General features: G+C 36.1%; 53 protein-coding genes, 2 long non-coding RNA genes and 1 other non-coding gene across 85 annotated transcripts; 27 read left to right on the top strand and 29 right to left on the bottom strand.

The window, feature by feature from the left end:
• Nucleotides 1-57,456: 57,456 nt before the first annotated feature.
• LOC6576512 (hormone receptor 4) lies at nucleotides 57,457-61,437 on the bottom strand. The gene is given in 1 exon segment (XM_002002465.4): nucleotides 57,457-61,437. A coding segment is annotated over 1 exon segment (2,493 nt). The 5' UTR covers nucleotides 60,022-61,437; the 3' UTR covers nucleotides 57,457-57,528.
• A 68,357-nt stretch (nucleotides 61,438-129,794) lies between these two features.
• Nucleotides 129,795-131,187, top strand: LOC6576510 (non-canonical poly(A) RNA polymerase protein Trf4-1). Its single transcript, XM_002002463.3, has 3 exons — nucleotides 129,795-130,148; nucleotides 130,204-130,872; nucleotides 131,028-131,187. The coding sequence occupies exons 1-3, from the start codon at nucleotides 129,881-129,883 to the stop codon at nucleotides 131,135-131,137; spliced, it is 1,047 nt and encodes a 348-aa protein (XP_002002499.1). The 5' UTR covers nucleotides 129,795-129,880; the 3' UTR covers nucleotides 131,138-131,187.
• A 4,274-nt stretch (nucleotides 131,188-135,461) lies between these two features.
• Nucleotides 135,462-136,195, bottom strand: LOC122757257. Its single transcript, XR_006357224.1, has 3 exons — nucleotides 136,128-136,195; nucleotides 135,947-136,053; nucleotides 135,462-135,860 (listed from the first exon to the last, which is right to left on the bottom strand). It is a non-coding gene; the product is annotated as an uncharacterized LOC122757257 (long non-coding RNA).
• A 398-nt stretch (nucleotides 136,196-136,593) lies between these two features.
• LOC122757236 lies at nucleotides 136,594-137,526 on the bottom strand. The gene is made up of 3 exons (XR_006357187.1): nucleotides 137,451-137,526; nucleotides 137,186-137,387; nucleotides 136,594-136,984 (listed from the first exon to the last, which is right to left on the bottom strand). It is a non-coding gene; the product is annotated as an uncharacterized LOC122757236 (long non-coding RNA).
• Nucleotides 137,527-147,001: 9,475 nt separating this feature from the next.
• Nucleotides 147,002-148,095, bottom strand: LOC6576509. The gene has a single exon (XM_002002462.4). It carries the CDS (start codon nucleotides 147,920-147,922, stop codon nucleotides 147,206-147,208), a length of 717 nt encoding a protein of 238 aa, XP_002002498.1. The 5' UTR covers nucleotides 147,923-148,095; the 3' UTR covers nucleotides 147,002-147,205.
• A 19,529-nt stretch (nucleotides 148,096-167,624) lies between these two features.
• On the top strand, nucleotides 167,625-202,685 carry LOC6576508. 5 transcript variants are annotated; one of them, XM_032729336.2, is made up of 10 exons: nucleotides 167,625-167,831; nucleotides 174,542-175,244; nucleotides 197,988-198,094; nucleotides 198,164-198,275; nucleotides 198,343-198,712; nucleotides 198,783-198,997; nucleotides 199,065-199,223; nucleotides 200,186-200,556; nucleotides 200,628-201,592; nucleotides 202,155-202,685. In XM_032729336.2, the coding sequence occupies exons 2-10, from the start codon at nucleotides 174,694-174,696 to the stop codon at nucleotides 202,308-202,310; spliced, it is 3,006 nt and encodes a 1,001-aa protein (XP_032585227.1). In that variant the 5' UTR covers nucleotides 167,625-167,831; nucleotides 174,542-174,693; the 3' UTR covers nucleotides 202,311-202,685. The 5 variants fall into 5 exon arrangements, with proteins under 5 accessions (XP_032585227.1, XP_015020685.1, XP_043864938.1 ...); XM_044009003.1 differs by lacking the exon at nucleotides 167,625-167,831 and having other exon boundaries at nucleotides 174,469-175,244; nucleotides 200,628-200,813; nucleotides 200,892-201,592; XM_015165199.3 differs by lacking the exon at nucleotides 174,542-175,244 and having other exon boundaries at nucleotides 167,627-167,831.
• Nucleotides 202,686-204,080: 1,395 nt separating this feature from the next.
• On the top strand, nucleotides 204,081-234,162 carry LOC6576505 (transcription factor HNF-4 homolog). 3 transcript variants are annotated; one of them, XM_032729339.2, is made up of 8 exons: nucleotides 204,081-204,706; nucleotides 208,522-208,678; nucleotides 231,397-231,826; nucleotides 231,903-232,399; nucleotides 232,462-232,599; nucleotides 232,683-232,919; nucleotides 232,981-233,577; nucleotides 233,645-233,971. In XM_032729339.2, the coding sequence occupies exons 2-8, from the start codon at nucleotides 208,585-208,587 to the stop codon at nucleotides 233,689-233,691; spliced, it is 2,040 nt and encodes a 679-aa protein (XP_032585230.1). In that variant the 5' UTR covers nucleotides 204,081-204,706; nucleotides 208,522-208,584; the 3' UTR covers nucleotides 233,692-233,971. The 3 variants fall into 3 exon arrangements, with proteins under 3 accessions (XP_032585230.1, XP_032585229.1, XP_032585228.1); XM_032729338.2 differs by lacking the exons at nucleotides 204,081-204,706; nucleotides 208,522-208,678 and adding an exon at nucleotides 218,852-219,189 and having other exon boundaries at nucleotides 233,645-234,162; XM_032729337.2 differs by lacking the exons at nucleotides 204,081-204,706; nucleotides 208,522-208,678 and adding an exon at nucleotides 230,350-230,675 and having other exon boundaries at nucleotides 233,645-234,162.
• On the top strand, nucleotides 205,600-207,458 carry LOC6576507 (catalase). The gene has a single exon (XM_002002460.4). The coding sequence runs from the start codon at nucleotides 205,752-205,754 to the stop codon at nucleotides 207,270-207,272; it is 1,521 nt and encodes a 506-aa protein (XP_002002496.1). The 5' UTR covers nucleotides 205,600-205,751; the 3' UTR covers nucleotides 207,273-207,458.
• A 393-nt stretch (nucleotides 234,163-234,555) lies between the features above and the next one.
• On the top strand, nucleotides 234,556-240,826 carry LOC6576504 (lysosome-associated membrane glycoprotein 1). The gene is made up of 4 exons (XM_002002457.4): nucleotides 234,556-234,834; nucleotides 238,783-239,139; nucleotides 239,216-239,437; nucleotides 239,634-240,826. The coding sequence occupies exons 1-4, from the start codon at nucleotides 234,780-234,782 to the stop codon at nucleotides 239,975-239,977; spliced, it is 978 nt and encodes a 325-aa protein (XP_002002493.2). The 5' UTR covers nucleotides 234,556-234,779; the 3' UTR covers nucleotides 239,978-240,826.
• A 234-nt stretch (nucleotides 240,827-241,060) lies between these two features.
• On the bottom strand, nucleotides 241,061-244,663 carry LOC6576503 (intraflagellar transport protein 88 homolog). Its single transcript, XM_002002456.3, has 7 exons — nucleotides 244,136-244,663; nucleotides 243,869-244,068; nucleotides 243,568-243,808; nucleotides 242,747-243,482; nucleotides 242,430-242,629; nucleotides 241,431-242,361; nucleotides 241,061-241,344 (listed from the first exon to the last, which is right to left on the bottom strand). Exons 1-7 carry the CDS (start codon nucleotides 244,235-244,237, stop codon nucleotides 241,112-241,114), a joined length of 2,643 nt encoding a protein of 880 aa, XP_002002492.1. The 5' UTR covers nucleotides 244,238-244,663; the 3' UTR covers nucleotides 241,061-241,111.
• A 103-nt stretch (nucleotides 244,664-244,766) lies between these two features.
• On the top strand, nucleotides 244,767-245,852 carry LOC6576502. Its single transcript, XM_002002455.3, has one exon. It carries the CDS (start codon nucleotides 244,872-244,874, stop codon nucleotides 245,598-245,600), a length of 729 nt encoding a protein of 242 aa, XP_002002491.1. The 5' UTR covers nucleotides 244,767-244,871; the 3' UTR covers nucleotides 245,601-245,852.
• A 319-nt stretch (nucleotides 245,853-246,171) lies between these two features.
• Nucleotides 246,172-247,898, top strand: LOC6576501 (NF-kappa-B-activating protein). The gene is made up of 2 exons (XM_002002454.4): nucleotides 246,172-247,556; nucleotides 247,615-247,898. The coding sequence occupies exons 1-2, from the start codon at nucleotides 246,292-246,294 to the stop codon at nucleotides 247,673-247,675; spliced, it is 1,326 nt and encodes a 441-aa protein (XP_002002490.1). The 5' UTR covers nucleotides 246,172-246,291; the 3' UTR covers nucleotides 247,676-247,898.
• A 1,461-nt stretch (nucleotides 247,899-249,359) lies between these two features.
• Nucleotides 249,360-254,861, bottom strand: LOC6576500 (plasmanylethanolamine desaturase). Of its 5 annotated transcripts, none has more exons than XM_015165198.3 (7): nucleotides 254,727-254,861; nucleotides 254,115-254,266; nucleotides 251,496-251,733; nucleotides 250,808-251,019; nucleotides 250,525-250,743; nucleotides 250,105-250,274; nucleotides 249,360-250,044 (listed from the first exon to the last, which is right to left on the bottom strand). In XM_015165198.3, exons 3-7 carry the CDS (start codon nucleotides 251,728-251,730, stop codon nucleotides 249,954-249,956), a joined length of 927 nt encoding a protein of 308 aa, XP_015020684.1. In that variant the 5' UTR covers nucleotides 251,731-251,733; nucleotides 254,115-254,266; nucleotides 254,727-254,861; the 3' UTR covers nucleotides 249,360-249,953. The 5 variants fall into 5 exon arrangements, with proteins under 5 accessions (XP_015020684.1, XP_015020682.1, XP_015020683.1 ...); XM_015165196.3 differs by lacking the exon at nucleotides 254,727-254,861 and adding an exon at nucleotides 254,397-254,655; XM_015165197.3 differs by lacking the exon at nucleotides 254,727-254,861 and adding an exon at nucleotides 254,442-254,655.
• Nucleotides 254,862-254,993: 132 nt separating this feature from the next.
• On the top strand, nucleotides 254,994-255,871 carry LOC6576499 (28S ribosomal protein S18b, mitochondrial). Its single transcript, XM_002002452.4, has 2 exons — nucleotides 254,994-255,359; nucleotides 255,419-255,871. Exons 1-2 carry the CDS (start codon nucleotides 255,079-255,081, stop codon nucleotides 255,747-255,749), a joined length of 612 nt encoding a protein of 203 aa, XP_002002488.1. The 5' UTR covers nucleotides 254,994-255,078; the 3' UTR covers nucleotides 255,750-255,871.
• A 305-nt stretch (nucleotides 255,872-256,176) lies between these two features.
• LOC6576498 (pyridine nucleotide-disulfide oxidoreductase domain-containing protein 1) lies at nucleotides 256,177-258,215 on the top strand. Its single transcript, XM_002002451.4, has 2 exons — nucleotides 256,177-256,348; nucleotides 256,415-258,215. The coding sequence occupies exon 2, from the start codon at nucleotides 256,729-256,731 to the stop codon at nucleotides 258,175-258,177; it is 1,449 nt and encodes a 482-aa protein (XP_002002487.1). The 5' UTR covers nucleotides 256,177-256,348; nucleotides 256,415-256,728; the 3' UTR covers nucleotides 258,178-258,215.
• Nucleotides 258,152-258,866, bottom strand: LOC6576497 (transcription initiation factor TFIID subunit 13). The gene is made up of 3 exons (XM_002002450.3): nucleotides 258,732-258,866; nucleotides 258,340-258,676; nucleotides 258,152-258,270 (listed from the first exon to the last, which is right to left on the bottom strand). The coding sequence occupies exons 1-3, from the start codon at nucleotides 258,774-258,776 to the stop codon at nucleotides 258,248-258,250; spliced, it is 405 nt and encodes a 134-aa protein (XP_002002486.1). The 5' UTR covers nucleotides 258,777-258,866; the 3' UTR covers nucleotides 258,152-258,247.
• A 54-nt stretch (nucleotides 258,867-258,920) lies between these two features.
• LOC6576496 (protein nessun dorma) lies at nucleotides 258,921-261,094 on the top strand. Its single transcript, XM_002002449.4, has 4 exons — nucleotides 258,921-259,164; nucleotides 259,229-260,121; nucleotides 260,183-260,802; nucleotides 260,864-261,094. Exons 1-4 carry the CDS (start codon nucleotides 259,020-259,022, stop codon nucleotides 261,018-261,020), a joined length of 1,815 nt encoding a protein of 604 aa, XP_002002485.1. The 5' UTR covers nucleotides 258,921-259,019; the 3' UTR covers nucleotides 261,021-261,094.
• A 178-nt stretch (nucleotides 261,095-261,272) lies between these two features.
• Nucleotides 261,273-263,282, top strand: LOC6576495 (PI-PLC X domain-containing protein 2). Its single transcript, XM_002002448.4, has 2 exons — nucleotides 261,273-261,484; nucleotides 261,559-263,282. Exons 1-2 carry the CDS (start codon nucleotides 261,409-261,411, stop codon nucleotides 262,458-262,460), a joined length of 978 nt encoding a protein of 325 aa, XP_002002484.1. The 5' UTR covers nucleotides 261,273-261,408; the 3' UTR covers nucleotides 262,461-263,282.
• A 925-nt stretch (nucleotides 263,283-264,207) lies between these two features.
• On the bottom strand, nucleotides 264,208-284,063 carry LOC6576493 (kinesin-like protein KIF14). The gene is made up of 3 exons (XM_002002446.4): nucleotides 283,067-284,063; nucleotides 282,406-283,002; nucleotides 264,208-266,216 (listed from the first exon to the last, which is right to left on the bottom strand). Exons 1-3 carry the CDS (start codon nucleotides 283,925-283,927, stop codon nucleotides 264,285-264,287), a joined length of 3,390 nt encoding a protein of 1,129 aa, XP_002002482.1. The 5' UTR covers nucleotides 283,928-284,063; the 3' UTR covers nucleotides 264,208-264,284.
• Nucleotides 268,916-278,713, top strand: LOC6576494. 3 transcript variants are annotated; one of them, XM_015165194.3, is made up of 2 exons: nucleotides 268,916-269,534; nucleotides 278,484-278,713. In XM_015165194.3, exons 1-2 carry the CDS (start codon nucleotides 269,372-269,374, stop codon nucleotides 278,654-278,656), a joined length of 336 nt encoding a protein of 111 aa, XP_015020680.1. In that variant the 5' UTR covers nucleotides 268,916-269,371; the 3' UTR covers nucleotides 278,657-278,713. The 3 variants fall into 3 exon arrangements, with proteins under 3 accessions (XP_015020680.1, XP_002002483.1, XP_015020679.1); XM_002002447.4 differs by lacking the exon at nucleotides 278,484-278,713 and adding an exon at nucleotides 271,177-271,555 and having other exon boundaries at nucleotides 268,951-269,534; XM_015165193.3 differs by lacking the exon at nucleotides 268,916-269,534 and adding an exon at nucleotides 276,614-276,850.
• Nucleotides 284,064-284,589: 526 nt separating the features above from the next.
• LOC6576492 (6-pyruvoyl tetrahydrobiopterin synthase) lies at nucleotides 284,590-286,631 on the top strand. 2 transcript variants are annotated; one of them, XM_032728415.2, is made up of 5 exons: nucleotides 284,590-284,735; nucleotides 284,881-285,027; nucleotides 285,157-285,236; nucleotides 285,960-286,105; nucleotides 286,168-286,631. In XM_032728415.2, exons 2-5 carry the CDS (start codon nucleotides 284,960-284,962, stop codon nucleotides 286,378-286,380), a joined length of 507 nt encoding a protein of 168 aa, XP_032584306.1. In that variant the 5' UTR covers nucleotides 284,590-284,735; nucleotides 284,881-284,959; the 3' UTR covers nucleotides 286,381-286,631. The 2 variants fall into 2 exon arrangements, with proteins under 2 accessions (XP_032584306.1, XP_002002481.1); XM_002002445.4 differs by having other exon boundaries at nucleotides 284,805-285,027.
• A 1,401-nt stretch (nucleotides 286,632-288,032) lies between these two features.
• LOC6576491 (alkaline ceramidase) lies at nucleotides 288,033-294,868 on the bottom strand. The gene is made up of 5 exons (XM_002002444.4): nucleotides 294,068-294,868; nucleotides 290,664-290,920; nucleotides 290,442-290,579; nucleotides 289,169-289,461; nucleotides 288,033-288,256 (listed from the first exon to the last, which is right to left on the bottom strand). The coding sequence occupies exons 1-5, from the start codon at nucleotides 294,188-294,190 to the stop codon at nucleotides 288,183-288,185; spliced, it is 885 nt and encodes a 294-aa protein (XP_002002480.2). The 5' UTR covers nucleotides 294,191-294,868; the 3' UTR covers nucleotides 288,033-288,182.
• A 345-nt stretch (nucleotides 294,869-295,213) lies between these two features.
• On the top strand, nucleotides 295,214-296,573 carry LOC6576490 (protein valois). Its single transcript, XM_002002443.4, has 3 exons — nucleotides 295,214-295,831; nucleotides 295,892-296,268; nucleotides 296,329-296,573. Exons 1-3 carry the CDS (start codon nucleotides 295,298-295,300, stop codon nucleotides 296,510-296,512), a joined length of 1,095 nt encoding a protein of 364 aa, XP_002002479.1. The 5' UTR covers nucleotides 295,214-295,297; the 3' UTR covers nucleotides 296,513-296,573.
• Nucleotides 296,574-296,893: 320 nt separating this feature from the next.
• Nucleotides 296,894-300,072, bottom strand: LOC6576489 (ovarian-specific serine/threonine-protein kinase Lok). 2 transcript variants are annotated; one of them, XM_015165191.3, is made up of 6 exons: nucleotides 299,527-300,072; nucleotides 298,617-298,774; nucleotides 298,427-298,535; nucleotides 297,906-298,346; nucleotides 297,616-297,850; nucleotides 296,894-297,554 (listed from the first exon to the last, which is right to left on the bottom strand). In XM_015165191.3, exons 1-6 carry the CDS (start codon nucleotides 299,714-299,716, stop codon nucleotides 297,245-297,247), a joined length of 1,443 nt encoding a protein of 480 aa, XP_015020677.1. In that variant the 5' UTR covers nucleotides 299,717-300,072; the 3' UTR covers nucleotides 296,894-297,244. The 2 variants fall into 2 exon arrangements, with proteins under 2 accessions (XP_015020677.1, XP_002002478.1); XM_002002442.4 differs by having other exon boundaries at nucleotides 299,581-300,070.
• Nucleotides 300,073-300,182: 110 nt separating this feature from the next.
• On the top strand, nucleotides 300,183-301,976 carry LOC6576488 (origin recognition complex subunit 5). The gene is made up of 2 exons (XM_002002441.4): nucleotides 300,183-301,511; nucleotides 301,570-301,976. Exons 1-2 carry the CDS (start codon nucleotides 300,357-300,359, stop codon nucleotides 301,852-301,854), a joined length of 1,440 nt encoding a protein of 479 aa, XP_002002477.2. The 5' UTR covers nucleotides 300,183-300,356; the 3' UTR covers nucleotides 301,855-301,976.
• Nucleotides 301,951-303,074, bottom strand: LOC6576487 (DNA polymerase subunit gamma-2, mitochondrial). Its single transcript, XM_002002440.4, has one exon. It carries the CDS (start codon nucleotides 303,072-303,074, stop codon nucleotides 301,977-301,979), a length of 1,098 nt encoding a protein of 365 aa, XP_002002476.1. The 3' UTR covers nucleotides 301,951-301,976.
• Nucleotides 303,075-303,079: 5 nt separating this feature from the next.
• Nucleotides 303,080-303,586, bottom strand: LOC6576486 (glutamyl-tRNA(Gln) amidotransferase subunit C, mitochondrial). The gene has a single exon (XM_002002439.4). It carries the CDS (start codon nucleotides 303,527-303,529, stop codon nucleotides 303,080-303,082), a length of 450 nt encoding a protein of 149 aa, XP_002002475.2. The 5' UTR covers nucleotides 303,530-303,586.
• Nucleotides 303,587-303,806: 220 nt separating this feature from the next.
• LOC6576485 (DNA-directed RNA polymerase II subunit RPB3) lies at nucleotides 303,807-304,789 on the top strand. The gene has a single exon (XM_002002438.4). The coding sequence runs from the start codon at nucleotides 303,891-303,893 to the stop codon at nucleotides 304,716-304,718; it is 828 nt and encodes a 275-aa protein (XP_002002474.1). The 5' UTR covers nucleotides 303,807-303,890; the 3' UTR covers nucleotides 304,719-304,789.
• On the bottom strand, nucleotides 304,714-305,559 carry LOC6576484 (probable 28S ribosomal protein S23, mitochondrial). The gene is made up of 3 exons (XM_002002437.4): nucleotides 305,421-305,559; nucleotides 305,204-305,365; nucleotides 304,714-305,141 (listed from the first exon to the last, which is right to left on the bottom strand). Exons 1-3 carry the CDS (start codon nucleotides 305,462-305,464, stop codon nucleotides 304,775-304,777), a joined length of 573 nt encoding a protein of 190 aa, XP_002002473.1. The 5' UTR covers nucleotides 305,465-305,559; the 3' UTR covers nucleotides 304,714-304,774.
• Nucleotides 305,560-305,625: 66 nt separating this feature from the next.
• Nucleotides 305,626-383,701, top strand: LOC6576475 (centaurin-gamma-1A). Of its 4 annotated transcripts, none has more exons than XM_015165190.3 (8): nucleotides 305,626-306,425; nucleotides 373,457-373,689; nucleotides 378,663-378,804; nucleotides 379,629-379,763; nucleotides 379,839-381,188; nucleotides 381,773-381,890; nucleotides 381,967-382,339; nucleotides 382,408-383,701. In XM_015165190.3, the coding sequence occupies exons 1-8, from the start codon at nucleotides 305,981-305,983 to the stop codon at nucleotides 382,735-382,737; spliced, it is 3,126 nt and encodes a 1,041-aa protein (XP_015020676.2). In that variant the 5' UTR covers nucleotides 305,626-305,980; the 3' UTR covers nucleotides 382,738-383,701. The 4 variants fall into 4 exon arrangements, with proteins under 4 accessions (XP_015020676.2, XP_002002464.1, XP_043864870.1 ...); XM_002002428.4 differs by lacking the exon at nucleotides 305,626-306,425 and adding an exon at nucleotides 358,321-358,981; XM_044008935.1 differs by lacking the exons at nucleotides 305,626-306,425; nucleotides 373,457-373,689 and adding an exon at nucleotides 377,901-378,092.
• LOC6576482 lies at nucleotides 313,363-314,132 on the bottom strand. Its single transcript, XM_002002435.4, has 3 exons — nucleotides 314,023-314,132; nucleotides 313,700-313,963; nucleotides 313,363-313,614 (listed from the first exon to the last, which is right to left on the bottom strand). The coding sequence occupies exons 1-3, from the start codon at nucleotides 314,062-314,064 to the stop codon at nucleotides 313,390-313,392; spliced, it is 531 nt and encodes a 176-aa protein (XP_002002471.1). The 5' UTR covers nucleotides 314,065-314,132; the 3' UTR covers nucleotides 313,363-313,389.
• LOC6576481 lies at nucleotides 316,294-317,683 on the bottom strand. Its single transcript, XM_002002434.4, has 2 exons — nucleotides 317,547-317,683; nucleotides 316,294-316,988 (listed from the first exon to the last, which is right to left on the bottom strand). Exons 1-2 carry the CDS (start codon nucleotides 317,623-317,625, stop codon nucleotides 316,330-316,332), a joined length of 738 nt encoding a protein of 245 aa, XP_002002470.1. The 5' UTR covers nucleotides 317,626-317,683; the 3' UTR covers nucleotides 316,294-316,329.
• On the bottom strand, nucleotides 319,606-320,587 carry LOC6576479. Its single transcript, XM_002002432.4, has 2 exons — nucleotides 320,468-320,587; nucleotides 319,606-320,390 (listed from the first exon to the last, which is right to left on the bottom strand). Exons 1-2 carry the CDS (start codon nucleotides 320,535-320,537, stop codon nucleotides 319,690-319,692), a joined length of 771 nt encoding a protein of 256 aa, XP_002002468.1. The 5' UTR covers nucleotides 320,538-320,587; the 3' UTR covers nucleotides 319,606-319,689.
• On the top strand, nucleotides 322,009-323,076 carry LOC6576478. Its single transcript, XM_002002431.4, has 3 exons — nucleotides 322,009-322,134; nucleotides 322,213-322,378; nucleotides 322,442-323,076. The coding sequence occupies exons 1-3, from the start codon at nucleotides 322,029-322,031 to the stop codon at nucleotides 323,016-323,018; spliced, it is 849 nt and encodes a 282-aa protein (XP_002002467.1). The 5' UTR covers nucleotides 322,009-322,028; the 3' UTR covers nucleotides 323,019-323,076.
• Nucleotides 323,200-324,291, top strand: LOC6576477. Its single transcript, XM_002002430.4, has 2 exons — nucleotides 323,200-323,392; nucleotides 323,465-324,291. Exons 1-2 carry the CDS (start codon nucleotides 323,245-323,247, stop codon nucleotides 324,217-324,219), a joined length of 903 nt encoding a protein of 300 aa, XP_002002466.2. The 5' UTR covers nucleotides 323,200-323,244; the 3' UTR covers nucleotides 324,220-324,291.
• LOC6576476 lies at nucleotides 325,023-325,905 on the top strand. The gene is made up of 2 exons (XM_002002429.4): nucleotides 325,023-325,244; nucleotides 325,303-325,905. The coding sequence occupies exons 1-2, from the start codon at nucleotides 325,042-325,044 to the stop codon at nucleotides 325,847-325,849; spliced, it is 750 nt and encodes a 249-aa protein (XP_002002465.1). The 5' UTR covers nucleotides 325,023-325,041; the 3' UTR covers nucleotides 325,850-325,905.
• An 863-nt stretch (nucleotides 383,702-384,564) lies between the features above and the next one.
• Nucleotides 384,565-391,508, bottom strand: LOC6576474 (protein SMG5). Of its 3 annotated transcripts, XM_015165189.3 has the most exons (8): nucleotides 391,434-391,508; nucleotides 391,127-391,361; nucleotides 390,380-390,587; nucleotides 390,176-390,308; nucleotides 388,460-389,963; nucleotides 386,512-387,882; nucleotides 386,281-386,439; nucleotides 384,565-386,216 (listed from the first exon to the last, which is right to left on the bottom strand). In XM_015165189.3, the coding sequence occupies exons 3-8, from the start codon at nucleotides 390,568-390,570 to the stop codon at nucleotides 385,975-385,977; spliced, it is 3,600 nt and encodes a 1,199-aa protein (XP_015020675.1). In that variant the 5' UTR covers nucleotides 390,571-390,587; nucleotides 391,127-391,361; nucleotides 391,434-391,508; the 3' UTR covers nucleotides 384,565-385,974. The 3 variants fall into 3 exon arrangements, 2 of the variants coding, with proteins under 2 accessions (XP_015020675.1, XP_043864868.1); XR_006357240.1 differs by lacking the exons at nucleotides 391,127-391,361; nucleotides 391,434-391,508 and having other exon boundaries at nucleotides 384,565-385,058; nucleotides 385,121-386,216; XM_044008933.1 differs by lacking the exon at nucleotides 391,434-391,508 and having other exon boundaries at nucleotides 391,127-391,362.
• Nucleotides 391,509-392,100: 592 nt separating this feature from the next.
• LOC6576473 (angiotensin-converting enzyme) lies at nucleotides 392,101-397,835 on the top strand. Of its 2 annotated transcripts, XM_015165188.3 has the most exons (8): nucleotides 392,101-392,203; nucleotides 395,127-395,182; nucleotides 395,246-395,792; nucleotides 396,200-396,563; nucleotides 396,622-397,188; nucleotides 397,249-397,389; nucleotides 397,460-397,632; nucleotides 397,715-397,835. In XM_015165188.3, the coding sequence occupies exons 2-8, from the start codon at nucleotides 395,141-395,143 to the stop codon at nucleotides 397,729-397,731; spliced, it is 1,851 nt and encodes a 616-aa protein (XP_015020674.1). In that variant the 5' UTR covers nucleotides 392,101-392,203; nucleotides 395,127-395,140; the 3' UTR covers nucleotides 397,732-397,835. The 2 variants fall into 2 exon arrangements, with proteins under 2 accessions (XP_015020674.1, XP_002002462.2); XM_002002426.4 differs by lacking the exon at nucleotides 392,101-392,203 and having other exon boundaries at nucleotides 395,056-395,182.
• Nucleotides 397,836-400,989: 3,154 nt separating this feature from the next.
• LOC6576469 (angiotensin-converting enzyme) lies at nucleotides 400,990-467,684 on the top strand. 3 transcript variants are annotated; one of them, XM_044008936.1, is made up of 10 exons: nucleotides 400,990-401,233; nucleotides 402,686-402,835; nucleotides 402,898-403,434; nucleotides 404,369-404,527; nucleotides 404,599-404,839; nucleotides 404,902-405,626; nucleotides 405,696-405,799; nucleotides 405,865-405,963; nucleotides 466,869-467,009; nucleotides 467,234-467,684. In XM_044008936.1, exons 3-10 carry the CDS (start codon nucleotides 402,922-402,924, stop codon nucleotides 467,535-467,537), a joined length of 2,286 nt encoding a protein of 761 aa, XP_043864871.1. In that variant the 5' UTR covers nucleotides 400,990-401,233; nucleotides 402,686-402,835; nucleotides 402,898-402,921; the 3' UTR covers nucleotides 467,538-467,684. The 3 variants fall into 3 exon arrangements, with proteins under 3 accessions (XP_043864871.1, XP_002002458.1, XP_015020672.1); XM_002002422.4 differs by lacking the exon at nucleotides 400,990-401,233 and adding an exon at nucleotides 401,656-401,768 and having other exon boundaries at nucleotides 402,568-402,835; XM_015165186.3 differs by lacking the exon at nucleotides 400,990-401,233 and adding an exon at nucleotides 401,656-401,768 and having other exon boundaries at nucleotides 402,341-402,835.
• Nucleotides 410,008-413,329, bottom strand: LOC6576472 (pollen-specific leucine-rich repeat extensin-like protein 4). Of its 2 annotated transcripts, XM_032728417.2 has the most exons (4): nucleotides 413,096-413,329; nucleotides 412,015-412,491; nucleotides 411,326-411,946; nucleotides 410,008-411,203 (listed from the first exon to the last, which is right to left on the bottom strand). In XM_032728417.2, exons 1-4 carry the CDS (start codon nucleotides 413,105-413,107, stop codon nucleotides 411,198-411,200), a joined length of 1,116 nt encoding a protein of 371 aa, XP_032584308.1. In that variant the 5' UTR covers nucleotides 413,108-413,329; the 3' UTR covers nucleotides 410,008-411,197. The 2 variants fall into 2 exon arrangements, with proteins under 2 accessions (XP_032584308.1, XP_043864874.1); XM_044008939.1 differs by having other exon boundaries at nucleotides 410,008-411,946.
• Nucleotides 421,943-422,568, bottom strand: LOC116803815. Its single transcript, XM_032728419.1, has 2 exons — nucleotides 422,542-422,568; nucleotides 421,943-422,332 (listed from the first exon to the last, which is right to left on the bottom strand). Exons 1-2 carry the CDS (start codon nucleotides 422,551-422,553, stop codon nucleotides 422,039-422,041), a joined length of 306 nt encoding a protein of 101 aa, XP_032584310.1. The 5' UTR covers nucleotides 422,554-422,568; the 3' UTR covers nucleotides 421,943-422,038.
• On the top strand, nucleotides 424,624-428,964 carry LOC122757269. 2 transcript variants are annotated; one of them, XM_044008938.1, is made up of 3 exons: nucleotides 424,624-426,727; nucleotides 426,776-426,867; nucleotides 428,480-428,964. In XM_044008938.1, exons 1-3 carry the CDS (start codon nucleotides 424,642-424,644, stop codon nucleotides 428,582-428,584), a joined length of 2,283 nt encoding a protein of 760 aa, XP_043864873.1. In that variant the 5' UTR covers nucleotides 424,624-424,641; the 3' UTR covers nucleotides 428,585-428,964. The 2 variants fall into 2 exon arrangements, with proteins under 2 accessions (XP_043864873.1, XP_043864872.1); XM_044008937.1 differs by having other exon boundaries at nucleotides 424,627-426,867.
• LOC116803814 lies at nucleotides 428,966-430,363 on the bottom strand. 2 transcript variants are annotated; one of them, XR_006357241.1, is made up of 4 exons: nucleotides 430,005-430,363; nucleotides 429,817-429,951; nucleotides 429,062-429,752; nucleotides 428,966-429,002 (listed from the first exon to the last, which is right to left on the bottom strand). XR_006357241.1 is itself a non-coding variant. In XM_032728418.2 (3 exons), exons 1-3 carry the CDS (start codon nucleotides 430,230-430,232, stop codon nucleotides 429,513-429,515), a joined length of 603 nt encoding a protein of 200 aa, XP_032584309.1. In that variant the 5' UTR covers nucleotides 430,233-430,363; the 3' UTR covers nucleotides 429,019-429,512. The 2 variants fall into 2 exon arrangements, 1 of the variants encoding a protein (XP_032584309.1); XM_032728418.2 differs by lacking the exon at nucleotides 428,966-429,002 and having other exon boundaries at nucleotides 429,019-429,752.
• Nucleotides 430,948-431,561, bottom strand: LOC26528237. Its single transcript, XM_015165187.3, has 2 exons — nucleotides 431,335-431,561; nucleotides 430,948-431,247 (listed from the first exon to the last, which is right to left on the bottom strand). The coding sequence occupies exons 1-2, from the start codon at nucleotides 431,508-431,510 to the stop codon at nucleotides 431,115-431,117; spliced, it is 309 nt and encodes a 102-aa protein (XP_015020673.1). The 5' UTR covers nucleotides 431,511-431,561; the 3' UTR covers nucleotides 430,948-431,114.
• On the bottom strand, nucleotides 434,924-437,507 carry LOC122757270 (mantle protein). Its single transcript, XM_044008940.1, has 2 exons — nucleotides 437,397-437,507; nucleotides 434,924-436,367 (listed from the first exon to the last, which is right to left on the bottom strand). The coding sequence occupies exons 1-2, from the start codon at nucleotides 437,406-437,408 to the stop codon at nucleotides 435,492-435,494; spliced, it is 888 nt and encodes a 295-aa protein (XP_043864875.1). The 5' UTR covers nucleotides 437,409-437,507; the 3' UTR covers nucleotides 434,924-435,491.
• LOC6576470 (MAGE-like protein 2) lies at nucleotides 451,474-454,130 on the bottom strand. Its single transcript, XM_002002423.4, has 3 exons — nucleotides 454,026-454,130; nucleotides 453,736-453,774; nucleotides 451,474-452,812 (listed from the first exon to the last, which is right to left on the bottom strand). The coding sequence occupies exons 2-3, from the start codon at nucleotides 453,745-453,747 to the stop codon at nucleotides 451,991-451,993; spliced, it is 834 nt and encodes a 277-aa protein (XP_002002459.1). The 5' UTR covers nucleotides 453,748-453,774; nucleotides 454,026-454,130; the 3' UTR covers nucleotides 451,474-451,990.
• A 2,219-nt stretch (nucleotides 467,685-469,903) lies between the features above and the next one.
• On the top strand, nucleotides 469,904-478,115 carry LOC6576468. 2 transcript variants are annotated; one of them, XM_015165185.3, is made up of 5 exons: nucleotides 469,904-470,330; nucleotides 476,047-476,221; nucleotides 476,291-476,408; nucleotides 476,531-477,307; nucleotides 477,571-477,674. In XM_015165185.3, exons 1-5 carry the CDS (start codon nucleotides 470,004-470,006, stop codon nucleotides 477,581-477,583), a joined length of 1,410 nt encoding a protein of 469 aa, XP_015020671.2. In that variant the 5' UTR covers nucleotides 469,904-470,003; the 3' UTR covers nucleotides 477,584-477,674. The 2 variants fall into 2 exon arrangements, with proteins under 2 accessions (XP_015020671.2, XP_002002457.3); XM_002002421.4 differs by having other exon boundaries at nucleotides 469,905-470,330; nucleotides 476,531-477,303; nucleotides 477,571-478,115.
• A 2,044-nt stretch (nucleotides 478,116-480,159) lies between these two features.
• On the top strand, nucleotides 480,160-482,215 carry LOC6576467 (von Willebrand factor D and EGF domain-containing protein). Of its 2 annotated transcripts, none has more exons than XM_015165184.3 (4): nucleotides 480,160-480,362; nucleotides 480,433-480,990; nucleotides 481,055-481,258; nucleotides 481,336-481,588. In XM_015165184.3, the coding sequence occupies exons 1-4, from the start codon at nucleotides 480,199-480,201 to the stop codon at nucleotides 481,352-481,354; spliced, it is 945 nt and encodes a 314-aa protein (XP_015020670.1). In that variant the 5' UTR covers nucleotides 480,160-480,198; the 3' UTR covers nucleotides 481,355-481,588. The 2 variants fall into 2 exon arrangements, with proteins under 2 accessions (XP_015020670.1, XP_002002456.1); XM_002002420.4 differs by lacking the exon at nucleotides 481,336-481,588 and adding an exon at nucleotides 481,957-482,215 and having other exon boundaries at nucleotides 480,170-480,362.
• Nucleotides 482,177-484,629, bottom strand: LOC6576464 (von Willebrand factor D and EGF domain-containing protein). The gene is made up of 3 exons (XM_032728513.2): nucleotides 484,143-484,629; nucleotides 482,718-483,254; nucleotides 482,177-482,590 (listed from the first exon to the last, which is right to left on the bottom strand). Exons 1-3 carry the CDS (start codon nucleotides 484,520-484,522, stop codon nucleotides 482,281-482,283), a joined length of 1,227 nt encoding a protein of 408 aa, XP_032584404.1. The 5' UTR covers nucleotides 484,523-484,629; the 3' UTR covers nucleotides 482,177-482,280.
• Nucleotides 484,630-485,841: 1,212 nt separating this feature from the next.
• Nucleotides 485,842-486,385, bottom strand: LOC6576465 (epidermal growth factor-like protein 6). 2 transcript variants are annotated; one of them, XM_002002418.4, is made up of 2 exons: nucleotides 486,170-486,385; nucleotides 485,842-486,099 (listed from the first exon to the last, which is right to left on the bottom strand). In XM_002002418.4, exons 1-2 carry the CDS (start codon nucleotides 486,319-486,321, stop codon nucleotides 485,877-485,879), a joined length of 375 nt encoding a protein of 124 aa, XP_002002454.1. In that variant the 5' UTR covers nucleotides 486,322-486,385; the 3' UTR covers nucleotides 485,842-485,876. The 2 variants fall into 2 exon arrangements, with proteins under 2 accessions (XP_002002454.1, XP_015020669.1); XM_015165183.3 differs by having other exon boundaries at nucleotides 486,175-486,385.
• Nucleotides 486,386-486,674: 289 nt separating this feature from the next.
• On the bottom strand, nucleotides 486,675-489,224 carry LOC116803823 (tenascin). The gene is made up of 3 exons (XM_032728512.2): nucleotides 488,803-489,224; nucleotides 487,779-488,342; nucleotides 486,675-487,229 (listed from the first exon to the last, which is right to left on the bottom strand). Exons 1-3 carry the CDS (start codon nucleotides 489,099-489,101, stop codon nucleotides 486,725-486,727), a joined length of 1,368 nt encoding a protein of 455 aa, XP_032584403.1. The 5' UTR covers nucleotides 489,102-489,224; the 3' UTR covers nucleotides 486,675-486,724.
• A 1,117-nt stretch (nucleotides 489,225-490,341) lies between these two features.
• Nucleotides 490,342-492,470, top strand: LOC6576463 (tenascin). The gene is made up of 3 exons (XM_002002416.4): nucleotides 490,342-490,753; nucleotides 491,210-491,752; nucleotides 492,293-492,470. The coding sequence occupies exons 1-3, from the start codon at nucleotides 490,416-490,418 to the stop codon at nucleotides 492,387-492,389; spliced, it is 978 nt and encodes a 325-aa protein (XP_002002452.1). The 5' UTR covers nucleotides 490,342-490,415; the 3' UTR covers nucleotides 492,390-492,470.
• Nucleotides 492,443-496,035, bottom strand: LOC6576462 (multiple epidermal growth factor-like domains protein 10). 2 transcript variants are annotated; one of them, XM_015165182.3, is made up of 2 exons: nucleotides 495,761-496,035; nucleotides 492,443-494,455 (listed from the first exon to the last, which is right to left on the bottom strand). In XM_015165182.3, the coding sequence occupies exons 1-2, from the start codon at nucleotides 495,971-495,973 to the stop codon at nucleotides 492,644-492,646; spliced, it is 2,025 nt and encodes a 674-aa protein (XP_015020668.1). In that variant the 5' UTR covers nucleotides 495,974-496,035; the 3' UTR covers nucleotides 492,443-492,643. The 2 variants fall into 2 exon arrangements, with proteins under 2 accessions (XP_015020668.1, XP_002002451.1); XM_002002415.4 differs by lacking the exon at nucleotides 495,761-496,035 and adding an exon at nucleotides 494,885-495,147.
• A 3,597-nt stretch (nucleotides 496,036-499,632) lies between these two features.
• On the top strand, nucleotides 499,633-502,878 carry LOC6576461 (multiple epidermal growth factor-like domains protein 10). Its single transcript, XM_002002414.4, has 4 exons — nucleotides 499,633-499,780; nucleotides 499,842-499,944; nucleotides 500,397-500,452; nucleotides 500,573-502,878. The coding sequence occupies exons 1-4, from the start codon at nucleotides 499,701-499,703 to the stop codon at nucleotides 502,467-502,469; spliced, it is 2,136 nt and encodes a 711-aa protein (XP_002002450.1). The 5' UTR covers nucleotides 499,633-499,700; the 3' UTR covers nucleotides 502,470-502,878.
• A 432-nt stretch (nucleotides 502,879-503,310) lies between these two features.
• Nucleotides 503,311-520,303, bottom strand: LOC6576460 (leucine-rich repeat-containing G-protein coupled receptor 6). Its single transcript, XM_002002413.4, has 14 exons — nucleotides 519,417-520,303; nucleotides 517,319-517,390; nucleotides 515,494-515,637; nucleotides 514,909-515,052; nucleotides 513,246-513,317; nucleotides 513,102-513,173; nucleotides 510,428-510,496; nucleotides 508,086-508,223; nucleotides 507,883-508,023; nucleotides 507,752-507,817; nucleotides 507,542-507,685; nucleotides 507,116-507,483; nucleotides 504,256-506,082; nucleotides 503,311-504,180 (listed from the first exon to the last, which is right to left on the bottom strand). The coding sequence occupies exons 1-14, from the start codon at nucleotides 520,073-520,075 to the stop codon at nucleotides 503,882-503,884; spliced, it is 4,215 nt and encodes a 1,404-aa protein (XP_002002449.3). The 5' UTR covers nucleotides 520,076-520,303; the 3' UTR covers nucleotides 503,311-503,881.
• Nucleotides 520,304-549,008: 28,705 nt separating this feature from the next.
• On the bottom strand, nucleotides 549,009-549,080 carry Trnaq-cug. Its single transcript has one exon. It is a non-coding gene; the product is annotated as a tRNA-Gln (tRNA).
• Nucleotides 549,081-549,766: the final 686 nt, after the last annotated feature.

The following is a 549,766-nucleotide window of genomic DNA, read 5'->3' as shown; positions in this document are numbered from 1 at the left end:
TATTAATCCAAAACTGTGAGTTAATGAACTAAAATGCAAATTTCAACAACAATTGAAAGGGAAGTTCATATCAAACTTACAGAACGACATACAACAACAACAAAAACAAATACAAGAACAATTGTTCAGCATAGAATTTATGCCACTAATAAAAATGTAAAAAAAAAATAAATAAATAAAAATAAATTAGCGAAAATCCGGAAATTGTAACAAATTAACATTGGCGCGAATGTAATTAGTAACGCTATACTGAATGGCTGTATTGCATACCCTAGGCCATTAGCAATTGGCAGCGGGTATATGGAATGATATACTAATTATACATATAATTTCAGCCTAATAATCTCATACTCAGACAAAGGACTCTTGAATTACTTGTGTATTATTGATGTATCGATCAGAGCTGTCCTAAAAGTTCTAGTAAATTAGCATGCAAGAAAGATTCAGGAAAACCTATATTCAAATTTCATTGCATACCCCTAAGGAGTGGCTGTCCGCTGATCCGCTAACTTCCCAAATTTTGGTCAAAATTTCTGTTAAACACCAGGCGAACAGAAGTGTCTAGCAGGCTGCAAAATAAGTCAATATCATTGCAATGTTAACTGACAGAGTGGATCGTAAGCTCGCTGTTAAAAACTGCTCAATGTTATTTGAGTGATGTTAAGTTGCCTGGAAAGTGACTACTGTTATTCCATTGCTCTTTTTATGCTCAGCTAGAAGAGAGTTCTTAGTCTATTACAAAGAGAGAGTTCTTAGTCTAATACAAAGCAAAATGCTCTCCCTTAAGTTATGCTGCACTGTAATAGGTAACTCTGCTGCATTGCTCTACTGGGTATGCGAACAATATAAAAATATAAAAAAATAGTTTATGAAATAATTTTCAAAATAAAATAAGCAACAACAAAATAAATAAATAGAAAAGAAACAGGCTTTAAAAATGTAAACAACAAAATAAACAAATAAATAATATTTATATAAATGTAAAAATCTATAATTTATAAATTAATATATGTATGTAAGATTTTTAAATATGTCTAATTTTACGCTAGCTCCATTTTATATGAAACATTGTCAATTTAAATTAAAAATAAATTATGATTTTATATTGGTAACAATATTTATTGAATATATGTATTATATAGATATGTATTATATAGATATTTACAATGAAATCTGATTGCTTAATGCAATCAAACATCAGAATCTTTTAAAGATATTAATATCATATTTAAATGCAAGGCAATTTCTCATATACAAATGTAGATGCATTGATTAACCAGCCCATTAAAGGTTTAAGCTGTATAAATATGTGTATGTATATGTTTATAGACTTGAACTAATATGGCCTTTCGCTTTCTCAGCTATTCGGCCCAGACAAACTCTGACCTACTGAGTTCGAAACACGCCCACGCCCACACAGGTTGGTTGGGCCACAACAAAAGTTGGCCTAGACGAATGGCTGGCAGCACTTTGTCAATGCTCGAGGTGAATATTTTGGTGCCTTTTTCTTCTATTTTTTAGTGGGTGTTTGAATTTATTAGCGGTTATGGCGATTTTTGCACTCGAAGCTCGAAAATGTGACGACGAATGCGGTGACTGGCGAGTCGAAGTGACATGCTTTGAATATTTGATTGATTTTCGGGTTATTAATATTTATGTATTTCGATTTTTGACTTAGCTCGGCGACATACACATACTTAGATATTGAATATATATACATATACGATTTATTTATTTATTTTTTTTTATTTGCAAAATGTTGAAATAAACACGTTGTATTGCCGCTGTTAATGGCCGCATAAATTGTTGTCAAAAGATTATTATTATTATTATTATTTCTTTTCTGCTTCTTCTGCTTTTCGGCTGTTTGTTTATTCATCATAACCCGCTGCAGCAAGTCTGGCAGCAGCAGCGGCGAAGGCGTCAACAGTCGCACGTGCCACAAGACCCAAAAACAATTTTTGGGCGTCGTCGTCTAATGCGTGCATTAGTCGACCAAATTATCATTAAAGCCCGAAAAAAAGAAAGGAAAATCAAACTACAAATCGTTTATAGATCGAGGCGAGGAAAGGTTAAAAGCCTCCCATTGCCATTGCTGTTGTTTTCGTATACCCTACACAAGCTTTGCCAGCGGCTAGCTTGGACTACTCAGATGTTTCAGCTTGCCTGATATAGCAATTCAATTTAATGCATTATATACCAATTTAATGCACCTTTATGATAAACTATTTTACTCGACTTCACTTCACAGGGTATCTACTTGTTGAGTATTTTGACTTTATACAACTTGACTTTGCTGTTATTGCTGCTGCTGTTTTTCGCTGGCATATTGCCATCATAAATATGCTCAAGGAAGCCAGCGACGTCAATATCCTTTAGCTGTGCACATGTCGGTGCTGTAAGTATATAAACACATACATATAAATACAAAATTATATATATATATATAAATATCTGAATTGCAGTCTGAGGGTGAACACAAATTGTTTGCTTTTAGTGCCTCCCTCACACGTGACTTCATAAATTGCTTGGGCAGCCTCATTAAATGCTTAAAATTTTGTTATGATTCAACTCCATATGAGTAGACACACACACATACATTATTTTGCCATTAATGTAATAAGAATTAAATATATATACGTATGCATATAAATTCTACAGTTGAAAAGCGAATCATATTATTGGCGAAAGCATTATGAAAAATAATACATAAATATTTAATAACAACTTAGAATGATTTAAGTTTCAACAAGATGTCAACTCTAATTAGCTACTACTACTAATGCTACTACTAAACTACCCAACTAATTTTTCACTTATTTCCAAAGTCTCTCATGTCTGAAGTCTCATTTAAACTTTAAAATTAATTTTTATAAATATAAATGTTTGCTTTTAAATACAAGGAAACAAAAAAATTATAGTGACAAACAAATGCAATTATGTTTAAATAAATAAAATGTAAAATATACATACATAAAAAAATATATTTATATATAGTATATTTCATATAGTAGTATATGGTGAAATAATAAAAAATAAAAAATAAATAATAAAATAAAAATGTACAATGTATAATACATAAATAATTTATATATAATATATATTTATTTTTAGTAATATAAGTATAAATTACTGGAATAAATAAAAATATATATGTGTAAAGTCTAGAATATATAATAAATAAATAATATATATAATATATATGAAATAGTGAAATAAATAAAAATATAGATAAAATCTAGAATATTTAATAAATACTTAATATATTAATAATTTATGTATATATTATTTATTTTTATGTATTAGCTAGTCATACATGCACACCATTTCCGATCCTCACTTAAAATGTGTGAACAATGAGTGAGTCAGCGCCCACTGAAAGTCAATTTATGTGCAGAGTCGGCGCTGACTGTTTGCCCGGTTGCCATGGTTCATTAGAACCTATTAAAGCAAGCCAAAGCAAATAAAATAACCAGCAAATGTAGCCGGACGAAGCTGAAGCCCAGTTCCAGCTACTCATAAAAATTTCGCAGCTCATAAGCGCCAAAAAGGTAGAGCCAAAGCCACACAGTCGCATCCACATCCACATCGAAATCCAAAAAGCGAAACCAAGCCGAAGAACCAGGTGAACGAAGCGTACAAAATCATTTCCTATTAAAGCGAACGGACATGGCAGCGCGACATGGTGGGAGATGTTGTTTGTTCTCTGACTCTGACTCTGGCTCTAGCTCTGAGTCCGAGTCGGAGCTGGAGCTGGAGCTGCAGTTGGAGTTGGAGTTGGAGTTGAGCTCAAAATGCGTGACTGCGACTAATGACCCGCACGTGTTCATGTTACGAGAGATTGGGAAGCGACAGGGAGTGGGAGGAGCTGAGCGGGTGAGCGGATGACCGGGTGAGGGTGCGACGACGACTATGTAGCAAGAATTGATTACGATCTGCTGGACGCATATTAATTGTGCCACGTTTTTGCCTGTTGCTATGAAAAGGATACGCAAAGGATGCGACTTGAGACTTCTTTTTTTTTTTTTTTTTTTGTGAGCCGCAACTGCGACTGCGCATATGATTAACAACTTAATGGTTTCTGAATTCTGACTGAAGCCGAGATTTCGCCGTCTCCTTGGCGTGCTGGCGTGCGTGTGGCTGCAGGTAAACAGCGCATTTGTCTGCCACTCGATCGCCACTGCCATTGCCATGGCTCAGGTGGGTCTCGCGCTCTGAGAACGCACCAAAAATTTGTCACATAGTCGACAGGCCGACGCTATCTATGGATTTTATATGTATATATTTATATATAAATATTGCTAGAGTCGTGTTTTTGATCTTATCCGTTCGGCTGGTGTGCGACCACGTAGCTGCTGGGCTGGACTTTTGGCCCACACAAATGCCGCGGCGCACAAAAATGTTAATTAGCACTAATTAAATAATTTATTACACACTATTGGAATTGTTGAATATGTAGTTGTTGCTTCTCCCTGTTGCTGTTGACAGCGCCATGCATAAATCATAAATTATTTCTGCAGCTGACTCAGCTTATTAGTTTTGGCTAAATTTTGTTGAGTTCGCCTGCAGCAACTGGTGGTTGGCTTTAAGCAAAAAATTAACTTGTTATGGCATTAAGTTGAAGCTTGTATTAAATACAATATTAAATACTACATACGAAGAGATATATTTATGAATATTTATTGGCATAATTTTTAATATAAGAAATTAATTTTAACTGAGCAACGATAATATATTTAATATTTTAAATATTTTAATGCTTCGTTTTTAGTGCTGTTAAAACTTCTTCTAATAAACTTATCATCTATGCTTATAATTTGTGTCTATTTTAAATAATTCACCGATTTTTCTTTAAATATTTTTAGCTTAAAAAAAAAATAAAAAATTTAATATAAAATTTATTCTCAAACTTTAAGCCTCTTTATTTAATTTAACATGGTCGATTTTATATTAAATTAATCAATATTTGAAATCAAAGTTGAATAATAAAAAAATTAATACAAATATATATATATATTTGTTTGTTTTTTAATTTTTTATTTTTATTTTATTTAAATATTTCCTATTGTTATGTTAACAGAACATAATAATATAATAACCATACATAATAATATATAACCATATTTACTTAAAGGAAACCCTTTAAAATTTAAGTTAAAAGTATTTGTAATAAATTTTAAGTACACAACAAGCGCAATTTGGCCAACTAGAAACTTAAGAAAATACACTGCACACATTTGTATTTATATATGACTAGGCCCAATGCGAATTGCTATCAATCAAGAAAATCTTGATAAGATCAAACAAGCGCCAGCATTAAATAAATACGAATTGTATTATATATTTACCCAAAAAAAAGAGTAGAAGGAAAACAGAAATGTGTAACAGAAGCTGAAAAGGCTCGACAGCAAGCGAGTCAGGCAGGTAACATGACTAACTATAAACGCAATTACCTAGACAAACGGCAGCAGCAGCGGCAACAAAGGCGACTACATGCCACACCAGAAAGCCCATGGAGTAAGAGGGAGCAAGGGGGGGACTTGCAGTCTACTACCAAGTTACTCGAGTTACAATGAAATTTGTCTGTGGCAAGTAAACATTGCCACCGCATGCGGCAGTTGCGCAGGCGTGCAACCAAAATGGCGTACAGTAGCGCTTGGCTTATATATATATATATATATATATATATTGCTAGCCATGGGGTTTCTTTCCGACAGGACAGGAAATCCAGAATCCAAGCAAAGCCAAAGCCGAAGGCAAAGCCATGAGGTATGTGTTGGCCGCACGTCTTTTGCTAATAACCGTCATAAATTTGGAGCGGCAACAAATTGAAATTAAACGAACGCGAACCGAGTCGCCGCAGAATGCAATCAGAGACAGCTGAGGGAGAAAGAGCGAGCGAGAGAGAGAGGGAGACAGGTAGATAGTGAGGATCGTGATTTTGTGTGGGTAAAGTTGAAGGCAAAAAAGGTGCAAAAATATTGTAACTACTTTGTTGTTGTCATGTAGTTAGCACTTGAAGATTTATCCGCATGAATTAATTGCGATCTTGTTGCCCAGCTGCCCAGCTGCCCAGCTACCCAGTTGTCCAGTTGGCCAGTTGCAAAATGAAGATCGTTTCGAGCCACCACATGTGGTGCACGAAAACTTTTGGGGGCCCTTATCAAATTAAACGGTAGCACAGCTGGAGCTGATCGCCGGCCAGCTACTTGTTGTTGGCCATACAGAAAATTATGACAATTATGGTCTGCCATAAATTCAAGACGCGTCGGTCAACATCAAGCGCTATACGTATATATATATATATATATATGGTCCCTCCTATCTCCGCCTGCCCTCACTCAACTCTGACGTTCTCTTTAGGCGATCGATAGCATTATTCATTGGGCGCATTGTTATTGTTCTCATAATGCTCGTAAATCAAATCGTATTCGATGTGTCAGAGAGTCAGTCACAAGCCGTTGAACTGATCACCGATCACCGATCGCTGATCACTGATCAACGATCACTGATACGCTGATCGTCGATCGCCCGGCGACAACATTATTAGGCGAGATCCTCACAATCGACCATTCGAGCATTCGCCCGATCGCCGCGACGATCGACACTTATGACATTATGGATTATGATTATGGCGCTCGCGTGCTGTTTATGTATGCCAAGCGAATAACGCATAATATCTTCACAGTCTGTGTACAAGCTTTCGCTTTTTTTAATACTCTACGGGTTTTACTTTTTGGGTATATAACATACTGAAATACGAAATCAAATCGGTGGAGATCATATTGAAAGAAAGGGTGTATTGGAAGGTAGAGAAACTCTAATTTCATGGAAGTCCCTAATTTTTGGCGCCAAATTTATTCCGATATATCATATTATGCTATAAATCATATATTAGTGTTTTCTAAATACTAAAAAAAATATGAAGATAACAAAAACTATAATAAATATATATAAAAAATTTAAATTAAATAAAAATTAGAAAAAAAATCAGAAATAAAAATATTTAATCTATAATAACTACTATAATAAAATAAAAAACAAATTTTAAATAGAATCAAATAAAACAACTAAAAAATAAAATAAGTAAAACAAATTAAATTAAAATTTGTACAAGTTTAATTTACAAAATCCAAATGAATATTATAAAAAAATGTAAAAGAAATTAAAAGTAATTTTAAAATCTAAAATTTATAATAATAATAATAAATAAATAATAAATCAGAATATTCTGATATGCAATTTCTCGCTTAAAACCATAATTTGTCTATTGATTCATAAAAATTTAATTTATGAATTCATTCTTTAATTTGAATAAATACATTCCATCTTTGATAAAAAGACTAAAACTAAAAATAAAAAAATTTGAGCTTTTATCGTACTTTCAAAATATATAACAAAAATTCCCGCTTTCTCATTTACAGGGTATCTAAGCAGTCGTGCGAGCATGTTGAACGCAGTGTCTACTGAAATATTTTGGTGTGCGACGTGGCAAACGATGCCGATGCCCACTTGGATCAACGAATTGTTGGATCGATGGATCGTTCATCAGCATGCGTTGCAGGCGGCGGCGTTGGCTGCTGATCAATCAACGCCATTAAAAGTGACTGAGACGGCGACGCCGACTGCGATGCTGACTGCGACAGCGACAGCACCAGAGACTGCAGTTTCTTATTGCGCACATTGCAGCGCGGGGCTCGCTTCATTTTGGCAAATACATTTTCGCGCATTTCGCGACGTTTACAAATTGCCGCCATTAATTAAGCAAAAAATGCACGCACCGCCGACGACGACGACGACGACGTCAGCGTCGCATCGCGTAGGCGAACCCAAAAATCAGCTACCAGCTCCAACTGTGACTCCGGCAAAGGCTCGGACTGTCTCGATGGCTCGCTGTCTGTGGCAGTGGCACTGGCTCTGGCCAGTTGGACAAGCTGCCAGGCACCACATCCAACACATAATAATCAGCGGGTGGACAGCAACAGGATTGGCATGCGCTTGAAATTAATTACCCCCTACCCTCAGGCATTCTCTTGTTGTTGTTGTTGTTGCTCACGCTGCTGCTGCTGTTGCTATTGCTGTTGTTGCTAATTAAGTTGTTTGCATTTTGAGTTATTGAACTGCGTTGTGGCTGACGGGCTGCCAGTTCTGATTTTGGTCAGCAAAATACGTGCCGCAATGCGGCCCAGAGCGGAAATGCAGCATGGAATGGGCTGATTTTTGTTTTTTTTCTTTTTGGGTATAGTCGATTAAAGATATACATAAATGGCATTTAAATGAGATTTTAATTAAACTAAATTTGATTGAAATTCAACATTTTCATAGGTATTTTTGGCAGTTTCAGTGTTGCTTAGCTATATATATATTTATTTATAATTTATACAAATATATAGTGAGCAATACATTTCTGTTGAAATATAAAATGATTTGCATAAATTTAATTTAATAAATTACGTTTCAGATACTTAAAGACGTGATAAATTTCCAAATTCTAAATAATAAAAATTAAACAAGCATATAGGAAAAGATAACAACAATAATATTTTTGTTATGTAATAATATATATTTAATTTTAATAATATTGCAAAAATAAAATACATTAGTAATATTGATGTAAATAAATATTAATGCAATTATTTATTAAAAAAAAAGTATAACACTATGGAAATTTTTAAAATGATATAGTATATAGTCTATAATGTTTATGAATATATTATATTCTATAGTAATAATAAAATTGAGATAAAATAATAATAAAATTTATGCTTAAAAAATAAAAGGTACCTTTTCAGGTTAATATTTCAGACCACAATATTTTATGGAGCTCCGGTATGGCCGATATTGCAAATGTACATATAAATAAAACTGAAATTTTACAAAATAAAATACTGAAAATGATTCATAACCTACCGTGGAATTGCTCCACTACGGAATTACATTTGAAAGCAAAGGTAGAATTAGCATCAAGTAGAATAGAGAAGCTGCATTCTTACTTCATAAATAGATGTTCAGGTTCCACATACCCACACATTAATATTATCTAACATACAGATTAGAAATAAGTTTAATTTAAGTTCTAGTTTTAAAATCAAGTTTAGTTATTTTTATAAGGTTTTTATATAAATTTTTCCCCTCGTATGTATGTTAAACTCTAACGAATCAAATAATTATATTTAAGTAGAAAAGGACCATGTGTCCTGTAAAAATGTTAAACAAAACACTTTTGTATGCAGTAAATTGATTAAAAATAAAGTGACCCATATAAATAAATAAAAAATATATACGTATATATATATATATATATATACATATGCATATCTCTAATCATAATATACTCGATTAACCCACACACCCACAGCATGTTCATTGGGACTCACTGTGTCAGGTGCAGCTCCTTCCTCAGTCGCCGCCTCCCCACTCGGGCCATCCAATTGCTTTACTTAGTTGTCAAGCTGCTGTCCGCCTGGTTGTCAAGCGACTGTCCAAAAGGCATTTCAGCTGCACTTGCTGCTCAGCTAGCTGCCCCAGTCCAATGCATATCGCGTGCTCAGCTCGAGCTGCTCACTGGACCATGGCTCAAAGCACCAGCAGCAACAGCAGCGACAAAAAAAAAAAAAAAAGAAATTAAAGATGCGGCATGGCTGTCAACGCATTTGTTGTTGTTGTTGTTGTGTCGTATAATTAGTGTCTGTGTCTCTAAATAAATCAGTTGACGTCAGCTGACAGGCAGACGGACACTGGACAGCCAGACAGCCGGACAGCCGGACAGACAGAGCTTAGGAGGAGTTGCGCCCGTGACTATTCCAATTTGTTTTTTGTATCTTTTTAAGGGCCTAACCCGAAAGGGGTCGTCGAACATAGTTGGGTTTATTTATTTTATCAGCGGCTGTCGCTGCTGTGATTTAAGTGCCTTTCCACAATGTCCAGATACATTTTCATGTCTTTATTTAGTGCGTGTGTGTGTGTGTTGTGTTGTGGGGATTTTCTCAATAGGCTGGGTTTTCTGGAATTCTGTTGGAATGGTGAATAAAGCGCTTTAATTGACTTTTTAAATTCACAGAAAAAAATATATTTCATTTATAGTATAAATATATAAAAAATTAAAAAATAAAAATAATTAAATATAATATAATATATTTATATTTATTTTCTGTATAAAATAAAAAATAAAACTTTGTTTACTGCGCAAAAAAATCTATGAAGGAATGCTAATTACAAAAGCTTTTGTTCATATATAATTATTTATTATTACTTTCAATAATTTCTTAAATATTTTAAACTATATATTTTAACTATTAATGTATATATTAAAGCCCATCAAAGTATTTAAGAAAATATTTATTTTCAAATTTGTTATTATTTAAAAGAAATCCATATTCCTTAAAGAAAACTATTTTTATTTTTTTATTTTTACATTACATGTGTTAATTTTTTTTTTATTATTTTTTATTTTGACGACATTTATCATATACAATCATATACATGTCCAATTAAAAATTAATAAAACTTTCTTAGCAGAATATTTAGATAAGTAGTTAAAAATTTAAAATTATACATATATTTAAATATTATAAAAAAAACGTTACTCAATAAATTATTTTTACAATTTATTTTTATAATAACTTTTAGTATTTGAATTCCTGAATTTTTCTGTAAATTGTCAACAATAATTTCTCAGGTATTATCTATAATATTTTTTAAGTGTATGCATCCCTTTTCTGACCACTGTGTGGCGCTTTCTGTCTATGCTAATTAGTTTGTGAGTGAACATGTATATTTTTTTTTGATTTTTGTGTGGTGTTTGATTTCAATTAAGCGATGTCGCGTGTTGCCGCCTTGTGTCCGAGTTCCATTGACTGCGATAGGGATAAGATAATAAGTTTTTCTTTCAGTTTTTAAAAGCTTGTAACCTGTCTGGATGTTATAGTTGCTCTTAACTCGGCATTAGCAGCCAGTCTAACAACGCGACACGAGCTGCCCCACTTTAAAGGCTGCTCAAACAACAATGCCACATTATAGGGCATCAGCGTTATCAATAAGCACATTAATTTGATTAATAACCACCTGCAAATCATTTCCATGCCACGCACAAAAGACTTCCAAGCTGATAAAAAAAATCAAGGCGGAGAGAAGAGATGAGAAAAAAAAGCGTTCAATCCCCTAAGTAGCAAAAGTGTCAGCAACAAATGCTGATGATGCCGATGCCTGATGATGAAATGGATGAAGAAATGCCATTACGGCCAGCAGCCAGCAGCCGGCAGCCGCATCAATGCCACAGCAAGGCAATTTACGCATCGACCTGCCAAACACACACACATATATGAGTACATCTATATACATATATGTATGTGAATGCATATAAAGCAATCGAGTTGGCAACCCTTTCGCTGCTTACACACATAAATCGCTATCTTTATGGAATTTTTATGGGCAATCTCCTCACACACACACACGCACGCACTCGCACACTGACAGTCACACCCATACACACATCTAATCGCACAGCAGCCAAACTAATACAGCGCTTCCTTTGCACTCGCGCTGCCAACAGATTTGAAATTGCCTGCAAAAGGAAAAAGCTGAATAAAGGTGCACACGACACCTGCGCATCATCATTATGTGGGTGTACGCATAGGTTAAGTGGTACATTCTCCCCTCATTTTTTTTTTTTTTAGCGCACTGGGTAGTTTGGGTCTGGCGTTAAAATTTCCTGCTGCTGGCAGCGCAATTTGCTTTGATAACCAGCTGAGAAAAAAACCTGCCTGTCAAAATAACTCATAGATACAGGATATTTCAAGTGTCCCAACCCCAACTACTACCCTTTGGGCTCTGCAGTGAAATACCTTTCATTTAATCTTTAGCGGCTGCAGGGATTAAGGTAAATAAGGATGAGCTACTGATTTATAGAATAAGATCCCTTTTTTTTTTATTAAAAAAAAATAATTTTGAGTGTAATCTTTAATCTGTTAAAAGAATTATCTTTACTTACGTTTTGTATTTAATATAAAATATTCATTTTAGTTCCAACTATTCAATATTTTATATTGAGTGCAAGATCTTTCATTAAATCTTTAGTGGCCGCAAAAAAAAAAAAAAAAATAAAACAAAAAAAATTTAATATAATTTTACTATTTTAATTAAAATAGAAATATTTATGTAATATAAAGTATGTAATATGCTTCATTTCTTGCAGTGCATTTACAGATTTGTATATATTCCCTTTTATTCTTTACATCAAATTCTTTTTACTCACTTATTATTCCTTCAATTGCCGTTATATATTTGAAACACCTTTTTGCTTGTATTAAATGCAATTAATTGCTCAATAATATTAAACTTCAAAGTCGACATTTTACTTTAATTAAATTGTTTAACATTATTAATTAAATTATCTCCCTGATCTCTTTATATGCATATCCATATATTCCAATTAAGTCGTAAGCTCGCGAGCAACTAAAGTGCATAATCTCTACTATACCAACACATATCACTAATACAATTATAACTCTCCAAAGACAATTCCCACCCTCTCAATATAAAAGCTACTCTCAGAGTGCTATTCACACATATCAAGCTATTGATGCGCTAATTGGTGCAAATTAGCGTGAGCTTTTGTGGATCCTCTCAGCAGTTAGTCTTAAGGCGCTCAACTTCGATTGAGTAGCCTACACTGCATTCTGCGCGCCCAACTGTGGTTTCTCCTGAGTGGAGCTTTGCGCTCAGAGTAAGGTAATATGTATGTGTATTAGTAGCTTACACAAATACAATAAAGCAAAGAGTCCCAAGCAAAAGAGTGATAGAGACTAAACTAAAATATTTAAAATATTCATTTTTAAAAATATAATTATATTACTTCTTTAAAATATATTGTTATACATCATCAAGTATTATTATATACATATTGAATTTATTTTTTATGCAATATATCATTAGTTATTATCATATACATATAAATATATGTGCTATTGAAAATATATATTTTTTTGTAATTCTTCTACTATTCACAATTAACTGCAATATGAAAAGAAAATTAAATTTTATTCATTATTTTATTAAATAATTAATAATATTCAGACCCTTCTTCCCATGGATCTCCACAGCTCCGACCAGTTTATTGTCGCCTTCTGGCCTATGGCCATCGGCCAAAACCATTTAAGCACCATTTGTTAAGTGAGAGTACTTATGGGTTTTAGTTACGCGACAAGGACATAAGCAGCGATTGCAACGCCTTACGGTTGTCCAATTGTCCTGCTCCTGTGGCTGACGCCTCCGGCTCGGTATTCAATATGCGGTATTCGGTATTCGGTTACCAGAGACCCTGCTCTGGGTCTGGCAAAGGGGGTTGAGTCTGGCTATAGCTGTATTGGTCTGATGATGGTGCGATTGGGCATAGGGCGAGACGCAGCTTACTTGCCCAAGTATTTATCGATGGACGCGTGTCTGTTTATTAATTGAAGTATTTGTTCTGGCATGTATGTGTGTTTTCGTGTGTGTGTTGCCGCCTGTTGTCTGTTTGTTTTTGTTTCATTTTTTCATGGCTGTTATTGTTGCTGTTGTTGTAGTTGCCATGTCGCGTCAACACTTGAAACTTGAAACATGCCCTGCTTGAAGTGCTGCAGTTGTTGTTGTTGTTGTTGTTGCGGCTATTACTATTGTTAGTGTTGTTGTTGTTGCTGTTGCTGCTGTTGGTTGGTTCTGCAAGAGATATTTTCGTCTTCTCGCTTAGTTCACCAGTTGTTTACATTAACCAATTAGCGGGGGTGGCGAGAACCTTTGACATTTTATTGACATTTTGTGGTCTCATATTTGCTTTGACAGACACTCGCTTTTGTCATGCCACCACTACTACTACTACTACTACTACTACCACCACCACCACTACGTGTGCGTCAATATGATATATGTTTACAGCTGTACTACGAACGTGTGTTAATGCCACTTAAAACTATAGCAGCTTCGCATGGTAACTGCTAAATTTTTTTTATGAAATGCGAGTCCATTTTATTATATATGAATATATTTAATATTATATATATATGTAAGTATAGTGAAATACAATATTATTTTTAAGACAAAAGACCATTTTAAAAATAGAAAAGAAAACAAGTTCTAGCAAATATTTAAAATAATAAAATATTATTTGAAACTATAAATTCAATTTTAATCAATTATATTAATTAAAACTATAAATTGAAATTCATTCAAATTGAATTATAATAAATATTAAAAATATATACGCATCTATTATATATACAATTTAAATTAAAATATATATCTAAAAAATAAAACAAAAACCTAATATTAAATCAATATATACATATATGCATAGGCTAAATAAAATAATTAAATAAATTTAGTTTAAATGTTTTAAAAAGTATTAAGAATTCAAATTTCAATATTTCATATTTACAATAGATTATAATTATTTATTTTTAATAACAAATATATATAACGAATAAGCTCATAATTAGTTAAGGAGTAAAAATATATACTTTTTAAATATTTACAATTGTACCGCTGATATAAATATTTAAAAATTCAAAAGATTTATTCTGTATTATAAATGCTTACAATACAATAAATATATTTTATGCAATGCCAAAACTTATAAAAGGATGACATTAGATCATTGCAGCAAAAAAATATGTAAAATCAAATATTCTCTCTCTCTCTATGCTTATCTCTCATAGAGTACAACTTTTAGTTGACCAATTCGAATGCAACTTCAAGTCGAGCAACGTATTAAAGCTGCTGCTGCTGTTGCAGCAGCAACAACAACAACAAGTACAACATTGTCATGAAAAAGGGAAATCCTAGCTGAGATTTAGCTGGCCCTTTGGCAGCGCTTGTCTGTTTATCGATTTATTATAAAACTGTGAGCTAAATGTGCTCACACCCACAGACAACCGCCCCCTAGCCACTGGCTACCCCTTCCCCCCTGCCGACCGATCCCAACCACCGACCGCTTCTTGGCTCTCTCTCTCTGGCCAGCGGCTGCTGACACATCAAACATTGATGTGGATGGGCGTTTGGTCGTATGGTTGTGTAAGGCAAACCAATGCCACACCACAAGCTATACACACATGCCACGCCCACAACAGCAGCAGCAGCAGCAGCAGCAGCAGCATCAAGCAAGTGCGATATAAAAAATTGTACATATACAGCAGCCTGGCATATGTGTGCGTGTGTGTGCGAGTGTGCTGAAGCATTGGAAAAAAAAGTAAAGAACTTCGACAGACGGAAACAGGAAACCGGAAGTCCATCTTGCTCACAGTGTCGTCGACAGCAGCAGCAGCAGGAGCCGCAGGGGATGGGCCGGGGGCTTCCCAGTGGCAGTGGGTGTGGCAGCAGCCAAGATATTTTTATGCGTTGAAATTTTTCAGCTGGACCAAATCACACAAGGGCACATACATCATAAATACACAGCCATGTGTGCGTGTGTGTGTGAGCAGAAATCAGAGCCGCAACTTCAATAATCATTATCAGCAAGAGGCAGCAACAGCAGCAGCAGCGTCCCTTACAACGTCATCATCATCATCATCATCGGCATCATTATCATTGGCAACATCATGTTGCGGAAACAGATAACGCACGGACACGGCACGGACACGACGCGGCATGCAGCGGACGTTGTTGCCACATAACATTTAATGCTGATAGTTGGCCCTGGACGCTCCTTCATACCATCCACCTCTCGCCCGCAGCCATCCAAGACGACGACGACGACGACGACGACGACGCCTCGGCGCTTCAAATTGAAATCAATGATGCGCGAGCTTAAGCTACATTGCCGCTGCCTCTCTGCTGGGACTGGACTGCCAGCTCTAATGTAGCACCCGCCGCAGCAGCAGCAGCAACAGCAGCAACATCTTAGCTGCGGGTGTCGCTACCGGCGACATGCCCCCACTTCGCCCACTGCCCCTTCTCCACCTACCCCGGCCAGAGACAACAAATGATGCGAAAAAATTGCCAACCACTCGCATGGCAAGCATTTATATACACATATAAAAATATATATACATATATCTGTACAAAAAAACGAAAACGTGTTAATGTATTGGCAATCTGCTGGCACGATAGAAAGTGTATAAAATTGCTGCAAAATATGATAGCACAGGAATTTTTGATAGTCAAAGCAATTGCAATAGGGTTGAATCTGAAACTTGAACTGCAGCTGAAGCTGGAGCTGGAACTGGAGCTAAATGAAGATCTATGAACGTCTTAAATAAAAGTAATATTCATTTTTAACAAAAATATTTTTTTAATAGTAATAGTAATAATAATACAGTGTTGCTAAGTAAAATGCATTTTAACATAAATTAAATTTTCAAGAATACAATATCAGGAGAGGCAGCAAATCGAAATTCAAGAAAAGCTCAAATAATCAATACAGTGGCATAATGATTTATTTTGGCAATGCATATGTACATATGTATATGCATATGAATATAATACGAGCCGGTTAAAGCGAAAGCTCGCAGCGACAAAGCATTTGTATGCTTTGCTATGGCAATAACAACTCAATTAACGTTTAACTAAAATAATTTCCACTCTCTCTCTCTCTCTCATCTAGTCTCACGAATGGAAAGTTGTATATGTATACATGTGTGTGTGTGTGGGGATCCTCTCAACATCAAAATATTAGGAAACGCTCAGCTGCTAAGTTGTGGAACTTGTGGGATGGTCTAAGCGCTCTCTACCCTGATCTGTGGATTCTATGTCATGCTCTCTGGGTTAACAGCTCAAACCTTCTTCATGATAACATATTAGTAACGATTACAAAATGAAATTACATGCTTTGATTTGTCTTCATCCATTTTAGCGCAATTTGTTAGTATATACTTTTATGTTTATAAAAAACAATAGCAATCCTTTAAATTAAAATATTATTTGATTAAAAAAAATAATAATTTTATAATATAATAGTAAGCTTTACTAAATTATATTTTCGTATAAATTCAAAAGCATGGGTTTCAGTTAATTTGCTTTAAAGTTACAGTTATTAGTAAAAAGATAAAAATTAAAAAAATAGACAAGCATTTTAATCTGGATTCCAGACACTTTGAAAATTAAATACCATTCTGCAAAAATCATATTAATTCAAGAATGAAAATAAAATTCCATTCATAAGAAGAGAACACTAAGCCTTGAATAAATATGCAGCTATTTGTTACTTAATGCATAAATATTTATAATTTTGTTGTTAATATATATATGTATACTAGCCGAGCATTCATTCATTTAAACTTAAAATGGCTAATGTGGGATTTTGTTCATATTGTTTTTAAGTCGAGACTCCACTTAATATTCTACGCTATTATTGGCAGCACATTGTTAACAATTTAATCCTAAGTTCTCGCCATTGAAAGAGTTTGGTTTTTTAGATCGTCTTTTCTAACTCAAAGAGCTTGTCATTCCACATTCGGAAACATGGGGCAAATAAAAGCTATCAACAAAAAAATAAAACAGATATTAAAATTAGGAATTAAATAAATTAATGATCGACTTAGGGATTGTCTGCACTAAGTATACTCTCTACTATGAATGACTTTGAATGGTTTTTAACTAAAATAGAGATCTATATATTGGGGAGGATATTTTAAATAAATAAAAAATATATATTAAAATAAGAAAGTTTAATAAAATTTAAACAATTCATTTCTCAATATTGTTGTTTCTATTTATTTAATAATTATTCGTTTGCATATTGCAATCGCCGTGCGAATAATTTAATAAATCAAATAAATTTATAAACACATAAAAAGTAGAAATATGTATATTAAAATTCAAGAAAAATTGATTCTTAAATTATGAATTAAAATGAAGGCAATGCTTAAAAGCATGAACAAGCATGCTCTGAGTGAAGCCCATGCAAATCGCATGGAATTTAAATTGATCTCAATTTATGCAAAATTAACACTTTAGTCAGATGATTTGCGACAGTCAACAGATTATCAGACAGACTCCGATTCTAGTTATATCCACCAGCTAAACAGACCAGCTGCAAATTTCCATATTTTTTACGAAAGAAACTTGATTTCGAGTAAGGCATCAGAGAGCTAGAGCACCTGGCTCTATCTAAAATATACACATATATATATATATATAGAACTAAGTATATGTAGATTTTTGATAATAGTCTAGATCGATCTAGATAAAGCCTAATTCAGCGTGTTTATGGCCCAAAATGTTGACGGCCCCCTCATTGTATGCCTTTTATTTATATGAAAATTAAATAGTAAGTCAATTTTAAGCAAATTATGATAGGACGCTGAACATTGACAGTAAATCGAACAATGGCAGCATCGTAACAAGTTATAAGATCGTATAAAATCTTAATCCCCCCAGCGGACAGGTTGCCATCATTAGGCGAGAAATTCTTCGCTCTACCGTTTCGATTTCTTTCAGCCGATTTTTTTTCTCGCCTCTTTTTTTTTCTCCCTCTTTTTTGTTATTTCCAAAAGTTGGCCATAAATTTGACTTATAAAGTTGTTAGCTGACAGCAGCTGTGAATGAACTGACCAGCCGGCTAGCTGGCTGTCTTTCTGTCTGGCCGAATGACGATTGGGCCAAGTCTCAAGTGTGATATCATTTTTGTTAATACGCCGAGAATCGAAAGGCAACTCCTCCTCCATCATCTGGTTAACAGCTTGACATAGCTGTGCATATATTTATGGATGCGAAGTGGAAATGGTAAGAGTTTTAAATATTGATTTAATTTGGCTGATTAGAGAAGGGGGCTTTCTGACAGCTGGATATATTTGAAGACAGACAAATTTACATTCCTTAATGAGGAATACAAATCAGAAAAAAAGACAATAAAAATTTGTAATATTTTGACGTTGATTAGCAGTGTGTGAAGTTTATGCCCGGCTCAGTTTAAGTAGGACTACATTTATTTATTTAGTTCTTGAAAAACTGTGAAACAGTAACGCAGGGAAATTAAAATTATGTAGACAATGTAACTCAATATTTTACTAATAATAATTCTATATATTCTTTTGTTTGACTCATTTATTTTTAACTTTGTCATGTTTAAATTCCAGAATTAGTTAAGTGTTCTACACATATCTGAAAGAAATATTTTTTTAAAAATGTAAGCTTTAAAAATAGTTATAATTAAAATAATAAAAAATGCATTTCATTTATTTTAAAAAAATATATTTTTTCATTGTATAATTTTTATTGTTCTTTTTAAAATTATTTGGTAAATCATATTTTTACATATATTCAATCTAAATTTGTTTTATTATTAATTTGTTTTGGGACTACTAATCTAAGATTATTTTGTTTATTAATTGTTCTGCCTCATCATCGATTTCGGTTGTCTCAAAGCAAAGCAGCCATCCATCTCCATCTCTATTTACATTGTACTTACCTCTCCAAACTAAGAAACGCACAGATCCCTTCGAGCGCCACATCGAAAAGGTAGAGGGTAAAAAAAAAAAAAAAGTTGGTCCAACTTTAAATTGCCTGTTGTATATTCTTGTAAAAATGAGAAAAATCAATAAAAATAATAAATAAAAAAATTAATTACATTAAAAAATTAATAATAAATAAACACAAGTAGTACGCTATATATATTTTATTTATTTTATATTGTACATTATTTGAATGCTTTCAGCTGTCTCCGACTCCATCAATCAGCTATTTTAGGCTGCCACAGCTGCAACGTTCCACATTCCAGCTAGACTCCCCCGCCAGCATAGGCAGGGGGAGAGATATAGATAGAGGGATTTGTAATTGCAATTGCAAGTGGAAGAGCAGCAACCCTTCAGAAATCGCGGCTCACTTCAAATGTGCGAAACTAATGACATTTCGTTGCAGTCATCATTAGAGAGTCATGGCCATGACTTTCACAAAAACCAAGCCGAGAGCAGCGCAGACCCAGCCAGACAACGTGACGCGGCTCGACGTGGCTCTCGAAATTCCTGCGGCACGCACACACACCTGCAACGGGAACGGGAACGGCAACAGGAACTGCAACCCCATGCAGCGCAGCCTCGACTCATTTCGAGCAGCGACGCGTCGGGGCGTCGTCGAGCTGTCTGTTTACACATGAAAATTTCGTTTCTCTTGCTCTGTTCAAAATTTGCAAGCGCATCGGGCTCAAACTGTGCGCGGCCTTCAGGCATGCTGCATGCTGGGACCAGGTGAGTTGAGACTAAACCTGCATGACGTTCGGCCATATGCTAAAAAATCAACCTAGCCCTAGATCTGCTGTGTGTCTGGCCAGATCCAGACAGCAAGGCGTCAAGTGTTTGTGGACAAAAGTCAGTGAAGGATCTGGCAGAACAATCCGACTGCACTGCACGAAAATACTAGGTCCAAATTTCTATGGCATAAAATCCATTAATAATCATCCAGCCTTAGCCGTAAATTCGAGCAGCGTCTTATCGGCTAATGGCCCCTAATAGATCACAATATAATAATAATAATAAAATCACCATAAAAACTATCAAAATGGCCCTAAGATTTCCATCCCACAGCTACTTGCGCGTGTGTGGTCAAATCATTATTAAACAAATATATATATACTATATAAAGTAAAAGAAAAATTTATTCTGAAAATTGATTTGAAACTCCATTCGAATTTTCGGGGCTTTGTTCGTGCTCAGCCACTGCGATAAGCAAATTTAATGAACTGAGCTTACAAATTCTAAACATAATATTACGTATCATATAATTGGAACTTAATTTGATATTATTTTTATAGCCGTGGATCATAAAAATGGGGAAAAGAAAATATTAAATAGTTGCTTTGTATTGAAATATTTTAGGAACCGGCTGGCATATATACCCCTCAACTCTCTCTCGCATCTCTCACATCTAATTCATTTGATTTTACGAGCAAAAAATAAAGAAGAAAACAATTAGATCTTCATCGATTTGCATAATATACAATAGTATATATACCCTGGATGTACGGCACTTCCCAGTTGGGTATATTGTGTGCAAGTGCTTGAGAAAGTGAAGAGCTTTAATGTGCTTTTAAAGTAAACCAGCTAACAATGCAGTGAAAACAATTTTTTTGTGATTTGAAATTTAATTATTTATTTTCTTAAAATTTTGATAGATTTAATACATGAACAATTTTTATTTTATTTTTATTTAAATACATAATAAATATATTCCATCGAAATCCTTTCTCAACTCAAACTTAATATATTAGGTGTCCTCCAAAATTTGTTCCGCCGTCAATTGATGGGTATTCAAAAGTCTACCCTTTGAGCCTGGCTTTCGAATGAAATCTTGTGTGTGGCTCCAGCGCTAAACGATTTGTACGTTGTGGGATCGTAAAAAACGAAAATACAACAGTCGTAAAATCATATCAGAAAAGAGCTCGTCGAACGAATAATGCAGAGCTGGTTTCCAAGTTTTGGTGGAGAGTTATTTTGAAAGAGATTTCGCACCTGTCCATCTTCCGATACAGCCAAGAGACTCAATCGTTCAGCCGCCACGATCATGCATAAGCAACGTTTTACGACCCCGCCAGGAGATGGAGCAGGGGCAGGGGCAGCGGGAGGGACAGAGCAAATTGAAGAGACTCGAAAGCTGCTCATAAAACCCATCTTTGAATCGGACTACGGCACTTTAATCGCTGACTTATGTGACATTATTGATCGTTAGGGCCGCGCTACCTTTGCACAGAGACTACGCGCGTTTAGCGTAATTTTGTAATTTGTTTCTAAATCCGAATACAACAATATGCTACTTAGAATGGGTTCACCAGACACACGTCTTGGTGGTCTGAACCTTTCGAGCGACCCTAATGGCATGATACCTAAATTTTGTTTTTTTTTTTTTTTTTGAAAGATATTGCTTTTTATGATAATCTGTCGAGTTGAGCTTTTATTTTTTATGTTGCCTGGTTTTACGAGTAGCTTTTATGAGGTGCGATGACTTAGACATTGCCTTGAACTCGATTCCATTTTCGGCTTATAACGGTACCGATTTTATAGTAGTTGACTTTTTATTTTATTTCTACTCGAAATTATGACAAGTTAGCCCCCTCCCTCTAATGAAATGCATCGAGAAAGTCGCCATCATCATCAGACTTTAGCTCAAGCTAAATATATATTGCCATACATGTAATCGATATGCCATTCCGGCACACATTATCAAACTCTCCCAACCTCAATCAAAGTCGAATGAACAATATAGTTTAAAAACAAGATTTATTGGAGAAGAAATATTTATCATGTAAAAATAACATCGAAACTTGAGGGCCCAGCCTATTTTAGTTAAACCAATACTGGAATCTCGAGCAGATGGGCTGATGCACGTGATACAAGCCCATCAAACCTATAAATCACCCGATAATTCCCCATCGACGTAGAAAAGAAATACTTTTAAAACCCACCAATATTTTAATATTTATTCAAAATACATATGACAATATTGATTTTTTTAATCATTCTTAATTCCATCATCATCATTCCAGATATCATCTTCCCCACTAATATTTAATAAATATTGTTCGATGTTGGTTTAGCTCGTCAATTTAGGGAATACATGTTAAAATACCATTAAATCGTTTACCCTTAAGATATTTGATGATAGTTTATTATTTATTAAGCATTTTAGCATAGTATTAGAATTTAATATCAAAACGAAAGAATTAAGGATATAGAATATTCGGGTTTCTCTTGGTTTACATATGAAACGTATAATAAAAGTATGTATTGAAAATATATATATATATGATGGATATTATGCTTGGCATCACGACCCAAACTCGAACTCTATGCCCTAATCCGTGCAACACACTTTCAAAATTTCTGCGAGAACGGCGATTTGGATATCACCAAAAATCCCCTTTATTCCTCGAGTCATCTCTACGGTGCTGATCAAAATCAATTTATGAAAACATTAAAATTAAAAAAAATTCTCCAACGACCCTAACTAGATCAAAACACTTTTTCGCCATTCGTACAATAAGTATGCCCTAAAACCGAGCAAGCCCGAGTGCGGTCTGCTAGCACAGCGATTTGGATATCACCAAAAATCCCCTTTATTCCTCGAGTCATCGGTGCGGTGTCGAATAGAATTACAAATTTATAAAATGTTAATATTAAAGAAATAACCCCACAGCGACCTCACGGCGGCTTCGCGACCCAAGCTAGATCGCATGTTAAGCACGACTCTTCCGCTTATCAAATATCGATTTTACATTATTGTAATACAATCCGCGACAAAGAATTTACGAATACGATATTCGCGATTGATATACATATTTCAAAAAAATCACATTTAAACTAATCCACTCACTGCATAGCTAAATAACAACACCAATTAAAAAATCCATCATACAAATTAAGCACGACTCCTCAGTTCTGTCAAATATCGATTTTACATTATTGTAATACAGTCCTCGACAAAGAATTTACGAATACGATATTCGCGATTGATATACATATTTCAAGAAAATCACATTTAAACTAATCCACTGCATAGCTAAATAACATTATCACCAATTAAGAATTCCATGACTATCCATACAAATTAAACACGACCCTTCAGCTCTGACAAATATCGATTTTACATTATTGTAATACAGTCCTCGACAAGGAATTTACGAATATGAAATTCGCGATTGATATACATACTTCAAGAAAATCACTTCCACTGCTTAGCTAAATAACATTATCACCAATTTAAAATTCCATGATTATCCATACAATATAAGCACGATTCTTCCGCTCTGTCAAACATCGATTTTACATTATTGTAATACAGTCCGCAACAAGAAATTCATCAATTTGAAACTCGCAACTGATATGCACATTTCAAGGAAATATACTTTCAAACTTTGCGAAAGCAACATTATCACGTTACTAATGCATTTAAGAGAAAAGTCACAAAATTTAAAGAACTATCATTCAGCAGTAAAACAATATACATAATATACAGGACCAAAAAGGCTTCTCTTCCAAATAGGCTTTGATCTTTTGCTGTGACTGCGCCACGAAATAAATATGTTAAAAAGTCACGGCAACGTGGAGAGGGGCAGCTGCTCAGCGCCACGGGGGCTACACATATTATTTATCCACATTTGACATTTTTCGGGAAAATTACCACCAGGAAAAGAACTCCTATAAACTGTGCTAAGTAGGCGTCGCCCTGGAAAATTCGAAAGACGGCTTAAGTCACAGTCACAATTCCACAAGCCAATATTTTCATTGAGAGCCGATCGAGTGAGTTGGCGTGTTAACTTCTTTGACATGGGTTTTATTATGGAATTGCTCCTCGGGGCATTTTGGAGTCAGCAACAGGCTCGCACTGCGTGCGTAAACTGTGTGTGAAGCGACACGCATAACTATCGAAATACATATTATTTATGAGGTTCATCAGGAGTTTACGATGGCTCTCGCTCTTGGCCCAAAAAGAGCTGAGGAAAATACCTGACCAAGCCATAAAAATTATAAAAATAACGTATATGTGCGTTGCTCTCGACCTCCGGACACATGCTGTGCAGAGGGCCCCGGGTAACCGAAACCCAAGCTAAAAACCTCGAGCTGAAACAAAGCAGCCCAACGCATCCTGATTCAAGCAGCAACAGCCCGTCTGCATCGACTCAGACTTCATGACGTCTCTTCCAGAGTTTGGAACGAAAATACATTTTTCATAACTGGCCTCGACTGCAGATCGATAAATATTTCTGTTGCCGCCGCTGCAGGTAGAGACATCGACGCACCTACATACAATATATATATGTGACTATGCACTGCTGCACTGCTGCAAGTCTCTCGCCACTCCCCTCCCTCCATCTCTTTCTGTCGCTGCCAGACAAACTGGCAACATAATCAGCCGCTGCAGCAGATGTTGTTGTTGCTGTACTTGAAATGACAAAGAAAAACCAAAATATACAAAGCAATATCATAAGCGATTGCATCACATCGATGAACAAAATCCGAAACCTCCTCATAAGTCTGCACAGTACGCGCTACAGACCATCAAAACTCCCCTAAATTCATTTCATTTATACATTCGGAATAGAACCCTGCGTACCACCTTCGTTAGACTGGCCTAGATAGAAGGAACTAAAAAATAATACTCCAACTCACACTCCCAAACCAGTAATCCCACAAGTGGGAGTCGCTTGAGGCGAAACAAATACCTGCCAAGAAATTTCCGTGCACAGTGACACCCAAAGTATATTAAAATTGAAAAAAAAAAAAAAATGCGATTGCGTAAAACATCCTCCATAAGAAACGACCTCCACAGCGGGTCCACAACCCAATCACTAGATCACCATACGTACTCTACGTAAGCCTTAATTCGTGAGACACTTTAAAATGCTGCGAGCAGAGCGATTTGGATATCACCAAAAATCCCCTGTATTCCTCGAGTCATCTCTACGGTGCTGATCAAAATCAATTTATGAAAACATTAATATTAAAAAATATCCTCCAACGACCCTAACTAGATCGACACACTTTCGCCATTCGTACTCCAGACATTTACGCCCGAATCCGTGCAAGACACTTTCAAAATTTCTGCGAGCAGAGCGATTTGGATATCACCAAAAATCCCCTGTATTCCTCGAGTCATCTCTACGGTGCCGATCAAAATCAATTTATGAAAACATTAAAATTAAAAAAAAATTCTCCAACGACCCTAACTAGATCAAAACACTTTTTCGCCATTCGTACTATAAATATGCCCTGCGGTCTGCTAGCACAGCGATTTGGATATCACCAAAAATCCCCTTTATTCCTCGAGTCATCGGTGCGGTGTCGAATAGAATTACAAATTTATAAAATGTTAATATTAAAGAAATAACCTCACAGCGGCCTCACGGCAGCTTCGCGACCCAAGCTAGATCGCATGTTAAGCACGACTCTTCCGTTTATCAAATATCGATTTTACATTATTGTAATACAATCCGCGACAAAGAATTTACGAATACGATATTCGCGATTGATATACATATTTCAAAAAAATCACATTTAAACTAATCCACTCACTGCATAGCTATATAACAACACCAATTAAAAAATCCATCATACAAATTAAGCACGACTCCTCAGTTCTGTCAAATATCGATTTTACATTATTGTAATACAGTCCGCGACAAATTTTGTGGACTGGAATCCACTTATCATTCAGTCCCTTATGTACAATGTGAAGAATAAAACGAGAGCTTTTGAAATCCAAAGCATCAGTGGAACAAAAATCGTAGCGAAACTCTCAACTCATGGAATGATATAAATTTTCGAATTTAAATTCACTTTCAAAACATTCCATTGTTTAGCTAAATACCATAAACTATATCGAAATACTTTTTCCTTTACTATTTCAGTTGCACACCGTCCAATTTTTTCTATGGCTTCAAAATTGCACCGTAGAGTCGGGTGCAAATCAATATATGGTAAAACAAACCAAAAAAAAAAAAAAAAAATAAAATCCAGAAACATTCTTCACAGTTACTTCATGACCCAGACTATATCGGTTACGGTGCATTATGATTATGAAAAGCAAGCTTCATTTTGCAACATGTCACGCCTCAATCCCGAAATCGTAAAGCACAAAGTGCCACGACAAAGATTTTAATCTTTATTGGGATTGTATCGATTTATCTCATCATAAATAATATAATTCGATGAGATTAAATGAGGTGACACAATTATTGTCTGATTTGCTCTAACAAAGCACACTTTATATAAATAAAAACTCTTATGCTAAAAAAAAAAAAAAAGAATTAGACTTGCAAAAATGCAACTTATTGTTGATTGACATCAGGCAGAATATTTTTCACGCCTCCCAATGCTGCAGCATATTTACCCCCAGTAAATATGCCAATAAGTTCCATCCCAATATTACTATTACAATAATATGTAATAGATACTGAAAAGCACTTTTTAGTCAGTAAAATATAAATATTTTATAGTGCTTCAGCAATGTTTCAACAGAAACATTTCAGGGCGCAAACGTAATGTTTATAACAGCGCAAAAAAAAAAAAAAAAAAAATTAAAAAAAAATAATAATGTAGCCTTGCAAAAGAGCAAGGAAATCATCAACAGTAATGTTGATTTAGCAGCAGACAGAATACTTTCACGCCTCCCAATGCTGCAGCATATTTACCCCCAGTAAATATGCCAATAAGTTTCCATCCCAATATTACTATTACAATAATATGTAATAGATACTGAAAAGCACTTTTTTGTCAGTAAAATATAAATATTTTATAGTGCTTCAGGGCGCAAACGTAACGTTTATAACAGCGCAAAAAAAAATTTTTTTTTTTTTGACTACAAATACCAAAAAACAAGTAGTACAAAAATTGATAGTTAGCAGCTCGAGAGCTAAGCTAAGAATGAACTTCATGGCGCAGCGCTCGAGCTTATATACGAAAAATTAGTGTTGCAAAATTGCTGAAATTGCGGGAGTGTTGCTCAAGCCAAGCAACATTTGCCTGATTGCAGTGGCTGGCATTGTCAGTCAGTCAATTTGAATTGGTCACATTCGAGTGGGTGCTACTCTTTGCCCATAGACCAAATAAAAATAACAACTCGCACCTCTCAAGTGACCAATATACACACATATTATTGTTGTTTGTGTAAGGTCAGAGTGGAGGGAGCGGTCAGTGGAATGCAAATAGAGGTAGAAAATAGAAAATAGACGTATGCATAGATATTTGAGCGGCAATTGGTGAAGGTGTCAAGTGTTCCCTGGAACTGGAGTTGAAAAGGTCAAGTGAGCCTGGACAAACAATAAATGAATGAATAAATAAATAAACAAATAGGGCAGCGAAGAAAGTTGGCTTTGCCTTGGCTTTAATTTGCATAAATCGCTTTAATTGGCTTCAGCTGTCAATGTTGGCCATCAAAGGGATATATACTATATATATATATATATATATTACCAGCTAATTAGCCACAAATGCGACTCGCGTGTGCTGCCAATCGGATTGTGGCTCACCAAATTTGGTAACCTAATACAAATTAAATGAGGCGCGTTGCCACGGTTTACTCGAAGCTTAAGGGTTACTCAAGCAGCCAAGGGCAAGTAGCACCTATTTCAGCGAACCCAACCACCCACTAACACACCACTCAACCAGCTGCACAGCAAAATAATTGTTGCCATGGTCGCGGCTAGCGGCCAATTAAAATGATTTTACTTCCTCGTGTGCCCTGCATTGGATCGAGCAAAAAATATAAATTTTACGATTGAGATGGAAAGATGCTAAAGGAAGTCACAGTAAGGGGAAATTTGGAAAAGGAAATTATATAAATAAAATGTATTTTAAAGCAATGTCTTAAGTTTAACATTGCAAACAGTTGAAGATATTTGGAAGGGCCTCAAATCGTATTAAGGTCGCATATTTATTATACCGTAAAGAGTTGGCATTCTTTCTAAACGTTAAATATTCAAATGAGAATGTAGATCATATGCTGAGAGTTTCATCAAAATCCGTTAATTCAACAGAAATTATTAAACACAATGTTCGGCCAATTAGCAAAAGCGCGTGGTAGCAGCGAAGAGAATGTTCACACATACATGTTCACACATACATTCAAATTACATTAAACTGCACAGTTGTTAGTTTAGTTCAGATTAGCGGGAAAGCTTAGCAGAAACGGGTTGGTGTTGTTGAGCCATGCGAGGCGCTTTGACGTGATGGTCCTAGGTTCGAACCCAGGCTGGGACGAGCTACTCTACTACTTACTTAATTTTTTTCAAATATGAAATGACATTGTTAGTAGAGATGTTGTGCTTTGAGGAACACATATGACGTTGGTTCAAGTCCAGGTGGAGGTCAACTCTTTTTTTTTTTTTTTTTTTTAAATTTTTTGTTGTAATATTCTTATTATTATTATTATATTGTTTAATTTTTTGCTAGAATCAAGCAGTGAACTGTATTTAAAATTGCAGATCAAACCAATTTCAGTAGATCTCCTAATCAACATAAATTCTTCAAAACGTTAATTATCCGAAATAGGGTATATAATAGTGAAAACTAAAGTATAAGATTTACGAAGACTATAACTTAGACAGTATGTAAGATATGCAAATGCGGTCTATTTTACAATCCAAGTTATATTTAGTAGAATAAATAACGAGATAGAATAAATTGATCAAATTTATAAAGGGTATATCATTTACGTAGTCATTTACGTATCGATCAATATTCAAATTGGCAATAAAATAAGGGAATCAATCTGTCAAATAAATATTCAAATTTAGTCTTTATCAAGAATAGAAAAATGCTAAGAGTTGAATCAGCTCCTATAATAGGGTATCTATCTGTCATAAGAAAGGTAAGTAACAACTACAATCATCTTGCTGGTCTTTCCAGTATGTATGCCAAGTTGATGGTCTCTACTTGGTCTCAGTCGCAATCGCAGCCGCACAGTATCTCCCTTTCTCTCTCTATCACTCTCACTCTCCCTCGCGCTGGGCGTCTCAGACCCAGAGCCAGACCGACCTCGAGTATTGTGGTCCACTTGAAATTATGCCGAGAGATGCTCGAGTGGGCACAGCCGCCAATAACCACGCACAACACTCAGCCGAGCGACCACAAACAACCCTCAACGGCAGCTACTACAACAAGAACAACAACACCAACAACAACAACAACCTGAACCTTCACGATTAAGGGTTGGGGGACACATTGCGTTTCGCTTCGTTCTCAATCAAAGCTGCGCGCACTGCGATCTTTCTAGTTGGCCTCGTTCAGGGTTCGAATCGCATTACCGGAATCTGTCCATCAGCCGATTGCAGCTTTAGCTACGCATCGCAAAATTGCCAGCAATTAAATATTCCATATACGTATTTCAGATTTCTAGTTTTTCCTTGCCTTTTTTCAACTACGATATAAACGTATTTTTCGCTCTTGTTGGCATAATTATAGGCTTAGCGCAAGTTATTGACAAGTGAATTAGAAAATATTTTCGTAGCGCATTTCCTATTGTATTCATTGTTTAATGGACCATTGAAATGTAAAATTCGCTTGAGAACATATTTCAAGCTGTTGGGGTGAGAAAAACAGTTCTCACTGCCTAATGCCAATCAGGTTAATTCTACGATTACAAGAGACAAACTCGAGCAGTCACACCCAAAACAAGTTCTTAAATAAGCTGAAAATAAGATAATTATTTAAATGGATTATTTAGGGAAGTATTTCGAGTTTAGCATATTAAATATATATATACTGATAGATAATTACAATTGAAAACCAAATTTATAGAAATTAAACAAAATAAACAAAATAAATATATATATACACATATATATATGAATAAAAAATTAATTCAAGCTTCTATCTATATTTTATTTAAATATTTAGTGTTCTTGCTTTGTATTTCTTATATTTATATTTATTTATTAGTTATTTATTTAGTTAATTTTTTGTTTTCCAATTTAGATTTTATTAATTTTAGAAACTCTTGTGTTCCTTAAGAGAGGACAATATTCTTAGCAATATTTATATTTATTCTAATATAATTTATTCTAATTAAATAATGAATAGATATATCACAGTTAATTAGCTCAATCTTCTGTTCACCCAGAAAAAAAACCTTAATAAATACCGTTGTGTTTGCGGTTTGACAAGCTGTGGATAGGCTTAAGTCCCTTCAAATAGATTCGAATATATATGTATACATGAATATTTATATATATATAGTAAAGATCTCAACAACAGTTATGCATATGCATGCTCAATAATATTTATGGCTTTAGTCCGATTCCTAAATCATCGAGTCGCGCCTTGAAACAACAGAAAACGAAACAAAACATAAAATAAAAAAAAATAAAAATATTTAAATTTTCAAAGAGTTAAGCCAGAAAAAAATCACAAACTTTAAAATAGGGAGAACCAATAAATTAACGAAATAACAAAAATCTGTCAAAATGTTTATTCATAGCAAATGTAATTTATAGGAACAAACAGCACTTGAGCAGCGCAAAGCTAAAGCTGAACTGGCTGTAATTACATACATATATAGTATATACTATATACCATATGCATATGTATATATATATATATATGCATATATCAGCTGTGGCAGCTGCTTTGGGGGTTGGTTTCTCAGCGGGAAGGGGCGTTCTGTTGAATGCAAAAAGAAAGGATACGCTGGCTGTATATATAATCAATTTGGATGCCGTGACGTCATCATGACGAATTCACACTCTATATAAGTGTGTGTTTATGTGTATGTGTATGTGTGATTTTCACTTTTCGACGAGTTTTCAAGTCGTGTTTTTCGCAGCGTATGCAGCAGCCCAGTGATTTTTGGATGGACACTGGAACAGGCCTAAAACATTCGATTCGTTACGTTTGTTATACATTTTATTCCAACTACAGTCCCCACACTCAACGGCTCTCTGTGTGTGCGAGTGTGCCTGTGTGTGTGTTGGCTGTGGTAAGTGCTTTTGGGCCTTTGGATTTGGGCCGCTGCTGCGATAGACTGTGACGGTGACTATGTAGATTTTTTTATTTTTATTATTATTTGAATTTCAGTATACGTTTTTTTTTTTATGGCGGCAGCGTAACAAAATTCTTATGAATATTAATTGGCTCGCTGTTTGCGTTGGTTGTCACTCAAAAAGAAAAAAAACGAGACCGAATTGGTAAGTGGATGGCATAGTAGGGTTTCCATTTCGATTTGTTACGCTTGTTTACAGCTTTGGACAGGTTGTTCTAGCCAAACCGACGCATTAGGCTACCATAAAAGCCATTTACTATGATCATTGTAGAGCGAAGGCCAATCAAAGTAATCTAAGTGCATGCTGATTAGATAATAAGCTCAATATTCGAAGCACTAGAAGACGAAGTGGATTTTGTTTGTTTTTGGACTACGATAAGAGAGGAATTTCCTCCCGAGTGACCGCTGTTCTGATCAGCTTCCTTATCATTTATTAACCAAAATATTTTTAAGTTTTTGAATAACTAATTTAAGCATTTTAAAAATTTTGTTTTTATTTGTTTTGGCTAAATTTTGATTGCATTTTTTCAGACTGGTTTAAAAACGTGTGAGCTATTAAAAATGAATTCAATTATTATTTTGTTTGGTAAGATTTGAAATTATTTTGAAAGGAGTATTTAAATTATTTATTAGAAATTTTTTATTTCTTTATTCAAATTTATATTTTAAATGGAATTTTTTTGTAATTTTTAACACTATTTCATTGAAATCGAACAACTTTAATACAACAACTTTAAAAAAAAAGAAATAAATAAATAAATAAAAATAAAAAAAATTCACAGATCTAGAATTTAATTTAATTCAATCGTATATTTTTAAGCATATGATGTTGTTTTCAATTTTTATAACCGAATTTAATTTTACAAATTAATGTTTTTAACTTTTTTGAGATATATGCAAAGAGATATAACAAACCTGTTTATTATATGTCAAACGGCTTATAATAATTTGAAATTTTAAACGTTTCTATCACTACGTAATCGCATATCTTTCGCTACCTTTCATTTTGATATGTTTAATGAGCGTTCCCATGGCATTTTGTATATATAGAACGACTCATTTTATGAAATCTTCACATCCTCTTTGTGATTTCGTAGACAAGTATCAATCGCACAGACGCACAGATTTCTCACACTCTGTCTGGCCTGAGGTCTCTCGGCACACATTATCACGAATTCATATTTCATATCAACACAGTAAGTAAAAAATTTATGCGCCCACACAGTGCCAGCCGTTTCCCCATTTACCTACTCTTTTTTTCTGTTTTTTGGTTTTTGGGGTTGAGCACGGACTGACGTCTGACTGGCTGCTGTCCAACATAATCTACATCAATGCGATGCTCTTGGATGTGCCTGGATGCTGTTGGCTGTCTGCGCATATTAGAACGGTGCCAAATGCGAGTGTCTATTCAGCAACTGGTGGGGGAGGCCATGAAAAGAAAAGTAAAACAGTTGATGTACTACGAGATATGCTGTATATTTAAGTGCATTTTAAAGAACAAGAAAATGTTTTATATCCCCACAACATAGAAAAAGATTTGCTCAAATTATGATTTAGTCTTGGGTATTTATTTTATAAAAGTAATGATTATATACTAGCTTAGAATATGCAAATAATATTTATTTTGTATGCAGGAAAATGATTAAAGTCTTAAAAGCAAGCCGAAATTATGTTTAATATTTTAAGTTACAAAATAAAAATATACACACATAAATGAATTATGCATAGCATGTTTAATTATTTTCCGAAAATAAACATTTTAAAATTAAAATTATTTATATCTTAAATAATATTTTGATTATTAATAATTAACATTTTTCAAGTTTTATAAAATTCAAAAAACATTATTTTATTTTATAAGACAAGCATTTTGATTTTTGTATAATTTGTATATTATGACTAACGGAATCGACTTTCATTTATATTCAAATGTAAACAAACACAAATATATATTTTTTTAAATTTATCGCTTATGTATTCAGAAATTAAATTGGTTATCAAGCGTTTAATTTTATAAATTTATTTGTATTTTAAATATGTTTAAAATTGAAATTATAATTCTGTTAAGCTAATATGACTCAAAATATTTATTTAATATTTATATATTTTATATGTATAGTTAAAAATTGTTTCCGTAAATTGTGTACTAGCCGAACAAGCTGCTTTTGCCTCAATTAAATGAATGGGTATAGTGTAGTATTTCTGCACAGATTGCCTGCAGGTATATTCAGTTAGTATAATTATCTCGCGTTTGGCCGCCCACGCAACGCATGAGACGACACCTGAGTCTGCATTTATGGCCCAAGGCCCCGTTGATAGCATGTCTCTATTTTCAGACACAAACATAAATACATATATATATATATAGATATAGATATAGATGACTGTATGAGAGGGACACAGACAGACAAAGTTCTTCTTTTTTTTTTTTGTTATGTTAATTGGCATTTGCATGTGCCCAGTTGCTAGTTGGCAGTCCCCTTAGCCAGGTTTGCAGTAAAAAAAAGTGAATTGAGACAGAGACTGAGAGGGTAAAATATGAAAGAGTGGGCAAGAGGTGCACAAGTGGCAGACAGGCTTTAAAACGCTTAGCCAAACAAGAGAAGCTAAAATAGTTTCACTTTTTTATTCACATGTGTGGCGGCCAATGCGAATGCCAAGGAAGCCCCATTTCAATTGAAGTGCGGAATGTCGCCATTTTCTGCTTGTGTATGTGTATGTGAAGTGTGTGTATGACTATGTGTGTGTGAGTGCGTGTGTGTGTGTGTGTGTGTGGTGTTTGTGTTGGCTGTTAAACTCTGCGCTATTAAAGGCTAAGGCCGACTTTTTGTCAGCCATTATGATGCGCACCTTTTGTGCTCATGTGTTGTTGTTGTTGTTGCTGTTTTCTAGGGAAACCCTAGCACACACACACACACACACACGCTCCCACACATACAGCTGTACTCCTCGACACATTCATGAAATGTATAGCATAATAAATCTTTACTTACACCCAGCTAGGGACCAGAGCCATACATACATTTTTCTTCTTCTTCTCTCTCTCAATTTTTTTTTTATTTTTTTTTGCAGGTAGCTGCGTGTTTTTGCCACCTTTGCCACAGGATGTGGCACAGGCAAGTCGTAGGAGTTGCTTTTAGCCACTGCCTATTCCCAGAACTATGCGCATACACACACACACACACACACTCAGCTAGTTGGCCTCGCATTTTTACGTACCATTTTACGATTTTGATTTTTATCAACTTTTGTTTCCCTTATTTCGGTTCTTTACTATTTTTTGCGGTATTTATTAGACAATGCCAAGGTGTGTAGGTAATCATTGCAGCGACTACTGTGCACTGAGAGTATTTTCGTTTCTTCAACTTTCTCTTGCGGTTCGTTTGATACGACCCACAACTGCTTATCGCGCGTTACATCGGCAGCGATAAGATTAGCCACGACCGATCGCATCAGTCCCGTTGCCCACATATGCATGCGTGCATGCATGCAGACTGCCTGGCGCGTTTTCAACGGAATCGTCTGCGGTTGCGGGTAGCTGCAGCGACAGCCGATAAGTTCGACAGGATCTCGGGGCATGGCTAAGGGCAGTAGTTGCAGTTAGATATAGACTGATTTGAAAACTGATATGCAGGAATAGCAATGGAAAAGGGGCAAGCATATAATAGAAAGAAAAGAAGGAAAAAGTTTTTTAAATTTAGCAATGCATAATTTACAGAGGCAAGCATGTAAGAAAAAATTTATGTAATTGTAAAAAAAAATTAATAATAGCAATATCCAAATTAAAAAAAAAAAATTTTAATCAATTTCTTTTTGAATAAATCCACTTAAAAAATAATAATAAATAAAAATAATAATAAATAAATAATAATAAATGAAAATATAATTTTAAAAATAAATTAAGCATTATTAAGGGTAGTCATTTTTTTTTTTTAATTTTAGGAAATTAATAAAAAAAATATATATATATTGAAAACTTTTAAATACATGTCTCAGGTCAACATTTCTTATATCAAAATTTCTATATTATTTTTGTTTTATATTAAATTGTAATTTTCAAATGCTTAAACATTTTAAATATTCTAATATTACATAAATCTGCTTGCTTAATATTTAAAGCTCAAGAATGACATCTTCTCAGTTGTATGCATTTTCAGTCTTAATTTAAATTTAATTTTCATAATACTAGATTATGGGATTTGTTAGCTCAGCTCAGCTGCTGGGTGCGAGTTATTCGTGAATTTCTATTAGGCCAGGTCAGTGTTCACTTGGCTTTCACACAGACCTACGACAAACTAACTGTACCAAGCCAGCCCAGCTTTACTTTCCATCGACCGACAACAACAATTAAGAGTTCAAAGATTTTTCCCCCCAAAAAGGAAAAAAAAAGAAGCCAAAGCATTGCAACAGCAGCAGCATCGCCGATTATCAAAGACTAACCAAAGCCAGATCGACCGCCGCGTCGACCTCACCCGACCGCTCCCTCTTCCGTTGTATGAAGTCAAGAGATAACCCAATACTATTTATGAGCTTTAAATTTTGAACAACGGCAACATTTTCGAAATTTTGTTTATTTTTTCCCCCGTCGCTCGATTCGAAACCAGTTTGGTGACGTTTGTTGTCAAACTGATCCATCGCGGTTCAGATGCTGCTCAGAGAAAAAAATGTATATATACATATACCTACACATATATACATATGGCAAGTGAAATAAATAAATGCGTTGATTTTTAAGTGTTGTGCATAATTTTAAATATGTTAGCTGAAAAGCCACGCGAATGACATTTGGTTTCTGTTTTAAATTATTCCCGACGAGCGAGTCCAAGCCACAATCGAGTTTTGTTTTTGTTTTTAGTATGTTTTCAGTTTGTTTGTATGTTTGTTGTTGTTGTTGTTTTTTTTCTTTTTGGCTTGCAAAGTCCGTCGACTAGCTGGCGCTGCGAAACCGTTAACACCCATAATAATAAGTACCGCTATGTACCCTAATTTTGTGATGGCTTTAACTAAGCTGCCGCGCATTTAATGGCCAACTCTGCATAATAGACCCAAGCATTAGTTTATTTCGAATAAATACATATATCTATTTCTTTTTTTTTTTTTTCTTATAAATTTTCAGTGAAATCGGCGTGTGTTTCTCAATTTCCAGTTTTTGGATGCGCTTCGCTTTTGGTTTTGGTTTTTTTTTTTCATTTTTGGTTGGCAATATTTCTAGTTCATTTGAGAAACTTCAGCGCGACTCTGAAGGGTTTTCAGTCTGCCGCCGCTGTAGCTGTCTGGATGTCTCGGAGTTTGGGGCCATGCGAGGGCGGAAATTATTTAATGGCGCGTACATTGGAACTCTGCTGTGCGGAAATCACGCACTGACTGCGTCTGCCGGCCCTCGCCTGGCAGCTGTTTTCCATTTCCATTTTGTACTGCTTTTTTTTACGATTTTATTTCATTATTTAATTTTATACGCTTTTGGAAATTTTATTAGCCTGGCTGAGAATGCGTTGCTAATATAAAAAATATGCTTTTTTTTTTTTGCTTATCAAATTATTTGGTATTATGGAATTTGCAGAAGGACGAGAAATTGGGTGGATGATGTGACTGGTGGGCGTTGTCAATTGCAGTGGGCGTGGTTGGCTGAAAGTCAAGTGTGGGTGGGTTTAAAGTTGAGTTAACCCTTTATACGGCCTTGTTGCATATCTGCAACATACCGTTTAAATTGAGTTATTTCGCAATGGGTATCAAGAAAGTGGTATGGCAAATTTTTTTATAAGTCAGAAATATGTGTTTTTTCGATTTTTGTAGCTGGTTACACTTGTCCACATGTCTTGCCATACAAATATTAAAATTTCCCGCCAATTTAGTGAATTGTGTATATGGTGTCCAAATCAATTTTATATTTGCAAATTTTTCTAATAACAAAAATTTTTAATTTGCGAACAACTACTTTTTAAATAAGGTAACTATATTAATAATGCGTTTGTAATCAAGTTTTTGGGTTTGTTGTTGTGTATTGTGAGTAACTCTTGAATATCGGTATGTTGCAGATATGCAACAAAGTACTATTAGGACTTCTTTTTTGCACTCTCAATTTTGTTGCATTTATGCAACATACCATTTATTGTGCTTATGTTTTATATGTCACTATATACTTCTTTTGTTGTTTTGTGTCATTATGTGTTGCTATGAATTTATTTTGGATTGTCTTATGTGTTTTATGTTCTTCTTTGAGGCCGACCTACACATATTTATATTTTTGTAGACAGTATTTCTTACTTAGAAATAATGTCCGCAAGGGGATTGACACCTTCGGAAATCGCAAGATTTTTTAATAGTTTGGAGAGCGAGGACGAATTCGATTTTTCTGCCAATGAAGAAAGTGATTTCGTATGAAAAGATACAACCCGAACAAACCTCATAAATGGGGATATAGAATTTATGTTCTTATCGGTCATTCAGGCTTCTGCTATAAGTTTGAGATAGATTCAGGAAATGAAAACAAAGTTTTGCCTAACGAACCAGATCTAGGTGCGGCATCAAACTGTGTTGTTAGAATGGTCAGAGAAGTGCCCAGGCATCAGAACTTTCGAATTTATTTTGACAATTTTTTCAATTCATTGCCTTTTTTGAAATACTTAGCGGATGAAGGAATTTTAGCTTTGGGTACTATTCGAAGAAACAGAATTCCAAATAACAAAACAATTGATAATATTCATTTGAAGAAGCATCCAAGGGGTACGTCTGTAGAATATGTCGCTGATTTTGACGGAGTTGACATATCAGTAACATCATGGGTGGATAATAAAGTCGTATCATTGGCATCCAACTATGCTGGAATACTACCAGAGGACAAAGCACTTCGATTCAACAAAGCCAAAAAGGAATACGTAGAGATTGACCGACCCTTTGCAGTAGCACAATACAATAGCTATATGGGAGGTGTTGATCTGATTGACAGCATTATTGGAAGATATAAAATTTTACTAAGAAGTAGACGCTGGCAGGTTCGCATTTTTTACCATCTACTCGACTTGACAGTGAGTAATGCTTGGCTTTTGTACAAACGCGTTCATAAGGCGAATGCATCAAGCACTAAACTCTTAGGATCTTCCGAGTTTCGGATAAATATTGCAGAGGTGCTAACAAAAATTGATACCAAATCAATAATGGGAAAAAGAAGTTCTATGCTCGAGAACGAATTGCAGCAAAAAAAAAAAGAGGTCCTACGCAACGCGTGCCAAATCGAATGGTACGGCAGGATGAATTTGGACATTGGCCTTTGTGGGGTGAAAAACGAATAAGGTGCAAGTACCCGAAGTGTACGGGATTCTCGCAAGTAATGTGTGGGAAATGTGAAGTGGCCTTATGTTTCAACAAGAGAAACAATTGTTTTAAAAATTTCCACTTAAATTAAAGTTTAATAAATATATTATTAAGATAAATAGTCGTATAGTCATTAAATAAATATAATAATATGTTAAATAGTTTAAGAAAATCCAAATTAAATATTACGTTCTTCTAAATACCCAGAGAACTATCAGTAATTTTTTTTCCCCTTAAGCACATCTGTTGCATATCTGCAACAAATCCTTTTTCCTTTATAAAATCGTACTTAATCAAAATTTTGAAAAACGAAAAAAAAGTGTATTTTTTATTTTCAGTTTTCTATCTAATAAAAAAAACCGCATCAAAATCGGACGTGGTGCCATATAAAGGGTTATGCCACGAGTTGTTCGAGTGGCAATAAATCATATAGAGAATATAATTTTGAATAAGTTTTGTAAATTGATTTAAATTTATTAGATTTCTTAATTTATTTATTTTTGCAAATAATTTTGAATTTTTAAAAATGTAAAAGGAATATTTAATGATAATAAAAAAGATAATTTTATTGAAAATATTTAGATAATTAAGTAATTATTTGGGGACAAAAATTGTATGCCAATTATAATTTATGTTTATTGTATGAAAAAAAATTGCAAATGAATGAGAATTAATTTTATAGATATTAGTAAAGTAAAGAATATAATTAAATACAATCAATTATAATTATTAAAAATACAAAAATTTAATATAAAATATTTTTAGGCTAAAATATGATGCAAAAGAGCATAAATTGAAATTAGCCATCTATAAAAAATATCAAAACAAATTGTGAAAACAAGTGCAGTATAAAAATATTTTCAAAAACTCCCAAAAAATCAATAAAAAAATAGTTTTATAATTAATAACAAATAAAAAATAGTTTTATAATTAATAACAAATAAAAAATAGTTTTATAAATATTTTAAAATATATTTTAATATAGAAAACATAATAAAATAAATAAAATATATTAAATAAATATAAAACGATTTTTCCTAGTCTTTCCTTATTTTGATTATTATTATTTATATTATTAAATTTTTGTAATTTGTTTTGCTATAATATATTAAAAACATTATTAATATTTCTTATATACTGTACTCTTTCCAATAACACCTATTTTAGATTATTAAGAACCATTTCTGCTTGCTGCTGATCAAATGTTTTGCAGGGCATTCACTCTAACAATATTATGATCATTAGGCAGACATTTGGCTCTGGTTTGGTGGGCCACTCTAATTACACGGTGACACTTCCTTGACACAACAACAACAACAGCAACTAGCGACAATAACTGCTGGCGTAGAACGCTGCGTATGAGCAATGCGAAATGCGTGTCAACACATGGACACACACACATAAACATACTCTAGCACACTCGCCTTCAACTTGAATTGTGCACTTGAAAATTAGTTGCAAATTACCTACTTAAGTCTGTTTGCGATGACAGTGGCAGCAACTGTTGCAATTGCTGCTCCTGCTGCTGCTGCTGCTGCTGCTGTTGCCGTTGCTGTTGCTGTGGCAACAACGTGTGGGGCATGTGCGCCATTGTTAGGAGCAAGTGTCCGCCCATTAAGTTGCGTGGCTGACACGCCCAACTCTAGCCATAGATGCTCAGCGTGTGTGTCTGTGTGTGTGTGTGTATGTATGTCTTTGAGTGTGGACAAAAGTTTGTCTTATGCATTGGCACTTATGCAACCTGGCTGAGGAGCCAAGAGCGAGAGGGAGACAGAGATGGCTGAGTAACCTATTATCAGGCAATCAACAAGTGCAATTAGCAGCTCTTTGGGCCGTCACAATGTGCGTGTGACAGAGCAAACAAATTGTTTAACAAAACCAAGCAAGACATACAAAACAAGTAATGCACCACATACATATCTATATATTTATATATATAATATTTGTAGAATAGTATGTAAATATGTTGTAGCTGCATCTGAGCTCAGCGAAGCATACGAAATTTTGCTGAAATACTAGTACCATTGTCTAGCATTATGCTCATTTGCAGCGCTTGGCCAGTGTTGTAAAGCATCAGTGGCAGTGCACTTGACAACACTCCCCTCACTTCCTCTCCTCTGCCTTCAGAGCTCTTCCCTTGCAGATCGCGCCATCAATTGAATTGGCAATTGTCCAGACTCTGAGCAGTTACAACAGCTTTGTGGATTTCTGTTTTCTTTGCCACATTCAAAGCAATTTGTTGCGCAAACTCTTAGCACACATACTCACACACATAGACTGTGTGGCAGCTTGTCTCTGTTCCTGTCTCTGCCACGGACAGCAATTATTGGCCTATTACCTTCGAATCGGCATTCAGCATATGGCAGACGCCTCAGAAACGTGACTCGATGCCAGCTCGAACTGTAAACGAAATAATATTCTATGCAATTCGATGTGAACTAAATGAAGATAGGAAATTGCTGCAGTTACATAAGTGAAACGACACGTTGCGTGGGCTGCTATATATATAATGTGTTTAATATATATGCTATATAATTCAATTATGAATATACACGTTTCATGGCATTATCTCTTCCTATCATGATATATCATTTATATATTAGGTTGAGAGGGCAAAAAGTAAATGAAATTATGTAGTGTTTACTCAAGTTGTAAATTAAAATTTATTTTAAAAATTTATTTTATATTTAGCTTATTTGTGTGATAAAGAATTAGATTAAAAAAATCTTTCTTTAATTTTAGAAATATATTTATTATTTAATAATTTATATAATTAATGTTCACATATTTGCAATATATTAAATGAAGAAATACAAATATTTATTAATATTATTTTAAAATATTTTAAATGTAAAAAAAAAAAAAAAACTAAAGCTATCAAGCAAAAAATAATATAAAAGAAAATAAAAATTTATTTCTTGTCATTTTAGAAAAATATTGAACATTCAATCATTTTTATAATTAATGTACACATACATGCAATTTATTAAAGAAGAAATACAAATATTTATTAATATCATTTTGAAATAATCTATAAATGTACAAAAAAAGTTATCAAGCATAAAAAGTAAATAAATAAAATAAAACTAAATAAATAAATACATAAATGAAAATAAAAATAAAATTCAAAATGAAATGAAAATTTTTAACTAATAAAACTAAATATCTATAAAACTAAATATTGCTAGCCTATGTTTAAAATAAATAAGAACCAAAAGTTAGATGTCAGTAAAATTTTTTCAAGGGAAATAAAGCACAATAAAATAAATACAAATAAATAAATAAACAGCTAGTTTTCGTATTTTCATTTAAAAACTTATTCAAATACAAATCAAAATTCACATATTTTACTGCCTTTGCCCAATTACCGATTAAAAGCAAATCCATTTGTTGAGCACTTGAGCCTAATTAGTTTACAGCCTAAACAACTCCACCGAGACGACCAATTAATGAACCCACAATTTAGCACTTAACAAAAAAAAAAAAAAAAAAAAAAAAAAAAAACCAAATGCCCGAAAAAAAGTGAAAAGAGAGAAAGGCGAAGCAGCTTTGCTCAATGCAGCTGTAAGTCGCACGGGTGTTGGGCTAAACGCGTGTGTCAACAAACCGCAGACTGACAGCAATATAATGAGGCGAGCAGGAGGTGGCAGGCTGGCTGGCTGGCTGGCTGGCAAGCAGGCAGGGCTGTAGCCAAGCATTTGCCTATGTAGTAAGTCGAGCGGGTGGGGGGTGGAATTGTTAGGGCAGTACGAATAACTGGGCGAATGCCCGGACAGGCTGCACATTTGATTGACATGTCGGCTGGACGCTGACTTGCATGTCAATTAAAACTAACGACGGCGTGTGACAGTTGCCCGAGCCCAGGACGAGGAGGAAGCCCTGGGACAGGAGGAAGCCAGAGCCAGAACATTTCGCCATACGCTGGCACACTTTAATAGGCTCAAAGTGGATTTTAATTTTATTTGATTTGATTTGATTTGATTGCACACAGCCGAAGCACACGCTCAGCATGTGGCTATCCGAAAAAGAGAGAGAGAGAGAGAGAGAGAGGCAGAGAGTGAGTAAAGGGGGTGCTGCGACCCTTGAGCTCAAGTTACAGGACAGAATTTGCAGCTGCTCCTCAGTGCTGCCTGCATCGGACAGGGGACTCAGGCGCATTATTAGCGCTAGACTGAAGCTTGACTCACTCACCTACATACAACCTGATGGATTTCCCACGGCTGCTGCGAGCCGTGAGCTGAAAACTGCTCTCGTTTGATAAATTGGGTGCCAAATTTGCGGGCAAAAGCTTGTGAAAAAGTTAAACGCACGGCTTATGAATGCGCCGCAGTCACGCACAGCTAAAGAATTTTGTTTTGGCTGAGATGCGTTTATGGCCAGGCATGGCTGGTAGCTGATAGCTGGTAACTGTTAACCTGGTCCATTACTTTATGAGCCCAATTAATGAGATGCGAGCGCACTGTTTGGCCGTGGGAGTGTCTCACGTGCTGTAATGTGCTATAAACGCTGCCAAAGTCTCCTCAAGTTGGACAGCTGTAGCCAGGAGGAGCTGGAGCTGCAGTTGGAGCTGAAATGCTGAGACTGCCTGACAGTTCGTGACTTGGCGCTATGTGAATTATGGGGCCGTCGTCTGCACGCCAACAACGAAATTATATTTAAAAACACATAACTCAAGAGATTATCATTAAAAACTGTGGGCGCTCCGAGTTCCACAGACTGCGAACGGCAAACTGCGCGTGCGCAAAGCTCGAACGGAAGTCGTTAAGGCGAGGCAAGAAGCCACAGAGGCGCAGAGTCTAAGAGTGTCGGAGAGTCAGAGTCGGAGTCGGAGTCAGAGTCAGCGTGTTGGTCGTCAGATATGTCGCAAATGCGTTAAGGAACCGCCTTAGGGGCATGCAGCCCATTCAAGGATTATGCGGCAGGACAATGAGTGAATGAAATGCTGCCGTTGACAATAAATTGGTGTTGCATTTAAATAAGCAGTTCCGCACCTTTTAGGACCTGAGCAACACCTTAGGGTTATATTAGCTGCAGCCCAAGCACATCATATCGGACGCTCTGCATCGCATCTCTCCGGCAATTGCCGCTGGGCCAGCGTCTCGCTCGTTTAGCTGTTGAGAAGCTAATGCGTTCGGTTTTTTTCTCTCTTTCTTATTTGATAATGCCTCTTGCAGAGTTACGACCCTTGTAAAATCAGCGAGAGAGAGGGAGCGGCAGAAAAGAGGCGCTGCAGGGCCCACTTAACGTGTTAAATGACTTTCTAAATATGTGAGCTGGTTAAGATGAATATAGTTATAATAGACTGATAAGTATATGAGAATTTTACAAGGTTTTAAAGGTATATAGATATATTTTATTTAAAAGAAATCTCTTTTTGTAATATAAGTATTTTTCATATATTTTAAAAAGTTAAAATAAATAAAATATTGAATAATATAATGTAATTTAAATATTCAGTATTTATTATAAATAAAAAATTGTTCAGGCTTTTTTAAAAATAAATCCATTTTTATGAAAAAAAAAACATGAAAAAAAAATCTAATATATATAAAAAGAATACATATAAATGAAATGTAATTTAATTAATAATTTATTAATTTAATTATATAAGTCATAGTAAAATATTTGTAATGTGCTATATCTCTCTGGAACTCCAATTCTAACTCAATTGATTATAGCATTTAACATGATTAAGAAAATACCCTTAAACTTAATATATATGGTTTTTTAATATCTTTATTTTGTTGTTATTATAGATATTATAGATCATATATATTATATATTATTTATAATTTAATTTTTTATCAGTTTTAGATTACAAATGATATTATCACAATGAAAATATTTATATGTAATTTTATACTGTATTATTATTTATATTAAATAATTTTTATATATTTTTTTAAATATATTTATAAGCAAAATAAGTCCCTAACTAACCCTATTTCATTACAAACAAAATGCAACAACTAATAATTATAGTAAATATGTAATTGCATTGGTATAATACCTGGCTGTGCTCTTCGTCATAATTACAGCAAAAACAAAACAAACAAAAAAGAAGCTAAATCTGGCCACAAATTAAAGCCAACTGATTGCGATTGACAGGCTGTCAATCAGCTTTGAATTGCATACGATTGACTCGCTGCCAACTAGAGAAGGAGAGAAATAGAGAGAGAGAGGGTGATAAAGTGAGGTAGAGAGAAGTCACAGTGACAAGGTCAAATAGTAGCATTCCGTTTCGAAATCGCAAGCCATAAATCCAGAAACAGTTGCATTTATCAGCAATTAGTGATCTAGAAATCAGAGTGTGATTTTTTTAGTCGTCTTGTTGTCTTCGTGGTTATCTCATTGGTAATTAATGAGATACAAAAAAGCATAGCAGTATGCTAAATACGTATTAGATTAGCAGCAGCTGGTGAAATGCGCGCCTTGAAAGAAAGTTTAAAATATTCGTATGCATACATAAAATGATAAAGCATTTAATATGCCATAAAGCGCTCATCACATCTCAACAAATAAGTAGGTGGTCGGTGGCATATCGAATGGAAACCAAACGGTAAAGAGAGAGAAACAACAACAACAACAACAACAACAACAGCAGCAGCAACTACAACCACAATACACTCATAAACAAATCAGCCGAACATATGAGATGCCATTGTTATTTAGCCAAGCGATGCTGGAATTTTCAACGTACAACGGTAGTTTTTGGCGCACGCTAAATTATTAGATTCGATTTGTTATATTTCTTGAATGTTTTATCACCTCTTCAGATATTTCCCCAGTGCTGTTCTGCTGATAGGCTTAGAAGTGTGAAGATAACTGTAATTTCGATTGAAAATAAACGATATTGTTAATAAATGATCTCGGTTTCAGTTTTTGACTGCCCGCCCTTTGTCTGGGCTCCAAACAATTTATGGGTATCCCATGACGTTTAGCCCTAGCGATATTCAAAGAAACTTCCTGAGATGTGCCAGAATAAGGGATTAGAGTCACAATTAATGCCAATAGACTATTCAATAGATTCGGTGAAACTGAGCTGAATGCTACAAATATATTTAACATATTTAATATACAATAATAATAATAAAAACCAAAATGCCTTTTAAGGTTAATCTAATTATAGAGAATGTATTGTATTGTAGAATAAGAACTTTTATCAAAAGCAAAAAATGTATCGAGTTCCTTTATATATCAATTATTTTGTATTTTAAGTTCCAGCTAATGTAAATTAAATTAAAATAATTTTGAGCTAAGTTGAAAAATAAGCTTTAATTACTATTTACTATTTTTATTACATTTATTTTTATGATATCTACAATGACAATTCAAAATTCATAAATAAATTATATGATTATATTTCTAGGGAAATATTAACACTTTATCATATCATAATTATGTTAAATAATTTTTATTTAAATATGCTATAAATATTTTTTCGTTTTTTTTTTTTTTTTTTATTGATTAGATAATTATCTATTTTATTTTAATATATGTGTATGTATATTTTATTTATTTATTTATTTTATAATTTTTTTTTCTATATTATATTTTTCTCACGACTTCAATGATTATTAATTTTTTTTTTTTAATATAATGTAGATGTATTATTTTGTTAGCCATTTAATTACTTAAATTGAATTTATTTAATTCGTTTAAAGTTTACACTCTTAATAATCAGATTTTGTCTTTTTAATTAAATTTATTGCTATTTCATTTGTGGGTTTATATTCAATACATTTAAAAATATATATTTTTTTTATACATACTTTCTTTTTAAATAATCCTAAATTTATTTGTGAAAACAAAGACTTTTTTGTACCAACATATATTATTAATTAATATTAATGAATTGATCATTTTTTTAAATTATTATTTTTGTTTTTATACATAATTTAAGTTTTTTTTTTCTAAATAATATCCGTATAAAAAATAACACATTTTCTACAGCAAAAAAGCTTTCAATATCAACTAAACTAATTAAAAATGTAATTAATTTGTATTGACAAATAAGTTCTTGTGATTAAAATGGGTCAAAATTCATGGCAATTCGCCACGTACTTTAAATATTACATACGTGTACATACAAATGAGAGTATACATATATACATATACATAAATAAGTTGTTTGTTGCCATTTTAATAAAGCTTGGCACAGCCCAATTGATGGCCCAATCAAGGCCCAGACGCACTCAGGCCTCACCTGTCTGTACGTTAAACCAATTAATTTGCAAGCTTATGTATTAACTGTTGTCTGTTGTGCTTATATATAAGAGTGTGCATGTGTGTGTGTGTATGTTTATTGCAGACAGACAACTTGGCAGCAACATATACATGTGCATATATAGGTATGTATATATATATATAAGCAAATTAATTAAAGTTGCCACTTCAGTTGAATTTTCCAGGTGAGTGATGCGGAACAAATAATCAATCAATCAGCTCACACACACACATACATACACACACACACACACACGCAGACGCACATACACGTGCATAAAGCTGCAGGGCACACTATCTAGGCAGCACAGGCGGCGACTTTTATGGCATTGGTCAGTCACTCAGTCACTCAGTCAGGCAGTCTGTCTCTCCGTCCGTCCAGCTGTCCATCTGTCCAGACAGTCACTCAGCCAGCCGGGGCTTGTCATTGACGTCGCTTTGCCGGACATGGCGAAATGTTCAAAATAAGTATGTGAAAGGCTGTGTGTGTGTGTGCGTGTTTATTTTGTGGAATGTGCATGTAAATGTGCTACTATAACAACAAATTTATACTTGCATAGTGGCTGCAAATCTACTTTAAAAATAAAACGATAATTATGTAAATTAAATATATATAGTAAAGAAAAAATTGTAAATATTTTAATTTTCTCAAAACTTAATTAAGTATTTTAAATTAAAATATTTTAAAACATATTCTATTTTAAGTGTTTATAGAAATATACGTATTTTATATCTTAAATATACAATTATTATGTTTTTACATATTTTAATTTATGTACGAGAATCTTTGTATATATTGTATAATATAAATATTTGAAAAAAAAAAAATTATTTATATGCCTTTATATATACCTTATACAATCATAGAAGTAAAAATGAAAATACAAATTTTAAATTATTTATTATTTTTTATTTATTTATTTATTTATTTTCACTTGCGATATAATACATAAATATAATTTATATTTATTTCTGTATATTCATTTATAATAAAATATATTCATTTGTATATATTACAAATATTAAAAAAAAAAAAAATATATATATATATATATTTATTTATTTATAAATATTAACACAATATGAAATATAATTGATTTCAATATTGTTCAAAGTCATTGCCCCACTGTGCATTTGGTTTGTCAGTTTCAGCTGAATTCAGCTGCAGTTGTTGTTGCATTTATCTGTAGCTTTTGAGCTCATGCATATGTCTGGTCAGTTCCTGTCGGGGCACACTCGGCCATGGGGCTATGGGAGGGGCGTGGCTATTTGGGATTTGGGATGTTTGGAATTGGGGTCTGGCTCTTTGGCTCGCTGCGCGTTTGAACTTTTCCAATTTGCAAGCGAAAAATTGAAAATGCGACGCTGAGAGCTTTGCCAGCAAGCAAATAAATAAATGCGAGCACAAAGCAACAAAATAAACCAAAAAAAAAAAAAAAAAATCTTTAGTCGCTCAACTGGGCGCGGTTGATTAAAATAAATACATACCCATATACATATATGCTAGCTATACACACATGTATATATACATATATAGCAAAAGTATATAAGCTTAACAAAATCGAATTGAGAAAAAAATTGTAATTAAAATTGAATATCGCCTTTTGGGTGTGGCTGCCACATGTGGCGCTACAATTTGGGTTGGGGCTTCATGGATTACAAGTGCATTTCACATTTAGCTCCAAAAAAAAAAAAAAAAAAAAAAAATATTAATGGAATGCTGCCGCTGCTGCTGTTGCTGCGGCTCAGTTGTCATGGCGCCTCGGAGAGGTGCAATTTATTTAATTAGATGCATAAAACTCATTAAGATAAGAGCTGAAGACTGACGGCTGACTGCTGCCCGGGTTGCCATGTTGTTCAAGTGCGCGAATCAACAAATGCGCCAAAGTGCAGAGCCAACCGCCCAGCAGTCCCAGCAGCTGCCCGCCTCCTGCGCCTGCCCTTGCTCCAGTTGCTGCTACGACCCAATCCTAGTTGCTGAAAGAAGTTGCCAGCAGTCGAGGAATTGTTATGCTCACTTGCCAGTCAGCTAGGCAGCCAGTGGGCGTGGCATGGGCAGCAGGTGCTGGATGCAGGCTGCTGGATGCTGACTGCTGGATGCTCAAGCATCAGTTGGTAGTTGAAAGCTGCTAGGACTCGAGCGTTGAGTAATTAACTTGAGCGACGACAATAAAACGCCGACTTAATTAAGTGACAGAAGTGCTTCACAGTATTGTGCATGTGTGTGTTAGTGTTGGCGTGTGTGTGTTTGTTTGTTGTGCCTGCTAAATTCAATTCCAAGCTTAATACAATTTGTGCATTCACAAATTCTCATAAATATTTCTCTTGCTGAGAGAGTTTATTTTGGAATTAATAGAGCAAGCGAAAATATGCGGAAAACTTTTAACACTGAGGCGAATGAATGAGAATGCGATATTCGATAGAATTCATTATAGCTTCAATATATTAAATTTATAATAATATAAATAAGCTAGGGCCATAAGATGAATAAGCAGATACATCTATAAAGATGTTTGCTATATATGCTTCATTATATGAAGCTACTTCTGTGGATATATTTCATGATATTTATTTATATTAATTAATTAATTGTGTGTAAGAAAATAAGAAAGAAAAATGTTAAACTAATTCACCAAAAATTTTAAAAACTTTATTAAATCATTTAAAACTGAGTACTCAGCTGCATTGACCATATCTTATATCATTTTACCTATGTTTAATATTATATATATAGACGTAAGCAACTACAATCTACAAAAATAAAATAAATAAGAAATAAAAAAGATATATATTATAAATAATATTTAATCATTTAAACTGATTTTTGTATTCAGACTTTTTGCTATATAATTTTAGTTTTCATTTCGACAAGAAAATTTGAATGACTAAAATTCGCATGTATATTAAACAGACTTCTTTTTTTTTTTTTTTTTAGCTACATTTGTATTAAATAATATAAAATATTTTATTTAATATTTATCAATTACCAATCACTTATGTAAGAAGAAAATATTTACAAAATTGAAATAAAATTATTATAAATAATATGGCATGCTCAGTGCCCAACTGCATTTACATTTCTTGCTACAGCATCAACTGAGATTTTCTTATGAATTCTTTATTCATATCAACGATGCTCGGCCCTCTCCCTCTCTCACTCCCTCTCTGTCTGTGTGTGTGTGCCACCCGCATAGTTACACAGTTGCATTGCATCTGCAGCAAAAATATCAATGTCAAATCAGGGCGTGACTAAATGCCTAATTGCAAACAAACCGCAGCAGTATCTAACCAACCTCACCCCCGTCTACCGCTCCCCCCTCATCCTCTACAAGGGTCATAAAAATGCAAAAAAAAAAAAAAAACACACACACACAGAATGTTATATATTAGTAATTTGACAGCGATTAGCATGGGGTGCCACATCTCCCCCTCTCTCCCTCCCTCCCTCTCTCATTTTGAGATGCAGATTGTGCATTTTATGCTGGGCCCCGAAAAAAAAAAAATGAAGAACGAAACAAGAACAAGAGCTCCTCACTCTAGCCATAATACTGATTAAATTACAATACTCGAAGCAAATGCGGGTAAGATATGCGCCTCGGAATATGCAGAAATCACAGAGACAGAGAGAGAGAGAGAGAGGTGAAGAGAAAGAGAGAGAGAGAGGGAGAGTAGGAATATCGAGCATATTGAGAGAGGAAGTCTTAGCGCGCAAAGCTGCAAAACTTTTTGGCAATTTTGCAACCTGTTGAGTCGCTGGCTAAGCCAGCTTCGTGCGCTATCCAAATTTTATTGGTGATTATGATAATGTGCCCTGTTTGCTTAGGCCCTATTGTTCGGGCTGATGGTGCTGCTTGAACCTTTTGCGATTCGCACAGCGACCGAATATTATTGTAGCCCTTTCGGTTTTTGTTTTCTTCCTTCTTCCTGCTTTGAGCCCGGATTTGGCAGTGAGGCGTGGATTTTAGAGGTTCATTACCATGCTGCCTACCTGTCTGCCCGGCTGCTCGGCTGCTCGGCTGCTCTGCTGGTCGGCTGCCCGGTTTTCCCCTGCAGGTGTGCGCAGGTGTCGGGCTTAGCTATGGGCCGGGCCGTAGGTAGTTGTTGACCAGGTCGCCAGGCAGTCTGAGCGACAACGATTTTGCATGAGACATAAATCAGTGTGCGGTCCATCGATCAAGCCAAAGAACATAAATTCTTACGCATGCCACACATCCATCAAATCAAATCGATACAGATACAGCTACAGATACGGATACATCGAACAGCTTCAGCTACAGATACGCGTGTGTATCTGTGAGCTGACAACAGTTTAAAAGTGTTGCCATTGCACGACGGTGCACAACTAATTGGATTTTTTTTCTATTTATTTTTTACCCAAACTCTTTTCAGTTGTTGCTGTTTGTCAACTAATCCGATTTGTTTATGTACGTTGCTTCAGTGTCAAAAAAGAGCAGAGAAAAAAGTAACCCAACCCCAAGAGAGGAATTGGTTACAGTTTTAGGCTTATGAATCAACTCGAGCATTTATAACGTTGCGCCGTCTGTTAACCTAGTTTTGAAAAGTAGTCGAACAAAAAATACCAAATGAAAATGCGTTCGTCAGTGCCCTTACTTTACTTACTTACTGCCGCCTCCCACTGCCCTCTATAAAGGCCATTCCAAATGGTCTTCAACTTGGCTTAGTCACATTCGCTAGCCAGGTTTTATTTTGTTAAACTTTAATTAGTTAAAAGTGAATTTGCAATTTATTTGATTGGGTAAATGTCTTCCTATCTCTATGCTGCTTAACACGGAAGAACTCTTCAACTGCCTGTGCTTATTCCTATGTTTTCATTCTAAATATAAAGCAATTTCAATTATGAATACTATTTAAAAAATATTAAATAATTAAAAAATAAATATATATTTATTGTTATATGTTCAATGAATTATTTAGCTAAATATATATATATATCTAAATCATTAAGAGCTCTTGTGCTTAAGTGAATAAATCAAGCTTAGACATAAATAAACTTGTTCCAACTGCAAAACTCTCACGATCTGCCGCTGTCAGAGATGCGCTGTCGGATGACTCAGCTGCAACTGACAAGCAGAACCTGCCGCTAAAGCCACAGCTACAGCAGAAATAAAAACAAAAATAAAATACATAAAAAAAAAAAAAAAAAAAAAAGAATGTTGTGAACTTCGTTTAGAATTTAATTTAATTTTCAAACGCCGATTGCATGGCAAAATTAAGTGTTGCTGCTTAATTTTCACACAAATTGCAATGAATGTCAGCACAACAGCTAGAAAAGCGTCGCAGCATTTCAGCTAATTAGAGAGAGAGAGGGAGCAACAACAACAATAGCAACAACAAGTAATGTCAGCAGAAACCGCAGTAGAAATAAAAATAAATCTAAATCAAATATTGCTGCGAGCTAAAACAAAATAAACAAAACGATTTGCATGTCAATCAACTCGAATTTCATCGCAGCGATATGTATCGCTGTGGCTATGGCCATAGATATTCGATATCTGTTGTACTTTGTCGGGCGTACAAATGACGTCCGTAAAAGTGAAATAAATTTGATTTTATGCAATTTAATTATGCATGTAGCTCAGCAATCGCAGCTTTCAACATGCATCAAGCAATCCCAAAACAAAAACTTAGTTGCGAAAAATGTAAATTCCGTTTCGTTTGTGGATCACAAATTCCACAAAAAAAAAAAAAAAAACCAGAAATAAAAAAAATATTAAATTGAATTTTTAATTAAACATAGGTTTGCATAAAAAATAATTTGTAATCAAAAGTCAATTGATTTAAAAGAGAATGGGACTAAAAAAATATAATAATATGCGAGGTACGTTTAATAAGTATGGCGAATTATATTCTATGTGGATGACGTATATTTAAAACTAAAATTTAAAAAATTAATTGATAGATTTTTAAATTTAGATATCTGAAAAAAATTATGATAAAAAAGAAACAAAAAAAATATATATATATAGAAAAATCTGTTGAAACCAAATAAACAATACTTTTTGAACAGACCTCGCATAGTTTAATTGAAATTCCGTGCAACATTTTATTATTATTTTTTTTTTCAGTTTTAATTTACTTTTTTTTATTATTTCTTTTGCCATTTATGGAAATTGCAATAAACAGCAAAAACGACAGTGTTTATTTAATATTTACACACAATTTAAATAATTTATTTTGTTTGTCTACGTTTATTATTATTATTATTTTCTTTTTTTTTTTTGGTCATCTTTTTATTGTTATATTTTTTATTGTCTTGACATAAGTTCAACTCATGGTGTCCATAGTCGAGTTTTGTTGCTTTCCGAATTGGCAATTTTCGTAAATAATAAATGAGTGTTATAATTTTTTATGTTATTTTGTTGGATCTATATGAAAAGCATGGAAAGGGTAGAGCTGCATAATGGAAATTATTTATAATAAAAGTTGTGAACGTGACATTCGAGAGATTTTTATAAAAAATTGCTTCTATTAAATAAAAATAAAAAACAAAAATATTGTGGAATTTTAATTTAATTTAATTTCATTAATTATAAAATTTATTTCAAATAGATACAATAAATTCTGGCTTTTCGAAAATTTTCTCAATGCTGATTTTTTCCAATAGCCAAAATTCTCGGAAAATAGTGAGCTTATAAGGTTTGTATTGTACAGATAGTAAGACGGGCATTGCAAAAAACCAATATACTCATTTCGGTTACGGTAATGAGTATAAAGAGTATTTCAAAGTCGCTTCACTAGTATTCTCCCTTCGTTTTATTTACAAATGGCCAAAATGTGGGCAATTTTCGAGCTGTTCCGTCGATGTCTGCGGCATAAATTAGTAATATCTTTGAATGTTATGGATTGTTAATAGGAGTACGAGGTCATTTGTAAACTAAATATATATGGTATATACAAAAAAAAAAAAAAAAATAAATAAATAAATAAAGAAAATTAAAGTGGAACAAACTAACTAAATGCAGTGGATTGCCATCAAAATGGAAAGGCAAAAGTGGAACTCGTCAAATATTTTTGAAAGTTTGTGCACAATTTCATAAATTTCGATGCGTCAATATTACTTAAATTATATTTGAGCCACATAAATAATCAAATTATTCATATATATATTAACAAATATATATATGTGTAGCATATTTGTTTATACAAAATGCACTCGAGTAGATCGCAAATTAATATAATTAGCATTAAATCAACGGCGACAACTACAAAACTCCGCCTTCCGGTCACGTAAATTGTGGGTTTAAATATAAATATAACAAAAAAAAAAAAAAAAAAAAAAGTAAATAATAGTGCAAAAAGTATGATTTCAAAATTAGCCGTTGATACTAACTAATATTTTGCGGCTGGGCGATCCAGAGCAAAGAAAAATTAGACTCGTTCTGTATATATATAATCCTATATAATATATTCCAATCTAAATTTGAGTGTGCTAACCTGATGACATATTTTTAGACATAGTTGATGACCATTTCTGATAAGGTATTTTTTCAAAACATTTTTAAAATTATTTTCTGAAATCTCTCAGTCGAGTCTCGAGTCTCTCAGAAACAAGTTTTATTACTATAGCCGTTATAATATCGAAAATATTCAAGAGTGCCCCATCCAGATGACGCACGTTATAGTAAATATTTAATTAAATTAAATAATAAAACACGAATACATTTGTAAAGCAATTTTTATGAATATTCAATTTTTAGATACAAATTTGTAGTATATGCAAAACATGTTTCAGTTTATCATAGCTTCAAAATCTTCAGCTACAGTTTAATAAATGTAAATATTTCTGTGAATATTCCAGAAAAAATCTGACCAGCATTTAACATTACTGTAGCAAAACATGAGTTTGGATTTTGAATTAATGAATGTGAAAACTGATATCATTGGTTTAATTTGATAAAAAGAAGAAAGCTTGCAAAAAACATTCATGAAGAAATATCGGATATCTTGATAATGATATCAGCCTGCCCAGAGTATACCGAATATTCCAATAGGTATGTCCCAGTTATGAGCAGCAGTGTTGGGTCTCTGCAGCCAGGTACCAAGACTAACTCCAATCAAACTCTTCCTTTATGAACAGATAACGAACAACATAGAAGCACAAACATTCATAATTACGCGCTCTGATAACAGAGCAGTTGACGCAGCGACTGCGGTTAATCAGCGCCGATGTGGTCGTCTATAGTAATTTATTTCGGGTTCAAAGTTTCAGCCTGGGATAACCACATTCACATTTACATATATTGTATATTTGCCTAAGCACAAATCTCTAATAATAAGCTCTAACGCTATACAAGCCACGAAGAAAATCGATTTTTATCGATGATAGAGAATATCGAATATCGAAAAATAAAGTCTAAAGCTCAAGTGTTGTCCACATTCTCGAATATTATTTCTTGTAGAGCTCTACCTCCAGCTCAACTCTTTGCATATGATTGCCAGTTTAGCACTCTTAAGTCTCCGACTATTGACCCTTAAAAAAGTAATTTAATACATCATTAAATTGATATTCTAAGTAATAAAAATAAATAAATAATAAAAAAACATAGTCGTGGCTCGTTTATGTTTGTTGATCTCATTCAATGGTCGACGTTTTTTGTTAAATCATTTAATTTGTTAATGATGCGAATTTTGTATTTTTAATAGCGCAACTAAAGTAGACATAGAGTGGAGTAAGAATTGTATAGAGTCACTGAATATTCTGGCACAAATCAACATGAAACTAAAGATGAAGAATAAGCTAATCAGATGCATATCAACAGGTTTCGTTGCGCTCATCCTGAAATTCGTATGCTTACGGAACTAAGTGAACGCCATAAAATATCATCGTAAATCTCAAATATCAAAATAGCATTTCAACGTTTTATTAATTTAACACAATGTAGAACTTGATATTGAAAATGTGAATACATTTAAAAAAGAACAAAAACAAACTGTTAAAAATAAATATGTCAAGCAAGTTGACACGTGACGTTGAAATAAAGATAATAAATATTTCTTTGGATTTAGCTGAGCCGACGGCAAATCAAGTAGAGAAAAGCAAACAAGTAGAAACGTTGCAGTACACAATTTGCCACGCCCCCAATTGGTATATATACATATATTATTTTTGTTTAAATCAATAAAAAAAATATACAAGTATCACATTTGGAGTTTCTAGCTCTAAAACTGTACACGATACAGTTTTACCCGATTTGGCTCTACCCCAATGGGAAAGATATTTCGCCATATCTGATAGATTTTGGACTATCAACCTGAGCAAATATTCAAAATTCCAAGTTTCTATCAGAACACGATTATTGTTGAGATACCGGAAGAAGAATTTTTCGATTTGCATATTCCAAAGTCCTCAGCTTCAAAAACTGATTAATAATTTGAAAAGTCGGACGGACATTGCATGAAACCAATATACTTCGTTCACATTCATGAATGAGTATGATTACCGAAATATTTATCCTACAAAAAGAAAAAACCTAAGTGTAAATGTTTCATATCCCTAAAAATGTAAATAAATAAATTTGATTTCATATATTTTTTTGTAAAGAATTTTTTATTTGTGTTTTTTTTTTTTTTTGTGAATTTTTCTGGTTTTGTGTTTTTACCAGACGTTTTGGCAGCAGATTTCTGTATTGTTTTTTTTTTTTTTTTTTTTTTGGTTGCCTTGCGCCTGATTTTCTCAGTTGTTTTTACTAAATTTTCTTTAGGTTTACTAACATTTTGTTTGTATTATAATTATTTTTGTTTTCTTCCTTTTGTAATATTATGTGGTAGGTGCTTGCCTTTTAATAATAATAATAATAATAATGGTAATAATAATAATAATAATAATGGTTTTTGTTTTCATGTTTTTTATTACAATTAATTGTGTTTTATTTTATTTTCATGCTTTTGTTTTTAATCTTTGCAGTATTTTGTAAGCATAATTAATAATTATAATTAAATTGTTTATATAATAGATAATAATTAGAATTACTTAATGTATAAGAGAATCTATAAAATAGAATGTGGGTTTTTCCTTCCTCTGCTTCTTCCTTATTTTTGACTTTTTTTTTTTTTTTTTTTTTTTTTGGAAATTCGAATTTGTTTTGTACAGCGCGGAAAAAACAAAAATCAAAATAACATGAAACAATTTTTTTAATATTAATTTTTAATTTAAATTTTTTTTTTTTTTTTTTTTGCAACAATTTTTTTGTATCACACAATTGTCGTTTAGGTTTTGTTGTTGTTGTTTTCTCATTAGCAAAAATGTTGTTTGTGGAATGCAAGTTGTGGAATGTGTGGATTGTGGAAAGATGTTCGCTTTGTATGGTACAACAGTGCGTATGCTTAATTGTAAAATGCATTTCGTTTAATATTATAATCATCGTATTTATTTATCAATTGAAATTCAATTTTTGTTTTTCTTGTTAAACTAAAGCTAAAAAATTGTTTATGTTTTATGCTTGCAATTAGCGCTAAATGTGTCTGTGTGTGTGTGTGTAGGTTCTATTTATACATATATTTATGCATATATATTCATATATATATATTTTCAATAATTTACAATGTGGATATATCCAACAAGCCAGCGCTCGCCTCATGCAGCTGCTGCGGATGCGTGGCATGATAATGATACAGCTGATGCTGATGTGGATGCTGCTGATGCGGATGCTGCTGCTGCTGATGATGCTGCAAATGCTGCTGCTGCTGCTGCTGCTGTTGCTGCAGATGTTGCTGATGCTGCAGGTAGTGCTGGTGATGCTGCTGCTGCTGTTGCTGCTGTTGCTCCTCCAATTGTTGTTGCATGTCCAGCATGCTGGCCGAGGCCGCAAATGCACTGGCCGCTTGGCAGCTAGTTGCAGCGACTGCGGAGGAGGCGGCGGCAGCGGAGGAGGAGGTGGTGGCTGCTGCTGCTGCTGTTGTTGCGGACAACTGATAGGCGGCAGCGGCAACAGCAGCCGCCGCCAAGGCGGGTGAATGCGCTGTGGCAATATGACCACTCGAATGCGCCGAGGAGCGGCCGCCCGACGATCCCGAACCCGACGCCGTCGGACTTGGCCGGCCATTCAGCAACTGTTGCTGCTGCTGCTGCTGTTGCTGGGCGGCGGCTGCTGCCGCTGCTGCTTGCACGGCCCCTGCTGGCATATAAGCGCCAGCAACGGTTGGCGGCGGCGGCGTCACAGACCCAACGGCGGCTGCTCCATAGGCGCTGGCCATTTCTCACATATGTGCCAGCGGCGCCATTGCGCGCAGCGATTGCTGATGCAGCTGATGTTGCTGGTGTTGCTGCTGCTGCTGCAGGTGCTGCTGTTGCGCATGTTGTTGCTGCGGATGTTGCTGCTGGGCCAATTGCTGTTGCTGCTGCTGCTGCTGTTGCTGCTGTTGCTGGTGCTGGTGCATCACGTGCTGCATCGACTGCTGCTGCAGCTCCGGCGACGCCGTCTGGTAGTGCATCAGGTGGCGCTGCTGCTCGGGCGCGTCGTGCAGATGATACATGTTCATCAGATTGTTGAGATCGGTGCCGGCGCCAGCTGCTGCCGCCGCTGCGGCTGCCGCTGCCGTCGCCGATGTCACATATTCCCGCTTCATGATGTGATTGTTGTTGTTATTATTATTGTTATTGTTGTTGTTGTTGTTATTCAGTGCAATCGCACTGGGACTGGGCGAAACGGGCTCTGACTTGATGCTGGAATCGCTGGGACTGTGGCTCTGGCAGGATATCTGTGCACCATACGGCGCCGGCGAGCCATTGCTCGGCTGCTGCAGTCCGGCGCTGCCGTACGGCGACGGGGATCCGGGCTGCTGCTGCTGCTGCTGTTGCAGGGTGCTGCTGCCGTAGGGCGATGTCTGGCCGCCGGCAACCGTATCGTACATGCCGTAGCCATTGTACATGTGCGTCATCTCGTAGCGCGGCGCGTAGTTCATGTAGTGCGTCTGATAGCCAGCAGGATCCGGATGCATGTAGCCGTTGGGCATGTAGCCATTGGGCACGCCCATCTGATGGATGTTGGGGCGCACCTGTTGGGCGGCCGCGGCAGCAGCAGCCGCCGCAGCAGCCGCTGCCGATGCACCGCTGGACTGATTCTGTGACATGCCACCGACGCCGCCAACGCCGCCGCCCACCTGCTGGCCGAGGCGTGTCGGTGTGCCGGGCATATCGCCCACCTGGCCGCCGGGCGGACCCTGGCCGGGCATCAGACCTGCGCCGCCCATCGGGTACTTCTCCTTGGTTTTGGTCAGGGTTTTGGTCTTGCGACGCGGACGATATTTGTAATCCGGATGCTCCTTCATGTGAACGGCCCGCAAACGTTTCGCCTCATCGATGAAGGGCCGCTTCTCCGCCTCCGATAGATCCTTCCACTGTGCGCCCAGGCGCTTCGATATCTCTGAATTGTGCATCTTTGGATTGTCGGAAGCCATTTTGCGACGCTGGCCGCGTGACCAGACCATGAACGCATTCATTGGCCGCTTCACGCGATCCGCGTGCTGCTGATTCTTGTTCGCAGTGGCGCTGTTGTTGTTGTTGTTGTTGTTGCTGCCGGCGGTCATGCTGCTCAGAGCACTGCCAGCGCCCATCAGCGACGGATGCTGCGAGTGTTGCTGCTGCTGCTGTTGTTGCTGTTGCTGCTGCTGTTGCTGCTGCTGATGATGGCTAACGGGTGAGGTCATGTGATGGCTGCCAATGCTGCTCTGCGTCGGACTCAGCTCACTGGAGCTGTGCAGGGGCGAGCTCTGCTGCTGCTGCTGCTGCTGCTGCTGCTGCTGCTGCTGTTGCGTGGCGCCGTTCAGCGTATTGGCAATGCTCGACTGCAGCGAGCTGAGCGGATTCGGACTCTGGCTGGCCGCGATGTGGGCGCTCATATGATGATGATGGTGATGATGATGATTGTGCTGGCTGAGGTGCGAGTGGGTGAGATGGGAGGGGCCCAGGTTCATCAGCGGCGCCAATGCCGAATATGATGTGGCCGCAGCTGCGGCATGTGCATGGCCGTGCAGCGGCGGCATTTGGCCGGGCAGGATGCCGCACTTCATGTCCGCTTCCATCGTCAGCATCGTTGCAAGCGTTGTGGTTGCTCTTGTGTATCTATTTGCTGCTGTTTGTTACTGCTGCTGTTGCCGTAGTTGTTGCTGTTGCTCTTGGCAATTGGATTTCAAGCGCTAGCGATTGAGGCAAGGCATTAAGCTAACGCAATGCTGGCAGATAATCTCCGTTTAATTGTATCTAGTGTGTTTTAGTTACTTTATCAATCGATAGATACATTTGCTTTGTTGCAGATACTTTTCTGTAGCTTGTAGATACTTTTGCATGTCATAGATACATTTGCTTTAGCTGCCTTTGTTTAGCTGTAGATACTTTTCTTCTGGTTGACTTTAAATACTTGCAGATACTTGTATGTATCTCTTGGTTATATTTGCTTTAGCTGCAGATACTTTTGCAACTCAAAGATTCTTTTGTATCTTTTGCCTTTTTGAGTTGAGTTGTCGCCACTTTTTGCTCAATATTGAACAATTTATAGCTACTTGCAGTTGCAGATACTTTTCGACTCTTCGTAAGCACCTGTAGATGCCTCAAAGTCTCCAGAACACTTCAATTAGAGTTAAATCCGTTAAATGCACGCTTGTATCTTGCAGATACTTTTTATGTTTGACACTTTTACAGTTGCCTTAGTCCAGTTACTATGCGTAGCTCAATTAGTTAGAGTTGACTTTAATTTAAAATTTGATTTATATTTGTTGTTTTTGTGTTTTTGTTTTTTTCGTTTATCAGTTATTTATTTTATTGGCTATGATTTGTTTGAACATTTGATAGGGAAACCATGTTGCACTTGTTGGAATTTCTTTTTGATTTATCTAGTTGAATTTGTTCGGAATCGCCACAAGTTTTGGCAATTGACACACATATATATATATATATATGTAGGTATATTGATGTATATATATCTTAAATTTTCATTTCGCCTTTTGCAACAGCTTTTGCTATTTGTTTTAGATATTATTTTTTCTTGTTTTATTTTGAACGCAAAAACACTTGAAATTTGTTTATTAAAACGCGTCGCGAAATGTGCTTTGACAAATTTGTTTAAGTTTTTTTTTTGTTTTTGCTTTCTTTGTAATTTTCTGCTTTTTTTTGGGAATTTTTTGCTATTTGGGCAAAAAATCAGCGCGTTGCGTGAGACGTCGAAAAATACCTCCACACAACGCGGAATTGAGCACCTTTCTGTTTCGCCGTTGAGCGAACGGACAGCGGCGAAACCTGTTCCCAAGCGTTAACGAGCGCCGTCACCGAAGCGAATAACCGACGACGTGCGTATATATATAAATATATATGTGTCTTTCGTTATGTGTGCGTGTGTGTGTGTGCGCTGGACGAGGTGAGGGCGAAAACTCGTACGCGAAACTCTCGAATCCGTTGCTCGTTGCGTGCGCGTGTGCTGACGACAGCGAATACGAGAGACGAATGAGAGACTGACTGGCCAGCAGCTGAGACTGAGGCCGTTTGCCGCAGAGCTACACTCACACAAGCACACGCGCATGCATACGTGTGTATGTTCAGGGTGGCTAGTCAAACTGGTATAGTGTGGTGCGACAGTGTGTGTGTGTCTGTGCATGTGCCTGTGTGACGGCATTTGCAAACCAGTTACACTGTGTAGTCGGGCAGGCGTGAGCGTTAAAAAGAGACAACGCTAGTGACTGCTGTGCACGCTAATAAATCAAATAAACGCTATGCGCGGCCTGTGTTGCTGTTGCTGTGTGTGTGTGTTGGTGTTGCTTTCGTTGCTCGCTTGGATTATGCGCAGCGTCGAGCGCCAATGAACGCTGCGCGTGAGTGAGTTAGCAATATACAGCGCATTCACTTGCGCTACATATCGATCTGTGGCGCTGTTGCTAGCGTTGCCATAAAAATGTCGTCGCATGACCAGTCGTTTTTATGGCATGCAACGTTGCCAGTTTTCTAGCAGCCAGAGCAGCAGCAGCAGCAGCGCTCTAGCAGGCGCAGCTTCAACTCAAAGTCTGGCGGAATTTTTTTTTGCGCTAACGGACGCTTTAAATATGGCCGACCAGGCAAAAAATAACAACAACAAAAAATAAGCAAAAATATAAAAGACGGACAGCCGGGCAGCTGGAGCACCTGGAAACGGACTGACTGAGGCGGGGCAGTGTTTGCGGCGTATTTACCATTGGCGCGTCTCACGCGCATAGTTTCAATTCTTTTTTTTCTTCTTCATGCTTTTCTCTTCTCGTCTTCTGCCGCCCCACCTCGGTTTTCTACTTATTAACCTAATGGGTTTGCCAAGGTAGCGAAATAATAGTTGAGCCCAGTCGGCGGCAGCTGGCAAAAAATGTATTAAGCAAGTGCTGCCAAGTGCACTGCAGCAAACAGTTATAGCTAACGGTACTTGACTGTGATGCACTGTGTGTCTATGTGTGTGCGTGTGTCTATGTGTGTGACTTTGATGCGGTCTGGCATCCTTTTGGATGGCACGAATCATATGTTGCCACGTTGTTGTAATTATAGTTGCACATGTGAATAGGCAACCGCATTGTCTTCCCCGAGCAGCAACAGCAACAGCAACAACAACAACAACAACAACAACAACGGCAACTGCAACAGCAGCAGCCGCCACGTGGTTTTTCGGGCATGCTCCACTTCAGGTGGGGGCCTTTTGCTACCTGCACATATGCGTAATTATTTTTTGTACGTTTTTCTTCATTTTTCACCTGTTTTTCATTAGTGTAAAGTAACTTGGAATTCGGGGTTTTTTCTGCGTCAGCTTCTTGCTAATGAGCCGCAGCACTAATGGCAATACAATTTTGGATCGTATTACTATTTCGGGTGCGCCGCTGCTGATTCAGTTCGGGTTTCTTTTTCCTAATTCTAATATATGTAATTGCAGTTAGTTTGCGTAACTGTAGCTGGCAATTGGCATGGATCGTCATGTCTGAGCCAAGTTAATTGAAGCGCGTGTGACTAGAACGTTAGAATGCCAGCAGGTAGTTGGGATCGTAACTCTTTCCGCCGATGATATATGAGAAACATATTTTAATCCACTTTTTTTTTTTTTTTTTTTTATATATATTTATAATATTTAGCATCTACAATTGAAACATATTCCAATACTTTGTCATTCAAATATTTGTGTGTTAATTAAACATAAACAATATAATATGCAATGTAAAGTTAAGTAAATTTTATGAGTTGAATATCAATAAAAAATCAAATTTGTGGGAGCTACATTTTGCATATAACTCTTTTTATATTATTTATTTATTTTTATTATTTATGTATTTTTTATTAATATCTTTTTATATATATATTTTTATTTTTATCCATTAGTATTTTTATAAATATTTTATTATTAATGTGATTTCTTTATTTTATTCTAATTTACTATTATTCACATAGGCAATAAATATTTACTAGTTTTATATAAGTATATAATATTTAAATATATATTATATTGAAAATTAATATTTAAAATTATTTTTATTTTTTTATTTTTGGATAGTCTTTTATTTGTGTTTTTGGTTTTCATAACTGTTATAATATTTTTATTTTAATGATTTAAATAAGTTATTTTTATTTTGAATTTTTAAAATTAGATATTTATAAATGAGTTTGTATTGTATTTATTCATATATATATATTATTTATATAAAAAAAAATTAAAATTAAAAAAAAAATTGTTAATAAGCAATAAGTTTATCTTAGTCTTTATATTTTTAATTATTGTAAGCTTTTCTTAATTTATAATTTAATTTTAATTTTTATAAATTTTTTGCTTATGACTGAAATATTCCCGTTTACATTTAATCGATATCTGCTCTCACTCCTCATATGCCGAATCACTTCTACATCTCAACTACAATATAAATTTCGTGCAAGTCATTTTTAGCTCCAGCCCCGCCCAGAGCTCCCTTGCCCTGGAACTCACACTGCCGAGCTGCTGCTCATCAAGCTACTAACCCAGAAATGCGTGAAAATAAAGAAAAAGAGTTAAATAAAAATAAATGCCTTAAATGCCGAAAACAAAGCAAAACAAATTTATGGCCAATTGCAAATGATTTGACAACGAATAAAGCCTCAAAAATAAATAAAACAAATGCGCGAAAACAATGAGAAAAAAGTAAGTATATGTATGACAAGCAGAAGAAGAACAAAACCTGCCCCAGTAACTGACCTATAGCAACAGCAACAGCAACAGCAACAAACAACAAAAATATATCGCAAATCTTAAACCACAAAGTGGAAAAATGCTGAAAGCCTTCTATAATATAAAAGAAATAAACGTTTCTTGTTCATTATCAGAGAGCACTTGTTGTTGTTGTTGTTGCTCTGATTGTTGTGTATTATTATTGTATATTTGTGCAGGGCATTCGATTCTGCTTTTTTGGGGTATATTTCGAATAAAAAATAAGAAAAGAGAGCAGAGCATAATAAGGCCAAAAAACAAACCAAAAAAAAAAAAAAAAAAACCAAAAAAAAAAGCCCAGGCCCGAGCCCAGACTCAGTTCCAGACTCAGACTCAGACCAAGTAGACACTCAGACGGCTTTTGTTGTTGTTGTTGTTGCTATTTGTGTTTTGTGTTTGACGTTTGAGCGTGCTGGGCGCGTGTGAATGGGAAAAAGGAAGCTCACACACACACACACACTTTAAAAGAAAACAAAGTCAAGGTCATTGCAAAGAGTTTTAATTGTTCGCACAACACAAAAATGAAATAAAAATACAAATACAAACACGCACACACAACCAACGGCAACAACAACAACAACAACAACAGCAACAATGGCGCCGAGCATTACAAACAAACATTCGCACATAATAAAAGAAATAAAAACGCAACAAAAACAGGCAGCGCCAGCGGACAATAGCAAAAGGCAACAAGAGGAGCCAACAACAGCAACAACAATAACAAAAACAGCCACAAAAGGCATTTGGCAAGCAAACAAGTTCAACACACACACAAAAAAAAATATTCGCACAATTCACTCAGTGCGAAAACCTAGCAACATCTTCCTCTCTCTCTCTATCTATCTAATACTTCACACATGCAACTCTCACTCTCTCCCTCCCGCTCACTACTGCTGCTGTCTATCTCTATTGCACTCGTGTGCACCTGTAAAGCTATTAATGCCCCAACTTGACATTCAACTTGAAATAAACAAATAAAATTCATCAAATCTATAAATTATTTGGCAAAAAAAGAAGTTATACATAAATCGTAAATATTGTAAATAGTCGTTAAAGAATTTTCAATAAGAAATAAATTATATAAAAATAAATTATATTTCATCATTAATACTTTTTTAATACAAAAAAAAAATTAAAGGAATATCACATCCAAAATAAAATTAATTTAAAAATGATTAAAAAAGGAATTTTGGCTTAAAAGAAACAAAGTTTTCGACCTAAGCAATTATTTTTCTTTTTTATATTTTACACTTATATGCATTATATTTTATTTTTGTTTTATGCTGCCATAAAGGTAAACTTTCTATAATATTTTTTTATTGTACAATTGGTTGCTATACAATTTGTTTATATTAAATGCATTATTTGGTTAATTAATTAATTTATTGCGAATTAAATTGCGTATACATAAATATATAAATATATATTTCATATATATTAATAAAAATAAATAAATACAATAATAGTATTCAGCAAACAATTTTTAAAATTTAAATATATTGAAGAAGATCAATTGTTAATGTAAGAAAAAACATTAAATTGTTTTTATATTTTCGTCGAAGCGGAGGAACTTTGTGATTTTGGATTTATAAGTTAGTATATATTTATTATCTATATGAATTCATGACTTAAACTAAATATTAAAATAATGCTTTAAACTAGATTTTTGTTGACACAGTTTTCCGTCTTCATATCAAACAAGATTTTGCTTTTGTAAAATATTTGGATTCGATTCAATATCAGTATTTATTTATAATTAAAAAAAATATGAGAAGTAATGGAATATCTATTCTTAAGCATGATGTCTATCATTACTATTTCAGCACTGAGTCAGCTCCCCTTGAAAACAAAATAAAAACTATTATTATACAAACTATATTATAAGTTTCCCCTTCACTACCAAATATTTTTCAATCAAATCATCGTCCGAAAACACTTCCCAAAATTCACATTAAATTCCTAGTTAAAATTATCACCCTAACTTAATTTCAAATACGGTAATCCCTTGTTTGAGCTCACATATGTCACTGACTAAAAACTTTCATAAGTGGTAAAAAATAGAAGCACCAACTTTTGTTGCCTACTTTTGTGGCCAAAATGCCGGCAAATGGCCCGCAGAGACAGCTAACAAAACTCGTGTTTCAACACGTCAGCGACTATTTGGAAAACTCTGCTGCAGAGAGTGATGCAAGCATGGTATCTCTAAATGCTGTTGCCAGTGTTCTATGAGGCTCAACGTTTACCAACACTGGCAAAGGCAAAAGGCGAAAAAAGGGCAGCCAAAGCAAAATAAATACGAGAGCATAGAAGAAGCAGTAAAAAACAAGTATACAACCTGTCTCGACACTTGCAGACTGAACCCAAACACGCTCACACACACACACACACACACACACACACGCAAAGAGATGCTATTCAGACGTTATTCATTTTACACATTCATTTCCTCATTCAATTCGCAATTGTATACGAAATTTCAATTGTTTGTTGAATGTATTATACGACGGGCTGTTGTTGTTGTTGTTGTTGTTGACTGACTGACTGCCGGCTTGACTGTGTGCCTGTGTGTGTCTGTGCGCTGTTGTTGCTGTTGTTGTAGCTGTTGATGACGTTGTTGAAAATTGCATTGCATGGCGAAGTTCAGTTCAGTTTCAGTTGAGAGTCGGCAACAGGTTGCTCAGTGTCTAGCTTTTGAAAACGCAATAGGGAGACAGCAACAACAACATACAAATGAAATGAATGAATGAATGTTGACTCGGTATTTGTGTATGTGTGTTTGTGTGTGTGTGTCTGATTGCATGATGTTGATAAGCGCGAAGTTCTGGCCATAGAAATTGCGAAACGTGTTGATGATGAGGGAACGTTCCAGCACTTTGACTTGATTGTTCTCTCTGCCTCCCTTTGTCTCGCTCTCCCTCTCCCTCTCCCTCTCCCTCTCTCTCTCTCTCTTTGTGTAAGTCTCGCCCACTAGCTGAGCTGAGAGTGAAAGTTGTCGCTGACAATAAATGGCATTTAGTTTTTGGGCGCTGAACTTGGCAAACAATAAAACGAGCAATGGCAGCCATTGCAGTCGCTGCCGCTGCCGCAGTCGCAGTCGAGAGTCCAAAAGGGCTTCAGCTCGACTCATCGATTTTCTGCGGTCAAGTCAGGGGTGCGAGCGAGATGCAAGACAGTTGCGACCCACATTTGGCGTGCCTAATAGAAAAAGAGTTGAAAAGCGAAAGATGCAAATAATGCCGCAATGCATTGCAATGGCTCTCTTTAGCTAGTGCGCTCTCACGCACACTAACATACGTCAGACTATTTTCGCTCGCCGCACAAAAGGAGTTGGCGTGCATGCTAGGCGAGAGCGAGAGCGGGACGGGGCGAACGAGTGCTGTGCGATGAACAATGAAAGAACAGGCAAAGAGCAAAAGATGTTATTGTAGCGGTTATTGGTGTTGTTGCTGCTGTTGCTATTATTGTTGTTATTGCATTGTTGTGCATTACTTTTGTGTCATTGAACTTTTTTGTTGTAATAAAAGTGAGTAAGCCGCAAGGCAAGCTAAGGCAAGGCAAGGCAAGGCAAGTGGAACACGAAGCCCAGCGAGAACATTTTACAGTGAGCAAACGCTAGAGTGAGACAGATGCGCATTACGTGCAAATGCAGCGCATTGAGAGTGAAGAGTGCGGCAACAACAATAGTCATTATCAAGCAAAAAACAACAAAACCAAAACAATAGATGAGTGCATATTGAGCGTATCAGCAACAGTAGCAACAACAATGGCAAACGTAAAAGGTATGAAAATGCACGCTGGAAAGTGGAGTAACAATTGATGAAGCGCAACCGACGATAAACCAGTGCAAACAATTTATTATCAAAGTCAAGAGACATTTGTCATATTAAAATGGAAACGTGAAATGGGGCAAGAGCAGCTGAAGAGGGTAAAGCGGCGCAGGTAAGCGAACAGGCATTTCCTCATGAATATTGGAGAAAAATTAAAAGTGTTTTGCTTTAAATGAGGAGAGTGATTCATGGAAATTAAAGCTTGCGAAGTTAAAGTTTGTAAAATAACTGTATTGATAGTGTTACTAAATTTAAGTTTTCAGCTAAAAAAAAAAAAACAAATATTTTACTAACACATTAATTTTTTGGCGATTGAAACTGATAGAAATAATCTAATTTAATTAATTACTTAATTAAATTAAATGTTTTCATAATCCTGAAAACTGCAGAAATTTAATTAAATTAATAATAATAATTTAATAAATAAAAAAAGATTCATAAAAAAATATATCATATTCATAGTCATAATATATTTAATATAGATTTTGATATAATATATACATTTTTTAGAATTTAAACTAAAACTTTCTTTGCCAACTGTCTTTCGTTTATTAATGAACATTTACACCTTTGTCGATATTATATCAAATTAATTTCACCTTTGAATATTATTTCAGCTATAGTTTACATCAGCTGTACTTTCTCTAACATATATATATACATATGTATATAGTTAGTATGCATATAGCATATATAGTTAGTATGATTAAGTGCAATCAAATTGAAATCGGTTGTTTAAGACGAGAGTCGAGAGTGCCTCAACAAGTTGAGGAGGCATTTTAAATTTATTTAAATTGAATTAAATGGCTGCAATTTGTGTGTTGGGCAATCCCATATACATAAGCTGGTCGTAGTTTATAATTTGCTCCAACAGCCATAATATTCACACACACACACACACAGATACTGACAGTCATCGTCCCAGTCAATTGGTTATATCCGCTCTAGAAGCTAAAATGGAGACTGTCAGCGTTTGCGAGAGAGCGCAGCGACTGCTGTTTGCATTATTTTTGATTTGTTTCTTGGGCTCGGCGCAGAGCTGATTAGTTTTATTAAATGACCAATTGCCACTTAACATGTTCAAGACAAGCTGACAAATGATCAAGCCTAAGAGGGGCAGACCACAAATTAAGTGATAAAATAACGATTTTAAAAATTAATACAGATGTATGTGTAAATACATAGATATTTGTAATGCAAATTTTTATATGCAATATATATAAAGATGGAAAATGATAATGAAATAATACAAAGGATTTAATAATATTTTAATAAAATTAAATTGTAGAAAATAATAATATCTTAAAAAAAAAAATAATAATAAATAAAATAAAAAAAAAAACACATATTTTTTAAAATATAATAGTAGAATTAGAATATAATAGTAGAATTAAATTTGGTCTTAAATAGAAAAAGCTAATACAATTATGTATTGTTAATGTACAAGCTAAAAAGCAAATTTATCATAGAATGACTTAAATATTATTTTAACAATTTTAAGATGAATATGATGAAAATATATTACAATTTTCTTTTATTATTATTAATATTATTATATTTTTTATTTATGTTTACTTTGATGTATTTTTCTATTTTATTTTGCATTTATTATTATTATTATTATTATTATTTTTTTTTTTTTATTAGGATGATAGTTTATTATGTTTCTTATTTTTACATTATAAATATATATATATATATATATATATATATATATATATATATATATATATATATATAAATATATATAAATATATTAACAATTTCTTTTTTAAATTTTAATATATTAATTTTAATTTTATTTATTTACCTGCCTACCTTGCTCTCAAAACAAAATAAATAAATCTAATAATCCAACTCGTATGAAGTCTATGTTTTTCTTTTACCCATAATTGACCCACAATCCACAGAGCCTTGCTGCCCAGTCTATTCGGATAACAACAAAGCTGTGCTGTTTAACCAAGCAAGTGACAAATCGACGACTTTTAAGCAACACCCAAGATATTCTTCTATAAAAAAAAAAAAAAAACTGGCAACTGGCAAACAGCACAGCACAGCACAGAGCACAGAAGGCAGAGCTTAGTGCAGAGGCGAAATGCAGTCACTGCTCGGAACTCGTAACTCAACTCAACTGAGCTGTAGTCAGAAGTGCTCCGGGCGTGAATAAATGAAGTTTGCAAATTGCACCACGCCTGACCACCACCAAAAAGGCAGACCGAAGACGCAGTTGCTAGACATTACGAATGCAAAACTTTGTCCTCATTACTCAAATGCTGAATGAGCTGAGCGAGTGAGTGTGCCTGTGTGTGTGTGCGTGTTTGAGTGTGACTGTGTGTGCCCCTAGGTTAAGGCGTTACGCCAGAGCCCAAGTTATGGCGTCTGTCAAAGTCATTTTGCTTGCAAAAAGAGAAGTAGAAAAGGCAGAAGAAGAGAAAAGTTGTCGTCGCCTTCGTCATCGCATTGTCCGGCCCAAGCAGCTGCAGCTGAAGGACGGCAGCGAGCGTTGATGATGACGACAACATCTGCATTGGATTGTGGTCAGCACAGCTCGCACAGCTTCCCAGCCCCGTCCGTCCGTCCAGCCTGTCCAGCTGTCAGCCCGTCTAACAAGTGTCACTGCAACTTTTTTTATTTTTTTTGTATTTTTTTTACTTTGTTGTTGTTGTTGTTTTTTTTTTTTTTGCTGCATGCTCCGCCCCTTTTAGCTGGCCACTGGACATTGGAAACTGGACAGCAGTTTCAAGCTTCTTGAAAACTACTCCCCGCTTCCTGCCCGAGCCCTACCAGCGCTACCTACCTCCCTCCCTCCCGACAGCTCTCTGTGCGTGCGCTCTCGGTTTGAGTTTGTGAAAGATTAAAATCTGCAAACAGTTGGCATCAAGTTTTCAAATTCACAAATATTTCATGTGAACGAATGTCCGGGCACATTTTGGTATACTAGACTCGAGTCGACTCGCCTCAACTTGGCTCGGCCCTGAGGCTGTCTCTGCTTTTGCTGATTAAATGATTTAAGGTCAGTCGGACTTCTGGGCAGTCACAAAACTCAAACTCATAAATAAATGTTGCTAGTCAAACTTTATAATGCGAACTTCCTTTAATTGACAGCCTGCTGCCTTCCTTCCCTTCCCTTCGTTTTTCTTCCCTTCCGGCCCATGCAAATTGCGAGCGATGATATCGCAAAGTTTCTCTCTAAGAATAAAAGCCAATGCAAATACAAACACATTTCTTATGCTATGTGTATTTATTGTGTGCTAATTTCTAGATACCAGGATATAAGGATGAAATGGAAAACCCATTTAAATTCATGTTATAGAAATACACTAACTTATAAAATATGTTACAGCCATATTAAAGAATCTTTGTACATGTAAATTTATGCAAAACAAAGACATGTTTACATATTAAAAGAAATTTTATACCCAAACACACACAAAAAAAAAAAAAAAAATATAAATAAATAAATAAATAAAACAAACAAATCTCGCAGCATTAAAACTATAATTAAAAAAGCATTAATATTAAATATTTATTATATATAATATTCGCTTTGCTTCTTAATTCCAATATGTAATATATAAATTATTATGATTAAATTAAATTATATAAAGTATTTATCATTACTTAGCATGTATGTGTGTATATAATATTCAATTTATCTTTTTATTGGAATGAAAACTTTATATATTGGTGTGATTAAAATATAATATATGAATTACATTTATCATAGTCTTTTATTATAGTGCCCAAATATTTCGTATCAAATAGTATATAATGGCAGTCCATTTTTAATGGAAATTTAATTTAATATATTTTTTATCATTTTATTTTCTTCTGCATTCGCCAAAAATAACTAACAAAGATACATAAAATCAGCAACGAGAAATACTTTGCTACCGTAAATTATAGAGCTCTAATACCGAAGTATTTACATTTCACCTGCGTATTACGTATTTTGGACCACCTACGCAACGCTAGGAATTCCAATGCAGACAAAAAAAAAAAAAAAACAAGGCTTAAACATCGTTTAGCGTAACATTAGACTAAATAATGATGTTGACCGCATGTAATTGTATACACAGTGCTAAATATGCCCAGCAATTAGGCAACTACCCGAGTTACCCGAAAACTACCCGAACTACCCTCCATGTAGATCAATCAAGACGGCGCTTTGATCCGAAAAAAGAAGAAAAAAAAAAATAGCTAAAGATCTCTCGTTATTTCGTCTAATTTAGCAGAAATTTCGATTTGAATTTTCTTATGCCCTGGACAGCTGGCAATATTGTGAGGTTGCTCCTGCCTCTACTCTAGCCTCTACCTCTGTCTCTACTCCTGCCTCTGTCTCTGCCCGTTTCTCAGCGCCATTTAAGGCACGCAAATTTTTCCAAGTATTTTGCCAAAGATCCGCTGCCCTCTCTACATTTGGGGTAAACGAGTCGAGGCCGCAACGCGACTGAGACTCGCTCTGTGTCTCTGTAATTTGAGTCGATTTTTCCGGCATGCTGTTCGGGCCAAGACTCACCGAGCCCACAGCTCAGAGCTCAGATCTCAGACTGGGACTGAGATTGAGATTCAGTCTCTCTCTCTCTCCCTCGGTCTCTCTCTATCTGCTCTGCTTGGCTGCTTGGTGGTTCCATTTTAATTGCAGCGCAAAAAATAAAAAGGTTCGCCTTGCTGTTGCTGGGCCCTTGCAATTAGATCCACAAGTAAACTGAAGCCGCAGACGAAGGATCGCTGCTAGATGCGTACCCAGCGATACGATACGTTCAGCGATACGGATCACAAAGTTCATCAGATGCCGCTGAACGCTGAACGCTGCGTAGTTCTTACAGTTTAAAGTAGTTCTATAATTACGCAGCTTGTGAGAAAACCTGCCTTCAAATGAACCCCCTCGCCCCGCTTACCCTTAGCTGTTGAGGGTGAGTTGCCTTGCCTTGCCTTGCCTTGGCCTCGTCTTTAATTTGAATAAGAATGCGCAGAAATGAGAAATATATTTCGTTTGACGGAAGTTTGGTTTTAAATATTTTGTAAATTTTGTGGGCGTCGAAAAAAAGAAAAAAATTTGTAAGCACAAAATGGCGCTGCTCAAATTATATATACATAAATATATTTATATATATATATGTACATATATAGTTTTTAATATTTCCTGAATTTAAACCTGAAGCTGTGCACTGAAGCGTTTGAAAGTTTCGACGCATGTTTTGGACACTCCCTTAAGACTCAGCCCCGCGAATTTCTTAGGGCACATCCCATTCACAATGTCGCGCTGCTTCTTCTTCGCGCTGTTGTTTGTGTTTGTGTGTGCTCATTCCAGTTGGTCGCTGATGATGGTGATGAGTTTTTAATGGCCGGCACACAGTTTCGTTGGCGCTGAGCCAATCTGAGTTATGGCTCGTTTTTTTTTATTATTTCACTCTTTATTTTATTTTTTATTTTTTTGCGTGCGTCTTAAGAAACTGGTTATGGATTTTGTTGTTGCTTGTCTTGGACAAAGTGGAGCTAATTTGCGCAGCATTTGAGGCAAGTTAGCTACAAACAGCAGATAGTTGGACGGGGAATTTACAGGTCGGCAATGGAAGACATTCAAATTGTATGGACTTAGGCACGAAGGGAAAGCACATTAAGTATTTAAATCATACATAAGTTTTAAGAATTAAAACAAATGCATATATACATATTGTTAGTTCATAAATTAATTCTTAATAAATATAATAAAATTGTAGAACAGTTCTAAGCTAGTTGCATTACACAATAAGTAAAAAATATACTTACCTTAAATAATTTTTTAAAATAATTTTGTTAATTTTTTTTTTTTTTTTTTGTATCTAATAATTTTGCTAAACTATTTAATTTTATATCTACAATTTTCTGCTATTAAAATATATTTGTTAAACTATTTTAATTTTTTAGCAATTTTGTTGCCTTTGGATATTTTCTTCCTTTAATTTATTTTTAATTATTAAAAAAATATATTTTATTTATTGTGCAGTTTTTCTACTTACTGAATTTTTAAGCAAAATTTAAATTTTAAAACAAAACAAAATAAAAATGAAAAATAAAAAAAAATGAAACAAATTTGTCTAATATATATAAGCTGTCACTTTTTCCACTTGATGTCTAATAACTCTACGTTTAATCGCTGAGATATACATATTATAAATATAAATAATACTACTACTAAAAGTTATGAATGCTTAGTGATCACTGATCACTGATCGCTGATCAGGCTGCCATTCACTTTAACCACATAATCAGTTGTTGTTGTTGTTGTTTTTTCGTGAATAGAAAGAAGCGTGTCGACTGCTGAAGCGACGAACGAGATACAATGGATAAGTTTCAGTTTGATTGTGTTGAGAGCTGTGTCAATATTTTTCTTCATTTTTCGAGTGTGTGTGTTTATGTTTTTTTTTTTTTTTTTTTTTTTTTTTTTTTTTTTTTTTGTGCCTGCCCGGTCGAAGCATATTGACCCGTCAAATGTGCCATGCTCTGCAGATTAGACCATTTCATATGCAAATCGAAACAGACGATAGATACGAAATCTCTCGAGATATATTTTCGGGTTTATTTGTTAAATACTATCGCTATCACAAGGTAATTTACAGCGCTTACAGTTAAGACTTTCGTGTCATATATTTTACATTTTATACGGCCCTCAGGCTTTATGCACCCCATCCAACCCTACATATATTAGATTTCGCATAATTTAATATTTAAAAAAAATGCGAAAATTGATGAGAAAAATAAATAGATAAATTAGGAAATACAGCTGCATATAAATTAGAAATACATTAGCGCAACGTCTAGATATCTTGCTAAATGTATTTAAGAAATTAATAAATTAACTTTATTATATTGATAAATATATCGGAGGAATACATCTGAATATACATTAACAGTTATGTCTTCATTTGATGGCAACTTCTATAATTCCATATGGCCAAAAACTCACAATAAATAAGCGAGGAACAAAAATATTTGAATTTTGTGCAAATTTACGTTTTAAATTATTTTATAATTAGGCAATTCCATAATCTGCAGCACGCACCAAAACTCAAGAAAAAGAAAGAAGAAACAAAAACAAGAAAAATAAAAAAGCGCGAAACAAAAGTTGATTGTGATGGGTTTATAATTTATAGCGCTGCGGATCTTAGCAGAACAAACAGTTGAACGTGAACGCTGCCTGCCACAACTTGGATGTATTCGTACGAATTATCAACAATAAATGTACATATATAATATATATGTATAGACAGACATTAGACGGCACAGTGGTATCGACTTTATGGATGTCAAATTTGTTGCTTAGATATATTTATAAATATATTATTTCTGAAAAACAAATAAATATATGTCTTATTTTGCTATAATAATAGTATTCATGAATTTACTTATAAACGTAACTTGCTTATATTAAAAAAAAAAAAAAAAATATATATATATATATATATATATATATATATATATATATATATATATATATATATATATATATATATATATATGTTTGATAGTATATTGAAAATTTTATGTTTATGTTAAGTTTTTACATTAACTTGTTTAACACAATTTAATAGGTATATTATAATTATTAATTTTTAAACATTAAATATTTTTTTATTGATAATAATATATATTAATGTGTTATTTTATTTTTTAATGTTTTTTTCTTTTACTATTTATTGTATATATATACATATATACCTCAATTTAATTTATATACATAAATAAAAATATGGTAAAATAATAATAATATATCTAACATTTAATTGTATATATTTAGTCAATTTTTCTTTTTTTTTTTTCATTTAAGTTTTTCATAGTAATTTAATAAATTTAAAAAAAATTTACCCCAAATTAAAAAAATGATTTCAGTAATGTATTTACAAAAACAAAATGTCATATTTATTTTTCAAAGAAATTGTTTTTTTTTTTTTTTTTTTTACACTGAATAGTTAATAATAAATATTTATAATTAAAGTGCAGTAAAAAGATAAATTAACTGCTTGAATTTCTTCATAAAACTGAGATAGTTCTTAAAACTCTGGTACCACATGGTCTATAATATTATATTTTCCATATAATTCAGCGTATTTTTTGTGCACTCTCAATTCAGTTTCTGCCCATTGTAATCAGAGATACGCGACGGGTATCTTACAGATACGTGCACGCATATTCAGCGGGAACAAAGAACTTGCTGACCGCGTGGCATGTGGCTGCCTGTTGGGATGCTGCTGCTGCTGTTGCTGCGATTCCTGCGGCTGCTGCTCCTGCTGCCGTCTGCTCATCTCCAGCTTCAAGTAATAAGCAATTCGACAATGTCGCCGTCGTCGTCGTAGTCGTTGTTGTCTTCTTCTTGTTCTTCATCTTGGTGAGCCATTGAAATGCTGTTACAAGTAACAGAAAAATGCGAACAATGAACGTGCCGGCCGGCCAGCCGAGCGAACAATGTTCAGGGTGCACTGCAATATCCCCCACGGTATCCAACCGCTGCCCTACCCCCTGCCCAGTGCTCATCGCTCGTCCCCCTCCCGCCTTTTCGGCTAACCGAAGGCACGTAGATGTTATTAATATGGCTGCCAATTTGTCGTTGTCGTTCATGTTCACATACAGCGTGGCGAGTGGTGTGTGTGTGTGCAGAGGGGGTGCTTGAGTGTGTGGATGTAAAAATAAAATGTGTCTAAAATAAAAAGCAAGAGCAGCTGAAATTGTCGCACTTGCAGCGCCCATTTGCCATTTCATTCAATTAAGTTCCAAGACAAATAATACAAATAAAAGCTATGTAGGCTATACATATATACATACATATGTATGTCTGTGTGTGTGTGTGTGTGTGTGTGTGTGTGCATGGGTGTGTCCAGCATCTTGTAGGAGCCATTTTCAATTTGCTGCTGCAGCATTTTGTTTCTCTGTGAATGGGAAATGCATTATCAGCATTTGCATTGAGTCTTTCAAGTCTTGAAAATTACTTGAGCTTGCTCTTGGGCAGAGTAAATTACCAAAAAATGGCCACTGGCAATTGACACCACCAATAAATGTAGCTCCAAAGCACAGTCCCACACGCACACACACATACACACATACACACATACACACACACACACATACCCAAGTCAAAGGCAAAAGTTCGACAGTCAAATTTCTGCTGAGCCGTGCAATTGTTTTGTTTAGTTTTTGCCAGGCAGCGCTGTGGATTGTGGCTTTTAGGGTTTTATATGCTCGAAGGTATTGGGCATGGAGGAGGTATTAGGGTTCATTAGGTTGCCATTTCGTTTTGTATAGCTTATATATACATAGTATATATGGCAACAGCTTTTGATCAACATCATCTAATTGTGGCAGTTAAATGCGCTAATTTTCTGCTTGACTAAAGCAATTTATACTTTTATATAGCCTAAATGACTTTAACTCCGTTGAGTGCTTTTCTATATCGAGTGGGTTCGTGTGACTGCCTAATTTCGTAATTTGCCATCTCAATTGGGCAGTTGGCTGTGAGAGATTTGCTGCGACAACTAAACACTGGCTCAATTGGTAGCAATCTGGCATTAATAAATGTTAAATACATATATGTATATAGAGTTTTCTTATTTGAATGATAACATGTATAGCAAAAATAAGAAGAGGATATAAATAAAATAAAATAAAATAATAAATAAAAATTTTAAATATAAATTGAATTTCTTTAAATAAAAAAAAATAGATAATTTATATATATTAGATAATAATTTAAAATATATTAAAAAATAATAATAATAACAATAATAATAAGAAGAAAATGACAAAAAATAAAAACAAGAATAACAATAATAAAAATAAAAGAAAAATCAAGAAACATTTTATTTCTTTTTTATATTAGTTTATATAAATTATAAATAATACATTTTTAAATATCAATAATACATTACATATTGAAAAAATAATGAATTAATAAATTAATATTATATATTAACAAATAAATAAATAAAAAAAAATTAAATATATAATATAATATTGGAACTCAATATTTTTAAATTATAAAAATTTGTAATATAGTTTTAATAATATTATGTCTTACAAAAAACTTTACAGCATATACATCTATTCAATTTTTAGTTAAAGCCGAAAATATCGTTATCTAAAATTCGTATATGTTATAAAATTTTTTGTAAAATGTATTTAAAATTTTTAGAAATTAAAAATTTTCTTCCGATAATTTCGGCATTTTTTAAATTTTGATTTATGATTTCCATAAAAATGCTGAGTTCACAATTACAAATAAAAAGAACCCACGTTGAATAGACTTTTTTTTAGAATTGAATCACTTTCGCTGAGAACTCGAACTCAAACTCGCTGAACAAGTCTGTAAAGTTCTTTAATTAGATACAAGCGCTACATAAACTCACCGTTAAAAATTACAAGTACAATAAGTTCACTTGGAAATAAAATATAAAAAAAAAAAAACGTACGACAGTAGAAATATATATAAAAAAAAAAGAAAAATAAAAAACTCAGGATTGTCTCAACTTTGCAGAGATGCTCGCAAATGGTCAAAGCCAAGTGCATGGCTCAGCCCTTGAGAGTTTGTTTAATTGCAACAACTTAAACTCCAAATAAGCACTTAATTTAGCAGGCAAGTGGCATGTCATAAATCAGGGACGAAATAAAACACATGAGCAGCAGCAACAGCAGCGCCGGCAGTAGAAAAAAAAAATGTAAATACTAGACAGAGGGAGAGGAAGATTTGTTGACGTCCAAGGCGAGAAGCGACTCCATTGCCAAAGCACAGATACCCCCAGTCGTAGACTCCACCAAACCAGAACCCCAACCAGACCGGGCCCGGCCAGACTGTGACAGCGACAAGAACTGCGACGACGACAGACAAACAATAAGCGACAGTAGCACTGATTACTTGAGCACAACAACAACAACAAGTGCAACAACAACAGCAACAAGAGTCGCCTTCTCCTGCTGCCAGCTCGGCCTTAACAACTGCTGCTGCTGACATTCAAGCCACGTTTGGCTACATTTCAGACAGGTTGACTAGGCTGCACGGCTTGCTTGTAGTAGCTGCGGAGTGCACTGGGGGCAATGGGTGAGGGGGGGAGTTTGGTTGGCTGGCGCTGACAGCCCCATAAGGTGCATGTGCCTTGCGAGTGGAACGTTAGATGTCGCGCAAGAACTTAAGTAAAATAACTCATGTGCAGCAAGAAAGAAAAAACAGTTAGCTGAGAGATAGAGCGAATTCTCAGTACTCTATAATATAATATTATTATTAAATAAATCTATTGTATTGATTAAAAACTAAATTTATTTTTACGAATATTTTTTAGATATTTAGTAATAATTAGATTTATTTTATTTTATTTATTAAATTAATAACGTTATTTTAAAAATTATTATTTATATTGATTGAATTATTCAATTTTTTTAAAATAAATATATACAATTTTTAATTTATCTAAAATAATTATTTTATTTATATTATTTTATTAATTTAATTATTAGATTTTGTGCTCGATTTTATTTACTTATAAAAATTGTTTAAATGTTAACAACAAAATTAAAGAAAAGTATAAACAATAAACAATTTTTAATATGAACTGTCTATAAAAAAAAACTTTAATAATTCTGAAATATTGTAGACTATTTATAATGTTTAATAAATAATATTAATAATTTCAATTCCCTTTTTAATCAAATGTTTTTCAACTATAGTTGCCTAATCAAATAATTATTAGCGCCGACTCTTTCCGACAAATAAAGTCTTGAATTTATTCTACCCCTGGGCAAGTGCATAAAAATGAGAATATGAATGCGTGTATGAGTGTTTGAATGTGGATATGAATAAGTCTGTTGATGCCCTTGCCAGAAGCTGCAACGTTCGTTGCACTTCGTTGGAGTACAGTTTGAAAGTCACTGCCTACGAGCAGTTATAAATACATACATATATATGCATATATACGATTTGCATGTATATATGTGTAATGTTTTTTATACACATTTAGTCGAGCCAAAAGTGCTTAGCTTACTTATGATGCTCTGGCCCACTCGATAACAACTTCTTCTTGGGTTTCTGCTGGGGGCTCCTGGACTCGGAGCTGGGGCATAGCTACCTAGGCCAAAGTGCACTCCGACGACCTGCAGTGAGGCAGTTTGTTTGTTTGTTTGTTTTCAGATTGCTTTTAAATTACTTGAACTTGCAGCAAGCAAGCAGCAAAAGGCGTTGGGCAAGGGATATTTCTCTTCTGTTTTCTGTTTCTCTTCAGCACATTTTGATTGATTTTGTTGAATGCATTTTCTGTTTTTGTTTTTTTCCTTTGGCATTGTTTTGCTTTTTGGTTAAATTGCTTGGAAAATGCGCAAAGTCGATTTGATTTGTTGAGCTTAAAGAAGTGTTGATTGGAAAGGTGAAAAAGGGATCCAAGTCGAGAAGAGAATGAGAAGTGAATCTGTTTATTTTTTCTAAACTCATTGTAGTAAATTAAATATAAATATTTAAATATATTTATTATTGGAAATAAAGTAGAATTTAAGTTTTCTTTACTTTATTCTTATTATTATAATTTTTTTTTTATTTTTTATATTTATTTTTATTTTTTTATTATTTTTTTTTAGCTAATTGCTGACTTAATACTGAATTCAATATTTTTTTATTAAAATTTTCATATAAAATAAAAATTATAAAATTATATATATATTATATATATTCATGAGCTTATTTTGAATTAAATTATATTTAATATTTTTAGTTAAAATATTCTAAATTTGTGTAAATAATATTCTTATGAGCTTGCATGCAGTTTATATATAATTTCTTTTATATTTTTAGTTGATTGCTATGACTCAATACTAAATTCAATGATTAAGTTTACATTCTTTAAAAACAAATCAATTTTGAATAAAAAAAAACTAAAAATATGTTAAAAATCAAATCAAGCTAATGATTTTGCTAACTCTCTCTTCCCTTTCTCTCCCTCCCTATCTGTCCCTCTCTTACACGCACTGCCTTAATATTGAGCATTAGGGTAAAGGCCATAAAACACAATTTAATTACCATCGTATATATAGTATATGATGGAATGCCCGGGCACTAAATCAGGGCTAATCCCAATGAGCAGCAACTGGAAACGGCATCTGATGTTTGTGCATAAATCAATGTTGGCATAAAATTTCACACCTTGCCAGCTTTTACGATTCCACGCTTAATTTACAGTCTTTAGAGTGGACAGAGGTGTGGAAGAGACGGGCAGCGGGTAGCAGGGCGAGGGGGCTGCTGGCAAACAAGAGACAACTTTAAGATTCGCTGTGCTCACTGGAATGTCATAAAAATAAATTCAATAAAAATTAAAGATTTATATATACATCCTTTTGTCTGTGAGCGTGCAGCTGCTATCAGGTTTTTCATCAACAACTTGCCAGGGTTGCCAAGCGTAAAAAAAAACAAAACATTTTATATATATTTGAAATTTATTTTATACAAAATAAAAAAAACTTGCCGGCCAGACAAGACGACGCCAAGAAGTTTTGAAAAAAAAAAAAATACAAACTACAAGAAGATTTATGACTGCATGGCGAGTGTGAAAGTCGACTTCTATTCCTGTATGCAGTCGACGTCATTAGCACGCCCACTGTGCGCACATTTCCAGCAAAATTGTGCTGCAATTTTCAATTTTCCTGCCGTCTCAAAGTGCAAAAATCAATAAACAATGCCAGCTTTATACAAAGGAATTTTTTTTTAACTGTTTGTTACCGTTAACCATTTTTTCCATATCATCTCATTTCGTGTTCTCAAGTGGCATACCTAGACACTTGGCTAACTGTTCATCGGGTTCTCAGAGGGACTGGCAGAGAAAGAGAGGGAGAGTGAGAGGGAGAGTGAGAGGGAGACTGAGAGTGAGAGCGAGATATTCAGAGCAAGCACTTGTAGCTACCCATTTATAGCTGACAATGAGCACAACAACAGCAACTCGAGCAATATCATCAACAATAGCGGAAAGAGCTGCCATGATATATGTAAGTACTACACACACACACCCATACACATATATATTCATACGGTCTGTCTGTCTGTCTATATATATTTGTATATCTATGAAAAACGCAACCAACAGGTATTTATTGTATTTGCTCAAGCTGAATATATCCTGCGGCTTGGCTTGACGCATTGCCAATGGGCCATAGGTGAGCGGGGTTGTCTCTCTAAGTTGCTGCCTACAAATTCATGCTACACACACACATACACATATATTGGGTTAGGTTGTGCAGCCCCTTTTCTCTTTTATTTCATTTTTTTTGCTGGTGGGAAAATTGTGCATAGTCGTAAATTTTGATTTCCCACTGTGTGGGAGTTGAATGCTAATAAAGAGCTCTACATTATCTACGATGATCATTTACGTTTAAAGTCTTTGTGCTATTGCATGGAAAACATTAAAGAGATCTGCGAAAAATTGCACATAGACACACACAGAGACAAACAAGTGTTTCGTGGGAGTTAACTGTTTTGGGAGTTCACATTTAAAGACTTCTAAAAGGCCTAAGAAACGGTAATTCAATAAGGTGTACTTTGATGATAAAAATAAATAAAATAAATAATAATAAATTAAATAAATAATAAATTAGTCGTCAATGTTTCTTACTTATAAACTATTATAATCAATTATATCAATTATTTACATATATATATTTATATAAATATATTATTTATTTAGAATTATAATATGTTCATGTGAGATAAATGAAAAAAATTAAATTAAATTATTGTTATTATTATTATCTAAACTAAAATCAGTATTCTATACAGAAACACGCTCGGGATAATTTTTAAACAATTTGATTAAACATTTTAATTTTCCATATTATTTAGTTTAATGGTTACATTAAAAAAAAATAGATATTGTATACAAGATAAATCTATACAATATGTAGCAATTGCTTTAATTATTATTATTATAATCTCATTATAAATAACGTATTTATTAAAAATCAGCAAATAAGCTAAAGCAACTATTTTATTATTTTATTTTATTTTTTTATCTAAGTCATTCATTTACTGTGTCAGCCCCAAGCAATCTATCACTGCGCGTCACACCATTTCCTAATAGCATTCTTCACCGATTTAAGCCATAAAGTCAACGATAAAAGTCGGCGAAAATCGATGAAAAGAGTTCACAATGCTCAGCGCACAGCAACCCAAGTCAGATAGCCTTCAGCAACTGCCAGCGGCAGCAGCGCAGTGCAGCAAAGACGCTTGCGCAATGAGCCTCAGACAGAGAGAGAGAGAGAGAGAAAAAATATAGTCAAGTAAGAAAAATTGAAAGAAAATTCCCAGCGGTGCAATAAAATGACAAGTAACTCGTATCTCTCTATTCAGCAATTGAGCAAATGCATCTGCATGCCGAACAGGCACACCTGAACAGGCAATGGATCATACAGTGTGTGTGTGTGTGTGTGTGTGATGATGATGATCGATGATGTGCTGTAATGTGTCAAGACGAGTTGAGGGGAGTGAAGAAAATATATTTCTATATATGTGTAACTGTCTTCTAGCTTCACTTAATCGATTGCCAGACTTTGAGGCGCAGTTGTGACAGCCCCGCTTAATTAAGTCCATGTTTTCTCTCCCTCTCTCTCTGTATCATTTGATAAGTGTATCTTGTAGATACTTCAAACTCGTTGCTACTGCGCATTAGTTGTGCGAAATTCACTTTTTTTTTTTGCTTCGTTTGCTGAAACAACCCCTAAGATTCTGTGCCACCTGGCAAAACATGCCGTAACTTGTTTTTTTTTTTTTTTCTTTTCAGCTATCGAGAGCAACTGTTGAGCCTTGGTACTGTTGGACCAATTATCAGGAAGCATGAAATTTTGAGCTGCAATTGCAATTTACCAATTTTGCGGCAGTTGCTCAAAGAGTGCAGTGGAACGCAAAAAATGAAAGATTTATGCGAGCGCTTTCCACTGAATGTGAGCGTGTGAGGGTGTGTGCGTGTCTGTGTGTGTGTATCTGACAGATTTTACGGCTACACCTTTCCATGCGTATTTAGTCAGCAAATTGATCCTCCTACATGGCCCTCAAAGCAGGTAGGCAGCTGTCCCGCTCAGTTAGCCTGCCCCTACCTCACCCTCTCGCATTCTAGCACCCTCTACCGCTCTCCCTCTCCCTCTCTCTCTCGTGCTCTTTGAATGGTGCGCAGTTTAATCCTCACAAATCGCCTACAAAGCTGATTGCGCACCGGCACGGGCACACCTGGCCTCGCTCGTTCGCTCTGTGCTCGGTGGCCCCGGCCTGGAGGGTTGCTATTGCTGCTGTTTCTACTTCTTCTTTTTTTCGGGGCCTCCTGTCCTCCTGATTTGCCGTACTCGGTGTCCTGTTTTGTTCCAATTTACAGAAAATTTCTGATTTTCAGCAGTAGTTTAGTTTTTTTTTTTTTTTTTTTGCTCCGCATTTCCTGGCAGCTTAGACCGAATTATTGAGAAAACGATGCACGTAGTTTGGGCCCGAACATAAGCCATAGACAAGTTGACTTGAGGCCTGTCAGTGGTCGGCAAAAATGCAAAAGATATTAATATCTAAAGCAAATAATCAACAATACGAAATAGGTAAATAAGTTGAATATAGCTGGTAGGCTTGCTCTGTTTATAAATACTCTTCGCAATGTAAAGTCTTTAGCCCAGATTTGATCTGCTGGTCGCAGCTTGGATTTGAGGAATCTCTTGCTTTACGCCCGTGGACATTGATATATTTTCTATATCTTCTTCATTTCTAGCCCAATTATTAGTAAACAAATTTATTTTTCCTGTAATTGTATAATTATTTGTTTGGTCAACTCGAATATTTGAGCTTCTTATGAATGAATTTTAAAATACATACATATACAACTTAATTATCTGAAATTTTTACATTTTTGTACTTTTTATTTTTTATTTAAGAAAAATAAGCATGACATGAAACAAATTTGAAGATGTTTTGTTCGTAAATAAAAACAAAACACTAACGTAACTTAACTCTAAAAATATATACAATTTATGTGAATTAATCTAAAAGTTTTATCTAATTTATTAAAATATTTGTTATCTTTGGCGCTTGATTTCAATAGAAATGGGCTGCAATTACTATGACTAAATCTAAAATAAATTAGCATATTATAAATCACAGCAAAACATAAATACAACAGAAGTATTACTGAGATCCTTAATTTTTGCACAGCTTGAAAATAACATAAGCTCAAGCTGCGCCTACTCTTCATACAAAACCTTATTCGAAATTCAATCAGGCCTCCTCTCTAGGCATCTGCTAGGCAACCCTTAATCAACCTCCCCCCACACATAGACTCGCACACCGAACCTACTTCATGGTATGTCAAAAATAATTCATATAAATCAATAACTTCTATAGAATCCACCCCATTTTGTGGCATGCGGCACAGTTTGTTATTCTTCTTCTTCTTCTTGGTGATATTTTTGGGACCATTCCGCAATCTGCGCAGCTGCCACAACGAAGCCGCTGCGCAGTCGCAAACCGACAGCAGCTCAGTGGCACGACACACAACCCTAGTTGGAAACACCTTTCGAGCGCCGTGTGCCGCCGCGTGTGCGCCACATAAATAACATGAGTTTTCTATGAAAAACCTCTTCAGAGGCTCACACATATAAGAAAACTTCCATTCAACTTGCACAACATCTTCGTTGACGTCGTCGTCGTCGCCTTTTGATAAGCATGGAGAACAATGAACACGAACGCATTGTCCCCACATCTTTCGCGATCCATTGCCATTGTTTGGATCGAGTTTGCTCAATGAACCGATCGTCGAGCATCGAGCATCGAACCCGAGAACCCAAACACGTGTTGCAATTCATTCAAGTTTCTCTTTGATTATTATTATTATTATTATCAATATTATTTATGGAAAAATGTCAGCGCATTGGCGCTGATTTATTGACTTGGATTGGGTCAAGGCGAGCAGCTGCCGTTTAATTATGAATGTAGGCTCCAGACATGTTCCATCTAAGCAGAGGATACTTTAATGCTATATCGATTGATATAAAAGAAAAGTGTGGATATGTCTGTCACATTAAGGAAATAATATTTATAGCTGCCCTTAAAAGTATTTTGACTTGGGGTCAAGTCTTTTAAATTGAAATCCACTCAGCGGATATTCAAAAAAAAAAAAAAGCAAAATTATCTCTGTAACAGCTGAAAGTTTTTAAAGAAAAGTTGGGAAAATAGGCGTGGAATGAAATCTATGAAGAATAGAAAACAAAGATTGAGCTAGACAGAGAAATGGAGAGAGGGAGAGAGTGAGAGAAAGATATGTAACGATAGAATCAGAAACTGAGAGAGAGAGAGATAGAAAGCAAGAGATAGAGATAGAGATAGAGAGATATGTGAAGAGACAGTAAGAGATAGGAAGAGTAAAAACAGAGATGGAGTGTGAGAGAGAGAGAGAGAGAGAGAGAGAGGAGAGAAGGCTACACAATTTAAAAGCTCTTTAAGCTGCTCAGAAATATTGGTGAATCTTTCAAGCGTACTAAAAGCCAAAGCGAGCTTAATATTTAATTAGATTATTGTATTATGTTTGCTATATAAGTTTATATATATGTATATCTAAATATATGTATATGCATATATACACAAGTGGCTTAGCTACCTTAAAAGCTACCTTTAGTAAATTAATTAAATTTGTCAATTATATGAAAGGCAACTACTAACTGTCTGCGCTTAACACTGGCTGACTTTGAAATTAATTTAAAGAAAACATCAAACAAACATATACGAATATACAAGTGCGTGTGTGTGAGCTCATATTTATATGTATTTGTAACACGACTTACAGCAGTTGTCCATGTCCCATGAACCCAAACGCTCTTTGTTCTAACTGAGTCGTACTTGCGGCTCAGTCTATGCGACATGCCGCAAAAACACATCCTGTGCCCTCCAAAGCAGGAGCTAGGATGGCTACTGCTCCTCCTGCTTCTCAGCCACTCGAAATCGTAACCAGAGCGCTGACCAACGTGTGTGCAGCCAGGCAAGAAACCAAAAACGAGCCAACAACATAAAATAAACTTCACATGTTTAGTTAACTTTCCCGCTCCACAAATGTGCAAATTAAAAGCCAAAGCATAACCGAAAAACAACAACTAAAGGAGCGAGCCAGCTCTGGTCGTAACTAGCTGCTAGTCGGTATATATACATATACACATATATATTTGGCTTCTGGCCATGACTGGACTGTGGACACACCCTTTTCCCCTCTTCCTGGCCGGCCTGGCTTTCAGGTAAAGTATTATGCAGTGGATTTTTAATTTCTCTCGACTGCTGCTAAAGATTGAACCAAACGAGTTTCAACTTCATGCCATTGCATACTTTCAGGCGCATGCAAATGTCACATTGCTATGCACACACACACACACACTCATACACGCACACTCGCACACACTCGCACACACTCGCACACACACTCACATATGACTTTCTTCTTCTCTTTTTTTTTTTTTTTTTTTGTCTGTTTTGTTTTTGTCGGCTTTGGCATGTTTGCAATTTGAAATGATTTCAACAGGATGCCGGCGTGTCCAGTGCACTTTAGCATTAGTTTACTTCGCCCAACAGGAAGCAGCATGCACAAACAACAACAGCAACAACTTCGACAACGGCAACAACTACAGCTGCAACAGGAACTGACACAAAAACAACTAGCATGCGAGTCAATGACTAAGGGCAAGCCCAGCAATCAGTAGCTGCTTCATCTACAGCACAAACAAAATGTATCCTATCCACTGTTTCGACTTCCTCTATTTGTATTGCCCACTCTCTCTCTCTCTGTCTCTCTTTCCCTCAAAGAGACAGAGAACGGGCGTGAGTGCAGCATTTAGACAAGTTGAGTAGCCAAAATTAAACTCAAAAGCCTTTTGGCACTTCGACCGCTACAGTTGGCAATGTACTCATATGGCATATTAATATTTATATGAGCTGTACTCAGATATATATATATATGTATGTATATAGGAAGGGTACTCTGAATTGAAAATGAAACAGATACAGATACAGATACAGATACAGATACAGATACAGATACAGATACAGATACAGATACAGATACAGATACAGATACAGATACAGATACAGATACAGATACAGATACAGATACAGATACAGATACAGATACAGATACAGATACAGATACAGATACAGATACAGATACAGATACAGATACAGATACAGATACAGATACAGATACAGATACAGATACAGATACAGATACAGATACAGATACAGATACAGATACAGATACAGATACAGATACAGATACAGATACAGATACAGATACAGATACAGATACAGATACAGATACAGATACAGATACAGATACAGATACAGATACAGATACAGATACAGATACAGATACAGATACAGATACAGATACAGATACAGATACAGATACAGATACAGATACAGATACAGATACAGATTCAGATACAGATAAGAATTTATAGTATTTATTTTAGTATTTTCACACATGATAAATGACTATTGACCAAACTTTTTGTTGCTTAGTTCGTCGTACACTGCAATCAATACGTACGTAACTTGTATTGATTTTTAGTCGAAGTTTGCGTGTTATCTAAAGCTTTTAATCAACCATAAATTTGTCTAAACGTGCATTAGCAGAGTTCTACATAGATAGTTAGATAGTTGGTTCATTGGGCTTCGTATTTTGGGCTACGAAGTCAGGCACGCAGTCCCGCATGTTGCATGTAGAGTGTAGCATGTGGCATGTATCTTTAAATCGTAAAATATGAAATTGCGTGCAAGTGTAAAATTATGCTCGTAATTTCGTTACAGTTCACGCATTATTCGTCTAACCATCTAATGGATTCCTAAGTTTAGTTTATGAGCATACGACGTAGCATTTCTATCTCTCTCTCTCTCTCTCTCTCTCTCTCTCTCTCTCTCTCTCTCTCTCTCTCTCTTTCTCTCCAACACTTGTTCAGACTCTGATTGTGTTTCCTTTTCTTTTTTGGGTATATAAGAATGATTAATGCCAAAGAATATACGATATGGGAGTAAGACTTTGGTCCTTGCATGTGTGCGAGGGTTCGTCAAATTTAACAACGGACACCATTCAAGGCCGTTGATACTTAATAATATTATAGAAAAAAATGATGAATTTATACTGAGTTTATATATATATATTTGCATACAATTATATGAAGTGCTTCTTTATTTTAAAGAAATTCAATTTAGAAATTTTTTCAAATATTTTGAAGTGATTTTACAGAGCTATGACATAAAAATATGTTGAATATAGATTTCGATTTAGTTATCATAATAAGAAATGTATTGAAAGTATACATATAAATAAATGTATTATACATGTTTAAGTAAATATATTTAGCAAATAGTATTTTTAATTTTATTTTTTTACAAGTTTTAAAATTAAAAATAAGTATATCTTCTTTATTTTCTTTTTTTTTTATAATTATACATAATAGATTTCCTTATTATTACGATTTAAAAAAAATATATTTAAATTAACAAAAAATTTTTTTTTTTAATAAAAGCAAATTTTATTATAAAATCCTCTATACACAATCGTATTAAATTTAACTATTTGTATAGAATTCCTCAGCTGCCTTTTAAAATAGCTCACCATTTACTGTTTCCATCAAATACCTATGACGACGAAAACTACACTTAAAAGCAATCATAGACAATATTTAAATACATATACAGCTGCAAAATAAATTTCAAAGTCATTTTTTCAATGGACAACACGAGAATGCTTCACATGCTGCCAGAGCGCTGCTGGCAGAGGGGGCGCTCCACGTGAGAAAGGCTACTGACCATACAAAGAGTGTGGACCTTCTGAATTGAATGGACGTCTTTTTTTTTTTTGCTGCACTCTCTTTTCTTTGCGCTCTGTATGTTGATTGAATAAATCAACGCTTGCTGGCGAAACTTAACGGCTTTCATTGGCCCTAAGCAAACAGCGTTGACTGTTAAACAAAACAGTAGCCGAAAATTGTTGGTAAAAAGAAAATAGAGTGAAGCTATAGAGAGGAACTACAAATTTAGGGTAGATGGATAGACGGGTGGGTGGATGGGGGGGTGGCTGAGTGGCCAGGGGTTGGGTTTGGCAAAAATGCAAATACGAGTTTATAGTGAAAATTCAATGAAGCTTAGCAAACGTCTGCGTAGTCTAAACGACTAAACTTGCGCCACTAATTGGGCGTGTGACTTGTCAGGCCGGCGCAGGGTATGGCCGGAGTACGAGTTATATGTTGGTGTGTGTGAGTGTGTGTGTCTGGGTGTGCTATGTGCATCAATGAACCGTAAAGCTATTTCGTCATTTAACGCTAAAAGCAACGAGCGCACAAAGGCGGCCCGACAAAAACGCGACCAAAGTGAAAAAACTAATTTGCGCTGCTTCAAAAGCAAACACTGGCAAGCAGCAGCAGCAGAGGGAGGGCGGCTGAAGCAGATGGGGTGGGCGTGCCTGCAGGGGTACTCAGTTTGTGTGTGGATGTATGCTGGCTAAAGAAAAACATACACGTATTTTGGCCAAGCAAAAAGAAAATTGGGTAGCGCTGAGTGCTAACCGAAAAACTTTTTCATTTATGGCCCGCACCGCACCACAGCCCAGCGACCGCCCCTCGCGCCGGCAAGTCGTGTAGGTGCACAAAAGGTGGCACCTACAGACTGGAGCAGCCAGGAGCTGCCAGGAGCTGCCAGGAGCTGGCAGGAGCAGAAGCAGGACCTGCCAATATGATGACGTACAGTTCCAGTTTCAATCACCCCCTTCGGTTGCTGCTGCTGCTGCTGTTTGCCTTGCTTGCCATGTCAATATTGCATAAGAGGCGCCACGGGCGGTGCAGAATGCCAAGTGGGAAAATGGTGAACTGAGAGACTGAGGAGCTCTGCTGTAGTTAACGTGCAAAGCTAGGGTAGGGTAAAGGCTTTGTGTGTGTATGTGTGTGTGTGTGTGGCTGCCCTGAACCGATGTCAATCAAAAATTCCCATAACCAATGCAGTGGTTGCCATTGCGTATGGCTGTGTGACTGCCTTATGAAAGCTTTTGGCACATGTGGCGCATAAAAAACGAGACGAGAGCAAGACGAGTCCAAAGTGGACGAGCTGGGGGCACCGAGCGGGCGGCTGCTGTTCACCTTCCAGTTTTGTTGTGTGACCAAGAAACATGCGCTGAAAAGGATTTCGTTCTGCGTCTTTCGCTAGCCCCTGACAAGGACCAACACCCATCCAGCCCACACACACACACTCACGCACACACACGCACACACACGCACACAGCTGAAGGCAACGACTTTGCAATATTAAATTGCCAAAAAAAGAAAATGTGGAAAAAATTTATACATAGAGTGGCGGGAGCAAGAGGAGAAAAAATCAATTAGGTACATGTCAAACTGCAGGAAAAGCCGGTTTTCAAAATTGGTGTCAACAGCAAATTTAATTTCAAGTTTTTCACCATTTTACACGCTGCTCATGTGGCGCTGACGGACAATGTCCGGAAAATGAAGTTGATAAGAGAAATAGTTGAACTAGTGTGAGTGCTGGCAGGTTCCTGGCCAACCTCCTCTCATGATTTATCCTTAAACATAGTATCTATAGCTCGAAGGAGTTATATGAAATATTGAAATACATATATATGATATATCAATAATATAAGAAAAATCAATTTATATAAACAGCTATACAAAGTTGTTTACAAATTTACGAAAATAAATTAAACCAATGAGAATTTTATATGCTGTTAAAATACAAATAATAATATAAACGTCAGCTAAAACCTTTTATATAATTAAATCTTAAGAAAATTATTTATACATAAATTTAAAGTATATAATGAGCTCCATAAATATTATATTTTTAATATATAATTAACAATTATTTTAAAAAAATTCGTAAAATTTAAGTTATTAAGATATGAGTGTATATATATTTGTGTGTGTGTGTGTGTTTTTTTTTTTTTTTTTTTTTAATTTAATATATAATAACAATGGGCAAAAAAAATACAAATGTGAATAAAATAAAGTAAAAATAGTTTTGTTGAGGCTTAATTATTATATTATACAATATATATTTTATATTTAATAAAAAACTGAATTCTATATAATAGAAAAAATAAATAAATAAAAAATAAATATCCACAAATAAATTAAATACAAATTTAAACTATATTTACATCAATGTGAACTATAATTTTTTTTTTATCTCACTCATTTAAATACAAGAACTTAAATACAGTTATTGACAGTTAATCCTTCAGGACTTTATATTTAAATTCAGCATAAGCTCTTTCTGCTGGAGAGCTCACAAATGCATAAACTCACACATACACACACGCACTCACACACATCAATTCATATGAAAATCGCATGCATGCATAAATTGCGTAATATGCATTAACATAAACCGGAACTGAAGCCCAGTGAAGCGTAAGACGCACAGGATTATTATTATTTGTATTATTATTATTATTACTATTATTTTATTCATACTAATAATAATCATGGCCAGCAAAACATTGAATTATTGCATGGGCGTGGCCCAACAGTAGGCGTACAACAATCGTTTGGGATTGAAAACTTGAGCTATATTTGTGTATTCCCCTTGATGAAGACGAAGCCAACGACGAGCCAAGTGAAAAGCGTGCGATGGAGTGGCGCGCATTCTAGCGCAAAGTGCAGATAAAGGCCATCAAGACGACGTCTCTAGATGCAGAGATATCCAGATACATAGATACAAAATTTGTAGCGTTGACAGGCGAGTGTCAAATGTTGGCCAACGGCATAGAAATTGATGGAAGAAAAAGAGGAGAGGAAAAAAACACACATCTCATAGATACAAATGGCAATTTATAAACATGGCCAATGATGGACATGTTGCTGTCGTTGCCCGCTCGGCTGGTCATTAATGTCAAAAGTTATTGCGCAGGCGGCATCGCGCGCCGATAATGCGCGTGACGGGGCGGCAGGCGGTGGAGGCGTGGCTGCACTGTTGGCTGACCACAAGCACTCACACTTGCGGCTCAACCTTGTCCTCCGCCCACCACCTTGGGCCACCAGAAGCAACCGTCATCAGCTTCTTCACATCGTTGATGATGCTGCACACGCTCATCCAACTTGGCGGCACGTGTCGAGCCACGTTATGCCCGCTATGTATGTCCGTGTGTGTTTGTGTGTGTGTGCGCTGCCCCGAGGCATCAACACTGCCATCGCCATCAACATCAGCATCAGCATCACCATTGCCAACGCCATTAGTTGGCCAGTTCAGCTGACTGGCTGGCATTGGGCGAGTTCTAGGAAAGGGAAGACTACTGTTTAAAGTGGAGGTTTACCACGACCCAAGTGTGAGGTGTTGCCCAAGCATTTTCAAATTAATAAATAAAAAAAAAAAAGTATGCAAATAAAATACATATATTCAGCGGCTGCTGGCACTGCCTGCTGTCTGCATTTAATTAGCTAGAAATTATCATTAATCATATGCCTGAGGATATTTAATGCCAACAACTGATGCTGGGCTCTGCAGAACTTATTCACTTCAAGCACTTATTTGGGAATATTCGGTAAAAAAATTATACTCGATATGTTCATTAGTATCATCAGCAGCAACATGACGATTGTAAATGATGTTATGATATTCATTATTATTGGTATCTTCCTTAACATCATTATAATAAAATTATGAACTTAACCATTATCATTATAATTTAATTTAAAGTTTTGTTGGCATTTTTCTTCTCATATATTTTTTTTTTCTACTCTCTTTTTTTTCATAATTCTTCAGTTCCCATTTCTGATTTTTTAATCATTTAATTCCTTTTCTTCAATATCATTGCGTATATATCATTAGAATTACAATTGAATATATCATAATATATATAATAATATAATATATTTATTATAAATATAAAGTGGATTTATGTAAAGGATTTATATATATTTATACAAATATTTTTTTATAAATATAAATAAAGTATATTAAAATTTAAAAAAATGTAAAAGTGGAATTGTTCCTTGACTAACATATTTTATCTACTCTCGAGGCATTATATTATTTGATTTAAGCACAGCAACAATTTTTTGTCCACCAACTTATCCCAGCTCCAGCACCCACACAGTTTCCTTCCACAATCTTTTTAAAAGACCCCCACAATATTTTATATAAAATTCCGCCCTCGCTAATTAAATTATTACCATGTGCTATTTATTTATATAAATACATACACATAAAATTATACAAGCTGCCTGCTCAATCTAAGCCTCATCCTAAGAATTCCAGTTGGTTGGCGCTGCCAGAGCACGCTTCATTTGCTTGACGTAACTCCCGAGGATTCTGTGAGAGAGAGGGGAAAGGGAAACACTTCCACACTTTGCTGCATCGCCTGGTTAGCATAATAAATCGATTAGCTCGCCAAGAGACGCAACTGAGCTGTGAGGCAGCATGGGCCTAGGCATCAGCATTAACTCCTGCTTTAGCTTCGGCTACGGCTTCAGCTTGAGGTTTGGGTTTGGGTTTCAGGGTTCGGTTTCGGGATTTGGCATATTTAATAATCATGAGACTTTCAGTTGCAGCCCCCATAGCTGGCAATGATGACGCTGATGATTATTCTAATACGTTGATGGGCCGCTCCGCACTACGTCACCCCACCCCACCCTATTCCGGTCCGTCCACGCCGCCCACTTCTCCGACTCCGATGCCGACTTTAGCAGAGATCCGGCTTCAGGCTCGGCCTCCGCTTGCCCCTTTCGCTCAAAATGATTGATGGGTTTTGTGGCACGCAGCGTTGTAGTTCGTTGTTGTTGTTGTAGTTGCCTCTGCTTCTGCCTTGTCCGGGTCCATGCTTATGTACACGTTTGCCTCAGACACAGCGCGTTTTCCATGTTGTTTTGCATTTTACTTATTTTTTTTTTATGGTCCATCATCAACCGCTGCCTCCTCCGCTGCGTAATAAATCTCCTTATACATAATAATTTTTTTGCCATTCCATTCTTGTTTATCATTTTATGTCATGCAATTTTCACTGCTTCTCCGTTTTTTTTTTCATATTTAGTCCGTACTCTCCGTGCCTTTCGTGTTATTAAAAAAACAGCCGCATAAGCATCAGCTTCTGCTTCAACTCCAGCGTCATATTAAAGCATTCCCAGGCATTAAAATCTCACATGAGCCTGAGCCTGTCAGCCAGCCAGTTTCCTATCCATCCAGCAATCCATCCATCCATCTATCCATTGGCCAAGCCATCCATCTCAGCTTTGGCATTTCATATTAATGCTTGAATAATTTTCTGTATAATTTTGATAAGCTACATTAGTTTTCTACTCGAACGTCTCCCCCTTGATTAGTATTCTTATATAAGCGGAACATTTATGTGATATCCAAGAAGAGGAAATCTACATGTAAATTGGAATATATTGCATTCCAATTTACATGTAGATTTCCTCTTCTAGCAGATTTTAATATGCTCAAAAATATATCAATATATGATTCTACAAAAATAATTTATTTATATAATTTATGCTTTTAAATATATTCTGGTATTTTTTTTTATAATTATATCTTTAAAAAGTTTTCATTTACTTTCATATTTATTTTTACTTACTTTCTTGTATTTTCAACAATTTAAAAAATTAAAAAATTTGTTTTTTTTTTATTTTATTTTTTTTTTTAAAGACAATATTAAATTAAAAGAGTTTAAAATTTATAATTATAATAATAATTATTATTATTATTATAATAATAATTATTATTATTATTATTATTAATATTATTATTATTATTATTTTTATTATTATTTTTTTTTTATTTTATTTTTTTTTTTTTTTTTTTTTTTTTTTTGATATAAACGTCAACATAAAATTTCTCATTCTCCACTTTCAGCCTCAATCTCTAAATTCTTAAATTAACCGCCCAATAAACCAAAATACACAAAACATTTAAAATGCACAAAGAAAATATTGCGATGCACGAAGGGGACAAAAACGACAGGCCCTAGAGATGAAGCCGTGAACTAAACTTGTTGCCGACGTTTATATTTATATTTTCGCTATAATTTTATTTTATTATATTATCATTTTATTATATTAACATATATTTTGCTCTTTAAATATCTAATATATACATATACATATAAAATTTGCGGTTTTTAAAGAAGTTTCTATATAGAGTTTTTGAAAATTACTTTTACAACATAAATGCCATCAAATTTATTTGATTGATTTTAGTTGATATTTTATATAATCAATAAAAATGTGAATTTCTATTAGGAAAAAAAAAATACAAAATCATATAATTTATTCGATTTTTAGAATATTTTAATTTTTGCATGTCCTATATAAGACAGTTCAGATTATTTGAAACACGCTGTCATCTCTAATTGCAGCTCTCATGCATAGCTTTTTTCTTGTCAATTGCGTTTCTCGTAATATCCACCGAGAGTTTACCTACGTTGTAATATCAACATCAACACTTATGCACTTATTTATTAAGCACCCCAGGCATATTAATGCACAGTCAACCAACCAACCACACACACACTCACACACACTCAAACACACACTGGCATACACTGGCATACACTTGCTACAGCTGATTACATTCGTCTCTTATCAATTATTCAGAGAATATATATAGGAGACGGATTTTTGACGAGCTCCGAGGTAACCGCAGTGTGTAAACATATTTGCACTTGGCGCACGTCAAATTGGGCGTGATTTTCAAGTGCCCGAGCGCACGTATAGCCACATACTTTTGATTATGTTTGTCTATTTGCTGTGTGGGTGTGGGTGTTCGTGTGCTGAGTGTGTGTTTGTTGTGTCTCATGCATTTTTGAGCTGAGACCCACCTCTTCCACTGTGGCACTGTTTGCGCACGGTCAAGGCAATTAGGGTTCTTTTTTCCCAGCCGCAGGCCAGGCAAATATTCAATAAGTAAGCGTCTTAGCGACCCACTCAACATACATACACACACAGAGAGAAAGAGAGAGAGAGAGAGAGAGAGCCCCACACAGATTGCCCCAACTACCTTCAGCTATAGTACATCGAGCGGTACCCGTTGCTGTTGTGGGTTCTGTTCTGTAGTCGCCCGACATTTAATTTTCGATTTTAATTGGATACTAACAGCAGGATGCTCGCCAGCAACGTCCTGCTCTGCCACTGATGGACTACGTCTACAACTGGACGGCGTACCTAAAGAATACAAAAAATAAAAGCAAAAAAAAAAAAAATAATAGAAAAGAAACTAGTATAGCAGCGAATAACTATAGCTGATCGACTACGAAACATCCCGCAGTTGGGGTTAAATATGTCTTAAAAATTCTTTAACATGTGCTTTAAATAAAGAAATCTAAAAAAAATTAAAAACAAAATTTATATTACATTTAAAAAAATTTGTACAAGAATTTCCTAATTTTCTTATTCTTTTTCTTTTAATAAACCGGAATTTATATTCCTTTTTTTTTATATTGGTCCAAGAAGTTAGAAAAACATATATTTTTTTGTATATGACCAATAAAATCATTTTTTCTTTATTCAATTTTTTTTTTTAATCTAATAATAATTTTGTTATTTTTAGTAAGTATTTTTAGTATGTAAGATATATAATAAAATTTTTAAATATACTGAGAAAAATATAAATTTAATTTACAAATATTATATTCCAAATTTGATAAGAATATTATATAGCAAAATCAAATAAAAATAATTATATTATTATAATTTTTAATATATAAAATTAAAAAAAAAAAAAAATCGATTTATTCATGGAGAGCTTTATCTGAATAATTATATATACATATGATTAGAGAAGACTTGTATTTATTATAATATTTATATACTATACAATTATTCACTACACTGACGTGATAAATTTTGCGTTTAAACAAATGTAATCTTTAAGAAAATTCAAAAAAAACTTTGCAGGCTTTCTAACCCTATTAATGATTAATTAAATGTTTTTATTTTAGGTTATTTTGCAAGTTTTCTGAAATTTGTTTAGAAATATCTGGATTTAATATGCCCCTCTTTGAAGAATTGCCTTTGCTGGGTATTAAAAGGAAGTAAAAATAGTAAATTAAAAGGTACACAACATGGCAGCCAGCCAGACACAGTAGGAGCCTGGCAGGCTGCTCCAAAATGAAGTTGGCTAACATAATTGAAAAAGCGCTTTTCTATTAAGAACATTGCCAGCTGGGCGAAAGGGGCGGCGCAAGCAGAGTCGAAAGAGTGGGAGGCGAACAACTTGAAGCACTGATTGGCAGCGGCGCCTATTGACTGACTTAACACGCCATTGAGTTGAGTTGAGCAGAATCTGGTGCTGCCGTTGCCGTTGCTGCTGTTGCTGCTGTTGCTGCCGACTACCAAGGACTACTACTGGGCCAGGACGAGTGGCAGAACCACGCAAATTGGCGCGGACGCATGCAAAAAGCCAAGGATGGGCTTTACAGAAGAGGTGTGCATGGGGGGAGGGGGCTGCGGCAGCTGTGTGAGTGGGACAAAAAGCGCAAACGTCGACGTCGCGTCCCTGGGCAAGGATTTAAAGCAGCCAATTAATAGCAGGCGAGACGAGAGTGAGAGAGAGATGAGGTGAGGCTAGGCGAGAGGAGACCAGAGGCAGGAGCCGAGTGCCAAGAGAGCTCGACGTTGCCTAATTAAAACGATGCTAAGGCAAAAGAGTTTTCCAATCAATCAGACGCCATGGCGTACAGCTTGTGGGAAAATACGAGAAAATTAGGCAATTGGTGAATGAAAATGTTAAATGGAAATTCTCGATTCCCGTTAGACAGGCAACAGCAACAGCAATAGCAGGAGAGAGAGAAAAAGAGAGGGAGACAAAATATTGCATAATTATCGCTGATAATTGTGTAGGCCCCCCGCCTCCGTTGGCATGGCATGGCTTTCGCCTCGAGGGGTTGTTGCGACGGCTTCCCTCGAGAGATTGACAACTTGATGTGGTTGCTGTTGTTGTTGTCGTTAGCTGTCTTAAAGCCAGCTTGACATGTCTGTCGAGCTGGTCTTTAAAAATCAAAAACAAAAAAAGAAATATGAAAAAGAAGAAGGAATATTGTAAAGTCAGTAAGGCACTCTCACACACACACACACACACACACACACAGCGTACATTTTCGGTGAAAGGCATGATTGACAGTCGTTGGCAGGACTCAGCACGATGGCAACGGAATTATAGCTTAATTGACATATGCTGAGCACTCTCGTAGGGAATAGCTCTTCTGAGAGCTGCTCCTCGCCATTCCCGCCCCACTGCAACCGGCTAACCCTAACCGTCGCCGTTTCTTACTCAAGCCAAAAATACTTTTCACCCTTTCACAAGTATGGACAATATTTGTATGTCTATGCAGCATACGGGATAATATTTCCTTAAGTAGACACCAACTGACAGCGCAATTAAGGCGAAGTAATTATTTTAAGTAGGGTTACATTTGTCAATAACCAGCCCTGGTTACTCGACGGACCTCCAAGTGCCTTCGTTACATCAAGGGTTTCAAGGATTTCGCATTGGAATTGCTTATTACTTTATGTTATATGTATTTCGAAAATTTAAAAATCATATAAGCTGCTTTAATATTTTTTACTATATGTACATTATTTTTATTTAAATTTATTTTTTTTATTTTTTTATTTTTTATTACTTCATATTGTATTTTAAAAATTGTTATAATTTTTTGTGTATTTTTTCATATTTCTCTTTACTGTTCTTACTTATTTTATATGACAATTTTTAATACTATTTAATTTATTTTTTTACTTTTATATATAATTTTCGGTATTTATCTTTTTATATTACATTTTTATTTATTTTTATATATTTATTGATTTGGAACTTAATTTGATAAGATTCTTTATTGTAAAATATTAGCTATAAACAAATTTAAAATGTGTATATTTTATAAAAATGATCTATTTAAAAAGTTTTAAGCTTATGGAAAATTTTAATACAAATTTGTCTATTTATTTTGCATTTATTCACTTTAAACTCACTTAATAGATAAGCTATAAAATTATCCGCATCTCCGTCCGCTCGATAAATCCGCAAAAAATATATACGAAGCCATTAAATCATAAACAATTAGCTGTATATTACTTCCCCTTAATCATGCGCCATTTGCAATTAATTTAAACGCAATTTGCGGACCCCAAGCTGAGGCGGATGAACAGGCTCAAGTGCTGTAGCCCAAGGAACATTTGCGCATCCGCTGCCCAAAAGACGTGTATCTTACAGAGAGTACTAAAAATTAGGCAAAGGCCTGGCCTCAAGACTATTACGCACACACACACACACACAGACAGTCCGCAAATCTTTTGCACAAACATAATTTTGAAACAGACACACGACTTCCCTCCCCAGCCCCAGTCCAGCTCTCGCTCTGCTCTACGTGGGCACATCTTAGAAATCTCGAGAGCAAATTGCTGGCAATCCACGCAAATGGCTTAGAACAACGGGTGGCATTAGCAAGACAGGGATAGGGAGAGAGAAGGAGACAGAGAGAGAGAGAGAGAGAGAGATACAAAGAGCGAGCGACAGTGGGTGGGTAGAGGCGGTAGAGGCAGCTACTTACTTGCCCGGCCGCATATAATTTTTGCGCGCAGCGAAAACTTTTGCACGGCCCCGGCGAGCCCACCCAGGCGCACATGCAGGATACTCAGGGACACCCTTACCCAATGGCGTGCCAGGCATAAATCATCTGAAAAAACAAGCAGTGCAAAGGCAGAAAACTTGCGACCAAAGTTTCGCCGCCCACCGAAAAAAAATCACACACACACAGATATACATATATACATATATATATATATATAAAGAGCCAACGGCGGATCTGCGAAATTTGTCTTGGCGTTTGGATTTATGTTTTTGCGACGCTTCTCGAAACAAACACACGCACAAAGAGGAAGAGAGAGCGAGCAAGGAAGAAGGTAAATTCAGGAAATGCTGTCTTCACAAAACAAAGCCCCAAGTATGAAAGAAAGAAGAGGAGAAAAAAAATGATACCAAAAGAAACCAAATACGAGAAATGGAGAATACAAGCCTACACAACTTGGCGGCCATGATTTATGGCAAAGGTAGCAAAAGTTGGTAGCGCGCGAACGGCGGGTAGAGGCGTCTGTTCAAACTTTAAAAAGTTTGCTCCTTGCAGGTTTTACAGGATTTGCATTCGAGCACGCCAACTGTGAGACGGAGAAACAGAGAAAGCGTAAACAGAACGAGTCCTTCCTGCGTGAGCGCTATGGGAGGGCCTTTTTAGATAAGAGATATGGAACCTATATATAAATACATACATATATATATATAGATATGTTTACTGGCAAAAGTACGCATTTTGCTCGAGTGTGTTTGGGTGCTTGTTTCCTGTTTGGTTTAGCCGAATTTGTCATATTTTGTCGTTGTTGGCTTTTAGGCTAAGGCCAAGTGCCGCATTTTGTTTGCCAAAGATACCTTTAAATTTGTCGTACCACAATTCCGTTTTGGAGAGTTGGAGTGCTAAGGGAGTCGGTCAACAGGATAAGGTAGGGAGAGCTCTTGATAGCAGATAAGAAATGAAGAAAATCAGTTGAATTTACTTGCCGAAAGAAATTGAGAGAGATTTAGGTTAAGATTATATTTATTTTTTTTTTTATTATATATCAAAATAATTTACATATTTATCATTTTAAAAAAATTGTATAGAAGAGAGTTTTTTTTTTTTTTTTTTTTTTTTTTTTAATATAATAGAGATACGAATATAAATATGAAGAGAACAATAAAGTAATTTACAGGAGGCAGTAATGATGAAAGAGGCAGAATAAGATAAGGAGAGAGATTTAGAGAAATGAAAGCAAAAAATGAAAAGAGAGAGCGTAAGAAAGCGAGAAAGTGTAAAAAGTGTTTAAAAGGAATTGAAAGAATGAGAAATAGGAGAAAGAAAGATATAGTAATAAACATAGAGAGATAGAGTAAGAGAGGTAGAGAGAGAGAGAGAGAGAGAGAGAGAGAGAGAGAGACAGAGAGAGAGAGAGAGAGAGAGAGAGAGAGAGAGAGAGAGAGAGAGAGAGAGAGAGAGAGAGTGAAAGAGAGAGAGAAAGAGATTCAAGCAAAAAGGGGTTAAGACTGAGAGATGCAAGATAATTGTAAGACAGGAAAGGGAAAGGAAAGGGAGAGAGGAAGAGTGCTAGTAAAAGTAGAGAACGATGGGGATGGAGAGAGAGAGGGAGCGAGTAAGAAGGAAGGAAAAATAAAGACAAAAAATGAGATACATAGAAGAGAGAGAATCAGAAAGAAACATAAGCCTATAGGGCTAGATAAAGTCACAGAGACCTGGTATAGAGATTAGCAAGCTTAAAGGTAAAAGTAGGAGACACAAAGGCAACTCTAATATTTGCATGAAAATTGTATGTAAATTAATATATATATGGTATATTATATAATGAAGAATTTCAGATGAGGACAGTCTATTTGTATCAAAATTGAATGTAATATATATTGTATGTTATCATATTCCAAAATTCCTTATTCAGAAACCAATTATGAGATATTTAAATGGCAGGCTATGCAGGCAACACAATGCCCAACGCAAATTCAATCAAATTTAATCTTATTATGTGTGATGGCGACTCATCACATTGCACAGGGCAGCCAGTACTTGTAATTTTTAATTTTGAAATATAAAAAAGTAATAAAAAATACTAAACAATAACAGTAAGAGAGACAAGCAGCGAATGTCCACCAAAAAAAAAATGCTTTTGGGGTACGCGAAGATAAAGAAACTGTCTTGAAAGCTATTGAAACATAGAATAGCAATTGACAAAAAAAAAGTCAAAGCACGGCCAAAACGGTGAAGCGCGAAGCAGAAGTTCATCAGCGAAATATCCGAAAAAAACAGCAATAGCAGAAACATGGCCAAAACCATGAAATCGAAGCAGGGCGACAAAAATTTTGTGAAGCAAAAAAGTAGGCAAAGAAAACAGTAGCAGCATGTGGGGGATTTGTGGCTATGCGTGTGTGTGTGTGTGTGTGTTTGGGGGGTTTATCGAAGTGCGCGCATGGCCAACGTGGACCTGGACGAATGTCGTGTGCGTCCGCCATTTTGTTTACAGACTGCGACATTCGCCCGCATACGCACACAGACACACACACACACATACACACTCATAAAATATGCGGAAGTTCAAAGTATGATGCGGAAGTCTGTATGACTGCGATTGCTAATGGATGTCGGCGTGTGGAATGACGACGACGACGACGTCGACGTCGACGTCGACGCTAACGCTGACGATGACGATGACGATGAGCTTAAAGGGCAAAAGGGGAACTTAGCATCAACTCGCAGCTCGGCCAGCTTGTACGGTCGAATGCATTTCAAATTTCGAGTGGCGATGTATTCCACGTCATCATGCCAAGACCTGTACGAAAAACGCAAAAAAAAAAAAGAAGCAAAACCAAAACCAGAGTGTGAGGGAGAGCGAGTGGAATCGGTGCTTTTAAACCACGCGCTGTAAGTTTTCGGCATCGAGTCCAACGGTGTACGAAGTTAGATAAACGGATTAAGTGGCAACAATGTCACACCAGCTGGCCGAGAGCTGCGGACCTCCTCATGGCCAACATGGGCGAGCCAACAGAATCGTTGGCCATACTGGCAAATGGTGGCGCCCTTTTCATCCGATTTTTTGGCCAACAACTTGCCACAGCAACAGCAATAACAACAACAACAACAAGGGCAGCAAACAGGAGCAGCGAACTGGCCATAAACAACAAATCGATATGCCATTAAAGGCGCCCCAATATTAATGATGCTCCTACAGCTGAGGAGCCCCTACACAACACAATGGCACATCCAACTGTAATAGATGACGATTAATAACAATGAAATTAATCTAAATACCTGAGCAACACAATTTATCAGCAAATGCAATGCGCTAAATCACACTGTACTTTTTTCAGATTGTTATTAAAAGAATAAAATTGAAGTAGAATTAATAAAAGTCATAGATAAATTTGTATAACATAATAAGAGGAATAATATGTATATTTAAATAAATTATATATCAGTACAAAAATTTCATTTCATTAAAAATATATATTTGAAATTTTTTGATTTATGAGAAAACCTATAGCTTTGTGCATTTTAAAGAAGCAGTAGAAACCTATAAGATATAAGTATTTATTTTATTTTAATACGATAGTTGCTTGGACATTGTAAATTTTTTATTCTCATTAGCTTGTTTTATTACATTATGTATTTTTACAAAAAAATAGCTTTTGGAAATCAATTATTATTTTAATAATATTCTTAAAAATAAGTAAATAAAATTTAATTTATATTATTATTACTATTTTTATAAATTGTTTTCAATTATATGCAAAATCTTTATATTTATATATTAACTAAATCTTCTATATCTTTCCTATAGCATAACTTAAATTGTTTACACTTAATACTCAGTTTGCTCCACTGTACCATATAACCTGGCCATCTAACGAAACGATACGTTTAGCGTGGGTGAGAGAATTCGGTTCAATTCGCTGTGCTCGACATTGGGGTCTCACGTTTGGTGGACTCAATTGCTGAGCTTCTGTTGGGTAAGCCTCTGCATGGGTAAATGCGAGAATGCGAGAATACGAGAATTGTACCTGCTCTTTAAAGCGTCACAGTTTGAGGACGAGCAAGCGTTCGTCCGTACTTGGCATTAATGCTGCCGCTGTTCCTGCTGCTGCTGTTGTTGCTGCTGCTGCTGCTGCTGTTGTTGTTGTTGTTGTCCTTCTAGGTTTAATCAAACACACTTCCGTTGCAAACGGCTTGAACCGCTTCAATCAAACAACAACCACAAATATTTCAAGTGCGGCCCGGTTGGATGACTGACTGACTGGCTAGGCTGGGCTGCGTTGGGCTGGCAAGTGCAAAAGCAGCAGCAGGAGCAGCCAGAAAAGAAGAGCTAAACGGAGAGGGGACGACATCGGCAGCCAAAGACAAAACTCCTCAACAAGAAAATATCTCGACGTTGATGATGAACCCTTCGCCAGCCACTCGAGTGCACACGGCCAGCAAGACAGAGAGGCACATAGAACTGACAATGCGAGAGAGAGGGAGCAACAGAGTGGGTAGGAGGCACTGTTTCTCTCTCTCTCTCTCTCTCTCTCTCTGTCTCTCTCGATGATGCTTGAGGCACCGAGGCGTACAGTTCGGCTCATTGTCTTTCAACGACTAAAAATGTGGGTGAACCGAAAAAAAAAAAATACAGACAAAATTGAAAACAAGCCGAAATACCGATTGCCACTAGACTCTGGTTAGAATTCAGTCAGCCTTTTGGCAGCCACTCGAGCAGCACGTGAAAATATTTCATAAATTACGCGATTAATTAAAAGGCGGCAACCCCAACAGAAATAATAAAATAATATAAAAAACAAACTCATTGAACTCAGCCTCGAGTGTATGACCAGACCGAAGGGAGCGGCCAGCTCCCTGTCAGCTCTCGCCCTTCCGCTAGGCAGACATTGCTCTCCTACTTTATTGCTACACTTATTAGCACACACACACACTCGCACACTCACATCCCTTACTCCCACTCGATTTGCAACCCTTTGGTCACTGCCTGCGCCACTCAATTATTGGAGCCTTTTGGCCAGCTCGCTGATTTATTGCTGCATCGACTGCCGTCGCCGTTGGCCAGTTCTTTTGGCTGGGGTTCGGGTCTAGACGAGTTATTGGCATGCTCTTCCCCATTGCCCTTCATTTTTTTCCGCTTACTGGCTGTAATGGGCTGGCTGGGCTGTTCATTTGCATTCGACTGGCTCTCGGTGGTTGACCAAGGCAGTAGAAAAAAAAAAAAAAAAACTGCGGCGAGGCGAGCGCAAATTTCAAGTGTAATTTCCTTTATAGAGAGCATTATATCGATGCCCCCTGTCGATAAAGATAAAGGCTGCAAAAACAACAGCAATAATGACAATGCCATAAGCCTTAAGAATTTAACCAAATTAAATATATTTAATATGATAATATTTAATATATTTAAAAAACATTTAATACTTGAATAATTTTTATAATATTTTAAATATTTTTTAAATATCTAAAAATAATTTTTAACTATTTACAATATATACAATATTTAATAACATATTTAATAAAACAAATTTTTAATATCGCAAAATTATTATTATTGTTATTATACTTAATAATATGTATCGCAATACTTTTAGAAAAAAAAAAATGAAAAATTAGCTGTTATGTCAACATCACAAAAAATTAATCAATTAAAAAAATAATTATGAAAATGTGTTAAAAACAAAAACCGAAATCGTTAATTTTTATTAAATATTAATGTATTATTGATCAATATTTGAATCAAATATAAAGCAATTCAGTATTTGCACAATTTTAAGTTAAGAATAAATATATATTTATTATTTATCAATACATATTTTGAAATAAATATAAGTGCATGAATAATATAAAAATAGTAAGTTTACTGAATAAAAATATTTACAAAAGCTATTAATTTAAAAATATTAAAAAATATTAAAATAAAGGTAATAATCAACTAAAAAATTTCTTATTAATAAATTCATCCAGTAATCACGTAAGATCTCTAAAACAAAATCCCATTACCCACAACAAGTTGTCTAGGAAAAATCTCTATAATAAACTACCTGCCATAATACACAATCAACAAGCTCTCCATAAGGGTAGGGATAAGTAAGAAAAAATATGTATATACTACAAGTTAATTTCTTACAAAAATAAGCAAATGCGGGCGTAATTGAATTTGCTGGCCCTGCCCTGGCAGTGCCAATGCCAAGGCCTTGGCACAGTCCAAATGCCCAGGACCGAAATACCACTTTATATAATACTGTTGACATATGTTAATCAGGCGCACGCACACGCGCCGCAAGCAGAAGCTGGGGAGATGATGATGGCTGGGCAAAAGGATCAGCTGCAAAACGTGTGGGCGATGAGGATAATGTTGGGAAATGATGAGGTTGAGCTTGGCGGTCGTCTGGGACAGAGGAGGTGGGCGGATGGGTGGTTGATGCCAAGGGGGTGTTAGGTGGAGGGGCGGGTCAAAGGAATTAATTCGAATTCAATCCGCAAGGCTGTTGGCAGTGCGACAATGTAAAAAGCCTATTTGAGGGCAACATACACATGCACACACACAGACAACCACGGAAACAATCTGATTGGAATAAAAGCTGAGTCAAAGTGGGCGGCGGGCCGAATGGCGGAGACTTTGAAACAAGGGTTGCCCGACAGTTGGCAGATAATTTAATTTCGGATTCGCATGAACGATGAGATAGCGCATCGTACAGCCCAGTCGCATTCGGGGTGGTAATTTGCCCCCCACTCACTCACACCCAGACAACTCCCACTGACAACGAGCATATTGATGCAATCAACTAATCTTCGCGCTTACCCGCTCCTTCCAGTCCCCCTTTGCGACCCTCCTCTGCACGCTTGTTATTGACTTGGCTGATTAAACAGTTTTCAATTGCAGCACATCGCTTGCTTGCATCGATCTCAGTGCGATCTGCAGATGATGTGTTTACTCAAGCAACGACAGAGAATGTAGAAAAATAACAAAGAAACCAAGAGATATGCGAGTACAAGTATAAATACTCTTTAATACAAAGTAAGCATATGATGTACATAGATTTTTAATAAATTGAGCGATTAGTTTACAATAGAGAAATAAATATAGGTATGTTTAATATATTGATGGTACTTAATATATTATATATTAAAAGTTGTTTACAACTTTTTTTCATATACAATACATTTGAGACATAACTATGCAAAGCTCAGTGAGAATATAAAATGGCAAGCAACACAACTGCTAAGGAAATATAACTTTTAAATACTCACTTCCATTTGTTCCACTTAGCTCTCCGCCTCTCACCATGTTTGCGTTGCGCTCTGGTTGTGGATCGCATTCAAAATGCGCAAAAAGAAAAACATAAAAGAAAGCAAAAAAAACAAAAACATATTTTACCAATTTTAAGGTACACAAAATAAGAAAACAGTTAATGAAACAAAATTTTAGCTCTTTCAACATAAGAATAAATTTAAACTCGACTTTTCCATAAAATTGCACAAACACACTCGCAACACAAAACTAGACTGATCCAACTCGCGAACGCAAACAAACTAAACTGCATAATTACGCTCACTCCCTCGCTAAGTGAGCCTCTCCACAAGTACAATGTAATGCTCTCACACCAGCCACAAGGCGCTTAGAGTACACAGAAAAGTAGCGGGATCAAAAGCGTATGAGCGTGATATGCCCTTGAAAAGCTTTCATCTCGAATGCTCGCTCTCAGTTGTCGCCATTGGCTAGTAATGTGTCAACTGTAAAATGTGGATACAAAAATTAACTCACTCGCTCTTAACATCCACAATATCCACTCTCTCTACTTTACACGCTCAACATTAGAAGATTCCCTCAATTCCCTTAAGAGCGAATTGGTTTACAAAATAGAAATACCTTCTGCTAGCGTATATAGTGTAGCAAGAAAATAGAAGCTTTCAAACAGTTTGTTAAGTAGTTGGCCCATTGCTCGGCTTCGGCTGCCATTTGGTCATTTGCCAAAAACTTTTTCCCACTTTACGTTTTCTTCGCGTAATTTGTCTAACAGTTCTTGCGGGCTTTTTGCAATTAAACGCAATTGCGTTGCCTTTGCTCTGTCCATATTGAGATGGACCCGACTCCGAATGAGAATTGTGCATGCCCTTCCGCCGCCCCAGCCCCCATTAGAGAGAAGACGAGGCGACGCGTTGCGTCGCCAGTTGTCTGCCGTCTGTGTTCATTGCCCTCGATCCTGGGCGAGCTTTTAAAACTGTTTCCTGTGAGCTAAATGGCGTTTTTGTGTTCGCGTTTTCTTAGTCGCCAGCGATGACGCCGTTTGGGTCAGCTTGAATATACCCTGAACTACAGGCAATTGTGATCGGGTATATTCCAAAACTGTCTACATTCCTTACAAGATAAATACATTAAATACTTTATTTCAATTTAATTTAACAATGTTGATTATAGAAAGTCGTGTCTACAAGCGAAAATATATTATATAGTTATTTAGTCAATTAAAAATATATATGTAAAATATTGATTATAATAAAAATGGTATATATTTATACCCTGAACCCAAGGAATATGAGAAATCAGGGTTTAATGGATTTGTTGTTTATTTTTAAACTTTTTCTTTGAAGAAAAACATTTTTTTGCAACAGGGTATTCTCATGTCGGTAATCACTTATGAGACCAAAATTACTTTGTGCGCATCTAGGACGCGGTGTTCTACAGCATCCTCACGCCCACACTGACTATATTTTATTGCTATATATCTGGGAAAATGGCGACATTAAATGAGCAAAACTTTTTATATAATTTATTTTGCTCTTCTTTTTCACTATTCCGCATTATAATGCACGCAAAAAAAATTACGCTGCTGAAATAGCAACAATTATAATATAGAGAAATATAAATCTTCAAAATATCTTAAAATGGCAAAAAAAAAAAATTCAACAAAACGTAGAAGCAATATATGATATAGCCATTTCAGTAAATTTATTTGATTTCAATAATAATATATATAAATAATAATATGAAAATATTTTTGCTTATATTTTATTCAATTTAAATTTATATAAATTATTGAAAGCTAACAAAATTATCTATTTCCATCTATATGTCTATCTTATGTCTTATATACCTGTTTGTCTATATATTCCTAAAATCTATTGATATATTTTGAATATATTTATCTACTCAGAAATCCATCTAAAAATCTATTTATCTATTCAAGTCTGTCTCTCAATATGCATCCAACTATTTATACATATAAATAATATCTGTAATAAATATAATATATTCATTTATTCCATTCTTCCTTCATAAAATATATCATTTTCATATATCTTTTCCAGTTGCCAATTTTTTGCAATTTACATAACTTTTCATATTTTGTGCCAGTGTATTTCTTGACAACTTGGCGCTGCATTTCTTAAACAATTAAAAACTTTTCGCGACTACCTACAAAGTTGCCAATTTGGATAACCTCCAAACAGGCAGCTGGCAAATGAAAAGGCGACACTGCAAAATGGGTAAAAAACGACGAATGGCGACGACAATGATACACACACACACACACACACACACACTCTACACACATATAGACTCACACACACCCGCAGTGAAAAACTTTGGCACAGAGCAGTCAAAACCAATTTGGAGAATTTAATTAAAATTGCAAAACTTTGGCAACTGATTAAATTTTCGAACAAGAACAACACGCAGTGGTTGGGGGAATGTGAAAGGGGGGAGGGGGGGCTGTGCGAAGGAAGTGAAACAGGTAAAAGCTTAAAACAACCAAACGTCGCTCATCGCACCACCAGGCACCCCGGCCCCACCCACCCCTACCAGCCCCCACCAGGCACACAAGTTTAAATTTTTAAACAAACCAAAAGGCAACGTTGAAAAATTTACATTCGCTTTCGTTTCGCAGCTAAAAAAAAAAAAATAATAATAATAAAAATAAAACAAAAAAAATATTCAAATATACAAAAAAAGGAAGTCGCAAAACCCTGGACGAGAATGGGATTTTAAGCCAGCAGCAGGACGAAGGCTGGCCGACCAACCGCTGATGCTTGCGGATGACGTTCTTGATGGCTGCCATCAGCAACATCATCAAGCTCATCATCATCATCATCATCTCCATCTCCATCCCCATCCCCATCGTCATCATCATGCTGGACTGCTAAAGTTTCCCCAATTTAATTTCATCATACTCCCGCGTGTGCGTTGAACTAACGAATGGAACGAAACCGCCGCCCGAAACACAACGAACGAACGAACGTAACAGCAACCAAAATGGGCGGCCTCCGATGGGGGGTGTGGCTGCTTTGGTCCATGGAGGCCACGAAGGACATGGATGGGGACATGGACTCCATGGCTGGCTGGCTGGCTGGCACAGCAATCACGTAGACACAGACGAGTGAGCAACCCAAACCTCTTTGGACTCAAAAACACACAGAAAAAAAATGAAAAACTGAGAGAACTGTTCGACTCGAGCCTTTTGCCGTTGATAAGGAAAAGTGAGGGGAGGGAGTGGAGTGTGCCGGGGGTGGGATTGGTGGTGGTTCTGGCTTTGGGTAGTCGGAGCTGCTTTCGAAATAATGGCTGCCCAGCGCGTCGGCTCTGTTATTTTAATGAAAATTGGAAAGTGCCGGCAAATGCTGCAAATGTTGTTGCTGCCCCACGACGCCCCCTGCTCCTACTCCTGTCGCTCCCTCTGATACTCTGCCTGCTCTTGCCAAGCAAAACAAAATACCATCTTGACCATGTCTCATGCCAATCGCATTTATTTTAAGATTTTCTCCTGTATTTGAATTTGGTTTTTTGGCATTTTTTTAGGCTAAGCTTCCAGCTGTGTTTGATTTAATTTTAGGCGGCTTTTGGCAGGTTTTAGTACATTTTTCAGATTATATTTCTTTTATATAGAAAACCTAAAATTGTTGCCAGTTCTCAATGGGTTTTACTTACTTTATTTTTCTAATCATTTTTTGTTAGTTTTGGTAATTCAGTAAAGTTTTCATTATTTTGTTTTTTATATTTTATTTGCCTATTATATTTTATGTGATTAAACAAATTTTAAGTATTTTTTTTTATTTTTTCACATATATATAAATAATTTATTATTCATTATATTATTATTATTATTTATTGTTAAATATTTAAATATTTAAATATAAAATTTAGATTTATTATATTAATTTTAAATAATAATTATTTAAATTTTTAATTATTATTAATACTTTTTAATTTACTTTAAATATATCATATAAAATCTATTATATTAATATATGTAGATTGTATAATAAATATATTTAAATAAAAATAAAATTATTTATCGAAGCTACGATTATTTTACTGTCAATAGCAGACTGAAAATCGTCTTCCCATAATTTCGCCTGTAACTGTTGTTGGTCTTGGCCTCACGCTAATTAGCGGCCATAAAACGCACATAAATCGGAGGCTGGCCAATAAATTATAAATTATGATTATGGCCAGCCAAGCGCTGAAATGGCAACAGTTGCCGAACCAACAAAAATTTCCAAGCCACTGCGCAGGCTCCAGACTTGAGGCGGATGCATAAAACAGTGCGATGACTTCCGCTATTAACTAATTTATATATATACAAACATACATACATATATATCTATGTGTGTGTGTGTATGTCTGCTGTATCTCCATTTTAGCGCTACTTTAAAGCGTGTGGCAAGGGATCAGCCAGTCAGGCAGCCCAAGGTTGTGCCATCTATGCACAAAATGCCTTCCGCTGCGAGCCCAGAGACCCAAGTCGAGCCATGCCAAGCCGAGCCAAGCCGGGCCAAAGCTGGCTGTGAGTGGGCACTAATCCCTAGCACTCATGATGCCGTTGGCAAATACTTTGCACCGCCGACTGCGCGACGAATTGGAAGCAATCCGCTGTCTGTCTGCCAGCTGGGGGGTTTTTTTTCCTTCTTTTTGGTGGGGCGCTGGCGTCGCGCAAGTGGAGTGCATGGGCGTTGCTTGGGGTTGGTTAGGCAAAAAAAAAATATGTATATGCCACACACAAAGTAGGAGGAAAACTTAAACAAAGTATCACTGGCAAAATGCAGCCAAGCGCAAATCAAGCCAACGCCATCTACGAGGCCCAGCCACTCCTCTCAAGCACTCGACAGCAGCTCCACCAACTCCTTCAACTCCTGCTAAGCCCATCGAGCTTACCGGGCGCGCCTAAGCGTAACTCTCTAGTCTAGCTAGTCGCTCTAAAACAAGTCCCGAGTCAAGTGGTCCGACTGACTTTTCTCTACACTTGGCTGACATGACAAGCGCCAGGCCAGGCCAGGCCAGGCGAGGCTTAAGAATTTCAGGTTCAAAGCAGCTACTGCCGGAGACTCAACTAATTCGATTAGCTTTAGTGCAGCGCAAGAATTTAATTGTTGTTGATATTAACGAGAATTTCTCATATAAAGTTGTCTAATTAGAGCTCTACTTGCTGTTCTGCAGGGTGACGAGCTGAGTCGATTTGGCTCCGTCTGTCTGTCCGTATGCTTGAACGCGTCGATCTCAGAAGATATAAAAGCTAGTGACCTCAAATTTGTTTTTCAAATGTGTAGTTAATAGAATTTCGGTTTTTATTATAATCCACCTCCACCCCTAAATCCACCCCTCACCTTTCAATTTGTAAAAGGCGTATTTCAAACACTAAACACTTGTGCTTTGACAGATGCATGCATTTTAATGTTCTAATCACGATCTGAAAGTTTAATAAAGATACCATCCGTCGAGTGTCATATCATTCAGCTTCTGTCATGCAGTCTCATCGCATTAAATTTCTCCCATAAATTCGCTAGAACACCTAAATTAAGAGCATTTATATTTCTGTGAAATATATGATTATTTCGTGAGCTATGAGGATACATTTTTCCACAAGCTTCATAGTATTTAGTCTTAGACCTTGATGTACCTTACATCGAGTTTCGTAGCATTCCGCTTTTGTCATGCAGCTACATTCACTCTGGTTTTTGCCACGTTCACTAGAAGAGTTGGCCCACAGTTTCAGAAGCATTCAGGCTACGTTATTTTTCTGAACGAGCAAATTATGATCAATATTTCCACAAATTTTATTAATACACCTTCCACCGAGTGTCGTAGCACTCAGCGTTTGTCATGCAGCTGCCTTAACTCAAGTTTCAAGCAAATATCTATATTTCCACATGTTTCTTAAATGTCGATAAATATTTATCGAAATCGATAAGCAGTTATCGAACAGTCATCGAAATCGAGTATTACTTATCGAAATTGATTGGTTGATCAATATTTCCACAAGTTTCGTAGATGAATGATGGTAGAAGGTCTACCATCTACATAGAGTCTTGTAGCATTCAGCTCTCTCATGCAGCTGCCCTAACTCAAGTTTCAAGTTTCTTTCTTCTTTATGCACATTTAAATTTCCTTCAAAGCCCTCGCCATGTGTTTTGACCTTCTACTAAGTGCTGCCCCGACTATTCTCCAAGTCATTTTCAGTAAATAAAAGCATGATTCCATGAAATTTCCATGCTTTCAAACCCTAATAAAAACAATTACTGTTAAGTCGTCTACAAGAATCTTTAGGAATGGTTCTCCTATACCATCCAGCCTCTGCCATAAAGATTCCAGCTCCATACCACTCCAATATCTCATTGAAAATTCCTTTCATCGCTGCCTTGAAAACAGCTTTACGGCTCATTGAATGGAAAAATGATGGACAACTAATCAATAAGAGCACCAGACGTGCACTCCAATGCGATTTCTTACACTTACAGAATATATATATATATATATATATATATATATATATATAATCAGGAATTGGCAGGTGTTTGCGTTTGTTTTACCAACAATTTTCGCATCAAATGAGGCGTGCCAAGGAAAAACTCTGAATTTCCACACGATGCCGCGCCTCTAAATGGGCAGGCAAATGTTTTGCACTTTGTTTGCCGTTGTTATTTCAGCCAGTATTTCGGGCTTTGTTTGTGGGTGCAAATTCGTGCAAATGCGAAGCGTTTTTGTTGCATATTTTTATTTATTTATTTTTTATTTTATTTTTTTTCATAATTTTTCGGCTATGTTTTGTATGCGGAGCAACTTTTCAGGCAGCATTTAGCAAAGTTTTTGGGGTTTACATGTGTAACGACGGGCATATGGCGAGGCAAAGTGAATGCAGTGAGAAGCTGTCTCTCTCTCTCTTTCTCTCTCTCAAGCTCTTTTCCCTCCATCAGCTAAGAGCAAATAAATATTTGGAGCACTCAGCAGCAAAACTCATACAATGACATTAAACTTTTTACACAAACATCAGCTGAAGTGGATTTATTTTTTTTCTCCCCAAGTTAAACACTTTGCGGCTTTTAAAATGTTTGTTTGCTTAAAGTTGTGCGAGCAAAAAATATAGGAAAAAAAAAATAATAATAAAAAACTCACACATATCATGACCAAGGGCAAAGCCATTAAATTGGGTTGAGGAAAACCCATTAAGAAAATATCCACAAAAAAAAAAAAAAATAAACATACAAAGGTAAAACCAAACTCAAGTGTTTGACAGCCAAGGAATCTTTATGAATGAACGATTACAGTGCCGATTCATTAGAAATTGCCAAAAAGGGATTTCGAATAAACAATAAAAAAATCGAAAAAATAGCAAACAAAGCATGAAACACGAAATAGTCGTAATAATATCAAACAGAGTTTGACTTTTGGCCACAAAAGGGGAGAGAGAGAGACGGAGAGACAGCGAGTGAGAGTGACCTGCTACCTACAGTCTATTCCCCTGAAGTCCTAACAGGACAACAAACAACAATAAGAATGACGAATGACGCAGTTTTTTTTTCGTCTTTTTTCTTACTTCTTCTCAGTTGTCATTGACAGCATCCTGACACATTTTTGCACTCGTGTGTGCGAGTGTGAACTATCATAAATTATATATTTCAGTAATGCGCAATCATTCAATTTGAGTTGTATCTGAAAAAAAAAAAAACAAACAAAAAAAAAAACAATAAAAACATTTCAGCTGCAGGTGAAATGATTTTTGCATGATTTTACAAGAAAATTTCCAAAATCAAATTTCAAATTTCAAATATTCATATTAATATTTTATTTTTCTATATTTCATGCAGGGTGGTTGCAGCGTCGTTGAGTCTATCAATGCGTCAGTTTGTCCGTCTGTCAGTGCGTCAGTTGGTGGAACGACAGCGCATAAGAACAAAAGGCATTTCCGGTGACGTTTAAATGCGTGGCATGTCAACGCGCTGGCAGCTCCTGCCAGACAGCAGCATCCTGGCAAGCGGCCCCCACACCCTTCTCACCCTCTCACCCTGTCTCATTCTTTGTTTTTTCTGCAGAGCGAACGCAGCAGCATAGAAGACCCCAGCGGTGCAGCTAAAACAACTCCAAGCACACCCAATGAAGCTGAAAGAGCTTGATTTTAATTTATGCCTCACTTTTTTCATTCATTAGCAAATATTTTGGTTATAGCTAAGTCAAAAATCAAAATAAATAAGAGCTCATTATTTGTGAGTATTTTATTTATTTCAAAAATACAGAAATTTTATAAAAATAAAAAAAAATTATTGTATTGAAGTTTAAGTAAATAATAAATTTAAATATATTCAAATTTTTAGCAATAATAAAAGAATTTATTTAAATCTTTCGAAAACTTACAAAAAAAAACAATAACGAAACAAAATAAAAAAGAAATAGTACTACAACTACAACTATACAACTATCTTGATAGAATATTTAAGTGTTAGTTATATATAATTTGACAATAATCAAATAAAAAATATAACTTTATGTAAAATATAACAATTGAAAAATGACAAGCTACAAATTTTGTGTTAAAATATATTATAATAATGATAATTAAATTAGTTCTTTGTTACGCATTTGGTAAATTATTGTATTTGATTTTAGAGATCATATAATGAGCTTTTAATAAATATGCTTTATATGTTCTCTTTAAGAATATTTTTTAAATACATATATTTTTTTTAAATAAAAAAAGATTTAAGCTTATATTTTTTTTCTATTTATATATTTTTCTATTCATTTTATTAGAAAAAATTTGATTTAAAATTTTATATATACAATTTCTTGCTTAAAAAAATATAAGTTGTATTAAAAAAAAAAAAAAAAAAAAAAACAACTATATTTGTAATTATTTTCACACGAAAGAAACATATAAACATATTCTTATATTTAGAGGTAATTTAATTTTTTTATAATTAGGAAACTATTAAGTAAGTCTTGAACATCGACTTAACAATTTCTATTTAAATTTAAACTAAATTTAAAAGCAAGTAATTTTTATAGAATATAATAAATAAATAAATAATATATTTATTTAGCTTTGCCTATAAATTCATTTGAGCTCAAATTTACCATTACATATTATTGCCCGAAATGATTATTTATTATGAAAACTTGTCACACACATCGCACGCTGCTTTGAGCAGCAAAACAAAGTTCAATTCAATTTAGATATACAACTATATACATATATGTATACACACGCGCTCTGCATCATTTGCGGTTGCGGACACGCACTCACATCTGACCTCAGACGCGAAGACAGACGGACAGACAGACAAGGCGAAACGAAAATGAGCCCAAAATCCCAGTTCAATCAAGCAAGAAACGCGCAAGTCTATCAACTTATTAATTTTGTGAAGTGCTGCGAAGACTTCGACAGCAACAGCAGGAGTAGCAGGAGCAGCAGGAGCAGCAGGAGCAGCAGGAGCAGTAGCAGCATCCACATTGCCGGCACATCAATGTCTTCCAATTCAGGCAGCACAACAATGGACGCATACGCCTCACCCGCACGGCCTAAACATGAGGCACACACACACATACACACACACACATACACACACACACATACACACACACGCAGACACCTCTACACCCCTGGCAAATGTTGTTGACGACAAGTTCGACTACTACACATCATCACGTATGATTACGCACATTGTTCGTGCGCAGCGCCAAATGCTGTCGAAAAATTAAAATTCAGAGTCCCTTCCACTAAACTTACCTTAACTAGGGAGAGAGATCAGCAACAACGAAAAAAAAAAAAAAGAAATATAAACGAGGAAGTAGCAGCAACAGCAGCAGCAAAAAATCAGGCAAAACAACGACGTGATTGCATTACACAATCAAAACAGGCACAAGGGTTGTTAGTTGTTGTTGTTGTTGCTGTTGTTGTTGTTGGGCAAAAATCAAAGTTCGGGCACTAAAGTAATAGACCAAAGCGAAAAGCAAAGACCTGCCCAGACTTGGCTGAACGTGTGCGTGGGCGTTGCAATTGCTACGCCCCATCATCAGAATCCAATCAAATTAACAACAACAGGCCACAGCAGCAGCAGCAGCAGCTACAACTCGAACTGCCTTTCACCCCCCCACACTCACCTCACGCACCACACCCCCGCCCCAACCCCCTCTCACGTTAATTTCAATTTGATTTCCGTGGCAGCCGCCCGCCCCGCCCACAACAGCCTCAATGAGCAACGTCTGAGCAACAATTATACGCCAACTTCATTAGGTCAACATGCGGCAGAACGAGACCAAAGAGTGACAGAGCAGGAGGCAGAGGGAGAGCCAGCTCTATAGAGCAGCAGAGTGAGTGCAGGAGATTTGGCGAGTCCTCGACTCGTATGCGGCTTCAAGGGCGGCAACGCACAGGGCAGATTAATCAGGGTAAAACTATTAATTAAATACCAATTCATTTCCGCAAATTCAAAGCCAACGCACACTTACACTAACATGCACACATGCATAGCTAGAGCTAGTGTGTGGTTCAGCTGAATTTCTGTGGCGCACAATGGATCGTGGTTTAGTTTGATTTAGGATTTCGGGCTCTAATATTACAGACCATCAGGCCATATAGCATTACATAAAGCCCTCTGCTTCCGGTTAGCTGGAAATTGGTTAACATAATTTGGCCAAGGGCTTACAGCTTTGAGTTCAATTTCACAGAGTAATATCAACCAACCAAATGGTGGAAATTGCGTAGGAAATTATGGAATTGATTTAACCTGAACTAACTAGTAATAATATATAATTTAATGAAATATATTTTTCTAAAATAGAAGATGTGTATTAATTCATTCATGAATTTTATATAAATTGATACTAAATGTTTAATATGTATTACACTAACTGTATAATACGTATGATTCATTTCATTAATTAAAAAACTTAAAATAGTATATTTTTATATATAATATAAAGTTTTGTATTATACAAAAATGTAATACCATTAAATTTAAATAAAATCAATCTGTGTTGTATTTCTACATAATATTAAAAATGTTATATTTAAAAAATTTTTGGTATTTTGTATAATTTAAATTTATTTATATATACACATTATATATATGCAGCCGACTCTCGTTATATAATTGTTTTTTTTTCTCTTTGTATATTTTTTAATATTATAACATACAATATAACATTATATAGAAAGAGCTTCAGTCGAAAGTGATCATTTAACAAATACAGTGAAGAAATTAACATTAACATCATTAGCTGAAGCCTATATAATTATACACAAATGAAATCACAGATGAAAAAAAATCTAAGAGTTTTATCCAAATCAACAGCCGTTAAATTAGCATAGAGAACATAATTCAGATTAATTTATGCAGATACCAGAAACACCACAAATTTTAATTAATAATTTTAATGTGGAACGTAATGCGTTGATGGCCGAATTCGGCATGCAAAAATTATGCATACAAAACTAAACACTCTTTGCGGACGATTTTAATTATAATTTAGAGAATTATGCGTATAGCCGTATAGCCGGGCTAAACAAACAGGCGAATTCATTTGGCGAATGTTAATGATTGAATAAACATTTCAAATTATCAAAATAAACAGTTATTTCATTTCAATCAACCGACTAGCAAGGCAGCTAGTCTTCTCACCCGCTAACCAGTATTTGAGCTTCTCCAAATCTACATTTAAATTAGCAACTAAATAAAAAATTATAGTTAGTAAAAGAGACTCAAAATATTGAAACAAAATAACAAAATGAAACTCTCGTAAGCAAGAGGTAAGCATAAATATATTGAAACTATATATTTTAAAATAAATTCAATTTTATCAAAAAGCATTCAATTAAATTTATAATAATATATAAAATAATAATGAAATAATTAAATGTAAAATATAAATCATCAAATATATATATATTTTTGTTATTAATATTATTTTTTTTTTTTTCTTTTTTTATATTTACTATATTTAACCTATTCTACTCTATTCTTTGATACTTTTCTACTTTTTAACTTCTTCGTCAAAAATAGGCTCTTCTAAAAAATTAGCCCTTTAAATGTCAACTTGCATCAGAAGCCAAAACGCCATAGCCCACAGCAAATGAGAAACAGGCAAACAAAAAAAAAAATACAAAAATAAAAAAATATATCGAGCTCCAGGGAGTATGAATATAATAAAAAAAAAACAAAAAAACGAAGAGGAGTAATAATAAAATCCCCAGGCTTATCAGCAAGCGCAGCAGTCAGGGTATTATAAATAATATATATGCAGAGATAGGAAAGAATGAGATAGAGTAAAACGTGTAAGAGAGAGAGGGAGAGAGATCTACGTTCATCCGGTGTGTCAACAATTCCCAAGCTTCAACGCTTTGATGTCGCCTGAGTTGGCCAAAAGCGGAGTTGGAGCCACTAAGCCAGACAGTGTCAGCAGCTTTGGGGTGTTGCTGTTGTGCTGTTGTTGTTGCTGTTGTTGTTGTTGCCGTTGTTGCTGTTGATGATGGCATCATTAACGCATTGGCCCGAGCAGCTGCCTTTGGGCAATGGCAGACGTCGGTGCTCGACCCGTTTCCGGCTTTTGAAGTTCGGCGGCTATGAAGCTTTTAATTTTCTTTGTTTTCTCGCTTGGCGTTCGGGGCCAAAAGGCGTAAATTAATCGAAGGCTTAATTAGTACACACAGCCAGTTGGCAGCAACAGCAACAGCAGCCGAACGAGTGCAGCGCTGTGAGACTGCGTCAACATGGCGTATGATTAATAAACTGCTCCCATGCGACTGCTTGAAACACAGCTCCAGCTGCAAATTTCCATCAACTTTTCCCTGCAGTTTCCTCTGGTTTTCCCTGCATATCCCGTTAGCTTTTCGCTCTCTGGTTTCCTCATTTTTTTCCTATTTTTTTTTTGCGATTTGCGTTCTGTGCTTTGTGCACTAATTATGGGCATCAATGAAGGTGAAGGTTGTCAATATTTGCCGCTCGGTCGCGCAGCTTTTGTATTGCGAACTGTTGGAAAAAATTTCCATTTGAAATGTTTTGTAGGTTGTGAAAACAATGGAAACGCAGAGGTGCGCGATATGCCAGCCCCATGCCCAACGCCCCACGCCCCACGCTCCACTACCATTGCAGCCTCTACCTGATTTGACTCCCCCATCGCCCTAATATACAAGTGCTGCGGCAATGTTTCTAGCTGCCACTTAATGTGTTTTGCATACTAATTAGCTTGTTTGGCGGCTCTGGCGCTCTGGCGTTGCGCTTCAAGTGCCAAAACAGGTGACAGAGAACACACTGCCAACTTAGTGCATCAAATGAGTATAAAAGCAACAGCAACAGCAACTGCAACAGCAACAGCAACAGTAGCAATTGCTGCAGCTGCACTTGAAGCCGACACTTTTGAGGAGCTGCTGGGGCGCCACTGGGGCAGCAACTGAATGGTTAAGCTTAAATGGCAACCCCAATGCGCTACCAAAGATGGAGATAAGGCAAGGCAAGGGCAGATATATAGCAAAAATATGTATGTATATATTTATTGTATATTTTAATATATGTAGATATACAAATAAATAAAGAAAAACGGATTGCGACAACGATTGAACGATAATTTATACTAAATTAAAATAATATCCTAATAAAGTTTCAATTTTGTACTTTAATAAAATAAATAAAAATTTCATAAATATATAGAACAGTTTATATATTCACATATGTATGTATACACAGATAATTCATATGAAAATATTATATTTTCAATTTGTATATAACATAAAAATATACATTTTTGGTATTTAAAAATATTCAGCTAAATACATTCACTTTATTTTTTAGTAAAAAAAAATAATAATAATAATCAAACAAAAGTGTAACCACAAAATGTATCAAACAAAATAAATAATAATGAAGTAAAATTGATCAAAGCATCAATAATTTTTTTAAAGGCTGCCGAAAACACATTTTATATATATATATATATATAGACATTTACTTTTAATTTTTGCACCTATATATATTTATATATATATATATATTTTTTTTTGTAGTTTTATTTTTTATTTTTTTATTTTCTCATAATTTTTTCAGTGTTGTGCGTCGGTTTGTTTAAAAATTTTAAATATATATACTTATATTTTTGTATATTATATAATTAGAGATCACTTAAAACTATAATAATATAATTATATAATTAATATAATACATAAATTTTTTAATAGTATACATTTTAATTAATATAAAGTAGCGCAGCTGAATGTCAGCCATGCCTGTCTCCTCTGCGAAATGCTACTCAACATTCATCTTAGTTTTTAATTGCAAAAAGCAGAGACATAAAAAAACAAGAAACGTGGTCTATTATTGTTAAGCCGAAAACTAAATACTCTTATTGACATGATTACAAAATGAAACATTAAAAGTTTCATATTTATACTCTTAGAAGTTTTATATAACATATACACTCTTAAAAGTTAAAAATATTTTTTGTTATGATTGTCGAAGATGATGATAATTTTATGCTACCCTCTAGAAGTGTATAAATACTGCACGTTAGACAAAACACAGAAAAGTGTCGCGCAACAAGAAAATGCAAAGTGAAAAATGTTTTAATTACTCATTCGAAGGCGAAGCGACCCTTGCATAATACCCCCCGTGACCCGCTCTGACCAACCAGTTGTCCCCCTTCACTTACGCCCATTGCGGCGTCGATTGATGCGCAAAGGCACTATGTACAATTTGTATATTTTTGCCGCAGTGCCGTGAGATGCTTACAGAAACTTGGTGGCAAGTTATTTTTAAAGAATAATTAAAAGAGTTGCGCGTAATATGATATAAAGAAATATGAAATTTATTTTTTATTTTATTTTTTTCATTAAAGTATAACTTAAATTTAAATCTGAAATTTTTCAATTTTCATGCATTATAGCATTAAATTAAGGCTAAGCAAATTTGAAATTGATAAATATAATGTATAAATAAATGTATATAATTTTATATTATATTATATATTATATAATTTTAATTGACGAAAATTATGCATCATTATATTATGAATGTACTTGATTTTAAAATTTAATTAATAAAGCCTAGATTTGTGCCCGACCTATGTATGTCAATCCCAATTTAAGCATTGCCTGTATGCCCAACGTTCTGAAATGATATTTATTCCATTCTCAGCTACTCCGTCATTCTCTCTCTCTCTGTCTCCCTCTCATTCTTCTTCTGTTGTTTGTCTGTTGTGTTTGTGCTAAATAGTTCCCCGAGGGCGAAATGCACTTGAGTCGTGCTAATGAGAACACCCTGGCGACCAGTTAGGCTCCAGCCTCGTAATCTCCATTTCAGTTGCAGATTCCCTGAGTCTGGCCCATGGCACATGAAGCTAATGCGTGAAGCTGCATTATGAAAAAAAAAAAAGAAAAACTTGCAGAGGGCAAAAAAAAAAATGTTGCTGCATTGCCTTGCCAAGTACTGAAGCAGTAGAAGCAAAGAGAAGAAGAAGTGCCACCCACTTAGCCGTCATCGCTGCGGGCAATGCAGACGCTCCATTTGCACACATTTTGCGACACGGCAATTAATTATGCTAAATTCGTTTAGACTATGACAATAAAATTGCAACGCAACTCAAAGAGCGACTGCCTCGCTGTGCTCTTCTGTTTGTTAAAGCGGGATGTACTTGAGAAATTTGAAAGAGAGTTTTGGGATCTATGAATTTATATATAGTTTATAAAAAAAAATATATATTTAATATATAAGAATATGTTTTTTATTTATTTATTTATTTATTTTTTTAATTTGGGAATATTCTCTTTTATATTTATACAATTATGTTTTTAAGGTCAAGTGTAATAAATTATTAGTATTTATTTATCTATAATCGACCATTTTAGTTTTATGAGAAAACATTCCTTAAATCCTTCTTGAAAGATTTACGCTTCTCTTCTTATTTGTTTCAAAAGAGTAGGAAGAGAAGCGCAGATCTCCTTAAATCTTCTATAAATAGAACACTGACATCCAAAAGATCTAAAAGTTTAGTCAAAAAACGTGAAAGCAATTTTGTAACTTTTGAAAAAAAAGTGTAATAATTTTGCATTTAAATATGATATTACATTTAAATACAGATTTAAATATAGCTCTTGAATAAAATATTGAGTCTGAGTACTTCAGTAAATGACTGAGTATATAAGTCATGTGGCTATTGCGGCTAATCCATTTTAACAATCAGAACATGAAAAATATATTATGAATAAACAATTAATTTCTTCTAAGTTAAGAGACTAACTAAAAATATATTTAAGTAAATATTACAAATATTTTGAGAAACCAAGATAAGTTCATAAATCATATCATAAATCGCCTGAAGGCCTTCGTTGCTCTGACTTAAAACTTGTTATATAGAATTAATTCTTTTCAACAATAAATGAATAAATAAATAAATAAATCATAAACCACAAAGTATGAGCTGTACCCAAAAAAGAACTTCATAAAGATTTCGACCCATTTTAGCTCTAATCGTGAGGACACGTTTCGCTAACACACCTGCTGCTGCTTCTCCTGCACCTCCTGCTCCTGCTCCTGCTGCTGCTGCTGCTGCTTGGCAAAACGCTTTGCCACTCGTCTAAACTTGAACAAATCGAGCAAGGGAGGGGCCGTGGCAAGTGCAACTAGCTGACTTCTGTCGGCCACGCGCAATTAATTACAAGTGTTTGCGGACAAATGGCTGGCACAACAAACTCACACATACACACGGGAGAGCGACACGTGTGAGCACTGGACATGGCCCTGATGACAGGTTAGCCAAAGGCATTTGGATGTTTGCTAGGGCTGGGCTGTTTGAGTGGTTTGGTGGGTCAAAGCGGAGCATTTCTTTTAAGCACAGCCACAGCGACCGTTGACGTGGTTCAAGTGCCAGCCAAAAGGGGGAGAAAGCCGCTTGCTTTGAGGTTATTTACTTTTAATGACTCGCAAACTACAGAGACAGAGCCACAGCCAAAGCCAGAGAGAGAAAGAGATAGAGATAGAGAGTGCAACCGCTGCGTATACGCAATATGTAAGTGTGTGCCCTAAGTGTTTTCAGATATCGCGCATCAGTGGACAGCCGTCTGTTTGTTGACTTTTAGACGGCTGCTCGTGTTTGTATATGTGTGTGCATGTGTGTGTGGCTTTTCATCTCAGACGCTCGCATAAATGAGCTTTGAAGTTTGCATAGAGCGTATGAAATGCATTCTCTTCGCAATTATAGACAGCAGGTATGGGAGTATAGGTGTGCATACAGCATCCACAGCATCAACACACACACACACAGACACACATATCCTTGAAAATAAATTGTTTTGTTAATTATTTATGGTTGGTTTAATGAGTGTGCGTTCCATCCACAGCCAACGCTTTACCATCCCCACACACCCCCCTCAGCATCCTATCTCCAACCATACCAAATGAGTTTGTTATATTTTTGCATTTTGCAATTATTTTAATGAGTTTTGCATTTAAGCGATTTTCAGCACAATTCTGACTGCCATCAACATCCTCCTCATCATCATCGTCCTCATCATCATCATCGTCCTCATCAACGGCAATAGTGTTGTAAAATGTGAGTAATTGCCGCTTTTTGCTTCATTAAAAATGCGCCTTTGTTGCTACAACTCATTAAAATTAAAATTAAAAAATATAAACATATAGCGGAAAAAAATTACAACTTTTCGCATTTATAATGAATAAATACAATTGGAATTCATATGCGCTAATTGTGCTAGCAGCTTTTCAGCATGAAAATTCCACGTGCAGGACTAACAAAATCTTATGGAAAATCTCTTTCATTCCATGGAAAATCCATTAATTTGAAAGTAAATTTATAGATCAATATGCATGTTTCATTTCGTTCAAACAAAACAGTATTTTTGATTCAGCTCTTAATTTACAACTAACATTTTTTGTTTATCAAATTAGAAATTCTTTAAAATCATATTAATCGAAAAAGAATCATTTTCATCTTGGAAACCAACAAAATAATATTTTTACTTTACTCCTTTTGCTAAAGATCTTATTCATTATTGATTTTTATTTTTTATTTTCCTTATAAATGTATAATTTATATTATTAAAACCATTTTTTTTTTTTTTTTTTTGCTAAATGCATATATTTTTATTAATTTAAATTTTTATTAAATTTAAATTCAATTAAATTTTAATTAAATTAAACAATATTAAAAATTAAATTACTAATAATTAAATTATTTTATATATAGTAAATTCGCCATAAACATAGTGTTTATGTCCATAAATACATATATACAATTTGTGTAAATTGTCAGATTGAATTCAACAACTGATTGAGTGAACGTAAAAAAAAAAATTTTTTTTTAGTAGTAAAATTTTTCTTAGAGAATTTTGACATCATGGATCTGCCGAACGAGCACATTTTGGATGTATTCTTTCCACAGACAGCTGGCGATGCAGCCATTCCGGAACACTTAAACGTGCCACGCAACAGAATCGGAACACCCGAATTAAATATATTGCAACAGATGGCCTTAACCCGCGAGCTCCGACTACATAACGCGATGCTTGGCGCCGGCGATGGACTCCACAACAATCAAATCCGTTGGGACGAGAATCTTCCACCGTTTATAGTGGTGCGCACTAGACCCGGGTCTAAATTCTGGCATTTCATGCCCGTGTTCATACTGATGTCCAGTTGGTTATTCAAACTCACATTGGGCATGATCGGCATCGATACACAGAGCGCGGGCCTATTGGGGGTATCGTATAATGTACACTTCAATATCCTACAATGGCTAATACTGTTCGTCTCCTATTGGTACAAGGGATTCAGTGCATAAAGTTATATATGTAAGACGTGGGCTACATTAAATTTAAACAGAAAACAATTCACTAACACTAACACTCACAATCGTACTCAAATTCATGTTTTTATGTATAATATTGTCAAATCTGCAGTATTCTTCAAATATACGTGTGACGGACGCCATTTCAAAGAGATTTAGTAATGTTTTTTAAGTCTATTTATTATTTTTTTTTTAAGTAAAGAATATTTAAATTAAATAAAATTTCCATTTATAATTTATTTTATAACTAAGGCAATAAGGTAGCTATATATATAAAAAATATAATTTAATAAATGGATAACAAAGATAAATAATCTGTAGACAAATTTTTAATAAATAATATATATGTAATAATAAATAATATATAAATAATATAAAAATGATAATCAACAATAATAAGCAAAAATATTCAATAATAATAAGCCATAAAAAAAAATTATTTAAATAATAATAATTTAATTACAAATTTTTTATATTGTAAAATTAAAAAAAATAATAAAAATTATAATAATTTGAAAAACATCAATTTGATTTAAAGTGATTTTTGTTGTAAAATATAAAAAAGTATAAGCTAAATTTTAAATTATTTATTTAATTTGATATTTTACAATAAATTTATAACATTATTTACTTCTATTTATTTATTTAATTATTACAAAGAATTAATTTTCAATATAAAAAAGATGTATTATGTAAGCCTAAATAACAATTTTCACCGTATATACTTTCCCTACTAACTACCTTTCACTCAATCATACACCTAGGAATCTCTTTTAATATTCCCAATTTTCGCCTTCAATTTATTCCCTTGTTGCTTTAAGCTGCCCCCATTTCCTAAACTCGAAACTGTTATAGCTGATAATGCAGCAACTGACACCACAAATGAGCACAGCTCAAACTTAGCACCACTGCAGTGGTGATGCTGCTGCTTCATCTTCTTTCCCTCTCTCTCTCTCTCTCTCCACGTGAACATATCTTTTCCGGTTCGACTGTAGCCCGAAAAAAATCTGCGTCGCTTTTCAACGGCTGAGCCGACTTAAGTCCTTTGATTATTTTGGCGCTCTTTGGTCTGCACAGCTTTTTGCATTTGTTAAGGGGAGGAAGTTGAGGTTGCAGTAAGTCCTTGTTCCTAACTATATATATGTATATATGTATATATGCCTCTTGCTGCTGCTGTTGTTGTTGTTGTTCTAATGCTGCTAATGTCTCGCACTCGAGAAAAGATTTGGCGCTGAGCGCTTCAGCTGGCTGGAAACACTCTATGGCCGTTGTCCTGACCAGGCTCGTCCGTTGCTTTTATATTAAGTTCACCACGGGAGACTTTAATCTGTGGCTATGAGAGCTGCTGCTGCTGCTCGGCTCGCCTCGCCTCGACTCGACTCGATGCAAAACAATGAACGAATTCATGGCATATGTGTCCTGCGAGTCCTTCCTGCGTGTCTGTGTGTGGCTGTGTGTATATATGAGTGTAGAAAAATTATTTAATATTACCCATCTAAAGGCGATGAGGCGTTGTTTGTCCTAATCCTTGTGCGAGCATTAGACATGGAATTTAATTTAGTTCAGCTGAGCCAGCCAGACTTTCTTCTTCTTGCCACTTTTTTTTTCCTTCCCATCTGCCTTAGATGTGTGCCAAATGGCCCCATGCTGTTGCAAAAATCTGTCAAACTTGCCTAGCGCTTTTTAATTCAAATGAAAGCCATACAAGGGAAAATCAACCCAGCCCAACCCACACCAACCCAATCCAGTCGGCGAGCAAATGAGAATTCCATGCCTCCTCTCGAATGTTTACCGGGCTTCGGCTGCATTGCAGATAATCCAACTTTGATTAAGTCATCTCTCAATGTTGGAGGCTGTAATGAAGTTTTTTCGGGTGTTCAAATCTGTTGCTCAGCCGTTTACTTCCATGTGAGTGCGACTGTGTGTGGGAGGGCGTGGCCGTGGGCGTTACTTTCATGCAAAATCCCTAGAGTCACCCTGTCGCGTGCCTGAGACAATAGCTGGTAAAATCTTTTCTTTTTTTTTCTGAATTCCTACCTTTTGGGCTTCCTGCTGCTGTTGTTTATTATTACCTATATTTTTTTTTTTTTTTTTTTTTTTTTTTGTATTTTTGGGTTTTTACTTGCCACAGCAATTATAATAATTACGAGCTAAATGCTGATTCATGTGGTGTTTTATTTAATTGATTGGCATTTTTAGCAGCAATTAGTGAATGACTCCTGCTTAAGCGTCATCTGTTAAAATATTTTTTAAAAGTACTTCAAAAAGGGGTTAAGTGTACAAAGTTCTTTTAGTTGAGTTTTTACAATAATCAAAAAGGAAATAACACAATATTTCTGAAATGAATTTATTAGTGGGATACAAAGTCAATAAGATGCTCTATTACCCACATATATTAATTCTAAGTATTTCCTCTATGTATTTCCTCTATGTATTTCCTTTTGGTATTTCCTTAAAGTATTTCGTCTAAGTATTTCGTCTAAGTATTTCCTCAAAAAATTTCTTCAAAGTATTTTTTCTAATAATTTCCTCTAAGTATTCCCTCTAAGTACTTTCCCTAACGCTTTTATTGATTAGATGAACGATCAGAGACTTTACTTCACTTTACTGCACTGCACGAGTCACTCCCACCAGTCCTGGGCGACTGAAGAAATACTGCCGTTGCTGCCCTTTATATAGGGCGACTGTCACTTATACACGAACACGCTCTCAAATGTTGAGCCCGGCCCGAAGTAGGCGTCGTTGCAGTCGAGCTTTAAATGAGCAATGGGAAGACTCTCTGCTGCTTGAAGAATTCTAGCTTCGTTTTACTCAAATATAAATACCTGAATATAGACAACTTAAACGATCTTCTGTAGATAAAGAGAGAGAGGGACTGACAACACTGAATTATATACCATTCGCATACACAGTCTAACTCTCCCTCTCTTTCCCTTTTTTATATCAACATACGAATGCGAATATAGTGATGTGTTGAAACTCAATGGATCACGAATTGCATACACTCTGAATGTGCAAAAAAATACATATGTAAAAAAAAAATATATATATATATATAATTAAATAGTATTTAAAATAAAATAACAAAAAAATCACTGAATAATAATATTGATTATACTTAATATATATTCAATCAACATTTAATGTATATTCGTGCTTAATCGTGACACGGGTGCCCCATTCATATGCTACACATTTTTCTGCCCCAGGTGGCAACGCCGTAGCAACTGTTTACAATTGACATTAGCTTTCAATTGGAAGATGCAAACAACACGCAAATATGGTGGTTATCCGTGGCGACAATCAGGCTACAATTACGGCGACGGCATTATTGGACTTCACGAGGAAATCGAACACTTCTACAGATACATGCTGCCCACACCAACGGAGCATGCAGCGCGAATCGAGCTGCTCAGCCGGGTTGAGCGAGTGATTCAAGGCCTTTGGCCGGAGGCTTTGGTTGAGATCTTTGGCTCGTTTCGCCTTGGCATCAATTTGCCCAACTCAGACATAGATCTGGTGGTGCTGGGTGAGGAGTGGTCTTCACATTGCATATGAATCTACTAACCATATCATTCTCCCAGGTTGCTGGGAGCATCTGCCGCTGCGCAGCCTCGAATCGGAGTTGCGCAGCAGCGGCATCGTGTTGCCCGGAACACTGCAGGTGGTGGACACTGCTGCAGTGCCGATCATCAGGTTTACGGATTGCGAGACACATCTCAAAGTCGATATCTCGTTCAATATGCCAAATGGCATTGACTCCTCGGAGCTAATCAAAAAGTTTTTGCACGAGCATCCGGTATTGGGCAAACTGGTGCTGGTGCTCAAACAATTTCTGGAGCAGCGCAATTTGAATAGCACTTTGAATGGAGGCATCTCCTCCTATAACCTGATTATCATGTGCATTAACTTCCTGCAAATGCATCCGCGTCAAAGGAGTCCGGAGTCTACGAATCTTGGCGTTCTTCTGCTCGAATTCTTCGAACTCTATGGCCTGAGCTTTAATTACGCTCAAATTGGAATTTCCATATGGAATGGCTATGTGCGCAAAGAGAACATATTGGTGGGCTCTAGGACTCCCTCGCTCTACATTGACGATCCACTGCTGCCGGGACGGCAGAACTCACGCAGCTTCATTGCATCTTGTCACATCAAACGGGTCTTCCAATGGGCCTATCGTGTGCTCAACGAGGCATTATTTGCAAAAGCTGAAGAATGTGACTCGCATCATAGGGCTGGTTTCTCTATATTGGGTAAGTGGGCTTACAATACCCTGTATTATGCAGAGCGCAGAGGCGAGAAGGAGAAAGAGAGAGAGAGCTCCCCCAATATCTACAACTTAATCTAATACTGCCTGACTACAGGGTATCGCCAGTCATGCTATTCTCACCTTCATCTCACTTTTTAGGTTCCATTATTCATATAACAGATGAGCGGATCGACTATAGAGCCTGGTTGCGCAACAAGTTTCACCATTTGGTTGTCTTGGAACCAAAAGTTCTATGGAGTAAAATCTGATGCTCTAAAGCTCTAAAATTTGAAAAACAAAATATATAAAATATATTTTTAATTATTTCTAATTACCAAATAAAATATAAATATTCGTTGCGTATTTTTTTAAGTGTCTAAATAATATTGTTTTCGATTTTACATAATATTTGAAAAATGTATAAGATACATATATAAAAATTGCAATAAATTAAATTAAATTACATGCAAGCTTCAATCAAATATTTTTAAATTTACAATCGAACCCGTTCAAAGCCTAGTCTATCGCAAGGACTGTCTTTAGTTTAAGCCAAGCCATATCTGTTCAAAATAAATACCAAAAAACATGACACAGGCTTACACAAAAAGTTCAAATGCGCACAAATCGCGCCACAATTTATTTGGCCTAAAACAATGGGCAAATGCTAAACTAGGCGTCTAAACAAATAGCAGCACCAGCAGCAGCAGCAGCAATGGGCATAAATCCTTTCACTAAAGCGCGCACTCGACAACACTGGAAAAAAGAGACTATATAGAATATAAGGGAAAAAAAAGAGAGTAAAGAAAAGGCCAACAGCAATGGGCAAAGTGCGGTTTTTGGCACTTCAAATACCGCAGTCGATGGGTGAACGTAGAGCAGCTTATAGACAATTCAAATCAACATGCCCTCCCCCACCCGTTCCACACGGTAAGGGGTATGCATGGGTTTGTCATGTCATTTTAATCAAAAACGACGCAACGGCAACATGCAACGGATTATCCGGCAGCTAAACAACACCCCTAGCGTAGCCTTAGAGTAGAGCCGAGAGAGGGAGAGAGAGAGAAAGATGGAAAGAGAGACTAAATCGAACCCCAAACCAAAATTGTTAACCAAGCTATGTTTCCCATGCGCTGACTGAATGAGAAGCGATTCGTGTTGACAATTGCCATGCAGCCAACCATATAACAATTAAATGTGCACTGAGGCTCAGCCTACTTAGGTGCTATAAACGAGCCATGTATATACACTGAGCGAAATAATTAATTATTACAATATGCTATACGATTTTCTACTACACAAATAAACAAATTCGAAGTTAAAAAAAAGAAGCGGTTACTTTACTATATTATTATATTTATTTATTATACATATAAATATATTCAAAGCAAAATATAGTAATTTATTTATAAAATTCTATAATTATACATATAAACTCGATATGAATAACTTAAAAGTTTTACATTTACTGTAAAATTTCGAAAGCACATTTTAAATTTATTTTATTTTATTTTTAAAAAAAGTACTCCTAATATATAAAATTCGTTGTAAATCTTGTTCGACCAGTTAAAAAATCGATGCTTATCTAAAAATCTTAGGAACATCTATTTAATTGCTTATAAGACGAACCAAAGAATACCAAATTTAAAATATATATTCTTTGTGAATAATATGAAATTAGACATAAAGCTAAATAAAAATATTGTCATATGAAGAAATACACTAGAATAGTGGTAAACAAAATATTTTTATACATTAATTTTTAGACAACAAACCTATTTTTAAGGAAGTTTTGAGAAAAAGAATATAAATTTAATTTTCAATATTTTCAATATATAACAACAATTAAAAAATTAAAATTAAAAAATATATATAAAAAAATATTAAATATAAAAAATATATATATAAGATACTTAAAATATTTTTTAAAAATCCATAGAACTAATTTCAACCGGAATCTGAAATGTAAAAATGCCTCTACCAAACGTTAACAAATATCTAATTTAACTGAAATTATCCCTAGCAAAACATTCTCTAAGTGCACGAATACACATATTATTTTCGAAACGCTTGCGAATTTATTGAACCGCAACAAATGTCATTGATGTCATCATCATGATCAACTGCTTTGACAGGCGTGTCCGTGCATCCATATTCACACATCTTTTATTAGCAACAAGTTTTTTAATATTGCATCAGCAGGAGCTCTAGCAGGAGCCGTGGCACTGGCGAGGGGCAGACAATGCCATCATAAAAGTAGCTATAACAATAGCACTCTGGTCTGTGGGACGTACTCGCTAGTCCCTAGTCCCCTGGCCCCTACCACATGTCCTGGAATCGCGCATTACCGTCGCGTATCCTGCGCGCTGATTTTTATAAGAATTTAATATGCGCCATGTATTTCTTTTCCTTTTGCTTTTTTATGTCTTTTCGGCTTTTATTTCTTTCCTATTTTTATCTGCGTCGCTACTCAATCATTTACACTAGAGCCATGTTGAGAGCTGTACAGCTGGAAGCATTTTAGGACATCCTTCGAGGAAGTGTATTCTTAAGTGATATCAGCTAAAAAAAATTGCAATACCTCTATATTTATTGTATATTAAATTATTAAATTAATAATTCAATTATATAATAAATACATTCAATATTTTTTTTAATTGATAGACATAAATAATGGAAATAAAAATTTGAAATTATGAAAAACTGATACATAAATAGAATATTTGACTTTTCAAGGATATACCATGTGAATGATTCGAACTGTTGGCCAGGCCCAATCTTACATCTTCGGCTGTATTTTTTCATTCATTACTTCATAACGATTATGAAATAAATACTTCCGTCTCTTTGAGCAGCGCACCTTGGCTGGTATCGATGGCTGTGTTGGGTATTATTGGGACATCCCAAGGATTCTCGCTTTTGAAATAAATCAACTGCATGTCCCGTTTGCTGCTGCTGTTGTATCGTGTATTTTATTGTTACGTTTTTTGAAGTTTGGAATTTTTAATTTATGGCTCATCCTTCATTGTTATAAGTTATATTTCTTCTACGGCTGCTCGCCAAATCCTTGAGCCATACGCTTATCGCTGGGATATGACAATGACAAAAAAAAAAATGGGAAGAACATTAGAAAAGGAATACATCTTCTCGTACCTACAAGTCGCAATAAAATATTTCACCCCCTGCCTGCCCCCCTCTAGCGCCTAGAGCTTGGGCGTTGCCGTCAGAGGCACAAAATTATGATGTATGTGCAATAAATAATCTCAAATAAATAAATTATCACCATGCCTGGGTATGTGGCCGTCGCCGAGTGGCGCAACTAATAGCTACCGGCTAGGGGGAACGGGTTCTACTTGGACTCTGCAATTTGATTTGTAGACTCTCTCGCTCTCTCGCTCTCTCTTTCACTCTGTCTGTCTATCTGTCTCTATTCTGCATATTTTTCACGGCGGTTTTACAGTTTTACAAGGGTGTTAATATCTGCGCCTTGTTAGTTTTCTCCGCTTTTTTCCTCTAGGCTCCTTTGACTGCTCATAAATCAACGCTTGATTTGGCGACTTCCATCTGGGTGTGTGTGTGTGTGAATCCCTTTGTCTATTTGCCCAGCACACGGCATCCTTTTGTTTTAATATGCCAAATATACTCGTCGTCGCCTGGCAGCGGCACCTACCTCATCTACTCTTTTAGTTTTTCTCTGCTATTTTCCTTCTTTTTTCTCATATTCTGTTTTTACAGCCATTTTTGCATGGAGGTTAACCCATTTAACCCCATGGCAACTGCTTTTGGTTAACCACGGACAACGTATCTGACATTTTTCCCTCGCCTCGGCTATGTGAATTGTCCCGACATATTGCCACGACACTCCGGAGGTCGACCTTTTTCGTGTTCATTGGCGTAGTGAATGAGAATTTTCATTCCCATTATTTGCGACGGCTCATATGCATATAAATATATATCTTTTTATATATACAAATATATGTATTAATAAATATATTTTTATTTATATTCATTTGACTTTGAACAAATTTTAAATTGTTGGTCTTTCATATTGGGTCGAATTTTAAATATGAAGTAAAATATTATTAGAATAAAATATTTTATAATTATTAAAAATTTATATTAAATACGTCTAAAAATATATAATCCTTATAAATACATATAAGTATTTTATTTAGTTTTGCTGATTGCATTTTTAATCAATTTTAAAACTCTTTGGAAAAAAAACACTAAAAATATAAGAAATATATTCAAGAATGATTTATATCCTCTTGATGAATTTGTTAAAACCAAAATCTCTACTTGCAGTTCTTATTAGGTATTAAAGTATACTAAAACATTTATAAATAATAATGTATAATTTATATTTATTACATTTTGCTTTCAATAATTACAAAAAAATTAGTTTGATAATTTTTTTAAATAGTAATAAGACATTAATTTTTATTTACATAGTGAAATAAAAAAATAGAATAAAAAAGAAAAGCTTTTAAAATAAACAAATTACTTCAATTTAATTTGCTTACCAAACATTTTGATATAAATTAAAATTATATTTAATATTGTAATTTGCACAAAATTTTAAAGTTAAAGTATTTAAAATGTAAATATATAATTTAAAGATATTTTGCATTAGAAACTTCAATAGTCTTCCCCAATCAATGAATTGCATGCAAAAACAAATTGGAATCCTCTGGCATTTGACTTGAGAGCGTTGCATGTGTTGTTGTTGTTGTTGTTGCAGCTACTGCTGCTTTTTCCACATTTTCAACACGATTTTTATCCAGTGCGAGGCCAACATTTTGCCGTAAGTGTCTTTGTCGCAATGTCGTAAATAAAGTCGGGTCAGGCCTCGTCGCCGAACATTGGAATTTATGCGCGTTGATTTATTTGCTGTTAGCGATTTATTGCTGCCGCAGGATGAGCGCAGGAGACAGAGCGAAGAGACGGGCAAATAGTGTAGAGAGCGGAGCCAATGAGAATATTTGTGATGTGTGTCTGCCAGCGAGAGAGAGAGAGAGACCGAGAGAGAGAGGGAGAGATAGAGAGAGGACGGGACAGACAACGGAACAGGACATACGTACGTATTGGGCATGTCCTGGTTATGTACGAATCCGTGCGCTGCGCTCGTTATTAAGTTTTTAATTTATGGCCAGGCACCAGCTAACCGGTAATTCAGCATTTCATATTACTTTTTCCATATATTTATTTGCAAAAAAAAAAAAATATATATATATATATATTTTAATTGAGCCTCAGTCTCACTCTCTAATCCTTGCCCGCTCGCCCGCTCAGTTCCACCGCCGCCTGTCAAATAAACGCCTCAGCTTGACGGCTTGACAAGCGTTACAAAAATATTGAAATTATTATTATGATTTTCTCTGACGCCCCAAAGAAAAATATATTAAATTTTTGTCGCAAAGCATGGAGCGAGGGTGAGTGAGAGGTGGCAGGGCGTCAGGCCAGGGGGCAGAGGAAATGCGAACGCCATGGTGTTGGCGTTGGCGGCTTCCGTCGGCGTCCACCGGCGACCGCAGACAACTGCACACACACACAGGCACACTAACACACCCGCTATCCGCACACAAATTCTAATTTCTCCACTCAGTCGCAAAACAACGCAAAATCATAAAAAAAAATAATAATAATAATATGGGAAAAAAAAACAGAAACCAGAATAAAATACCAGAAATATTTCTAAGCATGCGTTGACGCCAAGGACCAACGCCTGGAATGCTGCTCCCTGGTTAGCCCAGGGCTTCCAAAATGAAATTATATTTTATGTGCTTGGGTTTGTTTGCTTTGCTTTATTTTCGGTTTCTATTTTTCCGGGCTACATACCTTCTCTCTGTTTTTTTTTTTTTTTTACCCTGATCGCCCCGTGGCCCTGGGCCAAACTCTCTGGAATCACATTAAGCAAACATTTAAATTTAATTTCGCATGTAATGAGGCATTTGTTTGTTTATTTTTTGCTTCTTCTTGCAGTTTACACCCTGAATCGTTGAGATTCTGGTTACTGGTTCTGGTCTCTGGCATTCGGATTTGGGTTTCAAGTTTTCGTTTTTGGGGTCGAGTCCTTCAGTGCGCTTCAATTATTACTTTCTAGCAACATTTTGTTGTTCCTGGGGAAAGATGTGAGCTAGAGCTTGGGACTGAAGAGAATTAGATGCTGATGTGTTTTGAGTAAGGCAAGTAAGCCAAAAGTATGGAACTTTAATTAGAGACTAACACTGGGAATAAATGGGAATGATATTACCGAGCTTAAAACTTAATAAACTTAGCCTTAGGAATATTTGCTTTTATTTAACATAAAGATGTATTACCTTGTTATGATATTCAAATTTCCTTCTTCCTGTTTTACAAATCACATTATCAGCATTCACAGCTTGACTAATTACAGCCAATTCTGAGAATTGACTAATTTTTTTAAAAATTGAATTGTTATCTGGTTTCATTCTTCCTGCATCAGCTCAAAATCTCGTTCACTTGGCTGTCAACAACCTCACAAAGAGGTCCAAGTGCTGACTGCAGATATGATAAATAAACTGAAAAAGTCATCAGCAAAAAATGAAACGATATTTATCATACTTATGTCAAACAGCGAAGCATTTGAGCGGTGAGAAAGGCACGACAATCGGTCCATTAGCAAAGAGAAAAACTTAAGAGATTGCGAAAAAAATAAACGTAATGCGAGGGTTGCTTGGCAATTATTTGGTATTTTAGTTTAGTAGATGAATTTAATAGTACAATAATTTTATTTGAAATTTAAAATATTTTCTAAATTAATAAATAATAAATAAAATAATAATAATAATAATAATAGTAATAATATAAAATATTAATAAAAAATAATATTTGAAATAAAAAAAAAACTGTATTATATGAATTATAAATCAATGAAATAAAAACACAATAAAATAACATTCAAATCAAAAACAAGTTTGATTGTATTGAAGAATCTAAAATATAAAAAAAAAGAATTTATATAATCCTATGTGTAAAAATTATCCATATAAATTTAAATAACTATTAATCTATATATAAATATAAATTTATTAACAATTTTAAGGACTACCCTCGTTGGCATAAACTATTAACAATTAATTGCACACACGGCTAAAATGTAAAACAATTTGAGTAACGCATAAATAATCGCAGACACCTAAAGACTATAAAAAAAAAAAAACAAATCCATTAGACTATGGCTCATTAAATCAAAAATAGCCTGCTCCATTTCGCTAATGGACAGCCGCTCCCCTACATCCACCCACCCACACACACACACCCACACACTGAGATAGACGCATGTGCGCCATCTTGAAAGTTGACTAATTTTTGGGGCGAGTAGCAACAAATGGCAGTTAGCCATTGTTTTTGTTGCCAGCTGCTGTGGCAGCCACTTAAGCCAACCAGGAAGGCAGTCAGCGATAGAGATAGAGATGAAAACAGAGATACAGAAAGAGACAGAGAGAGACGAAGCAGAGACTGAGACGGCGAACGCTGAATTTTAAAAATTGCAAATAGCACACAATTTGCCTAATTGGCGGGGGGCTGGCAGCAGCAGCAGCAGCACTAAGAGATGGATGCCTGCCTGGCTGGCTGGCTGGTTGGCTGTAATCGGGGCTGGGCAGGTAACACGAGTGCCATAATCATAAAAATGCTCACGATGATGGTGTGCATGCCGCGCATAATTATTGCCATGTGTGTGTGTGTGTGTGTGAGCGAGTATCTGCTAATGCGCCACCCCATTCACACCTGTCAATCTACAGCATAGGTGTAAGAAAAAAAAAAAATAACAGCAGGCAACAAACAAGCGTCGCATGCGCATGAAAGCAAATGCAACAGCCCCCAACGGAGGTATACAATATTTTTAATATGAAAAAACAACAACAACAAAGCTTATCAAAATGTGTGCGAAATTAGCTGATTGTGGCACTGAATTTAATGGAGCTGCGCATGATGAGACTGTGCTTAAAAACCTGGAAAACATTTCTTTTATTTAGCTAATTTAAATGTTGGTGAAAAAAGCGGATGAATTTGGCGAATACAAAAGGCATAGCAGACATTGAGCTGCCAATGTTAACTGGACTTTGTTATAAACCTTGAGAGTATTCAAAATAATAATTATTTACTATTTTACTTATACACAAAATATTTAATAAATACACAAAATATTTAATAATAAATAAAACATATCATTTTTGTTTCTTTTATATTTTTATTTTTTTAAAATATTCTTTTATCATAAAAATTATACTAACCAAAATGATGTAATAATTATTATTTTTACATTTATTACAAACAAATTTAGATTAAATTTAAACATTTTGCTTTTGAATATGCTGCAATTCAACCAGATTTATTTCTTCATAAAAATCTCCATCAATTCGTCATTTAGCGTTTTTCTTATTTTTTACTTAATTTAAAAATTATTTAAAATTATTGCATTTCATTTATGCACAAAATTGTTGCGGTTTCATTTTTGGTCCATTTTTTTGTATTTGCTGTTTTGACCACTAATTACATTTTAATGTAAATTAATGAATGTGCGCACTTAACTTGGCCACATTTGACTCCAGTCGTTGGCCTGTCAACTTGGCTGGGCAGGAGGAGGGTGGAGGGGCCGTCCTCACTTCTGGCGAGTCGACTGAGTCACAGTTCCATGGATTGACACACAGCACTTGGCACTTCGCACTTGGCTCATTAGGCGCTGCTGGTACGCTTTGACCGAGACTGAGGCCGAGATCCAGTAAGATATTCGGCCCCAACATTTTGATAAATGATTGAAATAAATGATGCTGAGTTACAGGCTTTATACTATGGCCAAATTGACAGAAACCTCAAATCGTGATTGCTGCGTATTTTTTTTTTTTTTTTTTTTTTTTTTTTTACTAAATAATTAAGTTAAATAGATTTTTTTCGTATGTCGGCAATCAAACATATTTTAAAAGTAAGAAAAGAAATAAATAAATAACTTTGAAATTTTATATATTTTTAAAATGTAAATATGTATATTTTTCATAAGCCTCACTGAAAAATTCATAAGTTTTTTTATCAACCATTAAATTTTGATTTATAACTAATCAATTCATAAATTGTAGATAAGCCTACTTACAGTCAAAGTTCGCAGAGTTTTACATTTTTTGTTTTCTTAATTGATATTTTGTAAAGAGATGAATCATTGTAAAATACCATTTACAAACACTGAAGTAACTTTTTAAAAAAGAATATTTTACGGAATTAATTCAATACTTAATAGCAATCTGAAAATGTTTCCATTTTATCAATATTATTTTTTTAAATTTATTATATATTAATTTTTAATAAATTTATATAGTATATAACAAATAAATAAGAGCTTTGTTCCATATTGCACTGAGAGGAGTAAGCTATGGCGCTGCTGAATTCTGGTGTAAGAACTGAGTATGAACAAATCAGTATGAACAGCTCAGTATGAACAGCACTTTATACTGCACTGTGATGAATGAGTCTCCTTCTCTGCTTAAGTGATCGCTTGTTCAAAGAGCGACATAATTTATCAAATATAAAAGATTATAATATAAATATCGTAACATAAAAACATTTTTATAATTTTTTTATTTTTTTTTTATTATAATTTAATTTATTTAATAGTCAAATTAAAATGTAAAATTTCTGTTATTGTAATTTTAATAAAATTGTACAAACATTTTACAGGTCAGTTAAAAAAATTTTTTTTGCTAAATAATGCTGTTAACTAACTAGTTGCTCATTAGTTGGCTTTTCAGCTAGCTTCCAATACACTCAACGTAAGCATTTCAGCCTGAACTTTTGCACATTTTGTGGCCAAACAAAGCGTTTGCCAAGAAAAACTGCAAATAATATGAAAATGGTTTACAAAATTTGCGCTTGTTAGTTATTTCCGCTAAGAAAATGGCTTGGGTGACCAAAGAGGAAACTACGTAAAGAGCCCGTTTCTTATTATTATTTAGATTTTAGTTTTATTCCAATTTTTTTTTTTCTTCTGGCTGTTGCTGCTGCTGCTTGTTAACATATTTTATGCATTTCTTAACTTGTACAGCGCCGAGTTAACGAGTAAAATTTCAGCTTGCTTATTATTATTTACGCTGCTTTGCAATATTTTTTTATTCCAAACGTCGGTGGCTGCGGGGGTGAGAGAGGGTGTGGCCAGCATTGTGGTTATCATAGTTTAACAAGTTTTCAAAGAGCATGAAATTTCTTTGGCCTGGCGAAAATGCTGAAAATGCGTGCAAAAAACTTTTTATCGTTAGCACAGAAAATGCTGGAAAATATTGCATTAAAAGAAGCCGCGGCTTCTGCTGCTGCTGATGCGGCTGCTGTTGCTGGCATTGCTATGCTCCACCCACATTGCTACCTGTTTGCCCGCCAGCACCGTTAGCAGGTGTATTGTCCGAACTGCCGCCATTTTGTTTGGCCAGCGCGCATTTTGTTAATTTTCAGCGCCTCAAAAGCCAAAAGAAAGTTGCCTTAGTCTTCAAGCAACTGTGCGCCCGTGTCCTTTTCTGGCTGCTGCTTCCTTCTGCAGCTATTCACTTGCAGCAGCACCGCCATTTTGTTGATGTTGTTGTTGTTGTTGTTGTCGCACAGTGCCTTGCAAAATGAATTCATAATTAGATGACACCATCCGTGCGTAAATAATAATTTTAGTCGTATATATTCTTTTCTATCCAGCCACGCGCACTCACTCCGCACCCTCTCGCTCCTCGCTCTCGTCTTTCTAGTTAGTTAAAACGCGCGAATGAGTTTACTTGAGTTTCCACGACTTTCCCACCTTCCCACGCCTCCCACTCTCCTCTCCTGACGCATTGTGAGCGAAAAATTGTGTGGCGGCAGAAGTTTTTTGCCAGCCTGGCAATTTCTTCAGTTCCAATGACTGCTCCCGTGCGTAAGGTTGAACAACTTTTTATCCAAATCTTTTCGTTTTTATTTTTCGTATACACTATATAATAGAGATCAGTCTGAATATATATCATCATAATTAAAAATATAAAAATATCCAAATTTAAAATTCTTTTAAATTGCTAAACAAATTTTAATAATAATATACATTAATATTTAATATTTCTTTATATATTCTTTGAGTTCTCTATCTGACATAAGTTCTTTAAAAACAAATATTATACAAGTAGTTAAGAAAATAATTTTTTTTTTATAACTATTTAATTAAACAATTCAAAACTTGGATTTGCATCCAACTTTTTTTTTACAATTTATTTATTAATGTAAAACATTATTTTTAATTTTTATACTCACAATATACGATTTTTTTTTAAATTTCATGTAATTAATTTTATATATTTTTTATATTTTACACAAATACAAAATTAGGTTTGAAGTTTACTTATAATATTTTTAATAAGGAAATAAATATATTAAAAATAATAAATTTGCGATATTTTAATTTTTTGGTGTTGTTATAAAACTAATAGCATGAACAAAATTATTGCAAATATTTACGTACATAAATTAATTTAAAATAAATATTTCTTTAGAATTGATAAAAAATAAATATTTGTTTTTTAAATAATTTAATAAAATAATTTTGTTCGTAAATATTTAAAGATCTACATTTAAATTATTTATCAAAATAGCTTAAGGGTAATGTTATTATTTATATTCAATCTTTTTTCTATATTTATTTTACAAAATTTGTTATTCAATAGAGCATGTAATTTTCGTCATATTGATTAATAACTGTACTTATTTTCCATTGGCGCGTTTAACTTTCTTTTTGTTTCTCCATCTCGTTTCATATTTATTTTTCTCTCAAATTTTTTGTTATTTTTTTATTTTGCCAACTTCTATCAACGTGCCCACATCTTCAACTTGTAGTTATCCCCGCACGTCTCTCCGCCTCCGCCTGCAGCTGCTCTGCTCCTTTAGTCCTCGCCAATCTTCAGCACGCTGCGCGCGCTGTTCTTTGCCGTTCTGTTTTGTTTGTTTCTTTATCGCGCATTTACCAAGTGCCAAAGTTTTCTCGTTATAAGTTTTGTAGCCTTTGTGTGTCTCTCGCGCGCTCATCTCGCAGTTCGCGCAGCTCTCAGCGCCGAGGCTCGCAGTTTGCAGCTTCGAAAACTTTCGATATTTCTTCCAAAGTTTACGGGCTCTGCGATTTCGGGGCTTCGCTTTGCTTGGCTGGTTAGTAAAATAAGATGAGAAAAGAAAAAAGAGAATTATATAATATTATATTATTTTATTGTTGTTTGGCTTGCTGCATAACTTTATGGCAAACACTCCCGTATTTTTCTTCTTCTCCTATTTTTTGTTGGTAGCATTATCCTGGCCAAAGTTTCGCAGAGCGCAAATAAGTAGAAGCCCTGCCGCAGGAAGTCGAACTCCTCTGTGTGTGCGAGTATGTGCGAGTGTGTGTGTGTGTGACCCGTACGACCATAACTTTGGCTCCATTTGCTGCGCCATTTTGCTTGCAGCAGCCAAATGGCAGCAAGTTGTGGCAGCTCGCAGATAAGCCAAACTATTTGCAGCATCACATGCGACTGTGCAAAGTGCACTTTAAATTCTTGCAAATGACTAAGCTGACTACTCTCGATGCAGCTCAATAGATATGCCAGATTTGCATCCCTCTGGTCCTGCACCAGGTTGATTCTGAACTGCAAATTGTCTTTGGCTATTGCTTCAGCTAAAGCTAAGGCTATATTTACTTTTGCAGAACTCTGATGTTACGTTCTGAGTTGGCATATTAGGTGCTGAATAATATTCTTAATATATATTAAATTATAATTTTAGAGTTTTATAAATTTAGAATTTTAAATATATATTAAATAATAATATAGAACATTTTATTTTTTTGACATTTGTGTATATATGTAAGTTGTGTTAATAAAATTTAGTTATATATTTTATTAATATGACTAACTTATTTCCTCAAATGTTAAAAAAATAAATAAATAAATGTTATATTTTATTTTTATTATGATATAATTATTATTCATAAGAGAATTATTATAAATTTCGATCGTCATTGATTATGCCTATTCTAAAAAAGTAAAAAGTAAATATAATGTATTTACTATATGTGAAAAAAAAAAAATAAGTAGACTCTATTAAAAAAAAGAAATAAATAATAATAATATTATTATAATAATAAAATTAAATACATAAAAATTAATTATATTCGTAAAAATATATAAAGAAAAAATAACAAAAAGTTGCCACCTTGCTGAATCCTCACTTGTATAGAAATATATATATCAAGGATATATATATAGGATACATATATATCAAGGAATTTCTGTATTTTTTAAGCCTATGTAGCTCAACCCAATTGATTTTCAATTATTATCAAAACTAAGGAGAGAATTCCTTACATTATTCCTATTCTCCCTTGTTAAAGCATTAACTGCTGGTGAATTCCTCTAATATTATTATAAATATCTGCATATGCGTTAGCACTGATCAATGATAATGTTAACTTACTTTAATATATACAATTTATATGTATATAATGAAAATAAAACCATTCACAAATCAACAATAATTCACACACAAAACTTCATATATAAACATTTATTTGAAAAACAATTTCCATTATAATTGTCCGCAATATGGAGGGTAATTATTTGTGGATTTATGGTCAACACTATTTGGCCTTAATGATGGCAATTGGCTACTGAATCACCGAGAAGCGGAAGTATTACGAGATCCATGGCATATGTGCCAAAAGTGCTGAATGCAATATGGTAAACATTTATATAAATTGCATTTATTTAAATGGCGGCGACAACAATTAATATGCAATAAAAGATAAATAAACAATAATAATGATGATGATGATGATGATGCGTAATTATTGCTGCCCAAGTGGGCGTGTGCCAAAAGATTTATTGTGCCAAACGCACACACACACACAGAGTCAGGAACTAATTTTCAAGGTCATTTGAATGCGCAAATAGCGACGCTGAGAGCGACTCGAGAGACTGAATTGACATTGGCAACGGCAGCAGCAGCAGCCATCCTTTTGTTGTTAATGTTTATGATAATCACAACAATAGGCCAGTTGCCATTGTTATTGTTAAATTGTTGTTGTTGTTATGGTTGTTGTTGTTGCGATTGCTGCTCGAGCGTAACCCATAAATACTAGACGCAGTCAAAACAATTGCACAGACGACGCGACATTTATAGACAATAACAAGGCAAATCGACGCAATCGATAGGCACTTTGATATGGCCCGCCATACAAAATGATCCACGCCTATCCCCCCTCCCCCTCCTCCCACACAGCCCACTGCAGCCCCTGGTCGCGTTGCCAACTATTGTCCGTGCTCTGTTGGCGTTGGCATTGGCGTTGTCCTTTTTGCAGGCGTGCAGCAAATGGCATAACTTCCGTTTTTGCTTTGTCGCTGAAATTACGGAAATTATCAATAAATATGCGAGACCAGCCGCGCCGCAAAATATAAACCTCCGCCCGCAACTACCCCAGCTACCCCAACTACTCCAAATTCCCCCCGTCATCATCACTCCATCCATCCATCTATCTATCTATCTGGAGCTGCCTTTGGTCTCCCAGCAAAAATGCTTTTCGTGCTCGCCTGATTTTTATGCTGCATGGCGTTCAGTTTTTGTGTTCGCTGCTGCATGAACCGGAAGCATCATTATCATAAATTATCATTTTGTAGGAATTGCATCCGTTCTGACCCAGCAACAACAACGGCAACAACAACAACAGCATTGACCATTTCAATTGCCTCACTCCCATTACAATAACAAATTTCTGCATTTTCTGTATTGCGAGCGCCTCGCTTTGCGCATTGACATTCATTTAACGCCCAAAAATATTTTTCTAGTCTAATTTATGGTTTGACCAATGCGACCAATGGCCATATTTAAGTCATTTTCTTTTATTGTATTGCAGTCAAACCAATCGAAATTGACTGGGGCACAATTTTGGCAAATAAAATTGCGGATAGAAATTAAAGCTGTTTTTTTTTTAAATTGAATATTAAATTCTACATGAAAAATATTATTGCGACATTTATTTTATTCATACTTTAAATATATATTTATTATCAATTATTAATTCATGTGTAAATCATGTCTTTATAATATCTTTTATATATATATGAATTATTTAATATTATTGAATAGCAATTAAAAAAAAAAAGTATAGTACAATTTTATATATTTTTATTTATTTTATAATATATAATTTTAAAATAACAAAAAAATAAAGGAATTTTTTTAAATTTACACACCTATGTAAATTTCCGACTTTCTAGAAGTTATATATCTTCTTTTTAGTGAACACCAACCAAGAATAGTTTAAATAATTTTTGCTCTACTATTAACTATTTTTTCTAGGGCGTTTTGTTAAGTTTGTATTGCTTTTTTTTTTTTTTATATCACAAATTTCGTTATTCATATTTTTATTATTATTATTTAAACAAAAGCAAATATATATTCTTTTTAATAATTAAATACTAAGTAAAATATACAAATCATAGCAAACAAATATAATAATAACAAATATTATTCTACTCCTAATAGTATAAAACGAGCTATAGGTAGAAGTATATTTTAATATATTTTTGGGACTTCACGATCTTATTTTACATTATAGCAAACATTTACTTCAAAAACTTTTGTGTAGATGTAAATATCTCAAAAATAATAACAGTTTTATGAATTGCCTATTTCACTCTATCCTAATTTTTGCCTCGACTCTCTCAACAACTAATAATAGTTCTGATTTACTCTATTTAATCCACATGATCATCATCTGCCAGTTTGTAAACAGAATGAGACATACACAGAAAAATACGCATCCCGCTGAAGGTCTCATATTTATGCATTCACAATATAAACTGTAATTAAATTTTTCAATAACAACAAAGAGAAATGTAAAAGTTCGCATTTGTGCATTGAGTAAAAATAAAAAATAAAAAAATACATAGTCTAAAATATATTTAAAAGAAGAATTCACTTTGAGATCAAAAACGAATGTCACGTACGCAGCTCAGCTGCAGGGGCAGAGCGAATGATTCAGCTCGAACGGATGCAGAACCCGCTGAGAATGCGACGTGATTGAGGCTGCGCCCTGGAAAAGGTGGGTGGAGGGTGGATGGAGGAGGGAGGAGCGGAGGTGGAAAGAGAAGTCAGGCAGCTACAACGTACCGTTGAAACGAATGAATCATTTATGTCATATACAAATACAACTTTATACTGATATATACATGCATATGTGCGTGTGTATGTATGTGTGTGTGGTGTACATGTGTGTATAGATTATAGTTGTATATGGCTGGTGGGCGTTATTGAGCCGCAGCCTTGCATGCCAGCACGTCAACGGGCATTAGGTGAGGCGGCCTTTATTTTTTGCCAGCATTGGAGCTGCTGCGCCTGCTGTTTGAGTTGCTGTTGAAGCGTTGATAGCATATGAAGCAGGCCAGCATAATAAGCACATAGTTCACATAGATCAGAAAGCCCATCATCAGGGCATCGTCTCGTATCAATACACCATGATTATTATAGGAAATCAGCACCACAGACACCAATATGATCAGTATACTCAGCACGAAGAGCAACAGGGCCAGATCTAGCAGAAGTGGCGAGTAATATACCGTGGACACGGCCAACAGCACAAATACCTGCAACAGGCCCACTATGGCCAGTCCGGCCAGCTTGTAGGGATTGGGCAGCTGAAAGGCGTTAATGATAAAGAAGCATATCACATAGACCAAATTACAGATCATCATCGAGGCCGAGACCAAGGTCATGGTATGCTGAAAGGTGATGTTCATCAGGAATGTGCCCAGGCCAATGGTCAGCAGCTCGTAGCAGCAGCCCATGGCTATCCATCTCCAGGGCCAGCGGTACTTGAGTGTGTCGCTCTTCTGTATGACGCTCAGCAGCAAAAACGATGCCACGAAACAGCCGAGCGTATAGAGTATATGCTCCTTCGAGGCCACCATCGACAATACCATCCATTGCGGCAGGGCCAACACAATCAGATAGGCGTCCACATAGAGCGTGCTCTTCACAAAGGATCGCACACTCACGCAGAATTGACAGCGCTCAGTCGACATGTTGCCTATGCGTGTGCTTCGTTTGGCAGTGGAATTTTCTTGAATTTTGGTTTCACAATTTTCAATTACAAGTCTTATTTAGATATAGTTGTTTTATACATTTTTTTGTTTGTTTATTTATTTGATTTGAGTGAGAAAACAAGGTAAATGGGTTATGAGCTTCGCATGTCAATCGAACTACGTGAAGTTTTATATAAAGATATTGTTTTAGATTATATCTAATACTTGGGCACTTTATGATATCCTCTGCAAAATTATCATAACATATATATATTGAGGTATATACATTTGTATATAAAAATTTAATATTAATTTATCTTATTTTGCATGTAATTTTATGTATTAATTAAATTAAATAATAAATATAAGTAGTATAAAAGTTGAAAAGATATTACATATTTATATATTTTTTTTTTTATTTACTTAATTTATGTTGGGTAAATTTTTAGATGCTGTTTGATCTAAAAAATAGTGTATTTATATATTATACATTTCATAATCATTAAATATAATAAATATACTATTACTATTCTCCTATTTCATAATTATGAAAATTATAATTAAACATAATTTAAAAGAAACTTAAATGAGATTAAAAGTAATTCACGACCGTGTTGCGGCTCTCTCTAATTGACGTTGTCAAAACAATCCGAAAGCCCTCGACACAATTTCGCAACTAGCACAGAGCAGCTCCGTCGCCCCCTCTCAATCGAACTCAGGCTGAAAAAAGCCGCAAAAATGCCGACTACTTCGTACCTCAAGTTTTTTTTTGGGCCAAAAAAATGAGGCCGAAAGAAGGCTAAAAAAAAATGTAAAAAAAAAAAAAAAATTGGGAAGCCGAAGCCTTACGATAAAACGCAACGTAACATAAATTGAAAAATTTGTCGCATAAGCCGACGACCGCATGAAGGACCAAGAACACACAGACACACACAAAGAGAGCACAAGGACACTTGAACGGCCAAAGTTTCTTTGAAGTTGGACTAAAAAATAAATTAACAGAGAGTGAGAGGGAAGCTGCGTCCTGTGGGCGGGCCGTATGTCTCCAAGGAAATAAAACGTAATAACAAAATCAATCTGTGGCTGCTACCAGCTCAAGCTTTTAAAAAAAAAAAGAAAAATGAGAAAAATTCAACTAAAGTCCAGACTGGCAAAAATGCAAAGGATGTTATGAATAGAAATTAATGGTATATGAGTAGAGATAATGAAATGAAAATAAAAAAGCAAAATAAAACAAAATTCTCTACGAAAAATCCAATCAAATAAGTGAAGCTATCTTAAAGTTTAATTGAATATGCGCTTGCAGCTGCCAAAGTATTTCTTTTTTTATTTTTTATGCTGCGGACTCACTCCATCCATATCGCTCATAATTACAAACGATTAAAATCTGTGGAAATTTATGAAATTCCATAAATCAGTGGACGCTGCGCGCTTTAGCCGGGCCAATTCCTTTGACAATTATAAATTATGCGTCGGCCTCGGCCCTGAAGGGTAAATTGCTTAACCACAAAAATGTCACCAGGGTTCGCTTTCGCCTGGGTGGGTGGAGGTGGTTTCGCTAGGCAAGGGTGATCCCACCCCACTTGCGTGTAGTTTGCATATGGCAATAGAAATCTTTACCCTACTGAATGACATAATTATTATTATTATTATTATTTTTTTTTTATATATATACAACCACCAACAGCACGATTGCCATGTATATATATATATATTCAAATATTTCTATACTCTATATAAATTGATTGTGTTCACAACTTGACAGTGCAGCGATGCGTTAATCTGAAGTTCGCCTCAGGTTGTTGTTGGCAACCTGTTGTCGATGAGCCACGGCAACCACAAATCCATCTGCCCAATTAGTCGGTTTTATGACTTCCAATTTTTTTACACTTCAATTGAGGGGCGTGTGCTGACGTTTTTAATGGGGGTGTTAACGAGCTGGCTCAGGTGCATGATTGGCAATTCAAGAAATAATTGCATACCAAATTAGAAAATATTTGTCAAATTTGAGAATTAATTGTCCTATGGTATTATTATTTTATTAAGCTTATTTTACTTAATTTTAGCAAACACATAATATGTTTAACAAATAATTCAGTTCTATGGCAAGTCTTAATTGATTTTTATATTTATATTTATAAAGTAGAAAATATAGACAATTTAATAAAATTTATTTTTATTTTCTGAAACTAAAAAAATAATAAAGTAAAACAAAAAGGTAAAAAAAAAACAATAAAAAAAATTAATTAAATTAAATTAAGGTAGAATAAAAATAAAAAGAAAAAAAATACAAAGTTCCATTTAAGATTTAGAATTTGTCTCCTTTGGTATTTGGCAAGTCCACATCAAACATACAATGAGTCGTAAGTGTACAGCTCCTTTTACTAAAGAACTGTCTCAGATATATACACAACATTATGTCGTTCTCTCTCCCACTCTCTCTCTCTCTCGCTCTCTCTCTCTCTCTCTCTGTCTCTCTCTCTCACTCTCTCTCACCCCTAGTCAACCGGCATCGTTATAATTGTTTGTGCTTTAGCTTAAAACAACAGAAGTTGGGCAACCTGTTACAAGATGCGCAGATAAGGCTAACAGCCCAGTCGGGCATTCAGCAGCCCGTCGACTTGGTCATAAAATACAGAAATAATCAACTTTAAATCTAACGATTTACAACAGAAACTCCAGTCGGGACGGAGCGGGGCAGGGCTGGGCAACTCATCGACTGGGCAAAGCGGATTTTCGAGCATATTTACAGGCGGCTTAACATGCGTGAGGGTTGCATTTTTCGATTAAAGGCACAGAACATGGCACTGATACAGATAAGCTACAAAATTTACATACATCAAAGAGTTGTTGCATGAACATAAAAACACACACACATACAGAAAAAGAAAACGAGGGTGTGTGTGTGTGTGTGAGCGCGCAAAAACTTGACATTTTGCACTTGGTCAGGCATGGACTGTAGCGGGCTAAGCTATAGGTATATATAGGAGTAGCGGTAGAGAGGCGTGGCTAGTCTGAAGAGCTGCACAGCTTATGGCGACATCGATAGTCCAAATACTTTGCTCGAAAAAAAAGAGAAATGAAAAACCACTCGACAAGCTGTTGGCATACATACCATGCATTGAAAGACACTTCAAAGTATGCTACAGTTGCTGGCAAATGTCCCTCTCAACACACACATACAGTCACACACAAACATACACACATGCAATCATATATCTACAAGCCTCAACACTTGAGCTCAGTCGTAGCCCGCTGTCCCCATAAAACTTGTCCGCCCGTCATTTATCTTCGCTGCGTTTCGTTTTTTTTTTTTCGGTTTTTTGACCCAAAAAACAAGAAGGGAATAGATTGTTGGGTTTGTCGAAATGCTAATACTCTGCTAGATATAAAAAAAATAATAAGTAAAAACTAAAAATGCTGAGTTTTTATAAGAATTATTTGAATTATGGGAAAAAAAATACGGATAAGAATGAAAATAATAAAATATAATAATTATTAATTAATTTACATATATTCATTTTTTTCATCTTATTTTTTTCATGTATTTCATCTTATTCTTATTGTGTTGCAATTTTGTATATTTATAAAATATTTTTCGAATTCTCATTTATATTTATTTTGATTAAATATATATTTATAGCTACATACATGCTCACATGTATTAAAACTACCCACAGTTAGTGTATATAAAAACACATTAACGAGAGTTTTCGACCGCTCCAAGTCTTGTTTTTCCCTTTTTTTTTTATTGTTGCAGTTTGTCTTTTTTTTTTTATCTTTTACAATTAGAAGCGTTGTTCATGGGTTTGTTTTCGCTCGGGCCGATTTGTTTTGCTCTTGGCCAGATAACTGCAATTTTTGTTAGTCCCAGTCACCATGTGATTAAGGAAGGAAATTGTTTTGGACGCGGACACACAAACCTACAGCCCGGCCATAGGGATGAATGGCAGAATGTCCCGTCTCTCTCTCTCTCCCTCTCCCTCTATCTCTCTTAGGGCGTATTTTTTTTATTTCTATTATTTTTTCTTTCTGTTTTGTCGCCGCCACTGCTGGAGGTCGTGCTTATCGCCTAAGTAGCATCATTTAACTGCTGCCTGTGGTTGGATTTCCTTTTACCGTTCATTTTGATGGCCAGTTGTTTTCGTATTGTAATTTGTTGTAATGAATGTTTTGCCAAGTTTCTCGCAAACAGTTGGCCAGCCTGATAAAAATCTAAACAAATCTAGAAAGTTGTTTGCTTTCAGAATAAATAGATATGCCGTCGTGAGATAGTAAAGCAGTTGGTTCGGAATTGAAAACAGGATTGTCTCCATATTTATTTTCGATTTGTTTTTAAATGTGATACCTGAAATTTTTTGTATTAAAAATATTGAAATATATAATTCATTAAGGAATAAACAAATTTTTAATGGTAATAAATAATTTTAAATACCTTAAAAAAATCTAAAAGTAAATATACTTTTAATAAGAATTATATATATTTTTTAAATATTTCATTTTTAATTACTTAAATAACTTTGTATAATTATTAATAACAGACGTTTGCTATGTTTTTTATTGAGAGATCATAACCAACATTTTGAATAAAACGAATAGAATTGTTTAAATATAAAACGTATATAGCATATTATATAAATAAATAAATTTTTTAAATTTCATTTTGTAAGTTCTTTTGCTCTACTCTTATAAATATATTATTTTTTACTCAAACACACCATTAACAGCTTACAATCAATAAAACTTGAACGAAAAAAAAAATATCCATCAATATTTGTGCCCAAAATTTCCAAATAGCATTCCTTAAAGGTACAGGAAACAAAAAATTACCCTCCAAAATTACAACACATAAACAACATAAAAAAAAAAAAAAAAAATAACAGCAAAAAGTGGGCGTTTCCGCATGCCGCAATAACTGTCAAATATCAATATGCCACCCAGCAAAAAGAAAATATAATAAAATCCAAAAATTTATGTGCCACAATAAAAATAAAATCCAATAAAAAAAGAGAAAAGGATATGAAAAAATTATAGAAAATTATGCCTAATGAATGTAGTGATATATATGTATAAAAATGTATTTATATCTCATTATATGTTAAATGCCCGCATATTCAAATGACAAAGTTGCAGGCCCTTCAAGCCTAGGCCAAACCCAATGGGCTGCCCGTAAGGTCAAGTTCAAATGCAGCGCAATGATAATTACGCATAATTAGACAACAAATAAAAATACGTACAAGATTTCGTTGTGATTAATTTTCCATTTTTGGGACAAAATTAAAAATATTTACCACTATTTATGTTGTGTGTGCCCGCATTTGAAAAGGGATCTCCCAGTCCCAGTCCCAGTCCCAGTCCCAGTCGCAGTCTCAGTCTCTCTTTCTCCTTGACGATTGCAGATATTTGCCTTTTGATTAATTTGATTTTGAATGTCGCATTGCCTAGCCCAGTCTGGCCAGGCATTAACCGCAATTAAAGCCCAGATGACAGATTGCTGCGTTGACCAACAGAGATCGAACCCTCAGCTCCAGCCGGGGATAACATTAACCTCCGCTACCCTCTCTCCTTATGCATAAATACAAATGATGTTCGTTAGGCCTGAGCTGAGGGTTGATTTTCATTTTGATTGTTGTTGTTGCTGCTGGCATCGCAGCGTAATAAATATAATGATTGTTAATCTTCAATAATTTGCCATGAGAAAATGCACAGCTCTGGACAGTTGCTGTCGATTTAGCTATGGATAGTTTCGCTCTATATTTATGTAGTCATTGCTGCGGCAACAGATTTCGCTAAGATGAGAGAAGATAGATGCGGATAGATTTAAACAGAGGTGTTACAGAAAATCTAGTAAAATCAAATGAAATTTTAAAGCCAATAAAAAATATTAGATTAACTAATTTTTATTATTTTTGTCGATTATATGCATTATTAATTAAAACTTAATCCTAATTTAATTTATCATAAAATTAACTATTTTCACCAGTAGGAAAATTTATTTATATATTTTAATTATTATATTATTATTATATATATTATAATAAACAAAGCTTATGTCTACTTAAAATAATTTGTAAAAAAATTAATTTTCTCATTTACTAAACACAATTATTATATATACCTTTTTTTCTGAAGAAACTTTTTTGTTTTAAAGTTGAATAAATAAAATAATATATATACATATATGTTTATATATCACAGTTGTATTTAAAATATTATAAAGACTTTAAATTTGTATATAACAAAGCTTATATATAATAAAGCTTATTTTTTATTTTTAGTTTTCATATTATTTTTAATTATTCTTCTAGCAATAAAGCATTTCACTAAACAAATTCTCAAAAATAAATGCCTGCTTCAAAAATATTCCTTTCATTCTAATAAATCAACTGAAAAAATTGGCAATATTTAATCGCAAACAGGAAAATACAAATTTGCCAACAAACAAATTGCTCAAAAAGCATAACAAAGCGAGTAAAAAAAAAAAGATTTGCCAATAAAAAAAAAAAGTAAAACAAAGTAAGCCGCAAGGCTCTTTAAACTTTTGAACCCGAAACGCGCGCTGCCATTTCAATAACCTTTGGCTGTCGCCTGTCTCTGCGATTGCGGAAATGGCAAAAAAAAAAAAAAAAAAAAAGCAAAGAAAAAGCGAAAAAAAATCAGTGCTGAGAATTTCTTTTGTTCTTATTGGAGCACGCGCTGCAAATGCCAATACAAATGGCGCAAAAAAGCGCACGCTGCGACAGCGCCAGCAAAAGAGATGAAGAGGAAGAAGCGAAGGAAAAAAACAAACAAACTCTACGCAGGGTTGCAACCACTTTTAAGTGTTGCTTCTTCTCACTGTTGTTGCCGTTGTTTGGTTTGGCCTACGTCGATGAGGTGTGCCGGTGTGTGTGCTTATTTTTTTCTTTTCTTCTTAAACATGCGCACTAAACGCTAATAGTTTGCGTCTCGGCCCCAAACAACCCCCAGCAAAACATTTTGGCTCCATTTTGTTTGTGTAACCTGTAAAACAAGCCAAAAATATATCTACTATATATACTGTATATATTCAACATATATCAAGTTTTGTTTAAATACCTCAAAAAGAAAACGAATAATGTTTACTGCTTCAACAAAATCTTTCAACATTTTATCCAGCTGCGTCTTAGAACTAACTTCTAGTCTGGCACTCAGTTAGATCTGTTTACTTCCTGTGTCCTGTTCGTGACGCAAGATTGATTCACAGCGTGACCAAAGGTCCTGCTGCAGAATTATTCACGCGTCCGGCCTGAACATGCGAGCAACATCATAAAAAACCAGACACGTGCAGCCCTTGATTTTTCCCGTCTACTTCTCGCTTTTTTTTATGGGCGGCTGGGTTTGGTTTTTCTATGGCAGAGCTGTGGTACTACAAGGGCGTAAGATGGTTTCATATCGGTAGCTACTTGAACTGTGGTCAACGAATATCTGTCTAATTTTGGTTGAGTAGGTAATATCATATTTATACATATATATATATTACTTAGGCCAATTAAAGTTGTATAGAGTTATGGATTTTCATAATGAAAACTTTATTACAATTTTATTAATGATTTATTCTATTTTACGATATAACTATATTTGAAAATATCTATTTAAAATGATTCACATAATGCCTCATCAATATCCCAATAACCAGAAAATATTTCAGAAATAAGCAAAATATATACTTTATAATTCTCTAATATATAAGATAATGAAAATATATATATGAATATGTTTCAAAGAGTAATTACACTTAAAAATGTATGCATTTCATTTTTACAATGACATTACAAATTAATTTTTTATTTTTCTTTTTTTTATAAATTTATTTACAGCTTAACTTAAAGCTATCTTTTAGGCATACTTTTTTTTTTTAATTTATGGAGTATAGAATTCATATTTATTTTCTATTTTAATATGTTTACTTTATCGTAATTTGTAATTTTTTTTAATAAATAATAATAATCCATTTATAAAGGAAAAAAAACTATATAGCATACTTTTTGGAGTTGCATTTCAGATTTTTCATTGTTCTATAAATATTTTTAGAAGAATACTTCTTTCTCTAAAATTAAATTAATATTCACATGAAAGAAGAAAATTTGTTAAACTGAATTTGTTTCTAAGCTGTAGCTAAATATCTATATTCCTAGTTTATAGTCAATATTGAAATTCTATGCACACCATAAAAACGTTGTATAACTGATATTTCTAGCTCAGTTTCCAATCGAGTTATTGTGTTTTTTTTTTTTTTTTGCCATTTGTTTGCAAATGCAACATCGATTGCCTGCACAATAATATTCAAACCCCTTTAAAATTCTAAGCATTGCTCATGCAATTGCACTTGATAGCCCATCAAACAAAAACAAAACAAAAAGAAAATAGGAATAGAAAAACACTCTCTCATCGAGATGACTTTTCAGATTTAGCATTGAAAATGCCATAAAATCCTTGAAAAGTCCAAACACGAAAATTTAAATTGTCAATTATTTAAATCTTGTTTGGCAAACGCAACACTTATCTGTAACTAGTTATAATGCCGAGAGAGACAGACAGATATATATATATATATATATGTATGTGTGCTTGTAGACTCTTCAATGTCATTGACTAGTACTTGCCCCCAAATGTGTTGCAACAAAGTTTTTGCCATACAATTTGCTGTTGTTGTTTTTGTTTTTTTTTTTTTTTTTTTTGGCTGGAGAGCGCGCGTTGAACTTTTGTTGTCTGCCATTTGTGTATACTCTATCAAATATTTATATATATTTATACATATATATATATACAAAAGAGAGATTCTGCGCGTTATTTGTAAGACTCACACACACACACATTTTGTCTGCCTGTTTGTGTTTGGCTTGAATTCTCATTTTTTGGCCAGCATTGCCAGACTCTAATTATTTGATTGGCAATGACTTGTGGATGTTGTAAATAGAAGCCGAGCGCCGGCAACACCCCCAACAGCAACAGCAACAACAACAACAACAGAAGCAGCAGCAACAACTGTTGCCCTATTTTGTTCTTCTATAGAAATTAGTTAGTTTTGTTCTTGTGCCATCGAAATTTGACCTTGGCTCGTTATGTCGACTGATTGCTAATTGTTTATTACATATTGTTTATACATTTTTCGGGGTGTTTGATTAATGAGCCAGCGTAAAGGGAAAGTATTTTACTTCGTAATTGTACTCAAGAAATTTAATTGCCGCAAATGAGAAATTCAAGGGAATAAGCTAATTCAATTCTCTTTTTTTATGAAAAAATACTATTAAAATTAAATTTAATTATAAATTATAGAAAAAATAATTACATGAAACATACATGATAGAGTTTTAAATAAAAGTAACATTTTCGATAAGCTTAGCAGATTAAAAACAAATATATAATGTATATGGGTTTCTTTATTTTAATTTTTTATTTTTAATAGTAAGTTAAAAAATATATATAAATATTAAAAAATATTAAATATATATATATAAAAAATATATAGAAAAGGACTCAATTTTAATTATTAAACTAATTAACAATTTATTTTTGAAAAATTTTTAAATATCTGTATTTCAATTTTAGAATAAACAATATATCAATGTTTAATTGATTTTTAAATAAACGTTTTCATTACAAAAAGAAAAAAATATATAAATATATTATGAATAAAACTAAAAAAAATTAAAGCATAATATTTGATATTATTTAATTAATTTTACATTATATTCACTGTTTTCTCTATAAATCCTTTCCACTTCTAAAAATTCAAAAGTACTCATTATTGCAATTTCAGATCTAATCGATCACATTTACATATATACAACGCTCTCTCCCTCCCACCTCTATATGAAACCTGATTTCAATATCATCAGCAATTGACGCTTAAATGTTTTTACGAATGTCAAAAACATAAACAACACCCGGTGCGACCGCAGACTTCAGCTGCTTACAACGCCTATGTGAAACCGCATCAACATCAGCTAAATCATCATCATTAACACGATGATGACCATGTTGATGAGCAGCGCTTGGTTGCCAGGCCACGTAGCTATAAATGAATCTGTCACATTATTTCGGCAATGATGTTGACAACAGCAACAACAACAACAGCAACAACATCGACTACCAAAAAATCCCCGCGCGTGCAATATTTATCATGTCACATCATATTTTTCTGGCATTTGTACGTCACAGCATCCAGCTACCCATTTCCAACAAAAAAAAGCCCAGCAAGAAAATGCACTCAGCAAAAAAAGGTTATCATTGAATCAAATATATATATATATTTTTTTTTTTTTTTTGTTAAAAACTGTAAATACATTTAATAAAATGAAATATATATTAAAAATATATTTTAAAAATATTTACTACCTTTATTTTTAGTTTATAATTTATTTGGTTTTATTTTTATTATTATTATAATTTTTTTTAATTAAGATACTATTTAATCTTAAATAAAACCAAATAAATAAATTTTGACTCAAGCCCTTTATTTCCAAGATAAACATAAAACATTACCGAAATACAGAAATTATTTTGAAAGCTCTCAACAAATGGATGCAACATAACCAAAAATAGTTCAACAAAGAACTGGTAGGAAAATAAAATGTAAAATTAAAATTCTTTGAATACTATTGCTAGAAAATTATCTATAGGTGAGATAAAAATTAAATTAATATATATAAAATATTATTACAAATTATAATAAAAATAATTAAATATAAATATGTCAAAATAATATACATAGGTGAGATATATTTATATATATATTAATATATTATAATTTATGTACAACAAAAATAAAAAGATCTTTGAAAAACAACAAATCTAAGGTGATAATGTAAAGTATCAGAGTTTAATAGGTATTTTTTATTTCGTGTTGGCTTAATTTAAAACAAACCCAGGCTAGCATTTCTCCAAGTGTATAGCCACCCCCGCAGCTGTCCACTAACTCCCTTAAGCAGCTGATAACATTTTTCACACACGCTACAGCAGCAGCAGCAACAACTACTACAAGAACAACAGTGGCTGCGGCAGCAATCACAACCCCTTCGCTGGGCAAACGAGGTGGGCGTTGCGGGATGTTGGATGGGACAGGCGTTGCCACTGCCATCAATTGCAGTCATCAACCACCGCCAGGGCTGCCAGCTGCCAGTAGCGCAGCTCCCGCACCATCCACACACCCCTACCGACCACCGACCACCGCCCACCGCCCACCGGTGCCCACTCGCCTCTTCCCTTTGGCTGCTCATTGAATTTTCTGCTGATTTCATTTCGACTTCTTTTGCTCCGCTGGGAACAACTTTTGAGACTGAAGCTGAAGCTGAAGCTGATGAGGATGTTGATTGTTGTTGTTGCTGCTGTTCCTGCTGTTGTTGTTGTTGTTGTTGCTGCTGCTGCTGCTGTTAGTTGCGTCTGTTTTGGCTGTAAATATTTTTGGCAATTGTCGACGCCCGGCGCCCTCCCTCAGCTAGAGCAAATTAATGATGCTTTTCCCCGCTTTCCCTCTAGCTGAAAGCGAAAATTCCAGCCAAACGGCAATTGCTTATAAATTAAATGACTTGTTGTTGTTGTTGTTGTTGTTGCTTTACCCAGTTTTTATCACACTATTTAGCCTTATATATTAACACTTTCGCTGACTGGTAGCTGAATGTGTTTGCGTGACAGCGTGCGTGTGTGTATGTATATGGGTGTGGGTGTGGGTGTGGGTGTGGGTATGGGTTTTGGGGGGTGTTGTTGTGCTGTTTATGTTGATGAAGACATTAAATTTAAATTCACGTTTTGTTGTTTTGCCATTTGCATTTCATTTGTAATTATGTTGTCAAGCTTTAAGTGCTCGATTTAAGTTTCCGTTAAAGGTCAAAGAAGGTCAAACATTTGGTAGAATAGTTAAATAATGTTCAAGAGAACTTAATATTATGTAAATTAATTTTAGCTGACTTTTCCAATAAAATATATATATATTATAAAACATACATTTATATATAGCAAATGATGATGTTTTTTTTTTTTTTTTACATAATATTTTACAATACTTTTAGGCTCTTGCTTGGAGGACTGGGTTGATAAGCAGCTATTAGAGCCTACAGTAAAAACTTGATTATTACTTACAGACCTATTGGAAATATCCCAATAGAAGAAATTAAGCAGCTGTCTCGCTCGATATCCTTCCTCATTCTCTTTCTAGTAGCTTCTCTACATATTGCAGATTTACAGAGAACTCCCTATTTTTCTCTGCGTCGCTCTCAATCTTATTATCGTCTACCACTGTTCATTTTTTCTGTCTCTCTGTCTCGCTCTTTGTTCGTCTTTTCCTTGATAATCTCTTTCTGTCTCTCTCTCTCTCTCTCAATCTCTCACTCTGTGTTCCTCGTTCCTCTAATCTCTCCCTCTTTTTCCGTCCTATCATTACTTTCTGCCTTATTCTTGCTGTCTTTCTATCTCACTCTCTCTCTCTCTCTCTCTCTCTCTATTTCTCTATTCCTCTCTCTTTCTCTCTCTTTCTCTCTCTTTCTCTCTCTCTGCACTTCTTTCTGTATCTCGTTTCTTCTCAAAAGATTTTTACTTTCCCCTCATTACTTTCTGCCTTTTCCTCGATTCCTCTCTCTCTCTCTCTCCCTCACTCTTTTCCTTTCACTCTCTCTCTCTCTCGCACTCTCAGTCAGCCCTTTCCGCTTTCTGTCCATTTCCATCACCATGTGCTTCACTGTCTCTGTCTTTGTATATATCTCTTTCTCTCTGTCTCTCTCTTTCTTTCTCTCTTTTGCTCTGTCTCGCTCGCATTCGATTTGTCTCTCGACATCTTATTATTATTATTTAGGCTGTCTATGCTTCATGATGCTCAACAAAACTAACTTTAATTTAATTTCTTAATCTAAGCAACTTTTAAGTGCTGCATGCTCGAATACTTTGAGCTTAAGATGTTGTGCAGCGCAGGCTGAATGAATTCGGCTCGAAAGAAGAGAAAGAAGTGAAATGCGGCTAGAACTTTGAGCATTTCATCCATCAACACCTGCAGTGAAATCCGAAATCAAGCAGGCCAGGGCAGTCAACAAGCCGTTACAAAGATGAGAGCCAAGTGCAGGTGGAAACAGAGAGAGGGAGAGAGTTAGACAGAGAAGGGAAATCGGGTAGAGAATTATATATATATAGAGGGTAGCATAGCGAGCCGCACTTAATGCAAGGACCAGCTGCCCAAGTACCGCAAGTTGTCGTCCTTCTTCCTACTTCTACTTCTTCTTCTTCTGCTGTTGCGGCTTCGCCTGCTTCATCTTCTTCTTCTTCTTGTTCGGCAGAGTCCTTCTGGCAACACTCTCAATTAAAATGTCCTCGCTTGGTAAGCGTAAACGTTCAAGAGGCCATGAAAACTCCTTATTACACACAGTGTCAGCGCTTGCCCCAAGCCAAGGAAGCACCACCATTCCTCAGGCTAGCGAACATGGCGGTCTGGCCCGCCTCCTGCCCTGGCAGCACCTACTACGTGTTAATAACGCGAAATGCGCTGGTAAAAAATTTTTTGTATTTTCAAGTACGCACTTGAGCGTGCCACACGCCTCACTGCCCCGCCCCATGGCCACGAATGTGGCAAAGCAGCCGTCGTCCTCACCGCCACCCCCAGCCACAGCCCCTTCCTGCCACTGCTGCCACAACTACTTGAAATACAAAACGCGCCACAGAAAATCATTTTAGCGCGTCGGCAACACTCGGACAGCCAGGACAGCCAGGAGAGGCACACACAGGTCGTCGGTTCCGAAAACGCCAACTGCGAACACTTTAAACATGCTTTTTTCGGGCGCTCTTTTCTCCTTTCCTAGCTGGCCGAGAAATTTGAAACACTTCAAATATTTGGGCTCAAGCAAAGCGATGGCAAAGTATTTGGACAACTTGTCGCCAGCATTAAAAATAATAAAAAAATAAAAAAAAATAAAAATGAGCCAAGAGCACTGCGCGACATGAGAAATTTTAAACCCAAACGTCAGCTGTGCCACTTAAAATATATACTCCCGCCCACTCTCTCCACCCCCTTCCCCCCTTCCCCCTTTCTCTCGCTCACTCTGCTCTCCCTGTTTACATTTGCCATATTGACTTGAAATAGAAATAACAAACTGTTAAGTATTTGCACATTACACAAACCCCCACAGCGTACCACCCTCCCCGCCGCCCCTTGAGCAGACATTTTAGAGCCAACTTCCGGTTAGAGTTCTGCCAGAAACATGTGTCTCGCCTTTCAGTTTCTCATGTCCGTCCGTGTGAGCTACGCCAACTTTGATGCTGCTCAAGCAGCTCGGGGCAATAAACGTCAGACATCCTTTTGTATATTGACACCTGCAGGAGGCGGGCTTCTTTGGCCCCGCGCGAAAAGTCATCTTGGCTACATTTGGCGGCTAAAGTTCAGGTGGGGCCCGTGGCTCAAGCCGCCACATTTGACAGGATGTATTTTTGAATTTTATTGCTTTCAAAAAGTTTGACACGCTCACGACAAATCGCTAAAAGTTCGAGGTGCTTCACGTGTGTGTGTGTGTGGGCGTGTGTATGTGTGTGAGGGACGAAAGATATTGAAGTTCTTAATGTTTGATAAGGAATTTGATCAAAAATTGTTGGGCAGAGCAAAACTTCTGATTATTAACATGGAAATATTTATTTTCTTAATTTGTATTAATATAAGGAGACTATGAAATGCATTGGAAATTAGAATATTATTATATATAGGATTTATATATATATATACAATAATATATATAATATACAAAAACGTCTAAGGGACAATATAAAAAATAAATATGATTCACATATAAATTTAAATTTGTGTAGAATTTATGCCTGTGCTTATTAATAAGATTCAAGAAAGATAGTAATGTGAAAAGATGACCTGTTTCCCTATATATAATGAAATAAATAAACGAAATAAAGATAATTTTTAATTAAACTTTAATGTTTTCAGTTCTTAAACAAAAAAGAAAATATTAAAGTAACTAAAATAAAGCAAAAAAAAATTAAATATTTTTTTATTAATTTATTTATTTTATTTTATTTATTATTTTTTTTTATTTTATTTTTTTATTTTATTTTTTTTTTTTTTTTTTTTTTTTGTACACGTATAGCGAGTCTTCAAGGAGGAACCATTAATTATATAAACACAGTGAACAACATTAATAATTATATATATTTTTTTTTTGTAAATTTTAAATTGATTAAATTTGTAGATTGCAAAATTTATAATATTTTTAAAAAATATTTTAAAAGATTGAATGATTAACTTTTAAAGAGATATATATCAAAACACTTTCAAAGTTAATCTTTCAGTGTACTATAATTATTAATTTAGCAATCTATAACTTACCATTTACACTTGTTAAATTGCAATTATTAAATAATTTAATTGTATTTGAAATTGACAAATTGTATCACTGTATTTATATAATTAATGGTTCCTCCTTGAAGACTCGCTCTTAACTTAGTGGGAGCTCAGTAGTCTCCCTTTCTTAAGCTTAAGTTAAGCTTAAGCTTAGTTAACTAAAGTCCAAATTCCATTTCAGTCTGATAAGAGTCTCCTAATTAGCTTTGATTTCAGTTCCAATTTAAATGACGATAAAATACCCTATATTACATATAGTGTGCTGTCCCACTTTCGAGTGCCGCCCCCTGGTCATTGAGAGCATGTTTCTATGGCTTATCTCTCAGCATTGACAACACGAGTGCAAACATGCCAAGCGAATGTCTGAATGTGTTAAGAAGGCAGCTCGACTAATAGAATTAAACTGATAGCTAAATCAAACATTTAACACGCAGGCCTGCACACATGTCACAACCAAGAGAAGAAGAAGCAGAAGCAACAAGAACTAGCCATGCGCCCATTTGCCACCCCCTTTAGCTGTAGCTGTTGCTGTTTTTTTTTTTTTTTGGGTAGCTGCAACTGGAAACTGAAAACTTATGTCAATGGCACGCGTCTGCGGCACGTGACTTTAACATGAAAATCACGCGCAAGATCAACGCCAAGGGGAATTTTTGGGGGGGAAGACCAACGAGAGTGGGCGAGGGGGGCATCAGCATCAGCTGAGGCAGAAGGGGAAACGGCACTCAGTCAATGCTGGCGACGTCTTGCAGATGCTTTTAAATTTAAATCGAATCAAATTGATTTGCAGCCGACTGCCGAATGGCCCAAGGCCCCCAGCTCCCACTCTTTCCCCGCCCATTCAGTGCTCCGCTCCGCTCCTGCTTAATTTGGTGGCACTGGCAATAGGGCACGCCCACTCAATGCTTTCGGCTATGGACAAGGCCTCTTTCGACTGTAGCCAGTGGCTTATTTGCTCGCCGCCCGCCAAATCCCTCTCACCCTCACTCACACGCTTTGTTTGGCCATTTGACAAGTGTTTTGACAATATTTATTGAGCCGACCTTACATGAAACCCAGCCAGCCCCCTCCCCAGCCCCATGCACACTCCCTCGTCCATGGTAATTTGATTTGCGTCGCGCTCTGTTTGAATGCCGTGGACACGTTTCTGCCTAATGGAGTTGCTCGAGTGGCGTGAATTTCAATTAAATTAAATCAAAATGTTGCATTTTTTATTAAGTCCATTAAGACGATGCTGGAAGGGTTTACGGCCCGCCCAGAGGCCCTCTCTAGTTGGGCCAAATTAAGTTAGCTGCTGGCATCTTAATATGCATACAGAAGTGGGTGCCTACCACTTGTCGAACCACTTGCACCACCAGCCAGCGGCACTTCAGCCAAGTGCTGATAGCGCCCCGGGTGGCACTTCCACAGGCATCTAACTGTAACTCCAGATAATTATATATAAAGATGTACATATATATTCTCCTTTTTTTTTTTTTGCTTTTTTATTTAATGAACATCAAATCAAATTTGCATTCACATCGGCGACATGCATACAAAAATGTCGTTCATTAAATGTAACATACGCATGTATTTTTAGAGATAGAGAGAGAGATAGAGAAAGAGAGAGAGAGAGAGTGAAGGGACTACAGACCTTGCATACAAAGATTCAGGGTGAAGCAAAGAAGAAGTGCGAATAATGCGTGTCATTTCCATTAAATGAGAAGAAAAGAATGTAAAATAAAAATTTTTTTGTTATTAAATTAGATTTACTTGAGAATAACTAAAAATCCAAGTAATCATTTTAAATAATTAAATAAGGACTTGAATAAACATTCGTTATTTAATGTATTTGTTTGCTTTATTATAAGCTGAGCTGTTTTTTCATTTAGCAATATTATGAATATAATTAATATAATTTTGTTCCATTTAGCAATTTTATAGATAAAATGATTTTAATTTCATTTGAAACGAAAGAAATTCGTTCTCAACAATTCTCGAAATTTTTGAATTTCTGTGTAAATCGAAAGAAAAACTGATCCCCTTACCATTTTGAATTATCGAGATTTTACTGTAAAAAAAAAAAAAAAATATATATATATATATATATATATTTTTTTTTTTTTTTTTTTTTATTATTAAAATAAATTAAATGTTTTTAATATTATTATTATATTATTATTCAAATTAATATTTGTGAAGAATATTGTTTATTATTAGAATTATTTTAAAGTTAAAGTTTATTTCCATATTTCCTAATATTGCTAATAAAATAAATAAATTTATTTCCATAGTTATTATTAGTAATAGTTAGATTATTCTCATATTTATTTTTATTATTATTATTGATGGTATTGATATGAGTACTCATGCATTGGTTTATATAAAATAATATATAAAAAAAAAAAAAGAAAAAACAATTATTATTATAAATTAATAACTTTTAGCTCTAATATAATTATATAACGAATGATGTTTAATTTTTAAAAATTATATATTTTATGCTCCACTCTTTTTCTTTTAAACAACCCGCTGCAAATGAATTCCAAATTGCAACCAAAAATTAAAAACTAATAACAAGAACGAGCACAGTGGAGCAAAAAAATGTAATTGCACATGAAGCATATGCGCCGTGGGCCATGAACCATGAACCATGCTGTAAGCCACCCACATTGAAATCTGTGAAAAGCCAAAAATCAACAGAGCAATGGACCAAGCTGAAAGCAACAGCAGTCGGAACAGGAACCGTATGAATGGGTCAGGGGCGGCTGCACCCTTCGAGTAAACAATGCCAAAATACTTAAGTAATTCAATTTGGCCAACTTAATGCCACAATTTACCGCCGGAGGGCTAACAAGGCGACTTCATATTTTGATATTGTTGCCCTACCTTTTACAAAAAAAAAAAAACGAAATTCTATAAAGTATATGTATATAAATCCATAAAGGAGTAGTTAGGTCAGCTGCATGACAAAAGCTGAATGCTACAAGACTCGATGTAGGTGGTAGATCTTCTACCATCGTACATCTATTAAACTTGTGGAAATATTGATCAGGATTTGCTCGCTAAATAAAAGGCATTATGTAAAAACAGAATTTTAATTTTATTACTTGAATGTATTTATAATATTGAGATGTAAGGAGTAAATAATTATATAGAAATATAATTTTAATTAATCAATTAGTTAAAGTATATTTATCATAAATGTATTACTTTATTATTTCACATGCAATTTCAGTTTTAAATTCTCATATGATACATTATTCAGCTCTGCCTCCCCCTCTCCTTCTCTGCTCACGACTCTGACCACTTGAGTAACTCATTAACAGGTATCGTGCAACTGGTGTGGTCAAAAGGGATAAGCAACAGCAGCAGCAGTGGCAGCGGAGCGTCAAGTCGAGTTGAGTTAAGTTGACGCGAGTCGAGTTGAGTTGAGCTCTCATTGTTGCATATTCATTAAGAAATGCGCCACTTTAACGGCATGTGTGAAAATGAGAAGCCCAATAACATGCGTCTGTGTATGTGTGTGTGTGCGAGTGCTTGCATGTGTGTGCGAGTAGGAGGCGCTTCGAGTGGCAATTATACAATGCAAATATGTTGTTCAGTGGTGGGCGGCAGGTGGCGCCAACTGCTGTTGTACTTGTTGTTGCTACAATTACAATTACGAGAGGCAAGCACTGGCCGTAAATCTGACAGGTAATTGCAATTAAACGAGAACAATAAGACGAGCCGCTGCTGAAAAGAGCGTTGCAGATATCGAGACACTCGAGGCGGCGAGTCTTGTAATTAAGATATTGCGAGTGACAATGAAATCCAGCTAAGTGGGAATTCCGGACAAAGTGTCTATTTATAATGACTAACATTACATTGCTTTTGCTTTGCTCTTATGTATAATTAATGAGCATTTCGTCATACACATTTTATAATTTTAAATTTGGCGCGTTTCTGCTCATATAAAATTGCTCACCGCTATGTCATTGCCAATAGTCACAGAAACCAACCTTTATTTGTATATGTGTCAACTCTAGATATACAACAGCAGTGCCATTCTGAGCACATTACCTTTATACTAATGAAAATGTAATTTCAGGTATACATCAATTGATTATATCAAAAGCATTAGAAAAAGCCATTTATGTTATTTAATATATGTGTTTTGAAAATAGAAGCAGCTAAAATACATTTGTAAATATGAAATATATTCCAATTTCACATTTTTACAGGCATTGGCGCGAATTATTGAATTTAACAGAACAGCTGTTGCTTTATCTACAAAACTGCCTATTCCGATCAATTGTGGCGGCTAAGCGATAAATAAGGGACAGTGCCATTCTGCTGTTAACGTCTTTCCCCACTCACTGAACTGACAAGAAGCTCAGTGCTACGCGAAAATCAAAACGAAAAGTAGTAGATTTTTGTGTGTGCAAAACAAAACCTGCGGCCGATTAAAACAAAACCTGAAAATAAAACACAATCGCGCTAATCGTGGCAATGTAGTTCAAATTTGTTAAAATATGAGCAATAAGCGTGTCAAGTAGCAACGACAGTTGATTAAATAATGCCAAACAAAATGGTTAAAATATTCTTCAGGTAAATAGCTAAGCGAGAACGAGCAGCAGCAGAAGCAGCAGCAAGAACAAGAACAACATACAAAAACAAAAAGCAGCAACAACAAAGGAAGAGAGACACTGAGAGTGAGATAGCGAGTCAGCGGAGCTACTCAGTTGCTTTGCGCTGCGTTTTTATTTTTATGAATGACGTAAGCGCGCACCGCTTTGTGCCATACAACGGCGCTAAAAAACGACAAAAAAAAAACTTTCCTTAGTGTGTGCGGTTGTTGTTGTTATTGCTGCTGCTGCTGCGTGTTATTATTGTTATTGCTATTAAAAGTATTGTGGTTGGCTTTGCCAAAAAAGCAAAGAGGCAGCCCTCATAGACCGTATGTCGTATTTGCACATGTATGGGTGCGCGGTTGTGGGAGAGCTCCCCACACACATGCACACACACATAAACAAAAAGTAGCGTCGTTGGCTTTTTTCTTGGAAAACGTGCTCGGGCACCAAAGCAAATGAGCGAAAGAGAGCAGCACAGAGAGCGAGTGCTCCAATGACTACGATTTTGGTAGTGGCACTCTCTCTCTCTCTCTTATTTTTACAATAACAATAATTCTTTTTTTGGTCAATGACCTAAGCAACGCTCTTTGCTCCGTTAACTTAACTTGTTTCTCGCATTCTGCTTTTGGTTTTTTTTAGAGGAAATTGTTAACAATTTTGTATTATTGTTTATGCCAATTTCGCTTGCGACCCGTTAGTTTCGGCCAGAGCTCGGACCTTGATTGGTTTCGTTTTTTACCGCGTCTCTGGAATAGGTCAAAAACAAAAAAATATATCTGCTGTCAGCATTCAAGGCAAAGTCTGGGGAAGAAAATGATAAATTGAAAAATGTGTTAAATATTTAAACAAATCGAGCTATTGAACAGTCTAGAAAATTAATTTGCAATTAAAATTACCTTCAAAGTGTATCAGCGTCCTTAGCTCTTGGTGTAAACTTTGAGATCTGTTTAATAGAATTTATTATAGCTATTCGTGGCATTAATAAAAGTATGTAAAATATTCTTATAATACTTTGTGATACAAAAATTTATAAGAGATTTTAATGAATATATATAATTATAGTTAACTAAGAAGAACTAAAATTGAAAAAAAAAAACAATTTTTTTAAATATAAAAATCGCATTTTTTATAATTTTTTTTTTTTTTTTTTTTATTAATTTAAATGTCAGCAATTTTTTCGGTAAAGCTACTAAGGTGTTTTTTTTTTATAATAAAAACAGGAATCTACTCAAGACAATTTCTTACTAAAAATACAATTTAGACAACTTACTCAGTAATGTTTAATAGACTCGGAAATATTTTCTAAGAACTCAGCAGATCAGGATAAACTCTTGCAATTAATTTCCGAAAAAATTACTTTAATCTCTGACAAAAATTATGAATTATATTTGCTTCTGGTATGACATCAGGCAATGTCAATTACTAAGCGCAATACATCATATTTTCGCCATAAATGTAGCTATATCTATATCTATTAATATATCTATCTAAATTGCAATGCCAGACACGAGCTGAAAGTGCACTATGCCCCCAATAATTTATCATTGCCCACTTCGAGTCATCCGCAAAAGGCAAGCATTGTTGTTCTATTATTATTGGTATTATTAATAATATTATTTGACAATAATCAACTTTTGCACTTAAGTGATAAACGCGGAAATACGCAGACAAGCGACACAAAAATAGTAAATAAATTTTAGTCAAAAAGAAAAAAAAGGACGCCGAAATTCATTAATAAACATCAACAGAACAGCAAAAACAACTAAAATTTCTAGTTAATAAAGTATCTTCTGCTTAAATAGATTAAATAAATATTTTTATGTTATCGCATTAACAACAATTAAGTAGAAACAGCTGCAATCTCAGTCGCTATAACCAGAAAATAATGATTATAAACAAAAGTTAGAGATAAAATATCAAAATATTTGTTCAACATGTAATGTTATGAAATTTCAGCTGAAGACCTTGACAAATAAGAACAAGAGTCAAGTCTAAAGAGAATTTTTTGAGATTTTTGGTTATAGTTGTGTGCATTTACCACATCACATCACATCACAAGTCTAATATGTCCCTTAACGAAAGCGAAACGAGTATATTGCTCCGTCTGGCCGCTGTTGAATCTAAAGACTTGATTAAAATGTCATGTATGTATTAAAATGTCGTGTATATTTGAATAGGAATAAATTGTTTGTTATAACCGAAAATATTAATATTAATTTCCTAATTTGGCAACTTCAATTGAAGAGTATTAAATGCTCTGCTAGAAATGCTCAACGCAATGCTCAGTCTTTTGTTTAGAGTTGTTCTTTTGCTTAAAGTTGCCTGAGTGAAAGAGAGAGACCGAATATGAAGTATTGTGCGTGAGAGAGCGCTATTTGCGCTGTAATCCTCTCTGCAACTCCCTCTGCCTCACTCTCTCTTTCTCTCTCGCTCTCTCTCTCGTTCATCATGCTGGACGAGCGCCGCAACGTAAACAAGAAAAGAATTAATTGCATTCATGACAATAACAGTTATTGAGGAAAAAGGCTGCAAGGAAGAGGAAGGCGACTGCGGCAATTGAGCGTGAGTGAGTGAAATGCAATTAAAGCAAAACGGAAATAAAATCGTTTGTAAGCAAAAATGGCAAAGCGCTGGCCATAAAAGCCTGAAGGTCGTTTGTGTTTGCGCGCGATAAATTTGTATTTCATTTTTGGCTGGCTGGCGTCTCGTATGCGCCTCTTCTTCCTCTCTTTTAATATATATATTTTTTTTAAAGTAAATATCACACATACGCCTATGCAAATATGGCATAAAGTTTCTCGTTGTATTTATTTTGATTGTTTTCAGTGGTTTTTTATCTACGCCCTAGCTTTTAGAAACTTATCGCTATTCACACACACGCACACACTCAGACACATATGTCCACATCTATATGTCCATTTGCGGTTCGCCTGATTGAATTGTCATGAAATATGCGCATAAAGTAAGCGCCCAGCGCTTATCACAGTCAAACAACGCAATACAAAATACAAGTAAAACTACATATTTGAAATTTAAATATCTAGGCAACAGAATATGCTCAATGCCGAGATTAAGGCGTTAAACCTTCCGAACGCATACAAACGCACAATTTGTCAATCAAACGGCAATCAACTGCCAATCAAACTCATCAAACCTCGGTCCCACCCGCGGTACCCTTTCAGGCACCAGGGAGTGAGACAGAGTGAAAGAGTGAGAGAGAGGACGGGGGAAGCGCCAATATATTTGTCATTTACATTACTTTGGCGTGACCAATTTGCAAATGTTTTCAACTATTTAGGTCTAGTTTTGCTCTAATTCATACCCTACACTTTGGGTGCTACAATGCATTGTTAGAGCTTGCAAAAAGTTAAAAATTTAATTTTTGAATATTTATTAAATTCAAAACAAAATTAGCTAGTTGAATGCATACATTTTTTAATTTTAATTAATAGAATTAATAAATGTTATTAAAATAAATATGTATTTATAAATATTGTAAAAACAAAAAATATTAATATTTTAATTTTAATTTTGTGTGAATTGATGAAAATTTATAAGTTAAATGCTAAATAAAAAATTACAACAAATTAATTGATCAAAAAAAAAAAAAATAAACAAATAAATAAATCAAAAATGGAAATTCTTTTTAAATGATAAACATAGATTTAAGCATACCAAGCCTTGTTTCCCAACAGGATTATCTTTAGAACACATTTCTAAATATTTCTAATTATAATATACCTGCATGTTTAATTGCCTTACTTTTGCGACCTACTCAGCTCATGCCAATATAAAAGAAAACAAAACAGAAAACAAACGCCGCCAAGCGCTAATCAAACGCCTAATTTCTTGCAAATTAGCTGACACGATTACATGCTAAACTTTGATCGAGTTTTAATGTGTTGCGCAGTCAAGCGGAAATATAGATTCTGATATTCGATATTACCCTTCATTAGATGAATCATTCAATTTTCCTGTGAGCGATATTAAATATGAGTAAACGAATGTTTACCGTTATTTTTCAAATGCTAGTAGAAGCATTAATTTAAATTTATTAAAATAGAATCAAATTTAAAACTATTTATTACGAGATTGTTTGAATTTAGAATATATCTCATCAGCGTAGAATATTTTGTTTACAGTACCCATTATATAAATATTTTATCCACTTGCAAGCAAAAACTATAAGCATTACGTGCATATTATATATGTCTTTTTTTCTGTATATTATCCATTTCGAATATTTCGTTTGGAGAAAACATCTGTGTTATCCAGTCAATTAAAATTAATCTTATACACCCTCTACAAATATATTTGTATCCATTTCATTTTATTCGTACATTGAAACATAGTTTATCTACCACATTATTCGTTCAGAATGTTTTATTCAGGTAAACATGTATGTTATCCGCAGACAGCTATATGTATGCCAAATCTATAAGCACCACTTGTTATCCGGATTTAAACGAATTCACAATTTGTAAGCTTTTTCTTAAACGTATTCACCTTAAACACACAGTCTATTCATTTTTTGTTTTTTTTTTTCCTTAAATGTTTTCAATAGATCATTAATTAACAAGAAAAAAAAACAGCCCACAACAAAAATGGCATCATCGCAAAATGCTCATTTAAGGCGCGTACATGACAGCCGAAAAACATACATACATATAATATAAACTATATATGTGTTTATAGATATTGATATAGATAGATATATAGTTGCTTGGATGTGCGCAAATCTTTTTGAACTTTCGTATGGCACAAGTGCCAAGAGCAAGCCCTGACATACATAATAATATTTGAAGCAACGCCCTCTTTACTGCGCCAGTTTATTTCTTTAAACACAAAATAGATATATGTATGGCTATATGTTGTATGTATTCATTCACCTACACGCGCTCATAATCTCTTTTCGAGCGGCGTCAATAAATTATTGTTAGTATTTAAATTTGGCATCTGGACTGTCATATATAGTATCTCACAGATACATTTATTTATATATAGGTTAGCCTTTCTTTCACACACGCCCACAAACAGCTGCTGACTATCAGATGAACTCATATATTTTGGCTAGCTGCGCGGAAATACCTTAGCATACAGCTCATAAGCATATGAATTACCTGTTTTGGGGATCCTATTTAAGGAGCAGCTGTTACCGTGTTTTCTGCACTCATACATCCAATTTTTAGACCTTATCGCCGTAACTTATCTGGCTCCGATTGTTACTCACATTGGCCCCTACAAAATGCCTAATTTTTTTGTTTTTACTTTTTGTATGCACAATCTAAAATACCAATGAGTAATCCCAATAATTTGTAATTAGGAGCAGTTCAAGGAGTTAGTCATAGTATAGGAAGCGAAAGAGAAGGAAAAAAACTGTGATTCCACATTGATTATAATAACTTTCATTGTCGAGAGCTCAGACAGTTTGTTTTGGAAATCCGTATTAGAGAAAAAGAGAAAGTCACTCACAATGGGCTAAAATTAGAAGATTCCCTTTTTAAAAATATGAAAAGAATAAATTATTATGCTTAATATTATTAAAATGAAATATTATATAAATTTATGGAAAATATAAAATGATTTCGAAATAAGTCTTATATTAAGTCGATTTTATTTTATATTACATTTACATTTTTTTTTATTTTTTTATTTAACAGTTCTTGTTTTTTTTCTTTTTTGTATACAATCTCTAAGCATATTTTGCTGACAAATTGATAATTTTCGCCCACTGTACGCCGCTTCCAAATTGTGGAAATTGCGAGCAGCGCTGGCTTGTTGCTATGAAACCCATTTGATGAACGTCCGATCCATATGCCGAATAAGAAATAAAAACATAACTTTTCGTAAGTCGAATGCAGCCCACGCGCTCTGTAAGCTAAGAGCAGATAGTTCGAGATGGACAGCATTTGATTGAATGTTTGTTTTGAAAAACAACAGGAGCAAAACTTAGCGAGGAAAAGCGAACAGCAAATATAAAACACGTTGAGCAGTATAAAGAGTGTGGAGTAGGGCGCGCGCATAGGTGAAAGCCACAGTGAGCGAGTGACATAGAGAGGGCAACACACGTGCGTGCGCTCTCAGAGCAATAGTGGCTGAGCGGCAACTGCGCAGTGCGCAGCGACCGCTGGCCGAGCGTCGCGACGCTGAGCGTAGTACTTCTGCGCGCTCTGTTGTGCTGGGCGAATCATTCGGCAACGTTGGCTCGGCGCGTTCACAACGTTGTGCATTGTTCGTTGTGTGTGTGTGTGTGTGTGAGCAGAGTTTCAAAAGCTGCACGCTTTCGAGTGCTATTCGCGTGTTACGCTGTGTGTGAGGCAATTTCCGTTCGTTCAAAATATTTATATACAAACACACGCATACCTATGTCTGTATAAAATCATTTCTAAATTTATATAAGAAAACAAATATATAAAAGAAATTAATTTGCAGCGCGCAAAAAAATAACAAAAAAAAATTGAAAAGCAAAACCAAATATTTGTCAAGGTGCACACGCCCACACAGTTGCTAAAGAAAACAACAAATAAGTGACTTGAAAATATACACACACATATACGCATATTTTATACACAATATTTAACAAAAGCTTATCAACATTTTGTTTTGGTTTTATTCTTTCTAAAAAAAAAAAAAAAAAAAAAAAAACTCAGTTTATTTTCTATTTTGCGCAACACAAAAATTCTTTAGTTGAAAGCGAAAGGCAGCGCTGCAGCTCTGTGAAATGTTGTCGCCGGCGTCGCAACTCAACAATAAACAAAAAGCATAAAAACAATAAAAACGCAAAAGGTGAAATGTTTGGCACTAGGTCAACAAATCGAAGCGTTTAAATTATTTATTCAATGCGCAGCAAATTGTCCAAAATGCGTCTGCAACAACGCTTCAACAGCACCAGCAGCAGCACCAGCAGCAGCAGCAGCAACAACAACAACAACGCCAGCAGCACAATGGCAACACAAGCGATTGTCGGCAACAATCGAAGCAAGAATCCACGCGCCAAAATACCAAATCTCATCAACAACAATCGCAACAATCACAACAACAACAGCAATAATGTCTACAACAAGCTGCGCAGTAAAACTAACAACAACAACAGCAGTCAGCCCATGCAGCTGGATTCAGCTGAAGACTTGGTCGAGACCCTAGAGGAAACAACAACAGCTGTCGAGCTGCGCTCCACGTCTGCTGCTGCGGCGGCAAATGCTGCAAATGTTGATCAACTGCGCGCCTATACAACGCTGCGCAGCAACTCAACGTCGGCCATCATAGCGGAGGCTGCCTGTCTGCCCAATCTGTTGGGCAACAACTCGAGCATGCTGTTCGCCCGCCCCCGCACCCTGAACGTGCACAATATCTGCCAGACGCCAGCGCAAATAACGCAATTGTTTTTTGGGTATGTTTATTTCAATTTTCAGTTTTCTTTATTTATTTGTTTCTATTTTTTACTAACTTGCTTGGTGCTTGGTGCAAAATGAAAATTGAACTGTATTATATTAATTTAAGCTGTGGCTAACATTTAAATTAAGCAAATATACTATATACTTATATGAACTAATATGAAAACAGACTTTTTACTAATATTTTTATTATACAATACATAAATAAAAAAAAAAAAATAAAAAAATAAAAAAAAATAAAAAAATAAAACTTAAATATATGACTCAAATATTTTTTAAAGGAGATATATAGACGTGATATATAAGGAAAATATTTTTAAAGCAATATATAACTTTATCAAATTAAAATTAATCTCAAAGAAAATTAATTTATTAACTTATTTAACCCTTATTTACATTGAATATTCCACAAAGCATTTATTTCACCATCCTATATAAAATAGTCGATGTATTTACAACCTCTTTTTTGGATTCATAACCTGTAATCTTATCTAGCCCTTATCTTTAGTATTTTCCCAGACGATTATCCAAGAGCTTTTGCCTTGCCAAATTCATTGCTATATTACGTCTGACACACCCACAATTGAACTTTGAGCATTCTCTTGCTTTTATCTCAGCCAATATTTATCTATTAAGCATAAATTTACGATTTGAATAGTTCCTTTTGAAGCGCTTCAATGTCTTCTTAGTACATGGGTCAAACTCTCTTCAATTGTTCAAGGTCTCAATAGGCAATCGCATCGATATAAATATTTATAAAATGTTACCATAATTTATGGGCTTTCAAATTTTATTTGTATGCCGTCATATGCTATGAATGAACTATATATAAATAACAAAGGCGGATAATGACGGATAAATCTATCTATATCTTTTGTTGATGCATTTTTGCCATAATATGAATTACAATAATAGCAACCGAAGCTTTACACAATACAAAGATATTTGTTGATTGTAGCGTAATTGGCTAATAATGAGCTTGAATTAAGTAGGAATGAAATAACAAAAGAATGCTCGACTGGGTACTACCCTAAGGGTAAAAATGTGTTAATTGGATAACTGCAAGTAATACAGAATTTCTACCAATACATGTTTTTTTTTTTAATAGTGTTAACTTTGTGTATTTGAATTTTCCCACTCATAACTTCATTTTATCCGCATTGGGACAAGAGAGACAGATAGCTTACAGCCGTAGATTCACTGAAATCTCTTATTTCACAAAACATTTCAAAAAAATTTTGTTTATCCGTAGCAGCTCTATAAAATCTATACATTGTTCTGTTGACAAATTTGCTTTTATCCGCTGAACAAGGGATATATTTTAATGCATTTAAGATATATGCGAAAATATATATTTAACCATATATGTATGTTATTTAAATATGTATATCTTAGTCATTTTTATCTATATCTACAATCACTTTTATCCAATTTGCCGCCAAAGAGCAGCGGATAATATATTTAGCTTATCCGCTCAGTCATGTTTGGGGCACTAACTGCTTGATATTCTTGACATAAACCGTGATTAATCACATGGGCGGCCGAGACAACACATGAATTATGGCCACGCCTCTAATCTAATTGCGCTGCCGCCTTCCTGGGCGAATGCCCCCCAAAATAAGGCAAAAAAATATATATAAAAAAATAACATAAATAAAAATAACAAAAATTATTTCAAAACCAATACATCTTCCTCTCTTGTCTTGTTTTAGCGCTTTTTGTTTGTTGCACAAAAATACGGTGAGCGCGATTTTGTCATCGTTATTTTAAAATGCTTTATATATTTTGTTTATATATATACTATATATTATATATGTGTATATATTTGATTTTTGCGAACTCTCGCAACGCCGTGCACAACACTAAATATATTCAATTAAATGACAAGGCGATCTTTTCGCTGCTTTTATCTCGTTTCACACAGAGCAAAGACATTTCTTTTGTGCTTTTACATTTATTTTTATTTAAATTTTATATTCAATTTGTCGCCAATATGAAAATTCAATGAACTTGATCTCTTGCCAGCGCGCGTGAGTTGCATGCATATATATATGCATATATATTTATTTTTATTTTTATTTTTATTTTTATTTATTATATTATATTTTTGTTATTTCCAAAATAAATTGTTTTTAAATGAACAACAATAACAATGTATTTAAATGTCAAATGCTGTAAACACCAAACTGTGCAATATATCTATACACATTTCTTGTCACAATTTGCATATGATAAAGTCATAAGTCAGCCGACAAATTGTCGTTTTCATAACATATTTATTGTGCCCGCGGAACTGACAATTGTTTGTAGCGATGCAAGCGAGTTATTCACTGTAGCCCGACTATTAGATACCCAACCCAATAATATGCCACAGCTATTATTGCTTTAGCTAGCAGAGCTAAAATATCTTGCGTGTTCAGTAAAAATTATCGGCAAATTATTAACTGTGTATTTATTGTTTGTATAACAAGTTACGTATACGCATGCGTATACTTAATATCGTGCATTAATATTTCGCCCAACATATATATATTTTTTTTAAATATATAAAATTTATTTAGAAATAAATAAAATATTTAAAAAAAAAAAAAAAAAAATATATATATATATATATATATATATATATATATATATATATATATATATATATATATATATATATAAAATATGTTTAAATTTTACTTTAAATATACTCTTAACAACAATTGATTGCATGCTCGAAATTAAAGAATATATTAATCTATGCCTTAAAAGTAAATGTAGTTTCAATTAGTCACCCTATGCTTTTTCATAAATTTAATATAAATAAATCTCTTGGTACGGGTATTTCATACGTTGAGCATTGCAAAAATTCGGTTAATTAAATGATTTTTACGACTTTGGACCACTAGAGCGGGCCTTTGTCTTTGCTTTATGCATTGGCAAATTGAATTTGAGCGTCTGACTTGGTTTCGTTTTATTGTTGCTATAATTCGTGATTCGTTTGACCTTCTTGCAGACTGTGGCACACGTGTTATTCATTTGCAAATAGATTTTCTAGGTGAATGCATTTACATTTGTTGTGAATTGTTTGGATTCACACACACACACACAAACACACACACACCCAGACTTACTTCAAGCCAAATGTTTGGTGAAATTAACGCTTTTTGTGTGCTTTGGCAACTGGAACGTGAAAACGGCCGCAGCTAATTCAAGCACATAAATCACAGAGCTGCGGCTATTAAAAGTTATGGACAGAGCACACACACACACACAAAGGCTGTTAAATTGAAAGAGTTGTGTTTCGTTTCATTATTAATTACATATTGTTATTGTTGTTGTTGTCGTATTTGAATGTCGCTTTAATTCAATTGCTGCAAGCCAGAACGTTGATCACCAACTGACTGCGGTCATTGTCGCTTTTTTGATGTTTCAATTTCATTCATTTTATTACTGCATCAATAAATCACGCATTGACCGCGCTCAAAGGCCGCACTTACATATATCTTTAAATATATGTACATATTATATATGTATATATATTTTTATGACTTTATCAGAAGCACTTCAATTTAGCGAATAAGAAAAAAGAGAAAAAATTGCCGCATTCTTTTGTCAATTGTTTTATGCCATCTACTATTCCTTTTTCTTTATGCAATCCAATTCAGTTTTGTTGTTGTTTTTGTTCTGTTTTTTATTCCGCATCGTTTATACGAACTGCATTTATCGCTTTGGGTTTATAAGTACTTGTGTTTGATGACTTTTTGCGTCGTGATATTATGCTTTATTTTTAACTTGATTATGACATAGAGTCCAAACATATTCATATGGTCATTCGTATAAATATATATATATATATATTATAAGTACGACTGCATGGGAAGATAATAAATAATTTTCATATAATAACAAAGTCTTTACTAGTTGCCACTCGAGCCATTATGTTAATTATCTAGCAGCTAGGAAAAGTAATTTATTTCTATAGTTTTAAAAGGCGTGATCGTTGTTGAAATTCATTTAATTAACTCTAGAGAATTTCACATCAACTACTATATACCTATCCCACTTTTAATTGTAGCTTCAACATTAAAAATTCACACCAAAAGCTTAGTCACATAATTATCCATAATTATCTATAATATAAAAAATTCATTTTATTGTAGATTGTGTCAAAAATTTAAAGCTGTGCAAATTGTCTTAAACACATCTTGAGTATTTAGATAAATGTGGCTAATTTATCCTATATGCTTATTCATGCAGTTGGTATTATCACATTGTTGAGCACACAAATTGACACCTAAAACTGGTTCGAATCGAGATTATATATAATTAATTTTAAATTAAAATATATGTCGATTCGAATAATGTTAAAAGGCGATTTTTGAGGAATATATATTATCGGATAAAAACGGATAATATATCCGGTTGTTGTATGCAATACATACAATTGGTTTTTTGTTATTTAAAAATTGTAAAGCTTATATATTTCCCAGTTATTCAACGGATAAAATTATATTCATTAATCATTGGGCATTTGCCCAAGTTAATTGATATTAGCTTTAGCTCTGCTTTGTCATCTTTAAATATATATGATAAATGTATGTATTCATATATTTTATTCATGTATTTTCCATGATTGTTTTTTTGTTAAAATCGATTAGCCAAAAGGTTTCGCCTGCCACTCAATTTTCACACAATTGCGCCCGGTCATTGCGGAATCGCGGCACGTTTGCTAATAAATAATAATTAATGTTGTGGAAAAATGCATTTTATAAACAAATGTGTGCATTCACTTATTATTCATTCAGATTTTCCACAAACGCCTCCATTACGAAACGTGTAGTAAACAATTTCGCAGCAGACGGAATAAATAAATAACAAAAAATTTCACAAATTTCCAAATAGAATGAAGAAAACTGAATTTATCAAGCGAATTCAAGAAGATATTCTCCAATATGCCTTAGCAATTGAGTAAATTGTTTATTAATAACAAATTGCAATAGCGAAAAGAATTTGTACAAACACAGCTGCAGTTAGCTAAAAATAATGCCAACTACTTATGAAGGTCTTTCCTACACACTTATTACGTATACGTAATATAGCTAAAGGCCAAGTTGACTGACGCCTTAAGCCAAAGTGCTTAGCAAATATATATTTATATTTGTATGATAGCAAATCGATAATGTTAACAATGTCGGTGTCTTATATAGCCAATAGATGAGCGTTATACGCTATTTTGATGCCTACACTATGGTGTCACCTATTCCACACACAACTAGATCCAGGCAAACAATGGGTATTATGAAGTCAAGGTGAGCCGTTTATCAATTATAAACAAAGACAATTAAGTGACTAGATCGGCAAGTCAAATAAAGTAACAAAGTTTTATATATCTATAAGACGCATAATTGCTATTGTTGACTATTTGTTTAATTTAATGAAGTCAATTTAGTATGGCAAAAGTAAGTGCCATAAAAAATAAAAACAATTTTAAGATATTGAATTGTTTTTAGTGTCCACATGATGAATGGAACGGCAATTTATTTAAATTATTTGCTTTTGATATAATTTATTTTATTTATTATTAATATTTATTTTTTTATATTAACTTTGATTTTCTTTATACATTTTAACTGACGATTTTTATTTATAAAAAGTAAAAATTAATAAATATTCAAAACAATATTTATATGCTTGCAATATCTGCCTGAGCTAAACATTTTTATTTTATTATTTTTTTTAATGTATAAATATTTTTAAATCATATATAAATTATTAAATATAGACGGATTTCATTTGATTAATTTTCGTATATATTTTCATTCAACCATCAACCCAAAATTACATTTTATAGCAGCAATTCACAAAGTAATTTAAATAATTGCTGAATTTCGCAGCTTTATCCTGCTGTTTTTCCATTTTTTATGATATTCAATGTTTAGACTTCGTGCCACTTTAATACATCATATACTTATGTGTGTGTTTGTAATTTTGTGCATTTTTATAGTCTTCAAAAATGGTTGTATTCTCTATTTTTAGCAGACACTCACACACATTCCATAGCCACAGCCATGGCCATAGATCAGTTTTGTTTATGCTCTAGCATTGCACTTGATTTTCATGGTCTGCGCGAAGAGTTGCTCAGTGCCATCGTTTGTATACACAGAAAAGTAAAATAAAGAAGAAACGAAAAAGAGCATAGGCAAAATTATTGTTTAACAAATTTTTTGTATGACTTTGCTTTAAAATTAAAAGCATTTCTAAAAATAAGATTCGACAAGTCGAAAGAAAGAAAGTGTGAAAATTGAGGGCCGAGGCTACTTCATAATTTGCAAAGCAAATAATCGGCACAAATTAGCAAACACAATCGTAAATATTTTGCTCAAAAAAAAAAAAAAAAAAGCAAAAAAAAAAAAAAAATATATATATATATATATATATATATATATATATATATATATATATATATGAATAATATAATATTAAACAAAAATGCGTTTAAATCATGTCAGCGCCACGAAAATTGAAACAAGCTACAAATTCAAACAAAACATAAAAGTTTATCGAATTTATTTCGTATGGAGGCGTTTTCGGCTGGCTGTCAGTTTTAGCTAAGCTTCTGCGATTATTCTGCATTTTATGATTGACGTGTACAGACATGTCAATAGATAAATTTTAATAAGATATTCTTCTTAGAGCATTTTTTTTTTCTCTCTTTTGTCCCAAATAAATATCAAATATTGCTTAAAGACAGTAGCTGAATGCTCTTAAGGCGTAAACATATGGCAATTGAATGTGTAGTAATATAATTGGGAGATTTAGCATTTTTTTATGCCGGATAAGATCGGATAATTTATAAGAAGTTATCCGGCATGGCAAATATGCAAAATCAAGCTTCTAAACTAATACTACTACTACTTCTAGTAACTACTACTCAGCTAGGATTTCATCCTTACAATGTATGTGGATAACTTCTTTAAACTTCTACATTATTCATTCACTTATATATATTTCGCTTGTGTCGAATAATATTGGAAAAGTTGTCCGATCTTATATGAGAAGTGTTGTAAGTACAGCTCATCGGAATTTTTGATTCTAGGTATTTGGAATACCAGGAATATCTCTGTATAACTTATTCCCTTAATTCGGGCATTCTGTTTAATATTTTGTGGGCATACTTGTCATAAAGAACAATGAACAATGATGGCCCTTGACCTGCCTGTCTATAATATTCTTCCCAGCCGATTATTCATCGAGCCAAGCATTAAATTCTGAGTAATCTATGTAAAATGCGTGACTGTACCATTTTGTGTACAGATATGATCTCATTCTATGATCATGATAATGATCATGGCTTGGTTTGTTGCATTCAATAAATGAAAGAGTGCCGCTCTTGCCATAACTGTTCAAGCTTTCGACTCTGCCCTTATTAGTCATTATAGCTTTAAAGCTCTAATACCGAATAGACTTTGAATATAGTCACTCACACACACCCACCTGGCAACACCTGCCGTATTCACTTCCATCTCAATACAAATGTTAATTTAATTGAAATGCTGCTGCTGCGATTGCAAATGACCTCAGTGCTCACAGCTGAGATCGATCCATATGCAACACACGCAACTGACTCACTTTGAATGTTTCACCTGAGAGACGAAGAAGAAAACAAATCAATTAATCTAATGGGAATTGCAATTGACAGGCGAACAGATGCTCTGTAATAAATTTTAGATTTGTTTTTTAAATTATATTTAAGGCATGTTTTAAGTCAGGTATTTTTGTAGAAACCTTAAGTTTTTTTTATATACTTAATCAATTTTATATCTTCACCAAAAATTCACCTCCATCTTAACTTAAACATCTAATGCTACTCAAATAAAATAAATTACAGGGTATAACATAACATAAAAACTCTTGCATAGTTAACTTGTTCACTAACTTTGCGCAAATTACCTTTCTTTTGTTTTTGGTTTCATATTATTAGCAATAATCGATGTGCCCACACACATTCACACACACACGCACACAAACATACTCATTCAAAATTGAAGCGTGGTATTTTAATTGTTTTGCTGTGGCACATGTAACCCATTTATTTTTGAAATGTTGACCTCATAACTAGCCAACGAACTGTTGAGCCTATATAGCGTGCTTTAAAATCGAAATTGACGTACTCCGTTAACTAGATGTATGTGTGTGTGTGTGTGTGTGTGTGTGTGTGTGTGTGTATGTTTTGTGTATATATGGGGGAGTAGCTAAATGACGACGACAGCGTCCAAATGTAGCGATGACAACTTCATTTCATAGCATGTGACAGACAATCTCTGTGGGCTTTTTGACGGGGTGCCTTTGTTCTAAACCGACGGCCGTTGGCTCGACTGGGTCGATTATCGATACTTTCAATCAGAAGCCGATAATTCATGACATCATCAAATGACAACAGGCCGTAACATTGCTCCAAACAGAGGGAGAGAGAACGAGAAAACTACTCTCCCACACTCCCCTCTCTCTCACTCTCTCTGGAGGGCAATGCTTGAGTGGTTCGCTTAATTAGTAATTTAACACAATATTAAACGAAGCGCTGCCTTGTAATGTCTATAAATACTCTCATATATATATGTATATGTATATGTATCTATGTCTAATCCAAACATACGCCATCGCTGTTTCAGTGTAAACAATTTTTGCCATGACATCAAAATTCGTGCGCCATTAAAAAAAAAAAAAGAGGGAAACATATTCACCACAAACTTACTTTAATCGGCATTTCATTGAGCACATTTTGCACAGTGTTGTTGTTGTTTCTGTTTTTAAATAGGGGTTTACGACTTCCCGATAATGCAATGCAAGCGCATTCGATATTCAGTTGGCCGTGCGATCGCTTCTATTGCGCGGTAACGCTCTCGATCTAACAATTTTTCGTTTTCTATTTGAGTATTTACGGTTTCGCGCGTTTTTATTCCACTCAGAATAAATAAAAAATGATATTGCTTTTGTGGCTTCAAAATAGTGATATGGTGTATATTTTATGATTTTATATGCATAGAAAGAATAGTAAAGAATATATCAATATTCAAAGTTTGTGGTTGAATTATTATATCAGAAAACCCCTGACGGCATCCTAATGAAAAATAAAAATTAATAATTAAAATAATTTTCATCCCAAGAGTAAAGCGTCATTGGTTACTTGGTAAGCAACTGGTTGTCTACATATATATTTTATTCACTTTGAAAACGTTTTTTATATGGTAATACATATATATTTTTTGGTCATTTAATCAAATTCTTTTCTCTTTCATTTTTATGATATATTGTCATACTCAGGTCACATACATTAATAGGTCTTCAGTTTCCACTCACCGCGTAATGTGATACAGACTTATAGAAAGCATAAAAGATATTTTCCAACAATCCACGATCTTAAAGCTTTTGTCTATTGGATTTTCGAAATTATTAATTATAGCTATAAAAATTGTGTAGCTTCATTTACATATTTCTTGCATTTAGTAATTTTAAAATATATAAATATTTATTTTATTTATTCCAATTTCGGGGATCGCAAATAATTTTATTAAAATAAATCGTTTGATATTTTTAAAATAAAATTTTGTGTACAAACTAATTGTTTAATAATTTCTAAACAGCAAATTTAATCAATATAAATCGGTCTATAATTTGTTATAAAGACTTTTTGAATCGTTAAATAAAAAAAAAAATTTTATATAAAGATACATAAATTATTTCATATCATTGAAATTATTTAAAATTTATTTAATACAAACAGCACAATATTGCAAATATTTTTCCATATTAAATTTTGAATAAAAATTATTTGGTCTTGAAATAGAATTTATTTGAATGAAAGCCAATGCTGGTTCCGCATAAAAAAATATTTAAACTAATAATTCTTAGTTTTAAAAAAATTAAGAAATTAGTTTCTTTTCTTATTTCATTGCCCGATTTTTCGCAATTATTTTGTAAGGCTAAAAATCCTCAAAAGCATAATTACGCCATTTATTTTATGTGGAACAACTATTTCCTTAAAGTGAAAATGTTTGCTTATCATGAATCAATGGCAAATCGTATTTAAATTCGATTGAATCAATTGTTGATTACTTAAGGGAGCAACGCTGGCGTTTGCCCTTTCCGCCAAAAAATCCAAACAAACCCAATCCCTGGAAGGGAACTGAAGTGCTTGACCAGCTGTGTATAGACAAAATAATCCAATCAAATTATATATGTACAGTATATTTATATAAACCATCAATGACTGCGCCAAGGTCGACCCAAAAAAACAAGAAGAAGAAGAAGGTTTTGCCGGTACGAGCAGCTGACATAAAAAGCTATATTGCTTAGATTAGATTGCGGCTACAATCAATTGTAGTTGTGATTGACAAATAGCTAAGAAACAGAGAAAGAGAAGAAGAAACGCTTGAACCATCAAAGAAAGAGAAAGAGAGTCAAAAACAAAACAAATTACGAGTTATAAGTGATATCATACGCAGCGCTACAATTTTTGGCACACAAAAAATAAATACATAAATGGGCAAGAAATATATACATATAAAACAAATTATACATATTTGTATATGAAGAGCAGGCCAGTATGTATGTAACTTAAAAATAAATGTTGATGTCACTTTCAAATTAAAGCCGAAACAAAGGTTAGAGGACAACGACCAATGCCGCGCAATGGTCTAAACATAGCGCCGAAGCCCAAACTAAACAATGATCATTAGTATTGTCATCATTATGTTGTTGCTAAAATCTGATAGTCATCTCTATGTCAATAACCACAAAAGCCATTCTGTCTCAAAAAGAAAAAAAAAAAGCCGAAATGAGGGAAAGCAATACCCCCCAAGTTGGTTGGTTGGTTTGGTTGGAATCATGTTTGCGATTGTCTATAAATAGATATCTAGCCAGACATTCGTACTAAGTGATTCGTGGCTAAGGGGCAGGATGGGCATGGGAACGGGCATGGGCATGGGGGCGACTCAAGTTCGCGTTAAAGCAGCGTTATAAATAAACAAGCAATTAAGAAGATATGCCTTCTACTTGGGGTAGGCTTTCGTTTGTTAACTTATTAAAAGTTGGCTCGATTTGGTGATTGGAGCTTATCAAAAATGTTTAGATATTTATTATATATTTGTTATTTGACATGCCCTAACATTTTAACAGATAAAATATATGAAATGAACAAAATATTAATAATAATAGTACAATTTCTTGCTGGTGATGAATTCTTTATAACATTGTTAAATATGATGGCTGGATGAGATCAGCGATTTTTTCTAATATATAAATTTTTTTATACCCTGAACCCATTTTCAATGGGAAATCAGGGTATAATGGTTTTGTTGAAATGTATGTAACAGGCAGAAGGAGGCGTGGCAGACCCCACAAAGTATATATATTCTTGATCAGGGCGACGAGCTGAGTTGATTTGGCCCTGTCCGTCTGTCTGTCCGTCTGTCCGTCCGTCCGTCTGTCCGTCTGTCCGTATGTATGAACGCGTCGATTTCAGAAGTTATAAGAGCTAGAGACTTCAAATTTTTTTTTAAATGTTCGTTATTACAGCGCGCATATCAAGTTTATCATTAAAAATCGATAACTCATCCCGATCTTTTTTATCGATAAAAAACCTTATCGAAAACCAGTTATAAAATTATATCTTCTACACCTTTATTGCTAGAGTCTCCAAATTTTTAATGTATGCCTATATGCAATTTATACAATTTCGATTTTTGTTAAAATTTACCCCCCACCCTTAAATTCACCCCCTCACCCTCACTTTTGTAAAAAGCGTATTTCAAATACTAGAGACTTGTGCTTTGGCAATTACATGCATATCCATGTCATAATCATAATCTGAAAGTTTCATGAAGATCGTACGTCCACAAAAAAGTTATTAAGCAATTAAGTTCTCATAGTAAGCGCTCACTGCCGCCCATGCGTGTTTATGCTTGTGTGTGTATATGTATGTAATTGTTTGTGTATGTGTGTGTGTGTGTATGTGTGTGTGTGTATGTGTGTATGTATGTGTGTTTATGTATGCCTGTATGTGTGTGTGTGCGTGTTTCTTGTGTAAGCTGAAAGACGCGAAAAATTATTGAAATAGCTATTACTCCAAGGGTTCAGGGGATCTCGTAGTCGAGTAGTCTCGACTAGAGCTAGAGATCGTACGTCCACAAAAATGTTATTAAGCAATTAAGTTCTCATAGTAAGCGCTCACTGCCGCCCATGCGTGTTTATGCTTGTGTGTGTATATGTATGTAATTGTTTGTGTATGTGTGTGTGTGTGTATGTGTGTGTGTGTGTGTGTGTGTGTGTATGTGTGTATGTATGTGTGTTTATGTATGCCTGTATGTGTGTGTGTGCGTGTGTGTGTGTGTGTGTGCGTGTTTCTTGTGTAAGCTGAAAGACGCGAAAAATTATTGAAATAGCTATTACTCCAAGGGTTCAGGGGATCTCGTAGTCGAGTAGTCTCGACTAGAGCTTTCTTACTTGTTTTATAATATTCTAAGCTAACTCGACGAGGTTTTTTGATTACAGGTTATATGATTCAGAAACAGAAAATATTTTATTTAATAAATTAAACAATTTAAAAATATCCTTATCAAAAATGACAGATATATTTTATCTACTTCAAAGCGAATTATTCTTGACAAAATTTTAAATATATAATATTAAATATATTAATACTAAAAGATATTTTCTACATATATGAAAAGAAAAGATGGAAAAGTTTATTGCAATTATGTTTGAGTTTGCTTCTTGGATATATTTCAAATTCTTACTTTTATCTAGGTTGTCTTCATAATTTCACTGTTTTGAATATTGCCAAACCATTAGCAACTAGATAAAATTCCATTGGCACACGTTCATGCACTCAACGTGACCGATTGATTAGCTACACCTACATTCCTTGCCATATGTCGAGCTAGCATTTCTCGTTAGCTCCCATTAGGGTATTAAGACTTTGATTTATTGACGGAGCGAAATGACAGACCGTTCTGAGCTCTGAGGGATATGTGTATGAGAGATATGCGATAAGTAGTCGAAAGTTCAAAGAGCAACGTGACATGACGTCACACGCGCTGATATCAGCTCTCGATGTGATAACGTTTAAGTTGCGACACTTATTAAATAAATATAGATATGAGGCATTCTTAAGTAAAGGTGCTAAAAAAAAAAAAATAATAATAAAAAAAAAAAAAATATATATATATATATATATATATATATATATATATATATATATATATATATATATACACTTCGCGTCATCAGGTTAGCGCCCCCCCTTACACTCATTTTCTTTTACGTTTTTCTCTTTGTCTATTGCACGTAACTTCTTGGTTTTTTTTTTATTTCATTATCATCATATGAGATGTCTCTCATACCAAAAAAAAGCGCGAGTAAAAACCCGTTATGTCTTATTTTCTATTCTGCTCTATTTTCGCAAAAAATGTGTGCACTTATTTTGCGTCATCAGATTAGCGCCCCCAAATGCAATTGTAATTATCTTGCTTATTTTGGCAATTACACTCACCAAATTTTTTGTGAAGCTCAAAGTATTCAATATATTAATAGTATGGGTAAAGAAACAGTTTTATCTTTGGTTGAAAATCAAAGATTGAGGCATACTTTAAATCTAGACTATGCAACCATAAAATTGCTGAAAAATCAGGAAAAAACACAAAACTAAGTGGCAATTTTCTTACAAATAGGGAAAACTATGGAAAAAACTATATAAGCGGCAATAATCAAGTGATTTCAGAAGGAAATAGAAGAGCATTAGTTCGAGAAGCTTCGAATTCCCACGAATCGACCACCAAGATTAGGGTTAAAATCAGTGTTAAGACGAGCTTATCAACGGTCTAAAGAGCAATTAAGAAAGTTAATTACTTAATGAAACAGAATGTAAAAAAAAAGTCACCAGTCGATATGCTGAGAAAAGAAATACGCATTAATTTTGGCCGGGCGAACATAACGTGGCCTATCCAATGGCAGCATGTTGGCTTTTCTGATGATAAAAATTGAATTTGGAAGGAACTGATGGATATAATTATTATATCCATGACCTACTCATAGAAGAACATTATTTGGAACGGTTTCCAAGCCGCTGCGGCGGGGGGGTGGTGTGGCATTTGTGTAGGTATCAATATCTTACTACAGCACTTGCAAGCTTCAATTTTTGACATCGCGCATGAACGCATAGGACCATAATATCGTGTTTAAAACTGCTGTTCCGCATTTCTATAACCTGTCTGAAAACCGGCATTAGATTTTCTAGCATGATAATGCCCCAATTTAGACCGCCCGATCCCTGAAGTCCTAGATTCAGGGCCAAAAAATTGATCTCATGTAGTGGCCACCATACTCACTCGACCTTAATATCATTGGAAACGTCTGGGGATGGTTGGTCAGGAAAGTATATGAGTCCGGAAAGCATTATAGTACAAAGACAGAGTTAATCGAAGGTACTGAACACGCTTAGTCAACCATATCCTTGAATAATATTGAACAACTTTATAATTCCATTTCTAATCGAATTTTTAAAGTAATTTCAAACAAAAAACGGCACTACGCACTACTAATATTACTTAAAAATAACAATAGCTTAAAATACAGGTGTTATTTTTGGTCATTAGCTTAAATAAATTGAATTTAATGCAGGGGGCGCTAATCTGATGACCAAATTTTTGTTACATATTTTTTGTACATTTTACAAAAAAAATTATTAAAAAATAATCCTTATTGTTACAGTAGCCATTCTTTTTGTATTTTAAAGAGAAATAAATGGAGTATAATATAAAAAAATTTCAAAGATGGAGCTCTGATGGTTTAGATTTTATTTAGCTTTGAGGTTGAGTGTAAAGGGGGGCGCTAACCTGATGACGCGCAGTGTATATATATATATATAAATGAAAACTGCAACTAAAATCATTGTTTGGCCTCAAAAATCGGGCCCACCAAAAACAGCTGTTGCGCTCTCTGAGAGGAAGAGTTCGTCTTCCACTGAGTTCTCTGCCTTCCATGTCAACACACTCAATGCAAAAGTGTGAGAGAGAGCGAACGAGCAGGCGAGCGCTTGCTTGCAAAGTTCTTTTATGCTATTTCCTGCTCTGCTCATTGGTGCTCTTTGCTCTTATGGCTTTTGCCATGTGCTTCGCTCTCAGAGCGGCGTCATTTTTATTATTAGTTATGACCTCATCATCGATTATTGCTTTGAAAGCGTACGGTTGTCAGACTATGGCTGTGTGTGTGTGTGTGTATGAGTGAGTAGATTTGCGCGTGTGTTTGTACTTTATTGAATCAAGTCGTCAGCGCTGCTGAGCAGCTGCAACCTGGCTGAGGTAAACTGTAAACTGCGGGCCAGCCAGCGGGCGGCTGACTACCTGTAGCTGAGCGGCGGCCCGGGCGCCACGAGTGTTGTGCAAACAAATCTAACACACCTCTTGTTCAATATACATAAATATATTTTTCCTCTTTTTTTACGTTTTACGCGGCGGCAGCCTTTTCCATATACCCTGTACTTAACACATTATTATTGTAGTATATTGAAGTTGTTCGCTGTTAAATGTTCTTTGTCTGCAAATGACGGAAGCTGTACAAGCTTATTTACCCATATAATATATTTAAATCTTAAACGTAATAAGAAGTCTGGAAGCTACATACATATATAAAAAGGCATATACGATTTTTTTTAACATTGATTTTCTGTTGAGAGTTTCAAGAATCTATTTCTAAATGCTCTTCAATCTTTAAGTAAAAAAAAAAGGTATTTTAAAAAAATCTATATTATTAGTATTATATAAATTTAAAATTATTTAATTTATAACAGATCAAATAATAAGCAACCATGCGAACTATTTGTAATTTTAATAACTCAAATGAATACTGGGTATTATGAAAGTCGATCATCTTGGATTCACTGCAAGCTGACATAGTTGTGCGCTGATTAATCTTCATCTACATAAGGCAGACCAAAGCTCAGCGCTATTTGACATGTGTAGCGGCATGTTGTTTTGCAGATTTGTATGCAAATATTTTGCTCGCTAAGCACGCGTGTGTGTGTGCGTTTGAGTGTGAGTGTGTGCCTTGTGATTTAATTTACAAGCTGTTAAATTTAAATGTGTGCTCAGTGATTTGTTTAGGCGCCTATTGTTTATATAGTTTTTACGCTCTGCACTTCGTCTACCGCTCATTCTGTCTGTTTGCCTGTTTGGTATGACATGCAACATGAGACAGCACCAACATCATCATCATCATGCTGATGATAATCATCTTGATCATGCGCTGGCTCATCAGCGTCATTTAAAGTTCAATGTACATTTGTCTCTTGCTTAATTGCATTCGGAAATTGTTTATTACTCATTTGTAAGGCAGTCGCGCGTGGGTCAATGAAATCATTTATGCAGTTTCATTATTTTCTACAAAATCTTCTCATTCTTTTTATTGTAATATTTAATTTTTTATTTGTATATAATTGTTTTCTTCTTTTGTTATGACTGAAACGTCATTTGATTTGGCCCCGGGCCAACAGGAAAATTGCATTTGCAGCAACATATCATTTGTTCATGTGCTTTAAGCATTATAAGTGATCCATTTATGCTAAATGGCGCTTATCCGCTGCTAGTATGCTGTACGCATAAGATATTGACATAAATAAGTATTGACATAAATAACCAAATTAATTTGATTTATAATTTTAGATTAGTTATCATTCACATTCACTTAGCTTTAACAGTTTTTTGAAAGGTTAAATATTTAATGACATTTATTAATAAGTAGCCAAGTGAAGTTAAGCCTCGGCTAAGCGCGGATAAGGGTAGAAGATAAATACGAATAGGAGATAACTGTGAAACTAAGACTTTTATCCAATATTAAACGGATAAATATTATTTACTTATTGCTCACAGTTAAATAAGACAAACAGGATAAGCAAATCATCGTTAGCCGGATAAGATCTTAGCATATAATAATCATTATATGATAATGAGAACTTGTTTCTATCTTCAGATGACTATCCGGATTATCATACAGTAATTTATCACTATATTCAATATAATTTACATGTTTTTAACTGGAAAAGTACTTGATGTTAATCGAGAATTTTAATGAATTGTTAAAATTTGATTATAATGACAATTAGATCTTAGATATTGGGTGAATGACACAAGCCAACTTACGAACATGTAAGTGCTAATGTGAGAGCTAACTGCTGTCACGCCCCCATAAAAATACCATAAAAATGAACAGATCATCAGGCTATGTCTGGTTGCTATGAAGTATGACATTGTAAAGTATTTAATTACAATATATGACGTCTTAGAGTTTTTATGGCTCTTACTATCAAAAAATTAAAAAAGAGATTGCATTTATTCTGATTTGTTATCGCGCAGCTATAGGCCTCGACTGCCTTATAGATTGACTCAACTGATTCATATATGGGCCACACTATCTAAAGCACGTAGAGCCCTCTTACTCATATATTTATGGTAAAAACAAATGTATTTATATAAGAAAATTCAATATAAATACAACTATGTTTTACTATATTTTCATGACGTTATCATCGCGAATAATAATTCTTTCGATTTGCTTCTGTTTCCGTTTGCTTCTTATCCAAATTCTTGTTTACAAATCACACTTTACAAATATTTATCTCTTACTTTCTGTCTCTCGATCTCATTGGTTATGTATTATGTGGCTGTAAGCATTTCTGTCCCACTGTAGATTATTTATGAATGCAAGGCCTTAGTTAAAAGCCCAAGCAAAGAGAAGCAGAAACAGCAACAGAAACAAAACTGTTGATGAAGTTAAGAAAACTTGTTTACCGACCTCAATGGGGGCCCGGCAAATTGGCTCATCATGTCAAGTTCTTAGAACTGTGAACAGAATTTCATCACGAAGTTGTGAATCACGGTAGCCGGCATAGCTAACGAAAGTAAGGGGTATCACAGGTGTTGGAATATTCTAGAAGTATTCGATATGGAAAATTAATTGTTATACCCGATAGCAGTGCACTAGGGCTACAAAAGCATGTAACGGATAATCGGAATAATAGGCACATACCGGATAATCTGTGTAAGAGGATTATACCCTATCCAGGAGGTCAGAAATAGGGAATGCAAAAATATATATTTATTATAAATATTTATATAAGGAAAGAAGCCCGACTTGTTGACTACAGGATATTCAAAACTGTTAGACATTTTTGGAAAATTTTATAAATATATAAGAAAGCAATGATAGTTACGAAGTATAAATAGATTAGAAATTTTTAAAAACCAAAATATTTTCTTAAAATCCTTATAAATAAAAGGCAGCAAGAAATGTTTAATCATAACCATATATTAATTCATAGGGTATTCATTTTACTGAGTATAAAGAAAACAAAAATGTGTTATAATTGAATTTTAAGGCAGTCTATCATACCCCATTCAGCATTCCCAAATACAGCGCATACATCTGCTTTCGAACTAACTCCACTGCAATTGCACTCACTTCCTCATAGAATAGGGGGAATCGTTGTGCCGGAAATCTTTCAACATCTGAACAATGCGTGTATTTCGTGTGTTTCTCTGACTTATATGTAAACAAAACATAAAATTTGATGCGTCTGTTTGCCATAAAACAAAACACAAATACACACAAAGAAATACCAAAAGATGCTGATGGCGCAATCTGCAGCCAAAAAAACAAAAAAAAAGAAAAAAACAACAACGACGCCCACGCGGCAAACGAAAACGAGATCGAAATGGAGATCAAGAGACACAGACTAAATGCGCCCCAAAAATAGAGCTGGCCCAACTCATTAAAATGCCAAATTTAGTGTGGCCAACACTTGAGTTGAGCGCTGCCAAGAGTCGTTTGGCCACCCCTCGCCCGCCTACCGGCCTACGCCGTTGTGCATGTGTGGGCGTGCCATCTTCTTGGCCAACATATGTCTGGCCTGCGGCTGTTGATGTTGATGCAGTCATGTAATTGGCATTCCGCTTGCCATCTCGCTCTCTCTCTCTCGTTCTCTATCGCCCTCTTTGTCCGCAGACAAGTTTTGACCACAGCCTGCACTTGTCGTTGCTGCTGCCATTTGGTCTATTGCCGTTCGGTTTCTTGGCAATGACATAATCCCCATTTGCATTCACAATTCTCTGTCGCTCTCCGTTCTTCCCTCCCTCCCACTCTGTACTTCTCAGCTGTTTATTTTGCTGACCAAATTTTGAGCATAGTCTATGAGTAAATTGTTTTTTGTTAGCCCGTGTGGGTAGCCGCAAACAACCAGACTAGTTTGTTTGGGTCATAAAAAATGTTGTCACCCTACTAAACGCCTCTGTAGCGCAGATCTATCGAAAAACAACTGAAAAAGCGAGCGAAACATATTTGCTAATTGGGCGTGATATTTCGTGCGACTTTGTGTGCCCAAACAAAGAGATAAATTGAATGGGTATATATAATTTGTATTAGCTACGCAACAGCTCAACAATAAATAGCCGACGATTCTGAAACATAAATTAATTAAGCTCCATTAAATTTGGAGCTAATCTTATTAGAGTGATCTCTTCAAATGCTCCTGACTAGCTCGTTTAGGCTGGCCTTATTTATTTCATTTATAATTTTGTTTAAAAACACGTTATAAACACTACAAACAGATTTAAAAGGATATAATAATTAGTAGCTCTCAAAGTATATTGTTTTGAAATAAAATTTAAAAAAAGAAGTCAATAAATAAAAATATAGAAAATAACAAAACTATTAATTAATATCAAAAAATTTTAAATATATAAACTAATAACTTTAAAAAAAAAAATACATAAATCAAAATAATTTATTTTAATTTCTAAAAAAAATTTTTTACTTTTTTTAAATAAACATGAAAATTTATTAAATATATAAAATAATAACTCAAAAGAAGTACATAAATCAAAAATATTTATTTAAAAAATAATTTTAAAAAATTTTAGCTTTATTTTAAATAAAAATGAGTTTTGATTGTCCAATTAAATAAAAAAAATTATTTATAATATAACAGACATAATATTATCAACAAGCAATTATAAATATGAACTCATCAATCAAAATGAAATCATTTTAGCCTAAGGTATAAATACTTCTATATGAATGACCAAATCTATTATTTTAAAATGTTCACCCCGGAACATTGCACTCAACTGTGATTATTATCAATACACTTCTTTTATGGCTGCACTAAATTAGCTAGATTAGTAGATTGAAGCAGCCATAAAATTTGCAAACAATTTTATTGTTCACTTATCGAACTTACGATCAATAATAAAAGATTAACCTCATATTGTTTTTGAGAAATATTTATATACTTTTATTTTTGAAGTTTTAAATTTAAAAAAAAAAATAAATTAATTAAAATACAATTCATTGTATTCTTTTATGTTCAAAAAATATCAGTGTTATTATTATTATATATTTTTATTTATTTTTTTTTTATAATATAAATTATTAAATTTATTTTATAAAATTCCCCTTTATTTTAAAGTTAATGTATAACATTTTTTAATAACTTTTCTTCAATAGTATTTCAAGTGAATTGATTTCACTATTAGTCTGATTATGCTTATATTTCAGCAGCTGAAAACTTATAGTGAAAAAAGCTTCCTGACATCTGTACTTGCATTTGAAATTGATTTGCTTATAAAGTTTATCAGCTGGCGCCCATAAATTGTCTATGAATGTTCATATGTGTATGTAGCCGCTTAATTAGCTATTAATTTGTTTGTGTATAAATTTGCCACGGTCGACATTGAAAAAAAAAAAAAAAAATACAAACACAGACACACCGGCTTGACGTCAGCTTCTCGAGCTGATCTCAATTGACAGTTGATAAGGGTATTTCAAACGCCCAAAGTGGGCAATAAAATGCAAAAATATGTAAATTGAAACTTATTAAATTTAGTCGCCAAACGTAGCTCAAAAGACATACAGTTAAAAAAAAGAGAGAACCTAAATATTTCAAAATATTCAAAGTGTGCTTTATTATATTTTCAAAATATTTCAAATTAAATTATAGTATATTAAAATTAATTGTGCTAATGTGTCAATATTTTGTTGAATCTTAAAAGCTTCAACTTTAATAACTTGTATTTTAAAATTTTACAACTGCTCTAAAAAAACTGAGCAAAAATTAACAAATTTGTTTTTATTTTGTGTTGTTTACGAATTTTTTTTTTTTTTTTTACAACTGAAATTGTGTATGATATCATTTTTGCGTTTTCCATTTAACGAAAACAAAATGTATTATTAAACAAAACATATTATACACACAGCTCTGTGTATGTGTGTGTGTGTGTGTGTGTGTGTGAGTGTGTATAAAAAAATATTTCAAAATGAAATGGAAATCAAGTAACTGCGTCGCGAAATATTATTTGCCCAGTTTGAATTGCCTATGAGCGCCTACAATATCAGCTCTATAAACATACACATATGCATCGAGCATACATTTATACACTACATGTATATGCATATGCCATATATGATAATTTCCCTTTTTTTTTTTTTGTTCTCTTGTTCTCTGGCACACGCTACGTATGCGCAATATTTGCAATAAACAAATTATTTCTTGAACACAGCTCGCTGCACAAATGATGCAATTGCCATTGTATTCCTCGCGATTGCTGCTGCTGCTATTGTTGTTGTTGCTGCCGCTGCTGACTAGCTGCCAATTTGTAGCAAAAGGAAATACGGAAGCAAACGCCGCAACTGCCATGCCGGAGGCTGCCACAGCAGCTGCCACAGCACAAATAGCGTAAAATACAATTTTTCACATCATTTTATTTTCGCTCATTTTTTTGTCATGTATGGCTCTTTTTTTTTTTTTTTTTTGGCACTTAAATTCTGAACATGACTCGCTTTTTGACTCGTTTTGGTGTTCTCGAAACATGGAACGTGCCTCGCATCCGATTCCAATTGGAAATCGCTTGAGAACATTTATAGCTAACCATGTTTTACTATAAAAAAAAATGTATATATATCTTGTTTTGCTTTTCTTAGTTCTGTTTACAAAAGTTGTGGCTGTTGTTGTTGTGGTTTTTTATAGGCATGTTATTGCGTGTCCTTCGCTTGGTTCATTGCTATTGCCATTTACATATAAGGAAAGTGTCGTAAAGCATTTGTTAAGACAGGTAGTTGGCTTTGTTTTCGTTTTTATTTTATGGCGTTCCTGCATTGACTTGAATGTTTTAAAGTTTTGTCAAGTAATTAACCAGGAATATTTAATCAGAATTTATAACTAATGCGTATCATTTGTTGATCACATATTACAATCTTTATATAATCAATTAGATTTAATAAAATCCATAATATTTGCGAATATTTCACTCAAATTATAATCTGTAACGATATTCAATTCGTGAGAATTACGGAGAAGGGCATAAATTGAGCATTGCAGTAAGGATGACTGCAAGTTGAAAGGAGAGATAAATAATAAGAGGTCACAGATGTCGGATGGGAGTTGAGAGATGAAAAATGAGAGATGGAATATGAAATATGGAATATGGAACATGAGGGATGGAATGGCCATTTATCATTAAACAAAAAAGACATTCATATATACCATATATAATTTAAATAAGAAACTGAATAATAAATAACCTGAAAGTTAAATATGCTATGAAATAATATATTTAGGCTACGCAAGTAACGGTTACATGTTAATTAAGTTGGACAACAAGTAAATGACATATTTAACAATCATATTTCTTTATTCATTATATTTACAGAGAAATTCTGAATGCCTGGAGAGCAAAGGCGCGGTGCAATGTGGTGCCCGAAGAGCGAACGCAGGAGCTCTTCCACGAGCTAAGCTTTCATCCCAGCCAAAAGCAGAGTAAGTGTCAAAGAAAACAAAGGAAAATTATAAAAAATTATAAAATATTTGAAATTTTCCTTGAAACAGTTAGCGAAATGCTGCAAACGGCCAAGAAGGTTGCCCGCAAGGGTCGGGGCCAGACACACGGCTTGACGTTCGGGCAATTTTGTGTGCTGGCTGCGGATCTGAAACGTTTTCGGTGAGCATTCAAGTGAATTGGCAATGACAATAAATTGTTAATTATATTTAAATTTGTTTTCTTTTAGAGCCTCCAACTTATCGAACTTCACTGACGTTAGATACCAACAACTCTCTAGCTCTCTGCTGCAGCAGCAGGACGAAGCTGCTCAAGCAGCGAATAGCTCCAATAATACCCAAAATCCAACAGCAACAACAACTGCGACTACAACTACTACAGCATCTGCCTCTAAGCATTACAATAAAAAATCGGAGAGTTATGCCACAGAGCTGCGCAGTACAAAATCATTTAGCAGCGTCGACGACACCAAGAAGAAGAAGAATGCCAGCAATGAACCCGTCGAGGTGTTCCTCGGCGGCTCCTGCAATCCAACGACATGGCGAGCCGATGTGGCAATACCCGCACTCAAGGAGCTCGGCATTTCATTCTATAATCCTGTAAGTATAACTATATCAATAAATCCAATGGAATATCCTCATTAAATATCTCATTTTATCCGATCAACAGCAAGTATCCGATTGGACGCCCGATCTCATCGAGCTGGAGCATCGAGCCAAGGAAAAGGCACGCGTATTATTCTTTGTTATGGATTCGGAAACACGCGCATCTGCTGGTGCCATCGAGGCGGCACACATCGCGGGTCAAAACTGCAAGCAGCTGGTGTTGGTTTTGCATCCCTATAAACCAAATCAGAATATCCTGCACGAGCCTATTTCGCATCAGTATGTTAACTGGAAATCTGTTGCTTTACTTTTATATAAATATTAATTTGGCTTTTCCGTTTTACAGAGAATACCTCGATTTAAGTCGCAATCAAATGATACTTAAGGAGCTGGTCTCCCGTCGCGGTCTGCCAGTGCTGGATAATATACCATCTGGACTGCAGCGCACCAAGGATATCTTATCTGGCATCAGAGATCCACCGTCCAAAATATCTTCTATATTAGAGTGAGTATTAATGTTGACAAGGGAAGATATGGAATGGGAGATGTGAGCTGTGACACGATATGCAATACGAAGAATGGAATACGGAATATGAGAGATTTAAGATGGCAGATGAGAGACGCAAGAACTGTGAAATGAGAAATATAATATGGGTTACAGAGTATGGAATATGGGAGATGGGATGTAGGATATGGCAATTGCGGCTGACTTGAATGAGATGTACGATGAACAAGAATGTGGAATATGAAAAATGGGAGATGGGATAACAGTCATAAAAGATGAAAATAGAAGTGATCTATGCGAAATAAGATAGAAAAAATGGGAGAGAAGCGATGGGAGATAGTATGTGGAATATGAATGTAAAACATAGTCGATGGGATGTAGAGAGTGGGAGATGGGAAAAGAGAAATGAGATATATGAGATGCTATATCAGGGATGAAAAATAAGCCACAGAGATGGTGTATGGAATATGAAATATGGAATGTTGAATATGGAATATAAATTCTAAACTGTGGGTAATGGCAAGATGAGACATGTGAGCTGTTAGATGTAATATGAGATAAGAGCTGGGCGACTCGAGATGAAAATGAGATATCAGTGAAAACAGATAAGCGATGTGAGAGAGATAAAAGATGCAAGATGGCTGATGACTGTAAAGTGAGAGATGTGAGTGAGGAATAGATTCAGCAGATGCTATTGTTAAGAGGAATACATATTTTTTTGCACAGAGAGTATTTTGAGACAGAGAGTATTATTTTCAAAAACTGTTGAGGCAAGAATATATAGTGTTAACTTACTATAGGGGTAATCTAAATAGCCTCTCTCTATCAATATAAAGATCAAAGCTACTTAAAGAGTATTCCAAAAAGCCGCCTCTTTCATTCAATATGTATATTTAATATCAAGTATTTATTGTTATAATACATATATATCTAATAGAACTGTATCGCTCCTATATTTCTAGTACCGTACGTGGCGCTTTTGATCGCGTTAGTCCCCAAAGCGAACTACTCACTGTGGAACAGTGCAAACGTGCTCTCTTATTTTTAGGCTATGCTCAGAGTTTAGTTAATTTAGATAATCTGAATAAGATAATAATCAATCAACGCGAATCATTGAAACTATTGCAAACACAAAGTACAAAGGCGGGTGAGCATCAGTTGGAAGAGGAGCAGCAGCCCCATCAGAGAAGCTGCCAGGAGCTCATCGATTTCGATCTGTTCTGTGTGATCTCCGCTTATCTCTCAGTGCTGCAGCAGGAGATCCACGAAAGCGGCTGCATATCGCCCATCAAGGGAACGAACGTACCGCCGCCGCAGGTCTACTTTACCAACGGTAAGCTGAAAGAGATGCAGCAGTCTCTAGAGACATGACTAAACTAAGACTCTATTTCCCTTGCCTTTCAGCGCCTGATGTCGACATCTATTATGCTGCCAGCAAGAATATATCGCGCACGTCGAGCAATGCCAGCGTCCCATCGAATAGCAGCAGCGGCATCGGCCACGATCTGGAGCGGCAGAGTTTGTTCGAGCAGTTGAGCCGCAGTCGAGACAGCGGCACGTCGTCGCCGCAGCCGCTGGGCGCGTCCGTAGGTAAAAAACTGCAGCCACACATCATGCTGAATGTGGAATCGATAGAGACAACTGAAATAATCACAACCAAAACGATAGAGACCAAACCGTTTATGGCTGTCAACAGCAACAGCAACAACAACAGCAATGCCAACAACGCGAACAGCAACTGCAGCAGCTGCAGCATCAATCAGCATACAACGGAGGAGGAGGAGAGCGACTCCAATGATTCGGTGTTCTCCAGCAGCAGCTCCATAGCCAGCGCCGGCGATGCTCTCTGCTGCTCTGGCTTGGATCTGCGCGATGTCTATTTGGGCGGCAGCTGTGTGCTGCGCACCAAATGGCGCCAAGAGCTGGCGGTTCCCTATCTGCAGGCCCAGAACGTGACCTTCCACACGCCCGCACTGCACGAGAGCATTCAGCAGTTGCCCACACAGCAGGAAGAGCAATCGAAGACGCCGCCCATGTCCGCCACGCAGGATCAGCAGCAGCAGCAACAGCAGCGCTCCTTTGTGCGCACGCGTCGAAAGTGTCGCGGCAATCAGCTGCAGCTGGAGGAACAGGAGGAGCTGACGGTGGCCGAGGAGTCGCTCAGCTGGTCGTTGCCGCCGGTGGCTGTGCGCCAGAGTCTCTACAATCCCGCTCTGCTCGACTCCAGCCGCGTGCTGCTCTTTGTCATCACGAACGAGACGCGCTCGCTGGCGCCCATGACGCTGGCCGCCCACTGCATCGGACTCATGTACAACGTTGTGCTCGCCGTGCAAATGCTGCCCGATGATTGTGTCCTGGGCGGTGAAAAGGTAAGAGAAGAAGCAGAAGAGAGGAACAATTATAGTTAAATGTAGGAGAGTCGAAGATAATTAGGATTTCATTAATGATGAAGAATGAGGATGAGCTAAATATGTATATAGTATATACATATATTGATTCTTGTGCTATGTTTCAGAAAAGCTAGACTCAAGAGAGAGTTTATAAAATAAATATAAGTACCTTTACTTGATAAATATGAGAAATTCTATAATTATTTATCTTTTCATTATCATATCATTTATTAAGTTAAAAATAAAAAATTTATTAAGTTAAAAATATTGACATCTTCTTGCGCGCACATATGATATTTTAAGCATTTAAAAAATTTTTGTTTATTAAGTAAATTATACTGAATTGGAAATTGAATATTGGTAATTCTTAATGTTAGTATTTAGTAAATATATGCATATTATTATTTTTTAGATTGAATTTTTTCTAGTAAGTTTTTCATATATTTAGAACATTATATTTAATGCTACGATATAAAATATTTTAGTGATTTTCCATTTCAAACCTCATTTCTAATTGAAATTCCAATTGGATTATTTACAGTTAACTGTAGCCGCCATCAAGGACTACAATCGCGGTCGCTCGTATTTAATAGATCTGGCCAAGCGGCAGGGCGTGCCCGTCTTCAATGACATCCAAGCGGCGCTTGAGTGCACCGTGGCCAAGGTGCGAGCGTATAACAATAGAGATCGCAGCTAAAAAAAAAAAAAAAAAAAAAAAAAAGATGAAAGATGAAAGAAAGAGATGTTAAACAAATGAGAAAATCAATCGTACCTGTGTTTCACTTCTACAGCACGTGACAAATCTAAGCTAAATTTTATAATACTTAGTGCAATTTATGTAACTTTCTATTAAATTTAATTTCATATTTTATGGCCTTACTCTTAAAAAAAAACTAAACTTTCTTAACAATTGTGTCTTAAATGTAATTGAAATGCAAAAATGTTAAAAATCTGTACTAAACTTTACTATGTATAACTGTTTCCCCACTATACTTACACATATATTATAGCTACGTATACGTAATATTCCTGTAAAATTGTAAATGAAATATGTCGTCGCCCAGAAAGCGCATTTTAAAAGAAAAGCAAAATGAAAGAAAAGCATTCAGCTTTACACTAATTTATTATTTATTTAACATACCATAATTGTACATGTGTTCATGTGCATTAACTGAACAACTGTAAATATTATATACATACATACACGCATACAGATATACACTTATAAAATATTCGTAACTTTAAGTAAATAATTCAAATATATTTTAATATTTAGTGAGCATTAAACCATATATGCATATACTTAAAAAAAACAACAAAAATCATATTAATTTAGTCGCCCACTGTACCCAGTTAGCAGGCAAAAATATCTCAATAAACAAGTTTTTCTAACATAACATCAATATTTTATATAAAAACATTAAAATTCAAATTAGAAAGTGTTCAAAGAATTGTAAAGCGCTGTTAGCGCTTTTCAGCAGTTTGAATGCGATCATTATGTTAAATAACATTTAGTAGCATAACACAGATATCGATTGTAACCATATCGATATTTATTGTATTAGCTTTTTGGAACAGCTGGCAGCACGCTTTTCGATCAGCCGCCCACGGCGCACTATGCGACGTGACAAGTGACACACACACACATATAAAGAATATGAGTAGTGTGTAGAGAGTGGGAGAGCAAGAGAGCGCGCCATTCTTACACTCTCTGCAAATATTGTTAAAATTTGTGATTTGTTGCTATTTTTTTTGGCGTAGTTTCTCGGTAAACATAAAAAGTTCAAATTTTTGGTTGTAGTGTTCGATAATCCCTTTGAATCTGGTTTGGCTTGTCTGCCAATAGCTACGTTCTTCACATTCCCTCACTCACCGACTAATTCGCTATGCCGTTGATTTTTGCCACTTTGATTTTCAGTCGCCTATTGCTCGTATTCGTCTGTGGTACGTACTGTGCCCTCGTATAGCTCGACTGTTTGTATTTGTGTGAGCGTGTGGGTTCAGTCAACTCGCTGCCAGCGGCACAGGCCCCCGCTCCAATAATAATGCAGTGTGTAAGGTATTGGTGTAAAAATAAAAACAATTAAGCACGCGTGTTTTATGCAATTCTGACATGTATTTTAAAATATCAAATGAACAACACAAAAATTTATTGTTTGATTTTTGCAAAAACAAATACGTAACAGCAACAGCGCCGTCTGTCTGCGTGTGTGTGTGAGTAAAGCAGCTGTGTAAGTGTAGACGCGAGCGTGCCAAAGAAAAGAGAGGGACAATGAGCAATGGAGTGATAACTGCATGCCGCTCTCTCGTGCTCACACTCTCTCTCACTCTCTGTACGAAGGGACTTGTTGCTGCTGGCGCTGTCGTCGCTGGCGACCGTTGCAGACAGAAGCCGTAGTTGAGTTCAAGTGACGACTTCGCACTGAAAACGACCAAAAACAAAAACAATAATAACAACAAATATACATTTAAATATATCGCTTTTGATTGATATAAATGAATATGCAGCAACAGTGCCGCAGCTGAAAATGAAATAAATTCATTTTAATGTCCAAGTGTTCGCCGTTACGTCTTTAATTGGCGTACAGAAATAAACACACACACTCATCTATATAACAACAACAACAATAAGAATAACAACAGTAGGGCAACGAAAAGCCGCTTAAGTGCAACAGTAATAAAAAAAAAATAATAATAAGAAAAGAGCCAAAGCAAAACAAAGAAATAGCAATATGAAGCAGGCGAAGAGGTGTGCAACCGTGTAATATACGATTTGAGTGCCAAAAAACGAGAAAAAAAAAATAAACATAAAAAACATCAGCTTTCAATTATAAAGACGAACCATGCAAAAAGCACAAATAGGAAGGAAATCAACAAGTGTGTGACGCGCGTCTCCGTTCTCTCGGTTGTCTGCTCTGCGCTCTGCTTCGCTTTCATTCATGCGGTCAACTAGAGTCAACAGCCATAACAGCAGCGGCAGCGTCTGATAAAAACCAAAAGCAACAGCAAAAACAAAAGTAACTGCATACCAGCAACAGCAGCAACCCAACAACACAACAGCAACGATAGCTACTTCCAACGGCGAGCTTTCAAGTAAGTTTCCATATGTCATATTCAACCATGTGTGTGTTAGTAAGTGAGTGCATATAAGACATGCATATATCTATGTGTGTGTGTGCACTTAAAGACACACACAAACACGTGCTTCTGCATTTGTGTGTGCTTGCCTATTTGCTTAACATTTCAGCTATTCAAGCTTTTAGTCATACTTAGTATATTGACTGTCATTCAACCATGGACACGTGTGTCGCGTGCAAACAGAGCTTTGCAAGCGTCGAAAATCTAGCCGATAGATAATTGCCATACTTGATGAGCTAGTCATAAGATTATAGTAGAGAGCCAATTGCGATGTGATCTTTTATAGATGTGGTATATACACACATATATTTTGTTGTATAGTTAATATATAAATGGATAGAAAGAAATATGCGGAATGCGAATTGTTCGATTGAACGGTTCATTAAATTGAAGTAGAGCATTTTTTGCGAGTGATCAGCGAAGGATATGGTTAGATTTGTTTCGGAATCATGATCTCTATTAAACCATTCAACTGCTCATGAGCAAATAGATCATGATCGAGCCGTTCAATATCTGTCCAATATGGATTGCTTATGAACTACAAAATATGCATCAATCAATCTGAACTCACTGAACTAGTGTGGGAATTGTCGTTTCTGAGCTATATTTGAACGAAATCACCATTCCAAATTGATATCATGATTCATTGAACAGTTGAGATGACTTACCTAGTGAATATATTGAGCCATTCCAAATGGATTAGATAGTATAGTGTTAAGGAAGATATTCCGAATTGACAATATAAGTGTTGAAATATCTATAATAGAAGAATAGAATTATAGAAATAACATTAAAAAAACCCCTGAGTTTTCTCCTTCCAATTGAAAATGCTTTGAACTTAACTTCAAAATTCCTTTAAACAACATTATTCACTCGTTCAGTTAATGCATAAAGTTCGCTTCAGATTTCCAAATTTCTTGAAGTTGAAATAGTTTCCAATCTCTCGTTATATATTACACATATATCTATACCATTTGAAACGGTTTAAGCGAAATTTAAAATGTGTTCACGTGATCCGGCCTCCAATCAGTTGATCGACTACAAAAACAAAGACTCAGAACCACCCACGGAGTGCACCACAGCGAGTGGTATTCCCGTTGGTGTCAAGGATGCCATTATGACGGTTGGGCCGCGAGGTCCTGCTCTGTTGCAGGACTTCATTTTTCTTGACGAGCTGTCGCATTTCGATACGGAACGTATACCAGAGCGTGTAGCCTATGCCAAAGGCGCCGGAGCTTTTGGATACTTCGAATGCACCCATGATATAACCAAATTCTGTGCTGCGTCGGTATTTGATCGTGTCAAGAAACGCACAGCAATTGCCATGCGATTTTCGGTAGCCTGTGGCGAGAATGGATCGGCGGATACGGTGCGAGAACAGCGTGGATTTGCGATCAAGTTCTATACGGAAGATGGCATCTGGGATTTGGTGGGCTGCAATATGCCCGTGTACTATGTGCGTGATCCCTCGCTCTTTCCCAGTCTGGTGCATGCCCAGAAACGTAATCCACAGACACATCTCCGGGATCCGGACATGTTCTGGGACTTTATGTCTCTGCGAGCGGAGACAATGCACGCTCTGCTCATGTATTTCAGTGATCGGGGCACGCCCGATGGCTATCGGCATATGCACGGCTATGGCGCCCATACCTACCGCATGGTAAATCCAAGTGGAGAAACATTCTATGTTAAGTTCCACATGAAGACAGATCAGGGTATTAAGAATTTGGATGCACGTCGTTGCGCAGAGTTGGCCGCTCATGATCCAGACTATTCCATACGTGATCTGTATAATGCCATCAAGAAGGGCAACTATCCTAGCTGGAGTCTGTTCATTCAGGTGATGCTCAACGAGGAGGCCAGAAAGTGCAAATTCAATCCTTTCGATGTGACGAAGGTGTGGCCCCAAAAGGAGTATCCCTTGTTGCCCGTTGGCAGATTGGTCTTGGATCGTAATCCCACCAATTACTTCACGGAAGTCGAACAGTTGGCCTTTAGTCCGGCTCATATGGTGCCCGGCATTGAGCCGTCGCCGGATAAAATGCTGCAGGGTCGTCTGTTCGCTTATGGCGATACACAGAGATATCGCCTGGGCGTCAACTATATGCAGATCCCTGTTAACTGTCCGTATCGTGTGAATGTCAAGAACTTCCAGCGTGACGGCGCGATGACTGTGAATGATAATCAGGATGGTGCACCCAACTATTTCCCCAACTCCTTTTGTGGACCCAAGGAGAGCTCTCGGGCTCTTGCCCTACAGACCTGCTGTCCCGTTTCGGGCGATGTCTATCGTTATATGAGCGGTGATACGGAAGATAACTTCAGTCAAGCCACCGATTTCTGGACCTATACCCTGGACAATTGCGGCCGTAAGCGCCTGGTGCGCAACATTTCGGAACATCTAGCGGATGCCAGTCAATTCCTGCAGGAACGCGCTGTTAAGCTCTTTACCATGATCCATGCCGACTTTGGACGACTTATGACCGAGGCTCTGAATACAGCCAAGATATCAAAGTTCTAGTTGCTCCAATTTTGATGATTGTAACACTTGATAAAAAAAAATATATTCAAATTTTAGCGTTGTTTAAATGTTAAGAACAAATACTAAATTAAATAAGAATTAATATTTTTTGTTAAAAAAAAATTGTGAATATTTATGAATTTACATTTATATAAGACTGGGATTAAATGTGATGGTTACAGCATAGTTGTTTCTGCGGTAGGAATGTTCCATTTTATATCTATAATATATACTCATTACTGTAAAATAAATTGTATATAGCTATATAGAACAGCTTATAGACCATATCATTGATAATAAATTTTTGTAATATGTATATTCCCAATATTTTCTCTAGTATGTCATAGCTATAGACCATATTAATATTGTCTTCATCAAATAGTAAAGAGTAGTGCAGGAATAATGATAAAGTTAGTGGTATATATAATAAATTCTTATATTATTCTATTAGGATTATTTATCTATAACATTATTTTTGTGTATTTAGAAATTCCCATTTGAAATCCCCAATTCAAAACCCTATTGATCTAACTGAAAGCAAGCGTCACGTTTTCGGCACGATCTGAAATCCATAAGATATATAAAATTGTTGCCGTGGAGATTAGTTAGGGGTAAGGCCCCCTCGCTTTGATAGTTAGGACCACGTATATAGCTGCCATTGGCTTATCAAACATTTATGGCCAAGAAATAATAAACGTTTGATAATAATCACAAATTTCCTATCGCTGAACCTGAAATATTTTGTTCTCTAGTTTATTTTTATTTTATTTTATTATTTTTTCTGATAGAGAAGTGAAGAAAGCCATTTGTGTGAAGTCAGTTTATTTTTTCAACTGTTTATCTAAACGGGCATTCAGAGTAGATTATTATTTCAGCATGATATTTTGGCGCTACGAGTCACAAAAAAGCTCTGCGCGAAGGGTGTGTCATAGAGTTGCTCGTAAAAATGGACAACTAGAAATGCTGATAGAGCCATTATATTACTGGGTATATGTATAAATATATATATTAACGGGATCGTAAATGTAGACTCCCTTTCACCTCTGGACATGTAACCAGCACATACTTGTATTAACTTGGTATTTTATTACTGATATTATTGCGGCTTATCGAAAACCCATTAAAGCTATATAAGACACATTTACCTGTATAATATAGTTGAAGTAGTAGTTATATTACAGTTTCCATGTTAAATTACTTCAACTATAATATATACTACTAAACACTTATCGTTATCGTTCGTTTACAGTTGCTAAGCATGGCTCACACATGATTGTGAATTATCTTTGATAAGAACGTACACTCGATTATTATGAAGCACCCACAAGATCTGACAATTACCGATGGACAGCAGCTAATGGAGATTAACAAAGTGGAGCAAATGGAACAGGAGATTAATGAGCCAGGTGAGTGTCCTATTATAAATTATGATCTAATGACTATTAGCTATCAATTCTTAAGCACAGATCGATCCGATTCCTATCGGCTCAATATCTAATCTAGTTAACATATCATAAATATATAAATTCTATTTGAGGCATAATCCTAAATTATATATATAATGGTTTCTTTGAGGTATTTTTGTTAATCTATAGAGACTTGAGTAGATGCAATACTCCGAAAGACTTCGATAATAGCTATAAAAGACTTTATTAATTTTTACTTTGATAATAGTTTATCTTTTGATACAGTAAAATTTTCATTTCTAATTACATTAAAGTGTATAATAATCTTTTAAAGTTAAACTGAGAATAAGACTAAAATTAAGTTAAATTTTTTCGAACAAATTTTTGACTACAAATGTTTCTTTTTTTTTTTTTTTTGTTAAAATGTCATACAAATACAAAACAAATAATTCCAAAGTTACTACGAATTAATTCCGATAATGTTTACTTAAAAGTTCTATTATATAATGCAAGTTAAATTAATTTTTTTTTAAATGTATTAAAAACTTTTTGTTATATTGAAGTATGCTCACTACTTATCAATGACTTGCACAAATTTAAAAATAATTTATGTTACTCCGAAATTTTAGAAGCCATAAACTCTAATGTTCAGGTTAGCAATTTCACCTGCCTAACACATGGCACGTGCCTGGCCAAAATAAAATATCAAAATCTATATATAAAGCGCTCTAATTGCGTTTTATATATGAGAAGTGCAGCACATAGAACAATATAGGAGTAATTTAGAAGAGACATAGAGAGAGAGAGAGAGGAGGAGGTGGGTGCGAGTCTTATAAATAGAAGCGAGATAGCCTTGATAAACCAGCTTGCGAATGGAGGCTTGATAAGCCGGACGAGCAATCATTGTAAATGTTTATAATTTGTTTATTGATTAGCAAGAACTTGTTGTTGGGCAAGCAGATTAAAAAATTGATTAGTCGTGATATAAGCAACTGTTTTACGATCCAATAATTGCAAGCAAAAAAAAACTGTATATTAATATACATATAAGAAGTAAATAAGCTAAATTGCTAATTTCAAGTATTACAAGACGGCTTAAAATTTTGCTGTCGGCAAAAAAATTTAAAACAAGAAACTGAAAATAAATCGCAAAATGGCGCGCAAAATGAAAACGAAATAAAACGTAAGCGTAATGTTTAACTTAACCCTAAAGGGTTAAATATGCGCAATAGCAAACACATACGACTTAAAGCAAAAATAAAAAGAAGGAAAACAAAAACAAAACTTAGTGCAAAAAAAAAAAAAAAAAAAAGCCTATTCGCTGTCGCTGTCGATCTGAAGTGGCCCGGGCTCAAGCCCCTAGACATAAGCCCAGCATTTAATTGTTGAATATTTATAGGCAGCCTAGGCGGGCTAGCTAGCTAGCCAGATGTGGACGGAACAGGCCCCTCTCCGGGCTCTTTCTGTAGTGTCACCTTTTTAAGCGCGCCGCTGACATGACGAAAACAATTTTCAACTAAAACGCACTCTGCTCAGCATTAACATCAGGCATTATACGAAAAAAAGTAGAGTAAAGTAAAGTTGACTAAAGTGAAGTAAAGCAAACAAGAAAATAAAAATAAAAAATAAACTAAAAAAAAAAATAAAATAAAACCCATGCCAAGTAATTGAGACATTTGCCTGACCCACCCAAAGCTTAATATATTTACACAGCACATATAGTCTATATGCCTATACGTCTATATACGCATACATACATATATACACGGAGCTCTGCGCTGATATTATTCTATGGAGGTTATCGGGTAGACGCGAACTCAATTGATTTGTGCATTGCCCCGATTTAATAATATTTTATATATTCTGCGCTCTAGCTACCCCGCCATACTCTCGTGAAGGTCTTGTTCTCTTAGTTTATTTATTTGTTTTTCTTTTTTTTTAATATTGGTCTGCTTATAATTATAATTAAAAAATTTAAAGGTTATCTAGATAGTATTTCCGTGCTTATGAAATATGTGTATGCTTGCATGATATCAACATCGTTTGCTCCTAGCAAGTTTTCATTGAATTTTTTCTCCTTTATTTTGTATATCCGCTTCGGACACTCGTTAATTTAATCATAGAGATAATAGAATCGTCTTATGTCACATTTGTATTAAGGTAAACAATAATGCAATTGCTCTTGGGCTCTTGAAATGATTCCGAAACTTTAGATAAGTGTATAACGGTAAACTTAGCATTGGCAGACAGTTGCGCGTATAACTTTCAATGCGATTTCTCAATAAAGATATAATACTTATTGACTTAATGAATAAATTATGATAATATACCCTAAGATATTAAGGAGGGTATTTTTGATGGAATATTCATATGCCTTTTATCTATTAAAAAACTTGACAAAATGTGAGTTATGAATGGATACATAATACTGCATATATCTAAATTATCAGTTCTGACTTTTTAGTAGTTTTTGTCAAATCTTATAACATATAAAAAGAAATTGCAAGAGTTTTTTTTTATATTTAAAGAGAAAACAGATAAATCTATTCCGAAAAATTAATATCTCAAAAATTTAGCACCTGTAAAATCTAGTATTCCACAAAATAGACTTCAAATTGAGCACTCCGAAAAATGCGCTATCTTAAAAGTGTTCCTAAAAACACTGAGAAAAATAATTGAGCATAAACATATACTTATATTCTGAGAGAAAACTGCCTGATCTACTCCGAAAGAGCGATGACAACACAATTAGTTGATTCTAATGCCGCTCCGCATCAATTACCTTGACTCTGAAAAATTTGTTTCCTGAGTGCTTTAACCATCATTATCCAATTCGGATAGAGCTGAGCACTCAACTTTATTCCGAGTCAAGTGTTAAGTGCCTTTGGTTGGCTGATAGTTTTCTAGTTGCTTCGTTACGTTGCGATTCGAGCGCAGCACTTGAGCTGATTTTTCAATTAGGCGGTCACCTTTTCACAATAGCAGCAAAAGATCTGCTTTGTGTATATAAATATATGTATATATATGACACACAAATACAGATACAGAAATATTTAGTTGCATGCGAAGCACTCAACAATGTGGACACATTTCTCTTAAATTTGTCGCCGCCTAATGAAGTGTAAATAGTAAATTGCAGTCAAACATTATGAATATCGTCATTGTGATCATCATCGTCATGATGATGAATGTGTTGATCATAATTATTGTCATAACAGTGGTGAATAATAGCAACAACAATTGCAACTGCAACTGAAACTGCAATTGCAATTGCAATTGCTTAATGATAATGATGTTCATGACGCAGATGACGAACAACACATGCAAATCACATGGCTGTCCGATGGATACGAAATTCTCAAGCACACACACTCACACACACTCACTCACTCACTCACATTCACTCAGTCAGTCATCGGGCAGTGCAAAAATAAACGCAGCTCCATTGCTTTGTATGGTTAATATAAATATGTATGCAAATAAAATAATAAAATTTTCACACAAAACTCACTTAACGAACGCCACAGAAATCAGTAGAACGGAGAAAGGGGGAGTTCATCTCGTGGGGAGTTGTATACATGTGTGGGTGTGTGTGTGTGTGGGGGGCGGTGCCTTTTGGCTTGGTTAATTTTCATATTTCTCTGGAAATTGACAGGCAGTCAAGTTATCCACATGTGCGCAAGCCGGGAAAATGCGACATGCAAATACACACACACACACACACACACATGACACAACAATGCCACGAACATGACATGCATTTTATTATACCCTATAAATGTAAGAGAAAGTGGGGTCATACAAAAATCACATAATGATAATTGGTAAAGATTGCATGAAGATTTCTTTGGATACGAACAACTTAATACAGCACAAATAAAAACATCTTAGATGATATGATATATAAGTTTATTATGTACCCAGTTTTTGTTAACAACTCAGTTTGCTGTATACTGTTATGTTTAGGTTTTATCATCAAAAGTAATAAATCTTTTAAATAAAACATTCTTATTAAATTTTCAATCTACATATAGGGCATCTGTAAGTCAAGCATTATTTTTGTGTAGCTTTATAAGCTTTTAGATTTATTGCAAGCTCTAAATTTGTAGCGCTGAGTCTTCATTTTGTTTGTTTTTTTTTTTTTTTTTTTGCCTTGAACTAGGTTTACACATGATTTTAAAATAAAAAAAAATAATAAAAATAAGTTCCTATATAGGAAAAATCATTGAATCGAAGTAAAATTTCAATAAATACTGAATTTAATTAATTAATATGTACATATACAATTTATTTATAAAAAAAATATTTTTTGTATCATTCCCTAATTTAATATAATTGTTTGAGATTTATTATTATAGATTTATTCAGTAAATCTGAATTGACGTTAGGCCGACACTTTCTTTATTCTCTTCATTTATTCAACTTCTAAACGAGTTGCTAATAAATATTCCTCACTTATTGTTCCCGAAAGTTTTAAAGGGTATCAGCTAGTCGCTTTCATTGAGTTTAGCCTTCATTCAACTTGTAACTTTTGTTGCTTATTTGCTTCTTTTAGTTGTTTTTATTATTTTCGTCATACTGACAATCGTATGCGCACACACGCACTGTTACACCACACCCATGCAGGAAACGCCGGGTTGCACACACATACGGGTGACAACTGTACAGTAGCCGCAATTGGCGACGATCCTCAGGCAGCGCTCGTGATTCATTTAGCTCGCTGCGTTCGATTTCAAGCCAAAACATATGCGTCATATTCATTCCATGCGAGATATGATATATATACATACATACATATATCATATACACATAAGAGTGTGTTTGTATATATTTCCATATTTATGCGCTCATATTTTGTAATTGTAATTAATGCAATCTCTGCCCCATATGACAGTTGCACATGCCGCCGCTCCAATTGCATTGCCCAGAACGATGCAGACTCATTAATGTGGGGGCATTTGTCAGCCAAGCACTTGTGGGAATCAAAATACTTGTATACAAAAATCAAAATCAAAATGAAAATGAAATGAAGATGACAAAGAAGCAGTACAACACATTCGTTTACAGTTAATAGGTAACAGAAACTTTACAGTTAATTGGATTTAACATTTTTACTATTCACAATCACCGGAAATTCGTTTCAAAATGAAAAACAAGTTTGACTCTAATTTGATTACGACTTTGACTTTGAAAGCATTTCACTCAAAACAATTTAGTTTCAATTAGAATCAAGCTAAAATAGAATTGTTCTGAAATGTTATAATATACATCAACCAAATGATTTCGATTTAGCAGAAAAATCTGTGGGCAATGTTTCCTATTTCACCTCATAATACCCAAGCAAACACGATACCTTTATGGATAGAACTATCTAGAAAAGATAAAATATATGCATAATTTTTATATTATAAATAATTATTATTTTATAAAAATAATTTAAGTTTTATTATTATAAGCGATAAACAATAGTTGAAATATTTACTTCAAAATTTTAAAAATCTGATAAGAATAGATAGAACTATTTAGAAAAGATATACAAATATATATGTATTTATAAAAATATATATTAAAAAAATTTATTATTATTATTGTATATATATTGTTATTATTATTTATAAAAAAAATTTTTAATTTTTTACATAAAAACAACTAAAATATGGTTTTAATAATTGCTTCCAAATTTAACAAATCTTGAAACAATACTACAAATTATCACAAAAAATATATATTAGTTTAATCCTTCAAATTTGAATGACAAATAAAAAACGGAAACGAAATGGTATATCTTATTCCGAATTTTTTCACGAATTGGATATTTCCAGCGGAAATTGAGAAAGTTGGCTTAAATTGATATTAAGATAAAGGGTCTGCACGGCAAAGCTAAAACTATCGGAAGATATCTCCAGACAGACAAAGTCAAAACAAACAAAATGCGCGAACGATAGCCATTAGATTAAATATATGTATATCAAATACATACATATATAAATTTAATATATAATGAATAATATATATTCATGTAGGCCTAAATCTTAATTTTGCTATAAGAAATTTCTTGGAACTGCCTATGATTATTTGTGATAGCGCATTACGGGAGAATGCATTTGTCTGATTGATAAGCGTTAATTGAGAATTTGGCCATACGCTGTGACGTCACAAGCACGACTGTCAGCCGCAGCGGTGACGTTGCCAACATTAGCCGGGCATACGAAAACAACAAAAAATAAGTCAAAGTACAACTGCAAAACGAAATGAAACAAACACAAAAACAATAACAAACCCAAAGGAAAAAAAAAAAAAACAATAACAAAAGTGCCAACGTCGTTTGATTTCGTCACAGAAATTCCGGCGTATTCAGCCGCGCCGGTTAAAGTGCGAGAAATACAACAACAGCAGCAGCAGCAACATGAAACGCCGTCGTCGTCGTCCACATCGCTCTGGCTATTGCCTCCAGCTCCGTTGATTGTGCATGAGTAAGTGGTGTGTGCGACACGGGTGTTGAATGTTGAATGTTGAATGGCAATCGCAGAGGTGCACACACACACACACACACTCAGTTGCACTGCCAGTGAATTATATTCAATTGAATCACAAGCATCAATCAACGCCCAACGTCCAGCTCAGCGTTGAAGCGCAGCTCAAAGAATAAACAAAAACAATGACTCGAATAGCCAATACGCTGTAGATTAAAATATTTAGGAATTTGAGTTTAGCAATTTATGTGAAACGAGTTCAGGAAATAAATTTCTATACAAAATTCAGAAAATAAAAAAAAAATTATATCTTCGAGTATTAAGGATGGAATAGATTCAATATAATATAAAAAATAAAAATAATAAATATTTACTGATATATCAGGGTATAATACTAATGAATCATAGATCAAAGAATTTGAATATCTAATTTATAAAGTCTATCATATTCAACAATTTCAGAAATATATTTTATGAAATATATAATTAACAGTATTCCTATTTTTCTCTTACACCCAACATATCATACCCTACTACATTTCTCTATAAGTACAGGTCATACAAAACTCCTAGTGCACTCATACACTCTGAGCCAAACATGCCGAACAACCGGCAAATTCTTTCATTTGCTTGTGTAAAGAAAGACAAAATAAATACAAATAAAAAACAACTTGTCAACGCTTAGGCAGCGCCCGGTACCAGAGGCACCCTATCAAAGCGAATCATTAATCTATGTGCGATTTAGTTGTCCGACTGCCAGACACGGCTCACAGCGTTCCCAGCCCAGGCTGGAGCTGTGCCTGTTTCACAACCAGACTTCTTTTGCTTTAATATAGACAAATATATAATATATATAAAGTATATATATGTATATATTTATGGCCCGTGACTGATAAGCGAGCGCCTTTGACAGCTCAGCTTTGCTGACTACTTCACTGTCATATCAACAGAGCGACCTATAATGTACAAATATATATATAAATATGTATATGTGGCTGGCAGTTGCTACTAAACTCCGGGATTCAGATAATGATAAAGCGGGCCACTCGACGCTGTCGCCAGAGCAGTGCGATATGCTTGTTTGCCATGCTGAAAGTGATCTGATCCACAAATAGTAGGCAGACACGCAGACGAGTCCAGGCCAAGCCTATGAGTGTGCCACCATAGAACAAATCGAGATCGAGAGAGAGCGAGAGCGAGAAAGAGAGAGCGACACAACGAACACCTCATGCTCTAACAAAAAAGCAATAAATAAAGGTGTTGCATTACATCACATTTGTATTGACTTAGTATTGAGACAAGTGCTGGCAAGTTCTGACGACAGATCATGCTGGCATTTTAAAATTGTTAAAATAATAATAAGTTAGGGAAAATTCTAGAAAATGCAAATAAAAATGAATAATTGTTTAAATAATATGCAAATGAAGTGATCATTTTTACATGCTAATTTTCAAATTGTATTACAAATATCTTGAATTTTGTACAAATATAATATTTATAAATCAATATAAATTGTATTTAAAATATTTAAACAAATTTTATAAAGAAGTTATATATATATATATATATATATATATATATATTTATAAAAAAAATATTTGTTATTTATAAAATGTATTTAAGTCTTAATTAAAATTAAGTTTTTTTTATATATTCTAAAATATAATATACTTATTTAAAAGCCAAACCATCGAAATAAAAATCATATTTATGCGAATTTCCGTTTTTATATATTCTAAAATATAATATACTTATTTAAAAGCCAAACCATCGAAATAAAAATCATATTTATGCGAATTTCCGTTGCGATATATTTATACAAATTATTTAAAAAAATGCATATTCCCTACATATAGAGTAATTGGTCATAAATTAAAAAGATTTCTCGTTCTATCTCTTGGTGTTTCTCTCCAACTCGCGCTCTCTGTGATTCGTTATATCTCTCTATTGTTTTCCAATATTTACTGTTGTCTTAATGCTCCACTTTAGATATTGTACACAACTTCTTCAAGTCTTATCAAGAAATAATTTATGCTTCTTATTGTCTTGATACACTTTTAATTGAAAGAGTTTTTGTAGTTAGTTGACATTCTGCTAAAGAGTGAAAGTAAGAGAGATTCGTCTGCCGATTCGAGATAAAAATAGATAATACAGAATTATTAAATTTTAAATAATAATGTAAGCTATATTTGTCTAAGTTTAAATATTATAAAATTTAATTTAATCTATAATAATTTAATTATAACAACATTAATTCTGAATTAGTTTAATAGAATATTAAATAAAATATTTAAACAATTTTTTGTTGTATTAAAATTGTTGTCGACTCTATATACAATATGCTGCATTCTAAATATATCCTTTATCATATTAAAAATATTTTTAAATTTGATCATTTCTGATCAAATTTGAACTTGAACTTAAAGAAAAACCTTTGGGAAATAGCAAAAAAAAATAAAATAAAAAATTGCGACGCCTAAATGCGTAGGTAAATCTGAAGTACAGTCGCACCAATCGTGCCTCAAATCTAAATAAATAAAATAAAATAAAAAAAAGAAAAAACACAAAATGCTGCAAATGATTGTGTGATGTTTATGTTGTTGTTAATGTGCGACACTTTGTGTGCATACATATGTATAACAGCCATTAAACAATTAGACCTGTGTATGCACATATAAATATATATATATATATATATACATATATATATATATATGTATATATATATATGTATATAGAGAGCCAGAAGATTGATAACAGGCCAGAACAGAACAGAGCCGACTGCGCATGCCCTGGCCGACTGGCTGGCTGACTAGCTGACTAGCTGGCTGGCACGAACGCAAGACGATACGAGCGTCGAGCTGTAATCGCCGTAAATTGTTAACAATTTGTTGTTTTTTTTTTTTTTTGCGCTAAGGCAACAGCAACAAGTGCAGCAACAACAACAACAACAACGACAACAACAACTAGCATAGTAATAATATTTAATAAACTTTATGTGTGTTTGCCGTTTGGCTCTCGCCTAGAGCCGAACGCACGTCGATCGAGCGACAGCGACGTCCGCTGAGGCAGCGACTGCGCTGTTTGTCGTCGCTGCTGCTGTGTCGACGTTGCTGTCACCGTCGCTGTCGCCGTCGCCGGCTGACGTTGACTTCTATATCTACAACAAATAATATTAAGACAGTTAGTACGTGCTGAGAACATTATTTGAGGTTTAGTCAGTGTTTCGCACTGGGCGGTTATAATACATAGAAGCACCGAGAGTACCGAACAGCGAGCACCGACATAGCCGGTGTCCGTCGTCGTCGTCGTATTGTGCCGGTCGTGATCGCAAGAACTAACAAAAATAAACAAAATCAATTAGAATTTAGACAACAAAAAAAAAAAAAAAAAAATTTACTGTGATAAGCTCATATAGAAATAGTTGAGCAACAACTTGAGAATAAGACAAAAATACTTAATTAATTTGCATTATTTATTTATGTGCTGCAACTTGTTAACCCTAAGCCTGATTACCGATGTAAATAAATCTTAATATATATATATATATATATATATATATATGTATCTATTCGCACATACATATAGATATATCGTTGAAAAACGTTTCGAGTATCGTCTTCGTTATTTTCAATTTTAATTTGTGCAAATATTGAACTTTACTTAAATGTGTATGAGCGTGTGTGTGTGTGTACAACAACAACAACAACGACAAAATATGCGCTAACAGCAATTTCTGTGAAAATAAATTTGCTTCGAGTGTGAAGGATTTTTAAATATTTGCCCATTGTCGCGTCTTGCCAGCTGAGACAAAAACAAGACGAGGAAACCACTCGGTGAATAATAATTATAGTTAGATATACATACATATATCTATACATATATCTAGATAACTTTCATAGAATTGTTGGCCAATTAGTTTATAACAAATGTATGCCTCAATGCTACCTAGTTTGTTAAATATGAAAACCGAAAATTTAACAAATTCGGGCTATGACGATCCATTCCTGTTGGAAGAGAATCTATTGCAAATGATGGGTGAGTTGAGTTGTTCCGGTATATTTTTGTACAGCTTAATCAGTTTCCATGATATATCGCCTTGTGTATGAGATTTATAGCGCCTCTTTCAGTTTTCGATATGCGACATTATCGTTATATCTTTAGCTTTATATATCTTAGATTTTATATGCCCAATAGACCTCAAGGTTAACAAAAAAAATAATGTTGTTTGTTCAGGAGCTTATCTAAGCATACGCTCGACGAACATTTATTATTTTACAATGTAAATTGAGGAATTTTTATGGGACTGGAAATATTTGATACTATTTTTTATTTTACATTATTAGAAACTATTATATATAATATTTCTGAAATTTTTGTACATTATATAAATATTTTTTATATTTATATATGTATATAGTATATATTTTATCAATTCCTTAAAAATTTTCATTGCATACTTTTGGCATACTCCAAATTCGCGTGTTTCTTTTTGGTTCGTCTCAGACACCTGCTGAGTACATTTGAACTGAACTTATCTTTGCCAAAAAAAAAGCATTTTAATAAGAAAAACAGTTATTATCGTGCTGGCTTAGATTAAATACCCCTGCAGACATATAACTCATAGTATATATATAAGTGTATATACGTATATTATTTAGAGGAAGTTAATTAACGAACGTTTATTACTGTGAAAGTAAAATCAATCGAGCATTTAATAATATTTGAAAGAAGTATAGAAAATATTTATTGAAAAGGCTATGCAGAATTTCTTTTGCTTATCGTTGTTATTTTTGGATTTTTTGAGGCTCGTCAATTTAATACTATATTTTTTTTTTATAAAAAAAAAAAAATGTGAAAACAAGATCGAATCTAAAATTAAATCAATAGAGATTTGAAACTGCAAGATTAACGTGTATAAAAATTGAGTCACATTTTTATAATATTAAAATATACGTGTACCTCCAAAAAGTCAATAAAATGTATATATATTTATATTTATTTATAGTTATAGTTTAAAGATTCGCTTATTGTTTTGTACAAGACATTACAAAAAAAATTTATTATATTCCTTCATATTATTTTCCTTTTCTTTCTGATTTGCTTGCGCATATTCGCTCGCTCTGATAAGATACATTTTAAGAGCGCGTGTTTATACTGTTTTTTTTTTTTTTTTTATTAAATTTTTTTCTCTTTGATTATATAATAATCATATACAATGTAAAAAAGATTATTATATACCTGGAATTTTGTTTGGAAATTCATTCTATATATACACATTATGTAAACTTTAAGGGTTTTTAATTTTTTTTTATTTATCAGATTTAATGTTTTCTGTTTTCTATTTTCTGGCTTCTGATTAGCGCAACTTTATTGCAGTGCTTATCAAAGATTAGCTCGTGCATTTACATACATACGAGCTCTTCTAAGGTTGATTAGATTTTGTTCAAAACAATCATAAAACATGAATTTTGATAATGCGAGCCTTTAGGGGGTCTCATGAAGTGTGTGTGACCTCAGGTTTATTCTTAGATTATGTTTGTTAAAGAAAATATACATATACATATATATAAGTATAATGAAAATGTATATTGTATAAATGAATAGTCTGGTCTAGTTTTACTTGATATTTTCCATTTACAATTATTTTGGATGGCAGATAAAAACACATTAAACAACAATTAACTCAATGCATAGTTTACTGTTATGTTTAATCTGTATCCACATAATCAAGTTAGCCCTCCATGAAAATAAAATTACATATACGTAGAAATGAGAAAATATATATTTATGTATATAAATATTTCCATTTAACAAAAAATTTACGTACATTAAAATATTTAGTTTATTTTAGATATAAAATTATTAAACATGAAACATTTTCGTTTTAATATTTAATTTTGATAAATTTCTTTAAATATTTTTCTTCAAGACAATATATGGCCTTACAGTTTTTTTTTTTTTATATTTCATTAATATATATTTTTTCTACTCATATGTTATCTGAGTATTTCCTATTTACGGCATAATCTTGACGATTATTTAGCAGTAATTCTTTAATTATCTAATCGCATCTTTTGCTTCAGTTTATTGTTTATGGCTTAATTATTTTGTTTTCATTGGCATTTCACACACGAATGCCTTAATTAATTATTAATTGCATTCATATTCAAGACGTAGACGTCAAATTATTGAGTATCCCCTCCGCTCACCTCCCCCCCTCAGCCCCTCGGCCAGGGTATTGAGTATCGTAGTTGACTCGTTTGCAATCACATAACGATTGCCGCCCAACCAACTGCACGTGTTGTTTGTACATACTTAACATTCGTTCAATTTCTTGTAATTATTCATCTACCTAATAAAATAATCAATAGGTTGGCAGTTAGCAGTGATCCAACCGGAAATACTAGACATACCCACACACACGTATTTTGAACAAAAAAAAAAAAAAAAAAAACAAAAAAGGGACAGCTATAACGAGGGAGCATTTACACTTGAGACATGCTCGAAATACTAGCGTAATTACTTATTGATAACAGCACAAATATAATATACTGCCAAAATCGCAAATTATTTGTAAAGCCACGCACTTGGTTGGGCTTCGTAATTGCAATTGATAACGATATGACAAACGAAATATAGTAGAATCGTCTGAGCGTAAAAAGAACGAATCTGAAATACTCTAAGAGAAAACATGCTATAATAAAAAGTACACGATAATAATCAAAAGCTATATATATATAATTCTTATGTATCCAATTATAATCATATTTTATTAAATTATCTAAAAAGTCGAAACTTACATATGTATATATAAGTAAAGCGTAAAAATTATGAATTTTTCAAATAATATCTATTGAAATAATACGATTTTATAAATATACGATAGATATTGTATACAAGAAAGAGTATATTAGAGCACTTATAAACAGTTCCAGAAGTGTGTATTACGAATGTTGTCAGGTATAAAATCTCTTAGTCTAAACATTCTTTCTAAAATGCCAAAAACTCATTCAAACAGCAACAAAAATAAGTTGCAGCTTATTGATTATGCAGACACGCTTGAAACGAGCTACTTGATAAGCTTACGTATTCACGAGACACACCAGATATGATATCATAAAAACAAAAACAAATGTAGACGAGTTTATTAAAAATGGGAAATATTAAAACCCGTTATATCCAGTTCAGTGAAAGCTTAAAAATGAGACAAATAGTTAATAAAATGAAATTAATTTATTGAACTGATAATGAAGACAGTCTAAAGCATTTCAGAATTAATGGAACCTAGATATAAATTATAAAATGCAATATAACTAACTTTTTTGACTATTTCTTGAATTTCCGGTATATTTTTTTAATACATCTTGAAGTGTTTTTTCAAGAGTCCACGAAAATTAGCTTTCCACTTAAGTAAATAAAACATAATTTGTTGACACTATCGATACCACAATTGAAATTTGAACTTTGTATCCAAGCGAATGGACTGCAAATCTATTTTGGGGTAGGTCCATGCTGAAAGGAACTGCTAAGAATGTGAATAATACAATTTTGACCCAATCATTATGACTGGCCAAAAACTAATTGATGAAGCCCAAGCGAAAATAAAATTTAGCAGTAAGTGAAAGTTGTTGGAACATAAAGAATAATTACATACATAAAGTATCAGATATCACACATCAATATCGGAAAAACATTAATTTATTTTATAATTTATTATTTAAGGGCTAAGAACTAAAAACTAGTTCCGACTTTCTGTTTATTTTATTCTTTCTTATCATGCTGAGGATATTCTAACAATTTTGATCCAATCATTGTGACTGGCCGGAAACTGATGAATCCTAACCCAAACGAAAAAAAAATTATAATAATAAAATTTAGTTCGTGCGCTTGAAAGGTGTTGGATCATAAAAACAAAGATGATGCGACATCTAAAGTATAGTTGAAGAGGTGTCTGGGCTTAATGGAAAATCTTATTAGTTTATATGAGCTGCTGATGATTGCCGAGACAAGTCAAGTTCTAAATGTCGCCGGCAATGGCAGCTCAGTTCAAGGCAAAGACGTAATTTAATTGCACGGCGTCTATTTGGAGATACAAATGTATCTGAAACACGTTAGAGCCCAATTAAAAAACAGAGCCAAGACACTAAGACCAAAGCAAACATTTTAAATAGAAAATTACACCTGACTCGATAGATATACATAAATTCATATATATAAAGTCATATGTATATAAAGGCGCCAGGTCGTATGATAGTTATAGATACAGATACTATTGCAGTTGCAGATACAAATACAGATATAATAGCTTACATATAGTTAGACAAGTTATTAACAACAGCAGCGGCAGCAAATGCTTTATATGATTGAACCAGCTTATTGTGTTAGCTGCTTTGACTTTTTGTTAATAACTATTTAATTGAGACGTTTTTTAGCATTTTAATTATAGACAATATGCGCGCAATTATTCGTCATAAAGATAATGATAATTTCAATAAAAAAAAAAGTTGATTCTTTTATTTGAGCGACGTTAGTTAATTGGTTCAAGTCTGCTATATGATTTATCTCATATACAATATAACTAAAAAAGCCAGAAGAGAGATGGAGAGGGGGGGGTGTAGTGTGCAAAAACTAGTTACAACAATGTCATATATAAATAATTATATATATTTAGCTAACTATTTGGCAAGTATTTGAATTTTACAGCCAATATTTGAGTGACCTGGGGTAATTCCTTGCCCTCCAACCGTAGGCATTTCACAATTTGAGTCGAACTAAAGTCCCTGATAGTCGGTTAAACCATTTCACAAGCACATGTTGTGATTTCAATATATTCACATAGCTGTCATATCTTTGATCTGCCGATTGGCTCACATCTATATATCTATCTATGTACTATCTGTTAACTGTTTCTAATATTTAGCACAAATAGATGATCTGCGGGTTTTTCGGCCTTACTGCATCGCTTCGCCGATAACAGTTGACAGCGAGGTGACAATGACGCGATAGTGCACTTCGCGTGGGTTCCAATAAAACACCAACTCGACTCTGTCTATCTAAGTTGATAAGTCTAGGTAAATATAGGCATAGGTCACGCTGACTGCGGATGAGCTCAACATTATCTTTGCATTTGCATTTGGGTTTTACGATGTGGTCTTGTTTGATGACACTATTATTTGATTGGATAAATATATACATAAATATGTGTATAGATAAATTCATTTTCACTTGTCATTCATCATCAGCACCGGCTTTTTATAGAGAAATTAATAATTTATAAGTAAGTCTGAAAGTTCAAGGTCGCCTTCCATCAGCTCAAGGGTTTGAATTGTAACTAGAAATTAAAGTTGGATAATCACTTACTTTATCATATCATTGACATCTCTTATCCTTAAATTTATAAACATTTAAAAGTAAGGGCACACAATGCGATCTTCCCTTTGTATCTCTCCGTTACTTGTATCTTCATCTGTTCAAAGAAATATTTTTATTGTAGCTCTGAGATAGCCTACTTATCTCATATCTTTCAGTTTCATTTTTGTCATATCTAAGAGATATTTTCACATGAGAAGCATTCAGATAAGCTTGCATTTCAAATATTCAACTGTATACTTAAATAGACTTGTCATTTACAATTACTTATGTATCTTAATTATTCTTTCGTATCACTCATCACTCTCCATTTCTCAGATTACATTCCTTATCTCTTAGATAGTTTTATGTATTTTATAGATCATTTCTATGTCCCATCAGCTTGCATATTTCAAGAATTCTTTAGTAGAGAGAGAGATTTCTTCTACTCTTTAGGATTTTCAGATGCTTTATAATATAGGTTTTTAGATACATTTATGACTTACAGATACTTTTGTATCTTTAGCTTTATCTAGCATGGCAAAGACATGTATTTAATCTTTAAGTTAAGATTGCATCTGACAGATTCTACCTATATATATGAGCTTACATATAACTATAACTTAGTATCTTAGTATTTCTTCAAATTCTGAATTCAATGTGTTTTTTCAAATTCTATCTACAATTTAGTTTTATAACTCCTAAATTGTTCTTACTGTATTTCAATGGCTCTACATATTATATCAATAGCTTAGTATAGTTAGTATTGTATCTCAACGATTTTATATCGATCTGTAACTGAGTATATATCTGAAAGATATGTCAACTTGTCATCTATCTCAAAGCTTCATTCACTCACTCACATCTGTCAGTTACACATTATTGCGCAGCTATCTCATTGATAATTTATAATTGTTTATCAGCGAAATCAATGAAATTTTTCATTAGCATATTTTGTATACAATTTCTTAATGAAGTGAAACTTTTCAATGGACTTAATTGTACAGGTTATATAAATATATGTAACTTAATATATATATATTTTTGTAGTTCTACGCAATAAAACATATTTTAATACCAACGCTCGTGGCATTTCTAATGAATTCTTAAACTGTTTTATCAGGTATAAAATTCTCAAGCTTTTTTTTTTAATTTTAGGTACAACCCCTTGAGGCTAATTACCTGGGCTGGCCTGGTCAGTAATGCTAGGGTTGTAAAAGCTATAAGCAGTAAAAATCTATATAGATAAATAATAGAGTAGGCAACTATATGCATTGATTAATATTGAGGGAATAATTATTTAAACAAAAGCTCAGGTGAATTAGTAGTGTTGGGGTAATTGGCAATTACAAAACATTTGCATATTACAATTTGCAGCGTTGCCAGATCAATGAAAGTGCAGAATCTGCTATTTAGTCATTTTGATAAGGAGTGATTAGTGTCTACTCATATATACATATATGTATATTGCATATTGTTTTCCTAGGCATTACCTTGCAATTGAAAACGTTTTCTACTTTTCGCCTTTGTTACGCATACAAAATGAATTCGATCTTTGGCACGCAGTTCCCCAGTGATTCGAACAAAAGCAACAAATTATTATTATTATTATTTTTGTATTGATATCGTTGAGTCTGTTGAGTCATTTTTAAGTTTGTTTTTTTTTTTTTTTTTTTATATTTTTGCTATAATCGCTATCAATTCATGCTACGGTTCGTGGCCATGTGCAATTTTCATTTGATTCGATTCGATTTTAAATCGAGTTTTGTCTCTTCCTAACTCTCTGTCTGTCTCTCTCTCTCTCTTTCTCTCCTTCTTTGTCTGCTCGTCTCTGTCAGTTATCAGTGGGGGCATTAGGCACGTTATTGAAATGAAGCCGATAAGAAGCTTCCCCTAGCCAGTCTGTTGAGGGTTAATCAAGGGGTTACGACAATTGGGGGCAGCTGAGAAGGGGCTTTTCAAGACGTTGTGCACGGATTGCGCTGCTATGAAATTACATGTTGCTCTAATGCCGCTTGCTTTCGTTGCTTGAACAATAGAAAAAAACGTTAGGCAACAATTTCATTTGATGTGATGAAATGCATTTGCTCCATTATACACATCAGTTGGCAGTTGGACTTAATCATATTTGTAATAGCTATATATAAGTATACATATATGTATATATATAAGATATTATAAGTATTTATATTGGTTGCCTAAGTCGTGTAACATTGAATATTCTTGTTAAGTTTATTATCTTTGATTTATAAACTAAGTTTTATATTATACATATGTATAGATATTAATGGAAATTGTTAATAATATTACTTGTTCTTGTTATATTCATGTAGTTATTCAAAGATAGAGCTGAGGTATTATATATATTATTCCGTAATCTTTCTTGTTCATTAAATACTTGTTGTTTGTCTGATTTACTTATAATTGCATTGAACCTAGTAATTGTTTTTACATTCATATATTTATTACCCTTAAATTTCCATCAGCGCTTAATTGGTTTATATGTATATATACATATGTATATGTATTTAGTAACAGTACTAGTAAAAATAGTAGTAGTGCCAATAGTAATAGAAGTAGTACCAGTAGTAGTAGAAATATTTGCACTAGCTAGAAGTAGTACTAGCAATAGTAGTAGTAATGCAATAGTAGTAGAAGTAGTAGTTGGAAGTAGCAGAACCAATAGTTGTAGAAGTTACTAGCAATAGTAGTAGTAGTAAGTAGTAGCTATAGTAGTAAAAGTAGTAGTAGTAGTAGTTAGATATAGTATTAGCAATAGTAGTAAAAGTAGTAGTATTAGTTATATATAGTAGTAGCAATAGTGATATAAGTAGTAGTTAGAAATAGTAGTAGTACCAATAGTAGTAGAAGTTACTACTGTAAGTAGTAGCAATATTAGAAGTAGTAGAACTGAATAACTTTTTTCTGCCTTAATATTTAATATTTTAGAATATTTATAGTTGATCTGATGGCTTGGTAAATAATATTTGTTATCAACATAGAATTGTATATGGTGTGATATAGTCTGCATAATCTACTATCAGTTAACATTGAGTAATATAGCGACAAAATTATAAACATTGGCATTGTTTTGCCGAACAGACACAAACAAGTACATACATATAGATATACTAAGTACTAATATTTATATACTATCTGTATACTCTTGCACGTAAACTATAAGTTTACAAATATCATTCATTAAAATGCGATAAAAATGAATGATTATATTGTTTTGTTGGATTCGTAATTATCGGAAATTATGTTGTCTAATGACAATATAATTTTAATAATTTTGAATGGAATATCTGTACACTACTTTACCTGTACCTCGTGATGTTTTTAAAGTTAAAGCATATACATATATATGTGTTTATACAAATATATTTATACTACAAATACCATATACAAATTTATATTTATGTATAAAAAGCATGAAAAACAAATTGGCTAAAAATAACATGAAAGTTGCGTAGTTCGTGCAAGGTTTGTTTTCTTCAGATAGACACCAAAAATATAGTATTCATCTCTTGAGAAATCAAAGAAATATCTATGTATGTATAAACATGCATAGACTGGTGCCAATATATTTGAATTTTGACACAGATGCACAGATATTTATTAATAAATACTCAAAAAATATGGATTATTAACAATCTGTATTATTATATAATAATCTTGCTGATCTTTCAATGTAAATATAAAGTGTATATTCGTCACTCTATTGACTTTCACACTGCATTTCTCTGTAAAAACTAAAAATCAAGCGTTACTAAGAGTAATGAACGACTAGTTAACTCCCCGCACATATTGTCATATAAGAAGCACAGAGCAGTAATCATTCAATCAATCAATCATTTCATAAACAAATCAGTCGAAAACCCAAAGACACCCACACTAATTTGAAAAATATAAAATATAAATAAATAAAAGCTAAACGTGCCGCACAATATGTATGCTTGTATGTATACAAATAAATATATTTAAATACATACATACATACGTACATATGTAGTATTTTTTCATAGTGTATTTCGGGGGCTCGACCCATCCAGCTGTATATATGTATAAGTAAATAAAATTTGAACAGACAAGAGCTTTATGTAGTCATAGATACATACATGCTGAGCACATCCGCTTCATTATTATTATATTAACTCAACAGCAACAACAACAACAAGTACAGTGCGTATCACTTGTTGCGCTTATCAGCGGTATACAACAAAAAAAAATTTTTTTTTTGTTTTGGCCATAAAAAGTTTTTTTTTTTCGCAGAAAAATGCAAAAACAAAATTTGAAATGAAGAAAAAAAAAAGAAATGAAAATGTATTGAATATTCTTAATCTCCGATTACGAATCGATATACCCAAACAACAACAACAACAGCAACAACGAGAGACTAAGAAGAAAACAACAACATTTAGCTTTTCGAAACTAACGGTGACTCGGCATGTCAGAAAAAATATTGAGCTCTAACGATGACGCTGCGTAAATTTGTGCGCTCCACTGGTTCGCCGCTAGCTAGAGAATTGACAAAACAGCGAAATGGCGAACTCTCGCCGATACAGCGGCGGACTCGGCGAACAAGCGGGTTTTATAGCAAGACTCTAGTAAATTATAGCGCCATAATATAACTTTTGGATAAAACACAAAACAGAGAGAGAAGATATGATCATAGCCCAAACATGTTTTTGTTGTTGTTGTCATTGCTGTTGTTGACTTTTCTCTTTTCCTCTACTCTCTACCTTTTTCTAGTTCTGCTTCTTAAGTTATTTTTAAATATTTGTTTGTGGGTGGCTAGATTAACTCTGGCGAGGCGTGAAAAACGGGTGTTAATTGAAGGTGTCTATGTCGAGTGATGTAATTAATGTCTGCGAATTTGTTGAGCTAAAGTGTTAGATTGTATATTTAGTAATTACCGAATGTATATTAGATAAAAGCTGCTAATAAATTGAAATTGGTGAATCACAGGCATAATCGATCAATTTTGAGTTTTACTATATGTACATAATCAACAAATTTAAATATAATAAATTTAAAAAACTAACATCTTTTTAGTAAGAAATATTATATTATTAACTGGCTTAATAATATTCGTCAAATTTCTTCTTTATTTATAATATTATATTATTAACTGGCTTAATAATATTCGTCAAATTTCTTCTATATTTATACTCATTCAGCTAGTTCTGCAGACAAGTCAATCAATTCGCCTCTGAGTTTTGATATTTGTAGTATTTTAGCTGGAATTCTTTTAATATACATTTTTTTAAATTTTCATAATATTTTTCAGTTCTAAATGCATAAATTAAAATAATAAGAGGTTTTGTTTTTGTTTTTATTATAGAAACTTTTCTTTGTGTTGTTCGGGTCTGTTTTTCTGTGTCTATCTCTTGTCTTCATACACACAACAGGCGCACTCGCGCGCCAACACAAACACACACACACACAGGGAATGCTCAATTTAAAGCCGGCTTTTTTTTTTTTTTTGTATCTATTTATTTGTTTATGTGCTCGGCTTCTCGTTTGCTTTAGCTTGCGATGTCTTCAATTTTAATGCCTTTACTGGTGTGTATGTGTGCGAGCGTATTGCTGCCTCTATTCTCTCTATGCAAGCATTCGTGTGCGCTCCAAGTCAGGTTTGTGCTCTTCAGATTGAGAGAGAGAGAGAGAGAGAGAGAGCCACACAGCGACAAAAATATGTGCATATGCAAACACAGTGAATTGATTTAAGCGTCGATTAACGCACACATCGACACACACACGCATACGCACACGAATAGAGACTCAGAGCGAAAGCCGCGACAACATACGATATGGATATGGGGCAGCGCAACAGCAGCAACCGCAGCAGAGGCTTGGCGTCTGTGGGCACGGTCAGCCAACGAGCGAGCGCGCGCGCTCAGTGAAAAATTTTGTGTCGTCTCGTCGCAACTGCGTGTTTTTTCATTAATCAGTCAGTAGCACTAAAATGGTGCGCAAGTCCGGTAGAGTTAAAATTCCTACTACTCGCGATGTGGGCAGCATTCTGTTGCGTGGCAAAGCCAAAGGCGATGCCACTGGCGGACGTGTCAGCAGCGATGGGGAGGCGGCAATGGCTAGACGACAGCGCCAACGGCAGCAGCGACGTCGACGACGGGACAGCAGCGCCAGCAATTCAGCTTCAAGTGATGGTGTGTGTGTGCTTGTGTGTGTTAATTTTTTATTTTTTTTGCTATATGTGTTATTGCGCGTCTTGTTGCCATTTTATTTTTAGCATTCACTTTTTTAAGTCTTTTTTTTTAGTAAAACATATAATAAGAATATTTGTCTTTATTTTTGGCATCATAAAAAGTTCATGAGCAGTACCGTTAAAACTGCAGCACACTTCTAATGCACTTTACGTATACAAACTGAGGCTTAGGCAAGCAAGAAAGACATTTGCGAGGCCCTTAAACTGTAAAGCACAGCTGCGTAGGCAGGGATTGTGCAACTGTTGTTATTGTGCTGCAGTTAAAAATGTTCAATAATAAATATTTTTTTTGCATTAAGATTTGCCTAGACAAGTTTGTATAGTATATGTATATATACATATGTACTTCACATTTAATTTGAGCGAGGCTGTAGCTAAACTGGTATGTGTGGAATGCTTTTAAAACTTTGAAATCGCCTATTGCGCTTTGTGCATGCACACAGTGTGACTCAAACTGTTTAAAGTTGTTGGCGAACTGCTCAAACTGTATGAGAGTGCTGTTCGTGGCTTTAAAACTGTGGATTCAAATAAAACTATAGCCAACGTGGATTACTTAGGTCCAATATCAATATAATGATATCACAATATTAACTTAATGTATATTTATTATATGAGATTTGTTATTTCGATCTATAATATTTATCTATCTCTCTCGCACACAGAATCGGCCGAAAGTCAAATAATGCATGCAGAGGCTCTGCCCGTTGGACATCCTGCTGGCTCGCCCATTGGCCATGCGCTGAGTCCTAATGGCGTTGGCCTCGGCCTCAGCAACAGCAGCAATCAGAGCAGCGAGAATTTCACACTCTGCAATGGCAATAGCAATGCCAGCAATAACAACAACATGATGTACTCACCGAACAACAACAACAACAATGGCAGCAGCAGTCAACAGCAACAGCAGCAGCAGCAACAACAGCAGCAGCAACAACAACAGCAACAACAACAACAGCAGCAGCAACAACAGTCGCCAACAGTTTGTGCAATTTGTGGAGATCGGGCGACAGGCAAACATTATGGCGCCTCCAGCTGCGATGGCTGCAAGGGTTTCTTCAGGCGCAGCGTACGCAAAAATCATCAATATACCTGCAGGTGAGTTTGACTAAGAGATAACCAGCTAAAGTCACGCTTAAAGCTACCGCCCTCTCCTCTCTCTTTCGCTCTGTAGATTCGCACGCAACTGTGTTGTGGACAAGGATAAGCGCAATCAGTGCCGTTATTGCCGTCTGCGCAAATGCTTCAAGGCTGGCATGAAGAAGGAGGCGGTGCAGAATGAACGCGATCGCATTAGCTGTCGTCGCACTTCCAATGATGATCCGGATCCAGGCAACGGACTGTCGGTTGTATCGCTCGTCAAGGCGGAGAACGAATCACGACAGTCGAAAGCGGGCGCCGCCATGGAGCCCAACATCAATGAGGATCTCTCGACCAAACAGTTTGCCAGCATTAACGATGTATGTGAGTCCATGAAACAGCAGCTGCTCACCCTAGTCGAGTGGGCCAAACAGATACCGGCCTTCAATGATCTGCAACTGGACGATCAAGTGGCTCTGCTGCGCGCCCATGCGGGTGAGCATCTGCTGCTTGGTCTCTCGCGTCGCTCCATGCATCTGAAGGATGTGCTGCTGCTCAGCAATAACTGTGTCATCACCAGGCATTGTCCAGGTTAGTGTTGATTTTGTCATTTGTTCTTCATGTTTGTTAATCTCTCTCTGTCTGTATTATAGATCCCCATGTCTCGCCCAATTTGGATATATCACGCATTGGCGCGCGCATCATTGATGAACTGGTGGTCGTTATGAAGGACGTGGGCATCGATGATACCGAATTTGCCTGTATTAAGGCATTGGTCTTCTTTGATCCCAGTAAGTGGTGTCGATTAGGGCATTTTTTTTTTTTTTTTTTTACATCTCCAATTAATCAAATCTCTCATGTTTTATAATTGCAGATGCCAAGGGTCTCAATGAGCCAAATCGCATCAAGTCATTGCGCCATCAGATACTCAATAATCTGGAGGATTACATCTCGGACAGACAGTATGAGTCGCGTGGTAGATTTGGGGAGATTCTGCTTATTCTGCCGGTACTGCAGTCAATCACCTGGCAGATGATCGAACAAATACAATTTGCCAAAATCTTTGGCGTGGCACACATCGATTCGCTGCTGCAGGAGATGCTGCTGGGTGGTAAGTGGAAGCGCTCAATAGAATAAAATAAAGTCAATTTAATTTGTACTCTTCTTTGCAGGCGAACTGGCGGACAATTCGTTGCCACTCTCGCCGCCAAATCAGTCCAACGATTACCAGAGTCCCTCGCATGGCGGCAATTTGGATGGCAGCCAGGTGAGCTCCACACTGGATACACTGACCACGGGGAGCAGCGGATCGCATGGCCTGGATCTGGATGTGCAGCAGATACAGGCGCTCATTGAGGCGAACAGTGCGGAGGATACGTTACGTGCCTATACGAACAACAATGCGGTGTCAGCGGCTGCTGCTGCCGTCGCTGCCGTCGTGGCTGCCACGCCCTCGTCTGCCGTAACGCCGCCACTGAGCAGCGCTGCCTGTAGTCCGAAATCCCAGGAGAACGTATACATGGATACGACAGCGTCACGTCAATATGGTGTCCAACACAAGAGTCAGCTAATGCACAGTCCACAGCGAGTGCATCCCTACCAAAGAGTGGCCACATCGCCAATCGATACCGGCCTCGGAATGCGCAATCCGGCGGACATTACGCTCAATGAATACAATCGCAGCGAAGACAACAGCGCCGATGAGCTGTTGCGTCGCACGCCCCTCAAAATCCGAGTGCCCGAAATGATGGCGCCCAGCTATGTGATGGGTATGTATACAATATACTTATATATATCTTCAAACTTGAGACTCATTTAAATCTTTATTCTTTACAGAGCCATGTCGCATGACGCTTAAACAGGAGCCCGAAACGGGCTATTAACTGGTGCCATAACCTAAGTGACATATATATATACACTACCCTACCTTACCCTGTCTTACCACCCCAACATACACTTCCCTAACCGATTCCCCACTCTACCTCCTCTACAGGCCCCCTCTTGCTATCTGCTAAGTGCTATACAACAAAATCAAAAAAACAAAACACAAAAACTTACTTAATTGTTATTGCCTTGAACTTTTTGATACCGTTTTTTTATTAGAGTTTAAGTAGGTATTTTGGAAATTGTTGCTTAATTTGTAAAACACGCAATTGCAATCTATTTTTATATTTTTTATTCAAAGGATTTGCTCAAAAACTTTAAAGTAAACTGTTTGTTGGTTATCTATAGATATATTATGCATATGCAAATATATGTATACGTATATATATTTATATACATATATGCAATACTTTGTTTTAGGCTAGGGTGTTGTTTAGTAATATAAAATATATGATTACGTTTAATAAGTAGTTGATGAAAATTGAAGAACTATTTTTATATGAATATATATATATATAATTATATAAATACTGTATGTATAAAATACAATTTAATTTAAAATGGCTGAGTGAATAAAAATATACAAAAGAAATGTATTGTAAACGACTTAAATATCTGTTTTATTGTTTTATGATTTTAAAGAAAGAGAAGATGGAAAATGGAATCAATCTGTTTTCAAATTTGGCGGGCATGTTAACTCAATTTAAATAGAGTTGCAACAAACACGTATATCGATATACATCGTACAATTAACATCTTGTATCGATATTTGGCTATTTGTTAATGTGATCGATGAAAATTAATCGATATGACAATACTATCGATTGATATGACACTACTCACAGCTGACGAAAGGCCCAGCACTATTATTTAATGTCATTTCATTTTTCGTTGTGCGCAATAAAGTGAGCTCCTAGCAGACCATATAAAACGAATATCTGCTAAAGCACAAGTGGCAGCTTGGAAAAAAAGAAAAACTAGTCGACTCTGCTTTTACGTTTTTACCAACATATTCACATTTAATCAAGAAAAGTTCGACCAAATACGCAGTAGAAAACTCGACGGCTAGACGAATAGAAAATTAAATATGTTTGGGCATAAGTTTATAATATGCACGACTTTGCTCCTGTTGAGCAGCTCTGGTGAGTAAAGCTAAAACTAACCCTATGCCGCGTGACGCCCGCAAAAAAAAGAACTGCAACTCTTTGTTCAATTTGCTTTTGCTTGTTCATCGCAATTTAATTTCTGCTGTTTTTTTTTGTTGCTGTTTCGCCTATTGGCATCCCGCTTGCACGCACGTAACCCGTTTGACGGGCTGATAGATTTGTTGTTGCTATTTTGTTATTTTGCTGTGGTTTTATCTACAAGGGCTGTTGAAAAACAACACTAAGTCGCGTGTAGAATAATTTATACGTTTTAAACGCATAGACGTGCAAATGTGTGTATGTTGTTGTGTGTGTGCGGCGCATTGACATTTATCTGGTTTGTGACACTTTTCTTGCGGTTTTTGTCGTTGCCATTGGAGGACAAAGCTACGAAGTAGAATCTAAGGAATCTAACAAGATGGTGGCTTAGTACCGCTGCAACAAAGAGGAAGCGTACAAAGGCGAAGGCAAGCGCAAACGGTTTCTTCAGTTGTGTCTCCACTTACATACTCACACACTTGCATTACGTTGCTGCTTCATATGTGAATATGTGTGCTTGTACTGTATGCTGCGCTTATCTAACCGACAAGAACAACGTTCTACCTGCATAGAGCATGAGAAACGGGCAGATAAAACAATTTGCTTTCCTCTCGCTCTTTCGGCTTCTGCCGGCAGCAGCCCCCGCATTGCATATGTATTCATGTATATATGAATGTAGCAGAATGCAGGCATATTCAATTTCTCACTTTTGCCCGTTTCTCCTCCTTCTTTGGCCGCCTAGTAGGTTACACTTCGCCGTCTTCTTTTGTTGTGCCTGGCATCAACAATTTAATTATATTTGATTCACAGTGATGCTTAAATTGTTATTTATTTAACTTGCTTGTTATTTGCCTTAGGCATAGCCGCCCCACAAATACGTACATACATATGTACATTCATATGTATGTTTATCCCCTTTATCAGTTAGCCCTAAATGCAGGCGTATTTGTGATATAGCAGCAGCCGCAGAAACAGTAGTTTGGTATTCCCCCCTCTACAGCTATTTGTTGAATGTTTCTAGAATTTAACAGCAGACAGTTATTTTTAAATAATAATTACAGTTAATGGTGAGATTGAATTGGCATAAAAAAAAGAAATAAAAACAAACAACAAAAATATAAAAAAAAATCATTAAAATTTATTTTAAGTACAAAACAATTTTTTTTAATACATATATGAACAAAATAGTTGTTTTTTTTTTTTGTCACTTTATATGAAGCCAAACTTCATTTCTTTTGCATTTATAATTAATATAAAATAATTTTAATCGAGACTAGATTTTCGATTCATTATCAATGTGTGTTTATAGCAATATTTTATGTATATATACCTAATCTAACTCTTGCATTTGCATTTCTCAAAGACGTAGAAAATAAATCATTGATATATACGTTTGTGTGTGTGTATTCATGCATTAGTTTCAGCTGCGGAAAAATATGAATGTTTATTTGAGCAAAGTTTTGCTGATAAGATTTGCCGCACATACTTGAAAACTGAATCGCATAGCCGTAGAACCTATCGGATTAAGCTATATTAATATAAATATACATATGTATATTGTATACAATTGAAACTAACCCGCTTAATTCGCATGGGATCAATGATGTGTCATATAGCTGAGAAATATAAAAATCACAAAAGAGTGAAAGTCGTCGGAAAATTTGTTACCTGATAAATATAGCTGATATGATATAGATAAAATAGTATACTAAATAAATGTACAGAAAATATTTTTAAAAATATTTAGTTTATAAACTTTAATGTTTTAAAGTTTACAATAATGCCTCTTTTATATTATGACTGATAGATATACATATATAGTATGTATATCAAATAATTGTAAATAATACTATACAAATATAAAATCAAGTTGTTTTTTTTTTTAGCTCCACTCTTTGAAAGACTACATTAAATACCACAGAATTATGCTTCCTTGACAGGCGGAATATATATAATTAGAGTGTATGATTCTGTATAGTTTCCATATGGTTGATTATCAATTTTTTTTTTAGGCTTACCTTGAAGAAATTGGAACATAGTATATAGATAATATATATATTTTTATTACGACTAAAGAATATGCTTTACATATGTTAAATTATTTAACCTTTAAGCAATTTTAATCATTCAGCTTGTAGCACATCCACAATTCCGAAAAAGTGAACCACTATTAGGCTGCATTTCCTGTGAACTTTAATTAGGGGCTATTGCCTTACACAGGCCAGTACGCTTGCATGCCCATGGCAAATAAATCTTATTAGCTGGGGCACTTTTCCCGGAATTTTCCAGTTACGCCAGGGAAATGTATTCGATATTTGTCGCTCTCGCTGTTTGTCTGTCTCGAAAGGGGTTTGTCTGTCTGGTTGTATTTTTGCTGTTTGCTTCTGCTGCTGCTGCTGCTTAACTTGCATTTAAAGGTCATCTCTGCAGTCGTGTTACAATGGCATTGAACTAGAACGCTTGGGGTGCCAAGCGGGGGGCGGGGGCGTATCACCTGTGCAACTGTGAGTCTTGCAAGTCGGAAATATAAAATATATGCCTGAGCTTTCGCCTACAAATATATGCACATATAATATAATTAAGCTGCGTTGAGTCACTAACTATATGAAAGAACAAATGTTTATATGTATATATGTATATTGATATTTATGCATATACAGATGTAGATATTTGTAAAAGCTGGCAAAATTGTTGTTGACGAGTAAACTTAACTTTTATAGATAAAAAAAGAGCATTAAAAATAACAAATAAAGGAAAAGCATGCACCAACTGTAATTGTGATACGCTGAGAGGGAGTACACACATACATACATATACAATCATGTAGAGCATTGGTCAGTCAGCTATAGCCGTTCTCAATAGATTTTTGCGTCACTTTATCGTCTGCAGAAACGGAAATAAATTGACATATATGAAAGAGAGAGTGCGAAGGGTATCCATATGCCTATAAAAATAAACCTTTTGTTAGTGTGACGGGTGCAAAGGTTTCAGCGAGAGAGCCCTCCAAGCGCTCTCCACAAATCCATGGCACTTGCAAAAGTCACGCCCACAAACAAAGGCAGCCCCATCTGCCAACCGCCTGTCAGCAGTCGGTCAACGCAATTTCTGGTTATTTGGTTATCAGTTGGCGACTGTGCAAATATTTATATTATTCATCAATATGACTCAGACTCGGAGCTCGGGCCGAAAACTAAGAGGGCTGACGACGTCGATACAATATAATGAAACACAAAGCGCTCGGCTAAAATATTGTTATTCATTGAAACATGATAATTATATTAAAAGTTGACTATTGACTCTATTTGAAAATGGCTGCGTAGAAGCCTGAATAGAAAGCGCTGTAAAGAGCTTTTCTGACGTGATATACCTATATATTTTAATGTATACAAGTATAAATCTATGCATATATGTATTTCTTAATTAAATTACACGCTTAGTATATATGAAAGGTAAAGCCGCTCATAGAGTGTGATATACGTATCGTGTGTATGTATATATTGATGATTTATATAGAGGGTATAGATTATATATATAGGGTATAGATTACGTTTTACTGTATATCCTGCATAGTTTAGTTCCATATTTAAACCCATTAAATTTGAGAAAAAGCCTAGAGGGCCTGAGATTTTGAAATTGATTTATTTTTAATTTTTTACGCATATATTCCCCATATAATTTTCCACTTATCTCAGTAAATTGGCTTCAGCTAAACTAAAATTGAACAACTCTGACATATTTTTCTCAAAACTTTACATAAGTTTAATGACCTAATAAACGCATATCGTCGACTCGCACTTCAAATAATAGGAATTAAGCGAGCAGCATGTTGACACAGTGATAAAAGATCTTAAAGAGGCAATGGCACGCAGCTTTCATGACACACACTTTTCATTTCATCTCTTGCAGTTTACACGCAGTCGCTGTCGATGAGCTTGAAAGATGCCCAGTTTCCCGAGCAGGAAAAGCCGTTGACATCGAGCAGCAGCAGCAGCTCGACTTCTACAACTTCCACTACGACCAGCACGACTAAGCCGCCCCCAACAAGCAGCTCGAGCAGCACTTCAACAACATCCACAACAACCACAACTACTGTCGCCCCAACCACCAGCACCACTGTGGCACCGAGTACCTCGACACCAGCGCCAGTGCCAACCACTACACGCAAGCCTCAGCCATATCCAGATCCAACGGTGGGTACATGGAACTGCTCCTGCATTATGCTCACCATGGCAGCTCAGCTCAACTTTACCTACGAGACTAAGAGTGAGTTCGGCCCCCTCTCTGCCTCTCTCATTCAGTTCTACTATCAGACATATTCACTTCTTCAACTCTATTGCAGGCGGCAACATGACCAACGGCTTGTTCAATGTGCCCAGCAATGCTAAGTTGGATCATTGCTTGTGCGACAGCCCCATCACTCAGTTCATGCAGCTGAATTGGGGTCCAATTGACGGACAGGAATCGTTGGTGCTGCAGCTGGAGAACAAGAATAAATCTGTCTCACTTACCTTAATCAAGGTGGTATTGCCACTAGCCGCTGCTGACTTCCCCGATGCTAAGGGTAAGTGCTTAGCGTATGAATCCTATGCGGCAATCTCATGGCAAAGTACTTGGCAGTTTCCCAGTTTTCTATTTTAACATGTAGTTGGAATAAGTAAATGTGGTTTATATATTTCCTTTGCCCAGAGCAGCTGCAACTTATTCAAATTGTTATTATTCTTTGATCTAAGTATTATTATCGTGATATTGTAATGCAGAGAATCAGACTATCCAGTTGATACACCAGAGCCCGAACACGGACTTCAAGACGCCCGAGAAGATGTCGTACCATTGCACACGCGTCCAGAAGCTCAACATGACGGAGACAATCAGTGGCAACAACACCATTGGCACGATCAGCGTTAGCCATGTCCAGGTGGAGGGATTCCGCAGTGCCAATGCCACTGGTTTCTCCTCGGTGCACGATTGCGACAGCTCGGAGACCTCCGATGTAGTGCCCATCGCTGTGGGCATCGCCCTTGCTGCTCTCATTCTTGTGGTTCTCATCTCATATCTGTGTGCGCGTCGTCGTTCCACCTCTCGCGGCTACATGAGCTTCTAAGCTGAAGCTAAACAAGTTAGCGATAGAGAAAGCGTGTAGAGCAGAGAGACAAAGAGAGAGAGAGAGAGAGAGACGGAGGGAAGCAAAGAGCAGAAGGAGATGGAGAAATATGCATACGTATATGTTTACACATGAATAGTGTCCAGGCAGTTGCAGCAGTTGTTGTAAGCGAGCGAGGGTTAGTTAGTGCGTTATAATCAAGAGAGAGTTGTAAGATTGATTTTCTAATTGGCTGAAGAGTGAGAGGAAACGAGAGGACACTGTACGAGGAAAAGTAAAACAGGATGCAAATATTAGAAATTTTGTAAATTTGTCTAGCGATTCATATAATTTTATCTTGGATTTTGTTTTGTTTCAATATTTATTGTCTAAATTTAAAAAGGGAAATATCAAATTGTAAAAAAAAAAAAAAACAATTCTGTGTGTATATGTGAGCGAGGCATTCTTAAACTTATCCGTAATCGTATCAAATTATCAAATGAAATACTTCTATCACTTTTTCTACAAAACAAGCAACAATTTAAATTCACACAATATGCGTATTCAAACGATACACAAAACCAAAAGTAAATAGAACACACATAAATATATTACTCAATTCAACGTCGAAAGGTGAGAAAAACGCGTGCAAGCAGAATGAGAGAGAGAGGGAGAGGGAGCAATTAAGAAATACGACACTGTGGCAAGTAACGGTTATTACGTAAATGACAACAACAAACAGCGAAAAGCAGAACACTAAATATTTTTAGAATACCAATGTATTGATTTTAAACTATAACCGTTAATAAACATCAACAAATTATGTATTATTTGCCGCTTTGAAGCGTAATAAACGATAAACCAAAATAAGAGTCTGATTGGAATTGCAATTGCAAGCAAGCAGTTCAACGCGGGCTGCCCCGTTACCGCTTCCGATTGAATTACATGGTGCAAGCAATGTTCTGGCACTGCTTACTGCACGCCCAAAAGAGTCGCTGAGTTGAACTGCTTGCTCATTGGCGGTTAGTTTGAAATAGGACCAATTCCGTAAATTGGTAGACCAACAATTGAAAAATATAGCAAATTAAAACTATAACTCGCAAATATTTAAAAACCAAGTTTATTTACTTATATAAAATAAACAATGTGTGTGCTTTAAATGGGCAACAGGCTGTCCGCATTCATTTCCGCATCATCGTCCGAATCATTGCTCTGCTGTGCGCGGTACATGCCAGTGCGAGGACGCTCGGCTGGCGGGCCCAAGGGATCCACATACTGTTTCACTGAATACGAGCTGCCGCTTTGAAGGAACTGCTCAGCATTGGAGGCGAGCGTAGCTGAGATGTCGCTGTTCTCCTGCAAACGCTCCTCATTCGAGGGACGCAATGCTGTAAGGACAGAATGAGAGACACAGAGAGAGAGAGAGAGAGATAGAGATAACGGATGGACGTTGTTTCGCTCTAGCATTACTCACCCTTTAGGTTGCTGCTTCTGCTGCTCCGACTGGAGGTGGCTGAGGAGAGGCGCTGCTGTTGGTAACGCTGTTCGTTCTGTCGCTCCTGCTGCTGCTTCTGCAACCTGGCATATTCCTGGCCATAGCGCTCGTGCAGCTCGGACATACCTAGGGACTTGGTCACCTGCATCAGAGCACGCACACAGGTAAGATTATCCGGAAAGCGCGCATAGATCTTCTCAAACATGCCCAGATATTGCTTGGGCGGCAAATACGAATTGCGAAAGCAGCTGGCGATGCGCAGCATCAGGTTGGGATCATTGGGATCGGCGAGCACTGCCCGCTCATAGTAATAGAGCGCCTTTTCCGTGGCCTGCAGCTTGATGTAGTAGGAGCCAATGGAGCTGGCGATGTTGATGTCGCTCATGTTGATGCGATACGCCTCGTTGTAGTATTGATTGGCCTCCTGGTGATCCTGTCGCTGTTCGTACATGCTGCCCACCTTCTCGAAGAGCCGCGAATCAATCTCCGCCGCCGAGATGCCCAGCACCTGGAGGTAGGCCTGCAGTGCCCCTGGCGAGGCAGTCGACTTGAATCCGCCCACAGCCGAGGCGTTGCTCAGACGTCGCTCCTGCAGCTTGGCCAGCTGGTAGTAGACATGACTGTGCTGCACCGAATGCGGCTGCATGAGCTGCGCCTTCAGCAGCTCAAACTGCTCCTCGGCCAGCTCGTAATCCTGCTGCTTTATCGCCAACAGGCCCAAATTGTAGTTGGCCTCAAAGCTAGTCGGATCCAGTTGCAGTGCCCGTTGCAAGCGTTCGCCGGCCGAGCTGTAATTCTGATTCAGCATATCCACAATGCTGGCATTGACCAGCGCCAAGACACTCGTCTGTAGGGCACCCAGCTCCTGCAGCTGATTGAGGCAGTGCGTGGCCATCTCCAGGTTGCCCAGCTGCAAATTGAATCCGAGGTGTTAGCTCTCTAAGTATTATATTATAAACAGTTCACATTTGAGCTCACATTAATGTAGATAAAGCTCAGATTCGTTAGCGCGCTGGCCGTCATGGAGCTCTCGCTTTTGCGATCGTACATTTGCAGCGTCTCGATGGCCTGGTTGACATCGTTCTGGCGCAAATAGACGAGCGCCTTGTTCAGCTCCAGTTCGTTGGCCAGCCAGGAGAGATTTGAGGTCCTGATGACCTCAATGCACCAGTTGTAGCCTGTGTGTGGAATCGAATATTATTAATGGGTAGGTTTATAACTAAGCTAAATAGATATTCCCAACTGGGTGTAGTCTCTAGTAAAACATTTCCATATAAGCTCTACAAAAAACTCACCATCATTGTAGTTCTCCTCGATGAGCGGCGAGATCAGATCCACAATCATTGTAACGGAACGTTTCTCGGTATTTCGCCTTTGTTTCGTATAAATTGCCAGTTCATCCGTTTTGAGAGCCTGCAGGACATAACGATTTTTGGCATTTGCCGAGCTCTTCGTTGGATCATTTAGCTGCTCGTAGGAGCTGCCCGCTTCTGCATCAATTATGGCCACCTCAGCTCCGTTATCACCCAGATCTACGGCCGATTGTCCAGCCTGCTCTGCCTGCTGCTGCAGGCGTATTATATTATTCTCATTTTCCAAATCCCGTTCCGTTTCCACCGGCTGCACATCGCAGAGGCTGCGAAAGGTGTTCTTGATTTTCTCCACATCGCCCATGGCATAGTAGCAGAGCAGCAAATGGATGCCATTGCGTATATCGGCGCGCTCCGACATGATGAACTCAAAACTGGAGGCAGCATCCGCATACTGGCCCATCCGAATGAACAGCACACCGATGTTCTCGGTGATCTTCAGGCGCAGCTGCTTCAACGTATTCGGCACCGAGTCCAATGCCATGCGATACATCTTGATGGCCTTCTTGTGCATGCCCATCTTGAAGTAGATGTTGCCCATGTTCAGCTTCAGCTGATTAACATGCGGGAACATTTTGTTCTTGGTCATAATATTGTAGGTATTCAAGGCCTCGATGTGCATGTCATTGTTCTCGTATTGCTCGGCCAGATTGAAGAATACCTGAAAGGTAAGGATAAAAATGGAAAGCATTAAGGATACTCACTGTAATAGTGAGAGCAGCTTTAGGGAATGCTGCACTGCTTACCGCATATGTCAAATCGAAATTGTGAAACACATTCTCGCCCTGCTTGTCCTGCTCGTGATGCAGAATGCGATCCAATGAGGATGCATCCTTCGCCTTGTTGAGCGCCTCGGCCAGCGCGGATTTCACTTCGGCATTGTTGGTGCCAGTTGAACGATTCGATGAGCTTTGAGCTGCCAGCACAATGGACGATTCCAGCAGCTTAACAATCTTTGCCTCCATATTCTTGTACTTGATCTGCGGACTGGACAAACATATCATATCATTCATAAATTTGTTAGACCGTCAGCTTGGCTCTACTCACTTGACCTCCTTGGCCGCATCGACGGATGCATTGGCTGAGGACAGCGTCTGCTGTTTGACCTTCTCCAAAAAGAACTGATCAAAACGCTGACCCGCCGAGCCGCTGGCGCTAGCTGCGTAGCCCACGGCGCGCACCGCTGTCGAGGGTCGAGCCAGCGCTGTCTTGTCGCCAGCATTGCGGCTGCTGACCAAATTGCCGCGCTGTAAATGGAAATCAAAGTAAAGTGAATATATAATATATATTAAATCTCTGCATCAGTCAATCTACCGAAAAGAGCTGCGAAGTGGGCGGTCGGCCAGCAGCTGTGGGAGGAGGCGGCGGCGCGGTTGCTGCAGTATCCACACTTTCCGCTGATTTCTTAGCACTCATTTTGCTCTATTCTATATTCAATTATAAATCCAAATTAATCTAGCGAAAATTCTACATAAAGAACTTTTGTTGTGGCCCCGTCGTTGCCTAGGTAAAGTCTGCGCCGGTTGGTTGTTAAATTGTCGTTGTTAAGGATGGATGTTTTATACGATATGTATAATTTGTCTTTCAGACGATAGTTTTTAGTTAATATCTATTTAAATATAGTCCAAAAAATTTTGTAATGGTTAAACATATCAAAGTTATTTATACTGTGTACGCTTTATCCGACAAGCAGTGCCCACCGTTATATTCAAATATTCTGTTAACTTCTGCTGTTGAATATTCACTGTTTCTGTTAACTCCTCCTGTTAAATATAAAATATTCTGCTTACGCCTCCTGTTACATGTTCAAATAGTATGAAATAACAGAATAAGGACTGAAAAATTCTTGTAGATTCCCATATCACATAGATTAGCATGATCCGCCTAAGTTAGTGAAGATATATAGCTCATATGCTCCATCTTTCATACAAGTTGAAATATGTAGGCACGAATAGGAGTATTTCCTAGTAACAATATAACTTTCATAACTTACATAGTAGCTATTGAAACGTTTGCTAATTATAGACTTCGATCTTTCGATGATTTCGTTATGAATCCCGATTGCGAGACGGACATCTATAGTCTGGAATGCCAGGAATGGATGAGCCTAGTGTGCGACCGTTGCAGGGATCTGTTTGCCGAAGCAGCCAAGGACATCTGGGCCGCCTGGTGGCACGATACCACACCGCCGTTGTACAAGGATGTGGCCGATATGACCGTCTATGACTGTGAGAAGCTGAAGCATTTGCTAGAGGTCCAAGTGGCCGCTAGCAGTCCACATAAAGCTACAGTGGAGTACAAAGAGTTTGCGTGGTGGCAGAAGATCGCCCTGATCATCATCTATATTTCCATACTGGTGCTACTGCTCGTTGTGTGTCGCCGTTGGCGTAGAACATGCAAAGCTGACAACCTGCCACCCATTCACAACGAGCAAGAAGATCTGCTGCTACCGACATCCTCATCTAAACCGGATCACCCACCAGCAGAGCAATGCAAACCGGACGAGACCGGAGCAATACCTAGGGAGTGTCTCAGGCCGCTAAAAAAGCACGGCTTCAAGGCATGGATGCAACAAATATGCCGTCCGATTTTCATTCACAATGAAGGTGCGCTAAAGCGCCGACAGAAGAAGTACGAGGAGGACAAGAAGCTCGAGCGCATCCTCAACGAACGGAACATTAAAAAGTGGACCAAGGCTCGCACCAGAGCCGAACGTAGGCGCGAAATGGAATTGGAGTCCATGGAAATGATGGAATTTAAGCAAACAAGTAGAAAATAATATCATTATAAAGGAATGAAAACAAGATATGAATTTCATTGATTGAGTTAGTTAAAGCATATTGTCTAGCACTGGATAAGTAAGGATAAGGAAAGATATATCTGAGAACCAGATTAGGTTACGTTTCCTCAAAGTCCCTGATTATTTAAAAATTAAAAATAACTTTTGTAAATTAGTTATATGATAATTTATATACCTATACATATTTTAAACAAATAAAGGATGTATTCTAAATAATCTAAAAAAGAGAAAGGTACATCTTAATAATATTTTTAAAAAGATTACATAAAATAATAAAAATATAAATTTTACATTTAAGATATTAGATATTTGACATAATCCTTGAAGATGTAGCAGCCGAGTCCTGGTCAGATTTTATGCTTTTCTTCCTCTAGGGAATTTATTTTATTGCCAAATAATAAATTAATTAGTCTTCAATAATTGCAACAAATCGAAACTTTATTCTCTCTACTAGCACAGCATTTCACAATCCTTGCTCGGCATTCCAGATGTGATACTCATGTATTGCATCCAAAATTTGTGTGAATAAAAATTCAGATTAGTAGGTGGGAACGTGTTTTGTAATACCTGGTAGCAGTATAACTCAGAATTCAGTCCAGTAGTTGTCCCAGTAGCTTTTGAAAAATGTGCTCTCGATAAAGTGTGTGTCCGATCTTTCGATGCATTAAACATGAATCCCGATTGCCAGGGCAGCTGCCCGGCATGCCAGCAATGGATGGGCCAGATGTGCGCCCATTGCAGGGATCTGGTCGTGAAAACAGTCAACGATGTTTGGGCCGCCTGGTGGGCCGAAGTAGCTCCATCGTTGTACAAGAATTTGGTCGAGTTGCCCATCCTGGACTCTGACCGAATTTGTGAGCTGCTGCAGCTGGATGAGGACGTCGATGATGATGAATCAGAGTTGTTGCCACTGCAATATGAGGACTTATCGTGCTGGCAAACGGTGGCCCTGATGTTCATTTATGTTGTGGTTCTTGTGCTTCTGGCTGTCTTGTGTCGCTGTTGGAGAGGGCAACACCATGTTCAAATGCAGACCGATGACACACAGATCGTGGAATGGCGGCAGGAAGAATCGATAATATCGGAACAATCCCCGAGAGAATCATCAATATTGGAGCCACCCTCGACAACGGAAGAGGAGCCAACTAAATCGAAGCGAGAAAAGAAATGCAAAAAATTGTGCAAACGATCAAAAAAGAAATCGCAACCAACATCGGAGCAATCGTCCAAATATGAGGCACCATCCAAATCAAAGGAAACAGCTGGCGCAATTGTATGGGGCGGAGCAACAGCTGAAACTGTGGAAATATCAGAAAAATCTGCATCCGAATCAATCAAATCGAGGCGACCAACAGGATTTCCAAGAGATCATGAAGTGCCAAAAGACGATTCTCCACCATTATCGGGGCAACCATCGAGAGCGGCGCAGCCAGTGCCAATATTTCATACCGCAACAACATCGGAGCCACCGATGAATACAAGGGAGTCGGAATCAACAGGACGTGCAAGAATCAATTATCAATCACCAACGACGCTGTCCCCAATACAATCGGAGCGAAGGGTAAATTCAGTGGAGCCTTCGACGCGAGTGAGAATATCTAATCAGGAACCAGACTCGGAGCGACCATCTAGCTCGGAGCAACCGTCAAAGCCTTCGGAAAACGCCGCTTCAGATAGCTCAGAGCCGTCTAAACAAAAAAATCTTAAGCTCAAAGCCTGGCTAAGATATAAAATTCGTCCGATCTTTGTGCACAATCATGATGCGCTGCGACGCCAACAGAATAAGTACAAGGAGAACGAGAGGTTCAAGGAGCTCAACACCGAGAGAAACATTGAGAAATGGACGAAGGCACGGGAAAAAAATGAAAGAAAACGGCAAATCAAAAGAGAGAGCGCTGAAAGCAAAGACGAAAAAATGCGACTAGCTTGGGGAAGGTTAGACAATAATAATACTAATATAACTAGTACTAATATTTTTATTGTTTTATTTTAGTAATTCTTCAAATAGAGAAAGTGAAGAGCTACCAACTGCTTTGAAATTACCTAGGAGATAGTGTATATACATACATATATGTACATATGTATGTGGTATTATTTTTGGATAACTTTGACTGCAATCTAAGGAAAGTGGAATGCAAAACATAAACCAATTGGATTTCAGACCTGGAATATATATATATTTATAACTATGTTTTGCTTCTACATATTCACTATGCAAATTTTGGCAATTGTATTAATTTGTAGTGACAAATTCAAAATAGATAGTAGTAACAGAAAGCTAACTGTACTTTATTTCAGCATCCACATGGACAGCTGATTGTCCAGTGTTGCAAAACACTGCAAACAATTCAAATGTGCGCTTTCGATGAATAGCATTTTCAACTATGGCGTTGAGTTGAGTGCGTGAGCAGTTTTTTATAATTAATAATAAAGTTTTAGTGATATAAAGTACGGAGTAACGTAAATAAATTACACAGTATACGTTAATTGAAATTTGAATGATTTGATGTACATAAACATATATATATTTACATACATACATATGTAGCAGCAAGTGCTCTAACGACGGTTTGTAACTAAAATTTCCGCTTATGAGGGACTTTCTTTGTGCATTAGTTAATTTAATTGATATGTAATTATATTTAAGTAAATAAATACCTAATTTAATTCTGCTCAACAGAAACTCTCTGCTGAATCCTTCTCTTGGGCAGAAATAGCTGAGATGCCTCCATAATATTTCGAGTAAGCTCCAAGTGTAGCACGTGCTGCTTGTAGGACACAACCTAAAATATGAAATGTTTTCATTAAATTTATGAATTTAGTATAAATCAGTGAAAAGAATTACCGAATCACATAATGTGCTTGATCAAAATATAAACAATTTATATGATAATATATAGGGCTAGTTATATAGTAGCGTTATATAGATTCGCTAATATATAGACTACCCAGATTATCGAGTTAAATATAAAACATATACAAAGCCTAATGCATGATAATCTGATAATATTTTAGCAAATCACAATTAACAATAGCAAAAACATAACAAAATAATGCCAAGTATGCAGCACGTTGATGTTGTACGTGTTATCTCAACGGATTGCATACTTGGGAAATTTTGTGAATGTGTATTATGTTGCTGATGTGCATAAAAACTTATGTTAATAACAATTGAAACCACATTTCGTTATCAGCTTAATTCTTTGGGTTGTCTTTTAATCACAATTAATATTGCTCACTTATAATTAGTTTGTTATGCAAAACATGTTTCAGCACTCATTGTCAGGCGTTTTAAATGATATCAAGTACATATATATATATATAAAGGGATTTTTCTTTCTGTTTACAAAAAGTACAAATACAAAGTTAGCTGGCTTAGGCTTATAATACACACATACATACATATAGTTGGCCAGCCTACATAATTCAATAGCAGAATTCTTCTAATTGCTAATACTAATTTATTAATTTATGCACTAAATTATTAAAAAATGTGCGCACTAAAAAAGTAGCTCAGCTTCTTTAAAATAAATTTGTTCTCTGTCTTTTGGTATTGTTAAAATAATATAATTACATTTACAAATACGCAAGAATCATTTGTTTATAAGGCAAATATGTAAGTCACTTTCTTGATGACGCATACAGCGTCTAGTTCATTAATATATATATATATATATATCTAAATGTATATATATATATATTTATTTTTTATGTAAATAGCCTTTGAAGCCGTTGAAATGTATTAAAAATGGTTTTTATTTATTTTTTTTTTATAATTTGGTACCAAAATTGTAGCCGTGTTAAAGCAGTTTGTGTCTTTGTAAAGATTTAAAAAAGTTTCGTTAACAATTGAAACAAGCTCTTTGTGCCTGTGTGTGCTAGTTTTACATTTAATACATATTATCTATACGTAGATAAGGCTCACTCGTTGTATATTTCATTGTAACATTTTATGAGTACCGAGATCAATGTACGTTATGCATGTGCGGGTCTATAAACAAATACATGAATCAACATTACACAATACAATTTTACTTAACAAAACTATCTCTTTTTTTCATTAACAAACTATTTTAAACTAAAACTATGTCATTTTCTTTCACTCACTTTTTGTTTGGACAGCATAAATATAAACTAGTTAACCTTTTTTAAAAGGTTCGATATAATTTTTTTTTTGCGAAAAATAAAAAAGGTATCTTTGTAACAAATGACTTTTGTGCTCTTAATAGTTTTGTTGTTTTTTTTTTTTTTTTTTTAGTTTCATATAATTGGCAAAGCTCTCTAGTTAACGCTGTTTGGTCCAAGTTCTATATACAGTTGGCTAAAGCATAGCTATGTCAGTTTCTTAGCCCATTTTAAGTCGTCGTCGCGCGGCTTTAAGCCCGTAAAGCGTTCAATAATACACTCAAAACTTGACCAAAATCTAAAAGAAACGAATAGTGAGTTGAATTTGTGAGTCTATTAAGTATTTCCAGACACTCACCTAAGCTGCTCCAGTGGCCAATTTAGCCAGCCGGTGGTAATGCAGAAGTAAGTCTCATGCGGCGCCACATGATGAATGCGATGATGCTTGCGCGGCAGAATTATGTGACAGTTCTGCAGCAACAGCACCCATCGTGGCAGGCCCCAATACGTGTGCGACCACTTGTGTATCTAAAGGAATGGTAAACGGATGTTAGTTACATTTCTGATTATGATGGGCAGGCATGCAAGATTATTTCTTATTAAGTGTTCAGATTTAGGTATTCCATAATCATTCAGCTACAGCTGTTAAGGGCGCATGTTAACTAAACTTTGTTAACATAACGGTAACAGTACCAAACGGAAGTTCATACAAAATTTACTTACAGATCAACAGACTTTCTTTTTAAAATATTAATTGTAGATTCCTGCCTGGCCTCACCTGATTCGTCATAGCCACAAATATGGAGCATAGAAACACATAAGCAATCCAGCCGAAATTCTGTTGTATTTCGTACGGTGTCTTTATATAAAAATAGTGCGCCAAATAGCCAAGTATGGGTATGCCCACCATAAAGTTATCCCCGTTTGTCTCAACGAAATCGTGACGTGTTATTGAAGTCGGATCCAGATGGTGCTCACGAAATGGTCGCAAGAAGTTCTAGAAATGTATAAATATAAGAATTGATTATCAATTCCAATGCTCGTCAAATTTTCATTCTTACCCTTCCAATTATGGGTAAATCCACAGAGCCCCAGGTATCTGCTGCCCAATGGACCAATCCGGAGGCAAAGTCGGCTGTTATAATGCCACACAATGCAGAGATGAAGGCCACGCTGATGCGCTCCAGGCGCATGTGTTTCGCAATCAGGACCAAATTGATGATCATCAGACCGATGCAGGTGTAAACACAAATGATTTCCTGTGCCCGTTTACCTGCCCAAAGTAAATTGTTAGTGCCAAAATGCGATATGGAACTTATATAGCTACTATATAATTGATTATCTGCTTGCTGCTATTAATGAATTTAGCGAGTAGGCCACGAAATTGATAACAGTTACAAGAACTGATTAAAATTGATAGCAGCTAATCTATTTTTACGATTGATAGAGCCGGTAGCAAAAGAAAAAAAATTCGAAAATTCTTTCTGCATTTGGACTGAATTCCTGTCTATATTATCTGCTTGATATATATTTTAACATGAACATTTTACAAAAGTTAATGTACATATATTAATTTAATGTTGCTGAGCTATTCTTAAATCATTAGAAAATTATATTCTAAAAACTCCAAATACAATTTTAATGCATATATTGTATTGTATATTTTGTACATGTATATTATGTATATTATGATCTAAAACAGTTAGATGTACATATGTTATATAACTGTTATACGACTATTATCCTCACCTGGACTGTAGAGGGATGCCAGCTCCTGGGCACCTTTGTTTTGAGGGCCCCAACGTGGCGAGGTCACTACTGCTGCTGCCGGAACAGTTCTGGTGCTCGCTGTGGATGCTTCATTGGCTGTCGTCTGCCCGTCCACCTGCTCCTCCGGATGTAGTGCTGTGGGTGCTGAATTGCCATTGGGATCATCCTCGTACATGGAATTCTCCAGTATTTCCTTATCGCTTTTGGCCGCCATTGTCTGATTTAGCAGGCAAATAAAAGAAGTAAATATAAATTAAGAAATATACAGATTAAAGTCGCATTAACAAGGACAGTTTCATTTCAGGCACTGGCCCTGACTGACAGCAAATTCAATAAGTTGGACAAAGTCAACTATATATCACCACAGACACATATGCACGTGCATGTAATATGTGACATTTAAATACCAACTATTTCTGCAACTCTGCTTCACCCTAAGCTGGGCTCAAAGTGCCATGAGCTAGACAAAGACAACCATATGTGTATATGTGCACATATGTGCGTGTGCTTTTATATACCAACTGCTACAGGTGTTTGAGGCATGTAAGTGAGAGCGAGTGTCAGTGTGTGTGTGTGTGTGTGTGTGTGTGTGTGTGTGTGTGTGTGTGTGTGTGTGTGTGTGGAGGGCGTACGCGTGTGTGGGTGTGATTAAGCATTCCGATTGGCTGGCCTGAGCAGACACTGATCAACTATTACAGAGGCACAATTAAAATCCCATCAATGCAGTTTAACTGAAATAATAATTCAAGCTAATGATAACACTTTAAGAGGTAGCCAAAGTACGCTTCTATGAATGAGAAACTCAACTACTTTAAGTAAATACCTGAAGAGGCCTCTTCAATAACAAGAGAAATATAAACAAAAGCCATGAATGCCTCAGTTACGAGGGTGGCTCAAATTGAAAGATTGATTGAATTGATTTTTCAACACTTTACTTCTTATTATAATTTCTCTAGCTATTCTATAAACAACGATTCATCAACTACCACCTGCTATCGTTATCGATCCTAAATAACTTCATATTGCCATCGAACGCCCCCTGATATAAATATTATTTGACGATTCGAGACGTACGTGGTTCTTCACGCATAGAAACCATTAATTGTGGGATTTTCACTCAAGTAGTTAACTATTATTTATGCATTAGTTGGAGTTTAGGTCAGAGGTCAGTTAATGACACATATACAAGTAGTTTACTTCTATATTATATTGTAGTAGGGCCACATAATGCGCTCCGTATTGACAAAACAATTTCCATTCCCAATCATACATACAAGATATATAGTATAAGCCGTTAGTATATTGTGCTAATGATTGCGCCCACAGTAGGAAATGTCAAGCGAATTACACTTATGGAACTGTCAAATTGTCGGAAATCGATGTTGGTTGGTTAACGGCAAACGCATTAATTAAAACTGGCAACGTCTATTGATGAATCGTCCGCCCACACTGACTAGAAATATTACGTGAAAGGAACTGACAGACCAATACTAATGGTTATCAAAAGTCGCGGCGTGCACCGCCCCCACAAAGGTCATGAAAACGAAACCCATAATCTGATGGCTTGTAACGCCCTACCAAAGGCCAAACATTTCCGTTTGACGTGCAAAAAATAAAAAAATACGAACAAAAACAAAAATAAAGAAGGGAAAATTGGAAAGAAAAACGTTGATTCAAATTTCAAAAATAAATGCGAGACGACCCACCTAAAAGGTGAGCTAAACATGGAATGTGAATATGAAAACCTAGACAGCGAAATGTTAGCTACGGCGTCAATGGGCGACAACTCCTATACCGTCTAAGACATTCCGTTATTTATTATCAGCAATGTGTATTCACTTGCCAACGAATTTGAAAGATAATAATAATTTAGTCATTTCTCATTACTGGTAATTTATATAGAACTAAATAATTTATAAAATTAATTAAAGTCATCATTTAATTAAGCTAGATAAACAATAACTTTACTAAATATTCAAAGCTCAACTGAAGTTAAGCCCAACAATCGAACTCAGTTCAAAGAAATGCATTGCTAGCTTCTCTCACTCGTACACTGCAATTATAAAATTACTCATTCATTTAAAGTACTCATTCACAAGATGGCATCGAACAAATAACGGGGTATTCACATAGCTGTTCAATGGCTGACACACTTTTTGGCTTGTTAAGGCGCAAAAAAATAAATAAATAAATAAAAGGGGCCACGCAGCCAACAGGTACTAATTTAGCAATGTTACGGGGATTTGCTTTCTGTGTATATGTGTGAGTGTTGTCGCAAAGAAGGGAGCGCAATTTATTACACGAAATGCGCGAAAAGTCACTCGACAGTTTTTATGTGTTTTGAGGGCAACAACTACTTGCGTACCCCTCTTCATACCTATTTTCAAAGTCAGCGATTCGTCGTATTTATAGTTTTTATTGTTAGCTGTTCGCAATTGATAAGAAATGTTGATGGTTTTGCTTTGCATACTCTGCACTCGCGTAACTATTTATAAAAAGCATTTAAACAACGCTAGGCAAACGCTCTCACACATACAGATACAATCATATCCTCACATACACGCATACATACAGTAACGTTTTGAGCATTTGACTCACCTTCTGTGCGTGTGTGTGTGTTGCGTTCTGTTTGCGTCGTCGGTAGCGGGCGGCAAATAACGGCAAACACAAACCGCTCTTATTGCCGCTGTTGTTGTTGTGGCTGATGTTAGCGGGAAAGGCACCTGTAAAGAATATCGCACAGCAAAGCTCTGCCATGTGTGCGGGTTTTACTTAAAGCAATTAAATTTAAATGAGCCGTCTAGTAATATATATTGATTAAAATTAGAGTCTACAATACATTTTATGCATGCAGAGCAACAAAAACACGCACACACACACCATTACACAAGGACGCACGCCATGAATTACAAGAGAACTACATACGTCAGCAACGGCTCCACAATATAGCTAAAAAGTAAATAAATGCTGCCTTTATACACGTGATTTTATGTTGTCACAGGCGTGAAATCGCAAATGCACACCACACACACACACATAAACTCTGCGACCCGGAAACCGACAACACTGCGACTCTGCCTGCACTTGCACAGGCCACTTTGCACTAGTAAATACCGACAGCAACTAAATAAAATTTGAGCGAATGACAGCGTTTCATTCATGCCCTCTCCGTTTGCATGTGTGTGTGGTGTGTGATCGGTTTAATTTTACCGTTATATGTGGTTGAGCGCGCATTTACTTGCGCTTAAATGATGCTACTTTATCCGCCGCAGAAAATCGTGGTGTGAATGTTTTGGTATTTGCAAAGACAATAAATATATATACACCTAACATTTTGACATTAAATGCACAGTAAATTGTTTAATAAATTAAATAGTTTGCATGAAGTGCTTGTTATCGATTGACTTACGCGAGCTGCCATGACATCAAGCTTTTTGTCAGTCACAAGATAGTGTGACCATCTAAAACTGTAAAGAACAAAAATTCATAAACAGCTGGTTGTTACGTCGCCGCACACGCATTTCTAGTTAACAATCAAAGAAATTGCAGTTAATTAATCAAAATGTTGCCTTTAGCACGCGGCATTTACAGCAGTTTGGCACAAATAACACGCAACAGTCGTGCAGCATTACACACAGCCGGAGCGTTGCGTTGCAAAGCAGAACCAGCCGCCGAAACTGAAACACCTGCAGATGGAGAAGAAAATTCTGAAAATACTGCTAATGCCGCTCCAGATCCAAAGGATCGCAAAAATGTCATACCGGTGGAGACCTCGATCCGCTATCTAAAAAGCGCAGCATACAAAACAACTTATGGCGACGAGTTTGTGTGGACACAATATCGGTGGGTAAAGCAGAACGAATGAATTTCGAATTTTCTAAAAGTTAAAATATTTCCAACAGTCGCAATCATAAGGGCATGTATGCGCCGCGCAAGACCCGCAAGACCTGCATACGCCAGGGCAGAATCAGCACCGGAAATCCTTGTCCCATCTGTCGAGATGAGTATCTTGTGCTGGACTATCGCAACACGGAGTTGCTGAAACAGTTCATCTCGCCGTATAGCGGCCAAGTGCTCAGCTACTCCAAGACGGGTCTCTGCCAGAAGAGTCATTTGCGTCTGACTGTCGCCGTGGAGCAGGCACGTGATTGTGGTCTAATCACCTACGACGTGCCCTTCCGAGAGTACGATTACAGCGAGTACTATGGAAAAAAAGAGGAATCCAAGCAGTAAATAATTAAAGTTTATTTTTGTTAAAATACCAAAAAAAAAATCATTTGGGGTTACATAGCAATTAGCTGTATTTGATTTCGCATATGGATTGGCAACAGGTGATTATGATTTGTTTGCCTATATATGTATTTGTTCTTATGTCTGTCTGTAAATCTGACTCCATGTCTGCCTAAAAGCAAGGGAAGGACTACTGAATATCCTTTCAGTTATATGTATTCCTTTGGTATTTATATTTAACTAAAACGAAGCTAGAATGCTCGCAGCAGAAGAGTGTTCTCATTGGTCACATAAAGCTCGACTGCAACGACACCAGGCTCAACATTTGAGCGGCACTCAGGCTTTGAGTGAAAGTTGCCCTATATAAAGGGCAGCAGCTGTAGCATTTCTTCAGTCGCCCAGGCCCGGTGGGGGTCAGTGCAGTGCAGTAAAGTGAAGTGAAGTGTGTGATCGTTCATAAAAGACTTGGAGAAAAATACTTCGAGAGAATACTAAAGAGAAAAAAAGACGAAACTATATAGGAAACACCTACAGGTAATATTTGGAAGAAAAACATAAAGGAAATGCTCTGAAGAATTTATTATTATGATAAGCAAAATAAGGTCAGTGCAAATAATATGTTAAATATGTTTGCTACTTTTTATATGTTTTCTTCCTTTTTCATCTAGCTCGCATTTATTCCTCAATTTTAGCCTGTTTCAGGCAACTTTATCTACAATCCCACTTATTTCGCAACTCAACAGCTGTGGTGCGGTATTAGCAATGCTGAAAGCTTAGACTAGAACAGCTGATTATGATTTACAATTTGCATTGGCTTACATTTATGGTTACATAGCAATCAGCTGTTCACAATTTGTATATATATTGTCATTGCAAAAAACTCGAACAGCTGATTATGCTTCAGAATTTAATCGGCTTGTGCAACAGCTGATTGTGTTTCTAAAATAAGTAAATAGGTAGTTAGCATTTGTTAGTTTCACAGATGTCTCGTGATTGCACATTCCTAGTCGTTGGCGGCGGCATTGCCGGCGTCTCTTGTGCCGAAGCCTTAACCATTTGTTGTCCAGATGAAACGATTCTGTTGCTGACCGAATCGAGCGTGGTGAAGAGCGTGACTAATCTAGTTCCCGTTGCACGTTATATGCACAAATTCGATGTACGGGAGCAGAATGTGAGTGATTTGCGCGCCGGCATTGGAACCATTGTGGATCAGCTGGCATATGTCCACAGCGGCGAGCATTGGGTGCGCACCAGGACAGGGCTGATCATCAACTATCGCTATCTCTGCCTGTGCACAGGCGGTGCAGCTAAAGTGTTCAGTGCCGGCGAAGAGGAGCTCAACACTCGCATCATTGGCATACGGGACACAGATTCGGTGCTGGAGTTGCAGCGTCGGCTAGCCAGCGCCAAGGATGTTCTTATTTTGGGCAACGGAGGCATTGCCAGCGAATTGGCACATGAGCTGCAGGACGTAAACGTTCACTGGGCTATCAAGGACGCTCACATCTCGGCTACCTTTGTGGATCCCGGCGCAGCAGAGTTCTTTCAGCTGGCCAAGCAAGAGACGAAGCAAACAGCAGCGACAAAGCCCACAACGGCCATCAAGCGAATGCGCTATAGCGAATTGCTGCCCAGAGCCGAGCAGGAGGAGGAGCAGCAACGATGTAAACGTGGCGCCGCCTTGGGACCCGACTGGCATCGCAGCTTCGATTTAGCTGGAGGCTGCGCAGATTTAGCCAAACGAGCTATGCCCAAGATTTATTACAATTCACAGATAGAGCGCGTGGAGCAGTCTCCAGCTGGGACAGCTTTATCTGTCACTCTTAAGCACAATGATGGCAAAGTGGAGCATCTCAGCTGTGATTTCATTGTCTCCGCAACGGGGGTGCAGCCCAGACACGAATATGAGACAGATAGGCCATTTCATTTAGCTGCGGATGGCGGCATTAAAGTGGATGAAATGATGCGCACGAATCTGTCTGAGGTTTATGCGGCCGGGGATGTCTGCACGGCTGGGTGGTCAAATGGCGCGCATTGGTTCCAGATGCGTCTGTGGACACAGGCGCGCCAAATGGGTGCCATGGCTGGCCGTAGTATGGCAGCTGTGCACGAAGGCGAAACTGTCTATCAGGACTTCTGCTTCGAGCTCTTCGGACATGTGACGCAACTATTTGGCTTTCCTGTTGTGTTGCTCGGACGCTTCAATGGCCAGGATCTGGGTCGCGACTACGAGCTACTGGTGCGCTGCACACGCAACAAGGAGTATATTAAATTCGTGCTGCAACAGGGACGACTACGCGGCGCCATATTGATTGGGGACACGGATCTGGCTGAGACATGCGAGAACCTGATCTTAAACGGCACCGATCTCACACCCTATGGCGATGATATACTAAATCCAGACATTGACATTGAAGACTACTTTGATTAATTGAACAGTTTTACAAATAAACTTAAGTTTTAGCTTAATGCTACGTTGAGTTTGATTTCTTTGGGCTGTGTCATTTGAGCTTTCCTTCGGTACCTGGATAAAATCAAGTATATCTATAGAAATCACTTACAAAGGGTAAACAAATATATTTCAGATACTTACCCACATACTTAATCTCATCGAAAGCCTTGCGCGCTTTTTTCAGCTCCTCATTCATTGTTAGCAGATCCTTGACTCTGGCATATTTACGCTGATCCTTACGCACGAGAAATATAATGTCCTCCACCTGCACACGGCCCGTGCGACCAATTTCCATGGCACGATGTGTGGTCTCGGCAATATATTCAATAACCAGATCCTCCAGTAGATCAACTGTTTCCGTATAAGGATTCTTGTCGTCGCCAAAGCCAAACATCATGCAGCGCAGTTCCTTGCTGAAGAGACGCTTGCGACCCGAGTTGGTGGAGACCATTTGCTCATCGTCTGCATCCTCATCGAACTGCAATGTGAATGAATGCATTACTGTGTATATGTAGATATTATACAATATTTACATCGGCGCCTTCGAAATGCTCGTCTACTGTTGTATTGGCAGCCATATTACTTGTTTTGTTTATTGTGAATTTTCAGTGAATTCTGAAAACAATTTACGGTGACAAGTATCGATGCTGGAAGTTCTTTCTTGATACACACTAGCTAGCTGACTGCTCTGTCACTCATTATTATTATTATTATCGATAACTACAGTATTAGCAGCTCTGTATTTGCCGAGGCAGGCGCAGCTTCTCTCATACCCACATTCAAATTTAAACGCTTGTTGCTTCAACAACAATCTACCCAAAATGGATGTTTATACATACGAAAAATCATTTTTGGAGCGCCTAAAGGAAGCGAAAGCTGTATTATCATGGGATAACGCGCCAATGCCCGCCTCTCAAGTACGTTCAGAATGGAAGTCCTACGTCGAGCTGCAAATCGAGCCAGCAGGTAAGTAGCGCACGCACACATGCGCAGGGCGTACTCACATTAACACACACACACACACATGCAGGCTGGCAGGCTATGTGGAAAATACCGCGCGTCATCTGTGAGGACTTGAAACTGCGCTATCCCACCATTGTGTTTGGGTACGTGGAGCAGGTCATTTTCGACGAACTCAAGGCCGTATTTACGGTGACTGCTGTGCAGGATCAGGATGTGCATCTGCCGGAGAGCAATGAAGTCTCACTGATTGAACTGTGGCCAACATTGCAGCAGGAGAATTCGGCGCTGAATGTGGACACCACGGCCGAGTGTATAGATCGATTGCGTTTTTTCTATTCACATGTGTGGATGCCATGGGACAAGGACTATGATGATGATCGTGATTGGGTTCAAATGCATTTGCAGGCACGCATACAGCTGGCTTGTGATTTGAGCAAGAATCGCTTACCACGCCCACTGGCGCTGCATATGCGCACGCTGCTAATGGAAGCGCGCTATATACAACAGCGTCTGGAGTACCTGGAGCTGGACATGAGCGATGCCGAGGCCGAGAGCGACGATGAGGCCGTCGAGCTGAATGACAATACCACTGATCCACCACGCAAACAACCCAAAACGGGCGGCAGTCCCAAATCGAATAACTTGAATAAGTCCATGTTGCCAGTGACGGATCTGATGTGTCTCCATCTACGCCTGGCCATCATTCGCAGTGAATTTGAGATTCTTGAAAATCCGGAAATGCGTCGCGCCTATAGTGAACTGCAAAGCAATGGCCTAAAGCGTCATTTGTTGCAGCGCAGTCCTGGACGTCTGAGTCAGCTGGACGAAGAAGTGGATCATAAGCAAATGTGTCACCTGGTCACAGTGCCGTGTGGGCTGCAGACACAAATCGCCCTGCTCAAGTTGGCCGACCAGCGCGTAAAGCCGGATACAAAAGTACAACTGGGCAATACATTGCAGGTGCGGGTATTATGCTTAATTCAGATTTTGTTTATAACTTAATGATTTCACTTAATCCCAGGATGTGCTCAGCATTTCTCAGGCCAACGAAGACATATTAATATCACCCGGCCAGCACACCATAAAATTCCTGGAGCATCTCAATGATAATGGAAGTATTCAAGGTCTGATTGAGGCGGAGTCCGTGATCGAATCAAAGCATGATCTATCTAAGTTACCTTTGATCTGCTCGAGCGATGAGGACAGTACTTTGTTAGTTATCGATGGAGACTACACTCTCGCCCAGCTAGTGCTGGACTGCCGGCATGTGCGACGTGGCATTCTGCTGCGCAATGGCACGCTAACGTTGCGCAGCTGCCGATTGTTGGGCGACGGCCGCTCCAGCACTCAGGAGGCCATTGTGTGCATGCCAGACGCTCGCCTTGAGCTGCAGGATTGCTTGCTGGAGAACTTTGCCATTGGCATTTCAATGCGTGCCGAAACCAGCGCCAAGCTTAACAATGTCAAAATTAGGAAGTGCAACACCGGCTTGGAATTGCTGGATCAATCGGCCAAGCTGCAGCTGCTCGGACATAATTGCAATTTTCATACCTGTAAACTGGGAATTTTGGCAGATGGCGTTCCTCTGCCCAATAGCACTGAAAAATCGTTGGCCATAAAACATTTCAGTGAGCTGCAGCGGTGAGCGTTTCCTGAATTCAAATTAATTTTAAATAAGCCATAATTCTTGTCTATATTGCAGTTACAATGAGAGCAATTGGCTTGGCGATTGTACATTCAACAATTGTCTACGTAATATACGAGCATTCAATGAAACGGAGCAGCTGCTGGCCAAGCGCACCCATCAGAATCTTCTATTGGAGGAGCTGGACGGGGAGAACAAGGAAAATATAAATTAGTTTTAGTGCATGTGTCATGTAAATCGTCTAATCAAAATGCTTATTTGTAATAAACTCTTATTACTGGAAACGTATAACATTTTAAAGTAAATTTCATACTAATCCAAATTTAAAATTAACTTAGTTAATACACAGTTTGTGTATATTTTTTCATAGCATTTAACACAAATTTTCAAAATTAATCGGTATGTTAAAATTCAAGCGCCAACACAAATATCGATAGTTGACTATTGCATCAAGCCGAGTGAATCGATACCTCCAACTCTCCGCAAGTACTTTTAGCACATGCATGAAATTACCGCTGTTTACGACCCAAACAGAACGTTTGCTGCTTAATTGAATTTTAGACATCGACATACAATTACAAAATTCGCCTCCAGCTGCAAAAATGTCCCAGGAGCACTGGATGCGCGATTTGCCGCCGGAGTTACGCGATCTATCAATTATCAATTTGGCCATACCAGGTACATACATGAGATCATCTGAGCCTATGCAACGTCTCATTCGACTAATTAACATTGAAGCAATTCCGTCGTAGGTTCCCACAATACGATGACCTATGGTATTAATAGCGACTCAAAGCTAGCGCCCGATGCGGATACTGCAATACGTCGTTGGCATCGCATTTTCCCATGCTTTGTTCGGCGTTGGTCAAAAAATCAATCTTCGAGCATTTTGGAGCAACTGAGTCTGGGTGTGCGTTACTTCGACTTGCGTATAGCACAACATGAGGGCAAATTCTATTACTGTCACGGTGTCTTTGCTATGGAAGTGTTCGAACCCCTGCAGGAGTTGCGTCAGTTTCTGGACACCCATCCCGAAGAAGTCGTTGTGTTGGACCTACAACATTTCTATGATATGACCATTCCACATCATCAGCAGCTGCACAAGGAGCTGGTACAGTTCTTCGATCAACGTCTGTATGCCACAACGGATGGTCCGCTGCTTGAATGCTCCTTGACACGCTGCGCCGAGCTGCAGCGCCAAGTGGTGCTCATCTGTCGTCGCTGTCCAATTGGTCTGCCTGCCCAGTTCTGGCCCAGTTATGCTTGGCCCACGCCGTGGCCCAATACGGCCAGTATTAAGAAGCTGCAGTCTTTTCTTGCCGACTCGCTGCTCTCTCGCCAACCCCAACAGGGCTACGTCTCCCAGTGTTTGCTCACGCCCACGGGTCGCTATATAGCGCTGCGATTGCTCTTCACCCTGAAGCGCACAGCGAAACGCGTGGATCGTAAACTGAAGCCGTGGATAGTGGAACAGTTGCCAGGACCCTTTGACAATGGCCAAAAGCCGCGCGTAAATGTTTTTCTCGCCGATTTTGTTAATCTCAAAGATGGCCAATTCTGTGATTGGGTCATCAAATTGAATAGCAAACTGGAGTGGGATAAAACTGAGCTCAAAGGCGAAGATGATTGGAACAGAATCTACTCTAACGAATAATCGTATAAATATTGTTATAGATGATATTGTTTGTTTCTTTATATATTAGCACGAATTTGTCCACAATGCTCTCTTGATGCTTTTTGAAATACTCTCAATTTGTATGCAATGCTCTCCACTCTTTTGTATTTCTGTCTTTCTTTGATGCTATTTATAATGCTAACAATTCTTATGTATTGCTGTCTTCCATTGGTGCTATTTACTATGTACAAAATGTCCATTTACACAAGCGGGCTTTAAACTGCTTTTTTATGCCTATTTGCCATACGTAAAGAAAAATGTTTTAAACAGCAAAGTCTTGCACAGTTATATATTCATTTACACACATATATATATATATATATATATTCGTTTTGAATTGAAGCTAATCTAACTTCTAATCTATATCTTTATTGTTGTGTTTTGCTTGTATTGTTATTTACTAAAGCACTTCACAATTGAATTTTTTAGTATATACACAATAAAAGTGAGTTACAATGTCATTAGGGGATTGTTATTCTAGGGTATAATATAATTTTGTAAGAGTCACAAGACGGCACAAATCATATATATTAGATATCTATGTATGTGGTTTTACATTGTACATATAACTAATCTATATAGATACAAACCTCTTTACAATCTCAATTCTTTAAAGAGTAAAAAGTTTATAGTTGCGACAATAACAAATAAAATTTAACGCTAATTACCAACTAACTTCTAGTCGAGCATGCCCAGTGCCTAGCGCAATTTTAATTTTGAATTGTTTAACCTATCATTTAGGTGAATGTAAATGCGTGATAAGAAAATGCAAGTACTTGGAATAAAGTTCTGATAAGAATATGCAATTGTGTTAATTGCCTGGTTGAGGTATATAGTGTAATATAGGCAAGAACCAAATTCTACATAAATTATTCATACACATAGACTTTTTTTTCAAAATTAATTTTTTTGCTACTAGGTCAGATAATATAGTAAAAATAGCTTTTTGATATATAGTATAATTTTTTCAAAACAATAATAATAATACACTAATACAATTTTTAACGGTCCTAATATACCTTTTTCGGTTATAATCTTGTTGCTAGACACTAGAATTACTTTTTAAGATTATATACAAGAAATAATCGCAAACAATAAATCAGAAATTAAAAATCACAAATCATTAATCAATTATCAAAAATCAAATATCGGGATGATAAGAAACTTAAGTTAAGAAAACAGATAATGAAATGTTGATAATTAAGAATGTACAAATTATACATATATGTATATACAATTTTATATTTTTTGTCTATTTATTAAAATAAATTTTTAAAAACTGATGGCTTATTAATAACTGAAAAAATAGTGGCCAATTTATTAACTAAAATTAAAAATTAAAAAGTTTAAATGATATAAAAGCAACACAAATGCAAAAAGCGAACCAAGTACATAATAACTATTTATATCTAGCGCCTTTGCGCGTTCTCTGTAATTCGATATTTTTATCGAAAAGTATTTTTAACATGAACTTACGTTGGGGTAGAAAAATTGTTCGTTAAGATTTTGAAAACCTTGCTTAATATAGAACTTTAGCTAGAAAACTTTATAAGCGATAATTTATTTAAAATAATAACAAATTATTCAAAAGATAAATGTATAATTCACATATATATATATATATATATATATATATATATATATATATATATATATATATATAAGTTTATTTTTTAAAACCAATAAAAACACATACATAAAATTGCAGTAAAAATCATATATACATATAGGATATATATGAAGATATATGATATAAGGTATGGGTATAAATATGGCTATGTAATGAATATATAACTGACATTGTCAATCGATTAGAAAACGCACGGCCTTTTGTGCTTTGGTTGGGGAACTCACATCCGTTGACTGCATCGTGCCCAGGCAGCTGTGCATGCCCAGAAGCACACTGTCCAACCGATTGAGCGCTTCCTGCAGCTGATCAGCCTGGCAGCCGGCATCTGAATGATTCTCGCGCTCCTGCTGCGCCTTCTCACAGTGACGACGCAGTCGTTGCGCCGACCGTTGCATCAGCTGCAGCTCATGCTGCGCCAGCTGCGCTAAATTGGAGCTGCTGCTAGCCGGCAGCTGGTGGTGCTGCTGCATCTCCTCCTCCAGATCGTAGGTTAGCAGACGCTTGGTATACATTGCTAGCTTGCTGCTGGGCGAACTGCTAGTGGAGCTCTGTTGCGGCGTATTATTCGCGCTGAGCAGACGCTTGAATGGCTGCTTGAGCAGTGCATCCTTCATCGCACTCAGATTGAGGGCAATGCGACTAGAATTCTGGGTGTCATTGAGAGTTTCATTGAGTGCCGCATCCATGGGTTCCCAATCAATCTCGACGCTGTCGAAAACGTTGCCTGCATCACAGCTGGGCGGCGCATCCCGCTGCATGTCCAGCCACACGGTCAGACGCCCGATCGGCCATTCGGCCTTCAGGGAATGCTGCTTGTCCACAATGAGGATGACGGTACGCAGCAGTCCGAATTCATCCGGCGTCTGTGTCTGCCGAAACTCCAAGTGCGGCAGTCCCAGTTGGCGACAGCGTTGCGTCGCCTCCTTCACCATCAGCTGCGTCTTGTGCAGACTCTCCTCGCTGGGATTCAACATGATGCGCTGGATGTCCTCCAGCAGTGTGGACTTTTGCGCCGGAGTCGTCGTCAGGTCATAGTTGGGCGTTGACTGCTTCAGCTGCTGCTGGGCCAACGCTTGGCGTTCGGTTTCGAGCATTTCGCTGTTGCACTTGTACTTGAACTGCTCCAGTTCGAGGCACTGCAGCCGCTCCTCAAAGTCACGTGCATGCTGCTCTCGCTCCTGTTCGATGCGGGTCAGGGCCGCCCATTTTTCTGCCTCCAGTTCGTTGCGCAGCTGCTGCTCCTGCTTTTGCAGAATCTCTTGATGCGCCAACTGAAAGTCCACATGGAGCTGTTCCGCCTTGCCACGCTGACTGCAGAACGGATTCGAGATGCGAAAATAGTGCGAGCCGCCAATGACCAAACGATCTCCATGGTACAGCGGACGCCGCTGCTGAAGCAGTTCGCCATTTACGTAGGTCTCGAAGTCCTCGCTGCCCGGAATCACGTACAGTCGACCCGATCGATCGTGCTCAATGCTGCAGTGCTGCAGCGCCACCAATGGACCGTCCAGCACGATATCCGGCAGAGAGTTCGCCGGTGCACCTGGTGCACGGCCACGGCCTATCTGAACAATGCCCGGTGGCAACAGATAGAAGAGCGTGCCACTTAGCATGGGATCATCGGTGAGGTTCACCAGGCATGCTTGCTTCTGTTCGGCCGTTAGCTCCAGTGCGAGTCCTTTGCGCTTGAGCAGTTGCAGCTCGGATTTGCGCTGATCCTCAGCCTCTTTCAGCTTCTCCATCCATGACTTTTGAGCGCGATTTAGCTCACGCTCTCGCTCCGCCAACTGCTGGCGCAGTGCCTCCACTTCGCTGTCATCGACGGATGTCTCGATTATGATTTTCCGTGGCGCCGGCGGATTGTTATTGCTAGCCGAGAGACGTCGTTGCCTCTCATATTCGTTACGCAGCGACTTCAAGCGATCCACCTCAGCGCGCAGGTCACGGATGATCTTGTCATGCGGCGATTCATTCACCTTCACCCGATTCACTATGGAGCGCGCCTTGCACGCATATCGCAGCGTCGCTAGCGTCTCATCCGCATGCAGGCTGGCCGGTGAAATGGTGGCCAGCATCACGGTCTTCGAATTCCCGCCTAGATTTTCCTGCAGGGAAACAGAAAACGAGACACTCTTAATCATAGCTGCTGTAGGTAAAAAATATAAAAACTTATTGCTAAAATTGACATTTAAAACTTCGCCTTATCGATTATTTTTAAAGGATAAATCTAGAGAAGCTGTTATTTACATGTTGTTCAACACTGCTTGCGTAATTATTTGATAGAAAACAAGTAAGAAGGCTCCAGTCGAGACGGCTCGACTAGGAGATACCCTGAACCCTCCAAGCTGATATTCTAATCATTCTGCACATAGAAGAATGTACATTGTACACATATGTACATACACATGCACTTATAAGCACGCGCTCTGCTAACTGCGCAGTAAGCAGCGGCTGCGCTTGGGCTGCGCTGCAATGTGGGCAATATTATGACAATTTATTTGTTGGGGTCTGCGATGATTCCTTCTGCCTGTTACATACTTTTCACAAAACCATTATACCCTGATTTCCCATTTTCAATGGGTTCAGGGTATAAAAATTGTGGAATGGATTTTAAGCGATGGAGGGTAAGGTGCATTTGTATCATTTCAATTTTCCACATGCCTGGGTAGTCTTAACCAAAGAATTATGACCTCCAAAGATAAGGACTTAGCACTGTTGGCAAGAGGGGAGTCGCTTTGACAAACTTTGAATGCAGAGGAAAAGACAGAAGCAGCGGCAGCGGCAACAACAACGACCGTTAACTGTTATCGATGCTTGCAGTTAAGAGTGAGATAGCTAGCTTTTAAGTTGTGTCAACAAAATAAACAAATATATACACGTATACAAATGCACACATGTACATATGTACGTTTGTGAATATTTATATTTGTCGGTGTATGTAATGGACACTTGTTTGATTTACTCTCTGATGTGCATGATACCATCGCTAGAATAGAGAAGAAAAGAGAGAAAGAGTGGGAGAGCATGTTAATCACGAGAATCTATGTTTGCATAAACTGCGCAGCAGCAGACGCAACGTGGGCGTGGGTAGTTGCGAATGAGCGAATAAGGAGAGCGCCAAAAACGGATTGGCATTGTGTGTGCGCTTATGTACAGTGAGTTGTAAACGCTCAAATTCAGTGCAAAAATAATTGAAAGGGTTTGGAAATTTTTAGAGCCGAAGTGTAAATTTAAAAAGGTTTTTAGCGAAGGGCAATACAATATATTATTATATATATATATTTTTATTGTATATAATTTAGAAACCTTCAGCTGTCCTCAAAGGTGTCAAACAGCAGAGGGGCCGGTCTAGACTTGCTTGGACTGAGATCACGCAACCATTGGCTGTGGATGAAATTGAGTAGGTGCCACCCCAGACATTGTCACCGAATATATCATTAATGTGTCATGGTTTTGTGGTTAGTTAGTCAGTTTTTTCCATATAAATGTTGCATTTTCAGATTTATTTTTGTCTCAAAACCTGTTATTAAGGAACACTTGTGCTATATATAGCTTGTGGTATTTGGAAACGAATGGCCGCCCACTTCTAGATGCATGTCACGACATCGCACTCAGAAAGTCGTGTGTACAAAATACTTAAACCACAAAAACTCGCTAAAAGCTGATATGTACAATCAAAACAGCAAACAACTTGATTAAGATACCTTTCTATGACGTAGGTAAATCAATTAACACAAGTTGTACGCAAATTAAATCGATGTTAACCTTTAATGAAGACAAAAGTTTAAAATTTGTTTATACACCTTAACCTATAGAATTTACGTCATTGCATACGAAAATTCGATCCCCAAAAAGATGAGGAAACATGTATGCTTAGACGCTCAAGAATAAAACTAAAAGATGTCTGCATGAGAAAATGTGCTTAGCAACAAAATTTCACGCTATTTTTAACCTTTCGTTATATAGCGCAAAGTGGGCATTCAGTCTAGACGTCGATTAGCAACCTATGGCAACATTTGCCTCGAGCTAAACGATGAAATGTAATTCCAAAATTTCAATCTTAAGTATAGTTATATGACATCAAATTTGGTTAAGGTGACAATTTTTAAAATCATCCATTTGTTTTAGCAACTTAACGCTAACAAGAAAAACTTCCAACGCCAGTATTATAATGTTCAATATTTTCCATGCCACAAACAAATTAACACAACTGTTTTTGACTGATAGACGATGAAGATGAATCATATGGAAAATTAACTAATCGTTTCAAAACCATTTAATCTACGCATCATACCAATTGTTTGTTGAATATTGATCATTAAAAAAAAAATACGCTTTATACCACTGTGCCGCATCTCGCGTGAGTTGGAAAGAAATAGCAATATGAGATATACTAGTAGGAGCACATGAGTTGAAGCTCAAGGGAAAGCACGAGACGTCGAAACAACCAGGCGACTGTACGTTTTTAGCTGTGAGTCGACCTTCAGATACTACGCACAAAGGCTTAAATGGTAGGTATAGCCTATAGATAAAGAGCTATTGCAAAACTAAACATATTTCATATCAATATTTCCTTAATAATGATAAAATGAAATTAGTGCGCAATAAATTCTATGGTCAAGTCCCTTTGTGAGTTACATAAACCTTTTAACTAATATACCCATTTATATACATATGTACATATGTACAGCAATCAGCCATAGAGAAGTAAAGTAAGCAAACAAGCGACGGAAAAAGCAAAAACAACTGCTACGCGTCGCAAAACGAGACACGACACGACGAAAACAACACGAATCGAACGGACGCGCGAGGGCTACAAAAATGCAGTAATATGGCGTTCGGCTTTCAGTTTCAGTTTTGATCTGACAACGTAAAGAGCGTTAAAAAGCAGTTCTCCGTACTTTAGTACAAAAACAGAGTGCATTTAAAATCAATGCATATATAAACTGGTTCTATACCTCAACTTGGTATGAAAAAGTGAATATTCAACAACAAAAAAAGACAATTCGCGTTGTTTGATATAAAGCGTAAGACGCTTACGTGAATAGCAAGAGTTCATTGCACGTTATAAGAGGACACACACAAAGAAAACAGAAAAAAGGTGAAACGACCTCGCACAAAGTACGCGCGCAAAAGCAAGAATAAAACAGAACTAATCAACAAATAAAACACTGAGGCACAGCCCACACATATCGGCAGTGCAACCTACATAATCCGCCTTTCTAAAAAAATATATACAACAACAACAACCACTACAAATATGGACGTTTGGGGCGTATTTGTTGGCGACTCGACGCTGTCTTATGGGGGCTCGATGCGCAACAACTATTACCGTGACTACGAGCAGTTCCCGTATGGCACGTTGGAGCACGCAAACAGTGCCAGCGCATATCCGGCCAAGGACTCCTACAGTCGAGTGCAAGGTAATTTGAGCAAATACAATAATCATAAAACCAAGAAATAATAGCGAAGACATCTAAATATGTTCTCATGCGTACGCTTACAATGCAACGTGTTTTTGATAGCGTGTAGCATATATGCACATGTATGTCATGACATTCAGCTTTTGTCTCTAGCAAGGCATAACATACACATTCACATGTGTGTGATGTGAAATGAAGTAAAAAGCGTTAATTGCAAAAATACGCACTGCAAAATATACAAAAACAGCCATGTTGTGTACGTACGTATGCCTGTATATACCGTTGTACATACTTATGTTATATTCAGCCGCTTAATTGCTGTTTATTGTGACTGCCCGCATTGTGTGTTGTTTTTGCAAGAATTTAAAAATAGCCACAATGTTCTTTCTGTGCATGGTACACATGTGAGAGTGTGTATGAATAACACGCCTTAATTTGCGCACATGCGAAGGCATCTATGCGAGTGTGTGTGTACTCGCATAAGGAAACTGGGCAATCACAGGGTGCCGCACACATTACATTTATCAAATTCCTCTTATCAGGTGTCACATGCAATCATTTCTGTTTGCACACTTCTGTAATCTTTGTTTACTTTCATTTTACATATGAAACCATTTTTCACGTGATGAACTTAAGTGCGGCAATTAAACACGAATAAACAAAAGATTGATAATATTCTTAGCCTTCGAGGTAGTTAATCATACTTTTGCCTTTTGTCGAGGCTTTTTAAGTGCCTTCTTTAGTGCAAAAGTCGCTTTAAATGCTAAACATTAAAGAGCACAATAAACAAGTTAACAAAAGAATTTATATATAACTTTAATTTGTAAGGCAAAAGAGACTGAGTCCGGCTAAGCTGAGCTGGAATTGGAACCACTAAGCTGACTGTACCCCTCGGCTTACAAAAAAAAAAAAAAAAAAAAAAAAAAAAGAGAGAGAGAAAAGGCAAGCAGGTGTTTGATTCCAAAACAAGAAATTGCGACGATTCATATATGTATGTACGTATGTATGTGCAACCTATTTAAGCCAACAAACCAAAAAAGAAGTAAATACACACATCTACTGTATGCAATGAGTAATTTATGCATTGCTGCCGCGCAATTGTAATTTTTATAGATTAGAGGAAATTTTATGCGTAGTACTCAGATAAGTCAAGGTTGCTTATCAAACGTTTGACGAGAACAATCGCTAAAATTGCGTCTATATATAGACCGGCAGCGATTTAATCAATGAAAGGCAATCTAAATATACACACATATACTTAATTTACGGCGGCTTGCCCATTGACAGCACCCTGTGCGAATCCACATGTCACAGGGTCAATCAAAACAACCGTAAAATCTTGCCGCTACGTGACGTTAACAGCGTGACGTCACGTAAGCAGCCGAGGCAGCTGAAGCAGCTGGAAAGGGGCAAAGTGTGCGCGCACGCACGTAGGCCAATCAGAGGCAATGGCCAAGAGAACGAAAGAGAGAGAGCGCGTCATGTGTTTTCTATGTTATGTGTATATGCGAGTGTATGCTTGAGTGTTTATGTATTAGTATGTCAACAACAACCTTGTTTATGCCGTAAACAATATTAAGCAATGCATTCCATTTAAATAGATCACAATTAACCAGCTGTCTCTTTATTTTTGTATTTACAGAAAAATGTAAGCAACTAAAATCGGAAAAGCAGCTGCGCAAGGATTGCCCATTCTGCAAAGAGCACAAGAAACGGCCATTGATCAACTACATGCGCAAGCGTGAATCTCGTAAACATCACGAGAGCATCTGCGAGGACGAGGAGGAGATGCACGAGCACGAGCACGAAGTGCAACATCAAATGGCGAATCTGACAACTGTTGTGCCAACGCAGCAGAGCTGCAAGGTTTAAGCACAGCAGCAAAACTGATCAGATTTAAGAGGAGAGACAGACAGGTGGCAAAATAAAAGCCAAAAAATAAAAATAAAAAACAACAGCAGCAGCAATTCACAATGCCATATATAGTTAGATAAAGACAAAAGAAAAAACAAAAAAAAACAAACATTAAATGAGAAGAAGCATTGTAAAAGATGCTTAAAGCGCCTGCTGGGCAGACAGCGCAAGTGAGAGCGAGACAACTACAATAATCTACTGCAACTGTACCTATACTAACAATTGCGTGCATTTCCGCCTATGACGTAACACTACCATTTACAAATAGCAGCAGCAACAATAACAAGAAAAACAACTTCAAACAGCAAATACGAAAACAAAAACAAATAACAGCAAGAACTTTTAGCCGTTTTATGTTTTCTGTTTCTGTTTTGCTGTTTAACTTGATACCAATTTATTATACAAGCCGTTTACAACCTTTGTTTGTTTGTTTTTATTTTATGCGCATGCATAAAAAAAAAAAATGAACATAGTAATTTAGTTGACATACAATCCAAAAGCCGTCGCCCCGTTCGCCTCAACCCAAGCGAACTGTGGCAATCGCGAAAACAAAAACAATAGAACGGATCGAGGGAGCAAAATCGCCAGAAATACCAGAAATATTTTTCTATTTTGCGTACGAGACTGAGTAAAAAAATGCAGTAGAGCATATTCAATATTGAAACAAATTGTTTTTTCTAAATACAAGGGAACATTCGTGTGAGAGAAGAGGGAAAAACATTTGTTTTCAGTTTCTACACCCTGAAAATTGGGCCAAAATTATTTACAGGAAAAATTATATTTAAAAAAGCTTCATTGGCGCCAAAAAATATTTAGTATTTTCTTCCTAAAAGCGTTTAGCTATATATATATATATATCTATTTATATATATATATATAGTTTTGACCCAGACTTATATTTATCCTTGTCTATATTAGACACCTAATATTAAAAACAAATCGATTTCTCTCGCCAGCAACAAAATGTGCACAGTTAAATAAATATTTAAATTATATAATAAATGAGCTTAAATTGAAAATTGATGTATTTATAATATAATTTTTAAAGCTTCAGAGAGTTATGGTTATATATATATATATACACAAATTAATATTGTTATTATTGAATTGATTTTATTAACAGAATTTTTATAAGCAATTCAACAAAATATATATGTATATTATTAACTGTGCATGGGCATAAAGATATTAAACAACAAAATGTATTGCAAATGAAAATCTAAAAATATTTATACTATTGTTGAAATGTAAAAGAAAAACAAAAACGTTTAGCTTGCGGGTATCGAGAAAAATTATGCAATTTAAAATTTATTATATTATTGTATTTATATTTAAGTTTAATATATTTGAAAAGAAAAGAAAAACCATAAAAATATTTAAAAAAAAAAAAAAAAAATAAAAAAAAGTTATTGGTATTTACAAAACGAAACAACTAAATTAAATTCTTATTTTGGATGATGAAGGGGTACAAGGGAAAACAATTCAGTTTACTGTGGGTGAGTTTGGAATGCTACAAAAATGCTGGGATCGTATATAAAGTTCCTATGAAACACAACATCAGATTCTATTGAATTAATTAACAAATGGAACAACTTGGAAAACTATTCGTAATCAAGATTAGAATGAAAAACTGAAAATACATTTCTATAAAACTGAATAGAATAGATAGACAGCGAGTGACCTATTGGGTCGAGAGGCTTAGTAAAATTAGACCTTGGCTTACATAAGTTTCATTGAATCAATCAAGTTTTACAGTTGATGCACATAAAATATATGAGAAGATTTTACTTTTTGGCCGAAATCTTCTAACCTATTTATGTTATATTGTTAAATATAACATTTATGACATAGTTTTCTATAGCAAAATTCTCAAGACAACGTGCTTTTACCTTTTAAATTAGCACATTATTAAGAAAACAAGAAAACTGTAGATGAAAGTGCCCAGCTGGGTTTCTACAATATTAGCCACGTGCGATTGTTTGGATAAGTATCAGCTGTACTTAAACAAATTTCAATGGAATGTTAAGTCTATGATCTAAATATTTTATTAATATTTGTTAACTAAGTGAACATGCAAAGTCTCTCACAGACCGGCTAATTTTAGAGCTGAACTAACTTTATTTCAAGAATTTTGCGACACGTGGAGCCGCTAAGAAAATATAAGACATTCGAATTGTTTAAGTAAATGCAAAATTGTTGGGAATCTAGAGCCTGTTCCAAAGAAAATATAAGCAACATAATTTCAGGAATGAAGCTAGATAATGCTATCAATTGATTACATTGAATGGAGAAAAGTTATTGTTTACTTGAAAGAAGCTTGTTATGCGCGTGCTATAAATGAGAATTGTGCAGATCTAAAATATAATCCTGAAACTTGAGATTAACACGCTCACACAAGCGGATAGATGAAAGCTCTAAATTACCGCAGCTTCTTGTCGTGATTAAAATATTTGGGGTACTCGTGATTATTTAATATACTCTCTTTCGGCTTGTTACATAAATTTTAACAAAACTATTCTACCCTGAATTCCCTTTTTGCAATGGGCTTAGGCTATACAAATTATGATATCATCAATAGATTAAAGAGGGCTATAAAACTTGGGAACGTGCTACTTATAACTGATTCATTTTGTTTTATTATGAAACAATAAAATCCATAGAAATACTTTAAAAGAAATATATGATATTGTTAGCTATATATTATAGAAATTTATATAGAGAGAAATGACATCACGTGCTATATATTATACATAACATATAGTCATAATCAGCGCACAGTTCGCCTCTACTTAATTTTGCATTCAACTTTTGCTAAATTAAAGCAAAGATTGCTTGCAAATAAAGCATTAAGATCGTTATCTGTCCCACATCGGCATACAGATCATGTATAAATATATTGTATATAGGAGGTACTTAATTGAAACGAAAACACCTGAAAACAATGCGTCAAACTGAATATGACGCAAACATTTGTCTGGGCTAAATGGGAATTTCAATATCTGCAGATAAATTGTAGCAGCGAAAAATCTGGATGTGTAATAGTCTAGAAATGCTAGAAATAAGATGATTAATAATGCGCAAGTTTAGCTCTAATTTCATTTAATTTAATTAACGAGTCAACTCCGTCTGAGTCGAGCAAATTGCATCAGCTAAATCTTTTTCATTCTCTTAACTTAACTTCAAAGACAATTACCTATTATATTCGCTCACGTAGATCAAGCTGGAATTTTGACTAAGCAGATGTAATTATATTAAGTACTTATGACCAAGAATTTCTATATATACATATTTTACTTTTATTCGAAGTAATTGGAAGAAGAAGATTTGGAATTTCAAGTGCACTCGGACTTTTCTTTTCTAGAATACCATAGCTTCACTAAAAAGTCAGTGTTAAACTCTCGTAATCTAATAGATAATATAATAATATATCTATACTAATCTAATAGGATAGTTTACCTTCTCAAATGGCTATATACCTAAAACGAGCATTATGTGGTCGCCTTTATCTGTCAACAAATTTCGTTTAATTTATTGGAGTTCCCGCGCTTAAGACTCTACGGAAATGTTTTCGTCTGGCACCAGTTTGCTAATCAAAATCGAATTAAAAAGAGATCCGACTCGAAGTCTGGCATCCATTTAAGACAATTTTGCAGCATTAAGGTCAGCGCAGATGAGGTCAATCCGAGTACAGATATATTTTCCTTAAACTAAGTTGACCTGGAACTTGGGACCATGAAATTGTAGTACATGACAGTATCCTCCTATATAATTGATATATGCAATGTTTTTACTTGTTCCATGTGAAGTGAATTGAATTAAATTTAATTGAATTTCATGTGATATTTGACACAATTGAAAGAGCTCAATCCAAAGACTTTTGAACATATCAAGTCTCAACTACTTTGAACCGCACTTCAAGTACAGTAGAGCCTCACAGATTAGCTACCCGTGACAACAGCAACAACAACAACAACAACTTAAGCACATGGGGAAGCCATAGAAAAAATATGCAATTTATTTATACAATGAATTTGATTCATTTTAAATTCAATGTTAACTAGTTTGTGCATGGGAACGAATCGGATGGGATGTCGAGTGTTTGCTAAGTGAGAAGGGGGAGAGAATGTGCATATATATCGTAAATAGTATGTATATATGTGTGTAGGGAATGCATGGAGCTACAGTGAACAGAAGGTAAGAGAAATTCAGTGAAATTTGAGCTTTCTAGTAATATTTAAATATATTTTGAAAAGGCTTTAGATGACTTCCCAATAAAAATTATATTAAATATAATATTTTTGGGATTTTTTGTTTAGTTTAAATGCTTACAGAGTTTTGTATGTACTGAGCTTTGGGAAACTTTTGAAACTAAGTAATACTGTAAAGCAATTATTTACTATAATAACAAACCGCAAATCTCAACGGGTGCTAAGGGCATAAACAACAAGTCAAATTACCATATTAGCGATGCTAAAAAAATATACTATATAACTAACTATTTACTAACAATACCTAGACTAAATATATACCGAAACAATAATAAAGTTTCGCCCATACATCTATCTATTTAGTATATAAACATAAACATAATTAATTTATATATTATAATGACATACATTCGCATCTCTCATTTGTCTATTATAATATATCATACTATATAATTATATGTATTCGTCTATTATATGAGATCAGACACACTTATAGTAATTTTAATTAGCACAAATAAACCAGTTAAGTAGACATCGTCATGCTATAATCATAATATCATGCACGGTGCTATCGTATAACTTCTCGTATATAGAGCGTTTTCCATTGTTGCCAATAGCCAATGGCCACATGTCGCGAAGCAGACGGCACGCGTTTTCAATTAGCCAAACTAGTTAAGCGAACCTACGTATAATATATATAAATACACAGACTTTTAATATTTTTTAAAAGAAACAGCAAAAGTATAAGTAGCTACAGGGAGAGGGAGAGCGGGAAAGAGAGATAAAAAGCCTCGTTTAACACTAATTTCTGATAAAAACAGCGCTTGGAGAAATTAAAAAATATTTTACTGTTTTTTTTTTTTTCATTTTGTGGTTTGTGGGAAAATATATTGCACACGAAACCAAAACCTTTTTTTCAGATATAAGCATATATACATATAATCAAATTACATTTATAAACGAAGCCGCAAAGTTGTTTTTACAGTTTCAATTCAAGTTTCTAATGTGAAAGTTAACTCTACAAAGCAATTTAAAAAGGATTCATAAAAGAAAAGGATTATTCATAGTTCTAACCCACTCTGACTAGTTCGACAATGCTAAAGCAACTACTCGCCAAGCTGAAAGTCTCTAAGACTAAGAAATCCAATAGCTCTCAAACACATGACATGGGCTTGCTGAAAAAGTCACAGAACTGTAAGTTTTCACAGCTATACGTTAATCCTACAGACTAGAAATTCGCTATAGCATATATATATATATATACATTATAAACATAAACATATTCAAGTTAAACAGGTTAGCAAATATGCCAACATTTTGCATAGTTGGCATAGTTAAAAAGTTGCGAAAAATATGAAGAAAACAAGTTAAATATGGTATTAGCATAAGGGCCTACTGTTAACAGGCTGTTCGTGCTTATGACAGCCGGTTATTAACATTGCTTAGAGAAATTGTCTGTGACTATTATTAACAATATTTATAATGAATTCTTAAGCTTTAAGTATATTTTTAAATTAAAAATATTTTAGTTTTAAGGTAAATTTGATTAAAAATTGTTAAAAAAAAGTATTAAGACTCATTCCATTGCTTTGAAGTATAATAAATAATATAAGAAATTCTAAACAAAAAATTTAATATTCTATAATTATAAAACAAAATAGTTATAACAAACTAAATTACAAATTTAATTAAAAATATTATTTTTATACCCTAAGCTCATTGTAAATTGGAAATGTTTTTAATTCGATTGTCGAGGGATGATGTAAATATATTTATATTGAGTAGGTTAATACAAATAATATTGCATAAGCAACCACAAGCAAACAAGTTCTGAATTGATAATACTTAAAATGCTGTTGATAAATGGAAATCAAATTGAAAAAAAAAATCAGTAATATTCCTTAGCAACTTTTCAAGTTGTATATATGTAACTATATACATATGTATGTATGTATATTGGTTGATTGGTTAGAAAAAATTGTACAGATTACAAAATATATAGTATACCAAATTTGTATATTAAATACAGCAGTTGGTGATAATTGCAATAGATTGATTGATTGATTGATGTATATATATACATATGTACATGCATATGTCAAAGTTTATATATAAATATACATGTATATAAACCTACTGCAAATATTAACCATTATCAATTATAAAAGACTCTAAAGAAGGGTATTCAAATATTTTCATGTAATGTGTAACGTATGTATGTATATAGGCGAAAGATATTTGCGATGCCATTTAGTAGTATATAGAATTTAAATATATGCACTGTTTTATATTTTCTTGCATGGAAAGTTTTTCTGTACTGGATACACATATATTCCTTTATATATGGAAAGTTTTTGTTTTGCTGTTTTTAAATATCATTTCATAAAGTGCTAAACGACGTTTGTTTGTGAAACGTTGTTATGCAAATGCGATATATGTACATATGTATATTGTATATATCCATATGTATTCTTTTTAAAGAGTTTTATATGTATAATTGTATTTGTGTGTTTATATAAATAAATGTAAACTGAGTGCCATTAGGATAATGCAGGCTCCACGTGAACCGTTTAAGCGAAATGTGGTTAGCTATGGTGTGTTTATTATTAAATTATGGAGAATTCCATGGAACTAATGATGCATTCTTCAAAGATCGTATATCAAGCAGCTATAGCTATCTATTACCAAGTGCCATACATAGAAATATAACTCTCTGCACTGTAATCAGGGTATTTACTAGTCGATCACCTGCAAGAGGAACAGCCATATTTGATTTCCTTTTAAACTTTATGATATTTTACTATAATTATTATTATTTATTTTACAGGTCACAAGGATGGCAAGCTGATTAAGAACAAATGCAAATGCGAGCCAACGGCCTGTAAATGTGGCAAGAGGAAGCAACAGCAACAACAACAACAACAACAATATCGCAGCTTGTTGCTGTCGCAACTGCGAAGACGAGGCGCTGATAACTTATCAAGTGTTATATTATTTTAGTATAAACAAAATATAAAAAGAATAAAAAATAAAAATATAAAAATGCAATAACAAAAATTAACAGAAAGTCAAATTCAACATGGGTGTGTATAAGGGAATTTCTTCTTTTTTTTTTTTATATGCCGGATTTTTACGACCACAAGCAAACATATACTATATAGGAATATATATATATGTATATACATACGCTGGGTACATATTTAGATAACTTGAGTGCTTATGAGATTACACTTAAAGCTATATTTAAATGGTTGTTTTGGTTCCCGACCTAACTTATCTATAGAGTGCACTGGAAACTTCGACCAAAGGACTGTAAAAAAATATATATATATATATATGTATGTGTATGTATATATACATATATATCATATAGATAGCAAACTTTGATTGCTTGGCCATATCTTGACGAAGGCATGGCCGCATTAGGGGTTCGACGCAATCAATAGATCTTTTAAGGCGCATGATATGGCGCCATAAACTGTTGATTTAGACTTTCAATTGGATTGTGAAACCTTTACAAGTCTCGAGATACTACCTACTATTACCTATACTATACTATACTATACTATACTATACTACTATTATCACAAGTAGTTTTAGCCACCTACCTACTACCACCTACTATACAGAACTCCACTCCCATACTCACTATAGATTATTCAGCTGCACTTGAGTTGTAGACATTATTAACTATTTTGAGGGGTTTATGTGGACTTTGTAATGCCGTTTCTTAAGAGGTTTTGTAACCTTGTCAAAGTCTATTGATTCACTCACTCTGATAACTACGTAAATCATTACATTTATCAATAAACACTCATCATTAGAGAGCTTGTGTTAAGTTTTGTAGTAAATTAGTGTAAACAAACGATGGAACAGGAGCGGTTTAGCCACATTAGGGATAAATGTTAAAAGGGGAATAAATAGGGGAAAATTCAATTTTTTAAATCCATTTCAAAATATGGAAAAGAAAAATATTTAATGGAAAGAAAAATACTGTGGTGATTATTAATTAGTTAATAATTAATAAATTGGATATATAAATAAATGATGTTTGATGGAACATATGTAAATAAAAGCAAAAGACTTAAAAAGACAAGGAAATTAATTACTATGAATATATTCAAGAAAATGTCTAAAAAAATTCTTTCAAATTTAAAAATATAGACAATAAAAAATTAAAAACATAAAAAATGTTTCTCTACAGAATTTAAATAAATTAATTGATTAAATAAATATTTAAATCATTCAAACAGTTCTTAAAGATTTGATTTTTCTATTTTATTATTGATTTATGTTAAGAGTATAAATATTTTGCCACGCGCCCCTGTTACTGTGGTATACTGTAAATATAATCTTACTGCGAGGTCAGTTATATATTATTTACTTTAGGGGTGTTAAAAATAATGAAAAACTTGTAAGTTTTGAAGGTCAGTTACGTGAAAAATCACACATTAAGCCGATAACAATTATAGACATACGTACATATATACCTATATAAAATAAAAATATATATTGACGTGCATATGAATAACACGTATAAATAGATTTTCAATCATGAAATTCTATAAAAATTTGATAGTTTTTCTGCAATAATATCTCTTTCAAATTATATGACTTCGGTCAATATAGTATAACCCGATGCCGTACGTACTTATGTATGTACATTCTCTAAGGCGTATTATAAAGTGAGCTAATGCACGTGCATATTCAAGTACTCTTAGGAATTGCGAGCTATAAGGAATACGTTCGTGTAACCGCCTTTATCTGTTAACCAGAAATGCTTAACGGAACGTGGCTTAAGCATTTTTTGTTTATATAAAGTCGTCAATTTTTGTGTAAATAAAAACAAAATGCGCATTGACCAAATATAAAAATAAAATAAGTTAAATGCTTATGCAAACCATAACACCTTATATATGATATTCTCTTGATATTTTGTACACCTTTTTCTTCTCTTTCTGTTCCATATCTTAAATTTATATTTAGTTTTATGGGTGGATCATACTAGATAAATTGCGAGTTTTTTCTTAATCTTCTTCATTTTATATCTTCATTTAGTTTCCTGTCAGAATTTTACTACGTAAATATTAGATTAGAGAGCTCTATTTTACCTAGTTCATGAGAATGGAATTTCTAACTCAAATCTATGAGACAGGTGTTTATAATTGTGGAAGGAGTCATAAAAAGAAAGAAATAGTTTTCTTGAAAATGCATGTAAAAATAATATATAAAAAAAAAATTTTTTTTTTTACTAAAATTAATAATTATATTTTATATTCATTATTTTAATAATGAATTCCCCATTAGAAATAAATATTTAAAATATTCTATAATATTTCGTTTTACAGTGGAAAACATTCGGCTTTCAATAAATAACTTCTCGTTATAAATTTAAAGTCAAAGCCTTGTCGTAAATATTTATTTTTATATATGATGACAACTCCAAGCAAGGCAAAAATTGTTTCGGCACTATTTTTTTGTTTTGTTTTGCCATTGTACTTCGCAATATTTTATATGTCCATAAAAGAACAATGTGATAAACACTCCAAAGAGTCTGGTCTGGAAATGGTCTAATTTGGCCTCCAGATAAGAACCCGACTTTAACTGGGCAATAAAAAGAGCAATGAACTGAGGAGAGTTCCCAACTAGAAGTTGCCATTTAATCTATGCATTGACACCAATATTTTCATATATATTTCATTTACGTCTTGAAATTTGTGCAATCTAAATATTCTAGAAATATGTCTAGAATATCTAATCTCTGTGTTTCTTCAAGGAAAAATTTTTAATTATATTATTTGATTCGTTTTTTTTTTTATACTTCTTGCTTCCTATTTTTTTTTTTTTTTTTTTTTTTTTAATTTATTAGTTTTAGTTTAATTATTTTTAATTTTTTTTGGGTTGTCTCAAAAGATTACTAAAAATCAAAATTAAAAATAAAATTAAAAAAAAAAAGTTTCAATTTGAAAATAGTGTTGAAATATAAACCGTCAAAAAAATGTTGAGATATTAGATAAATATTTTTGCATTATAATTGATTCTAACATAATTATTTCATTTATTGATTGAATATTATTTAGTTATTAGATTTTATTAGTTATTATTACTAATTTATTCATTTGTTTATTTATTACATTATAATATTTATTTATAATTATTATTATTTTCTCTATTCAATTTTTTTTTTTTTTTTTTTTTTTTTTTTTAAGAACAAAACAGATATAAACAATATGGAGATTATAACTGTTTTGATTATTATTTTCTTTATAAAATGACTCATTCATTTATATTCGCATTTATCTGTTAGCGCTCCTTAATAAATTACAAATTAAATTTTTTTAAATTCCTAATAAATGAACTTCCCCGGCCTGAATCATATACCATGGAAACAAATTAAACAAATATCTTGAAAGATAGATAGCTGACACGTGGGAGAGCCCAATAAAAATAAGCATAAATAAACTCATTATCTCTAGCATGTGGACAACGAAGTCGACCGAGGCGACTTTAGACAAGAGACGGCAGCACTATAAGAAAGGAGATAAGGATATATCTATAGGGCCGAGTTGAAAGCGAATGCGTTACAAAGTCCATTGCTGCAATAGAGGCCGATCAATTTACCAATGTAAAGATTAATGCGATGGGTCAATGGGGCCACAGATAGAGAATGCATTAAGTAAACCAGAACGAACTATGATAAGCTGATAAGGAAATGTCTGTTGCAATATTGTACGCATTGCTTCACTTACCCGCAGTAGCCAGGTGAGCACACTCTCGCGATAGGGGACAAATGTGCTGGGCGTGGCATTGCCGCCCACTTTGCGGGAATCGGCCAGCGCTGCAATCACTTTGCCCAGCGTCAAGAGACTTTTGTTGATGCTAACGCCTTCACGTATCCTTTCGCCATTCGAGCCGGAAACACTGATGCGTTCGCTGCCCGCCAAATCGACCAAACTGATTTTGCTGCGACGCGTTTGCCGCAGGGAGACAACGGTGCCGGAGTCTGTGTCGGAGGACATGTCATCACTGCCATCGCTACTTAAATCGGTCAAGTTTAACACAATATTGAATATGGAATGCGAACGGGAGCTTTTGTCATTCATGGCAGTTGAGGCGGTGGCACGCTGCGAATTGCCCACAGCTAGCCAATTGCGCAGGGCCGAGTACGAGTCCACCGAATGGGCACTAAGATCGACGACATATGGCCCAAAGATGGGATGTTCGCGTACCTTTAGCGCCTGCCGCTGCACGGGCGTCTCTGGCATTGCGGCCATGGCCTGCTGCACGCTCAACAGATCATGAATCTTCTCGTTGTAGATCTCAAAGTAGCTAACCTCCACTTCCACCTGAAAGCAGATATGTATATGTTAATAAAATATAGTTGAGATATATATTTAATCAATCTTCAACCTGCAGCTGCTGCTTCACCGCATCGATGCGTCGGAACAGCTCGTGACAGAAGCGCGGGATGATGCCCGCCTCCACGTGCGGCGCGTTGCCATCGAGCGCCGCATCGTCCAGTCCCTCAATGCCCATCATGCTGTAGGACTTGCCCGAGCCCGTCTGCCCGTAGGCAAACAGACAGGCATTATAGCCCTCGAAGGCGGTGTCGATCAAGGGCTGAGCTGTGCCCGCAAAGACAGCCAGCTGATCGGCATAGTTCTTGCGGTCCGGATCGCACGAGTAGTAGACCTGATCGTAGCTGAAGAAATGTGAGACACCAGCCGAGGCATCCGCGCTGCTGCCCGCATGAACGCTCAGCTCATTGTTGCCATGCACCTGGATAACATTTGTGACGCTGGCGCGTTGGCATTCGGCTGCATTCAGTGGACGCACGCGCACTGCCACAATCATGTTGCTCTCCTCGGCAACGCTGTGAAATGACTCGGCCATGGCATCCTTATCCTTTGCCTTGCTCGCTGATTTTTTGGCATTATTATGACTGTTGCTGTTGCCGATGCCGAGGCTGCTGCTGCTACTGTGACATGGCGTCGTCTTGCGATAGAGCGAGGATGGCGTATAGCAGGCATTTAGTGCCGTTGGCCTTGGTTTCGGCGTTGCAATGCCGCTGCTGAAGGCTGTATTTAGGAGTTGATCTGCTGCCGGCTTCTCGGCACTGCGTTTCGGTGTGCGTGTCAACACTTTGCGTCTGAGTCCAGCGGCAACTGTTGCCGGAGTTTTGGTGGCACTGCCACCGGTACCGAAGCTACCACGTGCACGTGCTTGAAATTGATGTATGCGTTGCTGCACTGGCGTGCTTTTGTTGCTCATTTTAGAAAATATATATTTATACAATCACTCAAATAGACTTATTGTTTAAACAAAGGAAATTGTTGTTAGGTTTCGAAAATAGCGCGCGTCGTCGCGTCGTTTGTTGTCAATTTTTTTCATACTAGTGATGTGTGAGTATCGATAATAAAAGTCAGGGCTGGCGCATAATATCTACAACATGTTTTCTAGACAGACATCTGGCAGCACTGGCAGTTATTTTTCAAACTCTTACCAATTATTTATTTGCTTACTAAATAATTGTATAAGTTTGTTTTTATTACATTATAATTTTTTAAAGTTTATTTCATATTATTATTTTTCTCTTATTGTGAGCTTCTTCATATATAAATAGTAATTGAGCAATTGGACTGCCTTTAAAAAGAAAAAAGCATGTTTTTGGTTTTAATAGTTTGATTGAATTTAAGCAATATAAATAAACAATATAATAATTCTCCACTTAATCAATGCGTCAGCTACTTTGCATTTAATTATTCTGATTCTCGTCTTAGGTGCAAGCAGAAAAGACCGATATAGCTGCACCTCTCACACGCATTTAATAGGGACAGCTACAATGGCAACCAAAGTGCTTTGACTTTTTGAATTTGCCAGTGCTGGCTGACATCAGACTGTTATCGATGCTAACGATAGCATCGATACTTTTACGTTTGTTTTGCGTTGCACACATGCATGTAGCCGACGTAGACAAAATATAATAGAATTTTTTTGAGATTTGCATTGCATTGCATTAACTAAAACCGAAAATCAAATAAGCCAGTTAACGCTGTTATCGCCACCATACGCTAAAACTGTAAGTGTTTCAATCTACCATAATTATTATATTCTTTGATAAGAACTTCCTTGTTCTGTCCCCGCATAGACGAACGCTCCGTCGGTCAACTCAGTCTGAGTACGTATAAATAAGCGCGATTCTAAAGCAGGTTTTGCATTTGTAGCAAAGCAGTGCAAGTGCACGTGCAATAGGAAACCCTTCAATACGACGTCGTCCAACCATAATAAACAAAGCAAGCCAGCATGTCCCAACAACCTGTTGCATTTCTAACAAGACGCGAAACTTTCAGCGCTTGCCATCGCCTGCACAGGTAATAAATAATAATCAATGAATTCAAATACAATTGAACCAATTGACACTGCACTTGATATTAATTTGCTAACTCAATTTGTATCCCCCTCGCATTCTCTCCACCTCACTCGCTCGCTCGATGGCTCAGTCCTCAATTGAGCGATGCTGAAAATTTGGAAATCTTTGGCAAATGTAACAATTTTCATGGACACGGACACAACTATACAGGTATATATACATGTATATCTATATTTGCATACATCATAAATGTGTTTAATTAAATGCGTGATTAGATAACCATTAGCAGCTGCAGCAGCAGCAACAACAGCCCTTCTCATATGTCACTTACTCTGATTTGCTCAAGCGTTAACCGCAGGCATTGGAAATTCGAGATGATTTAAATGTGTTTATGCCATATGGCCAGACCTTGGCCGACAAGCTCGCTTATCAATCCATGTTCAAGTTCAGCAATCATTAAATTTATGTATTTAGAGCAAGTGGCAAAATGACAATAATTCGAAATAATTGCTATTTACAATACATAGAAACATAAGGAAGCTGTAGTAATGCATTTTGTACAGATAGAGGTGCATAGTCTTTGATTTTCTTAAATGAGGATATACAGATTATATATAGAGAGTTTTATATATCCTCAAAGGGATTTTGACTTGAATGAGAATAATAGAGAAATTCTATAAGTCATATGCTTATAATTGGGACAGTCTAATTCCTTAAGGTTAGCTTGAATACTAAATAAATGAACTAGTAAAAGCTAAGAGATAGCTAATATAATCGTAATCTGAAAATTTAGACTTATTAGAGGCTATAAAGAGGAAGTTTGAATCTAGCCTGAAATTCACATTAAAAACCGAAATTCTTTCTGCTAATAATATATAAATATATATTCGTATAATTTTACAATTTCCTTCCTTACTCCCTTTACTTGCTTAGTGGAATTAACTGTGCGTGGTCCCATCGATCAACGTACCGGCATGGTGCTTAATATAACAGAATTGAAGGATGCTATTGAGACGGTGATCATGAAACGTTTGGATCACAAGAATCTCGACAAGGATGTTGAATACTTTGCCAAAATTGTAAATATAAGAACATATACTTTATATGCTACATACTAATCTGTATATTTACATACTTACAGCCCAGCACAACGGAGAACTTGGCTGTCTATATCTGGGACAACATACGCACACATCTCAAGAAGCCAGAGCTGCTGTATGAAGTGAAAATATTTGAGACGCCAAAGAATATAATTACCTACCGTGGGCCATACCAATTAAATGGACTTTATAGTGCAATAAATAAGCGTACAGCACGCGATTCGTGCACCAATATCTCATCGGATTCCGATTAATTAAGGAAATACTTTCGAATTTCTATTTCGTTTACCTTCGTCTTTCGACCATTGCTCAGTGAAGGACACAAGTAAAATACTTACGCATGAAATTATAGATTTTTTTGCACATAAATAAAATTATTTGTAGTTATTATCAAGAGAGTTATACGATTTACAAAGTATATATACCTCTATAGGTATAATGTTGTTATACGCATAACATTATTTTATGCACTCAAATGAAATTAAATAAATATTGTAAAAAGAAATGGATTTATTGATTTTTCTACAATTGGTTTATTATGTAAAAATTTGGTTTACTTTATTTATTAGCTCAGTACATTTCATATTATTATTCATATATAATTATATATATATTTTGTCTAATATTTTACTTGCTCTTAAATAGATTCCTAAATGGCAGCTACAAACTTTAAATCATTGCTCTCTCTTGTTGAGCGGCCCCGATTTACTATATTTAATAAAAATTGTTTCAAATTTGTATAATTTATTTCATAAGTATTTTTTGGTAGCATTAGGGATATACAAGAAAATATGCATTGCTTAGGCATTAGTTTTATATCACGTTGTCTATGCTAAACGCCGTTTAAGATTATAGTTGAAGAGTTTACAGAATTTTGCAGTTGAAAGTGGCTTAAAAATTGCTTTTGAGATATTGCTTTATTATAATAATTTATATTTTGAATTTGAACTTAATATAAAATTAAGCAAACATCATAAATATTTGATACGTTTTAAATGATTAATGAATATATAAATTTTGATTGCGAACAACTTTATAATTTTGCGACAACTTTATAATTTTCATATACCATATATATATAATAATCTAAGGTCTTATAACCGTAGATTAAGGAAAACACAGATATATATATATATATATATATATATATATATATATATATATATATATATATATAATATGAAAAGGATGGTTCCGCGAAAGTTGATTGGCAGTAAATATTTCAGCAATTATCAATTTAAATATTCATGATATAATATTATAAATTTACCTTTTCAAATAATATGATTTTATGTATTTGATGTTTTATTTAATAACGACATACATATATGCAAGCCTCTATAAAGACTTACAGCAGTAAGCTCTCAAGTTATAGAAATACGTTTCTTTGTTACATTTTAGAGAAATTAAAATGGTCATCTATTTTTTTGAATACAAAAATGGAAAATAAGCAATATCTCAAGAAATTGGAATTTAGACAGTTTTAGTACATCAAATTCCCGTTGAGCAAACTAATAGTTATTTATACTTACATATGTTAACTAATAGGATATATGATCATACCTAAAATATGTTAAGTTTTAACAGATGTTCGTACTTCACAAATGTTAACATTTATTCATAAACAGCTAATATTTATTATAATATAATTATAATACATTTAATATAACATGTCATTTATAGACTTCTTCTTATTATATCATTATGTTAGCATACGAACATAGAATTCTTATGTTAAGTATGAACATATTTATTCCTTCTTAAAACACGTTAATACCTAACAAAATATTAGTGTCCCTTGACATATATTAGTCTTGATCATGTTAATTGATAACATGTCATTAACATATGTTCATTTTTAACATATATTTCTAGTTACATAACATACAATAATATGCCTTCAGCCTATGTTTATCCGTAATATATTTGACTTTTTAACTTCTGTTAATTTGGTACTTTTTATTTATCTGTAAACTCTTCGTTTTCCTCATTTGTTTTCTTTCTTATGATTCTCGCTGAAATAGTATAAATAGAATTAATCAGAGTATTCAAACTCTTAGCGCAAAGCCTTTAGGTCATTGTCGTAATCCTGCATGTATAAGCTGCAATAGATGTGCCAATCTTTCGAATCTGTGGGATCAGCAATTGTTGGTACACATATGTTATATATATATCGGAAATTTGTTTTGTTAAAGGCATTTTCATACTTTACATTTCAACCAAATCTAAGGTAGCAAACTACGTGGATTAGTTTAGTAGTGTGGTGTTAGTAGTACGAAATACATATGCAGGCATTTATTATTGTATTTAGGTGTATTAGCTGGGAAACAAAGGGCTCTCGAACAAAGGTTAGTCAATACATTCATCATTTAAGGCAGTAAGATATTCAGGTACCCACAAAAGGCTCTCAATTCAAATAATATAGGAACGTAAATTGCTTTTGCTTTTCCTTTTACACATTTTAACATTTGGAAGTCTGAGTCGCAGTGAGTCAGTTATAACATATCACAGTCTGTGTATATATACATATATGCACATGGGGGAAGGGAAGGTTTAGATAGAAAACGAGTTTCGTTCGAGAGTTCCTGTTTCGGCAACTGATCAGCGGCTTAACAAGCAGTTAGTCTAATGACTTTCAAAGTTCTCAATATGGGATATGTGTTTACATATGTATAAATATTGCACTAGGCCTATATAGTATACACTAGTTGCTAGATAATACAATAGAATTACTTCCAACATAGTTCAGGCAATATACTTTCTTTTTTTTTTTCAACAGCCTTAACCTTCAGTTTCCAAATCCAACCATAAATTAGCTACAATTTGACAACTAGTTTAAAAAAACCATGTGATGTGCTCTATGATCTAAAATTACGTATTACAATTACAAAACTAGCTAAAGCAGTTTTTGCTATTAATATTTAACTTATTTGTTAATGCTTTTTTTTTGGTTACATTTCACGCTTTGGTTCTGTCATGGCATACGTACTTAAGTTTTTAATTTGCATTATAGATCTTAGATCGTGTTACGCAGTGTCTTACCTGGATTTCGGATCGATATGAAGGGTATACCGAATTCGAATTCATTCTTTGGCCAATACTTGAGCAAGGGCTGACGCTGCGGCAGCTCCGACTCAACATAGAAATATGCGAAGAGCACCAGCACCGTATAGGCGGCTATAAATATGAATATATGCCAGAAGCCGTGCAGATAGGGAAAATTGATCGAGGACCAAGCCTCGCAGAACATCCGATCGTTGATCCAACAGAACACGGCCACGGCCCAAACAGTTGTCGCCCTCAAGCCGAGGCGATAGACGCGCTGATCACGAACTCTGCGGAGGAGAGGCAAGGAAAATCTTTGAATTAATATTTGACATTTGCACTTTATAAACTTTGAACTTTGGTGGATGATAGGGATTTGTTTATAAATGTATTGTAATGTTGTTTTTTTTTTTTATGGAAATATAAATTAAATTTAAATTTGATCTAAATTATAGAACCTTTCTCAAAATTCATTTTCTATAGAAATGCTTTATACAAGAATTTTTCATTTTAAATGTTTTATATATGTATCTTATATATACTCAAATTAAAAAATCATTTTTATAATCCCAAAGTTCCCTAGCTTATAAAACTATAAAATTTTATTTTTCAGTTTAAATTTTAATTAATATTACATTTTAAGTACAGAATGCATATTATAGTTATTTATAAACTCGATGACATCATTTAGTATTTTTACTAGATGCTACCAACAGAAATCACAATCTGATTTATTGTGTTGTATAACCCGAAATAGCTTATCTTTATAGATCCCCAATTATTCTTTTGTACGATTCGAATTTTCAACTATAATTGATTTGAAATGGAAACGCTTGAAGTGGTGCTTAAGATCTCAAACTCGAACTTATCTAAATAAAATGGAATTTATGAAAAGGGTTTGACAGGAATTTTTGAGTAATCTTGCTTAAAAATGCAATCAATTTTCAAAATACCCCTTGATTTATGAACTAAAGCTATTTTCACGGCAAGCCTCTAAGGAACTTTGACTCGATTTATTATAAGCATCGTATGATGTATTGGAAGCGAACGTAAATAGATATAGATTAAACAATGGGTCTACCTGTTTCGAGCTGATAAAGCCCATGGGCTTTGTTAAACATGCATGAAATTGATAAGGATTGAGCGGTTGGCAGAAAAAAATAAATGATATGTGACTAATCAGTTATCAGTCAACAAGACCGAAATGAGACGGCTTATCAGCCAGGTAGGTGGGGTTTAGGGCAAGTGGTTCTAGGGGGGACATACGCACCGCTGCAGCTCACTGTAGAGCATTATCATTGTCGGCACGCCCATGAGCATCAGCACAAAGGCATTTACAATGGGCTTCCACCAGCACAAAGCCGTCGCGATTATGGCCGATATCAGCATGAGCCAACTGAAGGCTTTCCTATATTAAGTAGACAAGGGTTAGAAACTATCTATCATGCAGGAATTTTCTTTGTATATAATATCATTTATCAAACAAACTTACCGATCGTTCTTCACGAACTTTGGATAGTAGCGCTTGGGATAGAATAGCGAGAAGCCGGCTATAAACACCCACAATATGGCCAGTTCATCGAGCAGCTGTCCCAATAGACTCAGAGTCGCATGGAAATACATCGAACTCAGGCCCACGACAATCAGCAGAACCCACAGCAAATGTATTCCGGGCGTGACGAACTTTCCGTATTCCTTAAACAACATTATCAGCACTGGCGGCAGTAGAATAAACAGAAAGTTGCTGAACTGTTGCGACGAAAAGATAAAACAATGAAAATGTTTTTCAATAATTAATAAGATTTAAAAACAGATGGGTTAGCGTTGGGATAGTTTATTTGAATTTCAATATTTAGAAAAATATAACATTAATTTTGTAATTATTTGAAATTTTCAATGAATATTGTATTTAAAATTAAAATGAAATTTTAAATGAATATGAACTTAATTCAGTTGAACAAACTGAGGACCTCGCTGACGACACAAAAATAATGATTACGTACATACGTTATTATTATTGAATGAAGTACGGTCTAATTCCCTTTGCGTGTTCCATTTACAGTAATATAATAATAGAATAACTGCAATTACTTTTTTAATCAGAAATAGTGGCTTAATAGCTGTTAATTTAAAATTATAATGGAAATTTGAAATGAATAAAGAATTTGAAATAAAATTAAGATTTTTAATAATATAATTTTAAATTTTAAATTATTAAAGAATTTAAATTTTGCATTTAATTTGAAAATTATATAAAAACTTACATTTGAATTCAAATTTAAAATTAATATAAAAATATATTAAAATTAAAATATTTTTTATATTTATAAATAATTATTATTGATGTATAATTAATTAAATAGAATTTAAAATTAATATTGACGTTTAAAATCAATAGAGAATTAAAAGTTTTAAATGCCATTTTAAATAATTAGTATAATTTTAAATATATAAAAAATAAAAATTATAAATGTAATTTTTAAATGTAAAATAAAATCTGAAATTTTAAATAAGTGTAGAATTTAAAATTATAATTTCAAATATATATAGATACGCATTTATATGCAAATCTAAAAATCAGCAAAGTTTTGCAAAGGTAAACAAAAAATTGCCGAAAATACGCAATTAATATTCAAAGATGGGTTTAGCTAATGCGCTGGCAACAATGGAAAGGTGGAATCATTAATTCATGAAGCTTTGTAGAAATTCGTAAAATAGGCCGAGTGCTATGAGACATACTGAACGACTAGCAGATACCCTAACCAAATCAAAGCACAAACACACGTTGAACCAATCTAGATTAAATTTGAATTAAGCTAAATATATATGTATATGAATGTTTGTATATATGCTTATGCATGTCCATTTAAGTGTGACAAACAGTTTGTCATGCAATTTGTTCCACACATTTAACACTTTACACAAAACTAACAAAGCAATTTTCAGTTCGTGTCATCTGAACAAGTTTTCACCCGAAGCACGAGAACAAAGAATGACAACAATAATTTATCAGGCAAAAGCATAATTAAACAAATTTTAAATTGTGTATAGGAAGCAGAAGGAGACAAATAGTACACAATTTTGTATTTAAAAAAATATATTTAACAACACTAAAGGCCAGAATGAACTGAGGCTAGGCGAAGCTGTCTTGATATTTGTATAGTACATGGATATTTTGTTGTATCTGAAATCAACACATTCTGGTGTTAATTTTATGACCATGCGATATGGTATATACTATATAGTATATGTGAATAGCTCTGAGGTAGTTAATTAATTTATTGCACTTGAGCGCAAGCCCAATTAAATGACAAAGTATTGTAAAAAAATTGCAGCAGAAACAGAAAATATATAGAATAATATATAATATATCAAAATAAGAAACATTTTGCCATTACTCAGAATAATGAAAAAGTCAAGAGTTTCATGCATTACCACAGGTTTGTTATTAGCATTAGTATCGCATATAATTAGACCTAACTCACACTTAGCAATGCAATAACAATGATAATGACACTTGAAACATACATTTGGATAATTACACAAATTCTATTTGTCTTAGTAGATATACAGCGATATGAAGTAATATATATGAGATATATGTATATCTATACCGAGCACTATCTGAAAGACTTCACATTTATTGATTGATATTATAATATATTGTGTGGGAGATCTGTGTCCATCAATCACATTTTATATACATATCAGCCCAGTTAGATCAAATTGAAGGGTAAAATATTATATATGGGAAGGGAAATAAACAGATGTTTTTATACAAAATATTGAAATATTAACTTATTTATTTATTGTTAATTTTTTACTACTTTTGTTTTAATATTCCGTATACTTACATTAAAAATGAAATTCAACATATTTTTTTTACATTTACATGTTCGTTATATTTTATAGCTTAAGTTTTAATTATCAAAATTCTAATCATGCGGCCAATCTCAGTGATTATAAAAAGCTATTATGGTATGGACTAATCTAATGAAGTAATCTATCTACATATATAATAATCTCTGTGTTTCTCATGTTAATCAGGTTACAAATTCCCTTTACTATTATATTCATTAGAATATCAACAAAATTTCTTCACTAAATAGAATTTCTCTCGTATCCGGCATGGGGATTACAGTTTGGTGTTTTATTTATTTGTATGTATATACATATTATAAAATATATTGTATAGTCTCAAAAGTCTTGATTACGCTGACCAAAACAAAATGAAGTTAAACATTAGTTGATAGCATAAGCCGGGAAAATCAGTGACAAATATAATATAAATAATAATTAGAGTACGCACGTACTTTGATTCGTGTCCAAACAAAGGAATCAGCGTTTCACGCATGAACTTTGAGTTATAGTTTGTGATAAATAATTAGTTCAAGAAATTGAATTCGAAACAGAGATAGGAAAATGCAATAACAAATCTACTGTAACTAATAGTACTTTGTTCAATTATTTAGTTAAAGAAATAGTGCTAAAAACCGCTTCTAATTAAGACGAGACACATGCATATGGTTTTACATTATCAGTTTCACACTAGAATTTCACATCTTCGTAAATAATTTCAATTATGCTCAATGGTCGCACTTGTGGCAGCTTAGCATGTGTGTATGTGTGCAAATAACTGTAACTGCAAGTGTTGACAAGTGTTTGCTAAGAGTATCTTTGCGTTGTTTACATTCAGTATGCGTCTGTGTGAGAAGCTTTCACATGTATGCGAAAAGGTCAAGGCCTTTATAGCAGGCTGTAAGCGTGTAAGTGTATGAGGGTGAGGGTGTGAATGTGTGTGTGGGGGTGAATCTCTTTCTGCAAATGCAGTGTAAAATTATCACTGCCATATAACAGGACACATGCATACAGACATATATCTTTATACATACGCACCGTGTTGACGAACTCTGCAATATTTGAAGATATTAAATAATTGCCCTCGCACCAATCAACGGGCGAACTTCCGGGTCGAAACAAATAAATAGCATAAATATCCATAACGCTGCCCGTGTCCATGTTGATTTCAATAAAAGTTAATAATATCTACTAAAACACTTGACTTCTGCTACGCGTCACACTAATCGATTCGCTTAATTGAGCTTAGTTTCGATTAATTCTTAATTTCTTTGTTCTTTGAAGGCACTTTAGTTATGTGTATTTAAATTTGAAGCAATTGTTTGCATAATAGCCTAGCAATTGCACTGATGCAGTTATTTTCGCGTGCCTCTGTTCATTTATTTTGGGGCTTTGGCGTTTTGCATGTTGTTCGTTCTGTTTGTTGTTGTTTGATGTTCCCTTTTATTTTCTATGTGATAGATTCGTGAAAGTTCTGCGCCCTTATATAAGTAACTTTGGTTCATTTGTGCTTTGTCAAAGGATAACGGGATTGCATTTCATCTATACGCTTTGTCATTGTGCGCTACTTTTGTTCAATTTGCAAATGTGCGTAGTTGTTGTCAATTCGACGTAAAAATTGAATTTTCTATACAGCTGCGCGGAGTAAACACGTCTTTCGCGTTGGCGTACGCTTTGTTTACTGTTAATGTTATGTTACGCTTGTACTCGAAATATCAGCAACCGATACGAGTAGCTTTGGCAATGAGTATTTCATTTGATTAAACAGTGCTATAAAATGCTCAAAATCTTCTTGCCATTCTGTGTATTTAAGACGACGTGGAAATTAAATTCATATGTTTTACCTGACGATATTGTGAAAAATTTGGAATAAATTTAATTTAAAAATGCCAAAAAATATTGTTTACTTTAGATCATTTCTAAAACATTTAAATTATTATGGAACATATAAAATAATAAATATAGATATATAATGAATATTTGATTTTATTAAAAATGTGTTATATGTTGAATGTTTGTATCTAAACTTGAATTTTATTCCACAGAATTATATAATTTGTAGAGGCAAAAGTAATCTTTCGTGCCAGCGCACACTTAACGGCTTAAAACACCACGAAAAAGTATCGATATATATTTTTTGTAATATCAATATTCAAATAAAGTTAAACGATTAAAAATAACAATTGCTCAACACTGTTCATTGGTTTCCTTCATGTTTTGCCGGCACGCGTTGCACTGTTGTTTAAATTTTGATTCTGCACATTTACGATGTTTCCACAAAGAAGCTCGGTAACATATCGCACACCCACCACACACCAGCCGCCACCGGCCATTGAATTGGCCAACAATGTGGACTATCCCAATCTCAATGTTGCGGATATGAATGCCCGGCTGGAGAACCTGTCACCCAGACTGCACGACTGCTTCGACAGTATTACAATGAATGAACAGCAGCATTTTGCATTGGCCACAAACCATCGAGAGGGTAGCCAATGGTGGGGCATGCTCTTCGGCTACAATCAAACGGACCACATGACCGTTGACAATGCGGACTTCAAGTTGCAATGCGACTCGACTGTGAACATTCTACGCTATGCTGATAACAATATACTGCTCGTAGCGTTGGGTGATACGCGGCTGCAGGCCTGGTCGACATATTCCACGGTGCGCAATCCAGAGACGCCATATTGTCTGTTCCTCATTGGCGAAAGTGACGCACACAAGGCGCCCATTAATCAGCTCAGTGTGATCAAATCTCAGCCACAGCATGCGGTGACCACCTGCCTGGATAATGCGCTCAATGTGAGTATATACTAATAACTATATCCTTGTTTATATTTCTTACATACGATTTGGTTGCAGGTCTGGGATATTTCTGGCGCCGATTTATGCAGCACCTATCGTGCGCGCTGCGCTCATACCTCGAAATTAACAGGATTGGCTACTTCAGCCACAGCTGCTTGCCAATTGGTCACGTGTGATCGCGGTGGCTGTGCACGCTTGTGGGACATACGTGCTTCATCGCCTACCTCCACGTGTCTCTATGATGATAAGACGCATTTGCTTAGCTTCACCTGTGCCGCTTGGGCTGCGCCCACTGAGCTCCAAGGCGATAATTATGTCCATCTGGGGGACTATGATGGCAATGTGCATACGCTGGATATACGAGTGCCACGCAAGCTTCAACAAACTATATCCTATTTCGATGAGGCTCATGTCTCACAGCTGCTAGTGAATGGGTAGGCAAGGAGTAGCAACAGCTTATAAGCTGAAGAACTAAATTTGCTTCTCTTTTACAGCTCCCATCTGGCGGTTATGAGCAATCTGCCTGCTGGAGTAAAGATAGCCAAGGTGACAGAGGCACATGATGTTATCTACACCAATGAGAATACGCACGACCGTCTCACGGATGCCATTTGGCGAGATGATAGAACTCTGCTGACCATTGGCCATGGACGAAAAATGGCAACACATAAGATATAGACGTTAGTTTTTGAATATGAATAATAAATCAAATTAATATTTATTCTATAAAAGCAATGTATATATGGCTTGGTTAACAATATTTGTATATATAATACGTATATACCTATGTAAATAGAATTCATATATTAAATTCCTGAATCTATTCCTTCTAATCCTTGTATTTCAGTGTATTACAAATTGGGAAACAATTCATAATATTCAGAATCTATGTCTACAGTGAGTTTTTAAATATATTTTATATAACAACACATCATCAACATATCAGTTTAGATATTCAAATTGCTCAAATTACGTTGAGTCAAGAGAATCATGTGGTCAACTAAACATTGAGTTATTATAAAATTTCAAATTCACAAGCTCAAATAAAACAACCAAAAGTTCAGCTCACTTAACTATTTACATTTAATCATTATTATATTTAAATTATAATTGCGTCAATAAATTGTAATAATCAATTCAAGATTTGTGATTCATTCGTGTTCACCTCTGATTTCCTTTTGGCACACAACGTTTAACAAAAGACGCAAATGCAAAACTTACACTAAACAACATGTAAAATTAAACAACCGCAGTAAAAAAATCAATACTTTTTCAATAATTCTTAATGTAGGAGTGTGATTGATAGGCAGCTTTGGCAGCTTTTTTGCGGGATGAGAAATGGGGGGAAAAATGTTTTCGATTAATTTTTCCAGAAAATTAAAACTTTTTCACATTCAGTTCGTGTTTAGCTTAGTGCCGTCGCCGCTTGGTTGGCGGCTCAAGGAAATTGTTTTCCTCCTCCTCGATCTCCATTTGATCCAGCTTCATCATTTGCTTCGCCTTCTGCAGCATCGTTGTATCCCTTAACCAGGTGCTCTTAAGCACAGCATCAATTGAGGGTCGCTTCTCGGGATCCACAATGAGCATCTGTTTGATCAACAGTTTGGCACGCTGCGAGATGCCCTGCCAGGCGGGATGGCGAAAACGGAAAATTCCCTTCTTGATCTGCTCACCAGCCGGCGAGCCGTACTCATCCGAAAAGGGTAAAGTGCCACTTAGACTATAAATAGATACGCCTTAGATCTCGAAATGATATGACAATTTATATATATTAAATATACCATGTATACAACACCACTCCCAGACTCCAAATGTCCACTTTCTGAGTATAGGACTCACGTCCTCCTGTGATTAGCACCTCGGGTGCTACATAAAGAGGCGTGCCGCATAGCGTACGCATCACTGAATCCTTGTGCACAAATTTGCTTAATCCAAAATCGGATACTTTGAGCAAAGTATCCTCATCGCTGGACTCAAGCAGCACATTGTCCGGCTTCAGATCGCGATGCGTGATGCCTGGAAGAAAGCTAATATTAATGAATTATCATCAATATCAATAGAACTAGCATACCTTTATCATGCAGGTATTTAACTGCATGGCACATTTGATAGAAATACAACTTGGATGTCTCCTCGCTGAGCAGCTTCTTGCTAATTATGCGATTTAGTAAGTCTCCGCCGCGCATAAATTCCAGCACCATATAAACGGAGTCCGGTCTGTCTACAATATCATGCATGCGCACCACGCACGGATGCGATAGGTTCTTCATGATCTTTGCCTCGTTGAGCACACGTTCCGGATCGTTCAGATTAGTGTTCGGATGCGCGCTCACCTCCAGCATATTCTTCTTCACGATTTTCATGGCGAACTGCTCACAGGTGCGACGATCATAGACGAGCCGCACCAAACCATACGCACCTGAGCCCAGTTTACGATTTATATAATAGGTGGACGTGATTTCAGGTGGCAGGCCAATCGCTTCGTTTGGGCTAAGATCCTTGAAGACAAACGCTGAAAAACAATGGAAAATGTTGCAGGTGCAGAAATTTCCATATTCTGCTCGGATTTCTGCAAAACTCTGCAGGACTTACCTTTATAGGTGGGATGAGAGAGAGCGATGATGTCGTCATTTTGTAAGATGCGCGTTTTGTTCGTCCCAATTTTTTCGCCATTCACAAATGTTCCGTTGCGTGAGAGGTCCTTGAAAGGGGAGGGTTGCAAATTGAATCGAATTCAATGTAGTTCAAATTTATTTTCGGGCGCGCTCTTCGTGTTGCCTACCTGTATATAAACCGGATTTGTCAGCTCACAGTTAGCGCGCTTTATGATAAAATGCACCTTGGATATGCGCGATAGAATTTTCTCAGGTAAATCATTGAGCGTCAATATTAAATCATTCAGCTCACCGCGACCAGCTGAGAATTCGTCGTTATTCAAGTCTAATAAGAAACGAAAAGATGCAGTTATAGAAATATGACATGTGAAAAAAGAACGACTAAGAAATACTCTGCTACCAGTTTATAAGCAAGATCTTTTTCAGCTAATTTTTATCAGAGGGAGAAAAAAGGAGGGATTAATAGATTGGATAAACCGTGAGAGACAAGCTGCCAAAGAGAGAGAAAACATACAGAGTGCGAAAAAGACGGAATAAATTGATATAGATAGAAGAGAAGAGAGACATACCGCCAGCGAGCCAATGAGAAACAGTCGTCAAATTAAGAGAAAGAAACAATAGCGAGTCGAGCGATATACACACAGAGAGGTATACAGCAAAAGAGCTTAACATAGATTTCTTTTTTAAAGATCACGTACATACGCACTTTACTTAGAATTTAAACAACATAACATAAGCAGACGTTGAATTAATGAGAATTGCAGACGAAATCGTTGAATTCAAATGTAACGTTTCGTTAATTTGCGTTACAGAAATCTAATAAGAGTTGCCAGTTCCAAATAGATTCCCGTTTACAAAGCAAGCATATCAGCATATAAACACATACACACCGACACATATATGTATGTATGCATGTATATAATGTATACAAATACATACATATACACCTTTGCAAACTTAATGTGCGTTAAATTATCAACCAAAATATACATATACATTCATATGTATAAATAAGTAATATATATATATATATAAAAACAAAAACAAAAACATTTAAATGTTGCAATTAACAGTTACCAACACTAAAGGACGAATGCGTATAGATTATTCTGTATGACTTGACGCTCGTACCGAGAGACTTGATTTTAATATTCTTTCCATAGAGCCGGCCCCAAACAATCTTTTCCATGGGCTGGCTCTCTACCTGTGTCCAAATATTGGACGCCTGACTCTGGGTGCCCTGTGTGCCTTGTGTGTCCCGAGCCATGTTGTTTGTTTCAATTCCGTCTTCTGTTGATATTCGCAGTAACTGTTCCTTTCCGTTTAAATTCGCTGCGCAAATGTAAATGTGCAGTTATCCTAACGCACATACGCAGTCACACATATACATTTACACATACACAGACGCGGCACAACTTCTAACTCTCAATATATATATGTAAAGGCGCGCCGCTTTGCAACAATATACTACATAGAGCTGATTGTTTACAATAAATTATTGCAGCGTTTGCAATATAATTCGAATTTAGTTTTCATACACAAAACACAATGTTACTGAGCTGCGCGCGACGTACATACATATGTATGCCTGGATGTGAACTATTTGACTGCCGCCGTCTAGGGCTGAATCGTTCAATCCATATGAGAAGTGTTGTACAATCTCAGTAAGCTACTAAGATTTTTCGGCTTGAACATATGTACATTGACAGCTTAATATATATGTTTGTTAAAAGTATTTAACATTCAGTTGTGTTAAGCATATATTTTTGTTCAATTAAACTTAGTTTTTCAATTAAATACGCGAAAACCGGCAAACTAAACATTTGAATTTACTCATTTTGAATAGTTACCGATTGTCGATAGCAATAAGGCATTCATCGAAAAGTGGTATCGTAGTATAGCTCTTAATGCATCCCTTGAATTTGGCGCGCAATGCCGGCAGCTGGCCACAGTTGATAGAATCTAAACAAATGGAAAACATTTGCGCTGCATTGGAGCCGCAATTTCCTTGCCGTGAATCGGCAATAAGCACATTAGCTGAGCTAATTGGCGACTGCAATGAGGCATATCCACCAGCTATTTATATATTCGGACACAGCGGGACCGGCAAAACCTCGCTGACCAAAGCCTTCCTCCAGCAATGTCAACAGCAGCAAAAGGTGCGAATTGCCCAGCTAAATGCCATCGAATGCTATACAACAAAAATATTGCTCGAGAATATCCTGGATTCACTCTCACAAGAACATTCGGAGCAGCAGATGGGTACAGAGTCTTTGCGTGCGGATAATATGTTGGAATTTGTAGAGCAACTTCGTCGTTGGCATGGAAGCAATGCTCGAGGATTTCTCATAGCTGTCGACAATGCAGAACGACTGCGCGACATGGATGCAAATGTGCTGCCAGTGCTGTTGCGCCTGCAGCAGTTAACAGGTCTCAATCTGTGCGTGCTGCTGCTCTCGCAACTGCCCTTCGAAAAGTACTACAACAAGACGGGTCTCAGTGAGATCATCAGTCTGCATCTGGCACAGTACAATAAGGCAGAAACGTTGCGCATACTCAGCAGCGACTTTGACCAGATGCGGCGACAAATGCTGCAACAAATGAAGGAAGATCAACTGCAACTGGCTGAACAGGCACTGACTCCCGATTTCTATAGCAACTATTTGAATCTCTTTCTGAGCGTCTTTTACAAGGCCTGCCGTGATGTGCCCGAGCTGCAGTTGACGGCTCGCAAGTGTTTTGCCATCTATTTGCAGCCCGTGCTGGATGGCAGTGTGGAGTGCACGGATGTGTCGCGTCTCTGGCGGCACATAGCTGGACCACTGCGTGCCGCCCTGACGCAGATCTATATGCGCATAGATAAGCCGCCCGGCGAGCCAGCCGTTGAGGATCAGAGTGTACGCAAGCTGGCCCAATCACTGGAGTTACCCTATTATGGAAAATTTCTGCTTATCGCTGCATTCCTCGCCAGCCACAACTCCGCCAAGCAGGACAAGCGTCTGTTCGTCAAGCATCATGGCAAGCAACGCAAGCGCATGCAAACGGTCAATGCCAGAGCCAAGGTAGATAAAAGTTAAGATCATGTTCAATCATTCTCTAATGTCTGCTCCAATTTTTCAGAATGTCGACAAGATGTCCACGACGCTGGGCCCTAAATCCTTTAGCATTGATCGCCTACTAGCCATTTTCTACGCCATACTCGATGAGAAGGTGGGCCTCACATGCAATCTACTCTCACAGATCTCCACGCTGGTGCACTTGAAGCTGCTTAGCTTTGTCTCTGGGGAACAGAATATCATGGATGGCTCCGCCAAGCTGCAGTGCACCGTCGGCCTGGACTTCGTCGTCCACATTGGCAAAGTGGTGGGCTTCAATGTGCGCCAGTATCTATGCGACTTTATGTAACAATTTAAGAAAATATATTATACTAACAGTCCAGTCTGCCTACGCACGAATGTTGACCGGATGGTATAAAACAATATAGAAAGTACAGACAGTAAATCTAGCATAATAATATTATTACATAACTAATAGTCTCTAAATATATTTAACAAATAGTCAGGTAAGTCGCTAATGTGCACTGTCTCCGCCAGCTGTGTGTCCCGGCTGCGCAACTGCAGTAATCCGTTGATTAGTGTTTGCTGCTCGTCCAGGAGCAGGGCATAGGGCACGCCCAGGCGATCGTACGTCTCTATCTGTTGTGTCAACTGTTTAGCATTCGCCGCTAGCATATATCCTTCCTGCTGCAGCCTCAGCTTGGCACGCAGCAGCACATCTGTAACGTGGGCGCATAGATCTTGCAGATCCACGGATCGAATTTGCTCAGTCTTTTGTATGCCGGCAATGGCGCATTGATAGGGTGCCAGCACTCGATTGAGGAGCAGCGAACGCGCCTCTCGACCATGATCACAGCCATCCAGCAGCAGCGCACAGCTGGCGGGCTCCAGCTCAATTACCGAACGTATCACAGCGGGCAATTGTGGACCACCAGTGCGTGCATCTGGCAACTGGAAGTCCTCACTCTCAGCTGGCAACTGCACCAAGCTCAGCTGCTCCACCGTCACATCCCCGGCTGGGCCAAAGGAAGCGCGAATATCGATGGCCTGGCAGCCAGCTGGTTTCTCCAGCTCGGCTTGAGGGACAATAGCATAGCGACTGGGATTCGAGGAGTAGCGCATCCACCAGATCTTGCTCTCGCGCTGCACATTGTAAAAGTGCTCCAAGCCACGATGCGGCTCCACAAAGAAATCGGTGATCAAATGCGTGACGGGCTGGGCAGGCTGGAAAATTGATTGACTTTGCTGTGTTACGCCGGTGCGTTGCTGCTTCAACAGTGTGGGACACTTTGCTTTGCTGGGATGCAGTTCCAGCAGCTGTCGGAAGAGCTGCCGGAAAAGTTGCGAGTGCACAAAGCCAAAACGTGAGAGACACAATGTATCGGTTGAGGAAATGCTGCCCAAATTCACAGCCAAGGGGCGCATGTGGAGCCAATGCTGCTGCAGCTGCTGGGCATAGGCAGAGCCATGGCTCAGAAGCTCTATATGTGGAGAAAGTGCGTCATGCGAGTAGCGAAAAAAGCCGGCGGCTTCTAGATGTTTAAGGCAGCGGCTGAGGCGGGTGGACATGGTAATTACTGTTCCAATGGAATGTTGCCTGGCGGCGACACGTAGTAATCCTCGTCGGTTCGCTTGGCGCAGCGCAGCAGCTCCTCGCGGCAATTGCCGGCTGTCACCTGGTCGTTGCGTAACTGCAGCTGCTGATGCTCCAGCACTGTATACAGCGGTTGCACGTTGTCCGTATTGATGTTCGCTATTTTATCTGCAAATTGTATGCTACTCTTCAGGGTGTCCAGCGCCTGATCACTATCCAGATCCACCAGAGATAAACGTTCCAGCAATTTAATTGTATTTGTGTCGATTTCGATGGGGTTTTTGCTGGTGTCAGGAAAAGCCGCTGGCACTGGAGTCTGTGGCACTTTTGTGGGATGACTTAGCTGCGTAAAATCTAGTTTATTATGTTTAGGAATTTGACTAGCTTGTATTGCAATTTTGCAATAAAAGCGTGAGTAAATTCTCAACATCGTTGCGCGATCTATTCACTGTACTCTAGTGTTGTATAACAACTCATATTTTCCCCAATTACCAGGGCTGCCACCATTGGCGTTTAAAAAAAAAAAGCTACAGGCTTATTAAAGGCCCTTGGGCTTAAATAAAAATGTTAATATAAAGCTTCCTATTAATTCAATTTTATATTAATATAAATAGCACTTGCTATTCATTATTTTTTACGCTTACGGATATTTTTAACTAACTATCGTATTTGCCCTATTTAATCGAGTATGCCATTAATGACGAACGATAGTTGATTATCGAGCAGTCAACTCTGACCGGTCTGCTTTATTTTAGCGCTATTTTGTGTTTATTTTCTTTAAGTACAGTAAAATGCCGTATGCCAATCAACCATCCGTGCAAATAACCGAATTGACGGACGACAATGTCAAGTTTGTGCTCGAGGATACCGAATTGAGCGTTGCAAACAGTCTGCGACGCGTTTTCATTGCCGAAACGCCGACACTAGCCATCGACTGGGTACAACTGGAGGCTAATTCTACAGTTCTATCAGATGAGTTCCTAGCCCATCGCATTGGTTTAATCCCACTAATATCCGACGATGTGGTGGAGCGTTTGCAGTACACACGCGATTGTATCTGCCTTGACTTCTGTCCCGAGTGCAGCGTCGAATTCACGCTCGATGTCAAGTGTAATGAGGAGCAAACGCGACACGTGACAACGGCTGATCTTAAGTCGAGCAATGCGAAGGTATTGCCTGTGACGTCGCGTAATCAGGGCGAGGAAGACAACGAATATGGCGAGAGCACTGATGAGATACTCATAATTAAGCTACGCAAGGGTCAGGAGTTGAAGCTGCGCGCTTATGCAAAGAAGGGATTTGGCAAGGAGCACGCCAAATGGAATCCCACAGCGGGCGTGTGCTTCGAATACGATCCAGACAATTCGATGCGTCACACTCTCTACCCGAAGCCCGATGAGTGGCCAAAGAGCGAGCACACCGAACTGGAGGACGATCAATACGAGGCGCCCTACAACTGGGAGGCCAAACCGAACAAGTTCTTCTTCAATGTGGAATCTTCGGGCGCACTGAAGCCCGAGAATATTGTCATCATGGGCGTCCAGGTGTTGAAGAACAAGCTCTCTAATCTACAGACACAGCTCAGTCACGAATCGCAGAACGATGCGCTTGCAGTTTAGAGCACAATAAAAACATTATTTGTATATTTAGTTTATAATATAAAACAAATAACACCTTAATCTTTAAACAAGCTGCTTATGTTGACGCCCTGCTGTTTCACTTTGCTTGACTTCGACTGCTGTGACTTTTGCTGCTGTTCTTGTTGTTGTTGCCGCTTTTGGTGATCTGCCTCCTGGAAATCGCTGAGCAGCGTACTCCTGTTGGGGTCCTCCAGCTGCAGTTGCTCCTCGACTGCTTCGGGCTGCGACTTTTGCCGCTGCTCGGCGAGCAAATCGAGCGCCGTTTCGTAAATGCGCTGCTCATCCAAGGCGCCCTGCGACTTCAGCTGATCGTAGATCTGCACAAACTCTTGACTTTGTGTACGGCGTTTGTGATCAAACAGCGAAATCGTCTCATGCGACTTGTTCTGCTTGTGCAACTTTCTACGTGATGGGAAACATACACATTATACTTAAGGGCAATTAATGTAGTTATTTATACTCACGCTCGGACCACATCCTCGGCATAGAAAATGTTGCGCACTGGCTCATTGGAAGCGGGCCTGTCGAAGCGGGGCTCTAGTTTGGGGGGAAAAGCCGCATAGACGTCGTACCAAATGGGTTTATCCTCTGCCTTCATAGCGCCACCGCGCAACAGGCCTTGTACTCTATGACAAAAGCCATTAAATGATTCGCATTTCACCAGGCACTGCTCGCACTTACCTGGTGAAGATGGTGCCGATTTTTTCCAGTCTACTTTGGGCCATTTTACTACTCTTTTAATTAATAATAATTTGTTGTTAATATTACGACATGCGCAGCGGCAGGAAATACTCGATGCTTTTTGCATTCGGTTCTTATTTGGTATATTCGGGCTTTTAAGTATGTGTGCTTGCGCGTTTTCCCATTAGCCATTTCTGGTCACACTATTACTTGAGCACAGGCCGCAGCCAGTGCAAGTGTTCCCCGAGTGCGTTTTTTAAAATCGTTATTTATGTGTGAAACAGGTGTAAAATATCCAATATTCGTTGTTCGCAATTTGCAATTGTTGTTGTTTGCCTAATTGCTGTATAGCAAATATGTTGTTCGGCGCTGTCAACACACATAGCGAAAACTGTGCCATTGCCTGTGCGTGTACGTGTGCGTGTGCGTCGTATGTGTGTATGTGAGAGTGCGCGTTTAGTTTACGTTGTTTATTTTTTTGTGTTTTGGGGCTCTCTATCGGCATCTCGAGCAAAGTAATTGAAGTTAATTTAAAGAACGTTGGCAAAATTTCGTCAGCAATGAGCAATTATCAGTCGCATATACAGCAACTGCAGTTGCAACATCAGCTACAGCAGCAGAATCATCATCAACATCTTCATCATCATCAGCAGCAGCAGCAACAACAACAGCTTCTCCATCAACATCTACCGTCACATTTACAGCCGATAGCGACGGCGGCAGCGCTGCCCCAACAACAACAGCAACAGCAACGGCATACGCCCACAGCCACCCCCCAATGTCAATCGACGTCGGCAGCGTCCGCTGCCGCTGCTGCTGCCTCAATTTTGGTAGCACAACCGCCGCAGCCACTGATAAGCAATTCGCTGGCCATAAGGCAGGAGATACAGCGCTTCGAGAGCGTTCATCCATCGATTTATGCTATTTACGATTTAATCGATTTGCTGCCTATGCCGGACGCGCAGATTGCCCAACAGATACGCGATCACGTCGTTTGCATTGAAGGTGAGTCCGCGTGTGTGAGTGAATGTGTGTGTGTGAGGGAGTGGGAACGGTTTACTAACAACAACAGTGTTGCCAGAATTTGTAAGCCGAATAAAGCTAAAATACTTATTAGCTTAGAATGAAATAAAATAATGAAATGATACAAACGAGTTTTTAATATTATTTAATGCCAGTTAGTCAGAGTCCCATTAAATTATTTATTATTTATTGACAGTAAATGGAGGCCTATTGGCCTTTTTCTAGACTTATCTAGCTTTTTTGAACTTTCAATAGCCAGATATTCAACGCTATATTAATTGAATGCAGTGAAAGAAAGGGAAAGAAGTGGTTTTGCTCTGCTTCCTCTGCTTCTGCCTCTGCCACTCAGTCTTTCTGTGTGCGCTGTTAATGTTATTGGGCATTGTGGTTTGCTTTCGTTACCTATGCATGCGCGTGTGTGTGTAAGTGTGTGCTTTATGCTAATCTATGACCGAAAATCTAACCCCTTGCCAGTCCATTGAAGTGTTGCTCATTGTTGTACTCTTTATTCCTGTCCCTAAAAATGAAAGAGCTTCATTTTTGTTTAAAACGAGCTTATTTTACACACACACATATATATATACATATGTATGTGTGCGTGTGTGTGCAGCATGAAATTTGATGCTCCCAAATCTGCCGCTGCCATAGCTGCTTCTTCTTCGTGGTAGTGCGACCAAAGCAAAAGCAAAAAAAAAAAGAACCAAAAGCCGAAACCGTTCACAAAAAAAAAAAAAAAAGATGGAAAAACAAGAGAACCCTGTACTAGAGTGACCAACTGAAAAATACCCTGTAAATTAAAAAATAAATTGAAATATGTTTGATTGACATATTTTGTTTTTAGCTGTTAATTAAAATTAACTCTTAGTTTATTTTAATTAAATCAAATCAAAAATTAGGGTTTAACTAGTTATTGATAAGTAGATTTTGGACTATGCTAATTTTTAAGTCTATATAAGCAAAAAGAGAGAATCTATCCTAGGGACCTCAACAAGTTAAAAATACATACATATATGTATGTATATAATTTACCTAGTATATGTGTTACACATGCACTCAATTTCAATCTACCCCAGATTTCTGCATTACAAATGGGTAACACAAAAATGGAAAACCGGTTCTAAATGGTTTATTAGAAAATCTGTTGACAACAACAACAACAACAATACCAAAAATGTAAACAAAATCGTCAGTCGGCCTTTTCGGCTGTTGCTCTTGTTGTTGTTGTTGTGGTTGTAGTTGCTGCTGTTGTTGTTGCTCGCGTTGTTCGACATGATTTTTGTGCGCTTATCGGCAAACCAGATACTAAAAAAAAAGTTACCTCAGATGCGTGTGGCAGCAGCAGCAGCAACAACAACAAAAGAACGGCAATGAAAAAAGACAGGAATAACTTTTATATGTATATAAAGCACTCATAAATATGTTATAAACCGTTTTTTTTTTTGCACGCGACTTTCTTATTGGCATTGAAAACGCAGCCGAACGCAGCGCAGCGCAATTTGCTCGATGGCGATTTCGTGTTCCAATTGGCATTTAGCTAATCAAAAGTTTTGTTGTTTCTTTTCTTTTTTTTTTTTGGCATATAACGGGCGAGCGCAGTTAATAGGGTCAAATAACTGTATATAGAAAAGTATATAAGGGGGAAGCGGTAGAAGAGGGGCATGAGGAATGGGAAATGACTGCAAAACTAAAGCGATTTGCATTTGAAAGAGGTTAGAATAAATTGATCTCTTAATTGAAAGTTTCTATTTTTGGAACAGCAAATAAGGGGCACTAGAGATAAATACAGTGCGAGCTCGTTAAATGGAAATCATTTTGCAGCGAGATCTCTGTTTAGAACGTAATAGACAAAGCTATATTTATACTATGTGTAATACTTTAAAAGTAAATATTTACTTAAATTAGCTTATATAAGGCAATTTTAAAATATAAATCAATTTGAATGGAATAATAAAAAAAAAAATAATTTAGCCAATGTCTATAAAAAAAAGTTCACATAGTAACTTGATTATCAAAAATAAACAAAAAATCTTCGAATCAGTTCGAGGACTTTTAATGATCTAGAACATTTTTATGGTCCTTTATATATTTAGTTTAATATTTTTATATAAAGTGTAATTAAAGTAATTTAAATAATAATGAATCGATTGCAAAACAGTTTATTTAAAAAGGAAAAGGAAAATGTAAAGACTTTTCTCTCTTCACTTTGCGGGGCTGTCGGGCAACAACAACAAAATTAGATTCTAAACATTTCTTCACATCTTTAAAAATAGCAAATTAACAAAAATATTTATTTGTTCTTGATTTTTTTTTCGCTTTGTTTTTCATGCCCAATTTAAAGGTTATTTGTTGTATTTACATTGAAATATCAGTCTTTAAAATAGAATTTATTAGGTTCTACGACCTCCACAGGCAAATGACAAAAGAAATCGATTCACATTATTTCAGATGATATCAGCATATGAATGGAGCACAGACACGTGCACGTGTGTGCATGTGTGCGTTTCAGTTTATTTTAATGAATGCTAAGCTCTCTTCTCTAGTTTATCTGAATTGTTTGTCAGTTTGTCTGTTTGTTTATATTTGCCTATTAGCTTATAGTAAAAAGTCTGCCGAACAATAATAATAAAAACAAAATAAAGTAAACGCCCCAAGGCGGCAGCCAGAAACAAATTACCCCTCTCCATCTCGCTCTGCCTCTCTGGCGCTGTCTCCCTCTTTCTCTTATCTCTATATGCAGTGGCAGCGCGATCGCAATTGCTTTTGCAATTAGCCCACATCAACTGTTTGGGCTTTACTCTAAACAAAATATGGGGTAACATGATTTTCTTGCATCAAATGAATATTTGACAAAAATAAATAGTAAGCGAGCTGGAAAGAAATTTAAAAAGTATTGCAAAATAATAGGAATTTATAATTAAAATACCAAATCTATATTTGTTACATTTGTATTTGTCATTATTCCTAAGTTTAGTTTGTTTTTATATAAATTTATATTTTATATATACAACAATTTTTATTTTTGAATTTTATATTATTTGTTATATATTATTGAGTTAAGAAATATTGGAGTATGTATAATATATATACATATATATATATATATAATATAATATAATAATATTTAATTTTAATTTTCTAAAAGTAAAAGTAAAATATTTCTGAATATACACTTAAAAGAAAATTTTGCCGTCTTTCCCAAGTATTTTATTTTTACTCATTTGATTAGTTTTTAATATTTATATTGGGATATGTGTATATTAAAAACATATATATTTTATATAATTTTAAATATATCTTATATATTTTATATGTACAAATATTTTCTATATGTCTAAGCTCTTCACCTCATTTGCCAGTTCTATGTTAAGTTCTGCTTTTGAAGTAGGGTTTTAGCACTTGACATTTTTAATCTACTTGTTTGACCAGTTTTTCTTTTTTAATAACATTAAAAAAAGGTATTTGAGTTACTTTTCAAAACTCTCATGCATGGGTCTGCAAGGTCTAGCACTAGAAATATTAGTAAGTGTAGTGAAAATGGTATGAAATTGTGTTAATATAATAATAGGTAGAACTAAATTATTCACATTACGGCTAAGTGAATGCTAAAACTTGAAAGTTCATTAAGAAGTTTAAAGAATAAAGTTTTTATGCTTTAACATTTTCACTTTGGTATATTTAAAGTTAAATTCCGCAAAATGATTAGAATACTAAATTAAAAATATATATATATATAGAATATTAATTACTATTAAAAGTAATCTATAGATCAATCCATAGATTTACCGTTTTTGGCTCTGATAACTGTATAAAATAGCTTATAAATTTATAAATATATATGGCTAACTATGTCATATCCAAATTGAGCTCTTCAACTCTTTCATCAAGTATAAAAATGCCATAAATCAATTGCTTCAAATAAAATTAATTAATTTTCTTTAAAATATTATTCATTATTATTGACATTGTTCATCATCCATTCACTAATTCTTATTTGGCATGCTTTCTACTTGACCATTCTTTCCTTTTGCATATTCATTCTTCTTTCATATTTCTTGCTCTTTGCATTCTTTCTACATTGTTTTGGCAAATAGTTTTGCATAGTATTTCACCTGCTTCAGTTTCTCATGGTGTTCGCATCAAGTTTCAATAACAAAAACTTTTAAATATTTGCATTTGAGATTCCACAAATTTCTGAAAGCATATTTGAGACTCAACTTGATTTATTTTAATATTTTTTTTATTTATTTACTTCTGTTGCTGATTTTATAAAGCGTCGAATGCTTATCGCAATTTGGTTTGTTGATTTTATGGTCGGCTCCATTTGTTGCTTTACTCAATGTACAATAATATTGATAAAATAAATAAAGTTTCTTTTATATTGCGAATTCCCCAACTGATACATATGTGTGCTACTCTCTCTCTCTCTCTCTCTCTCTCTCTGTCTGTCTCTGTCGGCCTTTATCTGTCAGTCTCTTATTGCATGTGGAGCATTCGGAAGTGGCAATTGTTATGCGATATGCTCCAATGCGCAACATGCCATGTGGCATGGGTCAGCAAGGGGAGGAAGTGATGCAGGGGGAGGGGGACTTCAGCAGCTTTGAATGTTGCGTTGATTTTTCTGCGACACATGTGTGCAACAGCAGCAGCAGCTGCTGTGGCAGCGATGCCAGCAGCGCTGCCAGCGTCAGTTTAGGCATGCGTGTCCACTGTCTGGCGCAGCCACGCCCTTATTCCATTCTAACTTCCCGGCCCCCTGCTGTCCCCTGGCTAGTCTTATTTATAGCATAAATTGCATTGAAATAAATAAATAAAAATACTTTCGCAGTCTGCTTAGCTTTGCTATTTCCAATTGTCATTGCAAATTTTGCAATTTTTGTGACCATTTTGTGCTACAAATGAAGAAAACCGAAAAACCAAGAGAAAGAGTTTAATAAATTCATAATGATGATATAAGCATGTGAAACGAACTGTCGATGCCCTGCAAATTGATGAGTCTATCAGCTATATGAATGTCAGCTATATATAATATATACAGTTAATACCAGTACAACTACTACTATTTCTAGTACTATTTCTACTACTACTATAATTTCTATTATCATTACTATTCCAACTGCGATGCTTACTACTGCTACTACTATTTTAACTCAAATTTTGCAACTACAGTCGAGTCCCAATAATTCGAAATGCAAGGGCATCTGATTTATTTTTTTTTTCAGAAATTCAAATTATCGATAATTATGGAGAACAATTTTTTTTCAAGGGGATAGAATATTTTTACTATAACTATTTCTACTACTAATTTAACTAAAATTTTACTACTATTACTATTGATGTTTCTACTAATCTAACAAGCCATTTACTACTATTATGATTATTACTACTGCTATTTTAAGTAATATTATACCATTACAATTAATGTTTCGACTATGTATTTTGATTAAAATTACTACTTTTGCTATACATAGTAATAGCCAGCTTATAAGTGTACAAATAATTTGCTTCAAGTACTACTATGACTACTAATTAATACTAAATACTATTGACTACTTCTATTACTATTCCTAAAACTTTATCTACTACTATTTTAACTAAAATGTTACTACTATTCAGGTTCATATATCAATTGTCTTTAAGCTTACATTCAAGAATTAGCATATGCCATAATTCAAAGAGCATTTATACGTATTTAATGTACATATACATATACATACACATTATTCATCGAAATTATAGTATATCTTGGTAGTAATTCTAAGTAAAACATTTTCGAGTAAAAGTGATAATTGATAAACTATAAACCATAAATGAAAACACAAAACATGCAAAATCTCTCCCTTATCAATTTCCAATAAAATTGTATGACGATATAGCTATTATGCTCATTCCATGATTTTCATATCATTAAACTGAAAACATATTACTATCAGGCAAAAATTAGAACTCCAGATGCAGCAACTCAAAGCTAACTCAAATTTCAAAAATAAACTTAATATTTCTTATATGGTTATTATAAGTAGCTTGAGCTATTAAAGATATGTATATGTGGATCACATACTCTATGGCTTTCTCATGAAAAGCTGTATGGACTTTCTTATGAACTCTACCCACACGTCTTCTTTTGTTTTACTGTTATGGTTCTTATTGCTTATTTAAATAAAAGAATAAAAGAATTTGCATTGTTTGCAATTAAAGCTTAAAAGAATCGAATTCTCTATCTCTGCTTCGTATCCACGGATGATTCATTCTGGCATTCGTGACATGCGACGCGACGCGATGCGGCTCAACTATACAAATTAATCATATTTAAAAATTTTTAACACATCGTTTTATATCTGCGCTCTCCAACCGCCCATAAATGGTGTGCAAACGTGTGGGCGTGCACAGAGCAGCGATATTTCCGCGATATATGTATATACAATATAGAGTTAATATGTATATAAGGCCCCACTTATATGTCCATATAGCATTTCACAATGCGTTAATTGTTTGCTCAAATTTCGATGTACAGTTGCGGCATCGTTATAAATAATTGAATTGAGGTGTTAATGGAATCATCTAGATAATTAATGGACAATTAATCTTGTTGTGGCTCAATTATGTGAAATGTAATTAAGCGAATGTAATTGCATTCAACAAGATTGTGGCGAACTTTGTGTTCACACGCAATGCGGAACTGCACTTATCGATAGTTCAAAAGGCGTTTCAAAAATGTATATCGTAGCTTATCGATAGCAGAACTATCGAATGTAGAAACTCTGATTGGGGGTTGCTATTATTAGGCATTCTATTAATAGATTAGTATTATTAGGAACAGCAACTATCAAATTCAGTAACTATTGCTCGTAATCGTTATCGTATGTTGCAAATTTCAAACAACGATAGTTTCTTCTTCAGCCCATTTGAAAATGTTTTTCCATTAAGTTCTTAACGTTCTAAACTTTTATTAATGTTTCTTTTTATCGTCATCAAATGTGCTCATATATTCGTCGATGCCTATTTTCACGACTTTTCCGCTGTACTGTGCCATCTTCACAAAGTACGTGGTCACATCGACTACGAAACTTTTTGTAATCTCCTGTAGCTTCTTATCCGTGAGCAGAGCCTGATACTCCGAATTGCTGAGGCCCGTCTCCTCCACTCGGTTGGACAGCAGCGACGTTTTGTTGAACTACACGAGATATAGATCATAAGTTACGGCTTAGAAAGACAGCACGATAGAAAGAGAGAGAGAGAGTGACAGAGAGTGAACTTACTTCTTCAAAGATATCCTGCCACATTGTGTTCTTTCTGTCCAAATCCTTCTCAGCTATGGCCGCATTCAGTCTGCTCAAATAGAGCGCAATATCCGCTGAGCGCTTCGTCTTCGGGTCCAGCTTTTCCCGCACTCCACCGAAGTAAGCGATCTGTGCTCGGAATAGAGCGTTCAGTAAATTGATCGTCTCGTTGTGCGCCTCCTGCTCCAGCTGCTTCTGTGTCAGATCATTTGGCTGGGAGGGCGCTGGCGCCGCCAGCAGGCACTGCAATCATAGTCTAGTTGTATCGAAATCCAATTGGAATCGCAGACCTGTCGGCTCACCTGTGCCACAAGCAATATCAATGGCAATCTCTTGTATAGCATTTCTCTATCGGATTCCCTGTCTCTAGCAACTGCAACTGAAGCTAGCGATCGTATAATTCAAACTAAATTGGCATTGGCAATGGGTATAGAAATCAGATGATGAAATGCTGGAGACGGCTGCTTATCAGCTCACCAAGGGGCAAATCTTTATGTCTATGAAAAATAATACAAATATTAAGCATACGTCTGAAGACTTTGCCCAACTAGCAGATACTCTGGCAAATCATATATTTCATATTTACCATGCATTTTTATAGGGTGTGTAGACTACTTGTCATAATAATACTAAAACATAAATCATATATGCATATTTTGAATACATAAATATTTACCTATATCCATAGCTACTTTCTATAAATATTTAAAAACTATTTTAAAATAATTTTTATATTATTGCAGGGTATTCCAAAATCAATTAAAATTGATATAAAATATTGCTGCTATTAGAAAAAAATTTGTTTTCCATATATTGGCTTTAAATAAAATATATAAGTTTTTCCTAATAATTATGTATTATTACTTAAGCAAATGAATACAGTATTTTGTTTATTGACAGTTTTTTTCTCAGAATATTAGGCACTTTCCTCAAAATTAAATAAGTATATATAAATATATGATTTACTATTTTATATATATTCCTATATATTATATTATTCCTTCTTTTTGTTTTTTAATTTAATAGAATACTTAAATACAGGGTATCCAATGACTGCATTAAAATTTTAATAACAATTGTAAATAAATAATTGTTGTTTTCCTGCTATGATTTTGATAATATAATTTTTATTTGGAAACATTAATTTATAGTAGAAACTGCGTCGCAGCCATATCAAAATTATTAACAAATTGAATGTTAAGTTGAGCACGTTTCTTTGATTCTTGTTACTATTGCCCTGGGAACTGTCAAGGTTAAGTCACTGCCCTCGCTTGAGCTGTCTCATGTGTCCCAGTCGATTGATAAGGCGGTGCTCAACTAGTATGCCAAAAATAGTGCTAATTGGGCCCTAATCAATGAAATGGAACTATGGGAATGAAATATATTTCATATATAACCTATAGGTTTAAAACGCACAGCCTGAAAATAGGCAATGATTTTTAAAGGGAAATTTTCATGCTAAAATATACATACTGTTAAAGGCTCTTGGCTGCGGTTATTCCAAACTATTATTTATGAACTGAGAGAGATATGTATAAATAATAAATTAATAATTGATTAAGCTATTTAGTATTGCCAAATGTTAGATTTAGCTTTTTTTGTATATTTATTTTAAGCGCTGAATCTGTACAATGCAAGTTTACTACCTTAACAACACAATTAGATTATTTATATAGAACCTAACCTTCTGATGTATTCAGGAGGACTTACAAATATATATTTACAAGTATCCTTAAACTAAACTTATCTAATATTTTTGGCAAAACCCAAGCGTTTTAATCGCCTTAGTGGTCTCGCAGGAAGCAATCTTCTCGCTAGTCTGCTCCGGTGTCTAGCCAGTCTGTCACTATATCGGCTAGTGTGTCTCCCAATCTGTTCCTCCACAGTAAACAGTTTCAGATCTCGATGTAGAGTTGAGCCGCGCACATACCATGGGCAGTTTGAATTGCAAAATGTAGTTGAATGTCGTTGGTTCTTAGAAAGTGTTGCATACCTTTGCGCTGTAATTAAAATTCCTAAATTTCCCTGCAAATGCCACAATTGACATTATCGTTGCCTACTTTTGGGCATTTTATGAAATTGAATTACAATTATTTATTTACCATCTGCTTGCCTTTCAGACATTATAAAACATTTTGAAAGCCATAAATTATGCATGTGCGAACTATTTCAATTATTATCAAACATATTTAATGCAATTAATAATGATTGTGGAGATGTCATTTGTCAATTAATTATTTATTTGTGAAAATTATTAATATATAATATTTGATTTATTTTTTATATATAATAATTTTTATTTAATGTATATGTGCTAATCTACATCAAATAAAAATAAATACGCTATGTGCTATTTAAATAATAAACAATTCTTTTTTTTTTTCATTTTAAATTTAAGTTTTTATTAAGGAATGTATAAAGTTTGATCGTTGCCTCTTATGAAATTATAAAACAAATTTAGCCACACGCAAAGCTAATCTAAGCGATTAGATTAACGCACCGAACAGTTGTTTTTAACTCGTGCAAATCGCTTCATGACTTTGATTAGCTAAACCATAATTAAAAGTTTAATGTTTCTCTCTAAAATGTAATTTTATTGATTGTGGAATTTAAGAACCCGTAATAATGCCAATAATATCCTTGATTGTGCGGTCGCCAATCATATCGTTGCAAATGGGCGTCACCGTGCTATCCAGCCAATCGGCGAAAAATTCCGTATTATCGTTGACCGTTAGACTTATGAACTCCTCGATTATTTCGTTGATTTTCTGATTGAGTATACGATATTTGGATAGATTCTCAATGTTGGACACAACATTGCCGGTCACAACGTTCACAATGATCTCCTTGATGCGCAAATAGTTGTTGCTGCCGACGATGCCCGTGCTGTACTTGATGTGGCCGGATATGTTCAAATCCTCGAGAGCCATAAAGGCGCCACCATTGCGTGTCATGCGATAATTGGCACCGACATCCGCCTGATACTGGGTCGACACATTTAAGCTGGCGAAGTGGAACTCGAACTTAAGGCGGCTCAACAACAGATTCAGGTCAATTATTTTAATTTCGAACTCGTTCAGGCCGTGCACAGTCAGATCATCGAAAGCGCCTTTGGCGTGCAGCTCGCCGGCATTCAAATCGAACTCCTTGTGCTTAAGTTGTAGGGGAGCGAGGGGGGGAATGCCGTACTGTGGCCAGCCCTGGACCATTTGCACCTTCACCAGCTCCAGGGTATCCACAATAATGCTGGCAATAGAGCGCGATTGAGCTGTAAAGGCAAATGGATTTAATCATCTTCAATTGAGCTACTGCTGACATATATACCCTTTAAAAATAGTTGAACAGAGTATGATATATTTTTGGAAATTGATGTAATAGACATGATGATTTGAGCAAGTATATAAAATATGGTCTCATATGGATAAATTTCCCGATATTTATAGTTGTATACTTATTAAAATTGGTTTAACAGGGTATAATGCGTCTAAGAACATACTACATGTTTGACAGAAAGTGTGTGTGAGAGAGAGAGTGAGGGCGAGGCAGTCCTTAGAGAATATAGAGAATATATCTAAACTTGAAACATAGGCCTGTCTAAGGCTTTTCGAGAAAACCAAAAAATATATAATTTCATACACTTATTTTGGAAATTTGACTTTATGTTAAATCCCTCGAGTTTTTATATATAAACATGAAATCAGTTATATTAAATTCATGTCATATATTAATAACTTAATTAATTTAATCGATTCATACTCAATATCAAACATTTGTCTTACTGCAAGGTGTCGCGAAAAATCGATCAAATTATTTTCCTTCCACTTACCTCCCAATTTTTCAGCAACCTCCGCCCCCTGACATGCGGCCAGGGCCAAAATAATGGCCACCAAAGATAGAGACTTCATATTTTGTATTCTTAAATAACTTGTCGCTGCCAACACCTGATTTTAACTGCGCACCTCGGCTGAGTTGGCGAAAGTTTTTATAAGCCACTCGAATGTCCATTGATAAAGCGCAAGAACTAATTGCTTAGCATGTGAACATTTAAACGAATAAGTAAATAGTAAAAATATAAATATATTTGAAATGAGCTGATAAGCTCAACAACTTAAGATTAGGCATTAGATTAAGGAGATCGACGCCTGAAGAGCTTTGAGACCGTTTGAAAAGGACGTTAACAAACTTCTGAGGAAAAGCTTTACAGTGAAAGCACGCTAAGATGAAACGATAATATTTAACTAACGATTATTATTTATTTATTTTTTTTTTTTTTGTATAATAATTTGTTATCTTTATTTACATTAAATATTGAATTAAATATTGAATTAAAAATAATGTGAAAGTAGCAAATATGTAAATGCTCACAGAGCTAACAGCAATGTTAACAGCAATGCCGGCTTCAGAGTTAACAGAAATATTCACTTAATCACAAGGGAAAACTCTCAAATGCAAGATTAACAGCATAAATGCTAATAAGAATGTAAGCAGCAAAGTTAACAGAAATCTTTGCTCTGAGCACAAGCATTTGCTGAACGCGCTTTATCCCGACATATTATAGGCGTCAATTATATGTGTATGTATGTGTGAGAATTGCTCGATTGCTGATTGGGATTACAGCGCTGAGAGAAAGCTTTTCACTCAAGCGAGTGTGCGAAATACCTCAATTATCTTGAGCTTTTGATCCCGTTTAGGTGTTAGTGTGGAGAGTGAGAGAGATGGCTGACAGGCAGGAACTACAGTAGCGACGGAGGGTTTTTATCAGCAGAGCTGTCATTGCAGCTGAGAGAGAGCTTTTGAGTATAGCGTCCATATATGTGTTCATATGTATAGCAGAGCCGATGGCATGGATAATGGATAATGCTCTGAGAGAGAGAGCGCCCCCTTATTAAGTAGCCAATGCTGCGAAGAAGCTATGATAAAACTCAGTTATCCACTTACGTTTTTGATTTTGAATTCGCTTACACCTTCAAATTAAACTTCGTTTTAATTATCGACAATAATTAATATTATTTATTAAAACAATTTCACATTAATTCACTTCACATCGAAATGTCTTTAATTCTGTAGATTAATGTCAGTTTTTTTTTTTGTCTTTGGGCTATGAGACGATGGAGATGAAGTCCGTGAAGACTTTGACGCCCAAGGGCATTCCAGAATATGTTGCTCATCCAGTGGCGCCCTATATCAACGAAAAGTCAAATTTAAACTTGATTCAATCGCTAGTTGAGTGAGTCCACAAATGCTTTACACTACTAGAATTCCGCTTAATTTGCACTTATATATTATCAGTACCTGGCATCAGATCCTAGCCTATCTGAATGAACCTGATGTAGCCGATAATATCTTTTCTGACGTTGTAAGACATATGAAGGGCTATTAATAATTTGCATACCTGTATACTAACCGTCTTACACTGGGCTGGGGTGGACTCTGTGGTAATTGAAGACTCGATTGGTTTGCTTTTTGAAGAGTTACAGCTTCTACTCAACCACAGTCCAAATCAATAAATCAGATTTATTTGCTAAACATTTCGCGTTTTATTTGCTGCGGGTTAACACTCTCTATGTTATATCTATCCATCAGGCACTGTCTTACAATCAGGTATAGGACTTTTTATATACCCGAATTCCCATTAATAAGGAATAATATAACATTTTTTATGAATACATATGTGCATAGTTAATATAAAATTAATTTATATAATAATGAAGCCAAATTTTCTTTTTTATCGAAAGCAACAATTCAAGATTACAACTAAGGTCTATATAGATCTATAGACTGTGTCACCTATAGGAAATGTTTATAGATCATAATTAGTCAATTATCTATTTGCTCCTTGCCACACTTAAAAAGACTTCGGAACCAACAGAAAGTTTTGAGCTCCATTGAAGTGAAAGTTAATGTATTTATTTATTCTTTTATTACAAAGAAGGCTTTAATCAAATACGAAGCTTTTCACATATTGTTTACTAGTCCAGCTCTGGGGGAATGCAGACCTCCTTCTCACCGCCCTCACCGTCGCTATTGATGATATCGGTGATACTGATATCGTCCAGAACGCTGTTCACTGCGGGCAGAGCAACACTCTCAATGGTCTCGGCGATCAGATCCTCGTTCTCATTGATGACCATCTCAACGGCCTCGGCCAGATAATCGTTCATCTTCTCGTTAACGGTGCCATCGCCGAGCATGCCCTCGATCTCGGACTCAACAGAGCCCAAGTGAGTGCGCACATCGAGAGTCTTCAGCTTAAGCTTGCCGTTGAGCACACCCAGAGAGTATTTCAAGGTGCCCCAGATAGACATATCCTTGATAGCGAATTTGGCATGACCGGCGCCAATCATCTTGATGGTGAAGCCATATTTCTTCAGCTGCATATCAATGTCGTAGATGGTGTCCACATTGACGTCGCGGAAATTGAACTTGAAGTTCACTTTGCTGCTGATGGCATTCACCTTCATCTCCTCGATATCAAAGTCGTTCAGGCCATTGAGACGGAAATGCTCGACGCTGCCCTTCATTTTCAGTGCATCCGTATCGATATCGATGTTCTGGTGATCGATGCGAAGCGGAGCAATTGGCGGGATGCCCAGGCCGGGGAAGCCACAAGGCATCTGCTCCTTCATGCCCTCAATGACATCAACCACTGTGCTGGAGATTGATCTGGTATCTAAGAGAATGCAGAAACCAAATTAGCTGAGCTCTGACTGTCTCTCCCTCTCCCTCTCTCTGTCTCTATCCACTCACCAATCGAGTCGCCCACAGCAGCGGCATTTGCGCACGCAACAAGCGCCAATAGAGCCACAAAGAGTTTCATATTTTTCTCTCGTATAATAACTGAACCAAATGCCAATTGTATTTATACTGATCGTTATGGTCTACGTCCAGCTGGCTTTTATAGACGCCCACTTCACCACATGGGGTCCGCTGATAAGAGCTACCGAAGTCGATAATAAAATCGCCATAGCCATCGATTGTTGGACATACTACAACAGGGTCTAATCTGAACGATTTTTGGCAAAAAAAAAATATATATATATTAAATATATTGAAGTCCATTTCTTAATTAACAAGCCGTTACTTATCTTGTCTATCAAAAGTTGAGATGGGCCAAAGGGAGAGGCGGCTAATAATTTATTAATAATTTCTTAGTCTTTCTTTTTCTGTTGGCGAATCACCATGACCTAACCAAGTTTCCTGATTCTTGATTGGGCAAGGGTTTTCTTCTTCTTCTCTTTGTGGGCTGTTCTATGTGATTTACAATGAGCGCTTTATCAACAGAGCTTAAGATGGATTAGATGTAGGAATTGAAGTGATTTATAATCTTATTGTTCTTTCAATCAACTTGTTGAAAAGTGTTTATTTATAGGTTTTAAGATGTAATGATAAGGCAAAAGGCAGTATTGAAAATTTGTTGCGCTGGGCTGGGCGACAATTCAAGGAATTTACTAGAACTTAGCCTGGATTGAATAGTTCATTATAAAATTATTATAAAAATTAAAAAATAAATTTCTAAAAAATATATATAATTAAAAATAAATAAATAAATAATTATAAATGAATAAAAAAAATTTTTTTTTTAAATAAAAATAAAAAATGAATTTATATCAATTATAAAAAATAAAAGAAACCAATTTAAATTTAAATATGTCTTATAGTATATATAATAGAACTATATGCAACCTTTGTTGGTTTCAATTTTAAACGAAACTTCCTATATTTCTTAACGAGCTATCGCTCCTTTAATCAAAACAATCAAAAGTTTATTGAATTGATTTATAACTGTTACAGTCGTAAGCTCTACGTGTGATCGTCTATTGTATGTTGTCTATGGGGTATGTGAGAACACCTGCTGAAGCTATCGAAGAACACCTGCGAAAAAAAAAACATTTGACGCACTAATTGCTCGTATATGAAATTTGACTACATATATATATGTATATATAAAAAAATATTTGAAAATAAATCATTGGGACACATTGATTGGCCATTTGGATGGGGATGTCAAGATGTCAAGATTAGACTACAAGTGTTTTGTACTTTCCTTATAGTGCTCTATATATAACGATGGGCCGATTACCGTAGCTACTTCGAGAGTATGATATAAATTATAAGCGAAATTATCAATCTAAATATAATTTGTGCAAATTGCTAAGCCTAATCTCTGGTTAGATGATTTATATGGGCTTTGTTCCGCATGGATTAGCTGGGCTTTGGTCATAAACCCCAACTGCATCTACTTAGTGTAAATCCTGGCTATAAAAGCCATGAGCCTTAGCCATTTACCAATTAGCTAAAAAGCCAAACAATGAAGTTGGGCGTAGTTTGTTTTGTTACCCTTTTGGCCTGTGCATCGGCCTATGAGGTGGACCTCTTGACCGAGGATGAGTTTAATCAACTTGCCGATCCCAATCGTAAGTTCAATTAGAATTTGAAGACTTTTACAATTTATTTTCAACGGATTGAATCTCTCCGCCTCTGCCGATGCTCAGCCCAAAACCCAGAAGTGTATGGCCTGATATTGAATTCGCAGGCCAAGAAGGCCGTGAAGAATTTGGTGGAACATCTGCCCTGTGGCTTTCCTGAATACGGAATTCCTCCATTGGCGCCCTACACCAATGCTGAACTAAATATTCATTTGGCTGAATCGGTTGTTGAGTGAGTTCTCAAATGATTGCAACTTGTAGGACTTCTCTTCAATTTAGTTTATTGTTGTATCAGTTCCTTGCTGCAGTTTCTGCGCTTCCGTTTCGATGGCTTGGATACCATGGAGATCAAGAAGCTAAAGGTCAGCTACACCTTAAACAAGAAGGTTCAGTTCCATTTCAAGTTCAAGGAGCTAAAGGCCAGCGCTCACTTCCTGAACAGCGACACGTTGATCGATTTGCTGCAGGAGTTGGGTCTCTCGGTACGCTACGAGGGCAGTGGACCACTTGCCTTTAGCCTGGAGGATCTAACGATTCAGGGCTCGTTCAAGTACAAGATGCCCTTCATCTTTGGCTCGATTAAGATCTACAAATTCGAGTGTGCCGTTTCTCTGGGCGGTGTCAACTCCCACATTGGCGGCATTTTGGGCAATGGACGCATCAATGAGATGATCAACGATATTGTGGACTATCAGGTGCCCGCGTTCATCAATGGACACCAGAAGGAGATCAGTGCACGTATTGAGTCATTCTTTGTGCCTTTGGTCAATGAACGTCTGAAGGGTCATAAGGTGTGGTTCCTGCTGAAGCAACTCACCAATACCACCAAGAAATGTAATCCTACACCCGCTCCTTGGCTGGCCATCCAGTGAGCCAGAGCCACAAATCAAGCAAATCAAGTAAATCAATAAATCAGATGGAGCCTTTCAATGATATGCGACTTTAATTAGCTATGCGGGGTAGCTCTCTCTGGATTGTGCCTATCAAGCATTATCATGCTACAAAACTCTTATCGCTCACGCTTGTGGCTATAAAAGCTGCCATCGGTGTTGGCTGACCAATCAGTTGCAAGTTGAGTTTCATTCGAAGACATTCAGCATGCGTTTTCTAATTGTTTTGGCCGGTCTGGTCGCCATTTGTGCTGCGGGCACATTGCCCAAGGAACAGTTCCAACATCCGCTCGAGCAGCGCCTGCTGCAGCTCGCCGATCCGAATGGCGATATCGAGCTATTCAATGAGCCCGAAGGTGAGCGTTGATCTGACCCGAATGACCTAGTCGAAGTTGAGACAATTCTGAATTTGTACTTATTTCAATTAGCTGTAGCTACTCCACGCTTTGTGATCTCGTGGCAAGTGCGTCGCATGATCCGCAAACTGCAAAAGCAAATGCCCTGTGGATGGCCCAATCTGGGCATTCCCCCATTGGCGCCAGTGCGTGTGACCGAGGCGAATTTGGACTTGAAGCGCGGCATTGTCGACACGATCAATCACATCTTCCATCTGAAGATCGCCGGTCTGGACGACTTCAAGATCAATCAGTTCAAGCTGAATGTGATCTCATCGAAGATCACCTTCGATTTTCTATTCAGCAACATTGATACAACAGCGCAGAAGTACGAGACCGATACGCTGATCGATGCACTGCGTCAGCTGGGTCTCTCTGTGGAATATGAGGGCGATGGCTCCATTCTCTTCGATCTGATCAATTTGCGTATCAGCGGCACTCTGAAGTACAAGCTGCCAGTGCTGTGGGGCTCCGCCAAGATCCTTTCGCTGAAGACCAACATTGAGCTGGGCGCCGTCGATTCTGATATTAGCGGCTTCATGGGCAATGGCAAGATCAATGCGGTTATCAATCGCCAGCTGGAGAATCTGCTGGTGAAGGTCATCAATAATAATCAGGAATCGATTTCCGATATCATTGAGGATGCGATTGTGCCACGTGTCAACCAGGTGCTTAAGGGCAACGACTTCTGGACTTTGGTCGATTTGATTTTCTCCAGCAGCGAGGGTGAAAACGAGGATGATCCAATTGTGGTCGACTGTGTGCCACCAGCAGATCCCTGGGCTTAAATTACAAATGATATTCTAGCTTGAGCAAACGACGATTGCTTCAATAAAGCTTTTAAATTTCTTTTGATAGAATTCTTTGATTTTTTCTATAGATTTGATAAAATGAAGGGTTGGGGGAGCCACTTGGGCGTATAATATTTAAAAAAATATTTATTATTTTGTAGTTATTTTATTTAAAATTTACTTTTTTCATTTTATTTTCAAATGTTGCTTAATTTTATATATTTTATTCTTTTATTAATTACTTGGTTTTATTTACTTAAAAAAAAAAATTAAAAGAAAAAAAATATCTTTAACTTTTTATTCCTTTATTAATTACATTATTTTATTTATTAGAAAAAAAATACTTTTTAATTTTTTTCTTTAATTTTTTATTATTTATAATTTATTTATTTTTCTATGATTTATTTGTACCTAAATGAAAATATATATTTTTTATATAATAATATTTATATAATATTTGCTGGTTAATTTTATATTTTTATATTTTATATATATTATTTAAATTTGGTATTTCAACAACACAATGATAGTTTTTTATACATATATTTCATTCGGAAATATCACTGCTGCTTTGGCTTCCCCTATATGTAGTACACCCTGCTCTTCTGTGTCCTCTTAAGAAACCTTATACCTTCGCTTGTAAGCCATTAGATCGTAGCCTACTTTCAGGCAGTCTCTCCCCAATGTTATCGACACTTTAAACACCTGTTCTTTTTCGTGCAATCTAATCAGCAAGCAATAGATTTCTCTATCTGCTGCTGATTTTAGCACCTGGCAGCTGCTACTGGTTTAGACTTTAGTCAATCGAAAGCTTTCGAAATGCGCAGCTTGTTTCTAGTGCTGATTGCCTTGCTCGGCTGCTCCTTGAGCTCGGGTCGCGTTCTCTTTGACGATGATCTGCGAGAGTTGACGGAGTTTTTGCGCTTGCAAATGCAGTGCGGGTATCCGGCTAAGGGCATACCCATCCTGGCGCCCGCTCAATTGTCCTACAAGGAGGTGGATATTCAAGCGGATGCGTTTAGGTAAGCTCACGAGCCAAGCAGAGGCAGCAGCTACAGTTTCTCTACTCTCCCTTTGCAGTGGGCGTGGCAACTTTACGAATATCTCTATTGTGGGTCTCGATAGCTTCGAGTTCTCTCAGCTGCAGTGGAGTAATATATTTCATACCATTAAATTCGATGTGAGCTTTCCCAGCATTCGCTTGAAGGCCGAGAACTACAAGTTCGATCTGAGGCGCTTCCTTGGCGCGACTGCCTCGAATAAGTGTGACGGTGTCTTCGATGTGGAACTACTTGATGTACGAGCCAATGGCAGCTTCGTGCTGCGTCCCTCGAGTCTAACGAATGGCATTCATGTCACTCGCTGGAATGTCGATTGGCAGCTGGGAAATGCCATCTCTCAGATCACCGGCACTGGCAGCAAATATCTGGAAAAGTTCATCAATTCCGTCCTTCAGGACTTTCTGCAGTTGCTCATCAATGACAATCCCGAAGAGATCTCACAGTTTATGGAGCAACTGCTTGTCGCGCCACTGAATACGGTGTTTGGTAATGTGGCCTGGTATGAAATAACTGCGATCATCTTGGGTCTGGTCAATGATGTATTGCCCGTCGAACCCATTTGTTGAAGAGCCCATTCAAGATAATTTCCCTTTGACTTAAATAAAGTGCTAATAATCTTTTATTGGTCTGGTCTTTAAAGTTTTTTGATTAATTTCTGGAGATTTCAAAGTATGTTATCAATTTTTAGGGTTCTCCTATCCTGCTCACTAATGGTATGGCAATAGAAAATTTGTTATTTGAAGTGGTAGAGGGTTGGAGTTAGGAATATAGATAACGGATATATTTGTGCTGATTTGGGGACGTGTTAAATGCGGAAATACTTTATCTGTTATATATTTTTAGCTAAATCTAAAGCCCGAATGTACCCCATGGCATGACTATTCTGCAGTCGAAAGTTCCCGATTTTAGCATGTTTATCGATTTTCAGTCTGAGGGATTATCCTATATATTAAAGACGATTATTCTCTCTACTGCTTATTGTAAATATTCCCATTAGTGAGGAAAACTGATTCGTTTTTTTTTAAATAGAAATTGAGTAAAATATTTTTACTCAAATTACTTTACAAATTTCAAATGATTAAAAAATTCTGTTACTCAAATTCCCTTACCCATGAATCAGTATTCTGTAATTTGTCTTGATTTTATACACACTAATCTATAATTTTCGATCTCTATTTGCAGGTAATTACGATTAGATTTGAATTAAACAAAAAATGTGTATAAACCATTTATATATATTTTGAGTAAGTATTGAAATCTTATCAATTTATGGCACAAACTTGCAAATCGCTCTAATCGTTTCAACCATAAATTATGGCTATAATACGAAAGCAGAGGCTACGCAAGGCTGGCCCAGGCACCAATAGCAATTGGGAAGAAGAGAAATGAAAATCCATAATCGGATTTGGCGAGAGTCGTCAGCGGGATATCTCAATTCGTCGTTTGTCGGACGGCGAGAGTTCAAACCAATGCACGAGGCTGCTGCCACGCAGCAGGACAACCAACGGGTGGTCCTCAAATGGTTCAACACTTCCTCAACCTCAAAATGTGCTCGAAACACCCGTTCCAAAATCGCAGCAGATGTTTTAGGTTTACTTTTTTTCTGTTGCTCTACCACTAGATATTTGATTTTTTTTTTTGTCAACTATCTATTTTTTTGTTGTTGCTGCTCTTGTAATATCATTATTTGTTTGTTAATTAGTGGAGAGAAAGAGGGAGAGAGAGGGAGCAGTGAAGCGATTTGGTTTATATTCATATGGCTGCTGATTTCTTTTAGCATTCGATGTGGCTCATTTCATTTGCAATTTATGAGTCCTTACGGCGACGCACACCTTGCGCACGCAAAAGGAGCTGACCGAACACACACACACACACACATACAGAGAAAATGTCCTTTCATAAGTAGTACGTGCTCTCGGCCATCCTGCGGCGTTTGCATTGTCCGCAAACGCAGTTTTACGAGCTAAGGAACAGCCTGCGCTTTGTTTATTGTCTCGTTGATTGCGATTGTGGCCTTGTTCCCCATTCAGTCGATGCCTTGAACATTTGCACTACTTTGGCCAACAAAGTTTCGCTTTTTCTTCTTCCATGTATTTCTTTCTATTTTATGTTCATTTTGTTGACATTTACGATGCAATTTTCGAAAAGCCCTTAAATCATAGCTGGGCCCTCGGTCAATACTTTCCCTATGCAGTCTGACCCTCTTCCATTGCCTCGAGTGCCGATTTCGCTTGGCCCAGTTTGATTAGCCTCAATTTCAACTGCAATTCGTTTTCGGTATGCTGCATAGATTTGCATGTGCTGAGAGTCTGGGTTTATGAGTCCAAAGTATCTAACTATCATACTTGTGGGTAAGAGTTATTTATATATTGGCTGCAGCGACTGTTGATGAGTCTGTTGATAATTTATTTTAACCTATTCGATATATACATTTGTAAATTAATTATATACTATAAATTATATGAATATGTATTATTTATAAATTATATTATTATATATGAATTATACGAATATGTTTTATTTTTTTATAATAACTTGTTGATATGCAAAACCAATTTAAATTTAAATTAAAAAAAAAAAAATTTGTTTTCCACTAAAATCAAAGTTGATATCGTTATGATTTCTTTTGAGTTAAAGAACTATTTTCTAGCCCCTTACTACTCTTAATTGTGTTTCCCACAGTTTTGTTTAGCCCAAAGCTTTTGCTTGCCAAAAACATTCCACAAATTACTTCAATAAACCGCAACATTCCGTTTTAGTTTTTACTTTAACTTAACAAGAAACTTTCTGCTCCCTTTGTCTACCCTTAATACCTCTTTTAAACGCAGCCACCGCAGAGCTTTAATTGCCTCTGGCTATAGCTGTATCTCCTTCGTCCTTTCTGCTCCTTCTTGCAGTTAATTGAAAAGTTTATGCGGCTTTTGCCTTTTGGCTTACAGTTGGCAAGTTGCAAATATTTGCATGTTCCAGTGATACTTGAGAGCAACTAGTACTACATAATAAAACCCAAATGGGGCGGAGTAGGGCTATCAACAAAAAAGAAGAAAATGAGAAAATGTAAAAGAAAAGGGGTTGCGTATGTCATTTGAGAATTTATGACAGGCGGCACTTGAGCGCGGAATTGTTAAGCACGAAAATTAAGATTCATTAGCAGAGCTCAAAAGAGAGAGATAGAGATGCAGAGAGAGGGAGAGACAGACAGAGATAGTACAGCAGATAACCCTTGCTTAAACAATGGCCGTCTGCTGCACATAAATCAAAAGTTTTTGGCAAAAAGTCCTGATACGCAGATAGGCGGAAATCGAGGGCATGTTGTGTTGCCTAGGAGTCTCTTAAAGGGGTTTCCCTTTCGGCTCCACTCGGTGTTTGTTTATTCAAGGATGTTTTTTTTATTTGCTTGTTCTGCTTCTTGTTCATCTGTTTGCCTTGTTGCGCATTAAATGAGTTTTAATTTGAAACGTAGTTGCGACGCCTTTTGTGCATAACAAGTCAACGGTGAGAGCAAAGAGGTAGGCGCAGTCGGCACTCCTTGAAGGCAGTGAAAGCGGGTATATCGATCATGCTTTGACGTATGTAACAGAAGCAGAAACAGAGGCAAGCATCGATCGGTAGATTAATTAATTTTTATTTATATTATATACAGTGAGTAACATTAATATACGTTTTTATTTATTTATTTATTTTTTTTTTAAACTTCAAATGCCTATAAAACATATAATATTAATTGAAATTAAAAAATTGTAAATGCTAAATTGTAGATTGAAAAATAATCTTTCCGATGAGGTATATATCAATATAATATATTTAACATAACTAACAAAAATTATAAATAAATCAAAAAAAAAAAAAAAAAAAAAAATATTTATGTTACTCACTGTACATAGATATATCTATAAATAACTCACACTTGATTCGCTAGCCTGATTGAATTGAATTGAATTTTCTAGTGAGTATCTGCTAGCCAGTTACACCCTTTGACTTTTCATTTTGATTGCTTGTAATTGAGCAACGCAATTTACGTAAAATCGCGTTCTATAGGTGCGCTCTCCTGTAAATGAACAACAGGAGCAGCAGCAGCAGCAGCTACGGCAGCCAAGGATGCTGAAGGATGCTGAAGGATGTTAAAGGTTGCTGTTATGTTCTGTTCTTTTCAATTAAGGTTGACATGTGTCTGCTTGCTCTCTCACAGAAAAAAAATTTGTTGCCCTGCGACAAGTCAAGCTGAAAATTGCGCATTTGAGCCCAGCGCCAGGGAAAATTGATATCAGAAAAATCGGTTTTCTTTTTTTTAAGGGAGGTGGGTTGCAAGAGTTCCGTCGCGGCTCGCCTAACAGGATTACCAGGCACTTGCATCTTACAAATAGGCGAGCATCGCTATGCAACTATGTCTGCGCTTTTCTTGATAGACAGCTGGCCTGATCTGAAATTTGGGGCCGGGGATATCAATCAATTTGATGCTCTGCGGCATGTTTTAATTGAAAAATTCCCTCAGACCAGGCAACTGTTAAACAGTTTTCAATTGAGGCGTAGTTATTTGGGTTTTTTGAGGGGAAAGTAGCATTAGATAAGTGTAATTAGAGATTGAAAATGAGAAAATCGATAAGAATGTGTTTAAAGAATTCAGAAATGGGATGGAAAATACAAAATATGAATTATAAAAAATTTATAATATAATTTGAAATATAACATATAACATGTAAAATAAAAGATATAAAATATGAATATGAAATATATTATTAAAAAAATAAAAATGTAAAACATAAAATAAAAATAAATAAAATTTAATGGTATAAAATAAAAAAAAAAATTAAATATAAATTATGAGATATAAAACGTAAAATATAAAATAAGATATGAAGCTTAAAATGTAAAATATAAAGTATGGCATATAAAATTTCATACTAAATTATAAAAAATATATACATCTAACATATAAAATATAAAAATGTCCAACATTAATTAAAAATGTTTAAAATATAATATATAAAATTAAAATTGTATAAAATAAAAAAAAAAATAAAAAAAAATAAAAAAAAAATAAAAAAAAAAATAAAAAAACAAATTTAAATGTAAAGTATGTACATATCAAATTTATATTTAAATTATAAAAATGTTAACATAACAGAAGTCACACATTAGATTAACGATTGGCAATGTATTTTTATATACTTAATCAGGATCTCAAAAGAAAATATCTAGCATAGAATAATAGTATGATAAATGATAGGATAATATATAGAGATGATAGATGGTATAAGCAGATTTGACGTTTGAATTTTATTTTGTTATTTGTAATGCCCACTTAGAGTACAGCAATTCCATTAAGGTGCTATGCCATTTACCGTTAAACGAAAGGATAATGCGATATATATATAAATGTATGCTGGTATCTGTGGTTGGCAAGCGCTAACAAACCCAAGCCAATTGTGGGCAGCCCACATACATGAATTCCTGCTGCGTGCTGCGCGCTTCCTCCTCCTGCTGCTCCTGCTCCTGCTGTTGCTGCTGCATGCACGCAGTCAATCAATCAATGCTCTGCAATTACACTTCAATCGACAGTGGTTAAGCCGTGGCGTGGCTTGCCAGAAGGCGCTCTTCGCGCAAACATTTCATAGATGACTTATTGGACTTTTGACAGCTGTCAAACCAGAGCTAAAGAAGCGCAGCACACTTGCTGGCATTAGCATGACAATGGGCGAGCGAGGTAGCATAGATGCTCGAGCAGAACGGGGCAGCTGTCTTAAAGGAATGTGATGTGACATTTTTGTCAAATGTTTACACCTTTAACCCTTTGGCCGGCCATTGTCTCACATGGGGATGCCAACAGGCAGGGGTTACAGGATCAACAGCAGCAGCAGCAGCCACAGCATCAGAATCAGAATCTAGCTCGAAATCAGGCCAAGCAATTGTCATTGAATTACTGTTGTTGCAATGTTTTGTTAATTTTATATTTAATTAGCGGCATTTGTTTGGATTTGTTGGGCTTAACGGAGCAGAACGAGGCGGCAAGCTGAGGGACATAAGCAAAGGAGAGATATATGTATAAGAAGTTATGGAGTGATCTAAATGGGTTGCTGTAGCGGAAGTATATTCTTTGCTTACACTTTGAAGATTTTGCAGAGTTTTTCCTATGAAGTAATATCTCCTCTAGGACAGAGCTGCTTGCTATTTACGATAGAATTTGGAATTTTAAATTGATTACATTAGCTGCTTGATATATTATATAGCCTCTAGATCTATATAAGAAAAATTATGAAGATCATCACATAGTTATTCCTATATAAAGAAAGATGTGCTCACGGATAGATGTTTATGCTATTTATGATGAAAGGTGGAATATTATTTATCATAATTATATATACATATATCTGGCAAATTATAAAATGATTCACATAAGATTTTCTATATATACATGTAAAGTACGATATTACCCATAATAGATTCACTTTATAATGCAATTTCAAGGTATTCATTGTATTATAAATTAATTCCTACATAGAAATTTCTGAAGCATTTAATTCAAATAGCTTTCCCTAACAAAATATGATTTTTCCCATGTAAACATTTCACTAGGTAAAAATATCATATATCATATCATATAGCTAATTATATTTAGATACGTTTGAAGTAATTTTCACATAAGATTTTCCATGTAAGTAGATTTTCCTTAACAACTTTTGTATAATTAAAATTTTAAAATTAAAAATAAATTTCATCAGCTATATAAACTGTATCAAATGTCCTCTCATATAGCTCTATCTATATTGATAACTTCAGCAAACATAATTATGTTATTTCCCAAGTTATCAACGCTTGTCTGTCTGTCTGACTGCAGCAGCGGCAACAAAACCCAACTCAAAACATTCATCAAAATTATGTCAAATCATGCAAGCGGCTGCTGAAAAAAATTCAAAATCCGAGAAAAGAAAAAAACGAGGAAAATGCTAATGAAAATCAATGCAAAAGTGCATTAAAATAAATTTCATTGGCAAGGCGAGAAACCGCCAAGATTCGAGTCGGCAGCTGCCACATGAAGCTGTCATGTTTTTGGCCTAAGACACACGCACGCAGGAGGCAGCACAGCACAGGACAAGTCTGACTGACTGACTGACTGACTGATAGACAGGCCACAAAATATCAGACTGCAGCGTCATCTACAACGGCCCTACAGCTCATCACAATTTCCTTGCGGCTGCCTTCGGCTGATTTGCATTTTTAATCTCATAAGGATGCTGCCAGTTTCATTGTCCTTTGCCATGTTTTTCTTTGCGGTTGTTGCCAGCTGAACAGATCAACAAACAAAAAAAAAAAAGATCTTAAAAAAAATCTTGTAATAGAAAAAAATGTGTGTGAGCGAGTGTGTGTGTGTGTACCCTGGTTTGTGATCTACATATGTTTAATCCTGGATTTGTAACACGCCAGAGCCTGACTCGCTCGTCTGTATAATCCTGTGTCTCCTGCGTCTCCTGCCTGTCTGGCTGGGCTGTCTGTCATTCTGACTCTCTGTCTGTCTGTCTGCCTGTCCGTCTTTCTTTTATGCTTGAATAATTACTCTAATTAAAAGTGTTTCGATTTCAGCTTTAGCTTTCATCTACTCCTGGCTTAGGCCTCAAGCGGATTTTCATTCTTGGGTTGATTTCCTTTCGATTTTTATCTTCATGAACTGCGAGTGAGTCGATCGCATTTTTGATTTGGGTTTTCTTCCGAGAGTATGTTGATATAAAATGTAATTATCTTGGCCATAAATAGTTGAGATAAGAACTGACTTTGAATTGTTTTTGATGTTGTGACAATTTACATTAAATGTAATCTCATATTTACCTTGTTTTGCATATTCCCCTTTTTTTCTCCTTTTTGGTAAGGGAATGCGAGAATTCTTTTAATGAAGCTAGAAATTTGAGCATCTGTTATTTGTCTTGAACAAATTTCTGAATTATAAAGTTTATAATTTTTCTGAATTAAGTATATATTTATAATGTGATAAAATATAATTAATCTCTTAATTTTTAATTAATATTTTAATATATAATTAATATATGAATAATATATTGCTGTTCCTTGGAAGCAAAGGACAATTGGATTTTAGTTTATAAGTTCGGCTTCCATATATTTCTAGTCTGGACCAATATCTATTAAAGTTCTATTGATCTCTATTTCTCTCACTATTGATCTCTATAGAAATCGAAGATAATTGAAATAAGTTTTGATTTATTCCAAGTCTCTTTAAACTTTTTTAGTTTATGTTATTTACAATAGCAAATATGTGGTTAAACCATTTTTGAGATAACTTTATCATCTTTCAGCTGCAAACGCTCGACTGAACTTTGAGTAGTTTTGTATGAAGATTGTTACGCCCATATCAAAGATTCTGTTAGAGCACTGTATCTATGTCAAACAATAGACAATAGCCGACGTAATCGATCTGTTCCCAATGAATTGTCCAAGCACTTCAAGAAATAAATCATAGAAAACTGAAGATATAAAAAAAGAAGTGAATGAGATCAATGCCAAGACAACGCAAATTATGTGAAAGTAATTTCCTAGATGAGAGCACATTGATAAAGAACAGAACTGAATGCACAAAAAATGAAAATCTGAAACTGTAAACGATCTCGAAATAAAAACTGTACCGTTAGCTAATAGCCTACCCTCTGACCATTGTCATTTTGTGATGTCATCAAAACTCAATCAATTTGCGGTTGAGAAAAGTTGAAACACTTTTCCTTCATGTTTTTTTTTTTTCTCTCTCTGATGTCTGCTATGATTTATTTGTGACGGTTCAGTGGTTCAGTGGTGCAGGGGGCGCAGTGGCATTTGGCTTGTTGCACTTGAGTGCAACATGCAATGGCCATGTCCTGGCCACAGGACACCATCAGATCATTAATCAAGTTCCCAGAGGATGCTGCTGCTGCTAATGATGATTTCGCATTTCGCAAGTAACGCCAGATAGAGAGGGAAAGAGAGTGAGAGAGGGCGATGCCTTTGCTTTACACAAGCATAACCCACACGAAAACCACACAATTTTTACCGCGATCAGGCATTAATGTTCATTGAACTAGAGTTCACACTTTTAAGCAGTTGACAATCGAATTTATTTCATTAATCATTCAATGTGTCTCATTAAAGCGAATATTTTTGGTTTTTAATTCTGTGTATCAATATGCAATATATTTTTTTAATATTTGCATTTTATGCGTAGAAAACTGTGGGAAATCTTTTGTTTCTGTTTGTCAAGTTACTCGAAAAGGTATACAGCATTAGTTTCAAGTTTTATAAGGTATTTTGAATTGTGAAGCATCAACGACTGATCTTTCTATATTTCCTAACAATTTTGACTTCTGAGACTATCCAATGCCTCTATCGGTTGACATTGTGGTTAGTCTCTTTTGGCACTAAATCCAGTTTATTTTCCCAACGTCATCTGCCGACATTGAGTTCACTCACCTGAACTTCCTTTTCTTTGTTTTTATGTATTTTATTATCATTTTAAGAATATAGCTTAAAGAATGCGCTTTCAGGCTGCTCGGAAGACATTTTACGTAGTTATTCTATTTGTAATTCAATGGGCAATAAAATGGAAATGAATAAGTTGTAAACTTCGAGCAAATAAAAAAAAATTCGTTATGTGCCTCTGATTAAATTTGAAAATTAATAAACTCTGATCGAAGACTGAAAATCAGCTATACTCTTAACCTTTGCACTAGCCTCAGCTTTAGGCTAAGCATTAGCTTCAACCTCAGCCTTAGCTTTAACTTGAGTTTCAACCACAACTTCAACCTTAGCCTCAGCCTTAGTTTCAACCTCAACCTTAGGTTCAGCCATGTTCTCTCTTTTCTAAACAGGAATTGCAATTACATAATTATATTCTCGCATACATCTTCATCGTCTTTCCCATCGACAGGCGTTTGCCTATGCTCCTTCAGTGCGTGGCTCAACCACACCTTTTTCTATATTTCCTTCGACCTGTTTATGTAAATAGAGTTTGAACTGAGTAAACTCCCAGTGAATCTGTAGATCTGTGCAGCCACGCCCCTCCATCACAAGCAGCGATTGTTGTCAATTTTGAATTAAGGGGGAACTCGACCCTGACATGCACTAGAATAAAAGCCGCAGGGCAGGTTCTCAGTGTCCTCATTGCCGATTCCCGATTCTCGATTCACAATTCCCGTTTTTCAATTTCCCTATAGTATAGGTAATACTCGTAGCTTGTGTTTGTACTTTACTCTACCGATCGACCGCCAACTGTGCGAGGGCACAATTATTAGCACTTAAGCGACACATTTGGTGCCTACAACAGCAACAGCTATGCGTATCCTTTGCCACATCCTCTGGCATCCGGGGACAACCCTTAAAGGCAGCCGGCACAAGTGTCGATGACACTTTGGAGGGATTTTCGAGCTGTACAACCGCAGGATACCCAAGCCCAAGGCGAAAAAAAAAAAATAAAGAAGAAGAGAAGTAAATGCCAATGCAGCGTTGCATGTCATGCAATCCATGTGTGTCTGTGTGTGTGTCAGGTAAAGGGTTAAGACGCGCCTCCCTGGGGCACGTCCTGACAAACACTTAAGCCAAAGTTAAACGCTTCGAGTGTCGTATTTTTGTTTTTGTTTTTTATTTTTTTGCTTTTTGGTGTGTTTTCGGCGACGTGCTCTGTTTCGTCTGACACTCTTTCCTCAGGCTACTTTAGCTGAGTCATGCAGCGTCAGCTAGAAAATGAATGTGGTATAAAAAAGTTAATAATTAGATATGCACATATATTCATTTAACCTCAAGTTCGCTTCTGTGTGAATTTATTCGAGAAGCCCAAACTAGTTTAACTAGTATTCTTAGATATTACAAATTATAATTAAAATATTTTTAATATTTTATTTAATTTTAATTTGAGCTCTTGCGTTTTTAAGTTCTCCTTTAGACAAAAATATCCTGCCCCATACCCCATTTGCTTATGCCCCATAAATCAAAGAGTAGAGCATTTCATGTTCGTTCTGTCTGCATTTTTTTATGTCACACATCCTTTCATACGCTTTTTACGCTTCTTGCCATGCTTGCTCAGCAGTTGTCCTGGCAAATCCTGCTGCAATTTCGCATTCAATTCGAAATCCAAATCAATAGCGAAACAAAAATGTTCTTCAAGAAACTTTTGCATTTAATTCGCTTAAATTGCCAGCAGGACATGGACCATTGTGTGTGTGTGTGTTTGCGAAATCCTTAAAGGATTGCCTCTGTCTACTCGGTTTGTCCCTTCCACCATCTCCTGCTGCTGCTGCTGCCCTTCGATTGTTTTGGCCCCGGCCTCTGTTGTCACAGCTAAAGCGCTTTAATTTTGATTGCATTCGATTTGTTGTTTCTGTTTTCTTTTTATTTTTTTATTCTCGGCCTCGTCCGCTCGCTGTTTGCACAACTCTTTGACAAATTCGCAGCCTTGTTCCGTGCCCGGGGCATCGTTTTTCCGTCGACGTCTTCGGCATCCTTTTGGCAATTTTGTGCAGCGCAAGGATTAACTATTTAGGCATTTGTTTGCTCCCCTGTTGCCCTGTGGCAGGCAAGTAGCCCAGATCTTAGGCCCTTTCAACTGCTTTACTTTTCAGTTCCCTCAATTCGCAGCTTGTTCGCGTGTTTTCTATTTTTATTTTTATTTTTTTTTTTTGCTGCCTCTTGTTTGTGGGATTTCAATTTATTTGGTTTGCGTTTTGTGTGTGTGAAGTTTGCGAGTTGTTTGTAACAGTTATTATAGGATTTTGGCTAGGCAAAGTGGGGATTCTCTAGCGAAGGAGAGGGAGCGAGAAAGCGAGATGGGTAAAGAAAGAGTTACTCCGCTTATTAAGAAAACATTGAGCAGAAAAATCAATGAAATGCCAAGCGATTCCATTAAAAGTCTATTCTCTCATTTTTATAGGGCATTGCTATCGATTGTTATATATATTGTATTGAAAAGTTATGGGATAACTTGTTGGGACATACTGAAAATTAGAGCTTAGTCCACATCACTTCAAATAACGTTACATATATTGCTTTCCCTGATACATATATTATTTTCATAAAACTTTAATACTCTTCGATAACTTATCGATAATAAAATATTAATTAAATTATAGCTAAAAGTAAAATTAGTTGAATTTAGAATAAAATAAATTAAAATTTATATTATGATCCTGGTAATTGATAATATATCGATATATGTATTTATTGATATATGCTGAATATTTAACAGTAAATAAAATCTATGTAAAGTTATAATTTTAATTTTAACATATTTTTCCATAATAAAATTTGATAGGAATACATTCCTAAATATGCCTAATAGTGATCGATAATATATCGATATATACATTACATATCAGAAATTATTTTAATTTATTATGCTTCATACATTGTATATATACTTTATTTAAGGGTATTCCCTTCACTTTTTAAGCTGTTTGCTATAACAAAATTAAACAAGTTATTTCTCATCTTTAATTCGTGTGCTATCGATTTAACTGCCAAGGAAGTAGTTCCGCCTCACTCGACTGTTTTAAGCCGCAACCTGATGGGTTTTTCTTGTTTCGAACTCGCCTCTGGCTGGGCGTCGCTTGTTGCGACTGTTTGACATTGACAGAATGTCAGTTGCTGGATTTATCGGCGAACTCGCCTACCTGATGTTCATTCATTGACTTTGCCAAAATGCGAATGCGAATGCGAATGCTGGAAATTCCCTTAGCCATTTTTGCGGCCTGTTTGAGCCTGATCCTTGCAAGCATTGCGATTTGCTATCGCAAGTAATTAGTTGGCTGTCAGCATTTTGGTTTGTGCCGCAAAAAGGATTTGCCATTTAACGTGTCACAATGAGGCCAACACCTGCGCAAACACATGGCGCGCTGGCTCGCTCGCCTGCCTCTGGCAATCTATTCTGGCAGCAGAAGAATCACTTTTTTTTTCGCTTCTTGGAAATGTGTTGCAACCTACTTTGATGAAATGTTAACGTCGAAATGAGAAATTGCATGTGTTTTGTGTGCTGTGGCTGTGTTTGCGCATCATTTCATGTATCCTGCTTGCAGGCTGGCCGGCAAAACTGGGCTAAGCATAAAAAGGATAACAGCAGCAGACAGTCAACAGCAGCAGCAGCAGCAGGAGGAGCTGCAGCAGCGACAGCCACCAAATGAGTTTTGCTCTACATTGATGAGCCCTGCAGCCTGTGTGTGTGTGTGTGTGTGTGTGCTGAATGTCCTTTGTGTCCTGCATTGTGCAGGAGAAGTGGGTCGGCGGTTTGTTGTCGCAAAAGCTGTCGCACTCCATTGAATGCAACTGACAATGACGACTCGACTAGCCTCCTCAGCCTCGCCTCGATTTATCTCTGCTCGCCGCTTCCCCTCTCATCTCAGCTCCTGTCACCATCTGACGGCAAACAAATTAGCTTAAATGAGTGGGTTTTTCTTTTTGCTTCTCCTTATCCTAAATATCTCTTGTCTGCTCTCTTCTTCTATTTCAACACACCCTCAACTCATGGGGCGTTGATTTACGAGCCATCTTTGGGCATATATATCACAGCTGTTGGCAATCGACGTGACGATCGATCGTCGCTGATCTGTGACGATTCTTCCTTACCGATAATTGATCTTGATATTGAAAAGGAAGCGTGACAATTCGCAATTAAACTTTTTATTGAGTGTATCAAATGAGAAGGCCTGTGAATGATGGCTGACAAAAGGGTAGGGACACGGAATACCGGGAAGATCGAATAGATAATAGTATAGCATGTATAGATCAATACATTTTGTTTAAAGGTCTGCCAATTATTTTGAGATTGAATTAAAAGAAATTATAGAAACTTTGTAGTTCCTTTCATTTAATAGGCTTGAGCTATGTTTCATATATGAACAGTCGATTTTCATCTATTTCTTAGAGGGAATTAATATAAAACTAAAACTAACTTAAGAGCTAAGCACTGGCAAAAGGGGCTTTCGGCCGATTTTATTAATTTAAATTTTGAAAGTTGGACATTATTTTCCCTTTTTCTCTCTCTCCCTTCCTCTCTCTTTCTCTCTCTCTCTCTCTCGCTATCATTCTGTACTTCTACTTTTCTCTCCCTCTTTTATTATATTCCTCTCTCTCAGTTTTTCTCCATTTTTCCTTCCCCCCTGTAGCTTTCTTTATAGCTATGTTTCTAAATCTCACTCTGGCTCTCATTCACTCTATCTTTCTCTAAGACTCTCTATCTTTCCCTGCTTCTCTGTTTTCTGTCTTTTCCCCTCTTGCTCTCTCATTTATTGGTGTCTCTAACCCAGTCTCTTTGATTTTTGGTTTATCTCTCTCTCTGTCTGTCTGTCTGTCTCTCTCTCTCTCTCTCTGCTTTTCTTTTTTTCTTTCTCTCTCACTCGCTCTCCACCTTTCTTCGCCTCTTCAACACACAATTGCATTAAAATATATAATATTTTCATTAGAATACAGATTTTTCACATTAAACAATTACTTGCTCTTTTTTGCATTTAAATGCTCTATAAAATGTGAGAGGCTCTGCGCCGTAGTATGCAGTCGGCATATTAAAAATAATTATTATTTTATGCCATTACTAGCTAAATTGGTTCAATTATGCGGAATGGATGTCTGAATGGCATCAAAGAGGAAACCTTTTACGAGCGCCTGCACGTGATTTGAGTTAATTTCCTTGAAGGAACTGTATAATTGGCATATTGCAGCAATTTGCTGCAGTTGCCAGCAAGGACAATGACCGACGCCAACTGGATATCTGAATATTTAGATATTTATGTGTATAAGTTTAAGGCTCAGGCATATGCACCTTTCTGGCCATGCAATTGCGGCGCACATGTCCTGGCCAAAAGTGTCGAGGCCTCTAGCCTGCTGCGGAATGCTTTGCGTGTCGAATGCCAGTTGAGCGTCCGCTTGCCGCTTGCTGCTTGCCGCCCTCCCGCTGCGCGTGTTGCAATTGTTCGTGCACGAGACACGGACACGGACACGCGTCATATTTTAATTATGACAGCCGGTCGAGCGGTCAGTAAGTCAGTCACTCAAAGTCCGTGCGAGAGAGAGAGACAGAGAGAGGCAGAGAGAGAGAGAGAGAGAGAGTTTGCTAGCAACCCCTTAGCGCTGTAATGTCCAATAGGCAGGAAACCGGATATGCCACAAGGATGCAGCAGCAGCAGCAGCAGCCCCGGAACTCTCACCTTTGTTGACAGATTAGTGGCGATCGCAGCGCAACATAAACTTGACATATTTATTTGACACTTTGATTGTACTAAGCTTGTCATAATTTTTGGATACGCCACAGGACACACACAAATACACACACACTATCAGACACTCTCACACATAGACTAAAGCCTAGAGCCATATCGCTCAGGCACGTAGCATTCAGATTTTTGTAAGTTTTGATATTCATTTGTGAAGTGAAAGGAGTGTATTTTATATATGAATATTTATATATACAGTTTTTTTTTTTTTTTTTTTTTAAATATATAAGGTATATTCTTATTTATGCAATGCTTTAACAGAAAAACTTTAACTACCAAACTTTAGAAATATGTTTAGTTGAAAGGCAATAGCTAATCGCTTTTAAAAATCAACTTGTATCAAAAGTTTTATATGATTGCTCAAAATGTTCAAAAAGAAATATAAAATAAATAAAATGAAAAAATTAAATAAAAAAAAAATAAATAAAAAAAATTAAATAAAATAAAATAAATAAAAAATAAAGAAATAGTCAATATATAAATAAAATGAAACAAAATTTTTAAAAAAAAAAAGGGAATAAAGTATGTTTCTTATAATTGTTTTGTTTAGTTAGTTGTCCGTCGAGCCCTACTGCCTTATATCTGCCTTACATTACTCTTCATCTTCTAATCATATTCCTCTACAACTACAACTACATTTGGCAGCTCCTCCCGATTTGAATGTACTAACCTTAGCATATCTGCTTCCCACATCCCTTTACAGTTAATTCAGATACACAATCATTGGCAGCTAGTCGAGCAGCACTTCAGGAATTCAAGACTGTTTAGGCTTTCCTCCTTGTCCTTTGACATATTTGATACAGTCCGCCCTATCTATAGTCGTTTTCTATACACATTCATTTGCAACAGCGAGCTAGGATATTCGCCAGTCGATCATTGTATGCTGTCCTGCATATTTTGCATAGTTCGCCGCGCATTAAACAAACTCGAACTAATGAGTGCACTTTTTTCCATTTACTGGAACAGCTTTGCCATTTATGCGGGCATGCAAAAAATAAACTGGGCGAATGAGGGAAAATAGGGAAAAAATTAATATAATAAAAGTCAAGGTGCAGCAGAAATAGCGCGGCACTTGACGCACGAGCCGAGTTGCAGTAGGGCGTGGCAGACGCGGGCAGAGGCGGGGGCTGCGGGCTGACTGACTGCACATGCTCAAGCAGCGGGCAGTCTCATTCACTCTATGTGTGTGTGTGTGTGAGTATGTGTGTCGCGTGTTCACTTTAATTTCATTAGACTGCATTGCTGCTCATTACAGCTCGCATTTTAATGAACCCCCCCCCTTCGCGTTGCCTTGCATATCCTGCAACAGGATTTTTGCGCGCTGTAAGCGACGCGCAGGCGCGGACAGTTTAAATGCACTCGCGCTTTAAGGGTTGCTGCACCCCCCACTCCACACACACACACACAATACCCTATACCCTATACTCTCCTGCTCGCCGCTTGACCAACGGTCAACTGCTCAGAAAAAATCCTTGTTTTCTGTTTTCCGTTTTTTATCGCTGTTGCAGTCGACTTTTTAAGCTTTCAGCTTGTAATTTTTGTAATAGGGTCCACGGCCAGCACCAGAGGGGGTAGCATTTGCCACCCCTGTTTGATTGATTGATCTCGGACTGACCGTTGAGTGGCGGCTGCTCTTAATGGACATCAGGCCTAATGTCATTTGTCAATCTGTTCATTAGAGTCGGCTAAATATAGATATATCGAAGTTATTTGCTCTAAATGGAGAGCCAAGCAAATGCTATACTCGAAACTAGAGTGTTCCGTTTCTTTTTGGTGATATTTCGTATCATCAGAGTTCATTAGGTTGAGGCTGAATCATGGAGAGAGTAATAGAGATACTAAAAGGGATTTTAGCTGGTTGTAGGTTGTTTTTATATTTTTTATATATTTTTTATATTTTTACGAAGAATATATCGGTTTGGATTTAATATTACTTTCTGAGACAAATAAAACAGAGTTGAGCTTTATAATTCGCATAGAATTTGTATTTGTATTGTATTTGTAAACGATCTAATACTTTTAGATTGGAATTTTTAATTTGTAATAAAAAAAAAAATGCCTAAAGGTCTGATTCGTGGTCAGGTAAATTATATAAATAATATTTACTAGACTTCAATTTTAAAATACTTGTATATTACATTTTAAGACTCGTCGAAATTTAGTTACTTATTGTATTCTTTAATAATTTTTATCAATGAGAACCTTTCTAAAATCCATTTGGATCATAGCTTAGCCCTTCATTCATGCAAAAGGCATATTATATTCGCCCATACAATATAATATTCCTAAACTAACCCTGTGTAATCCGTTGCTATCCCATTAGCATAAGCTCATACAAGTCCATTATGATACTTAAGCATAAACCATTTTGCATGCATGATGTAATAACTATGGCTATCAAAAACGCTGACACACTTACACACACACCCAAACACCCATATGGATATATGGTACAGTTGTAATAGAGTTCGCCCCCGTCAATATATCGTTCACCTCTGCCAAGCGAAGCATCAATTAGTTTGCATAACGCATGTTTTTACTTTCCCATTTGACTACAGTTGACTACACCATGGACTCCATGGGTCTCTCTCTCTCTCTTTCTCTATCTCTTTGGGTCTTTGGTCAGCGGCAGCTGTAATAACCAAAACATGAACTAACCCATGATATCTAACAACTTTTTTCATCACATTCACGCACACTCACACATCAGCGACTCTCGTTGAGGCGCTGCTTTAATCCCAGCAGCTGCTGCTCTTGTTGCTGTCGCTGTTCCCATTTGCAAGCAGCCAAAAAATAAGCATGTAAGTGCGCTGTAATTGAGCGGGCATGGCTAGCAGATACCCTGTAGATTCTTCCTGTACAATATAGAAATTATCATGTAGAAACTAGATAATTGAAGATTGACTCTTGCTTAACTTAAAGAGCTTAAGGAAAACAAAGTAGACTTTATTTGGTGTGCAAATTCAAATTCTTAAAATAAATTGATTTTTGGTTTGGCTGAAGAAACTTTGGAAAGATTGCCAATTTTAATAATACAAGAATATTTTATAAATACAATTTATTTATAAAAAAAAATCAAATACCTATAAGAAAATATCAACATTCATTTCATAAATATTCCATAATTTAAACAATTTTCTCCCATAAGCCAATTCCACAAAACCACCCCATTTCCGTTGAATGTACAGGGTATTTTACAAGCCCACGTCTAAGCATCCTCCACTCAGGTCCAAGCGCACCCAGATCAGCCCAGCCCAACCCAAACACTTTGAAGTAGGTGCTGTCTATGCAAACTCGAATGGCACATGGAAATTCGGAAAAGTGGAAAAGTGTAACTGGACTTTAGGAGGCTGTTTTGATGTTTGTTGCCGACCGCTAAATGGTTTTCTGTTTTCTCTTTTCTGTCTATTTTCTTTTTTTATCTAAAATTTCATAACATCAAGATATGAGCTTTGTATTATAATCAGATGTTGGGCTGCAGGCTTTGGTCCACATTGATCCCAGCCGCAGGCGGAGCGGCGAAACGCGCGCTGCATTCCTAATGTGATGTGTGTGTGTGGATGTGAGGCAGATAACAGTTGGACAACCCCTTTTGACAGTTCTAATTCTAAAGCCTGGCTGGCACCCTAGCTACCTCCTGCCTCATTCGCTCTGCCCACTAATGAGCACACTTGAGCAGTTCGAGCGCCTGCTGCAGTCCGTGGCATATTATTTGTTTTTCTTTTTTTTTTTCATACACCTAAATGAACGCTAATGAAGTGAGCGACGGCCTGCTGCAGGACATGACATTGTGCATCCATCAAGCAAATCAAAAACTCAGCGACAGTTCGCAAATACTTTGGCTAGACGAAGTCTGAATGCGCTTGCTGTGCCTTGTGAGGCATATGAGTTAGACTGATTATAGGATTTATGATTAAACATTGTCAGATGTTTATAAAATGTAAAAAATAAATTTAAATTGCTGTTATGATATGTATATTAAATTAAATAATACATGTGCTGGAAAGGAATCAATATAAATGGGTTTTTAATGACTACAAAATTAATAAATGTATAATATTACAATGATATTAAATAAATATGCAATATATTCATAAGAATGTTACATGCTAATCATGAAATTTTTTTTTATAAACACAATTTTTAAACGGACCAAATATTAATACATAAATATTTTTTGCAGATGTAAATTTTTATATATTTCTTGAAAGTATTTTTCATTTTTAATATTTATTTAAAAAAATATATTAATTTATTTTTTTATTATATGGAAATGTTTCTTTTCATTCTAACAATTCCAACAATTCAATGTGTATTAATTTCATGAATAAATCATATACCTTTCATAATCATATACCTTTTTATTATAAGAAAACATTGTTAAAACGAACAACTTGGTATATTAAACAATTCTGGTATACATAAATATTAAATATAAAATATTTTAAATATTTTTGCTTATTTTGAGCAACATATACTAATATAAATATTTTTAAATATTGAAAATTAAATTAATTCCCATTGCAAACACCTACAAAAGAGTAGAAGACTCTCGCTTCTGCATTGATTGCCTTTCTGCTCTAATTACAACATTCCGCATATACAAGCTCATATACCCTTCTCTGTATACCCTAGCTAAGCTAAATATGCGCGGGGGTTGTCCATCCATGGGTTAAGGCAGTGGGCAACCCGTTTTATCGGGGCTGGCTTATCTGACTGACAGGCATCTATTGTCCTGCAGCACGAACTGTCCTGAATACGGAACAGAAGCTTCCTTTTTTTTTTATTTTTTTTTTTTATTTGCCTGCCGTATAAATTTGATTGTTTAATTGTCCTTTTTTTTTGCTGGTAGCATTTCAATTTCAATTATTTTAATTATGCCTTCTTTTTTTGTGTTTTTCTGGGGGTGGATCAAAGTTTTGCTGGCTCAAATATAATTATTTAATTTCTGGCGATTTGTCTTTGAAATACAAACCGAAAACCATAATTAGAATGCGCACAGGACACGCGTCACATGTTCAGAATAGAATATGCCTTACGCTCTCTGTTTCTCTCTCTCTCAATTTCTTCCTATCGCTGGGGTAGTTGGGTAGCTGGCTATCAAATGCGTTAGTCTTGCGTAAAATCCTTGAGCTGGCCGCAAGATTAATGTCATCCATATCCGCACATCTAGCTCTAACTTGACATTGAAATATGCCGCCAGGCCGAGTAGCCTACCGTAGCTCCGATCAATTGATTGATTTAAAATATTTGAAATATTTGTTTCATTTTAAAGGAAATTTTGCAATTTGTTTGCAATTTTCATTTGTTGATTTAGGTCTGAAAATGTTCAGAAATTCGTGTCATTAATTAAAGAATCTTTAGGTAGGCGATTGATGTGCTCTATTAATATTACGAAAATTTCCCGTTAAAATTTTTGCTCACTTTGTTCCCCCTCCCCTCTAATTCATTTGAATTGAGTTGATTTTTACCTTTCTCTTCTTGTTTGCTTGTTTTGCAGGTAAGCATGATTGCTGCATCGACTGTTTACTCAGACCTAAGTTGTGCTCATCAAGTGACTCAGTATGTATACTAGAGATATATATTAATATATACATATTTGCCATATAATTTGTACATTTAATTAATGCTTGGCTTAATTGCTGATATCATTGTCAAATGAAATGACTCAAGAGTGAGCACATAAGATTTGTCAGCTCGTGGAATATTCATATTCACTAAGTGTAGAGTATGTTCGTATAATGAATTATTAATTACATAATAAATAAAATGATTATGAATGCAAGAGGTAAATACATTGATATGTACATCAACTTATACAAAATATTGCCTTGAAGTGGAAGCAGTGGAAATCTAGAAAGAAGTCGACGCATCCGAGGGCTTTTGCAAAACTCCAAAATGTTTGGCTTCTGCATTTGCTATGGCTATAATAACTTATGGGCAGAGTAAGTCTCAAGGCAGAAAGTCGACGCTCTTATATAATAATATATGTAATCTCATTTTGACTTGCTGAGAGACAGCCACAGCATAGCTTAACTGGCAGCGCCCTGCTGAGTAGCCCTATGTAAGGTTGTAAATAAGCAAAGTTAGTTGAACTCTTAAAAGATTCTAGTAAAAATTCATTTGGAAGTCTTCTCACTCTTCACTTAGCTTTACTCATCTCATAAGCTGCCCCTAAATGTCTACCTATGGACATCTACTCGCTCTTCATGGGCCTGTAAAGACTCATTTGAAAGTCTTCTCACTTCCGCATTTCACTTAGTTTCAGTTCTCTCATATTCAAGTTTCATTACCTCTCTTAATGAGCTGTCTCTTTAAGAGTTAGCTAAAAATTCATTCGTTACCAATGGAAAGTTGTTCATCAACTCCCAAGTCGAAGTTCATTCTCTTTATTTCATTTACCTTCATAGCTATGTCTCTCTCACTCTCTATAAAGTCTATCGTAATAGTTCATTCGCTACATATTCTCTCTCCTCATTTTGGCTCACTTTATAAAATATACATAATTATTTATTAAGTATATATAAATATATTAATTTATTTAAAATATTTTAAAATTTATTAAATATTATCAATAGATATCATATTATAAAATGATATAATTTTTAATGAATACTTTAAAAAATATGTATAATTGGCCACACATTTGTATATTTCAGTTCATTCTTCATTTCACACTCTAGCCATTCTCCAACGGATTTCAAGGCTTTGCTCTAGTCACACTTAATTTAATCAGTCTTACCTTTTTGCAAAGCGAAATTCTCTCTTTTTCTGTCTCGCTCTTCCATTAATTTCTGATTCGGCACAGCAAATTGAACATGCCATAAACTTGCACTTACATAAATTCCAAACGAAATGATCTTTCAGTTTTTTTGATGGGCGCATCAAATGCTCTGGGAACATTGCCTGGCGATGCTCTTAATCTTCACGTAATGCGATCATAAAACCGTCACACGAGTAGGCACAACAGCCCATAAAATGCAACAAAAATGCGCTAAAAAAAAAAAAAACTAAAGAAAATTCGCAACAAAATGTTAAAATGTCAAAATGATTTTCATTCGACAATATTACATTTTGCACGCCATTTAGGCAAAAAAGAAAAAAAAAAAGTGAATAAAAAGAAACCCCCAATAAATTGAGCAGATTTGCAGTTACACCCCGTTCGAGAAATTCTCCTTACATTCTTTATTTCATGTGCCCTTTATTCGCCGAAAATAAGAAGAAAACGCAGCAAAAAAGGTAAATTGTTACCTTCAGCTAGTTATTTCTAATTTGAACTCTGACCTTGCGTGCTAAAGAAAAATTACTCGAGCGTGCGTCGACCTGGGACAGCCATACGATATCATCCCTGAAAAAAACATATATATTTGAAATATTAATTACAAGTTAGACGCTGCCGAAATTTCGTTGAGTGAAAGGTGAAAGCCTTGGGCAGAGCGCACGATCTATGAATGAGATCAACTAAGCGAGCTCACTGAGCGAGTTTATATAGTTTAGTCTATGATAGCGGCGAGTGAGTGAATGTGAGTAACCGAATGTTAAGTAAATGAGTTGACCGAGTGAGCTAATATGCTCTAGTATATGTGAGCTGTAGGGTGATGGAGTGTGTTCTATATCTTTGTAAAAATACAATCGTGCCGTGACTCGTCTGTGACTTCTACTCAATTTTAATAGAAAGAATAAATAGATAACATATATTAGATATTATTATTACATCGAGCAATTTTTTATTTATATTAATATTTATTTCAAATAATTTTTAGACTATGCTTTTATGTCTTTAAGATAAATGAAAACAAAAAAAGGTTTGCCATAATTTATATGAGTCATCTAGTCTCTGTAAATTTGCATATTTATTTGTTATAATATTATTTTTATTTTTATACACATGTTAATTCACATTTTTCATTTAACAAAACAAATTAAAAAGTTCATTAAGTTGGTTGAATGTCAATTTCTGAACAACAGAAAGTAAAGTAATGAACCATTCATAGCTAAGAAAACGAATGCTATAATGGTTCCTTATATTGCACGCGCATGTTACACGTAATCGATATATGCTATAGCTATCAATTCAACCAATATCTATGGTCTCCATATCACGGGAAAAACAAGAAACATTCCATAGTATCGGGTATTAGATCAGTTTTCAATTGAATATTCATAAGTTCAATTGGATCAGTTTTCAGTTCAGTCAATTATCAATTTCAGAGCAATGGCATCTAATTATAGCGAGGCTTACCATACGATATGTCACTTGACGCATATTGCATAATGCCATAATTGTTTCCAAATCCCGACCCCAATCCATTCGCATAAAACATTCTCCATCGATAATATAATTTGAAATATTTGTTGTAACGCAACAACTGCGCGATGTTATTTAGGCACTGCAAAATAAATAAACACAGAAATTTTAGCCCGAATTTTTCTTTCCCTCACCCGTTGACCGACCCTGTGGCAATTTATAGCCAAAACCCCTAGCTCCCCTAGCGCAGCCCGTTCTCCGTCCACCTTCCGTCCCAGCACACTCTGAGCATTTGCGTCAGCTGTGCTCTTGGATTTACGTTCAGCTGTGTGCGAAGTGAATTGAAGTGGAGCTGCCTTATAGAGCAACTCATACAACCATATCATTTAATTGTTTCACGAAAAAAGAAAAATACTCGTCATAATAATTATAAATATATACATGTATATATATATATTTATATATAATTTTCTATATGCATATATATATTTTCTTTGCGAATTGCTTGCGTCGCCATCAGCTAAAAGAAAATTACATTTAACGTCACACGGCGTGGGGTGGACTGTGTATACCCTAGAGTTGACGTGCCCCATAAAATATTGGCAGTTGTTTGCAGAGAACAATTTTCTTAATAATATTCAAGTTGATTTAAATGTATCATGTGATTTATATTACACACATATACTATATAGATATATACGTGTATATATGTTGGATGTTTGCTTTGAATTCTTCTATATAAATATTAGACAGCAATATTGATGATTCATCAGTTATTACTATGTATATATTCGCTTCCATTTACATATATAGATAGATAAATATTGTTTATGTTTTCTATGTACATCTATTTCTATGTACATCTATCAATCTATAATGTATGTACATATAAATATTCTCTTACATGTTTGTATGGTCTTTTATTTTCCATTCTTATTTTCCTTTTATAATTTGACATAGGTTTCGCTGTTTCAAATGATTCCTACTTCTTCTATATACACATGACATAACATATCACCTTCCTCTACATACTTCAGCATATTATTCTTGTTATTCTGTTTGTCATATATCATACATATATATTTATATGTACACCTACTTTAACACACGGAATGATTTCTTGTATTCTGTTTAACAAAGTGCAGTCATCGTTGAGTGAGCTATCTCTAGTGCTTGAGCAATAGAATTCCGGGTTCGAGCTGCTAAGTTTTATTTCTTATTGACGTGTGCTTTATTTAAGCAGATAGCTATCGATCAATTGTCATATTAATTATATTATTATTGATACCTCAAGAGCTTCTAAAAGTATATTTCGTTTGTTATTTTATGTAATAAATTAATAGGAACCTTTAAATCTGGTAACTGTAATAAAAATATGTTATAGAAAGATATTTTTCACATTAAATACACATATAAAAATTATTAAATTTTAATTTTGTCCATTCTCTTTACAGCTATAGCTATATATAAGCTATGGAACACATTTCAAAATGACATTTTTATTCTTTTCTTTGCAGTTTAACTGAACAATTCTAACAATTAGCAATAAATTAATTTTATGTCATATAAATTCTTCATTAGCAGTAAATAAAAATTTGTTCATTCATATACATATTATATAACAAATTTATTTATTGCTCATTTTTTAGTTAGCAAAATCGTTAATTAATTTTTCTATCGAGAAAGAAATTTGCATCATGGTGCTATTATTATTTTCTCAACTGCACAGTATATTAATTAACAGATATTTATTGATTTTTTTTTTTTTAGAATCATTTTTATTTTTTAATAAATTCCACACGTCGAAGAATTGTATAATCGAAAATTAAATAATAACAAACCAAAATAGTTCTATGTGTTGACGTATTCTCCCATATTTCACATATTTTATTATGAAATTGAGAAAAATGAATCTTTTATCGTGTACGTTTATAAACTCAAATATAAAAAAAACAAATTTGTATTTTAAAGCTGAGTTATACAATTTTTTACCAATTTTTACATCTGTTCTCCCAGCTTAAACCTATCCTACCATAAAAGCCAAACCCTTTCCCCTTAAATTTCTCCAAGCTCTTAAATATAAAATTCTCTTTCTAGTTTAGTTTTCGTCCATTATCTCGAAATAGTCATAAATTATTGATAAGCTGAAGTGGCAAATTCTATTCTAATATTTAAACTTGCAAATTTAATTTTCATGCACAATTTTCATGTTCATTTAGTTATGTTAGGGTATTCGAGTTTCATGCTCCCCCGAGATGGCTTCAATTTAGATATTTTGTAGGCTCTTTTGAAAATTAAATCCAATTTGACTGCTGTGCCAAAACTCGCTTGCGGCTCCCCAGCAAACTGAAGCTCCAGCTTTGGGGCCTGTCACACACACACACACAGGGATTGAAAAGATGGGAGTTTGGGAGTTGTGAGAGGGAGTGAGAAAGAATGAGAGAGAGAGAGAGTGAATGCTGGAGCCGTACTCCACCTCATTCTTTTGGGCTCCGTACTTAACATATTTGCATTGACAAGCAGACAGACCCAAACAGATATACATAAATTGTCAGCTGTAGCAATGAACTGAGCGCTTTGGGGAGCGGGACCCATTAAAATTATTGATTTTATGCCGTCTGCAATTTTGCCCTTTGGCCACGCAATTGCGAGCAGTCAGAGCAGCGCCCGCTGCCCCCATTTTTACGGCTGCTGCTCTACACATTTCAATTAATCAACTCAATTTGCGTTGAAAGTGCAAAGTGCAGGCGGAGAAGTGAGTGAGTGAGCGAAAGTAGTAGCGGAAGATATACCCTGTGGACAGGGAAAAATTGTTTCATAGTAAATTAAATCATAATAAATTAAATTACAGTAAAATATTTTTCCCATCTGCTGAATCTTCATAATTGTATTAAACATATGATAATGATGTTATACCCATTTTACTAGGAAAACTCTTACATATCCAAGTTACTTTGAGCTAGTATTTCTACGAATCTATGTATATGGAGTAAAAAATATTATGGTATTTATCTTTTTATTAAGCTACATTAAGCTCTTTGCATAGATAGAATATTGTCCTCTGAGAGTCATAGACATGTAATAAACATATATTATATATATCATATTCAGTTATGATTTGATAAGGTATTTCTAGAGTGTTTCCTATGACTAATTTACACTTTGTAAAATTAAAAAAAAAAAAGAAAAATGAACTTGGTTGATTACTTTCAACATAGTAGGCATATGTATGAATAGTATACCCTATTTATTCATAGAGTATACTTAAGTTAACTCAGCCAAGAAACATTCAGAGTAGTCATTTATTATATCCCCTCAAGCAATGTTTCTATATATTCATCTCTTCTGCTTTTATTCATATAGAATAATCCATAATATACAACTTTTATAGGGTATTCAGAAGCCGATTTCCCCAGTGGCCAATGAACTCGAACATTGGACAATACTTTTTTAATTATAGTCATGTTTTTCTATATGTATGTCTTCTCTGCTCACTCATTTAGCATACCCCATCGAGTCGTATTTTTTCTAGGGTATTCATAAGTTGACGGCCAGTCCGTCGGGCAAACTGAATAATTTTCTGGCAGGGGCTTTGGCTTGCCCTGCGATCCTTCGGCTCGTAACTCTAATAATTATGTCAAATCGCATTGTTGCAGATTCCTTGTCTTTGCTCCTCTCCTTGCCTCTTCCTCTCACCCCTCTGCTCACCGTCTATCTGCTTTCCAATTTCATGGATTTTAAGTTCATTTTTTTGCCATGTTTCTTGAAGCGTTTCACGCTTCATTACAACAAATTGGCGCATAGCTGAAGTCGGGCGTAATATTTTATGAATTTCTTAGGCTCATCACAATTGAAGATTCGCTAATCTTTTTTTGCAAATTATGAATTATTAATGATTGGCATTAAGGGGCAAAGGGTTAGCTCGAACAGCGCTAAGCGCATTTGGCCGTGAGAACTAATGCGCTTGTAATTATCCGATTTGGGGTGAATCTGGAGCCGAATCTGAATTTGAATCTGAATGTGAACTCGAGCGTGAATATGAATATGAATATATTATGAGTATTGAATTGAATGCAACTTTAACTTTTCAATTGTCAATTGCAAATTACAAAATTATGAATATTAAATTAACCAATTTGGGCTGTTGCAATAAAACAGACCGAATCAAAATGGGTTGCGAAAATAAGATAGCCTAGGGGTTTAAGAACTACATATATAAGATATTTAGACAGAGTTTAGGGTATCAACTAGTGCCCTGCGCACTCTTAATCGTTATATTTTCCATTTAGAATATAGTATAGTTTCAGCAATTCCTTTTTTCTGGTTTTTTATGCGAATATTTCTGAATGCAAATTTTATTTATACAATTTTATCCCAATTTCTAATTCTGGAAATAAACTTTATGGCATATATGCATATGTATGTTCAGTTCCTCAATTTATTTCATGTTATTGCTGTAAAGAGAGTAATGCAAATTTGTTGGAACACTGAGTCAAGTCTCTGCTCACAGTTATAAATATCACACGCATAATCGTTTTGTGTGTGATTTTGGAATATCTTGTGAATCATCTGCTGTGCCAAATACTTGAATGATCATTGTGAAATTATATTCTACATTGCCAGACCGTGTAAACAGATGTGTGCTTAGACTTTCTCCACTTGTTCGCCTAATGCAAATGAAGCGTTGTTTCCGCTTAGACCTAGCCTCTGCTTCTGCCCCTCCACATCCCTCGACTTCCGCTTGACAGCAGCTAAATCAAAAGCGTGTGTGTGGCCAGTCAGAAATTCCAGATTCTCACTCAATCCCTATCCAAAATAAAAAATAAATGTGACGAATTGCCTGTGGTCCGAAAGAGATAAATTGAGACGTCGCGTCGAGTGTATAAAATGTTCGCATAATGAACTAATAAAGCTCGCAAATATTTGCGCAACAGCAGCAAAGTAGAGCGAGGGGCGATTGTTGGGTTTGGTTCGCACCAAAAAGTATCAAGTGACATTGAGGATAGGCGGGTGGTTTTGGGTGGTTGCCCTATGTTGACGGTTAACCTCATCTGATATTAAATGACCTAAGCTCAAGGGAAGCCTAATTTGTTTAACACACACACACACACACTCGCACAATTTGCAATTAAATTTTGCTAAGGGTGCAGTTAAGGGTTGGGGGGTGGTGTTGAAAGTCAACAAACAAGCTCAGGGATATGTTCGTAAAATATTCAAGTTTACTTTCAGCTGCCATCAGCAGTTAGTTTCTAGTTTAGCTTTATACAAATAAGTTGGGCTTATACTGATAAGAGATTATTGAGTAAATTATATATGATTTAGAGTCCTTGATTAATTCTGTTTACCTATGTTTTGCATATTTCTTGGATTTCAAGTGCAGATTTGAAAAAATCTGTGTTTTTTCCTAATATATATCCACTATATTACGCCATAGATATAGGTAGATAGATAATAAATCAAAAGATCAAAAATGTGTCCATCAATATGTATGTTTATTCTTCCAGCAACATTTATATGATTTTAAGCAATTATAGATTTCTCATAAATATTATTTTAATTTTAATTATTAGTACACAGTTTCATGTTATCAAAAAGGCATGGTTAAAATCTCACACAAAAGCTGTGAGCACTTAACAGCTGCTGCTTCTAGCTAACAGCGGATAAATACGGATAACACTGTTAGCTAACATTCGACTGTTAGTTAACATTGTAATGCTTCTTAATTCTGCCCGGCTGTTCATTTCTGTTTGCCTGTTGGTCCCAGCTCAATTTTCGAGAAAATGCTTGAGGTTTTGCTCCCACTCAACGAAATGTCCGCCCCGTGACAGTATGCAACGATATTTATATTTCTCTGAATTTGCTTAGCTACCTCTAAGTCACTTCTTGTTGCCTGGTATTTTGCCTGAATTTTAATCAATGTTTTGAGGCTAGAAAAGTTAGTCTGCTAGCGGCCAATTGCAACTGTTAAAATGTAAATTTAAAAGCGATGATCGCGAAGACTTAAAGTAAAAATACAGAATTTATTTGTTGTTTTATGAAAGCTGAAAAACCTGCATTACGCAAAGAAACATTTTACTATTTGTGTGAGCCATAAATATCAACATTTACTCATTAATGTGAGTCTCATTTTCATCTAAGCAACTGCATCTGCAGCAGCACTAAAGACCAAACAAGTTTTTGCTTCAGCAATCTGCAGTAGTTCAAGAATCTAACCCCTCTTTCATTTTCGATTCCGTTTATTCTAGTGGGCGTACTCTACGCGTTGGTTAGCCTCATGTAGTATTAAATGACCAAAGCTTAAGGGAAACCTAATTTGTTTAACATACAGTCAAGCGTTCACACACACGCACACACACACACACACACATGCGAGCTGCAATTAAAATTAGCTAAGGGTGCAGTTACGGCTAGGGGTTGGGTGGGGGTTTGCGGTGTGTGCAAAGTCAACGAGCGCACCCTCAAGTCAATTAGCCGCAGCTCGAGCGTAGGAGGCAGTGTGGCCTGCGTCCTTCTATCGGCTGTACTTGAGCTTTTTAACCCTTAAAATTTTATTAACCTCATTTGGTTTTTTCCTTCCTATTTATACCGCTTATCGCGATGATTTCTGTGGAAATGGCAAAGAGAAAGACAAAATGTCGCTACTGAAGTAGCTCAATTGAAAGCGAAAGTGTCGCAACCCCCCTCGAGCTAAACCACCCACCCAGAGCATTCAGTTGCAACCCCTCGCAATGTGCAACATTTGTCACAAACAAATCTCTGGACGGGGCAAGAATTCCTCCGGCGATGCGTGTGTGTGTGTATGTGTGTGGGTTGTGCATTAGATTCAGACGACGCGCCCTGTTGAACGTCTACGCAACGCAGGTTGATTAGAAATTCCATTAAAATTCCATAAAAAAGAAATGAACGTTAGCCGCGCCCGATTTGTATACCCTGTAATCGGAGTAAAAGAGGGAAATGGGTGAAAGAAATGTTGCTTAAATGCTTGAAATAAATAAATACATACGTTATGCATTACAATTTATTATTACTATTTAATTAGATAAGTATATAGATCAGCTACCGAAAGGCTATCAGACCTTAGACAATGTATATAAATCAGTTATCCCTCCTACTTTATACCATTATCTATATATAATATATAATCGATATTTAGGTATGCCTGCTATTCTGTTTGATTATCTAAGTATTATAACTATTTGATATAAAGCTTAGATATAGATGTATATATATCTAGAAGGTATATGTAGAGAAGCTGCCATACCAGTAGTTATTAAAGAAAGAGTTTTCTTCACCAATACCTATGCAATATTTGTCATTAACTACTTACGAGGTATCTTCACAGTCGATCACTTTGCGACTTATTTGTTGAGAGGGTGGCCTAGCGCTAACCCAAGCCAAGAACTACTGACGCGTCAATTTCAAGTTCCATTGCAAAATCGCGTGTAAGATTAGTCCGTCACTTGCTCTCTCTTTCTCCACTCCCCTTTACTCTCTCTCTCTTTCTGTTTCACACTCTCTCCTTTGACTCTTACTCGTCTAATTAAGTCGCAAAGTGTGTTCCTGCTTTTGGGATGGTTGCGTCTGGTGCGGCGTGTGGCCCCGATAAGTGCTGCGAGCGTGTCAAATTATCGACCATATAATGCAGTTCACGTGTCACCAAAAAGTGGAGAAAAAGAAGAAGAATATATATGTATAACTGTTATATACATATATATTTTTTGAAATCTGTTTGGTAATCTTCAATGGACTTTAAATTTGCATTTGTTATAAAAGTCGTGAGTGCCTCGTTTATTGTTCAAGGTTTATATGGCAATGCGATTTTAGATAAGCTACAACTGAAATTCGAGAGAGTTCCCAGATGTTTATATATAGTTCTGATGTAAAAACTCTGTTGAAGTAGACTTTATTAAACGTAACTATTCTTATTATTCCTTTCTTTTTCTTAGAACCCTGACAAGGTTATCAGAGTAGCAAAACTTTTATTTTAGCAAAACTTTGTCCCTAGGTTATACTAAACCAAGCTTAATTACAGACAAGCCCGAGTTTTTTATAGCCTTTCATATTAAATACATATTTACATATCTGCATATATTTGCTTTAAAGCAATCTCTAGATATATCTATATATCTTTCAATATATCTACTCTCCCATTAGTTAAAATGACTGTATATCCATCATTCTTCTATATTGCCATGTCCACCCCTATCACCTCTATATATATACACCTAACACAATCGTGTAGTACTCATTCCGTCATCTATCCCTACTATAAAGAACCCCTTCACCCCATACCTTGCTGCATTCATTGTTAGCGTAACTAATTTGTAAAGCTCAAATCTCGCTCTCACTTTATCACCTGTCACACAGCCGCAGCTCAGTTCCCAATTGGATTTCAATCAATGCGACATTTTCCACTATTTCCATCTCATATGCATATATTTTCCTGAATTATATCAGCATTGCATAAAGTCACATTGAGCAGAAAAAAGAGTGAAAAAAAAACACAGCTACAATAGTCGACAAATTGTGTGTGCATAATAATAATAATAAATATATCTCGTATAATGCCACATGTTCGGTTCGTGATTGTGCATCTCTCTCTCGCGCACAATAGGAAGTGAATATTTGCAACGGCAGCTCCCAAGCGGCCCACTAACCGAAACCCCAACTAAAAACAATAACAAGCAACGCTGCCCGCAGCTGCCTGAGTGGGAGAAAGAGAGAGGGAAGGGCGCTTGATGTGGGGGAAACAACATCCAACCACGTCACATATAATCATTATTATTAACAGCACAGCAGCCCGCTGATGATTACCTCTCTTCCTCTCTGCACAAATGTTTATTATTGCATTTTGATTTCCGTATGGTACTTTTGTTTTCTGGTGCATCCACTCTCTCCATTTCACTCTCTTTATCGGTCTCTGTTAGCAGCCAAAAGTTGGGATATTTTTACAGTGCTCTCTGCTAAGACTGTTGCGCTTATCAGCCAGTGAAAGGAGGCATTTTTCTTGTGAATTGATAAAACAAATAAAAACGATATTGTCATTGCAGTGAATCAGACCAATACACATATATTAAATATGTACATATATAAAGCTGAACCGAAATAGCGACAGCTTGATAAGTTGGGTAGACAATGGCATTTCCGTTGCAGATGCAGCGGATGTTCGCTTAACTTGCAAAGGAAAAAAAGAGTAGCAGCAAAAAACAGTTTCTCAGTTTTTTCTGCACACTAAGTGCAGCTGTGAACAGCACGTGCTAAGACCACCAGCTGCTGTTGGCCAGGTTAAGCGTCAGTTGTTTGTTGTTGGTTACAGTAGAGTCAAAGACACAGTTAACAGTGGCCACTCTTAACAGCCGAGCACTCTCACTTAACACACATCATTTACACCAGCCACTTACATTGTCTACTGTTAAGTTTCCGCTCTCCCTGCTGCAGTTGTTCACTGTTAAAATCGAACGAGCGTTTGTGCCGGGAGAGCAACCACTGTTAACCACCGCTGTTGCTGCTGTTGCTCATTACCACTGTTAGACTGTGAGTTCGTTCGCTGTAGAAATATCCCATCAGTTCAGTCTCGACAGGCGCGCATAGTGGACGTGTGAAGCGGCAATTGCGTATATTTCGCTTTTTCGCTTTTAGGGCCTCGCGTAATTTTTCGCGTTTTTTCAACAAATTGCAAAGCCAGCGCAACGATGTCGTCAGTTATATAAATATATGAATTTTGTGCCGAATTAAAATGCAAAGTGACTAAACATTAGCAATAAAAGCAAAAGCTAGCAAAAAATTAGTCATACATAAAAGGTGTTAAAAGGCAACAACTAGCCAAAATGTTGCCAATCAGTGCAAAGCGAAGAAACAAATGACAAAACACGCAAGAAAAGTGCAATCAAAAGGATTACAACTAAACTAAATAAATATATACCAATTGACAAAGCCAAAAACGAAAACTAAAGAAAAAGAGCAAGATATCTTGTTTTCATTGCCAACACGCGCAATACCCCAAAACAACAACAACAGCAGTGCAACAGCTTGTTTACCGTTACCCCTCAACATCATGTTAGCCGTGAAAAACTTCTTTTTGCCGGAGCGCACCAAAGCGCCAGAGACACCGCAACGCTTCTCCCGTATGCCCGAAGCCTTTCTGCGCTCCATCCGCAGACGTTCGCTGCGCGTTAAACGTGCCAAAAGCTTGGTAGTGCCCGAACGCGAGAAACGCAAATCAGGTGAGGTACAGTGTCGATGTAAATGCGACCAATGAACTCCGAAAAGGAAATTCAAATGAAAGATGGTGATGAAGATAAGGGAGCTTTTAACTTGAAGATCAATATTTTGCAGCTGCATAAATCAGAGCTAACGGCTTACTCTAAATCTTCGTCAATAGTCTTTTTAAATACCCTTTACAAATGGTGGAATAGAGTATCTATACTTTTGTGTAAAATTATGCCACATTTCAAGGAGAACTTCTTTATAAGGGCGTATTACTATATACATACTGTGTTTTTTGTATTGTATTTCTTTTCTTGTCTGGCTTTTAAAAACTGTTTTCTTTAGGGCCCATTCGACGTAGTTGGTCAATTATTTTCGTATAGTCGTATATATACATAAAGCTTTGTACGCATCCTAGCTTTTATGACAGCTTAAACCAGTTTGGGTTAAGTTAAATAATGTACCACAAAGCATAACTAAATAATAAACTCTAAAATTTGTTAAAATATTAGAGAACATAAATTATTCATTCATTCATTCAAAAAAATAAATAAATAAATAAATAAATAAAAAATAAAAAATAAAAATTAAAAAAAATAATAATAATAATAATAATGTGTTTTAATGATGTTCTAACTTTTCTATAATTTCTGTCCTTCAATCAAATGCCAAAACTTAAGAGCTGCACAGCTCGTTAGCTCATAAGAGAGCCTTAGTTTACATAATACTATATAATATCATTAAACATATCATTAATAGATGATTTTCAGATGATATAACTCATTAATTTTAATTAACTAGAGTGTGAATTAGTTAGCGCTCTCAGCGCTATTCAAGTTTGGGTTACCCTGAACCCGAATCTTAACTTGGCTTTAAAGTAGGTGCCATTAAAACATATTTTTTTTATTATAATTAGTTTTTGTGCAATTTCTGACAAATATAACAAATGCAAATGACCTTGCGCAAAATTGTTGTATATAAACATGTATATATGAAATATGCTTAAAAGAAAACCCCATTAAAAATGACACCTAACGTGTCATCTGTCAAAGTTTGGCAAAATTCAAATTGGGTAACAAACGAAAAAACATAATTATAATGCAATTTGACATAGTTTGGTCAGTTCCGCGAGCGGTTATGTCAAAATTTGGCCAAACAACTCAAATGACAGCACTATTATAATATTAGTATGTACCAAGTTTTTCTCTTTCTATCTTTATTTGTCAACTTTGCATGAGAACGAAAACAATAAATTTTTAATGTCCATTGTCTCGGCGCACGAATTGCCACGTCCAGTGAAAGGGCAAAAGCGAAAGTTACAATAAAAATAAAAAGAAACGAAAAACCAAAGAGAAAAAGTATCCCCTTAAGAAGTGTACCAAAGGGGGGGTGCGAACCGCCCTTGACAACTGTTTAACACATGCAATTATCGATTCTCAAATAATGCGGGCGAGAACCGAGAGACCTTCCAGGAGGCGTCAACGTAGGCCACAGAGGAACACTCGGTGCAATCAATGCCAGCTAATGACGTCAAATGGATGTGTGAAAAGTGGGAAAAAAGCGACACTAACTTTTTATCTTTCTTTCTTTGTCTTTATCTCTATCTATATATAGCTAGCATCAATTGCTGGGCTGCATAGTGTTGTTTAATGAGAATTGAATCAATTCGTTAAATTAGCTAGAGATAGGTAGAGCTACAAGGTATACAGAGAGGGTTGATCATAGAATTGAATAAGAAATATGATAAAATGAACGTGGGAAGCTCCCTGAATACAACATTGTTGAATTTTGATAAATGTTAATAATCACAGAATCAAAAATACATATTTTAGCATTTAAGAAGGAACTTGAACAAGTTTATATTTACATATTTTTTAGGGTTTGAATACTTTTACTTCAGTGTTGGCCATTGTTAGATTTTGAGTTATGATATAAATCTGACCAAAGATTTTGATTGGCTTATGCGAAAACGAAAGCATATTCAAATCACTGTTGCTTGGATATATTTTGAAATCGCGAATCATATTTAATTTAAGCAGAGAGTTTTGCTTTATTAATGCAAATTTTCCTTTTGCAATAATTTTAGTTTCGATTCGGTTCATTAAAACAGATCAATTCCTATACAGCAAAACTTTCAAATGCTAAAATCGCTTTCAATTTCATTTATATGGAAATATATAGTATGACGATACAGATATAAAATTGCTTATACAAATTTTGATTTCATTGGAAATTTATAGCATATATAATTAGTATATATGTATAATTAAAAAAAAAAAAATCAATTCGTATGATATGTAGTATTTCTATACAAACTTTCTTTCTTTATGTTTGCACTTTTTATGATTTACTCACAATTTCTAATAATTTCATCAGATTTAGTCTAATATATATATAAAGAATAAACTACTGCTATTTATACTTATTAACCACTGAAATTGCAATAATCCAATATTTTTCCCTAGCAACTCGACAATGTATATTCAAAGTGACCCCAACTCACATCGAATATATGTATATAGAAATCTTTCGATTTTATTTTTTTTTTTTTTTTTGCTATAGTATTGCAATTTCTATATATAAACCTATGTCATCTATTATAATAGATCCCCTTTCCATTTGCAGTGGCCCCATAAGGCGTCAATTAGATAAGATAAGCCTCTGTTGTTGCTGCCGCTTCTTCTTCTTGTTTATTTATTATATTCCAGTATTTGCGTTCATTCACTTGCAAATTGTTAATTAAATATAAATATTATAAAAAAAAGTAATGCTCCGCTGATAAGTCTTAGCACCCTTCCTGAAATCTGTAAAGTTTTGAGCAAATATTATATATAGTGTATATGGGTTTTATCTGGTTTCTTCTATATAAATATATATACGTAATGTGCTCCAATTTCCTGCGGCTATTCGTTTGACTTTTCGAAGACCTTGACGCTTCGCTGACGTTCTGTTATGGAAATGCGAATGGAAATGGGAATCTGAAGCTGATGTGATCTACGTCTGTTGATAATACTAAAAGCTAGCGAGACTTTAATTGTTCTTGTTGTTGTTGTTGATTCAAACACGTTTCTTTATGTCTTTTTCGTTTATTTATTTTTGTTGCTAAGAATCTAATTTTTGGATTGTGTTTTTTTTTTTTCGCTTAAGCAGCAACAACAAATTAAGATTTTTAACACATTTTGCGAGAGCATTTGCCATAAAGTAATTAAAATAATACGCAATTGTTTATACATATTAGACAGAAACGGGTTGTCTACGTCTAGATATATATGTATATATGTATACATCTGAGATATAAGAGTAGCGCGCTGGTTGTGCAGATCATGGGTTCATATAGCAACAACTAACAACATCATCGTGTTCATCATCATCAACAGCATTAGCATTGTACTACATGAGATCATGGCATCAAATGCTGAACTTTTGCTCAAGTACTGACAAAAGTTTCACTCGACTGCGAATGCTGGGAAAAGTTTTGAGCAAAAAGTGAAATCTGTGAATTTTCTATTTCCTGTTGATAATGTCATTATAATTGCCTTAACTGCGACTACAAATTTTACTTACTAATTCAAATTAATTTAGTTGCATTCTCGACATAACTCAGGCTTTAGCAACCCACGCACACTGACCTCCAAAAGTTCACAACTTGCTTGCCCTTAATTAATTATTATTATAGAACTGCCTAAAATTTGTCTGAGGCTGTGGCTTGAGCTCCGAATTAATGTGCAGCCCACGTCAATTAAAGCAACGCCCACTAAAGACCCGGCCTGACGCTTGCCTTTTAAGGCGCACTGTATTTGAGTTTTCGCTTTTGGGCACAGCCTCGGCGGCTTGAGTCATGCTTCGTGAAGCTAGAATCAAGTTAGTCTATGGCTCAACAGACACGCGTCCAACCACTGATGGCAGCGACTGTATCGATCTCATTTAACATCGATCATTAATCATGCAAGACTTCACGGCCAAGAGACAAATGAGCAGCTCGATTCTCTCCATAGTTGATACCAAATATGTGTGCAGTTCGATGCGACAAATGGTGCTAAATATGTTTCTCTATATGCAACTAAATATAGGTCTATACATACTATATATGATAAATATATATCTCTAGGCGTTTATATTTATTTTCAACTTATGCAGCGCACGCGCCCCTGCGCTAAATGCACCTTTTGATCTACGTTTGTCTGTAATTATCTATAGTTTTTTTTTTATTCTTCTTACCTTTCTCCTTGCTAGCGTGTAATTAATGAAGTCTCTTCTGATCTTTCCCTTGGCCAGCTATGATAATTTGTAATAGGCAGTTGACCAATATATATTAACGTCTTTATCAGCGTAGCCGTCGCTGCATTGAGGTCATGCAAGTCATAATTGTTACGCTTTGGGCTTGGCCTAAGCAATATTATTATTGTTATTGTTACTAGAAATATGATATATGATAGCATTTCAAACACTTGATATGGGGTTTGTTTGCATATGATTAGATCGATTTCAGCTGTTCTAGTTTTCACGAAAATTTCTTCATTTACAGCTGTTGAAAGACCTAGTTGTTCTTCCAAAGTAGTCTAGCTCTAGATAAGACTTAGAGTAGAAATTTTCTACAATTTTCAGTATTTTTGTTTATTATTATTTACTTTCATATATATTTTATTTTTTATTTATTATTATTATTATTTAATTTTTTATTTATATACTATTATTATTATTATTTTTTTTAATATTATTATTATTATATTTTTTTTTTTTCATATTTCTTTGAGTACGTTTAAGAGGTGTGCGCACTGTTGCTTGACTTTCTTGCCTTATGGGAAAATCCATAGCTAAATCAAGTTAAATTTGTCGATCTTTTTCCCAAAGCCATTCCAAACAACACTCTTAACTAATTTAAAGACAATTAGTCAACCATTTTTATGGCAATAGCTCTCTCATAACATATGCTAAGCTGTGCTCTCAACTGTAACGAAAAATCGTCTAAGAATTTTCCCAGGAAATGGTATTTCTCATCTGCATCTTTAATATTGAAATTTTTGTTGAAAAAAAAAGAGCATTTTGCGTATATTTTCAATTAAATCATTTGAAGACGTACCCAAAACAGACCTGTCCAAAAATCTATCTGCATGTTTAATGCAAAGCTATCCCAGGCTCACCCTCTATAACTAACTGTAATAGGAAAATCGCTTAGGGAAAATAGGGAAAATTGAGTATCTATATGCAAATGAGTTGACACACAGCGACGACACGTTTCAAGCGCCGTTTCCGTTGCCAACTTTGGTGGACACTTGTTTTGAAGTTTCGACGGGGAAAGAGCAATGAAAAAATAGTAGAAAAAAAAAAAAAAAAAACAACCACCAAAGGCCATCACTGGCACTCCGGCCTATTCTAACCAAATAAGCCTGTAGTTTTTTTTTTCCTCTTTCTAATATTAAAATATATTTGTTGGCTTTGTATTGCCTATCGGCATGCACAAAGCGATCAAAGTTGAATCGTGAATAGGTTTTCTGGTCACTTGTTGCCCATATCGGGTGCCCGGCTCAGCCCTTGGTCAGCGAGCGCTTTTGTTTTCGTATTCCCCAATTGAACGAATCTCCTCTGTTGCGCTCTCACTCACTCTCTCTCTTGCTTTCGGTCTGTATATGGTTAGAGCCCTAGCCAGCGGAAGTTATTATTTAGGTTCCATTCAATTCTCGCATTGTAATTCAAATATGACACTGGAGCTCGGCTCGACTCGGCTCGGCTCGGCGCTGCTCTGCTAATAAAATTCTATGCAAGGCTGTTAACCATAAAGAGTTTGATCATTAAGTTAAGCAATGCTTAAGCCAAAGGCTATATAGAATATATATGTATGTGTGGTATATGAGTGTGCTTGTATTGGCTAAGGTTCAGTCACACTCAACTGATTCTCTTCTCTGGAACTTACATGAATCTTACAACACAACCGGTTCAAGTGGTTGTTGCGGTTGTTTTCTGCCGCATTTTCGGTGGGCTGTCATACCTGTGTGTATGTACGATTGTTTGTGTGAAATGTACACTGTCCTGCGGGCCTGCTAATGAGCGTATCAACTATCAATTGGTTATCTTAAGTGCTTGGCTTTAAAAACACACTCATGATCTTGGAGTTATAACAATAAATTAAGTTGGTCATAGAAAAATCATAAAATAAAATTCTAGAAATCCTTACTTTAAGTGCCTACTTTTTTTTATAATTATATGAAGCGGAGTCGAACTTCAGAGATGAATAAAAATATTGAGAATGTTTGCTAAAAAGCAACATTAAGAAAAGAGAGTCAAGAAAAACTATATAAATATTTAATATGTACGATGTATAAAAAATCTACTGGACTTTAAAGAACTTTAAAAATTTTTAATATAAGTGCTTTAATATATGTACTATATTAATTGTACATGAATAACTTTGCCTTAGAAGTGCACAATAATAATTGGAAAATATGCAGAAAATTAGGAACTTCTAAGAATATTTAATTTAAATATATATTGTATAATATTTTAGTATAGCATCCATATAAAAACAAAAACAAATTGAGTTAAGCTTAAGAGCTACATTACAATAATACGAACATATGCTGAATATCATTAGTATTTACTGTTTAATACTCTATAGCATCCATATATGAAATTGAACTAGAACTTGAGAAATAAATAAAGCTAATGAGCAAATATTCCAGACCTCAGCCTACCCCAATAATGATCATAAATTGCTCCATACAACTGGCAGCTGCTCGTGCCAGCAGCTCCCACTCATAAGTGATCTTTAATGGCCTCGGCTCAAGTTTAGCTCTGGCGCTTTGTTGGCCAGTGTAATTCAATAGGCCGGCAGCGAGACATGTATTGGCGTATGACTGATAGCAGTTACTTACTGCCTCGTAGGTGCCTCCAAAACAACAACAACAACAACAACAGCATCAGCAACAGCGTCAGCATCTCATGACTGTAATGGGCAGTAAGTCAATGAACCGAAACACGAAATACGAAAATCTGTGACGAGATTTCAGATGGAGCCGACTCTGCAAGACAAGTTAGCCAAAAGCCAGAGGCTGAGCCTCTATATGTACAGCTAATTTAATTCAATCTTGAGAGATAACTGACAATCATTTTCCGTTTTTGCTTTGCTTTTGGTTTTTGGCCTAACTAACAAGACGCTCTTTATGGAGCTAGTCAGCCCCTGGTGCGACCTCGGTCCAGGCCCATAAATAAGAATGTAATGGACGAGGCGCAAAACAATGGGCCTCATAATTTTGTGCAAAAAGGAAAGAGAAGAAGAAAGAAATGAAGTAAAATCAAAAGATGTAAACGAGGCGCTACGATTTCTATAGAAAAGGTCAGTCGAGCGACTGGACCAAATGCCCAGTTAGATCTGACAACAGAGAGAATGTGTCAGACATAGAGAAAGGGAGGAAGGGAGAGGTGTAGAGTCCCGCTGCGGGCAAAAGTAAAAGTAAGCAATTTACAGATTTGTTGCGCTTGCTAGACGAAGAAAGCAGCAGGGCTAAAGGAAAATAGTCAGCTGGTCAGTTTCTATGATCCTTCCTTATACAGCTGTTCCAGACAAGACGCACTTTAATTAGTCGCTGACCATGTAAATCGATTAATTGAAACAAATTTATAGCTTGCAAAGTGAAGATGAAGAAGCTGAAGAAATTATAAACTAATTTGATATATAGAAAATATGGAAAATGATTACAATATATGATGATTATAATGGACAGGATATATATATATAGAAAATATGGAAAATGATTACAATATATGATGATTATAATGGACAGGAAATTTCCCTAAATCAGAAAAATATCAACGATAAAAAATTTGTATAAAGAAACAGACACTTTGATTCTTGGTATGAACTAGAAAAGATGTACTAAAATATTCAATAGATCAATAGATCAATAGAGTTAAGTTAGGTAGATCATTGCCACACATCCAATAAAAAAATCTAGCTAAGCTGCTTAAAGTTCTATTAACACAAATAAATCCTTAAATATTTATACTATATAATAATAATATTATAATAAAATGCAATATATGAGATAATAAAGAAAATTTCATTTTAACGAGAAACTTATCATCTAAGCAAATTAAACGTATATCAACTGGCGATCATTATAATCCGAAATGGTAATAAAAACAAACTATATATATGTGGTCGTTGGATAACCACACGAAACAATCAAAAGATGATGATCATAAAATATATATGAAACATAAATACGTTTGCCATTTGGCTATGGCTGCAGACAGGGGCAGCTGCCTGAGACGCGTGCGATCGTATCCTAGGAAATTTTTATGAAAGACACACACAAACACACACACGTGCAGTTAACAGTTAACTCAAAGAAAGTGAAGTGAAAAACCTTTGCAATCGCAGCACTTTTTCTACCATTTTCGCTGTGCGTTTTGCAGTCAGACAGCTGGCACTTCATAAACATGTCATATTTAATAGAGTTCAGCTACGGGAGAGATGCTACTGGGAATATCAACCACCAGGACTTGTGTCTTCCTCTTCTTATTATTACTTTTTTTTTTTTTGATTGACTCTCGTTCTTTTTTTCCAACTTGGGAGAAAGTCAGAAAACAGAAGAACTGAAATGCATAAAAAAAAAATAGGTAAAATAGGTAGAAATTGTATATTTATTTCGGGCTCATTGTAAAATGATCTGTGTCATAAATTTGACATTTAATCGTCTGTAGAATTCTCTTTGCCTATTGAGCAAGGTCTGGTCATTGCCTTAGCCCGAAATCCCTCATAGATTACATTCCCCAACAAAAATTCATTTGCGATTAGATTATATGCAGCGACTTTTACCGAATCGAAATTTCTGTTGAAAAAGCTATAAAACTATGAATAAAGAAATTATTGAGTTTGCTGAAAAAGTTTTCGTTTCGTTTGTTGTTCACTTTTACTTACGTAAATTAAAAATGATTTTTATTTTTATCGCGCTGTCGTTACATTTGCGTGCCATTATTTTGAAGTGCTGCAACAATTTACTAATTGAAAGGTAAATGAGAGGGAGAGAGATGGGCTGACTGAGAGAGAGAGAGAGAGAGGGTGAGGAAGTAGAGCAGTAAAAGTTACGGGCTTTTACATAGGCTTGATAAGAAAACGCCGCCCGCTAACACAAATTTGACTTTAAGTGCTGATAGGCAAAAGTCTTGACAGCTTATAAGTCAGTTTCTGTTGTATACCCTGCTGACATTGTAAAAGTGTGGATGGGTGTTTGTGGGAGGAGAAGTGAGTTAGGCGATATGTTAGACAAGTATGAAATTAATCCTAGATAAAAAACAATAATAAATTTGCCATATAATTGTTTATTCTTCTTCGGCTTTTTTAATATCAAATGCTACAAACTTTTATAATAAATTACATGAAAGGAAACTTTCTTTCTCTTTTTTTCCAATATACTCTCTGTTTTTCCCTCGTGAATGCGTATGGGAATTTCTAACAAAATATTTTAAACATACTAGTATATAATATATAAATCTGTATCTCCTATATGTCTATCTCTCATATATACTATCTATACATTTATATAAAATATCTATCTAGTATCCATAGACTATTCAGCCAAAAATCTCTCACTCTCGTCCATATATCTCTACAGGGTATTTGCTAGTCTCTCGCATGCCACATTTCCGCCTTTGTAGGCGAGTGTTTCGCAATTCATATTTTATTTTCTGTATCGCTCGAGTTTAATGATAAATGAGCTGCGATCCCCACACACGAAAAGAATTGGAAAACAGCGTTGACTGATAAAGGAACCAGAAAACACAAAGCGAAATATTTAATGCGCATTTATTTATGTTTTTTTCGTCGTGTTTTGAGTAGTTTTTGGTTGTCTTCTATGTTAACGATTCCAGTTGCCAAAAATGGAGTGCGCTTAATGACCTTCAAGTTCTATGCATAAATTTTGGCTTTATATACAAATATATACATATGTATGTGTGTATATACATATATATGTGCGTCTTTTACCTGAGCTCGTAAATCTTGCGCTGCACCAATGACAGCGCATCTTAAGATTTAACCCCTTCTCTCGGCAGCCTCACTTGAGAGAGGGCGTGGTCTGTGTTAGGGTTCAAGCGTGAGGATCTTTAACCACTTAACGCGACCTTCAACTCGACGAATGTGTGTGAGTGCCTGTGTGTGTGCGTGTGTGTGCACAGTAAATTAGAAGCAATTGGCGTCTCTGCGTCGACTGTTGCCTTCGCTTGCTCAGCAATTTTATGAAAATGCCAAACACATGTTATTCACCCCCGCAGCTTGCTAAAAAAAACTATATTCCATTCAGACTATTTGTTTGTATTCTCATTATTTTATTTTTGCTAATGATGCGTATATTTCTATGTGGAATAATGTACTGCATATATATAAATATATACAAACATTTATATATGTTTCGTACATCATGTGAATTATTTGGCGATGAAGTCATAGCACTCACTCACATATATGTATGTATATACTATTATAATATTCAAATATGAAATTCCTGCACGTGACGTGTGACGTATCTGCCGGAGGTAGCACGCTGTGAGCACATTGCGTGACCATGCCTTAAAAGAAGTGTCGCCAGCCCCGTTCGTGCGACAGAACTTTTACCAATAAGCAGACAACAGTTGGCCGAGCTACGCCTAGCGCAAAGTCTCTTTATTGTAATTATAGCTAAATGTTTTTGACAAGTCGAGGCCTAATAGAGTTGTTTGTCATGTAGCGTCTAAAGAGCTGGCAAAAAAAAAAAATAAATAAATAAATGAATGGGTTTACCTGTTTAATAGAATACTATATAAGAAAAAAGAGAGGAGAAAGTTTAAGCAGCAGAAAACTGACTAAATGTTATAACTTGACTGATCAGATATTATTAATGAGTTAATATATTATATATTTTTGTTTATTTTTTTATTAGAGCCTTCAACCTAGCAAAATCTATTATATTAGGCCCATACTACGCAGCCAATTGAATTCCCTCACTTTGCTCTGTTAACTTAACATTCGCAGTCGGCTCTGTTAAGAAGGCGAGCAGTTGCTATTTGATTTACCTTTTCGCCTTTCTTTTCGACTCTCTTTCAGCTACAGTTTTGCTGTGGCCCGCTTTAATCTTGTTTGTGCGATCGCCCTTTGCTCCTTTCTTCCTTGTTCTGCTAGGCTTTGGCTAATTTCCTTTGCCATTGTCTCGCCTACTGCTGCTCCTGCTGCTGCTGCTGCTGGGCGTGCATGCAATGAAATCCTCTTTCAACAACCAATTTTTGCTTGCTTTTGCCACCAGTTTCGTTGATCTTTTTCACTGATCTCTGAAAGGTGTGTGTGTGTGTGCGTATCTGTCTCTCCCTCTCTCAATCTCAATCTCAATCTCTATCTCTGTCTTAATACAAAGAAAGTAAATCAGATTTTGGAGCAGCTGTGCATCTTACGAAAATCCCAACAGCAGTCGTCGCTTCCTGACCTGATTTATTGCCATGCTTGGACTAGGTCCACTCGGTCCACACTGTCCACACAGCCAGCCTACCTAAATATTATCGTAGGCTCATGCAAATACCGCATATGATTTATGCTCCTATGAGTCCATACCGGAATGCGTAGACCAAAGTAAATTTGCCATAGCTTATGGTTTAGCGTATTATTAAAAGGCCATTATTTGCTCGAAAAGAAAGAAAAATTCCCGAAAACCTATCATAACATGCATGAACTATTTCCATAGATCATTGAAATTCATGGCATGGCAAAATTTTTGTAATTTTGTAGGTCACTAATTTTTTAATTAATGCAAATGCATTTGGAATTCGCTAATGAGCTACGGACCAGTCAGTCAAGGCTGCCGAATGAATTGGTTGAGGAAGGTGAAATAGACTATTTTAATGTTCTATTTAGAAAAAAATATATATATAGATATCATTTGCTATCCTAGTTAACTTATCTCAATTACAGCTGCCCAGCTGTCCAGTTGACGTCGTACTTTAATGCTCAAAGAGTTTATATCCCTCATATTATTTTCGTATTCGTTTTCTAACTATCTTTATCTTGTCTAGCTTACAGCATACAACGCGTTATTTACACAGTCTGAGCACACAGCTCAAATTTCCTTGACTTGACTGCAGTCATAACCGAGTTACTTAAGATCGTTTTATAGCTTACGTCAACTCAAGCTGCATTTGTTGAGGTGTGTGTGTTGATAGTTGAGCTACCGTAAAACCACTAAATGGTCAAATAAAATTTATGGCATTCCTCAAGAAAAATGAAAACTGAATTCGAAAGAGATCCTTGGTGGGCGCCTCTGATATATTTTATTGTGATGGCACGCTTCAAGAGTTGATAAAGACGCGCAGTTCTTACAGCTGTCCGTAATAAAAGACAGAGAGAAAGACTCTTTTAGTACTTTTCGAGGTCAGGGCGGGGTCAATGATAACAGTTGCATAACAATTTCAAATATTTTTATACAAGAATTTTCTTATCATACTGAACTGTGAGCTAATTAAAATGCTTAACCCACATCAGCAGGCAAATCCCTGAAATGGGCTGTGTATTGTAAATAGTAAACAAACAAACAAACTCTCAACCCTTTCTCTAGGGACTCGAAACGCAAAATGAAAATCTCTCGAGTCGAGAAAAACGAAGAAAACGAATGAGAAATGAAAATGTGTGTCTTTGGGTCGGGTTTGTCGTGGCTCGTTTGCATACGTAATTAGCTTGGGCATTTTGACAACGATGGCGACATTTGACATGAGTTTGAGTTACGATCAGTTAGGATCAGTGTGCTGGCCGAGCAAGACTGGGAAATGGAAAATGTGTACTGTGTAATGTGAAATGAGAAATGGGAACTTGCGAGGGGAGTTTGCCTCGCTTGCCGCTTATCTTTACACCTCGGTTTGAACTTTACGCCTAAGCCGATCGGCGATCTATCTTCGAGACATTTGACATCATTAGTCAAACTTAAAGACGCATTTGTAATGTTCACATTGTTTTATCTCTTTTACTTCCTCTTCTTCATCTTCTTCTTCTTCTGTTAGTTTCGGCTTTAGGCGCCTTTCGACTCTGATCGCAGCCATTAATTAGGTTTCGCTTAGAACCAGTTACCGCCATATTTGATTTGATATCATTTCATTTTATTTCATTTCATTTCATTTCATTTTATGGCCATGCAAATTGCAAAACCGCGCTAATTTTTTTTCCTTTCCCTGGTCTGTATGAGGCATATCAGTTTCACAAAGCACTTTGTTGTTGTATGTCTCTCAGCTATTTTCTTCATTTTTTTGGGTTTCTTTGTACAACAAAAGGCATATTTATTTCGTTTTAATTTGTAATTTTGCGCTATGGTCAAGGCGAGGAGCGGCTCAAACCAGTTGAACTTGTTAGCGTGTACACACTGTGTCACAGATTTTTGTCCTTTCGTTCGTTTAACAAGCAAGCAAACAAGTTTCTGTCGTCCATCCATCTAACCAGCCATCCATCTATATCCATGTCTTCTCAGAGCACCCTTCAGTGTTTACTCAGCCAGCTCTTAACAACTCATAATAGAGCAATTTTCACGTGTCCTTGCTGGCCAGTAAATCAACTGGTCAAGGCAGCTCACAAGGATCAGCACTTCCATTGTCACTCCTTCGAAAATGCGTACAACACTTTTCAGCCCCTAAACAGCGAGGTTTGTGAAATTGATCGTGGCACTCGTGGATGCTAATGCTGTGGGCTTTACCAAGATTTACGAGTATTTGGCAGTTTTATGGTTGCATTTAATTTGCTTGGCTTAAACGGTCAGAAGTGTTGTGATCGAGCTAAGAGAAGAGCTTTCACACAGACACGACTCATGTATGCGAAAAGCTTTTGCAGTAGTGGGCAGTGCAGCTTGATTTACGCAAAAGCTCGCAAATACCTGGACAGCCTGTGAAAAGCTCAACTCAACTCTCACTGCAGCTAATTAAAGCTCAAGCGCATCAAGTGTGCTGAAAGCTGCTGTTCGATTGCCTGGCAACAGTTGCCGCTGACCTTGAAAGCTTTTTCTTATAAAAACCTGAGCCAGCCGGCTACCAGATCTTAAATTTTGATTGTGAGACATAGCCGAGAGCTAATTTAAATCAAAAAAGTGTTCAAGCAACTGACAATAAGAGCAGTTCCCCCCCCAGTTCAGCACCCCTCAGAGAGGCGCACCAAGCGAACAATTGCCGAAAATGTCTGAAAAGTAGCTGCAAGGTATACACAGTTTCTTCCTCTTCTTGCCTTGAAAGCTGTCAATCAAAACATAGGTACACACATGATATATATGTATAGTTATATATAGAGGTCTATAGTCCTGGCATTTGCATAAGAAGAATCACTAATGAGAAACGAAAGGAAAAAAAAAACGCTTTTGGCCGCCTTTTGCATGTAGGTCAAAAAGATGTCACGAGCTGCAAACGAGTTTCACGCTAATTACGTCGTGTCGAACTAGTTTACCGTCAAACAGCAAACATTTTCTTACTAATGATTATTTGGTTTTTGATTTTTGTCTCAACAGATTCCTTTGTGAACAGCCAGGAATGGACGATATCGCGTTCGGTGCCCGATTTGCGGCTGGGCATTGTCGGCTCTCTGAATTCGGGCAAATCGGCGCTGGTGCATCGTTATCTGACCGGCTCCTATATGCAGGAGGAGTCGCCGGAGGGCGGTCGCTTCAAGAAGGAGGTCTTCATCGATGGCCAAAGCTATTTGCTGCTCATACGTGATGAGGGCGGCGCACCTGAAATGCAGGTAGGTGGAAGAACATCAGGAACATCATCATCTAACATACTTTATGCATGAAAATGTTCCTAGATGATATATGGCAGTTCTCTTTGGTGGGAGAGGGGCCTGGGGGGTCTTCTGTCTGAGTATTCGGGGGTGGTTTCCACCTTCAAGTGGGGGAGGGAAGAAAAGTTTTTGCTACTAACAAATTTAGCCCTTATCATCTTGTAAATATTTGAATTGAGGTCAGATGGGGGCAAAACTTTTCTAGTTTTGTCGAGTAGCTCAGCTCGTTTGCCAGTGCTTAGCAGGTTGTTTGCTACACTGCAACAAAACAGAACAGTCATAAATTTAATGTGATTTATACCTCACATATAGGGTATATAGAGGGCTGACAAGTTTTCCAACTGGTCAAGTCAAATCCACTGCAGTCGTAGTTTCTGTCGTAGTTTTTGCCAATTATCAAGTTCTTTTCTCGCCTCTTGCAAAATTTTCCGACTTCTTTGTCAGCTTTCACATTCAATGGCAAAAACTTGAGCTGTCTGCCCGCCGTGCCCCGTCGTCCCGTCGTCTCGCCCGACTCAAAACTCTTCTCTAGTGGCTCTTCAGAAGGCCTTTTTATTTTATTTTTTTGCTCTGCCTGTGACTCACTCAATCGAACTTCGACCTTTGGCAAGCAACAATCGTAGCCTGTTGGTCGCTGGGCGGGAAGATGGGGGAACGGTGGCTATTATCTTGGCCTGGGGCCAACTGCTGTTGCAACATTTTGGCTCTCAGTGAGCCTTTAAATACCCTAGGCAGGAAACGTATGGTGAAAGTGTCATAGAACTACATATATACACATACTGTAGATCAGTTTTATGATCTATGAAAATCTCAGTTATTATAATATACTTTTAAATTCAACAATTTTTCATAAAGAAACTGAAGTTTTAATACGCAAAATCTAAATTGATAATATAAGGAAAATACCAGAATAAAAATGCAAATAAATTGCTAAGATTTCTAGCTTAAAGAAAATAAATAAATAAATAGTGAATAATGTATAAAAAACGTGTTTGAAAGCAAAGGCAACAAAAATCCAAAACCCAAGATTGACTTAATTATTCCCAGAGAAATAAAAAGTTACTTAAGCAGGAAATAAGCCACATACAGAGTAGAAATGTATCTCTGTCTAAACTAAACTAAAACTAAACAACTATACTAAAAAAAAAAACAAAAACAAAAAACTAAAAATTCGTTAAGAACTAAAACCTTTAGATTGTTCTCAAAAAAAATTAGATCCCACAAAATGCAGTCCGAACACAGGACATCTCTTAGTCGGCCCATCAGAGACTACAAATTTCTTGCCTTATTGCGACACTTTTTGTTTGGCTGTTTGGGCCTTAGCCAAGGGCTCCCATGCTTTTTGCACGTTAGAAGTTTACGTGATGCGGCAACTGTCCAATATCATCGCATTGGGGCTGTCGCAAAGGTTAAAGTTGATAAACTGTGCCACGATTGCAGTCGCTGGCAAGCCTTCGAGCAAATAGCGTAGGCCCGCCCCTATATCGTGCCATATTCACATTTCTATGCAACATTTCGTATTCCCGCAGCACAATTCAATTTTTTGTTTGACTCATTGATTCGCAGCTTGAGAAGCTTTTGTTCTTTCCTTGCCATTCGCATTCGGGATATTCGCATATTTGCAAAAAATATTTTCTGTATCGACGCATGTTTGTTTGACAAGCGAAATGCCCCCCGCTTACAGCGAGAAGAGGAAGAGGATGCAGAGAGAGAAGAAAAACCCTCTATGAAACCCTCCAGCTTAAAGGGTGAAAGTGTGGATTATAATTTTTAAGCTGCTTTCGCTTTTGAGCAGACTTTTTTTTTTTTTATTTGCGGTGGGTATTTATTATGAGATTGTAGGGGTTGATCATCGTATGGAGAAAAAAATGTGCCTGCCACGCGACGTGACCCTAAAAATCGCATAATACCTCGTCTATATCCAAGGGCTTAGCAATTGACTATTTGTAGGGCTTAGCGAATTTTATTTAAATTCCAATTTCTATTTTCACTTTTTTTTTTTTGTATCTCCACTGTAATTATGTGTTGTTAATATACGCAAGTCAAGCGTATGATTGACCCATATTTTCAATAAAAAATATATATTCAGCTTGACGGCTGTGTGAGAGGTTTAAGCTGCATTTTAGATCAATATTTTCTATAATTACATTTATTTTAGATCTTGATAAAGTTTTAACGTAGAAACAGTTTGACAGTAATTAAACAGTTTGAGTTGCAGGGCATATTTATTGCTGGGCAATGCATGCTAAACTGTTTATTAAGGTTGGTCTTGCTAGATTTCTCGCTGTCTCTCTCTATCTAATACAGCTTGACAGCCATTCAATAGTTTGAGCAGCGTTGCATACAGTAGATTCTTAAATACTATGCATCTCAAACTGTTTGTTTTGGTTAGCTTATCAGACTCTCTTTTTATATATCAAGCTTTCACTCTCACTCTCTCTTTCTCACTATCTATATCTCTTTCTCTCTCTGAAGCTTTGACAGTCCTTCAGCAGTTTGAGCAGCACTTTATAAAGCAATCTCTTCGCTCTTTCTCTCTCTCTCTCTCTGCTCATACGATTCAAATTGCATAATCATTTCCTAGCAGCGCTTGTCAAACTGTCTGTTATGGCTGCTTAATCGAGCTGTCTTTCAAACTTTCTCTCTCTCTCTCTCTCTCTCTCTCTCTCTCTCACCTTGTCCGTCTATCTCCAACACCCTCTCTTTTTTCTCAGTTGGTCGCACAAAAACGTTTCTCTCCCGCAATTTAACTAATTTAATGTCCATTTCTTGACTAACTTCTGTCATTCGCATCTTTATGCAACATAATAAACCATATTTCTACGGGAAAAAAACCCTCTATGTGAGAGCAACCCCCTAGCAGCCAGCCACCCTCCCAGACAAGCACAAGTGTTAAATGATGTGATTGCTGCAGACAAACAATACCCTACAAATGTGAGATAAAAGAAATTTACACTTTTTTTTTCTTTTTGTATATTTGACTGCCATAAAACGTAGCTTGTTTTAGCTTTTCGCACATTTACAGGGTATTGTGCAAATGGATATGAAATTCGTCAATGCCGTCGCGTCGCCACTCAGTCGCGCTCTTTTTCCTTTATTTTGTTTTTATTCTCGTTTCGCAATGGAGCAGGATATCATTACCATATACGCGACGACAATATTGCATGCGACGGCTGTCGATTCGACATGTTATGCTTTCAGTCCTTCTAGTTTGTTTTTGGCAGGCAAAACAGACGAGTTCAAGGTAATAGAAGCGAAATAGAGAGAGCGAGAGAAATGATGAGAAAAGTTTCTAGATTTTAACGAATATTTAGTAATAGAGAAAGGGAAGTGATGAGAAAAGTTTCTTGAGCTTGAGCGCTCAAAATGATATTGCTTGGATATAAATCATGCTTCAGTCAATAAATTTTAGTATTCACTCTAGACTGAAAATTTAATTAATTATTCTAATCAAGGAGTTGTTGAAAAGTACAGATGGAGTTCTCTCTTTCTAGCAAGAATAATTGATTACCTAAATTTATATTGCTTGCCTATTCGCCACATGCTTCAATCCATGATATATTGATATTCCAAGCAGCTATAAAAATATTTAAAATATTGCCTAATATAAATTCATATACTAGCAACAATTCACTAATAGAGCTTCGAGCTTTAAATAGTTTCACTTGTATAAAAAAGTCAATATAGCAAATGCCTTTACTCTAAAGGCATATTTGCTTGTGTCGCATATAAAAGTGTTCTTAGAATTTGTCAGGATTAGCAGATACTCTGAATAGCTCTTAACCCAGATAAAAGTTGTGCGCATTGTTGTGTGTCTATTTGCTTGTGCAGCACTGTGAGCAAGCACGAGCCCCCAACGAAAGCCCAACCCCAGCGCAGTTGAAATTGTTTTGTTGTCAAGCGAATGTCTCCGGGAGTGTATGTGTGTGAGAGTGAGTGTGTGTGTCTAAGTGTGTGTGTGTGTGAGTTGTCTGTGTCTGTGTGCGTTTCCCGTGTAGCCGCTGCATTTTTTTTCTACTCTTCTTTCTTTGCTTTCCTGTTTCCTCCTGCATACGCTTTTCACAACAAATCATAAAAAACGCAAGCACTCAACCACCCACTGAACCACCCGGCGAGGAGGACAATGCGCCAGGACGAGGCCGCAGGACAACGAGCGCGTCGACCAAGACGCCAGTTGTTTGTCGACTGGCATTGCGGGCGGGCGGCTTTTCCAGCTCGTTCGAGACAGTTCCATGTGAACGGAATCCGGGCACAGACACAGGCAAACAGCAGAGAGATGTTTCACTTTATATAGGAGCACATAAATAATTTATAGTAAATTTTAAATACATTTCCGTGCGTGAGTGCAAATGCATAACAAATAAGTGAGTGTGAACAATCGATAGTTTATGCTTTCGCAGGACACACGAATCCTGCGCACTGAACACAAAGCGCCTGTTTACAAGCCAATGTAAGAGTTCATTATCCTGCGACTGCCATTGCATATGTGTGCGTGTGTGTGTGTGTGTGTGTGAGTGTGTGTGTGAGGCATACAAAAATCATTGAAAGTTTAGCACACGGCAAAGGACTGCTGCCAAAAGGATTCAAGTGCTTCATTAGCGACTTTCTCAAGTGTGCGTGTGTGCTTGCTCCCTCATCACTCAGCCCCTCGCTGTACCCCTCTGCCTCTGCCCCTGATCCGCGCTGTTGTCCTTTGTTAGGCGCGCTTCCGCCTTTTGTGCTCTGTCCCGCCGCCAGACGCCGTCAATGTTTTTCATTTTGATTTTTATTTTTTTCTGTTTACTTCGCGCACAAAGTCAAGGACTCACGTCCAAAACTTTGGCGAATTGTGATTTCTTCATATTTTTACACACGCTTTTGTTTTCGTCCTTCAATTCCATTGCTTTAATGTTTCTCTCTTCTCTTGCTCTCTGTTTCTTTCCGGAATCTTGCAGTTCGCCGGCTGGGTGGATGCGGTAATCTTTGTGTTTAGCCTGGAGAACGAGGGCAGCTTCAACACGGTCTACAATTATTATACGAAAATGGCGCACTTTCGCAACGGACAGGACATACCCATGATATTGGTCGGCACACAAGGTAAGCTATTGTTATATAACTAAGCTATAATTAGTGATAAATGTGGTCGAGATATTTACTAGTCGTAATGCATAATGAAAATCCTATTAACATAATTGATCAATCATGGGTCAGCTACATGAGAGTAGACTGTGGCATATCGAAAAAGTAGGCTATCGATAAGTCAAATTATAGCAGATCATAAAAAATCGAAAGCTAAACTATCAAAGACGATAGAAACTCTACATTAATGTAGAAACGAATAAGGGAATCAGAACTACTGAAAATTACCTATAAACCACTGTGAAGTAGACCAGAAATGATGTTGGAAATGATTGATTTATCATAGAGAATTGATTATCGTATATCGAACGCTAAACTTTCTAAAATAAATTGCACTTTTTTTTTTTTGGTAAATTCAAGTTAATATCTATAGATCCAAGAGTCTTTTCATTTGATTATATCAATATATCGATACATGTTACAATCGATCAGTTTGTGCTCTATATAAATAATAATGTGAATTATGTGTATACATTTTCATTATAGATGTAACTGACGTAAATGCAAAGTCAGCTTTACAATATCGATCGATTTATCGAACTGTTATGCTGTCTGAATCAAACTATTGACCAATGCAGCGCTGTCTTAAGTATTAACGCAGTTAAATTATGTAACGAAAAGTTTCTCGACTTACATTCTCAATTTAAATGCAGCTGTTTTGAAGTATCGATAAATATCGAAATATTGTAATTTATTTCTAAAGTGTTTTATTGAATAGATTTAATTTGTTTTTTAGCTGAACTACTTTTTGACATTCGCTAATCAAAATGTTCTCTTTCCAGATGCCATCAGCGAGCGCAATCCACGTGTTATCGATGACACGCGCGCTAGAAAATTGGCGAGCGATTTGAAGCGTTGCTCCTACTACGAGACCTGCGCCACCTACGGCCTGAATGTGGAGCGCGTCTTTCAGGATGGTGAGTAGCGAACGGCTGTTAATTATTTGATTAAATATGATAATGATTGAATTGATGTTTTCCGCTTTCGCGCAGCCTGCCAGAAGATACTGTCGCAGCGCATGCCGCTGCCGGCGGCCATGCAGCCGCCGCGCCCCACTACGCCGCAGGGCACACGGCTAGGGCTGGCCGCGTTCCAGGCGCCCACCAACGGGCAGCGGGCGCAGCAGCAGCAACTGCCGCTGCGCATGAGCGCTGACTTTGCGCAGGCGGAGCAGAAGCTCTGGTCGCTGCAGGCGAGCGGCTCCACCACTGAGAACAACAACATAACCAAGTACAATTCAGGCGCAGCGCAACAGCAACAACAACAGCAGCAACAGCAACAACAACAACAACAGCAGCAACAACATCTGCAGCATCAACAACTGTCGCTGCCTAGCGACTGTGCCCAGGTGCAGCTGCGTGATCCACGGGATTTGGCACCGCCGCCGGGCAAGGACTTGCCCACGCCCACATCGACGCCCACGACAAGCCGGAAAAGTCGACGGCGCTCGAATCTGTTCATACCCTCGTCCTCCAAGAAGAACGACAAGGAGCCAAAGAGCAGCGAACTGGGCAGCGGCCGCTCGATACCCATCAAGCAGGGCTATCTGTACAAACGTTCCAGCAAGTCCTTGAACAAGGAGTGGAAGAAGAAGTATGTCACGCTCTGCGACGATGGGCGACTGACCTACCATCCCTCGCTGCACGACTACATGGACGACGTGCACGGCAAGGAGATACCGCTGCAGTATGTGACGGTCAAGGTGCCCGGCCAGAAGCCGCGCGGCTCCAAGTCCATCATCACGAACAGCGCGCTGACCAGCTCCCTGCTGGCAAACGGGCAGCGGGCGCAGGGCACGCTCAGCGAGGGCATCGGCTGCCTGACGCTGGCCAAGGACAATCAGCGCAAGCTGAGCGAGAAGCTGTCGCTGCTGGGCGCAGGAGCAGCGGGTGGGGTGAGCGGCTCCAGCGGCGTGGAGCCTCTGAAATCGAATAGTTCACAGCAGACGAGCGGCGACGAGGGCATTGCCATGTCCAATTCGAACTCACAGACTTTCATAGCGGGCGAAGCGCCGGCCAGCAAACTGGAGGCCCAGACGCCAAATGTGAAGAAGCGCCATCGGCGCATGAAGAGCAGCAGCGTCAAGGCGAACGAGGCGGACGACAATGATGGCTACGAGTTCTACATTGTCTCGCTCGACTCCAAGCAATGGCACTTCGAGGCAGCCAACTCGGAGGAGCGCGACGAGTGGGTGGCGGCCGTCGAGCAGGAGATCTTCAAGAGCCTGCAGAGCATCGAGAGCAGCAAAACGAAACCGGCGACCAGCACGGAGTTAGCGGCCATGGTGGCGATCCGGCAACGTGTGCCGGGCAATGGCCACTGCGTGGACTGTGGAGCGCCAAGTAAGTGGGGGAGAAATTTAGAAATTTAGATTTAGACGATAGATTGAGAAAGAGAGGTAGAGGCAGAGGTAGAGGTAGAGGTAGAGGTAGAGGTAGAGGTAGAGGTAGAGGTAGAGGTAGAGGTAGAGGTAGAGGTAGAGGTAGAGGTAGAGGTAGAGGTAGAGGTAGAGGTAGAGGTAGAGGTAGAGGTAGAGGTAGAGGTGGAGGTGGAGGTAATCTATTGAAAACCAACTTTTTCTATGAGCTAATTTAGAGAGATATATCGAGCTGTAAGACTGCTTACTTAACATATCTGAAAAGATATATGATATTTCAATGGAAGAGAAATATTGAAAAAAAAAAACTAAGTAATATGTGTATATTTATTAATAGAAAAGGAATCCGAGTTCAGAGGGAATAAATAGGTTATCTTAAGAGCTTTTATAGAATATATAAGAGAACAATCGATAATTATTTCGATATAAACAATGATGACGATAGACAAGATTCTAAAGATATATAAAGATTTCATTCATGCAATAGCTTTGCCATTAAATGACTTTAAAATATATATTAACTATAAACTTTTTACTCACCCCACACAGATCCCGAATGGGCTAGTCTCAATCTGGGCGTGCTTATGTGCATTGAATGCTCGGGCATCCATCGCAATCTCGGCTCGCACATCTCCAAGGTGCGCTCCCTGGGCCTCGACGACTGGCCGTAAGTAGAATACACTTTAAAAAATCACACACATTTAATCATTAACTTACGCCACGCCCTTTTTGTATCCCATTAGAGCGCCGCATTTGAGCGTTATGCTGGCCATCGGCAACAGCTTGGCCAACTCGGTGTGGGAGGCGAATACGCGACAGCGTGTGAAGCCCACCTCACAGGCCGGTCACGAGGAGAAGGAGCGCTGGATACGCAGCAAATACGAGGGGAAGGAGTTCTTGACGCCGCTCGGCAGCGGCAACCATGTGAATGCCGCCTCGCCGGGCCAACAGCTGATCGAAGCGGTCATTCGAGCGGACATCAAGTCGATTGTCTGGATCCTGGCCAATTGCCAGTCGGAGGTGACCAATGCCAATGTGAGCGCACGCGATGTTCGCACGCCTCTGCTGCTGGCCTGTGCCATTGGCAACCTGGCCATCGCCCAGCTGCTCATCTGGGTAAGTTAGCTGAGGAATCGCCTCGCTCTCGCTATCGAAGACTCATGCGTACTTTTGTCTACCCACAGAACGGTGCGAATATCAAGCACACGGATCATGAGGGTCGCACCTGCCTGGCGTATGCACGCGCTGCCCAATCCCTGGCCACGGCCAAGTCGATGAAGGCCGCCGCCGCCCTGGCCGCAGGCACACCGGCACCCGCCCCCGCACCGGCGCCAACCGCCAATGGTGGCATACCCGCACCACAATACAATGTGGAGGATACGACGGCGCTGGTGGAGCTGCTGGTGGGCCTGGGCTGTCCCGAATCGGCGCCACTCACGGCTAGCGGCACCTTGCCCCGACGACGTGACACCCTGGGCACGCCCTACGAGAAGTCCGTATCGGGCGTTATCTAAAAAAAAAAAAAGAACAACAAAAACAAAAATACGTAAAACAAAAAATTAAGAATAGTTGAATTTCAAACGCTAAACAAAATCCAAGTTGTTTTTGTGTTAATTGTAAAATGCATAAATATATGTTTGATCTGTTTAGCGATTAGTTTTAAAAGTGTGCGTAAATTTCTCTCTGTGTATAGCAAATATAATCGGGCATTAGGTTTTACTATTTTAAACTAAACTAAAATTGAAATGTGCAAATGAATTAATTATTTTTCCTTCGGCCAGAGTTGAATTTAAATTCATGTAAAAGGTAAAATCGTTTTAATTTACGATTAGTTGTAGTTTTGTTTCGATTATTAACTACGCTTAATTATAGGCACAAAAATTCTGTACAGTCTTGTTGTAAATCTCAAGTTTTTTAATTGATTAATTAATTTATTATTTTGCGTATTACTATAACTATTATAATTATTCATTATTATATATTATTATTATTATCATTATTATTGTTTTTAAACTGTGTGCAGGTTTTTTTTTACAAATGTCGTTTGCAAAACAACAATTTAAGTAATTAATATAATTTGCTTTTTAATTAAAAGAATATAATAGGATGAGTATGTGAAAGAGCAAGAGTATTCTCAATATAATATGCATAAAAATAGCTGATTAATGAGAAATAAAAAATAAAAAAAAATATATATATATATATGTATACATACGTATGAACATAGTGAATCTAAGACTAAAGCCAAAAACAACTTATAACACTATATATCTATACATAAATAAAATTCAATATATATATATACAAAGTTGACATTGCTTGATAATCGGTTGACACGCTTGTAACTTGTAGTTTACGCAACCCAAAGGAAAACTTTAAAACTTTGATAACAAAATTCCACTTAAAAATGTATTGTATTAGAAATCGGAACGAAAATGACAAATTATATATGATATATAATATATCAACTAAATGATGTAGCGAGCAAACTTGAAAGTATTTCAAACTAATTATATAGTTATTAAATTCTATAATATATATATATATATACATATATGTATACACCCCCTCTTTATTGTGTACGCTATTTGTACCACATGCTAAAAACAAACAAAAAAAAAAAAAAAAAAGCAAACAACATAAAACACATAAAGTCGTGACAAAACTCAATATAATTGGATGCAAAATGCAACAGGCACAAAAATAAAAAATAACCGAAAAACCACAACAACAAAAACATTAAATAAAAATATAAAAAATCATTGAAAAATTTAAATTTCTTTTCTTTGTATAACATAAGTATGATATTTATTGTTGCTGGGTGGAATCGTGAATATGCTAGAATCGAAACTGAGTTTTTATGTTAAGTAAAGCAGCTCTCTATAAATTGAACCCACGTAGGGCAATCAGGATATGCTCTTGCTGGGAATTTCAGATTAAAATATACGCAGCTATAAAATACCCTTGCTATAACAGATCATACGGGTGCAATTTCTAAACTTTAGCAGTTAATTTTTGAGAACTCTACCATCTACAGTATTATTCTATATTATATTTGGAAAGCAAACTCCAACAGTATACCATATCATCTCAAACCAATTCCAAAATAGAGCTGTAATAAATTAGATCAATTAGAGTCAATTAAAAATAAAATATTTTAGCAACTAAAACTACCTTTTGTCGAAAAAATGGAAGTTTTTAGTATTTTATTTAAGCAAGAAAAAAATTTTCAATTTTCAACAGTTACAAATATAATTTGTTTAAGAGCCCTCATTAGAATATTCTAAATTATTCAAATTACAGCAATAACACTTTTCATACTCTTAAAAACATTAAACAAATGTTGTTTACTTGTCGGAATCTTTATTTCATTTAAAACAGAGATATACATAGTTTTCATTATTTCGTGACATATTTTAAAGTATATTCGAAATTGATTTGAAATACGTGTAAGTAAATAGATTTTAATACTTGCTCATATTTTATTTACTATGTAGTTTGCACACGTTTGTCCGACAATTGAATTTATGTTTGTTATAAATTTTAAAGATTATTCGTTATATATGCTTGCTATATAAATAGTACTTGGGATGGGCTTGGGGGTCAACCGAATACTCCATTGTGAGAGAGGAGGGAACGGTGATCTTGAAGAGGAATTCAAACAAACTAACAAAGGTTCCGGTGCGCATGAGTGAAGGCCACCCTAGATTGACCATAGCTTCAAAATACTAAATACGCATTGCCACGCATAAATATATTTATATATACATTGTTATGTATATACAGTTGCTTTTTGCGTTTGGCGAGGGGTTTCAGTAGGAGGAGGAGGGCGTTACTAGGGGGAATTCACAATTAGAAACGCGATCTATCATACGTTAAATCAAGGGAGTTACATACGATGCTTTGCATTTGAAACGAAGCTCCGTGCAAAGATCCTAAGTCCCCATTTTCTTGGGCCTAAACTCGGGAGGGGTCCTTAAATTTTTTTTCTGTTGCTTAATCATCTTGAATGGGTTAAACTTGAATCATGAACAATTTCAATATAATTTTTTTTTTTTTTTAATTTAATTTTTTTTTTTTTTTTCCATTTTTGTAAGATTGTTGGCCGTTTGGGTTAGCTGAGGGTCGTCGCCGTTTGAGTTGAAAGTGAACGATTTATGATTTCTTGATCTCATTTTTTTAGATTTTTTTTTTTTTTTTTCATTCAACATTTTTTCTGGTTTTCTGTCTAATACAACAAGCAAACTCCACGAAAATGCTGCCGCTGCTGAGCTACGGGATCCCATTGTGCAATGGTTGTTGCAGCTGTTGTTGTTGCTGCTGCAGCTCTAGATGCTGCTGCTGCTGATGCTGCTGCTGCTGCTGCTACTTCTGCTGGTTTGAATTACTTTTAAAGAAACAACATGATGAACAACAACTGCAAACAACAAACAACAATCAACGAAGAAGCTAACCACCAGCCGCTGCCGTTGCCGCTGCTGCTGGATATTTTTTTTATGATTTTTTTGTTTGATTGACTTTTCGTTTTGTTATCATATTATTTTTTTCTGCTGGTCTGGTTTGTTTGCCGTTTTTTTGTTGCCCCCACTTGGGCCGCGTCTGAGAGAGAAACATTTCGTAAACTTGGAACTCCATGTCGTTTTGTTGTGGTTGTACAGTGAACACACGCTATGCACATCCTTGCATTTTAATTAATTTGCATCTGCTGTTTTTTGCCATGCATTTGCCACCTAGCGTCCGCTCCGGCTCACTCATTTTTTGTTAGCCTTGAACTTGGCATAGAAGCTTTGGATTTGTGCATAACGCACGGGAATCGAATCAAGAATGCCCGTATAGCTAAAGTTCTGCTGTTGGCGATTCTTCTCGTGCAAATTGTCCCCGGATAGATAGGTGACCACGTTCTTCTGCAGCTCACTCACATGCGGATCGGCATGATTGGTCACCAGGTGATTGCAAAACTGGGCGATCTGTAGGAAAACCGATGCATCGCGATCTATATGTGGATATTGCGAGCAATTAGTACTGGAATTTGAGCTTCAGATTAACAAATGACTAACCCATCTTGCGTGATATCTTGAGCAGTGAAAGCGGCTGGCTTTCATTGTCGCGCTGTGCGCGCAGATGGCGATTGCCGTGCTTGAACTCCTGCTCCAGCCAGCGTATGACATGACGCACATTCTCGCTGCGCTTCTTCAGTTCATCCAGTTCGTTTAAAACTGGAAATGAAAGTACAAAGCATTAGCTGATTTGTTGTGAATTTAAAATTTAAATAAATTTAAGCGACTCACCCGCATTGGGTATCAGCACAATACACTTCTTGGTCCTTACCAAGGACTTGACAATGCCATTGTACTCGGTCAGAGCTTTGGCATCGACCACAACAAACGGTGACATGACCACATGGCTGGTGCTATCGCGCAGCTCCTCCTCCAGGGTTTCCACCTCGTTCTGCAGCCAGAGTTTGCCCATAATTTCACACTTTTTGGTCATCGCCTCGGAGCGTTCCTCGTCGGCGCCGCTGCTCGACTGCAAATTCAGCTTCTCAATGACGCTGTTTGTCGTGGTCGACGCTGAGGCGGAGGTGCCACCGGCCACAGAGGTGCCCGTGGCGCTGGCCAACAAGGCGGCGGCCTTCTCTGCATTGCGATTGCGCAGATAGCCCTTGCGCGGCAGCTTGCGGCATTCCTCCACCGTATCCTTCTCCTCGTTGCTCGTGTAGCTCTTGCGCACGATGCCATTCTTGCGATCCGAATAGCGACGAGTGCGTCCCTCGTTCCGCTTGCGTGTTGTCTTCGGTGCCGTGCGTCGTTCACGGCGACGCGAGCCACCGCCCTTTTTCTCCTCGCGCTTCTTCTTCTGGTTCTCGGTGAAGCGACGCGTCTTCACGCAGAAGCGATAATTGAACTTCTTCTGCTTGCAAATGAAGAAACCAAAATCAACCATCTTGAAGATGCGCAATATCGACTCCTCTTGGGGCGTGACACGCTCCCGAATGATCGTCTCCCAGTCAAGTGTTATCTGTGTGCTCTGGAATATGTCAAAGTTCTTGAAGGCAAAGTCCTCGCTCAGCGGCACATTTGCCCGCACATCGAACAGATCGACGAGCGCCTCGCGCACATTGCTCGTAGTCAAGAGGTCCCGCTCGAAGTAGACTTTCCGAGTGAATATATCAATGTTGCAGTAGTTCAGCAGTTTCATTATCTTGTGCACAAATTCCGGATTCGAGTGATAGCAGCCAATCAGAATCTCTGGATTAATGCGCAGCCAGTCGAAGAGCATCTTCAAAGCACGAATTGTTGGTTCATTGTGCAGACAATCGATTATGATATTTGGATTGATCTTCGTATACTTGTTGCGATAGACCAGTTTCTTCGGCGGCTCGGTAATGGTCAGAGGAGGTGCACACGTTTCGCCTCCGACATTAACTGCCGGCTCATCGGCCGCAGCTGTTTGATTGTCCTCAGCACACTTGAAATTCAATTGCAGCACTTCGAAGCTGCGCAGCAACTCCTCGGAGTCCACTTCTTGGGAAACGGGACGACGTTCCATTTCATCGGGATAGATAAGACGCTCCTCCTCGATGACAACATCCTCGTTGTCCGAGTAGACATTCGCACCGCCAGATTGACGAGGAGTACGCTCCTTTTTAACATAGTCCGCTGCGGGCATTTAGAGAATATTAATAGGGAAATTCAATGGAAGGTGCAGAGGACTGTCGACGGATGGACGGGTTTCTATTTAGAGCTTCAGGTTAGTTATTCCTCTATCAGCCTGATCATTTTTGTCATCTTTCTGTGTGGCAGATAATTCCTCTGCTTCGTCTTCCTATCGGCTTTTAAATTTTTCGGCTTCTGGTTTGTTCACAAATTTGTCCACCTGGCTGCAAATATTTGCACCTTTATGTCGATCAGGTCACTTATTATTCCCCTGGCCTAGTTTTTCCATCTGGTTCAGAGAGCATTAATATGGAAAAGGAATCAAGTCTTCATCCTTCAGTTCGATGGGCGATGGCTAAACATTTCATTCCAAAGTTATCTTGATGTATAGCTGTCTATTCCCCTATTCGTCGCCTACCTTCCTCTCGGGTTTTCCATTTTTTTTTCTCTTTTTGCCTGCCCACTAATCCCTACATCTGCCTGTGTGTCGTTTCATCTTCATCTACCTAGTCTATAAGCCTTACATTGCTCTCTCCGCTACGAACCGGCCTCATACAGTTAACTTTCTTTTATTACTCACCCGCTGGCGCTTCATCATGCTCGGCGGCATCAATGTCACTGAAATCGGTATCGAAATTAGAGCTCAGATCTGTGTAGTCCTCCTCGTCGCTGTAGAAATCGGTGTCCATGTCGCTCTCGCTGTCGTAGCACGAACTATCGTCCGACTGGGCAATTTTACGACGACGTCGACGCAGTCGCATGCCACGACGCTTGCTCTTGCAGGAGAGCGGGGTCTTTAGATCACTCTCCTTGGCCTCGTCGCTGGACCGTGTGGAGATGGGTTCAGTGCCGCCCAGTTTGTCAGTGTCGGGTGCCTCTTGTGTCTTGGCGCAGCCCTCATCTGCCGAATGTTGGCTATCCCGTGAATCGGAGCTGAAGTCCTTGGCGGAGTGTGGTCGTGCCAGCAGCTTCTTATCCTTGCGCTCACACTCACCCACGGCGGCCAGCCAGTTCTTGTATTCATTACGCGATTTACGCACTGTCGTATCAAAGTCCTGGAATCGTTTCTCGTATTCCGCCTGAAAACTCTCATTATCTGCGGCGCGTGCCAGAATCGTTTGCTCAATGTTCACAATGCAGGCGTCTATTAGATCGGAGCAGGCGGCCACGAGGAAGGCGTGGAGCGAATAGACCTTAGGTGAATTGATCATCTTCAGCTTGGACAGGCAGAAGAACAGTATGGAGATGATCTTAAAGATGCTCTGCTCGGGCACCGGCAGCAGCTGGGCGCAGAGAATCTTGCGCAGGTCGATCAGCACGCAATGGCAAAGGGAATTGAAGTCCGGCACCTCCTTGTCGAAGAAGAATATGTCGACAATCAGATAGAAGCGAGCATAGAAATCCTCGATATTAAATTCCAATTTAGCCGGATTCATTTTCTCCAGATACTCCGTGTGCTTGGCGAAAAGCTTATTCAGGTTGTTCTCGCTCAGCTCGAAGGGTATGATGCACACCAACGAGTACAAATAGTGATAGGTCGAGTCCAGATCATAATTCTGTCCATAATACAGAGTGCCCAGTTGATTTTGAGCCATGCCAATGGCTGGGTTCAGCTTAAATGCCTCCAGATAATACTTGGCCACCTGCTCCTTGCTGATGCTCAAACTGAGCTGGCTATCGATGCGAAAGTCCAGAAAATAGCGATGCAAATCGCCCAGGCTCAAGAGGGACGAGTGTATGGTATCCAAGGCAAAGGAGACTGCCTCCAAACTCTTATCGACCGCAGCCTGCGAGGGTTCCAGCTCTTTGCTGACTGCCGTATCGCTGATACAATCGCTGATATAGCCTTCGCTTATAATGGAGAAGTCAATCAAGTATTTCAAGTCCAAGTCATAGATCTCCTCCATTTTGGCCGACAGCCGCTTGTAATTGAAAATGCCGGCGCAAAGGAAGCGCTCCAGTTTCTGCATACACTCCTTATCGGCGCCTTGCTTATGCATATGCTTCTTCACAAAAGCTATAAACTCATAATAGCCGCGACGCCACATCACCTCGCGCACCTTTTTTCCCACCGATTGATAGTCCTGGAATGCAATGAGATTGAATTAAATAAAAAGCTCGAATAGAGATTCGATTTATAAAGGTATGGTGGATAGATGCCTATATCAATATACATATCTAATATCTACATACATATCTAAGTCTAAAATGACTATAGATAGAGATATATGCATATATCTTATATACCATGAATACCTTATGCCACATATTCTTTAATAAGTCTTATATATTTTACCTTAAATATTATTTGTTTGCACAGCTGCACAAGATTTGCGCGTTTTTCTTCGATATCGTGATGGAACAGTTGTCCAATATTTTGAATATTACGCTTGGCATCGTCCAGTTGCTTGGACACAGTATATAAAGCGCTAACAAAATACAAAATAAAATGGAAATAATTAAAATGTTCCTGCTGCTTTAGGTATGCCAAATATTTTACCGATATAAATCCTTAACCTCCTGACTGAGGGCCGAATTACCGTTATTCGATAGCAAGCCATTGTTATTGTTGCCCACGCAGAGCGTTGCATCCAAATTGCGGCAGCGACTTCTACAGCCAACGCCGCCGCCAGCGTCGACGGCGCATTCGCTGGATGCATTTGAGCCGCCGGAACTAATTGTTGACTCCATGGTCAAAGTGTAAGACACTGGAAATAGAGAAATAAATAAAAATACACATGAGCACGCACGTACATGCACACACCCAACACACGCACGCACACACACATATACGCAGGTGTATCAATAAACGACAATAACAAAGCAACAAGCGCTGAGAATTTTTCAGCTGTTTCTTGCTGCTACGTCTTTCGCCACAACTTGGGGTTTTTTTTTTTCTTTTTGCTGATGACGAATTTGTTTGCACAGAAATTTGCAGCTTCATGAATTTTTTATGATCTTGTTTTTTATTGGTAAAATTGCTGACACACAAACACACAAGTATATATACGCACTCGCGCATATGTGTGAATGTATTTCGTATTGAATAATCAATTAAACTGCGACTGGCTGGCTGTTGTTGCTGCTGCTGCTCTGGCATTTTCTATGCAAAAAAAATTCACTTTTACCACAATTCATGAAATTTTCTCTGACACTTTCACGCATTATGCGTTGTTGTTACAATTACAGCACATCCAGCTGTTGATTGCTTGCTGATAACTGTGGCAAAATGCTTTATATTAATTACCTTTATCAGTTTTTATATTGTTTTAAAACTGTGCACAGTTCACGTTTTGCGTTGCTTTTTCTTCTTTGTTGAACAACAAAGTGGCGCATGCACGTTCAAGCACGCCAGAAAACTCGTGCGTTTCGCTCTAGCTCACGAACTGGTTCACTGCTGGGCTGGTTTGTGGTGGTGATGGTGTAAATGTTTGTTGTGTAGCTCGACTACTAAGTGTTTCGACGTACAATTTTTGTGTGAGCTATGCAAACAAAATATATCAAGGCTGACTGGTTCGACTTTAATTTTTTTCTTGCTTTTTTATTTCACATACCTCTTCTAAAGACGCTTCTCTTATGCCTAAGCTTCTTCAAGCTATTCGCACGTGTAATTGTACCATATGTTCGACAATTAACACAGTGCTGAAAAGTACGCGTGAAAATGTTATCGATGGCTGCGCGCACGGCTGTAATCGATTATCGTGAGCAACAGCTGTTGACGGCGCGTGCTTTTCAAAATGTGTGAGTTCAATTTTTTTTGATATTCAACAAATGTGAAGTAAAAAATCTGTGTATCTACGTTTTTTCTGTAAAATATTTCGCTTTTTATGCACAGAAGTGTGCGACCTTTTACCGTCTACCGTCTATACGATCACAATTTATCACCTTTCATTGTATTTTTTCCTTTTGCCTGCCAATTAAAAGAGAAATGTGTCAGGCATCTTAATGAGCATGCAAACAGCTTAGGTACGGCTCTTCAAGCATTAAGTCTAATAAATATTGAATCGGCTTTTATTATTATATTCTTTTTATCGGCCAGCTGAAGCCTAACTCGCCTGACGCTAGCAGCGATTAGCTCTGGTCACGTCTCGCTTAGCGCCTCCATGTCGCCCGAGCTGCGACGATCGACCCGAGATCAACTACCTCGAGCATCGAACCTCTGGCAATTACCCCGCTCTCGACTGACCAAGACCCTCTCTCACACCTCGTATTCTACGTATAAAACTCACGCATTGGCATTCAAACATTTTTAGTTTCGATTCGTGTGCGACTCGCTCAAGTTCGTCTGCGATCGGGCGTTAATAATCGGCATTAATTATCAAATGTAAGTGTTTAGTCTATTATATATAATTGTGAATGTTTATATGTATGTATGCATTGTATATAGTTTATTTGATCAATCAGTTTGTATCACAGTATTTAAGTCAAGTAGGTAAATGAATTAGCTCGAAAGTTATCAAGTTAAGAAGTATGTATAACAAATTAATAAGCATACCGACATATAGAGCTACGGATTTATAGCTATAGATTAATAGATTTGTATTTTGCATTACCATTTGGCTTCCGACCTTGTAGTATTTCTTAGTGAAAAGATGGATTAAGAAAAATAAAACGATTAGTAATATATTATTTTTTCTGTATTAATTAAAATATAAATATATAAATATGTTTCGGAGTACTATCAAATGTTTTCAAAAATCTAAATTTGTAGTAAATATAAAAATGCTTATATTGTTTATAATTTAACTTACTTATTCAGTCGAATGGAATATTGGAACCTACGCATATTTATGGTGTTAAAATCATATACATACATACATATTTAATATTAATAAAATAATATTAATAAAAGAAAATATGAAAATATGCAGATAGTATGCATCGCATTAATTATAAATCTAATCAAACTTGACTATTTAAATATTTATAAAAAAATCTATTCTTAATTTTCTAAAGAATACAGTATTTCAAGAACTAGAAAAAATCGTTACTCTGGCATGAACTGGCCTCTATTAAATTGCGCTTTTAATTTAAACAGTTTCGCTAGAATGACTCGACATTCGTTTTGGTTAGTTACAAAGTATACATTTATAGGTATACATACATATATACGTAGAGTATATGCTCATTATAAATTTGTATAATCCAGATAATCGATCCGTCATAACTAGAGCTATTTCACTTTCTAACATAATCTAGAAATCTTATCGAGATCTGATGGGACTTACATAAACCGGCGTTGTTATTGTTGATTTTTATTTTCCCAGCCGATAGTTTGTAGAGCTTATCAGCGTCTGTTTATATAGCGTTGAAATATTTCACAGATACATTGCATTTCTTCTCTAATCATCTGGAGGATTAAAGCCGTAAAAAGCAAAGAACTAACGTTTACATTTCTCCACTTCAAATAACTTTATCTGAGGTTCCATCAATGTGTAAACATTTGTAATTTTCCAAGTAAAATCAATTGACCGTTGCGCGAGGTAGATAAGCATTCTGTATGCAATGTATATAATTCTGTATGACTGACCGATTTATTGACTAATTGATTAGCTAGGTAAATACATAAATATATGCTTGATTGATTGTTGTTAATGAATGATTCATATGCTATATTACATATATCAAATTTACTGATTAATTATTAATTAATTGCTTTAATATATAAATATATTATTGATTGATTGTTTCCAATGACTGATTGATGTATTCAATTGACTGATTGATTGACTGTATGCGTCTTCCAATGACTGATTGGTTTATTAATTCACTGACTGATTGATTGGCTATATTAATGTCTTTTCTGACTGAATCATTGATTATCTGTGCTTATTACACATGTACCCAAAAATAATATTCATTTAAAAACGATATATATCTTAATTCGACTTCAATTATTTATGCAAATAAATAAAATGGCTTTCTAAACTGGTTTTTAAAGAGAACTTAATTTCATTTCCAATTTATATTAATATCAATATTTTTAAATCAAATGTAAATAAAAATGAATATATATACATGCATATATCATTAATAAGAAATTTATACATCTGTTATATGTATTAATATAATCATGAACACGAAAAATAAGGTACGTAAATCAACTTTGATTTGTATGAGAGCGCAGATAAGTTGATTGGATAATATAATTTAATATAATATTGAGCTATAAAACTTGTTAATGATAGGCTTTCAAATTTTGTTAGATATATAATATTTGTAATTTTCAACGCTCCGAAGAGGCGTATGATAATAATTTTGGGTCGATAAATTGAATTGAATTTATAATTATAATAGATGTGTACATATAATTAATACAATATGTAACTTCGCTTCAATCTCTAGCTGGGCAACAACATCTAAAGGGCCTGCATATATAAGCCGCATTAAGTTTATTTAACTAAGCTATATCTATTGATACTCATATGCCCCGTTCAAAAAATAGAAAAGAGATTTGCGAAAAATTAATTAACACCTATGTCTTAGATATAAAATATATTGTATATATGTATCTGCATTTAGACTAATGTGAATACCATTTTTTTTTATTACTTCCCACTATTTCTAGCAGCACCCTGTATAAATATTCCGATTCTCAAGTCATTAACTTCTAACTGTAAAGTAGCCAAAACTAATATACTCACTTTCCACTATATGAACAAGTATTATGAGCTACACGTTCAAAACTCTCTATATCAGTTCGAAAATCTTATCGGCTACAAATAGTAAGCTCTATAACTGCCGCGAGGTATTAGCTGCTTATCTAGCAATAATCATTCGGTATTATCTATACCAACTATAAATGATTGTGCAACTGTGCGCAAAAATGTTTTCTAATAAATGCCCAATTAAAAAAATGTAGATATTATGATGAGAAAAATCGCTAGCTAGTCAGTCACATATCAATACTTTTACTTGAAAGATATTTTAAAGATAAAGATTAAATTTACTCTTAATAATAGGCCATATTTTTGCCGAGTGTAATTTTGTAATGCGAAAAAAAGCATTATCATTCTATATATAGGCTGACTTGTAGGCCAGAAGGTCAGGGTCAAAATTTAACGACATCTTAATCAATTAAGCTGAGAGACACTTCCTTTGCCAACTTCCCCGCATTTAACGATAGAAACAATATATACATGTGTGAATATAGAGACACGATCAACGTCAGCTGGGTGGTTGTGTTCAATTCAAATAAATTAATGGCCTGATCTAAATTCGAAAACAATTGTGCTTTCTAATTGCAGCGAAGAATTTTGGAATGATGAAGCTAATATGCGTAGCCCTAGTGGCTATGCTTTCGGTACGTTAAACAACACTGCTCAAGTTGTAAATTTTCAATATTATGAGCAACACTCATTTGCAGCTAACGCATGCCCTGGTCAAGGAGGAAATCCAGGCCAAAGAATATCTGGAGAATCTTAACAAGGAGCTGGCAAGGCGTACTAATATCGAAACGGAGGCCTCTTGGGCCTACGGCTCCAATATCAATGAGGAGAACGAGAAGAGGAAGAACGAGGTATCAGCCGAACTGGCCAAATTCATGAAAGAGGTATCCGTCGATATACAGAAGTTCAATTGGCGCAGCTATCAGAACGAGGATATCAAACGCCAATTTAAATCCCTCTCGAAATTGGGATACGCTGCTCTGCCTGAAGCAGACTATGCTGAGTTCCTGGAGGCAGTCTCCTCAATGGAGTCCAATTTCGCAAAAGTTAAAGTGTGCGATTACAAAGATAACACCAAATGTGATCTCTCGCTTGAGCCAGAGATTGAAGAGGTGATTACCAAGAGTCGCGATCCCGAGGAACTTAAGCACTATTGGGTACAGTTCTATGCAAAGGCCGGCACAGCGGTTCGACCACAATTCGAACGTTACGTCGAATTGAATACGAAAGCGGCCAAACTGAACAGTAAGTAGGATGTAGATAATAGATGGTATGTAGAGGTAAAAAGTACACTGATACAAAGAGGTAGACTACAAGAAACAAGATAAAAATGTAGTACAAGGTAGATAAGATAAAAGATACAAGATACATATATGATAGATACTTAGATATAAACAAGCTACTAAAATACGTAGACACTTAAATACAAGATACAAGATACAAGATAAAAGATTCAAGATACAAAGTACAAGATACAAGAAACAAGATACAAGACACATAGATATAGATATATAGATACATGGACATAGATAGATATATAAATTCATAGATATATATATATATATAGATACACAGATATAAGATAGAGATTAACCTTTCATCTTCAATTCTCACGTAATCTTTACTAATAATTCCCCTTCAATCTTCAATAGACTTTACTTCTGGCGCTGAGGTCTGGCTTGATGAGTATGAGGACGAAACTTTTGAGAAGCAGCTGGAGGATATCTTTGCCGAAATTCGTCCGCTCTATGAACAGGTCCATGGCTATGTGCGCTATCGCCTGAGGCAACACTACGGCGATACAGTTGTGCCCGAGAAGGGACCGCTGCCAATGCATCTGCTAGGCAATATGTGGGCACAGCAATGGTCGGACATAGCAGACCTGGTCTCGCCGTTCCCGGACAAGCCCCTTGTGGACGTCACCGCCGAGATGGTGAAGCAGGGCTATACGCCACTCAAGATGTTCCAAATGGGCGACGATTTCTTTACCTCCATGAATCTGACCAAGCTTCCACAGTAAGTGCACACTACTCCATTACTTGAACTTATCTAATGAAGGATCTCACTCGTGCAGAGAATTCTGGGACAAATCGATCATTGAGAAGCCCACTGATGGTCGCGATTTGGTCTGCCATGCCAGCGCCTGGGACTTCTATTTGCAGAACGATGTGCGGATCAAGCAGTGCACCCAAGTGACGCAGAACCAACTCTTTACCGTGCACCATGAGCTGGGACACATCCAATACTTCCTGCAATATCAGCATTTGCCATTTGTCTATCGCACTGGCGCCAATCCTGGTTTCCATGAAGCTGTTGGAGATGTCCTCTCACTGTCGGTATCGACGCCAAAGCATCTGGAGAAGATCAACCTGCTGCACAACTTTGTGCTCGACGAGGAGGCGCGCATCAATCAGTTGTTCTTGACGGCGCTCGATAAGATCGTATTCCTGCCGTTCGCTTTCACAATGGACAAGTACCGTTGGTCGCTGTTCCGCGGCGAGGTGGAAAAGTCCAAATGGAATTGTGCATTCTGGAAGCTGCGCGAGGAGTACTCAGGCATCGAGCCGCCTGTGGTGCGCACCGAGAAAGATTTTGATGCGCCCGCCAAGTACCATATATCAGCAGATGTGGAGTACCTAAGGTAAGGGAAGTTTGGGAGTTTTTTTCGATTAGAATTCAAACAAGTTCTTTGCTTATATAGGTACCTGGTTTCGTTCATCATTCAATTCCAATTCTACAAGTCGGCTTGCATCAAGGCCGGTCAGTACGATCCCAAGAACCCGGCCTTGCCTTTGGATAACTGCGATATCTACGGCAGTGTAGAAGCGGGCGCTGCTTTCCAGTGAGTATATTTGAGCACTGAAGGAAGGGTCTTAGAGAGTTACCCCTTTTATTATTTTCCATTTATGTAGTAACATGCTCTCGCTGGGCGCTTCTAAGCCCTGGCCAGATGCACTGGAAGCCTTCAACGGCGAGCGCATCATGTCTGGCAAGGCCATAGCCGAATACTTTGAGCCTCTGCGCGTCTGGCTTGAGGCGGAGAACATCAAGAACAATGTGCATATTGGCTGGACAGCGTCAGATAGTAAGCTTCCCTTGGACTGCTAGTCTACACATATTATTTTCAGTTACTATATAAACCCTTTGCTCTCTTTTTCCATTCACAGAATGTGTCTCTGCCTAGTTTTCGATGTCTCCTCTGGGTAATTCCCAAAATTTTTTCGCTTCAACAAGTTCGTCACAAACATTGATTATGTGAAGTATTAAAGAGCCATTTAAAAAACAAAATTCGTGTCTTGACTTTTATTTTAACTGAACTAGAGCAAGAAATTATAATTACAAATGATGCTCAATGCTGTTAATTTGCAACGCTGTAACTGTAAATATCGTGTTGGGAATAGGAGAATGTGAAAGTAAGGTTGAAAGAACACTTTAAGTAAGTAAAGCGAGGCAAAGTGATAGATGTTGTGGGAATTAGGACTTTCAGTTCGTTCTGTAATCCCTGTTTGCAGCGGATGTCCTCAACTTACACTACGTTCCACAAACATCCATATAAGTGAATAGATACCCAAGTAATAGCCCACACTTTCAGCAGCTACAGTAACAGCCAAACCGGCCAATCAATTAATTACCGACTCTCACGCCGAGCCAGTTAGTCACACATACATCTTGTCCGAGCCGAGCTATTTACTCTACTCTGCTGCAGCTCTGCTGCCGACTCACATAGAAATCAGTCGACTCAAGGCTGGATCAAATACGAAAGCACACATAGAGAGCCCAGCTATTTCCCATACCCTCAACATACCCACCTCAGCCGTCTCACTCACACACGACAAAAATTCAGGTCAAAGCGAGATCAAATACCAAAGCGCACATGGAGAGCAGAGAAATTATCTATACTATCAACTGTAGAAAGACCTCTGCGCTTTTGGCTCATGCTAAAGTTCCAATCGAGTCTCACTCTCACTCTCACTCTCACACACACACTCCATTGAAGATGGCAGCATATGTAAATGCGAATTTAAGTCTGGTTTACTCACAACAATGGGATCAAACGCGAAAGCGCAAAGGGGTAGCCGAGTCCAACAGCGACAGCGGCTCTGCTGTCAAGCGGATAGCCGGACATTAATCTAAACGTCAGTCCTCGGATATTAGTTTTTTGTCTGTAGCGGACTCACACAAAGACAATGGTCACTCAGCTTTCAATGCGTTTCACACATACATGGATATTCATAGCCGTTGTCCACTCTGAGAATAAACACTTGCGTTCAGGTCTTTCACTTGTCGCAATAGGGATCAAAAGCTTTACGGATAATGCCCACTGAACTCTCTCTCTCTGTATCCCTCTGTAAATAACATTTCATCTCATGTTTGTCGGCTGCCTTCAGTGGTTCTTTGGACATCGTTCAGTACACAAGTGAAGCGCATCACTCTGTTTGACTTAAGTCATATACAAATTTAATTCGAATATTTTTTACTTATTTAGAGTAACAGCCTCTAATTACATTTGGCTAAAAATTGATTTTTGCCTAAACGTATGTGCTAGGAAATTGACTTTCATGCTGCAGCGAAAAGTATGCAATATTCAGTGTTGACTGTATTGAATAATATTCTAGCTTGGAAATAGATGGAGATAGAAATAAAATTTATATTATACACGTAATCTTCGCTGGGTGTAACACTCGCGTAATGATTGACTTAATAATCTACAATATCTTATGAAATTAGCGAATATATTAGTTCAGTTAGTTAACTCGAAAGTAAATTAACTTTGTTCTATTCACAAATTCAATTAGTTTAAACTTGCAAATAACTGAGAGGAAAACCGGAAAACTTCTAAAAATACAAATTAAGCAAAAAACCCACTATAATTAAAATGCAATTCATTATGATGACTACGCGCACAACTGATAATTGGAATAAAGTAAATAGTTAATAAAAACATTGCTAGCTTTAAGATTATTCATAGAAGTGTATGGATCAATTAGTAACAGATATTTCTTAATTATAATTATTTTCCCACGCTTACCAGCCAGCTGTCTCGAGCTATATAACATATTCACAATAAGTGTGTACTTAAGGTATGACTAGATAGACATATCACATAAGATCACTTGAAGTACTTTAGATGCGACCTTGAACTGCAGTAATCCAAGCAAATAGGTCAGGCATGCCTGGTTGGGAGATACGCTGTAGATCTTTTTGAAAAGCATCTTATATTTAAGAATATTTTTAGTACTACCCATATTCTTCTGCATACATATACTCCAAAATAATCGAACGACGTCATGTTATTACATATATTATACAACTTTATTTGGACTTACCCACAATTAATAATAAGTAGGAGAGGAATGTTTGACTATCAGATACTCTATATAACTGTCTCTGAGATATGGTTCCGAATATTTTGAAAGCCTAAGATAAAGGTGTTATCCTGATCGACAGCATTTCTTCATTTCATTTTTTTTAGATATTATCTTGACTTGTAGCAAATTACGTTTAATAGCAAGTTGGGGAAATGTATCTGACGTGAAAATTACCTGCACAGTTGCCCATTTCATCAAATCGAAATAAATGACTAAAAAATATCCTGAAATAAGCTAATACTACTATACATACTATTCTATCCACAATTAAATGGGAAAAGCAATTAGATTGACAATAAAATACATAAATTTGCATATCTCCCTTTCAATGTCCATTACCTTCTACAGGGTATTTTAACAAAGCTCTGATCTGTTCCAGACTGCAAATGTATGAGTGATTATTTATGAGCTCATTTCCGTGGAAAGAAACTAGAGATCCCGAACTAATTACACCGTGATTCATATACATACACATTTATTTACATATATATATGCATTTATTTATATATAATATTATGCTTACCTGTTTATTTGTATGCCATTGGGGCAATCAAATCATCAATCAGTCTTACTCATATCACCCCTTTAGTTAGCACCTTCTCTCTCTCTCGCTTTATCTCCACAATTGATCTTTGCTGCAACCATTAATTTTACACACACACACTTGCATGCATACGCCCCCCACTCTCGTCGCACGATGAGTCAAAACACTTTTTCACATGCGCCTAGGTCAAGAGTGACATTCCACGGGCCGCAAAGTGAGGCGTTTTTGCATTTTCAGTTAGACGCGCACTGACTGCCGCTGCGGCGCCGACGCCGACGCTGACTGTAACTGCGGCCATATAAACAAGCATTACAAATTACTTTAATGCATTTTGCTAGTTTTTATGTTTAGCTACTTTATTTTTAAGTATCGAGTACCCAAATTAGATAGAATAAGAAAAAAATAAGAGCTAGCACTAGCATTCACCATTCACTTATGTATGTATGTTTGTTATGCTCGATGATTGGTATCGATACTTGATCGATTGCTTGGTATTCTTTAATGAGCACAAATCGGTCACACTTGTGTGCGTGCGCGAAAATAAAACACAATTAAATGGTTTTTGAATTGTTGACAGACAAAAAGTGTAAATAGTATATATCAAATGCGTATACATTTACTAAAATTGAATAGTGTCGACTTTTGAGTGGGTGCCGCCTAAAATGAACGACTCATTCATTTCATAACCTGAGTACTTTCTCACACTCGCCATAATTATGCGGCTAAACCTTTTTTTTTAACTGATTAGTACTCGGTGTTGTACTTGTAAGCTCGTATGTATATATGTATGTATATGTATTTGTATATTCGTTTAGCATGCCCTCACCCTCCCTTATAATTGCAAACATGCATGCAAAAACATTTACATGCACACACACACACACACATAGACACTTTAACTTGTTGCCTATTGTGTTCCCAAGCTTATGGCTGATTTGATTGTTGTTGTTATTGCTGTCGTTAACTGCGACGTCAACTGCTCAGCTATCGCAGTCGCAGTGCTAATTGCGTTTATCTCACACAACATGTAGGGAACATCGCAGGTAGACTCAGCTGCGACGCCGACTGCGACGCGGATTGCAACTGCGACGTCGCTTCGTTGAAATTTGAATTCATTTTCGAGTCACCAACAAAATAATACAAAAAAAGTTGCTAAGTAATTTCGAAAAAAATTCTTACACTCAAGTCAGTAGAGTTTTAGACGCGTTACGTGACGTTACGTGGGTGTACGGGCTCCGAAGTTTTCCGAAACAGAAAGTGACCTCATAATTCGAAAACAGTGCTATCTCTAAACGCAGCTTACGAAAAGTATCTTGATATAAATAGAACTGAAATCTAAATCTGATAATTTGTTATTATCTCAGAGATCTGATGCCAAGAATGATCCATAATATGTGTTTTTGTGAATAAAGTTATTTTTAGTGAATGTTTTATGGTCTATAATAATCCCTTTAAAAAACTGCTTTATAATATAAAATAAAGTTATTTCAACAGATTTTCATTGAGAAAAAAAAAATATAAGAAATCCAAAAAGCTGTGTGAAAATATGAATTAAAAAAAAAAAAAGATAATAAAAAGTGCATAGAAATTACAAACATGTATTTGTCGACATATTTAATACTAAAAAGTCAATAAATAATTAAAAAAAAAATATTATTGCATTAAAAAATATTTTAAAAAAATGTATAAACAAACAAAATATATATATATATATATATATACGCTTCAATATATTATTAAATAATTAAATCTCCAGCAGCAGAACATAGAAAGAGGATTAAAATATTAAAAATATGTATAATCAAAAATATTATTAAAATAATAAATAAAAATATTCTCGTTTATCACGCGAAAAATTCAAATCTGTCTATTTTTTTAAGGTCCAAACCCATGATAATCCTAAACGCAGCTATTTAAACTGCTTTGTTCCCCATAAAGTATTCATTCTTCGCGTGATCAGCTAATTTATATATAGTCCGTATGAGCTATTTATGCCTTTAAGATATTGTCAAGCGAACTGTAATTAAAATTGTTAATTGCTTGTGAAAGATTTTAATAAGCACTCTACGCTGACCTTGAAAGTGTGTTAAATATCAACTTTATATAGTACATATATAGATCGCATTGCATGATAAACGAATATGTGGCATTGTCTTTTTATCATATGCTCCACACTGTGGAGCACGGGTCTTGCTAATCCTCAACTCAATTTGCCCACACCACAGCCGGAGATTTTCTACAATGGCTACACGCCCAATGTGGCAACGACTCCCGCCCAGCTGAGAGCAGATCGCGATCGCAGTCAGCGCTATGGACCGCCCTATGCGGAGAGTGAAGGCGGGACCAGCGTCGATGATGGGCTGGATGACTTTAGGGTGAGTAATTAAGCATTTTTTCATTAATTGATAAAGCACTCTCTAGTCGATCTTATTTGTAGTACGGTCAGACCTATGATGAGCGCATGCGATTGGGGTACGCCTATCCCACACCTCGATTGAATTTCAGTGATCGCGTCGATGATTCACCCTTCAGTGCGGATCAGCAGGGGAATCGTGGTCAAGATAATCGCTATGCGAATCACAATTATGGACCAACATCGAGCAGCACCGAGCGCAACTATGGCAACTTTAACGATCAGCCGAATTACAATGTTTATAATCCCAATCCAAATGCTAATGCCAACTACAACAATCTGAATGATCCATATGTGAATAATGGCAATGTGGAATTTGTGGGCAACGATCGCAATCGCTTTCAGAGTCCCTATCAATCCAATCAGGATCGCTTCAACTTGAATCAGGGCTATCAGGAACGTCAGCGCTATCAGCAGGATCGTCGTTATCAGCAGGAGCTGGAAAAGTTACGCAATTTGCTAGTCGAAACGGATCAAAAGGGTTCGCTCGAGTGCACCGCCAATGTGGCGGCTCAATGGAATTTCGAGACGAACGTCAATGACTATACGCAAACGGAAGCGGTAAGCTTTGTTAGTGGGGTATGCACGTACAAGCAAATACCCTTGAAATTGTAATTGTTGTAGTTGAAATCGAGTTGCTGCGGCACGCGATCTCACAACAGCTTGAGATTGAATGTCTATGCAGCTTGGCAGCCTGCTTGAAGTGGCTAACACAACATTTACAACGAAAATATACACTCACGCACACACACACACAGACACTTGATATACACACAGTATAGTCAAGGTCGTTTGCCTGGCGAAGTTCTCAGGCCAATTTACCAATGTCAAAGTATTGCACTCTGAGACTTTTACAGCACGTTTTTGTGTCAAAACTTTATGTGATTCAAGCAAAGATGTTTCAATGTTCAAAATACATATGCCGATAACTCCAACTGGAATTCCGTGGATTTTTATTTGCAGAAAATATTTAAGGTTAAAAAGAAATTCGCATAAATAGTTTGTTTTTATATATGGTATATATGCATATGTATATATTTTTATTTCAATATTAGTGTATATTCAGCTGTTGCTTCATTTTGTTAGAGGAGCAGAATGTATAAAAGTCTTGTTAATTGAAAATAAGCTGAATATAAAATTTTCTTGAATAAACTCTTGCTTGTGTTTATTGTCTGCAAAACCCATTTGGTTAGATTAACTGACAATAAATTTCTCTTTGTATTACGAATTTCAAAAGGTTTCGAAACACAACATTAGCTTTATAAAGTTAATAAAATTTGAGATATAATGTTAAAATATATATTTTTTCAAGTCTTATCTAACTTTTAATTGTTGGTTATCTCTAGTACACCTATGGGAATTAGGGACTTTATTTTATGCTATCTTTCCATTCACATTCGATTAATTTTATTTTCATATTTTCGTAATAGCTTAAATATCGGCAGGTCGATTTTAATTACATTAATTTTCTATTTTCATAAATATTTTCTCTCAGCTCAACGCTCAACAGCGCTATGTGGAGTACCAGCGCATTACGGCCGAGCAATCGAAGCGTATTAACAAGGATCTCATATTTGATCGTCGTTTATATAGACAGCTAATGCTGCAATCTGAAGTGGGACCCAATTCGCTATCGCTGGACGTTTTGGACAGAGTAAGTGTGTCCTGTATATCAAAATGAAAATAGACTTGCATAATCTATTAATACTCTTTTTTACTCCATAGTACAATCGCTTATTGAACGAAATGCTCTTCCTGTACAACGATGCCAGCATTTGCGCTTATCAGCAGCCATTTCAATGCGATTTGCATTATATACCCCATCTCAAGGATATTATGGCTAAGAGCAGGGATTGGGATGAACTGCAGCATACCTGGGTGGAGTATCATCGCAAGGCGGGCCGTGGCATGCGCGATAACTACGAGCAATTGATTGATGTGATGCAGGATGTGGCAGCTGCAAATAGTAATTAAATTTGATTATATATACATTTTCAGAGTTTGCATTTAAGCTCGCATATTTTACAGATGTCAGCAATGGCGGCGAGTATTGGTTCTTGGCCTACGAATCGGGCAATTTCCGTCAGGATATGGACATCGTTTGGGAGCAGATACGTCCGCTCTATGAAAGTCTGCATTCGTATGTGCGTCGCAAGCTGAGGGATTACTATGGACCGGATCGTATCAATCGTATTGCACCCATACCCTCGCATATATTGGGCAATATGTACGGTCAGTCGTGGTCGAATGTGCTGGACATATTGATACCGTATCCGGGTCGCAAGCTCATCGATGTCACGCCACGCATGGTGGAGCAGGGCTATACGCCGTTGTTGATGTTTCAGCTAGCCGAGGAGTTCTTCACGTCCATCAATATGTCAGCTGTGGGACCGGAATTCTATAGGAATTCACTGTTTGAGCAGCCGCTCGATAGGCGTGTCCTATGCGAGCCATCCGCCTGGGATTTCTGCAATCGTCACGATTTTCGTGTTAAGATGTGCACGGACATCAATCAACGGAGCTTGGTTAGTGTGCATCATGAGATGGCGCATATACAATATTTTCTGCAGTATCGCCATCTGCCCAAAGTCTTTCGCAATGGCGCCAATCCGGCTTTCCACCAGGCTGTGGGCGATGCAATCGGCTTGTCCGTCTCCACGCCAAAGCATTTGCAAACTTTGGGTCTGCTGCAGCGATCGCTGGACGAGTCGAGCTATGACATTAATTATCTATTTACCATGGCTATTGACAAAGTGAGTGTGTGCATGATCAATGAATATTGTATAATATGAATATTTATTTAAATTTTTACTTCTCTGTAGGTGGCCTTTCTGCCCTTTGCCTTGTCTTTGGACAATTGGCGCTACGATGTGTTTAGCGGCAATGCGAATAAACGCGTCATGAATTGCCATTATTGGAATTTACGGTAACGCATTATGGTTTATAATTAAACAGTACTTAATTAATATTTATGTATTTGTTCATTTGCAGCGAAAAATATTCTGGCATAAAGCCGCCTGTTTTGCGCTCTGAAATGGATTTCGATGTGGGTGCGAAATACCATATACCTGCAAATATACCATACATAAAGTGAGTAGTATTTTATTTATTTTAAATTGGAGGACTATTTGAAATGCCTATATTTATATTGATGTGTGATTTTCCTTAAAAAACTTACTCTTAAAAAAGTAGAAATTTATATTTCTTTATATTATATTATTATATTTATGCTTATGTATTTATGCTTAATTAGCAAGCTTCCTATAATACTCTAAAAATTCTTCTGGGAATTTCATTCTGATTTTTAATGCAACCAGAATTACCTTTTTATATCTTTATATACCTTATATATATAATATATTATTCTCCAAATTCGTATGGTGCTCTATAGCATTTGTATTTTCTAATATTTCTAGACATTCCACTCTCCAATGTCTTTTAGCTAATTAGCTCTTGTAAACCCTTCCTGAAAATTCAAGCAATCAATCTCTTACGCATATTCCTTATGCATTCATATCTTCCTTCCATTTGAGACGCATTGATTATATAGCCAATATTGCACTACCGCACGAATTGTTCGTTTCTCTTATCTAATTTGCCACATAACGCAAATGCAGCAATTAAAACTCGCAACAAAACAAAAGCTTGTTATTAATTTTGTTATTTTCGATTACAATTTACACAGAGAGAGAGAGAGAGAGAGAGAGAGAGAGAGAGAGAGAGAGAGAGAGAGACAGCCGCACAACATTTCAAATATTTTCCGTCAAATTGGCGGCGATTACGCGTCGCAATATTCGAATTGCCAAGACATTGCAGCTCCCTCTTAGCCCGCACTCCATCACAAGTTGGCCCACTGACTGGCTTATAATGACCAATCCAGTAGAAAAACACACACACAAATACACATACATACACATACACACGCACTCACATATGTTTATTGGCGGGGCGGTAAAGATTGAAAGAAAGAAAAACTCGCATGTCGACGAATATTTCCCGCATTCACTTTCCACATGGCTGCTGCCAAAAGCGGCTCTGGCTTGGCTTTGGCTCTGACATCATTTAAATAAAGCCACAAATAGTAACTGTTACGAAAAATAACACACACACACACATGCACATATCGCACCACTTGTTTTTTTTTTTTTTTTTTTTATAGTGTATATGCAGGTCGTTCGATTGTCTGGCCTAGAGTGACCCACAAAAGTCCAAGAAAATAACAAACAAAAAAAAAAAAAAGCAGCTAATTTTTCCTGGGGCATGCAAATGCCAATTTTCGGTGTGCCACAAAAGCGAAACGCCGCATGGTGCAATGGATGGCACCACCAGCACCACCACCCAAGAAAATGGCGGTGTCAATGACTGCCCATTAGCGTTGACCATGCCGGAGCCAATGCTTTGTGCGGTTTTCATTTGTTTTCTTTTTATTTGTATTTTTTGTGGTCTTTTATTGTACGTCCATTTAAATGTGAGACAAGGCGTTGACTATTATGACAACCACCAGACAGCCAGCTAGTCAGCCAGCCAGCAGTGGTGCAGCGGTTGCGTAACTTACCTTTTGGCAAACCACCATGGCTGGCCTGGTTGGGCATTTGTCAACGTTTTAAAGGGCTTCTCTCAAGGTTGAGCAGGTTGTATAAGGGAGCTCTCAAAAACAGCATAGATAGATTCTTGAATTATTTTTTAGCTGAGTTACAGAATATTTCATATTCAAATACTATTCATATTTAATTTTCTTACATATTAAAAATATGTATATTAAATATAAATAGTATGGATAAATATATACTTGGCATATTTTTATTATTTTTGATTATAAATTGTATGGTACAAAAAAATATAAAATTTTGAATAACGAATTTACTTTTTTCTCCTTCTTTTTTATTCTTTATATTTTGTTGTTTAATTTTTTGTAGGATTTATTTTTCTAAAGTATATTTTTCGCCGTTTTTACCTTATAAAATTATTTTTTTTTCCAATATTTGATTAAGTTTATTTTAATTTTGTTAAATTAATTTTGGCTTTGTTATTTGAATGCGAGTAAATGCGATAGTAAATATATAGTAATATGTATATCTGACTCCCTTTCGGTCCATGTGAATTTTTAAACATATATTCCTGCATACTATATTGAGACTAGTTTTATAATTTTCTATAATTTCTCCCATTTATCCTTTGTACAAATTAATCGGTAGCTTTACTTCGCTTTATCCTTTACATTTAGCCGAATAATCTGATTTGGGTCGTTACTTGAATCTAGCTGAGAGCTCGAATACAAATAGCTTGATCTTTTATAGGCCAACATTTTGATGTGAGCCCGCAAAGAGTTAACTCAAAAAGCCATTAGCCAGATTTTATTGCTGGCCATTCTATTCAGGCGAAAGATTACAAAACAACAGCAGCAGCAGCAATCGGCAGGTAGGCAGGCACTGGCTATTGTATGTTGATTATTTATTGCATGATCCATAAACTGCAAATGCTACAGTTAGAGTTACAGTTACATAAACAAAAGCTACCACTAACTGATATATCCACAACTAACCACCAAGAGAGCTAGCCTCAATATGGTAATAAAACGGAGCCAGAGTCCGGCTTTAGCTAAATGTCTGAACGATCTCTGAACACTTTTCATTTCGCTTTGGTTTCACAACACGTTTTGCATGTGCGCTTTTGTCTCAAATATCGGTTAGGAGCACATGTCCTACAAACCGACTAAGGAAAACGTGATAAATCTATGGCCCACTTAGTTTGCCTGGAAATTGCAGCAGCTTTGCAGCTTCAATGAAACCGAAATGCAAATTGAAACCTAATCTTTAGATATACATACATACAAACATATAATTGTCTATATATATAGCGCCAACACAGCCAAAGACATGCCTGCCGCAGACCTTATTTAAAGTTGATAGTTGCCAAAGACAAGACGAGCAGTTACCCTGTAATTTATTGGTTAGGTAACTTTCTATAAATCTTTAATGTTAATAAAAGCAAGAGAAATAAAGAGTGAGAAAACAGAAAATGAAAATATAAAATTGGAGATGGATTAACTTCTTAAAAGAAATCATATTGCAATTTTAAGTGTTTGTAATTTAATATATTTTTGATTTTCTTGTTGAATATCTTAGAATATCTATCATTAAGCATAATCCTTATAATTCATTCATAACTATATACCCACTACGGCTACTTAGACTACAGGGTATCACAATAACCACACACAAATCGGTGGACGGTGCTAATAAAAAGTAATGCCTGGCCACAAAATAAACGCTAGGAAATGGACGCGAGTGCCGTCAGCGAGTTGTCGTTGTTGCTGTTGTTATTGTGGCCGTTGTTGTTGCTGTTTTCGTTGCTGTGGCATGGAAAAGCGTAATGATAAAAACATAGTGTGGCAAATGTAATAATAAACATGTTGATCACCCTCTCAGTGGGCGCTGCTAGACACTTTGAATATGCAATTATGAATGCCAGGCACTGTTTACCCCATTTTGAAAATTAGATAAACCAAACGGCTGTATACGGCGAAATGACTTGATAACAGTGCAGTGCAGTGCAGTGCATTATAATGCACAATTTCGTTAACCTGTTGAGCAAGTCACTGAGTTAGGTCTATGTTAAGCGAGGTTTGGTTGGAGTTGGCTGATGGTTGGGGAGAATAAATGTAGGGGAAAATCCAAACTTAAGACATGTTTAATGAAATCAATTTTAAATATAAATTAATAAGTCAAAAAAAAAAATAAAAAAAATTTAATTTCTCGAATAATAGTTAATTCTATTTTTAAAGATTTGTCAATCGAAATAAACATTATTTTTATGCATTCTACAATAACAAATTAAATTTGTATTGAAATTATAGAATTTTCTTCAAAGAATTATATAATTCATATAATATTTATAATATTATATTTTATAATTTATATTATATGCCCATTATTGTTTATTATTTTTGTGTTTTCTTTAAATTTGTATTTCTACATTTGATCTTACATATACTTCTTTTTTTTATAACTTATTCAATTTCTTTTTTAAATTTTTTATGTTTTTGTTTTAATTTTTTATAAAGATTAATTTGTAATTTTTAATTTTTTTTTATTGATGGTATTATATTTTTCAAAATGTTTTTTTTTGCCGGGCTTTATTTTTATTTTTTTTTTTGTTTTTTAATGAAAGAAAAGAGCGGTTTGGTTTTAGTTTTGATCACTTGATTCTTCTCGTTTTTTATTGTTAACATATTCATCAGCTTCATTGATTTTTTGTTGTTGTTGATGGTCGGTTGTGTATTTGTTTTTACAGAGACAAAAAATAGTATTTGGTAAATTAAGTACTTTTTATAAATCGGTTTCGACAGCTTTTTACATTTAGCAAAACTATAGATAGTGGTTGTTTAGGTTGCATTAAAAACTATATAGCAAAGAATATTATAAAAATAATACAATACGTTCGTTTACAAACTGACTTAATTAGGCGACTGCACGGCTGCCTGCCTGCCTTAACTATCTTTTATATATATAGATATTATATATATACGAGTATATTAATATGCATAGCTAGAGTAAACACTTAAACACTATAACAGAAGTCTTATCACACGCTTATCAGATCTCTAATATCATATCGAGTCGAACAGAACCGGGTGCACAGTTTGGATGGACCAGAGCAGAAGGAGGAGTAGCCGCAGCTGGAGGACAAAAACAGCAGCAGCAACCACATCGTCAGATGTTGTACCCAGTTATATCATTCGCGATCGAGTGAGAGAGAGAGTGACAGCCAAGTCCAACAACACATCCAATATATATACGATCCTGATGAGAGGTTGTTATATGTGGTGTATGTGTTGTTGTGGTTGTTGTTTTAGGGTCTAGTTTCATTAACTTTCTCTTAGTCGTTGTTCTGAGTGGATGTGTTTGGGGGCGAGCCCAAATGTGTTGTATCTTTTTGTTTTGTTTCTTAAAGTCTAAGTCTAATCGTCTTCAAAATTTCTCATAACAGATCTCACGGGATAGTTTCGTCAACGTTTCTTGGGTTTTCCTTTTGTTTTTATGGCTTAAGCTAAGGTTCGTTCATAAAATCTAAGTAAGTTCGTTTCGTGTCACATTTTGTTCACATTGTAAATTTTAGGGTTTCAAAGAATCTCTATCATTATCACGTTCTATATAGCAATTGTGGAATTGGAATGTTGGGCATTTGGGTATATGATATGGAAGAACTTTGTTTTGGATTGTTACTGAATGTTTGTGAATGTTTTTAGTTTAGTTTTTCTTTTTTTTTGTTCAGTTTAGCTATATATCCATTCTCATAACCGTTACCGTTCATAACCGATATTCTCAATGCTGCAAAGAGAGTGAAAAGAGAGAGAGAGAGAGAGAGAGAAAAGAGAAAAATGTTCATTTCACCAATTTTAGTAACCGTGATATGAATGATAATCATGATAGTCATTAAAATCATGCTGCACCTCATGCTCTTCATGATGATGCTCCTCAATGGGTGCCGAATATGATGAATGATGGATGGGCTCATGATGCTGTTCCTGGTGATGATAATGATGATCCTCCTCAATGTGCTTGTGCACAAACTCGGGCTCCTTGTAGCTGACGTGCTTCTCATGATACTCGGGCACATGCTTCTCAATGTGCACATGAACGGGCTTCTCCACGGGCACCTTGACGGGGTACGGAACGTGTTTCTCAACCTTAACGGGCACTTCCTTGATCACTGGGTAGGGTGCGGGCACATGAACTTTCACCTCATAGGGCACTGGCTTCTCAACATGAACGGGCACGGGACGATCATAGGGCACATGGACGGGCACTGGGACCTTCTTGATCACAGGCACTGGCACTGGTTTGTCCACATAGTGGGGCACTGGCTTGTCCACATAGTGGGGTACGGGCTTCTCAACGGGCACCTTGACTGGGTAGTGGACGACCTTTTCGACGGGGTACGGCTTCTCGACAGGCACGTGCTTCTCTACCTTGTAGTGCACGATCTTTTCGACGGGGTAGGGAGCGGGCACATGTACCTTGACTGGCACATGGACCTTCTTCTCAACGGGGTAGGGTGCGGGCACATGTACCTAGAGGGGAGTTATAGAACGGTCTTTAGATTATCTCTAAAAGTCTAGTTAGCACCCAACTGCAATACCTTGACGGGCACTGGACGATCGTAGGGCACATGGACGGGGTAGGGTATCTTCTTTTCGACGGGATATGGCGCTGGTACTTCGTAGGGCACCTTCACGATCTCCTTAACCTCATAGGGCACGTGCTTGATAACGGGATATGGCTTGGGCACCTTGACTTTGACGGGCACATGAACGTGCTTCTCCACTGGCACATGGACAATCTTTTCGACGGGATATGGCGCTGGTACCTTCTTGATCACGGTGAGTGTCTTCTCCTCATGCACCGGGAAGTGCGGCACATGATGATGATGGTAATCCTCATAATGATGCAGGCCACGTTTCGATTTGGTGGTATCATCAGCGGCTGCTGCTGATTCCTCAGCCTTTTTCTCTGACGGCTCAGCTGCTGTCTTCTCGGCAGCCTCGCTCTTCTCCTCGCCAGCCTGGGCGTAACTGGTGGCCAGGAGCAGCACCAGAGCCAGCGTTGTCGCTGTACGCTATGGTGAGAGGGAAATAAAAGGGGTTCGGAACATGAGGAAATGTCTGCTAAGAATTGAATTGAACTGAACGAGGTCTACATGTTGAAAGTGTTTAGCTGAAGCTTGAACTGCTCGTTGACTTGTTGGAAAGTTGTAATATTTTTTGAGAAGATTTCTAATATATTTCCTGCAGTGTACATTTGTGTATTATTTTTTTTTTATTCCAATGTTTTAGTATCCAGAATTTTGTAAAAAAGATTTTTGCTTGAATTGAAAGATTTCTAAAACTTTTCCTTAGTTTTATTTGAGTAGCGAATATATTTTAGAGTTCCTGTTTTTTAAATTATGGAAAGGAAAAGCGTTTAAGTTTTCTTAACTGTAAATATTATGAATAGTATACGTTTCCTTATCTTATGCCTTTTTATTTATGACAATAGAAATATAAAGATTTTTTGGCTTGCATTAATTTGAAAATTGAAGAATATTTTGTATTCAAAACTAGATTCTGTAGCCGAATTTACACAGAAGGTTAAGACTCTCTCGATTTTTGCTGATTAAATATGTAGGTCAAATTTTTTGAAACACTTCACAACACTGCACACGCTGATCCTTTTGTACCTACCATCAACTTCATGATGTTGACGTTAAATATCCTTGTCGAGGATTATTGCTTATCCGTCGAACTGTGAACCGAACTGTGCCCGAACGATTGAAATCGTATTGCGATTGAGATTTCGTTAATTATGGAAAGATTATGGAAGGATTCTCTCTATGCACCAAACTCTGTTACACGTTCCGTACCACTCCACACTGTTCGATGGTTAACGGTTTAATGATGCCCACTGCAGTGCCAGCCCGAACTTTTATACTCTAACTAACAGTCAAAAAGGCAAAACGAATGAATGTAACGAAGACAACGACGACGAACACTGTAAGCCCGAAGTCTAGCAACAGCAACAACAACAGCAGCAACAGCAACCGCAACAATAATACTATATACTATAGCATAATCATAATCGCAATCGCCCCAAAACACATGCAGCGAATGGTGAATGGTTCGTTCGGCCAGAGTCGATTTGAGTTGCTTGTTTGGTTTATTTTTTCCTCTTTATTTTTTATTTTTGTATTTTTTGTTGTGTTTTGCTTTTTTCGGAGGCGCGAACTCGAAGCAGCCAAGTGGCAAGCGGCGCTGAAATGCAGCAGTTGCAATCAGAGACTTGGCGGCAAGGTGAGAGAGGCTGGTTTGAAGGGGGAGGAGAAGCAGGAGGTGGTAGAGGAGGTGGACGCGGGCACAGTTAGCTTTATGGATGCGTGCCATTTTGCTGTTTAATTCGACTACCGACAGCTGCTACTTGCTGTTGCTGTTGTTGTTGTTGTTGCTGCTTTGGTAGTTTCTCAAGTCGTTTACAACAATAAAAACTCACATTTATTTGTGGGCAATTGAATAAGACCCGCAATGCGAGAAAACTACAAAAATAGCAGAAAATGTTATGATAATTAAATTAAAAATATATAATAATATTGTTAAGTTAGAATTGTTAAAAGTTTTTTATTAGGAAATGGAAAGTGGATTTTAGTGCTCTAAAAATGTAGATTTAAAATTATCGAAATTAATTTTGCTGTCAGTCATTAGAGAATTGTCTTTCTTCTGACCTACTTTTCCTATATGAATTATAATTCTATGTATTATCTCTTGAATATTTTTGCATAATGAATTTAGCTTTTAAATATTGCATGCTATATATGCATATATAGATAGCTATTATATTTGTCTAAGATCTCTGCATAAATTAGATCATAGGACAAATTAATAAAATTCATGCATTGGAAAAGATGAAAAAGCAAAAGGTTTTTTTTGAATGTGAATATTATATATATGCATATATCTAGAGATACTTTATGAATATTTTTCGTCAGCAAGAGATGAAAATCTGTGATATATTGTATATCACATTTTCTAATCGAAAATTAAATGCAAGCAAGGGAAAATATTAATAAAAAAAGTTTTTTTTGTATATTTATTATATATATTAAACTTAACTAAGAATACTTTTTAGCATTATGAAGTCCGAAGCATCAAAGTAGAGTTACATGTGTATAGCTAGCAGGAGTTGAAAATCTGCAATATGTGTATATGTATTTGTTATCGCTTTTGTTTTTGTTTCTTTATTTAAATTTTTTTTTTTAACACGAGCTTTAATAGTAATAAAACAACGAAAGTCTATTTAAATATCAATAAAGCGGGCTTTGTTGAATAAAAAATTGACATCAGGAGCTTATGTATGGAAGGTATTCCAATAGAGTTAGAAATAACTTGAAATATATCAAAAGAAATCGAAATCAGCGTAAAATGATATCCAATGGAGTAATATATATGTATATGTGGGCTTTAATATATTTTGGGGCTTCACTGTAGCTTGTCTCGAGCTCAACTCTATCAGTTCTTTTTTATTTTTATTTATTTATTTTTTTTTTTTTGGCGCGCCCAAGCTACTGATGCATCACGAATGCAGCCTGTCATCTGTCATCTGGGCGAACTCCAAATTCAATTTCAATTGCAATTTCAATTGTCTTTAATGCTGCAATCCTTTTACTTTCGCATTTGCAAGCCACCTTCACTTGACCAGCTGGCCAAAAATTATGAGAAAGCGTTTGCCCAAATGAGAGCGAGACCGAGAGTGAGAGTGAGAGCGAGAGCGAGAGTGGAAGAGTGTGTCACTCGGTCATTTGACTGTGTTTCTGTTGTGTCACATATGCGAATGTATGACTATGTGGTCAGCAACCATAACCTAACCCACTGACAACATGTTTGGGGCAACACATGCGCAACTCGTTTCAATTTCAGATTGTGGGTCGCTGTAATTGACGCCCCAGTTGTGTGTCGCCGACAGAGTTTAAAGTCTTACTTTGGTTACCTTCCTCGTTATTATGTCAATGGGTCTCACATGCCGTGCTGTGCGGCATGTCTGAGAAGCGGAGAGAGAGGCGCGCCGTGCGAGTGGCACAGCTGTTACGAGAGGATCGGCTCAGATACCCATTAAAATGTTGTCGTATGGAGTGTATATTTTGTGTTGGTGGGAGAGTAAAGGAGCTAACAGTGAGTAAAATTTATATATGTCTGATTCTATACGAAAATGATATATTGAACTTTTATCAGATATTTAATTTTTGTTGTGGCACAAAATCTATAATATCAATCTAGTTGCAATTTCTAAAATATTTTAAAGAAATTTTATCGATAAAAGCCTCTTATTAATGTAAAATTAATGTTTTGTTTATTATTTTGGTATTTTGTATTAGAATTGTATGTAATATATAACTAAAAGTTTAATTAACTACTCTCTGCTGTTTCTAGTCTTTGGCTTGCAGGGTATCTGCTCGTCATGGCTGCTCATGGCTGCTTGTTGCATGCAACTTTCGATTTAGTTTCAGTCGCATTGCTCGCATGTCTTGACCACATATTGTAGTTCGATATTCCTGCAACAAGTCGCAACTAAAGAGAGAGAGAAGGAGAGAGAGAGAGGCACATTAGGTGAGCGATGTTGAGAGTGAAAGAAAGAAAGAGAGAGATAGAGAAAGAGTCAGTCGGCGAGAGAGCAATTGGAGGCTGCCGTTAGACGTGCCGCATCTTATGTCATAAGCTCGCATGGGGGCACCAAGTGTTTGTTTGTCTGCCTATTGATAGACAGCAGCGAGTGCTTATAAGCGTCATTGTCTTAATTCCAACATCACAATTACACACGCTTCCTTGAATTAATTACAAGCTTTACGTAGATATAAATAGATATACATATGTATTTATTGCACATAAATAAATATATATGTATCTATACATACTACATATATAAATATTTCTATATCGATACATCTTTTATTTTCACAAATATTATTTTTGATCATTGTCAGATTTGAAAGCGTCACGCGACCTGACCTTGTCTTATATCTTTATGCACTTACGCCTTATAGGCGGCTTTGCATAAATTATTACGAATGCTTGTATGCCGATTCGTTTAGTTTATATATCTTTATTGTCAACAATAGACTCAAATGCGAGACAGGTGTCGATTAATCATATATATATACATATACGTTTTTTTTTATATTTATTGTCGGCATCTTCACAAATCTCATTAACATTTTCCAATTTATTTTCAACGCTGATTTGTGTAACAATTAATTGTCTTTTGGCAAGTGTTTGGTCGCCATTTGACATTCCATTTCCATATCGTACCAATTGCAGGCAGCTCATCTCTCGCACGAGGCTAAGCCCGAGGCACAAACCTGACAGTTATGACATTTTATGTGACATGAACAATACTCTTTTCTTTAAGCTGTAACGGTTCCAGTTTATTTTTTTGGTAGTTCCCATGTTTTATTTTTTTTTTTTGTTTATTTTTTTTTCGTTTTTTTTTTTGATCCTTTTCCTCTTTTTTTTTTGTAATGGTCGCCGACGCGGCGCGTTGAGGGTTCATTGCGTTTCTGGTCAAGGTCGTTCGGCGTTCAGTTCAGTTGTTGCGGTTAGTTAGCCAAGCTAACTGTCTGGCAGAGTGCCCAAGTAACTGTGACTGCGTCTGCGACTTGGTATGCATTGTGTGTTTGGCAGCTTTTATTTTTAATTTTTGGCAAGTAATGGGAAAAATCGAGACCACTTTTACATATGCCTCATAATCATGAAATGCATTAAAATAAATAGCGTGCACAAAAAGAAGACGAAATACCTTTAAATAGATAAAAAGCAATGCGATTTATTTTGATAGTCATGATGGATATTTATTCATCTATATTTGTATATACATAGTTAGCAAAATATATAGATATAATAATAAACATTTAAGTATATTTATATGTTTTTATAGGAGATCAGATATGCTTCTTCTTTGATATCCCATTGTGAATGGGTTCAGTCATGACACTTTCATAGGATTGTTTCACCTCCAACGAATTTTGATGCTCATCCTTTCGAACAGCGAATATCAGTTTTACTCATGGTTCCATACATATAATTCTTCTAGAAAGATCTATATATAATATAGTTGCAATCGTGCTTCTTTGTGTTAAGTTTTAATATTAAATATAACCACAAATATTTTTTAGAAAATTGCTAGCATAGATTTATGTCTTTTGTTCCTCCATTCAAGCTGGAAATATGCAGCAATCTAGAAGTTATAAAAATAGATAACAATGTATAACAATCGTATAAAGTGTAGACATGCCAATTTTTTCCTATATAACATAAACTGAAGTATATTAAATTGTAAAATCTAGTAAATCAATTGTGAAATTTGATAATAATATTATTGTTCGGAAGATCATCAACATTTGTAAATAGAGTTGCACCAAGTATTACCATTTGCTCAATCTGATTTGGCGTTTAATTGTAATGCCTTGTACTTAACTGCTTGCCTCGCAATTAGTGAGCCGAGAGAAACCTGTTAGCCCAAATGGGTTTGCAGCAAGTTAACTGCAGTCTCGGCCCTTTCAATCGGTTTCCCTTTCATGACATTGAGGCAAGTAAAAGCCCGCTCGTTGATTTGATTTGAAAGTGATAATCATCATGGCAATTGAATTGTTAGCTGCAGCTGCCAAGCCAGCCGCACTCTCCGCCTCCCTCGCTCGACACGTAGCGGCCAGAAAAGAGGTCAATGGCAAAAGCATTTGAACTCTTGTGGTGTGGCGCGTCTTTCAAACTAAATTTTGTTTTGTTGATGTCTTCGTTTGCTTGTTTTGTTGGTTTTTGTTTGTGAGCATCTCGGATTATGCGGTTTACTTGGCAAAATTGTCACGCACCGTTGAATGCTGTGCCCAATTGAGCCGCTTGCATGGAGGCGTGGCAGTTGAACAGGTGCTTGCACTTAATCAAGCTGTGGCTTTGGTCAATTGATTGTCTCTTCAGGCTTTGCCACTGTTAAATAAGGAAATGGCCAACGGCCACTGGCCCACAGAGCGCAACTGCAAATCTATGCAAATCTTTCGCGAGCCAGAAAAACCAGTCAAAAAAAGCAACAAGAAAGCAAAAGTTAACAAAAAACGAGAAAAACAATTTATTAACATAATAAGTAATTCCGCCTCCGGAGCTGGTGCAGCTGTTCGGTGTGTAACAGATACGGCGGCCTGTAGTTTTCTGGGTTTTTCTTGACCCATTGACATACTCCTCATGTAATTTGCATACAAAATAATACTGTAAATTAGAAGAAAAACTCAGATTTTGATCGCGCTTGTCCTCATTTCGGCTTTGTTTATGTTTCTGTTCATTTGCAGATCTCTAATTATTTTATAGTCATTTCTGTCTTATTGAGGGCGATTTTAAGCTCATAATTACAACAAACAGCTACACAGTTGGCAATCAAATACTAGGCATTGCTGTAGCTGCTCTTGTTGTTGTTTCTACGAGTGTAAATTGCGTAAATTGTATAAATATTATGCTATGCAGTCGAGTCTAGTTGTACATTTTGTAGCCTTTGTTTCGGAGTTGTATTTCTCTTCTTTTTTTTTTTTTTTTGTTTTTTTCTTTTTTGTTGCTGCTGCTTTCGGCCGCACTGAGGCGTACATAAATTTGATTTTGGGTTTGTAGCAACAAGAGAGTCAGTTGAAAACTAAGTTGAATCTGCCTTAAAGATACTCAAGTGAATTTAGAGTCATATAGTGCAAGAGAAGCCAACAAGGAAATTACGGAGTAATTTTTTTTTTTTTTTTTTTAAATCTTTATTCATTAGGAAGCACCAGAGCATCTTTTTGCTCTATTATCCCCCTTGAGACATGTTTACAAGCACAGGTTTAGCTTATGTACAAAACTTAAACATATATTAGGAGTAAATTATTTATTTAGGCGGTTGCTCTTGGCGGCGACTCCCTAAACTTGCACACCGTACCTCCAGATTGGCGTGATGACATGCGTTAATATCTTGCGCTTATTGGCCAGGGATAGCTTGCTTTTGCTGTGTAGCATCAGGACATCTACTTGAGGCGGGTGCAGCAGGTGCCTGCGATTGCCAGAATGTGTAATTTTAAAAACATAAAATCTTTTGTTTTTTTTTTTTTAAATTGCTGAAGGAAATGAAAATTGAAGGAAATGAAAATTTTATGAAATGTATATTTTAATAAAAATATAAATAAAAAAATATTATATTACAATATATTCATATTCACCCAACATTTCTTCTCTGAGCTTCCAACTTTTCAAGCAACCCATGGTAGTTAAGCACATAAATACAAATATATAGAGCGCACTGTAATTAGGCAGTACTAAAATGTTCGTAAATTAACAAAGGCGCAAATAAAACATAAAATAATTAAGCAATCGCTCAAGTCGCTGCAACAAATAAAACATTTTCAACGATTTTGAATAGAAGACATGAAAAACTAAAGAAAAATTGCCAAACAACAACACACGCCACACTCTACTCCACTTTACTTCACTTCACTTCACTTCACTCAGAATGTGTGTTAACTGTCCCATTATTTACAAAGCGTTTGGACATAAATATAGCTAATTATACAGCAATAGACATGCAGCAAATTTATGGCTTTTCCTATGTCAAAAAAAAAAAAAAAAAAAAAAAAAAAACACAAAAAACACTTCCTTCACGTCGACCAAAAATGAAATAAAAAATTGTAATACATTATAAATGCATTAAAATTGGCAGAGAGCTCGAAATAGGAAAAAAAATAAAATTAAACAGGCCGACGGACCGAAATATTAAGAAGAAATACTGCTAACGAGTGTCTATAATTGAAATCAATAAAGTGGACAAATTACGCAAAATATGTAAAGTGCTCTGTGGACAGCACGAAATGAGAAAAAACATATAAATTGTTGTGTAGCACCACATAAAAATGATAATCAATATATGAGTTTAAGTTGAGATATGCTGATAAAACAAAAGAAGTAAAGTAAAAAAATGTTAAAACAACACGTTTTATAATATATAATATATAGATAATAATGATAATAAAAATAAATAAGAAATATAAAATTAAAATAAATAAACATATAAAAAAAAGTGAAGACTAGAAAGAGACACCAATAAATTTATTTAACTTGTATTATTGTATAAAGGAAGAAGAATTGAAACAATTTGCTTTTATCATAATTATTATTATTTTAATAGATTAATATAATATTATACTAACTAGCAAATCATATATATATATATATATATATATATTATCTTAAGCTATGCGTAATTGTACTCTCATAGGCTTGTATGTCTAATTTCTATTGGCCAAACTGCATTTAACAATTTGCAAGAAAAGCACCGTTGATAAATGTTGATAAATTACAGCTGGCTTTTATTTTGAGGCATGCCGTCTCTGTCTGGAGCACAGGCAGCTATTGCAACACATTTGTGTTTTGGAAAAATTTCTTTGCAACCGAAAAGTTGCCGCAAAAGAAATTGCAAGTCAATTACCGTTAGTAGACGGTCTGGTTGGCGCCATGACGCAATAGCCACATGTGGCAGCACGACGCCAACAGCAACGCTGGCGTCAAAGTCGACGTCATCGCATAGCGCTAATTGATTGCGGCTGCGCGTCTCAGTTTGTTGCATTCACTTTGCTTTAGCTTTGGCTTTCGTTGCTTTTGTTGTTTTCTGGCTTTTTTTTTTTGGGTCGTGCCATTCTCCGTTGCCACATGCCACACACAGGCACGCACACACACACACAAGAAACATTCATACACACTTGCAACGGAGTTCAATTCCAGCTGGCCTAGCACAAGATCAATGCTGTGCGTTGGTCAACAGAGCCAACAGGTTCTGTCAAACGAAATGAAAGACTTAGGCAACGAACTTGAAATATTTTTTTGCTCGACTTTTTTTTATTTTATTTTGTTTCTTTTTTTTTTTTTTTTTTCTGGCGTATCCAATTTGTCATTACAATTAATTATGCTACATTTGGGCGTTGAGCGGTATTTAAAGTCAATGCTCATAACTGCACTAAAGCTTGCATAATCTTCATGCTTTTCGCATGACTGAAGTGGCGCCGGATTATATGTCCGAAAGCTACGTGATCGTGTGCGTAAGAAGGTAGACCAGTTTTTGTTTCTGCTTTTTGCTTGTTTTTTTTTTTACTCATTTAAGTGGAATGAGTATATTGAGTGAGTATATTGGTTTAGTGGGGTAGACTTTTTGATGTCCGTCCGCCTGTCCAATCCAATGGCAAATCAGGAAATTACATTTCTGATATAAAACTAAGGTGCTAAGACTTAAAATTGGGAATACTTACTCGAGTTGTATTAATTTTAATTACTTTTTTAACACAATTGTAGTGAAATAAGTTTGTGGCATTTTAATGTTTATACAAGAAATTATTATTATTTTTTATTTTTATAAATTAAATCCCCATCATCGATTTTTCAAAAGATGAACTAATTTTTAATTTTTTATGCAATTATTTATTGTCATTATTATCTTTTTTTTTTATAAATTTGTCTTTTGTTTTTATAAATTGAATTATGCAATTCCTTGTTTGATTTAAAAAAAGGCGAGATAAGAACTTACACTTAGACAGATTATACAATAATATTTGATAACATTTTTAAAGAAAATATTTTTAAAAATTTTGGGTTTTAATTATTGTTATTTTTGAGCCGTGTAAGCGTCATGTTATTATCTGCATCGTAACCAATTGAAATGGCTTCATAACCGGGCAGACAATCACAGACATTAGGCGCCACGCATTTGCCATAGATGGAGCAGCTGCGCACGCAGTGTGGCATGCAATCAAATCCCTTTTCTCCTTTGGCCTTGGGCAGTTTGACGTAGCCCAAATCGCATTCCCACATGTAAGGATTAATGCAGGTACTGTGCTCTGGTTTGTTTTGCTCCGAGCATTCTGGGACACAGAGATCGCTTCCTGATCTCTGAACGAAGCCCTTGCGGCAAACACATTTATTTGGTGCTTGGCAATGACTGTTCGCATCACAATCGGGCTCGCACACGGGCTTGCAGAGCTTTTCACCATCGTTCTTGGCGTAGCCAGGGCAGCAGAAGGTCTCGATTTTTTTCGACTATTCAAATTTGATATGAAGAATCTTGAAATGCTTAGCAATATACTTGTTCATTTACTTACGAACAGATCCATGGGAAATGTGAGATTAAAACTTGTTGAGGAACCATTTGTCATTTTTTTGCACATTTATCATTTTTTAGCATATTTGTCATTTTTTAGTATAATTTGTAGCTTTCATTATTATCGGCGAATGAAGAGCCGCATCGAGATCAATTATCGGTTAAGTCGATAAACTTATGTTAGTATTCAGTAAGCAAACGAACGGACAAGTTGAGCGTACCAGCAATTGGCTGTTATAGTTCATATAAAATAAAGAAATGTTTAATTATTCATCATAAATTTGGTCCTTCGAGCCGGATCCGTTGGGCATTGCTACTGAATGTTCACTTGGAGTTGTTGGAAACAGCACGCACTATTGGAAAAGTGACGTGTTTTGTCTTGTATTGTATTTGCTGCTGGAGACGCAGCATTTGCAAATTCTTGAAATTACGTATCGATATTTGGCATCATACGTAATAAACAGCACGCACTATTGGAAAAGTGACGTGTTTTGTCTTGTCGTGTTTTTGCTGCTGGAGACGCAGCAATTGCAAATTCTTGGAATTACGTATCGATATTTGGCATCATACGTAATACGCAATACGCACTATTGGAAAAGTGACGTGTTTTGTCTTGTCGTGTTTTTGCTGCTGGAGACGCAGCAATTGCAAATTCTTGGAATTACGTATCGATATTTGGCATCATACGTAATACGCAGTACGCACTATTGGAAAAGTGCGGTGATTTGTCGTAATGGTTTGTTTGGCTGCTAGAGACGCAGCAATTTCATCACATTAATTTAATACCTGGCTATTTTGGACAACTTGGATTGACTGCTGGCAACGCAGCAAGCTACAATGGAAAATCTACGTACATTACTGGGAGCCAGAGGTAGATTGAAGGCAACAATTACTCGTATTTCTGGATATGCGGAGCATCCACCTGAGGGCTGCACCTTCTACGATATTGATACAAAATTGGACACGCTGGTTCAAGCTTGGAAGCAGTTTCTCAACCTTGGTGACGAACTTTATAAATATGAAGATGTGCAGGGATACGTGGATCCAGCAAGTGACAACAATGTATATGAGGAGCGCTTTGAACGAGCTTGTGCTCTTCTTAAGACACTGCACGCTGAGTACAAACCCCACAAACTGGAAGAAGCCAATACCACATCTAATGTGCTTGGGGAAGTAGATAATTCGCCCATCCAAGGCATTTTACAACAAATACAGCAACAGTCTCATATACAAATACAACAATTACAGCAACAGTCTCAGATGCAAATGCAACAAATGCAGCAGATGCAAATGGAGACTATGGAGGCCTTAATGCAACGACTGCTACCACGGCAGGTGGATAACGAGTCACCGTCAGGCTCACAGCAAGGCGCAGGACCATCAGTGAAGGATTGGGAACTGCCACGGATTCATATCACACCATTTGATGGAGATTATAAGGAATGGCACGCATTTAAGGGTCTATTCGACAGTGCCGTTCACAGCAAGACAACGTTGACGAATATCCAGAAGTATCATCACTTAAAATCTTGTTTAAAAGGAGAAGCTGCGAAACTTATTCAGCATCTGCCCTTAGCCGATGCCAACTATGAAATAGCTTGGAATTCATTAGTTGATCGGTACGAGAAGCCTCGCTATTTGGTAAACGTGTTGCTGGATACATTTACTGGACTGCCCAAGGTTGCGGATCAAAACCCAGCATCGCTTCGATCGCTAACAAACGAAGCTGGTACCGTAATTCGGGCATTAGACGCCTCTGGACAAACGGATCGGGATTGTTGGCTGATTTACTTGCTCATGGCAAAGGTTGATGACACCACACGTCGTGAATGGTACGAAAAGAGTCAAGATATAGCAAATCCTACGATAACGCAGTTGCTCAAGTTCCTGGATGCACGTTGTGATCGGCTGGAGCTCAGTCAATCTGCAACTACGACAAGCAGCAAGCCTAGACAGGACAGAGGTACCAGGAACGCACATGCGCTACTCGCCACTTCAGAGCGCTGTGCAAAGTGCAACAAGGAACACGCATTGATGGCATGTACACAATTTTTTGGATTTATCTATTCAGCAGCGATATGCCTTTGCAAAGTCCAAACACATGTGCTTTAATTGTTTGAGACTTGGCCATGGAGTGAACGCTTGCACATCGAAGTCATCTTGTAAGCATTGCAAGCGCCGACATCACTCACTCTTGCACTTCGACCAACGTAACACTAAGGACAAGGATGACCCACAGCAACATCAGCAGGATGATTCAAATGAGGCACCAGGTGCTAGCACAGTAGTAGCACTGACGAACGCCGTTAATACTTCAAAAGGTGGCAAGGGTGCAAATATGAGAAGTACACTGCCAACGGCGCAGGTGTATGTGCGCAATTCTCGAGGACAAGACGTTGTTTGCCGCATATTGTTGGACTGCGGCTCGGAGTTGTCCTACGTTTCGGAACGGTGTATCCAGACATTGGGTCTGGCCCGTTCACACTCTCGCATCTCTATATCTGGAATATCATCAATCAAGGCAGAAACAACAAGAGGGCTCTGTTCACTACATATCAAGTCGCGAGTGTCAGATGCATCTCTTGTGGTCAAGGCACACGTGCTTGGAAACATTACTTCGACACTGATGAGAGAAACTATAAATGCAGCAGACCTCTCTATGTTTAGCGGCCACACCCTGGCAGACGCCGCATTTAATACCAACGCTTCAATCGACATTTTGCTTGGTAACGATCACATTTGGACGGTTCTTACTGGAGATAAGCTGTGTAATCTTCAGGGGAACACAATTGCTATTGATTCAATATTTGGATGGATCATCACATCAGTGGCAGGAGCGTGTACAACCACAACTACGTCACTCCTAGCTACCATGGACATCAACACATTGTTGCAACGGTTTTGGGAACTGGAAGAACTTCCATCGTTCACGTCTGCCAATAAAGAAGATGAGTTAGTGGAGACTCATTTCGTCCAAACACACTCCCGTAATGCCGAAGGGAGATACATCGTCGAGCTACCATTCAAGCAAGGGAACCCAGAGTTTGCAGACACCTATCATGGAGCCAAGTCTCGCTTCTTGGCAGTTGAGCGTCGTTTAATGAGGGATGCAGCTTTACGATCGAAGTATGTGCAATTCATGAGGGAGTACATACAACTGGATCACATGAAGGAGGTGGATGCAGAAGAAGACGCCACTTCGAAGAAGGTTTTCTACATGCCGCACCATCCAGTGCTAGGGGCAAAGCTGCGTGTGGTATTTGATGGCTCATTTCAAGACCAAGATGGTCGGTCTCTAAACGATGCGCTTCATATTGGTCCATGTATACAACGCAATCTCTTCAACGTATGCATGAGGTTTCGAATGCACAAGTTTGTATTTTCGGCTGATATTGTGAAGATGTTTAGACAAATTTTGGTTGCATCTAAACATCAGGACTTTCAACGAATATTATGGAGAGAACATCCGTCAGCACCATTGAAACACTTCAGACTCTGCACAGTTACATACGGGACTGCGTCTGCGCCATTCCTCGCAGTCCGGGTGTTAGAACAACTTGCCAAGGACCACGAGAATGAGTTTCCTAGAGCAGCTAAGATATTACTTGAGGATTTCTACGTGGACGATGTATTAACAGGAGCCATGACAGAGGAAGAACTTATTGACATTCAAACTGAGCTGGTTGCACTCATGTCACGTGCGCAACTGGAATTGGGAAAATGGATCTCAAATAGCACACGACTATGCACCGCGCAAGGTGATAGAGTCAACATGTCAACAGCAACATCAAAGGTACTAGGACTACATTGGGATCCTGGAGAAGACAACCTTGCATACAACATTGTATTATCGGAAACTGCAAGCTGCACAAAGCGACAAGTGCTATCCGATGTAGCACACATTTTTGATCCTCTGGGCATTTTGGCACCAGTGGTAGTCCAATTCAAGATTCTACTGCAAGAACTTTGGTTGCTTGATTTGGATTGGGACTCTGAACTTCCGATGAAACAGGCGCACTCTTGGCAGATGTATCGCAAGGACATTTCGTCGCTACAACAGCTCAAGATACCTCGCTTCATAGACAGTCACATGGATCACATCGAGTTACATGCATTCTCAGACGCTTCGCTTAAGGCATACTCTGCGGTCGTCTACAGCAGAGTTGAGTATAGTGACGGCTCTATAGGAGTATATCTTGTTGCTGCTAAGACTCGCGTCGCACCTTTAAAACTAGCAACGCTGCCACGCCTCGAACTGTGTGGAGCTCTACTGCTGACTAGACTTGTTAAGGCAATTCAAGCTAGTTTGGGCAAGAAGGAAGTGAAGGTATATGCATGGTGCGATTCTACAATCGTATTGTCCTGGCTGTCAAATCAACCCTGTAAATTGAAGATGTTCGTAGCCAATCGTACGGCAGAAATACTTGAGACAATCCCACGGGACGCTTGGAGGCATGTGAGTACCAAGGAAAATCCTGCAGATTGTGCATCCCGAGGAATGCTCGCCGGTGACCTTCTTAAATTTGACTTATGGTGGAAGGGACCGTCCTGGCTACATGATTCCCAGGAGTATTTGGAGATGCTTCGACGATCAAAATTCTGCTGTTCTATCGTGCCGCCAGCAGCAGAAGCGGAATTCAAGGCCAATATTCTGACGGTAACGGAGGACATGGCATCGTCCCCCTTTGATGCTTTACTTACTAGAGTATCATCATGGCTGCGACTGATTCGAATCATCGCATACGTCCGGCGCTTTGTACATCGCGTCCGATCAAGAAACTCACTTCATTCAGCAGCCTTGACGTTCCATGAAATTGACGCAGCACGAAAGTTTTGTCTAGTGCAAGCACAAAACGCATTTGATGTTGATCGGCAGCGCTTGTTGAAGAAGCAACCGCTGCAGCACCGTTCCAAGTTGAGCAAGCTAGCTCCATTTGTTGACCAGGATGGCCTTATTCGAGTTGGAGGACGCTTAGAAAACTCTTACCTATCTAGAGACGCCAAACACCCAATTGTACTGCCTAACCATCATCGACTAGTTGAGCTGTTAGTGAAGCATGAGCATCAGTTCAACCTTCATCCTGGAGTTTCGGCAATGTTTGCTATAATTCGTCAGAAGTTCTGGATACTTGGATCCAGAAACCTCATCCGACGAATCACGCATGGATGTCTAAACTGTTTCAAGCAGCGTCATCATACTACACAACAGCTTATGGCTAACTTACCTGCCACTCGCGTGCGGCAGGCCTTTACATTCGAACACACTGGAGTCGATTATGCTGGACCTATCTTGCTAAAGGTACACAAGGGACGCAACCCGCGTAAGGAGAAGGGCTACATTTGTCTCTTTGTATGCATGGTGACATCAGCACTTCATCTAGAATTGGCAACTGACCTAAGCACAGACACCTTTCTGGCAGCCCTCAGACGTTTTATGGCCCGCCGTGGGAAGCCTGCCGAGATGTACAGCGACAATGGACGTAACTTCGTCGGTGCTAAGCGCACATTAAATGAGATGTCACAACTACATACTTCACGCGAGCATAATGAAGTGGTAGCGAGGAAGTTGGCGGAGCAAAGCATCAAGTGGAATTTCATTCCACCATATACTCCACATTGGGGTGTAAAATGGGAGTCTGCTGTACGTTCCGTGAAGCTACACTTGCGACGAGTGATCGGAAACACAGTGATTACATTTGAACAGATGCGCACTCTGCTTACACAAATAGAAGCAGTCGTGAACTCTCGTCCATTATGCGCAACTTCGGACACAGAAATTGGATTCTTGTCACCAGCACATTTTTTGATCGGACGGACGTACACTGCAGTTCCAGATGGGAGCTACGCAGAGGTACCAACCAATCGCTTGGGATATTGGCAACATACTCAGGCAATGCTTCAAGGATTTTGGAAACGTTGGCAGCAGGAATACTTAACAGCATTGCAGCAACGACCAAAATGGTCTACCAAGATGCCTAACATATCCCTTGGAGACATTGTACTCATCAAGGATTCGCATACGCCTCCAGCAACATGGAACTTAGGACGCGTAATCGAAGTGTACCCAGGAGAGGATGGATTAGTACGGGCAGTTAAACTCAAGGTCGTTTCTGGAGAGATTATACGACCCATCACGAAGATAGCAGCTCTACCACATTCTGAAACGGAGTTTCAGGGGGGGCCGGGATGTTGAGGAACCATTTGTCATTTTTTTGCACATTTATCATTTTTTAGCATATTTGTCATTTTTTAGTATAATTTGTAGCTTTCATTATTATCGGCGAATGAAGAGCCGCATCGAGATCAATTATCGGTTAAGTCGATAAACTTATGTTAGTATTCAGTAAGCAAACGAACGGACAAGTTGAGCGTACCAGCAATTGGCTGTTATAGTTCATATAAAATAAAGAAATGTTTAATTATTCATCAAAACTATCAAACGCTTTCTTCGATCTTTGTGTCCTTTAGATTTGAAGAGACTTATAATACTTAATTCCTTGTGAAAGTTTGTATTTACTTACTAAGCAATCGGTTGGCAGTGTAGGATGCAAGTTTTCCCAAAGTTCAGTTTCCCTTTCTACATTCTTGGGATTCCTAGGCGTTGAGACTTCAACTTCCATATTTGTTGCCTTGGGTAATTTTGTTGACATTTGATTCACTTTCATACTTACGGGCGCTGCTGTGACAGCCAAGGGCGTAGGCTTGAGCGAATCAGTTTGTTCTTCAGCCTGTTGGAATATAGTTAATGAAGCATTTTAGATTACTTAGATAAAAAATTGAAATCCTAGCATGTGGAATAAATAATAAGTTAATATTTTAAATAAATATTACCATACCTTCGAAATCAGTGGTCAGATCTAAGTCTTTGTACATTTTCCCTAAATCATCTAGCGTCAGCGACTTTTTAATTTCAGGCTCATCCGTGGAACGTTTTTAGATCAACTTTTATAATTTACTTATACTTTAGTTTACTTACGTATTCTTGTGGCTCGTCTTTTGCGCCATTTTCTGCAGATGAATCGGAATTCTTACGTGGGCTTTCAAATTCCTTGAAGCACCATCAGTTACCTTAATAGATAAGTTAACAGAAACATATTGAAGAACATGCTCGATGATGTTACTTACTTCCGATTGGGGGAGGCAAGGTTCGTTTGTCGTTTGCCTCTTGTAGCCCTCGCAGCAAACTCGTTGCAATTGCGTTGTCGTAATTCGCTTTTATCAATTGGAAAATAACTACTATTATATTATAGTAATTATTATCATCTTTATTATTTACCGAGACTCCATTGGGAGCCAACGTTTGCTTATCCCAGACCTGAATCAGTTCTGTGCACTCATGCTCGTCCACCTTTCGCAAACAGGTCTTCGACTCGTTCAGCCTCTCATAGCCATCACAGCACACCATTGGTGGCTTGAGAGTGTTGTATTTAATTAGTATTCCAACAGAATCTAACTATCGCTTACCACCCCTTGGTTGTTTGATCTAAACGTTATCCAACGATTTTGGTCTGCCAAGTCCTTGTCCACGCATAAGTTTCTATTCATCTTTGGCTTACATCCCGTGCCACCTTCGATCTTCTCATAGTCATCATCTATGCAAGCACAGTGCTCCGGCGAATCGCATTTGGCCCGCAGTCCGTAGAACAAACGGGCAGGCATTTTCCGATTAGTCCTGCATATCCGGGACAGCATTGATAGAATTTATCCTGTGGTGGCAAAGTAGTAGGATTAAATATGACTTCACTGTTACGTAGAATTCATTTCAACGAAAATTTGGACGTGAGCTGCTTCTGGAAGAAAGAAGTTTCGCCTTACCCAGTCATTCCTTAAGTCAATCATCAGATCAATAGTGATGCCGGGAATTAAACAGGTATTGTTGTAGTCCATTGGACTACAGTTAGCTTTAAAGATTATCCAAAACAGGAATAATAATAGATTCTGAGTCCTGCCCATGGTCAGAGCTTTAAGGATTTCGACTAGCCGCGCTTACAAAACGCAACTAATTAAACGCAAATTGGTCACAAATGCAATCTTTTATTTATTTTAATATGTATAAACACAAGTTCTCTGAAACCCTTATCATTGAAACAGCATAGCGGAAGTGAAACTTTGATATTATATACAAATAATTGTACATTATTTTTATAACTTTTAATTTTGGGGAAACACGTTTTTTTTTTAATATGTATTTTGTATGCAAAATTGTCAACAGAAATGATTAAAAGTTTTTCCATAGAAATAATAAGTAAGACGAAGTCTCAAATTCCTCAATGTATGGCGATAAGCGTGCTGCGTTCCGCATACGGGCTTAAAAGCTCAAGCTCTAACGGTGGCTGCCGATAATTGCCACTCTCAGCAGCAATGGTCATCAGCTGAGAGAGTCAAACTCGGATAGTTTTGAGACAACTTTTATTTTTTAAAAAGCATAGAATTTTTGTTGTTTTATTATTTGTAAGAATATCAATTATTTCTAATAATCCAACAGAAATGCCATGAGAATAAATGTAAAAAAGTCACAGCTGCGAATTAGTTTTGAGCTCATCGACCTGGCCATTGGCACAATTGGCTTGTCTTCTATTGATGCTGCTGTGGTGCACTGTTCGGGGTCTTCAGTTGATGTAGGCACAGGTTGGCAGCCCTCTCCGGGTATAGCAGAAGGCTCGTAGCCATCGCAGCATACTTCGCGTGGCTCCAATTTGACTTTTTCCTGGTTATATGTCAAGATATATCAATATATTAATATATTCTTATATATATATATATATAAGCATATCTCCATTATATATGTACTTACAACCATGGCAAACTTACAACTATGGCAAACTCGCCATAGTTGTCCAGGTTAACGCGTTCCGTTACTGTGTACGGCACTTCGACATTTTTGATGCACAAATGGGGATCTTCTGTGGAAGTTGCCATATGTATGTAAGCACTCAGTATGGCAAGTAGAAGTACCCAAATTTTGCACATGATCAATTCAGAGTGTATAAATCTAAACTAAAACATTGTTTGAAGTTCAGCGAGCAGCTGTGCCCAATCTTATATTCGTTCACGAATCAAGAAGAGTATATTTGTTTAACGGAATGCTGGCAGAACCCTAGCGATTGTCCGTCTCTCTACTTGCTAGAGCGACCATTTCAGCACTAAGCTAAACATTTGAAATCTGAATATTGAACTCATATATTCATTCGGCTCTCTTTTAAGTGCTTTAAGTTTTTAAGTGTGGAAAATCGGGAAATATTAAAGAGTATTTACGATGCTATTAATTTTAGACACTTTGAACTTGAAATTTATGTTTATAAAGATTCGCTAAAAATATAAATACCTTATCCTAAAATGTATCATGAACAGTCTTGCAGATAGAGCAGCTAGAAAACAATTTAGCAAATTACTCAGCAGTTTTATCGAATAATCACAATATAATAATGTAATATACATTTTTGGAATGATTATTTAATGTGTATAAATCCCATTATACTTTGAACACTATTTGTTCCACAAATATGTCATGTGATATAATAAATATATAAAAGACTCTTTAAAGGCGGACATTACTAATCAGTTACAGTTAACCAGTTTAAAGCGTTGAATCAAATTTGCATATAAAATTATAAATTATATGGCTCGTTCACTGGCGAGTATAATACAGCCGGTCCCACTTACTTACACTTCTTTATTTATTAAAATTTTTTTTTAATATATAACATTTGATATTCCATACCCCATATCTTGTATGTAAAAGGAACTGACTCATGAGTCACTTCTGTTCATATAAACGATATAAGACTGCCTAATATGGTACATATTAATTTTACATATTATATTATTAGGACTGAATCTGTAACTATATATGAATATATTATATTCATTATATATATATATGTATATATATATATATATATATATATATCACGTCGGGGTCACCAAATGTTGAGCTATCGAGATTTTTCGAATAGCTTTAAATTATTAAACGATTGAATTTACTTAGTGATTAGTTTATTAGCGATTATTTGAGTTTACAGAGTTTATGTGATAGACGCGAGCAAGCGACTAGGCTGTCGTGCTGTCCGCTACTATGTTTGTAATAGTCAATCTAACACAGCATCTGCTCTAAACAAGAGTTAATATATATATATATATATATATTCCGTAACGGTTGTCAAAGCATAAGTTTCTATTTATTTTATATTAGATTTAATTCTGGCCTACATTCTCGATCTCTACATACCCATAAAAAAAAAATATATATATATATATATATAATGACAAAATTTCTGTCACTCATATTACATAATATTTAGCTCATATCATTAATTGTAAAAGAAGTTTCGCGGTCTATAAGTTCATTGCCAGCTTCATATTGTTTATCTCGCAAAGCCGTTATCTTTCGGTATGAATAGACGCAATATATAAGCAGTACAATAGCTGCTAAAATCAGTGGAAGTCCAATTGAGTAGATAAACAAGTTGGTCGAACTCTTGTTCATTGCGGCATTTTCAGTACTGTCGGTTGAACTTTCAATAGAACTTGTTGTGTAAATCACTGCTGTGGCCAAAACTGCTTGGCAGATTCCATCGTAGCCCTCGAAGTAGCCCGGACAGCAAACTTGACGAGGCTCTAATTTCGTTTTTATCTATGTGATAATAGATAATATTTATATATATATATATTTATATAAATATATATATATATTCTAATATCAGAAGACTCGTTCAAGCTCTGTGCTTACGACTTCACGCATTGAGCCTACAATGCCTAGCCTTATGAAGTGCTCTGCAAAGTTGCCGGACTCCTCCATAGGTGTCTCCTCCGTTATTGTATAGCTCACTATGTTGTGCACTGTGCACAAACTAGATTCGGTTGAAGTCCCTAAGTCGTCCTTTTCAGTTTGAAGCAGCGCCTGGGCCACTAGACTAAATATTAATATTACTTTAAGCTTCCACATTCTGGCATCCAATTGTTTGTTCTTCCCCAAGCTCGCGTCTTGTGATCTGCAGTGAGGGGCACTTGGCTGTCTACTGATTTAGTTAGTCACACAAATATGTCCCATTGTTGCAACTGATAACCTACTGAAATTACTTAAACTGAATTTACCTCAGAATATGTCACTGTTGTGAGAAATAATATTATCTGTTTATTATGCTCAATCTGAAAATGTAGAGAGTATATTGCTTCCAAACTTGTTAGCCTTTAAAACATATACTTGGAGAGGTTATCTTTTGCAGTAACCTGTTCCACAGTTATCGATTTAGTGCTTACATTTTGATAGTTAAGCTAATAAGATACCTTCTTAGGATTGCCCAAAAATAATATATTTACCTATTTCTTATTGATTTTGCTCACTTTTCTTATATTGAGATCTTAAAATGTTCAACTTTGCAGATGGATACTAATAGACATTCTAGCATTCGTATTTCTTTGTGTACAACTAATTTGGGTATTGTATTTGTTAATGGATTGCATATTTAGAGGCTTTGGGTCTTAACCCTGATCATCATATATATGTGGTATATATTAAAGCTTTAGCATACTTTTACCGTTTCATACGTAGAAACTTTACGTAAAGTTTGAGTCTCACTTCAGCTTTGTCTGGCGTACAGTTGTAACACAAATAAAAGCTTTTCGAAGTTTCTCAGAAGCTCTAAGCGTTTGGCGCTCTCGAAAGCTTTTATTTTTACATTAAAAATTTATAATATTACCATTTTATGTTGAAATCGTTAGTTTCAGAAATGGGCAAACACATAGAAATAATCTCAAAATATAGAAAAACTCGAAATTTCACAAAACATTTTGTAAGATTTTAAACTTAAATTGTGGTGAAATATTTATATTTATCAAGATAATCCTATTATATGAATATATTTATATTTACTATGTATATTATATATATTTATATTTACATTATATATTATATATATATATATATATATCTACATTTTTTTTTTTTACAAATGAAAGTGAGACAATAATCTTTAACATATTTATTTTTATTAATTTTTTGTGTATTTTTTCATGCTATTACTTATAGGTTTGTGCCTATTTTCATTATATTTATACATAATAATTATAATAATAAAGTGTAAATAATAACATGGAAAACTACAAAAGTAATGTAGTATATAAAAGAATTAGTTTCAGCAATAACAGTTGTTGTTGTAGTTGTTAATATACTATTATACTTGACTTGACTCTAATAACGACCCAAGTAGACTCTAATATTATTTATATTAATATGTCATTTTAATCTGTCTTTCAATTAATGTTATTTCTGTATTTATTTAAATTTATTTATTCAATATTGACTGCTTAAGAATTGATTTTGCCCCGATTGAAATTGAACCTAATAAGAACTCATTACAAATCACAAAAGAGAAAAACGAGAATGTCTTTTAAATTTCTTTTTATTTACATTGTTGAAATATGTACAAAAATTTCATAGAATAGAAATTGACGTAAAATAAAGTCGTAGAGGCAACTGAATTTTCGATGTTTTTGTTTAGTTTTCTGTCTAGAAAGAACTGTACATAAGTGGAAGATGGTGACACAACTAACATACAGACAAGCAGGACAACCGAATGCGACTTGATGATTGTTTCTCCTTCCATTGAAGGGGGAGGGAGGGGCTGGCAAGTTTCCAGAGTGTTCCGTTTAGGAAAACACTCAACGAATTGCCGCATTTGATGATCTTCCCGTTGAACACGCTGTTCGTTGCTTTCCTCCTAGAATTTCGGTTGGTATCACAAACTAAAACTAAAGTGTAAGTCGTACTTTGAGGGTTGCGGGTCGCGGGTTTCTTTTTTCGTTTTTGGGATAGTTCCAGTTAGGTTCATTTCTTATCTTTTTCTTATGGTTGTTCTTGTTGTTGTTGTTATGATAAAGTATTGTTTGATGTTGGTTGCCATACGCCTTTTACCCGATGCTGGTGTGGCCCTCATTAGCATTAAAATTGATCTACTTTTTGTGGAGGTAGCCGCCGTGTCCGGAGACGACACCGTGTCCGGTGACGCCATATCCGGAGATACCATGACCGGTGGAGATGATACCATGACCGGAGCCGACAGCAATGCCAGGTCCGGAGATACCAATGCCTGAGCCGCCACCGTAGGCAATTGGCGCGCTGACGATGGGCTGACCCTCGGTTCTGGTGACGGTGTGGGTGACGGTGATGGCGGGCTTCACGTGGCTCTCAACGTGCACGTTGACGGGCACTTTCACCTCATAGGGCACTGGGCGATCGACATGGACGGGCACCTTCTGGATGACGCGCTTCTCAACGGTGTAGGGGACTGGCTTCTCGACGGGCACGGGGTATGGCTTGGGCACATGGACGGTGTAGGGACGATCGACGGGGATCTTGACGGGCACCTTGACGACCTTCTCGACGGGGTAGGGCTGTGGCACATGGACGGGCACCTTGACGATCTCCTTCACTGGGTATTGGACGACCTTCTCGACGGGGTAGGGCTGTGGCACGGGCACCTTGACGGGATAGGTGACGGTCTTCTCAACAGGATAGGGCACACGACGCTCCACCTGATAAGGCACCTGCACGGTACGCACAACGGTGTTGGTGCGCACCTGTGTGGGCAGCTGCTGGACAACGGCACCGGGTCCGCTGCTTAAAATTGCACCACCGCCCAGAATCGCACCACCGCCCAGACCGGAGACACCGTAGCTGGAGCCACCATAGCCATAGCCCGAATAGGCAATGCCGCGCTTCTCCTGCTTCTTCTCAGGCGCTTCAGCAGCAACTGCAGCCTCTACTTTCTTTTCGGCCTCCTCGGCGCTGGCCAACAGCGCGCACATAGCCACCAGGCCAAAAATGAGCTGCAAAATGAAAAAGAAAACCAAAGTGGGTTAATCGATACGATCGCTACAACAACGATTATATAATCAGACTGCTGCGGCACTTCCGCCAACAATTATTTCAAATATGACAATTATGCAATCTGCCAAATGTGTTTGGCTGCGCGCCAAGTTCAATGGTAGCTCCACTCATCGGCCACGCGGCGCATACGTAATGCGCAAAGAACCTGCGCGGTGCGTGCCAAGTGGCGTATGCTTGATGTTTTTGTATCACTCTATGTGATGAAAAGTGTAGTGGTGTCTTTGTAGTTGACGGTAGTTATATATGTTTCCTACTTAATGTGCCTAAAAATTTTTAATTTCATTAAAATTAATTAATTAATAAAAAGTTCTTTGAATTTTTTTTTAATTGTTAAGATAAAAATTGCTAATACATTTTTTTATTTTAATACGAGCCAGCCACATGTGTTAAGTTTACTATTAAAAAAATATACTATTCAAAATATTTTAAATTACTTTCATTAGGCTTAGAAACTCCGCAAAATAATTTTTTTTTTCAGAAAAATATGTGGTTTTTATTTAAGGCTCTGGCAATGTTATTTACAAAAATATATTGAATTTTTGTGATTATTTGTTTTAGAAGTTTATTAAGAAAATTCTAGAATAATAAAATTTGTTTTTTCTTTTTTTCATATATATGTAGATATACTATTAGTTTAATTTTGAGGTATCTACAAAATTTGAAAAGCTGAAATAGCTATATGTAAAGCTTGTAAGCTTTTAAAAAGATAGTTGAAATTTGATTTTGCTCCTAGAACTGTTAAAATTCAATAATATTTTGAAACACAATTATATTTTGAGATTTTCGTAGCACAAAATAATAATTATATATTTATTTCCATTATATTGCGATGTGATAACTAGATATAAGATATTTATGATGAATATAATGCGAACACTTGGTGATTTTATAACTTGAAACGTTTCTTAGATGGTTTAGTTGGCTTGACATTTAGTTTGTATATTATAGTACGCTTGAACACAACATACCATGGATTTCATTTTGCACTTTGTTTTAACTTCTAGACTGGCGACACTTAACTTAACTCTTGCCGGGGCTTGTATGTCTCAACCAACCCGCAACTGTTAACTGAATAATTTTGCTAAGACATTGCGAACTTTTATATGCCGATCAGGCGAACCACGGCTACGGCTGGATGCTCTGGCCCGGTGGCTGCGCCAAAGATCGACGTCGACAGCAGCAGCGACAGCGGGTGGCGACAGCTCCAAAAGCTCGCTCTTTTCCTCGCTCGCTCTCTGTCAGTTATCTATGCTCTCACGCTCTCTGTCTTTGTTTCTGTCTCCGCTCTCTGTGCGTAAAGAAAGGCTGTGCTGCATGCTAAAAAAGCTTTCAGCTCACACGGACACTGTACGTGTACGTACATGTAATACGTGTGAGCCGCAGTGCGCGTGTGTGCTTGCCTATCGGTGTGGCGTCTAGAGCTGTTGACGGCACGGCAACACAGCTGATGTCACTAAGTACTTAGTGGACAACTGGGGGCACTGCATAGTAAAAAAGGTTCCACAGTGTATAAGTGTTTCGAAAAAAAAAAAAAAACATTCAGCCTTTAAGGAGGAAATTTAAAAGACAAATAACTACTTCATTTATTTCCAAAAATATCAAAATGCAAGTTTTTTGAAAACTGAACTATTCTGTTTGAATAAATGTCACTTTGATGCAATTGAGTGGAAAATCTGTAAGAAATGTATTTGATAACTAAGAGATATTCATAATATTAAAGGAAATGTCTAAAATATTTATAATTTATTTAATGAAATTAAATAAAATAATAATAAGCTTTAAAAACAAACTGAACTTATTTATATAACAAATATTTGTTTGAATATTATTATTTTCAAATTCCTTTACAGTTATTCCCAAAGTTAAATAAATATAAAAATAATAAGAAATAAAATACTAAATGAAAATTGATGAATATATAAAAACGAAAAAAAGCAAATTGATCAAAAACTAAATGTGTTCTACGAAATGCATAACATCAAATACATTGAGGAAGTATTATATTTAGGTGTTTGTTCTCTCGTTAGAAAAAACTAAAATGTCGGAAATCACTTTGCCAATTTCATTTCCGTTTCCTTTTACCACAGAATTGTATTAATGTTTTGGTTTTAGCTCTTTAATCTCAACTGTCTATAAATGATTATTTGTAGCATATTAGCAATGCTTCGGCTTTGATTTTTTGTTTTGTTTTTTTTTTTTTTTTTTTTATGTAGGTTCATTATAGATACAGCATAATTATTTAGTCGAAAAATTAATGAAGAAACGAGAAATCCGCCCGCTCGAATTAAGATAGACGAAACCTTTGGCTGTAGTTGCGGCTGCTGCCCAAAAGGCAAAATCAACATTAGGCACACATTTTCTTGTGCTAAGCAAATTCAGTTGCATTTTCCACAATTTTCTTGTGTAATTCTTGTTGTTGTCGGTAAAAAAAAACACAACAGTAAAAAAACATGCGCCACTTGGTCTGCAAGTTCTTCTAAGTTGGGTTCGGTTCGCTTGGGTTCGTGACTGAACTTTTGATCTCGAATGATTTTCGGGCCAAGTAAATTCGTATTGTGGGTGCAATGATTGAACGCTTACAGTGTGTTTGTGTGTGTGTGTGAGTACAATTTGACATTTTAATGTGCATAGGAAATACTGCGAACTTGTAAATATATCTATATATATATATGCAGATATAGCCAACTGAATGGGTAGTACGAGTCGAATCGGCCAATGGCCATGTAAATGGAACGTGTGAACAATGAGAGTCGACTCAAAGCGAGAATACAAGCATTAGATTTACGACTTTATATATACAGATATATCGTTAGATCAGATTGTGGTCAGCTATAATATGCAGTTTGAAGGCGAAGGTCGTGGGCTGTCATCAGTATTATTGTTAACATTATCATTAGACTGAATTTGAACTACATTATCGTACAGATCTTAAAGGCGGCCTTTGTTCGGTGTCGTTATATAAAGAACTCTGCAGCGCGCCGATGACCCCAAAAACAACAATTGAAAGCCATCAAAAGAAAAAAACAAGAAGCAGCAGCACAAAAACAAAAAATAATAAGCCGTAGATCGTTTTTAATAAACTTAAATAAGATTCAAAGTGAAGGGAAGAAACATAGCGGTTAAGGCCCAACATTAAATTCAAGTTCAAGTTTATGTGCGTTCACTGTGGCGGCGGATGCGGCTACGTCAGTCACAGCTTCTTGTTTTTAATTTGATCTCTCATATCATACACGTGCCAAAAAAAAAAAAAAACACACAGACGTCATAAGAAATGTAAAGTCAATATTCTAATTTTTCGAAAAATTTAATTTACAATAACAAAAAAAAAAAAAAAAAAAAAAAAATACCCCAAAAAAATATGCAAATATCTTTATAAAAAATCAGCTCGAAAATAATTTCGAAATTTAATAAGCCAATAATTAAACTAAAGAATTCATCTTTTGTACTCCGCTCATATTGATACAAAATATAAGAAAGAGCTATAAATTAAGCAATCGCATAACGAATGCAACGAGCACTGAAGACAAAAGATTCACAATCAAATTAAAAAGACGAATTTGTTGTTGTTTTTCTTCTTATTTCATTTACTGAAACGCGCACATCGTTAGTTGAAAAATATGTGTGGATTCTGATGACGTCTATACGATTATGCAAAACAGATCGAATCATCTATGTAGTCAGACTATGTCTAAATGCAGAGCAAGGCATTTGCATAAAATATCAGCGGGCCATTAGCTAATCAAAGTTTGTTTCACATTATAGATTCAGCTTGTTGTTAAGATTTAAACAAAAACTAAACAAAAAAGTCGTCTGTTTATAATTAATGCCCAGCGGTGGCGTTAAGGTGAACCAGTTCTAAAGCCCAACAAATTTAAGATTAAAAAATCGTTTTCTATGTATTGTAATTTTTTTTTTTTTTTTTTTTTTTTATTTTTTTTAGCTCTTTATTTATTTATTCCCTTTTTTATTTATTATTGATATTTTTTTTCTGTCGGCGTTTCTTTAAATAGCATTTAATGTTTCATATACATATATTTTAGACATTTGAAAACTGAGTTGAGGATTCTATTATATTACACGATATTTTATATGCAATAGCCGGTGAAGGCGTTGTCCAACTGAGATCTTTTGCATCTTCTTTTCAATTTCAATTTCAATGACGTTTTAACGAAATGTGTACTTAAAATAAATAAAAAATGCTTTGATTTTTATATGTATATTTCATAGATATTAGTTTGAGCTGGATAAATATGTTTTTAAGTTAAAGGCTTAAGTTAAGTTTTGAGCTTATATCTTCTATACATATAACAAGTCAAGTCTCAGATTTCTCGCTAGCGAAGAAACTAGTTTTATTCACAAATAAATTGAATATACGCTTATCTTTACTGAGTATCGTTATAAGCTTATCCTGAATGAACAAAAGAATATATATTTCAAATGTCAAATCATTTGGGCAAAAACATTATACCTTAATGTCCCGTTTTCAATGAATTCAGAGTATATTAAAAAAAAAAATAAAACACGTTTTGTCTGGGGAAATAAATTTTAAACTGACAAAGAAGTGTAGAGCTTCTTGTGGGGCATTGTGTAGTCAAAGGCAATTTAAAATGGGCATTGTTAAAAAAAATTAAGCACGTACACTATAAGCGATCGATTTGAAAAATTATTTGCTATAGATTTTTTGGGGAAGTTTTAATATAATATATTGTATAATATTAAATTAAAATTGTTCAGTTTTAAATCATACAATTTTTTTTCTTTTATCATTACATATTTTAAATTTTAAATTTATTTATTTATACTATATTCATTCAAAACATGAACTATGTTATTTATTTACCATACTTATATTAATTAAAATTTAATTTTATTGAAAATTTTCAATGTTAATGTTTAAATATTTATATTTTCGTTACTAAGATTTTATTATCTACTTCTTACATTCCACTAATATACAAATAAAAAATTTTTAATTTTGTTTTTTTTTTTATTTATTTTTATTTTTATTATTTTATTTATTAGTTATTAAACTTGACTTGGTAAATAAACAACCATGAGATTGTACAATAAATATTGCTTGCCTTAAATATTTTAGAGTATTATTGCTACTTAAAACAAAATAAATTTAATGTCAAGTATTATATATGTACATATATATACTTATATAGGTATACGATTTATTTCAAATGCAAAGTTCGAATGCTTAAGAGGACTAAAAAGTATGGCTTTAATTTGGACAGCATCGATTTATTGGCTCTGGCCAAAGATTTGTCATTTGCCATTTAATCGATGAATCGGGCAATTTTTTATCTTTCTGTATGTGTATGCAACAGGTGTATAATCTGTGCATGTGCTCCACTTTCAAGATGCTTCGCATTTGTCAATCTGCTGTGATTTTTAAAATTTTTTTTTTCGTTTTGCCTCACTTAGTTGCATTTTTGTCGCATGTTTTGAACTTTGCAATCGATTTGGCTGAAATGCCGAACATGTTTTGATGCACAGACGTGGAATTATGCTGAAAGAGTGATTAATTTAACTTTCAAGCTAAGCTTGACTTTTTACTGTTCATGTTAGCCAACTAATTGCTGCTAACTAGCTTCGAGGCATTTATTCTTTATTCTTTCTGGGAGAACAATAATTTATTTATAATATTTATATATATGATAGGCCAAATATTAGGCTTAATTAAACATAATTCAAGCTAAAAACAACATAAAAACGGTTTTTTTTTATTATAGAATAAAATTAAGTTGAGTGTAAACGCTGTCGAGCATAATTGTGGGTTGTGCCAGGGTTACCTCGCAAATCGCTTCAAGCAGATCAGTAAAAATTTATTAAAAAAAAAACAAAAAAAGCGGCAACAATTTAAGTCCAATACAATTTGGCCTAAATTGTTAGGCTTTTGCTGGACTGGCCAAGATTTCTTTTTCTGTTTGTGGCAGCTAAGCACATTTCGTGCCTGAGCTGGAATTGAAATTGTGTCGAGGCTAGTTGAGGTAGGTACGGATCGTATTTGTCAATTCCGACTGCACCAGAGAGAAAGACAGAGTAAGAGAAAGAGCGAGTGCGAGAGCGAGACAATCGTGCAAAACCTTCGACATTTAATTTGGACGCATTTCGAACTCTGCACGTTTACAAAAAAAAAAAAAAAAAATATATATATAAAACAACAGTTGTTTACATCAAAGCAACAACAACAGAAACAACAACAATCACAATTGCTTTTAGCTACTGCAGTTATCTAGTTCGTTTAATTTTTTTTATTATTATTATCATTTTTGATAATTGCGCAAAAAGGTCATGAGAGTAAAAATTTTTAATTTCATTTTTTGGCTGCATTTTATGTCACTGTTAGAGCAATTGTTTTGTCTGTTTGTTTGTCGTTAAAACCGTTATTATAACGCTTTATTTTTTAATGATTTTCTGCTGTGACCTCAACACCCGCGCTTGGCCTTAGGGCCGGCACCACTTATCGCACTAAAATTCTGGGAAAATAAATACGCGGCAGGCAAGACAAAGCCACGCAAATGGCAGCTAAAAGTGGCCAATTTTTGTTGTGTGTTCGCTGTCCATTTGACATTTTGGCTTGAAGGGGCACGGCACTAAGTCAGACCTTGAATCGCGCAACTCGCCTACGCTCAGCGAGCCACACGGAACCGCTGGCCCAATGGCTCTGCATAGAGTCGAGAGAATTTGCAGTTGGCTGCTGCTGCTGCTGCTGATGCATTCAAGAACTGGCTGACACGCCCACCAGCGACCCGCCCACCAGCAACACTCTCGGCACTTCAATTACCAACGAGTTTTAGCCAAATAAAAGTAAAAACAATGATTAAAAATATATACAAAATATGCATATTAAATAAAGATTTGTTAGGGGCAGGTTTAAAGTGCTCGCAAATAAACTTGACATCAAATTTGCATCGTATTCGAATAGCAATTTTAAGTATAGTACTCAATACACATAACACACAACATAAATTATTTCAAATAATCTGGAATCGGGAAATTTCAACAAAACTTGATATTGTAAATAAAAATGCGAAGCGGAACAAATTAATGAATGCAATAAAAGTTTTTGTCATTTTAATTGAATGTTTATTTAATAGAGATTGCATAAGATGAAGTGAATGATCTTAAATTAATATCCATATGACATAATTATGATTATATTTATTTGTATATATAATATATATGAATATATAGCACTTAGTACAATTTATTATATTACTATAATAAACAACTTTTTTTTTTTCTCAAAGAGAAATAAATTGAATTTCAAATCAAGCGTAATATCAAATCGAGTTTGTTGCTTAAATCTTTTATAATATACTTTTGCATAACAGCATTACAGTTCTTGTCATGCAGCTGATATTAACTGAGATATTCATGTTGTACAGCTAGAATATGGTATCCAGCGTTATTTTAAAAGGCTGTTTTTTTTTTTTTTTTTTTTTTTTTTTTTAAATACGATCTAGCCATAATTATATTCAATTTAGAAACGCTTTAGTCAATCCTTCTCGTTTGGTCTCGGAAATACCCCAGCTATAAGTCATTTAGCACACATGTTTGGCAATATAAAACAATGCATAAATCATTTTGTGTGCTAAGAAGTTGTATTTGTTTCGTTTTCTTCTTCTTCGCTGTTTCATTACTTGTGTGTTTTTGCGCCGCAATTAGCGCAAAACTGAAACAATAAGATCACGAAAAACAAAAAAAAGAATTGGATTAAAAAAGAGACAAAACAAAATGCAAACAACACACAATCCCAAGCATGGGAATTATGTCGCTTGTACGTTTTCATTTGTTTGACTTTTGTCGTGAATTGCGGATTGTGTGAGAGTGTAAAAATATATATATATATATATATGCATAAATATATATGCATATACGTGTGCCTATATGAGGCGTGTGCGAACTGGCAACGGTTTCTATTATGTATTAGCATCCACCCAATTGAAATTTATTGTCTATGTGGTGCAACTGGCTCAGGTTGCATAAATAGATTAGAAAAGTTAGCAAATACAAATCCAGACATTTAAGCATATAATTTTCAAATAAAAGTCAGCATCAACTATAAAAAGTAAATAAAGCAGCTAAAGATCATCAGCTAATTCAAGGGCATAATGATATGATCTCTATTTTATTTGGTTTCTTAAATTAAAACAAAACTACGTCTTTTATCCATTTGCCAATCTTAATTAATGTAGCCGACTACAGCAACTTTAAAATTCAATTTAGATCTTGGAAATATGATTTTCAAGTGCTTATTATTAAACAATTTTTTCAAATCCATTTTTATGCCTGAGAAATTCTATTTTCGCTGTTGATAGTTATCATTTAAAAGGTTTATTTATTTTTAATTTTTTTTTTTTAATATATTTTTATATTTATAGTATAAATTGTTTCTCTTTAGTCTGTTTCTGTCATTTCATTTCTTTTTTATATATATATTTTTTTTACATATATATTTATTTTTTCCATTTTTTGATTTGCTTAAAGTATTTTTTTTATTTCATTATATTTTGCCTTCTTCTAAAAGAGTTATTGTGATTATTTTATGATGATACATTTCTGTTTCTTTTTCTTTTAGTTACCTATTTTTCATTGTTTTTGATTGATTTTTAATATAATCCCTTTTTATTTAAATATATATTTATGCCTTTCTTTTTCTGCTTTGTCATTTTGCTACCGTGAAGATATCTATTTTTATAAGTCTTTTGTTAGATGCTTTGTTGTATTTTTAAATTTATTTATGTAACTGTTTAGTTTTATCTCAACTTTGAAATCCATGAAATAACTGAATATATTTCGTTGTTGACATTTCTCAATCAATTTTCTGACAAATGTGACGATAGGCATGCAAACACGCCCTATAAAACAAATCAATGTTTATTTAATTTGCCATTTGCTTTGATTCGCTCAGCTGTAATAAAAAAGCAACAACAACACATGCAGGAATGACAATGTAAAATATTAAATTACTAATATCCAAATTATTTTTCGAAGAGGCTCAAAAACACAAACAGCAATAACAATAACAGCAATAACAACAACAGCAGCAGCAGCAACAGCAGCTAAAATGCCACAGTGACACACTAACTGGGTGACTGCCAACAGCAACAACAACAACAACAGTAGCTTTGCCATCGAGTCGAAGAAAACTTAAATTATGCAACATTTGCGCCGCGGACAGCTGCTGGCAGTGGCAAAGTAGCAGTCAAAGCAGCCAGAGCAGCAGCAGTAGCAGCAGCAGCAGCACCACTACCACCACTGACTTCAGCCGCATCGCCTGCAGCAGAGGCAGCATCAGCTTTTAGGCTAGCAGGCCAGTTGGCTAGACAACAGTCAAATGGCCGCCACATTTGGGAAGCTGCCACCATTCGCCAGAGATGTCTGTGGCTTTGCCTTTGAGATATGTCGCATTCAATTACTCTACAAGTGCTTGGCGCTGCCCCGAATGGGCGTAATTGACAATTATTTAGGCGCTCAGATAAAGAACTTGAAGGTGTGTCAAGAAAAAAAAAAAAGAAAAGAAAATGTAGTGAACCAAAACGAAAACAAAAACCGCTAAAAAAAACTTTCAATACGGAAACCAAGCCAAATGCCAAATCGAGTTCGTTGCCTAAGTCTTTTGTTAAGCACAGCAGGTGAAAGGATCACAGCCAGCAAAAGCAACCGTGTGTGTGTGGCTTACTAACATAAACATACGCAGCTCAGGCACACCCCAATTGGAGGAAAAAGAAACGAAACTGTGGCATTTCGCTTGCAATTTAGCGCCATAATTCATATTCCATGGCGGGGATAATGCTGTATGCCAAGGAAAAGTTCGGGTATTTTTTTGTTTCGCGCTCGCTCGCTGCGGGATCACCTGGCGGCAAGAGTGGCCTAAAGTGGGCAATACAATTGCATAATAGTTTAGCTGCAAAGCGATGCGGTAGCTTTTATGGCTAATTTAATTGTTGCAATTTGAATGCATGCGATGAGAAATGAAGGCTTTGATCTGCCACGCTCGATAGCCGATCATTGCGCATTATTCCGGTAGCCGCAGCAGGCAGACGTGCGTAATTTCTGACGCTGGCCGCTTGGAGGTCACAGACGATATAAAAAAAAAAAAATGAAACTCAAACATCAAATTGCTAGATAGTATTAAATGTGCCAAGATTAGCAAACATACATATGTACATGCATGTACTTTGATATTAAATGAATGAAACTGATGAAATATGTTTTTATAAAGGCTATAATTTTAGAAATATTAAAGGATCATTTTTCAAGATTCAATTAATTTGTTTAATAGATTAAAATATGAACATTATTAAATTGTGCAATTTATTATTTATAATCAATAAATTAACTAGGCCTAACACACGAAATACCATATGAGCAGGTTGGCTGTGTAGGCATTTCAAGAATCTCCCACTCCCACTCTATCAGCCATTGACTTATATAGATATATATATTTTATATCATTTTAATTTTTAAATTTTTATATGCGACAAGACAAAACAAGAATAAAATAAATAAATATCACCTTCTTGATATTTATAATCTATTAATATTTTATTTAAATATGTGTCTATTTATAACACAGTGTTGATCGCGCTATTCTGTTTGCTGTATTTATTTTTCATTTATTAATAAGCTTGCAAATATTAATAAATTGTTTTTAACAAGACTTCCTGCCAAATTTAACTATAATGAAATGTTTGAAAAAAAAAAGACAAGACATAATTATTTATCGCTTTTAGCTGCTTCTCGCCTTATGTGTTTTGTAGCATAAACCACAGCATTTTTGATTAATAACAAGGTTCTTTGTATTGTAGCCAATTGGCTTAGTATAAGCTTCCATTTATTGTATAATGAAGATTTATTGGGTTGAAGACTATTAACTCAGCATAATATGTATCAATTTTCATTTTTATGAAAAAGAAATTACCTGTTAGCTCTCTATTATAGGGAAATGGATCGTATATTTTGTATTGCCTATATAAAATCAATTTTCTAATGCACCTAATTTCTATCTATCAAACTAACTGGCATGTATTCATTTTCCTGTTACAAATCTTTTCACAACTGCAATATGCCGAACCATTAGCTATTACTAGAAACCATAGTAATGATAATAAAATTAATTCATTGAGCTGGACAAAGTTCAACTCTTGTGGCATTTTGTCATGTCAACGACTTCAATTGCTCCATAAAAATACAGGCGAATATATACATATAAATATACATATATATATATTGTGCATAAAATCCCCATAAAAAAGGTAGTTAAGAGCGCTTGCTGGTTGCTGGCCAAGCGAAGCATAAAGCCAAATGCAGGGCAACCAAAGAATCCCAAACAAAGACGAGACAACACACATGTCCAAATCGCGAGGGGGCGGGCAACGTGCAAGGGGAGGTAAGGGAAGGGGGCGGCTAAGCAGGGATTTCCAGATTGCCTCAGCAGGCGGCTGGCTTGCTGCTTCACTTGACTCGGAATTGCAGCAAAACGCTTTAGCGGAGGCTGATTTCGATTACAAGTTTTTGATTTTGCTTCTTTTTTTTTGCTTTTTTTTTTTTTTTTCGCTTTTTTTTTCTTTGCTGTTTGGTCGAAACTGGTGCAACTCGTACCTTGAATCTATTTGGCTGCCAACTGACGCTGCATTTGTCGTTGCATTTTTTGGCCAAAAACGTAGCCAAAACTCATTTCGCAATTTGAAAAAGAAAAAAGAAGCCAAATCAAATCAAATCAAAAGCAAACAGCACACTTAGCTACAATTGGATGGATAACTTGGCGACGTCGACATCGACGTCGTTGACCTCCAAAAGTCTCGCTGTCTAGATCAGCGCTCATTAGAGCAAAAGGCGCGCTTGCAAAATGTGCAACGTCTTTCCGAGCTTTTTCTCAGACAACAAACATGAAAAAAAAAAAAAAAAAAAAACAACTACAAAATTGAAATCAAGAGACCAAAAAATCAAAAAACAACAACAACATTCAGCTGATATTGCGAAAAATTACATTCAGAGTTTTTCATTCACCTTGTCGTCGTCATTTTGTGGCAGTTAATTAGTTTGCATCAAATATGCGTACGTCCTACTCCCACGCCCCCTTCCCATTTATGGCAGAAGCAGAAAAAAATATGATTTTAATTGCCACGAACAAAAGTTTTTCGTGGCCACTGAATGCCGCAATTTGTTGTTGGTCTGCGCTGCTCTCCGTTGTCTTTTGCATTCAATTTTCGTTTGGGTTGGCCTCTGCGAGCGAAAGACCATTGCGTAAGTGCCACCACCAGCCATCCATGCGAAAGAGTGTGTGAGAGAGAGCGAGAGAGAGAGGATGAAAAATCAGGCACAGTTCCTGTGTCGTTATATGAAATATTGATGAAATTTGCATTAAAAAGCAATTTTTGTATTTTAATAATATTTAGCTGATTAATTGCTCGAAAGTCTTTTATCTTCATGAATATTACTTAGAGTGAAAATGGGTCAGTGTATGGTTAATTGAGACATGTATGATCTGAATGCAGCTTATAAATATATTATACTGTATGATATACTAGATTATATATATAAATTTAATATGATTAAAATTTGATTAAACTTGTTGATGAAATAAAAAAAATATAGATATATACTAAAAAATACCTATTTATAAATTAATTGAAGCCTCAATAAGACCTCACATATACATATATATTTGATTAATTTTAACTTTGACCTTATCTGCAATTCAAGGCACAAAAATCAACTTTATCCATCTTTGGCGGCAATTGAAAATAAATCTTTACACATTATCCAATTGAGCTTAAAGACTCTCAAAGACCTTCCCAGCCTGACCGAATGCTCTTTAAAATTGCTATTCCTCTGCGCCAATGCCCAAACCAGATCACTCTGATAATTCTTACTCTGTCTGTGGTAAAGTAGTTTATGTGCAGTTGTTAATCATATTTAATGACAGTCTGCTGCATTCTTGAGCTATTTAATTTGTTATAATTAAACCCTACAAAAATAATGATTTTATGGCAATTAAGCTGCATTGAAAGATCCGTTTGGTAATTGCATGGCAGTTGTGCAATCCAAAAGCCAAACTGAAACACAATTTCAATTGCAAGTGGCACTCTTAAAAAAAAAAAACTAACTAAAAGCCAAAGACACCTACGAGAGGCAGGCGCAGCTCAAGAGCTTTTGTAACAAATGATGGTTGAGATAATTAAACGTGTAGGGGCTTCGGACTGCAGCAGCTAAGTCAAGCTGAAGTCAAAGTTAACTGCCACGCCCCCTCCCATACGTTGCTAAGTCGATGACCTTCAGCTGTGCTGAGAATTCTTAGGCGCCTTGTAACTGGTTCTTGTAACTCGCTCTTTGATCGATCTTTGTTTTTAGTCTTTGTTTTGTTTTGTTTATTTTTTTTTTTTTTCTGTTTAGAAACTCGAAAGAAAATTAAGTCAGAAATTAAAAGCGAGGCGCGTTCGACTTTTTTATTAGAAAGTTGTTTTGCTTTAGTTCCGTAAGCAACGTCCTTGGGCATATGCAAAGAGGCGGCCGCGGGGGCTTTGACCCGGTACATTAGATGAGCGCTAAAACCAAAAACCAAATCAAAGCATAGATTGTTTGATATATATGTTTTTTTTTCACTCTAATTCAACGTCTGCTATATTTATTTCCATGCACATGTGTTTGTTTTATAACGCCCATTAAAAAGCCGAGCCGGTTTTTAAAATTGTTGAACATCTTACGGCTCCCACTCCCTAGCATCCTCCTGCTTCTGCTCTAATTGGGTGTGTTTCTTGAAAAACCCAAGTGGGGAAAATGCCAAAAAAAAAAAAGATCCGATAAAAAAGAAATAGCTCCAAATTTGTTAAAGCGATTCAATTCATCAAATTGCAATAAACAGATTTGTTTTGTTTTTATATGTATGTATATTTTATATCATCTTTTGTTATGTATTTTGCTAATGGTCAATTAAGAGTTGTTGCCTGTTTGTTTAAGTCGCCTTTCGGTGGCTTAGAACTCGGCAGTTGCAGCTACTTTTGAAAGTTGAATTTTTGGTATTTTGCGAGGAAAAACCCGGCCATAAATGGCCATATCAAGCGTCTGCTCTGGTTTCGTAGATATATATTTAAATTTATGAGCGTTAAGAGCCGTCGCTTCTGCTCTTGCCTTCTGACCTTTAATTGAACTGGACTCAGCGAGAGTCGCCTGGCACTTTGTCCTTGTGTCTTGTCTCTTGTCAGCCGAATCGCGTATTACGCTCTGACTATCTAAATATGTGATTTGACATGCGTCGGCCTTATCACTTGTGATGGATCGTCTCGCAGCACAGTTCATCCAGTGACAACGAAATGCAGTTCCAGTATTCATCAAAAACTGGGTCAGCGCTAAAAAGTCAGTTTCAGTTTGTCGTGAGGATGCTTAAAATATTTTTTTATGATTTATCAATCAAGGCTCATTAATATTTATTTGTCATATATGTATTTTAAATGTCAGCTAAATCATCAACTTGGATGTCAATATAAATATAGCTTAATACCTTCCGATATTTAATTTATTTGAAAGCAAGCTTTGGAAAAAGAATAAGCTAGAGGACAAAATATAAAGGTATTGGGTATAAAACAGGAAATTATTGGACTACCTTGAACACAGCTTGACTTTAACTTAACAAAACTTAACTTTTATGAAAGTTTTCATGCACAAAATTTGATTATATTGTTTTACATAAAATGGAATAAAGTATTGGCGCTCATAAGTAATTTAAATGAAATAATTTAATTATTTATAAAATATTTTTGTATTTAATATGCCATTTAAGTTTCTCACAATCCTACTATTTTGGAGTTATTATTATTATAAATTTGATAATGGGGAGCAGCTTATATAATATTTTTATTTAAATTGAAATAAGATGTTAAACAAACATAAATAAAAAATAAAAATAAAAAAAATCATGAAATTTGATTTAAAGCTTCGAACGAACAATATTATTATAATTTTTTTTTTTACCCAACAAATTTCTTGCTTCAAGAAAAATATTTGCCATAAAATAGAAAAGAACAATTTAAATTATTTTATACAATTTTATTTCTTAAAAACATTTTTACATCATTTGTTTTTTTTTTTTACATATATCATTTCATTGTACGTCGAAACCTTCTACTGATAAACAACAGCAGCTAAATTGATTATAAACTTTTGTAATGCTTTTATAAACAATTAGCTGGAATTTATCCTAAGCTGTTAGTTCAAACATAACAATGCTCCGTTTGATGGTTTTTGGGAAATAATTTACAAAAGGCTTTTGCTGTTCTTCCTTGGGGGCGTGGTGTGTGTGTGTGTGTGTTTTGTTTTTTTTTTTTTTACTTAAGATCTAATAGAGTGGCAGGGTGGAAGTTCTACCAGAACCTCTTGGAAATTATTTTGGGGGGAGCGCAGAGACCGTGTGTGAGTGTTATTTTGTTGTTTCATGTTTTTTTTTTTCTCTTCATTTGGACAGAATTAAAAAAATTGTTACTAAATTTAATTCGGCTCATATTTTTGTGGTAAGTCCTTGGCCTAGCCCCGAATAGAATTCGTAACCGCTCTACTTGTGGTAGCCGGAATGATCGGCGTAAACGCTGGCACCGATACCGCTGCCTGGGCCATAGCCGGTGATGGGGTATTTGCTGATGGCATAGGTGGGTGCGTGCTTCACCACGGAGTGCGACACATGGGGCACCTTAACGTAGACGGGGTAGGGGCGATCGACGGGCACATGGACGGGCACCTTCTGGATCTTCTCGACGTAGACGGGGTATGGCTTCTCGACGGGCACGGGGTAGGGCTTGGGCACCTCAACGGGCACTGGACGGTCGACGGGCACATGGATGGGCACCTTCTCGTGGCGGATAACTTCGTAGGGCTGTGGCACTGGGACGGGCACCTTCACGTACTCCTTGACGGGAACGGCAACCTTGCGGATCACCTCATAGGGCTGTGGCACGGGCACCTTAACCTCAACGGGCACGCGCTTCTCATGCACAACGGGGTAGGGACGATCAACATGAACGGGCACGGGCACACCCTTGGTCACAACGATGGTCTTCTGGACCTCAGCCTGTTTGCTGATCACATAGGGAGCGGGCACGGCATGCGAGTGAACGGCAACAGCGGGTGCGCTGTGGCCATAAGAGATACCGCCAGCGCTGGGTCCCACAGCGATGGCAGCTGGACCGGAGTGTCCAATGGAGCTAATGCCATAGCTGCTGCCACTGACAAGGGAGCCTTGACCGATGTGGCCAACGTCCAGACCAGCATGACCATAGCCATAGCCCAGATCGAGCAGGCCGCGTTTGTCCAGCTTCTTCTCCAATGGCACCTCATCGGTGGCACAGGCGGAAGCCACCAGAAGAGCGGCTAAGCAGAACTAAAATAGAGTGTAAATAAGGCGGAATGAGCACTAAACGGGCTAAGTAGGGCACAACAACAAAGTTCAGTAAATGTTGGCCAAGTGAAACTAAAAATCGTAAGCGGCTCGTCTTCAGAGTCAAGTGAAAATAACTTTCAATTGTAATTCGCAACTTGTTCTAGTATATCAAAATTCAACTGCAATTCAATTGTAATTCGCAACTTGTTCTAGTTGTTGGCATTATTATGCAATGACCGGGCCGACTTGTGTTAGGTAATCAGATTAGAAAGTTATGCGATATATATGACGCCCACTATTTGGCCATAGTTTATACGGCGACAGTAGTTCGCTTTCAAATGGTCAAGTGAAACGCGTGTGTGCGTTGCATGCGTAATGCGAGCATGACAAAATGCGCGGGGCAAGAAAATCAGATATGTGTATGGATATATATTTACACATACGTCACGCATGCGCGCAGTCGCAAACCATATGCATTTACCGCTAAGTTGTGCCTGTGCGGTCAACTCATATTATTTGTTAGCTCAGTTTGATTGCAGTGGCCAATAGCAAAATGGAAAACAATTTCGCATTATGAGCATTTATCATTTGTGTGATTAGCCGCATTTGTTTCAAGTTGAAGTTTGTCGTTTAGCGCTGGTGTTTTGGCCAACATATGTGAGATTGTGCAATTTGTAAACAGGAAGTCAACTCAAACGGAGTTGCGGTCAAGCACCGAAAGGCAAAGACAAACAGAGCTCATAAATATGATCATATTCAGCAATGTTAGCGCGCTAATCTATGTGGGAGTTGATAAACAATGCCACGATTCTCACATTGAAATGAATTATTTAGAATTGAAACAATTCTTTTGCTTCTATAATTCTGAACCACATTATTTGCACATAATTGTTAGAATAAAATGTGTTTGATTGTGTACTTACGAATACTTTCATTGTGAAGTGTGTTGGGACTCGTCAAGGCTGCAAATAAATAATAGAAAATAATACATATTAATTAGTTAATCTTTTTAAAGTTGAAACTAATCTTTAGACACTTTGCGAATACTTTTGAAATTAGTTTGTTTCAATTCTTTCTGTTTTTTAATATAGTTTTTCTTGAACACAATTTGGAAAAAAACCTTTAAATTTGGTTTGCATATTTTCGAAAAATAAATATTTTTAGCACAAATAACTGGCGGCAAAAATAACTTTGTGCGTTTGCCAACACTTACGAGCAACGCTTGAAAAACAGTGTTGTAAGGACTTGTAGAATCACACACGATTCCAAACCTTTGACTGGATGCTGTCTGTGGTCAGTGGCGCACTTTTATACCCCCAAAGAGTTTTTGTGTCAAAACGAAACTGAAAACGCGCCAAGCTCCAAGCGCCGAGTCCGTCATAAGCTAAAGAGCTTTTTGTGGCGGAGAGCGCGTGCGCGCCACGCTCTCTCTCTCTCTCTCTCTCTATCATGCTCAAAAAGCTCGCCTCAGCTGTTGTGCATTGGTATTAGTTAGGGGTTTGCGCTTGTTTGCGTGGAGGCTCGGAAAGTTTTGCAACGGATGCGCCCACTACTACCAAAGCGCCTCACCACTACCACTAAGCGGCTGCTGTGCTAGTATTGGTTGCAGATTTCGAGACTTTTCAAAACTGATCAACGCTTAAGGGGCGTCATAAAAAATAAAAAAAATATCTACGTCAAGCATTAATTACTCCAGGTGGAGCGCTTTGTCTCTTTTATTCTAAATTTATTCTGGGGAACTCCAAAGAAATTCTTTATTTTTTAGTTTAGATCTTTTTTTTTAATATATACAAAAAAGGCACTAAGTTAAACATGTCAATATTCTAAACATTTTTTTTCTAAATTTCTGCCTCTTAGGGGTTTTTTCATATTTTATTTGTGAGTGCCAAACCTGCTCTACCACTGCACTCAAGCTGGTAAAAACCCAAAAAAAAAAAAAAAATAAAAAATAAAATAAAATAAAATAAATAAAAAAAAACCAACAACAAAATTGTCATACAGAATCATATTGTTTTTTTCTTTCAGCCAGTTAATTGATTGCCATAAATATTTATAATATTATACATCATTTGAATTTCATAGATGCCAGAAGTATGTTCTAATAAATATAATAATATAAATCAGTCGGATTGCCTTGCTACATTTTCCCACATATCTTATCGTACTTTTATACATAAAACTGTGCATGTGCATTGCATAAGCGTTGACACAGACAGCGTCAGCAAGGTCTTTCACTATGTTCATTTTCGCTTACTCAGCGCATTTTAAATGCACTTTAAAAATACAGTTAGCATCGTAATAAGGAAAATTTCTTTATGAATGAAATGAAAGGTTTCAAAATAGTATAAACTTAGAAATAAATCATGAGTAAAACAATAAATAATATCAAAAATATCCAGAATGAAGCCCAAAATATTAAACAAACTACTTTTTAGCATTGAATAAATCGTATTTATTTACTATATTCTAGGTAGTAAACACAATAATGAAATAAATGAGGTATTAAACATTAAGTTGAAATTTATAAATCGTACATTTGAATACTCCGAAAGTTTAGTAATGCATATAATAGCTATTATATTTTTATTTTTAGATATATGTATATATTTTATTTTATTTTGTATTTTATATATAATTTCTAAATAATTTGATTTTTTTTATATTTAATATTTAATATTTTAGAGTTTAAATTGAAAATTTAAAATCTATTAAATTTGATATAATTAAATAAGATGAATTAATTGCTCGCAGTATAACTGTGTTCGGTCTTTTTCTCACACAATCTAATTGCAAGCGGAAGCGGCAGATTGGCATTTTTGTCGGATATGTGATAAGGCATTAGAGCAAGCGGCCAGCGGCAAGCGGCTATGATGTTTGCTAGGGCGCACGCACTTTTGGGGAAGTCTTGGGCTGTTGTCATGGTATGTGGCAATTGCGGCAGTTGCAACTGCAACTGCAACTGCAACTGCAATAGCACCACATAATCATTGTGGCAGCTGAGATAGAGTGAGAGATCGTGTTTCTAATTTGAATTACGCTGTTGCAATGCGGCTGGCTGACAGGCAGAGCCGGCATCCAGCTTGGCCAGAGAAACAGAGCTTTAAGTAGCTGCTAAAGTTGATTGGCAGTTGAATTCGCACAGAGGGGCGAGACGGGGGTGGGGCGAGGATTGGACCGGGTGGGCGTTGCAGTGGCAGGGGATGGTACGGCAATGCGTGCCGCAAAAGTGAAAGGCCTTTATGGGTCGCACACAAATGGGATTATATATCAGAGATGCATAGCTGTGATTTGGCAATTGCTGTCATAATTATTTCCTCAGCGTAGAAGAAAACCAGTTATATTCCATTGTATATCTATCTGGTGGGCATTCAAAAATGGATTTGCATTTTCTATTGTCTATCTGAAATATATTATAGTAAAATCAAATACAATTTTAGAACTGAAGAAAACAATTAGAACCTATTCACGATTCTGTTTCAGAATTTTATTTTGATTTTGCTTATTGACCTTGTTGAGCGTATATTAAACAACTTTCCAAAAATCGACATGGTTTAATTTTAAGTGGAAGATTCGCTGATATTTACGTATTGAATATGAAATGAATGAAATCAAGTTGTAGCTGAACTGATTTGTAATTAATCGATACGAGTTTAAAGCAAGTTAGCTGAAAGCTGAAATTTTAATTGCTTATCGAAATCAATTCTTTCAATCATATATATAAATATTCGTATCGATTTAAATGGCTATCAAATCGGAGCTGGCGTTTGTTTCATCAGAATAGAACTACGGAAGTTGAATTTTGATCAACTTATTCAAAATAACATATTTTAACTTAAAGTGGTTCTAAGTTCGACTTCTCCGTGGGCTGATCGCCTTCCGTATTCAAATCGTAGCTTTACATTCTTGACAATTTTACATATGGCATTTTATATTATTGGAATCGAATACATATTTAAAGAACGAAAATTACAAGTCATAAAATATATTTACAACTTTAAGATTAAGTAGTAACTAGTTTTATTTATAAATTGCTCTAGCTTGTGTCGTTTTATTACTAAAGGCTTTTGTTCTTTGTTTAGATTAATTCAATTAACTAAGCCTGTAACCTGAATTTATTTCATTTTGTTTATTTTGAATTCAGCTTTATTTTATCTAGTTACATATCTGCCATCTTACATATATTTATTTACATATGGGCTTGTTTCAACATAATAAATAAATTGTTTACCAATTTTTAATTCATTTATGTAATTATCCAACATCTAATTAATTCAGCCTTTTTATTTATTTAATCTGACCTTTGCAACATTTTGTAGGAATCTTTTTTTTTGTTATTTATATGAGTGTGATCTTTCAAAATAAGATTGCAATCAGCTCCTCTGGCTTTAACTTATCCTATTTTATCTAAAATCTTTAGCTTAGTTTATGCAATTATTTTGTTTATATTAATTTACCTAATCAATTTCCGGTTCATCAAACTTCAGGTTGTTCGATCGAACTAAGCTATATAGATTTGTCTTTATCAAGGTCAATCTAACTCAAGTTTTGTAATTTTTAGCTGCTAACCAGTTCCTGGTTTACTTAAAAAAAAAAAATACAATAATTATACAAAGTTCTTAATTTTCGTTCTTTATATTTCTGATATTTACATTAACGTTCACTTTATAATTCTTATTCATTTAACTCTAGGTCGTATTCCTTTTGTGGCTAGCCAAAAATCTATCGTAAGATTATTTTTTCGGTATTAGTGCATATATAGGTCAACTTCATTCCTCTTGAAATAATAGTTGTTTTTCTTTCAGTTCGATATGTCCATAAGTTTCCAGTTCATTTAGTTCTGAGCTCTTGTACTTAAAGCCATATGGAATAATCGATTATGATGATTCCCGTTTTAAGCTGCTCTACGTTTTATAGTGGTCAACTTTTACTTTTGCAAAATGTGTCGTTTTCTATGTTCGACCAGATGGAACCAAGCCAAAGACCAACTCAAGCCGAGCAGCCAACAAACAGCAACCAGTGCAGCTGCCCACAACAGCAACAGCAACAGCAACAACAAACGACAAGCGTTACGATTCTGTCAGACAACGCAGCCAACAGATGCGAGTTACAATTGAGAGATGCCAGCAGCAGCCGCAGCAGCAGCAGCAGCAGTCGGGTGAGCGGGCGGAGGTGCTGCTTGGTGGTTTTTGGCTCTGTGTTAGTTGGCATGCGACTTGGGCGCTTTGTTGCATGCGCTACATATTGCAACATAAAAGCCAGGCGACTGCTCGTTACAGCCACTCCCCTTCGGGCTGGCTGCCCCGCTTCTCCTCTGTCTGTGCACTGCTTACTCCACCGTTTGTCGCACCCGCAGTCGCAGTCGTAGTTGCAGTTGCCGTCGCAGTTGCAGTTGCAGTTTTTGTGCTTCGCATTTCGGATTCTCATGTTTGGCATCGCCATAAATTGTGGTCAACCGATGCAGCCGATGCGACGTAATTCATTGATTATAACGACAACAATAACTGCAATGCAATAGAGTATCTCCTATCCTCCCCTCCCCACTCCTACTCCCTCTGCTGCTCCACCTCCTGCCAGGCATTTGTTACCTGCTGATTTATAGCCAATTGTCTCTCTCTCTCTCCCTCTCTTTGTGTTTATTTGTTTGCCTTTGGCTTTGCAAGGCTCAGCCATTTGATCAGTCGCCGTTTGGTCTTGTTTGTAATCCAATATGCGAGAAGGCCTCCCAAAAATTAGCTAATATAATTATGGGTTATTACAACCGCCAGGCCACAAGTGGGGACAGCTGCCACACGATCAGCTCTATATGCGGCAGGCCCACTCTTTGTCTTTGGTTTTCTGATCGTTTTTTTTTATTTTTTATTATTATTGCCTGCAACTGCCATGCGATAATTCACACAATTGTGCTACCGTCGCTCTTATATGGTGCATATATTCAGATCGTCCGTGCGGATTGCAGCTAACAGACAACACGCTTACCAAATAGTCTTGAGACCATTTGACAAACGTCGCTCTGTGGTAAAAAAAAAAAAATTAAGATTGTCATAGATTGTATGGCTTAGAGAATTGCAAATGAATAAATTTAGATCCACAAAAATAATGAAATGTAGACACGAAATGCCATAACACATGCACAACAGTTACGAGTAATCAAGAATGGAATTGTTCGAATTTCGGAATTGAATTGTTCTTCAACTAGAGTTTAAATAAGTTGAAGAAACTTTGAATTTGGTGGGGCAGTGAGGTAAGGTAGGAGGGTTAAGATTAAACGGAAATTTACATTGAATTTTTTTTGGGAAATAAGCCATTAAGCTAATAAACATTCGTTGCTATTGAATTTATTAACTTATTGTATCGAATACTTCTAGTACTATTTTTATTTTATTTTTTATTTTATACATATTTCTTTCATTCATTGTCTTTCATATTTATGAATTTTGTAAGTGTAATTGGTATTTTGTATTTGAACGTAGTTCTAAATTACTTTACGATATCGATAAAGGTAGTTAAGATCCTTAAATCCCTCACGAGTTCTATGACAGGCATTGTAATTGCTGTTAAAATGGAAGCATTCGCTTTTAATCATTCGATGTCAACTTTTGCACGATTTTCCCTTCACTCGAATGCGCGAGAATCAGGAAATATATTTCGCACTTATGGCACCATCCATAACCCTTTATTTTGTTTTCGACTTTCCCATATGAATTAATTATGCACAACACAAGTTTTCAATTTATTTTAATTTTATTTTAAATCTATGCGCATTCGTAAATTTTAATAGCATTTTAGTTTGCCTAGTCAACAGCCAAGTCGAGCAGATGAAAAAACAAAATATATATATATATATATATATATATATATATATATATGTATATTTAAAAAAAAACTGGTTGCTTGTCGGAAATCGCTTAAGTTTTTCACTTGATATGTCAAAATGCCAAAATGTTGCACCGCTCCACGATCGATCGGGCCAGCCTATATTAATATTTACATACATACGTATATATGCATATGTCTATATGTGTATGCTTGTATGTGTTTGGCCACGCATTAAGCATACGCCCTGCTGGCCATTTGCGCGCGCATTTCGTGGCCAGCCGCAATTCATTTAAGCGCCATAGGCGTGCAAACCAAAGCCAACGACAACAAGAGTTACAACAATAATAAAAAAAACCCGCTAACAGCAATAACAAAAACAATAAATGCAATGACTGCATTGAGGCTGAAAAAAATGGAGCACAGCTTCCTTTAGACAGCGTTTTATAGTATTTTGGTTTTTATGCGCTCAACCTATTGATTATCGATTTGAGGGGGTATATTGATATCCAGTATATTTTATATCCAAAGAGATCCTTAATTTAAGCAACATTAACTGGCCTGGCAATCTCGAAACGTCCATTTGATTCATAAACTAATTACTCGAAATAGGAAATTTTATATAAGTTATAAGCAAAACAAGCTTAGCTCATTTAATCAAGGTCTCCGATATTTCCTTAATACATTAAAAATAAATAACTTGAGAGCTGTTTCCCTGAGCATCACATGAGGATGGTTAAGCTCAAGTTAGTGTGAAGTCCCTCATTGACAGCCGATCTGGGTATTCGCTAGTCGAGCAAACTCGCCTAGAGCACTTTTACTTGTTTTGTTTGATTTGGTCGCCGTTTGGGCCGTTTAGAAACATTGCGGATGCAGTCGCAGACAAGAAGTTGGGGCCGGTTTTTGTCTTGGCCATAAATAGAGCTAAAGTTGTCGTTGTTGTTGCTGTTGTTGCTGTTCGATGTGGTGCGTTGCACAATGCACAGCCAGCTCGAATGCACTTTCAGTTTCGCATTTCGTATTCGATGTCCCAGCTGTGTCATAAAATCATTGCCAGACATTTGATTCTACACTTAATTATATCATTAGTTATAGTTATGGCTAACGCTGTTGGTATTGTTGTGCCAGATCCGTTTGGCTGGCTAATTAGCATTTAATTTGAGTGCTCAAGACGTCAACAGTTTGCTCTGAAATCCGTGCCAAGATCCGTGCGCATAAATCAATAATATTTCAATCGCATTCTCGACAAAGCAACAGTCAACAAAAAAATAAAATGAAATAGAATTCAAACCGAGTTGAATTCATGTTCCACAATGTGCCGAAGGCAGTCAACATATACATTAAAAAATACAAATAAAATAAATTAAAAAAAAAAAAAAAAAAAACAAGCAACGCTCGAACTTGATCCAATTCGCTCCTAAAGTGCAATACCAGTTGCTAATGTTCAACTAACTCAATTATTTCATACGATCTATAATCACTTATGACTAATGCTGCATATGGCGCAATAAAATTGACTACCAAGCGAGCTGAGGTCTAGGAATTGATATAGATATTTATGCATATATATTTATTTTTAATAAATTTGATCGTATGATGACGCGTCATGTTTTGAAAGAAAACCAGTTCGATATGTCATCAAATCTGAATATCAAATCCAATCTGCTTAGTGTTTATTACTTATGCTAAATATTGTTTTCAGCTTTTTGAAACAACTAGTTTATTTTATTTTTGATATTATTGTTACTATACTATTACCATACTTTATTTATTATGCTATTAATATTCAATGAACTAATTTAGTTTTGTTTAAATAGTTATTATAGTTTCTTTATTAATCATTTATTTTTTATGCAAAAGTTTTGTATTATTTTTGTTTTTGTCATGTTTTTCACACTACTTTACTTAAAAAATAAAATATAATATGCTAAAAAAAAATTTGTTGTGCGAAAATAACATATAGCAGAGAATGTGCAAATTTATTTCAAATATTTTTTTAATTGCGCGATAGTTTTAACAAAACATTTAAAATTAGTCATATTAGCTATTGTTTAATATAATTTTGGAATATTTTTTGCATACACTTAATTATTATAATTATTTTTTGTTTGTTTTATTTTTTATTTTATTTTATTTATTTATTTTTAGACTTTACATTTTGTTTATTACTTTAAATAGTCTTTTTAAATGAGAGCTTAAAATATTTATTTAATATTCATTTTGATTTAACATGTTTTATTGAACTTTTTTTTTAGTATATTCGAAAATAGTTAAAAAACAACATCCTCTTTTAATTTTGTAGAACAACAATTTTTGTTTCTAAAGTATTAGTTGTTTTAAGTTTCATACCAATTTTAATTGAAGTGTTATTCAATTTAAAAATTCGTTTCTACAGCTACCAATTTGTTTGCATTATATTCTTTAATATATATGTATAAGCAGTAGCTAACACTTGATGCTATAAAATTCTCTCGATACAAGCTTAGCTTAGCTTACAATCTAGCCATGTCTTCAGGGGCAATCATTTTTTCCCCCATTTCGAGAGACATAAACTGAGCTGCTGTTCATTAAATCTTGTTTTCAAAACGTTTACAAGTTATAAAGCTCTTCAGAGGCTGCAGTTACTGCTGTTTATGCCCAGCGGTCTCATAAATGCTCTCAATTCATTTTAGAGCCAAGTTTTTTAGCTACTCGAGCTGAGAGACTTTTATGTGTATAACGCGCTGGGCATAAACGTTGATCAGTTGCAATTCAAATAAGTTTATATTGTATCTGTGCTGTGAATGTCACGTTGATATAAGCACGTTAAGGTCATTTACTAGGTGAGCGAGAGAGAAAGAGGCAGGGAGGGAGTGAGAGCGGGACAGCAGACAAATGTGGTTCAATGTCCAATGCAAGCGGACAAGCAGCCAACCACTAACCCACTAAACCACTGACCACTGCTAGCCAGCCAAGCGGCCAATGCATTCGAAACGTTTCGCTGGACGCGTCTGACAAGACTCTGAAAACTGAAAGAGAAAAAAGCTATGAAATGGCCAAAATGCTGACATGTCCAATAACTTTTGGGCATATAATTTGGTGGCTTGACACAACTTTTTTTTCGTGTTTTCTTGTGGTTTTTGGGTTTCCATTGTCATAGGTTTTCTTCACATTGTTGCGCTTGAAAGAGCGAAAATAATTTTTGTTTTGTCATTTGATTATTTGACAACGTGACCTTGACATTTGTCACTTTTCAGCCAGACAATGTGACAGCTGATGGAAAATTTTCGTAATCTAAATTAGAATGGAAAATAGTAGTTTTTTTTTTATATATGTATAGAAAACATGATATAATATCTTTAAGAGATATTTTGTTCTTAAGAGATATCGAGTTTGAGAAAGGGATACAGAGATAAATTGAAGTAAAAATATCTCAAGAGTATGCTTCAGAATACGATAGACAGATAGAGAGTTAAAGAAGGATTGTCAAAAAAAAAAAAAAAAAAAAAAAAAAAAAAAAAAAAAAAAAGTAGAAATTCCCATGATAAATATTATATTACTGGAGTATGAATGACCAAGGCCATCGATAAATTCGGAAATTAAAAATATAAATATAAATGTAGTGATAAATTGAGAAATATAGGGGGAAATGGTCGTTTGAATAGAGATAGTCCCATCTATGTATATGCATTTTTCCAGACATCAAACACAGAAGCTACTCAATTTATTATCTTAATAATTTCTTAGCTCAATCAAATGCCATACATTAGGTTTTCACACATTCCCCAAGCATTTCCCAAGAGAATTTTGCAAGAAGGAAAAACCCAACAACGAGCAGCAACGAGCAAAATAACTAAAAACAAAACAAAAAATTCATTTTAATGCACACTTTTCACAATGTTCGATCACGGCTCGACTTGCAGAAGTTAGAGAAACGACGTGCCAAAGTGCCATTAAGTGCATCAGCAGCAGTAGCAACAACAACAACAACAACAACAGCAACTTGGTGTGTTGTGTTTTTTTTTTTTTTTTTTTTTGGCACTTGGCAGCAGTTGCCACATCGTGGCCACATTTTCCCAGAGAAGACTGAAGACTGTAGACTGTAGGCTGCAACGGTGTCTGAGACATGACCCAATAACAGGGATTAGCAGTCAAAGCAGCCGAAGCAGCAGCAGCAGCTGTTCGACTTTATGTCTGTGTGTCGACTAGTTGCCACTGCCACTCAATCATTCAATCAACAACTGGGGGTTAACGCTCGTCCAGTCAATCAGTCAGTCAGTTAGTCGGTCGGCAATTAGTCCAATTTTTTTTTTCTGAATTTTTTTAGTGCTAAAATTAAATATTGCGAAAATTCTTTTCAGCTGCTTTGCTTGGCACATGAAACATGTGTTTCTCGCCGCTCGCAAAAATATTTGAAAAATCTGTAATTCTCTAAAGGCTGCTGCTGCTGCGGCTGCTGCTGCCACAAAAGCCATTCACAAAAACGGCTTCAATCATGCTATAGCCAGGCAGCTGTAATCTTTATGCTTGGTGCTGCGGGGCGTATGAGCAATGTCGTTAAACAGCTTGGCGCTAATGAATGGTTCCATAACCATTCCACGGCACAACAGTTCAATTCGCCAGTTCAGCGCTGTTTACGATCGACGATCTACAAAATGCCACAAAACAGCAAAACAATCGCAATTGGCACGTACGCAGCAATTGTATAATTTGATATTTCGTATCAAAAGACTTTGGCCGCCAACTACTATTTACTAGCCCAAGTATGCAATTATTATTTTGTCTTTGCTGTTTTTTTTTTCTCCTTAATTTTCTTTTTGAAAATCTTGTATTTCAAAAAATCTGCTATTGCTGCATTTAAAGCATAAAAATAATAATTTTGAGCTGAAATGGAATACAAAAGTTGTCTAGATTGGGAAAGCCAGAAAGCCTTAAAGTTCCGAAAAAATATTATAGTTTAAGACTTTACTAGATCTCTAGACTACTGATTAGAAAGCTGTGAATACAACATTAAAATTATGTAAAGTAATTTTCTTCAGGTGCAAATTACGCTTATGAATTATGCAAAAATTTTAAAGAACTTTTGTGCCTAAATGTAAAATGAAATTTTAATTTAGATCACACATATTTAATTTTGAATTTAAATGCCGTTGAATTAGTTTTGCATATGTTAAATAACAGATGTAACCGTAAGGTAAATGTTATCAAATTAGGCTGACGAGTTCTGTATGAGAATTATGGCAATTTAATTTTGTTGAGTTTGTAAACTCATTATGCATATCATTTACATACCTAATATTTACATAAACATTTCTTTTTGTAGTGAAGAGACCAATAAAAAATACGCATTAAATTATGCATATTGTTTGGGCTAATAATAATAATTAAAAGGAGAATCAGTCGGACTCCTGATTTAATTATTAATTATTATTATTATTTTTTTTATTTTTTTTTTGAAATTAGTTTGGACAATCATTTTAACCTTAATCATCATTTCCAATTAATTTCCAGATTATTATATTCCCACTTACGTATGGGTTCGCATAAACTGATTCTGCTTATGCTCTAAAATTGTAATACATTATGCTAGAGTACCTGATCTTAAAGTACCAATTGGCAACAATTACAACTACAGTTATTAAACTCTTCATACAGTTCAGAATTCTAGGTAACTTGGACTCCGGCAAAGGTTATGCTATAGTAATATCGCTTTAAGTCTTGTAATGACATATAAATCAAAGATTTGCAAATAATAATAAGAATATTGTTGCTGTTTGTTCTCTCACCAACATAATTAGCTAGCGACCGGGTAAGATCGGTGAATCCCCCGTGCAAACAATAGACCAAATCGATCTAATCGCGCCTTGCAAAACTCGTCTGCTGCGCTTAGAACTTGCTTCAGCATCATTTGAGTTCAGCATCCATAGAGTCCAAAAACTCATCAAACTCATCAAAATTCACAGCTGATTCGCGCAAAAAAAAAAAAAAAAAAAAAAAAAAAAAAAAAAAAAAAAGATAAAAATAAATCTATCGCTGAACTTGTTCTGGAATCAGTCAACAAAATCCAAAATTATTAAAAAATGTAAAACAAAATCAATTTCATTATGACTCGGCACTTTTTTGCAGCTATTGTGCTACAAACAAAAACAAACCTTGAGACAAACTAAAGAATACAATGGAACCAGCCTCAGATGGCCCGGAGCATTAATATAATATATTATGCAAAAGCTTCTAATATAATATAACAACGATTAGGAATCTCTACAGAGATAATATAAAAAAATTCCCGACTTATTTAAATATATGAACATATATTAGTTGTGGTCTTTTTCAAGCTGTTTGTATATTTGGCACGCCCACTTAATGGTTTGTAGCTGACCTATATTTGTATATCTATATACATCTGAGTTATATGGTACCAAATATATTGTAATATTTGCATTGATGGCCTAAAGATTATTCATTTTAATTTTTAATTTTTATTTTTTTAATTTCTATAATAAACTTTAAGATAAAGCTTAGAATAGTTTGTTATAATTCAGAATCAGGCTCATTATACCTGAAGCAGCTAACATTAACCTATAGAGGCTTAACAGCTCCTCTCCTCTCCGCTGTTTTTGACTGAACATGAACTACAGATGTTCTTTAACAGCCTCTCAGTATGTTATTAGTGGAGAGCGCTGTAAGCTAACGGCGGATAACACTGTTAATTAACATATCTCCCTTTGTTAACATTTTTTCTGCTCATTCCTTCTGCTTATTTATGTTGGCCTGATATGTCAGCTGTATTTTAAGCCGAATTTTATGTCGAATCGTCCCACGAGGGTATGCAATTAAATTTGTATATATATATTTTTTTTCTTTTTTAAACAAAATATATTTTATTTGTAAAAAATTGTAAAACAGTTTTAATTACCAATATACATACATATGTAGTCTAGTTTGTGATTGGATGAGAGCTGATCTGGCGTATACCGGATAATAAACGTATACGATGTCGAAATGCAAAACCTTTCGCAATTTGTTCTGGCTTAGTTGCAATTGCGGTGCGACCTTGAGCCACATTCTCTGCACCACAACAAGTTGGCTTTGTTAGCAGCTCAGCTCAACTCTCACCCAATGCAGAACAATTGACAATTTTTTGAACGTTCGACTCGCATGCGATCAATAAGCGTGACTCTGTCCGTTCTAAAAGTCATGTTAATCCAAGTTGCATATATATGTATATATAATGATATATCATATCTTGTTTTGTATCTTGCAGATACTTTTTCTCCACGGTGCTGCAGTTTCAGCTATATCGCAGCATGTGCCGTGCCGCCGGCCAATATGTGCCCAACGATCCGCGAAAGCCGCTCCACAAATGCGACATCTATCGGCAGCCAGCCGCGGGCAATCTATTAAAGTAAGTGAATAACGTAATTAATAAATTCTTCTCTAATTAATGAAGATTAATTTGCAGTAATATCTACTTTGTTATGCTTATGCCTAATAGAGTTCTAGCTTAGCTTTTGAATTATATTTTTAAGCTTTATAAAATAAAATATAATATAAAATATATACTTTAACTTTTATTAATTTAAATTTACCCAATTTTGTCTCTCCACCTTTTCCTCCACCCCCACTTAGGCAACTGATGGCCAAGGGCGCCTCCCAGCCCTGGCAAGAGGTTCTACAGGAAACCCTAGGCGAGGGTCGTCTGGATGGCAGTGCTCTACGGGAATACTTTGCACCGCTCGAGGAATGGCTACGCCAGGAGGCGTTGCGCACCAACGAGTATGTGGGCTGGAATTACGATGGGGATTACTGCAAGCGCAGCATCGAGACAGCCGGACTCCAGATCTTTGGTGGCTATTACAATGCTGCAGCGAGTCCTCTGTTCAGTCTGGTGTTACTTGGCCTAAGCAGCTGGCTGAGCTATTCTCTAATATAAGAGAGCATAGCATGTCTGTAAAATATATAAATGTGAATATATATAAATATACATATATGTTGATTTCCGCTTTAAGTCAAGTCAACTCGAGTTGAACTTGAAACAAAGCCAAAAACAATAAAAATGTTAATGAATGCAAAACGAAAAGCATACAATTATTTATACACTGTAATACAGGGGGTGGTGTAGGGGGCGTGGCAGCTTTGATGCGGGTCATTGGAACGCCAGCGTCGCACGCACATTGCAGCCGTTGTTGTTGCTTCATAATTGAATCAAATCATAAACATAAAAATTACTTTTTTCTCGCTCTCAGCTCAACTGGTTTTTGCTTTGTTTTTGTAAATTTGATTTAATAAATTGCAAGCCACAATAAGCAATAACAACTGCAACAGCAACTGCAACTTCAGTGTAAACAAGATAATCAACGCCGGGTCGCTTTCGGGGCGTGGCCTGACCACAGATGGGGGCCAGCGGGGGTCTGCAGGCAGCTCAGTGTCAGCTTTGTTCTCAAAGTTTGTCTAAGAAATCAGACACTTGAGCTGACTGAGCGTTGTTTTCGCTGTCTATCAGCGCAGGGGCGTACCAGAGGGTGGGGCGAGGGCGGCAGGGGAGGCGTGTTTCAGTTTGTTTATAAAACCCATTACAATCAATAAGCTAAACCAAGCGTCTGAATGGAAGTTGACGTGGCAAGCGCCATAAAGGATTTTAGATAAAGATGATGATAGGGTCCAATGAAACTTTTGCTGCAATTTTCTAAATTAAAATTTGTCTTAATGGAAGACAATTTAATATTGATAAGATATCAAGAGATGGCAAACATTCAAAAGCTCTATTTATTATTCTTTTGACTCAAATTCTGTTAATAAAAGTGAATCTAATCAAATCGCAAAAGGTGTCGAATTTAATGAGATGATTACAGCACACAATTTGAGACAGCCCAGCAACAAATTAAAGTTGTTTCTCTCAATTCAGATACAAATCCGATTTCTTCATTTAAATGTAAGTTTTACGTTAATTTATGCATTCTCCCACGTTCCGTCAACTGTCGCCGACTGTCAACAGAAAAGCGCAAGTAACAAAAACAAAAAGCGCGTTTACCTCGCTTTAACGGCAGCAGCAGCAGCAGCAACAACAAACATGTTAAGGACATTATCAACATTTCAATTAGGTGCAATCATCGTAAACGAATGGGGGTGAGAGAGGGAGAGACTGAGGCAGACAGAGAGAGAGAGAGAGAGAACTCAAGAGTTGATCGTGTGTAGAGTTGCACTGTAGACTAGCTTATGTATCTGTGTATTTGTATGTATGTTTCGCATTTCACTTTCATTGTAGAGTTCGAACTGTATGCAGTGCGTACTTCCGCCCTGTCGCCCGTACGCCCCCGCTGTGCCCCGCTCCGGAACAGCGGCCTTCATGAGCTCGACAAAAAGTGTCGTCGGCTTCGCCAATTTGCAATGACAACAATTTGATATACACAAACACAGATGCATATATGTATATGTTTTCCCCATTTGTTTACTGTTTCACTGATTTTGGAGAAGGAACACGCGACCAGACACAGACGTGCTATTGAATCGCCACCAACGGGGAAAACAACAGTCACTACGAGAGTCGCGTTCCAAGCGCACACGCAACGCATTTCGAGCGGAAAGATTCTGATTTAAGAACCTTTGTAAATCTAGTGAAAGTTAAAGAAAGTTCTAGCAGCATAATAAGGCAGAGAATTGGTTCAAGTAACTAAACAAATGACCTAAAAAAAATAAAAATATATATGGAAAATATTCACGACTGATTTAAGAATTTTAGTCTCAAAGGATCATAAGACCAAATATATAAATATTACAATATTATAAGAAATGTGAATTTCGAAAGTGAAAGCAAAAAATGGCAAAAAATTAAATAAAATACAATATAATAGCAAATTCTCAAAATAAAAATTTGTATAAACAAACATATTAATAAAAAATAAATAAAAAATATAAGATCCATTTTTTGAAAGTAAAAAATAAAATTATAATAAACTAAATAAAGCAAAATTCAAAATTAAAAAAAAATTAAATTAACTTCTTTAGAATAATACATATAATTAATTTGGTTATTAAAAAGAAACTGTTTTCTCAAACTAGCTAAATAAATAAACTAGCTAAAATAAATAAGAATTGTACGCATAAAAAAATGTATAAAAATTAAAATTATTCAAATTAATTAATTTCTAAACACATAAATATATGATATTTCATTACAATCGTCGTAAAAACACAAAATAAAAGTAATAAAAGAAATTATTAGGGAATAAAGAAAAGCATAAATACAATTAACTAATTAAAATACAATTCATTTTGTATAAAAATAATATTTTATAAAAATATTTTAATTAAATTTGGACTTTAGTAAGTAAACTACTCAAATAAATAAGTAAATTAAAAACCAAACGATTTCAAATTCTGCAAATCAATATCAGATAACATGAAGCTGCCGCAAGTGTGTTGCAACTTGCGGCTATCAGTGCTGCCAATGCTGCTGTTGCTGTTGCTGCTGCAAGTTGTCGCCAGCGACAGCCAAAACAATAGCCTACGTGTGAATACTTACCTCAAGGATGTGAATGCAACGGCCATGGCGTTGCCCTCAATACAGAGCACGGGCAACATTTGCACGCGCGAGGAGCCGTACGAGGAGCTGCTGCAGGTGCCCGAGGTGCAGCCGGTGCGAGTGCGCACCTCCACCTGGTGCCTGGAGATACCGCCGCGCTGTCCCTCCTACAAGACGGAAATGCGCGAGGTGATGAAGGTGCAGGTGAGTCCAGGTGTCTACCAAATGCCCGAATCTCGACTGGCCAACTGGCCAAGTGGCGAAGTGGCGAAGTGGCGACTGCCGGCTCTGCCTTTAGCGGGCAGGCAGCGTTTGCGATTTTCCGATTACGTCATCTTGTCTTTGGCCACATGCCCCATAAACCTGATTCCGTTTGCCACAAATGTTAACCAGGAAGCCGCGCAACTTGCCATAAATTCCATAAATTGCTATTAGCTTTGGCCGCACTAAATGGGTTCTGTCAAAAAAAAAAAAAAATAATAATAAAAATTATATATACAAGAGTTGCGCAAGCGTTAAAAGTTTTTTGCTGCACTACAGCAGAACGGAAGTCGCAGCTGTGCAGCAGCATAATCTTTGTTTTACCTGAACCGGTTGTGACCCAAGTGCCAAGCACAGGTAATGTCCTTGGTTGTTAACGTTACTGTATGAATTTTTGGGCAGGTGCGTCGTATACGTGATAATTGATATGTATTGTAAGTGGACATTGAATACCCTAAAAAATACGTAAATAAGTTACAGTTGCTCAGATAGTCTATACTCTATACATAATTTACATACTTTGATAATATTTTGATATTTAATATAAGATATGTATTTAGTAAATGTAGTTTATTAATTAGTCCCATAATATTTATCGAACTTCATATATACAGATTTTAAAAACATATTGCAATTAAAAAAAAAATATATATATATATTTGAATTTTAAAATATAAATACTGATTAAAATATATATATTTAATCTCAATAATAGCAGAGGTCTTAGGTATCACCCATAATAAAACACATCATAAACTGTATTAGAAATTGTTTATATAATGTCTATGATAAATACAGCCTAATCTAAATCAATTAGTTTACTTCAAGCCCATGTTGCACAAAGAGTATTCCATACAACATATAAAATAAATATAAATATATATATATATAAAAAAAAATATATATTTTCGCTGTGATTAAAAACTGTAAAATAAATGCGAAAAAGCGCGAGAAATCAAGAAAAACAAGTAGCTACCAAATATGAGCAGAATCCGGTTGCCAGCTTTAGAGAGTAGGAAAATGGGGATCTGGGGTTTGGGTCGTTCACCTAATCAGGCTGGGCTGGTTATATTTGTTTAGTTTTTAACCAAAATAATTATGTCATGGTGTCAGTGATGGAAAGTTTAAATGAAAAACAAAATATGCAATGCAGAGAGTCCAGGCTGCACAAATATTAAATGCTCCACTGTTTCAGTTGCTGCTGCTGCTGCGACTGCTGCAGTTGATGCCAAAGCTGTTGACACACTTTCAATTGCATCACAACGAGTGTTAGTCGTTCGAACTGACCATAAGATGCAGCCAGTTTTGGTTTAGTTTACAATTTCAACTCTAATTATGTGTGCGTGTGAGTGTGAGTGTGTGTGTGAGTATACGTGTCTGTCTGCGTCTTGTTGCAAATTAATTTCATAATTTAACTATTTTGGATTTCAACATGAGACATGAAAAAATTAAACAGAATCTAAAGCATGTTAATTAATTGCACATTTTATATAGCATATTTAGGTTCTAGAATTAAGAATTATATAGAAGTATGTATATGGGGTAATAGCTGTAATATTTAAGAATATAATTATACGAATTTATACGTCAAGTTCTAAGATTCTTTATTTTAATAAAATTAATTATTTTTTAATGAAGAAAAAAAAAATCTTGGATAAAACTCAAGGAGTATTATAACAAATAAAACTTCAATCTATATACATATATTTATTATATAATTATGATTACAATCGTGATGACATAAGTCTACAATTGAGATGCTTTCTTTAGTGCAATGATGATAATAAAAGAAATGAACAGTATGATAATTATGTTTTAAATATTCTAAATATAAGCAATTAGAATTTCTTATTTTTTAATTTTATGCTTTACTAAGTGCTACCTAAGCCTCGAAATTTGCAGGGTTTTAAAAAGGAATATTTGCGTTTTTAGCTCAAGTAAAATATATCACATTCCGTGCGAACAATTTTGTAATCTGAGTTAATTTACAAAACTGAGATGAGACTAGTTTGATCTATTTAGGTTTTTTTTATAAGGAAAATTGTATCGTAATGGTTTTTTTTTTCGAACTAACGGCAATTGAAGACAGTCCAAAATAGCCATGCAATATGGACTTGGAAAAGTATACTTACCTATATATGCATATGTATAAATACATCTAGTAGCTAATTGCCAATTGCGTTTAATTAATTAACATGAAACAAAATTCGCTTGTGGCTTGCCAAAAAGCCATTTAAGCGACATGACGCGATGAGAAACGAGTTTCAAAGAGAGAAATATACGTGGATATTTAAGATTTAATTTGGCCAAGTGCCGAAAGATTTTCACAAATACAAATGCGATTAGAGAAAAAATCAAGTTAATTATATAAATTTAAATGAAAAGTAGGCGCCACAATGATTGATGCGAATCTGACAGTTGACAGTTAGTTAATGGGGGTGGTGTCGGAGGCGGAGGCTGGGTCTGGGGTTACCAGAGACCAGAGACCAGAGCTTGGAAGCTCTACGAGTTGTGGCCGTAATGTGAGCTCTCGCATATGTAAAATTTTATTGCTCAATATGTATTCAATTACCTAGGCAAGTGCTGCACGCATGAGCTGTACGCACAGAGCGGGCAGCGATTCGAGGAAAGGCTGCACTTAATTATGCCTACAATGGAATTGGAACTGAAAGAACACGCAATATTCTGCTCAGCATTTTTTTTTTTATGTATTTATATTAAAATTTCCGCCTTATTAATTTATGCTGAACACAAATACACACAGAGACAGACACGGTGACAGTTACAGATACAGCTGCAGATACAGTTTGATCAACTGAGGGCGAGAGAACAATGCTGAAGTTTGCTCTGGAATTTAGAGTGAATGAATGAATAACTGGGAATGCTTCGGGACACTCGGCAAATGATTGTGAGAAACGTTTCGGATTATTCAATTAAATTGACAACTCAAGGGATGTGCGTGTGTGTGTGGGCGTGGTCTTGTGTGCATTTCTCAGATTGATCATAATCAGCATTTACGCCCTTTGTAACTGCTCAACATTACAAAGCTCAACGAGTTGACATTGAGTGTGTGTGCGTGAGGAAGAAGAAGACCTACTCTAGAATTCTTTAATGATCAACTTACTGAAGATCAGAGTCCAAATAGGATGATTTGTTGAGTGAATAAAGTGTGATTATTGAGAGTTGATAATTATGTGAATTAGGAATGCTGTTGAAATCCCAATTAAATTAGAATAAATTTGTGAAAACTTATTTAAATAATTGATATGTAAAGGAAATACAAAATGTATTTATTTCTCCTCAATAATTATTCAACCTATGTCGTTCATGCAAAACTTGTGTAAGCAAAATCCTTTATATATACATATATAAGTATATAAGTATATATAAGTATATAAGAAATTGATTCATTAGAGTAAACTAATAATCATGAATTACCCTTCAATATGACAGCGAACTTTCATTAGGTTGTCAAGGTCTCTTTTTCTTAAATCACAACTAACTTCACTTGTTAAAGCGTATTGCATACTAAAAGGCGGTCGTTTTAGAGAAATATGTGTGGAGTACTTTTAGACACTGCTCAAATATTTAATACTTTTTATAGATTTAGAAACTGGAATTAATTTTTCGTTTGCATAAGAAGAAAAATAATTAAAATATTACAACAATTTTTATAAATGAAACAACTCTCATATATATACAATATTTACATATGTATATTGGAATTTTTTGTGCATACATATGTTTTTCTTATTTAAATATATTTTTCACAGAATATGTGTATGTTTATATAACATTATCTTCCTTTAAACATATTTTATAATATATTTAATAATAATTAAAGCACAATTAAAACAATATAATTTAATTATAATATAATATTTGATATTTCTGTTAAATATTTACACATCATACGATCTGCTGTTCTTTAATTTATAAACGAGTATAACCAAACTTATGACAATAATTAGAATAACAAGAACAATAATTATTTCCCATAATCTGTGTGGTTTGGGTGGTTTAGGTCGCTCAGTGGTTGTTGTTGTTGTCGTTGTTGTCGTTGAAGAATCTGCATCTGGCTCTGTTGAGAAACCTATTGGCTCTGTCTGATAATCTATATTCTCGGTTGAGCCATATCCTTCAGAAGTGGATGTGATGAGAGCAATTTCAACGTGAAATTTCTCAACTTCAGCACTGGCAAAATTTAGCATCAACAGCAACAGCAGCCAACTGCAGCAGAGTAAAGTCGAGCACTTGAAACGTTGCATTTTCTATATCGAATTTTTTTTATTTTTGCAAATAATATTTACAAAAGAAATGAATTACTTTAAGTGCTGCGCATTTGCAGACAGTTTGCAAACTGAACAGCGAGCTTAAAACTTTGCCAAGGCAATGCCATACAAATTTGTAAACCCAACAGGAAGCGGTCTTCGATAGTACTCGTCTGTTTTTATATTTTACGTATACATTTCATATATACATTTGTATATATGCAAAATATTCTTAATATTTCTTGAGCTTATCATATACAAAATAATATGAATCATTATTATGACACCATATTCTTGAAATTGTTGTAAGAAGCCCAACGTTTGAAACAAACTGACTCCATACAAATTATATTCTTTCTTATTATATAAGTGTAAAATAATTATATTACTTTCAATATCCGTTCATCCAGCTATATAAATTAGATGAGGGCTATTAAAATTTTTTTATTTTTATTTATCTTTAATTTATGACATTTCCAATGAATTGAAGTGCGAATATTATGAAGTCGGTCAAGATTGTCTACACGATCTTATCTGCTTAAATATATATATATATTTTGGTCCATTTAAAAGATTGCTGAAATACACTTATCTCATATCTCTTTTATAGCTAATGTGACATATTTTAAGTATTTTACGTGATATACATAATTCGCAATGTCAAGTAAGGATAAGAAAATGATATAATAACAAAACAGTTATATTGGTCAAAATAATGTACGTTTATATATTTTTGTTATGTTGCAAACTTTTCAGACCACCCATGTACATATGTATATACTTTATACATGCATGTATATATACATATACAGTAGACTGTCGATATTGCGAAACTCGGGGGACTCTTAAAATATTACGAATGCTGGAAATATGAAATGCCTTTTGAGAGTAAATAACAAAATGTTCGAATTATCAAGGGATTTTATTCAACTGCTGATATTTAACATATTCGTAATGTATATTTAAATTAATTAATCTTTGAAAAGAACTGAATTATATGGGTTTGCTTCGAAGAACATTGCTGATGCTCAGATTCTTTAATGATTTTTTAAGGAGAAAAAGTGCCTGATGTAGATTCATCAGTTGCGGTTTGTAAACAAAAGCTATGTAAATTATCTAATGACGCTATTACTACCTCTGCCAAAGGTTCTGATGTATCGTCTTCATCTTCATTAGTATCTGCGAGCATCGAAATATGCCTATGTTTTATGTTTATTATACGCTATGTTTATTATACGCACAGCAAATAAAAACAAAATTTGCTTCACTTCATTCTCATACAGTTCAGATAATAATACAAAAATGCTTAAATACTTTAAGAAAATCAACTTTTGCTTGGTAAGCTTACTCACCACTAGTTGCTCTTGCTTGCTCTGCTCCTCTTTCAGAGATTAAATAAAACGCGCACAGTTCGCTTTTGCTGCCAAGGCTATGAGGGCAATCTCTCGGATAGTCAAGCCAGCTGCCGTCCCATTTGTCGCGGTGGCTGTGGGCGTGGCAATTGCCTAATGCCCGACATATGCAGCTGCGAGGAGGGCTACACCGGCAAGCACTGCACACAGCGTGAGTAAAGAGCTGAAGAAGTGAAGCGATCTATTCGAAATGCCATCCATTCACGCTGTCTCTCCACAGGCTGTGATCATGATCGCTGGGGACTCGACTGCAAGAATCCGTGCCAATGCCAAAACGATGCTGTGTGTGATAATAAAACGGGAGGATGCCATTGCATAGCCGGTTGGGCTGGACAATTGTGAGTTCATATCGAGAGAAGCATTTACAGTGAAATTTTCTTCAGTACACCAAAATTTCTAATGAAACACAGGTTTCTGTTTGAGCTAAGTGTAATGTAGAGTTCATTTCACATTATTCCAGCTGCGAGCAACCGTGTCCTGTGGGCACCCATGGCGTCATGTGTCGCAAAGCCTGCGAGTGCCCAGAGAAGCGCTGTCATCCGCAGACGGGCGAGTGTCAGGGCCCCGAAAACTTGGAGGCTGTCAATGTCAATCATGTTGTGCTGGAGACTATCAACTCGACCATGGCGAATCTAACGCATAATATCAATAATATTGCCAGGAGCATTGGCAGCATGTCCGAGAGCAGTCACGTCCAGGTGACGCCCAGCGCTCTGCCGGAGGTCATATTGATCAAGCAGCCGGTGCAGGAGTCGGCGCACACGCCCAAGATCATCCTGCACGAGTCAAGCAATGCTCTGCTCGAGAATCTGCACACAGCCGCTGCCGCTGGAGTGCCCACGCCTGAGGTCATACATGTCATCACAAGTGCTGGCGGCGTTGCCGGGACTCAGGATCGAGCACCTCAGTTGAATTTAGCTGGCTTTGCTGCCGGCGAGAGTAATCCGAGTCGCAGTGCTCACGATCACGACTCCAGCCTTTTGAGCACTCTGATCGTTATGCTGCTCATGCTGATGATCGTCATCGTATTGGGCTTCCTCTATGTCTATCGGCGTCAGCATCTGCAGAAGGAGGCCGTTGTCTACAATGCCAACGGCACGTTCAGCAACGCCCAGCCGCATGGGCATGGCAATCCGGAAGTTGTGATCAGCGACACGGGGAAGATCTTTCACGGGCCGCTGCCCAAGCCGCCGGCCCTCTTGCCCAACACCAATCAAACCCAACCGAACGAGGGTATGTAAGTGTCGCCCCGCCTGTCACGAGGGCGGTTCGTTAAATGGCTTGAGTCATGCGATGTTTGCTGTTAATATTTATGCAGTGGTGCTCATTTGAAAATCTATAAAATGCCGCGCACTTGGAGAGATTCGTCATTGTATTTTAAGTTTAATAAGTCAATTTAATATGTAATATGCAATATGTATTCATTCATTCATCTCTCAAGCTATTTATCGCATTAGCCACACGGCTAAGCAAACATTCTAATCGAACGTTCCTTTGCAGCATCTTTGCCTGATATATATGATACGCCCAGCAATAACTCCTCGATTACAACTCAGCCCTATGCCTATGCGCGCAAGGAGTCGCTTTATTCGGTCGTTTCGCCCAAGTCACGCAAAGGCAGCCTCGACTCGCATCTGTACGATGAGATTAGATACCATCAACAGCAGCAGCAGCAGCACCATCATCACCAGCACCACCATCAGCTGCATCAACAACATTCACACCCATCACACCAACCACAATCCCATGCCTCGCAGCCGTCACGTTATCAGCATTCAACCACTGCAACTGCATTTTTGGCACCGCCGCCGCCACTGCGCCCCAGCAATGGACAGCTGCACCACCAGCAGACATCCAGCACCACCAACGGTGGCTCACATGTCTCCCACTTGATCATTCCGCCACAAAATGCCAACTTCCTGCAGGTGCCCAGCCAGATCGGAGCCCATAAAATTGCCCATTTGTGAATTTCGACAGGCAGAATTTCAATTTTACATAAGAATAAAAAAAAACTAAGGAAATAAGTATGAAAATATATTTGTAAACAATTTTTATGTCTTATATATAATTTACAATAAAAATACATCAATAAAATAGTAATAAATATAAAATATTTTTCATATTTTATGTGATTGCCGAGGTTATGAAATTGGTGAGAGAGAATTTCTCTACTCTGGAGCTTGGAGTCCCGGATTCTCAGATATTACCAATAGTTCAACAGCGGCCTAATCATGATACACAGAGTTCCTCTAAGAGAAGATCAAACGTTTGATTCCGCTTAGTTTTAAAATTTCATTTTAAATTTCATATACCGCGACTTATTTTGCATGACTCAGTGTGTAGCGAATATTTTACTATTCATATTATTTATATTATTGTTCACAAGCAAGAGTAACAGAAAATAGCAAGTTATTCTGCACCTTATTCTGCAACATTTAAACTTATTTATATTACAATTCTAAAAATTAATATTTGTATACTCTTTGTGTGGGTGTGATGTAGTAACTACCTCGATATTTATATCTGTACAGCACGAAGCCGCCGAAAATCAAAACAGCACCTAACAGCGAAATAATTGCCACGAGAACCCAAGCACTGAGGCCAGCCCTCCCTGGTTTAGGTGTTGGTTTTAATGTAGGTTTGGGTGTTGTGGTGGTGGTGGTGAAATTAGTAGTGGTGGTGCTCTCGGTTGTGGAGGCTCTATTTGTGTGTAGGGCTATTGAAATGGTAGTGCTATTGGTAGTGCTATTGGTAGTGGTGTTGCTCTCTGTTGTAGAGGTGCTATTTGTAATGGTAGTGCTGTTGGCAGTAGTGGTGCTCTCGATGGTGGGATCAGGCTTCATGCAGTTAGGATAATCAGCAAACTCCTCAATGCACTTACATTCACTGTTAAAGCATATATAATTTTCCCCACAATCGTTTGGGCAAACACTCGGAATGCAGTCGGTGCTGTCTATGAATTTAATGTAGTAGCCTTTCCTACAAACGCATTGACCATTCACACATTCGGCATTCGAACCGCAGACATTTGGGTACTTCGCCTTCGTCACCTCGTCCCCCGCTGGCTTCGTACAGTTGAAATTGCCAAAGCCATCGTCAGAAATGCATTGGCTGTCGTAACACTTTTGATTTGGTCCACATTCCGGAACGCATTCACTTTTGGTGTTTGTTTCGATCGCTTGTTCTGCTTTAACATAGGCAATGCTCAAAACCAGAACCATCAAATACTTCATATTATTTTTTATTTATTTATTTTTTTGATTATAATTACTATTGGCTCACAACTCAAATTGGGGAACTAAGTAAGAACCGATCAGCGCTTTGTTTTTATATGCAGAACGGCTGACCATATCGACTATTTTTTTGGTTGATTCATATGTGTGGTGGACCGATTTATCAGCAAATAGAGAACCGCAGGGTTGCCTATCGAATCAGATCTGGGTTCTAAAAACGTAATTAATTTTATAATTTATACGTACATAACGTACGTATATGCACTTAATATGGGTGCACTTAATAATATTAATATGATGGGACTACCCGACTATATTATATAATAAACTTGAAATACCCCTAATCAGCTTGAGCCAAAATGTTTTTATTTTATGAATACTTTAGGAGAATCGTAATGCAAATTTTGTATGTTATCTACGGCGTATAAATCTGCGACAAATGTTTCAAAAAGAGATTTGATTAGAAAGGAAAATTGTAATTTTATTTTTTTATTCAGGTAATTACAATTATACATTTTATTTGAATTATTTATTACATTCTAATTATTCTGCTCATCGGGCAAAGATCTTATTTTGCACAGCTTACAGTCGATTATTAATATTGATAAGTTTCCAGCAGAAACTTAGGATCAGCTCTGGTTTACGTCTTAGTTTATTTGTAGTTATCGCAGGGTGGGCTAGCTCCCTCCCTTGACAGCCTCAGTAAAAGTCTCTTTCTCTCTCTCTCTCTCTCTCTCTCTCTCTCTCTCTCTCTCTCTCTCTCTCTCTCTCTCTCTCGCTCGGTTTCTGTCTTGCACACTCTTTTTCTATTTTTCTACTCTAGCTGATAAGGCGCTGAATCTGAATCACTGCGCTCATTCGCTTCAAGAAGCTGTTGAAGTAAACAACGCGAGAAATGCACTGCAAATGGAAATGGAACTGGACTGAACTGCTGCCTCAGCTGATGCTGATGCTGCTGGGCTTGGCAGTGGGATCGGAGCTGTATGGCGATATACGTACAGCACTCGAATTTGAGTCACTAAGTCTAACGCACACGAATCTGTGTCAGCGCGAACTGCCGTAAGTAGGTCAACCAGTGCTGCCAGATTGGGGGGAGCAAAAGCAATAAAGGCCAATAATATTGTCGTAGTGCCGTCTTCTTTCAGACTCACAAGGATCAGCCGGTGCGTGGCAATGGCTCCAGCATCTATTTCCAGCGAGTCGAACAGTGCTGCGCTGGTTATCGAACAGATCCGTATAGCGGGCAATGTGTGCCGGATTGTGGGCTCAATACGCCGGACAACTGCCGGAACGGCTTCTGCCGCGTCACGGGCCAGTGCGAGTGCTTCCCGGAATTTGTGCGCAACGAGCAAGGTGCTTGCATACACACCTGTCCGATCGCCTGCCAGCACGGACTCTGCTATCTGAATGGCACCTGTGTTTGCCAACCGGGCTATATTCTGGATCCGGAGACTCGACTCTTTTGCCGTGCCCGCTGCCCCAAGGGCTGTGGCACGCATGAGCAGTGCGTGGCGCCCGATAAATGCGAGTGCTTGCCGGGCTATCGACATAGCCCCGAGCTGGGCTGCCAGCCCATCTGTGCGCCGGACTGTGGCTACGGGAAATGCGTGGCGCCCAATCAATGCGAATGCATTCCGGGCTTCATCAAGCGGCGACAGCGCAACGTCTGCGAGGCTGAATGCTATCTGTATGTATTAGCAGATCACAAAAGCTTACCTGCTCCAATTCCCTTTCGATTCTTTCATTCGCAGACATTGCGAGAATGGCTTCTGTGAGTCGCGCTTCAAATGCAACTGTCGTACGGGATATCAATATGATGTGAACACGACCAGCTGCCTGCCGGTTTGCCCGGACGACTGTGGGCGTGGCAATGGAGTGTGCATTGCGCCTGGCATCTGTCGCTGCTTCGAGGGCTACGAGCTGCGCGGCAACAGCTGTGAGCCCAAGTGCGAGAGGTAGGTCTAAGATGGCAAATACAAAACAAATATTGAATTCTAATCATAACAACTCACTCTAAATATATCTCCCCTAGTCAACTGTTTTGTAACTAGCCACAGCTATGATAAAATCTAAAGAAGCACAGTTTTCATTTCTGTATCTAAATATTCATGTTAAACGTATACAGATTTTCCGAAAGATATTTTATTTTAAAATTGTTCATTAAAATTATAAATATTTTGGTTTCTAACAGAAACTTAATTTAGAAAATTTTAAAAATATTCTTTATGTTCTTTTATGTCAAATCAAGATAAATTAAAAAAATATACAAATAATATAAAAATTAATATCACCTCATAATATATTTATCTTTATAGGGCGTAAGGCTTAAAGCTTAAAATTTTTTGCTTCGAATCAAATGAAATAATCACTTAAAATTCAATGATTTCATTTTAAGACTAATGCTTTAGTTTTAGAATTACTCTTAAAATTAAATTAAATTGAACAAAAATATTCCAGCAAAGTGCACTACTCTAAATACTGCTAAAGATATCTGTTTCCAAAATTATTAAATCGATGTAATATTTAATTTGTCTTATTTGCTTTATTTTAACAATTTGGAAAATATAAATATTTGGAAAAGAGAAAAGTGTTTGCTCATCATTAAATATTATAAGTTTTTGAGTAATATTAAAAATAATTTGATCTCTTGCAGCTCCTGTGGTGACTATGGCAAATGTCTGTCGCCCAATGTCTGCGGCTGTGTTCCAAACGAACAGCACTGCCTGAATGGCAGCTGCGATGCCAATGGCCACTGCGAGTGTCCAGCTGGACAGACGCACTACGTCGGCCAATGCCTGGAGCCACAACATATTGAACGAAAGCTGAGCAGCTGGCAGCAGCGTGCAGAACTCAATGAGGACATGAAATACGAGTTTAATGCGTTAATCGGCCGTCTCTTTAATTGGTCGTAGCTCTTAAATAACAAATCAAAAATGAAAAAAAATGCAAATAAATTCACGATGACAAATCCAATTATTTAGACGGGCTGACAGCTCTGGCGTCCCTTGATGCCGCTCTTGATGAAGCCCGGCTTGCAGATGCAGAAGTTGGGCGCGCTGCAGTAGCCATTGGGACAGCCCTGAGGACAATGCGGCTGGCAGAGATTCGGCCGACGCTCATCCACGACATAGCCCAATTTACATTCGCATTTATTCTGCCCGATGCAGACGCCATTCAAACAGGGCAAATCGCAGTGCGGCACACACTGTCCACTCTTACGCTCCCAATCGTATCCCGGGGCACATTCGCAAGTGTTGGGCGCAATGCAACGGCCATTCTTACAGGGTCTGTTTGAGTGGAAGAGGAATAAGGATAGAAGATATTGTCAATATTGGTAATTGATAGTGTGTGACTGTGACTGACTCTGACTGACTCAGACTCTGACTCTGATAAATAAAATGCATTAATACGTACTGGTCGCAGACAGGTTCGCAACGTCCCTCCACTTTCCCGTAGCCCTCATTGCAGCTACACTGTCCTGGCTTGATACACTGCCCGTTCTCGCAGTGATCACAGACAGGAGTACAGCTGCCATCGGCTGCACGGCGATAGCCTTGGAGACAGTCACATTTGTTGGGCGCCACACAGCGGCCGTTGCCGCAGCCTGGATTGCACTCTGGCTGGCAGTACTTGCGGCTAACGGGATCCAGTTTGTAGCCCTCGCGGCAACGGCATTCGTTCTGTTCATCGCACACACCATTGCCGCAGCCCAGCGGGCAGGTGGAGATGCATTTGCCTTCGTCCGTTCTCACATGTCCGGGCATGCAAACGCAAGTATTGGGAGCTGTGCAAATGCCATTGGGGCAGTCGTCCACGCAGATGGGATCGCATCGTTTATAGACATGGGGATTGCGCTCGTAGCCCTCGCAGCAAACCTGAATTTGACTCAGATCTGGGGAGGTGCCATTGCCAACATACTTTTCCCGCGAGCCATGCAACAAAGATGCGGTGCTGAAAAGGAAAAGTTATATATAAAGATATAAAAGATTAAATATTTTGTGAAGATCAAAAATTAAATGCACGATAATATATTATTCTTCACGGAGGGAAGAGATTTATGAGTAATAAATATATATTTATTTATAAGTATATTTATATAAAATAAATTTCTATTCGTTTTCCTCACTTCTCAAGGTCTAAGCGCTTGTTTTTCTTTCAATATCACAAAAACAAATATATGTCAGCTAACTAAGTATACAAATTCTATAAGTATGTATATCAAATTGAATATGAAATCACATTTCATTATCAGGCAAGTCAAGAGGATGTCGAGGTTGTTAGTTCAATGTGTAGCTGCCCTGTTTTCAATTACTCTAAACTGCGCGATAATAATTTGAGCTTATGCAAGGGGAATTTACGTGGAGATAACATCATAGATTTCAATCAAGGGGACTATCATAGACAAAGGAATATTCCGATATTAATTATTATTATATAAATAATTATTACAATTTATTGTACATTATACATATAATAATTGTTAATATTTATTTATTAATTATTAATATTTATATTTATATATGAATTTTTGCTTCTGTCTATATTTTTGTTTGTTTTACGTTAAGGTTGAAGTTTTTTATTATTTTACTACTGAAACTAGTAAATATATATTAATTATAGTAATTATGAATTTCTGGCAGCTCATCGTTTCTAGAATCAAAAATAGTTTCATGGAAATAGTTTTTCGCATCACTTTGCTTCTCTAAATACCCCTCCCTGTCCAAATAAAATATTCATATTATTCTACGTTAACTATATCTGCAATACTATAATACTGTAAATATTTGAGGTCACTTGGTCAATTTGACTATCCCTACCCTGCCCCTTATATAGACTTACGGCACTTCCTTATAGCAAATGCCGCTAGCCATAGCCGAGCGGGTCTTGTTGATGAACAGCGCCGTCTCGTCCAGGATCTGGGGCGGACGATGCACCTGATTGAGCGATTGAACATAATGTCCCGATGCTCCTTGATATGTTTCGGCAGGCACGAAATTGGCATAGTTGCCATAGGTGCTATACTGAGTCTGGGTCTGGGTCTGGTACTGGGTTTGGTTGTACTCGCTGCTGGCATTGCCGTATAGCTGTAGATTGCCGGCAACCTGTACAGGCTGACGGGTTTTGATGCCCGCCGTCTTAAACTGGGCATCGGCGCCACCGCAAAGACACAGCAGCAGCAGCGCAGCAGCGAGACTGAACAACTGCAAAGATGAGCTCATGATCGATGACGTCACACACTGATTATCAAACTGTAGTCGATGTAGCTGGAGGAACTAACTGCACACACGCGTCCGTTCTCTACGACTGCTGCACTTTAACTAATCGCTGAGTAAAAAGTTTTTCAAATTCAGTTTCTAATGGTTCGCAAATCGCCTCCAGCCGGCAAAATTGGATCCCCTCCGACTTCCCTTTTAATCAGCAATGCGTCTATCAATAACCTCGACGGCGACTCTCACATCTGGCAGCCCGTTATTGTTTTTGTTGGTTTATTTTATTTGTATTTGATTTATTTTTGAGTATACATATTTTGTAGGTAATTCTCGGAAATTATTGACTGATCTCAGCAAATGAGATAATCAATAAGCAGAATTGAGTGAGTGCCACCGACTGCGCTGTGTGCGTATTATGATTTGCTTATAATATGATTAAAGTGTTCATAAGACTGTTATCCCAAAAGCAGTAACGCTCAAACTGTAAAGGCAATGATCTAATCACACCTGCATGCATACCCATATTAAAATAAACCTCACATATATTTTAATATCGAGCTGTGTGTTTGCGTGTAAATTGCAATTAGCATTATTTTACATTAAAAATTGTGTGTGTGTATGTGTTTTTTTTTTTTTTTTCAAAAACAAAATTATTAATAATTTGACTAACTGCAGCATATTTTTTATTACTTATACATATTTTCTTTTAAATATTTATGTATTTTTGAGTTATAGTTAAGCAACTCACATTTCCCTGACATGAATATATTTTCACAAGTTAATAATAATGCATTTCTGTAAGCTCACAAGTATAATTCACACTTGTCAGATCTGCAACTGATTAGTGACGCACACAGACTAAATCATCGTATGTTCATCCACACATTAGCTGCACTAATGCATGCACATTTCAAATAGTTCCCACACTCACCACTCTCATCTCATCGAAACGCTCTCAGCTGCCTATAAGCCAAACGGACAAGCGCCGTTGGGGTGAGTGCAACGATGGGATATCGGAATAAGCTCTCTCACTCCAACTCTCGTGTTGTAGTATGTAATTGCAGCCTGTCGGATAAAAGAGCTATCGGTCCTCCCTTTAATGCCCGGATGAGTGCCGCTATGATGAGTGAAGTGGTTAGATATTTGAATAAGCTCTTTCACTCTTTCGTGTAGTAGTAATGGCAGCCTGTCGGATAAAGCAGCTATCGATCCTCCCTTTATTTCCCTACAATTTTTAAGTAAAACCTATTAATTCTTCTGATTGGACACAGTAGTCTTAAATTAAGATTATGATTTGCGATAGCCGAAGGTAATTCAATTCAAATATATTATTTTGTATTATTTTCCTAGTATTTATTCAGTTCTATTCCCCATATTTGCGACATGGTCGCTGACTCTCCGAGTGATATGAGTATCCAGGCCCGCACTCACAATTTCCAGGCGAGACGCACACACCGTTAATGCATTCCGGATTGCAGATCGGCTCACAGAGCAGAGTACCAGAGTTGGAAGTCTTACGTATTGCATAGCCCTTACAGCAATGTGAAATCTGACGTTGTCTGAGTTCAGGATTCAGAGTTTGGACACTGCAAAATATGTTATTAAGATATGATATTAAGATCTTTTTGATAGACTAATTTGTTTGTTTGTAAGTACTATACTGTTTTGTAGCAGATGCCCGGTTCACGATTCGCTATCGTCTCACGCTCCCAGCTCTGATAATCGTTCGTCGATTGTTTCCAAAATTGGGCCTGTGCGTAAGCCAGACAGATAGTCAGCAGACCAATAATCAGGCTATTCGAGCGCATGTTCCTCTCCCTCTCTGTCTCTCTCACTCGCGCGCTCTCTGTACGGTTACGATGGGCTTAAAGGTAGGCGCGCAACTGATCTGCGCTCGGTTTGAGAGCTGTTTTTATAGATCGCTTAAGAACGGCTCATTCTGCATGTGTGAGTGAGTACTTAAAGTAGATGAACTTGCGCAGTGGCGTAGGAAAACATGTGGAGAAGGAAGAAGGCTTACATGTACTTGAGCCCCTCTACAGCCACGCCTCTGCCCTACTGATAAGCACGCTCATAGCGCATTTCTTTGTGCTTGACGTCGCATTAAACAGACATACATACATACATATGTATGTAAAATAAAATATATTTGTTTTTGAGATAATATGTATTATTCAGCATATGTATGCATATATATTTATATATATGTAACTAGTCCCACCATCTGTTGGTCTGTAGCATGTCGGGGGAGCCCAGTATAAAGTGTCTGCCCAGCAGCAGCTGGAACTCGTGCATCAGCGACGCATTCACTCGCAGCGGATTGATGGAGGCGTAGGTGGTCACCGTATCCGGCGACATGCATTTGTCTATGAACCGCGTCTTCCCCTCCAGACAACGGCAATGACCTTCCGCATTGCAATACCCGTTCTCGCACCGTTGATAGCTCTCCTCGGGGCCCGCAACAATCGCACAGCCGCAAACATTTGGCGCAATGCAACGGCCGTAGAAGCCGCAGCCACGATCACACACGGCATCGCATCGCTCGCGATTGCGCACATAGCCATTGAAGCAGCGACAGTTGCCCGGCGAGACACAGACCCCGTTACGGCAGTCGTCCCCACAGTCCGGCAAACAGCTGGTCGTATTGTGATCGTAACGGTATCCATTCTGGCACACGCAGGTCGTTTGGTTCGCACAGAAGCCGTTCTCGCAGCGCCTAAAGGGTGTGTGAGAGATAAAGAGAGAAAGGGAGCGTTAGATTTGAGTGAACTAGAGAAGGTTTAAGTAAAACTATTATCGAATTATTATATATAAATAATTATGCATTATATATATTATATATACTTATATATATATATACATATATATTATATAGACTCTTTTGTATTGAAGACCAACTATAATAATATGAAATATCATATTATTATCAGGTAATAACCTGTAGTATAATTTATGAATAAATTAGTGTTTGGTACATGTACACTATATAGAGAAAGGTACAGTCGACTCTTGTTATTTCAAACCTGCGTTATTTCGAACCTCTTATTAATTGAAAGTTATCACTCAGTAATTCGAACTAAAAATCATTGCTATGACGCGGTAATTCGTACTCATATGGTTAAACACTCGACAACTCGAAATATTTTAAGAGTCGACTGTATTTGCATATGATGAGGTGATATAGTAGAATATATTTTTGATCTTATTACCAATCTCATCTATTTTAGTTCTCATTTAAATACGATTATCTCAATTCAATACTCACATATAGCAATTGATTTCGCAGGAGCTGCGATTCATGCGCTTATGATAGCCCGGAAAGCATTCGCATTGATTGGGTGCCACGCAGTGGCCATAGCCACAGTCGGGAATGCACATGGGCTGGCAGCCCAGGGCATTCGACTCCCTGAGGCCTCGCGCATAGCCCTCGGCGCAGACGCATTTGCCCGGCTCCAGGCAGATCTCGTTGTGGCCGCAGGTGGTGTTACACTGCGGCTGGCAGAAGCGCTTCGAGCCATCCAGCTCGTAGCCTCGCTCGCAGCGACAGGTGCCATTCAAGTAGCACTGGCCATGCGGGCAGCCCAGCGGACAGGTGGGCACACACTCATTGCGATAGTTGAGCACGAAGTCCGAGAAGCACTGGCACCGGCCACCGGGCAAACAGAAGCCATTCTCCCTGCAGCGCTCCCCACAATCCGGCACACATCTGGACCAATCGTACTCGTATCGCCGCCAGCCCTTGCAGCAGACCTCGATGACATTGAAGTACGGATTGGTCGAGCTATTGCCCACGATCTTCAGCTCTTTGTCGTACTGAAAGAAAACAGCTCTAGAATAAATAGAAAAATATAATGTAGACATCTTTTTACTATATTTAAATATACATAGATTTGCATAGATATTTTTTGATATATTCATATTCATGAGACTGAAATTTTATGAATCTTCAAAGAAAACGGAACAATAAAAGCATGTACAACACATTTTTCTTTGTCAAAATAAACTACAAGTCTATCTACCCTTGAAGTTACGCTCATAAGGTTTAACAGTCGAATAACATTAAATTGTCCTTTAGAGATAGAAACCCCTTTGGTGTGCAATTCAGAAATGCAAATATTGATTTTTCTATAATTCTTCTACTTCCTTCTTATTCTATCTAAAACATAAAATTCTATACATCAAATGTATTTTCTATTCAAACCTAAATTATAATTAAATGTGTAGCATAGCTTACAACAATTTCACAATATAATGTTGTTTTGTCGACTTTAATCTCTGGCTGTACTTACGGCACTTCCCGGAGGCATTTTTCTGGATAAACGCCTCGTTGGGGCAGAGACAGGCCCTGCGGTATGATATAGGGTTTGCGCGTCGATGTGGTCGACGAGTAGCGGCGCTGCTGTAGCTGCTGTTCGCGCTGTTGCTTCAGCAACTGTTGCTGCTGGTGCAAGCGCAGCTGCTCATCTAGCAGTTGTTGCTGCAACTGTTGCTCGTGCAGCTGCAGCTCGATCGCCTGCAGCAGGCAAATGTAGATCAACAGCAGGCATGCCTGCAGGGCGACAGTGCGCAGCAGCCTGGTCGAAGGCATTTCCCGATTTCCTTGTTTCCTGTTTGCGATGCCAAGTAGTGCCCTGCTCTGGCGACACAGCTGCGTTCAAGTCTCAATTGTTTACTGTGTGGCAGCAGCAGCAGCAACAGTCGCAACAGCGGCAACAGCAGCAGCAGCAATTGGAGAAACGGGTCAGCGTTTAATCTCAGCTGCGAGGGAAGCGGCGATAAGCCAACGAGCTTTCAATTAAAAATATTAGCAAGAGACTATGCAGTGCTTAAATTAAGAGTACTTCAGCAAGACGTAAACAACAACATATTTAACTAGAGAAAGACCACAGGAGAGTAAGAGAGAGCGAGAGAGATAGAGAGAGAGGCAGAGGAGAAGACATATATAGTAATAAAGACGGAGTGAGACAGTGCGAGAAAAAAGCGAAATGGGGAGATAGAGTGAAACAGAAAAGGATGGCGTTAGTGGTAAGGAGAGGAAAAGAGAAAACTAGTAATATATATTTTAAAATATATTCCTCCTGCTACGTTGCGTATGAGTAATATAACATTTTGAAAATTATGGAATTAAAAAAAAAAAAAAAAAAAAAAAAAATTTAAATATATTCAATCATATTAATACATAATTTGAAATCATCTATAGTATTTGAATTCACTTATTATTAATTGTAAGAAATAGAAATAATAATACAACAAAATATATATAAAATAAATAAATAAACCAATAAAATACTAACAATTTTTTAGTATTTACTTTGATATTTCTTCAATATTTTCTTCATTTACCTCAGAGTTTAACAATCTACGTTTTCATTAGGCTTAAAACTGAAAGTGATATCAGAGCTCAGCAAAATATTTATCAGAAGTAATTAAAGTAGTAATTAAAAAGTAAAAAGTAAAGAAGTTATTAAAACAATAATTTGATCATTTGATACCCATTTAAACTTATGATGAAAATAATTTAAAAACAAACTAAAATTTTAAGATTATAGTTTTACGATGAAAGAAAGAAACAAAAAAATTAGAGTTTAATAATAATATTTAGGAAATTCTTAATCGATCAATATAGAAATTGAATGGATAGACATATACAAATGTAGAGCATTTTCGGAATACTAATTTCACAATATGAGCAGAGAGCAAGATTTGAAATAATATTGAGAACATGTCCGAAAAATCTAAATAAAACAAAAACAAAAGCAAACACCACTGATAAGCCGTCCGCAGTTATTTATTGGGGCAGTAGCACGCGAGCGAAACTTGAGAACTTAGTTTGAATTTAGCAAGTGGATTGCAAACAGCGAAAACCAAAACAAAATATATACATATATAAGTGGGGCTTACAATGCATACACTCAGGCATGCCCAGCAGGCTCTGATAGTGCTGCTCGGCGTGGGTCTGGCTCGGATTGGGGCAAACGTGCCCAGCTATTCGGAATACGATGCGCCCACGCGCTACGACACGAGGCGCGGAGGGGGCGGACGCTACAGCAACAGGCAGCAGCAGCTGCAGCAACAGGCGGCGGCTGCACAGACGCTCTATCCCCGCCCGGGCGGCGGCATCAACTTTGACCTTGCCGAGACGCCAGCCCAGCAACAGCAGCCGCGTAGGCGTGAATATCTGTTGCGCGCTCACGAGGGCGTCTCGAGTCGTGACCAACACAAGTGTCGCATATGGGTGCCGTGAGTACAGTGAACGCTCAGCTTAAGCGAACCGAAAGCATTGTAGAGCGTTGAATATTAATTGAGTAGGGAATATCAGGGAGTAGAGTAGAGCAACTGCTGTAGATAATATTTCTAATAAAATTTGTTTGATTTATATTAAATTATATTTATAACATATATAGGGCTTTTCAGTATAGGGCTTTTATGATATATAAATATTTTAAGGTATTTGAGTAATTGATCTAAAAAATATAGTTCGTGTATATGTTGTAAAATAAAGTTAAAAAATAATAAAAATAAAACCAAAAACAGATTTGCTTCATAATACAGCTTAATCATATTTTAGTGTCTATTAAAAAAAAAACATCCATCCCATATATTATTAATAACAAGAATCAAGCAGTTTTATAAATGACGCTGTTCGTTTTAATGATTATTCACTGTCCCTCATTTAATTGTTCCCCCTCTTTGTAGCTCTGAAGCTGTCTCCAAATATCCACTGGCCAGTCTCATTCAGACGGACGTGGCCAACAAACTGACCTCGATTGAGGTCTGCTGCACCGGCTACACGCCCACCCGGCTGATGGGCGTGACCGTGTGTCGGCCCATCTGCAGCTGCCAGAACGGGGGCTGCCGCGTGCCGGGCGAATGCGATTGCTACGAGGGCTTCGTGCGCAACGACAACGGCGACTGCGTGTTCGCCTGCCCCATCGGCTGCCAGAACGGCAGATGCTACCTGGACGGCAGTTGCCAGTGCGACATGGGCTACATGCTGGACGAGACGCGCCGCTTCTGCCGGCCCATCTGTAGCACTGGCTGCGGCAACAATCCGCGCCACAACTGCACCGAGCCGGAGGTCTGCAGCTGTGCCAAGGGCTACCAGCTGACCAACGAGGGCTGCCAGCCCGTCTGCGACCCGGACTGCGGCATCGGCGGCATCTGTCGGGATAACAACGAGTGCGACTGCGGGCCGGGCTACACGCTCAAGGATGGCGTCTGCCAGAGCGATTGCTATCAGTGAGTATTGTCAACGGGAATATATAGTGAATAAATTATATAGAAAAAATATATTATTTATTCATTTATGTCATTTATCATAATACATACTGAATATATTATGTCATATATCATATATCAAGTGAAATAGATTAAGTCTATGACAGACTTTTCGTTATGTCTTCATTTTCCCAATTTTCAAAGTTTATTATTTACATTAATATTAAGCTCTAGTTAAAATGAAAAATGTTAATTTAATATATGAAATAGTTTTCTTAATTTCTATAGACTTAATGTTAATTCTGTAGTTCCAATTTAACCGAAATCGAAAAGGTTATGTATATACATACAAATAGGTAGGCAGACGGACTTGCGGACAGATGGTCAGACTGACTATTATATTTAAATGAACTAATTGTCGAATTAATTGAAGAATTCATTAATTTCAATATTATAAATTACGGAACTATTTTACTATTAATTCAAATTCAAATTAAAATTAAAAATTTTAATTTATATATCATAACCCAGTTTCATCTGATTCTCTTTGTATTTCCACAGGAAATGCTACAATGGAGTCTGCGTGAGTCGCAATCGTTGCATCTGTGATCCCGGCTTCACCTACCACGAGCAGTCCACGATGTGTGTGCCCGTCTAAAAAAAAGCTAGACAATATCCTATAATCACTTGATTCTTTAAAATGAATAAATGTTACTTTTTTACTATTTTATTAATAATATTACATGATTTTTTATTTTACTTGTTTGTAAATACAACAAATACTCGTTTAGCAACCAGAGGCTGGAAAACAATTCAATTCAACGGATTTGTAAATGGTTTGCAATATATAATAATAACAATATATTTAATAACAATATAAATCGCAAAGAATGGTAAATAACTGAAATACTTTCAAAGATCTCTGTCACAGTTGATATAGCTGTATTCCTCTTCAACTTCGATGGCCTGTTGGCGCCGGTGCTTGAGGTACACGTGGCTGGCGAAGATTAGGAGTAGCAACACGACGAAGCTACCCGCTGACCAGGCCAACACCACTGGCCACTTGGCTGTGCCAGCTGCTGCCTCTCGGGAGTTGCGCGCCGCCTCGCCCGGATCCTGCTCGGCTGGCTGATCAATGCTCCGGGATGTGGTCACTTGACAGACCAGCCGCTGCTGCTCGCGTTCGCCATCCGGGCACAGCAGCTGATTCGTTGCCTGGTCGCAGCTGCACAGAGATAGGTCCAGGCAGGGCTTATCATATTCATCCTGGCAAATGTTGATGCACTTGATCCCGGCCTCCTCCACTTGAGTCCATTCGTGCCAGCAACTGCAGCTGCTGTTGCAATTTGTGACCGACTCCTGCCGCTGCAGCTCATCCAATTGACGCTCCGTGGTGCTTGTCCCGGCCAGCCGCAGCTGGCAGCCAGCCGAAGTATTCACTCCGTCCGCCGGCTCATAGCCCTCATTGCAGGCGCACACATCGGGCGCCACACAGCTACCGTTCGCACAGCCCGTGGAGCAGCTGGGCCGACACAGATGGGGCTGCTCCTTCGACGCCGGCTCGTAGCCCAAGTGGCAGATGCAGACCTGGGGCGCCAGGCAGGTGCCCTGCTCGCCGCAGGCTGGCTCACAGACGGGCTCGCAGACGTCCACTGAGTCAGCTGCAAATCGATAGCCAGGCTCGCACTCACAGCGGTCGGGCGCGATACATTTGCCGTGCACACAGCTCGAGCTGCACTGCGGCTCACAGATCTGATTGGGACCCATCAAGTAGCCAGCATTGCAGGCGCACTTGTCGGGCGCAAAGCAATGCCCATTCAGGCACTCCTGGCTGCACTTGGGCCGGCACACCTGCTCGGCCGGGGACATCTCAAAGCCAGGATAACATTCGCATTGGCCGGGCGCCACACACCGGGCATAGTTGGCACAGCCTCCCGGACAATGGGCCTCGCACAGACTGCCATTTTGGCTGAGCTCGTAGCCTGTCTTACATGAGCACAAGTAGGGTGCCAAACAGATGGCATTATCCTGACATTTCGGACTGCAGATCGGCTGACAGCTGCCATCATCAGCCTTGTTATACTCATTCGCACACTGACATTCTCCCGGAGCACTGCAACTGCTGTGCTCTGGACATCCGGGCTCACAAACAGGCGTACAGCTGCCATCATCAGCCTTGTTATATCCTTTCACACACTGGCATACTCCTGGCGCACTGCAACTGCTGTGCTCCGGACATCCTAGTTCACAAACAGGCGTACAGCTGCCATCCTCGACCTTGTTATACCCGTCCGCACACTGACATTCTCCCGGAGCACTGCAACTGCTGTGCTCTGGACATCCTGCCTCACAAGCTGGTGTGCAGCTGTGATTCTCAGATCGCGAATACCCCTTATCGCACGTACATTTGTCTGGCTCCTCGCAGCTGCTGTGCTCAGGACACCCTCCGGTGCAGACAGGCAGACACGCGCCAGATCCTCCGTTGTTGCTGTAGCCCGAGTCGCAGGCGCATTCTCCTGGCGACTGGCAGTGGCTGTTCACGCCGCAGCCGGTGCAAAACGGAGTGCAATTGGGCCCGAAATAACCGTTATTACAGCTGCACTTCTCAGGTGCGCTGCAGTGGCTGTTGGCACCGCAGCCTCCACTGCAAATGGGTTGGCAATTGTAGGTGGATCCTTGATAGCCTTCGCAGCAATAAAATTCCGTTTCCAATCTGTAGTCGGTCTGCATTATAAATTATAATCATGCAAATATTATTCATCATGCGAAAAAATTATTTAAAAAAATACTAATAATAATATTTGTATACAATATATCTATAATTCATATGAATCCTGAAATGAAATTGATGTTCATGTTAATGATGCCAATGCCAGCTTCATTAGAAGTTTATTGATAATGAGAATGATGATAATGATGATTATAACAACTATGGTATGTATATGATCGAACATAATATCCGGACTTAAACAGAATTTATACTAAGATAGCTTTAAATCTGGGTCTCTCCCAGATGGAATGACTCATTCTTATGAAATTCAGACGGAAATACGGGAAAAAATTGTTGTTGTTTTTTTTTTAGTTTTTAATTGTAAAGCACATTGCGTAATTATACATCATATTGCTATTTATGATATGATTTTCCAATCTCACCTCCGGCACGTATTGCGTTTCAATTCGTGATTTCGTTTTCCACACAAAGAAAACTCTCTTTCTATACGTAATGGTCATAGTTCTTGGCACCATTTTAGTGTATGAGACTCTCTTCAAGCGACTGCACACTTTATTCTGAATCATCATGGTCAGACAACAGCCAACAAGGCTCATCAATAGATATAGCATTAGATTTAAACTCCGCATTCTCAAATAATTTTTAGAGAACCTTTCGCTAACACCAAACAAATTCAACTGAGCAACGACTGAGACTCGAGCTTGGACTCGGACTCGGTCTCGGACATTTCATTTTAAAATACATCCGTTCATATCAAACTGGTATAAATAAAGTGTATATTAGTAATATGTAATGTAATACGTGTGAATGACTAGAAATATTAGAAAAGGGAAGTCTTAAACAGATGTAATAAAATTAATGATATATTTAATAAAGATAAATACATTAAATACGATTATGAACAATAAATATATATTGACATACATTTAGTTGTTATATTTTCATATAATTGTACATATATATATTTTATAGCAATGTTTAGAGTATTTTTAAGTCATTATTCTAATATTTCATAAACAATGACGCAATTATTTTTCTTTTTCACATATTATAAGCGCATTTAGAAACATCTAAGCATTATTTGCGATCAGTTATTCTTTATTTTATATTTTTGATGAATTATTTCAAATACTATTTAGTTCTTTATCTTAGAGAAATCTATATATAGTGCTAATAAATATATATATATATATATTTTTTTTTTTTCATATACATAAAGCACAAGTAATAAAACAAAATAAATATAAAACAAGAAACCTTTCTTAAACTATTGGTCATAATAAAAAAAATCGAATTACCACAGGAACCGTTTGGAAACTGAATCGGTAAATAATTTGGTGTCCCCAAGAAGACGAATAATCTGGTACTCTTATAAGTTTACGTTCTTGTCTAATATAAGAAGTTCGTTTCATTCTGGAACACAGTTTTGGAGATATAACAAATCCACGGATAATTGTCACACAATAATTTATCAATAGCAAATACAAGCAAAACTGATAAAAACTTTGCATTTTTAAAGAAATTTATCGATTTATATGCGACTTTTTGTACGATTCGGCAGCGCGTTTCAAACTCAACTGAGAACTTAGATTAGTTAGTCAATTTGCTTTGTTTGTAGCATCCGTTTTTACATGATAAAAAAATCAAAACGAAAACAAAGGCAAAACGAAAAAAATATTAATAATATATACTCATATACAAATGCATAAAAGTAGCTACAATTTTTTTAGATTCTCATAATTTTTTATGAATCATTAAAAATTGTTAGACAAATTTTCTGCTTTTATTTTTTTTTTTCCAAGTAGAAAAAAAATTAATAACTAAAGATATAGAGAGACTGTGTGTATGAGAAAGAGAAAGATAGTGGGAAATAATAGAAAGAGAGTGAGCAAAACATATAAAGCTGATAATACAATTTATACTTTACTTATAACAAGTTCAACCTTGGACCACATCACAGTGCATTATGTGAGTACAATATATCTGCTTAGCATTTCACTCTAGAGAATATATATAAAATTCTTGATTATGTGAAAGCCCAGTTGGTTAATGAATCAGTCAAAGATTTAGTCAGACACAAACAGTCAGTCCATCAAATGCGGAATACTGCAGTCAATACCTCAATTCAATCAAATCAGTCAATCCATATGTATTGATCAATCTGATTGAAAATATAATGTTTCTATTTATTATCACCTAAAAATATAGATCTCTAATCATACTACAAAAAGATCTGAGAAAAATTCTAGACAGATTGAACCACGCCCTATTTACTTCTTCAAACAGATCTAATCTGTTGATATTCATATATTTCACTAATCATGAATCAAGTTGTTTTATAAATTTATTCAAATTTGAATACATATTAAATCTTTTATTATGTATATATTTTTATTGCAAATATATTGATTTGACTTCTGACATTAGGTCTACATTAGGCTTTCCCTTAAGATTTGTCACAGATTGAATACGCCCTAAGCCTCATGAATTATTTTTATTTCTTGAGGTTACATTTTCGATGCGTCACATGGAATTTGCGAGCTGATTGAGAATAAAATAAATTACTTAGTTTTCTCTGCTGTTTTCTCTACTGTTTTGTTATAGTTTTTAAATAAGTTTATTGCGCATAGCCAGGGTTCTCTATGCCCTCTAGATGGGTACCAACCTTTTCCATAGGCAAACTAAGACTGTCATTTTGCTTAGCATAAGGAAGCTCCTCCCTGCACCTCTTGACGATCAGGGCGGTGCACAGGGCCAAGCAAACGACAAGTAAAACAACTGCCATTGATATAAGGCTAATGACTACTGAGCCCCTCAAGCTCGAGCAGTTGCGATTGTGCTCGTCGCCAGGGTTGTAGCCTTCAATGCAGGCGCACTTCTCCGGCTCGGCACAGTAGCAATTGTCGCCGCACGGCTGGCTGCAGATGGGCATGCAGAGGTTGCCCTCACCCGTATAGCCCGGCCGGCAAGCGCACGTTCCGGGACTTGTGCAAACGCTGTGCACCTCACACTCTGGCGCACATATGGGCGAGCATTGGCTCGCCGCATCCTTGGCATAGCCTTCAAGGCAGTCACACTCCTCGGGCCTGCTGCAGTAGCTGTTGGCCGAACAGCCCGCTGAGCACTGTGGCTCACAGTCCACACTCTCTGTCGTCGGCCGCTGATAGCCTGCCACAGGCCACACAGATGGGCTGGCACACTTCCGCCTCCTCCGACAGCATATAGTCCGGGTGGCAGGCACATTTGCCTGGCTCGCTGCAATAGCCGTGCTCTCCACAATCTTGCTGACAGTGGGGCTGGCTGACGCCTTGCTCATCCTGGCGATAGCCGTCGATGCATTCACAACGGTTTGGTTTCGTGCATTGCGCATGCGCGCCACACTCCACATTCTCCATATAACCTTCATTGCACACACAAACATCCGGTCGATCACAGTGGCTATTCCGTCGACAAGGTTTCGAGCAATGCGGCTCACATTGGTCCGTTCGATTACGCTGATATCCTCGCAGACACTCACAGCGTTCTGGTTGCACGCACTGATCGTTGGCTCCACATGCAGTGCAGTGGGGCCTGCATAGACCCTCAGAGTCCTCAAAATAACCCACAATGCATTCGCATTGATTGGGTTTGCCGCACTGCTGGTATCGTCCACATTTCATTTGGCAGACGGGCTTACAGTTGGTGGCATTTGCCTTGGATCTCTGATAGCCGTGCAAGCACCTGCATTCACCTGGTTTGGGGCAAAAGGTATAACTGCCACAATTCCTGTCGCACTGGGGCCGGCAACGCGTTCTGTTCTCATATACTATCTCCATTTTGAAGCCGGCATGGCAAATACAATGAGCCCTTTCCCTCTCACGGCCCACACAATGCGCATGTAAACTGCATTTGGGCTCACAGATGGGTCTGCATTTCCCTGACGGCTCAACCTGTTAGCATATCAAATCTCTAAATAGTTCATATGTTGCAAGGAACAAGCTATCGATAACACATACCACTACATTATAGAAATCTTCCTCCCGTTCTCTGGTAGTCATCGACCCAGCTGCATCCCATAGATTATGCTTCACTAGCCGCTTCATCGACTTATTCCTTGCCACCAACTCGGGTAAGCATGTAGCTTTTGTAGTATTCTGTCCTAATGTACACTCAAATTGGATCAGGAGCAGGCATAACGGAACAAGTACATGCCCGTATCCTACGCCAACTTCAGACATTTTGTACGATATATAGAATTCAACAATACTTTCGTTCCAAGTTCAATAAGCAACTAATTCACAATCTTCGATTGCATACCTCATATAGCTTTGGCTTTATATTATTTAACCGCAAACATTATAAATTCTACATATATGGTTTGCAAATATCGGCAGAGATTAGGAATATTCAGGTTGCCTTACTTGACTCTTGAATGAGCAAATGAAACAAGCCTATATGTATTTAAATCTCGCCCGCAGTAATGTAAGATCATTTTAGTTGATTTGCCTTAAAATGAAGCTACCATCGACTGCATTAGAAAATTATGTAATATATATCGGTTTATAAATATCTATACTACATATATTATAATTATAGTAATGTTTTTTTATTTTTATTTTTTTTTATTTATATATATTTATATTGACAATCAATATATTTTTTCCTTGCGGCAACGTCTTTACTGTAGGATATCAACTTTTTCTACTTCCCTTATGATATACATAATTATTTTGAATGATGATGATCTTTCTAAAGCTCTACATAATTTAGAAGCACTTTTAATTCATTGAGTCCAATTCTCATTGAATTATCATTTTCAATGCATATGCCATTCGCTTGCTTTATAAATAGGTTGCATTTTTAACTTTATGTCATATATGCTCTGTGCTGTGCCAGCTCTGATAAGCGGAATCTTGAAGTGCATTTGTTATATTCAATGTTAAGGACCGCTGCTTGACTTCGGGCCATATCACAAGAAAAACAAAATGGAATGCACGCCAGCTTTGAAAGTGAGATGAGGTCGTTGTTTTGGCCACTGAGGGTTCAACAAACGTATCATATATAGAAACATGCATTTATATAGAGAGAAAGAGAGAGAGAGAGACAGAGAGAGAGAGAAGCCTGATAAGCTGTAGCACAAGCACAAGTCTGGTCTGAACGGTTTGTAATAAAAATCTCATTTGTCAGTTCATTTGTTAATTGTTCATTAAAGCGAATGGTATTGCGTTATCCCAGAAATTAGAAAGTAGAAAGTGGAAAATGTTGCGTCTACTCATAATATGTTTAATCAGCTCGCTGTTGATTTGCCTGCAAATCGATGCCTGTACGGAACGTGTGCCGTAAGCTCTAGTCGAATTTCATAAGGATATTTTCAATCTACTTCGATTTTAATTTGTGCAGAATGATGAAAATGAAAGTGAGTCTCGTGACCATGCGCAAATATCACGGATTTACCAACTGCACCACCGACTGTGGACCTCTGGTTGTGCGACCCATCAAAGAGGTGTGTATAAAGTAAAGTTGTGAGGTGTAGTGCGAATGTAAAGAGAGAATGGAATTTAATTAAATAAATATTTATAAATTAAAATATCAGAAAATTATATATTTTTCAAAATATTCCATTTATTCCTAGTGTATAAATTTTTTCAAGCTCTTATCATATATAGAAGTTTAATTTAATCATTTTCGTTAAAATTAACTAACTAATTTGATCAGCTGTGCTCTACCTCTACCTCTACCTCTACCTCTACCTCTACCTCTACCTCTACCTCTACCTCTACCTCTACCTCTACCTCTACCCTCTACCTCTACCTCTACCTCCACCCTCTACCTCTACCTCTACCTCTACCTCTACCTCTGTCTATAACTTTCTTTCTCTTTCTCTTTCTCTGACTTTATCTTTTTCTCTCCCTGTCATTCTATAATATCACTGCTTCTCTCTCTCTTTTATATAAGACCTACATGTCATTGGAGGACGTTTGCTGTGAGGGCTACGAGCGCAAGGAGGAAAAGTAAGTAAAGTCTTAGAACCAACTTAGAACTTACCTTGAGTAAATCTCTCTCTCTCTCTCTCTCCCCCTCTCTTTTTCTCTTTCCTTCCCTCTGTCTGTTTGCCTCTTTCCCACCGCTAGCGGCGAGTGCTTGCCCAAGTGTCATGATTGTGGAGCAAATGGCAAATGCCTCTCGCCCGAGGTGTGCCTCTGTGATCAGGGCTACAGCAATCGGGCGAATCGCAGCATTTGCCAGCCCGTCTGCAGTGAGCCCTGCGTGAATGGCAATTGTGTGGCTCCGGATGTTTGCCAGTGCGCCAATAACTATCGGTTGCGCAACAACAGTCTATCGGTTTGCCAGCCCGTTTGCAAGACCAGCGAATGCACAAACGGCATCTGCCAAGAGGACGGATCCTGCCAGTGTCGGCGTGGCTATCGCCGCAACGTGACCCTGGACATGTGTGTGCCCGACTGCCCGAATCTGGCGGAGCACAGCGACTGCATTGCACCGAACGAACAGCGCTGTCACGAGGGCTACGAGGGCCACTGGGATCGGGAGCAGAACTATCGCTGCGAGCCCATCTGCAGCAGCGGCTGTCGCAACGGCAGGTGCCTGGAGCCCGACCACTGTGCCTGTAACGTGGGCTTCGGCCACGTCGGCAATCGAGTGGGTGCGGGCTGTGAGCCCATCTGCCAGCCGGCGTGCATCAATGGCACCTGCGCCGCTCCGAATCATTGCCTCTGCCAGCCCGGACATGTCCCAATGAACGCCAGCCATCACATTTGCACGCCCAGCTGCCGGCAGGGCTGCGAGAATGGCGTCTGCAGTGCGCCCGGCGAATGTGCTTGCAATGAAGGCTACAAGAAGCTGACGCCGCATCGTTGCACGGCCAGCTGTGATCCGCCGTGTGGCCTCAATGCCCGTTGCACGGCGCCGGACACCTGCAGCTGTGATGAGGGCTTCGTCCCGGTTAATGGCAGCAGCACTCAGTGCGAGCCGTTCTGCAGCAAGGAGTGCTATAATGGCATCTGCAGCAATCCGGAGGTCTGCACCTGCCTCAACGGCTACGAGGCGATCTCGCCCTACTACTGTGTGGCCAAATGCCGTCGCTCCTGTGTCTTTGGCAGCTGTGTGGCGCCCGACAAGTGTCGCTGCTTCAACGGGCACCGGCCCAGCGCGCGGGATCCATTCGTCTGTGAGCCCATCTGCAGTGAGCCGTGCGGCCACGGACGTTGCATTGCCCCGGAGATATGCGAGTGTGAGCCGGGCTATGCGAAGCGTTGGCCCAGCGGCTCCTGTGAGCCTTATTGCAGCCAGAAGTGCATCAATAGTCGCTGTGAAGGCGGCACCGGACGCTGTCGCTGCTACGAGGGCTACCGTCTGCGCGAGGGCTCCAACTCCATCTGTGATCCGATCTGCTCGCCCAGCTGCAGCAACGGCACCTGTGTGGAGCCCAACAGCTGTGAGTGCTGGCCGGGCTACGAGGACACCAAGCTCTACTACGAGTGCAAGCCCAGCTGCCGGCCGAGCTGCCAGAATGGGCGTTGCGTGGCGCCGGGTCGCTGTGAATGCAATTCGGGATTTACGGCCAGCAATGCGAGTGAACCGCATCTGTGTCGCTCCCAGTGCCGGGAGCGCTGCATCAACGCCGAGTGCCTGCGTCCAAATGAGTGCATCTGCCTGGCCGGCTACAGTTTCATAGCCAACAGTCGCAGCGAATGCGCCCCCGACTGCAGCCCGCCCTGTGACGAGGACAGCGTGTGCGTGGCACCCGAGATTTGCGAGCGGCGTACGTACCGTGCTCTTAGCGTAGACGGATCCGGAGGCTATCCCAAGTGGAGCATGCTCTGCCTAGCCCTGTTGCTCTGCCTCTTCCTCCTAATGCTGCCCATGATCCTGACGCGTGAGTACCTGCAGCGGCGTAAGTCGAGGAAGGACAAACAGCGCGTTCACCTCATCGAGAATCCCAGCTATGGTGTTTGCTTGGCGGCCAGCGAGGAGCTGCCTGCGGATCAACAGATTGGATTAGGCGATTGAGTCAACAGCTACTAATCGATAACATATGTTTTTAAAATGAATCGATCATTTGCAGCTCTTTATATGAAATATTCATTTCGAACTCTCGTTTTTATATACAAGCGTACTTTTTATATAATCTATAATCTATAATCGTTAACTCACTAGTTCTAATGACCATTTTTTATAATCGATAGGCCACATGCTTATATCATCGATCATTTAACAGTATGTAAATGAATTTTGCAATACACATAATAATCGTGTTCAGACGATAAAACACTTTTTTATATAATCGTTAACTTTTGTCACTGTTGTTAATTATTTAATACGTTATACATTTTACAGCTCGATTTTTGCTCCTTATAATTATCATTCTTACTAGAGCACTCTTTATTATTAAAATCGTTGATTTTTATAGTATGCTTGATTTTATAGTATACTTTCAGTATGTATATAGAATGTGAAAAAAATGTTATTTTACAGTTGTCTATTTGGATTGATTTTATTTTTAAAAGCCAAAAACATGAAATTTAATAATTTTAAAAACTTCGAATCCAATTTAAAAAATATAAATTTTATTTTAATGTATTTCAATAATTTAATGTGGAGTATTTAAATAATGAACTGAGAATATAATATATAAAATGTTTAAAACTTAATAAACAAAATGAAAATAAACAAATTAAAATTAAAAAAAATAAATAAAAAAAATTAAAAAAAATAAGACTTAAATAATAACAACAAAAAATAAAATTAAAAATTAACTAATATTTTTATTTGAATAATAGATGAACTGCGTAAAGGTTCCATGTTCTAAAAACTTCCCCTTTTCACTATGCCAATAAAAAGTAGTCGTCAATTATCGTAAATAGATTAACTTTAATATTGTATATTATGGCTTGGTTTCATTTTTGTTTCAACATATATATATGTGTGTGTATGTGTATATATAGAACTAACTGCAAGTAAGTTCTTCAAGTAATGTCGACAAATGCTTAGCATTTTCTAAATATTTTACGCGCATATCGAAATATAGACATCTATTTACTATGCTAGTGTAAACACTAAATATGCTGGGCTCAACTAGCCTATCAAACCGAGAACTAAACTAATTAATAAATTACATATACATATATGTAGTACAGAATACTTGTAAGTGTGTATGTGTGTGTGTATTTAAACGAAATCCTTGACTCGAACCCAAAGAAATTGACTACTTAAGATTAATTATATATATGTTAGCGGATGCTCTGGGTGGCATCACATGGCCATGTTCCGTTATTACACTATGCCCCACTCCCCAAAATATCTGTCCCGTTGTCCCCGCGCTATACAATCTATGAACACAGTGAGCTTTCTGTTCCCCCTTCCGATTACAGGTAGGTCTCCTCATGCCGTCGTCTCCAGCTGCCCCAGAAGTCTGGCATCCGTCATGGCGGCGCATCATTGGGTACTGGCGGCGGCTTCTCTGGCTGCAGCTGGGCCGGCGGAGCTAGCAGAAATCCGCTCGAGTCACCTGGCTGCGGCATGCCCAATATGGCATTGCCAGCTGCCGCACTGGCCGAATCGCCGTCTTCCATAATGACCGAACTGTCCGCGGCGGAGGGTATGGTGGGCAGAAAGCGTACACCAAGGCGTGGCGGCGATGAGTCCTCCTCCTCCTGCACCGCCTCCTGGCGCACCAGACGCGGCTTAGTCAGCGTATCGTGCTGCTGTTTGCCATTGTGAGCTGAAAGAAGCAAGTAAACTCAAGTTGGCTCCGATCTTTTCTCTCACTCCCTTCCTCTTTCTCCCTCGCACTCACCTATTATTGAGGGTAGCGGCGTGCTGCTACCGGCACTGGAGCGCGATAAACGGAATGTGGAGGTGCTGGCCGTTGTAGCCGATGCCGATGAATCGTTGCGTGAACTGGACAAATTCGAGTCCTGTGAGGTCTTCCGTGTGATCAGCCAAGCCGAGTGCCTGCGCCTGCCGTGCGTATGCCCCTGTCCCGGCTCCATCAGCTTTAGCGGCATGCTGCAATTGGACTGCGGGGCCGGCGTCGAAGAGTTGGTGCCATGTCGCCAGCTGGAGCTGCGAGAGCTGCAGAAATTCTCGCTGGATATGGAGCTGGCGCGATTTTTGCGCTGTTGTCGCAGCTCCGCAAACTGATATTGATACGGATTGGCCGCAGCGGCGGTGTAGGCCCTCTGACGTCGCTGCTGCGGCTGCCGTCGCTGCTTGCGTCGCTGCCGCTGGCCACAGCAGAGACGCTTCAAGCGCTGCCACAGCGTCGGCGTCTGCTCTATCTTATGCCAGTTGGGCATCTCGCTGGGCAGCATGCGCAAGCACCGGCAACCAGGCGGATGAGCGACTCCAGCAGCAGCGGGCAGCAGAGGCGGCGGCAGCTCTCCAGCACCACGTTTACCACGCGCAGCACGTGCGGCACTGATTCCTGCACCGCCACCGCCTCCCGCTGCGGCTGCACCGCCAGCGGCACCTATGACGCGCGTCTCCTCAAAGTGCTTGCAGAGCGTCACGCAGTCCTTCTTGAACTGCTTGGTCATGATGGCATAGAGGAACGGATTGCAGCAGCTGTTCAGCGGCAACACGAACACCGTAAAGATCTTCGCCTGCTCCAGCGAGATGAGCTGCAGTCCGAATATGGCCGTTATCGAGAAAAATGCAATCGGTGACCAGCAGAGGAAGTCCGTGAAGACCAGCAGGGCCATGCGCTTCGCAATGCGCGAATCGTTCGTATTCCAGGCCTGGCTGCCGCGAATGGCCCAATACATCTTCAGATAGCAGCCCATTAGGGTGAGAAAGGCGCAGCCATTGATGAACATCAGGCTAATCACATACGTCAGACTGGCCACGCCCGTCGTCGTCTCGAAGGGCAGGCAGACGGCAAACTTGCGATAATCGGAGACGCCCAGCAGCGGCAGCAGCGCCATGCAGAAGGCAAAGATCCAGCCCACGCTCATTATATAGCCCGCCTGGCGCAGCGAAAGTCTCTTGTTCAGATGTATCGCATGGGTAATCGCATAATTCCTCTCCAGCGTGATCACTGCCAGCGTATAGACAGACAGCTCTGAGCTCAGCACAGCCAGAAACCCGGCAAACTGACAGAGCAGCGACATTTGCCAGGGTATTGCGAACATGCGAAACTCGCCCAATGTCGCTGCATCCACAATGGCCAGAATGCCCAGATAGATGCCCATAAAGAAGTCGGCTGCGGCCAGATTGCAGACCAGAAAGCGCGGTACATCCATTTTCGATCTGGAGCAGATGAGCACGAAGACGACGGTGCCGTTGCCGAGCAGCGCCAGAAGAAAGACCACCCAAACGCCGCAGCGCAACGTCCACCAGTCAAAGAGATCCGCGCAGGGCAGAAATGGCCCCGGCATGGGCAGACACTGCACGGAGCCCGGCTGGAAGTCATCGGCCGTAATGCCACTGAACAGTCCGGTGCCTAGTCCATAGCCAGTGCCGGGCGCACTCATATCATGCTCCTCGAAGTACTCCTCCATGTAGCTGTTGGCCAACTGACTGCCCGTCGGCACCTGCTGCGCGTCCTCGTTCAGGTTGTAGTTGTTCATCGGCGAGTCCCACAGGTCGTGCATGGCAGCGCCCAGCTGCTTGCTGAGATTGTCTGGGAATGAAGAGCACATTTAGCTAAGCGCCTGGCAAGCGGGTGCAACAGGCTGTGGCATACTCTGTTCATAGCATAATCTTTTCTCTTGATGAGTTTTAAGCTGTCTTCTAACTGCTTCCTAATAATATGTAATTTTTTTTTTTTTTTCGATTTGCTACTTTGACTTAGCTATAAGAATCTCTTTAAGCAACAGAAAATAAGATTTACAATTTGCAATTTTCTTTTAAAAGCAACGCATTGATTTGTTTATACAATTATAAGTAAGAAAATCAGTTTCGAAAAACTAAGTCTTTATCATGTCTAATTGACAAACTAGAAGAACATATACTATATTTATCTATAGGAAAATACATTCTAGCGGACCGATGAGGGAAAAAGTAGATGTTAGGGTCCATACTAATAGTAGTTAGTATGGAAACTGTATATCATTTCTGATAACGTTTACAATAATGAATAATAACACATGAAGATATAAGCAACAGCTGTTAATATAGTGCAAGTAAAATTGAAATAATACATAGAGTAAAGAACAGCAGATGGAGTCGGAGCGGGATTGCTGATTTCGCTATGCTATGCTTACTCTACTAGCACGCTGTACGGGTGTCGTAAATTAATAGCAGATGTTTCAATTAATGCAGAATATCATACTATAAAGCCATCACTATAAAAGCTACCCTTACGTAAAAGGCATTTAATTAAATCAGAGTAAAGCAACTACTGCAGATTAGCTTGAATGAATACAAATTGTGAATGCTAACATCTGAATGAATAGAGACTCGCTTATACTTATTACAGACTATTACAGACTATTATCCAAAACTAATGCCCACATTAACAGATGAATATTAATTAATACATAGCACAGAGACTAAAATCTACTTTGTAGACTTACAACTGACTGACAAATCTAACAGAGTATATCAAACCACTAATATGAATTGTAAATGCTAAAATCTAAGTCATTATAGATTCGCTTTTACTATCTAAACAGAGTATGTGCAAGAAATCAAGATGAATGCTTTACACGCACGCATTTGTGGCCAAATGTTCATCATGCTGTTGTTCCACAATGTCATATCGAACTCCGCATCGGAGGGAAAGAGCACCGCCTCCTGGACCTGGGAGGTCTTGCGCTGTGCAGACATTGCCACCAGAGGCAGAAAGGCGCAACAATGGTACGCATACGAGAGAATTAGCGTTTGGATGCGTGGAAACGTATCGGGCGGTGGGAATTCACGCAGTTTTGGATTGTTGAAAGTCTTCAAGTGCAGCAGGCCACGCAAACCAGCCTCTGGCAGCTGGGGAAATATATTATTGCCCAAATTGAGATCCTCGAGACCGGTAAAAGCGGCAAACGCATCCTTGTGTATGTGAGCTATCTCATTGCCCTCCAGATCGCTGGAAATAATTCATAGCTAAGTTATGTATTCAAGTGTATATTATTTAGTATACTCACAGCAGCTGCAGCTTGGGTATGCCCTGAAAGGCATCCTGCGGCAGTGTCTTGATGCGATTATAGGAGAGCAGCAGGTCGTGCAGCTGCTTAAGTCCATGGAAAGGTCGTCCTTGTAACGTCTCAATTTGATTACTCGATAGATCTCTATAAGCATAAATATAATATTTATATATTCCCTGATTTATATATTCCCTCTTCCTCTATACTCACAACAGCCTTAAGTCTCTGCAGCTACTTAAATTTGGGATGCTTTTCAGGGAATTGGTTTTAAGTTCTCTAAAAGCAAAGGCAAATATTAGTTGAATCTTATTCTATATGAATATTTGCATTGTCCGCCTTACAAACTCTTCAGTCTTGGCGTCTGACGACACAGATTCGATGGCACCTCCTGAATGCCGGCGCGATCCAGCTTAAGTATCTCCAGGGCATGGCAAGCCTCCAGTTCGGGAAAGTGCCGCAAGGTGCGTACATCGGAGAGTATACTAGCATAAAATTAAAATTTCTATATTAATAGAGGAGTCAACGATTTATCTCATTTACTCACAGCTTTCGCAGCTTGGTCATGCCCCGAAAGGCGCCCGCTGTGATCGTGGATAGAGGATTCGCTCGCATATCCAACATTTGCATGCTACGCGGTAGCTCCGTATCGTTTATCCAGCGTATGCGATTGCTTGTCATGGAGCTGCAAAATATATAGATATGTATCTGTTAGATGCACATGCGTATCTCGAAGATGCACTCTGTTGGCAAGTGCCACTTGACACTTGAACTGCGTTGCAGCTGCATTTGAAAGTCTAGTTGGCCAGCTACCAAGACAGCTGCCACGCATAAAATCAGTTCTCAAATATATTTTGGTAGCATATTTTGTTATCGTCTTTTGGGTTTTTCTTGGCCAACATTCAGGAAATGCACTTTCGTGCCATTGTCTTTGCTTTGTGGGTCAACATTGAAGGTGAAGTGGTTTAGACAACCCATTTTAAGCAAAATAACAATTGAAGTACTATTGGCAATTGAGCTTAAAATTTAGTTTAAAAATGGAAAAATAAATATATAAACTTACTTACAAATAAAAAGGATTTTTAGAATTTAATATATATTAATTTTTATATTTAAGTCAGAAATTAATATTTAATATTTAATAATTAATTATTTAAGTATATACATATTTTATATAACAATTATTTTAAAGCTTGAAATTTAATATTTACAAATATGTATTTAAATTAAAATTAAAAAAAAACTAGGCACTTAATATTTAATAGCATTCAATTTATTTATTTTGTTATATTCCTCTACCATTTGCTGAATTCCGAACACCCACTTGCCAAAATTTCCAATTTAAAACTTAAAATTCCAAAACGTATTAATTTTTTTTTTTTTTTACCCACTTCTACATTTCATTATTTAAAAAAGAAAAAAAAAAACCTTTTTCATTTGCTAGCGAAAAGTTTCCACAAAAATCTCACAGTTTATCGAATTAATTTGTAGCCTAGATTTTTATATTTTTTATTTTTATTTGTTTCTCTATTTCCTTTGGCTTCTCATCTAAGAAACAGTTAACTCGCTGCTTGCAAGCACTACAAAATGTGTTTAATCCTTTTAAATTTGTTTTTCTTGCCACTTGGTAAATGGCAACTCAAAAAGAAGGAACGAAGGGAAATGAAATAAAAACCGCAACACATGTGAGCCAAGCAAAAGTGCAAGATTTCTCGACAGCCACGCCCCCAGCATTCCCGGCCTCTCTGCACCCGCTGAAGAGTCACAAATTTATTTGCCAGTTTAATTCCCCAATCATGGGGATAGCAGTTGGCTGCTTGGCTGGCTCGTTGCTTTGGCTGATGCTCGGCAAGTGCAACGCAGCGTGGCTTTTATCGCAACATTTAACATGCTCATAATTATCCTGTTTACCAGAAATTCAATTTCCTTGGGGACACATTCGAAGAATGTTACAAAAAGCAAACAAAAAAAAAAAAAAAAAAAAAGAGAAACCGTCGCAACGATGTCAACGCTTCCAATGACTGTCGACGCAGTCGCCACAGTTTCCAGTTGCAGGAAGTGCGTGTGACAAAAACAGAATGAAACTGCGACTCCTATGATGACTTATTCAAATCAAGAATTTGAAATGCTCTAAGTGAATTGATTAAAAAAATTGTGTAAAAAAAAATTAAATATTAAATGAAATAATTACTAATATTAATACTAAATAATCAACATTTTAATAGGAAACATGTAAGATATATATCAATATATAAATAATAAGAGTGATATTTAATAATACGATCATTGACATGGTTAACTAAACGATCGTATACTATTTAATGATAATAATAATAATACAAAAAAATAGTACTATTTCTCATATTTCTTCTTTCAACTACATCTCTCTCTCTCTCTCTCTCTCTCTTTCTCTCTATTTATAACCCTTCCTATCTCTACTTGCTTCCATTATCTATTTTTTATTTTTCCTTTGCAATCTCCATTTGTGCATCTCTTAAACTTTTTTACTACTTTTTACTTCAGACTTTCTTTAACCGCATCGGAAAGTAAATAGACTTTGACTAACAATAAAATGAAAGAGTTGCATTTGCAATAGCTACAGGATGTGGATGAAATCAACTGCAGCCGCAACGAGCGAGGGTTGGTGACTGCTCTACTTGGGGGGTTCAACTACATCTACTAGCTATAAGGATGGGTATGCGACGGAGGACATCGTCGTAAATTCGCCAAGTAATGATGCGTTATGATTTTTGGTTTCCGCTTGTTTGCCGCCTGACAAAGTAGAAAATGTTGTGCTGCCAACTTAACAATGCAGCAGACTGAGCCAAGCGAGCAAGAGCTCGCTTTAACTATTTTAATCTATGCTTAGCACCTGGTGTAAATACTTACAGCTCCTGAAGCTGCGGCAATTTGCCAAGTCCCTCCGGCAAACTGCTTATCAAATTATCATCCAGCTCTCTAGAAAGACGAAAAAGCAGAAGATGAAGAAAAATGAAATAGTATACAAATTATTATTGGAGCACATTTCAAATATCGTTTATACAAATATTGTGACTCGCTCTGTGAGTCGCCCAACTGTGTATTTGCATTTGCAGAGGGTTCTCTCAGCTGTACGTGTCCGCACGTACCTAAAAACATTCTGATTGGATGAGCCCCAACTGTGTGTGTGGGATGCAAATTTATGCATGAATATAGATATAAAGTTCAGTTTCAAGCAAACTGCATTGATTTCAATTATACGTGAGGGTGAAAATATATTAAAATAAAAGGCGAATATATATACATTTACAGTGGCTTTGTTTAATAATATCCCTGTGCATTTGGGTGCAATAAATAAAGTACGAGTCGATGACGTCTGTAGCTAGAATACATAAGGCTGTCTTCAGCTTAATATTATTTAATAATTTAATTTATTTAGAAAAACTCTATATATAGTTCGGAAACACTTAACTGAGCTGAGCAAATTTTTAATCTATTTTTGCAGTGCTTCTTATAAGAACTTTCAGTGTACGAAAAATACATATTTGCTAACAGTAAGACAAATATATACGTATAAAAAAATGTTACCATCTTATATTTATAAGTTAAAATATACAATATGTAAAATGCAAAAATAAATATACATGTATCACATTTGAATTACTTATTTTTAACTTTTATTTAATAATATGCAATTCGTATATTCTTTATTTTACTTATGTGAAAAGCCCTATATGTTTTTTTATGATTATTATTTTTTGCTTTATATATTTAAATCAATTTTAAAAACAATTTAAAATGTTATAATTCCTTTAAACAGTAATTAATTTTTTGAAGTATATGAGAAACATGAGAAATTTGTTTTCATATATATCAATTTATAAATTTATGCTCTAATTTATGTATATCGGGCTTTCGTTTAATATGTTAATCCACGCATAAATATATAAACAGCTCCTCTTTGGTCCCCAACGCTGAGTCTGCATCCCTCAATATGCGTGACTGGCATTAAAACAAAACTTTCACTTGGCCAACGCGTTGCAGACACGCAACTTAGATGGAAAGGAGTGTTGAGGGAGTTGGTACTACTGCTGCAGTCTGTGTGTTTGGAAAAGCTCATAAATCATTGGGGAAAATGCATACGGAAAATTCCTTGATACTTTTCTACACAGATTTACGCGTGGCACGGCAAAAGTTTTTCACTTTCACTTGATGCATTCTTCTTCTGATGCAGTTGAAGTTACCGTTGCACTGCAGCTGATGCCCCACAAACCCACTTATACCTTCGCATATAAATATATCTCAACATAGTTTGTCGGTTTAGTTCACTTCGTCAGTCAGTCAGCCACAACATAAATTTGCATATTTGTCATCGTCTGCAGCCCTCGAGTTTGTTTAATGCGCCCGCCCCCAAAGTATGCAACACATGAGCCAAAAATTTGCGGTAAGCAGGAGTAGTAACAACAACAACAACCAGCAGCGGCGTCAACGACGACTGCAACTGCGACGCCAGCAGCGGCGACGACAATTTAAGCTGTCGCAACTCCAGCACAGGAAAAAGTTTTCCACGCTTTGAACCAAAATTGAAATTTATTCTAGCCAAACTCCAAGTAAAAACCAAACGAGCAATAGTCAAATATTGCTAGACTAAGAGCTACTCTAGAATGTTCACTTTAATTGGGTATTTAACTGAGGAATTAGAAAAGATGTTTAATTAAACCTGTTTGAACTGTAAGAATGAAAGTTATGAAGATGCAGGGACATCGAAAATTCTCATATTTTATTAAATAAGATATCATTTATAAATATCTAAAATGTATCCAAAATTTATACTAGGTACAAGACATGAAGAACATACCTAGAATGAATATGTTTCTCTATTTCTCTAGCATACCCTGTGATATCTATTTACTGGGTACAACATGAAATAAAACGGATGAACACCATTTCCACTTGCACTTCAACTCTCAACTGTTTACACTCTCCAGTATTGAAACTTTCATATGAGGCTTTGCGGCGGAACGCGCTAATCGAATATTTAAATACTCTTAAAAGATTTTACATTGGTAAATACTAGAAGGAAATACTATAATAACTTTTGATTGTAAAAAAAAACGTGAATATACTTCTTTTCTTTCTCAATAAAAATTTATGTTGTGCTTTTCATAAATTTTTATACAAACATTTTATATTATTTAAAATTATATTTTGTTCAATTTTGTCTTCCATACAGACTATCCTTATTATTTTCATTAACTTTATTTTTACAATATACATATACTTTTATTTTTAATTATTCGTATACTTTTTCAAAACTAAATTTCCTTGCTTAAATCTAAGTCTTGCAAGAGTATTTTGAGGTCTACAGTTGAATATCAGTTCCCTAACGTGAATATCACTTGCATTTTCTCATTCTATTTTCTTTTCGTACATCGCTCTATGGGTATTCTGTCTCCTACTGTTACATCCAGTTCCGTCTTGTTCTGTCAAGTCCATATATGTATGTGTGCATGTTTGTGTATACATATACGCGTCTGAAGTTTTTAAAGTATTTTTGTTGTTTGTTTTGGTTTGCTTTACTTACAAAACTTTTAAGGCCGTTAAATTCTTTAGAGCACCCGCAGAGATTTTCATGATTTGATTTCGCTTTAGTAAACTGTAAAATAAATAATATAGACATGTACATATATGTATACGAAATTCATTTATTATCTAATGTTCTACTTACAGCACGATCAAATTTGGCATTCGTGGAAAGTCCTCATCGTTTATTATTGTCAACAAATTGCTGCCCAAATTGCTGAGCATTTCGAGTCCATTAATGAGTTCGCATTATAGATGAGAATGAAGAGAGAAGGGAATGCGAAATTATGAGTAATCGAGATTTTTATGAGCAACTGCTTTTGGTTATATTTCATTTTTTTTTTACAGAGCACACACAGAGTGAAAGATAGTGAGAGAGATGAGCAATTGAATAAGTTTATAAATTATGGTTACAAATTGTAAATGACTTTTGTCTTAAGAGCTCCAGACTCAAGCCAAAAACATGCGCATTAAGTTAATGGTATATCAAATTGAAGCAAGAAATTTATCCCTTTTTTTTAAATATTAAATGGTTTATTGGGTAAAGTAATATTTTCGATGACTTAAATTACTTCAAACGAAAAAGTTATAAGCCTTAATGAGAAAAATTATTAAAGTAATGAATTTTTGTAGTCTTCAAAAATATATTAATAACTTCAGTTAGAAAATTAAAAAAAAAAAAAAAGATATTAATACAGAGCAAAAAATTAGAAAAAATCATTTCATAATTTATATTATTTAAATGAATTAATTTTTAGCACTGGATACATAATAAAATTTAGCTAAATTAATTTTTTTTTTTTTTTTTTTGAGATCTTCACAAACAAGATTATTTATAAATTGGTTGTTGTGTCACACACAATATTCACATATATTCCTTTTAATTTTTAATAACTTATAAATTATAACATAAATGAATTCAGCTCACAATATACAAAAAAAAAAAAAAAAAAAACACAAACACAATTTCAGTGTTAAAAAAAATATATTTGTATTTTAAACGGTTAAATTTTAAACATCGCTAAAGAGTAGGCAACATAAATGAATATCAATTTAATATTCACGCCTATTTATTAAATATACCTTCAAGCTAAATATTAGCCTAATATCACCCAATTTTAAATGATTTTAATACGCCGCACATTTTACACATAAGCCCTGACAATTTTATGCAGGCAAAAACCGCATGTAAACACGCACAAAAAGCAAATTTGCTAATTGCGCTGGCTAAAACTATATAAGTATATATAAAATATTTACTGATTTAGCTCAAAATTTTTATACAAAGCAAAAATGTATATTAAATTATTGATAGCAACGCTGGATTATCCATTTATGAGGCATGCAAATAATAGGATACAGAAGAGTGGAAATAATTTATATGAATATATTATATTAAAATTTATAAACTTGCGAGTTTTAAAACATTAAAAATGATTAGAATGTTATAGAAATTTTTTGAAATATTAGAAATATATATATACTGAAATTTTTAGAGAGTTGAAATAGCTGAGCATTAAGAATATAATACAACAAAAAAGAATTTTCATATTAAAAATAAAATATATAAATAAAAAAAAAATAAATAAATAATTATGAATACAAGTTTTAATATAAAATTTATAAAAATTATAAGATTGCAACATTGCAGAGTATTAAGAAAGCAAATAGAAAAATATAGCAAGAGAAAATCGATAGATAAATAAATTGAGATAATATACTGTTAACATGCAAATTGTAGCGTATTAGAGGAAGAGTAGGAGAATAAAATTATATGAAAATAATAATATATACAAAAAAAAGCTCACAGTGCTTCTAGAGTTTTGAGTCCGGCCAAAGCGTTTGTCGGAATGCGATAGAAGAGATTCCCCTCGAGGCGCAAGGAGCGCAGCTGCTGCAGGTTGCCCAAACAGTTGCCATCCAGGCTGACCAGGGCGTTGCCATTCAATTGACTGTGTCGCCGAGTTGGTGGGTGAGTGGTTGGGTGGTGCAATGGGTAAAAATACATATATAGATATATATATATGTTCATATATATATATGAAAAGATATATATATGAACGAGTGGACATGGAAGGGAGAGTAAAGGAAATAGAAAAGCATAAAATATCAACAAAATAGCGTGTAATTACTGGCAAGTGCTCGTTGTGTGTGTAGATTTGTGTCTGTGTGAGTGTGCAGTCAGCAAGCTAAATGGCAGCAAGCGTACTAATTGATCCTGCAGACGTCTGTCGTCAGCCTTCGGCTGCATCCTTACTCGTAACGCTTAAAAGCAAACATTAAAAATATATACACAAACACACAAATGCACGCTCGCACATACATACACACGCACACACACACACCCACACACATTTGAAGATAACAATTTGAGTTGGCATTTCAATACTTACAGGCTGACAAGCTGGCTGAGTCCTTGAAAGGAATGCGGCGCGAGCGCTTTAAGGCCGCAATTTTGCAAGTTTAAACGCTTCAATTTGGCTAAGCCGTAAAACGTATACGGATCCATATTAATGATGCTATTGTCCGACAATGTTCTGCAAATAGACAAAACGTTCCCTTGGTCAACAGGATTCCTATGGCGAATGGTAAATGGCAATGGTGAAAGGCGAAAGGCGAAACTCGAAAGTGCAGGATATTGCAAGGATAACAGCCTGAGTAATTAATCGTAAGTCAAGGCGCTGAAATGCACATACGTATAGGTTTCTACACTCAGAAAAAACCTGAAAGCTATTGCTATTATGTTCTGAAAATACTCGTTTTAAGTAAAACACAATAAATAATTAATGAATATATATGTATGTAGAAATTGTTTAATGTTTATAAATTGCTTTAATATAAAAGGAAAGTTTCGTTATTGTAACATTTCGCAAAAAAAAAATAAATAAATAAATAATAATAATTTTCCATCATAATATAGGCTTTTCATTTAATAAAAATTTTATATTTTTTAAATAAGTAATTAAATTGTATTTTTATCAAAGGTCGAAGAAGAAAATTTTTCCGTGTAAAAAACTCAGATAAAAAATATATTTCAAAAGAGTACATCCCCCCAATAAAGATCAATTTAATTAAGTAAGAGTTAAAAAAATGAAAATAAATAAATAAAGACAAAATAAAGATAAAATATTTTATATTAAACAAATAGATTAATTTTTACTAATAACTGTCTGAATGTATATAGAGTAAAATATTAAATATAACGTAAATTCAGGCTAACCTGAGCTGAGCTTCTATATATTCTTTATATGCACGACATCTGTCTTATATTTAATTTTGAATTTAATTATTATTTTATTTTTAAATATTTTCTCTGAGTGTTTTCTATAAAATATAATCAAGTAATTTATATAGCTTGGCCGAGTGGCCTGTCCAACCAAACCACAACTGACCACTGTGATTTTTTGTTTTTGGAGATGGGTTAGCGTAGGTTGTGCTAGGTTAGGGTAGTGAAGGTTAGGTCAGGGCTGGGTAGGGGTGTTCGCTGTGAAATTGAATAATGAGTCGCTGCGCTCATGACAGGCAACAATGAAAGTTTCTGCGCCCTGTTGTTGTCGCCTTTGTTTTCCCATAATTTTTGTGTTGCTTTCCAGCAAACACTGGTCGCTTAATATACAGATTAAAAAAGCGGGTGTGGCACTGAGAGGCGGCACAATGAGTTGTGGTTAAAGGCACAATAGAAAAGGTTGGGATACAGTCTGGGAGTGTGTGAATTATGCTATGGTCTGAGCTGAGAGCCGGGGATGTCAAATAGCACCATTTATTATATCAACTGCTTTTTATATTGTGAGCCATGTTTTAATAAAAATTATGTTGAATTAATCAGCTTTATTCATTATTTTCATAGAAAAAATATATATATATTGCTTTAAGAACATTACTAGATATTTTTATAATTAAATAATAATATATATTCAAACTGTCAAATATTGTATCAAATCAGATAAAAATTAAAAAAAAAAAAAGTAATATAAAGGAATTTGTTTAGGAATTTAATATTATTATGAATCTATAAACAAAATTAATAATTTTTTTAATAAGATGAGCCCTGTAAGCATATCTACCCATCAGGCTCTATCACCCAGAACATTTTTATTTTATTACTTGCAATATATCCTCGCAATTTTCTGAACATAAAAATTTACAATAAAGCAAAGTACATTTATAATAAAGTTCTGCGGGTCAAAATGAAAAACTTTGCCCCTTTATCATACTTACAGCTCCTCGAGATGTGGCACCATGAAAAATGAATTAGCCTCCAATCTGGTCAAATTGTTGTTACCCAAGTCGCTGTAAAGACAACAAAAATACAAATGAATATGTTTTGTGGGAAGCAAATTTATATATTTTTAGATGGTCCATCTATCAATTTCAATAAGCCAATCGCACGGGAAATAAAATATTATGTGATGAATAGAAAAGGTTGCTTCAACCGATTGCCAGCATTTCGAAGCCGAAAAACTTTTCTCTGGGCCATCAATCAAACGCTAAATGGCATTAAAAAAACATATTGAATGAGGAAATGGCTAAAATATGAAGATGAACTGCGGCAACAATTTGCAGTTGCCAGTTGGCAATTGGCAAATGGGCAAATGGCAAATGCAACGTGCCACGGACATATTTCATTTGACCAGACAGTAGTCATATTTAAAGCTCGATTTATTTCGGGTTAACTGTCGCCGAGCGATGCGTTAATTAATAAATAATTTATTTATCTATTTATTTATTTATTTATGGCCAGAGTTCGCTTTGGCCATTAATCAGCGGGGTAGCCAAAAGCGGGAGGCACAACTCCTTTGAGAGATTTGCCTGCTTTTATTTGCGACGGCAAGAAAACGTGACTGACATACGAGCCACAAGTCTTAGCTGAAAATCGAGCGTACGATTATGAAACCTCGCACAACGTGGCGTATGTGTAATTAGATTAAACCGCATACCAAAACAGTAGCGAAACAAAAAAGCAAAAAAACACACACGAAAATACAAATAAATAAAATAATGAAACCGATTCGACAACACTGCGAAATTGACTTGTAATTATACGAATGGGGAATATGCGGAATTTAGGCAACCAAAATACTTTTGTCTCTAATTTCCTCAGTTAACACACTAATCGCTTAATAATGAAATCGATTTATATCATTGCGCATTAACAGCTGTTATATGGAACACAGTTAAGCATTTCGCTGTGCTCAATATTTGGACAAAGTTTGTGTATAGGAGGAATACGCACAAATATCTAAGAGCTGGCATTTTATTTTCGTAATAATGAAATGACTTCAAGAAATAAATATTTGTAATTTTAAAATTAAAAATTGAATTAAATAAAAAAAGCGAATTTTAAAATTTAAATATATTTTCTGTGAAATATTAATTGCTAGTTGTGTAATACGAGCATTTGCTTCATGCAGACAGACAGTTTGGTAAACGAGCTAGACAAGCATTGCTTATGGCCAATATTCTTATTTGATTGCCAAAAAAAGAAGAAATTTTTGTATTTTATTTTATGGCAGTATTTTTTGGCCTCCGGAAGTCTTGTTGAGGCCTAATGACGTCAGTATTGATTGACGTGTAATTGGTGAATGATCGAGTGACGAATCGCTGATAATAATCATGTTAATAATAGTTGCAGTAATTCAAATACTATAAAAGATAAAAATATATATTTAATGAAATAATTGAATTAATAATAAACCATAAATCACTGTTGAGACTAGGACAAAGAGAGGGAGAAAGAGAGAGAAGCGCTTGCGTTAGACATTATTAATTACGACTTCTTAGGGTTTGTAAGAGTATTTATTATAGAATATTTAAAAGTTAGAAAATTTGAAAGTTATGTTCTAATAACTACAGCTCTTACAGAATGCAGAATACAGAATGCATATTAAAAATAAAAGTACAAAAACCTACAATAAATAAAAAGTATCATAATGATATGATACATATAAAATACATACATACATATACAGATAAAAAAATACTAATAGTGCCAAAAAAAAATGCGACCTTGAATAATGTCTCATAAAAATATTATTATTTATTTATTATTATTATTATTTATTTTTTTTTTTTTATTTATTTTTTTTTTTTTTTTTTTTGAATGCATTTTAAATAATAATAATGTAAACAGCTCAATATGAAAGCATTCTACTCAGAATATGGACTACATCCTCAAAATACATAAAACATTCCTCAGGTGTTTTTATTTAGTCTTTGATTGCCAACTAACTAGTTAAATCATGTGTGTGTGTGTGTGTGTGTGTGTGTGTGTGTGTGTGTGTGTGTGTATTTACTTAGCAACCAGTTTGATACTTACAGAATTACAGCCTCGCTGGGTAAATTAACAGGCACAGCCAGGATGCCAATGCTGCGGCAGCTCAGCCTCAAATTCTCGAGGCTGCCGGTGCAGTGGCAATGCTTCAGCAGCCACAGCTCGCAGACGCTGTGCACAGTGTGTGCATTTGTTCTGTTGGAGTTGCTGCTGACGTCGACGTCGCTATTACCACCGGCAGCCGCAGCAGCAGCAGCAGCAGCAGCCGTTGCCTTGGCGTGCTGGCTGCCGTGATATTCCTGCAGCGATTTCTCGTACAGTATTTGCGCCTCACGCTCCGGATCCGATGAGGGCAGCATAACGTTTTCCCTAATGCCGGGGGCGGTTGCTGTGGGCGTGGCTGTGGGCGTGGCTGCGGGCGTGGTAGACATATTGTAGACACTTATGCCGTTAAGTTGCTTGGCAGTGTTACGCATTTCTTTGGTTTCATTTAAATGCAGCGACGTCGGCGTCGACAGCGCTGCTGTGACGCGCATCAGCAGCAGAGACAACAGCAGCAGCAGAGGCAGCGACAGCGGTAGCGGCAGCTGCAATGCGAACAGATCATGCTTGAAACCGCCGGCTGTTACCTTTGCTGCTGCTGCTGCTCTGCCGGCGTCGCTGTGTATAAGCTTGCGGCGGCGGCGCCGGCCATGCACTACCATCTCTGTCGCCGTCGCCGTCGCTGTTGGCGTCGCAGTTGCTGTCGCTGTTGCCGTCGCCGTTGCTGTTGCTGATTGATGCTGTCAAGCATTTGTCATTTGATGACAGTTTTGTGCGCAATTCGTTTCTCGCTCATGATTTTTCGCTCTCCTTGTTGGTTTTGTTGTCGTTGTTGTTATTGGTGCTGCTGCTTCTGTTGCCGTTGCCGTTAGTCTAGTTGTTGTTGCACGTTTTATTTCGCTCACTTTTCTGTTTATTTTGTATTTTTTTGCCTTTTTATTTTTATTTATTTACATTCACTTTCCGCTTCAGCTGCACTTCATTGCGTTTGCATTTAGTTATTTTCTGCGATTCGTTTGCTTCGCTTCACTTTTAAAGTCGTTCTTTTTTCTTTTTTTTTTTTTTTTAGTGTACTTGCTAAAATATTTGTTGGGCTCTTGAAATAGTTTGAAATTGGTAATAGTTTAGTTTAGAACATTTTGTATGCAATATTCTATTGTCGAATGTGTTTACGTAACGTATACTCTGCATGTTCATGCGGGAAGCGTAACATGTATGCAAAGTACACAATTAATAGACGAAGCAGTCGTAGAAATTTATTTTGCATATTTATTATTTCACAATTTTTGTTTGTTTATTTATTTTTATTTTTTATTTTTATTTTAATTTTTTAAATTTTTTATTACACTTTTATTTTTATTTAATATTCCCTTATTGAAAAAAAAAATGCTTAAGTCATCAATGCCAAATTTTTAAATTATTTGTAATATTATTTATTTTAATTTTAATCTGTTATAATTTATATAATTATTTCTATTAGATTTTTATTTATTTAATCTTCCCTTTAAAAAAAAAAAAAAAAGTGTTTAAGACACAAATGCAACTTCAGCACTTCTTTTTAATTTTCTATAACAATGAACTTAAGCTATAATTATTTATCAAATTTAAATAAATGCACATTTTATAATTGTCTTTAATTGTGAAAATAATATTGGATTTGCTGAAATATTACAGATAAAATCTAAGCAAACATTTAGCACTCCTTTCCGCACGTTTTTAAGCTCTCAAGAGGCAATTAACAAGCACTTCAACCACATGCATATTTATATGTATGTATGAATGTATGCCAGACAAACAGCAGACCCCAAACACAAAACGCAAAATGGGTCATTTAGTGGCCAACTGTCAGAAACAAAAGGAGCAGATAAAAAAGAGCCAGATGAAGAGAATTGGAATGAGAACGGGAACGAGAGAAGAATAGAGTAGAGCACAAAGCGCAGCTGATGAATGACAAATTTGACAGCTACCACGCCCATAACCCATTGCGCTCACTGCACAAACAGTTAATTAATGAAGCTGTTGACAGTTTTTGAATTTTTACAATGCTCAAAGCTGCAAATTAAGGCAGCAATGTGACCAAAGACGTTATAAAACGATGCCTAAAGAGCATGACCAAACTAACAGCAAATATATCACGAATGTCAAGATATTAAATGCGGAGGGACCCCCCACGCCCAATTGCCACACGCCTGGCTGCGGAAATAAAAGACATTTCTTCCCCGAAATCCTTGGCAACGCGCCTCCATTTAGCTCGCACTACTCAGCCGATGATTTATGGCATGTTTATGTGCCGCTGACCTCGTCTATGGCAACGGTAAGCAAATACAACAGCAACAACAGCAAAGGATATATATACGTATATGTTGGGCTACTTGGAGTCTTTCAGATTGTTGTTGCAATCAATTGAATTGCCCTCCTAATCGCATTGAATGCTATCAAAGCCAAACGTATCGTCTCTGTGTTCTGTTCTCAATTTATGAGTTCAAATAAAAAAATAAAAAAAAAAGAGAAATTCATTCATAAATAATGGGCTGTGGTTTCCGCTAATTGTAAACAATATACAAGTATTCGTATCGCTGCGTATTTATTTGGTTCGATTATCGATACAAACACTAAATATTTGCTATGCTGTATAATGAGTTTGCGACAGAGTTTGTACAGATTGGCGACGAGCTGTTGAAATATATTATAGCCAATACGCATTAATCGAATTTTTTGCTAATTTTTCTTAACGTTCAAAGACTATACAATATATTGAGAAAGATCAAGACGTAAAGTCTTTCTTTTACTTATTGATCATTAATGGCTCTTTTATATTAAAATATCTTTTAAAATGTTATATTTGTAACTGCATTAATAAATATTGTTATTAATTTATATCTATGTATTTCCTTAGGACATTTTAATATATTATATTATTTTAACATATTAACATATTAAGAACACCGCTAAATAATTCAATAAATTATATTTATTTTTATTTTAAAATTCTCCTACAAAAATTGATGTTTAAACTCTTTGAAATGTTCTCAAAGCTCATATCTTAATCAACATAATTATTCTAAATATTCAATACCAACTCAACACGTATAATTGTTTCAGCAATTTCATTTACTACAAATACATTTTCAAGATTTGTACAATTATTCCATTTTAATTACCAAATTTTTCTTGGCTTCTCCAAATACCAATTGAGTTAATTAAATTAATCGGAAATTGATCGCCAGAAAGAAATTCAGCTAGCAACAGCTAAAAAATAAGATTTTCATAATTCCACTTTTTGTTTTGCCTTTAGATTTTCCGATTTCCCGCCGCAGCCTAGCCGCAGAATGCAAATATTTACATCGAACTTTTGCTTGAGTGGGTGTGAAATAAGGAAAAGGTAGAGAAAGAAACAGCACACAAAAGTTTCGAAAAGGCGTCCAAATGCGCACACACGTGCCTGGCCCTGGCCGGCACTCATGAAGGGCAGCAGCGAGGGGTGGTTGGTTGGTTTGGTTTTGGTTCCCATTGCGACGGTTTAAGCAAAAACGTTTCACACAACTCGTCTGGCAGGGGCTGTGGCAAACGCACTGTGTCTGCTGTCTGCCGAGTGCCAATAATAACTGAAAGGATTTTGTTTACTCTTGATCAAAATATATATATACACACATAAGCTGTTTATAGACTTTGACAGTTTTGGATTTTTATTCTCCTTGAAGTGATGTCAATTGAGATAAAAAATATTTTAAATATATTGATTGGCTGCTTTGTGGGGTTGCGTTAGATATATTTAGAAGCTTCAAATGTATATTTGTATATTTATTTGATGTTAAGATATATTTGATTTATATTTTTTAGGCTTAATATACTATTAAATACTGTATATTGGCTTGTCTCTTTACATTGCGTTCCCCATATATTATTTATATTCTATCTCTCTCCTCTCTCTCTCATGATATTCTATATATTTTATTAAAATTCTTTTGAATGCTGTCATACTATGTGATTTTGTATTATATTTTTCCTATACTACCTTTTCTTTACAATTCTCAAGGTCATCTTATTCATATTTTAAATAAATCATTATATATGAAACTCAATTAAAATTCCTTAGAATTTTTTCAATTGATTTTCATTTTATCAAACTTAATTTCTCATGTCTAAAGTAGGTTTTCATCATTTTCATTGTGATCATTAAATTATTAGACAATATCCATCAAATTCAATTTACAATTTCAGTTAAAACTTCCTACTTGACTCTCAATCAAATCTACTCGAACAATAGGTGTGATCTATGTGACCATATTACTGTAAAACTTTCTAGAATTGCGCACCGTCAATAATTTTTTCACCTCAGCCATTGTTGTGCCATATTTAGCCTGACATTGAGTGAGCATTGGCAGTGATAAGTCTGTGAATTCTAAAAGCCAGCGATTATCTAAGTACTTAAATAGCCAATCATATTGAAATGCTAAGCTCTTTATCTAAGCCGCTCTCATGGCATATGCAAATTATTGCAGTTGAACGCATGCCAATTTTTAATTGTCACACGATTTGTTGTGACTATGACTGTAATTGATATATGACCACTTTATAACTAACACACACACACACACTCATACACATCTGATCAAATTTATAGGCACACGTGTTTCTACGCACTTCAATGCTACAAATTTCCAACCCACACTAACATAACTCAAAAGACATCAAATTTTCTAGAAAATCACATAAATTGCTGCACACACGTCGATTAATTACAAGAAAAAATATCTGTTAAGACAGCCACGCCCTCGAGCAAAAATATGAAATGTAATTCGGTGCAGGATTTTGCGAGCTTAACTGAAAATTGCTGTTGACACATAGGGGTCTATATCTCTATATAAATTTAATATATAGATCTTTGAATGCACACAAATATCTAAAGCCCAAACTCTTAAATAATAAAAGCTGTCGAGCTACGCTTCGGGGCTTGGCGCAATGATTAAATCATTTTCAATTTCAATTGCCAAAAGCAAAGAAAAGTCCGCTACAAACAATTTTTTCGCACTGAAAACAAAGCGGCGCAACGTCAAAATTTTAGCTGAGATTTTTATGCGTTTTGATAAAGCCTAAAGCAGGGTATATTGGGTTTAAAAGAGGCTGCAGTTTTGGTTGGAATATGAATGAATACTAACAAATTTAAAAATGTTAAATATTTTAATTCATTATTAAGAAACGCAAAATATAATTCTAGTGCAAATCAGCTTCGGCTTGCATCAAATTTTTATTTGTATAAAATAAAATAAAATAAAATTTATATAAAATACAAAATAAAATATAATATATAATATAAAATATATACATTTTAAAAGTTTTTATTTATATAAAATAGTATAATATATAATATAAAAAATGTAAATTTAAAAATTTATCTCTAGTGATGCGAGGCATCGACCCTGATTCTGAGATTACAGTATTAGAGAGTGTTACTGAGCTAAATAGCCAACTCTTTGTAGAGTATGCCAAAGTTGAGCAGAGACAATGCGTGCATTCTCACTTGACTTTGTTTTTGCTTTTATTTTGTTTCGCTTGAATTTCAAGTGCAGCTCACCAAATACAAAACTGGTATTTCAACACAAAATGCAACTTTAATTTGTCGCTGTTGTTGTCGTTGTTGTTTTTGTTGCAGCTGTTATTTTTGTTGCATTTATGCTGCTTTATGCTGACCTTCATTCATTGTGGGATTTTTTCGCTCGACTTTATTAATGACAGCTGTTGCATAATTTATTTAATTTTAGTATTTTTATTTAGGCGCGACTTTTTGGAGCTAAATAATTAAATGAGAATTTTTGGAGCTTTGGAGTTACGTTTCGATGATGAAATATAAAGAATTTGAGAATATTCGATGAAATGTTTGGATAAATATTGAAAACAAATTTAAATATTTATTTCGGAAAATTTGTTTATTAGATTTTCAATTGCGGAAATCAGTGCATATTTGATTGAATGTAATTTTATTATTTGAAAAAGAAAAAAAAAAAACAAATCAAAATTCAACTGAAATATTGTATTTGAGGAACATTTCACATATCACTCAAGTGGCGAATGCCACATCAAAGTTCACACCTTGCAGCTATATAAGAAAGCAACAAAGATACAAGAAACAAAATGAGAATTTTTATTCGAAGAGCACTTGAGATCGCTTTGATCTTATTGAACTGAACTGTTTCTGGTTTCTTGGACTCTGCTCAGGCTTTTGTAATTGTTAACAGTTATTATTGTTGCTGTTGTTGTTGTTATTGTTGTTTCTAGGTTACCATCGCATCAATATCGTGTTTAGCCCGTGGCAACATTCGATTATCGTTGATTATTCAACTGTTTATTTTATGGCTTTCTCATTACAATCATTTGGGGTTTGATGCGCAGCTCATCAGCGGCCAGATCTCTCAAATTGGCAACGTCATCGCGAGCACACACACACAACCATCATAATCGGGCTATTAGCGCAGCCTTCTTATTTACATTGCATGCTACTCAGATTTATTGGCAGTTTGGGTCAATTGTCTGCCATATGAAAGGTCTGAAATGTTTTCGTTCTTTCACGCAACAGCTTTGCGATTTTTCTTTAAGTATATTTCTGGAAATGTAATCCATAATTATGAATTGTTAATGCAATAACAAGCGCTGCCCGAGTTGCTCATCAATAAAGTTAAGCTCATAAACAGGATTATGTTGTAATAGGCTCAAAGAGTCTTTAAGAACTTGGCTAACCAAAGAATAAAATGAAATGCTAACTGTAATGATAGTAGTCCGAACTAAATGATTTACAGTTAACTATTATCGCTTTTGGCAGCTAACAGCGAAATTTAATCAACTCTATGGTAAGTCTAAGAACTCTTTTATTGTATAGATTTTTCTTGGTTAATGAAAGCCTTTTAATGCCCAAACTTCTTATGGACTTTTATTGAAGTGTAAGCATTTGAGTTTTAAAATTAAAACCTAAAATCTTTTTGTCAACCTGACTGAATAATGATCAAGAATGAACACTTGAAGAAAAGTAATAATAATACAGAACACGTAATAAACCTAATGTAAACACGCGCGGGCTATAAAAAATACATTTAATAACAAGACGAAAGCAAATGTTATAGCTACTCAAGCCTAGCAGCAACAAAATGCCCATAATATATATAAAATATAAAAAAGAAATATTCTGTCTACTCAATTAGGAAATATTATATAAGCTATGTCAAGTATAAAATGACAATGACAAATGAAAATGAATAAACTAATAATAAAAATAAAAAATTAAATGAAATAAAATTATTATGCCTTTGCTGCAACAACAAAATTTTTAGAACGGCAAAATATGTAAAATAAAAAAATTAATAAATATGATAAAGTTTAAATACCTAACACAATTATGAGCCTTCGAATGCCTGAATTAAGTTTTCTGATATTCATATTAAACATAACAGACAAAAATTTCAATTAATTAATATAGTTTACTTATTGAGTTCAATTAATAATTTTTATTTACAGACTCCACAGTGAGTCTCGATAAGCAGCAACCAATTTGGGAACTACATACAAATCTACTACACATATTGATATATGGAAGTCATAAGCTCATTATGAACCTACGCTTTTAGGCAGCGCTTGTTTTAGCTCAGTTAAACATATTAATAACTGACAGCTACAAGAGCTGCAGTAATTAAGCTTGGAATAAGCATGTATATAAATACATAAATCAAATATAAATATTAATGCGAAATGCCCTTTTCGTGCTATTAAATGATTTACTTGAAGGTTAATACTTGACCATCACAAAATACGAGCTGACGTAGTCAGAAGACTTTTCTTGCATTTGGTGTGCACGTTTTATCATTGCCAAAGTTCAAGTAAACATCTATTGGCATATCGAGTAGATGCAATCTACAGTTAACAATTCTATATTGTTGGCTACTCTCGAGTCTCTCATAAATTGCTACATTTTACAATGCATATTTTCGTCTTTCTGTTGCAAATGAATTGAAAACCATATTTATTTATTTGGCAAACAAATTCAATTCACTTTTTTTTTTTTTTTTTGGTTCAGAAAAAATATTTTGCTTCGATTGGCGACAGTTGAAAATCAATGAAAACTCTCAGAGAGCGAGAGCAAAGCACAAAGGCTGCCAACTGACCTGAAAATGTGCGCAAAACTCGATTAAGCAAATTGTAATTGTGACAAAAACCAAATCAAAAAGAGAAAGAATAAAAAAAAATAGTATAAAACAGATCTATAAAAGCAAAGCAAATGAAGCGAAGCAGAAGCAGAAGCCAAAAATAATAGGCAATAGTTCAGATGTGAGGTTGGGGGGGTGTCAGGCCGAGAGGTCAGGCGGGGCCACAGGACCAAAGCAGCTGCAACAATTGATTGCGTATACGACACGCTGACCACGGACTTCATACAGATAACAATAGTACGCTAGCCAACTAGAGTCTAACTGTGAACTTTTTGGAAATGTGTTGGTGTTTTGCTGCTGCTTGTTCTTCATTGTGTGTGGCTGAATTGTGCAGACATTTTTATGAGCTCGGGCAATTGAGGCGCTAAGCGTCAAGCACAGACACACAGGACACAGAGGACATTTGTATACCAATCTCTCTCGCTCCATCTATCTCACTCATACTCCATCACCCTCTGCCTCTCTTTCTATTTTATTGAGTTTTGGGTTATATTTTGGGGCTAGTAATTGCCCGACATTTTTGTGGCCTGTCGCCTGTCTGTGAAGTGTCTGTGTATAGAAATTAGTGAGAGCCAAACGATTGCCAGTGACATTTATAGCTGTCAGGATATGCTGAAAGGACTTATGATGTTATAAATAAGGCAGAGTCTTAAACAAGCTCAACGCTGGCGAGAGAAACTCTTTGTTCTGATTAATTAGATTGTGCTGAGTCCATTAGCATTCAATTACAAAGTGTGAGAAGGGTATACGTGTATACGTACATAGTAGTAATTATATATATATATTTATAAATAGAAATATATATAAAAATGGAATGGGTACCTTAAGTTGATTAGGAACCTCATCAGACAAGAGCTCCCTTCAAAAATTTCGGCTATTTTCGATATTTATTATCTTGGCACTCATGTCACTCACTTATGCCACTTTCGACAGCAGCTTTGCCTGAATGTATTTTGGCTCGTCTTCGATTTGTGCATATTCCAAAAATATGGAGCAAAGAATCAGTAAAAAATCTATGGCCAAAATAAACACAGCCAAAATATTCCTCAAACTTGGCTGCCTGCGTTTTTTTGGCTCTGCACTACTAGAAGAAGAAGATGACGGAGAAGAAAAACACACAAATTTAAAAAAAAAAATATATATATATTTTAAAAGTTTCAATTAAAAAAATAAAAATGAAGACATGAGAGTATAATATTTGATAAATATTACTTTGCAGCGAATACCTTAGTATATGAATATATATATGTACATATTTATAAATAATAAATATTACATATTTATTTATGATTATTATTTTTTTTTTTTTCAATCTTTATAAATTTATTCCCATTATATTAAAAATATTTTTATGTATCCTAAAAAATTAAAATTTTATTGGACTTCAGATTTTCAACCATGATAAATGCTTACGTATGCTATGTAGAGAAGTTTCAGTAAAACTTAAGGTTCACAAAACTAATTTGAAAACTTTAAGCTTTACATTATTTGCCACATAAATAACTGTAAATTCCAACTATTATTATCTGCTGTTGTCTTAGCAAAACTTTTCGAGCTACAAATATATTTAGCTACTCCTAAGTCTCGCCAAAAATAAAGACTATATGTTGTTTATTTCCAATCAATCAGTGCTACGGAAATATACTTTAAGCAAATGAATGAACAAGTAAATTGCCATACCACAGCAGACCTTTATACACGGCAGTCAAGCTGTTCAGCTTGTACTTTAGACGAAGCAGAAAATTTTCCATTTGCGGCAAGTGTCGCAAATTGCATTTACTCGAAAAGTTTTGCTTTCAACCTGAACGCGACTTTTTTTTTCATTTTTGTTGTTGTTGGTGTTGTTGCTTTCACACCCCTTTGAAAGCAACTCCCCGTTTTGCCATTTGCCCTAATTATGCCAAAGTGGTAGCATCATTAAAAACTTGCTGTTTCTTTGATTAAAGCCAAGGCAACACAGAAGATATGCGCACGTACATACATATCTACTATATATACATATTATATATGCAGACATTCTGAAGAGGCCCGATTATTTGCGAAATCATGTCAATTGCGCTGCAATTTTCCATAGCATTAAGCAAATGATTTCCGCAGCCGTCGCAGACGCTGCGACGCCCACAACGGCACAGATATCGGGCCGGGCACATATCATCGTATCAAAAAGAATTGTCGCCAACCCATTCAATAAATATAAAATTTTAATGAAAATGTTTATTTTTGCGCTACCAAAAGCGCGCAAGACTTGTTTCCATTATGTTATTCTTGTTGTTGTTGTTGTTGCGAAATACACTTTAAAAGCATTTCGGATCCAACCATTGACAGATGCTGCACGTACTCTAAGATGTTATTAAATCTGTGGGGATTATCATGGATTTGAAGCAAAGATTAAATTGTAATGCGTCAGGATTACGAAAGCAAGCAAACACAAAAACTGACTTTAATAAGCATCTGCAAGCAAATTTTGTGTGCGCTAAGCTGAAGAGATTTTTAATTGAGTTGCAGATTGAAATTGAGCAAATCTTGACAAATAGCTGGATTTAATTCAGCTGAAAATGATTTATAAAATATTTACAGCTTACAGTAACTGAAATGAGATTATAATGAGCAAATATATTTAAATACGATTATTATTATTTTGTTTTTTTTTTTTTTTTTTTTTTTTTAAAAAAAAAAATTAAATTTCAAGACTAGAGTCGAAAAAAATATGGATTTCGCATTTATAACGTATTAAAATTTCATTGTTTTAATTAATGATCAACATATTTTATTATGTTTAGTAAATATTTGTAATACTTAATAAATTTGCATTTCGATATTTTCTATATTTGGATATGACATTTAATTTTATGTATATATTGATAAAACAGATAAATTATAAATGCATAAAAATATATATATGCATATGTGTTTATAAAAGCCACCTGAAATTTCATATAAGCATTTATTTAACCTTTTCAAGATATATTTTTGTAAAATTCCTACGAAAATATTGAACAGTTTCTCAGAACTGCTTAAGGACAATTGGGCAAAAGGACTCCGATGTCCTATTTCCAGCGAATCTGGCAAGCAGCCCACGCAAAACAGGTTGCGTGACATTAAAAAAAAAAAAAGTGAATGTCAATAACTCGGCAGCTACAGAAGCTTATAAATATTTGACAAAAGTGCTTGGCAATTCGATTTATGCTTACCTAAAGACAATACTTTTCATTGAAATATTATTAGTTAGCGTATTTGATAGTCGCAGTCAAGCATTTACTTAACTTCTACTTGTTTTTCATAATGAAAATTAGTTGATTGTGCGTAATATTTATAAACTGTCGTCATCGTTAGCGCTGCCCCCCCACACCCCTTTAGCATAGTCTGTCACAGCACAGCACAGACACCTCCTCTGATGCTCGTTAAACAATTCACTCTGTGAAGCGGATCGCCTTGGAAATGCACTTAGGCTTAATTTTTCATTCTATACTCTTTACAATTGGCTGCAATTTTGCAGTTGCCGAACATTTGCCAAAATTGATGACTCCAAAGAGAGAGAGAGAGAGAGCGAGAGCAAGAGAGTGAGAGCGAATGAGGTTACTGTTTAAAAAAAAAAGGTTTCGTGATGGATTACGAATTGAAACGAAAAACTTGAAGTATGTGAACGCTCTCAGGGACTGATTAAAAATGCGCAAAAGGTGCCTCCACAGAATAAGAAAAAAGATATATATATATAGTTATATATGCGCTATGGGGAATTTCTCAGCTCTCAGCGGGCCTAAATCAAAATCCAAACACGCGCCGCTTAGTCAGTGGGTGGTGCGGTAGTTGGAACCTTCAGCCATCCGGACACTTGTCAGTCGTAATGGCCTGACTGAGATTTCGGTGTCTCTTTTATTCATTATATATACATATATATGTATGTATGTATGTAGGAGTGCTTTTTCTGTTCCAGCTAAAGTGTTATGAACATTTTGCTACCACATTGGCATACATAATTACTTTGCTTTGACCATTGCAATTGGTGCGTGCTTCACGGTAGATCTTTATAATTTATTTTTTGTCAAGTCTCATTTCGAGTGCATTGACATTTGAGCAGACTTTATTTAATTTATTTCTGTTTTATTGTAAGTCAAGTCTGGTTGTACTAAAGTAAGCAATGTCTAATGCTGCTTTTGCTGCAAATAATCACAGCAAAGCTACAGAATTTATATTGAAAGTAGATATTTAATGTAAGAAATTCAAATTATTTTTGAAGGAAAAAAACATATTTTTCAATAAAATCATGAAAGTCCTTATACTTTTGCCTATGCATACTTTAGTATATATTTATAAATATATAATAGTTTGCTTTTAATTTTTTATATAATTTTTTTAAAAAGAATTAAATTATATAATAATTTCGTTTTGTATATTATTTACTTACAGTATTTTATAATATCTATTTTTTTTTAAATTTAATATTTATTTATTTATTTGGTTTTTTTTTTTTTTTTTGGGAATTTGTTAATTTTATTTATTTTATTATAATTATATTTATTTATATTACAGGGAAATAACTTATTGATAAAGTTAAAACATATATATATATATATATATATATATATATATATATATATATATATATATATATATATATATATTTTATTTTTTATTTTTTATTAAATCATAATCAAATCAGTCTATCATTCTCATACTTCGCATACATAAACTATAAATATTAATATAATAATGCCTGATCAATTTTATAAAACAATTGAAGTATTCTGTGAACTAAAATAACGCATTTTTTATATATTTATATTTTACATAAAAAGTTCAAAAAATGTTCACTAGAGTATTATAAGTTAGTTTTTAAAACTTTTAGCTTTACATTAATATATTATGCTTATGTCAATTCGGTTGTCACACGAACCCAATGTCAAATAGGTTTGCTGCACCCTCCCATTTTTTTATCTATCCGTCAAAAAACATATAAGCATGCACGCACATTTATTTGCTCGACACTTGTGAAATTTAATTCGCGTTAAATTAAAACTCAATTTTCTTCAGAATATAAAAAACACGTATATAATTGAATATAATTTGGTTAGCATTCGCTATAAAATTACGAAAAATCAGAGCGCAAAAATAATGCACAAATATGAATGGCCATATACAAAATAAACGTATGCCATATATGTGTGTCAATTGTGGACGTATTTATATGGCACATACACACATATATATATATATATATAACGATAGATATACATATGATTTTTTATGGGCTATCACAAACACGATTCTGGGTATATAAATCGTCACGAGTAATGCAAACAAAATTCGACGTCATCGATCAGCGTGCGCGATTTTTATTGAAAATTGAAAGTGTGTTTAATAACAACATACACACACACGCACACTCACATAAGCACACACACACGCGCGCACGCACACATTGATCTGATGCAGGCAGATGAAAATCAAAACAACAACAAAAGTTGTTGATGCCGCCAAAAAGTAAACGACCTTTAACGCCAATAAAAACCGCAACAGCAGCAACAAATACAACAACAACAGCAACAGTAAATTGTTGCAAGGAGTCGCCAACAGTTGTTGCAGCTTTCCTCTTGTTGTTGCTGCCGCTGCCGTTGCCGTTGCCGTTGCCGTTGCAGCTGCAGTTGCTGATCTGTTATAACTGAAACGCGGTCACATGTGTAATTTATGCGTAATGGGAGCTCACGCGCCTACAAAACTTGCGGCACCTTTGCACACACTAAAACACAAGAGCAACAACAAAGAGACTAACACAAGCACTCACAATACTTGAGCCAAGTTATCCGTTTGGCCAATTGTTTTTAAATATGTTTATTTATATACATATATTTGCTTTTGGCCAAGTTATCCGTCAATATCAACCGCACGCGTCGAACGCACAAAGCGCACTGAAATCGCAGCTGTTATTTTTTCAGATTTCGAGGAGTCTCGCACAAAGCGCCAGCAACCGCAGCAGCAACAGCAACAACTGCGTTCGCAACATAGAAAAATGTTGCTAGCAACATAAAATGTTGCTAAGCGTTGGTAAAACTGCTGATGTTTGTTAACTTCCATAAGGAATGCATGTTTCATAAAACTTGTTTTATGTTTTATAATTTTGGAAAAAAAAAGTTTAAATATATATAAAAATAGAACAACATAGATTTTCAAATTTTTAATGGCACAGCTTACGTTAAAAGTTTTCGAAAATACTCAAAGATCAGCTTTTATTTTATTGAAAACATATGAGTGTTATTATAGTTATGTAAATAATTTAACTATGATTAAAAATTTGTAAAAATATAATCTGTAAGTTAAAATATCAAGAAGACAGCTTCAAGAAGTATTAAGCAAGGATAAAGATTCTCTGAGTAAATTGGAAGGTCAGCGTAGTGCAGGCAGATACTTGTATAACAAAAATACTCCAGCCATGATTAATGTCTGCTTCATTATTATTATATTTATATTTAATACGATAATTACATTTACTTTATTGCTTATATAAATATTTTATCAAATTAAATTATGAACACTTTCACTTTGTATAAGCGATAATCACACTGTACACATACAACTGCCCAGTAGAGGCTCACGAACACCACTGATCGACCCACGCAGCAGAGCAGCCTTATATAGCTGACGAAATTTCACTCAAAGCAATAGCTTCAGAGAGCTAGGTTTATGCTCGACCACCCGGAGTAAACAGAGCATATTTCTTCTAGGCATCGAGTAACAGGTAGTCAGGCAGAGGGATAATAATTGAGAAACAAAGAAGCAACTCTGTGTTCTACTCGAGAGTATGCCACCTATTGGAAACTCTTACGGATTACTCGAAGTAGAGAGAGCATATTTCACGTATTAAGAGAGGTTAATGGTTAATAGTAACAAATCGAGTCTGTGTCCTGCTGGAAAATGTGTAAATATTTATATATTATATTTTATCTATACATATGTTTTATTTATACATTATTATATCAATATTTAAATATATTAAAAAATTTAATTATTAACTTTTAATCACTCGACTACAACAGCTCAGGCTAAAACAAACATTATCATCATTGTAAAAAAAGAATATGTTTTTTGAATATCTAAATTTATATATATTAATATATAATTTATTTGTTTACTTATATAGGTAACATTTTTTTTTTTTTATTCAAATGTTGGTATACAAACTTACAATAACACTAGAGTTCAGACATATGTATCTGTCCATGTTGCATGCCACATGATGCAGAGTCTGCGCAGTTGCTGGAAACTTAATACCGGCAGTTCTGGCCAGAAGCTCGTAAATGTTGTTTGGAAGCCCCTTTCAACGAACTGTGCTTAATGCAAGATTTACGCCTCCATTCATCGAGTGCTGTCGCAACACCTGTTGAGGCAGTTGCAAGCACCAGCTCGCCCTGCTGCGCCCCGTTCCACTCATTGCTGTGTGGCAACAATGAAAAAGTTTTTCCATGCTATTTTTCTCCTCCTCATTCAGTTTTCTTTCGGCTATTTAAAAAGAGCTTAAAAAATAAATGAAAATTTGCTTTGTATTCATTCTATTTGTGTCCATTCATAAGGCCATTTCGCACGCCAACAATCATCTATTTAATTCTGGCCATGTGAGAAATGTCGCATAATTGACAGCTGATAATTGAAATACATTATTTTGGGCGCATTTGTAAATTGTTGTTGCCATGCGAGGGGAAAAGCCAATGAAAATTTATGCCAGCAAAATTATTTCGACTTTATTTTTGCTACTGCCATGTAAATTATGTTAATATATTCGAGCATTGATTCTAATTAGTTGATGACGTGAGCCTATAAATTTAGATGTTTCTGACTTGCTAAATTAAAATTTTCGAATGAAAAGCGTGCCTAATTATGTGCATGGAAACAAAAACAAAAAAACAAAAAAAAAAAAACACAAAAAACACAATGAAAATACACATTTTTGAGTAGAAAATTCCATTTAAAATAATGAGCTTATAAAAATGTACTTAAGTACTTTATAGGCATATCAGAACTTTTTATTTAATTAAAAGTAACTCGATTTGGAGCTAAACAGGGTAATTAATAAAATCAATTGTCAGATATATTTTAAACTAATTATTATTTTTATTGAAATTAATTTTGGCATAACATTTCTATTGAATCAACAATTAAACCAAAAAATATGTTTGTATATTATTTTATACAATATAATCCTTTGTGTGTTTTAATTAACCAAAAATTATTTTAATATATTTACATTTAACATACATTTTTTACCGGAATCTTTTGATTACTTACATTTACATTATATACAAAAAATTTAATTTTTGAAAAATAAATTATGAAAGAAAAACTGTCTAGTCAAACATCAACTTCAAAATTCCTTCTTATAAAAAAAAATTTAATAATTAAAGCGCCAGTAATTAAAAAAAAAAAAAAAAAAAAAAAAAAAAAAAAAAAAACTATCAAAATCTCTAAACATTAATGCCATAATTTATTAATATTTTGGAAACTTTATATGCTCATTCATCTTATCTACTTTTAGTGTGATGCCGCTTAAATGAAAATTTCATAGATTCCATTTTTTTTTTTTAATTTATCCATTTTTTTGGGAGGAATTTTCCATTTGGAAATTTTCGCTTTTCGCTGACGGCTCATAATTTGCGTACTAAGCGAGGGTCGAAGCTAGGGACTAGAGTCGGGATAGGATAGGAGCTGTGGCTGTGGCTGGGCTTTAGGCGACAAATGGGTGGAGCATTATGCATAAATTTCCGTTAATTAAAAGCGCCTGCAAATTGCAAAAGATAGCTGCGAACAGAGCGGCGCTCTGCAGCAATGCGAATGCAAAATGTGAACTTTAATGCGGACCCGATATAAAATATGCGTGTCGGTAATTTGAGGAATGCAGCGTGTGGCAAACTCGTAAATTTTACAGAAGCCTGCTATGCTGAGTAGTTTCCATAGTGGCACACAGTCACACTTGCACGCACATACACACAAACACCCGCACACCCAATCACACACACACACACACATATGCAACAGGCAACCCATTGACCCACCCACAAAACGGGAAACGGAAGTTGCAGCAAATGGTGCGCGCATTTGAGGCTGGCTTACACAATAGATAGAGAACGAGCAGCAGAAGGAGAAACAGGGAGAGAGAGACAGAGAGAGGGGTGAGAGCATCAGCTATGTAAGTACCCGCTGTGCATACTCGTAACGTGAGCTCTGACCAGCCAGTGCAAAGGACAAGTGCAAGCAGAACATGAGTAGACAATAGTTCTCGAAAATATGTGTCTAATAGATACCCTGTACACAGCTATTGAAATAAGAGCATGTACATATATAATTAGATCTTGAGAAGACTTACTGCGATTATGTTTAAATATGTTAATTTCTATGCTCTTTTATATATTCATAAATTAATTAAATATTTTCAATAATTATGTTGACCATACCAGATAAAAGACACTTTGCAGCAAGTCATGTAATTAGACCTTCAAAAGATGTACTCGGAATTTACACGAAAAATATATATACATATATACTTGCAATTTTATTTATATTCTAAAATTTTTGAAATATAGCGAAGTATTTATTTCTTGTAGGCTATGCTACAATAAATAAAGATCAAAACTGTATGTTTTTTTACAAACATCTAATTCAATCAAAATAGATAAATAATTTAAAGATAATTCCTCCACTTGATAGAAAGCTTACTACAATGCTTGTCTGTATACCCTATAGAAAATGATGACACAGTGTAACTAGGACCTTACATGTCAAGTGTCTTCGCTTGGTTGACTTTTGCAGGCGTTTTGGCTTTGCATGAAGTGCAAAATATTTACACACACTAAATCTGTTTCGAGTTTATGTGTGTGTTGTTTTGTGCGTGTGTGTGGAAACATTAACTTTTACAGCAATAACTTCAATAGAGCACCTGGACAAATCACTCTCACTCTCATGCTCTATAACTGTTCATCTACGTTTCTTTAGCTTTACTCTTTACTCTTGGCATTTCTTCTAAGTATTACTTTAAAGTATTTCCTCTAAACAATTCCTCTAAGTATTTCTCCTAAGCATTTCCTCTACGTAATTACTCAAAGCTTTTCCTCTAAGTGTTCCCAAGTCTTCTATGCTAAGCTGTCGATCACACACTTCACCACACTTAACTGCACTGCACGACTGATCCCCACCAGGCCTGGGTGACTGAAGGAATGCTTCAACTGCTGCCCATTATATAGGGCGACATTCACTCAAAGCATAAGTCGGGAGCCAGTGTTGAGCCCGGCGCCAGGTAGGGGTCGTTGTAGCCGAGCTTCAAGTAACCAATGGGAACGCTCTCTGCTGCTGCGAGCACTCAGCTTCGTTTTTCTCAAATATAAATACCAAATGAATGCTGCTGCATACATTTAAACGACTCCAATGATCTTCTCTAGCACGGCAGACAGACTGAGAGATAGACAGAGAGACAGACAGCGAGACAGATATACAGACAGACATACGAACATATACAAATTAGATTTTCATAACTTTCATGAGTGACACCCAATATGTTAAACACATACTACGAGCAGTAACAAACATGTAAACACACATATATACACAGATATACTCACATTCATTTACAAATTAAAGTTGACATTGCCGACCTACTTACCAAACATCCCCCAAATCTTATTTTAGTAGGTTTCATCTGCTAGACATATCAATGCCATTTGTTTAATGTGTACATGTGTGTGTGTGTTTGATATTTGTGCTCCTCATAGAGAGCTGTGGCATGTGGAGCAAACTGTAACTAAAGACGACTCAACCACAAGTCGCACACAAAATTGCTTGTCGAGTGCTGCATAAAACTCAAATTACACAAAAATTAGTAGAGAAGCGAAGAGAAGAGGCAAGAGAGCTTATTCAAGTCTGCAGTTCACTCTTATTTAGACATATTTTGTGATCCTCTCGTAAGTCGACAAATGGTGGACACACATTTCACGAAAAGACAAAAAAAGGGGTGATTTAAGTTAAAGTTAATTGTAGAAAAAAATAAGCAATTTGTATAAAAGGTTATGGGCTCTAAATAAGCCTAATAAATTTATAACAACAAATGAAAACCTACTTAAGAATTAGTAAGCTCTTTTTTGTTATTTAAGCATTTTCAGATGCTTTATCTCTTGAACTAAAAATTCTAATAGTCTATATGAAACTCATTGGAAACTTTTCCACTATTTCACATTAATTTCAATTCAATTCTGAATCTTAATTCTATAAGTCAAGAAATTTTATTAATTTGAATGCATATGGTATCTTATATAATATGTATATTACGATATAATTGAGATCTTTGTTAGAATAAAAATTAAGTTCTAGTCTTTTATTTCGACTGCTACACCAGATGATGCTAAAGTAATATTACTACTTATTCTAATTTAATCTAATCTTAGCTCATCTTATCTTAGCAGAATTTAGCTGACTTACTAGACAATTTCTTTTGCTTTCCATTTTTTTTTCATTCTCTTACTTTCGCATTGCCTTTCTTCAAACGCATTTTGATACATACATATATTTAAGTGCAGAATGCATTTATCCATCCGTCACATGCTGTTGACCATCCAGCACTGGTGTGAAGCAACTCCAAATGATATCCTTCTCCCCTCAAGCTCCACGAAATACAAAACCCAAACAAGCTCGCACGCTGTCAGGCAGCAATTAAAAAGTGTAAAGCGATACGAACTTTGGCAATTGTCCTTGGCTCGCGTGCTGTCCAGTGTTTATAATATTTTTGACAACTTAATTGCCAGGCATGTCCTGCCTGTGGTCATGTGCGTGTGCGTGCGTGCGTGTGTATGAGTGACAAATGCAATAAGGATACTTTCCACTCGCACAAGGACATGCTGACGTATGGCATTTGCTGGCAAATCGCTTTAATTGCAATTCACACATTGAACTAATATTATTTAAACAATTACTAGAGCAGAGGGCAAGGGTGAATAGAGGGTGTCTGTGTCTATGTGTGTGTGTGTGTGTGTGTGTGTGTGTAACAGTACTTTGAGCTCAGCTACTGCTGCTACTGCTGCTGCATTCGCAGACGCCATAAAATGCAAATTCTTGTTGATCCTGTTTGCCAATGCCAATGCATGTGCCTGGCCTGCCATTTGGACGAAGATGCGCTAGTTGCCACCGACCACCAGACCCAACTACCCTTTGTCATCATCGACCTGTCGCTACCCTTACCTCCCGTCAACCGCCCTATCACGCTTGTCATGTCTGTTGTGTGCCAATTTCTTGTACCACGTTCCGTGCGCGCTTTAGCACAAACCAATCTAAGGATATTGTCGCTGCAATCCCCAATGCACACTGCCACGCCCCCACAACCTCAGTTAGCGACCAGCCCACTGAGCCGCAGCAAGAGCAAATATTTGATTTCCGTTTCTTTTTTCTATTGCCAATACACTGGGAAAAATTTAATTAATTGCGGTAGTGATGCAATAGTAAATATTTAAATATCAAGAAAATATAATATAGGGCTAAATTTATTCAATACTTAAAAATTTTAAATAGTATACAAAATTAAATATATAAACACTAAATAAAAATTGTACATACATGCTTAAAATGTACAATACCTTTTTGTCTTAGTCCTAATTAATTAATAATGTAATAAAACTAAAAATGTTATTTCTACTCGTACCCAAAATTTCTTCAAGTGCATTAACTGTTTATATGCGCCGTTTCAGTTAGCAACTGCACGCAACTGGGCGCGACATAATCCACGACTATTTTCACGCTGCCAATGCACCTTTGGACTCTATGGATGCCACGCCCCCTTAACTGTTCGTACCACCCATCCCCTGTTCGGCTCATCAAACTGCGATTACTTCGGCCCCCTTAAGTAAATCCGACATGGACTGTTCCGCTGTCAGCAGCTGCTTCCACTGCCTGCCTAGCCGAGTTAAGGGTATTAGATAAATATGCAAATGGAATGCGAGGCTCGGAACCAGGTCTCTGACACATTAAGTATACGACATGTTATTTACGCAAACACGCACACGCATTCACGGACACACACACACACACATACATATAACTTGCGATTAGCCACGACTTTAAATTGACCAGCTTAATTGAGAGAGAGAGAGAGTTATATAAATATATTCATATGAGAACTTAGCATGCCAGTTCATAAATCATATATACGTAAATGTCCCTTAAATGATTTTTAGTTCACTCATTTCTTGGTTCAACGAACTCTACTACGACTACGAACAGATCCACTCCCAACAAATTTTTATATAGTTATGTGGGCTACCCCTTTTTTGATATCCTAGCTGTATAATTTGTCCCTAAGGAGAGTTTATTGAATTCTTTTATAAATTAGTGTTATTAAATTGGAGGAAATTTCGAAAGAAATGGAAATAAAAGCAAGGCAAAGCAAAGCAATCATATTAATTCTGTTTATAACTATAACATTAGGTATGATACCAATGACGATTACATAAATAGAACTACATAATTGACTAAAAGTTCCAAGCTCTCATTTTCCCTCTTCATTAGACAGCTTATGCAAATATTATTTTTGCTGTTGTGAGAGATGAGATGAGATATAGTCAAGCACAATGTATTTTCTGGGTATCAGCTAGTCAAGTATATGTGACGACTTAGCCGACCTTGTCTTTTTTCTCCTACAATTCCTATACAAACATAATTTTTATCAGCGTCCATTCATGTCAACTTTAACCTCTTTCAGCTTCAACATTTACTTTTTGTTTAGTTTCAGCTTGTATTTATATTTCCCTGTTTCTTTTTTTCTGCCTATATTTTAATTTAGTTGGCCTTTGGCAATTTCGGTTCGGCTCATAATTCAAAATGAAAATAAATAGAAAACTCTCTCGGGGGTATGTGCAAAAGTCAGCTGGCATCGAGATAGCCCTTAGAAATGCCCCAACATTTTACATATAAATTGCCTGCGAGTGCAAAAAGTGAAACTAGCAAAAGATTTATATTTAATCGGAAAACTGAAATCTGGGGCGGGTGCACAAAATATATACATATACACATACATTTATATAGGTTCGAATTTGCCGTTGGACATGACCGGAAAACCGCTTAAGAAAATTCTTTTGCAAATATTGTCAAACAAATAACTATGAATAAGCATATTTCTTTCACACAGAATTAGTGGATAGTAAAAAAAGTTTTGGTGGGAATGGAAACATGTGATAAACATTAGCGGAAAAAAATTATAATTGTATATTTAAGCCAGAGCAAACAAATAGAAAAAAATCCTTGTCAAATGGGCTATAAAATATGATATATACAAATATTTAAATTTTAATTTTAAAATGAATGGTAAATTTGTATATAAAATATATAAAACATAAATGTATAGAACAATGAATATTTTAATCAATAACTATTATTAATTAATAATTTAAAAATATATTTTAAAAAATCCTAAAGTATTCGAAAGTGATTATTCGCTTATCTGCATTCTGCAAATTAGCGAATTTTACAGGGATTATCGAAAAAAAAATACTCAGAGAGTAAAGGATTACACCAGTACTTCAACAAGATCTAACAGAAAATTGTTGCTCTTTGATATTCATGGCTTTGAGGCTCCCGACCGTCTGGTTGAGTTGAATACAGGAACAAACTTTCTGCGTATGTATTGATATACATCTGGTGGTTCTGTACTCTAAACACTTTAATGTGGTACGTGTAGTGAGAATCGTATCGCCCTCTCAAAGATGTTCGTGGAAAGAGCATCACACGAATAGTTCAACTCAACCTCAACGAAATTAACCTCAGCTGCTCAGAGGCAGAGAGAGAGCCTATGAATTAATATTTTTGGTTAAATGCTCGGATAGATAGTAAAGAATAAAATGGTTCTATTTTGTTTCAGTTGAGTTTATAAAAAATGGCAATCAAAAAACAAGAAAACTCATCTGCAGGCAATTAATTTCAATTAAAAGCCATACCTGACAATAATCGCAATCAATTATTATTATTAGTTTTTTCTTGTCAATTGTAGTAATGTTCTTAATAAATTATTGATAGCGTACCCGAGTCCCATTTGACATATAGATAATGCCTCTTGATGCTGTTTGTGAGAAAAATTCAGTCAATTTTTAGTTCATACCACGTTAAATGCGGGACCAAGATAGAAACTTGGCTATTCAGCATGTGGCTTATGGCCCACTCTGGGAATCAAATGCTTAATGTACTTCCTGTTGACCAGGCCAAGAGAACGTGTCCACAGTTTGCTCAGGCAGAATCGAATGACATGTCAAACACGCAACTGGGCGGGATTTTCGGTGGCAAGCCGAGCACAAAGGTCACAGTGCCTACCCCATCTCTCGCCCGCTCTATCTCGCTCACACTTCCGCTCCCATTGCCTGTCTCTATCTCGCTCTGCTTCTGCTGCTTGACTGTGGAAATATTGATTATTGTTGTTGCCGGCAGAGCTTTCCGCGGGATTTGGCCCTTGGCCATTGACCTTGTCCCCCCCAGGCAAGCCAAAGCAAAAACAAAAATTTTCTAACATTAAACCAAATGAGACTACATTTTTATCTTCTACTTCTTCTTCTTCTTGTCACTTTTGTGGCTTTCAAGTGCTGCAAAAGGCGAGACCAAAAAAAAAAAGACTGAAAAGAAAATAAATAAGTCAGGTTAGGCGTTAATTTCTTGATAAATTTACTCCACTTAAAGGTCATCTTAAAAAGAAAGTAGGATCTTTAATTTACGTAATGTCCTCATGGCCTCTTTTAACTTATTACAGCCTTAAATTTGACACTCTGATTATCTTTATCTTAATTAATTTTGGTTAAGTAAAAACTCACCCAAAATTATGGCTGACGTGATTAGTATTTGATTTGAAGTTACTCGCAAAGACTAAATTAGGTTAAAGTAGGTAATAACTGGGGCAAATTCTATAAAATTAAATAAATATATAAAAATAAATAAAATGAATATAAAAATATATACATTAACAATATAAATTATTAATCTACAATTAGGCCTTAGAATATTATTAGAATAGAAACATCATAAAAGAGATAAGTTAAAGTTATAATTATTCAATTAGTTTCAAAAGTGGGGATTCATATTAAATAATATTTAAATATATAAATACATACATATATGCATATATCGCTCAGTTCTCGGAAAACTCAGGCTATATATGAAACGCATATATAATATATATACACAAGCATTGAAATCGCAGCCTGTGCTGGCAATCAAAGTGCGCTCGCTCACTCGCTCGCTGTCCGAACAAATTTGCATAAAAAATCGCACAAATATTTATTCATATGCATTCACTTACATGCACTCAAAAAAAAGAAAAGGAAAGAAGCATCGCATTTTTGGCATTCATTTTTTATTGACGGCACAGAAGAAACAAACAAAAATAAATGACAAAAATTTGTGTTTTTTTTCGCTTTTATTATTGCTGTTGATATTGAGTTTTTGTAAAACTTTTTTGGGGAAATTTTTCTCAGCAATTTCGTGTTTTGTTTCGGATGCGCTTCATAAAGAAAATCTCAACGATTTATCAATCCGAAATACGAACAAGAGAAACAGAAAAAAATTAATACTGCTGCATGTATTTTCTTTATGCAAAGCGTATGGCCAATGTGAACCAATAACCAATTGGAAATATATTTAATATATATCTTAAAGGATTGTCGATGTAGCAACATTGATTAAATATCTGGAATTTGTACTATGCTTTCATTCGGATGTCTTTGCCTAGATCTATAATACCATGTATGGTATGTATCTTTATAATGTATTATAAAAACATAATTTCGGGTAACAGCAAAATACCCTAGAAAAAAGTCCTTCAAGAGGTATAAAAAGTAGGCATTGAAATTGAATTTTCGTATATTAATTTTGTAAAAATTTTGTTGGACTAGTTTTCACTGCAAACCCAAACTTGAAAGTGAACGCATTGGATTAGTTAAAAATAAATTCGGCTTTTAATACATTTTTATAATCTGTTTCGAATCAGCTTCGACCAAAATTTTACGTGACTTGACAAATCTAGGATTTTTTTACTTTACCAACAAACGTTAAGAAAACAAAATCAAAAAAGAGCTCAATAAATAACTTTAATTCTTATTTTCAATATGGTTTCGGTATTTTATAGTCCCACCTATCATCACATGATAATTTTGAACAACATGCTCAAACTCTACTCCGTGCCAAATGAACAGATGACAACCCATGCACCCAATCGGCAAATGGCCGAAGTGCGAAAGTGCGATTCAGGTAAACGTATGACGCCGCACGCCAACCACAAAAAGATGCTATTTGCCTGGCCATCGCCGCGATACTTGTCTGAGATGGCCGATGACCTAATGACGCCTCCACGACCAAGCTCCCATCGGCAGTGTGCACGCCCCGATGAGAGTTTGTCCGTGCTGCTGCGGAATCAGACAGCGTTTACGCAGCTGAACCCAGCTATAGTGCCGAGACAACGCATCCATGTTGAGCCGAAGTTCTCTCATCGGAACTTCTCTAGCGAAACGAGTCGATTGCCATTAAATAGGCAAACGAATGTGCTAAAGAGTTCACCCCATAGAGATCAGCGGATCGAACTAAATCAGTTGCGATCAAGAAGACGGACAAGGACCACGCTGAGTGACATCAATCTGCAGGAATGTTTGCAAAGCTTTCTAAACTCGATCCAATGTTTGACAAACATCGTACTCAACATCGAACCCATTCAGCACTTGACGTGTGCGTTTAATTTTTTGAATGCCATATTCGAATACTTTTCGATAAGTATCGCAAATGTGTTCAGTAATCAAGTGCTGCCCGGTTTTCGGCACTTCGTCATCGATCCGCTAACTGATCATATTTCCCGGCATTTTGGGCAATTGTGCGAGTGCCTGGAACGTAGCCGGTTCTTCAATCGTGCATTTGGCAACGAAGTAGAGTCTAAGGGAAACCCACTTTTATATATCTTAACAATGCCGTGTCAGAGCAGTCTGTCCGCCCTCTATGCGGCACAATATCCTTCGCTTGCCGATGCGCTGCCATCGAGGCCGATAATGTCGCAACGATCGAAAGATCGTCAACAAACGGATTGTTCGTTTCGACAACTGCTGCTACTTGGAATCATTTAAAGCATTCAACAAATTTTATGAACTCTCAATTTTGGATTTGGAAAATGAAACGGAAACGGAAATGAAAAAGGGAAAGGAAAAAGAAAAAGGAAACTTTCTAAAGCTCACTGAGTTGTATTGATCAAAATTTTATGTTAATAACGATAAATTGATGCAAAATTTACATATAACTCTACTTTTTGAATGCCTTCATAAAGTAATTTTATTTTGTGTAATGTAATTTAATATATAGACCAAATTAAAGTAGCTAAAAACATACGCCTATAATAAAGACGACAGAATACTATGAAATATGTATATAAAAAAATTATAAAAAATTATGAAAATAAATTAAAAATGAAATACTACTTAAAATAAGGAATATTTAAATTATATTTATACGACTTATTATATTAAAACGATAAGAATATCATTCTTATAAAACTTTATTACGCACGAAATATATATATTTATTTTTATAGTATACTATATATCTATGATATATATACGTATATTTGTTATATTACCATAATCTTTTATATTACCTTTCACTATTTAACTGTCTTCATATAAATAAACTTAAATTGAATTTTTTTGAGTTTGTTTAAGCGCTGCCATAAAACTGAACTAAGCCAATGTACTACAAAGTTGGCAAATGGTAATACTCCTCATACGTATCGCTATAACTCTCTGCCAATCAGAAATTCCCATTGCCGTACCCATTCTCATTCCGTTCCACTCCTATTAATCCCAACGTCAGCTGAGATACTTGTGATTAAATTTAATAACCCATGTGATGTTTGAGCTATTCGGTGGCTTTAATACGCCTCGCTTATTCTGATGCCCAACCGCGAATGTTTATTGCATAATATACGAGAAAGGGGCAGTTGGGCTGCATGCTGCGCGGTTGGGGGCGTGACGCCATAACAATTTACCTCGATGTCACCTCTGCGGCGTATGCGACAAGCAAAACTTTTCGGGGACTGTTTTATAGGAGAAACCAACGAGGCGCATTAAATAAACGCCACGAGACGAATCTCATTTAATTTTACGTTTACAATTTCTGAAATTCTTTAACAAAAAAAAATACCAGTTAAAGAAAACGTAAAGAATATTTGTCAAACAACGAAAATGAAATACGCTATCTGAGAATGAAGCAAAATATGTTTTTAATGTAAATATACTATGATGAAATTACTATTAAAAAAATATATATATAAATTGCATAAACTTTAACTTTTAAACTTTTTATAAATTTTATATAAGATTAAGCATATTTTTATCGACAAAAATAACCAAATAAGAAACCCACTAAAAAACATTCATTCATTAAATAAACGGTATTATTATATATAATGTAATATAAAATATAATTAGTAGAAAAATAAAACAAATATAATAAGTACAAAAAAGAAAATAACAATAATAATTAAATAAAAATACAAAAAATAAAAAATAAATGCTCGACACTCATTAAATAAAAATCTTCATAAAAAGAAAACATAAAAGTCCGGAAACATCGATAAAAACAAATAGCAAAATGAGAATGCTCTTATTTGATGAATGTCCAATCCGATGAGCACATGCATATACCCTAATTTATGGTGTCCCTACAAGTGTTTAAGGGTTAGCCAAGAAATTGCTGGAAAGTGTTTGGTGTCTGGTCGGTCGCTTGGTCGTCTCGGCTTATCGCTGACAGCTTCTGTCTGGACAGATTCGTGTGCTAAATTATTGAAATTTGACAAGTGAACTGAGAGATTGAGAGACTGAGACTAAACTGAGGCCAATAGAGACAGAGCCAAGCTGGGGCATGCTGGTCAATTGGCCAGCAGCTGCAGTCAACTATGTTCAGTTTCAGTTTCGGTTTCGGTATCGTTTTCGCCTTCAGTTTTACGCTCACAAGTCCAATTAATTAGCTTTGACATTGCGACACTTTGTGGCATGAAATTAAAGTCAAGCGTTTGCCAGTTAACTACGCAAATGTTGCCTAATTTGTCAATTATCGATAATTGATTATGCTGCCCCAGTATAGACGACGCATATTTCTCGTATCGCATCTATAATTAGCCTGATTTGTGGACATCTATTGCGTATTATGGCATTTGAACTCTGGCAGATATAGCTGAAAGAGCAAAGGCCTGCGATTGAATTAAGGGAAGGTTATATTAATCTGGGGCTGAGTTTTAAATATTCTTAATTCTTGTATCTTTAAGATATTTTTTATATGTTTAAATTAATTGAAATCTGGCAGTTGAGTTAGAGCTTAGCAAGCCGTATAGTTAATTATATTTATGTATGTGTATATCATACTCTTTTAAATAGTATCATTAAGAAGCTTTCTCATGCTCATGACCTTGAGAAGCAGCGGCTAACCTGACATAAATTTCAATTTGGTGAGATGAACTTAAAGCAACCATTAATTTGCTTTACATTTAGATTTTCTCTTGGTGGCCTTTATCATTGTCTCTTAAAGATACTTTTTTCGAGCTGTTGAGCATGGGCTGTAAGCTAATCTATGTCGATATTAACTTACTGCATTTTCGAATTAAGTGAATACTTGGAAGTTGAAGCTCAACAAGGCTGCTTTGTAATCTTATCATGGATTACTCCTAATCAAAAACCTGAAGTAAAGCTTTAACTACGCACTTTAGCTGTCTGACTCTCTTGTTTAGCACTTTCTCGTAAATTGTATCTATGAGATACATTTTTGAGCACTTTATATCAAGCTGATTTACAAAGTTTAAAGTTATTTAAATACCATAGTCATAATTAAATATACAGCCAACATGTTGCATTGCTTGCTCGTATATTTAGATAGCACTCTTTAAGCCTTCAACTTTTGCCTGGCAAATTAATCAAGAACATTGTTGCGGCAAATGCCACAGCCAAGTTGGCCCTATCATTCAATTATCTCTCTCAATGCGCTCTTTATCTGCCTTGCGCGTATTCTGTTATCTATCTCTCTCTCAGACACTTTTCCGGCATTTCTTGCTGCTGGGATTTGGCATTCATTCCATTTCTTGCTTTTATGGCCAATAGCATTTTATTAGAGCCAACAAACTATTTGCCGCAGTTAAAGCCAACTCACAACACATGTAAATGCAACTGTAGCTAAAATAGAAATAACAATTGAAATTTCCAGCAAAGACTGCAAATCGGCAAGATAAATGCAAGGCTGCCAAAGGCCGGTACTAAAAACGAACAATAGAGCGACTCTCAACGAGCTGCGCTCAATTTATGATTAAATAAATTCGTTTGGCACAACTAAAAATATTAAAACATTTTTTTAAAAATAATGAAAAAAAGAATCTTCGACTAGGTTCTACCGAGATTTGAACTCGGATCGCTGGATTCAGAGTCCAAAGTGCTAACCATTACACCATAGAACCGGTTGAATGTGGCTGCGAAATTGAAGATGTTGTATCTCTCACACACACCTCGTGTTTGGCAGTTCATTATAATTGTGAGAAATCAGTTTGACTGAATGTGTGTGAAAGCAGCGGCTATTTATAGATTTGATAATATATTTTTAACTGCTTTACGTGTGTGTATGTGTGTGAGACAGCGCGCGTGTGCTCGGAATTTATTTCGTGGTGGTCAGCATAAAATTTGATGGGCGAACGTGTGTATTTATGTACGTATGTATATATATATATTTATATACATATATATTGATATACAATACATTGCTAGACAGTTTTGTTGAGAAATTCCCTATTGAGTGTTGTTTTATATGGATTTTAAACATATATTGACCACATAAATTGCTTATGTGAGCATTTAAAATATGAAATTATTGTAATAAAATATATAATTTTGAGTCAACGCTATTTACTCAATTTGTATTATAAACATATTGTTCATAAGCAATACAATATTAGAAAAATTAATAAAATCAAATATTATAAAATATTTAATAATTATCTGAGTAATAAAATTTTTAAATGCCTACAAATAAAAAATATGTTATTTTAGCTAAAATTATATGTATAAATAATTGTTAGAAAATTGAACATTTAAATTAATGCTAATTTTATATAAACATTAACAACAGTAGGTATATAATTATAAAATA

This window comes from Drosophila mojavensis, unplaced genomic scaffold (genome assembly GCF_018153725.1).
Source record: "Drosophila mojavensis isolate 15081-1352.22 unplaced genomic scaffold, ASM1815372v1 contig_36, whole genome shotgun sequence".
NCBI lineage: Eukaryota > Metazoa > Arthropoda > Insecta > Diptera > Drosophilidae > Drosophila > Drosophila mojavensis.
Note: the sequence above shows the minus strand (reverse complement) of the source record. Positions and strands in the feature narration are given on the sequence as shown.

Bases quoted from the DNA above. Each gene is read 5' to 3' on its own strand.
- LOC6576477 (XM_002002430.4), top strand. From the start codon at position 323,245: ATGCGTTTTCTAATTGTTTTGGCCGGTCTGGTCGCCATTTGTGCTGCG. The intron at 323,393-323,464 runs GTGAGCGTTGAT...TATTTCAATTAG, and splicing joins GCTATTCAATGAGCCCGAAG to CTGTAGCTACTCCACGCTTT.
- LOC6576493 (XM_002002446.4), bottom strand. From the start codon at position 283,927: ATGAGCAACAAAAGCACGCCAGTGCAGCAACGCATACATCAATTTCAA. The intron at 283,003-283,066 runs GTTGAAGATTGA...ATCTGCTTTCAG, and splicing joins CGGTGAAGCAGCAGCTGCAG to GTGGAAGTGGAGGTTAGCTA. The intron at 266,217-282,405 runs GTAAGTGAAGCA...GTTTCCCTGCAG, and splicing joins TGCTCACCTGGCTACTGCGG to GAAAATCTAGGCGGGAATTC.
- LOC6576476 (XM_002002429.4), top strand. From the start codon at position 325,042: ATGCGCAGCTTGTTTCTAGTGCTGATTGCCTTGCTCGGCTGCTCCTTG. The intron at 325,245-325,302 runs GTAAGCTCACGA...CTCCCTTTGCAG, and splicing joins ATTCAAGCGGATGCGTTTAG to TGGGCGTGGCAACTTTACGA.
- LOC6576503 (XM_002002456.3), bottom strand. From the start codon at position 244,237: ATGAGTGCTAAGAAATCAGCGGAAAGTGTGGATACTGCAGCAACCGCG. The intron at 242,630-242,746 runs GTGAGTTTTTTG...TTCCACACACAG, and splicing joins CGAGGAGAACTACAATGATG to GCTACAACTGGTGCATTGAG. The intron at 242,362-242,429 runs GTGAGCTCAAAT...TTCAATTTGCAG, and splicing joins TGAGCTTTATCTACATTAAT to CTGGGCAACCTGGAGATGGC.
- LOC6576478 (XM_002002431.4), top strand. From the start codon at position 322,029: ATGAAGTTGGGCGTAGTTTGTTTTGTTACCCTTTTGGCCTGTGCATCG. The intron at 322,135-322,212 runs GTAAGTTCAATT...GCCGATGCTCAG, and splicing joins TCAACTTGCCGATCCCAATC to CCCAAAACCCAGAAGTGTAT. The intron at 322,379-322,441 runs GTGAGTTCTCAA...TTGTTGTATCAG, and splicing joins TTGGCTGAATCGGTTGTTGA to TTCCTTGCTGCAGTTTCTGC.
- LOC6576468 (XM_002002421.4), top strand. From the start codon at position 470,004: ATGAAGCTGCCGCAAGTGTGTTGCAACTTGCGGCTATCAGTGCTGCCA. The intron at 470,331-476,046 runs GTGAGTCCAGGT...CTCCTCTTTCAG, and splicing joins GCGAGGTGATGAAGGTGCAG to AGATTAAATAAAACGCGCAC. The intron at 477,304-477,570 runs GTATGTAAGTGT...GTTCCTTTGCAG, and splicing joins TCAAACCCAACCGAACGAGG to CATCTTTGCCTGATATATAT.
- LOC6576501 (XM_002002454.4), top strand. From the start codon at position 246,292: ATGAATCCCGATTGCCAGGGCAGCTGCCCGGCATGCCAGCAATGGATG. The intron at 247,557-247,614 runs GTTAGACAATAA...GTTTTATTTTAG, and splicing joins ATGCGACTAGCTTGGGGAAG to TAATTCTTCAAATAGAGAAA.
- LOC6576492 (XM_032728415.2), top strand. From the start codon at position 284,960: ATGTCCCAACAACCTGTTGCATTTCTAACAAGACGCGAAACTTTCAGC. The intron at 285,028-285,156 runs GTAATAAATAAT...TCGATGGCTCAG, and splicing joins GCTTGCCATCGCCTGCACAG to TCCTCAATTGAGCGATGCTG. The intron at 285,237-285,959 runs GTATATATACAT...TTACTTGCTTAG, and splicing joins ACACGGACACAACTATACAG to TGGAATTAACTGTGCGTGGT.
- LOC6576490 (XM_002002443.4), top strand. From the start codon at position 295,298: ATGTTTCCACAAAGAAGCTCGGTAACATATCGCACACCCACCACACAC. The intron at 295,832-295,891 runs GTGAGTATATAC...ATTTGGTTGCAG, and splicing joins GCCTGGATAATGCGCTCAAT to GTCTGGGATATTTCTGGCGC. The intron at 296,269-296,328 runs GTAGGCAAGGAG...TCTCTTTTACAG, and splicing joins TCACAGCTGCTAGTGAATGG to CTCCCATCTGGCGGTTATGA.
- LOC6576472 (XM_044008939.1), bottom strand. The intron at 411,947-412,014 runs GTATTGCAGTTG...ACTCCCCTCTAG, and splicing joins ATCGTCCAGTGCCCGTCAAG to GTACATGTGCCCGCACCCTA.
- LOC122757269 (XM_044008937.1), top strand. From the start codon at position 424,642: ATGTGCTTTAATTGTTTGAGACTTGGCCATGGAGTGAACGCTTGCACA. The intron at 426,868-428,479 runs GTATATGCATGG...AATACTTAACAG, and splicing joins TGGGCAAGAAGGAAGTGAAG to CATTGCAGCAACGACCAAAA.
- LOC6576461 (XM_002002414.4), top strand. From the start codon at position 499,701: ATGTTGCGTCTACTCATAATATGTTTAATCAGCTCGCTGTTGATTTGC. The intron at 499,945-500,396 runs GTGTGTATAAAG...CTTTTATATAAG, and splicing joins TTGTGCGACCCATCAAAGAG to ACCTACATGTCATTGGAGGA. The intron at 500,453-500,572 runs GTAAGTAAAGTC...TCCCACCGCTAG, and splicing joins TACGAGCGCAAGGAGGAAAA to CGGCGAGTGCTTGCCCAAGT.
- LOC6576473 (XM_015165188.3), top strand. From the start codon at position 395,141: ATGATGAAGCTAATATGCGTAGCCCTAGTGGCTATGCTTTCG. The intron at 395,183-395,245 runs GTACGTTAAACA...ACTCATTTGCAG, and splicing joins CCCTAGTGGCTATGCTTTCG to CTAACGCATGCCCTGGTCAA. The intron at 396,564-396,621 runs GTAAGTGCACAC...TCACTCGTGCAG, and splicing joins AATCTGACCAAGCTTCCACA to AGAATTCTGGGACAAATCGA.
- LOC6576484 (XM_002002437.4), bottom strand. From the start codon at position 305,464: ATGGCCCAAAGTAGACTGGAAAAAATCGGCACCATCTTCACCAG. The intron at 305,366-305,420 runs GTAAGTGCGAGC...CTTTTGTCATAG, and splicing joins ATCGGCACCATCTTCACCAG to AGTACAAGGCCTGTTGCGCG. The intron at 305,142-305,203 runs GTGAGTATAAAT...CCCATCACGTAG, and splicing joins GCCGAGGATGTGGTCCGAGC to AAAGTTGCACAAGCAGAACA.
- LOC6576494 (XM_002002447.4), top strand. From the start codon at position 269,372: ATGGACGTTTGGGGCGTATTTGTTGGCGACTCGACGCTGTCTTATGGG. The intron at 269,535-271,176 runs GTAATTTGAGCA...TTGTATTTACAG, and splicing joins CTCCTACAGTCGAGTGCAAG to AAAAATGTAAGCAACTAAAA.
- LOC116803814 (XM_032728418.2), bottom strand. From the start codon at position 430,232: ATGCTGTCCCGGATATGCAGGACTAATCGGAAAATGCCTGCCCGTTTG. The intron at 429,952-430,004 runs GTAAGCGATAGT...AACACTCTCAAG, and splicing joins GATCAAACAACCAAGGGGTG to CCACCAATGGTGTGCTGTGA. The intron at 429,753-429,816 runs GTAAATAATAAA...AATTGATAAAAG, and splicing joins TGGCTCCCAATGGAGTCTCG to CGAATTACGACAACGCAATT.
- LOC6576504 (XM_002002457.4), top strand. From the start codon at position 234,780: ATGTTTGGGCATAAGTTTATAATATGCACGACTTTGCTCCTGTTGAGC. The intron at 239,140-239,215 runs GTGAGTTCGGCC...ACTCTATTGCAG, and splicing joins CTTTACCTACGAGACTAAGA to GCGGCAACATGACCAACGGC. The intron at 239,438-239,633 runs GTAAGTGCTTAG...ATTGTAATGCAG, and splicing joins TGACTTCCCCGATGCTAAGG to AGAATCAGACTATCCAGTTG.
- LOC6576497 (XM_002002450.3), bottom strand. From the start codon at position 258,776: ATGGCTGCCAATACAACAGTAGACGAGCATTTCGAAGGCGCCGAT. The intron at 258,677-258,731 runs GTAAATATTGTA...TTCACATTGCAG, and splicing joins AGCATTTCGAAGGCGCCGAT to TTCGATGAGGATGCAGACGA. The intron at 258,271-258,339 runs GTAAGTATCTGA...GATTTTATCCAG, and splicing joins CGATGAGATTAAGTATGTGG to GTACCGAAGGAAAGCTCAAA.
- LOC6576499 (XM_002002452.4), top strand. From the start codon at position 255,079: ATGTTGCCTTTAGCACGCGGCATTTACAGCAGTTTGGCACAAATAACA. The intron at 255,360-255,418 runs GTGGGTAAAGCA...TATTTCCAACAG, and splicing joins TTTGTGTGGACACAATATCG to TCGCAATCATAAGGGCATGT.
- LOC6576500 (XM_044008985.1), bottom strand. From the start codon at position 254,273: ATGGCAGAGCTTTGCTGTGCGATATTCTTTACAGGTGCCTTTCCCGCT. The intron at 251,020-251,495 runs GTGAGGATAATA...TACTTTGGGCAG, and splicing joins GGCATCCCTCTACAGTCCAG to GTAAACGGGCACAGGAAATC. The intron at 250,275-250,524 runs GTGAGGCCAGGC...CCATTCCTTTAG, and splicing joins TTGTGGCTATGACGAATCAG to ATACACAAGTGGTCGCACAC.
- LOC6576508 (XM_032729336.2), top strand. From the start codon at position 174,694: ATGCGCAGCAAATTGTCCAAAATGCGTCTGCAACAACGCTTCAACAGC. The intron at 198,998-199,064 runs GTATGTTAACTG...TCCGTTTTACAG, and splicing joins CACGAGCCTATTTCGCATCA to AGAATACCTCGATTTAAGTC. The intron at 199,224-200,185 runs GTGAGTATTAAT...CTATATTTCTAG, and splicing joins AAAATATCTTCTATATTAGA to TACCGTACGTGGCGCTTTTG.
- LOC6576465 (XM_002002418.4), bottom strand. From the start codon at position 486,321: ATGCGCTCGAATAGCCTGATTATTGGTCTGCTGACTATCTGTCTGGCT. The intron at 486,100-486,169 runs GTACTTACAAAC...CATATTTTGCAG, and splicing joins ATCTGCTACAAAACAGTATA to TGTCCAAACTCTGAATCCTG.
- LOC6576479 (XM_002002432.4), bottom strand. From the start codon at position 320,537: ATGAAACTCTTTGTGGCTCTATTGGCGCTTGTTGCGTGCGCAAATGCC. The intron at 320,391-320,467 runs GTGAGTGGATAG...GCATTCTCTTAG, and splicing joins TGCTGTGGGCGACTCGATTG to ATACCAGATCAATCTCCAGC.
- LOC6576496 (XM_002002449.4), top strand. From the start codon at position 259,020: ATGGATGTTTATACATACGAAAAATCATTTTTGGAGCGCCTAAAGGAA. The intron at 259,165-259,228 runs GTAAGTAGCGCA...ACACACATGCAG, and splicing joins GCTGCAAATCGAGCCAGCAG to GCTGGCAGGCTATGTGGAAA. The intron at 260,803-260,863 runs GTGAGCGTTTCC...TCTATATTGCAG, and splicing joins CATTTCAGTGAGCTGCAGCG to TTACAATGAGAGCAATTGGC.
- LOC6576491 (XM_002002444.4), bottom strand. From the start codon at position 294,190: ATGGACACGGGCAGCGTTATGGATATTTATGCTATTTATTTGTTTCGA. The intron at 290,921-294,067 runs GTGCGTATGTAT...TCGTCGCAACAG, and splicing joins TTGCAGAGTTCGTCAACACG to TTCAGCAACTTTCTGTTTAT. The intron at 288,257-289,168 runs GTAAGACACTGC...CTGATCCCACAG, and splicing joins CATATCGATCCGAAATCCAG to ATTCGAAAGATTGGCACATC.
- LOC6576498 (XM_002002451.4), top strand. From the start codon at position 256,729: ATGTCTCGTGATTGCACATTCCTAGTCGTTGGCGGCGGCATTGCCGGC.
- LOC6576510 (XM_002002463.3), top strand. From the start codon at position 129,881: ATGCAAACAACACGCAAATATGGTGGTTATCCGTGGCGACAATCAGGC. The intron at 130,149-130,203 runs GTGAGGAGTGGT...TCATTCTCCCAG, and splicing joins CATAGATCTGGTGGTGCTGG to GTTGCTGGGAGCATCTGCCG. The intron at 130,873-131,027 runs GTAAGTGGGCTT...CTCACTTTTTAG, and splicing joins GGCTGGTTTCTCTATATTGG to GTTCCATTATTCATATAACA.
- LOC6576463 (XM_002002416.4), top strand. From the start codon at position 490,416: ATGCATACACTCAGGCATGCCCAGCAGGCTCTGATAGTGCTGCTCGGC. The intron at 490,754-491,209 runs GTGAGTACAGTG...CCCTCTTTGTAG, and splicing joins AAGTGTCGCATATGGGTGCC to CTCTGAAGCTGTCTCCAAAT. The intron at 491,753-492,292 runs GTGAGTATTGTC...GTATTTCCACAG, and splicing joins TGCCAGAGCGATTGCTATCA to GAAATGCTACAATGGAGTCT.
- LOC6576462 (XM_015165182.3), bottom strand. From the start codon at position 495,973: ATGCAAAGTTTTTATCAGTTTTGCTTGTATTTGCTATTGATAAATTAT. The intron at 494,456-495,760 runs GTAATTCGATTT...TTTATAATGCAG, and splicing joins GTTTCCAAACGGTTCCTGTG to ACCGACTACAGATTGGAAAC.
- LOC116803823 (XM_032728512.2), bottom strand. From the start codon at position 489,101: ATGCCTTCGACCAGGCTGCTGCGCACTGTCGCCCTGCAGGCATGCCTG. The intron at 488,343-488,802 runs GTAAGTACAGCC...TATTTATTCTAG, and splicing joins AAATGCCTCCGGGAAGTGCC to AGCTGTTTTCTTTCAGTACG. The intron at 487,230-487,778 runs GTGAGTATTGAA...CACACCCTTTAG, and splicing joins TGCGAAATCAATTGCTATAT to GCGCTGCGAGAACGGCTTCT.
- LOC6576481 (XM_002002434.4), bottom strand. From the start codon at position 317,625: ATGAAGTCTCTATCTTTGGTGGCCATTATTTTGGCCCTGGCCGCATGT. The intron at 316,989-317,546 runs GTAAGTGGAAGG...TTGCCTTTACAG, and splicing joins GGTTGCTGAAAAATTGGGAG to CTCAATCGCGCTCTATTGCC.
- LOC6576509 (XM_002002462.4), bottom strand. From the start codon at position 147,922: ATGTCGACTGAGCGCTGTCAATTCTGCGTGAGTGTGCGATCCTTTGTG.
- LOC6576469 (XM_002002422.4), top strand. From the start codon at position 402,602: ATGTGGCATTGTCTTTTTATCATATGCTCCACACTGTGGAGCACGGGT. The intron at 403,435-404,368 runs GTAAGCTTTGTT...ATTTTCTCTCAG, and splicing joins ACTATACGCAAACGGAAGCG to CTCAACGCTCAACAGCGCTA. The intron at 405,800-405,864 runs GTAACGCATTAT...GTTCATTTGCAG, and splicing joins TGCCATTATTGGAATTTACG to CGAAAAATATTCTGGCATAA.
- LOC6576502 (XM_002002455.3), top strand. From the start codon at position 244,872: ATGAATCCCGATTGCGAGACGGACATCTATAGTCTGGAATGCCAGGAA.
- LOC6576486 (XM_002002439.4), bottom strand. From the start codon at position 303,529: ATGTTGAGAATTTACTCACGCTTTTATTGCAAAATTGCAATACAAGCT.
- LOC6576474 (XM_015165189.3), bottom strand. From the start codon at position 390,570: ATGGAGTCAACAATTAGTTCCGGCGGCTCAAATGCATCCAGCGAATGC. The intron at 389,964-390,175 runs GTAAAATATATA...ATTGCATTCCAG, and splicing joins GCAAACAAATAATATTTAAG to GACTATCAATCGGTGGGAAA. The intron at 387,883-388,459 runs GTGAGTAATAAA...AAATGCCCGCAG, and splicing joins GCATGATGAAGCGCCAGCGG to CGGACTATGTTAAAAAGGAG.
- LOC26528237 (XM_015165187.3), bottom strand. From the start codon at position 431,510: ATGTGCAAAATTTGGGTACTTCTACTTGCCATACTGAGTGCTTACATA. The intron at 431,248-431,334 runs GTAAGTACATAT...ACATATAACCAG, and splicing joins GTTGTAAGTTTGCCATGGTT to GAAAAAGTCAAATTGGAGCC.
- LOC6576475 (XM_015165190.3), top strand. From the start codon at position 305,981: ATGAGCAATTATCAGTCGCATATACAGCAACTGCAGTTGCAACATCAG. The intron at 373,690-378,662 runs GTAGGTGGAAGA...GGAATCTTGCAG, and splicing joins GCGGCGCACCTGAAATGCAG to TTCGCCGGCTGGGTGGATGC. The intron at 379,764-379,838 runs GTGAGTAGCGAA...GCTTTCGCGCAG, and splicing joins GGAGCGCGTCTTTCAGGATG to CCTGCCAGAAGATACTGTCG.
- LOC6576460 (XM_002002413.4), bottom strand. From the start codon at position 520,075: ATGGTAGTGCATGGCCGGCGCCGCCGCCGCAAGCTTATACACAGCGAC. The intron at 507,686-507,751 runs GTGAGTATAGAG...TTATGCTTATAG, and splicing joins TGCAGAGACTTAAGGCTGTT to AGATCTATCGAGTAATCAAA. The intron at 506,083-507,115 runs GTGCGTGTAAAG...CTTCATTCCCAG, and splicing joins GAACATTTGGCCACAAATGC to ACAATCTCAGCAAGCAGCTG.
- LOC6576505 (XM_032729337.2), top strand. From the start codon at position 230,474: ATGGTGCGCAAGTCCGGTAGAGTTAAAATTCCTACTACTCGCGATGTG. The intron at 230,676-231,396 runs GTGTGTGTGTGC...TCTCGCACACAG, and splicing joins CAATTCAGCTTCAAGTGATG to AATCGGCCGAAAGTCAAATA. The intron at 232,920-232,980 runs GTAAGTGGAAGC...TCTTCTTTGCAG, and splicing joins GCAGGAGATGCTGCTGGGTG to GCGAACTGGCGGACAATTCG.
- LOC6576467 (XM_002002420.4), top strand. From the start codon at position 480,199: ATGCACTGCAAATGGAAATGGAACTGGACTGAACTGCTGCCTCAGCTG. The intron at 480,363-480,432 runs GTAAGTAGGTCA...ATATTGTCGTAG, and splicing joins CTGTGTCAGCGCGAACTGCC to TGCCGTCTTCTTTCAGACTC. The intron at 480,991-481,054 runs GTATGTATTAGC...TTTCATTCGCAG, and splicing joins TGCGAGGCTGAATGCTATCT to ACATTGCGAGAATGGCTTCT.
- LOC6576487 (XM_002002440.4), bottom strand. From the start codon at position 303,074: ATGTCCACCCGCCTCAGCCGCTGCCTTAAACATCTAGAAGCCGCCGGC.
- LOC6576488 (XM_002002441.4), top strand. From the start codon at position 300,357: ATGCATCCCTTGAATTTGGCGCGCAATGCCGGCAGCTGGCCACAGTTG. The intron at 301,512-301,569 runs GTAGATAAAAGT...CCAATTTTTCAG, and splicing joins CGGTCAATGCCAGAGCCAAG to AATGTCGACAAGATGTCCAC.
- LOC6576482 (XM_002002435.4), bottom strand. From the start codon at position 314,064: ATGCTATACAAGAGATTGCCATTGATATTGCTTGTGGCACAG. The intron at 313,964-314,022 runs GTGAGCCGACAG...CTATGATTGCAG, and splicing joins TGATATTGCTTGTGGCACAG to TGCCTGCTGGCGGCGCCAGC. The intron at 313,615-313,699 runs GTAAGTTCACTC...TATCTCGTGTAG, and splicing joins GGCAGGATATCTTTGAAGAA to TTCAACAAAACGTCGCTGCT.
- LOC6576489 (XM_015165191.3), bottom strand. From the start codon at position 299,716: ATGGCTCGGGACACACAAGGCACACAGGGCACCCAGAGTCAGGCGTCC. The intron at 298,347-298,426 runs GTAAGTCCTGCA...ATTGTTTTTCAG, and splicing joins CTCTCATCCCACCTATAAAG to CGTTTGTCTTCAAGGATCTT. The intron at 297,555-297,615 runs GTATATTTAATA...ATCTATTTATAG, and splicing joins GGAGTGGTGTTGTATACATG to TCTAAGTGGCACTTTACCCT.
- LOC6576507 (XM_002002460.4), top strand. From the start codon at position 205,752: ATGTGTTCACGTGATCCGGCCTCCAATCAGTTGATCGACTACAAAAAC.
- LOC6576495 (XM_002002448.4), top strand. From the start codon at position 261,409: ATGTCCCAGGAGCACTGGATGCGCGATTTGCCGCCGGAGTTACGCGAT. The intron at 261,485-261,558 runs GTACATACATGA...ATTCCGTCGTAG, and splicing joins TATCAATTTGGCCATACCAG to GTTCCCACAATACGATGACC.
- LOC6576464 (XM_032728513.2), bottom strand. From the start codon at position 484,522: ATGAGCTCATCTTTGCAGTTGTTCAGTCTCGCTGCTGCGCTGCTGCTG. The intron at 483,255-484,142 runs GTAAGTCTATAT...TTTCCTTTTCAG, and splicing joins ATTTGCTATAAGGAAGTGCC to CACCGCATCTTTGTTGCATG. The intron at 482,591-482,717 runs GTACGTATTAAT...CCACTCAAACAG, and splicing joins TGCGAACCTGTCTGCGACCA to ACCCTGTAAGAATGGCCGTT.
- LOC6576485 (XM_002002438.4), top strand. From the start codon at position 303,891: ATGCCGTATGCCAATCAACCATCCGTGCAAATAACCGAATTGACGGAC.